Source organism: Bufo gargarizans, chromosome 2 (assembly GCF_014858855.1).
Source record: "Bufo gargarizans isolate SCDJY-AF-19 chromosome 2, ASM1485885v1, whole genome shotgun sequence".
NCBI lineage: Eukaryota > Metazoa > Chordata > Amphibia > Anura > Bufonidae > Bufo > Bufo gargarizans.
Window position 1 is genome coordinate 297,858,060 of NC_058081.1, and position 576,716 is coordinate 298,434,775.

Consider the following 576,716-nt stretch of genomic DNA (forward strand, 5'->3'; position numbering starts at 1 on the left):
AAAAGGGAGCGCAACCAAACTGAACGGAATGCTTTTTGGTGCATTCCGTTTCATTCAGTTCAGTTTTGTCCCAATTGACAATAAATGGGGACAAAACATCCTATGACGGATCTCAATAGTGGAATTGAAAACGCTAGGGTCGAAGTAGCCTAAGGTGTACCACGGTATTCCGGTAGTAACCATTGCATTTATATGATTTGCATTCTTATTTGTTTATTAATAGCTATATGTTGTATCCAATGTATTCTATCTTTATCAAGGGTGGATTAAAGTGTGAAGATGTAGTTTCTGCTCATTTGAATTCCATTTTGTATCTGTTCATTTAAATTTCATTTTAAAACCTGTGAATGCACGTGTAAGGGAGTAAGGCTTTGTCTACATATTTTCTCAAGGTTGTTTTGGGATTCTGACTTGCTGCGGACCTGGGAACTGGCCGCTTCAAGGTCCAGGGTGATAGCAGATGAACAGCATGTGCACAGTGACAATTATTGAGCGCATACGTTGGCTATGTTCCACTAGTAACTTTTTGTTTAATCTGTATAAAGCTGTAACTCTTCAGGAAATAATTCAGAAGCTCATCCTACAGGGGGACGCCTCGTGTAGGGACCTAATCGGTGTTTTCCCGACCGAGAACCTGACTGCTTTCGCTGAAAGGGCTTCCCAGCCAATGTCACTGTCAGATTATGTTAACTCCATCAGTTATGTACCTACATTCTGGATGTAGTCAGGACTTTAGCTGAAGTGTTGATATAATTATGTATTATGTTCTTTATCCTATGTACAGTCAGGTCCATAAATATTGGGACATCAACACAATTCTAACATTTTGGGCTCTATACACCACCACAATGGATTTAAAAACGAAACAAACACCATGTGCTTTAACTGCAGACTGTCAGCTTTAATTTGAGGGTATTTACATCCAAATCAGGTGAACGGTGTAGGAATTACAACAGTTTGCATATTTGCCTCCCACTTGTTAAAGATCCAAAAGTAATGGGACAGAATAATAATCATAAATCAAACTTTCACTTTTTGAAACTTGGTTGTAAATCCTTTGCAGTCAATTACAGCCTGAAGTCTGGAACGCATAGACATCACCAGATGCTGGGTTTCATCCCTGGTGATGCTCTGCCAGGCCTCTATGGCAACTGTCTTCAGTTCCTGCTTATTCTTGGGGCATTTTCCCTTCAGTTTTGTCTTCAGCAAGTGAAATGCAGTGCAGTTTCTATGTAAAATTTCTCTCAGGGCGAGTGTCAAAAAAAACTCCCCCCCCCCCCTCCCCTCAAAACTGCTCGATGAAATAAGTGTCTCCCCATTGTAAAAAATGTGGAACCACATTGCACGGACGGTCACAGTGACCCACTGTCCCATAGACTCAGGCTCTCACTCACAGCAGGCTTCTTTCTCAGCACTGCTCCGGGCGGGCGGTAACAGGCAGGCAGTGCGGGCGGTGGTGCTCACCTCACTCATTGTACGTCACGCAGTGCGTGAGCGCCGCCGCCCGCACTGCCTGCCTGTGGGGGGACATTATTTTTAATAAGGATCACTATGGACATTATTTAGAATGGAGGCTGCTGTGGATGTCATTATAACTGTATAATGTCTGATAGGCCTAGTCCTGAGTTATATTACCCTGCCCTGTATAATAATGTACCCCGATACCCCTTAGTTATATTACTCCAGCGGGGTAATATAACTAAGGGGTATCAGGGATGGGTACATTATTATACAGGGCATGGGCAGGGTAATATAACTCAGCTCAGGACTAGGCTTATCAGACATTATACAGTTATAATGAGTAATGACACCAACAGCAGCCTCCATTCTAAATAATGTCCATAGTGATCCTTATTAAACTTAATGTCCCCCACAGTGACAGTGGCCCCCCCCCCCCCCCCCCCCTTATCAGATCCGGAATTGCGGACCCGGATCCGCAATTCCGATCCTGAAAAAAAATAGTACATGTCCTATTCTTGTCCCCAATAACGGACAAGAATAGGCATATTCTCTTAGTGCCGGCAATGTGCGGTCCGCAAAATGTAGTATTAATAACTAAACAATTAAATAATACACATATTGCATTGTCTACTTACCACCAGGACAATTAGATGATCTGGTCTCTGGCTCTTGGTCTGGCTCTGCGGACTCTCTTGTCACTCTCTTCTCCCCCCCCTCCCTTGTCACTCTCTTCTCCCCCCCCTCCCTTGTCACTCTCTTCTCCCCCCCCCCTCCCTTGTCACTCTCTTCTCCCCCCCCTCCCTTGTCACTCTCTTCTCCCCCCCCTCCCTTGTCACTCTCTTCCCCCCCTCACCCCCCTCGTCACTCTCATTCTACACCCCCCACCCCCTTCGTCACTGTCATTCTACCCCCCCCCTGTCACTGTCATTCTACCCCACCCCCCCTGTCACTGTCATTCTACCCCACCCCCCCTGTCACTGTCATTGTCATTCTACCCCCCCCCTGTCACTGTCATTCTACCCCCCCCCCTGTCACTGTCATTCTACCCCCCCCTGTCACTGTCATTCTACCCCCCCCCTGTCACTGTCATTCTACCCCCCCCTGTCACTGTCATTCTACCCCACCCCCCCCTGTCACTGTCATTCTACCCCCCCCCTGTCACTGTCATTCTACCCCCCCCTGTCACTGTCATTCTACCCCCCCCCCCTGTCACTGTCATTCTACCCCCCCTGTCACTGTCATTCTACCCCCCCCCTGTCACTGTCATTCTACCCCCCCCCCCCCTGTCACTGTCATTCTACCCCCCTGTCACTGTCATTGTCATTCTACCCCCCCCCTGTCACTGTCATTCTACCCCCCCCCCTGTCACTGTCATTCTACCCCCCCCCTGTCACTGTCATTCTACCCCCCCCCCCTGTCACTGTCATTCTACCCCCCCCCTGTCACTGTCATTCTACCCCCCCCCCTGTCACTGTCATTCTACCCCCCCCCCTGTCACTGTCATTCTACCCCCCCCCCTGTCACTGTCATTCTACCCCCCCCCCTGTCACTGTCATTCTACCCCCCCCCCCCTCATTTCCTCCCCCTTGTCAATGTCACCTCTAGTGTAGCGTGGCCGAGCTCTGTTCGCTCCGCGGTACAGGAGCTTTTGTTTCCTGTACTCGGCTGACAGGAAGCGCTCACTTAGTGTGCACTTCCTTTCAGTCCGGCCGGGTACAGGAAACAAATGCTCCTGTACCCCGGGCGGACCAAACAGAGCTCGGCCACGCTACAATAACATGAGGGGCGCTCAGGAGGCTCAGCATGAGGGGCGCCGCCGGCCGGCCGCCCGATCCTTTGCCTACAGAACGAAATTATTATTTTTTTTTTTACATCAACAGGCGCCCCCTGTATCTGATAGCGCCCCGGGCGGCCGCCCGTCCCGCCCGCCCCTAGAAACGGCCCTGGTGAAATGCATGCTCAATCGGATTCAGGTCAGGTGATTGACTTGGCCATTGCAAAACATTCTACTTCTTTTCCTTAAAAAACTCTGGTTGCTTTTGCAGTATGCTTTGGGTCATTGTCCAATTGCACTGTGAAGGGCCATCCAATGAGTTTTGAAGCATTTGGCTGAATATGAGAAGATAATATTGCCCGGGACACTTCAGAATTTATCCTGCTGCTTTTGTCAGCAGTCACATAATCAATAAATATGAGAGAACCAGTTCCATTGGCAGCCATACATGCCCACGCCATGACACTACCACCACCATGCTTCACTGATGAGGTGGTATGCTTAGGATCATGAGCAGTTCCTTTCCTTCTCCATACTCTTCTCTTCCCATCACTCTGGTACAAGTTGACCTTGGTCTCATCTGTCCATAGGATGTTGTTCCAGAACTGTAAAGGCTTTTTTAGATGTTGTTTGGCAAACTCTAATCTGGCCTTCCTGTTTTTGAGGCTCACCAATGGTTTACATCTTGTGGTGAACCCTCTATATTCACTCTGGTGAAGTCTTTTCTTGATTGTTGACACACATACACCTACCTCCTGGAGAGTGTTCTTGGTCTGGCCAACTGTTGTGAAGAGTGTTTTCTTCACCAGGGAAAGAATTCTTCGGTCATCCACCACAGTTGTTTTCCGTGGTCTTCCGGGTCTTTTGGTGTTGCTGAGCTCACCGGTGCGTTCCTTCTTTTTAAGAATGTTCCAAACAGTTGTTTTGGCCACGCCTAATGTTTTTGCTATCTCTCTGATGGGTTTGTTTTGGGGTTTTTTCAGCCTAATGATGGCTTGCTTCACTGATAGTGACAGCTCTTTGGATCTCATCTTGATAGTTGACAGCAACAGATTCCAACTGCAAATAGCACACTTGAAATGAACTCTGGACCTTTTATCTGCTCATTGTAATTGGGATAATGAGGGAATAACACACACCTGGCCATGGAACAGCTGAGAAGCCAATTGTCCCATTACTTTTGGTTCCTTAACAAGTGGGAGGCACATATTCAAACTGTTGTAATTCCTACACCAAGCACCTTATTTGGATGTAAATACCCTCAAATTAAAGCTGACAGTCTGCAGTTAAAGCACATCTTGGTAGTTTCATTTCAAATCCATTGTGCTGGTGTATAGAGCCCAAAATGTTAGAATTGTGTTGATGTCCCAATATGTATGGACCTGAATGTATATAGACATTATAACTCTATATGTATATACTACTTATTATATTTAATACAATCATATTAGAACCCTTCCTTTGAAGTGTAGCTGTAGTTCAGTCTCTCTTTAACCACTTTAGCCCCCCTAGCTTAAACACCCTTAATGACCAGACCACTTTTTACAATTCTGCACTACACTACTTTCACCGTTTATTGCTCGGTCATGCAACTTACCACCCAAATGAATTTTAGCTCCTTTTCTTCTCACTAAGAGAGCTTTCATTTGGTGGTATTTCATTCACTGACATTTTTACTTTTTTTTGTTATTAATCAAAATTTACCGAAATTTTTGCAAAATCACTTTCAGTTGTAATTTTTTTTTTAAAAAAACGACATCTATATATAAATTTTTCTCTAAATTTATTGTTCTACATGTCTTTGATAAAAAAACATGTTTGGGTAAAAAAAAAATGGTTTTGGTAAAAGTGATAGCGTTTACAAACTATGGTACAAAAATGTGAATTTCCACTTTTTGAAGCAGCTCTGACTTTCTGGGCACCTGTCATGTTTCCTGAGGTTCTACAATGCCCAGACAGTAGAAAAAACCCACAAATAACCCCATTTCGGAAGGTAGACACCCTAAGGTATTCGCTGATGGGCATAGTGAGTTCATAGAACTTTTTATTTTTTGTCACAAGTTAGCGGAAAATTATGATTTTTTTGATTTTTTTTGATTTTTTTTCCTTACAAAGTCTTATATTCCACTAACTTGTGACAAAAAATAAAAACTTCCATGAACTCACTATGCCCATCATGAAATAACTTTGGGTGTCTTCTTTCCAAAATAGGGTCACTTGTGGGGTAGTTATACTGCCCTGGCATTATAGGGGCCCTAATGCGTGAGAAGTAGTTTGAAATCAAAATCTGTAAAAAATCTCCTGTGAAATCCGAAAGGTGCTCTTTGGAATGTGGGCCTATTTGCCCACCTAGGCTGCAAAAAAGTGTCACACATCTGGTATCGCCGTACTCAGGAGAAGTTGTGGAATGTGTTTTGGGGTGTCTTTTTACATATACCCATGCTGGGTGAGAGAAATATCTCGGCAAAAGACAACTTTTCCCATTTTTTTATACAAAGTTGGCATTTAACCAAGATATTTATCTCACCCAGCATGGGTATATGTAAAATGACACCCCAAAACACATTTCCCAACTTCTCCTGAGTACGGTGATACCACATGTGTGACACTTTTTTGCAGCCTAGATGCGCAAAGGTGCCCAAATTCCTTTTTTTTCCGAAATGGGGTCACATGTGGGGTATTCATACTGCCCTGGCATTTTAGGGGCCCTAAATCGTGAGAAGAAGTCTGGAATATAAATGTCTAAAAAAATTTACGCATTTGGATTCCATGAGGGGTATGGTGAGTTCATGTGAGATTTTATTTTTTGACACAAGTTAGTAGAATATGAGACTTTGTAAGAAAAAACAAAAAAAAATAATAAAAAAAATCCATTTCCGCTAACTTGTGCCCAAAAAATGTCTGAATGGAGCCTTACAGGGGGGTGATCAATGACAGGGGGGTGTCATTAATCACCAAACTGTCATTGATCACCACCCTGTAAGGCTCCATTCAGACGTCCGTATGTGTTTTGCGGATCCGCTGTGTCCGTGTTTTGCGGATCCGTGGATCCGCAAAACACATACGGACGTCTGAATGGAGCCTTACAGGGGGGTGATCTATCACGGGGGGGGGGGTTATCACCCCATATAGACTCCCTGATCACCCCCCTGTAAGGCTCCATTCAGACATCCGTATGTGTTTTATGGATCCATGGATCAGATCCGCAAAACACATACGGACGTCTGAATGGAGCCTTACAGGGGGGTGATCAATGACAGGGGGGTGATCAGGGAGTGCATATGGGGTGATCACCCCCCTGTCATTGATCACCCCCGTGTAAGGCTCCATTCAGACGTCCGTATGTGTTTTGCGGATCCGATCCATGGATCCGTGGATCCGTAAAACACATACGGACGTCTGAATGGACCCTTACAGGGGGGTGATCAATGACAGGGGGGTGATCAATGACAGGGAAGTGATCAGGGAGTCTATATGGGGTGATCACCCCCCTGTCATTGATCACCTTCCTGTAAGGCTCCATTCAGACGTCCGTATGTGTTTTATGGATCCGATCCATGGATCCGTGGATCCGTAAAACACATACGGACGTCTGAATGGACCCTTACAGGGGGGTGATCATCCCATATAGACTCCCTGATCACCCCCCTGTAAGGCTCCATTCAGACGTCCGTATGTGTTTTGCGGATCCGATCCATGGATGCGTGGATCCGTAAAACACATATGGACGTCTGAATGGAGCCTTACATGGGGGTGATCATTCCATATAGACTCCCTGATCACCCCCCTGTAAGGCTCCATTCAGATGTCCGTATGTGTTTTGCGGATCCGATCCATGGATGCGTGGATCCGTAAAACACATACGGACGTCTGAATGGAGCCTTACAGGGGGGTGATCAATGACAGGGGGTTATCAGGGAGTGTATATGGGGTAATCACCCTCCTGTCATTGATCACCCCCCTGTAAGGCTCCATTCAGACGTCCGTATGTGTTTTGCGGATCTGATCCATGGATGCGTGGATCCGTAAAACACATACGGACGTCTGAATGGAGCCTTACAGGGGGGTGATCATCCCATACAGCCTCCCTGATCACCCCCCTGTAAGGCTCCATTCAGATGTCCGTATGTGTTTTGCGGATCCGATCCATGGATGCGTGGATCCGTAAAACACATATGGACGTCTGAATGGAGCCTTACAGGGGGGTGATCAATGACAGGGGGGTGATCAATGACAGGGGGTGATCAGGGAGTGTATATGAGGTGATCATCCCCCTGTCATTGATAACCCCCCTGTAAGTCTCCATTCAGACGTCCGTATGTGTTTTGTGGATGCGATCCATGGATTCGTGGATCCGTAAAACACATATGGACGTCTGAATGGCGCCTTACAGGGGGGTGATCAATGACAGGAGGGTGATCAGGGAGTCTATATGGGGTGATCAGGGGTTAATAAGGGGTTAATAAGTGACCAGGGGGGGGGGGTGTAGTGTAGTGTGGTGCTTGGTGCTACTTATTACAGAGCTGCCTGTGTCCTCTGGTGGTTGATCCAAGCAAAAGGGACCACCAGAGGACCAGGTAGCAGGTATATTAGACGCTGTTATCAAAACGGCGTCTAATATACCTGTTAGGGGTTTAAAAAATCGCATCTACAGCCTGCCAGCGAACGATCGCCGCTGGCAGGCTGTAGATCCACTCGCTTACCTTCCTCTCCTGTGAACGCGTGCGCCTGTGTGCGCGCGTTCACAGGAAATCTCGCCTCTCGCGAGAGGACGCGCTGGCGCGTCCACTCGGAATAACAGGGCTGCCGCCAGGACGCAATCCTGCGTACGGCGGTCCTGGGGTGGTTAAAGAGTATCCAAACCTGGAGTCTTGCTCTTGTCAGCAAAACAGATAGTACCCCCGCAAAAAAGATGAAGGAGGTGAATTCGTAATGGCACACAAGTAGAGAGTGAATTAATGAACTGTGAACAGAAATAAAGATATACAGAGCTGACCCGGCACCAACTATTGGTCTGATTGGACAGAAATTGGTCAGATAATCTGTTGGTGTAAATGCACCCTTACACAACACAAAAGAATACACTAAGAATCTGGAAACAAGTTCACAGAGCACACACTATCCCCAACAGCCAGAAAAAAGCAAATGGCCTGGAAATATAAAGGCTAAGCAATCAACAGCATAACCATAAATGAAAGTGATTTTCCAACTATTTCTAACTGATGACCTATCCGCCACAGCCTACTTGCAGCTTACCAAGCACAGCTCTGTACATTGTATTGTGGGTGTGCTTAGTATCGCAGCTCAGTCCCCTTTACTTGAATGGGACTGAGCTGTGCCTAAGCCATGTGAACAATGAACGTGAAGTCACTTATCTAGGGTAAACTGTAAGAATGCCACAACAATCACAGGATCACCGTTGACTTCTCAAACAACTGATTGACGGGAGTCCAGGTGTTGGACCCCCACCACTCAGATACCGATGACCTATCCAGAGCACATGTCATACCCCTTAAAAAGTATGGTAGAACCCCTTTAACCAAACAAAGCTAAGAGATAGCTAACACTATCTCACATTGAGATGCAACTGCCCAACAATACTAGTAAACAGGCAAGTATTAGAAACAGAGAAATCTCAGTTCATCTCCCCCCTTGCAGACAGGGCTGCATAGCGCTTAATTCTGGGTTTACCTTGATTGACTGCATGAAAAGCTCTTATCAATGTATTAGCATTGATGATCCTAGTCTTTCCTCTGAACCATAGCCATGCCAGTCAAGATATTGGAGCTGTCTGCCCTGCCACATATCCACATATGGCCTTACACATCAGATAAAAGTAGGTTAAAGGAACCCTCGTTGTTCAGCTGTAAGAAGAGGCCAGCACTCCATGAGCACAGAGGCTTCTTCCTAGGCCATGTGATGTCACTGTACATCTGTCACAGGGTAATTTGGATAACAGGTACACCAGGTAAACAGACGGCATAGGCCTAGAAGCTAGTGAGGAAGAGATGGTTACCTCCTAGCAATCCCTGAGTCCATCCCTGACTCCTGACAGTATGTGCAAGCCCTAATGGTGGACGAAAACATATCCTCGTACCTAGACCCTGCTAATACTGTAGCAAACCCTAGATTAGGGAACAGGGAATGAGACTGCCGGTACCTTCCACAGTAAAGGGGCCAGCGTCTACCTGAGACCTAGACTGACAAAAGCAACACAGAGCAAAAGCGGAACCTAGCTTGGGAAGAGTAAGGAACAAGGGATCCACAAACAACCAGCAGGAACTCCAGAAGGAAATAACCGCATGGTGAGAAGTCAGAGGCAGACTGAAATAGAGCCTCTAACCAGCAAACAAGCTGAACCTGTGGAGAGGTGGGATCCCGCCCACAACAAACTGAAAGGAAACACCTAGAACCTGGCAGACTCACGTGCAGCAAGTCTATCTGATCTCAGATCTCTAACAGAGCCAGCAGTGACAGTACCCCCCTTCTACGGGTGACCTCCAGGCACCCAGACCCAACCTTACCTGGGTGGGCCCTGTGAAAGGCCTTAAGAAGGCGACTGGCACTGACATCAGTCGCTGGAACCCACGTTCTTTACTCTGGACCGTAACCCTTCAAATGTACGAGGTGCTGAAGGGACCCCCGAAGGACACGTGAGTTAATTATTCTGGAGATTTCAAACTCCAGATTACTATCCACCAAGACAGGAGGAGGTGGCAAGCAAGATGGTTCAGCAGGTTAGACCTAGTTTTTCAACAACGACCTGTGGAACACATTATGGATCTTCCAAGTCTGCGGAAGTTTGAGACAAAATTTAACAAGATTAACAATGGCAGAGATTTTGTAAGGACCAATAAATCTTGGGCCCAACTTCCAGGAGGGTATCTTCAACCTAATGTTCTTAGTGGACAACCACACCAAATCACCCACACACAGGTCCGGACCAGACATACGTTTCTTGTCAGCAATACATTTATATCTTTCGCCCATTTTTTTCTAATTGGCTTTAATCTTCCGCCAGATAGATGACAAAGAGGAAGAGAATTTTTCCTCTTCAAGTATACCATAGGACTCAGTCCCCGAAAAAGTACCAAACTGAGGGTGAAACCCATATGCACCGAAAAAAGGTTATTTAAAGCAAACTCAGCCAAAGACAAAAATGAAGACCACACCTCCTGATTCTCTGAGACAAAACACTTCAATTAAGTCTCCAGGTTCTGGTTAGTGCGTTCAGTTTGTCCGTTCAACTGGGTATGGAAAGCCAAAGAGAAAGACAACTGAACTGCCAGATGAGAACAGAATGCCCTCCAGAACCTGGAAACAATTTGCGCACCCCTATCCGACACTACATCAGAGGGAATGCCATGTAATTTCACAATGTTATCAATAAACACTTGTGCGAGAGTTTTGGCATTAGGCAAAGCTGATAAAGGTATAAAATGTGCCATCTTACTGAAACGATCCACCAGCATCAAAATCACCATCTTCCCAAAAGAACTAGGAAGATCAGTGATGAAGTCCATGGACAAATGCGTCTAAGGACGGGATAGGATGGACAAAGGAAGAAGAGATCCTGATAGCCAAGTATGAGTCACCTTGGCACGTGCGCAGGTCTCGCAAGTTGCCACATAGCCCTCCACACTTTTACGTAACCCTGGCCACCAGAATCTCCGGGAAATAAGATCCACCGTGGATCTACTCCCAGGGTGTCCCGCAAGTACGGTGTCATGATGTTCCTTGAAAACTTTGTGCTGAAGCCCAGAAGGAACAAATAACCTCCCTGGGGGACAGGAATCAGGTGCCTCATCTTGAGCATCTGTCACAACCAGACAGCTGAGAAGCTCTGACAGAAGCCTTTCAGAACCTCCTCCTTGAGTTTTCTTTGTTTTGAATTTCAGTTCCTCATCTCGTTAGCCTCTCTCAGCTGTCATGTAGTTGGACTGATTGCATCCCTTTAAATTCCTCCCCATAATGCATTAGTGTCCGGCTTATACAACTTCCTGGAGTGTGTGCGCATGCTGATCCTATTTTCCAGCCTTCTACAAGATAAGTGCTGTACATTTATTTGTGATTTTCTGTTTGCTGGATCCCAGGTGACCCTGACTCCCTCCGTGTCTAGTGTAGGGAGCCGGTGGTCGTGTCCCCTCACTATTGTAGGGTGTTCAGGTGGTATATAGTCGAGGTACGTGGATATGCGATCATCCACCATTGGGATTTTCGCATAGGCTGAGCAGTCAGGGAGAGTGCCAGGTCTTATGCAGGGGTCTCCCTTTTGTTCCTTAGTTTTGGATCCAGTGAGTCATATATTCATTTTGCATTGTCTTGTTTCCTGTACACCTTCCGTGACAGCATCCAACATGACACCACCACCCCATCAGCCAAAATCGGAGCAGGATCCTCCGAATCACCACCCCCCCCCCCCCCCCCCCCCCGGGAAGCTACGCGACAAAGCATCCACCTTGATGTTTTTGACACAAGGGCGATAAGTGACCACAAAATTAAATCTGGTAAAAAACAATGACCATCTGGCCTGCCTTGGATTAAGACGCTTTGCCGATTGCAGGTAAGCCAGATTCTTATGATCAATAATTACAGTAATGGGATAGATCGCTCCTTCCAACTAATGGCGCCACTCTTCAAAGCCAATTTAATGGCCAGCAACTCTCTATTACCAACGTCATAATTTCTTTTAGCAGAAGAGTTTTTTAGAAAAGAAAGCACAAGGGTGCCATTTGCCAGGAGAGGGACCCTGCAACAAAACTGCTCTGACTCCCACTTCTGACGCGTCCACCTCTACAATGAAAGGTTGAGACACATCGGGTTGCACCAGAATGGGAGCCACAGCGAAACAAAGTCTTCTCAGGACCTTGAGTTTCCTATTATCAGGGCAAGAAGAGATCTGTCCCAATTGCATAGGTTCATCACCTGACAGAAATTCTTATGTCTCTGAACCCCTAGGGACAGAAGAGGCAGTATGATAATGCATCCGGAGTGAGGGGAACCTTGCACCTATCTCTCAGGCATTTATCAATCTGAACTGCCAGAGACATAGCCGCCTCCAATGAATCAGGGTTTTCATGGATAACAGTGTCATCCACAGATCCCACATAACAGTGTCATCCACAGATCCCCCATAACAGTGTCATCCACAGATCCCCCATTACAGTGTGTCATCCACAGATCCCCCATAACAGTGTGTCATCCACAGATCCCCCATAACAGTGTGTCATCCACAGATCCCCCATAACAGTGTGTCATCCACAGATCCCCCATAACAGTTTGTCATCCACAAATCCCCCATAACAGTGTGTCATCCACAGATCCCCCATAACAGTGTGTCATCCATAGATCCCCCATAACAGTGTCATCCACAGATCGCTCATAACATCTCCATTCACTGCTGTTGAATTGCCAGTGATCAGCTATTTTCAGAACACTCATAGTATAATGGAGGATGACCATACATGCACATTGTGCTCTCTCTTCACTTCAGGGGCCCGGATGGGACAACCTCATTTTTTTCTGCTTGTGGTTTTATAAACTGCACCATAAAAAAAAGTGCCCTGGCCATTCTTGATGTGGGTTCATTGTCCAGAATTCCCTTTGAAAATGGGCATTAATGAAAATTCACGCCAAAACAGCATCAAAAAGTGTGTTATAAAATGCATTAAAAAAAAACACATCCAAAAAAAACTGATGCAGATGCTGCATTAGGTTTTTTTAAGCACAGAAAATACCCTGTATGAACATACTCAAGCAGCTTACAGTGGAAAGGCTATGCGACATTCTACAATCAGCTGCTGTGCCTACAAAGTCCTGTCAGACTTCTGGTCCAATATTTCAGGATTTGGGACCCCACTTTCAATTTTGCCCATGGCCACACTTTGTCTAAAACCGGCCGTGATTATACTAGAGGGGGAGAGCATTATATATGGGGGCATTATACTACAAGGGGGCAACAAGTATACATTACTGTATACTGTATGGGTGCAACAAGGACAAAAAATTGTAATGGAATCGCACTCACCAGATCTTGAGGTCACACTCACCAGATCTTGAGGTCATCCGGTATGCAACAGCCTACCTGGAGTCCAAGATTCATCAGGGCTCCTACGTGACAAGTCCCAAAAAAGAAGATGGAGGCAGCATGTCCGGTATAAAAAATCCCTTTAATGGGAACCGCCAAGTGAACAGACGTGCAACAGGTTGTGACGTTTCGGCTGATCCACAGCCTTTATCAAACACAATGTGAAATCTAAAAGTACCTGTTTAAATACATTAAAACACACCCACTCACACAGGAGTGGCCAATAACACAGTGTATAAGGTGCTGATGTCATCAAGGATGCGTCCTCTAGTGCTCCTACTTAGTGTCTCAGTATACACCTACTATAAGTTTCAGATCCATTACCCCACATACCTTCAGGGCACACATGTTCCTCGGCGTTCCCAGGCCGCCAGCGCACATGACAGGGAAGAAGGGGTTATGTCACTGTCTGACCAACCCGAAATCAGCTGATCGCGAGCGACTCCGCCCCGGCGATCATCGCGTCATCATAAACATCCCATGTCTTGTGCGCCGTTGCCAAGGACGCCTAAGAGACGGTCCGCCCACCTCCATGCAACGAAAGCGATCGCCTCACACCACCACATCATCAGCGTCAGCAGTAAGGTCCTGGATCAAGCGGTGCGGTAGTCAGAACTCACCGGCTACCACATCGCATCAGCTGGCACAACCGGGGGACATCCGCAGAGGTGCAGGCAGAGGCTCCCAACCTCCATGTCTCCAGACGAAACCCGGCCTAGGTGACGTCATAACCTCGCCTCTCTACCGTCCGACCAACCCCGTGTTGCCAGGGACGCAACCAGGATCCAACATCGCCTCCAGCCGCGACGTGTATCGTCTATCATGGGTAACCCTTTTTGCAAAATATGCCACTCTTTGCGTATAATACACGCTATGTCACCACTGTTGGTTCCATACGTTGAAACAAACGGGATCCGTTTAAGGTCCCTCTCCTTCTTCTTTCCCTGGAACGTGGACTCCCGGTCAACCTCCCCCACTTTTTGTGAGATCCTCTCCACCAATCGTCGTGGATATCCCCTCTCGAGGAACTTCCTCCCCATTTCCTCCACCCTTGTCCCAAATCGCTCATCCCCTGATACCACCCGTCTCACCCTCAGCATCTGACTCCAGGGCAGTGACTCCACCATCCATCGTGGGTGATTACTCCTAAACTCTAATAGGTTGTTTCTGTCTGTCGGTTTGTGGAAAATATCAGTTTCAATGTTCCCCTCCCTGAGATGTACCATCACATCCAAAAATTGAAGAGAGACTGCCGACATTGTCATGGTGAACCCCAACCCGGGTACCATGCCATTAAGGAATTCCAAGAACTGTTGTAGTTCACCATGAGAGCCTCCCCACACCACAAAAATGTCGTCGATGTAGCGCCACCAGAACCGGGCTCTCCCGAAGAGGGCCGCTTGGTAGATGAGTCTGGTCTGTCCTCCACCTCTGCCATAAACATATTGGCATACGTGGGCGCAACGTTCGAGCTTATGGCCACTCCACGTAATTGTTGGTAGTAGGTGTCCCCAAAGCAGAAATAATTCCGCCTCAGGACCACCTCTAAGAGATGGAGGACAAACCCACGACCGCCCAGGGAGAGCCCGGTGCCGACCAGGGCCACATCGACGACATTCAATCCATATGTGTGCTCTATGGAGGTATAAAGAGGGACTACGTCGAAGCTGACAAGGAGAGGGTCGGCAGGCAAGCTCAAATCTCTGAGCTTTAATAAAAAATGGCTGGTGTCCCTGATGTAGGAAGGGGCGCTGGTGGCATGGACACGCAACACCCTATCCAGGAATATCGCTATATTGCTAAAAAGCGGCCCTCTTCGGGAGAGCCCGGTGCTGGTGGCGCTACATCGACGACATTTTTGTGGTGTGGGGAGGCTCTCATGGTGAACTACAACAGTTCTTGGAATTCCTTAATGGCATGGTACCCGGGTTGGGGTTCACCATGACAATGTCGGCAGTCTCTCTTCAATTTTTGGATGTGATGGTACATCTCAGGGAGGGGAACATTGAAACTGATATTTTCCACAAACCGACAGACAGAAACAACCTATTAGAGTTTAGGAGTAATCACCCACGACGGATGGTGGAGTCACTGCCCTGGAGTCAGATGCTGAGGGTGAGACGGGTGGTATCAGGGGATGAGCGATTTGGGACAAGGGTGGAGGAAATGGGGAGGAAGTTCTTCGAGAGGGGATATCCACGACGATTGGTGGAGAGGATCTCACAAAAAGTGGGGGAGGTTGACCGGGAGTCCACGTTCCAGGAAAAGAAGAAGGAGAGGGAGCTTAAATGGATCCCGTTTGTTTCAACGTACGGAACCAACAGTGGTGACATAGCGCGTATTATACGCAAAGAGTGGCATATTTTGCAAAAAGGGTTACCCAAGATAGACAAATTTGTGGGTTTCCCCATGATGGCATATAAGAGAGGGGCCAACCTACGTGATAAATTGGTGAGAACCGAGGTTGGTGAGCCACATGGGGACGGGCAAAGGTATCTGGCACCAAGGAAGTTGGGATGTTTCCCCTGCCTTGGTCGTTGCAACTGCGGCAACATGTTGAAGAACCCATCCCTATAGTGGCAAGCCCTATAAGATAAAAAAAAAATTTACATGCAGATCACAGGACGTGATATATATCATCACGTGCCCGTGTGGCCTTATTTACATAGGGGAAACCACAATGGAAGCCAGGGAACGCATCAACTCCCATAAGAGCAATATTCGTAGGGCCCAGATTGATAAGCCGTTGGTGAAACACTTTCTGGAACGTGGACACTCGGTCAACCAACTCAGGTTTAGAATCATTGATTCTGTCGGCCCTCTGAGACGTGGGGGGGACAAGGATCGGATTCTACGTAAGAAGGAGCTTAAGTGGATCTTTGAGATGAGAGCTCTTCAACCATTTGGAATGAACGTAGATTTCTCTGTGACAAATGTGTAATGATTCCGAGTGACCTTTGAACTGGTTCTCTGTATAGTGTTTTTTAATTGTACTTTGATTTTTGATTGATGCACATTTACACTTATTCCTAACCCACATGGGATCATGGCACATCAATAAATTATGGGGCTCGTTCCTGCCTGCACCCCTGCTGTGAGTGTGGGAGTCTCCCACCACACGTCGCGGCTGGAGGCGATGTTGGATCCTGGTTGCGTCACTGGCAACACGGGGTTGGTCGGACGGTAGAGAGGCGGGGCTATGACGTCACCTAGGCCAGGTTTCGGCTGGAGACATGGAGGTTGGGAGCCTCTGCCTGTACCTCTGCGGACGTCCCCCAGTTGTGCCAGCTGATGCAATGTGGTAGCCGGTGAGTTCTGACTACCGCACCGCTTGATCCAGGACCTGACTGCTGACGCTGATGACGTGGTGGTGTGAGGAGATCGCTTTCGTTGCATGGAGGTGGGCAGACCGGCTCTTAGGCGTCCCTGGCACAGGCGCACAAGACATGGGATGTTTATGATGACGCGATGATCGCCGGGGTGGAGTCGCTCGCGATCAGCTGATTTCGGGTTGGTCAGACAGTGACATAACCCCTTCTTCCCTGTCATGCGCGCTGGCGGCCTGGGAACGCCGAGGAACATGTGTGCCCTGAAGGTATGTGGGGTAATGGATCTGAAACTTATAGTAGGTGTATACTGAGACACTAAGTAGGAGCACTAGAGGACGCATCCTTGATGACATCAGCACCTTATACACTGTGTTATTGGCCACTCCTGTGTGAGTGGGTGTGTTTTAATGTATTTAAACAGGTACTTTTAGATTTCACATTGTGTTTGATAAAGGCTGTGGATCAGTCGAAACGTTGACCGCTTGCTTGTCGGAACTGATAGCCCGCCAACTAATGCCATATAAACTGGTGGACTCAGAGGCCTTTAGAAAATTTGTGGCCATTGGAACACCGCAATGGAAGGTCCCAGGAAGGAAATATTTCTCCCAGAAGGGCATCCCAGAGCTATATGGCCATGTTCAGCGGCAAGTGAATGTATCTCTGGCATACAGTGTCGGTGCCAAGATACATCTGACCACAGACACGTGGTCTAGCAAACACTGGCAGGGAAGGTACATAACTTTTACTGCCCACTGGGTGAACCTTCTGACGGCCGTCAAGCATGTAACACGTGGCACCCGTGTAGATTTGGTTTTACCGCCACGGATTGCATGCAGGCCTGCCTCTTCTTCTCCTCCTCCTACTCCTTCCTCCCTCTCCTCCTTGGCTGACTCCTCCTTTTCAGCTACTACCGTCTCTTCCGCTGCACCTCCTAAGATCCCCAGAACCTATTCGACAAGCCAGGTGAGACGTTGCCATGCTGTGCTGCGTCTGTTGTGCCTGGAGTGTCCTGTACTCCTTTCAGCTTTGCGTTCACAGGCCGATCAGTGGCTAACACCGCTCAATTTGACAGTTGGTAAAGTGGTGTGCGACAATGGTGCCAATCTGCTGGGCGTGCTGAAACAGGACAAAATTGCACACGTGCCGTGCATGGCACACGTCCTGAACTTGGTCGTGCAGTGATTTGTTGTCAAATACCCTGGGGTCCAGGACGTCTTGCGGCAGGCCAGGAAAATCTCGGGCCATTTTAGAAGATCTTACACGGCCATGGCTCGCCTTGCTGACATTCAGCGGCGACACCACCTGCCCGTCAGACGTCTGATATGTAACTGCCCCACGCGATGGAACTCAACCTTGTATATGCTTCATAGGCTGCTCCAGCAGAAACGTGCATTTAACGACTACCTGTATGAACTCTGCGGCAGGACAGGTTCTGGGGAGCTTATTTTTATTTCACTGCGCCAGAGGCTGCTCATTGTGCGATGAGATCACCAAACTGGTCAGTCGCAGCCAGGGCGCCATCAGTGACATCGTACCTTACGCATTCTTTCTGGAGCGTGCATTGCTTCGTGTCATTGATCAAGCCGTCGAGCAGCAGAAGCAGGAAGATGAGGAAGTCGCAATGCTGGATGAATTCCAAGGGGGGGCTACTCCATCTGAGACAAGTCAACAACAGGAGTCTGAAGAGGAGTCAGAGGAGGATGGTGCTGGGGCGGATGAGGAGGAGCAAGAATAGCATGCTTTAAACCTTTCTGGGATCCCTGGTGTTGTCCATGGATGATGGGGGAAGGAGAACGAGGACGACATTATCCTGGATGATGAGCAAGGCCAGGCCACTACACCGCTTCCAGTTTAGTGCAAATGAGGGCCTTCATGCTCCAGTGTTTTGAGAGGGACCCCCGTATAAAAAGCATAAAGGGCAAGGACCAGTACTGGGTGGCAATGTACTTAGACCCACAGTACAAACAAAAAATGGCGGAAATGTTACCACCATCACAGAGGGCTGTTAGAATGCAGCACTTCCAGGCCTTGCTTCGAGAAATGCTGCATTCTGCTTTTGCGTGCGCTGGCAGAGGAATTTCCACTCACAGAGAAACAGTTGCGGGTACCAATCCAACAGTGCCTGCAAGAAGAGGGGGCGGTTTGAAGATGTATTGGTCACTTCAGATATGAGATCATTCTTGCAGCCAACCCATCGACAGCTGTCCTCCGGATCCAGCATCAGGGAACGCCTAGACCGACAGGTGTCCGACTACATCGGGTTAACGGCCGATGTGGACGCTCTGAGAAGTGATGAAACCCTTGACTACTGTGTGTGAGGGCTTGACCTGTGGCCAGAGCTGGCACAATTTGCCATGGAACTCTTGGCTTGCCCTTCGTCGAGTGTCCTGTCCGAAAGGTTGTTCAGTGCAGCAGGGGGAGATCGTGACCGATAAGCGCACTCACCTAGCTAACAACAGTGTGGACTACCTCACGTTTTTAAAAATGAATGAGGCACGGATCTTGGAGGAATTCAACACCTGTGATGACAATGTATAATTGAATTTCCTCATGCCAGCCCACACATATCCACCACTACCCAGAGCAAAGAATGGTCCTTGCCTAATGTATATACAGCGGCATAAAAGGCCTTTTATGTCAGGTGAATGCCTAATTTTTGGGGCCTGTACTGGCCGACAGTTACACATTTATCCTGTGACCACCTAATGTACCTCCAGCCACAGAATCCAAAGTTCTTTGCTGTCAGGTGAATGCCTATTGCCTATCTTTTGTGGCCTGTACTACCTGACAGTTACACATTTATCCTGTGACCACCTAATGTACCTCCAGCCACAGAATCAAAAGTTCATTGCTGTCAGGTGAATGCCTATTGGCTAATTTTTGGGGCCTGTATTGGCGGACAGTTACATTTTTATCCTGTGACCGCCTAATGTACCTCCAGCCACAGAATCCAAAGTTCTTTGCTGTCAGGTGAATGCCTATTGCCTATTTTTTGTGGCCTGTACTAGCCGACAGTTACATATTTATCCTATTACTGCCTAATGTACCTCCAGCCATAGAATCCAAAGTTCTTTGCTGGCAGGTGAATGCCTATTGCCTAATTTTTGGGGCCTGTACTGGCCGACAGTTACATATTTATCCTGTGACCGCCTAATGTACCTCCAGCCACAGAATCCAAAGTTCTTTGCTGCTAGGTGAATGCCTTTTGCCTAATTTTTGGGGCCTGTACTGGCTGACAGTTAATTATTTTTTATCTCTAACCACATAATCACACCCTTGTCTCACTCCTCTGCCTCTCATTATGGTCGGGTATGAACCGTATTCACCATAAGGACCTTCTAAGGTCACAGGGTCATGTGACTGTGCCCCCCACCCCGTACTGTGCCCCTTACCCCGTACTGTGCCCCCTTATACCCTGCATTGTGCCCTCTTACCACACGCTGTGCAGTGCCCCTAGTCATTCCCTGTACTGTGCCCTCTTATACTCTTTTATCCGGTCACGGTATGGCAGTGTTATCCAGTCACTGTACAGAGGTGTTATCCGGTCAATGTATGGTGGTGGTATCTAATAACTGGATGGCCATAACTGTATCCCTTTCCCTGCTCACACTATCCTTTTTTAGACCTGGCATGAGCGGGAAAAATATGCAGATTGTGGTGCTAAGGACCTTTGCGCCACAATCTGTGTCAGAAATACGCCTAACATAGACGTACGGTATTTCTATATAAAAAATGACCACCTAATTGTATTATTATTCGGGGGTAGGGCTAATATCTTTATAATCTACAGATTCTAGTGTATTATACTGTGCCCTGTATTTCCCGTAGAAAATGATCCTTGGGAAACACAGTCCTGACCACCAGGACCAGGTAGCGCTCTGTCAGTACATGGCGGCCTCCCCTCTCCACCACGCTGCTCCGCTGTGTACTGGTGCTTATTCTGACACTAGGGCTGGGTTCACATCCTATTTTTTCCATCCATTTAATGCATACCAAAAGTGTATGCGTTAACAGATGCGTCAGACTGATGTCGTACAGTGGCGTCCGTTCACCATACAGTTCCATGGTAGAAAAAAAATTACATTAATGTATGCATTTTTTTTATGGACTATGCAGGATACAAAAACATGGAGTGCTGCACATTTGTATGCATCAAACCAATAGGAAATAAAAATTTTCTAGGCTCCAGCAGGGCGCATTTTTGAGAGTTTCCATTTAAGACTCATAAAAATGGCCCATGAATAAAATACATATTTTTTGTGGGAATTTTTGACAATGATCCCCCTCTGGTATGTCACTGTCCATGTTGTGGGACTATTTGTGTACTTCTAGTAAGTGTTTGCTGGCTGCAAATATGACCTGGAGGTTTTTCAGGTTCGCCTGCCATTACAGTGAATGGGGCCCGCCGCGAACGCGCGGTTCGCGAACATTTGATCGCGAACGCACGTTTGCGAATCGTCCTGGCCGATGTTCGTCAATCACTAGTGACACATCAGATTGCACCAGTATAGGAGCAGAAGAAAAACATTCCTTCACAGCTAAAAAGGCTTATAATGCCTCAACAGACCAGACTAAGAAATCCGCACCTTTCTTAGTCATATCTGTTAATGGTTTAACAACAGTTGAGTAATTCAAGATACATTTACGGTAATGGTTGGTGAACCCCAAAAATCGCATTAGCGATTTATGATTTTCAGCCCGATCCCAGTCCAACACAGCACTGACTTTTTCCGGATCCATACGAAAACCCGAAGATGAGAGTAGATAACCCAGGAATTGCACTTCCAGAACCGCAAATACACACTTCTCCATCTTAGCATACAATTTATTCTCCCTTAGGATCTGTAAGACTTGTCTTATGTGATCCTGATGCTTCTCCATGTTGGGGGAATAAATTAAAATATCATCCAGATACACCACCACAAACCTGCCTACCAGATGATGAAAGATGTCATTGATGAAATGTTGAAAAACAGCAGGAGCATTGTTCAATTCAAAAGGCATGACCAAATTCTCAAAATGACCTTCAGGCGTATTAAAGGCCGTCTTCAATTCGTCCCCCTCTTTGATCCTTACCAGATTATATACCCTCTTCAAATCCAATTTAGAGAACACATTGGCACCAACAATCTGATTGAACAAATCTGGGATCAAAGAAAGGGGATAGGGATCACGGACCGTAATGCGATTACGCTCAAGGAAGTCCAAACATGGCCTAAAGGTTCTGTCCTTTTTTACAAAGAAGAACCCTGCAGCCATTGGTGATTTGGATGGTCTAATATGACCTTTAGCCAAGCTCTTGGTGATATATTATCACATGGCTACTTTTTCAGCTTAGAAAGATTATACAACCAAGACTTGGGCAATCTAGCTCCGGGAATAAGGTTAACGGGGCAATCATACTCCTGATGTGGAGGTAACTCCTGGTCTCCACTTTCAGAGAATACATCAGAAAAATCTGAAATAAAAGAAGGTACAATTTTAGTGGTTATAACAGAAAGCGACGTGCTAAGACTAAGTTGTCTATGCAAAAATCACTTCAATCAAAAATCTGTCTTGCTTGCCAATCGATGGTAGGGTTATGCTTGGATAACAACGGTAAACCTAGCACCAGAGGAGCAGGCAGACCCTCCAGCACAAAACATGACATGGATTCTTGATGAGAATCTCCCACCGTTAGGCGAATGTCCTGCACAATTTGTGACAAATACTTTTGTGAGAGTGGAGCTGAATCAATCTCAAACACCGAAATATTTTTGTCTAATGCACTTATCAAACCATGCATACGGACGAATTGGCCATCCACTAAGTTAACCCCTGCCCCACTGTCAATAAATACTTCAATTCCCACAGTTTTGGAGTCTAGCGCCACCTTGGCAGGCAGGAGAAATCAGGTACTACCGGTAATTGACAAAAGTACATTCTCAGATTTCCCACCCTACCAAGAGTGAGAAGAGGACTAAACACATTAGTTTTCTTTCTCTCTTTTTCACCTTGACGTTTAACATAAAGACATACGTTAACAAAATGTCCCCCTTTACCACAGAAAAAGCTGATTCTTTTCTTAAGGCCTCATGCACACGGCCGTTGTTTTGGTCCGCATCCGAGCCGACCATTCGGATGCGGACCCATTCACTTCAATGGGGCCGCCAAAGATTTGGACAGCACTTCGTGTGTTGTCCGCATCAGTTGCTCCGTTCCGTGGCCCCGCTAAAAAAATATAACATGTCCTATTCTTGTCCGCGCTTTGTGGACAAGAATAGGCTTTTTATATTGAAGGCTGTCCGTGCCGTTCTGCAAATTGTGGAACGTGCATGGACGCCATCTGTGTTTTGCGGATCCGCGATTTGCGGACCGCTTAACACACCACGGTCGTGTGCATGAGGCCTAACGTTTTTATCACCAGATCCAGGAGTGACTTCTCCCAACTGCATTGGCTCATCATCAGACATCAGCTCAAGTGCCTCCCTACCCAAAGTGTCGGAAGAGGCCGCTGCCTCATATGATAGTGCGTCCCGAGCGAGAGGAACCTTATATCTCTCCCTCAGGCGTCTATCAATACGTACAGCCAGAGACATGGCCGCCTTCAATTACTCTGGATATTCGTGAAATCCCAATGCGTCCTTCAGGTTCTCGGATAACCCTTGACAGAATTGACTATGGAGGGCTGGGTCATTCCACTCAGTATCAGTTGCCCATCTCCTAAATTCAGAGCAATAGGATTCCACAGAACGCTCTTCCTGCTGTAAGCCATGCTACTTAGCCTTGGCCATGGAGACCCGATCTGTGTCATCGTAGATTAGCCCCAGAGCTTTGAAAAATAAATCTATCGACCTGAGGGATTGTGATCCGGTCGGTGAGCGTCCCCCTCAGAATGGCACAGCTTGGAGCAGTAACATGCCTATATTAGCCAATTGGTGGCCTCCCTCCCTAATAACAAAGCTCCTTACTCACTGCCTACCCTAGACCTGTGAATGTGGAGCTTTGTTATTGGATATTTAGGGAACCAGCAGTATTGCTGTGCTGCACTTGCCATTCATAAAGCGCAGTGCAGAGAAAGTCTTTTGCATATTCAAACGCATAAGCCTTTTTTCAAACTGTAAAATCGCCTGTACAGGTGTCTATGATACTTTTACAAGTGTTACTGTGACTTCTGGCTATCACAGTTGCTCAAACTGACCATGCATGTTCAATAAGCCCAGGTGAAGGACTAACGATCTTTCTGGAACCATTCTTTCAAAGAAAGATATTTTGTCAAAGATTATTATTTTTTTTTTTGTTATGAAAGGTCTTTTGTTCAAAAATTGGATGAAAATTTCAGACCCTGAAGACTTCTTTCCTGGTGATCACTCCCTGGCCTTGGTTGGCCAAAATGAACGTTAATTGTTATATTTCATCTGATGGACAATTGTCTTGGTAGAAATTGTCAATTTTGATCAACCTTAGACTAATGTATGTGGGTACCTTTAGAGTCAAGTATCTTTTGAACTACATACTCAGGCTGACTATGGTCAAGAACAGATTTACAGACTTTCAATGTAAAAGGAGGCACATGTATTAGCCTGGTATAAAGGTATAAAAGTTATTAGCTATTTTCATGGAAGTCCAACATTAGGAAGACTGGATTGATTTGCCTTAGTATATTAAAAGGACCAATAAACTTAGTCCCCAACTTGCCACATGGTTTCCTTAGCCCGATGTTCTTGGTTGAATTTACACTGAACAAAAATATAAACGCACACCTTCGATTTTGCTCCCATTTTGCATGAGCTGAACTCAAAGATCTGAAACATTTTATACATATACAAAATACCCATTACTCTCAAATATTGTTCACAAATCTGTCTAAATCTGTGCTAGTGAGCACTTCTCCTTTGCCGAGATAATCCATCCCACCTCACAGGTGTGGCATATCAAGGTGCTGATTAGACAGCATGAATATTGCACAGGTGTGCCTTAGACTTCCCACAATAAAAGAGCACTCTGAAATGTGCAGTTTGATCACACAGCACAATGCCACAGATGTAGCAACGTTTGAGGGAGCGTGCAATTGGCATGCTGACTGCAGGAATGTCTACCAGAGCTGTTGCCCGTGCAATGAATGTTCATTTCTCTACCATAAGACGTTTCCAAAAGTGTTTCAGAGAATTTGGCAGTACATCCAACCGGCCTCACAACTGCAGACCACGTGTAACCACACCAGCCCAGGAGCTCCACATTCAGCATGCTCACCTCCCTGATCGTATGAGACCAGCCACCCGGACAGCTGCAGCAACAATCAGTTTGCATCTAAAGAATTTCTGCACAAACTGTCAGAAACCATCTCAGGGAAGCTCATCTGCATGCTCGTCGTCCTCATCGTGGTCTGGACTTGACTGCAGTTAGTCGTGTGTAGAGTCGTGTGGGTGAGAGGTTTGCTGATGTCAATGTTGTGAATCGAGGGGCCCATAATGGCGGTGGGGTTATGGTATGGGCAGGCGTATGTTATGGACAACGAACATGTAAGCCGTGTACTGGGGCGGGCTACCCAGAATACAGCGAAATCACAGACAACTGCACTTCGCACCCTTTCAGTCCAGTCCTGCAATGTCATAGTGTTACCAGTCATACTTTGGCAGATGACGCAGCAGTGCCTCTACAGGGATGTATCCTACTGGTGTAGCCATATTGTTGGGGGCAAGATGGACTTGCACCTGTGCACCATGGGCTGGGTCCTGATCCGGCACCACTGGCGCCGGGGGACGATCTCCCTCCGCGTTCCCGTCCATAACGGTTGCTATATCCTGCCGACTACGCCAAGTTGTAAGCCGTGTACCAGGGCGGGCTCCCCAGAATACAGCGAAGTCACAGACAAGGAAAGCGACACTGACACCAGCTTAATATGCAAGAACAGAAAAACTTTACTTAGACAACAAGTAATAACATAAGCATCACCAAAGCAATACAAACATGCATAGAAACGCTATATCCCGGACCGATGGCGGACACAGCAGAGCCTGAAAGTCGTGCTGTGCCGCTACAGAGGACACCCCTAGCCGGTGGCAAACGCAGCAGAGCCTGCAAGTCAATAACTGCACTGCAGTCTAGTACAGTAAAGCCTAGCAAAACGATGTAATGCTAACTAGCTAACTAAGGCTACTTTCACACTAGCGTTCGTCGGTCCGCTCGTGAGCTCCGTTTGAAGGGGCTCACGAGCGGACCCGAACGCAGCCGTCCAGCCCTGATGCAGTCTGAATGGAGCGGATCCGCTCAGACTGCATCAGTCTGGCGGCGTTCAGCCTCCGCTCCGCTCGCCTCCGCACGGACAGGCGGACAGCTGAACGCTGCTTGCAGCGTTCGGGTGTCCGCCTGGCCGTGCGGAGGCGTGCGGATCCGTCCAGACTTACAATGTAAGTCAATGGGGACGGATCCGTTTGAAGATGCCACAATTTGGCTCAATCTTCAGGCGGATCCGTCCCCCATTGACTTTACATTGAAAGTCTGGACGGATCCGTACGAGGCTATTTTCACACTAAGCTGTTATATGCTAAAATAATGCAGACGGATCCGTTCTGAACGGAGCCTCCGTCTGCATTATTATGATCGGATCCGTTCAGAACGGATCCGATCGAACGCTAGTGTGAAAGTAGCCTAATGCTAAGCCTAGGCTAGTCTCTGTAACTTCAGGCGCCACACAATATATTACAATCAGTAATCAGATGTACTGACCTGTGTCCGTTCTGGGCCCAAGGATGCAGCCTACCAGAGATGGCCACCAACTTCTCAGCAACCGTGCGGCCTTGCTTGATGATGAGGCCTTCTGTCCACACACTGAACTGGTCTTCCTGGGGCAACCTCTCTTTCAAAAGAGCTCAATACAGAAAGGATATAACAGCTACTCTCCTTCTTCTGAGTGTCGATTAACTGCCGGACATCTGCAAGCCAGGATGGAATCGGATTCAGTCCCTCACAGCACAATCCTTCCACCATGCCAGATCAACACTTCCTGGTTCACTCACAGGCAGCAGCATGAGTCATCATCTCTTTTGCATATTCAAATCTCAGAGTGTGCTGGCTGTAGCTGCAAAACAGTGGCCTCTAACTACCCTCCCCCCCCCCCCTCCCTCAGTAAGGAAAAACTGCGCACATTTCAGAGTGGAATTTTATTGTGGGAAGTCTAAGGCACACCTGTGCAATATCCATGCTGTCTAATCAGCACCTTGATATGCCACACCTGTGAGGTTGGATGGATTATCTCGGCAAAGGAGAAGTGCTCACTAGCACAGATTAAAACAGATTTGTGAACAATATTTGAGAGTAATGGGTCTTTTGTGTATGTAGAAAATGTTTCAGATCTTTGAGTTCAGCTCATGCAAAATGGGAGCAAAACGGAAAGTGGTGCGTTTATATTTTTGTTCAGTGTATGTGGCCTGCTGGTGGAGACTGGATTTGTTTAGCACAAAGAGCAGCTGAACTAAAGCCCTATGAACCTTACTCAACACTGACTAAAGCCCCATAAACCTTAATCTATAGTGATATTAGCATCTTGTTTTTTTTGTCTGAGCAAAGGAATTTCAAAATCTACACTACCAGTAATTGAAGGTGCTTTAAGGTCAAAACCATAATTACAGAAAAATAAGACAAAACATTGGAGATATTGCACTGATGTCTGGTTCACAGAGTCTGACTGTGGATGTTAAGCTGTTGAGAAGCTCAGGGCAATAATACCTAAAATAGAACAAAAAAAATCTGGTTACAAAAACTGTGAACCCCTGTAAGACACAATATTTTCTGATATACCATGAAGTCTCACCATTTGTTGGAAAATGAAAGTAGCCAGCATATCAGCAGAGGGTAAGGCAGACAAGCATATGAAATGTGCCATCTTACTGTACTTGTCAACAACAACCCAAATTTAATCCAGTCCCTCCAATATGGCAACTCGACAATAAAAAAATAACATCTTAACTGACTGAATGGTAAGGACCTAGATGTTTCATTGTGTGCAAAGATGCCACATTCCCCATTAAGCCTCCCTGTGTCTTTCTTCATAGATTACTAACAAACAGCACTGGACAAGAATCCCACAGATAATATCTGGTGGTGGTGTAATTGTACCCTTACCTGATGAACAAGCGAAGCTTCCCACAGCAGATCTTGCTGTGTAAACACCATCTGCTGCCAGCAAACAACTAGTCTGTATGGGAAAGAGCAATGGCATTAGCGATCACTTCTCCCCATACTCTGGAGAAGAACACTGCTTGTAAATGCAGCGTTCTGCTCCACCAGCGAGCAGCAGATTTTCGCGAGGGAACGTTATCTTCCTGACTATCTGCTGCTTTATCATCCCGTGTAAGGAGACCTTTAGTGGATGATCACCCAACGTTTTACCATGACACACTAAAAGAACGGCAGACCTAAGATCTCTAGGAACAAACAACTCTTGCAGTACTGATATAGATGAACAATCGCCCTTATTTACACGCAGGAAACTGGCGCCCATGGTCATGGGACAGCCGTGGCCATGAACCGTCACTGTAATATTCTGTCACCAGAACTCAGTGCCGGAACTACACAGCACTGTCAAAATTGTAGTTGACAGTACTTGGGTTTTGGAGAACCAACCAAAGATATCCCAAAATAATTGTATAAGAGGGAGAGTTGAACTAACAAAACAGAAATTGTCCTACAGTGGATACTCGCCACTGACAAAGCGTACCTGAGTTTTCTCAAAAAGTTTGCTAATGGCTGTGCTTCTTTGTAAAATCATAACTGTATAAGGAATAGCAGTTTTTTTTTGGCTTTCCTAATATATTTAGCAGCCTAATTATTCCCCTCTTCAGCTGCACAGCTAGATGCACTTTTTTTAGACGTGTGTATGTGGACTTCCTTATGTGGAATTTGCCAGCACTGTACTGCTGTGACATTCTTTCCCTTACTTTCCACTATGTTCGATTTCAGCTTCAGAGCTCACAGAACAGATTACGAAGGGGAAAGTCACACTTACAGAAAGACAGGATGCTCCTGTGATCTTCAGAAGCAGTGTAGAAGCATTTCTTCTATCAGGCTCAGGATCTCAGCAAGCTCTGACACATACCCACTTCCTTTCTGCTGTCTTCCATGTCTCTGTTACTAGGGATGGATCTTGCTAGACAACAGGCAGTGGACTGCAAATTAGGTGGAAGACCTCTAGTGGCCATGAGTTTATGGCTTATTTTTTTTCAGATGGATGTAGGTATATTTTTTAAAATGAAGTGATTTACAAATTTGTTACACTATTCTCTATGAAATGAAATTGTGTGAAAGTACAGTGACTCTTTAAAAACACGGACCATAATCTTGACAATATTCCAGATAAAAGGGTTCATCTACATAAAATATGCCAGTGGGTTTCCCCAGTGGCACAGAGACAATACCCAATGTACTGGCCAAATCAAAATCTGCTGCAGCACCACAGTCAACAGAAGCTTGCATTGGCATAGATATTGCATAACCTCCCATTCAGTCCTAGAGGGCAACAACACAATTATTTGGGGAGAAGAATTACGGTAAGTATACCCGGGATAACCTCCCTTTAATGTTGTAGGCTTGGAAGTTTTCCTACTTCATGGTACACTTCTGGATGAAGTGACTCTTGTTACCACAATATAAAATAAGACCTAAAAGTCTTCTCCTAACCTTCTCTACTTTAGAGAGTCTCAGGGGACCAAGGTGCATTGGTTCATCAGCTTCAACAAGATAGAGTCCCTCAAAAGAATATGAACTAGCCTCCCTATGTAACTTTCTCCATCTGATATATCCTTAAATATTAATGGTCAAAGAAATTAGACCGTTCAGAGTCACATCGGGAAAATTATACCATGGCATCTTTAACCTGACCAGACAGATCCAAACGATACTGACTATGAAGGGAGCTCTTATTCCAATCACTAGCAGTAAAGTCTGCAGAATATACCTTAACTGTCCTATGTCCCTTTTTCCTGGCACAAAGATGGGCAGTGGCAGATGAGGCAGCATCTACAGCGATGCTTAAAAGTTAAATGTGAAGTAAAAGTCCCCACTACCTGTCTTTGTTATAGCTAGGGTTTGATATTTTCTTTGATTGTACACCACAATGTCTTTGTACTATCTACATGTATTATTGTACGCGGCTATCGCATTCTTGATTTGCGGACTATACTGTAACCCCCTCCCTCTTTTTTGAAAACGATAAAAAGATATTAAAAAGAAAAGAAAAAGAAAAGTTAAATGTGAAGTCTTAAACATTTTCTATATTTCTGCATACATTTGACCTAAAACTACATCAAACTTCCACACAAGTTTTAAAAGTAGATAAAGATGATACAATCAAACATAAACAAAAATATTATATTGAGATAAAAAGATCCAATATCACATATCTATGAGTAGGAAAAGTATGTGAACCTTTGCGTTCAGTATCTGGTATGACTTTCTTATGCTGCACTAACTAAAATTAAATGTTTTTGATAATTGTTAATTAATTCTGCAGATCAGCTTGGAAGAATCTTATCCTATTCCACCATACTAAAAAGCTTCAGCGTTGTTGGTCGGTTTTCTCCCATGAACTGCTCGCTTCAGGTCCTTCCATGTAATTTCTATTAGATTAAGGTCAGGACTTCAACTTTGCCATACCAGAACTTTAACTTTATACTTCTTTAACCATTCCTTAGTAGAATGACTTTTGTGCTTAGTGCTTTTGTGCTTTGATGCATAACCCACATTCTCTTGAGATTCAGCTCATGGACAGATGTCCTGAAATTTTTATTTAGAATTTGCTGGCATAATACAGAATTAATTGTTCCATCAATGATGGCAAGCTGACCCAAACCATGATACTACCACCACCTTGTTCAATAGATGGGATGAGGTGTTTATGCTGGAATGCAGTGTTTTCCTTTCTCCAAACATAAAACATCTCATTTAAACTAAAAAGTTCTATTTTGGTCTTATTCATCCACAAAACATGGGGCCACATTTATTAGGACCAATGTTTTAGAAGCCGGTCTTAATAATACCCCATAGCTGGTGGTGGTTCCACCAAAGTTATGAAGAGGTGCAGGCCTCTCCATAACTTTGGCTCATCTAGCTTGAGTTCTAAATGTAAGACAGCATCTGAGCTGTCTTACCTTTAGAAAGTTTTGATGCCTAAAACAGGAGTAGAAAATGCCGGCCCGTCCCCTTCCCTGCCCACGCCACGCCCAATTTTTAGGCCTGGGGTGAGTGGGGAAAAGTTGCGTCTTAGAAAGATTTAAATAGCCAAATCATTGGGTCCAGATAGCAAGCATCCCCGTATACTAAGATAATTAAGTAATGTAATAGACAGAACCTTATTTCTGATATTTCATTTCACACAATTTGTGTTTAATATAGACTGGTGAAAGAGAGATGTAAAGTCATGGCCACTAGGGGTCAGAGGAAGTGTGTGTGGGGGAAGGGGGGTGTTAGAGCTAGCTGGGATCCTGAGTCTGATACAGAACTGCTTCTACACTGCTTCTGAACATCACAGCCTCCTGCCATTCTGTAAGTGTCTCCCTCTTTATCTGGTTTGTGAACTCCAGGTGGGATGTAAGGGAAAGGATGTCAGAGCAATATAGAGCTGGCATAAGGGAGATGCCCCTGTTTCTGAGTGAATGCATCTAGCTTTTCAGCTGAAACCGGGAATGATATGGCTAAAAAAGATACCATAACTGTTACTTTACTGTTATGATTGTACAAAGAAGCACAGCCATTAAACAAACTTTTTTTTTTTTTTTTAACTTAGGTTCGCTTTAAGGACTCTACACTGACAGGGAGTGTTCCACAGGATTGGCGCTTAGCAAATGTGGTGAAAATATTCAAAAAAGGTTCAGAAACAAAGCCCGGAAACTATAGGCCAGTAAGATTAACAACTGTCGTGGGTAAACTGTTTGAAGGTTTTCTAAGAGATGCTATCTTGGAGGACCTCAACGGAAATAAGCAAATAACGCCATATCATATGGCTTCATGAGGGATCGGTCATGTCAAACTAATTTAATCAGTTTCTATGAGGAGGTAAGTTCTAGACTTGACCGTGGCGAGTCAATGGATGTATTATATCTTGACTTCTCCAAAGCATTTGACACTGTTCCACATAAAAGGTTAATATATAAAATGAGAATAGTTGACCTGGGAGAAAATGTCTGTATGTGGTGGGTGAGTAACTGTACACAAGACAGACATAGCAGAACTTAACGGGGACCTGTGACCATGAAAATGCAATGTAATCTGCAGGCAGCATGTTATAGAGCTGAGCAGATTAGATTGATAAATGGTTTTGTCGGGAAATATTTAGTAAAACGTGTAACTTATTCATTTAAATTCCTGCTTATTCTGGGCTTTGAAGTCAAGGAGGTGGTCCTATCTGTGATTGACAGCTATCTCTGTATACACAGTCATAGAGGGACGGCTGTCAATCACTGATAGGACCATCTCCTTGACTTCAAAGCCCAGAATGAGCAGGAAATTAAATGAATAAGTTACACATTTTACTGAATATTTTCCCACAAAACCATATATCAATCTGCTTAGAACATCATGTCCAATGTGACAGGTTCACTTTAGAAAAAAGATGACTAAGGGGCGATCTATGTATAAATATAAATATATGCAGGGGTCAGTACAGAGATCACTTCCATCATCTATTTATCCCCAGGAGTGTGACTGTGATGAGGGGACATCCTCTGCATCTGGAGGAAAGAAGGTTTGTACACAAACATACAGTCAGGTCCATAAATATTGGGACATTGACACAATTCTAACATTTTTGTCTCTATACACCACCACAATGGATTTGAAATGAAAGGAACAAGATGTGCTTTAACTGCAGACTGTCAGCTTTAATTTAAGGGTATTTACATCCAAATCAGGTGAACGGTGTAGGAATTACAACAGTTTGCATATGTGCCTCCCACTTGTTAAGGGACCAAAAGTAATGGGACAATTGGCTTCTCAGCTGTTCCATGGTCAGGTGTGTGTTATTCCCTTATTATCCCAATTACAATGAGCAGATATAAGGTCCAGAGTTTATTTCAAGTGTGCTATTTGCATTTGGAATCTGTTGCTGTCAACTCTCAAGATGAGATCCAAAGAGCTGTCACTATCAGTAAAACAAACCATCATTAGGCTAAAAAAAATAAAAAAATAAAAATCCCATCAGAGAGATAGCAAAAACATTAGGTGTGGCCAAAACAACTGTTTAGAACATTCTTAAAAAGAAGGAATGCATCAGTGAGCTCAGCAACACCAAAAGACCCGGAAGACCACAGAAAACAACTGTGGTGGATGACCGAAGAATGCTTTCCCTGGTGAAGAAAACACCCTTCACAACAGTTGGCCAGATAAAGAACACTTTCCAGGAGGTAGGTGTATGTGTGTCAAAGTCAACAATCAAGAGAAGACTTCACCAGAGTGAATACAGAGGGTTCACCACAAGATGTAAACCATTGGTGAGCCTCAAAAACAGGAAGGCCAGATTAGAGTTTGCCAAACCACATTTAAAAAAGCCTTCACAGTTCTGGAACAACATCCTATGGACAGATGAGACCAAGATCAACTTGTACCAGAGTGATGGGAAGAGAAGAGTATGGAGAAGGAAAGGAACTGCTCATGATCCTAAGCATACCACCTCATCAGTAAAGCATGGTGGTGGTAGTGTCATGGTGTGGGCATGTTTGGCTGCCAATGGAACTGGTTCTCTTGTATTTATTGATGATGTGACTGCTGACAAAAGCAGCAGAATGAATTCTGAAGTGTTTCGGGCAATATTAGCTGCTCATATTCAGCTAAATGCTTCAGAACTCATTGGACAGCGCTTCACAGTGAAGATGGAAAATGACCCAAAGCATACTGCAAAAGCAACCAAAGAGTTTTTTAAGGGAAAGAAGTGAAATGTTATGCAATGGCCAAGTCAATTACCTGACATGAATCTGATTGAGCATGCATTTCACTTACTGAAGACAAAACATGCAATTATCTACCATAAAGAACCTTGCATGTGCATAGCAGGCAGGGAGAGCTCTTAGGGTTTTATAGGGCTCACCTATAAGCTCCTTAGTTTGGGATCAAGCCAGTCGCTCGTTTATTTATATGTTCCAGCTATCTGCTAACTTCATCTGTGACATGAGCAGAATTGAATTTTTTGCATGTCCACCCCATTAGAATTTTTTTTTCGCATCTTCCCACTACATTGTATACAATATAAAATGGTGCTAGAAGGTACAATTTTTCCCACAGAAAACAAGCCATCATATGACTATGTGAACGGAATAATAAAAAAAGTTATGGCTCTTGGGCGGAAGGAAGGAAAAACAGAAAATCGTCTGGTTCTCTAAGGCCTCTTTCACACGGGCGAGATTTCCGCGCGGGTGCAATGCGTGAGGTGAATGCATTGCACCCGCACTGAATCCGGATCCATTCATTTCTATGGGGCTGTGCAGATGAGCGGTGATTTTCTTGCTCCTCTTTGTGCGTTTTTTACGCAACACAGGCCCCATAGAAGTGAATGGGGCTGCGTGAAAATCGCAAGCATCCGCAAGCAAGTGCGGATGTGGTGCGATTTTCATGCACGGTTGCTAGGAGATGATCGGGATGGGGACTCGATCATTATTATTTTTCCTTATAACATGGTTATAAGAGAAAATAATAGCATTCTTAATACAGAATGCTTAGTATAATAGGGCTGGAGGGGTTAAAAAAAATAAAAAAATAATTTAACTCACCTTAATCCACTTGTTCGCGCACAACACAACATCTGTGAAGAAGTTTGGGTTTGGGTACCAAACATGCCGATTTTTTTTACGCGCGTGCAAAATGCATTACAATGTTTTGCACTTGCGCGGAAAAATCACGCATTTTCCTGCAACGCACCCGCATCTTATCCGGGCCAAAAACATGACGCTCGTGTGAAAGAGGCCTAAGGGTTAAAATAATCTGCCTTGTGCTTAACACTGGGTTCACACCTGAGCGTTTTACAGCGCGTTCCTACACGCTGTAAAACGCTCAACATGGAGAAACCAATGATTCCCTATGGGAATGGTTCTCACCTGGGCGTTTTACAGCGCGTACGATCGCGCTGTAAAACGCCCGACGCCCCAATGAAGTACATGAGCTTCTTTGGGGCGTTTTGTCACGCGTTCCCGTACATAGACTTTCGGGAACGCGCAACAATGGGCGTTCGCGTGTCTCTGTATGTGCGATTGTAAACGCTGGTACAATCGCGCATACAGAGCGCTCCTTTCAGAACGCTCAGGTGTGAACCCAGGGTTAAAAGCAAGTGAGGTTACTACAGTATTGTTCGGCCAGTTGTGTGTGAGTGCAGAGCTGGTTGTGCCATCACCAGAGAGATAACCGTACTTTCATGCGTTGCCTGTCTTTTTGATAATAAGTGATATTTTTTGTTAATCATAGACTTTAGAAATATTATAAATTTCATGCATTTTTCCAAGCCTTTTTTGTGGCATTTTTTTTATTAAGCAGACATTTTTGATATGGTGTTTCTTTCCTAAAAAGAAGTCTATGGAGAAACAAATGAAAAAATATGCCGTACCAAGAAAATGCTGCGTTTTGAAAATAATTACCATGGAATAAAAAAAAAACCCCAAAAGTAAGGAAAAATGTCTGAAGTGCATTTAAAGGAGTATTTCGGTTTGTACAAGTTATCCTCTGGATAGGGGATAACTTTAAGATCAGTGAGGGTCCTACCGCCTACCGATCACGAGAACGGGAGTCCCGTACCCCTGCAGGCCCCCTTTAGCTCCCCTAAAATGACAGAAGCGGCCGCTCTATTCATTTCTATGAGAGTTCTGGAGATAGCCAAGCACTGTACTCGGCTATTTCCGGAATTCCAATAGAAATTAATGGAGTGGCGGCGCACATGTGTGATCAGCCACTCCTGTCATTTCAGGGAATCTTCAGGGGACCTGTAGGGTGTACGGGACACCCAATCTCGTGATCTATGGGGGTCCCATCGGTAGGGCCCCCACTGATCCTGTCAATAGGGGATAACTTGCACCAACTGGAATACCCATTTAATACTAGCCTATGTATTTCCTGGTCATAGCATTTCTTTTAAGTGTGAAAAAAAAATATACCAGGCACACAGACAAGAACAATCAGCTTTTTTCCCTAAAATACTATGTGTGAAAACCACCATAAAAGATAGTTTATTTATATGATATATAGTTTATTTACAGCAGGGTTTCTCAACTCCGGTCCTCGGGACCCACCTACCAGTCATGTTTTCAGGATTTCCTTAGTATTGAGCAGGTGATATAATTAGTGTCAATGCATCAGGACTCACCACAGGTATTCATTCTGTGGGATATTCTCAAATCCAGACTGGTAGGTGGGTCCCGAGGACCGGAGTTGAGAAACCCTGATTTACAGGAACTTAAATATGCAATATACAGATTTACCATTAGAGGGCACATTTGTGCTTTTTTTTTTCATTACTATTTACATTTAGGCTCGGCTATCTCCAGAATGCCCATAGAAACGAATGGAGCGGCCGCACAAATGTTCAACCGTATAATCTGGTCATTTTAGGGGAGCATCAAGAGGCCAGCATGGAGTATGGGGACCCCGTTCTCGTGATCGGTCAGGGTCCCAGCAGTAGGACGCCCACCGATCTGCTAGTTATCCCCTATCCTGTGGATAGGGGATAACTTGTACCTACCAGAATACCCCTTTAAGTATTTAATGGCAAGAGGAAAATTTTGTAAACTTAGACAACCACTTTAACCACTTCTACCCTGGGCCAGTTGTCACCTTCCTGCCCAGGCCATTTTTTGCAAATCTGACATATGTCACTTTATGTGGTACTAACTTTGGAACACTTATTTATCCAAGCCATTCTGAGATTGATTTCTCGTGACACATTGTACTTCATGACAGTCATCAATTTGAGTCAATATATTTCACCTTATTTAGTTATGAAAAAATCCCAAATTTACAAAAAATAAAAAAAATTGCAATTTTCAAAATTTCTATTTCTCTGCTTTTAAAACAGAAAGTGATACCTCATAAAATATGTATTACTTAAAAGTCCCCATATGTCTACTTTATTTTTGCATCATTTTATAAATGTCATTTTATTTTTTGGGGACGTTAGAAGGCTTAGGCCTTATTCGCACAGTCAGTGTTTGGTCAGTGATTTCCATCAGTGATTTTGAGCCAAAACCAAGTGCGGGTCCAAAACACAGAACGGGTGCAGATCTTTTCCTTCTACCTTATGTCTGTGTAGGATCCACTCCTGGTTGTGGCTCACAATCACTGATGGAAATCACTGACCAAACACTGACTGTGTGAATAAAGCCTTAGAATTTTAGAAGCAATTCTAAAAAAATTTAAGTACATTTCAAAAACCCACTTTTTAAGGACCAGTCCAGGTCTGAAGTCACTTTGTGGGGCTTACATAATAGAAACCCCCCATAAATGACCCCATTGTAGAAACTACACCCCTCAAGGTACTCAAAACAGATTTTACAAATTTTGTTAACCCTTTAGGTGTTCCGAAAGGATTAAAGGAAAATGGAGATGACATTTCTAAATGTAACTTTTTTTGCAGATTTTCCATTTTAATAATTTTTTTCTTTAACACATCGAGGGTTAACGGGAAAAAAACCCTCAACATTTATCACCCTGATTCTGAGGTTTACAGTAACACCCTACATATGGTCGTAAACTGATGTAAAGGTGCACAATAGGGCGCAGAACGGACTGCCGCATGGTTTTTGAAGGCAGATTTTGCTGGACTGGTTTATAGACACCATGTCCCATTTGAAGCCCCCTGATGCACCCCTACAGTAGAACCTCCCAAAAGTGACCCTATTTTGGAAACTAGGGGATAAGGTGACAGTTTTATTGGTACTATTTTGGGGTACATATAATTTTTAATCGCTCTATATTACATTTTTTGTAAGGCAAGGTAACCAAAAAATTGCTGTTTTGGCACTGTTTTTATTTTTTACAACGTTCATCTGACAGGTTAGATCATGCTCTATTTTTATAGAGCAGGTTGTTACGGATGCGTTGATATCAAATATGTCTACTTTCTTTGTTTCAGTTTTACATAATAAAGCATTTTTGAAAAAAAATATGTTTTTGTGTCTCCATTTTCTGAACGCCATTTTTTTTTTTTTTCTGTCAAACGTCTTGTGCAGGGGCTCGTTTTTTGCAGAAAGAGTTTACCTTTTTATTGGTACAATTTTTGGGTACATATGATTTTTTGATCATTCATTATTACACTTTATGAGGCAAGGTGACCCAAAAATTTGGTTGTTTTGGCACAGAGGGGGGGCCGATGGGGGGCGCACACTGTGCCACCAACGATTTATTACAATAGAGGGAGGGAGGGGGGGGCGATGGTGGGTGCACACTGTGCCACCAACGATTTATTACAATAGAGGGAGGGGGGGCGATGGCGGGTGCACACTGTGCCACCAACGATTTATTACAATAGAGGGAGGGAGGGGGGGGCGATGGTGGGCGCACACTGTGCCACCAACGATTTATAACAATAGAGGGAGGAAGGGGGGGGGGCCCGATGGTGGGCGCACACTGTGCCACCAACGATATTCAAACTGGGGAGGGGGGGGGGGTCTGCCCCCTGCTGCCTGGCAGCCCTGATCTCTTACATGGGGATATGATAGTACAATTAACCCCTTCAGGTGCGGCACCTGAGGAGTTAATTGTGCTGATCACGGCCCCCTGTAAGAGATCGGGTGCTGCCAGGCAGCAGGGGGCAGTCATGTACACAGTTTGTAGTATATTCTAACTAGAAGCGTCCCCATCACCATGGGAACGCCTCTGTGTTAGAATATACTGTCGGAAATGGGTTTCACGATGTAGCTCATATCCGACAGTATATTCTAACATAGAGGTGTTCCCATGGTGATGGGGACACTTCAAGTTATGTTCGGGTGTCCGCCTGGCCGTGCGGATCCGTCCAGACTTATAATGTAAGTCAATGGGGACGGATCCGTTTGAAGATGACACACTGTGGCTCAATTTTCAAACGGATCCGTCCCCCATTGACTTTCAATGTAAAGTCTGGACGGATCCGTCTGAGGCTACTTTCACACTTAGAAATGTTTTAACAATATAATGCAGACGGATCCGCTCTGAACGGAGCCACCGTCTGCATTATATGAACGCAAGTGTGAAAGTAAAGGGACTCCTGACTTTACATTGAAAGTCAATGGGGACGGATCCGTTTGCAATTGCACCATATTGTGTCAACGTCAAACGGATCCGTCCCCATTGACTTGCATTGTAATTTAGGATGGATCCGTTTGGCTCCGCACGGCCAGGCGGACACCAAAACGACTTTTTTTTCATGTCCGTAGATCCTCCAAAAATCAAGGAAGACCCACGGACGAAAAAACGGTCACGGATCACGGACCCACGGACCCCGTTTTTGCGGACCGTGAAAAAAAACTGCCGTGTGCATGAGGCCTTAAAACGCTTTGCACTTGCGGGGAAAAATCTTGCATTTTCCCGCAACGCACCTGCGTTATTTGCCGCACGTCACCCGCAACGCCCGTGTGAAAGAGGCCTAAGGGTATGGCCACATGGTCAGGTTTTTGCATGCAGTTTTGAAACCAAACTCAAGAGTGAACTTAAAAGCGAGGAGAAGTTGTATATGTCAGTATTTGATGGGTTTTTTCATTCCTTCACCCCCCAAAACATTTTTAATAAAAAGTCATACATACCCATGATATCAATGGAAAGTACGGATCGCCCAATAAAAAATGAGCCCTCACAACTCTGTAGACGTCATAATAAAAAAGTTATGGGTGTCAGAATATGGCAATGAAAATAAAAATGTTTTGTATAAGATAATTGTATAATAATTACAGCAAAACAAGAACAACAACATCATAACAGGTTAGTTTTACCATATAGGGAATGCTGTAAAAACTAACATAAAACTGTGGTGGAAATGCATTTTTTTCCAATTCCCATTTCCAGCTGCCCACTACATTGTAAGCAACAGTAAATGGTACCATTAGAAAGTACAACTTTTCCCGCAAAAAGCAAGCCCTTATATGGAAAAATGTAAACAGAAAAATTAATAAGACTCTGGGGAGGTCGGGAGTAAAAAATTCAAATGGAAAATCAAAGGGTTAAAACAACAACAAAAAATCATCTTTGGCCAGTCCCACTGTCAAGTGCCATTCATGCATACATCACCACAAAGCCTATTGATTGGCTGGCAGTGTTCACCGCTATGTAAATGTAAATATTAAATGCCTCAAATGGTTGGCTTACTTTGCATCTCAAAATTTAGCATTTTAGGCTGTACCCTTTTTTCCTGCTATATCACTCGCCATTCCTGCTGTTGAACGGAAATACAGAAACAGAATGCAAACGTAGTACATTCTGTTTTTTTTGCGAAACCATTGAAATGAATGGTTCTGTATACAGAACTAAAAAAACGTCCCATATACGGAACACAAATAAAGAGCCTTAAGACAGATAGCGATATCTCTTAAAATAAGTCTACTTTATGTTGGCATCATTTTGGTTATGTAATTATTATTTTTTTAGGACGTTAGAAGGTTAACAATTTTAGAATCAATTTTTGAAATTTTTAAGACAATTTCTAAAATCAACTTTTTTAAGGACCAGTTCAATTCTCAAGTCACTTTGAGGACATCACATAATATAAACCTCCCATAAATGACCCCATTTTAGAAACTATACCCCTCAAACTATTCAAAAATGGTTGTAGAAATGCTATTAACCCTTTAAGGCTACTTTCACACTTGCGCTTGATCGGATCCGTTCTGAACGGATCCGATCATATTAATGCAGACGGAGGCTCCGTTCAGTACGGATCCGTCTGCATTAATAACTTAGAAAAAATTCTAAGTGTGAAAGCAGCCTGAGCGGATCCGTTCAGACTTTCAATGTAAAGTCAATGGGGGACGGATCCGCTTGAAGATTGAGCCATAGGGTGACATCTTCAAGCGGATCCGTTCCCATTGACTTACATTGTAAGTCTGAACGGATCCGCTCGCCTCTGCACGGCCAGGAACCTGTGCCCTCAGTGAGGTGATGACAGGTTCCCTTTAAGTTTTAGAAAGGTTCAGGATAGCACCATTGATATATGGCTATTCAGTCCATAACCATTTAAACCTGCTATCTAAATACCCCAGGTAGCGCCTCCTGTGACAGTACGGAGCGACGCACCTTTATCTGGCTATTTCAGCCGGAATACGAGGTAACTGGTGGGGAGTGGAATTAGCTCACCTCCATATCGCCACCAGTATACCTGGGTATCCGCCCCCCCTATGTTGCGGGACCTATCATATACTGCAGAGATTCGGCCGCATTAGCATGGACAGCCTAGTGCCGCTCCCGATCATATGACTCCAGTTAGTGACGTGACCCTACACGTCCCGTGTCACATGACGGATCATGTGTTTTGGGGGGAAGAGCCTATGTGACGCACGAGGCTTAAAAAGGACGCCAGCGCTAGTAATCCGCTCCCACTGCCATACGCAGGCGAGGTGCTGACCTTGGACGCGGGCAAACAAGTTGGCAAGCTACGTACATCCTCACATACTGATAGGATTGTCTTTTCAATTGCTATAGCCTCTATTTAAGGCTGTGATAAGCAGAAACTGTTTGTTACTGTCTGCCTGCGATCCTGGTTGTATTTGGTCCCCTGATGATCTGGCAAAGGCCAGTGAAACGCGTAGGGACATTGTTTATTATTTTTCTCAAGTCTGACTGCTCTAGTAAGTGACTGGTCTTTTTGCTTCCGACGAAGCTGGGCAGTCAAAGGATAGGTCTGAGGGCCATCTAGGGACAGTCAGAGAGGGTCACCATCCACAGTTAGGACACAGGGACATCTGTAGGGGTAGTGACCCAGCATCTGTCTCCCTCTTATTTGCTATCCCTGTTTTTTCCTAACTCACCCTCCGAGTGAGCCAGTGAACACACCTCCTGGCTGTGTTTTGCTCTCCCTACCAGTTTACTTTGGTTGGCAGTGGCATGTTACCTCCTAGCAAGGATTTTGTTACATTTTCATTATTGTTAGGCCTATAATTTTAAATGGTACTATTAAAGATACATTTTAAAGAGGGCCTTTCACCAGAATTAAACTTCTAAAGTAACTATACAGGCATGTAGAGCGGAGCCCAGGGACCCCCCTGCACTTACTGTTATACCTGGGCGCCGCTCCGTTCTCCGGTAATTGCCTCCGGTATCTTTACAGTTAGGTTCCACCCAGGGGAACCTGCCGGCGCCTCCTTCTCCCATGCTGTAGCGCTGGCCAATCACAGCGCTCAGCTCATAGCCTGAGAGGCTTTTTTTTCTCTCTCAGGCTATGAGCTGAGCGCTGTGATTGGCCAGCGCTACAGCATGGGAGAATGAGCCGACGGCAGGTTCCCCTGGGTGGAGCCTAACTATGAAGATACCGGAGGCAATACAGGGAGAACGGAGCAGCGCCCAGGGATAACAGTAAGTGCAAGGAGATCCCTGGGCGCCGCTCTACATGCCTGTATAGTTACTTTAGAAGTTTTATTCTAGTGAAAGGTCCTCTTTAAGGCATTCCAATATTCAATTTATTTAGACTCTATATTTTGGGCGCCATTGATATTCAAGTGTGACCAGCTTTTTACCTAGGTTGTGTTGATATACATGTCTAAAGTTCCTTAATATCAGGGGCTAAATCATGACCAACCGTTATGTGCAACCAATGCCCAAAGGAGTACTCCTACACAGAAATCTATGAGGACAGAAGACATGCTCAAGCCTAATACTATATTACACAAATATTAAAAAGGGTTTTCCAGACTCTTGATATCAATTATCAATATTCGATCGGTTGGGGTCTGACATCCTGCACCCTACTGATCAGCTGCTCCATTCAGCCTCCAGCGCCTGTACTAGCCCTTTGCATGGAGCCAGAAGCTGTGCTCCTAATGACTTCACCAGGAGCTGACTACACAGAGAATGGAGCTGAGGTCATCGGTGGGGTGCAGGATGTCGGACTCCAGCTAGTCAGATAGTGATAACTATCCTGAGAATAGACATTGCAGCATCCATGTGCGGCCAAACATGTAGTGACCAATGGCCACACAATCTTAAAGGTAATACCTCAGTTTTACTTGCAAAATTGTGCCACCGTTTTTTCTGCCCATACCATAAAACATTGGCTAGGTACACACTGTTATAAGGTATCTGTGGCAATCTCACACTATTATGGGGTATCTGCGGCAGGCACACACACTATTATGGGGTATCTGTGGCAGGCACACACACTATTATGGGTTATCTGTGGCAGGCACATACACTATTATGGGTTATCTGTGGCAGGCACATACACTATTATGGGGTATCTGTGGCAGGCACATACACTATTATGGGTTATCTGTGGCAGGCACACACACTATTATGGGTTATCTGTGGCAGGCACACACACTATTATGGGTTATCTGTGGCAGGCACATACACTATTATGGGGTATCTGTGGCAGGCATATTACTGGGGGGCATAGCTGGGTATATTACTTTGGGCACAGCTGGGCATATTACTTGGGGCACAGCTGGGCATATTACTGGAGGGCACAATGTGGGCATATTACTGTGGGCACAGCTAGGCATATTACTGGGGGCACATAACTGGGCATATTACTGTGCATAATACTGGTAGCACAGCTGGACATAATGCTGTGAAGGCACAATGTAAGCATAAATACTGTGCGGTGGCATGAAGAGGGAATAATTACTATGTGGGGGCATTAAAGGGTTTCTGTCACCAGATTTAACCCTATTAAGCTAGCTGACATTGGCGATGTGCTAATGTCAGCTAAACCTTACTAGCCTATTCCTACTTTTATCTGCCCCCGTTATGCCAGAAATATATATTTTATAATATGCTAATTAGCCTCTAGGAGCAGGATGGGGGTCGTTGTTCCTGCTCCTAGAGGCTCCGTTCTGCCACCTTTGTCGGGAAAGACGCTCGCAGGCTGCCAGCTTTCTCACGCGCCTGCGCCGAATGCTGAACAGAGTGAGATTTCACCAGAGCACAGGTCTGGCAGACAGATGAGAGCGCTGCCTGGCCCTGTCAATCAGGACTTGGAGGGAGGAGACAAAGGTGGGGGAACAAAGCCTCTAGGAGCAGGAACAACGCCCCCCCCCCGGCTCCTGGAGGCTAAGGCTACTTTCACACTAGCGTTCGAAACTTCGATCGGATCCGTTCTGAACGGATCCGATCATATTAATGCAGACGGAGGCTCCGTTCAGTACGGATCCGTCTGCATTAATAACTTAGAAAAAATTCTAAGTGTGAAAGTAGCCTGAGCGGATCCGTTCAGACTTTCAATGTAAAGTCAATGGGGGACGGATCCGCTTGAAGATTGAGCCATATGGTGACATCTTCAAGCGGATCCGTTCCCATTGACTTACATTGTAAGTCTGAACGGATCCGCACGGCCAGGCGGACAGCTGTCCGCCTGGCCGTGCGGAGGCGAGCGGAGCGGAGGCTGAACGCCGCCAGACTGATGCAGTCTGAGCGGATCCGCATCCATTCAGACTGCATCAGGGCTGGACGGAGGCGTTCGGGTCCGCTCGTGAGCCCCTTCAAACGGAGCTCACGAGCGGACCGACGAACGCTAGTGTGAAAGTAGCCTAATTAGCATATTATAAAAGTTAGATTTCTTTGAGTAACGGGGGGCAGATAAAAGTAGGAATAGGCTAGTTAGGTTTAGCTGACATTAGCACATCGCCAATGTCAGCTAGCTTAATAGGGTTACATCTGGTGATAGAAACCCTTTAAGGGACTGGATGGGATTAGGTGTATAGTTATGTTTTGGAAGGAGTTGGAGGCGTGGCCTAGTGCAGGAAACATTTGCTCTCGCGCCCACACAATGTGTCCCTCTTTGTTGGTTTACCAAGTTGGGAGGTATACGCACCTTGTACGCCGAACTTGGAAACACAAGTTTGCTCATCCCTACTTTCTACACTTCAAATTGCATCAAATAATGAAGTAAGATACAAGGAGGGCTCTAATGTGCACAGAGGGACCAGCCAGACACTGTCTGGATCAATATTGTAAATGCAATAATGAAAATCTACACCTCAGATCAAAAAGAGGGGCATTTAAGGGGCAATGAGGGACAGAGGGACTTGAGTCAAACAGAGGAACTATCCCTCCAAAATAGGGACACTTGGGAGGTCTGCATTTGCCTTTTTCTGGGTTGTTTTTGTGAGGGTGTCCATTTACATGTAGTTATGGCTCCACCATTTGTAAACCCCCGCCCTAATCGCGTTTTGCACCGCTGCACGCCTCCGATAACATGTGCCAGGCTTGCCAACCACAGTATGGCTGCGTGCTTAGCACACCGAGGGCTTACCACGTTCGGCCGCTAGGTGGCAGCAAGCGGGTGCGGTGGGCGTGGCAGTGATGACACTATCACATCGCGCTGCAGAGTGGAGTGCAGTGCTGCCTGTGCTGGAGCTGGAAGCAGCTGGGAGCCCTGCGTCCTGAATAGCCGCCAGTGTGCAGTGCTGAGAGGGCAGAGCTTCTCCGGGCCGCACGGTAAGAGACAGGGCGCAGCAGTGTGTGGGGCAGCACATGCTCTCTGGCTAGCCATCCCCTATCTATCTGTTATCTATACATCTCATATCTATCTATCTATCTAATAACTATTCCATCTATTATCTATCCTCCCTCACCCTGTCCCAGACCTCACAGTGCCCCCTGTGCCATGCACTGCTGTGTGACTACATATGGGAGTACAGATTTCCATAGAGTAAACCACTGGATCATTCCTAGAAAACTTCTATGTCAGAAAGCAGTAATAGAGGACACTTACCTCTTTTGGGTCAGTAGCCACCTGTGCCCTCTGTAATATAGTGGGGTGTGTGTGCCTGTGGCATTATTAGGAATACAATGTAGAGAAAACCAGTCTCTATATGTACATGGTATGCAGTGACCGCTATATGGTGTTTATGTGACGTCACTTACGTAAGACGAGACTGACTTGAGTTCTGCGTTCCTCCCATTATTTTACGTATGTTCTACCTGGGCTTCCTCGTCTTCAGGCTCTCCAGGTGCCATCATTTCAGGCTGCAGTGAAGAATGAGGGTTGTGGTCTGGATGGAGAGCCTTCCAGCTCCGAGGGCTAAGGAATGGCGGGTTATGTGGCAGCCCAGGAAGCTGTTCGATCCCACCCCGGTACCTGTGTATAGCTCTACCTAATCCACCTCTTGTTTTCTATACTGCTGATATATTATTTTCGGGGCGTGAGCTGGATACACCTTGGCTCACTGCACGTGCCAGGTGTGTACTAGTGAAGGGTGCAGACTCGAGCATAGCACTGACATCAAGTGCCCGTCAATCAAGGAGCAATGGGCATAACAAGAGCTGACACTTCCCAATGGGGTTTACATTACCGTGGGGGAGATTTATCAAAAGTGGTGCAAACGAAAACTGGCTTAGTCGCCCATAGCAACCAATCAGATCCCACCTTTCATTTTCCAGTGGAGCTCCGAAAAAATTAAAGGTGCAGTCTGATTGGCTATGGGCAACTAAGCCAGTTTTCTTCTATACCACTTCTGATAAATCTACCCCGCTGTCCACATATATTACGCTTCTTTTGGTGGCAGAATGTGAAACGGACGTTTTTAACAAGTTCACGTTTGGAGAAGTGCTACAGCACCATGCCATCTGTTTAGTCAGGTTCCCTTATTATATTTAGTATAAGGCCTCTTGCACACGACCGTGGTGTGTTTTGCGGTCCGCAAAACACGGATGGGGTCCGTGTGCGTTCCGCAATTTGCGGAATGACACGGACAGCCTTCAATATAAATGCCTATTAGAACATGTTATATTTTTTTTTTAGCGGGGCCACGGAACGGAGCAATGGATGCGGACAGCACACAGAGTGGTGTCCGCATCTTTTGTGGCCCCATTGAAGTAAATGGGTCTGCATCCAAGCCGCCAAAACTGCGTATGCGGACCCAAACAATGGCTGTGTGCATGAGGCCTAATCCACACTGCCGAAAAATAAAATAAAAAACACCTGGAAAACTGAATGAGATGCACAATATAAAGTGCTAGCAGTGCCTGGTCAGTGATCACACACCCAATGTGGTGCGTCCCTTTATTTTGGGTTCTACAGCAGGGTGTATGTTGACCTCACATTAGTACTGGGTGGCATCTCCCCTTGCTATGTTAGTCTACCACTCTGGTATGGTGACGGTCATACAGATGCTGGATAACCTCCCGTGGTAGGTAATTCCAAGCTCTTTCAACTTGGACCCGTAGTTCAGACAGATTGTTGTGCATGGGAGACTCATCACTTCGTCCCATCCACACATTCTTAATTGCGGAGAGTGACTGAGCTGCTGGGTACCCTGAGGAGCACGTGTGTGCGGGCGCTACCTTCTGAGGACAGGGTCCCTGATGTCCTGCACACTGCCTTTTTTGTAACTGATGCCGTATGAACCCATGGGAAAGAACTTGTGCCACACGGCACTGCATGCCGTGAGAAGTATTATTCAGCGCAGAATGGGGTTTACAGTAGTCTTTCTTTCATTTTTGTTTTTTAATTTTTTGCTGTAATTTTTGGAACTAGAACTATGCCGTTTATTTTTTATTTTTCCCCAACTGCACACCAAAAACTGCGCTGAAAATGACTCGTACTCAGTAGATATTATCTGAATATACAGCCGCACATAGAACTCTGGGCACTTATATCAGCTGTTTGAGGCTGGGAGCGGGACACAGCTCTTATAGATGGCACCGGACAGGACAACCTAGCATGCAGCATTCTTCTGTCTGGCACGATTTGACATCAGGGGTCATCAGTGATGCTCCAGATGAATATGAAGAATCCCCTAGAAAACTGTGGGATCAGTTTTGGCCCCAGTGCCGCCTCCGTGTTTTCTGCGCCACACTTGAGGGGAATTGCGCTGGATTACTAGATATGTGTGAGGCTGGACTTAGACATGCCAGAAGATTGTAATCGGTGGATGTCCACTGCTGTGACCTACACCAGTCCTGAATGTGAGGAGTCCACGTCCTATTCTGGGCACTGAGGTGACTATGTGCTGCCACTGTGAATGGAAGAGGAAATGATCATACGTCCCATATTTCTTGGATGAGTATGTAACGGTCATGGGAAGATCGCTCCTGGTTCCTGCATTTATGAATTAAAGGCTTTTTCTGGGGAAATACATTAAAAAAATGGATCTCAAAAGGTTGTGACCGATTTCTTTTTTCTTTTCTTTTTTTAAAAAAAGTTTCCCTGGAAAAGCCCTTTAGGCCCCTTTCACACTAGCGTGATGGAGTAGGTCCGGATGTGTTCAGGGTGCGTTCAGTGAAACTCGCGCCATTTTGCAACCACATTTTTTATTTTTTTCCCCTTTTCCTCTGGATCAACTTGCAGGATGACAAGCCGAACTGGATGGACAGATTTATTTTTTTCAGCCTTATATACTATGTTACTAAGTTCAGTCAGTTTTGTCTGCGATTGCGTTCAGTTGTTCACTTTTTTTTCCGAGCAGGTGCAATGCGTTTTGATGCGTTTTTCACGCATGTGATAAAAAAACTGAAGGTTTTACAAACAACATCTCTTAGCAACCATCAGCGAAAAACGCTTTGCATCCGCACTTGCTTCCGGATGCAATGCGTTTTTCACTGAAGCCCCATTCTCTTCTATGGAGCCAGGGCTGCGTGAAAAGCGCAGAGTATAGAACATGCGGCGTTTTTCACACGACGCAGAACTGATGCGTGAAAAAAAACGCTCATGTGCACAGACCCATTGAAATGAATGGATCCGGATTCAGTGCGGGTGCTGTGTTCACGTCACGCATTGCACCCACGCGGAAAACTCTCTCATGTGAAAGGGGCCTAAGGCTGGGAGCATTTTTAGCCCTGATGTATAATGCACTGTGCCTCTGTCCTGTTTATTTGTAGACCTGTGTCCTGACTCGCATGAATAACCAGATTTTTTTAGCGAAGCACAAATACAGAACCTTGTGCTTAGTGCAAGCGATGGAAACCTGAGTTGCAGATGTGAGGCTGCTTTCACACTAGCGTTCGCTGGTCCGCTCGTGAGCTCCGTTTGAAGGAGCTCACGAGCGGACCCGAACGCAGCCGTCCAGCCCTGATGCAGTCTGAATGGAGCGGATCCGCTCAGACTGCATCAGTCTGGCGGCGTTCAGCCTCCGCTCCGCTCGCCTCCGCACGGACAGGCGGACAGCTGAACGCTGCTCGCAGCGTTCGGGTGTCCGCCTGGCCGTGCGGATCCGTGCGGATCCGTCCAGACTTTCAATGTAAGTCAATGGGGACGGATCCGTTTGAAGATGCCACAATGTGGCTCAATCTTCAAGCGGATCCGTCCCCCATTGACTTTACATTGAAAGTCTGGACGGATCCGTACGAGGCTATTTTCACACTTAGCTGTTCTATGCTAAAAATAATGCAGACGGATCCGTTCTGAACGGAGCCTCCGTCTGCATTATTATGAGCGGATCCGTTCAGAACAGATCCGCCCGAACGCTAGTGTGAAAGTAGCCTGAGATGAGTAGCTCGGTCGGGATGCCTCCTCCCCTGGGTTCTTCCATTCATTAGGGTACTTTCACACTTGCGTTAAACTTTTCCGGTATTGAGATCCGTCCTAGGGGCTCAATACCAGAAATACCAGTTTTATTAATGGAGAGCATTCCGTTCAGTATGCATCAGGATGTCTTCAGTTCAGTCATTCTAACGGCATGCTGCAATATTTTCTCAGTCCAAAATTCCAGAACACTTGCCGGAATGCCGATCTGGCCTTATTTTCCATTGAGATGCATTAATGCCGGCACCAAGTATTCCGGCAAAACGGATCCGGTTTTCCAGTCTGCGCATGCGCGGACCTTTGTAAAAATGCAAAGTAAATAAATACCAGATCCGTTTTTCTGTATGACACCGGAGAAACGGATCCGGTGTTACAATGCATTTGTTAGACGGATCTGTCTACAAATGCTATCCATTTGCACACTGATTTCCGGATCCGGCAGGCAGTTACGGCGACCTAACTGCCTGCCGGATCTTCACAACGCAAGTACTTGGCTCATGTCGCATGCAGGGTGGTGTCAGCTGTACAGATGCTTGCTCCTGTCAGTTGGTTAGAACCTGAAATCACTTAGGCTACTTTCACACTAGCGTTCGGGCGGATCCGTTCTGAACGGATCCGCTCATAATAATGCAGACGGAGGCTCCGTTCAGAACGGATCCGTCTGCATTATTTTAGCATATAAAAGCTAAGTGTGAAAATAGCCTGGGACGGATCCGTCCAGACTTTCAATGTAAAGTCAATGGGGGACGATCCGCCTGAAGATTGAGCCACAGGGTGACATCTTCAAACGGATCCGTCCCCATTGACTTACATTGTAAGTCTGGACGGATCCGCACGGCCAGGCGGACACCCGAACGCTGCAAGCAGCGTTCAGCTGTCCGCCTGTCCGTGCGGAGGCGAGCGGAGCGGAGGCTGAACGCCGCCAGACTGATGCAGTCTGAGCGGATCCGCTCCATTCAGACTGCATCAGGGCTGGACGGCTGCGTTCGGGTCCGCTCGTGAGCTCCTTCAAACGGAGCTCACGAGCGGACCAGCGAACGCTAGTGTGAAAGGAGCCTTACCTATGTTTAATAGAAGAGGAACATTGGAAACATAGCAGAAGGGAAACGAGCAATGTTCTACTTCCTTTCAGGACCGGTTTTCTGCTTGTGGAAGTAGAAAATAATGTTTGCATTTGCCAAGAGCAGATATAGCCAATACCTGTTATTTGAGGTGGTCAAGCAATCTCACTTTAATATCTACAGGACTGTGGAAAAATGCTGCAAAGGAAGAATGCTTTGAAAAATAGAAGTGTTAAAGGGTTTCTACCACTTCGGTGTCACTTATTTAGCTGTCAGACACTAGCGATCCGCTAGTGTCTGCTCTGGCCAACCATCCTAATATAATTGCTTTTGGGGCGGTGGTTTGGCTAAAAAAACTACTTTTATTAATATGCTAATGAGCCTCTAGGTGCTATGGGGGCGTCATTAGCACCTAGAGGCTCCGTCTACCTTCAGAAACTGCCGCCGCCGAGCGCGTCCCTCCAGCCCGCCCATCTCCTCCTGAATGCGATCCTCGTATGTATTCTGCGCATGCGCAGTGAATGTCTGACCGCTTCCTTGCTCAGACATCTCCACTGTGCCTGCGCGATGACGCCATAGTGCTCCGAGGAACAGGCGCAGTGGAGATGTCTGAGCAGGGAAGCTGTCAGACATTTACTGCGCATGCGCAGAATACATACGAGGATCGCATTCAGGAGGAGATGGGCGGGCTGGAGGGACGCGCTGGGGGCGGCAGTTTCTGAAGGTAGACGGAGCCTCTAGGTGCTAATGACGCCCCCATAGCACCTAGAGGCTCATTAGCATATTAATAAAAGTAGTTTTTTTAGCCAAACCACCGCCCCAAAAGCAATTATATTAGGATGGTTGGCCAGAGCAGACACTAGCGGATCGCTAGTGTCTGACAGCTAAATATGTGACACCTAAGTGGTAGAAACCCTTTAAGTTTATTTTTATCAATTAACAGAATTCAGTTATCAATTAACAGAATTCAGACTGAACAAAAAAGAAATGTAAATCAAATCAATATTTGCCTTGAAATTAGCATTAATTCTTCTAGGTACACAGTTTTTGATGGAACTCAGCTGGGAGGTTGTTCCAAACATCTTGAAGAACTAACCATAGGTCTTCTGTGGATGTGGACTCAAATCCTTCTTCTCAAATCATAAATTACCATGATAAAGTCAGTTTGGGTCAGGGGAGCCGCCAGTGTCAGACTTGGGGTTCTTTGGGCCCACCAGAGGAAATTTATTCTCAGGGCCCAAACACCATATCATTAATAACGTCCAATAAGTTTTAAAATAAATACATCCTAGAGGAAAGTTTTTTGCTGTAAAGGCAGCTCCAAATGTTTTTTTTTTTTTTGTTTTTTTTTTTCTCCTGGACCTTTGGGGCCCACTAAGGTATCAGAGGTTGGACCCATCAGAGGATCTTCTGGTACTCTGGTGGGCCAGTCTGAAACTGGGAGCCACCGTCGGCCAACACACAGACATTATTTCCCGGGCTGACTATGGTCATATATTTTAGGGCTCATGTACCCGACCATGATCAGCCCTGGAAATGTGGTCACTGCGTTTGCCAGATCTCCTGGGCCGACCGCAGCTCCCCTGAACTGCACTGGCTGTATCATAGTGTTTAATGATGCAGTCAGTACAAGAGGTCCATGATCAGATATGAACTGACAGCATCACAAAACACTATGATACAGTCAGTTCAGGAGAGCCACGGTCTGCCCAGGAGATCTGGCAGACTTATGACCATGTTTCGTGGGCCGATCCCGGTTTTGCTGTCAGCTGACGGCTCGTTGTGCCAATAGATATTTCCCCTCCCCCCAACACACACAGACAGCCAAGCATTTATGTGTTCTTAATGGAGAAGGGGTGTAGAGATAAAGGGACGACTTACCTCGCTTGAAAAGAAAGGATCTGGCATGTTGAAAATTCCTTCACAAAATTTCTTTCCCCTGACCTTGATCCTTGAGGAGAGTTAGGACACCCCCATATACACACAATGGTTGCAAATGGTCTACGATTGGTATTTGGTACGTGAAAATAGTCATCCTCCAATTTCTGCTATTGAACTAGTATGATCAAATATACATTTCAGATCAGTCCTATTATATGCAGTTTTGGGAGGAGTTTTGTTCATCTTCAATGTAAGAAAATGGCTTGTAAACGGTGTAAAATAATGTATAATTAAGGCCTCATGCACACCACCGTAGTTTTAGAAAAGAAGTGAGCGACAAAAATGTCACCTAATTAACAAAAACACTTGTATGTCCTGCCTTTTATGTTTCCAGGAGACCTTCAGCTAACATCTGGAGGTGGTTTTGTTACCACAAAACATGCCAAAAACATTCCCCTGGAAGAGCAAAGTTGCAGTAAAACGCCAGCAAAACCTCCATGTGAACCCACCCTAAAGGATGCTGTGTCCTCCAATTGCTCAGTACTGCTTTATGGTGGTAGTTTATCATAATCGGCCAGCTGTAGATGCTTGTGAGGTCACTGGGAGTGCTCCTCTCTTTACTTGACGATATCATATTCCTGAATAATGATGATTACACATAGGAGATCCTGTAGGACAATTGTCCTGTGACTGGCTCATTTTTCCCAGAAGCTAGTCATTTGCCTGGTCTGTTTCTGATGACTGTCTTCCTGTGAATAACATGAAAAGTTAACACTTGGCATTTTTGGTAGGAAAATAAGAATAGAAAGCTTCTTAGGAAATCATCTGGCTGAACTTTGAAGTCATGTGTTGACTATGCACATCACCCAGTGCTGTGAAGGTTTTCTAGATGTTTCTTCCTGGTGGTGGTAGTAGTTGAAACCTTATTTCCTCCTGCTGAATAGCAGATATATAGGATGCTCCTCTACTCCCTTCATGATGTGCTCCTGGGCCAGATGTGTACAGAGCCTTTCTTTGTTACTTGAAAGATCAAGTTTTTGACTGTTTTCCAGATGACCCCAGACATTTATTTCTTCAGACTTGGCCAGACGTTCTCCACATGGTCTTCCTAGTATTTATTTAGTCCATGCCTTTTCAGCCTTTGCACGTGCTCGGTATAAAACCATAGTGTTGCTTATTACCATTTATATGCACTCTGCTTTTTAGGTAGAGGTTTCATGATGTGGTGGGAAATGTCTGCATTTTGATTTAGGTTATACATGTGAAAACCATGGGTCTTCATAAAACTAGTGCAAACCAAAACTGGAGCGGTTAAGGTTACTTTCACATTAGTGTTTTTTGCGGATCCGTCGTGGATCTGCAAAAATGCTTCCGTTACAATAATACAACCGCATGCATCTGTCATGAACGGATCCGGTTGTATTATGACTTGTATAGCCAAGACGGATCCGTCATGAACTCCATTGCAAGTCATGTGCATTCCGTTTTTTTGTGGAACAGAACAACTGGCCCCTGATAGAACAGTACTATCCTTGTCCGTTATGCGGACAATAATAGGATATGTTCTATTCAGTTTTTTTTTTTTTAGTTTTTTTTTGCGGATCCGTTGAAATGAATGGTTCCGTATACGGAACGCAAAAAACGGAACTTCTGTTTTTTTGATTTTTGCGGACCGCAAAATACATAAGGCCTTGAGCACGAGTCCTAATGCTAATTGACCCTGTCAGAAGAGCAGAGTTCAGAATGTGAACTCACACTTCCACACGCAGCGAAGTTCTTGCAATGAGCTTGCTTATCTGTCTAGCCTTCAGGGGCAATTTTTAAATTTTTTTTTATGATTGTGTTCTAATTGTTTTGGGCAAAATTTTTAATTTTTTTCCCATTTGGTTTTTATTAAAAAACATTGAGCTGTTCTGTCTCAAAAGGCTAACTGTCTAGCTGTGTGAATTGTACTTTTTACTTTCACTTTGTGCCGTCAGCTAATGACGCTTATCTCTAAATTACCATAAGGTCATAAACACTTATTTAAGCCACATTCTTATCAGTGACTGAGAACTGTGCTGTAATGAGTGTTTATAAGTAGCGATGAGCGAATTTCATATTTTGAAATTCGTTCACACTTCGTTTGGTGGTAAAATATGTAGTAATAGGACATAGTAGAAAGTATAAACTATGTAAAAGTTTGAAACATGTATAAATACCACGCGATAGGTGATTTTTTTTTTATTTTTTACCTGTAGTGGTCATTTAAAGGCTATGTACAAATTTGGGGGCAAATACATTTTTTTTTATAGCATTTTACTAATTTTCAGCTAAGAATCATTTCTTCAATTGGTCTTTATTAAAGATTTTTAACCCCTGTCTCTAGCAGCAGGATCTGAATTTCTACTCTGTTCTGTCAGGCAGCTCAGCTGACAGGCTCCTTATCTCTGACCTTATAAATGGAGATGAGCGAATTTCATGTTATACCTTGGTAACGGAATCCATAACGCATCTTGTGGCTGAGTCTGCCGTATAGCAATTACCTCTCAGTACATAGATGTCAGTGGGCGGGGCACACAGCTCAGCGCCTCCCACAGAGGTGGAAAGGTACAAGTGGCGGTTTGAAATGATTTTATCCTGGAGGCTTACAGACATAAACCAGAAGTAATTTTTATCTTTAACCAAGCCCCATTTTCACTGATGTCCTGTTAGTATCCTGCAGGGCAGCCCAGGCTTCAGCCATGGCCTAGTAGAAAACACCAGGGGATCTCAATAATGCCACCATTCAGGTGAAGAAAACTTTGGGAGCATGTACAGCTCCTTGACTTGGGCCAAAGGATGACATTAACATTTTAGGCTGGAGTGGTCCTTTAAGGGCTTCTGGAACTTCTGAGACGGACTGGCCATCTGATCTAGGACTTAACGTTGCAGCTGGATACTGCAGAAAGTATATTGAGTGATTGCAGGACCACTATTATGGCCACCTCGAAGGGCTCATACACACGACTGTGTACACTTTGCAGTCCGCAATAAACATGGATATTGTGCATGCCGCCATTTTTATTTTTTACTCCTGTAGAAATGTCCTATCCTTGTCTCTAAGGCTACTTTCACACTAGCGTTTTCAATTCCGCTATTGAGATCTGTCATAGGATCTCAATAACGGAAGAAAACGCTTCAGTTTTGCCCCAATTTATTGTCGATGGGGACAAAACAGAACGAAACGGAATGCACCAAAATGCATTCCTTTTCGTTTGTTTGCTTCCCCATCATGGACAGAAAAACGCTGTCTGCGATGTGGTGCGGAGCAAGACTGATCCGTCCTGACACACAATGTAAGGCTACATGTACACTGTTTTGCGCTCCGCAAATTGCGGATCCGCAAAAAGAAAACCCGGATGATATCCGTATACCATTGTTTGTGTTTTTTTTTTTTTTTTTTTTGCAGATCCAGTGTAACCATGCCTAAAACTAACAAGAATAGGACATGTTCTATTTTTTTGCGGGGCTATGGAACGGACATACTGACGTGGACAGCACACAGTGTGCTGTTTGCATTTTTTGCGGACCCGTTGTAATAAATGGAACCGCATCCTAGCCACAAAAAAACGGAACAGACACTGAAACAAACGACGTTCGTGTGCATGTAGCCTAAGTCAATGGGGACAGATCTGTTTTCTCTGACACAATAGAAAACGGATCCCTCCACCATTGACTTTCAATGGTGGTCATGACGGATCCGTCATGGCTATAGAAGACATAATACAACTGTATCCGTTCATGACGGATGCATGCGGTTATGTTATTGTAACGGAAGCTTTTTTGCAGATCCATGACTGATCCGCAAATAACGCTAGTGTGAAAGTAGCCTAAAACGGACAGTACACGGTGTGCTGTCTCTTTTGTGGCCCCACTCAAGTGAATGGGTCTGCATCCAGTCTGCAAAAAATGCCAATTAGATGCGGACGAAACATAAAGTCATGGACATGTGCCCTTATATACAGCTTATGGGAAAAGCTTACTCTATGCAATGGCTAAGAACTGTGCCGACTGCTTGCATTGATACTATAACTCCCATCCTCTATTCAGTAAAGACTGGTGTAAAGTAGAACTGGCTTAGTTGCCCATAGCAACCAATCAGATTCCACTTTTAATTTTTTAATTATCCAAAGGAGCTGTGAAAAATGAAAGGTGGAATCTAATTGGTTGCTATGGGCAACTAAGCCAGTTCACACCAGTTTGATAAATGACCCCATTTATTTTCAACCAAATGGGCTTGGTCATTGCCTCCACCCTCCACCTGCCCTCTTGCCTTGCATTCTGCTACCTGTCCACTTAACATCAAAGGCACCCCAGCCACCACAAAGCGGGATCCCCCGAAAAGTCCATCGTCTGCCCCAGGGGAAAAAAGGGTTGCGCCCTCCACTCACTGCATGCGTGGAAACAACCACGCTCATTGCTCCAGCAGCCACTCCTATCTTTTCCACCTCACACCTACCTCTTCGGGCACAGCACATAAAGCATTCTCCTCCACTGTATGGGGACAAGCAAACGGCTGTTTACATAGCACAATCTACTGCCCAGAAATTATGATTTTGCGCATTTATCAGGTGATCTGCAGCACCTCCACACAGGTCAGTTATTGGGAACAAGCATTAGTACTAATGTTCATTCCCGATAATTGCCCTCTGTAAATCTGCTTGTAGTTATCCTTTGTGTTTCATGTGCCAGTGATTCCCAAGTATAGAAACTTTGTGCCAGTCTTCCCAGCACCTAATTTGTTCTTTTTTCTAAATGTACGTTAATGGTTTTGTTCTTTCTATTTTGAGACTTGTTTTTTACGAACAATTACCCTTTCAAAGTAATTTTGGCTTTTTCTGAACACATTGGTGTAATGCACAGGAAGTGCTTAAAGTCAAACTTTGCTGCCATTGGCTTTCACTTCTCTTCTACGTATTTTATCTGTTTGCTATTTATTATTTCCACATTTAACCCCTTAATGACAAGCCAGATTTTGGAAATCTGACATGTCACTTTAGCAGAGAATAACTTTGTAAAGGTTTTGCACATCAAAGTAATTCTGACATTGTTTTCTCGTCACATATTGTACTTCACTTCGAATTTTACCGATACAATCTATGAAAATTTGTAAAAATTGGCATTCCTATTTTCAACTGCAATGTTTCACATACATAAATACTATTTAATAGGGGTGCACCGAAATGAAAATTCTGGTCCGAAACCGAAAATTCAGGATACCCCTTGACCGAAACCGAAACTGCCTTTTTGCCCAAATACTTTTAAAAGACCCCCCACCCCATAACAGTGCCATCCACAGACCCCCCCACCTCATAACAGTGCCATCCACAGACCCCCCACCTCATAACAGTGCCATCCACAGACCCCCCCACCTCATAACAGTGCCATCCACAGACCCCCCCACCTCATAACGGTGCCATCCACAGACCCCCCCCACCCCATAACGGTGCCATCCACAGACCCCCACCCACCCCATAACGGTGCCATCCACAGACCCCCACCCACCCCATAACAGTGCCATCCACAGACCCCCACCCCATAACAGTGCCATCCACAGCCCCCCCCCCCCCCATTGTACAATTAATAGAAAATAGCGGGGAGGGACTGGGAGGAGGAGCTGGGGGCCGGTGCGTTCACTGTTCTCCGGCCCCCAGCTCCAGTAGTTATAAAATGTTGTACAATTAATAAGGATTCTATTCATGAGCCCCCTCTGCAGTATTACATTCAATACAGCCACATCCTACTCACAGGGCTGTCATCTTAATGCTGGCCAGCCGGGCAGACGAGCGGCAGCGTCACAACTGACGTCATGTGCCCGGCCTACTTTCTGAATGAAGGAGGCGGCGCAGGCATGTGACGCTGGCGCTCGTCTGCCCGGCCGGCCAGCACAGCCCTGTGAGTAGGATGTGGCTGTATTGAATGTAATACTGCAGAGGGGGCCTCATGAATAGAATGCATATTAATTGCACACATTTTATAACTACTGGAGCTGGGGGCCGGAGAACAGTGAACGCACCGGCCCCCAGCTCCTCCTCCCAGTCCCTCCCCGCTATTTCCGGCCGATATGTAAAAATATCGGCAGAAACAGATTAGGTGCATTTTCGGCCGCCGAAATTTCGGTGCACCACTACTATTTTATATTTTTATCAGAAATATATTTCCACATCTTTATTTTGGCTGCACTTACAAAAAAACTTTTTTTTTTTTTCTTTTAAACCAAAATGTCAATTTAAAGACATCTTTTTGTACTTAGCAATTGAAAATGAAGACTTATACCCCAAAATGTATCAACCAATTTCTCTTGTCTTCGGAAATATCCCCATTGTGTCCATAATCTTATGTCTTGACACACGGCAGGGCCCAAACATAAAGGAGCGCCCAGTGGCTTTCAGATAATATATTGAAAATGTTTAGGCCTCATTGCACACTTTTAATGGCGTTGAGCTGCAACATGATAGAAAACCCTTATAAATGACCCCATTTTAAAAGCTAAATCCCTTGAAGAATGCATCTAGTGGTATAGTGAGCATGCTGAGTGCAAAATTATTATAGGCTGAAATAATGAGAATATATGGTTTTATTCAAATTGTTAAAGGGGTTGTCCGGGTTCAAAGCTGAACCCGGACATACCTTTATTTTCACCCAGTCAGGCCACCTGATGTTGGCATCGGAGCATCTCATGGTCCGATGCGCTCCCTTGCCCTGCGCTAAATCGCGCAGGGCAAGGTCTCTTTTCTTTTCAATAACACACTGCCGGGCAGGAAACTTCTGCCCAGCAGTGTGTTCAGTGACGTCATCGGCTGATGAGCGGGCTTTAGCGCTGCCCTAGCCATTTTACTGGTTAGGACAGAGCTAAATCCCACCCATCAGTGCCGGTGACTTCACCGGGCTTCCTGGCAGCCCTATGGAGAGCCCCGGTACGTCACCGGATCTCCAAAAAATGCCTTTGCCCTGCGCGATTTATCGCAGGGCAAAGGAGAGCATCAGAGCATAAACTGCTCCGATGCTCAAGTCAGGGGGGCTGCTGGGGTGAAAATGGAGGTATGTCCGAGACAACCCCTTTAATACAATTTTCACAGGACATTGTAGAAAAAAATATTTTTAGATGGGTTACTGTTTTAGAAATCTGCCACATTCTAATCTTTGTGGCGCGTACAGATGAGAAGTGAAGCTGTTCGCTTATAAGGCTACTTTCACACTAGCATTCTCCGCTTGTGAGTTCCATTTAAAGGCTCTCACAAGCGGCCCCGAACGCTTCCGTCCAGCCCTAATGCATTCTGAGTGGACGCGGATCCGCTCAGAATGCATCAGTCTGGCAGCGCTTGGGCTCCGCTCCGCTCAGCAGGTGGACACCTGAACGCTGCTTGCAGCGTTTGGGTGTCCGCCTGGCCGTGCGGAGGCAAACGGATCCGTCCAGACTTACAATGGAAGTCAATGGGGGCGGATCTGTTTGAATTTGACACAATATGGCTCAATTTTCAAACGGATCCGTCCCCCATTGACTTTCAATGTAAAGGTCTGGACGGATCAGTCTGCGGCTACTTTCACTTAGAATCTTTTTTACAATATAATGCAGACGGATCCGCTCTGAATGCAAATGTGCAAGTAGCCTAAGGGAGGCAGATTTCTAAAAAGGCATTTCCTGTAAATATGACTGTCTCGCCAACAAAGCAGTTGTCCCGCATTTCTGTCATTCTGATGCTGTTGTGAGCTCTGGTCTGCATATACCGTAAGGACAAAGTCTCATTAGCCCCATCAATCCCTATATGAGAGATGAACGTGCTGGTGACGTGGTGCACCATAACAGGCCGCTGCCCGGCAAGGTAGAAATTGCTATGCACACAATCAACCGGTCACCTACAGAATATATAAAAGGACAGTATCCAGAACCATCTGTAGGAACAGAAATGCCTCACTATTTCCTAAAATGTACGTATTTCTAGACTTGTTGTGGGGGTCTACCCAAAAAATTCTTAATAAAGCCCTTAGTTTACTGGTGAGGAACAACTCAATCATTAGAGATCCTCCAAATAAAAAAGTACCATGCCAATATCATGATCCAGTAATGTGAATAAACAGCTTTGTGGCAGGACATAGTCATAAAAAATTAAATTAGGAAAATTATGAAAACAAATCAGAAAAGGTAAAATTTGTTCCAATGTCTGAAAAAAAAATTAGCTCCACCACCCATCCCTCCCTGGAAAGCCCACAAATTTAAACAGAAAATGAGAATAAATCGACTTACTGAAAAGACCCCCCCCCCCCCCCCACACACACTTTTTGGTATTAAATATAATTAATAATTAGCAGCCGTATAGTATGTCTCAAAACAGGTGGTAATTGCAGAGGCCTGGTTGTGATGGGCAACTGGGGCAGTAAATTCGGGTGTCCCTCCCTTAGCTGGGGGACCCGATCCTCGCACCGGAGACTTTCTCCTTTCTTTCTTAGGGTACTTTCACACTTGCGTTAACGTTTTCCGGTATTAAGTTCTGTCCTAGGGGCTTAATACCGGAAAAAACTGATCAGTTTTATCTTAATGCATTCTGAATGGAGAGCAATCCGTTCAGTATGCATCAGGATGTTTTCAGATCAGTCACTCTTACGGTATTTGGTCGGAGAAAATACCGCAGCATTCCAGAACATTGGCATTATTTTCCATTGAAATGCGTTAAGTGTTCCAGCAAAACGGACCTTTAAAAATGAAAAAAATAAAATAAAATAACGGATCAGTTTTTCCGGATGACACTGGAGAGACAGATCCGGTGTTTCAATGTATTTGTTAGACGGATCCGCTCCAGATCCATCTACAAATGCTATCCGTTTGCACACAGATTTCAGTCGCCGGAACTGCCTGCCGGATCCTCACAATGCAAGTGTGAAAGTACCCTTACATGAGCTTCCGGCATTCTCTCTTTTTTGTAGCGCTAGCTTCGGCTGAATTGACCGCCGTAAAAACACTTAGGCCCCTTTGACACGGGTGAGTATTCCGTGCGGATGCAATGCGTGAGTTGAATGCATTGCACCCGCACTGAATCCTGACCCATTCATTTCTATGGGGCTGTGCACACGAGCAGTGATTTTTCACGCATCACTTGTGCGTTGCGTGAAAATAGCAGCATGCTCCTCTGTGTGTTTTTTCACGTAACGCAGGCCCCATAGAAATGGATGGGGTTGTGTGAAAATCGCAAGCATCCGCAAGCAAGTGCGGATGCGGTGCGATTTTCATGCACGGTTGCTAGGTGACGATCGAGATGGGGACCCGATCATTATTATTTTCCCTTATAACATGGTTATAAGGGAAAATAATAGCATTCTGAATACAGAATGCATAGTACAATGGCGCTGGAGGGGTTAAAAAAATGTTTTAAAAATTTTACTCCCCTTAATCCACTTGATCGCGCAGCCCAGCATCTCTTCTGTCTTCTTCTTTGCTGTGTGCAGGAAAAGGACCTGTGGTGACGTCACTCCGGTCATCACATGATCCATCACCATGTTAAAGATCATGTGACAGACCATGTGATGACCGGAGTGACGTCACCACAGGTCCTTTTCCTGCACACAGCAAAAAAGAAGACAGAAGAAAAGCCGGGCTGCGCGATCAAGTGGATTAAGGTGAGTAAAAAATTATTTTTTAACCCCTTCAGCGCTATTGTACTATGCATTCTGTATTCAGAATGCTATTATTTTCCCTTATAACCATGTTGTAAGGGAAAAAAATTACAATCTACAGAACACCGATCCCAAGCCTGAACTTCTGTGAAGAAGTTCGGGTTTGGGTACCAAACATGCCAATTTTTCTCACTCGCTTGAAAAACGCATTACAATGTTTTGCACTCGTGCGGAAAAATCGTGCATGTTCCCGCAACGCACCCTCACCTTTTCCCGCAATGCCCGTGTGAAAGAGGCCTTATGGGTGGTCACTAAGGGGTTAAAGAGTAACTAAACTTTGTCTAATTTTTTGTGAACATTTACCTAATGCCCTAATAATAATAGTTTTTGTTATATAGTTTATTAATGTATTTTTATCACACTTTTACTCTTTAGGGAGGCGAAAGTGTAATAAAAATACAAAATATATTAATAAACTATATTACAAAAACGATTATTAGGGACACGTTCACAAAAAATGATACAAAAGTTTAGTCACTCTTTAAATAAAGTGCTGCCACACATTCAAGCTTTTTGATGCAGTTTTTGAAGCCACAGACACAGGGGTGGATAATAAAAGGAGAGAAAGTATTAAAAGGGGTTTTCCGCACTCCTAATATTGATGACATGTGCCTGCCTATTGTGGGCCTATGCGTTTTGATCAAAACCTATACAAAGTGCCTCATGTTTGTTTATAAATTTGGTTTAGTAGCTTTCGATCAATGCATGGCATGTGGATGTGCAATCCATGTCTTTTTTTTATTTATTTTTTCTCTACAGTTTATCCTGTTTTGGGACCAATGTTTTTGATATGAAAATTCATAATTTCATATCGACTTGCACCTAGAATCTGACCAAGCTGGCATAGGCTTAGTCGGGCTGTCTAGGTCTGCACCAAATTTATCACAGGGGCTAGGGCTGGGTGAGAAATGTGGTGCAGGGATATACACTTTTATTTAATTCTATGCCAACTATTGGTTGGCTTACTTAGGGGCAGAATTATTATGCCAGAATTGTGACCGTGTGGCTTAAAATGGTGCATCTTAGGCCCACTTTCCACTAAGCTCAGACTTTATCAGAAAAAAAGTGTAGAAACGCTAGATGTGCCAATTTTACGCCATTTTGAACAACTTTTTTAGACTGAAGGAAGATCTGGTGCTGGGGGACCTGATCGGGGTATAATAACACTCTCCTCTCCTGAAGAGTGAGAACTACTGTAAGGGCGGCGGCCGTCATATGTCTGCACATGTCAAAAAACGGAAAATGACTACATCAGGAAGGGGTTATTTTTGTGATGACCTTTCTTCTGGCCATAAACAAGAGGTTACTGGCCGAGCATGTATATGTAGTGAATGGGGAAAGGGAAGAAGGCCAAGAACAAAAGGATTGGGCAGTCTAATTCCAACATGGCCAATCCTGATCTCCCCAACATGAGCTTTGAGGGTAATCGACAAAGTTTAGTTCTTGAAGAAATACTCCAGGCACATGTGACTATTTACCCCCTACACAAATCCTATTTCTTATCTCCTTTTCATTAAATGCTTCCTCAGAGTGTTTTATGGAGCCGCGTGTTGTTTCAGTGGTTAAGCAAATAATAAAGCCATAATACTGTTATTCTGGATGCATATAGCTGTCTAATGCAGTAAATTGCCCTACTTTATCTATCTGTTTCCCTATTGAAAAATCTGCTTGTGTAATTAAAAATCACAATAGATGCATTGCGTATAGCGGCGGCATACAATGGCAGCATATAATGAAGAACAAACATTCTGTTCCTCAGATAGAATTTACTAAAGAACAACCTGTTAAACGAAGGCAATAAATCTTTGATAAATAAATGTGCTGTGAAACGCGTTAGCTGAGGTTTGGGTAGGTGGCATTTTATTGACTATATTACGATTGTATGCTGGGTGGTCTATATCTAAGGCCATGTGTCGGTGTGGCAGTGCACTGCTGCCTCTGTCTTGTGCGTACTGGCCGCAGATACTTTATGGTGTGAACATGACTATTGGCATGTTTCTCCTCCCTGTTCTGTTCAGCAAGGTAGTGGTTAATTGCCCTTGCTTGACGTGTGTTCTGTGTTCCATGTGGAAGGTAATCCCTCTTTATGTTTGGGTGCACCTGCAAGTGCTTTGGGCTAATGAGCTCAGCTATATGTTCTGTCAGTGTACCCCGCCCTTTGGCTGAGCAACAGCATTAGGGCTCATGCACACAAAAACATATATTTTTTATTCTGTTTCGGTTTTCCATCCACTTCAATGGGTCCTCCAAAAAAATAAATAAATAGGAAATGACACCATGTGCATTCCTTGCTCGTATCTCCACATGTCCTATTAATGTCCACATTACGGACAAGTATAAGACTGTTCCATTAGGGGCCATCCGTTCCTTTCCGCAAAATTTGGAAGGCATGCGGCCGGTATCTGCAATTTGCAGACCTGAAAACATCCAACGATCGTGCGCATGAGCCCTTCGTTCCTAGCAATAGTTCCTGACTCTGCTCCTGTTGCTCTGTTCTCTGTCCAGTCCTTGCCAGTCTGTATTTCTGACCTGTTCCTGCTGTGGTCTGTCTGTGTTACCCTGCTCATCTTCCAGTCTGCCTGTTGTGGTGTTCCAATGTCCCATGTTTTACTTCTAGTTGCTGTTCAGACTGTGCCTGTGGTGTTTAGAGTTTCCTGATCCTGCCTGTGTTCCTGAGTCCGAGGGTCAGCTGGCAAGTACACCGGGACCATCCCACGAGTTAGCGGTCTGCCGCAGCGCAGTCCACATCCCTGTGTCGGGGTTTAAGGGTGAATGGCGGGGAGGCGCCACAATAACGCTCTTAGGGTTTGGCTTAACGTCAAACAGTTAGTGGTTCCACATTACCACTGATCTGTGATCAGTGGATCCATAACAGAATAGAAATGACATGGCTTCCTGGAGGTGTCTTATTAGTTTGGTAATATAGAAATTATCCCATAGAAAGATGTCATGCTGTTGTATATCCTTCTGCTTTTTGCCTTTGTTTAGCCACTTGGAAAGATTTGAGGACACATTATACAAAGTGTTTGGTTACATGCAAATATATCTCATACATAGTGGTGACACGTGTGTGTTTATACTTTTTCCATTTTGTATGATAATGGTTTCCATAGTCGATTTGCATAAAACTTTGTTCTAATACTGTACGGAGCTGGAGCTCCGTACAGTATTAGAATGTATTGGCTCTGATGAGCCGAAGTTATTGCTTCGTGAAGTCTTAAGAGCGAAGTTTTATGCGAATCGACTTCGGATGTTTCATCTGAAGTCGATTCGCTCATCCCTAGTAGAGACGAGACATGCTGAAAGATTCAGCGATCAGTAGATCTGAAGACATACTCCTTAGTAATGCTCAGTTACAGCTTTGCTAGGAAGACTAGCATACACCCTGTTTTCTAGTACAAAGAAACATCTTTCCCCAATAAAGTATATCACAAAAATGTTTAATATCCCTGTCCCTACATTATATTAAACATAAACTGTTATGATTTCCTGAATATGCATAAAACATAAGAAAATAAAATTGTCTTAGTTGCTTATAGCAGCCAATTGGATTTTCTCGAAAAGCAGCTCTCCATGAACTGAAGTATTATCCAAAACCGAGATTCTGTGTTATTAGAACCAGCCCCAGTGCCTGAATTAGGTGCCACTGAAAAGGTTGTGGTGCTTAACGAAATTAGGTTGATCAGTCCCTAAAAATTATCATCTTTGCACTCCACAACCTCCCTGCCGACCCACCACCCCAGCATTCATCCCAAACAAAAAGTTGGCAGTTTTGATTTAGGCTAGGGCTATATGGCGATGTTGGCCAGGACACCCATTGCGCCACCAAGCATCTCTCCGTAGCAGTGCAGCCTGTCGGGGATATAAAGCAAATGCTTTATATAAAAGAAAGGCTCAAAGGAAAAATTTCAAAGGGAATTGATCCTAGAGGTGGACATATAAAACTCCTTAAAAAGAGATGTTCGTTAATTTAATTCTATTGTGCAATCAGTGAAATGAGGTAGGACTGTCTATGCAAAGATATAAATGATTTATAATACAATAACTTAAAATACAATCAACGCTTAATCAATAGAAAAATAATATGCAATAATACACAGTTATATTTAGTGCCCTTAATTCGCCACTAGATGGCTCTAACACAAATACCAGCGTTCCTTATTACTTCTTAAGCAAAAGAATGTAATACAACGTCCCGACCACAATTATGAGATATAAAACTCAATAGTGATAAGGATAGATACGAACCCTAGCTCTGCTCAAACTATGACCAATCTTGGATATCGGGTAGTATTGCTACACAACTTATAAATTATCAGGCCAGATATTGGCCATAGAATTGAATATTCCAATCAGAGTTTCTCTGATTATCAATATTAGATCTCGTTTCAGTAATATTGATGGAGCACTTTTAACATTATACATCCTCAATAACGTGGGGAGTTACTAAATATCAAGCCAAATAATTCAATCAATACTACACATAATTAAGTTATATGTTACTTGAGAGTGCAAATTATATGCAGAGTCTATGAGATGTCAGCTTTCAAGTCTGTTCTGATCATTGGGCTTTTCCTCCTGGGGTGTCTCTCCTCTCTTTGTCCTCCCCCCACCCCCCCTTCCTTTGTGTGTGTGTGTGTGTGTGTGTGTGGTTTAGATCACAAACTTATCAGTTAGACACAACTTACTAACTTGGAGTTTTTTCCAATCATTGTCGGTTAGGCATGTACATATGATAATGACTGATGTCACTGTATCACCCAGAATGCATTTCCGCTGTTGGTGCAATGTTACCTATTCATACCTAGGTGGCACTATTGCATAAGCTACTAGCATCATCACTAGTAAGGGTTAAATGTCCAGGTCTGACTTGTCTTACATTCCATACCCAGAACATCTGGAATCCTAAATCAGAGCTAAGGGATTATCTTTGACACATATATACCAATTAAAGCATAGACATTTGGGTACCACGTTACCCAAGCTGCCAAATTTATGGTACCAATTAGACTACAATAGACCTTGTACTCTCACAGACATGTGCGTCTCCTCCGTTATTCCAACGGTTGATTGTTTGTTAGTTAAAATAACACTATCTTAATAAAGTTTACACTTAAAATTCTTCTCATCATGCTTCATGAGTGTATGCATTCCTAGTAAGAAATATATAAGATAATATGAAGGACGTCAATGCATCTAATATCCAATAATATAAAACAATACATACAGTATGTAATACAATACATATGTCCTATTGATTATCTTATACTGAAAACTAAAGTTCACTATACGTGTATACATATATCACAGATTTTCTGCTTCATCAATAGACCTTAAACCGTAGGGACAATTTCTAGAGCATATTCTTATCTCAGTCATAAATCTATAAGGTGATAAGAATGACTCTTCTCAGACTGGCACACGAACCTCTTTCGGCCTACTTTAAAATATATACAAAATGGTAAATATGTCACAATATGGCCTCTTATAGGTTATCAAATGCACTATAATTAGGATATTTAGATATAAATGTTATACACCTATGAAAAAGGCACAACAAGCCATAGAAATGAAGGGGGTTGCAGTGTGACTTGCCAGCTGCCGCAACTCCAGAGTTGCAGTTGCTGTAGGAACTCTCGTTAGTGATGATCTGCAGGTGTAAAGATGCCCCTCATTTCCTGGTGAAAGGGTATTAATTGGATCGTTAGTGTGGATATCTGAATCCTTTTTGTTTTTGTCTAAGCAGCACCTGCAAAAATGATTCTGTATGGGGGACAAGCGATGGTGTTAGTGAGCGCTCCTCCCCATACTGTGGAGGAGATGGCTGCATGTAAATGAGCGGTCTCCTCCACTGACGAGCTGGCGATTGACAGGAAAGAAACGTTCCTTCCTGACAGTCATCTGCACATTTGAGCAGTGTAAAGGGGCCTTTACACCTCTGTCTTCTACACCGCCTCTTTAATGTAGTAAGAATGAGACAATTTTCGCAATGTTTTAAAAAATCTCAGTGATTAAATCTGTGTTAATTAACATAGCTAATCGCACACACTTCCCCACCTATTTTTCCAAACTGGAGTGACTGGTGTAAAAATTCAAAAAGTCACAACATTTCCTCATAAATAAGCCCAAAAAGTCACAAATCCTTATTTTGCGACTTTTTGAAGACAGAATTCTGGAATGCTGGGCTTATAAATTTCCCCTGGTCTCCTCTTTATTAAATCCCTTCTTACATATGGATCTGGATCTGAATCCAGTATTGACACCGTATCTCACCATGTATTCAGGTGAATGGGAGCTGAGCTGCAGTAACCCCGCACGGCCACTATACTTTGAACTGAGCTGTGCTTCCTGCTGCGCCTCAAATGCTAGTACCGGCGCAGGAGGCTGCAGGGAACAGATTGTGGTGGGGGGGTGTCAGACCCACACGTCAAGAAACTTCTTCAAGGTTTTCTTGTCATATACAAGTTATTCAGGGTTTCTTTTATCCTTTGTGTTTTTCAGCCTGAATTTGGATCATTGCGCCATGTGGATACATTACTGAATAGTTTAGCTGGTGTTCAACCAAATTTGAGGTTATTTTTTTCCACACTTCCCTTCTTGAGCGGCTGATGAGATTATGTGTGTAAACACTGACACTGAGGATTATTATGCATGGTATCGGCTTTTTACAAGCCATACAATAGACTTCCTGATAGCTGCATGTACTCCAGTTTCTCCTGACGTTTCCTGAAGGTTACCAGCCTGCCTTTGCTGAACATTGACATGTGCTGCTATTGTAGCATTTTACATTTATATACATGTCATGATCTTTCACACCAACCTATACTGGCTCCAATGGGTAACCACCGTGCACATTACTAGAGAATCTACACACCAAAATTAGCAGTGCACAGCATACAATTAACCAAAATATATACCATATTCTTTATTAATTTCATATCAAACAAAATATAAAATCAGCAGCAGTGGCATATACAAAGAAAAGAGTCACATGTCTATAAGCAAATCCCAGTTGATAATGGGGGGGAGGGAACATAGTAGATAATCAAGATAAATGGTATCAAAGTGCCTAGTGCAATAAATAGCATGAAAAAATCATCAGGGAATGCATGAAAAGATTATACAGACCAATGTGGCTCAACTGATATATAGATGGGTTTACACTATGCAGTAATAATTGTGACTGTTTAATACCCTTTAAGGGTGGGAACTATTCTATATACAATTCATCGATGGGATTTGCTTATGGAGATGTGACATATACAGTTTTGTTCAAAATAATAGCAGTCAGACATCACTAACCTGATCAATCACTGTTTTTGGTAGAAATGATATTTCTTCATGGCAAATAATTTACTAGCAACCCAACAGTCATGACATGCATGCTGCTGATTCTCTGTAATTCAATCACTTATTGAAGGGGGCATGTTCAATATAAAAGCAGTGTGGAGTTCAATGAGTGAGGTCATTCATTCTTTGAAAAACGGACGGCAATTATTTCCCTTATTTAAGGAAGGAAGTCAGGAAATGTTGTACATGCTGGTTACAGTGCATTTCTCTCTGAAATTCTGAGGAAAATTGATCGTTCCAGACATTGTTCAGAAGAACAGCGTACTTGATTAAAAAGTTGATTGGAGAGGGGAAAACATATAAAGAAGTGCAGAAAATGATAGGCTGCTCAGCTAAAATGATCGCAAATGCTTTTAAAATGTCAACCAAAACCTGAAAGACATGGAAGAAAGGGAAAAACTACCATTCGAATGGATAGAAGAATAGCCAAAATGGCAAGGACTCGGCCAACAATCAGTTGCAGGAAGATCAAAGAATGTCTAGTGTTACCCGTGAGTACTGTTACAATTAGAAGACGCCTATGTGAAGCCAAGCTATCTGCAAGAAGCCTCCGCAAAGTCTCACTGTTGGAAAAAGACGTGCTGAAGAGGTTACAATTTGCCAAAGAGCACATTGACTGGCCTAAAGAGACATTTTGTGAACTGATGAAAGTAAGATTGTTCTTTTTGGGTCTAGTGGCCGGAGACAGTTTGTCAGACGACCCCCAAACACTGAATTCAAGCCACAGTACACTGTGAAGACAGTGAAGCATGGTGGCGCAAGCATCATGATATGGGGATGTTTCTCATACTATGGTGTTGGGCCTATTTATCACATACCAGGGATCATGGATCAGTTTGAATACACCAGAATACTTGAAGAGGTCATGCTGCCTTATGCTGAAGAGGAAATGGGTGTTCCAACAAGACAAAGACCCCAAACACACCAGTAAACGTGTGACATCTTGGTTCCAACCCAACAAGATTGACGTTCTGGAGTGGGCAGGCCAATCCCCGGATCTTATTCTAATAGAAAACTTGTGTGGTGACATAAAAAATGCAGTTTATGAGGCAAAACCAAGAAATAGAGAAGAACTGTGGAATGCAGTCCAATCATCCAGGGCTGGAATAGGGGCCAGAAGTTGGTTGACTCCATGCAACACGGATGTACAGCAGTTCTCAAACTGTGGTTATACAACTAAATATTAGTAAAGTGATTCAAAGGAAAGCTAAATCTTCAAACATTTTTCAGTTTATATAGTGAATGTTTGAGTTTGTAAAGAAGAATACAAATACTGCTATTTTTTTGAACAGTCTAATACTCACTTTTTTTTTTTTTTTTTTTTTTTTTTTTTATTTAGAGGAACAAAACAAATTTGATATTTTTCTTCATCTCTTGATTTGGAATATAATTTGTAGTGTTCCCAATGTATTTGTGTGTATGGAAATAAAAGCTATTAGAAGGATTTTGAGCTTTATTCACCTTTTTTAAACACACTGCTATTATTTTAAACACAACTGTATAGGGTGGCTCTTTTCTTTTATATGCCACTGATTTTATATCGTGTTTGATATGAAATTAATAAAGAATATATAGTTTGATTAATTGTATGGTGTGCACTGGTAATTTTGGTGTGTAGATGTCATGATCTTTGTCATTGCCTTGAAATTGCTATATCTAGTCGTCATGTACAGACATGTCTTTTACTGACCTCAGTATTAGGCATTAGGCCGTATGGAATTGTTCAATGCTTTGCCTACCCCCAGAGGTCATAATAATGCCTATACTAACATCATAGATACCTGTACAGGCAATTATTCTCTCTAAAAGAAAGCAGCATGCATATTTTTACGTATGAGACTTACTTTGCGCAGTCTGTGAGGTATTTTCATTCGTTAATTCTGGCGCAGGTGGCACGGAATGAAGAGACCTTACAGATCCACAGTGCTCCGCGTCACTGTGGGAGCCTGGCACTGACTAAAGCCATGCTCCCAGTGTAACAGCCAGCATCGGAGAGAACTGTGATTCTAGCTGCTTAACTTCCTAAATGCTGCAGTCAATAGCTACTGTGGCATCTAGGCAGTCAGAGATGGAGGGTTCCTTCTGCCACCATGGCAGCCAAGGGCCTAATGAAAGTCCCCAGGCCTGACATGACTGTATGTCTATTAGACTGGGCAGCAAACAGTCTAAGGGTCCATTCAGACGACTAAGTGTTTTGCGGTCTGAAAATTGCGGATTCGCAAAACACGGATACCGGCTTTGTGTGTGCCGCATTTTGCAGAACACACACAGCCAGCCCTATATAGGAATGCTTTTTCTTGTCCTCGATTGTGGACAAGAATAGGACATGCTCTATATTTTTTGCGGGGTCACAGAACGGAGGAACGGATGCGGACAGCACCTGGTGTGCGGCCCGAAAATCTTGCAGCCCTATTGAAATGAATGGGTCCTCACCCTTTCTGCAAAATTGCGGAACGGATGTGGACCCAGATATACAGTCGTCTGAATAGACCCTAGTAGATAGCCTGTCACTTTTGCAGTGATAGGCTCTAATGCATTGGTGTCACGCTCCTGTGTGGGAGGAAAACACCACACCGAGCATAGGAAGGAAAAGGGGATACAGGAATAGGGCCTGGAAACTAGGGAAGGAAAATGGACACCTCCTAGAGAAAACTCAAACTCCAGTCTTGACTGACTACTAGTGTGAACAGGCCCCAAAGATAGGCATGTTCATACACCGGATACAAAGAATCTTATCTGGCCCTAAAGGACCCTGGAACTAATGTCTGGACTGTTTCTACCTGTTCCTTCAAAGGAAAGGACGAACGGGAGTCTCCCTCAGGCCTAAGGACAAACAGGGAAAAGCAACACACACATACCGTATTTTTCACCCTATAAGACGCACCGGCCCATAAGACGCACCTAGGTTTTTGAGGAGGAAAATAAGAAAAAAAATATTTTGAACCAATAGGTGTGCTTTTGGTGGGTTTTGAACTAATTGTGGTCTGTGGGTGGCGCACTGTTATGGGGGATCTGTGGGTGGCGCACTGTTATGGGGGATCTGTGGGTGGCGCACTGTTATGGGGGATCTGTGGGTGGCGCACTGTTATGGGGGATCTGTGGGTGGCGCACTGTTATGGGGGATCTGTGGGTGGCACATATATAGCATCTTATGCTATGTGTCATCCACAGATCCCCTCCATAACAGTGTCCCTGTAGTGAATGACCCTCAATACAAGGGCTGGGGGCCGGCATCTGCATTTATGACAGCGGGGCCCGTGCAGTGACTGTATTTTACTACACAGGCCCCGCTCACTGTATAATTGTATCTGTATTCTGTAATAGTTAATTGTGTGTATATACCGGTAATCGCATAATCAGCGCTACTTACAACTACAAGCGCTCAGTAGGTAGCAGAGAGGAGGGAGGAGGCAGGACAGGCGGGCGGGCGACGCGTCACTCACTACGTCACGTGCCTGCGCTGCCCACTTGATGAATGAAGCCGGCGGCGTGGGCGCATGACGTAGTGACTAAAGCTGCCAGTGCCCTTCCTCCCGGCCTGCCTCCTCTCTCCTCTCTGCTACCTACCGAGCGCTTGTAGTTGTAAGTAGCGCTGATTATGCGATTACCGGTATATACACACAATTAACTATTAAAGAATACAGATGCGATTATACAGTGAGCGGGGCCCGTGTAGTAGAATACAGTCACTGCACGGGCCCCACTGTCATTATAAATGCAGATGCCGGCCCCAGCCCCTCCTCCCTCACAGCTGATGCACCCACCGCGATGCTGCACGGCGGGTGCATCATTGAAAATACGGCAAAATCAGCAGCATTTGCCACATAAGATGCACTGCTATTTTTCCCCTACTTTTGGGGGGGAAAAGTGCGTCTTATAAAAATATGGTGTATTAAAACAAAATAGAAAAGGGAAAGGAAACTCTTATCTTCAATGAAGCTTTGGTAGCACCAAGAACTCAGCCGCGAACCAAACACAAGATAACCACAAGTCCAACAGAAGCTATAAACCGCATAGCATAGTGGGAGAAACAACAATAAATAGAGAAAGTAAAATGACCCTAATGGCCACACCTGGGGAAAGAAACAATACAGACATCATTTGATCTAAAAGGAAAACTTGTCAGATCAAACCACGTGTTGCCACTCTCAAAGATCTCCTGCCATCTGTCGCGGGAACGTCCGTACTGTATGTCTCGGTACGTCCGTGACAATTGGCTTACAGCAGGGATGTCAAACTCGTGGCCCTCCAGCTGTTGCAAATCTACAACTCCCATCATGCCTGGGCATACTACAGCTATCAGGGAATGATGGGAGTTGTAGTTTTGCAACATCTGGAGGGCCATGAGTTTGACGTCCATGGCTTACAGGGTATATTAGTGTTTGTTAAAGCCATAATGTATAAAAAGGGGTTAGGGCCTGCGCTGCAATAAAGGAAAGCTTAGGGGGTAACGCAAAAATCACTGGTTCTTTTTATGCTGCTTCTTCCAATTTCCTCCTTATCTTTGCTCCTTTGTAGCTTCTTAGTCTCTGAACCAACGAGCGGTAGTCGGTATGCTTCTCACATCTTCAAAGAGTATCAACATAGCACAGACCCGCATGTAAAATAGTTCACGCTTCTTTACTATACTATATTACAAAATCGTAATCTTGAACGTCACATGGAACATATGGTAAAACCCGACCCGGGTTACGCTCCTGCTTCGTCTGGGGCGTTTCAGTTTCACTTTCGGTTAGTTTGCCGTCCGCAGCATTGGCCCGGCTGGCACATGTTTGTGTGCATGAGCCCTTGCTTTATAAACAGTGGTGTATTGGCCATGGATCCTACAGAGAAATTTCCTGGTGGGCCAATGAGCAGGGGCTGCCCAAGCCCGCCTCATAGCCGCCTGTCAGTTATATAGTGATATCATTCTCTCAGCATTAATAAATGCTTGCTAGCATCTGGTACTTATACACCTGACTGGCATAAGAAAGCTCCTCCCTGCATTAAATTATATTGCCTTCCTCAGGACGGTGCTGCACTGTGAATTTGGTCCCGCTGGGGCAGCATTTTGTGCTGGGCTACAGTATTGCTGGCCGTGCCTACTTATATTGGACCCACCGATAACATGGGGCCACTTTCCCAGTCCGTCCATGTTTATAGACCTATTATTTTAGTTGTGTACTTGTAGTTCCTTTGTAATGACTGGTATTACTAGTTCTCTATGGCAGAAAATGTAGATGTAGAAAGGCCCTATTACAAGGTGGGAAGCATTGTTTTGAACACACGTTTGTAGAAAAATTCCTTTGGCCTGCCATCAGTCTGTATAAATATCCCACGATCAGCTGACAAACTGCAGCAGTTTGTCATCTGATCTTTTATCTTTTGTGTAAACGGGATATGCTGCTGACTATATAAAACTTTTTGTGGGGGTCAGGGGGGGTTAGATGATTGATCCTACTAACAATCGTGTTACATCTGCCCATGTAAAAGGAGTGGACCCTAAGAGATGACCACATAGTGAAGAGGTGGCAATCATTCGTTAGACCAAATGAAACCGAGAGATGGATTGAAGGGGTTCTCCGGGCAGGTAGGTCATCAATATAAAATTGGAGGGGGTGTTTCAGGCTGCCACGGCACTGGAAACTTTACAGTGTACAAAGCTGGAAGCAAATGGCTCCATGCACTATGTAGTGGTCGTGTTGAGGTACTGCAGCTCTCCTCCCATTGAGCTGAATGGAAGCTGAGTTTCAAGTAAACGACAGCTACCTTTCTGTACACCAGGGATCAGCAACCTCTGGCCAGCTGTTCTGAAACTACAACTTCCACAATCCTCCTTTCACTTCTATGGGAGATACAAGAATAGCAGCGTAAGTGTGCATGCTGGGAGTTGTAGTTTCACAGCAGCTGGAGTGCTGAAGGTTCCTGATCCCTGCTGTACACTGACACTGGAGACTACACAATGTATGGGTCTTCCTGTTTATGCTCTGTACACTGTTAGTTTTCGGTGCCGTGGCAGCCTGAAACTGCTGATCAGTGAGGTTGTCGGGTGTCAGACCAATTAGATATTGATGACCTATTCTGAGGATAGACCATTAATAACTGTAGCCCGGAGGGAGCCCCTTTTAACATTAAGATGCTGTTTCAAGATCAGGTGTGCTTTTTAAAATTTTGACTAGGATTCCTTAAAGGGAACCTGTCATCACCTTTATGCTGCCCATTCTAACGGCGCAATAAAGTAGTTACAGGTGAGATTATTTCAGAGGTCTGTCATTTATAAGTTAAAAGTAAGTGGTTGCCGAGAACCAACATCACAATCATTGCAGACTGGACCTGGAAAAGAGTCCCCGCCACCAGAGAAGAGTCATGGTTATTCATGAACTCTTTCTCTCCTGCCCACCTGCTGATGACTGACCGTCTTCTACGTAGTTTTCTCGCTTTCTCTCAGAGAGAACTGCCAACCATCAGCAGATGGGTGAGAGAGCAGGAGATTAGGAATAACCAGGACTCTTCTCAGGTAGATTTGACTCTTTTCCAGGCCTGGGCTGTAGTGATTATGATGCTGGTTCTCAGCAACCACTTACCATCAGCTCATGATTGGCACCCCGCTGACAACATTTCTGTCACTATTGTATGCTGCCTTCAGTGACGCCAGCATAAAGTTGATGACAGGTTCCCTTTAAATAACAAAAAAAAAATACATATTTATACTTTTTATATATAAAGTATTTATGTATTTTTATGTATGTTTTCTTCAACCATTAGATATCCCTTATTCAGATCAGCTCTATAACACCTGTCCTTTCTGCTGGTGAAAGTGATCTGGTTTAAGTGGGAAGCTGGTTTTTCCTCACTCAGATAGTAACAAAAATGCCTAACTGGAAGTTTGCCAATATCTGCACAAAGCCGTTGAGCTGAAGCAGTGGCGCCTCAGAGGAAATTGCTTATGCACCATCTGAAATGGAAAATAATACAATATATAGCATGATTCATTTCACTGCACATAGGAAATAAAGATTTGCGGTTATGTGGCCAATATTGGTAATATTTTATCATTTTTTTATATTTTCAGGATACAGAGATGTGTGACTCGTGATGTGCTGAGGGAGTGCCATCTTCTCCATTTGCTTGTTTTATCAGGTATGGAAAATATTACTTCTGATGACAAGTAGTGTTATTGGGTCAGAAATCTGACCCATGATGGTATCATTTTTCCTTTCAGGTAAGAGTTTCTTTACAGTTTAGAAACATACAGTCCCATTAATGTCATTCTGAATGCAATTCCAAATCCTGAAAGCCCCTGCAGGGTTTTCCCTGCAGCCGTTAAGGGGTCACCACCAAAAAATTGATTGTTTTAAGGATATAATTTTGTGAAGTATATTGTATTTCAAGTTCTGACTCTTAGCGCTCTCCTTCCTGCTCCATCGCTTGACTCACTCACTCAGACCAGAGATGGGAGGGGTATAAGTGACTTAAAGAGGCACTCTCACAACATATTTTATTCTCTGATCTGTTAGAAAGGTGCATGATTTTTATTGTAGTGAAGGTAATCTTCTTACCAGTGTATTTGTGAGTTATCACCTCCCTTCTGATTCTCAGCTATCATGTGACCAGCACTCTGACTCGCCAAATAACACAGCATCTTATGTGTGGACAGGAGGTCAGTTTCTCTATGTATTCCTAGGCCAGCCTTAATAGCAGTCTCATAGAATGAATAGAGAAGTAACTGACATCCTGTCCTGTGTCAGAGATCAGAGAGCTGGTCACATGACACCGGTGAGAATCAGAAGGGAGGTATAACTGACAAATACAGTGACTGATGAGAAGATTACATTCACTACAGATTACACCATGCACCTTTCTAAACAGGTAAGAGAATAAACTTTTTTTGGGGAGTGATACTTTAATTAGAGCATCACACATTACTCTACTCTAAGTGCAGTGGTCTTCTGTGGACAGCTTTATCTAGGCCTATCGTGACAACAATGGAGCTGTCATACTGTTTTCCCAATTCTACCCCTACAATTAATAATGATTACCCTTCAGATAACACATTCCTCTCACAGCAGCAGTAAACGTACAATGGGCTACCTATCTACATAGGAATCCCATCTCTCTCTCTGCTGACAGCTACAGAAGGACAATATTTTGTATTTAATTTTCAGTGGCATAATATTGCCAAAGGGATAAAGAAAACTGTGTAGCAGAAGGATCCATCCAGCTTCCTTGATTGTCGGCAGCGCATCCCTATTTGCACCGGGTGATGCTTTGCTAACGAACAAAGAGTGTATGTGCCGCATAAAACGTGCAATCATGCAATGAATGAGCGTTTGCTAGTTCAAGGTATTAGGTGACATTTACATTAGTAAGATTAGTATAAACTCATCTTGATTCTTAACGAGTTAAACAATGGCAAGAACATTTTAACACATTGCCTACCTAGGACGAGAATGCTTGTCCTAACTAGCTGGTACTCAATGCACTAGGCCGAGCATTCTCATCCTAAGGTTAACCGGCTGCCCCACAAGCGCTTCCGTGATGAGCAGCAGGGGCTCGGCTGAAAACACTGATACCAGCGGATTAACCTCCTGTATGCCGCGGTCATGCTGACCGCGGCATACAGGGTATTTGCGGCAGCTTGTACATCCCCATCGGGTCCCCGTGCTGCAGTGACGGGGACCCGATGGTTGCTATGGCAGCAAGGCATCGGGACTGCCAGCTACGGAAGCCCGGGAGATCCAGCCCCAGTCTCCTAGGCAACTTTTAGGGTCTTACAGTGTAACTTAGGCTAGGTTCACACCTGAGCGTTTTACAGTGCGTTCCTACGCGCTGTAAAACGCTCAACAGGCAAAAACTAATGTTTCCCTATGGGCATGGTTCTCACCTGAGCGTTTTACAGCGCGTTTTCTTTTTTTGTTTAAAAAATAATGATATAGTGTAGAACTTAAAATAAAAAAGTATACATATTAGGTAACGACCTGCTCTATAAAAAGATCACATGACCTAACCTCTCAGGTGAACATAGTAAAAAAAATTATAGCCATTTTTTGTCACCTTACATCACAAAACGTGTAATAGCAAGCGATTAAAAAGTCACATGCACCCTAAAATAGTACCAATCAAACAGTCATCTCATACCGCAAAAATTGAGCCCCTACATAAGACAGTCGCCCAAAAAATAAAAATAAACTATGGCTTTCAGAATATGGAGACACTAAAAATGATATATTATTTTTTTTTTCAAACATGCTTTATTATGTAAAACTGAAACAAACAACCAAAAAAAGTATACAAGTTTTGGTATTGCCACGCCCGTAACAATTTGCTTTATAAAAATACCAGAAGATCTAACCTGTCAGATGAACATTGTAAATAACAAAAAATAAAAACCTGTGCCAAAACAGCAATTTTTTGTTACCTTGCCTCACACAAAGTGTAATATAGAGCAACCAAAAATTATATGTACCCTAAACTAGTACCAACAAAACTTCCACCTTTATCCTTTAGTTTCCAAAATGGGGTAATTTTTGGGGAGTTCCTACTCTAGGGGTTCATCAGGGGGTCTTCAAATGTGACATGGCAGCTTAAAATAATCCCAGTGAAATCTGCCTTCCAAAAACTGTGGTGTTCCTTTCCTTCTGCGCCCTGCCATGTGCCCGTACAGCAGTTTACGAACACACATGGGGTGTTTCTGTAAACTACAGAATCGGGTCAATATTAAGTTTTGTTTGGCTGTTAACCCTTGTTTTGTTACTGGAAAAAATGGATTAAAATGGAAAATCTGCCAAAAAAGTGAAATTCTGAAATTTCATCTCCATTTTCCATTAATTCTTGTGGAACACCAAAAGGGTAACAAAGTTTGTAAAGTCAGTTTTGAATACCTTGAGGGGTGTAGTTTATAAAATGGGGTCATTTTTGGGTGGTTTCTATTATGTAAGCCTCACAAAGTGACTTCCGTTCTGAACTGGTCCTTTTAAAAAGTGGGTTTTGGACATTTTCAGAAAAATTTCAAGATTTGCTTCTAAACTTCTAAGCCTTCGAACATCCCCAAAAAATAAAATGGCATTCACAAAATGATCCAAACATGAAGTAGACATAGGGGGAATGTAAAGTAATAACTATTTTTGGGTAAATGTATTTTTTATAAATAAAAATTAAATTTTTTGACTCAATTTTACCACTGTCATGAAGTACTATATGTGATGAGAAAACAATCTCAGAATGGCCTGGATAAGTAAGAGTTTTAAAGTTATCACCACATAGCGACACATGTCAGATTTGCTAAAAATGGCCTGGTCCTTAACCTCTTGCGGACACATGATGTACCGTTACGGCATGATGTCCTAGTACTTAAGGACACATGACGTACCGGTACGTCATGTGTATTTCCGATCACCGCCGCCCGGCAAAAAATGAGCCCCTATCTGAGACAATTGCCCAAAAAATAAAAAATAACTATGGCTCAGAATATGGAGACACCAAAACATCATTTATTTTTGTTTAAAAAAAGCTGTAAAACTTAAAAATAAACAACAAAAATAAAAAAAGTATACATATTAGGTATCGCCGCGTACGTTCGACCGGCTCTATAAAAATATCACATGACCTAACCCCTCAGATGAACACTGTAAAAAATAAAAACTGTGCTAAATAAACCATTTTTTTTGTAACCTTACATTACAAAAAGTGTAATAGCAAGCAATCAAAATGTCATATGCAGCCCAAAATAATGCCAATCAAACGTCATCTCAACCCGCAAAAAATTAGATCCTACCTAAGAAAATCGGCCAAAAACTAAATAAAACTATGGCTCTCAGAATATGGAAACACTAAAACATGATTATTATTTTTTTGTTTCAAAAATGAAATCATTGTGTAAAACATACATAAATAAAAAAAAGTATACATATTGGGTATTGCCGCATCCGTAATAACTTGCTCTATAAAACTATCACATGACCTAACCCCTCAGGTAAATACCGCAAAAAAATAAAATAAAAACGGTCACCTTACATCACAAAAAGTTTAATAGCAAGCGATCAAAAAGTCATACGCCCCCCAAAATGGTGCCAATCAAACAGTCATCTCATCCCTCAAAAATCATACCTTACCCAAGATAATCGCCCAAAAACTGAAAAAACTATTACTCAAAAATGACATCATTGTGTAAAACTTACATAAATAAAAAAAAATTATACATATTAGGTATCGTTATGTCCGTGACAACCTGGTCTATAAAAATACCACATGATCTAACCTCAGATGAATGTTGTAAATAACAAAAAATAAAAACTGTGCCAAAACAGCAAATTCTTGTTACCCTGCCTCACAAAGTGTAATATAGAGCAACCAAAAATCATATGTACCCTAAACTAGTACCAATAAAACTGCCACCCTATCCCGTAGGTTCTCAAATGGGGTCACTTTTTTTATTTTTTATTTCTACTCTAGGGGTGCATCAGGGGGGCTTCAAATGGGACATGGTGTCTAAAAACCAGTCCAGCAAAATCTGCCTTCCAAAAAACGTATGGCATTCCTTTCCTTCTGCGCCCCGCTGTGTGCCTGTACAGAGGTTTACAACATCATATGGGGTGTTTCTGTAAACTACAGAATCATAGCTATAAATATTGAGTTTTGTTTGGCTGTTAACCCTTGCTATGTAACTGAATTTTTTTTATTAAAATGGAAAATCTGCCAGAAAAGTTAAATTTTGAAATTGTTTCCGTTAATTCTTGTGGAACACCTAAATGGTTAACAAAGTTTGTAAAATCAGTTTTGAATACCTTGAGGGGTGTAGTTTCTAGAATAGGGTAATTTTGGGGTGGTTTCTATTATGTAAGCCTCACAAAGTGACTTCAGACCTGAACTGGTCCTTTTAAAAAGTCGATTTTTGAACATTTCTGAAACATTTCATGATTTGCCTCTAAACTTCTAAGCCTTGTAACAGCCCCAAAAAATAAAATGTCATTCCTAAAATGATCCAAACATGAAGTAGACATATGGGGAATATAAAATAATAACTATTTTTGTAGGTATTACTATCTATTCTAAAAATGGAGAAATTGAAATGTGGAAATATGCAAAGGTGTTAAATGAAGAGAAAAAAAAATTTTTTTTATTTTTTTTTTATGTACATCAGGCTGTTACATGATATCACACTAAAATTTAGAACTACTCCATCTTAATTTTTGTTCCTGCGTATATGTTGACAACTTTAAATCTAAATGATGAAATTCATTTCCTGTTTAGTTGTTATTGTGGGTTTGTCTTTACATCATTTAGTAACCCATAGTGTTTTGAGTTCTCCTTCACCTGTTTGTGTCGCACTTTCTGGCAATCCAACATTGGTTAGTAGTGTGCTGTATGAATCAGAGTTCCCACAAACCGTAAGCCTCTGATGTAAGTTTTTTAATTTAACCAGAGACTAATGCAGTCAACATGTTTTGATGGTGCCGACTCCATGTTATTTTACTTTCCCTTTCTGTTGAGTTTATTTATCAGCAGTTACACACTTTTTTTTTTTTTTTTGAACTTTATACTAGTCTACAACAAGCCATATTTTATGTCTTATCTAAAGTTTCATAGCATAATTTGCTTGTTAACAGTTGCCATTTTAGAATTCCTAAAAGGTAGGTGAGATTCCAGGTTATAGCTTTACAATGGTCACTGTGCGCATAGAATAATCCTGGATAAAGGATGAGTGCCAGCTTTCTGCCTGTATTTAAAACGTCAAATTATAAATGTTTCAGGATCTTAAAGGGGTTGAGCTTTAATGGGGTTGTGCACTCGTTTCCAGACCTCTGTTCCCCTTCCATCATGTTAAATGGTCAGGTGATTCAAGGGGAGCAGATCACCGCTGCGGCCATGGACTTGCTGCAGCGCCATCAAACCTTAAGTTTACATGCAGGGACCTGAGACTAGCAGCGCAGGCCAGGGAGTGACCAAGAATGGACCCAGCGCCGGGGACACAGGTCCTGCCTGTGTGAGAGGTCTGGAAATTAGTGCACAACCCCATTAAAGCTCATAATGTTATCTACGGCAACTACATCTGTTCATTGGGAACTGTAGCATGGCTCCTGTAAGTCCTTACCTTGGATTACTCTAATTGTGCAGTACATAAACGGGAGTACTCCATAATATGGTGCCCATGTTTCTGTTGATGGCAGCTTGCACCAGAATTGCTGGAGATAGATTATATATATATTTTTTTCTCTTTGAACGTCACACCCACAGGCTATGTGATTTTACCATGTGCTTATCTACGTATATTCAGGCTGCTACTTGGCAAACAACTAAGAAATGTTTTCATATTCTGAGCTCACATGGTAGATTTCTCCGATGGCGAAATTTGAATTTGCATTTTCAATGTGGCAAAACCGCCCACGGCTTTATCTTCATTCAGCAGGTCCAATCCGCATGTCCACACCCGCTGTGTCCGCGTAGACCGCTCCAGGAAAGGATATGTGTTTCCTCGGCATGTTCTGTTAAGCTTCATGGGCATAATCCGTGGGCACATGAATGGCAACAGAGATTCCCATTTCTTAAAATCTCATCCCCTTTGCTGGTACTATAAAACGTTGTTAATTTGCCACATACAAAGCCACGGCAGCAAATCGTTAGTGTATCCACTACACATGAACATACCCTTAAAGGGGTTGTAAGAGTTCTAACAAAGCTCCTTCAGTGCCCCTAAGGCTTCATGCACACAAACGTATTTTCTTTCCACGTTCGTTATGTTGTTTTAGTTTTTTTTGCGGACACTATATGGAACCATTCCTTTCAACAGGTCTGCAAAAAGAAACGGAAGTTACTCCGCGTGCGTTCTATTTCCGTATGTCCGTTCCGCAAAAGAATAGAACATGTCCTATTATTATTTGCATAACTGACAAGGATAGGACTGTTCTATTAGGGGCCAGCTGTTGCGTTACACAAAATATGGACTGCACATGGATGTCATCTGTATTTTTTGTGGACCACAAAATACATGCAGTCATGTGCATGAGGCCTAAATGTTATAAAAGAACACCCACTTAACATTTAATCCCCTCGCCTTATCCAGCACTGCTGCTTAGTCCTGCACCTCCGTTTTTTTTGTTTACAGGCTGCGTACAACACATGAATGCTGCAACCATTCACTGACCTAAGCGATTGGCTGCAGTGGTCATGTGCTGTCTACACCTATGTTCCATTTGGAACATAGAAACACAAAGCTGAAATAAGGATCGGAGCTGCAGTACTGGAAATGGCGGGGAATTAAATGGTAAGTGTTATATTTTATTTATTTATTTTTTACATTTGGAGGTCCTAGGGTAGTTTTTATTATAACTCCTTATTACAACCCCTAAAATGCCACCCTTTACTTCATAGGGTGCAGAAAACATGGGCTGTGGTAAAAAAAAAAAAAAGCTAAAGTTTTATTTAGTTTGTTCTCTAAAGCAAGCAGTTTTAATAGATAAATCATATTTTGGAACTGCCTAACCTTTTAAATGTAGGTTCATCTACGGGTTTTCCAGGATTACTTTGATATTTAAACAGGTATGCTCATGTTGTTGCATGGGGAAGGTGCACAAGAGGTAAGCTTTTTTTTCCTATTTGGAATCTCCTGTTCTCACCATGTACACCAATCGCTCAGGTTGTTTCCATCCTGTATGTAACACTTCCTGTTGTATATTCAAAAGATCGAGTGTATATACAGTTGCAAGAAAAAGTATGTGAACCCTTTGGAATGATATGAATTTCTGCACAAATTGGTCATAGATGAAGATCAGATCACATTTTAAGTCCCAACAATAGACAATCACAGTCTTCTTAAACTAATAACACACACAGAATTAAATGTTACCATGTTTTTATTGAACACACCATGTAAACATTCACAGTGCAGGTGTAAAAAGTATGTGAACCCCTAGACCAGGCATCCTCAAACTGTGGCCCTCCAGCTGTTGCAAGACTACAACTCCCAGCATGCCCGGACAGCCTACAGGTATCAGCCTACAGTAGGGCATTGTGGGAGTTCAAGTTTTACAACAGCTGGAGGGCTGCAGTTTGAGGATGCCTGCCCTAGACTAATGCCATCTCCAAGAGCTAATTGGAGTGAGGTGTCAGCCAACTGGAGTCCAATCAATGAGATGAGATTGGAGGTGTTGGTTACAGCTGCCCTGCCCTATAAAAAACACACACCAGTTCTGGGTTTGCTTTTCACAAGAAGCATTGCCTGATATGAATGAGGCCACACCCCTAAGAGCTCTCAGAAGACATACGTTTAAGAATTGTTGACTTGCATAAAGCTGGAAAGGGTTATAAAAGTATCTCCAAAAGCCTTGCTGTTCATCGGTCCATGGTAAGACAAATTGTCTAGAAATGGAGAAAGTTCAGCACTGCTGCTACTCTCCCTAGGAGTGGCCTGTCCTGTAAAGATAACTGCAAGAGCACAGTGCAGACTGCTCAATGAGGTGAAGAAGAATCCTAGAGTGTTAGCTAAAGACTTACTAAAGTCTCTGGCATATGCTAACATCCCTGTTAGCGAATCTACGATACGTAAAACACTAAACAAGAATGGATTTCATGGGAGGATACCACAGAGGAAGCCACTGCTGTCCAAAAACACATTGCTGCACATTTACCTGTTTGCACAAGAGCACCTAGATGATCCACAGCAGTACTGGCAAAATATTCTGTGGACAGATGAAACCAAAGTTGAGTTTGGAAGAAACACACAACACTATGTGTGGAGAAAGAGGCACAGCACACCAGCATCAAAACTCATCCCAACTGTGAAGTATGGTGGTGGGGGCATCATGGTTTGGGGCTGCTTTGATGCGTCAGGACCTGGACGGATTGCTATCATTGAAGGAAAAATGAATTCCCAAGTTTATCAAGACATTTTGCAGGAGAACTTAAGGCCATCTGTCCACCAGCTGAAGCTCAACAGAAGATGGATGTTGCAACAGGACAATGACCCAAAGCATAGAAGTAAATCAACAACAGAATGGCTTAAACAGAAGAAAATACGCCTTCTGGAGTGGCCCAGTCAGAGTCGTGACCTCAACCCGATTGAGATGCTGTGGCATGACCTCAAGAAAGCGATTCCCACCAGACATCCCAAGAATATTGGTGAACTGAAACAGTTCTGTAAAGAGGAATGGTCAAGAATTACTCCTGACCGTTGTGCACGTCTGATCTGCAACTACAGGAAACGTTTGGTTGAAGTTATTGCTGCCAAAGGAAATTCAACCAGTTATTAAAGCCAAGGGTTCACATACTTTTTCCACCTGCACTGTGAATGTTTACATGATGTGTTCAATAAAAACATGGTAATGTTTAATTCTTTGTGTTATTAGTTTAAGCAGACTGTGATTTCTTGCAACTGTAGAAGCACATATTTCCAGGACCGTTAACTGCGCATTTCATTCCTTACCATTGGTGCTTCATGAGCCAAATGTATCCTGGCCAAAGGAAACCCTCTTGGCCTACTTAAAGGGGTTGTCCAGGTTCAGAGCTGAACCCAGACATGCTCAGAATTTCACCCAGGCAGGCCCTGTGATATCAGCATTGGAGATTTCATGCTCTCTTGCCTTGTGCAGGACAAGGTTTTTTTTGTTTGTTTGCTGGGCAGAGGCTTCTGCCCAGTAGTGTTTCCAGTGATGTCACCAGCTCTGATTGGTGGGCTTTAGCGCTGCCCTAGCCGTTTTACAGGCTAGGGCAACGCTAAAGCCCGGCCATTAGTGCCGGTGACGTCACCGCCTAGCTTACCCTATGGAGAGCCCGGTACGTCACCAGAACTCCGTAAAATGCCCTCAAATTCAGCGCAGGGCAAAGGGGAGCATTGGAGCATAAAAAAATGCTCCAATGCTCATATTGGGAAGGCTTCCTGGGTGAAACTGTGGGTATGTCCGGGTTCAGCTCTAAACCCGGAGAACCCCTTCAAGTCTATGTACCTATCAGCATATATGTTGGAAGGTTACCCTGGTGTGTGTGTGTGTGTGTGTGTGTGTGTGTGTATATGGAAAAAAGTGGCAGCACAGTCTAATAAAGAGATAAGTGGATGCAGCTGGCCCTATTAGGAATGAGCAAACCCAGTATATAAAATTGGAAAACGGGCAGCACTCCAAAAAGTATTATATATTACACCTACCATACAGTGCAGTATTAATCTAGCTTTAGCTGTACACTTGTCTTATATTCTTTTAACTAGTTCTGTGTTGTATGTCATAGTGTGAAAGTGCTTTTAGATTGGTTTTACATTTGTATTTCCTGAATGCCGTTTGCTTTCTCCCATCTCTGTTCATTCATGCAGCTGTGTTGGGTAAACTGAACCTGTAACTGTAGATTTGAAGAGTACCTGATAAGCACAGTGCCAGGCACTATGTGCTCGCAGATCTGAAATCTGCTCTACTGCTAACACTCAGCTCTGGCCGTGCAGCAGGGTTGCAGAAAGGCCATCTAGAATATAGGAGGCTCTTGTAGGTTGTGCAACCTCTTGTACAGACAGATAATATACAGTAAGCAAAGTGTTTTCACTGGGTATTCTCATAAAGGGTTTCTTTTGAGCAGCAGACATATACTTTCAATGGTAATAAAAGGTCATCTCTCAGCAAATCTGAAACCGACTGACCTGTTGCATCTGTGTTGGTCCCATGTTCATATGTGCCCACATTGCTGAGGAAAATGATGTTTTGCTATATGCAAATAAGCCTCTAGGGGCAACGGATGCATTGCCATGCATTTTTTTTCTCGGCAATGCGGGCACATATGAACATGGGACCAACACAGATGCCTTCAGCTGCCAAGTGCTCATGTAACAGGTCAGCCAGTTTCATAGCTACAAATCTGCTGATGGAGGCCCTTTATGTGCACTAAACAAGTTTTTTAGTTCCTATTGCTTTTTTGGGGGAGAGGGGGATTCTGGTTGTTGTTACATACAGTGAGGAACAGAAGTATTTGAACACCCTGCGTTTTTGCAAGTTCTCCCACTTACAAATCATGGAGGGGTCTCAAATTCACATTGTAGCTGCATTCCCACTCTGAGAGACAGAATAATATTTTTTTTTTTAGAAAATCGCATTGTATGATTTTTAAATGTATTAAGTGTTCTTGCATGGTAAGAACTGTTATCTCGCATATATATTCTTATTATTATAGCCAAATTTACCACCCTAACACCTCCCACAGTTTTTGCACTACATAGTAATATACCGAAATGTATGGATTGTTCCCGATTGGTGTGCTATTACTTTGTGGAACATTTCGCCGAATAGTTCACGAAATATCGGTGTTTTTGTGGTTAAATTTTGTCCCATAGGATTGAATGGTGGAATGTTAAAAAACTAGAGTGTGAGCTGAAAAATCAGGACATGATTTCTAAACTGCCATTACTCCCTCATTTTCAAGCCATAGTCCTGATAGTTTTCACAATATTACCATTTGTTTGCAACTCACGCCGCCCATTGACATTCATTGAAACTCCACTCTAGCCACCTCAAATTTGAAGAGCAATTTCTAAACTGTGACTGTCTTCATTTTTAATATTTCAGAGACATGCATCCAAATGTAGGTCTGGGTCTTGTGATTCTCACAATATAAAGCTCTTCGCTGTAGGATTTATCATTTTTAAACTACAACCGTTTGAAGATGGCAACTGCCAGTGAAGTGAGCAAGTTGGAGCAGTTTGTTTTTAACCGCTCTTCTCTGCCCTTGCTGTAGAGTGAGTTGCCATAGGAACACAGGCGTGTGAGCAGCCAGCAGAGTGACAAAAGCTAGAGTGTGAGCTGAAAAATCAGGACATGATTTCTAAACTGCCACCACTCCCTCATTTTCAAGCCCAGCTACACAAATTGGCTGCTAATGTTTTTATAAATGTATGTTTTAATGTAACTGTAAAGCACTTTGGGCAACAACATTGCAATTAAATGTGCTATAAAAATAAATGTTTAAATGCATTTCTCACTCAATCAATTGGTTAGTGTAATGTTTACTATCTTTACTCACTCCAAACACTCCATAAAGTTACTCTGCCCAGTCCAACCTTTCCACAGTTACTCAAGCCACTCCACCCACTCCAGTTGTAGACTACTGGTGGAAGCAAGAACACTTCACACAATTTCCCCAGAAATTGTAGCTTTTCTAGTTTGTCTTGCACTGCTGAACATAAGTATTTGAACACCTGAGAAAATCAGTGTTAATATTTGGTACAGGCGTCGGCAAATGGGTCCGCATCCGTTCCACAATATTGGGAACGGGCGCGGACCCATTCATTCTCAAACGGAATGGATGCGGAGAGCTGCCCCGAACCTCCGGGCCATGGCTCCGCAAAAAAAAAAAAAAATAGAACATGTCCTATTCTTGTCCGGACAAGAATAGGCAGTTCTATGGGGGGGGGGTGCCGTCCAGGTGTATTGCGGATCCAATACACTACGGACGTGTGAATGGACCCTAAGGTAGGATGAGTCACCTTTTTAAAAGGGTTTGTCAGAATTTTACTGATTGCCTATACTTAACGACCAACGATTAAGAAGATTATTAGGAACTAACCGGATGTCTCCAATAACTGCCTGATGATCAGCGGGGGTGAGGGCTGCATTCACATGCCATCAGCTTCACTGTATGGTGTAAAGCGATCGCTGTGATCACTTGTCGCCATAGAAAATCATTGTTCCAGTGCAGCAGATTATCGTTTAGGCAACACTATCTTCTGTACAGAAAGAATGATTTTAGGTAACGGCTGAAAGACAACAAGCAAACGCTGGTATGTCAAAGGTTTTTGGAAGTGACCTTAACAATATTGAGTGTTTGTTGTTGTGTGTGTGTGTTTTTTTTTTTTTTTTTTTTTTTTTGCATAAATTCTATGTCTGGTAAAAGATGATTAGTCTTTATTTATTTTTTTATGGGTTAATGTAATTTGTTTGCACTTACATTGCTGATGTGGATAATATTAATGTTCTGGGCATCATCCCATTTGTTACATTAGGAGATTAAATAGTAACCAGGTTTTTGCTAAATTAATGATCCTAAAACTACCACATGACATTTATAGAACACTCTGCTGAAAGGATAATAAATGGAAAATGTTTAACATTCAGAAATATGGAGGGACCAGATTAGTTATTTTTTGTTAAGAGGTTAATATTGATGACCTATCCGTAGGAAAGGTCATAAGAATCAGAATGGCTAGTTACTGCATTGCTACTTCCTTGGCCCTTCATGTAAACTACACTTGAGAAGAACCGTGGTTTTGGGCTCGTTTTTACATACAGTCCAGCAAAATGGCTGAAATTGGCCAGTACAGCTGATTTTGGTCTTGTCTGTATAGCAAGCCTTGGGCCCCTTTCACACGAACAATATGGATTGGATCAGAATGCGTTCAGGGGAACGCGCTAGGGATTGACCGATATTGATTTTATTTTTTTCAGAGCCGATACCGATAATCTGTGAACTTTCAGGCCAATAACCGATAATTTATACTGATATTTTATATCTCATAATATATTATATTAGTTGGTAGTAACTGAGGTGGTGGAAATTGGCACTAGTATATTATAAATTAATAAAGCCCTTAATTGGTAGTCAATTTATAATTTACATATACTAGTGCCAAATGCCAATTTCCACACCATCTTCTCCTCCTCCTCACTGACTTTATCAACCACTATCGGACCTCAGATGAATAAAATTAAAAAAACTCCTCACCTCTCCTGTGCCGCGGCTTCTCTTCATCTCCGGGTCCGCCGTCTCGCTCCCCTGTGTTCTTCAGCGCGCACTACGCCCTGACGCTGTACGGGGTCAGGACAGTGCAGCGTGGGCCCCATTAAGGAAGACCAGGGAGGGTGAGTATCGGAAGCGCTTGCTGTGCTTCTTCCCCACTACCGACACCAGATGCATACTAGTGCATGCTTCCATAATGGAAGCGCTCACTAGTATTTGCTTTATACGCATTATCGGTATATCGGCAAGGTTAATGTCGATACCGATAATGTACAAAATCCTGAATATCGGTACTTCTGATAATTGGTCGATCCCTAGAACGTGCACCATTTTGCAAGCAAGATCAGTCAGTTTTGTCTGCGATTGCGTTCAGTTCAGTTTTTTCTATGTGGGTGCGATGCGTTTTGATGTGTTTTTCACAAACAACACCTCTTTTCTGTCTGTAAAATCATTGTAAGTCAATGGGGAATGGATCTGTTCTCTTTTGTGCCAGAGAAAACGGATCCATCTCCATTGACTTAGGCTACATGCACTCGACTGTGTTTTGTGGTCTGCAATTTGCGGATCTGTAAAAAAAAAAACGGATGACATCCGTATGCCATCTGTGTTTTTTTGTAACAATGCCTAAAACGGACAAGAATAGGACATGTTCTATTTTTTTTTGCTGGGCTACGGAACAGACATACTGATGTTGACAGTACATGGTGTGCAGTCCGCATTTTTTGCGGACCTGTTGAAATGAATGGGTTCGCATCCTTTCCACAAAAAAAACCCAGAACGGACATGGAAACAAACAACGTTCGTGTGCATGTAGCCTTAGATTGTGAATCATGACAGATCTGTCTTGCTCTTTTGTGTGCGTCATGGGAACCCAATGAAACTGAACGGAATGCATATACTGGTGCGCTCCGTTCCCTTCAATTCAGTTTTGTCCCCATTTGTCAGTTTTGTCCCCATTTGTCAGTTTTGTCCCCATTTGTCAGTTTTGTCCCCATTTGTCAGTTTTGTCCCCATTGGCAATGAATGAGAAGCCCAGTGGTCCCAGAGTGGTTTCCTGTTAAATAATTAAAGGCTACTTTCACACTAGCTATTTTCGCGGATCCGTTATGGATCTGCGAAAACTCTTCCGTTACAATAATACCACCACATGCATCCTTCATGAACGGTTTAGGCTTAGGCTGTATTATGTCTTTTATATAGCCATGACGGATCCATCATGAATACCATTGAAAGTCAACAGGGGACAGATCCATTTTCTATTGTGTCAAAGAAAACTGATCCGTCCCAGCGATGGGAGCGCAACCAAACGGAATGCATTTTGGCGCATTCCATTTCGTTCAGTTTTGTCCCCAATGACGATGAATGGGGACAAAACTGAAGCGTTTCCCCCCACTATTGAGATCTTATGACTGATCTTAATATTGGAAAGGGAAAACGCTGGTGTGAAGATCCCCACACCTTAGATGAGGAAAATTGGCTTCTACCTTATGGGGTTGTTTTGCCTTACACTGGTTCAACTTTGCAGAATATTACTGCAGGCTAAACGGTATGGACTGGGGCCTTTTTTTCAGCCATACATATGATCTTACTCTGTATTTTGCAATGCTTTACTGACCCTTAGATGTTTTTTGTAACTTTTCATAGCATCTCATGTTTTATAGATGTTTGCCCTAGTGAAAAGCTGATTACAGGGAGTCACACTGTTGGAACCTCCAGTGATCTATAATCCTTGGAAGAACAAAGTATCATGTATTCACTTCTCCAGCAGCGCTACGGCCACAGAAATAAGGCTTAGGATATGAAGAACTGTATACAAGATAAACAGGAGTTGTGGCTCCTCCAGAGTGAGGGTTAATAGATGGAGTTCCTGAATGGGGGCTCTATTGACTTGTAATTGACTATTTGGGCATATTAAAAAGTGCTTTGTGAACAATACAACCTCTTTAACACCACAGTCACTAAGAGGCGTTAAGCCGGGCCGCTGTCGTTTCACGGCAGCTCAGTGTAAGCGGTGCAGCGGACAGTGGGGGCTCGGATCTTGTGCCCTTCTGCTCTAACAGCTTGGACCAGCAGGAGTGCCGATTCGGGCTATTTAACTTTTTACATGCTGTGGGAAATGGTGCATGCTGCATGTAGCAGACTCCTTCTGTATCCCATCGGCACCCTGCAAATAAGATAGCTGGCTGCCGATGCCAGTGAGGACAGGTCAGGGCCTAGTGTAGGCCCCAAGCCTGCCTCCAGTGTCTCCCTACGTCTCTTTGGCAAAGCCTGCTGATCTAGGTCAGTATAGCACTGACATTAAAATGCATTGCACTATAGAAATAGGGAAATGTATTTTAGAAGCGATTAAAAGATCGCCTATTATAGTCCCCTTGTGAGACAGTTTAAAAAAAAAAGTAAATAAATGACATTTTAAATTTCTATAAAAAAAAAAACTAAACATCTTTTCCATTGAAAAAATTTTCAGAGGAAAAAAATTGTATTGCCACATCCGTAATGACTTGTACCATGTAAATTATCCTGTACAGTAGAAAACAAAGAAGAGCCAGAATTGCTAGCAAAAAAAACCTGCGTAAAAAGTGGGGACCTACTAAAAGGAAGGACAGAATGGAATGCCCAAACATTTTAACAGGAAAGTGGAATGCCCATAGAGAATAATGGAAATGTAATATTTGAATTAGAGACAAAACCATTTGACATATCTAATAATTATTTAGCAGGCTTACTCTCCAAATTCAGTGGGATTATTTAATGTTCAGATTAAGTGGAATTATCACTGTTTTCTGCAAAATGACGAGGGTGAATGACACAAAGGAATGCCCATAGACTATAATGGAAAGTAAACTATGAGCTCATTTGCAGGTAAATCTGTGTTATGTAGGACATTAACCTTTACCGCAAGTGTTCCCTGGGTAGAGTAGCATATTGTAAAATGAAAATTGCCTTGGATTATAATCGTTTTCTATAGAATGCAAAGGTGATGGAATGCCTATAGACTATATAATGGGATGTAAAACGTGACTTGGTGCCTGAACCATTCAACATATCAAATAAATCTGTAGCAGGCTTACTCTTCAAGTTCAGTGGGATTATTTAAAATTGAGATTAAGTGGGATTATCATTGGTTTCTATGACATGAGAAGGGGAATGACAAAATGGAATGTCCATAGACTATAATGGGAAGTAAACTATGAGCTCATTTGCAGGTAAATCTGTGTTATTAGGAAATCAACCTTCACCGCAAGTGTTCCCTGGGTAGAGTAGCACATTTTAAATTTAAAACTATCTGGGATTAAAGCTGTTTTCTATGGAATAACATGTGAATGACAGAATGGAATGCCAATACAGTATAATGGGAAGTAAAATGTGATTTGGAGTGTGAACCATTCAACATATCAAATAAATCTTTAGCAGACATAATCTCCAAGTTCAGTGGCAAATAATAAAGTGGAGATGAAAGGGGATTCAAAGGGTATAATGGGAAGTGGAATAACCCTAGAGAATAACGGAAATTTTATTTTTGAACTAAAGACACAACAGCTTTCCTCCCCCTCACCAACTATAGGCCCAGGACTAGGAATTGGCTCTGATTTTGGGGTGGAGGATACATGGGGGCAACTATGGGTCCATGCACACTATGGAATTTCCAAGCGGAGTAATTCAGTTTGGAAATTCCAAATGCGTCCCGCCCTAACTCATTTAGTCGTTGCATGAGCAGCGCAGCTTTTTTTTTTTTTTTTTTTTTACAAATTAAGGTTAGGGTCTCACACAGCGCATACGCAGCATATTTGACGCTGCGAGAAATGTGCCGGGCAGCAGGAAAATACGCTGTGTATGCGCTAGGAGCAGACACGCAGGACTTCTCTCCGCTGTGTCTGTAGTGAGGTTTGGAAGTGGCCCCGCACATCACAGTTACGTTGGTGCGCTCGGCCCACCTCCGAACCTTACTGCACACACAAGGCCGCGGAGGGAAAGCCCTGTGTGTCTGCTTCTAGCGCATACGCAGTGTATTTCCCGCTGTCCGGCACATTTCTCGCAGCCTTAAATACGCTGCGTATGCGCTCAGTGTGACCCTACCCTAAGGGTGTATTCGAATGTACTGTATCCTGCACATATTTGATGCTGTATATTTGACGTTGTGTTCAGTCATTGAAAACATTTTCAATCCCAGATAGTTTTAAATTTACAATATGCTACTCTACCAAGGGAACACTGGCGGTAAAGGTTAATTTCCTACATAACACAGATTTACCTGCAAATGAGCTCAGTTTACTTCCCATTATAGTCTATGGGCATTCCATTGTGTCATTCCCCTTCTCATATCATAGAAACAAATGATAATCCCACTTAATCTCAATTTAAAAAATTCCCACTGAATTTTAAGAGTAAGCCTGCTACAGATTTATTTGATATGTTGAATGGTTCAGGCACCAAGTCACGTTTTACTTCCCATTATAGTCTACAGGGCATTCCATCACTTTTGCATTCTATAGTAAAAGGTTATAATCCAAGGCAATTTTCATTTTACAATATGCTACTCTACCCAGGGAACACTTGCGGTAAAGGTTAATTTCCTACATAACACAGATTTACCTGCAAATGAGCTCATAGTTTACTTTCCATTATAGTCTATGGGCATTCCTTTGTCATTTACCCTTGTCATTCTGCAGAAAACAGTGATAATTCCACTTAATCTGAACATTAAATAATCCCACTGAATTTGGAGAGTAAGCCTGCTAAATAATTATTAGCTATGTCAAATGGTTTTGTCTCTAATTCAAATATTACATTTCCATTATTCTCTATGGGCATTCCACTTTCCCGGTAGTATTTGGTATTGCTGAAATCGTACTGACCCAGAAAATAAAGTTTTGTGTTATGTATGCTGGAAAACGAAAACTTAGTAGTTTTAGGTAGTTGAAGTATTGAATGTTTTGCCTATCCCCCTCCCAGAAAGGGTTAATAAAAATGAATTAGTAATTTATGTGTACCTCAAAATGGTGCCATTAAAAATTACAGTTTGTCCCATTAAAAAATAAATTCAAGTGCGATACAACTACCTAGATGGAAAAATGAAACCATTATAGTTCTTGGAAGGTGACTATGAAAACAATGAGAAAACAAATGTTTGATCAGTAAGGCCCAAGACAGGCTGGTCACTAAGGGGTTAATATGATCTCTGCTGTTTGTACATTAAAATTGTACTGTACTGTAATATACACTATGTAGTAGGCAATCTGCTTGTTCTTTTCTACTATCTTGTTTTGTGCTTTGTAGATAATTATATTTTTTTTTTACTTGAATCCATAACCTCCAACCACATTTGCAATGATGTAGTCTATTGCCAGGATCTGTTGTTGTTCTAGTGAAATATGTTCTCTCTCTTCCACCCACACAGTGATCCTTTGCCATTGGCTGTGGTACTAAGGAGAAGCATAATTGATCCAGTTGATGTTAAACTGTTGGCAAAATGTGTATTTGCTCCATATGGATATCCTGTATTTTGTGTAAACAGTTCTGTTTTTATAGGGCTTGTTTTTCTTTTTTAAGCTCTGTTGGAGGTTGTGTTCAGATGGCAGTCCTTAAAGGAAATGGACACCCCAGCGCTCCCCCCCTTTTTATTGTTCATTAGCGTCCTAAATGGAAATTAGAGCGGCTTTCTAAATAGTCTGCATTAGAAGCGTTGTACCATTTGCTTCTGCAGAGTTTGTGTAAGTGCTTCACATAGCTGCTGGTGCTACGTAAATCCGTCCGAGCATTGCTCCTGCATGCATCTTAGGCCTTGTTCACATCACTGTTTCTCCTTTCCGTTCTCCGGATCCGTTGAGGAGCAGGAGAACGGAAAGGACGGATTATGAAGATAACTGAGTGTAACGGAGCCTAAAGACCCCATAGACTACAATGGGGTCCGTTCCGTGTCCGCTCAGAATATGATTTTTGAGCGGAGACGAAAGTCCTGCGTTGCGTTGTCACGCATTGCACCCACGCATAAAACTCGCTTGTGTAAAGGGGCCTTAGACCCTAATGGAGGTATGGCCATGCTTGTGTGCAGCAACCTCCATTATACTATAAGAAGAATTAGGTGGTAGGTTACATTTATTGAGAAGCCCATTTTCCAGCTTAGGCTACTTTCACACCAATGTTTTTACGGAATCCGTCATGGATCAGCAAAAATACATCCGTTATGATAATACAACCATCTGGACACCTCAGCATTTAATATAATAGTGCATGCAGGACTTTCGTCTCCGCTCAAAAATCATATTCTGAGCGGAAACGGAACAGACCCCATTATAGTCTATGGGGTCTTTAGGCTCCGTTACTCTGTTAGGTCTCGGTTATCTGCAGAATCCGTCTTTTCCGTTCTCCTGCCCCTCAACAGAGCCGGAGAACAAAGGAGATACAGTGATGTGAACGAGGCCTTACTGATCTCTCTGCTCTCCCCCTCCCTTCACTCAGTGTTACGAAATACCAGCAGGAGCCTGGGAAAGATCCAAGGAGGGTAGCCTGGACAGGCTGTAGTTGGGGAGAAAAGCACACACAAGGTAATTTGCAGGAGGAAAGCAGCAAAAAGCTGGACACAAGGGGACATTTATCAACATTGGCGTGTTATGCACCAGAAAAACCCTTACCTCAAAAATCAAAAGTGGTGATTTGTTTCACCTCCTTTATCAAGAGGCGCATGTCATTTTTAAAATGGCTTTTGTAATTGTAGGCTAATAATTTTGTCATTTGGTGTAAAAAAAAATAATAATTTTGAGTTTGTTTAACAAAGTGTTAAAATTAGACATTTTAATTGTGTTTGCGACAATGCATCCGTGCCCAACAGAGTTTGAATGTGCAGCTCCTTTCAGGCCATTATGCGACATTTAATTGCAGTTGCAACTTTTTGAATGTTGGTCCCATCTATCAGATCTGCTGTGCACCTTTTAACAATTTACACTACCACAGAAGCGAGCTTAATCTACCGCTACATTTTGTACCTTTTTAAGCGGAACATAAATTGATAAATGAGGCACAATATTCTCTAGTTTGGTTGCCCCACGCACTTTGACTTTCAAAACAGTTTTCTGGCGAAAAATTAGGAGAAAACAGTTGATATATTTGGGGCAAATCAAAATGCTATTATTGGCACATTTTACCCCATAATTCTGGCAATGTGAGGAAAGTCTCTGAATTTAAGAGCAGTTTGTAAACTGAAACTCAGGGGTCTGAAAATGAAGCAAGGAACAGGAATTGCAGAGTGACAGCAAAATCATTATGCAACCAAGAAGCATATAGGGGTCAGCAACCTCCGGCACTTCAGCAGTTGTCAAACTACAACTCCCATCATGCTTTATTCACTTCTGTGAACTCTGAGAAGCAGCAAAGCAAATATGCATGGTGAGAGTCGTAGCTAAAATGCAGGAGGTCGCTCACTTCTTTCAAAACTATTTGAAAGTAAAACCATCTCCTGTTCACAAAGTGAGTCTCTGTAAAAGAACTATGCCCCATAACTGTATTTTGTGCAAGAACTCTGGCGTGTCATGTGCATGGACTGTATGAATTCCAATTCCATGACCTTTGGTAACTGTGTAGGAAAAGATCAACCCAACAGAGGTGATTTTAGTTTAAAAATTGGACCTTGAAATGTTTCTCCTAAGAATTAAGCGATTGAAGAATACCTCTGGGTTCTGCTAACAATGTACAAGATGAGCACTTCACTATAACCCAGGTCTCTGGCATTGACTTTCTGCTTTATAAGAGATTGGCACCATTCTTTAGTTTGTTGCCATTGTCCCTTGAGATTCCCATCTAGGGTGATAAGAAATGTTTACAATGTAAGAGAACCTGTCGCCACGAAATGCAGTGCAATCTGTGGGCTGCATGTTATAGAAGCAGATGGGCAGGTTGATGTATAGTTTTGTGGGAAAAGATTCAGTAAAACTTGTAATTTCTCCTTTTAAAACTTGTTTTTGTAACTTAAGACCTCCCCCCTGTGTACAACTATTAGTCACTCTGCGCATATATATATATATATATATATACACACACAGAGAATGCTATCAATTACTGATGACACCTCCCTATATCCAACTATCAGTGACTGACAGCTATCTCTGTATACACACTTACACAGAGAATGCTATCAATTACTGATGACACCACCCTATATCCAACTATCAGTGACTGACTGCTATCTCTGTATACACACTTACACAGAAAATGCTATCAATCACTGATTACACCTTCCTCATGTACAACTGAATTCAGAAAAAGCTGAGTTTCAAATGTATAAAATACAAGTTTTACTGAATTCCCCCCCCCCCCCCAAAAAAAAAAAACTATATCAGTATGCTCAGCTTCTCCTGTCCTATAACATTATGACTGCAAATTATAGTACCTTTTTGAGGTCCTTTTCTGAAACTTGATGCAGATGAGAAGTTTTCTATAGTACACGGTACAAAAAAGTTATTTTGCATTTTTTTTTTGTTTTGTTTTTTTTTGTTCCCCCATTGGCCCTTCAAGGGGTTCGGGGGGTTATTGAATAGATGTTTTTTCATTTTAAACAGTAGTCAATAAGCAGAGCTGTAGCTAGCAAGGTGGACGGTGGTAACTAGCAGCACAGAAGTGCAGAGCTATCTGCAGCAAGAGTTACTAATGATTGGATATATATATATATTATTTTGGTAGTAGGCTCCTTGTGAACTTGAAAGGAGTGATGTCTCCATCCAGCACTACCAGTGTGTCAGGCAAGGAGACTGATGATTTATCTTCTGAACTTGAAAACCATAAACATTTTTATTTATTTTTTTAACATGTATAAAGATGCAATGGATGGGCAGTAAACTGAATCTTTTCCCCAGTTGAGGTGAGTGAGAGCCTAGCTTGATCCCTCCCTGCAACAGCTAGAGGTTCAAATTGCCCTCAGAGGAAATAATGGAGTTTCATATGACAGCTTCATAAAGGGATAACATGAAGACATTGTATTCCCAATAATTAGTTTGTCTTTCCTAATTTCCCTTTGTACTTAATAAACAAATGTCTTTGCAACTGCATGTTCTAATAGAACAGCTTTGTAATATTTCATACTGAACGTAGCCTTGGAGCCTAAGAGACGGGATCCGTATTATGTAATCTATAATGAATATAACCGTATTGCTATCCTGCTTGTAAGTGAAAAGCCAGAGGTCACAGCTTACATTTGAAATATTCCACTTCATGGACTACATGTTTAGAGCCTGCTTACAATAGTGGGTGAATGATGATTTAATTACATGGTTCTGAAAATATCAGCGGCCCCATCTAAGGGTGCACCCTACTAGACAATACCATGGGTTTCCAACTGGCAGCATACTTCCATAGCATAATGAGAAATAAGAGAGACACATCAAGTGAGATGCAAGGTTCCTTGCGTTCCGTCAATCTGTATTTATGTTGGAGGCTTTCCTTGGCAGGAATAGAGCGTCGGAGATGACTTGCTTGGTAATTAAGTGAAAAGGCTGTTCCTGGATGCATTGTTTAGTCAGCTGGATTGACCAGCTTCATTTATGGCATCATGAATGTTTTTAGCGGAAGAAAATATTTACTTGCTCTTGACTTTATATGATTTCTGTTTTGTATGCCCACGACAATACACCTGCTAAGGGAGAGTGTGAACTAGTGTGCTATATATGTACCCGTTTGCATGTATGTGGCATATTGTTGGACACATATCAACAATTAAAGCTTTACAGGATTTCATATAGACACAGCTTTACCATAAACATCAATTAACAGCTGCCATTATAATGTGGGAGTAGAGGGTGCACTTGTTCCTACCAAAAAGTCTCTACATGTGCTTACCCATCAGTGGAGTAGTGTCCAATTGTGGCAACTATTAAAATTTAGCAGATCATCAGATCATATGGCTTTGGGCAAGATCCTCGTTAAAGGCAACTTGTCACCATAAATGCAGTCCACTTTGCAGGCAACGTGTTATAGAAAAAGAGGAACTGAGCAGATTGATATATAGTTTATACCACTGATAATAATTCTGCTCTTAGGAGTCCAGTGGGCGGTGTTGTCAATGACTCGTGAGCTGGGTGAACAGAGGTTTAGATGAATAAAATTACTGCAGAATATGTTACCACATAGCCCTATATCAATCTGCTCAGTTTCTCCTGATCTAGAACATGCTGACTAAGCTGTGTTTTCGATGTGACAGGTTCCCTTTAAGATTTTAGATTGGACTGTGCTTGAATGAACAGGTAGCCATTTTATGTATTTTCCTACTTTTCTGGATATGGGTTTTTATGCACAGAAACTGTGTGTATACTTCTAGGGTAGTTCATACCTGTAGCAGGTGACTCGTGCCATCTGTTCCTACACAGGACCAGACTACCGGAGTAATCGTACACTGCCGGATCACTAGTCACTACAATAGGATTCTACAATAGGATGCTGGCATTTATGCCGGAAACTCGCCAGATCTCCATCTGATCCCATTATAGTGAATGGGGATCTGGTGTTGTCCAGCTATGCCAGATATGGTAACTCTGGTAGTCTGCTCCTCTGCCGGCATAGACTACCAGATTTACCTGCCGCAGATGTGAACTTATCCTTATCCACAAAGCCATAACTTTCCCATACACACTTGATGTAGGCAGCAGCTCCCTGCCAGCCAATCAGATTGGATTACTGAAAGACACGCCTTCTCACTCTGTAGCCTAATGCAGGCATGTGGTGTGAAGGACTGCCCCTCTGTCTTTTGTTTACATTAAGTTGGGAGGCAGATGAGCCCTAGCAATGGTCTTTTAAGGGAGCAGTGGAAAGGGACAGGACAGTAAAGGGGTTATCCCATCTTAGACAACGGGGGCATATCACTAGGATATGCCCCCATTGTCTGATGGGTGCAGGTCCCACCTCTGGGACCCGCACCTACAAGGAGAACTGAGCCGGAGAGAATTGTGGTTGGAGGACCCCGCCTCTCCCATTTAATTGAATGGGAGCGCACCACGCATGTGCGTCCACCGCTCACATTCATTTCTATGGGGCCGACGGAAATAGCCAAGCCAGTGCTCTGCTATTTTCGGCGGCTCCATAGAAATGAATGAATGGAGGGTGGAGGCGCATCCACAGTTCGCCCCCTCAACTTTCTCCGCTCCGTACTCCTTGTAGGTGCGGGTCCCAGAGGTGGGACCCGCACCTATCAGACAATGACATTGTCTAAGATGGGAAAACCCCTTTAATGAAAGCGGTTATTATAAGGTAATTACAGATCTTCTGACAATCATTAACAGACTAACTCAGGTATACATGCCTAGCTCTAATAAACTAGCAAATAAAACAAAAAATATGATGGTTATACTTAACTGCACTGAACTTTGTGCATTTGTTTTATCAGATGTACTGTGGCTGCAAGTATTCTTATATGTGCAAAAATGTAATCCCATAATTAGGTCATGTTTTGTATTTGTTTTCAGCCTCACTAGACTTGGATGCTGCATCCAAGGCATCTCTCAACCACCCAGCTTCCTCCAACCTACTCATGGGGGCAAGCACCTCAAAACAGCTGTCTGTGGATGGATATTTGGCTTGGCTTTTCTTGCTGTCATGTCCCATGGCATATAAGGCTACTTTCACACCTGCGTTCGGTGCAGATCCGTCTTGTATCTGCACAGACGGATCCGCACCGATAATGCAAACGCTTGAATCTGTTCAGAACGGATCAGTTTGCATTATTCATTCATTATACATTGAAAGTCAGGACGGATCAGTTTGGCTCCACATAGTCAGATGGTCACCAAAACGCTGTAAGCTGCGTTTTAGGGACTATCTAAAAAACGCAATGGAGACCAAACGCAGCCAAAGTGATGCATTCTGAGCGGATCCTTATCCGTTCAGAATGCATCGGGGCTGAACTGATTCGTTTTGGACCGCTTGTGAGAGCCCTGAAACGGATCTCACAAGCGGACCCAGAAACGCCAGTGTGAAAGTAGCCTAACAAAGTCAGACTGACTCCCAGGGAGCCACTTTCAAATGGTGGCACTAGCGAGATGGGTTTCCTTCCCTTTAAGCATACCTTTTCAAACTCCCCTTCTCTGGGAGATTCTTCTTCACATATGTCACTAGACAAGTCTTTGATAGGAGTGCGGACCAGTTGAGTAATGTTGGCACATAAAACGTGTCATTCATGTTGACCCTGCTATGAATGCCTAATGTAGCTTTTTATAGCAAGCACGGTTAGTGCTATGTATATACCGCTCTGTGGAAAGGTCTACTGTGATTGTAACGTGGAAGCAGTCCATCCTGTCTGCAGAGCGCAGGTTTCTTTTCCTGTGCTGTGAAAGCAATATTTATTGCAACTGCTCAGAGAGGATTGCCTTCCAAATCGCTCTGTATTTGAGGAAAGGATTTCAGAGCAGCAGATGTTCTATTAAAGAGCTGACGGGAGTTCAATCGCTGTTTCATCCCATAGCGGATGATGGTTTTTTTTCTTTCTTTCTTCCCCTTGTTGCTTTATTCCCATTTGCTTAACAAAGTGAACGATTTTGCCTAAATGTCATCTTGTTTGGCACAGATACAGACACTTCTTGCTTCACTGGCCTGCCTCTGGCGCTGACATGCAATCTTATTGTTACAGGATACTCAAGGCCTTGGAATGCTAGAACTCTAACTGGCTGCAGATTAGGAGACGGCCATCAATATGGAGACTGTCATCTCGGAAGTGGAACCTGAGCAAACTTCGGTGAGTTAATTTGCAGTTTGAATTACAACTGATTATTGATGTGCAATTGAATTATATTTTCAAATCGTTATTTTTATGCAGGTCAGAGAAAACGAAAAGCTTTTAGCTTCCCTCTGCCTAAATAGGGGCTTGTCCTGTAATGGGGAACTCTATACCCGTATGTAAAATGACCATGTTCTCCCTTAGTGCATCTACTATTGAATTTAACTGTATGATGGTTTATTAATTATAAGAGTAAGGGCTCATGCACACGAGTGTGTGTGCCCGATGCCCGTGCTGCAGATAGCGGTCCGCAATGCACAGGCACCGTCCATTTGAACGTCATTTGAGGGTGCGCACCCATTGACCTGAATGCGTCCGCGATCCTCAAGAGACTGTCTGCACTGCAAAATAATTGAACGTTCTATTTATTTGTGGTGCTGAGGCACGGACCGAAATCCCACAGAAGTGCTTCGTAGTGCTTCCATGGGCTTCCGATCCATGCCTCTTCGCTGCACTGCTCCGTATCTTGTGGATTGAGGGCTGCAATACGGACACCACGGCCATAAAGTCATGTGCATGAGTCCTCACATCCTGTTTGAGGACGGCTGAGCAATCAAATTATAACTATTTCACCAATAACGTTGTACACTAATAATGGTGATTTACAATGTGTTCTATTTAACTTCATTTCATATCCAAGGTTGTTAGATACCAAACTTTCAAATTGCAATGTATTATATACTATACTAATTCATTCCATTTGAAAAATTAATAAAAATTTACTATGTCTCACAAATTGTAACTATGTAAATTATAGCTTGCTTTTGATTTTATTTTCCAATTTTGTTTAGAGGACTTCAAATAGGGAAAAGGAAAAAAAAAAAAAATCTAAAAGTAAAGATCTAACAAATGACTCCAAAATATTAGACTTGGTTAATCATTTAAGGTAAATGATCCAGTATCACATGTCTGTGAGTAGCAAAAGTATGTGAACCATTAGAGTTGGGGCACTTTCACACTTGCATTTGGTGCATGGATCTGCATGGATGGATCAGTTCAGATAATACAACCGCCTGCATCTGTTCAGAACTGATCCGTTTGTATTATCTTTAACATAGCCAAGACGGATCCGTCTTGAACACCATTGAAAGTCAATGGAGGATGGATCTGTTTTCTATTGTGCCATAGAAAACTGATTTGTCCCCGTTGACTTACATTGTGTGACGGGATGGATCCGTTTGGCTCAGTTTCGTCAGACGGACACAAAACGCTGCAAGCGGAATAGAGGCGGAACGGAGGCAAACTAATGCCTTCTGAGTGGATCCTTCTCCATTCGGAATGCATTAGGGCAAAACTGATTTTGGACCGCTTGTGAGAGCCCAGAACGGATCTCACAAACTGATAGCCAAAACGCCAGTGTGAACGTAGCCTTAGATGATTAATTTGAAGTTAAAATTAGTCAGGTGTTTTCAACCAATAGGATGACAATCTCGCGTAAGGGGGCAGCCAGTTTTATTTAGAAATTAGCGATCTATCAAACTATGCTCTTCACAACATATGTTTGTGGAAGTATATCATGGCATGAACAAAGAAGATTTCTGAGGACCTCAGAAGAAGAGTTGCTGATGTTCATCAGACTGAAAAAGGATGCAGAACCATCTCTAAAGACTCCACCAATCCACAGTCAGACAGATTCTGTACAAATTGAGGAATTTCAAGACCATTATTACCCTCCCCAGGAGCAGTCGTCCAACAAACATACATACCTTGCTCTTGGCATGATTAGTTTCTCACAAAGGAACCCAAGGTAACCTCTAAGTGACTACAGGCCTTTCTCACATTAGATAGTGTTACTGTTCATGAGTCTATCATCAGGAACACACTGAATGACAATAGTGTGCATGGCAGGATTGAAAGGAGGAAGCAGCTGCTCTCCAAAAAGAACATTAATGGCGTCTGCAGTTTTCTAAAGATCACCTGGACAAGCCCGAAGGCTACTAGAACAATGTTTTGTGGATGGATGAGATAAAAATTAGGGGTGCACCGAAATTTCGGCGGCCGAAAATATCGGCCGAGAATGCACCTAATCTGTTTCTGCTGATATTTTTACATATCGGCCGGAAATAGCGGGGAGGAGCTGGGGGCCGGTGCGTTCACTGTGCTCCGGCCCCCAGCTCCAGTAGTTATAAAATGTTGTACAATTAATAAGCATTCTATTAATTTGGCCCCCCTCTGCAGTATTACATTCAATACAGCCACATCCTTCTCACAGGGCTGTGCTGGCCGGCCGGGCAGACGAGCGGCAGCATCACGACTGACGTCACATGCCTGCGCCGCCTCCTTCATTCAGAAAGTAGGCCGGGCACATGACGTCAGTTGTGACGCTGCCGCTCCTCTGCCCGGCCGGCCAGCATTAAGATGACAGCCCTGTGAGTATGATGTGGCTGTATTGAATGTAATACTGCAGAGGGGGGCCAAATGAATAGATTTCTTATTAATTGTACAACATTTTATAACTACTGGAGCTGGGGGCCGGAGAACAGTGAACGCACCGGCCCCCAGCTCCTCCTCCCAGTTCCTCCCCGCTATTTTCTATTAATCTATTAATTGTACAATGGGGGATGTGGATGGCACTGTTATGGGGTGGGGGTCTGTGGCTGGCACTGTTATGGGGTGGGTGGGGGTCTGTGGATGGCACTGTTATGAGGTGGGGGGGTCTGTGGATGGCACTGTTATGGGGTGGGTGGGGGTCTGTGGATGGCACTGTTATGGGGTGGGTGGGGGTCTGTGGATGGCACTGTTATGAGGTGGGGGGGTCTGTGGATGGCACTGTTATGAGGTGGGGTGGGTCTGTGGATGGCACTGTTATGGGGTGGGTGGGGGTCTGTGGATGGCACTGTTATGAGGTGGGGGGGGTCTGTGGATGGCACTGTTATGAGGTGGGGGGGTCTGTGGATGGCACTGTTATGGGGTGGGGGGTCTTTTAAAAGTATTTGGGCAAAAAGGCAGTTTCGGTTTCGGTTTCGGTCAAGGGGTATCCTGAATTTTTGGTTTCGGTTTCGGACCAGAATTTTTATTTCGGTGCACCCCTAATAAAAATAGAACTTTTGGTTTAAATGAGAAGTCTTATGTTCTGAGAAAGGAAAACACTGCATTTTGGCTTAAAAAAAATAACTTATCCCATCTGTGAAACATGGTCGTGATAGTATCATGGTTTGGTCCTGTTTTGCTGCATCTTGGCCAGGGTGGCTTGACATCATTGATGGAACATTGAATTCTAAACTATACCAGCAAATTATAAAAGGAAATATCAGGATACCTAACGTGAGCTGAATCTCGAGAATGTGCTTCCTGCAGCAAGACAACGACCCTAAGAACACTAGTCATTCAACCAAAGAATGGTTAAAGAAGAATAAAATGTAAAGTTTTGGAATGGTCAAGTCAAAGTTCTGGCCTCAATCCAATAGAAATGTTGTGGAAAGACCTGAAACGAGCAGTTCATGGGAGAAATCCCACTAACATAAGCGTTAGTGCTTTTATATGGAGGAATGGGCTAAAATTCTTCCACACCAATGTGCAGGACTAATCAACAATTATAGCTGCATAAGAGGGTCACATGAGATACTGGAAACAAAGGTTTGCATACTTTTGCCCCTCGCAGACGTGATATTAGATCGTTTTCCTCAAATAAATGACCAAGTCTAATATCTTTTAATTACTTGTTTTATTTGGTTAACTCTATCTACTTTTAGGACTTGTGTGAAAATCTGATATAGTTTTAGGACAAATTTATGCAGAATTATGGAAAATTCTGAAGAATTCACAAACTTTCATGCACACCTATTATATAAACATATAATTTTACTCTCTCCGGGTACATTCGCAATTGGTGGATGCAACAATTTGTAAGATTGTCTCAGCCAACTGAATTGGACTTGTAGGAATGGGGAATGGTTTTTCACAGCGGATACTCGGAGGCAATGTCTGTGATTACAGACATTTAAGGGCTATGTACACCTACCGAGGCAATTTTTATGTTTTTTTATTGCATTTTACTCATTTTTGTCTAAAAATCATTTTCAATTGGTCTTTATTAAAAATATTAAGCCATTCTGTCACAAATGGTTGTTTTTCTAGCTGTGTGACTGGTACCTTAACTTTGTACCAGTCATCTAATAAACCTGATCTCTATACTACTAAGAGGTCATAAACACTTATTTAAGCCACATTATTATCTTACTGATAAGAACTGAGCTATAATGAGTGTGTATAATGTCAGAGAGCAGAGATCAGGAGCCCATCAGCTCCCTAAATGATAAAAAAAAAGTCAGAAATATAACAGGCTGCTACTACAGCAGGATTTTTTTAGATAAAGACTGATTGATTGAAAAAATTGATTTTTAGCTCAAAATAAGTGAAATGCAATAGTAAAAGAAATTGCCTCAAAGGTGTACATAGCCTTTCTGAGAGGCCTTTTCCTGGGACGCTGCGATTTTGGGGCCAGAGCGGCTCGATTAAGGGAGTTGTTTGGTTGTTATGGCAGCCTTAGGCCCTCTGAGCGATCCAAGGCCTATCACGGCTATGTACCTATGAAGTCCTGCTTATAGCATGGCTCCATAGTAATACAGCTATAACGTTGAATCATTGCAGTCTACGGGAGAAGTGATCTCATAGTCACATGTTACAGTCCCCTAGGGGGTCTTAACATAAGTGTCAAAAAAGTAAAAAAAAAAAAATAAAGTGTAAAAAAATATTAATGTATAAATCACCCCCTTTCCCCCTATTAAAAATAAGCAATAAAAAAATTAGATCATGCATATCGCTGTGTCTCAGAATGCCCATTCTATTAAAATATAAGAACAGTTATCCTGTACAGTGAATGGCATAATGCCAAGGGGAGGAAAAAAATATATATATTTTTTTTCCATTGCTTAACATAATAGTTGGGTTGCTAGACTTAATAGTCGCTTAATAATTGCTTGACCTGATAGTAGTCATATACACCCCAAAACTGTAGTAATAAAAAAAAAAAATCACTCTGCAAAATAAAATAAGCCCTTGTACAGCTCCTTAGATGTAAATATAAAAGAATTACAGGGTTCAGACTATAGCAGTGATGGCTAACCAGCTGTGTTTAAACTACAACTCCCAGCATGCACCATTCATTTAATTATGGTGAAATGTTGTTTGGTTTTTTGCAATTGCATTCCCATTGCTTCCCACTAAGGGCTCATGCACACGACCGTGTGCTGGCCGGGTCGGTGCTGCGGACCGCAAATTGCAATCTGCAATTGCACCGCGGGGCAGCCGCATGCAGATCGTGGACCGATTCACCTGAATGGGGTCCGCGATCTTCATCAGACAGTGCATGCACTACTTTTTTGCTGTGCGGAGGCACGGCCAGTAACACCACGGAAGCACTCCGTAGTGCTTCCGTGAGGTTCAGATCCGTGCTTCCGCACCGCATCTCTGGGTTTGCGGACCCATTGTGAATGTGGGGTGCAATACATGGTCGGTGCCCCGTGTATTGCGGATTGCGGCGGGGCAGCGGCCGTGTGCATGAGCACTAAGTCGTATGCAATGGTTTCATTAGCAAGTGCTACTTATCCCACATAAACAAGCCCTCATATGTCTATGTGAATGGAAAAATAAAAAAGTTATGGCTCCGGGAAGGTAGGGAGTAAAAAAATGAAAATGCAAAAAACGAAAAATCACTGTCAGGAAGCAGCAATGCTTCTCAGAGCGCTGTGCCATATGAACGTTCTTCAGCTTTTCTCTGCCTTTTGAGCGTATGGACTACAGATCCATGGGAGGTATATACTTGAAAAGCTGAGCTTAGGCGATGAAAGCTAAAGAAGCAGAGCATTCAGTACAGTGCTGCTGTCCTTTGTTTTTTTTATCCAAGGTTGTTACCCTTGAAAACTGCATGTTAACTTGCTTGTGAATTTTTTAAAACCTCAACTTCCCAGCTACTCTTAATTCTGCAGATTTTCTGCATGCAATTCCATTGAGGCACTCCACAGCATTTACGCTACTTTAGGCTGAACCCATAGGCCTCTTTCACACGGGCGTTGCAGGAAAATGTGCGGGTGCGTTGCAGGAACACGCTCAATTTTTCCGCGCGAGTGCAAAACCATTGTAATGCGTTTTGCACTCGCGTGAGAAAAATTGCGCATGTTCGCGCTTGGGATCAGTGTTCTGTAGATTGTATTATTTTCCCTTATAACATGGTTATAAGTGAAAATAATAGCATTCTGAATACAGAATTCATAGTAAAACAGCGCTGGAGAGGTTAAAAAATAATTTAACTCACCTTAATCCACTTGATCGCGAAGCCCGGCATCTCCTTCTGGCTTCATCTTAGCTCTGTGCAGCAACAGGACCTGTGGTGACGTCACTCCGGTCATCACATGATCCATCACATGATCTTTTACCATGGTGATGGATCATGTGATGACCGGAGTGTCGTCACCACAGGTCCTGTTGCTGCACAGAGCGAAGATGAAGACAGAAGGAGATGCCGGGCTTCACGATCAAGTGGATTAAGGTGAGTTAAATTATTATTTTTTAACCCCTCCAGCGCTATTGTACTATGTATTCTGTATTCAGAATGCTATTATTTTTACTTAACCATGTTATAAGGGAAAATAATAATGATCGGGTCCCCATCCCGATCGTCTCCTAGCAACCGTGCGTGAAAATCGCACCGCATCCGCACTTGCTTGTGGATGCTTGCGATTTTCACGCAACCCTATTCATTTCTATGGGGCCTGCGTTACGTGAATATAGAGCATGCTGCGATTTTCACGCAACGCACAAGTGATGTGTGAAAATCACCGCTCATGTGAACAGCCCCATAGAAATGAATGGGTCGGTATTCAGTTCAACTCGCCCGTGTGGAAGGGGCCTTAGAGGTTCTCTAATACAACCTCACTCTGTGTAATTTGTTACTTGGGTCAGAACCAGGTAATTTCTCCTACCCTTTTATGGGTGCCAGAAATCTTTATTGAATAGGTTTCCTTCAATAAGTCATGTCTTACAAAGTTCATGACTGTGAAACTGGGTCAGCACTTTGGCACGAGTCAGTGACTGGCAAGCTAGTGCATATCTTTTGCTAGTGATCTGGACTATCAGTTTATAAATATATAATGTTGGGATGTATTACACTTGGAATCCTTGTTATCAAATGATGCAACTGGGGTATAAATAGCCAGGGACAGAACAGCCATATTGTGGGTGCTCTGCATTCTGTACCAGCACTCGTCCTGCTGTATTGACGCCAGTTAAGAGACTAAGGTAGGTGAGCCTCTACTTGAATCATTTACTTCTACTGGCGCTTTAGTTCCTTTACCTTTATTTCTTTTGGACTTTCCCCATAATGCTTATTTTGCATATCACTGTAGTAAAAACTAAGTAAGAATGTAGTTAGCATTTTTAGTCTTTGTCCCAGATTTTAGTAATGTGAGAGGAGCAAAGAGTAGGCTTCACTTTGTTTCTAAAACCCATTGAAGTTAAAAGGGTACTCCAGCTTTTTTTTAAATGAAGACCTATCCTCTGGAAAATCAGTGTCTGATTGGTGGTGGTCCGACTCACAGGATTCCCACCAATCGGCTGTTTCGGGCAATTGCTGGCACTCAAAACTAAACAGTGGACTGAGCAGGAAGTTGAAGTCAACTGTGTAGTGTCTGTGCCAGTATACTGCAGCCCCGCTGCCATTTAAGTGGGGTGTTGGGCTCTCCCCAATCTGAAATACCCTTTTAAGGTGCCCATATACCTTTTATTAGCTGTCTGAGTAAACACTTGTTTGGCTGAAAGCTATCTCTTCTGGCTTCCCCATATACATACACACTTATTTAGACAAAGCGTGTATGTTTTCAATAGGAAGAGAGGTGAAAGCCAGGGCCACACACCTCCTAGAGATGGTTTATCTTCCTGGAGAACAACAGAACAGGCCCAAAAAATGAATTTCACCCTATCCATTTGTCTAACCTCATCTGTGTGGGAGAGTCGGTAGCTCCCCATAGACAGATTGTAGGCCAGTCTTGTCAAACACTACAGGTTCTGCTGAAAATACACTAATGCAGGGATCAGCAACCTCCGGCACTCCAACTGTTGTGAAATTACAACTCCCAGCATGAAATTCAGATAACCGCCCAGCCATGCTGGGAGTTGTAGTTTCACAACAGCTGGAGTGCTGGGGGTTGCTGATCCCTGCACTCATGTGTATGGGGAGCTCCTGATCTTCTCACCACAGCAGTAGTAAACTAACAATGGGTTACTTGTCTATATAGGAGTTTAACTTCTGTGTGCTGACTGCTAAAGAAGACCAGTCTCTATTCCATGTGATGGAGATTTCCTATGTGATTGTAGTAAAGCAAATCTCTGAGCTGCTGTGAAGAAAATGAAAATAAAAATAAAAATCTAGAGTCTGAAAATAACTGATTAGAAATAAAGAAAATATTTGGTATCTGGTTTAGATTGGCGGCAAAATGTTGTATGTCTTCTTTAAAAGAATAAGAGAAGAAAGATGTCGCAAGAGCCTTGAGTTCTGTGCAGTTCTGGCCTGTCGGACTGAACAAGATGGCAGACCTTTCTGTTTAAGAGGCTCTTTGTAGTGGACGAGATGTTTTCATCTAGCTGTATTTATTATTGTAGTGTTTGCCGCTCTCGACATGTGACCGCATTGTTGTCTTGTAGACAGTGAGAAAGCATTATGCTTTATTTGGCTTACAAGTAGGAAGTCTTTGAAGTAACCGCTCTCCAACTCTCATCACCTCGAGAATCTTTTTTTTCTTACATTTGTATTTTTAGAAAGCTATTTGCTTTCTGGATATTCTAAAGATAACTGGTGATGTTAAAGAGGTATTCCAGATTTTTTTTAAAATTCTTTTTATTTGTTTATATAATAGGAATTTTACATACATTGTATGATTTCCTTTCTCATATCAGTCAGTTGACCTCTACTGTATAGGCAGTCCGTGGTCCAGCCCGTGAACCAGTCCTGTGTAAGGTATCTATGGTCTAACTGAAACATGACATCAGTAATGTGACTCTCTTCACATCATATCTGACTTTCAGTAAGCAGCAGTGTTACATGACATATATATGCTGGGTCAGCACATAGGAGACATCCATCCAGGGAGCATCTACGCTGGACGAGGGACCAGTGGGGCTCAGTGCTGTTCACTGATGAGCAGAAATGATGTTCCGCCAACGATGTTGGAGACTTCAAGAGCACTATGCATCAGCCACTGTTTGCCTTTGGTGGTGTTATAGTGTGGGCAGGTGTCTAGTCAAAACAGAACTGCACTACACATTGTGAATGGTACAGTGACAAGCCCAGACTACTTGAATAACATAATTAATCTAGTCTTTGTGCCTCTGCATGAACAACAGTGGCCTAATTTCATCTTCATGGACAACAATGCGCCAGCTCATCACTGGAGCACCTCAAATTAGAGTGGTCTCCACTTTCTCCAGACCTGAATCCCATTGAAAACCTATGGGAACAGCTGATTCGCCGTGTAGAGGCTCATAACTCTGTACCCCAGAACCTTAATGACCTGAGGGCCGCCCTTCCAGAAGAGTGGGATGCCATGCCTCAGCAGACAGTAAGTAGACTTGTGAACAGCATGAGACGTCGCTGTCAAGCTGTAATTGATGCTCAAGGCCATGTGACAAGTATTTGAGGCATTGCTTTTTTTGGGAGGGGTATACCCACTACTTTTGTTGGCCTTTGTTTCAATAAATTGTTTGACATGAGGAAATCACCCTTGCATGCTTCTACTTAATACCCTACTTTCATGTTATAATAATCCATCACATAATTCAATGCCATCACGTAATTCTAAAGGCATTCCGTTTGGCATGCTGACATTGAATTATGTTATGGATTCCATGAGAACAGAATCCATTATGTAATTCACTTAAACCCCGAACTCGAACCTGCCAAAAGGCAGGTTCGCTCAACTCTAGATCCGACACCCTGGACTCCCGCTGATCAGCTCTTTTGCCTAGGTGCAGCTCAGCCCCATTAGTTAATGGGGCTGAGCTGGGATACCAAGCATAGCCGCTATACAATGTACAGTACTGTGCTTGGTGAGCACAGAGCAGGTTGCCTCACTACTGCAAGCACTGGTGCCTTCTGAGCTAATTGGCAGGAGTTCCTGGGTGTTGAACTCCCACCTATCAGATACTTATGACCTCTCCTGAGGATACGGTAGGTCATCAGTTAAAATATTTTGTAAAACTCCTGTTATACCCACATTTTGGAAGAATACCATGATATATGATATATCCCAGATATGATGGTGTATGGCCTTAACCACTTCAGCCCCCCTAGCTAAAACCCCCTTCATGACCAGGCCACTTCTGCACTACACTACTTTCACCGTTTATCGCTCGGTCATGCAACTTACCACCCAAATTAATTTTACCTCCTTTTCTTCTCACTAATAGAGCTTTCATTTGGTGGTATTTTATTGCTGCTGACATTTTAACTTTTTTTGTTATTAATCGAAATTTAACGATTTTTTTTTCCAAAAAATTACATTTTTCATTTTCAGCTGTAAAATTTTGCAAATAAAACTACATCCATATACAAATTTTTCGCTAAATTTATTGTTCTACATGTCTTTGATAAAAAAAAAGTTTGGGCAAAAAAAAATAAATGGTTTGGGTAAAAGTTATAGCGTTTACAAACTATGGTACAAAAATGTGAATTTCCGCTTTTTGAAGCAGCTCTGACTTTCTGAGCACCTGTCATGTTTCCTGAGGTTCTACAATGCCCAGACAGTAGAAAACCCCCACAAATGACCCCATTTCGGAAAGTAGACACCCTAAGGTATTCGCTGATGGGCATAGTGAGTTCATAGAACTTTTTATTTTTTGTCACAAGTTAGCGGAAAATGATGATTTTTTTTTTTTCTTACAAAGTCTCATATTCCACTAACTTGCGACAAAAAATAAAAAATTCTAGGAACTCTCCATGCCCCTCACGGAATACCTTGGGGTGTCTTCTTTCCAAAATGGGGTCACTTGTGGGGTAGTTATACTGCCCTGGCAATTTAGGGGCCCAAATTTGTGAGAAGTACTTTGCAATCAAAATGTGTAAAAAATGGCCTGCGAAATCCGAAAGGTGCACTTTGGAATATGTGCCCCTTTGCCCACCTTGGCTGCAAAAAAGTGTCACACATCTGGTATCGCCGTACTCAGGAGAAGTTGGGGAATGTGTTTTGGGGTGTCATTTTACATATACCCATGCTGGGTGAGAGAAATATCTTGGCAAAAGACAACTTTTCCCATTTTTTTTATACAAAGTTGGCATTTGACCAAGATATTTTTCTCACCCAGCATGGGTATATGTAAAATGACACCCCAAAACACATTGCCCAACTTCTCCTGAGTACGGCGATACCAGATGTGTGACACTTTTTAGCAGCCTAGATGCGCAAAGGTGCCCAAATTCCTTTTAGGAGGGCATTTTTAGACATTTGGATCCCAGACTTCTTCTCACACTTTCGGGCCCCTAAAAAGCCAGGGCAGTATAAATACCCCACATGTGACCCCACTTTGGAATGAAGACACCCCAAGGTATTCAATGACAGGGGGTGATCAGGGAATCTATATGGGTGATCACCCGCCTGTCATTGATCACCCCCCCCGTAAGGCTCCATTCAGACGTCCGCATGTGTTTTGCTGATCCGATCCATGTATCCATGGATCAGTAAAAATCATACGGACGTCTGAATGGAGCCTTACAGGGGGTGGATCAATGACAGGGGGGTGATCATGGGTTCATAAGGGGTTAATAAGTGACGGGGGGGGGGTGTAGTGTGGTGTTTGGTGCGACTTTCCTGAGCTACCTGTGTCCTCTGGTGGTCGATCCAAACAAAAGGGACCACCAGAGGACCAGGTAGCAGGTATATTAGACGCTGTTATCAAAACAGCGTCTAATATACCTGTTAGGGGTTAAAAACAAAACACATTTCCAGCCTGCCAGCGAGCGATCGCGGCGGGCAGGCTGGAGATCCACTCGCTTACCTTCTGTTCCTGTGAGTGCGCGCTCACAGGAAATCTCGGCCCTCGCGTATATGCGTCACTCTGCGCAGGGCTGCCGCCTCCGGACCGCACATCTGCGTTAGGCGGTCCGGAGGCGGTTAAAGAGGACAAGTCACCGCTTTTGACATGCCTGTTTTAATAGCTTCATGCATTCCCTCTGTAATAACAATTCTGGGGCATCTCTTGTTATGGCTCTATGTTGTGCCATTCCTTTATTATTCCTGCTAGAAGTTATGAATGAATTACCAGCAGTCTGCAGTAATGGTACGAAGGGGTGGTAACCAGTTGGGGGGGGGGGGTGTACCTACACAGTCTGAAAATGGCAGCACTGATTGGATAGAGTGAGTCTGTGCAGGGACACCCCATACCCTTACTGCAGACTGCTAGCAATTCATTCATAACTTCTAGTAGAATAATAAAGGAATGGTACAACATAGCCATAAAACTAGATGCTCCAAAGTGTAATTACTTGGGGAATGCGTGAAAGTATGTAGACACCCTTCCAAATTACTACAGAGTTCTAAACTGCCTCTGGAAGTGGCAACACGAGATTTGCACACCAGGAGTTTTATGAAATGGGTTTTTATAGTTCACAATTTGCAATGTCAAGCATCAAGTTGACAGAACTCTTTTGGGTTGAAATTGAATAGTAAACCTTCTTGTCCAGCATTACATGGTTTTCTGCCTATAATGTATTGAAGTTGCGTCATGCATTCTATTTCCTGTCCTCGCTCTTTAACCGCCTCCGGACCGCCTAACGCAGGATTGCGTTCCGGAGGCGGTCGATTCATTCCTCCTTGACGCGCCGACGCGAGATTTCCTGTGAACGCGTGCACAAAGGCGCGCACGTTCACAGGAACTGCAGGTAAGCGAGTGGATCTACAGCCTGCCAGCGGCGATCGTTCGCTGGCAGGCTGTAGATGCGATATTTTTTTTTTTTTTACCCCTAAAAGATATATTAGATGCTGTTTTGATAACCGCGTCTAATCTACCTGCTACCTGGTCCTCTGGTGGTCCCTTTTGCTTGGATCGACCACCAGAGGACACAGGCAGCTCTGTAAAGTAGCACCAAACACCACTACACTACACCCCCTCCCCCGTCACTTATTAACCCCCTGATCACCCCATATAGACTCCCTGATCACCCCCCTGTCATTGATTACCCCCCTGTAAGGCTCCATTCAGACGTCTGTATGTGTTTTGCGGATCCATGGATGTCTGAATGGAGCCTGACAGGGTGGTGATCACCCCATATAGACTCCCTGATCACCCCCCTGTAAGGCTCCATTCAGAAGTTTTTTTGGCACAAGTTAGCGGAAATAGTTTTTTTTTTTTTTTTTGGTTACAAAGTCTCATACTCCACTAACTTGTGACAAAAAATAAAATCTCACATGAACTCACTATACCCCTCACGGAATCCAAATGCGGATTTTTTTTTTTGACATTTATATTCCAAACTTCTCACGCTTTAGGGCCCCTAAAATGACAGGGCAGTATAAATACCCCACATGTGACCCCATTTCGGAAAGAAGACACCCCAAGGTATTCGCTGAGGGGCATATTGAGTCCATGAAAGATTGAACTTTTTGTCACAAGTTAGCAGGAAAGGGAGACTTAGGGGCCCTAAAGCGTGAGAAGAAGTCTGGAATCCAAATGTCTAAAAATGCCCTCCTAAAAGGAATTTGGGCCCCTTTGCGCACCTAGGCTGCAAAAAAGTGCGTAAACGCTATAACTTCTACCCAAATCATTTTTTTTTTTTTTTTTTATCAAAGACATGTAGAACAATAAATTTAGAGAAAAATTTATATAGAAATGTAGTTAAAAAAAAATATTACAACAGAAAGTGAAAAATTTCATTTTTTTGCAAAAAATTCGGTAAATTTCGATTAATAACAAAAAAAGTTAAAATGTCAACCGCAATGAAATGCCACCAAATGAAAGCTCTGTTAGTGAGAAGAAAAGGAGGTAAAATTCATTTGGGTGGTAAGTTGTATGACCGAGCAATAAACCGTGAAAATAGTGTAGTGCAGAATTGTAAAAAGTGGTCTGGTCACTAAGGGTGTTTAAGCTAGGGGAGCTGAGGTGGTTAAAGGGGTTGTGCTAAGTTTAGAAGTTATACCCTTTCCACGGGGTTAACTAACTGATCACTGGGGGGTCTGAATGCTGGGACCCCCACCGATTCCGAGAACGGGAGTTGTGTTCTTCTCATCTGATGGAGCAGCAGGTCAGCACAGCCCCTTTAACTTCCTCCTTTGTTGGGAGTTTTAGTACAGCAAACAGTTTCGCTTTAAGGGGTATTCCCATCTCAGACAATGGGGGTATATTACTAGTATATGCCCACATTGTCTGATATGTGCAGGTCTCGCTTCTGGGACCCGCACCTATCTCATAAACTGAACTGGCTGCCCTCCATTCATTTCTATGAGGCCAGCGAAAATAGCCGGCCCCATTAAAGTTAATGGAAGATGTGGCCGCTCAAGCACAGTGTGCTCCCATTCATTTCTATGTGGCCGACAGAAATGGCTTAGCCAGCGCTCGGCTTTTTTTTTTAGCGGTCTCATAGAAAAGAATAGAGGGTGGCCACGCGTGTGAAATGTGCCCTCCTTCACTTTGCTGGCTCAGTTTATGAGATAAGTGAAACCTGAACTCATCAGAAAATGGGGGCATATCCTTGTCTGAGATGCAGATACCCCCTTTAACTTCTTTAGTCAGACACATTGTGTCCAGAGAGAGAGCCCCCTATAGTGACTCAATTAGAGCATCAATTACATTGATGAGTGCAATGCTTCTGTAGGCATCATACTGACATCTACATATGCAAATTATCATGAGGATTACCCTCAGATAACATCTTTCCCTCACGGCAGCAGTAAACGGACAGTCGGTCACCTATCTATATTGAAGGTCTTATCTTGTGCTGAGAGAGTACTGCAAAAATACGGAAGAATAACAACCAAATATCATGAAATCAATTTTTCTCTAAATACGGAGTTTAAAAGATACTCCTTTTCTGATGTGTATGGGGAGATCCAGACTGTCCCCCCAACAGATGATTTTGAGGTAGAGAAGGAGTTGGGTGAAGTAACTTTTTTTTTCACCCCATCCTTTTGTTCTCCCTGGAGATGAGCCACTGCCTGAGGTGTCTGACATCATCTGCCCCCACTGAAAACACATACATGCCTGTACAGAGTATAGAGGAGTCGGGAATGGTAGTTGTTAGACCTTTTAGGTAGGCCAGTTTTCAGATTTGCATTATTCAGTTTATGGTGTTTAAACAATGTAATTTCCTTTATTTGTAATGGTAAGAATGTTAGCGCCTGGGCAGCACATTATCTCAGCTTAGCTAGATAAATGCCTGTAGTCCTGCTACTAATCTAGTTTGCTGATATTAGCTTCCTTATCAAAAGAGAAATGTACCATAAAGTCTCTTCACTGCAGTAATAATCTTTATAGCCTTTAGAAAGATTAGCTATCTCAAAGTGCTGTTGCAAGTTCTATACATAGGTGTGATGTATGGCTAGTCTTGCAATTTAATTATTACGAGGATTGGCAATAGCTGGGCAAAATGTGTTTACCTGCATTATGTCTCCTCATCATGCAGAATAATGGGCAGAGGTGACAACCACCTATCAAATGTCCTATTGAGATGTCACATTACAATGAAGGCCTCATGCACACGGCCGCCGTTTGGGTCCGCATCCGAGCTGCCGTTTTTGCGGCTCGGATGTGAACCCATTCGCTTCAATGGGGCCGCAGAAGATGCGGACAGCCCTCCGCGTGCTGTCACTTTAAAAAGGACTGTTAGTCCAGTTTGACCGCTGCAGCCAATCACTGTCCTCGGTGGTCTACAGCTGAGGACATTAATTGGCTGGAGTGATCACATGGTACCCCTTTATGCTACCACGACTACTGTTTGTAAACAAACAGCCGCAAGAGTACCTGATCCGCAAAGGGGACGGCACTGGAGAAGCTCATCATGTTTTGTTTTATTATTTTAGGCTAATTATTCCAGACAACCCCTTTTAAACAACATTATATATTAGTTCAAAGTTTTTTGGTTTTGTTTTTTTGCTTGCAATAGTTGATTCTGAAAGGCTCTTTAGTTTGTTGCGTGTTGCATTGTTCCACATGTTTATGAAAGTATTACACGAAAAACATCTTGGCATAACTTGAAGTGGAATAGGAACTGTGTAACGTGTAGCCTGTTCCACTTTTTGTAGGAAATAACTGTCATAATGATTTGAATGGTTACATGAAAAACACTTGAGGGGGGAGGTTTATAAGAAATGGGTGATAAGCATGGCACACTTTTCAATAGGATGATCTGTGATGAATTACAATAGGCAGAGTCCTTGTTGGTTCTTTTGTCAGTGTGCTTTGCCTTTGAATTGGTTATTTTTTTATTTATTATTTCTTTAGTCTCCATAAGGACTATTCACTACATTACTTCTGTATTGCGTTGGATAGCAATTTTGCTGGCATTCTATTATACCCTGCCAGAGGCCATACATTCCTTGGCACCCAATGATGTCCTGTACAGTCATGGCCAAAAATTTGACACTGGCTCAAAGTTTGATTTTCACAAAATTTGCTGCTTACGTTTTTAAGGTGGCAATTTGCAGTAACTCTAGATTGTAATGAAAAATTATTGTAATGTAATTCCTTGGCATAGAAATTAAGAACTTAATAACGAAAATCTAATTTCTACTGCATTTCAGCCCTGCCACAAAATGATCTGCTAACATAATTTCTGTGATCTTGTTATTACGAGGACAAGGCAGCTGATATCACTCGGTCATGCTGATTAAGTTAGGGGGAGTTGGTGCTTAAAGTCCTTGTTTTCTTCTGTTAACCATGGTTACCTCTAAGAAAATGTGAATCATTGCTTTGCATCAAAAGGTCTTCAGAGAGAATGCTGCTTGCAAGATTATACATGAATCAACCATTCAGTTCATCAAGGAAAGAGATTTGGTTGTTGTGAAGGATTCAGGGTCCCCAAGAAAGTCCAGCAAGGGCCAGGATCATCTCGTAAAGACGATTCAGCTACGGGATTAGGTTGCCACCATTGCAGAGCTTGCTCAGGGATGGCAGTTTACAGGTGTAAGTGCATCTTCAGCACAGTGAGGCATAGGCTTTTGGAGAACGACTTGGTGTTAAGAAGCCGCTTTTCTCCCCAAAAAAACCCCATCAAGGACAGACTGCAGGAAATTCGGGGAATGAATTGCAGAGGACTGGGGTATAGATATTTTCCTCTGATGAATCTCCCTTCAGACTGTATGGTGCATCTGGAAAAATAATTGTCCAGAGAAAGACAATAGAAAGGTGAGCATTACCATGAGTCCTGCCATACCAACAGTAGAGCATTCTGATCCCATTCATGTGTGGGATTGCATCTTATCCAAGAGAACGGGGTAATTTACAGTTTTTCCTAAGAATACTGCCATGCATAACGAATGGTATTGAAAAATCTTCCATGAGCAGCTTCTCCAAACAATCCAGGAGCAATTTGGTTATAAACAATGCTTTTCTAGCATGATTGGACATCATGTCACGAGGCAAAAGTGATAACTAAGTAAAGAAAACATAAAAATTTTGGGTCTATGGCTAGGAAACTCCCCATATCTCTAACTGAGAACCTGTGGTCAATCCTCAAAAAGTGGATTTGCAAACAAAAACACAGAAATTGTTGTAAACTCCAAGCACTGATTAGGTAACAAGGGATTTTCAGCAGTCAGGATTTGGCCCAGAAGCTGATATCTAGAATGCCAGGACGAATTGCAGAAGTCTTGGAAAAAAAAAAGGGTCAACAACACTGTAAATATTGAGTTTTTGCATAAACTTAATGTATTTGCCAAAAAGTAAAAAAATAAATAAAATGTATGAAATACTTTTAATTGTAATCAAGTATACTATAGAAATATCTAAAAACATTGAAGCGGCAAATCCCGCACCTGCACCTCATTCAGCGCTCTGAGAGAAGGACGCTCGCTTCCTCAGCACTCCCTCAGTGCGCCTGTGCCAATGACGTCACCTCTAAACCCGAAAGAGAAGACGTCATCTGCGCAGGCGCACTGAGAAAGTGCTGAGGAAGCGAGCGTCCTTCTCTCAGAGCGCCTGCGCCGAATGAGGTGCAGGCGCGGGATTTGAATTGCAGACAGGGCCAGCCAGAGGAGGAGAGCACTCGCTGGCCCTGTCAATCAGCAGGAGGAGGGGGCGTTTTTTTGAAAGGAGGATGCGGCTGCTACCAGCAAGTAACCGGCCTACTTGCTGGTAGACAGGTAATTTACATATTATAAAAGTGTGGTTTTTAACCACCTCCCGACCGCCTAACGCGCCGATGCGTCCGGGAGGTGGTTGATTTGTTCCTCCTGGACGCATCGGCGCGTCATCTCGCGATACCCGAGATTTCCTATGAACGCACGCAGGCGCACTCACAGGAACAGAAGGTAAGCGAGTGGGTCTCCAGCCTGCCAGCGGCGATCGCTCGCTGGCAGGCTGGAGATGTGATTTTTTTTTAACCCCTAAAGGTATATTAGACGCTGTTTTGATAACCGCGTCTAATATACCTACTACCTGGTCCTCTGGTGGTCCCTTTTGTTAGGATCGACCACCAGAGGACACAGGTAGGTCAGTAAAGTCGCACAAAACACTACACTACACCCCCCCCCCCCGTCACTTATTAACCCCTGATCACCCCATATAAACTCCCTGATCACCCCCCCTGTCATTGATCACCCCCCTGTCATGCTCTGTTCAGACGTCCGTATGATTTTTACGGATCCACAGATACATGGATCGGATCCGCAAAACACATACGGACGTCTGAATGGAGCCTTACAGGGGGGTGATCACCCATATAGATTCCCTGATCACCCCCTGTCATTGATCACCCCCCTGCAAGGCTCCATTCAGACGTCCGTATGATTTTTACGGATCCATGGATACATGGATCGGATCCGCAAAACACATGCGGACGTCTTAATGGAGCCTTACAGGGGGGTGATCAATGACAGGCGGGTGATCACCCATATAGATTCCCTGATCACCCCCCTGTCATTGATCACCCCCCTGCAAGGCTCCATTCAGACGTCCGTATGATTTTTACGGATCCATGGATCGGATCCGCAAAACACATGCGGACGTCTGAATGGAGCCTTACAGGGGGGTGATCATCCCATATACACTCCCTGCTCACCCCCTGTCATTGATCACCCCCCTGTAAGGCTCCATTCAGACGTCCGCATGTGGTTTGCGGATCCGATCCATGTATCCATAAAAATCATACGGACGTCTAAATGGAGCCTTACCAGGGGGGTGATCACCCATATACACTCCCTGATCACCCCCTGTCATTGATCACCCCCCTGTAAGGCTCCATTCAGACGTCCGCATGTGTTTTGCGGATCCGATCCATGTATCCATGGATCCGTAAAAATCATACGGATGTCTGAATGGAGCCTTACAGGGGGGTGATCAATGATGGAGGTGATCAATGATGGAGGTGATCAGGGAGTCTATATGGGTGATCACCCCCCTGTCATTGATCACCCCCCTGTCATTGATCACCCCCCGCCTGTAAGGCTCCATTCAGACATTTTTTTGGCTCAAGTTAGCGGAAATATATATATATTTTTTTGTTTGTTTTTTCTTACAAAGTCTCATATTCCACTAACTTGTGTCAAAAAATAAAATCTCACATGAACTCACCATACCCCTCACGGAATCCAAATGCGTAAACATTTTTAGACATTTATATTCCAGACTTCTTCTCACGCTTTAGGGCCCCTAAAAAGCCAGGGCAGTATAAATACCCCACATGTGACCCCATTTCGGAAAGAAGACACCCCAAGGTATTCCGTGAGGGGCATATTGAGTCCATGAAAGATTGAAATTTTTGTCCTAAGTTAGCGGAAAGTGAGACTTTGTGAGAAAAAAACAAAAAAAATCAATTTCTGTTAACTTATGCAAAAAAATAAAAATTTCTATGAACTCGCCAGGCCCCTCATTGAATACCTTGGGGTGTCTTCTTTCCAAAATGGAGTCACATGTGGGGTATTTATACTGCCCTGGCTTTTTAGGGGCCCTAAAGCGTGAGAAGAAGTCTAGGATCCAAATGTCTAAAAATGCCCTCCTAAAAAAAATTTGGGCACCTTTGCGCATCTAGGCTGCAAAAAAGTGTCACACATCTGGTATCGCCGTACTCAGGAGAAGTTGGGGAATGTGTTTTGGGGTGTCATTTTACATATACCCATGCTGGGTGAGAAAAATATCTTGGTCAAATGCCAACTTTGTATAAAAAAATGGGAAAAGTTGTCTTTTGCCAAGATATTTCTCTCACCCAGCATGGGTATATGTAAAATGACACCCCAAAACACATTCCCACTTCTCCTGAGTACAGCGATACCAGATGTGTGACACTTTTTTGCAGCCAAGGTGGGCAAAGGGGCACATATTCCAAAGTGCACCTTTCGGATTTCGCAGGCCATTTTTTACACATTTTGATTGCAAAGTTCTTCTCACACATTTGGGCCCCTAAATTGCCAGGGCAGTATAACTACCCCACAAGTGACCCCATTTTGGAAAGAAGACACCCCAAGGTATTCTGTGAGGGGCATGGCGAGTTCCTAGTATTTTTTTATTTTTTGTCGCAAGTTAGTGGAATATGAGACTTTGTAAGAAAAATATAAAATAAAATAGAAATCATCATTTTCCGCTAACTTGTGACAAACAATAAAAAGTTCTATGAACTCACTATGCCCATCAGCGAATACCTTAGGGTGCCTACTTTCCGAAATGGGGTCATTTGTGGGGGCTTCTACTGTCTGGGCATTGTAGAACCTCAGGAAACATGACAGGTGCTCAGAAAGTCAGAGCTGCTTCAAAAAGCGGAAATTCACATTTTTGTACCATAGTTTGTAAACGCTATAACTTTTACCCAAACCATTTTTTTTTTGCCCAAACATTTTTTTTTATCAAAGACATGTAGAACAATAAATTTAGCGAAAAATTTATATATGGATGTCTTTTTTTTGCAAAATTTTACAGCTGAAAGTGAAAAATGTCATTTTTTTTTGCAAAAAAATCGTTACATTTTGATTAATAACAAAAAAAGAAAAAATGTCAGCAGCAATGAAATACCACCAAATGAAAGCTCTATTAGTGAGAAGAAAAGGAGGTAAAATTCAATTGGGTGGTAAGTTGCATGACCGAGCGATAAACGGTGAAAGTAGTGTAGTGCAGAAGTGTAAAAAGTGGCCTGGTCATGAAGGGGGTTTTAGCTAGCGGGGCTGAAGTGGTTAAAGAAACTAGCCAACAGAAAATTGTAAGAGCAATATACCGTATATACTCGAGTATAAGCCGACCCGAGTATAAGCCGAGGCCCCTAATTTTACCCCAAAAAATGGGGAAAAATTAGTGACTCGAGTATAAGACTAGGGTGGGAAATGCAGCGTGTATGTGTATATAATGCACACACTCTACATTATATACACACATCTGCAAGAGGGTGACTCAGATTGATGGGAGTCTGACTCTGACTCCCTGTATTTAATGCAGAGTGTGTGCATTATATACACACACACACTCTGCATTAAATACAGGGAGCCATCCACAGATCTCCCCCCTAAACAGTGCCATCCACAGATCCCCCCTAAACAGTGCCATCCACAGATCCCCCCTCCCCTAAACAGTGCCAGGATGGCACTGTTTAGGGGAGGGGGGATCTGTGGATGGCACTGTAGGGGGATCTGTGGATGGCACTGCCATCCACAGATCCCCCTACAGTGCCATCCACAGATCCCCCTCCCCGACGCTCACAGCAGTATAGTTATAAAGTATAGGCAGTATATTTATCAGTATTCTTTATTTATCAGTATTCTTTGGATATCTTACTTTATTGTTGCTCCGGTAATAGCAGGTAGTGCGGGGAGCGGCGCTCACTCACTGACGTCACGCGCCTGCTCCCACTAGGCGGCGCAGGCGCGTGACGTCAGTGAGTGAGCGCCGCCCCCCGCACTGCCTGCTATTACCGGAGCAAAGACAAAGTAAGATAGACTCGAGTATAAGACGAGGGGCCTTTTTGAGCACAAAAATATGTGCCCAAAAACTCGTCTTATACTAGAGTATATACGGTATATTGAAAATCACAGTATAAGGATTTTAATTAGCCTAAAAAAAAAAATGACTTTTGGGGGGTGACAGAAGCCCTTTAAGAGGTTAAAACACTCGTGTTTTAAGGATTTGGCCACATGAGGCATAAACGCTGGCCCATACACTGCTACACTTTAGTGGATATTTAAAGTATACTCCAGGAAAGCTCCTGATGCATACATTACCCATACACACCATTGTACCAACAGGCACCAAAAGAGTGTTCTTTTGGCCTGTTAGGCAGGTATCCTCCATAGAATAGTGCAGCAATGTGTGCTAATCCATACCATCAAGGAAAAAGTTTTATACCGTGTATTTTTTTTATAAGCATAGGTACCTACTTAATAATTCATAGTTAAAAACAAATATTCTATAGGATCAAACGTAGACATGGCTCAGAAATAAGTAAATACTGTATTGTGTACAGAAACTGTATGGGAAGGAGCAAGTAACCCTTGTGATAACACAGTAGTGGTGTGCATTGGAGCTTTAACAACCTGATGCAGTGTCCAAAGGCAAATGGTACAGTGCATTAGGAGGATAAAGGGCCACAAGGGAAGGTAACAGCTTGCCTAATTTAATTTTTACATTCTCCTGTTCCATTGCAGAGTTGCTCAAGTCTATTCATAACCTCCTTCCCAGTCTGTGAAGTGCCCAAGACACAGACGGCGTCCTCGCTGCACCGGCCGTGTCAGACTGTTGTGGTTGTGTACAGACTCAGTCTTTACATGCAGCAGTGCAGTGGGTGCTGCAGCGAGAGCATACTTTAATGCAATTGAAAAGCCCTCCCATTCTTTGTGCATAAGAGAACTAAATTTAAAAAGTAGTCCGGAAAACCCCTTTTAAGTGGAGATTGTAAGAATGACAACATGGAGTAAATAAATGGCCTTGTTAGCTGTCCCTGAGATTGTGTTTGCGGTCTTTTTGATCTCTTGCGGTTTGGGTAGATTGCCTCTAGTCTTTAGGCCGTTAACAGCTTTATATATAATATGAGCTCATGTCCACATGGGCAACATTATCTCAACCTCATGCTGGGAGTGACACTGCTAATGCTGTCACATGAGCAGACAAGCGTTTGTGTACGCACTGGAAATAGTACACAAGATCAAGCTAAGAAAATAGGAAGTTGGCTCCTTTTACTTGTAAGAAGACAATAACTAAAGGCTAACGGTGACATTTTGGGGAACAATAAAAGCAAAGAGGACCTGTCGTCATGAAATGCAGTGCAGTCTGCAGGCAGCTTGTTATAGAGCAGGAGGAGCTTGGCAGATCGATATATGGTTTTATAGGAAAAGATTCACTGTAAGGCCTCATGCACACGACCGTTGTGTGCGTCCGTTTTCCGTGATTTTCTGCGGACCCATTGACTTTCAATGGGTCCGTTGAAAACTCTGAAAATGCACCGTTGTTCATCCGCGTCCGTGATCAGTGTTTCCTGTCCGTCAAAAAAATACCTGTCCTATTTTTTTTGACGGACAACTGTTCGCGGACCCATTCAAGTCAATGGGTCCGTGAAAAAACACGGATGCACACAAGGTTGTCATCCGCGTCATTGATCCGTGTCCATAGGCTACTTTCACACAGACGGATCGCTTTTTCAGAGCTGAGTTTTCACTTCATGAAAACTTAGATCCGACAGTATATTCTAACACAGAGGCGTTCCCATAGTAATGAGGACGCTTCAAGTTAGAATATACTGAGAACTGTGTACATGACTGCCCCCTGCTGCCTGGCAGCACCCGATCTCTTACAGGGGGCTGTGATCCGCACAATTAACCCTTCAGGTGCCGCACCTGAGGGGTTAATTGTGCGTATCATAGCCACCTGTAAGAGATCAGGTGCTGCCAGGCAGGAGGGGGCAGACCTCCCTCCCCAGTTTTAAATTCATTGGTGGCCAGTGCTGCCACCCCTCCTCCCCCCTCCTAATTAAAATCCCCCCTCCATATACTATGGCCCCAGTTGTGCCCCCGTCTTTATACTATGACCCCAGATGTGTCCCTATACATATATTATGGCCCCAACTGCACCCTAGTTCCACTGACTTCCTTTGCCAGCCTCTTCTCCTCCTTGATTGACAGGGTCGGGCTGCTTTATTGTCCTCTTTACTTGCCCAGAAATCTTGCAGTGTCTGTTAGAACATCCGCGCATGCGCAGTACAACACTTTGTCTAGGCGGCAAACCTCTCTTTCTGCTCGTGGGCCAGTGTTCTAAGAGAAGATAGTGATGGGAGTACCTGTCAATGAAGGAGAGGGAGGAGCTGCCAAAGGAAAGTGGTGGATCTAGGGTACACCGGAATGCAGCATTAGTTAACGTCCTGAAAGGTATGGTTGTAGTATGCCGAGCGATGGCTGCGTATTCTCCTAACCATACCAGCTGCGTACTGGATTTCTGTGTCTGTGTTTGCTTTGTAGAACAGCTGTCAGCCAAGAATCATTAAATTTTCCATTTCCGCAAGGTTTCCTGTGGAGAACTTCCTTTTGCTATAGGATTTCTTTTTTTATGTTTATCCTGGACGGAAAATTGTCATTTTCTTAAATCAAATCAAACCGTGAATCTGTTCGCTCTCTGGGTTTTTGGACTTTGTTTGAAATGTACTGTAACCCCTGCTATGCGAGGAAACGACTATGCACCCATTGTAGGTCTTTCACTACATGTTGGAAGTATTTAGTTTTTAATTTAATTAATTTTTTAAATGGGAAACCTCATAGTTTTCACTTTGTTTATGAAAACCAACATCTCCTACAAGGAGTAGCTTTAGTAATCTCTTGAATGGTTAACCTCCTGCTATCTATCAAGCATTAATGCCACCCTTACCACCGTAGTGCTATATTACTTGCGCTCTATACAGGATATGCTGTTACATGGCATTTTTATGTTTTTTGAAAAACGCTTCCCCTGTATTTCAAATATGTCATGTGCACATACCCTTCAATTGTGATATCATGCGATGGCTTTTTGTCTTCTGCCTCGAGGTCAGGGTTGGCTAGGCCTCGTGACAATAGCATTACTGATCTGTACATATTTAACCTGGTTTTGAGGGTGTATATGCCTACAGTGACTTGGCCGTGCTTGTTATGTAACAAAACAATTGTTTTTGGTTAATTTTATACTTTCCATTTTTACTAAATGTACTATCATATTGTTAAATACAAGATGTCTATTCTATATGTCGTTGCTGTACTCCATCTGAGGGTTCTTGCAGTGAAATGAACAGTTCAAAAGGGGGGTTATCCTCTTTGTAAGATTAACCCTGTGGATGCCAAATGTGTACATGCCTGTTCATTTTTATTTCAGTGATGCACAGGCTGAAATTGCCATCAAATCTGTAGCAAAATCCACATGCAGATTTTTCTGCCACAAGTTGCGTCCTATGTGACTGAGAAGAGAATTGCTGACTGCCCTCCTTTAGAAGATACTTGCATGAATCAGCAATTCTGGATCCTCCTTCCGTAGAACTGTTCATTGTGCCGTTCCCCTGTTATTCCCCCTGAATATTTGAGTAAATTAACAAGTGGTTAATACCAGTCACCTTGTCGGATCGGTGTGCTCGGAGGCAGTCTCACCCTGGAGCCACTGATCGGCGGGTGTGGACACAAACGCCCCCCATCTGCTAACACCTAGCCAGCTACATAAGTATTGAGGAGGAATAACAGAGGGACAGTGCAGAGTTCTAAGAATTGATGTTCCACAATTTTTATTTCATGGTGAATACAAGTATTTACTAGAACAGACATGTCAGAAGAGGTGACCGGTCCTCTTTAAGGTGATACATTTGTAAAGTTCTGAAAATCTGACAGAGCATTAGCCTCCTCTCCGAGGATCCCATATTAATACGTATTAGTCCAGCGCTTCTATTTGTTATAATAGGTATTGTGCTGGATCCTTATAGGTCTGGTCTCTGACAACATTATGCTCCGTCTATATCGCGGCTCATGGCAGGCAATGTGAAATTGGAGGCACGCTTTAAGCTGACGTTTGGGTACTTTGTGTTCTACTGTCCAGGATGAGCACAGTAAGGAGGCAATGTTACATCCGTGGTTTAGCCTCTCACCTAGTAATAGTTTAATTTGTGTTCACAGCCATTGAAGCATGATGTGTTATACCTCCTGAGCTAATGTCTAACCGTAATATCGGTAGATGATTGAACCGTTGTCTATTCCAGCCTCAGTAGGGGGAGAACATTTGTTCTTCCGGTAAAGTCACGCATTATAATGATGGACTCTGCAGGTAATCTGTGTGGTCTTTGCTGCATTGAATAGTATTGTACTGTTTTTCTCGTCCGGGTATGTATGTGTACTGTACCAATGCTGACCTGCTTTTGAAATGATATATACATACATAGTATATTTGCATATATGGAATGATATATACTGTAGAGGAGTTATGTGATTTCACGCAGGACTTGTCGTAAACCGTTAGACCTGATCTTTGATTCTTCATGATGCACATCCAGTTGAGCCCCATCCCGTTAAATGGAGATTTCAATGTTGCTATGATTGTCTTCTGTGTAATTGTGTATGGATACAATGGTCTATCATATAGGTGAATCTGAATCATTTTATAATAGAATATTAAAGGGGTATTCCAGGATTTTAATATCCTGCAGAAAGGTCATCAATATCAGATGGGAAGGGGACTGACCCCCACATTCTCTACGGCAACTGTTTCAGAGTAGCTGTCATGCTGGAGCTACACGGCTCTGTCCATTACGTAGTAGACAGAACTGGTAACCAGTGGTGCGCTCATTAAAGTGAATTAATGGGAAGAGCACTGCCGTTGCATGCTCCGCCCACAACACAGTATGTAGTTCCAGCACTGACTTCCCGCATCGGGGAGACTCTTCACGGTTGGTTTGTGAGGTGTCAGACCCCCAGCTCACCCTGCTGATGTGGATGGACTATACTAAGGATAGGTTATAATATATAAATCTCAAAATATCTCTCTCGAGCTAGGAGCATCTGTTGCAGATTCTGGCAAAAATGCAGGGCAAAATGATTGATGCCTCAATGGAAGCACAGCAGAACATATTATAGTCATTGTGGTCTGTCAGATGCCATTGATGTCCCTCATGTTATGGATCCTAAGCTTTGGGTTTTTTTTTTTCTTCCACTTTTTATGTTTCTTTCTAGGCCACTTTCTATAACAGATCTGCCTGGTTTCCGTTATGCAGGAGTTTTCTCCTGCATAATGGAAACGGGACGGATCCGTTATGCCTGCCATAGACTTCTATTATGACGGATCGCATGTTGGAACTCTAAAGGAACTCTGTCATGGAATTGCGTTATGGTCCATGGTAACGGAATCCATAACGCAATATACAGCATATACCGACACCTGGACTCCAACGTCAAAACTTGAAGTTCGCTCGTCCCTAACCGGCAGTACTGTGCCATTCGGTTTTAAAAGGTGCTATTCTGGACACGTGCATGCTTGACTGAGCCCAGCTTGCATGTGTATGGCGGAGTCGACAGCTATCCAATGTGTATGGCTGGCTTTAGTCACATATGTTTTTAACAATTTTTGAGAACAGGACACAGTAGCTCCAGAAGGGGAATGTTTCCACTTCCAGAGAAGCAAGATTCAAGACTGAAAGATGATGTTTATTTGATGGTTACTTTTTTCCTTTTATATAGTTTGTCCATTTAGATACATTAGCAGTTTTTATTGTGTACTATGCACTGGCTTTTTAATTGATGCTAATAATTATTTTATGATTTCTACTTGTGGTGGATTTTTATGTTTATTTGTATAGATATTTAGCACAACCTCTTTCTCTGCAGAGGTCTATTGTATTAGAAGTGTGCACAAGGCAGCCGGCAAGTGGAGGCTGTGCCATTCTTTTCATTCTTGGCCAAACTGAATGTTGCTAGACCTTGATCTTCTCATGTTTCCAAGACTGCTCATCATAACTCGTGCTTCATTTGTTGCAATGTGAGTTACATTTTTCATGACATGCATTATAAAATCTCTAATTTTTGTGTTTCCGCTAATTACATGCAGTGATGCCACTCTCTTCAGTAATCCAGGGCTAATACTACAGAACCAGTGTGCAGATCATCCATATTGCTATTTGTTACAGGAGGTTATCTGGGATTCTAATGATCTGTCGGAGGGGTTCCAACTCCTAGCACCTCCACTCATCAACTTTTTGAAGGGGCCACAACCATCAACTTGGCGCTGCAGACTCTTCATTGTGTACTTAACAGAGTAGCGCCAATTGTATAGCTGTTCTTGGTATTGCAGCTCACTCCTATTCACTTGAATGGAACTGAGCTGCAGAAAGGCCATGTAACTGATTGACGTGGCCCCTTCTACTAGCTAATTGGGGGTGGGGGGGTGTCTGAAAGTCGGACCCCACTAATCCCAATTTGACGACCTACCCTGATAATGTTTTCAGCCCCTTTAGGGTGGGTTCAAACAGGTTTTGCATGTGTTTTTTTATGAATTTTTTTTTTTTTTTTTTTTTTTTCTTCCCGCCTACATTTTATTTTTGCAGTAAAAACACCATCTCCTGATGTAAGCTGAAGGTCTGTGGACAATAACATGCAGGACACAAAACCGTTGTTTTTTTTTTTTTTTTTTGCTACTGATTTTTTACCAAACTAGGTGGAATTTTTTGCCTTTCTTACCAAAAATGTAGCGTGCCTTAGCTCATGGAATTTTATCTGGCTTTTTGATGTCTTCTCTATAGGGGAAAAATAGTTTGACTAGGCCTATAGTCTCTTTTTTTACCGTATGTCTTTTGACTACATAGAATAAAAATACTAACATTTCCATGATGTTTGAGGAGATGAGTGAAGAACTCCTTGTACAGAAGATAAACAGGAAGGATGAATTTCACCTCTGCGGTTTCCACCTTGTCTCCAGGTATCAATGTTTGAGGTTTTTCCCGGTCTAGAACATTGATTTAGCATATGGTTGCCTTCTCTAGTGACTAAGCTATTGATTAGGCAAATCTGTGTGCTCTGGGTGGCCCGAGTTCGCTAGTATGCCTTCTCTTTTTTCCACCAGTAGAATAATAGGAGTTTGTAAAGCTTGGTTGTGTTAGAAAAAAACCCTGAGGAATAACAAGATAAAACTATTAATTGGGGTAGCTTTATCCTGTTTTCCAGGTTTTCCAGGCATGCGAGGACCTGTCACCTCTCCTAACATGTCTCTTTAGTACATTCTTGCATTCCCCATGTAATGGCTGTTCTGGAGCATCTATTCTTATGACTCTGTTTGTTTATTCCTTCTGGAAGTTATAAATTATTTACTATCCATTTGCAATGATGGTCCAGATGGATGTCACAGTTTGGAATAACGTAGTTTATAAGGCTGAAAAAAGACATGCATCCAGTTCAGCCTGTTATCCTGCAAGTTGATTAAGGCATGTAGTGGAAGCCAATTTTTCTCATTTCAGAGGGAAAAAATCCTTCCCGACTCCAATCAGGCAATTGGAATAACTCCCTGGATCAACAACCCTTCTCCAGAAATCTTATTAACTGATAAATGTGTCCCTTCTCAGTCTGGCACTGGCAGCACTGATTAGATGGTGTCAGACTGTGCAGGGACACCCCCAACTGGTTGCAGGTCCTATCCACAAATCTGCTTAAAAGGTTGTCAGATTCTGCCGTCAAAATAGGATTGAGCAGAGACATATTTTTATTGCACTCCTAAGGCCTTACTCACATTGTGGTTATGGTCAGAATTTTACTTCTGTATTTTGAAGTCAAAACCAGGAGTGGGTCCTAAAAACAAGAATTATGAGGGAAAGATTTCTTCTTCTCTCCTTTACATCCATGTCTAAATTGCACATGCTGATGCAAAAATTGGACTGAGGCCAGTTTTAGATGAGTGTGTTCACGGCATGAAACGCTTTGTGTGAAAGTGTGAATTCCCATGGTGAACTCTGCTCCTCTGACCAGACCACAATGCATTATAATGATTTATAATGCTGTGTGTTCCTGCCCGAGCAACTGTAATGAACTGTACTCACATAATGCCGTCAGTATAAGTCATTACAGTTGAGGTTGGGCAGAGACACACAACATTAGAAATCATTATAATGCAGTGCTGTCTGGTCAAAGGAGCAGAGTTCAGTACAGGAATTCACACTCCCATGGACTGTGTTCCATGCAGTGTCTGAAAACGATCTAAATCGGCAATGTGTAATAAATGCCTTACATGAGTGTACATGGCATAAACTAGCACAGGCCAGTTTCACGATAGCGATTGTATTTCTGGCAGGCTGTTCCAGCAGGTAACGGTCTACCTGGTCTCTGCATTCCGGCATTGCCGAAAGCTACAGCAATGCCGTTAGCTGTAATGGAGACTGGTGGAGATCTGTCCGCAACCCGGCAAATATGCAGAGAATGGTCCTGACTAAACCGCCTCGCCAATTTCCTGTGTGCGTGCTTCACATAGGAGAATAAGGACTCGAGGCTAAAGGATAAGTATGTGTCCTGTATAATTCACCTTGCCTTTAATTTTTCGGGAGCACAGTAAGGCTACTTTCACACTAGCGTTCGGGCGGATCTGTTCTGAACGGATCCGCTCATATTAATGCAGACGGTGGCTCCGTTCAGAACGGATCCGTCTGCATTAAAATCGCAAAAAACAGCGTGTGAAAATGGCCTCGGACGGATCCGTCCAGACTTTCAATGTAAAGTCAATGGGGGACGGATCCGCTTGAAGATTGAGCCATATTGTGGATTCTTCAAACGGATCCGTCCCCATTGACTTACATTGTAAGTCTGGACGGATCCGCACGCCTCCGCACGGCCAGGCGGACACCCGAACGCTGCAAGCAGCGTTCAGCTGTCCGCCTGTCCGTGCGGAGGCGAGCGGAGGCTGAACGCCGCCAGACTGATGCAGTCTGAGCGGATCCGCTCCATTCAGACTGCATCAGGGCTGGACGGCTGCGTTCGGGTCCGCTCGTGAGCCCCTTCAAACGGAGCTCACGAGCGGACACCTGAACGCTAGTGTGAAAGCAGCCTAACATTTATTTTCACCCTCGCTTCTGCACAGAAAGCTTTGTTACAGATGAGCCATATAACTTTCATACCTGGCTTAATCTTCAAAGGCAGAACATAACCTTTATACTGCGCGGTGCTCTAACAGAATAACCAGTATTACTGGCTTTGCGTTATAACATGGAACGACAGCATAAAGCCCTAAGGACATTGAGGAAACTGAAATCTTACTCGTCATGTTATATAGAGTTATTTTAGTTACGATCTGTAGAAGAGCGTTGCTTGTTTGCCGCCCATTATGGAGAAAATAGATTTCCGTTCCCTGAAGTATGGTAATTTATTTTAAACAAAGCTTAAGAGCAAATTTAGTTATTTCCTGGGATTGGTAAAGCAAATAAGCAGAAAGGTGGGGTGTTTTTTTATTTATTTTTTCAGATTGTTCTAATTTTCATGGAAGAGGTTTATTGTTAAATCACAGGACCACATATTAAAGTGGTATTCCTATGTGGAAATATGATGGGCCATAAATATCTGAAAGGTGCAACTCCCACCTCCTGGGACCTGCGCCTATCTCAAGCACTGGGCTCCGTCTTGAACTGCTGTGATCGGAGAGATGGCCACACCTGCTTGGCTGTCTCCATTCATTTATATGGGAGTTCTGAGAAAAGCAAACCATGTTTACATTTTTGGAACGTCCATGGAAGTGAAAGGAGTGAGCCACACATGCGTGACCGCACCTTTTAAAGGTGTTGTGCAGCCCATTTTATATTGATGACCTAAATCGTTGGGATAGGTCATAAATATCAGATCAGCAGGGGTCCGACAGCTGGCACCCTCGCCAATCATCTGTTTGAGGAGGCGTCGCTCCATGAGAGCACGGATTCCAGTTCGTTACACTGCCCATCATTTCGGATGTCTTGGCGGTGCAGTTTAGTAAGTACTTGCTCCATTCACTTGAATGGAGCGAGTACTTATTGTTACACTACACCACCTCTTTAGAGGAGACAACGAGTAGTGTAATGAACAGGGAGCAGTGCTCGCATGGAGCACCAGCTCCTCTTCAAACAATGATAGGCTGGGGTTCGACAACCGGCACCCCGACCAATCTGATATTGATGACCTATCTTGACAACAGGTCATCAGTATAAATGGCCTGCACGACCGCTTGAAGTGCAGTGGGAGTATGAGACGCTTTACTGAACAAAACTCTATTTTTAGGTTTTGCCAGTTTTATGCCTTTAATGTGAAGTTACATATTTGTAGGTTGTTAAAGGATGTTTTTCTGGTCCTTTGCAACTGAAGCTTAAAGGGGTATTTTGGTTAATTCAAGTCATCACCTGTCCACAGGCCCCTGGTGCTGGCGGCATACCGGTAGAAAGAGCTAGAAGCAGAATGCTCCCTTCACTGTTAAGTGGCCATACCAGCCTACTGCAGCTGGGCTTCCATATAGAAAGGGAGCGGAGTTGCAGTACCCAGCATTGCCACTGTACAGTGGACGGAGCCTTCTGCTTCAGGTTCCATAAGATAGTTCATAAATATGTAAAAGTTGGATAATCCAAGCCTCTAACTCTGGAAGAATGTCCCCTTAGTTTCCCCCCCCCCCTTACTGTAGTGATGCCCTTTAGTGCTGGACCATGGTAATGGTGCTTACCAGACTGTAATGATGCTCCCTTAATGGCCCTTACCGTTATGATGCCGTCTTACTGTGTCCTCACACAGTATTATGCCTCTTATTAACCCCCATGCGGCATGATGCTCCCTTAGTGCCACCCCACAAAGTATTATGCCCTGTTGGTGCCCCCCACCCACTATAATTCCCCCTTAGTGGCTGTTAAGTCACGTAGCCCTGTTGCCGAACTGCGCTCGTCCCTCAGTATAGAACTCTTCCGACTTGTGCTTTATACAGCCCTCAGATCGGTGTGGTGGCATCATTGCATCATGCTAAGCCGCTGGCCGCAGGGGGTCACAGGGTGAATAAGGACTCGGATACAGTTGAAATTGGGGCATGTTGCAACTTTTCCGAGATGGTTGGGAGGTATGACTAAATTAACAGAATCAGTTTGCGCTTAATGTGTTATTGCACATAACCTTGGGCATTCCTTGATTTACTTTTGGAAAGTTTGGAAATTTCTAAGGAAGAATATCTATCCTATCTATCTATCTAACTAAGGCCTCTTTCACACTTGGGTTGTCCAGATCCGTCGTGTACTCCATTTGCCGGAATTACACGCCGGATCCGGAAAAACGCAAGTGAACTGAAAGCATTTGAAGACGGATCAGTCTTCAAAATGCTTTCAGTGTTACTATGGCAGCCAGGAAGCTATTAAAGTCCTGGTTGCCATAGAAGTAGTGGGGAGCGGGGGAGCAGTATACTTACCGTCCGTGCGGCTCCCGGGGCGCTCCAGAATGACGTCAGAGCGCCCCATGCGCATGGATGACGTGATCCATGTGATGACGTCATCCATGCGCCCCCTCACTTCACTCTGAAGCGCCCCGGGAGCCGCACGGACGGTAAGTATACTGCTCCCCCGCTCCCCACTTCACTTTACCATGGCAAACAGGACTTAAGCGTCCTGGCAGCCATGGTAACCATTCAGAAAAAGCTAAACGTCGGATCCGGTAATGTGCCGAAACGACGTTTAGTTTAAGGCCGGATCCGGATTCATTCCTTTCAATGGGCATTAATTCCGGATCCGGCCTTGCGGCAAGTGTTCAGGATTTTTGGCTGGAGCAAAAAGCGCAGCATGCTGCGGTATTTTCTCCGGCCCAAAAACTTTCCGGTCCGGAACTGAAGACATCCTGATGCATCCTGAACGGATTTCTCTCCATTCAGAATGCATTGGGATAATCCTGATCAGGATTCTTCCGGCATAGAGCCCCGACGACGGAACTCTATGCCGGAACAGAACAACGCAAGTGTGAAAGAGCCCTAACAGCAAAGAAATGGCAGCGCCGTCAATTTTGGTAGGCTTGGGTGCAATCCCTCTGGGAAGGTAGGTGATTAAACCACTAATACATCCAAAATCAAAAAGTGAGGCAGCACTCAAGTTGAGGTGAAAGGGTGTTGTTGACCCGTTTATTCCCAAAGCAACATTTCAGCCCTCACAATGAGGCCTTTGTCTGACTATCGCTCTCTATCGCTCGCTCTCATATGTACAGGAGAAACTCGAAAAATTTGAATATCGTGCAAAATTAATTTTTCAGTAATGCAACTTAAAAGGTGAAACTAGCATATGAGAGAGACTCATTACATGCAAAGTGAGATATTTCAAGCCTTTATTTGGTATAATTTGGATGATCATGGCTTACAGCTTATGAAACCCCTAAGTCACAATTTTGAGGTCCCCTTTTCTCAGGGGGTATGGATTACTTAGCTGACTAGAGTGTGACACTTTGAGCCTAGAATATTGAACCTTTTCACAAAATTCAAATTTTAAGCTGCATTAATGCAATTCCTTTTAATTTGCATTACTGAAATAAATGGACTTTTGCACAATATTCAAATTTTTAGAGTTTCACCTGTATATCTCTATCTCTGTATATCTATCGTTATCCATCTCTATCTCTCTCTAATCTTCATCTCTATCTCTCTCTAATCTCCGTCTCTCTCTCTAATCTCTCTCTAGCTCTCTAATCTCCATCTCTATCTCTCTCTATTCTCTCTCTCTCTCTCTCTCTCATCTCCATCATCTCTATACCTTTATATCTCTCTGATAAGTAGGTGCAAGTTCACAGAAGCCCCTTTGATATTTTCAGATAATTTAAAGTCATTCTTGGCTACCGCAAGCTTAATGTCATTTTTAGTCTCAGTAGTTCCAACAGTGGCACAATTTATAGCAATAGATTGAAGGACCAGACCAAATGCTGTGCCCAGATCACTTAAATGTCTTCCTCTTTGAGTCTGCTCACATGTCATATGGAGCTGGAATTGATTCCAGATGTGCAGCCTGATTTCTTCCCTTGGGAGGCCAGGTCTATTTCTGTTCTAAAATTTAGCAGTTTGTTAACCTTTCCTTTTTGGGAAAAAAATATTTGCTAGCGCCTTGGGCCTCTGAATAAATAAGGTTTTATCCGTCTCTGCAAGTTCTGGGCCTATTAGCTAATAAAGCCAGTAATGGAACATGACAGCTGATTTGTGTTGCCTAGAAATGAGACATATGTTAGGAGGCTCTCCGTAGTCTTATATTAGAGGTAGTATATCTTGCAGAGTTGCACTTAGAATTTAGCAGGACATTTTGCACATGTACACCGCAGCCGGTCAGTCTCTGCAGGGGGAGGCTCATGAATACAGCTGGAGTTCTAATATGCTTACATAGGCCAGCCTGTTAACACATCCACTTTTAAAGGGGTTGTCCACTTTATTGTAACTTTTCCAAAACTGTTCAGTGGCCTACGTTGAATAGCACTAGTTTTTAGTGCCTTGCACAGCTGATGACTATGTTCTAGACGAGAGCCCTGTGCAGTCAGTGAATAGACTATCATGATCAAGACATTGGGGCAGATTCTAGACTATATCATCATCAGTAAGTCGCTTGTGCCATTTACAGCAGTTGGGGAAACCTCTGCATGAAGTGGCCAAATGTACTTCATGCAAAGTATACTTGTATCACCAAGCTTGCAGTCTATATGGCCTCCTGTAATGCAGCCATTAGACACAGTCCTTATACGCATGTTACTCGGATCAACGGTTCTTGTCAATAAAACATTTATATGTAATAACAGTGAAGTTTTGCTTTTTATCTTTGGCTGTTACTACATAACGCTTTAGTCAGAAATCTGCAGTGCACGTTTTAATGTCAAGGATATGTTGGGATCTAACATGTCATCTGCATTAAAAAGCGCAATCTTTCCTTTTGCAAATGTGCCAGGGTTCTGGTGCAGTTTGCTAAAAAAAAAACACTATGGTATTAAAGTTTTAGACACTTATTTTTCTGCTTGGTCTGTCAAGGGGTATGGCTTATCAATAAGTGGTGTGGTTTTGGGTTGAAAGGGCCATGGCTTAAAATCCTCCCTTGCGTGCTAAAAATGTGCATTGTTGCCATAAGCCTAGAAGTTAGCACCAGATTTATCACACTGGCTGGCATATCGTTAGACTATCTAGTCTAAGACCGTGTATATATCATATACCTCTACCCCAATGTTTTTATTAATAATGGTATACAGCCCATATAAGAATGGTTGCACAGTTGTCCTACCAGTTTTACTCCGGACCGGACACAACTGATGTATGTGCACTTCAGCCCACCTTTCTGGTGTCTATAGCCTGAACCTGCCACGCTACGTTTTTCTGTCTGGTGCCAGGAGACGCCTGGAATGATCCCATAAAACTACGGAATCCTCTTCAAACCCTACCTGTTCTGTTAAAACATTCGGACATTACAGCTCTTTAATCAGCCTTCAATGTATTTATATGGTCAGATAAATGTCCAGGAATTGCACTGGATTAGGCTACTTTCACACTAGCGTTCATGGGTCCGTTCGTGAGCTCCGTTTGAAGGAGCTCACGAGCGGACCCAAACGCCTCCGTCCAGCCCTGATGCAGTCTGAATGGATGCGGATCCGCTCAGACTGCATGAGTCTGGCGGCGTTCAGCCTCCGCTCCGCTCGCCTCCGCACGGACAGGCGGACAGCTGAACGCTGCTTGCAGCGTTCAGTTGTCCGCCTGGCCGTGCGGAGGCGAGCGGATCCGTTCAGACTTACAATGTAAGTCAATGGGAACGGATCCGCTTGAAGATGAGCCCATATGGCTCAATCTTCAAGCGGATCCGTCCCCCATTGAAAGTCTGAACGGATCCGCTCAGGCTACTTGCGCACTTGCGAAATTTTTCTAAGTTATTAATGCAGACGGATCCGTACTGAACGGAGCCTCCGTCTGCATTAATATGATCGGATCCGTTCAGAACGGATCCGATCAAGCGCAAGTGTGAAAGTAGCCTAAACTTGTGCTTCCCAGAGATAAGGGGGAACTCCATATTCTAAACATCACATTGTATAACTTGGCGTGTTTATTTAGACATAGCCTGGACTGGACACCTCAAACTCCATTTTATTGCACTCCCTCATTACAGCAACAATTAGTTTCTCCATGGTCATTGGTGGCTTTACTGCATTCCCGGAAATCGCCACTTCCCTCACACTATACCTTTTCTAGCCTCCCGCTATATGAGATTGTGAGGGCACCTGGAATTTGCACATGGTATACATAACAAGCTATTTGAGATGTGGAGGAATAAACCTTTTTTTTTTTTTTTTTTTTATATTACTACACATTACCGAATGTAGATACCGTATCTTACTTTTTAGGAGTTGTATGAAAAATAGGAGTTCCCACCACATAAATATCTCCCGTACCAACGTACCAACAAATCCTACATTAATTCATGTTTCATCATAACTGATCCAACTTTGTTGTCCTTGAGTTCCCCACCAACAAGAAGTACCACCTCTCAAATTTACCACTCTTTTAGGGATAAAGTGGAGAAGAAGCATGGTAACACCCTCTTTAAAAAATAGGAAAAAAAATTGGGAACACATAACCTTGTTGAGGGGATGGAGTATAGTGTGTAGAGCGGTGCCTTGTGAAAGGTGGAGGGAATCACACTTTTCGCTTAATTCGTTCTATATATGCCTTCAATATCACCTCACGTGTAGGGACCCAAAATAGACTGATGACTTGACTAAAATGTGGTTTGCATGGGGCTGATCTACTACATTGTTTTTGGCTTTTTCCTATGGTGAAATCCTATTGGAAAGATATCATAGCCTGGATGTCAAATACATGGGGACAGCAGTTAACCTTCTCACCGGAGGTAGTAGTATTCCATATTTTCCCTGAAGATAATAAGCCATCTTTGATAGTAGATGGAGACCTACTGGTAGCACTGAGAGGACTTACTCTTGGCTGAAACCAAATGTACCTGCATTGTCAAAGATTATATCCTAGGAGGTCTCACTTTTATGTTCATAGACAAACTAGACACAGAAGCACAAAAAGATACAGACAAAAGGTTTCTTTCATAAATGGAAGCTCTTTATTTGTAATAGTCTCACCCCTGAAAAAATATCAGACCTTTCAATATATAGAATGATATGGTAGGTAAACCCTTAAAGTTACTCTAGGAAAATTGTGAATAGAGGCAACTAAATGAGATTGATACCTCACACAATTGTCTTGGTACGCTGTTCTTGTGATGATATTGATGATGCTCTGCCAGACATCCTGGGGTAGATTGGTGGAGGGGGGATCTTGTTTCTCATTTTGTTTCTCTCCTTTCTATGTATAATAGGTTATTTTCCTGCTGTGTTAGTAGGGAATTTGTTTTCTGTAAAAAAAAAAATAACATGTTTCACCTTATTCCAATATGACCAGTATGATGGTCATAATTGTATTTGGTGATTCCAGAGGGATGGCCAAATATATGGGAAAGTGGCCTAAGAGGGCATGGGACCTGCAATGCAGTTTGTGATGCAATTTCTTGGGGCCTATGCCAGGAGTAGATAAAAAAAAAAAAAAAAGGAAGAGTATAAAGGAAAACAAAAAAAAATATTTTCGATCTACATAAATTGTAACAAAACTGCTTCCATCCTGACTAGTAACACAATTTACTGCTCAGGGCGTAAAGCACAACTGGTTTCATTCAGTAATGTGGGCATTACAATGTTGTGTACCTGTGTGGTTATATACACATACTATGGAGGAGGGTGACATTCCAAGCTGAGGTCTTCCTTACCATTTTTCCTAATATGTGGCTTGATGCCACCACAGTGCTCTTCCTTCCCTCATCACCTGAAATGAGTAAGAAATTAGCCTGATGAACACACACCACTTCACTTTTTACTCACCATTGAAGTGAAGTCCCACTTTTGAAGGATGATGGTAGCATCAACCATACAGGAAGATGGCTCCTCTCTCCCTGTGCTTTGAGGCACTCTTTCCTCTATGAACTCCGGGCCAAAAGTTTCAAAATGATTGCGATCATATAGTTAATGAGTTAAAACACAAATACACCTTTTAAAATGTTCTGCCTGTTACTGAGAAATGTAGACCATTTTATGGGTGGGTCTTTGAACCAGTGGCTATGGGATCGTAATGCCTGGTCAGCTTCACTATGAGCAATGGAATCAATGGGGATTTGCACTCTGAGTGCAAGAACATATTATTTTAACTGTCTGTGTAGGGTTCACCCGGTAAACCCCCAATATATACATTTTTCTATTGTATGTACCATGTCAGATTATATTTAACGGTTTGTATGCCCTTTTAAAGAGGACCGGTAACATCTCCTCATACATCTGTTTTGGTAACTACTTGCATTCCCCATGTAGTAACAAATCCGGTTTATCTATCTTTTGAATTAATGAAGTTATGAATGAATTGCTAGCACTGTGCAATGAAGGTCCAGCTGGGTGATATCAGTTGGGGTGTGTCCTTGCACAGTCTGACACTGGCAGCACTGATTGGCTAATGTAATTTTGTACAGGGATACACCCCCAGCTGGTAACACCCAGCTGGACCTTCATTGCACATTGCTAGCAATTTATTCATAACTTTATTCATTCACAGGAATAGATACATTGGGATTGTAAGTAGTTACTAAACCAGACATGTCAGGAGAGATTACAAGTCCGCTTTAAATACGGTTTGACATGTGTGGATTCTCTTAAAGGTCTGATCCATGTTTGTGTAGTCAGGCAGATTGGATTTAATAAAATATCTCTGGACTGTATAATATTTCTATCATTGTGTCTCGTAAATGCAATAAATATTTGCTGCCTGTAATTGCTCTCTGTATATTAACTTCATTAAAACAGACCTTCCACGTTGCACTGTGTAATAAACCCGAGCCTGCATTTGCCTTGACCTGTCAGAATCAAAATATATGCCTTCTAGTCTAGGTTTCTTCCATTAGCCGAAATACTATTTCAACCTTTCTGGCAATGAAGAACTTTCGTAGCGCATTAATCTTTGCATTGCCGTAGGCATTAACCTATAGATACATGCAATATGCACAACGTAATGTATGTTTAACCCAGTGCCGTAGTGTTCACGAGCTAACACTATGTCTCTCCTCTTTCCCTTGCTGTTTCCTCCTGATGTTCCTGTATGTGTCACCACCACCGCCTTGCTTTCCCTTGATGCTGGAATACTTCTCTGGTTCCCTCTGTCGCCCATTCCTGAACAGCAGCATTGTGAGGTCAAGGACGCCCATGGGCCAGCACGTAAGTAACTGCACTTTATTTATCCATTCATTTGTGCTCTGTTGTTAGTAGTACTTTGATTGTGTGATTGATTTTAACGCTGTAGCTCGTTGCTTTGGTTCCATAGTGTATTCTGCCTATTCCGAAGTCCCATCTAGTTTAGACACTGTTGGATGCTCTGCAATTGATCCTAATCATTTGAGCAACGAGTGACAAATCTACAGATTTGTATCAGTTCCATCATAAAACCATGGATTGAAAAAAAAACTGAAAAAGTAGTCTTGGGGAAAGAAAATGAAGTCAAGTGATCACTGGGTACCCTGAATGGGCTAGACCAGTGGTGCCCAGCCATTTTTCACCTGAGGGCTGCACTAGACATGGTATAAATTTTGCGGGCCAGAACCAGGTAGCTTTTCCAGAAAGAAATGCAAACGCTGTGAGAAGGCACATGTGAGCATTACTAAAATACATAATACGTAGGCCTTCAAACCTGTGTTGGGTTTACAGGGTCTCTAGTGGGGTGACAGGAGGAGAGGGGAGCAAGGTCATTAGTGAGGTGACGGGAGGAGGGGTTAACAGGGTCACTAGTGGGGTGACAGGAGGAGGGGTTAACAGGGTCACTAGTAGGGTGACGGGAGGAGGGGGGAGCAAGGTCATTAGTGAGGTGACAGGAGGAGGGGGGAGCAAGGTCATTTAGTGAGGTGACAGGAGGAGGGGAGCAGAGTCACTAGTGGGGTGACAGGAGGAGGGGGAGCAGGGTCACTAGTGAGGTGACAGGAAGAGGGGGTGCAGCATCACTAGTGGTGTGACAGGAGGAAGGGGGAGCAGGGTCACTAGTGGGGTGACAGGAGGAGGGGTTAACAGGGTCACTAGTAGGGTGACGGGAGGAGGGGGGAGCAAGGTCATTAGTGAGGTGACAGGAGGAGGGGGGAGCAAGGTCATTTAGTGAGGTGACAGGAGGAGGGGAGCAGAGTCACTAGTGGGGTGACAGGAGGAGGGGGAGCAGGGTCACTAGTGAGGTGACAGGAAGAGGGGGTGCAGCATCACTAGTGGTGTGACAGGAGGAAGGGGGAGCAGGGTCACTAGTGGGGTGACAGGAGGAGAGGGGAGCAGCATCACTAGTGGGGTGACAGGAGGAGGGATTAGCAGGGTCACTAATGGGGTGACAGGAGGAGGGGGGAGCAGGGTCACTAGTGAGGTGACAGGAAGAGGGGGGAGCAGCATCACTAGTAGGGTGACAGGAGGAGGTGTTAGCAGGGTCACTAGTGGGGTGACAGGAGGGGTTAGCAGGGTCACTAGTGGGATGACAGGAGGAGGGGAGCAGGTTCACTAGTGGGGTGACAGGAGGAGAGGGGAGCAAGGTCATTAGTGAGGTGACAGGAGGAGGGGAGCAGGTTCACTAGTGGGGTGACAGGAGGAGGGGTTAACGGGGTCTCTAGTGGGGTGACAGGAGGAGAGGGGAGCAAGGTCATTAGTGAGGTGACAGGAGGAGGGGAGCAGGTTCACTAGTGGGGTGACAGGAGGAGGGGTTAACGGGGTCTCTAGTGGGGTGACAGGAGGAGAGGGGAGCAAGGTCATTAGTTAGGTGACAGGAGGAGGGGAGCAGAGTCACTAGTGGGGTGACAGGAGGAGGGGGTAGAAGGGTCACCAGTGGGGTGACAGGAGGAAGGGGGAGCAGCATCACTAGTGGGGTGACAGGAGGAGGGGGCAGCAGGGTCGCCAGTGGGGTGATAGGAGGAGGGGGCAGCAGGGTCGCTAGTGGGGTGATAGGAGGAGGGGGGAGCAGGTTCACTAGTGAGGTGATAGGAGGGGGAAGCAGGTTCACTAGTGAGGTGACAGGAGGAGGGGGAGCAGGGTCACTAGTGGGGTGATAGGAGGGGGGAGCAGGTTTACTAGTGGGGTGATAGGAGGAGGGTAGTAACGCTTTACAAGAGGTGACATTACAAGTAATGCTTCAATCTCAGCAATAGCAATTTGAGATTTTTCACTGGGGATCATGAATATCAAGGTGAGATTACATCACATGCTTTATTACAGAAGCATAAGATATGTATTAGGGTGGCACAACTAACCCAGAAGATAATGGTAGGTGCTCAAATCGGAATGACTCCTCCAATCATGTGTAATAAATGCAGTAAGAGTGAACGATCAGCACTCACTATCTTTCATTCACGCTGGAAGCACTTTAATAAAATAATAAAATGATAAAACAATGGTGTTGAGAATCAATGTAAACAATTCACACACGTTCCAGTAAAATCCGGATACTATACTAAAACGATATTACGCTAAAACAAAGCGGTGGTATACGTAGTATTGTCCACATATGCCAACAACATCCGTATATGGTCCCACATAGAACGAAATAGCCGGCAATATTATAAATGATGGTATATGCCCCCTGTTATAATGTTCATCCAATCGGATCAATTGACATTAGTTAAAAATAATTGCAAAGTATCCAAAACTGATTTGATATTGTCTATTCTGATTTTGGGAATATAATCACAAAAAACTCTGTTCTTTAACCTCCACAAACTTTAAGCGGTACTCACTTTTGATGGGGTTTCTCTAGGTATCAGCACATGCTGTGTAGCGTCCCATGTGTGTAGCAGCTACTACGCTCTTACCTCCGAGATCCCGTTGTTTCGTGAGATTTCCCGCTGCCGCGCGGCTCTGCTGCCTGCTCCGAGATCCCGTTGTTGCCTCATGAGATTTCCTGTTGCCGTGCTTCTCCGCTACTGGCTGAAGAGTAAAGGAGGCGGAGAAGTGAAGGAAACTGACATTTTTCGCATAGCTTTCTTTTGTACTGTAGTATAATGACTTTTGTGATTTTCAAGTTCATTGTTTATGCTGGCATAATATGGCCAATCTTCTGCTATGTTTGGGATACTTGATGGTAATCAGACGCGTTTCGGAGCTATATTGTGTCTGCTCCGTCTTCAGTGGTATAATGTTACTGCCAAGAGTACCCCTTATATATCCCATAACTCCGCCTTTAAGGTCTGAAATAATTGGACAACCGGATTGGATTTCCATGGATATACTTTAAAATTACTTTTAACACATTTGGGTATGATAAAAATTTATATACATCATTCGCTAATTGTCCTTGATCCATATATCGATAAGCGTTTTTTTAAAATAAAAGAATGCGTTTTTGGTCCAAAACTAGATAAAAGCATCCCCTATCTATATATAATAAACATGCCGTAATTTCACAACTACATATCATATACAGTACAGACCAAAAGTTTGAACACACCTCATTCAAAGAGTTTTCTTCATTTTCATGACTATGAAAATTGTAGATTCACACTGAAGGCATCAAAACTATGAATTAACACGTGGAATTATATATATAACAAAAAAGTGTGAAACAACTGAAAATATCATATTGTAGGTCCTTCAAAGTAGCCACCTTTTGCTTTTGATTACTGCTTTGCACACTCTTGGCATTCTCTTGAGGAGAGTCCCCTGAAATGGTGTGCACTGTCAGGTTTAATAAGTGGGATTTCTTGCCTTATAAATGTGGTTGGGACCATCAGTTGCGTTGTGGAGAAGTCGGGTGGATACACAGCTGATAATCCTACTGAATAGACTGTTAAAATTTGTATTATGGCAAGAAAAAAAGCAGCTAAGTAAAGAAAAACGAGTGGCCATTATTACTTTAAGAAATGAAGGTCAGTCAGTCCGAAAAATTGGGAAAACTTTAAAAGTGTCCCCAAGTGCAGTCACAAAAACCATCAAGCACTACAAAGAAACTGGCTCACATGCGGCCCGATCCAGGAAAGGAAGACCAAGAGTCACCTCTGCGGAGGAGGATAAGTTCATCCGAGTCACCAGCCTCAGAAATCGCAGGTTAACAGCAGCTCAGATTAGAGACCAGGTCAATGCCACACAGTTCTAGCAGCAGACACATCTCTAGAACAACTGTTAAGAGGAGACTGTGTGAATCAGGCCTTCATGGTAGAATATCTGCTAGGAAACCACTGCTAAGGACAGGCAACAAGCAGAAGAGACTTGTTTGGCCTAAAGAACACAAGGAATGGACATTAGACCAGTGAAAATCTGTGCTTTGGTCTGGTGAGTCCAAATTTGAGATCTTTGGTTCCAACCACCGTGTCTTTGTGCGACGCAGAAAAGGTGAACGGATGGACTCTACATGCCTGGTTCCCACCGTGAAGCATGGAGGAGGAGGTTTGATGGTGTGGGGGTGCTTTGCTGGTGACACTGTTGGGGATTTATTCAAAATTGAAGGCATACTGAACCGGCATGGCTACCACAGCATCTTGCAGCGGCATGCTATTCCATCCGGTTTGCGTTTTTAGTTGGACCATCATTTATTTTTCAACAGGACAATGACCCCAAACACACCTCCAGGCTGTGTAAGGGCTATTTGACCATGAAGGAGAGTGATGGGGTGCTGCGCCAGATGACCTGGCCTCCACAGTCACCGGACCTGAACCCAATCGAGATGGTTTGGGGTGAGCTGGACCGCAGAGTGAAGGCAAAAGGGCCAACAAGTGCTAAGCATCTCTGGGAACTCCTTCAAGACTGTTGGAAGACCATTTCAGGTGACTACCTCTTGAAGCTCATCAAGAGTGTGCAAAGCAGTAATCAAAGCAAAAGGTGGCTACTTTGAAGAACCTAGAATATGACATATTTTCAGTTGTTTCACACTTTTTTGTTATGTATATAATTCCACATGTGTTAATTCATAGTTTTGATGCCTTCAGTGTGAATCTACAATTTTCATAGTCATGAAAATAAAGAACTCTTTGAATGAGAAGGTATGTCCAAACTTTTGGTCTGTACTGTATATAGAGACCATTTCATTGTTGATCCATACTGGAACTGGACTGAACATGTGAAAGATGGAACAGGGTAGGTTCCCTTCATTAAGAACAGAAGCTGACTCCTTGGTGTTCAAGAATATTAACCCAGTCCCCTTCTTAACCCCTTAGTGACCAGCCTATTTTGGGCCTTACTGACCAAGCGTTTTTCTTCCTTTTTTCATCGCAAAGTTCCAAGAGCTATAACTTTTTTATTTTTCCGTCTATATAGCTGTATGAGGGCTTGTTTTTTGCGGGAAAAGTTGTACTTTTTAATGGCGCCACTTTGTGGTACACAACTTTCTGATTAACTTTCTTCTTGGAGGGAGATGGGAAAAATCTGCAATTCTGCCACTGTTTTTACAGCGTTCATTTTTCACTATAAATAATATAATATCTTTTCTGGGTCAGTACGATTATAGTGATACCAAATATATATAGTTTTTTGTTTTACTACAGCGTTCTCCTTAGGGTATAATTTACTTGGTATTTATGTAGTTCGGGTCGTTACAGACGCAGCAATACTAAACATATGGGGGAGGTTTTTTTTTTCAATTTTTTTTCAATTTTTTTTCATTGAAAAGTGTTTTTTTGTGTGGTTTTTTTAAGGAAAAAATTCATTTTTCTGGTTGTTTTTTTTAAATGGATTTATTAAATTTTTTATTAATTTTTTTATTTTACCACTTAATAGTCCCACAAGGGGACTATAACAGATTTATAGTGCATTGCATTTTAATGGCAATGCTATTCTAACATTGACCAGCAGGCTGTGCCAGAGAGGCGCAGCCTGCTGAAAATTACTTAAGGCTGGTCTGGGGCCTACATGAGACCCCAGCCAGCCTTCACACACATCGGCACCCTGCTTCCTCTGTCACCACTTTACATGCGGTGGGCGCCATTGCCCGCGTCATGTAAAGTGTTAAACAGCTCATGTGAGAGCCAGCCAGCTCCCTGCTCGCCGCTGCACGGGGGATCTGCGCAGTGCTTAGACTGGGCCGCCATATAAAAGCAGCTGCCCAGCATTAGGCCCCTTCGTGACCGCCGTAAAAACACGTATCAGTGGTCACTAAGGGTTTAAAGGGGATGTCCCATTACAACAACATATCCTCTATCCATAGAATAATGGATACGTTTCAGATGAGTGGGGGGGTCTGAAGTATAGGGCCTCCGCTGATTACAAGAAAGTTATTTCCAATCCACAAGATAGGGGATAAGGGTCTGATCAACAGGGGTCAACCCACTGTGTCCCCTGAAGATCACAAGAATCAAGCTGGCATAGTTATGTGTGTCCACCACTCCATGCTGGAGATAGAGTACAAGCATTCAGCAATCCACAGCAGTCCCATAGAGTTGAATAGAGCAGAAGTGAGAATGAGTGTCCACCATTCCATTCAAATAGGCGAACTGAAGCCCCCTTTTAATGGGGACAACCCAGTCACCTGTGTCAAAAGCAGTCCAGAAATGTATATATTTCCTGCAGTTTGCAATTCTGACGATATGTGACTTATGTATTGGAAAGTATACAGTCTTTTGGATGTTTGTTGGACCTTTATTTGACTTAATTTCTTGTTTGTTGCTGCTTGGTACATGCAGCATTTGTAGTTTATGTAGTGGTTTTTCATGATGTGGCTTGAGGTGCGTTGTAATTCTAGAATTTCTTCAAGTGTCAGGTTAGTAAGTGACATGAAGGTTTCAGGTTTTGTCACATTCCCAAGTGTTTTCTCATAAACCTTGTAAGTCACCCGGTTGTCACGAAACAAGCATGCTACTGAAGAACGTCCTTCCTCTAGGAAGTGGTACGTTTGTATCACTCGACAGCTTGACATGTTTTTTCCCCATTCCACCAGACTAGTAGCTATTTTTATGTCAGTGGACCTTTAACCATTACAAGATGGTGTTTATTTTTATTTTTATTTTTTTACATTATAACACCAAGAAGGGCAAGATGCAAGTTTATGCAAATTCAGCAAGTAACAGATCTGCTGATCACATTTAGCTCCAACATGTGGCAGGGCATAAATCAGATTGTAAGCAAAGTTGTTGTTTTTTTGCCACATGAAGCCTCAAAAATCGCATCAAGATTTGGTGAAAATCATGTTATTTCCACTTGTCACAAACTGAGAAGGACAGAATCCTTGAACTGAGAGACCTTGCTTGATCATGCCAACAAATTGCTGTGTGCCTATGCAGAGATGTCGGCACGGTTGTGTGTCCCAATGTTTGGGAGAACAATGACTACCTGGAATGATACAAGAAATTTACAGAGATGAACCTCTGCATGGACGATTCATCTGGACGGCGCATAGTGATCCATTCTGAACAGTAAAATTGGGCATCTCGCATCCTAAGCCTAGGGCGGCAAACAGTGTCTACACAAACCATCAGAAGGCATTGGGGTATGGGCCAGACATCCAGCTACAGGTGTTCTATTGACCTCACGCCCCTGCTCTGAGGCTACCATGGTGCAGAGCAAGAAGCCAATGTAGGCTGGAATGGAGGTCTTTCCTCTTCAGCGATAAGTACTCCTCTTGATATTCAGAGATTGGTTTTAAGACCATGTGGGCAACACCATAAAGAGGCCTTCACAAGGGGACTTCACACAGGTCCTACTCCTGGGATTATATTGTAGGGTGTCATAGTGTACGATAAATGGACAACTCTAGTCTTCATATCAGGTACACTAACACCTTGGTATTACATTGATTTGGTTGTGGAACCACTAGTATGGCCATTTCTTCATTGTAATCCCTAAGCAGTTTTTTTTTTCTTTTTTTTTTTTCAATAAGACCGCTCCAGGCTGCATGTTGCTCATGCTACTGTGAGCAGCCTGCATGGCCTACACGTGCTATCAAGGCCTGCAGCGTCTCCCATCAAGCCCATCTGTGACGTCATTGGTTGGAAATTGCAAAGGAAGCTGCCAGCAGCGGATCTTGATTTGCCTTGAAAGCATTCAGCGTAGAAGAACATTTCTTAGGCAACCATTTATAGCCTCATTGATAGCATGCCAAGGCATGTAAGTGTGTGTGTTTCTGTATGTGGCGCTCAACACTGGATAAATCATGTTCTGAATGTGTTGTTTTTTTTTTTTTGTTGTTTTTTTACCATTTCTATATCAACATGTATATCAATCAGATCTATCCTGTGATTTTCTTTTAATGGGCTATCTCATGACTAATGTTAGAAATGAAAATCAGACATCATATAGTACATGACAATCTTTTTCTAGGAAAGAAAAAAAAACAGTAGGTGGCGCTATACAGATACATTTTTATTGAATAACTCACTGGCTATTCCATATTTTATAATTGCGTGCAATTCCAAAAGTATTCAGATCCGGTTGCTGGTTTGAAAACTGTAGAATATTATTTGAGGGACAACCCCTTTAATGTTGCAACTTTTGCTTCTTGGTATTACAATTTCAGTGTTGAGGTTTGTATTTTAATAATGCAGCTTTCCCACCCCTCAAAAAGTCAAGCGGCTCCTGAAGTTGTCTAATTGTCCTGACTCCTGTCCTTTAATACAAGGTAGCCCAGGAAAAAGTAGCCCACCTCCAGCAATAGTATGACCAGATGAACGAGCAATTGGATCACCTCCAGGTGATGTCTCCCCCATTCAAATACACTGCATCTGTACTTGCACAGTGTGTTTGAATAGAGGAGACATCAGCTGGAGGTGATTTGCCTGGTCACATGACCCTCCATCAGCGGCCATTTTATGGACAAGACCTGTGTGCAGACAGCTCAAAAGACCTGGAAAACAAGGAGCTATACCTTTATGAAATATAAAAAATGGTGCCGAATTTCAACAAAGGCTATGTTAGTAAGTGCCGTACAGGCATCTTATATACACATTGGTCACAAGTAGCCAGAGAGTGGCCAACCCCTTTAATTAAGAAAGCAGGGAGAGTAGTAGGCCATTGTTTGGAAAAATGTGAAACTTTTGTTAATTGAAGTATGTTAAGTTTTGTGTAATTGTGGGAAATATACACCATTGGCTTTTAATGGGCCAGCATAAATCCTTTAGTGAAAGATATGTACAATTCTGTTGTAATACTGACAGGAAGATATTTTTACCTAGGGCAATTTCCCAGTATAATAAATCATTAAATGGGTTGCGTAGCCTGGTTATAATGACGACCTCCTCAGGATAGGTGATCAATATCTGATCTGCGGGGGTCCTGACGCCTAGCATCCCCGCTAATCAGCAGTTTTAAGAGAAAACCCGCGCTCCATGAGAGAGCTGCTTCTCCCTTGTGGCGGTGGTGTAATGAATGGAGGGAGTAGTAATTTATACTTGTTTCTGAGATGACGAGCAGTGTAAAGAAGAGGAGGCAGCGCTTGCATGTAGCGCAGCCTCCTCTTCATACAGCTGCCCCCGCCAATCAAATATCGTTACTAACAGGCTGCACAACCCCTTTAACTCAAAAATTGTAGTTTTGATATTATGGGGAGGGCGTTCTCTACAGTAGGACACATAGTGCTCTAGATAAATATAATGGAGCACCCCCAGCACCTCATCCTGGCATAGGTAAAGAGCAGTACAAAACATGTAGTACTGCACTTGAGAAATACTAGTATTTTACCATTTGAAATGCCTGTGATTGGTTGGCTCATCCAGCCAATCACAGACTTTGTTGCCCATAGCAACCAGTTATAGCACAGCTTTCATTTCATATTCCGCTCTTGAAGAACAAAAGCTTTGCTGCGATTGGTTGCTATGGGCAGCAAAGATCGTTTTTGTTTAAAGGGGTTTTCCAGAACGAACTTATTTGTGACCAATCTGTATTATAGTTCCTCACTAAGAGATTGGTGGGTTTTCGACACCCTGAGCTTCTGGCGATCAGCTACTGATTCCAGAAGTAGACAGTATGCAGAGCGGGAACACCATAGCTCTGTACACCATGTAGTGGCTGTTCATGGGTACTGCAGCTAAGCTCCCATTCACTTGAATAGGAGCATAAGCTACACGGTATATGGAGCTGTTGTGTTCCACCAGTCCTATATTAATGACCTGTCCTGTGGATATGTCTTCAATATATTGGTCTTAGAAGAACCTTTTATTAAACATTGTTCATAAATCCGTCCCATTGTGTATTGAACATATTGTAACGTGAGGCCATTGCAATTGGAGGGACCACTGTAGTCTTTGGCTTTCTTTCAGGCTGAAATTTTTTTGGGCGTTTTCAGGTTCTTTAGTTGATTTAATAATATCACATACTTTTTATGCCACCAGTGCCCAATTTGTGCTATGATTTATTTTTCCCTATAAAAAAAAAAAAAATTGGAGCATTAAATCTGAGAACCTTCATGATGGGATTGTTTCATTATATATTTGGGATGTACATTGCTGCACAATCCACATCAGAGCACCATTGGGACAGCACACTGATGCTTAATTTGAAGAGCTCAGACATAGTGACAAGTTCTCTTTAAAAGCCCCGAGGTGGAAGCAGTTGTATTACTCTTTGGCGAGCTGTTAGTAGACCCTCTGTAGACCAAGCTGTCATTTTGTTCTTTGAGGGTGGACTGGATCAGACCTAGCTCTGACCAGAACCGGCTCAGTCTTGCATACTCCTTTCCAGTTTGGTGATCTTCTCTGCATGCATTCCACACGTCTCGCTCTTCCTTTTCTTCCCGCATTGTAATCAGCAGCTTTTACTGTCCTAACAAAGGCTCATCAAATAGTGCACAGCTTCACATGGAAGGCGGAACAGCTGTTTTATTCACAGCGAGGACCATACGTCTGACGTTTCCTTTCTCATGCTCATGAATTCCTAAACTCTTACTAGATAGGAGGACTTTACCCCAGGACAGCAGCGCCTTCTGACAGCTGTCATGTTTTCATGGCTTAAGTTTACCGACACGTACATGGGCATGGTATGACACGTCTAATGGTGTTATCATCAAAAACACCTATGCTGGCAGGCTGACATCATACTGGATAATATTGGTGGCAAGTACTTTCAGGTTAATGTTCCTGTGTGCAACCTTCATTTCAGCTCTGCACTGGTTGTAGCTACAAACGGGTAAGTACTGAGGATAGTTTGTACTTTTCTATACTGCTCTGTGTGTTGACCTCTTTCTTGATGGTTTCCTTAGTGTTTCCATCAATCTCATCTATATACAGTACAATAAAGATGTTTGAGTTCTGTATCTGTTAACTCCTCCAGTATCTCATTTATGATGCTGGATCACCTGGTGCATGCAAATATCCAAACCCTTATTTATTAAGGGGGAGATATACCTGTACTTGCGGGGTACCCCCCTGCTGATGCTTCCACCCTGCTTGATTTTGAAAAATAATATGCCTACTATGCCCCACTGTGCCCTGCATGATTTCTCCCGCTCAGTATGCGAATACTGAGCATCGGAGCAACGAGGAGGATACTGAGTCTTTCTTCATGGGTGATTCCCTCTCCCTGGCTGTAGCGCTGTCCAATCGCAGCGCAGAACAGGGAGAAAAAAAAGCTCCCCTTCTCCCTGACTGTGATTGGACCATGGCATGGCCAGGGAGGAGGAGACGCCCTTTAAGAAATCCTGGCATCTCCTCCTCCCTGTACCGATGTTCAGTATTAACGTATTGGTCGGGAAAACAGCAGGGGGACAAAGCGGGGCGTACAATCGATATTTTAAAAAAACGGGCAGGGTGGCAGCATTAGTGGGGGGTACCTGGCACAGAAAAATATTTAATGAAACAAACAAAAAAAATCTATGAAAGGTCCTCTTTAATCTGATTCCACCGACTTCTTTTTGATGCGTTAATTTTTCTGTCGATGAGTGCATTAGCAAGAGCAGAGAGGCTACAATAAGCCTGGCACATGTGCTCACTACATGTACAGAGCATTCATATTAAGTGGAAAGTGTGCACTGCTTTAACGACTTGTCGACTCATTGCAATTACATACTTTATGGTATCTCAGACCCGCAATTACAATACTTTTCACTTGGTAAAAAAAAAAGAAAACGTTCTCTTTCAGATTGGAAAGCAGGTTTAATCTATATTTACACAGTAGATTCAAAGTATAACATTAGATCATGAAATGTTAGAGTAATGAGTAGGGTGTAGGAGTAGAATAATTAATAAAGGGTTATTCCCATCTCAGACACTGGGGGCATATCACTAGGATACCCTCCCAATGTCTGGGACCTTCACCTATACCTAGAATGGAGCCTGCAAAGTCCCAGAGGGTACACTGCACACGTGCGGGCACACTCCATGTATTCCTATGAGAGTGCCATAAATTGCCAAACACTGGCTCTGTTGTTTCCATCAACCCCATAGAAGTGAATAGAGCGGTGGCCATGCTTGCACAGGGAGCCTCCCATTAATTTCTATGGGACTTCTGAACATAGCCGTACATGCCGCTCGGCTAATTTATTCACCCACATAGGAATGAATGGAGGGCGGCCGCGCAGGCGCTGTGCCCCCTCCGGGACTTTTCGGGCTCCTAGCGATATATGCCTTCAATGTCTGAGATGGGAATAACCCTTAAAGTGGCGGTCGTCTTCTTTTTATTTTTTTTATTTTTTTACATTGGAGGTCCAATGCCTCGATTTCCCCCTAAACTAAAATCTCAGCTGCAGCTATCTATACCCAGTTGGACATGGCTGCCTTTTCATCATATGCTGCTTCTACTGTATACAGTATCGGATCTTAAGAAACTGCTGCTACAGTTCTGTGTGGAGGGGACGGAGGATCCGTTTATAACAATCTCGTAGATTCTAAGCCCTCACGGGCAGGGCCCTTCTCTTCTTCTGTACCAGTCTGTAACTCGTCTTGTTCATGCTTAGTGCAATTGTCTGTATTATGTATGTGCAACCCTTATCATATGTACAGGGCTATGCAATGAATGGCGCTTTAATAATCCATAATAATACATGGACATATCGGTGATGTCTTGCACAGGTCTCATGTTTCTGGAGGCGCTCTTTAGTTGCCACTGTCAATATACCTATGTTTTTGGGCCTTGTTCATGTTTGTGTACTGCAGAGAGTCACCTCACAGGGTTGTGTCATAAGAAGCCCTTTGTTTTGGACACGGTTATGACTAGCACTTGTTATTTTTAACCTGGGATTAAAAGGTATGATGAAACTGCAAAGTTGTAGTCAACAGAAGCAGTAATTAAAATATTGTCATTTGGGTGCAGACATCCACATTTGACTTCAGCCTTCGGTGAAGGAAACATAAGCCACATCTATACTTTAAAGTGTCACTGGGAGCACACAACTCTTGATGTTATAGCGACATTAGGGCCGTAGGTACCATGGAAGCAGGGGAATCGGCTGCTACGAGGCCTGAATTTAAGAAGGGGCTTGGGAGAAAGACAAATGGGTTTATTTTTAGGGACGAGGGAGCGTGCGAGTATGATGCCCCTAGTCCTCACACTGATATCAGTCACCACTCGTCTTCTCCTTTCAGCGCACAGCTTCAGGACGGGATGTAGGGTCTTTTGTACCGGTTATACTGGCGATGGGAATTTATGGAGCAGGTTGAGCAGCTAAGTCTGCTCCATGTATGGCGGACCAGCTGTATTATACAGCTGTCACACTCCTGCAGTGGCCAGGATCAGAGATGAGACACATACCAGGGATATTGCAGTCAATAGTGAGCACAGAATCTAAGTCGTTAGACTCAGGGAGGGGAAAGACTAAAAAATAAATAAAGCTTTAAAAAACAAACCAAAAAAAAAAAGATTAAAATCTCAAAAAAACAACATCATAGAAAAAGACACATAATTAGTATGTGTGCTGCAAGGTTGGCAAGGTAAAAATTATCAAAAGGCTGTACGTGCTCCAAAGTAGTACCAATTAAAACAAATGGTCACAAAATAGTTATTTTTAGTTTTTTTTTCCCCCCAAAGAATAACGCCATGCCCTCAAATTTTTTTTTTCTAGTTTTTGCTTGCTCCTGCAGGCATTGTGAACATACCATCACTCCCTGCTGGTACGGTGTACGCAGCTGTCTAGCTGTTGCACTAAGCTTTCAATAATCAGGCGCTGGATTTGCTAATGGCCGCTCAAAGGTGCACTTCTATGGAGCTTGAGTGAATTGTTCTGCATGTAATTAAATAAAGGCTTAGGAGCGTGGAATACCCAGATCTAATGTAAAGCGCACTCCTCTGGGTCCTCCTTCAGGCCATTTCTACATATTACATCCACAGGAATTTCAGAATGATGCTCGGAGGACGTATGTGAAAAGTGTGTTTTTCGTTGTCTAATGTAGGGCATGTTTGCACATTGCGCAGACTGTAATATTTCATTCATGTGCTATGTATATCCCTCTACTTACTATGCATGTGCCTGAGCCACATCAGGTGTCTGGGAAGGTTTTATACCAGGTCTCAGCTCTCTAGGACATACCGTTCCTGAGATATTCACAAAAAATGCATTAGCCAATAGGAGCTTGGTCACATGACCCTTATCAGCCAATAGAAGCTTGCAGGCTGTTGGCCTCTACATACAGTTTTACTCCAGGTTCCCATAACAACCCAGCCATTTTTCTTCACTGCTGTAGGAGAGCTTTAAAGGAAATCTGTCACCAGGATAATCGCTATTGAAGTAAAGCCATGGCCTAATGGCACTTAGTAACTTATTTCAAGATGTGCCTTTGTCCCAACAATAGATATTTTTATAAGCCAGTAAGGTGCCCAGAGGGGCGTCACTCTTGCAGGAAAGAGCCCAGATAGGCCCCCTGCCACAATGTGTCCACCCACAAAAGACTAACTTAAAACCTTTCCCCGCTAAGCCACACCCCCTCCCTCTCCTCAGCAGATGGGGATTGAAACAATGAAGGTAGAAATCAACTTCTAGGTCCCACCAAGGGTACTTTCACACTTGCTGCAGGACGGATCCGACAGGCTTTTCACCATGTCGGATCTGTCCTGCGGCTATTTTGCCGTGCCGCCGGACCGCCGCTCTGTCCCCATTGACTATAATGGGGGCGGAGCTCCGGCGTAGCACCGCGAAAGCCGCCAGACTAAAAAGTCGGACATGCAGTACTTTTTAGTCCGTCGCCGTGCGCCGGAGCTCTACCCCCGTCCCCATTATAGTCAATGGGGAAGGAGCGGCGGCACGGCGAAATAGCCGCAGGACGGATTCGTCCTGCCGCAAGTGTGAAAGTACCCTTAGCCACGCTCCTATCTGGTTAGTCCATGCCCCCTCCCACTCAGCCAACAGGGATTGAAAAAGATTAAGTTGAAAATCAACTTCTGTAATCTGCAGGGGTGGGAGGGACGTTGACTTTCTTCCTGCAGCTCACACTCAGACAGCACAGTGCTGCTGTCTGAGAGTGAGCTGTTCAAAAGGACATCCCTGTGTCCGTCCAGGCCCTGCGCCAGACGGAGCGCAGGGAGTCTGAAAGCCGGACTGTCTGGCCTAAAACTGGACCTCTGGCCCCCCTAGGGGCAGGCTGCTGTGGAGGTCACAGTTAAGAGGATGGTCCGCTATGAAGGTCAGTGTTAAGGGGCAAATTGTTTTAAAGGCCACTGTTAAGGGGGCGGGCCCCTGTGGAGGTCACTGTCAAGGAAGTGGTGTGCTGTGAAACTCACTGTTAAAGGAGAAGACTGCTGTAAAGCTCAAAGTTAAGGGGGTAGGCTGCTGTGAAGGTCCAATTTTAAGGGACGGGGCACTGTGGGGGGGGGGGGTGGAGGTCACTGTTAAGGGTGCGGGGTGCTGTAGATGTCACTGTTAGGGTGGATAGTGTTGATGTCTTTTAACGACACACACAAACATTAAATAAAATGGATTAAATATACCCGAGCGAAGCTGGGTCCTTCTGTGTGTGTGTATGTATATAGATATATATATATAGATATATACAGACGTGGACAAAATTGTTGGTACCCTTTGGTCAATGAAAGAAAAAGTCACAATGGTCACAGAAATAACTTTAATCTGACAAAAGTAATAATAAATTAAAATTCTATAAATGTTAACCAATGAAAGTCAGACATTGTTTTTCAACCATGCTTCAACAGAATTATGTAAAAAAATAAACTCATGAAACAGGCATGGACAAAAATGATGGTACCCCTAACTTAATATTTTGTTGCGCAACCTTTTGAGGCAATCACTGCAATCAAACGCTTCCTGTAACTGTCAATGAGACATCTGCACCTCTCAGCAGGTATTTTGGCCCACTCCTCATGAGCAAACTGCTCCAGTTGTGTCCGGTTTGAAGGGTGCCTTTTCCAGACTGCATGTTTCAGCTCCTTCCAAAGATGCTCAATAGGATTGAGGTCAGGGCTCATAGAAGGCCACTTTAGAATAGTCCAATTTTTTCCTCTTAGCCATTCTTGGGTGTTTTTAGCGGTGTGTTTTGGGTCATTGTCCTGTTGCAAGACCCATGACCTGCGACTGAGACCAAGCTTTCTGACACTGGCTAGTACATTTCTCTCTAGAATTCCTTGATAGTCTTGAGATTTCATTGTACCCTGCACAGATTCAAGACACCCTGTGCCAGACGCAGCAAAGCAGCCCCAGAACATAACAGAGCCTCCTCCATGTTTCACAGTAGGGACAGTGTTCTTTTCTTGATATGCTTCATTTTTTCGTCTGTGAACATACAGCTGATGTGCCTTGGCAAAAACTTCGATTTTTGTCTCATCTGTCCACAGGACATTCTCCCAGAAGCTTTGTGGCTTGTCAACATGTAGTTTGGCATATTCCAGTCTTGCTTTTTTATGATTCGTTTTCAACAATGGTGTCCTCCTTGGTCGTCTCCCATGTAGTCCACTTTGGCTCAAACAACGACGGATGGTGCGATCTGACACTGATGTTCCTTGAGCATGAAGTTCACCTTGAATCTCTTTAGAAGTCTTTCTAGGCTCTTTTGTTACCATTCGGATTATCCGTCTCTTAGATTTGTCATCAATTTTCCTCCTGCGGCCACGTCCAGGGAGGTTGGCTACAGTCCCATGGATCTTAAACTTATGAATAATATGTGCAACTGTACTCACAGGAACATCTAGTTGCTTGGAGATGGTCTTATAGCCTTTACCTTTAACATGCTTGTCTATAATTTTCTTTCTGATCTCTTGAGACAGCTCTTTCCTTTGCTTCCTCTGGTCCATGTCGAGTGTGGTACACACCATATCACCAAACAACACAGTGATTACCTGGAGCCATATATATAGGCCCAATGGCTGATTACAAGGTTGTAGACACCTGTGATGCTAATTAGTGGACACACCTTGAATTAACATGTCCCTTTGGTCACATTATGTTCTGTGTTTTCTAGGGGTACCATCATTTTTGTCCATGCCTGTTTCATGAGTTTATTTTTTTACATAATTCTGTTGAAGCATGGTTGAAAAACAATGTCTGACTTTCATTGGTTAACATTTATAGAATTTTAATTTATTATTACTTTTGTCAGATTAAAGTTATTTCTGTGACCATTGTGACTTTTTCTTTCATTGACCAAAGGGTACCAACAATTTTGTCCACGTCTGTATATATATATATATATATATATATATATATATATATATATAGATATATATATATTAATATAAAATCCTGGTAATTGTGAGTTAAATGGAACCTTTTCATTATTTGCATAAACTCATTTACACTGTGTGTGCTCCCCCTTCTGGTTTTGACTTCTATAGCACCCTGGCTTTCTTTGTCCTTAGCTTTACTTTATAGGAACTTTCTGATGTTTGTTTAAAACTAAGGGTACTTTAACACTAGTGTTTTTTGTTTTCCGGTATTGAGTTCAGTCACAGGAGCTCAATACCGGAAAGAAATCATCAGTTTTATCCTAATGCATTCTGAATGGAGAGCATTCCGTTCAGGATGCATCAGTTCAGTCCCTTTTTATGTTTTTTGGACGGAGAAAATACTGCAGCATGCTGCAGTTTTCTCTCTGGCCAAAAATACTGAACACCTTGCCGGAAGAATACTGGATACGCAAATAATTTACATTGAAGTGTATTAGTGCCGGATTCGGCATCAAGTGTTTTGACAAAACGCAGACCTTTAAAAATGCTAAAAAAAAAATAATACCGGATCAGTTTTTCCGGATGATACCAGAGACAGATCCGGTATTTCAATTCATTTGTCAGGCGGATCTGCATCTGGATCCGTCTGACAAATGCCATCAGTTTGCTTCTGGATTGCTGGATCCGGCAGGCAGTTCCGGTGATGGAACTACCTGCCGGAATCCTCTGCCGCAAGTGTAAAAGTATGCTAAATCCCCGATTTAACACTTTTATGATTTGATGAGGACAGGAAGTAGCAGAACAAAGCTCAGTATACAGAAGTAGCCTCAGAACAAAATAATATGAAACCAAACTCAGTGTAGTACATACATTAACAAAACTAAGTTTATTACGTTACGTAAAAGAATATAAAAAAATTATTATTACACACATACATATATATATATATATATATATATATATATATATATATATATATATATATATATAAAAATTGGTTGCGGTGGTGGTGACATGCTGAGGCCAGTAATTGGTTACAGTGGTCATATACGGTATATGGGCATGTCACTGCAGCACCTAAAACAATTGGCAGGCAGTTCTGGCAGAGGACGGCCTGCTGGAGTTTACCGGATCTGGCATAGCTGGATACTGCCATATTACGGAATCTGTCTCCGGAGGATAGGTCATCAATAGAGCAAAAGCGGAGAACCCCTTTAATAAAATGAGAACAACCCCTTTTAAGATGTATACCGGGCAGCCAAAACTTTCAAAGCCACTTGCCTAATTTTGTGTACGTCTCCCCCCTTGCTGCTGAACCAGCTCTGACCAGTGGAGACATGAACTACCAAAAAAAAGTGAAAAGGTGTCATGTATTGTGCCAAGATCCTTTAGGCCCTTTGTTTCAGAATTCTGGATTTAAAGGCTATGTACACCTTTCGGGGAATTTTTTATTGTTGAATTGTACTCATTTTGAGTTAAATATCATTTTTTCAATTGGTCATTATTAAAAAATTTAACCACTGTATTTGTGCAGCCTTGAGTTTATCTAGTAGCAGGCTCTGAATTTTCACTCAGTCCCATCAGGCAGCTCACCTGATGAGCTTCTTATCTCTGACCTTAGAAACTCTTTGTAGCTCAATTTTTGCCTTACTGATAAGAATGTGGCTTAAATAAGTTTTGACCTTTTAGTAATTTAGTGATAAGGTTCATTAGATGACGTCACAAAGTGAAAGTGCAAGTATGATTCACACTGTTAGAAATGGTTAAAAACAGTACTGCACCACCACAGCTTCTTCAACCAATTAGCAGGGGTGTCAGAATCTGGTTTTCCAAGATTTTAGAACTGATCAGTATCTAGTGGGGGTCCAACACCCTGGACCCCTGCTGATCAGCTGTTTGAGAAGGCACTGGCGCTCCTGTGAGTGCCACAGCCTTCTAGCAGCTTACCAAACAGAGCACTGTACATTGTATAGCGGCTGTGTGTGGTATTGCGCTCAGCCACATTCACTTCTATGGGGTTGAGCTGCACCTAGGCCACGTGATGAACGTGTCATCACTGGCCTAGGAAAGGCTGGAGAAGGCTGCGGCCCTACTGTGAGCATTGCTGTCTTCTCAAACAGCTGATCGGTGGTGGTGCTGGGTGTCGGACCCCCACTAATCATATACTGATTATCTCGGAAAACCCCTTTTAACCCTTTGTGAGAAAATGATTTAGTATTATTATTTTTTTAAATAAAGCCCAATAGAAATAATTTAAGCCCAAAATGAGTAAACTGCAATCCTAAAAAACATTGCCCCTGAAGGTGTACATAGCTTTTAAAGGGGTTGTCCGGATTCAGAGCTGAACCCGGACATACCCTTATTTTCACCCCGGCAGCCCTCCTGAGCCTGACATCGGAGCATCTCATGCTCCGATGCACTCCCTTGCCCTGTGCTAGATCGCGCAGGGCACGGGCTCTTGTGTTTTCAATAACACACTGCCGGGCGGTAACTTCCGCCCAGCGGTGTGTTCGGTGACGTCACCGGCTCTGAGGGGCGGGCTTTAGCTCTGCCCTAGCCGTTTTACTGGCTAGGGCAGAGCCAAATCCCGCCCATCAGTGCCGGTGACGTCACCGGGGGTTCCTGTCAGCCCCATAGACAGCCCCGGTACGTCACCGGAACTCAGAAAAATGCCTTTGCCCTGTGCAATTTAGCGCAGGGCAAAGGAGAGCATCGGAGCATGAACTGCTCCGATGCTCATGTCAGAGGGGCTGCCTGGGTGAAAATGGAGGGCTGTCCAGGTTCAGCTCTGAACCTGGACAACCCCTTTAAGTCGCAAAAAAGAGTCCTTCCAACATTTAGGCTTTTTTGTGCAAATATTTGTGACTTTTTCCCACCTTTTAATTCACATATTTTGGTCCGCATCCGATCCGCATTTTTTTTTTTTTTTATATAAATTTTCTTTGTATCACTATTTTTGGGCAGCCATAACTTTTTATATTTTCGGCAGAGCTGTATGAGGGCTTTTTTTTTTTTTTTTTTGCAAGGCAAACTGTAGTTTTTATCTGTACCATTTTTGGGTTACATATGGCCGTTTAACCAATTTTTTGGGTGACATGGTGACATAGTGACCCAAAAAGGCGAATAGTGGATTTTTGTTAATTTTATATATATATATATATATTTTTTTTTTTTCCGTTATTGTATGCGTTTTGCATGCCTTTTGACACGGTAACTTTTAGTATCCTTGCTGAACTTGAATATGCAAACTTCTGATCACTTGTCCCATAGACTGCAATAGAATACTAATGCAATCTAAGGGATTCTAAGACACTGGCTGCTGAGCCTTGCCTCATGCGCGGCTTTACAAACAGTTAATGATGGCAGGCCTAGGCCACCTTCAGAAGGCCCCAGGCTTTGGTGGTAACTGATCAGGGCCCCACGGTTTTGCCATGGGGTCTCTAACGTAATGCAGAGTGAGCCCTCTCCCTCTGCCTATCCCCACAGATGCCACAGTTGCTATTGACAAGAGCATCTGAAGGGTCAAATGACTGAGTTCAGCATTATCGCTGATCCCGGTCATTGCGGCCAGGTGCCTGATGTATTATTCAGCTGGCACCTGTCATGTATGGCACAAGCTCAGTATGTGAGCTCGCTCAATAAAACCCCTTAAACATAATCATGTACATGATTATGTGCGAAAGGGGTTAGTTAAGTACGCCAATGCAGACTCCAAATATAATTCCTGATCATATCCCCATGATAAATTCCCTCAATATCTTTTGCATTAGTTCTTGGCAGTCCAGATCTGTTTTCTCAGGCCTCATTCAAGCATCGGTGAATCATGGATGTTTCCTGTCCTTAGAGATCAGACAGCCCACATGTCCATTGATTTTACTGTGTTTATTCCAATATCCATGTTTTCCAAGGCCAGTAAAAAAAACTGAGACTGTGATGTGGACCAAACATATACCCATTGGACCCTTCACAATCATCTTTGCACGTTTGTCATGGATGCCAACACGGACAAGAATGTGTGAATGACTCCTTAGTCTGTCCTTTACTGGAGATTGCTGTGCGCTCAAGGTTGCTGGAGTTAATACTGTGGTTAAAAATGACTGTAGTTTATGGGGTCATTATACAGTACAGTGCCATGCCCAAATAGGACTTTGCACGGAAGAAAAAAATTCTGTTAACTTCATCTATAAATTTCAGTTAGTATATCACATCTACTTCGGAATGCTACACACTGAAAGGCATGAGAGGCCTCGGTTGGTATGTTTGCACTTTCCAGCTATAACATGTTTAATCCCTGTGATATTTTATCGTATGTATTCTATAATTTTTACGAATTGTTACTTTCTGCATTTTTCCATAGCAAATACTAGCACTTTATACCCATAGCATTCAGGTTGAGCCCATGCTTCCGATTTCCAATATTCTGTTTGTCTAGAACTTTTTGTGACAACTTAGGCTACTTTCACACTAGCGTTCGGCTGTCCGCTCGTGAGTTCCGTTTGAAGGGGCTCACAAGCGGCCCCGAACGCATCCGTCCAGCCCTAATGCATTCTGCTCAGAATGCATCAGTCTGGCAGCGTTCAGCCTCCGCTCCGCTCAGCAGGCGGACACCTGAACGCTGCTTGCAGCGTTCGGGTGTCCGTCTGGCTGTGCGGAGGCGCGCGGATCCGTCCCGACTTACAATGTAAGTCAATGGGGACGGATCCGTTTGAATATGACACACTATGGCTCAATCTTCAAATGGATCCTTCCCCTATTGACTTTCAATGTAAAAGTCTGGACGGATCCGTTCAGGCTACTTTCACGCTTAGAATTTTTTTTACAATATAATGCAGACGGATCCGTTGTGAACGGAGCCACCGTCTGCATTATATGAGCGGATCCGCTCTGAACGCTAGTGTGAAAGTAGCCTAACTCTGATTTTCACTCTTCAATCCTTATGTATACATTATTTTGTGTTCTTATTTATTTGAAAGCACCATTCATTTCTTGGTGCTGTGCATCAAGAGGTATTGCACATACATAATATGAAACCATTTAACAAACAATAAGCTATTTACAGAGGGGTAGAGGACCCTGCCCATTACGATCTACTAGGGAGGGGGGAAGAACACAGTAGGTGAGGGTTAAAACTGCTCATCTGGCTGTTAGGTGGCAGCATGCTCATTGCAGGTGGTAGGCTTTCCTGAAGAGGTGGGCTTTCAGTTTCCTTTTGAAGGTTTGGATGTTGGGGGGAGAGTCTGATGTGCTTGAGTATTGAGTTCCAGTGTAAAGAAGAGGCATGTGAGAAAACTTGTAGTCGATTGTGTGAAGAATAGACAAGGGCAGAACAAAGATGAAGGTCCTGTGAGAATCGGAGATTACAAGTGGGAATGTATCTGAAAAGCAGGTCCAATGTAAGGAGCGGACAGATTGTGGACGGTCTTATATGTAGTTGTTGGTGTTTTAAACTGAATTTGCTGGAAGAGATTGACAGAAAGTAGAGAAGTAATGCGGCGTGAGTTTGGTTAACTGGGCAGCAGAGTTGAAAATAGATGAAAGGCCACAGAGGAGATTGTTGCAGTAGTCAGGGTGGGAGATGAGGGCATGCATTAGCACAGGGATCAGCAACCTTTGGCACTCCAGCTGCTGTGAAACCACAGCTCCCATCATGCACACTTACTCTGCTATTCTGGTAAATCCCATAGAAGTGTAAGAAGCATTCTGGGAGTTGTAGTTGCAGCACATCTGGAATTTGCTTCCAAGGTACCACTTGGAACTGAACCTGAGTTCGGGAAAAAAATTTTTACAATAGAAATTAATTTATGGAGTTATTATGCCAAGTCTCGCGAGACTTCGCAAAGTAATACCTTCGGCTCATAGGAGCCAATACATTATAATACTGTACGGAGCTCCTGTTCCGTACAGTAGTCAAATGAAGTTTTATGTGAATCGACTTTGGATGTTTCATCCAAAGTCGATTCACTCATCCCTACTCAGGATAGGTCATCAATATCAAATTGGCAGGGGTCTGACTCCTGGCATCTCCGCTGATCAGCTGTTTGAAGAGAAAGTGTATACTGAAGAGCCGTACCGTTGAGGTGAATGGGATGGCTGAGATGTAATTACACCTGCTCACCGCTGTGGTTGCAACGGTGTGCACATAAACAGCCTGCGCTTGTACAAATATGGCCTTCTCTTCAAACAGCTGATCGGCTGGGAGTCGGACCCCCGCCAATCTGATATTGATAATCTATCCTGAGGCTAGGTCATCAATATAAATAAAGTGGACAACCCCTTTAACAAATTTAAGGCTTAGTGGCCAGTGTGAAAATGGCAGAGACACACAGATGGTGACATGGAAAAAAAAAAAAAAAAAATCACCAAAAACTCTGAAAAAATAGGTTTATCATAAGTGTGATTTTTTTTTTTTTTTAAACAATAGGACATTTTCTGATGGCACATTTCTTTTAACGGTAAAGGCAATTATCGCTATGATTCAGTCATTTCTTGAAAGTGTAACAATATTTTGCTAATGTAAAGGCACCAACTATAAATGTGTTTAACCATTTCTTACCCATTGTAACTACTATTTTACCTCCATTGTGAAGCTTCATTAATAGGGTGTCGAACACATTTAAACACATGATCTACACATGTAAGATACAGTGCCGGCTGCTATGACGCTCCACATCTGTGGAAATGTAACTGCTAGGAGATTTTCTTTTCAGTAGAGGGCACCAGAGTCTTTCTGGAGGCTGCATGCTTGGAGATAACAGATTGCACTGCACTGCCTCCCTTTACTGGCCAACTGAATATCCTAAGGATAACTTTCTATCATTTTGCCTATTTAAATAAACCTAATGGCTATTTACATGGCCTAGTATTAAGTATTATTACAGGTTACTAGTTTCTCATTAGCAGACAATATAAATGAGTGATGAGCAATAAACAATAATTTAGGTGATCACCGAAGGTATTGCTGCCTAATGTACAAGAGAGCTGTCACTTGAAAACAATGACACTCTTTTGGTCTGTGTGTATTGTGTACTTTCCAACTGTTGAAAAGCCCAAGGAAGGACAACAATAGCGGCATGCATAGTGCGTCATGGCAATTTTTTGTTTTACAATAAACCACGTGTCTATCTCCTGCCTATCCATGCCCATTCCCCGACAGTTCTCTTTCTGCCCTATTCAGTAGGTATGAGTCTTCACAGCAGAATGCTCTCTTAGTGCCCCTTAAACAATAGTTAAATGATCACAAACTTATTTTTAAGAATTCATATAAGCCTTTTTTAAACTGTCCACTGTTCGTGCTGTGACAACGTCCTGAGGTAGACTACAGAGTAGAATGGCCTCTTCGTGCCGCCTACACAGTAGAATGCCCCCTTACAATGTTGCCACCACTGTAGTGTTAATAAAATACAGTAAAACTCACCTAGCACATCATACTCTCCCCAGCAGCTGGCTTGATGCATTGATGTCATTGTACCTGCTGACCAGGAGAGTACAAAGGCTGGGGGCATGATCCCTGGCACAGGCCAGGGAATGGTGGAGCAAGGACTCAACGGCTTTCTGCTTCACTATTATATTTAACTGTATCCGCAATCTCGGACTGTCCCGCGAGATCCAGGATGTTTGGGAGGTATGGGTTTGTCTAGATGTAAAAGTTCATCAGATCCTTGAGAGAGACTTTTTAAAACCATTGATGTTTCATTGGTGGTTTAAAAACTGGTTTTATGCATCTGCTACTTCAGCAACATATAAGAAAAACTTGCCTCAAATCTGGCCATTAAGTCAGATTCTACTGTTAATACACTTGCTGATGCAAATAATTTCGGATCTGAAATTATAATGTACGATTGTAGCATGTAGGTAAATACTACTGACTAAAATCTGAAACAAGTCTTCTTCCACTTGTTCTAACAAGATTTATTTTAGTCTTAAAGAGCTCCTCTTACATCCAAAATCAGTAAGCATACTGCAATGTAGGGTAGGTGTCCCCAAGCATAAACACGTTCTTGTGGAAATCGAGTCCTCTAATCCTGAGAAATGTTTCTCTTTATTTTTATGCAGATAATAATTTTGATGCACCATGGGTAAGGTCACTCCATTAAGTGAACATTGCTTTTCCCTGCATAATCACTGCAAGCTCTGAAATCTCAAAGGCTGAAAATCAAACAAGGGGGATGTGCTTGAGTAATGTTACTGACAGAGCAATGGTGCACCAAATGGAGCTGCCCCACCCATGGTGCACCAAAAGATGTCCGGTATTTGCACAAAAGTAAAAAGAAGCATTACTCAGGATTAGAGGATCAGATTTTCACAAGAAGGTATGGGTTGTTGTTCCTACATGGTGGTATGCCCACTTTGAAACAGATTTTGTAGTTGACAGACTAATTTTTAACTATAAGAGTAATCTCATTTTTTTTAATATTCTTTGATTATTTAGCGTTAAATGTGACTAGTAACATAGTACATAAGGCCGAAAAAATACATTTGTCCATCCAGTTCGGCCTGTCATCCTGCAAGTTGATCCAGAGGAAGGCAAAAAACCCTGTGAGGTAGAAGCCAATTTTCCCTACTTTAGGGTAATAAAAAATTCCTTCCCGACTCCAATCAGGCAATCTGAATAATTCCCTGGCTTAACGACCCCTCTCTAGTAGCTATAGCCTGTAATATTATTACGCTCCAGAAATACATCCAGACCCCTCTTGAATTCCTTTATTGTACTCACCATCACCACCTCCTCAGGCAGAGAGTTCCATAGTCTCACTGCTCTTGCCGTAAAGAATCCTCTTCTATGTTTTTGTACAAACCTTCTTTCCTCCAGACGCAGAGGATGTCCCCTCGTCACAGTCACCGTCCTGGGAATGAATAGATGATGGGATAGATCTCTGTACTGACCCCTGATATATTTATACATATTAATTAGATCTCCTCTCAGTCTTTTTTTTTTTAAAGTGAATAACCCTAATTTTGATAATCTTTCAGGGTACTGTAGTTGCCCCATTCCAGTTTTTACTTTAGTTGCCCTCCTCTGGACCCTCTCCAGCTCTGCTATGTCTGCTTTGTTCACTGGAGCCCAGAACTGTACACAATACTCCATGTGTGGTCTGACTAGCGATTTGTAAAGTGGTAGGACTATGTTCTCATCACAGGCATCTATGTCCCTTTTTGATGCAACCCATTATCTTATTGGCCTTGGCAGCAGCTGCCTGACACTGGTTTTTGCAGCTTAGTTTGCTGTTTATTAAAATTCCTAGATCCTTTTCCATGTCAGTGTTACCGAGTGTTTTACCATTTAGTAGTGTACTGGATGACTTGCATTATTCCTTCCCATGTGCATAACTTTACATTTGTCAGTGTTAAACCTCATCTGCCACTTATCTGCCCAAGCCTCCAATCGATCCAGATCCCTCTGTAATAGTTTAGTGTCATCTGCGAAAATTGATATTTTACTATGCAAGCCTTCTACAAGATCATTAATAAATATATTGAAGAGAATAGGGCCCAATACTGACCCCTGAGGTACCCCACTAGTGACAGTGACCCAATCTGAGTATGTACCATTAATAACCACCCTCTGTTTTCTATCATTGAGCCAGTTACTTACCCACTTACAGACATTTTCTCCCAGTCCGAGCATTCTCATTTTATATACTAACCTTTTATGTGGTACAGTGTCAAATGCTTTGGAGAAGTCCAGATACATGACATTGATTGATTCGCCACTGTCAAGTCTAGAACTTACCTCCTCATAGAAACTGATTAAATTTGTTTGACATGACCGATCCCTCACGAAGCCATGCTGATATGGCGTTATTGGCTTATTTCCGTTAAGATGCTCTAACATAGCATCTCTCAGAAAACCTTCAAACAGTTTACTCACAACAGATGTTAAACTTACCGGCCTATAGTTTCCAGGCTCTGTTTTTGGACCCTTCTTGAATATTGGCACCACATTTGCCATGCGCCAATCCTGTGGGACATTCCCTGTCAATATAGAATCTGCAAATATCAGAAATAAGGGTCTGGCTATGACATTACTTAATTCCCTTAGGATACGGGCGTGTATGCCATCCGGTCCTGGCGATTTGTCTATTTTAATCTTTTTAAGTCGCTGATGTACTTCTTCCTGGGTCAGACAGGACACTTTTAATGGGGAATTTATTTCAACATTCAGCAAGTCATCTGACAGTTTATTTTCCTCAGTGAATACATTGGAGAAAAAAATATTTAGCAGCTTTGCTTTCTCCTCGTCGCTCTCTGCGACTCCCCCCTCATTACTCTTTAAAGGGCCAACACCTTCAGATTTATACTTTTTAACATTTTATATAATTGAAGAACATTTTAGGGTTAGTTTTGCTCTCTTTGGCAATTAATGTCTCGGTCTCTAATTTGGACGCTTTTATTTGTTTTTTATATGTTCTATTTTTGTCCTTATAGTTTTTCAGTGCTTCCGTGCTACCTTCCTGTTTTAGTGTTTTATATGCTTTCTTTTTGTCATTTATTGCTTTCTTTACAGTTCTGTTTATCCACATTGGTTTCTTTTTGTTCCTTAACCTTTTATTCCCATACGGTATGTACCTCTCACAATGAGATTTTAGGATGCTTTTAAAGATATCCCATTTTGTGGCTGTATTTTTATTTGTGAGGACTTTATCCCATTTAGTTAGGCCTATGGCCTCTCTTAGTTGGCTAAATTTAGCTTTTTTGAAGTTTTGGTATTTTTGTTCCTCCCTGTAGAAACGCTCTTTTGAATGATAATTGGAAGGTTATTACTTTGTGGTCACTATTTCCCAGGTGTCCCCCAACCTGCACATCTGTTGTCCTGTCAGGCCTATTGGTTAATACTAAGTCCAGTATGGCCGTCCCTCTAGTCGGGTCCTGAACCAGTTGGGAGAGGTAATTGTCTTTGATTATTGCCAAGAACCTGTTTCCTTTATGAGATATACAAGTTTCAGTTTCCCAGTCTATATCTGGGTAGTTGAAGTCCCCCATAATAATAACCATTATGATTTGCCGCCTCGTCTATCTAGTTTAGTAGTAGATTTTCTGTGGACTCTGGTATATTAGGTGGTTTATAGTAAACTCCTATTAGTAATTTATTATTGTTTTTCGCGCCTTGTATCTCTACCCACAGTGACTCCACATGTTCATGTCCCTCACTTATATCGTCACGGAGTGTGGGCTTTAGACCGGACTTTACATAAAGGCAGACCCCTCCCCCTCTCCGGTTTTGACGATCCTTTCTAAACAGACTGTAACCCTGTACATTAACTGCCCAGTCATAGCTATCATCCAGCCATGTCTCAGTTATTCCTACTATGTCATAGTCCTCCTCACACATCACTAATTCCGGTTCACCAGTTTTTTTAGTCAGGCTTCTGGCATTAGTATACATACATTTTGAGAGGTTTCTGTATATTTTTTACCCTACACCTTTCCTTCTGAACTGTTCTAGTCCCTCCTTCCATTCCTCCCCCAGTCCCATTACCTTGCCCCCGGTCTCTATCTGCACTATCTTCCCATCCTATAACATAATTACCCTCCCCCCCCCAGTCCCTAGTTTAAACACTCCTCCAACCTTCTAGCCATCTAAGTAGGTACTTGTTTTAAAACGTGAATTCAAAATATTTGAGAATGAATAAGCTAACGCAGGCTAAGTGATTAAATATATTTACTACGTGTGATTTAAATATAAGGTAAAATAGACAAATCACATACAGAGTAGTAAAAAGTAAATAATCATCACTGGCCTACACATACAATATGGAGACATGGACGACACCCCAGAGGGTGTACAAGAGATCGGGATAGTTCCATTTATCCTAACTTAGAATGAAGTTCCAAGTGGAGTGCAAACCAGAGTTATGCCCATCAGCCCCCTCCTCCAGTGTGCATCATGCATGTCTCTGAGATAACCATTTAGGAATTTGGCCCTCTCAGCACACTGGGGGTTGGGGATTTGTGTATGCAACTAATTCACTGCATTACAAGGAATATAGAAGAGACAGAATTAAAGGGGCCAGAACCAATCTGTTCTCAAAAATACTTTGCAGTACTATACCACTACTATATCCACCGGTAACAAGAGGTCCTTGTGTCCCCATCTAGTGGTTATGACATAAGTCCCTTTGCACCTTCTCACCACTTATTCAAATGGGGGTGTCACCAGTCTGGAATGGACCTCTTCGGACTATTTTTAGTTCCTTTAGATCACCAGTTGCAGTGCTTCTAAGTCGATGCTGAGTTTGTTTGTTTTTTACCAATGAAGAGAATAGTAAAAAATAAATAAAACTACATATCCCACAATGAATCATTCAAATTACTGTCAAATGTAGAACATCCCTCCCTGTTTTTGTGCAGTGAAATGTGAAAGATTATAAAATGCTGTAGACTTGACTTTATTTTTTCTTTGCTTTAAGATGTTTTAGAAGTGCAATTTCAATTTCCAGGTTGTCATAAGGAAGTGACAGAAGTATCGAGAACAGAAGAAAGTTCTGTTATGCTGCAGGGATGCTTAGGTGAAAATGAATGTGGCATCACGGTTTCATTGTTTGAGGTCTGATAGTTTGCCAAAGTAGTGGTTCTAATGTTTTATTACTTACTAGATACAGTTCATGGTTTGAAGGGAACCTGTAAGGAGATTCATGCTGCCCGAACCACAGGCAGCAGGAAATCCCGACATGCTCCCCGGTTACAAACGGTTATAGCTAATAACTGTCTCGTGGACTGCCTGGAGGTGCTCCAAATTTATTAAGAGACATGCAGTTAAGGGGCGTGGACTGACTGGGGATGTGAGAGGATGTGCAGAGCTGAGCTCCCGGCTGAACATCCGGTGATCCATTCTTCTCCCCGTCCATCTGGGGCTGTAACGGCTCACCGATACAACTAAGTGCTTCCCCAGGGGTCCTGCTACCGTACCGCTCCTCCATGCGCCATCAAAAGGCCAAAGAGAAGGAGGGAAAGGACGGTGAAAGAGCCACCCCAGCAAGGCAAGATGGCGCCGGACAGTCAGAGAAGCTGCTGGATGTGCCAGCGCGATTGGAAAAGTTTGCTCACACCACTAAATCTGTTCATCCTGCGCCGGCCCTGAACGCATACGCTGCCGCTGTTAAGAGGAATCCTCCAGTGCCTCCATCGCAAGATGACATTTCAGAGGACTCTGAGGTCAGTGATCTTAATGGCAGAATGGCCGCCTCAGCGCTTGAGCCTACTATCAAGGATGTCTTTTCAGCGGTGTTACAATGCAATAATGCAATCACTGCGCTTACTACCAATGTGGGTGGCCTGAAAGAGGATATAGGGCTACTAAGGCAAGACATGAGGCAAGTCAAAGAGCGTATGAGTGAAATGGAGGGCTGCTTAAGTGATTTGGAAGACCAAATGCTGCTAGTTAAAAGGGACATGCAGCGGGTGATTCACAATGTCGCCATGCTTATCTCCAAAACTGACGACCTGGAAAACAGGCTGCGGCGAAATAATGTACGCATGATTGGTGTGCCAGAACGTACCGAAGGAACAGATGCTGTCACATTTGTGGAAAAGTGGCTAACAGAAAAAATAGGAAAGTAAAAGCTGTCTCCTCTGTTTGCTGTGGAACGGGCACACAGGCATCACCGCGCCCTTTATTGCTTAGAGTCCTCCATTTTCGTGACCGGGATGCCATTTTGAGAGGAGCAAGAGACTGCACTGATTTGGTCTATTGATGGGAACCGGATCTTTGTTTCCTGACTTCTCACCTGATTTCCAAAAGAAGCGTGCACATTTTATTGATGTTAAACGCAGACTGCGACTATTACAGCTTCCACATTTTATGCTATATCCTGTGAAACTGCGAGTCATGGCGAAAGATAAAACGCACTTATTTGAGGATCCGGGTGCGGCATGTCAGTGGTTGGACTCCACTGTGAGACCTTATTGACTAGACACCAGTGGTTATATGTGTATTACCGGGGTGAGGCTGCTTACGGTCCTGTACTGCTATTGTTTAAAAACATAAATGGGTACCCTTAGAATAATTGCCTGGAATGTGAGGGGGCTGAACCAACCTGCTAAACGCAATGCCGTCTTTTATGTCTTGCAAACGTATCAACCGGCAATTCTGTACCTCTCAAACTCCTCTCACTTCTGAGAGAACACATCTTATTCATAAGGCTTGGGTGGCACAGAAGTTTCATTCCTCCTATTCCACGCAATCGAGAGGGGTGAGCGCGTTGGTGCATAGAAATGTTCCCTTTATATCGAGGGAGGTACATGTGGATGAGGAGGGTCGCTTTATATGTATTAACTGTTCTGTGTTTCATTACCAAATGATACTAGTGGCCGTTTATATGCCTCCCCCATATTCCTGTGAAGTTCTCAAAAAAAAAGTATTATCCTTCACTTCCAAATTTCCAGATCTGCCAGTTCTCATTATTGGTGATTTTAATATGTTCTTGGACAAATCCCTAGATAAATTCCAATCTGATAGTGGGGCCTCTGGCCCTTCTCTGTTCTCATTAGCCAAGACGCTCGCTGAAATAGACTTGTATGATTTGTGGAGGTCCAGAAATCCCGGTGTGAAGCAATACTTCTGCTATTCCTCATCACGTAGTTTTCTTTCTAGGATAGAGCTCGCTGTGGGATCTAAGGGAGTGTCAGATAAGGTCCAGGATGTTAGGTACTTACCCCGTAGTATTTCTGACCACTCCTCGTTATTGGTAGTACTGGATTTAGGGAGAGAGTTATTGGGTCCGAGACAACCATGGCGACTAAACCATTTTTGAATCCAGTTAGTTAATTAATACTGGTACTGTGATATCTGCTGCTCTGACTGACTTTTTTTTTTTTTTTTTACCAATAATGAAGGTTCAGCTAGTCACTCCATTATCTGGAATACAATCAAAGCTTATATTAGAGGGATATACATTAAAAGGATTACGGATACGACAGAACTGCTGGATAGAGTTCAGACTACGTAAGCTAAGTACATCTCTGACCCCTCCCTAGAAAATTCCTCGTACTGGACGGAGGCACAAGATCTACTGAAGGAACATTTGATTAGTAGAGCTGGGGACAAACAATTTTTTTAAGACTCAACATTATTTTATGGAAGGGTAATGTACGGGCCAGCTACTATTATTAATCGAGCCCATCTTGTGTATTGAGAATCACTAATAAAATGGGCGTACAGGTATCGGGAGATGATAATATAATAAACATATAGACATCTGCATAGTGCTCATGGAATAAGTCCAGACTAGGGATTGACTGTAGTGACAGAGAGCAATACCTGCATAATATTCAGATGCCCAGTCTGTCTGATGATCAGAGGTTATTACTTGATGGGGAGAGTCAATCGGAAGAGATGGTATTGGCGGTGCAGTCGCTTCCTAACGGAAAAGCACCTGGGAGAGATGGTCTGCCTGGGGAATTCTACAAAAAAAAAATCAAGAAGTTTTGCTCCCGCATCTCCTACAGGTGTTTAATGAATCTTATAGGACAGGTATTTTACCTAGCTCTATGAGAAAAGCATTGCTGGTGGTGATCCCTAAACCAGATAAGGATCCCAATATGGTAGATTCATATAGACCCATCTCACTCTTAACAGTAGATATAAGTGTTGGCCAAGGTTTTTGCTAATAGGCTCCTGAATGTTATCTCCCACATTATACATGAAGATCAGTGCAGGTTTATGCCAGGAAAATCCACGTCATTAAACCTTAGGCGTCTGTTCCTGAATATTCAGATGAGGGGAACAGAATGGGATGTGGGATGCCCTGCAGTGGTCTCCTTAGACCAGGCATGTCCAAACTGCGGCCCTCCAGCTGTTGCAAAACTACAACTCCCAGCATGCCTGGATAGCTTACAGCTATTAGGGCATGCTGGGAGTTGTAGTTTTGCAACAGCTGGAGGGCCGCAGTTTGGACATGCCTGCCTTAGACGCTGCAAAGGCCTTTGATAGTGTTGAATGGGAATACTTATGGGCAGTTCTGGCAAAACTAGGATTCGGCCCTGGATACATTAATTGGGTAAAATTGCTCTATAGTCAACCAAGAGCTAGGCTGCGAATAAATGGTAAGCTATCCCCAATGATGACACTGGAGAGAGGCACCAGGAAGGGATGCCCTTTGTCACCCCTTCTGTTTGCCATTGCTATTGAGCCCCTGGCTTGTATTTTTCATTTTACGCCACTGATTCTGGAGAGGTCTGGAGAGGGAGACTGGAGGAAAGAGTCTCGCTATATGCGGACGATGTGTTATTATATGTGGGTGATCTAACAACCTCAATAGATCCCATTAATTTGTTAATCTCAGACTTTGGAGTACAGTCTGGTTTATTAATCAATTGGAATAAGTCAGTTATTCTTCCGCTGTCCCCTATTCCGGAATCTCTTTGCTTAGATCATGTTAACCTGAAAGTGATCTCCTCCTTTAAATATCTTGGAGTCACTATTTCAGTACAGCCCCAATCTTATGTAGCGAATAACCTAGTACCACTAATGGATAGATTTAAACAGAAAGCGGTCACCTGGCATAAGCTTCCATTGTCAATGATAGGTAATCTTCTTAAGATGATTTGGATGCCGCAATTGCTCTACATACTGCATAACTCACCAGTATGGATTCCCATGCATTTTTATTATAAATTACAGAGAATATTTAGATCCTTGTTATGGAAAAATAAAAATAGTAGAATCCGATATGAAACATTACAGCGGGGGGACTGGCGTTACCTAACCCCTTTATATATTTCTTAGCAGCTCAGTTGCAACACTTTAAGGGCTGGGGTCCCTGAGAGAGATGGGAAGATGTGGAGAATTGGTGAAGTGGGCATCTGGGGTCTGCCAGCCTATTTCGATTATGGAGCAAGATTTACCTGACTCTTTTAAACCCCTCCTAGTAGTAGGATTAATGAGGAGGGTCTGGGGAAAGCTTAGGGAAATTCTGGGTGTTCAGCAACTATTGGACCTGTCTCCCCCGTTTGGAATAACCCTCATTTAATAGAATTGTCCAAACTGCAGGGATTTTCTGATTGGGAACGTAAAGGACTATTGAATTTAGGTCAACTATATTCACAAGGAATCCTAAAACAATTTGCACAACTTTGCACTGAATATGGCCTAGCGTCTACCATTTCTATAAATACCTTCAATTAAGGCATGCTATCAGTTCGCAGGATAAAGTGCGCCCCCTACAATTTGTATCACATCTCATGCTTAACCACCTCCGGACCGCCTAACGCAGATGTGCGTGCCAGAGGTGGCAGCCCTGCGCACAGTCACGCATATATGCGTCATCTCGCGAGACGCGAGATTTCCTGTGAACGCGCGCACAGGAACGGAAGGTAAGCGAGTGGATCTCCAGCCTGCCAGCGGCGATCGCTCGCTGGCAGGCTGGAGATCCGAATTTTTTAACCCCTAACAGGTATATTAGACGCTGTTTTCATAACAGCGTCTAATATACCTCCTACCTGGTCCTCTGGTGGTCCCTTTTGTTAGGATCGACCACCAGAGGACTCAGGTAGGTCAGTACAGTCGCACCAAACACTACACTACACCCCTCCCCCCCGTCACTTATTAACCCCTTATAAACCCCTGATCACCCATGATCACCCCATATAAACTCCCTGATCACCCCCCTGTCATTGATCACCGCCCTGTCATTGATCACCCCCCCTGTCAGGCTCCGTTCAGACGTCCGTATGATTTTTACGGATCCACGGATACATGGATCGGATCCGCAAAACGCATACGGACGTCTAAATGGAGCCTTACAGGGGGGTGATCAATGACAGGCGGGTGATCACCCATATACACTCCCTGATCACCCCCTGTCATTGATCACCCCCATGTCATTGATCACCCCCCTGTAAGGCTCCATTCAGACGTCCGCATGATTTTTACGGATCCATGGATCGGATCCGCAAAACACATGCGGACGTCTGAATGGAGCCTTACAGGGGGTGATCAATGACAGGCGGGTGATCACCCATATACACTCCCTGATCACCCCCCTGTCATTGATAACTCCCCTGTAAGGCTCCATTCAGACGTCCGCATGTGTTTTGTGGATCCGATCCATGGATCCGTAAAAATCATGCGGACGTCTGAATGGAGCCTTACAGGGGGGTGATCAATGACAGGCGGGTGATCACCCATATACACTCCCTGATCACCCCCTGTCATTGATCACCCCCCTGTCATTGATCACCCCCCTGTAAGGCTCCATTCAGACGTCCGCATGTGTTTTGTGGATCCGATCCATGGATCCGTAAAAATCATGCGGATGTCTGAATGGAGCGTGACAGGGGGGTGATCACCCTGATCACCCCCTGTCATTGATAACCCCCCCTGTAAGGCTCCATTCAGACGTCCGCATGTGTTTTGTGGATCCGATCCATGTATCCATGGATCCGTAAAAAATCATGCGGATGTCTGAATGGAACCTTACAGGGGGGGTGATCATTGACAGGGGGGTGATTACCCTGATCACCCCCTGTCATTGATAACCCCCCTGTAAGGCTCCATTCAGACGTCCGCATGTGTTTTGTGGATCCGATCCATGTATCCATGGATCCGTAAAAATCATGCGGATGTCTGAATGGAGCCTTACAGGGGGGGTGATCAGTGACAGGGGGGTGATCACCCTGATCACCCCCTGTCATTGATAACCCCCCTGTAAGGCTCCATTCAGACGTCCGCATGTGTTTTGTGGATCCGATCCATGTATCCATGGATCCGTAAAAATCATGCGGATGTCTGAATGGAGCCTTACAGGGGGGGTGATCAGTGACAGGGGGGTGATCACCCTGATCACCCCCTGTCATTGATAACCCCCCTGTAAGGCTCCATTCAGACGTCCGCATGTGTTCTGCGGATCCGATCCATGGATCCGTAAAAATTATACGGACGTCTGAATGGAGCCTTACAGGGGGGTGATCAGGGAGTCTATATGGGTGATCACCCCCCTGTCATTGATCACCCCCCTGTCATTGATCACCCCCCCCCCCTGTCAGGCTCCGTTCAGACGTCCGTATGATTTTTACGGATCCACGGATACATGGATCGGATCCGCAAAACGCATACGGACGTCTAAATGGAGCCTTACAGGGGGGTGATCAATGACAGGCGGGTGATCACCCATATACACTCCCTGATCACCCCCCTGTCATTGATCACCCCCATGTCATTGATCACCCCCCTGTAAGGCTCCATTCAGACGTCCGCATGATTTTTACGGATCCATGGATACATGGATCGGATCCGCAAAACACATGCGGACGTCTGAATGGAGCCTTACAGGGGGTGATCAATGACAGGCGGGTGATCACCCATATACACTCCCTGATCACCCCCCTGTCATTGATCACCCCCCTGTAAGGCTCCATTCAGATGTCCGCATGTGTTTTGTGGATCCGATCCATGGATTCGTAAAAATCATGCGGATGTCTGAATGGAGCCTTACAGGGGGGGTGATCAGTGACAGGGGGGTGATCACCCTGATCACCCCCTGTCATTGATAACCCCCCTGTAAGGCTCCATTCAGACGTCCGCATGTGTTTTGTGGATCCGATCCATGGATCCGTAAAAAATCATGCGGATGTCTGAATGGAACCTTACAGGGGGGGTGATCATTGACAGGGGGGTGATCACCCTGATCACCCCCTGTCATTGATAACCCCCCTGTAAGGCTCCATTCAGACGTCCGCATGTGTTTTGTGGATCCGATCCATGTATCCATGGATCCGTAAAAAATCATGCGGATGTCTGAATGGAACCTTACAGGGGGGGTGATCATTGACAGGGGGGTGATCACCCTGATCACCCCCTGTCATTGATCACCCCCCTGTAAGGCTCCATTCAGACGTCCGCATGATTTTTATGGATCCATGGATACATGGATCGGATCCGCAAAACACATGCGGACGTCTGAATGGAGCCTTACAGGGGGTGATCAATGACAGGCGGGTGATCACCCATATACACTCACTGATCACCCCCTGTCATTGATCACCCCCCTGTCATTGATCACCCCCCTGTAAGGCTCCATTCAGACGTCCGCATGTGTTTTGTGGATCCGATCCATGGATCCGTAAAAATCATGCGGACGTCTGAATGGAGCCTTACAGGGGGGTGATCAATGACATGCGGGTGATCACCCATATACACTCCCTGATCACCCCCTGTCATTGATCACCCCCTGTCATTGATCACCCCCCTGTAAGGCTCCATTCAGACGTCCGCATGTGTTTTGTGGATCCGATCCATGGATCCGTAAAAATCATGCGGATGTCTGAATGGAGCCTTACAGGGGGGGTGATCAGTGACAGGGGGGTGATCACCCTGATCACCCCCTGTCATTGATAACCCCCCTGTAAGGCTCCATTCAGACGTCCGCATGTGTTTTGTGGATCCGATCCATGTATCCATGGATCCGTAAAAAATCATGCGGATGTCTGAATGGAGCCTTACAGGGGGGGGTGATCAGTGACAGGGGGGTGATCACCCTGATCACCCCCTGTCATTGATAACCCCCCTGTAAGGCTCCATTCAGACGTCCGCATGTGTTTTGCGGATCCGATCCATGGATCCGTAAAAATTATACGGACGTCTGAATGGAGCCTTACAGGGGGGTGATCAGGGAGTCTATATGGGTGATCACCCCCCTGTCATTAATCACCCCCCTGTCATTGATCACCCCCCCCCCCCCCCCCCCCCCTCCCCCGGTAAGGCTCCATTCAGACATTTTTTTTGGCACAAGTTAGCGGAAATTTTTTGTTTGTAAGAAAAAACAAAAACAAAAACAAAGTCTCATATTCTACTAACTTGTGTCAAAAAATAAAATCTCACATGGACGCACCATACCCCTCACGGAATCCAAATCCGTAAACATTTTTAGACATTTATATTCCAGACTTCTTCTCACGCTTTAGGGCCCCTAAAAAGCCAGGGCAGTATAAATACCCCACATGTGACCCCATTTCGGAAAGAAGACACCCCAAGGTATTCCGTGAGGGGCATATTGAGTCCATGAAAGATTGAAATTTTTGTCCTAAGTTAGCGGAAAGTGAGACTTTGTGAGAAAAAAACTAAAAAAAATCAATATCCGCTAACTTATGCAAATAAAAAAAAAAAATTCTAGGAACTCGCCATGCCCCTCATTGAATACCTTGGGGTGTCTTCTTTCCAAAGTGGGGTCACATGTGGAGTATTTATACTGCCCTGGCTTTTTAGGGGCCCGAAAGTGTGAGAAGAAGTCTGGGATCCAAATGTCTAAAAATGCCCTCCTAAAAGGAATTTGGGCCCCTTTGCGCATCTAGGCTGCAAAAAAGTGTCACACATCTGGTATCGCCGTACTCAGGAGAAGTTGGGGAATGTGTTTTGGGGTGTCATTTTACATATACCCATGCTGGGTGTGAAAAATATCTTGGTCAAATGCCAACTTTGTATAAAAAAATGGGAAAAGTTGTCTTTTGCCAAGATATTTCTCTCACCCAGCATGGGTATATGTAAAATGACCCCCCAAAACACATTGCCCAACTTCTCCTGAGTACGGCGATACCACATGTGTGACATATTTTTGCAGCCAAGGTGGGCAAAGGGGCACACATTCCAAAGTGCACCTTTCGGATTTCGCAGGCCATTTTTTACACATTTTGATTGCAAGGTACTTCTTACACATTTGGGCCCCTAAATTGCCAGGGCAGTATAACTACGCCACAAGTGACCCCATTTTGGAAAGAAGACACCCCAAGGTATTCCGTGAGGGGTACGGCGAGTTCCTCGAATTTTTTATTTTTTGTCACAAGTTAGCGGAAAATGATGATTTTTCTTTTTTTTTTCTTTTTTCCTTACAAAGTCTCATATTCCACTAACTTGCGACAAAAAATAAAAAATTCTAGGAACTCGCCATGCCCCTCACGGAATACCTTGGGGTGTCTTCTTTCTAAAATGGGGTCACTTGTGGCGTAGTTATACTGCCCTGGCGATTTAGGGGCCCAAATGTGTGAGAAGAACTTTGCAATCAAAATGTGTAAAAAATGCCCTGCAAAATCCGAAAGGTGCACTTTGGAATATGTGCCCCTTTGCCCACCTTGGCAGCAAAAAAGTGTGACACATCTGGTATCGCCGTACTCAGGAGAAGTTGGGCAATGTGTTTTGGGGTGTCATTTTACATATACCCATGCTTGGTGAGAAAAATATCTTGGCAAAAGACAACTTTTCCCATTTTTTTATGCAAAGTTGGCATTTGACCAAGATATTTTTCTCACCCAGCATGGGTATATGTAAAATGACACCCCAAAACACATTCCCCAACTTCTCCTGAGTACGGCGATACCAGATGTGTCACACTTTTTTGCTGCCAAGGTGGGCAAAGGGGCACATATTCCAAAGTGCACCTTTTGGATTTCACCGGTCATTTTTTACACATTTTGATTGCAAAGTTCTTCTCACACATTTGGGCCCCTAAATTGCCAGGGCAGTATAACTACCCCACAAGTGACCCCATTTTGGAAAGAAGACACCCCAAGGTATTCTGTGAGGGGCATGGTGAGTTCCTAGAATTTTTTATTTTTTGTTGCAAGTTAGTGGAATATGAGACTTTGTAAGAAAAAATAAAAAAAATAAAATCATCATCATTTTCCGCTAACTTGTGACAAAAAATAAAAAGTTCTATGAACTCACTATGCCCATCAGCGAATACCTTAGGGTGTCTACTTTCCGAAATGGGGTCATTTGTGGGGGTTTTCTACTGTCTGGGCATTGTAGAACCTCAGGAATCATGACAGGTGCTCAGAAAGTCAGAGCTGTTTCAAAAAGCGGAAATTCACATTTTTGTACCATAGTTTGTAAATGCTATAACTTTTACCCAAACAATTTTTTTTTCCCAAACATTTTTTTTTTATCAAGGACATGTAGAACAATAAATTTGGCGAAAAATTTATATATGGATGTCGTTTTTTTTGCAAAATTTTACAGCTGAAAGTGAAAAATGACATTTTTTTGCAAAAAAATCGTTACATTTTGATTAATAACAAAAAAAAGTAAAAATGTCAGCAGCAATGAAATACAACCAAATGAAAGCTCTATTAGTGAGAAGAAAAGGAGGTAAAATTCATTTGTATGGTAAGTTGCATGACCGAGCGATAAACGGTGAAAGTAGTGTAGTGCCGAAGTGTAAAAAGTGCTCTGGTCATGAAGGGGGTTTCACCTAGCGGGGCTGAAGTGGTTAAAAAACTGATAGAACCAGGTCCTGTAAAAGGAGCTATTTCGGATACTTATAATACTTTGCTATATGAGCAGCTGAAAAAATATCCACTTAAAGTTAAGTTGAAGTGGGAGAGGAATGTGGGCCCCATCTCAGACAGCCAATGGGAAGAAGTCCTTGCACAGATTCCTACTCTAACCCCTAGCGAAGCGGCTAGACTGTCTCAACTCTATATGATACACAGGGTATATAGAACTCCAATCTTCTTATGGAAGGTGGGATATAGATCTGACTCAAAGTGTCCGAAATGTGGGGAAGAAGGGGCCGGATTGCTCCATAAGCTGTGGAATTGCAGTGCGCTACAGGGTGTTTGGTTGTTGGATCTTTATGTTAAGGATCCTGTTTATTGACTATCCTGTTTTGTACAAGGAGTATTTTTGCACTGTGTTGAACATAATATGACACAAGAATTTTGTAAAATGATATTGTTTATTTTTACAAAATAATAAAAACGTATCTGATAAAAAGACATGCAGTTTGGTGCATTTTGTGCAAAAAGACTATACTGTAATGCCAGTCTTAGTACCATATATCTACCCCATAGTTTAAAAACAATCTGGGAACTTGAGCGAAGTCAAGCAGGCATCTCCCAACCTTGCTTGGCTAGGTTAACAGGTATTTTTGCAGTTGCAGTATTAAATCAAGGTAAGATAATTCCACTGGTAAAATTGTGATTTTGCCAGTCCCAGCCTAATTATTATTTTATCTAATTTTATTACTAAAAATGTTGGTTTTCCAGTCTTCCTTTACTTGCTTTACTAGGTTGCTTCTGTGATTTTGTTTAATGTCTCCAACTCCTGTGGAAACTCATATGTCTATATGATAAAACAAACAGTAGTCTGATCCTGCTGTCTTACTTTATTCCTTTTTTGCTTCTCGCCAACATACCCACTAAACGTTTTTCTGAGAAAAGGTACAGTGTTCTTACTCATACTGGACTTGTTCCTTGAGAAATAATTGTTGAAAGTCACAGCAACGTGCCAAATAACAGAAGGACTTGTCAGACTGGACTGCTGCCGAGCTTTTATTTTTGCTTGTGGGCGTTCTAAAAGCTGCGTTGTATCTGGTAATCCAGTATATGTTGCTTGCTATCCAATTTTCTTGAATGGGTAACATAATAAAATGAATAACTGTAATCCTAAAGACTTTACATCTAATATAAAAAGGCTTAGGCCCTGATTTATTAAGACCAGTGTGTACTACATCTGTCTTATTGCTATAGAGGGCATTTAATTTATGATAAGGCAGAGGCCTCATCATAAATTCAATGCCTCCTCCAGGAGTCTGTGCGCCAGACTGAAGTCTACTCCAGCTTGAAGCGGTTTCTGGCGTAGATGATGATGAATGTGCTGGGGACGATGACCCCTCCACACCCCCTTTTCAGAAACTGGCAAGGGCAGCTTAAAAACACTACTTGCGACTAGGGGAATGATAGCTTCCACCCCTTGTGTACGATGTGCAGAGGTTGAGAATTTATTTTAGAACATCATTTTCTTTTATGTGTTGCTAATCTGCTAAGCCTTCACTTGCATTATCCGTTAGGATTGTAGGATATCCTTGAGGCATTTCCGAAGATTTTAATATCCATGAGGAAACATATGATAATATATTAAAGAAGAATAGGGATTGCCTTTTCTGAAACTATTATGCTACAGTCCTGCGTTTAGCAAACACTATATGCGCAGTTGCGATGCTGATTTAAAAAAAAATTATTTATATTATTTTGTGTGTTTTTTGTATACGTTAATTTTTTTTGTTTTGTTTTTTGTTTTGGTGCTGATTGCATTCAGAAAAAGTGCCAAAATCTGCACCAAAAAAATGTAGGCCCTGCATATTTATTTTTCTCTTGCTACCACATCCTCATTTCATCATACCAAAATAAGATCATGCTTTGTTTTATATCTCCAAAGAATTTTAAAAGGTCTAAGGCATATCCAGAAACTATTCCATACGTATGTAAGCTTGTATTTCTCTACATGTCACTCCAGAAATATTTTCAGTTTTTGAGTATTTTCTTTATGGTTTTCTGTTTCTTACATTTTTATTCCATTTCTCTCTATATTATTAACTCCAGGCCCAACATGTTTTGTACAGTTATTAATAACTTCAGTTACTCAAATTGACTATTGAAAGGCTGAGTCATTCGGAAGTAATACTGAATCAAAGTTGCTTTATGTACAGTTGCTATTTATACCAACTTCAGAAATAAAGGTATAGGATAAACACGGGCCCATCTTTGGTTATTTTAGGATACTTTCACATGCACCCTTTTTTTTATATTGTGGCCATTTAGCTCATCAGTCAGATATGCTATTGTAGTAAATTAGACTTTTAAAGGGAGCTTGTCACTAGGAAATGTTTAAACCTGATTATTTAGGCACTATATAAATTTATTCTTATTATTATTGTTGTTAATAATATTATTATTATTAACCAGGAACATGTCCTTGTAGGGCTAGCTCAGCTGAATGTAATCCTACTTATCATTTTACTTGGTGATCTGTTGCTTCAATCTGAAGAAAACATATTTTTTATCAATATGTGAATTAAGCACACAGAGGGCAGGCCCAAACCTCTGTATGCACCCTTGCTCCTCCTGTATCCTCTGCCAGCCCTTCCCTTTCCTTCTTGATTGATAGTCCCAGGTTCCTGTATAGTTATCTCCAAAGGATCTGTCAATCAAGGAACTGCAGGGGCAGGTTCAAGAAGCAGGAGGAGCAAGGGTGCATAGAATGGCTTGGAACCGCCCTCAGTGCACTTAACTGCTCATTTGCTTGTCAATTGAAAGTACTTTTTCCTCCAGAATGAGGCAGCAAATCACTAAGGATGTTGCCACAAATTCGAGCTTTTTGTCAGGGGTAGATCATACAGTAACAGTCAGGGCCTGACTGGGACAAAAAATAGGCCCGGGCATTTTTGACTGAGCAGCCCAATCACATGACCCCCAACAGGCCCCACCCCCTTGCAGTCTAGGGACGGAGCCAAACCCGGAAGCACAATTGAGGGGCAGGGCCAGCCACCAGTAAGATAGGAAGGCTTCAGCCAACACACAAGCTTTGCAACAACCAACATACAGATCTTGCAACAATATAGGAAGCTACAGAAAAGTCTTATAATATCCTCAGTGGATCTCAACCTCCCCATCCTCCACACCCTGTACAGGTCAGTTCCCCCCGAAATTGCACTCACAGTTCTCCAGCAACTCTAGCAAATACCACCTATTCCGTACAGGGTGGGTTTACATCTGCGTTATGCCATTCCGTTATAGGTTCCGTTTCAAACTGAATATAACGGAATGGCCAGATAGAATGCAAAACGGAAACCTTTACGGGTCCATTCACACGTCTGTTGTTTCTTTCCTGACATTGAGCTGTCCGATTTTTTTCAGGATCCATTGAAAATGAATGGGTCCAGATCTGTTCCGCAAAAAACGGAACAGATCAGGAAAGAAACAACGGACGTGTGAATGGACCCTAAGAGACATTCCGTTTTGCTCTGTCCTAATAGAAGTTTATGAGAAAGCATAACGGATCAGTCTGGGTCCCCTTATGCAAGACGGAAAACAAAGTCCTGTTGACAGGACTTTGTTTTCCGTCTTGCATAACAGGAACCAGATGGATCCGTTTTGATTCCCATAGACTTTTAAGAGGACGGAGAGCAAACGGAAAGCCTCTTGCAGAGTCTGCACTGTACGAGAGAGAGATAGCAGTGGCTGTGAAGGGGAAAGTACCAGAGCACACAATGACAGCCCCAGAGCCTTTCTGCTGCCTGACCAACCGTATGCTGCCACAGCGCCAGCCTGCAGGACATCAGAGAGGCCTGGGGTCCACATTATAGCACCACTACATTTACTTATTATCAAAAAGCATCATACATAACCAAGCAAAAGCCAGAATGTAATAAAAGACAAAAACATTAAACTACATTTATAATAAAACTATTTACTTACAAAAGAAGCTTTTCAGTAGTCTGCTGTGCCGTCCTCTGCTTGCTTCCACTGATTTGCCCTCCTTTCTGTCTCTCCTCAGTGCGCAGGCGCACTGTTATGGGGGATCTGTGGATGACAGTATGACACACTGTCATGGGGGACCTGTGGATGACACACTGTCATGGGGGACCTGTGGATGACACACTGTGATGGGGGACCTGTGGATGACACACTGTGATGGGGGACCTGTGGATGACACACTGTGATGGGGGACCTGTGGATGACACACTGTCATGGGGGACCTGTGGATGACACACTGTCATGGGGGACCTGTGGATGACACACTGTCATGGGGGACCTGTGGATGACACACTGTCATGGGGGACCTGTGGATGACACACTGTCATGGGGGACCTGTGGATGACACACTGTCATGGGGGACCTGTGGATGACACACTGTCATGGGGGACCTGTGGATGACACACTGTCATGGGGGACCTGTGGATGACACACTGTCATGGGGGACCTGTGGATGACACACTGTCATGGGGGACCTGTGGATGACACACTGTCATGGGGGACCTGTGGATGACACACTGTCATGGGGGACCTGTGGATGACACACTGTCATGGGGGACCTGTGGATGACACACTGTCATGGGGGACCTGTGGATGACACACTGTCATGGGGGACCTGTGGATGACACACTGTCATGGGGGACCTGTGGATGACACACTGTCATGGGGGACCTGTGGATGACACACTGTCATGGGGGACCTGTGGATGACACACTGTCATGGGGGACCTGTGGATGACACTATTAATGGGGGATCTGTGAATGACACTATTAATGGGGGATCTGTGAATGACACTATTAATGGGGGCATCTGTGGAGGATGCACTGTTATTAACAGTGCGTCATCCACAGACCCCACCCCATAACAGTGTCATCCACAGATATCCCCTTAATAGACTGTTAAGGGGATATCTGTTGATTGCATGGCACTGTTATGGGTGGCCTGGGGGATCTCTGGATGACACACATATACAGGTCCTTCTAAAAAAAATTAGCATATTGTGATTAAAGTTCATTATTTTCTGTAATGTACTGATAAACATTAGACTTTCATATATTTTAGATTCATTACACACAACTGAAGTAGTTCAAGCCTTTTATTGTTTTAATATTGATGATTTTGGCATACAGCTCATGAAAACCCCAAATTCCTATCTAAAAAAATTAGCATATCATGAAAAGGTTCTCTAAACGAGCTATTAACCTAATCATCTGAATCAACTAATTAACTCTAAACACCTGCAAAAGATTCCTGAGGCTTTTAAAAACTCCCAGCCTGGTTCATTACTCAAAACCGCAATCATGGGTAAGACTGACGACCTGACTGCTGTCCAGAAGGCCATCATTGACACCCTCAAGCAAGAGGGTAAGACACAGAAAGAAATTTCTGAACGAATAGGCTGTTCCCAGATTGTTGTATCAAGGCACCTCAGTGGGAAGTCTGTGGGAAGGAAAAAGTGTGGCAGAAAACGCTGCACAACGAGAAGAGGTGACCGGACCCTGAGGAAGATTGTGGAGAAGGACCGATTCCAGACCTTGGGGGACCTGCGGAAGCAGTGGACTGAGTCTGGAGTAGAAACATCCAGAGCCACCGTGTACAGGCGTGTGCAGGAAATGGGCTACAGGTGCCGCATTCCCCAGGTCAAGCCACTTTTGAACCAGAAACAGCGGCAGAAGCGCCTGACCTGGGCTACAGAGAAGCAGCACTGGACTGTTGCATGTCATTCGGAAATCAAAGTGCCAGAGTCTGGAGGAAGACTGGGGAGAGGGAAATGCCAAAATGCCTGAAGTCCAGTGTCAAGTACCCACAGTCAGTGATGGTCTGGTGTGCCATGTCAGCTGCTGGTGTTGGTCCACTGTGTTTTATCAAGGGCAGGGTCAATGCAGCTAGCTATCAGGAGATTTTGGAGCACTTCATGCTTCCATCTGCTGAAAAGCTTTATGGAGATGAAGATGTCATTTTTCAGCACTACCTGGCACCTGCTCACAGTGCCAAAACCACTGGTAAATGGTTTACTGACCATGGTATTACTGTGCTCAATTGGCCTGCCAACTCTCCTGACCTGAACCCCATAGAGAATCTGTAGGATATTGGGAAGAGGAAGTTGAGAGATGCAAGACCCAACACTCTGGATGAGCTTAAGGCCGCTATCGAAGCATCCTGGGCCTCCATAACACCTCAGCAGTGCCACAGGCTGATTGCCTCCATGCCACGCCGCATTGAAGCAGTCATTTCTGCAAAAGGATTCCCGACCAAGTATTGAGTGCATAACTGAACATAATTATTTGAAGGTTGACTTTTTTTGTATTAAAAACACTTTTCTTTTATTGGTCGGATGAAATATGCAAATTTTTTTAGATAGGAATTTGGGGTTTTCATGAGCTGTATGCCAAAATCATCAATATTAAAACAATAAAAGGCTTGAACTACTTCAGTTGGTGTGTAATGAATCTAAAATATATGAAAGTCTAATGTTTATCAGTACATTACAGAAAATAATGAACTTTATCACAATATGCTATTTTTTTTAGAAGGACCTGTATGGCAGCGCAAGCATCTTGTGCTATATATATGTCATCATCCACATGATCCACAGATATCTTCTCCCCCCCCCCCCCCCAATAACGGTGTCCCTCCCTATTGTAAGACAGCCCCCGCCGTTCCTTATGTAAGTGAGCTTTTGAGCTTGTAAATAAACTTGTGTTAGTAACTACTCATATACTTTGCACAAGTTTATTTACAGCTCACTTACATAAGTTACTATCTAATAATCTATCACTATCACTAACTTACTGCCTTGGACAGTCAGTAGGCATGGGCAGGCGGCAGCCACAGCCAGTTGGGCACTACTGGGGCGGGCAGGCAGAAGCTGGTGGCTCCAGTCCCGCTCTTCAAGTTCAACATTCAAACTAGGCGGCCGGCGGCAGCGTAACGTGACGTGACGTCACTCACTACGTAACGCCGCACGCGCATGCTCTTCCCACTTTATTAATGAAGGCGGAGCAGACGCGTGACGTCTGAGTGAGCGACGTTACGCTGCCGGCCGCCGAAAGATGGGAGGCGGAGCAGTGGGGGTGGACTCACACAGTCAGTATCTATGTGTCTTCTTTGTGTCACTCAGACAGTCATCATGATGATTAAGCTGTGCGGCCGGGGCTGGCAGGAGGCGGAGCACAGTGACAGGGGTGTGATTAGGCCATACCCAGCACACCCACTCGAGCCCTGAGGCGGCCCGTCCCACCGGGCAAATGCCCGGTCTGCCCTATGGCCAGTCCGGCCCTGGTAACAGTAGAGTAAGGACCAATACAACTTCTCCACTTCTTTTTTTAAACCACTCCAGGTTGTGGCTTAAACTGCATAAAAAAACCTGAGCATGTGGCAGCACCCTTAGAACACCCTTTGGACACCTAAAGTTTTATTTTATAGATGACTGGTAGTCCTAACCTGTTTAGTGGTGTTGCTATACTTATGAACACCTCTGCAAACAGTTTTTATGTAAAGTTTGATGTTTTCTCTCTCCAGAAGTGTCAACAAACAGTGATGAGTCTCCAGTGATGGTCCCAGCCAAAATGAGCCAGCGGCAGGGTAAAGACGCATATCTGTCTCCAACCAAAGACCTGGTCCAGGCTACACTAAGCCCCAGCATCATCCACAGTCATGGTAGGAAACCTCATTCTGAATTTGGTTGCATGTTCACAAGTTCATTATTGATCCAAGATCTACATGTTTTTCAGCCATCCCTGTGGTGCTGAGGATCTTGAATCTGGATTATTGCTCTCCTCTGTTATAACCTTGAATATATGTGTTCTCTATACTGCATGTTTTATTTTTAGATATCTTAAACCTGCAAGTCCAGGAAACAGCAGATGTGATTTGTAATGATGCCAAAAAATGTGGTGCAGCTCAGTCTATGTCTTTTAAAATGTACTTGGTGTTTTCAAATTGCAGATTATTGAGGTAATTAGTCACATAATCTGGTGAAAACGGACCCATTTTAATGATGTCTGTACTGTATGTACAGCTACAACACAACATGCATAGGAAAGGTTTCCAGAATAAAATTATATCAGTCAGCCCAATAATCAAAAAATAAAAAATGCATGCACTTATTTTTGCCCCTTCGATTTGATACTGTACAGATGTAGCAGGGTTAACACACAAACTCTTAACTCAAATTTCTTAACTCATTGCATTATCTTGAAACAAAGGCCATTGAAAAGCAGGTGTTTGCTTGACGCATTTAATTGAGATAACACGTCTCATAAAGCATGTGTGTGAACGCTACTACATCTGTACATTTCAATTTTGTCAGAGTATTTCATACTAATGACATATCCTCGGGATAGGTTATCACTATTTGACACCCAGCACTCCCATCAATCAGCTGTTTGAAGAGCTTGCCAAACATGGTGCTGTCCATTGGATACTCGCTGTGCATTACCTGAATGGGGCTGAGCTGTGCGTAGGCCATGTGACTGACAAATGTGACGTCCTAGGCCATGAGTGCTGTGGTCAGGCCATATACGGGCATGGCCATACACATTTTAGTCCATATTGGCCATTACAGTTGATCAATCTGGCCATATAAATTCACTGAAGTCAGGAGATGGGCGAAAGATCCATCTGGAAACGTTTTTTCACTTTGGTCCACGAATTAACAAAAGATCTTTTGTCCGACTATTGGACAAAAATATTAAACACGGCAACTTCTTTTATGACAATAATGGTCTATCATCGATCGTTTGTAGTTAAATTTCACCTGACGAGCGATCATTTTGGTTGCAGTCGTTCACTTTGATCAACTTTAGGCTAAAATGTATGGGTACCTTTACTAATCATTGGATGTGGTCTGACCAACTTAAAAGCTTCTCTAAGATTTGTACAGCAGAACTGGGATTTATGTGAAAGCTTTGTCTATTTTACCTCCCGATTTGCTGTCACGTTGAGCAGCAACAAAATACTAGGTGAGACGATGACCTAAAACTGGCTATACATATTAGATGTTGGCATGATCAACAAACTATCTAAAGCGTATGGTGGTGTTCCGCCCCTCGCCCAGTGGCCAATTTCTGAGGGAAAAAAGGGTCAGGCTTTGAATTTCAATATACCTTATTGTTGGTACCCTCCAGAGAGAACATGCAGCCAGATGGCTGAGCCAAGTGTGTATGGGAGGAGATCAGGAAGACTTGCTGTTTGGCTGACTGCTATTGAAAGTATATGAAAAGCTTAGATGAGTTGTCAGTTCAATAAAAACCTGTGCAGCCCCTGTAAATGTGCTTAAATAAGAAGCAAGGCCCCTTTTCTCCCCTGCTTCTTCTAGCGCTGCACTCTGGTCCTCCCTGGTGCATACATCATGCTGAGTACAGCACCGATATCCCTTTTAAATGCATTTGATGCAGCGGTTTCTGATAGTAAGGCTCATCCCACCAAACAAATACAGGAAAAATAATGAAAAAAGGCCAGCATCTTTCCCCGCCTTTATTATTTCTAGCCATCGTGCAACAACAGATGTTTCAAGCTATGGTCACACAGGTCACTCCACTGGCCTCAACAGTACATGGTTCGTCACTGCTGAGGCCAGTAATTGGCGGCAGCAGCAGTGACCTCTTTAGATGGACTAAAGATCTTTCTGGAAGTGTTCTTCTAAAGAAACTTATTTAGTCCATGAATGAACATAAGATCTTTTGTCCATCAATCGACTAAAATATCAAACTCTGCCAACTGGATGATTGTGTTCTGTCATCGGTTGGCTAAAACATTTGTTCGGTGTTGCAAAGTCACTATTGTTCTGTAAATAAGTTAATCATGAAAATCATCTACAAGAGTAATGGAAGAACACAAATCCATCACAAGACTCAAGTAACACGCAAAAATGAATGAATTATGTAGAGTGAAAATACCTTAGTTTTGTTGTAAATCATTCTAAAGTACTTTGCTCTTTGTATAGTCACTTAAGAGCGTGATTTTATATCACCATGTAGGTGTATTTGCTTTTTTTTTTTATCAGTTTGAGTGTACATTACTGCTATGTTCCTTCCTCCTTTGTTATATTCTAATCCAACATTTTGAAGTCCATTTTTAAGCTTGTTGCGTCTCTTCACTTTTTGTACAAAAAAGTTTTGTACATTATGTTCTATATCTATTTTTTTTTGTACAGTTTTAGATTTGAAACCTATTTTTAGACATTGGTACAGTGCTCGTATCTGGCTGCTGTGTGGGTGTTTAATGTAACAATATGTACTCATGTCATGCTTCTATTTGGATGGCTGTTAATAATTTAGTAGATTATATTTATCTCAGTGTAAAGTTATAAACCAGTATTGTGTTGTCTGAGGGAAAGTAGCTGGATATAGTTTTAAAGGGTATCCAGTTTTTACTGTTCTGTTCAAGGATGAACTAAACACTATACACTATAAAAATGGCCGCTGCTTCCATGTATGAAAATTAGACCTGTGATCCCAAAGTACAGCATACAATTAAGGGGTTTTCCAACCAACACATGGATTTGAATACTTGTAATTGCATGTAATAAAACATTTAGTATAGGCACTGAGCTATTTAATAAAATGGATCTCTACAGCGCCACCTGCTCTTCGTTGTTTTTCTTATTTCTATGTCCACCTCACTGGGGTGGACACACATTCTCTGTTAAATCCTTCAGCTACCTCAACTTGCAGGATGACAGGCCGAACTGGATGGACAAATGTCTTTTTTCGGCCTTATGTATTATGTTACTATGTTATCTCCTGAGCTGTGATAAGCTGCGGTTTGATCTCCAGCCCAAAAAATTGAACACTTGCCTGAATGCATAGGAATGTATTAGTGCCGAATCTGGCATTGAAAATACCGCAGTGCCAGACCCGTCCTTCTGGTCTGCGCATGCTCCGACCTTTAAAAATGTGAAAAAATAGAAACTGATCCATTTGTATGACAAACAGACAGACTGATCCGTTTTTGCAATGCATTTGTGAGATGGATCCGCATCCGGATCCGTCTACAAATGCTGTCCGTTTGCATGCAGATTGCCGGATCACTCTGCCGCAAGTGTGAAAGTACCCTTACCGAATAGAGAATACTGTAAAAAACATTTATAAAACTGTCGAGGAATTCCATACCATATAGAATTTTTTCCAGCTTTCCACTGCATCCTATTCAATATTAAATGGTGCCATTAGAAAGTACAACTTTTCCCACAAAAAGAAGCCCTCATGCAGCTCATGTGAATGGAAAAATAAAACTACTATGGCTTTGAGAAGGCAGGGAGAAAAAAACGAAAAATCGCCGGGTACTCTATGGGTTAAAGAGCCTGGACAAGAAATGGTGTACATGGGCCATCAATTGTAAAGTCACTATTACAGGAGAACATAAACTTTGCATTATATCTTTTTCAAAGGAATCTGCCCTTTTCTCCATCTAGCAGCTCAGTTCTCTTTTCTGTGTAGGCTTCTAAAGTACAGACCAAAAGTTTGGACACACCTTCTCATTCAAAGAGTTTTCTTTATTTTCATGACTATGAAAATTGTAGATTCACACTGAAGGCATCAAAACTATGAATTAACACATGTGGAATTTTATATACATAACAAAAAAGTGTGAAACAACTGAAAATGTCATATTCTAGGTTCTTCAAAGTAGCCACCTTTTTGCTTTGATCACTGCTTTGCACACTCTTGGCATTCTCTTGATGAGCTTCAAGAGGTAGTCACCTGAAATGGTCTTCCAACAGTCTTGAAGGAGTTCCCAGAGATGCTTAGCACTTGTTGGCCCTTTTGCCTTCACTCTGCGGTCCAGCTCACCCCAAACCATCTCGATTGGGTTCAGGTCTGGTGACTGTGGAGGCCAGGTCATCTGGCGCAGCGCCCCATCACTCTCCTTCATGGTCAAATAGCCCTTACACAGCCTGGAGGTGTGTTTGGGGTCACTGTCCTGTTGAAAAATAAATGATGGTCCAACTAAACGCAAACCGGATGGAATAGCATGCCGCTGAAAGATGCTGTGGAGGCCATGCTGGTTCAGTATTTCCTTCAATTTTGAATAAATCCCCAACAGTGTCACCAGCAAATCACCCCCACGCCATCACACCTCCTCCTCCATGCTTCACGGTGGGAACCAGGCATGTAGAGTCCATCCGTTCACCTTTTCTGCATCACACAAAGAAACGGTGGTTGAAACCAAAGATCAAAAATTTGGACGCATCAGACCAAAGCACAGATTTCCACTGGTCTAATGTCCATTCCTTAGCAGTGGTTTCCTAGCAGATATTCTACCATGAAGGCCTGATTCACACAGTCTCCTCTTAGCAGTTGTTCTAGAGATGTGTCTGCTGCTAGAACTCTGTGTGGCATTGACCTGGTCTTTAATCTGAGCTGCTGTTAACCTGCGATTTCTGAGGCTGGTGACTCAGATGAACTTATCCTCCGCAGCAGAGGTGGCTCTTGGTCTTCCTTTCCTGGGGCAGTCCGCATGTGAGCCAGTTTCTTTGTAGCGCTTGATGGTTTTTGTGACTGCACTTGGGGGCACTTTCAAAGTTTTCCCAATTTTTCGGACTGACTGACCTTCATTTCTTAAAGTAATGATGGCCACTCGTTGGTCCCAACCCCATTTATAAGGCAAGAAATCCCACTTATTAAACCTGACAGGGCACACCTGTGAAGTGAAAACCATTTCAGATGACTACCTCTTGAAGCTCATCAAGAGAATGCCAAAAATGTGCAAAGCAGTAATGAAAGCAAAAGGTGGCTACTTTGAAGAACCTAGAATATGACATGTTTTCAGTTGTTTCACACTTTTTTGTTATGTATATAATTCCACATGTGTTAATTCATAGTTTTGATGCCTTCAGTGTGAATCTACAATTTTCATAGTCATGAAAATAAAGAAAACTCTTTGAATGAGAAGGTGTGTCCAAACTTCTGGTCTGCACTGTATGTGCAGCATTTAATCTGATCCCTTAGTGAACTCATAGCTGTCTTGTCTCTAAAGACAGACTTAGAAGAGAATGTTAGTTTAGGGAAGGGGGTAAGACTTGTTCCAGTATATCCGCCAGTACTATGAGTTTGTTGAAAATGTAATGGGGTGTTCCCATCTGGGACATTAATGGCATATCAAGCGCTCAGCTGTGTTTGGAAATCTTATAGTGGGGAAAGGAGGGGTGGCTTTGCATGCAAGCCCTGCTCTCCGTTCACTTTGAGGTCCTGTTTTTGAGATTAGTGCTGGTCCCAGAGGTGGAATAGTTATTCCCCTTTATACACTGGTGTCATCAGAATGTTAAAGGTTGACAGGGGAGGACTGGCCATAGACCCTACAAGAAAATTTCCATGTGGGCCAATGCCCGAGGGGCCGCCCAAGCCCTCCTCACAGCCGCCGGACGGGTATACAATGATCTGACGCGCTCAGTATTAATTAAAGGGGTTGTCCCTATTTAGACAAAGGGGGCATATCATTGTCTGATAGGTGCGGGTCCCACCGCTGAGACCCGCACCTATATTGAGAAAGGGGCCCCGCATGTGCAGCTGCCCTCCATTCATTTGTATGGGGCCGCCCAAAATAGCCGTGCGTTGGCTCGGCTATTTCCGTCGGCCCCATAGAAATGAATTGGAGTCTGGGCTGTGCATGCGCGGTACACTCCCATTCACTTCTACGGGAGCAGCGCTTGGTGGTGGACGGACCCCGGGAAATCAAGCCACAGCTCTCCCCGCTCAGTTCTCGTTATAGTTGTGGGTCCCAACAGTGGGACCCGCACCTATCAGACAATGGGAGCATATCCTAGCGATATGCCCCCATTGTCTGAGATGGGAATACCCCTTTAATGTTGGGAGCACCAATTACTTATGCACTTGGCCAACGGCTGAAGGTGCCCTCCTGGATTCAAGTGTTTCAATGTCCTCAGGACGTGATACAATTGAATACTGTGGCAAGGGTGGCGGTATTTTGTGCTGCTCTGTGCTATTTGGTTCTGCTGGGGCAGTATCTTGTAGTGCACTAAAGTATTGCAGTCCCCATCTTCTTGTGTTGTCCCTGCCTACTTGTGTTGCCCCCTCTTCTGTCAATTTTGACCTGCCCATGACATGGGGCCAGTTTTTTAGGCTTTTTTTTTTTTTACAGGGCCAATTAAATTTCCAAGTCTGCCTCTGAAGGTTAAAGTAGTCTGAGGGTCATATCTTTGTTCTTTCATGCAGATGCAGGATGAAGTCATCTGTTGGTGTTTACCAGCTGTAGGGACACCAATTTTGCAGTAGATACCCATAGGCATTACAGTGGTGCACATTCCATCGATGTCACTTCTTAGAGCTGTGTGTTCATTCTAGTAGCGCTCTTCACCCTCCTCGCTGTGAAGCTGCAGTATCGTAGCAGGACCGCAAGATGCTTGCCACATAAAATAAACAATAAGTAAAAGAATCTTGATACCGCGCGCTGTTCATTTTAGCTGCAATGTAAATTAGCCCCCCTCACACCCTCCGTACGGACTAGGCTGTGGGATGTCACAAATCTGAGTTACCTTTACTCTAGATGTTTTCTCCCAAGTCCTAGGTCCTTTTGGGATGTCTGGATTTTTTTTTAAAATTTTTATTTTTTTATTTGCAGGCACAGGTCAGGTCCAAGTGTCTTCAACCTGGAGGCGCGCCTCGGCCAGCAGAATGGCTCCTTAATGGAACCATTCCTGATGAAGGATAGCGACTCCATCTAAAACGCGTTGAGGTTTAGTGGTATCTGTAGTCAGTGTAGTGGCGTCACTCCTGCTCTGTACGAGCATGAACCACGAGATTGAACTAAAGGAGCCGCGCTGCCGGCCGGAGCGCGCCTCCAGGTCCAAGACACTCTGACCTGACCTGTGCCTGCAAAAAAAAAACTTCTGACACGTCCTAAAAGGACCTAGGACTTGGTAGAAAACATCTTGAGTAAAGGTAACTCAGATTTGTGACATCCCACAGCTTAGTCCGTACGGAGGATGTGAGGTGGGCTTATTCACATTTCAGCTAAAACTGACAGAGCGCAGAATCAAGATTCTTCTACTCAGTCACTTCTTGTTCTGCCTATCCTTTATCCCTGTCCCATGTGCTATATTTATTTCATACAGGTAGTAGGATTTTTTTTCCCCTTTGTCACTGCATTGTAGTGTAGTTTTACTCCATTTCATGTTTGTACAGCACTTTGTTTACAGAAAATGTAAAGTGTCCTTTATGCATTCATAGAACTTTCCACTTGCCATACAGGTTTGTTAGCTTTTCCTTCAGTTTATGACATTAAGACAAGGGGTGTGGTTAAGCATTGCAGAACAAAAAATGGCATTCTAATCATGTGATTTCAATTAAAGTCCCATCGAGACAACTTATCTCCTATTGACATAAGGGGTAAGTGTCCGATCGGCCAGAGTGACTGCTGGGGCCACTGAAGATAGCAAGAGCAGAGTTCCATGCTTCCCGTTCAAATTGAGCATCAGACACACATGCATGTCCGCCGCTCCATTAACTATATGAGAACGAGTACAAGCACTTCTGGCAGCCCCATACAGCTAAATGGAGTGGCAGCACGCATGCGTGACTACTGCTTCATTCCAACACAGCGTGGTCAGACACCCACCAATCAGACACTGTCAATAATGCAACAACCCTTGAAGTTAAAGGGGTTGTCTCACTTCAGCAAGTGGCATTTATCATGTAGAGAAAGTTAATACAAGCCGCTTACTAATGTATTGTGATTGTCCATATTGCTTCCTTTTCTGGCAATATTCATTTTTTTTCTTCATATTGTACACTGCTCATTTTCACGGTTACAGACCACCCTGCAATCCATCAGTGATAGTCGTGCTTGCACAGTATAGGAAATATCGCTAGCTTTTGTGTGCTCCCAAGATTTGCTTAGGTATGCTGCTAAGCTACAAGCTTGAGTACACTGCAACCTGCATTCTGCTGACAACTTTGCTGGAAAACCAGCGGAAAGTGAGATTTCCTGCGATTCTGTAAGCAATTATCAGAATGTTCATGCTTTCCCAAAAGCTGCATTTTTTATTTTTTTTTTACATGCCAATTTTTATAAAATAATTATAAAAAGCATTAGCAATCTTTCTGCTTAAGAGCTAGGGAATAAATGCACTATAATGGGCTATTGACAGCTGAATTTGGCACCAAAACCTGTCAGGCAGCCACTTGCTTACTGTTTTCCGTGAAAGGCTGTGGTTACAGCCTCGATCATTCCAATAAGGGTGCATTCACATGACCGCAATTATGGCTCCACATCCGTTCCACAATTTTGCGCAATGGGTGCGGATCCATTCATTTCACTTGGGTTGCAAAAGATGCGAACAGAGCGCCGTGTTCTGTTCTATAATGAGCCGGCTGTTCGTTCCGCAAATTGCAGAACGCACACGGGCGGCATCCGTGTTTTGCAGTTGTGTGAATGTAGCCTAAAACTGCACCTGCACAAATGGGAACCAGTTTCCACATGGTTTTTACAACAGTTTTTAAACTGAATTTCAGGGTAAACGTCCTCTACGACTAACCATAGTTGTTCCACAGCATACAACCACATGTAAAATATTCCTAAATGTTAGTATCCCTGTGTATTTCCTGGTGGTTTGCACTTTTCACAGTACAAGGACATGGCGAGTGAAACTGATTACCATAGGTAGATATAATGATGAGTCACTTCCTGTGCGTTCTTAGACACGGTTACAGTTCCTCTCTGGTTTGTGGATGCCAGTCTTATAGGATAACTGTCATGTTTTTATCAAAAAATCAATTTTGGCATATTACTGCTGCAGCAGCATTATGCATAAAGCAATCTTTAGTTTCTTCACATACCACTGTTTTCCTAGAGTTTTTCCCTTAGTTATGGCTGTTTAAACATTTACAATATGAGGACCTTCTCAAGATGGCTCTTCTGCCAGTTCTCTGAAGCCAAAACTGCTTTCCCTCACTTCCCATACACACTTTCTGTAGTCAGCAGCTCCCTGCCAGCCAATCAGATTGGAATACTGAGAGTCATGCCTCCTCACTCTGAAGCCTAATGCAGGCATGCAGTGTGAAGGACCGCCCCTCTGTCTTCTTAGCCAGAGACAGACAAGCCATAGCAACTGTCTTTTAAGGGAGCAGTGGGAAGGGACAGGAGACATTAAAGGGTTTCTACCACTTCAGTTTGACCAAATTAGCTTTCAGACACTAGCGATCTGAATTCGTCCGATGGCTGTGATGGAGGCCGGCATTCAAGACAAGATGGGTGGGCATACAGTGTGAGTAGACCGAGCCTCTAGGTGCTGAAAAGACGCCCCCATAGCACCTAGAGGCTCATTTGCATAGGAATAAAAGTTAGTTTTTTAATGAAACGGCTCCACACAAAGGTCTAAGAATTGCATGGTTATGGAGATCAGACACTAGCAGATCGCTAGTGTCTGAAGGCTAATTTGGTCAAACTGAAGTGGTAGAAACCCTTTAATGAAAGCTGTTATTATAAGGTAATTACAGATTGATTTTTTTGACAATCATTGACAGACTAACTCAGGTATACATGCCTAGCTCTAATAAACTTGCAAATAAAATAAATATGACAGTTATCCTTTAATTATGAAAACCTGCAGCACATGATAAACAGGTTTGTGTGTGTTGCATAATCACCACCCAACAAGAAATGTATTGTATCCAATTAATAAGTCCTTTCACTTGTGCCTCACTGGAAAATTGTATACAAAGGACATGGCTATATGTTAATTATTATATTAGGAAATTACGCTGTACGCAGTTCCCTGTTATGTTTTACAATATGAGTGATGATGATGTGACGGTGTATTCTGTGAACTGTAGTGACAGGCATCATGGCTACCCCTCTGTGGCAAACCATGCCGATACATTCCTGCTAGAGCCGGGGAGAGAGGAGAAATCAGGTTACAGTTGGTGCCAGTAGGAGGGAAGTGGGGGAGAAGGAGACCTCTGCTGCAGGAAGTTTGAAGTAGAGAGGTTTCTGTCTCAGTATTGCTGTTTAACCCTTTCCCGACCGCCCCGCGTAAATTTATGTCGGCGGACGGGCATTTAAAAATGGTGCCCACTCACGAGCGGGCGCCATAGCCGCCGGGTGCTTGCTGTTTTAAATAGCAGGCATCCAGCACTAATGTCCGCGACCGATTTTACTATTAAAATAGAAAAATATTTTTGCAAGCGGCTAATTCCCCAAAAAAGGTAAAAATGGTAAATTTTCAGTTTTTTTGTTGCTTCACCTCCCGCAAAAAAAAGTTATAAAAAGCGATCAAAAAGTCATACACGCATACAATGGTATCATTGAAAAGTACAGATCGCCCACACATGTTCGTATAAGTGCAAAAAAGCAGGGGTCAGAATGTGGCGATGAGTTATATTTTTTTTTCCAGTATTAAAACGCAAAAAAAACTATATACATATGTTATTACTGTAATCATACTGACCTGGAGAATAAAAGTAACGGGTCAGTTTTAACACATAGGAAATTATGTTAAACCCCCCCCCCCCCCCCATAAAGGTGGCGGAATTTGTAAAAAAAAAAAATCCCACTTCCCACCACATTTTATGCAACTATACGGGGTGCCATTAGTGCATCTTGTCCTGCAAAAATCGGGATGTTATGTCCATGGGCGTGTCAGTGATTGGGGGATGTCTATGTAACTAGCTGGGTGGGAGGAACTATTAACTAGCTGAGTGTTGGGGACAGTGATAAGGGAGTGTCTCACTAGCTGGGTGGGAGGAGCTATAAACTACCTGGGTGGGGTTAGGGACAGTGATGGGGAGTGTCTATATAACTAAGTGGGTGGGAGGAGCTATAAACTAGCTGGGTGTTAGGGGAAATGATAGGGGAATGTCTATGTATGTAACTAGCTGGGTGGGAGGAGCTATAAACTAGCTGGATGTTAGGGACAGTGATAGGGGAGTGTCTATGTAACTAAGTGGGTGGGAGGAGCTATAAACTAGCTGGGTGTTAGGGGAAATGATGGGGGAATGTCTATGTAACTAGCTGGGTGGGAGGAGCTGGGTGGGAGGAGCTATAAACTAGCTGGATGTTAGGGACAGTGATGGGGGAGTGTCTGTCACTAAGTGGGTGGGAGGAGCTATAAACTAGCTGGGGGTTAGGGGAAATAATAGGGGAATATCTATGTAACTAGCTGGGTGTTAGGGGAAATGATAGGGGAGTGTCTATGTAACTAGCTGGGTGGGAGGAGCTATAAACTAGCTGGATGTTAGGGACAGTGATAGGGGAGTATCTATGTAACTAAGTGGGTGGGAGGAGCTATAAACTAGCTGGGGGTTAGGGGAAATGATGGGGGAATATCTATGTCACTAGCTGGGTGGGAGGAGCTATAAACTAGCTGGATGTTAGGGGTGGTGCTGCAACTGTGGCAGAGAAAGGAGAAGTGCTTTATGTGTTTGGTTGGATACTCAACAGGAAGTGCTACATACAAGATGGAAACCAGAGTGATTTTTTTAGATGGTGAGAACTGGTGGCGGAGGATTCAAATTGAAAAAGAAAAAGCATGAGAACAATGTAAATGAAGAAATAAAAAAATTACTTGAGCATATCTGTTAAAACCATAGTAATCCTGGAAAAAACCTTTTAAGGTGCATTTACTGCATGTGCCAATGGAGCAGGCATTAACTGAGAAGGGACCATTCCTTCTGTATAGTTGCCTGCTTGTCACTGGAGGAAAGCGCTACTGCAATTGTTCTTATTCATACAGATTTATTGTTCGCACAGAATGATCTGCTGCCTAGAAACGATAATCTAATGCGCTGTATGAAAGATCATTTCACCTACTGAACAAGCAGCATCTTTACATGGGCCGATTCATAGTTCCATTCATTCCTTATAATCTGCCCGACAATTGGGCGGTGTAAATCCGCCATTAGTACTAGATCCTGTAGAGGTAAACTGCCAAAAACAACAGGATACAAGTCATATGATGGACAGAAATAGTGTTATTACTCATGCCCACACACAACAGCTTATTCTGAAGTGACCTGAAACAAGTAGTTGCTATTTAATGCCTATGGTAAATTAGGAAAATAAGTACTTTTGTCCGTGTATGATTTATTCCTTATAAGTTGTTGTATAGTGTAAATTCAGTATTTCTTAAACTCTGCGGGTCTACTTTATTTTCATATCTCTTTTTGCAAGAATTGTTCTCAATGACAAGTGTATATGAGGCTGTTGTTCCTCAGTGACCCTACATTTACTAAGGGCCATAGTAGACCACACAGTTTGTTCCCAATAATCTACCCACATGATCAGCCAGTAAGTGACGAAATGCTCCTTTTTGGCTGATGAGCATCTTTCGTCAGATAATCAAAAGAACCGAATGGATGAACTAATGTGGAAGCAATCGTTCCTTCCTTGGGTAATCAGCAGAGTATTTTGATTTTACATTGAACCCGTCAGGTTGTTCCTCTGACAGCTCCTTGTATGGCCCTTATCTCTGAATTCCTGAAAGCTCATTAACAATCATTTAAGCCCTAATCTTATCAGTTTGAGTTTGACCATAATGAGTAGAGTTGAGTGAATCGGGTTTGGATTGCTTGAACACCATTCATGTTCAGGGTTTTTCTAATGATGGACACATAAACACACTTTTTCCTGTTACTCCTGGTTCTATATACCACTTTTAAGACTGTCTATTGGTGCTCTTGGAGTGATCTTAACAGGAAGCTCGCGTCTATGAAGAGTAGCAACAGTCATGAATATTCTCCATTTGTCATACAGTATGTCCGTTATGTCTTTTGAGATCTTCTGAAAATTGTTTGCATTGACACATAGTAACCAGTTTTCTTGATGAAATACAATTTGTCAGCAACCATGCTTTGTATGGTTTTATGTAAGGGGTAAAGCATCTGTGAAACCCATACTTCCAATCTCATCACCTTAATTAAGACACCTTTTGGCAATTAGTTCTTGGAGAAGTCATTAACACAGAGGTCTACTCACTTCACTTTTGTGCTCAATCCTAATAGACATTAGTAGTACCACTGTTTACCGGTAAGTGTTAGCAGGTAGATTGTGTTTGTCTGTTGTTGTGATTTGGATAAATCAGACCACATTTTACTAGTAATTAGTGCAGAAATCCACGTCATTTCAAAGGGTTCACTACGTAGTTCCGAAGGGCTCACTTACCTTTATTTGCAACTGTGTATCAATTTGCAGTAGTCCATATAATGTAATATTTAGTCTAGCATGTCTGTGTATTAACTTGTCCTGTTACTATTTAGCGATGCTCAGAAAACAGCAAGGATGTATACCAGTGTTACAGATGTAGCAAACTTTAACTTCTCATTTAATGAGTTACTTCAGTAAAAAGCATTTATCATGTAGAGAAAGTTAATACATATATTATATAATACACATATATACTAATGTATTATTATCCATTTTGCTTCCTTTGCTGGCTGGATTAATTTTTCCATCACATTTATACACTGCTCGTTTCCATGGTTACGACCACCCTGCAATCCATCAGTGGTGGCCGTTCTTGTGCACTATAGGAAAAAGCACCAGCCTATGTGAGCTCCCACAGTCCCGGCCACCAGAGAGGCTTGTATCGTTTCCTATAGTGTGCAAACATAACCACTGATGGACTACAGGGTGGTCGCAACCATGGAAACGAGCAGTGTATAATGCGATGGAAAAATTAATCCAGACAGCAAAGGAAGCAATATGGACAATCACAATACATTAGTAAGTGCCTTGTATTTACTTTCTCTATATAATGAATGTCATTTCCTGAAGTGACACAACTTGACATTTTCAATGACATGAAATTTTAAATGTCAATTTGAAGTTTGCTGCAATTGTTCTGAAACTTTGCACTGACTGAGTTGAGGAATGTGCTAAAATCAATACCTGGGGTTTCCGCCGGTGTTTCTTAATGGTCAATTATTTGTGTTTATTGGAGTTATTTTTTTCTGAAAACACATGGTTTACTAAAACCATTATATAAAAGCTCTTTTGCTGCACTTGGGCTACATCCTTGATTACTTGGTGTCCCCATGACAACACATCCATTGCTGTGTCTGACAGTTCATCCTTCATAGTAATCTAAATCCTCTTGCTCAGGGTGCAGCCACATTGGGACAGTGTATCTGCTGGAAAATAAAAACGTGACCAGTGTCAACTGAGCTCTGGAGATGATAGATCTGACCCTGCACATGATTCTGGGGGCGGCAGAGCAAAAAATGAGCCTGGCTTTTAATATTGATGGCTTATCCTCAGGATAGGTCATCCAATATCAGATCAGAGGGTAGGGACACCCAACACCTCTGCAGATTGTGCAGTCTTTCTTCTCTCTTCTTGTCCACTGCTGCGGCCCCATAGACCTACAACGGAGAGAAGCGAGACTGCACATGTGCACTGCACTCGCAGCTGTTTCCCCTACAGCTGATCGCCAGGGGTGCCGGGTGTCAGACCCCCGACGATCTGATAAAGATGACTTATCCTGAGGATAGGTCATCAATATTAAAAGCCCAGAGAGCCCCTTTAAGCAGGCCATATTCTGCTTAGTTCTGAGCAAGATGAAATAGTTCTATTCGAAGATAATCGGAGAATCGGGTTTCCGAATGGATCTGAGGAACTGCGCTTTGGAAGAGATTTTTCAATATTGTTTGTGAGAAGAAACCGACCCGTCCCCTCCATCAAAAAGGGGTCGGTGTTCAGTCTTTCCGGGACCTGTGTGATCTCAGGGCCTTGGAGGTACAGTTCAGAGGTTCTGAAAATAGACAACTGTGAACTGCCGGCCAGTCTAACGCTCTTCACTCCGCTTTTCATAAATCTATATCAATTTTGTCTTTATAAAATGTGCTATCTTTTTGAGCTTACAGCATTCATAAATTCAGCTTTCTCTCGTCATGGACTCCATGGAAACAGCATTAGGCAAGGGAAGTATTTTTAATGTTTGACGTGATATAGGCTAGCTGTTAGATTCTCTTTATTTATGTGAGAACTAGCCTAAAACTCAATCTTTGTCACACAGGAATCATCTTGGCATGTATCTGACCATATGTTTCTTCAGTGTGCCATCCTTTTTTTTTTCCACAGCTAGCCTACTGACCCATTCGTTCCTATGTGGATCTGTGGCCCTGATTTATTAATGCGTAAACTGGTCAAGAATATGACCAATTAGGTATGAAAATTAGGTACATGGGCCCAGATTTACTCATTGTATAGATTGTCTATTCTTGGTTGGATTCAAACCCAGGACCACGCATTGAAACACTGCTTTTGCCTAAGTACAGGAAAGTAGACCTGCTGTTTTTTTCTTTGATCATTGCAACTTAATTATTGAGCAAGGTAAATGACTTGGAAAGTAGAAAAGATATTTGGCAGCACATAATGTTAAACTTACACCATGAAAATGCTGTGATTATAAATGGTTTATAATGGCAGTCACGTCTCTAGTGCATGCTGAATGATATACAGTTTTTCTATCAGAGAACCAACAAAGGCCCTGTTCTAAACAGTCTAGAATTGAATACTCGCCTTAGGGTACTTTCACACTTGCGTTATTCTTTTTCGGCATTGAGTTCCGTCCTAGAGGCTCAATACCGGAAAAGAACTGATCAGTTTTATCCTAATGCATTCTGAATGGAGAGCAGGATGTCTTCAGCCTTTTTGACTTTTTAGGACTGAGATAATACTGCAGCATGCTGCGGTTTAATCTCTGTCCAAAATTCCGGAACACTTGCAAAATACCGGATACGGATTTTTTTTCCCATTGAAATACATTAATGCCGAATCCGGCCCAGAGTGTTCCGGAAAAAAAACGGATTTGTTTTTGCGGTCTGCAAATGCTCAGAAAAGCTTATCTGAGGAAGCAGCAGCAGCCTCCAGCAGTGAACACAATCCAGGAAGTAGTATAAACCGCAAAGTGAGGCAGTATGGGATGGAATATAAAGGGAGGCAATTAGTGTAAATAGGTGACAGCTGGGAGAAGGAAAGGAGATGACAAAGTGAAACCAAAACAAAGAACGGCATGCAAGAGGTATAGAAGAATGTCTGCCAGACCTTCTCAGAGAACTGGCGGTGACATTAAAGGGAACATGTCACTTGAAACATGGCGTCTGAGTTGAAGGCAACATGTTATAGAATATATAGGGGCACATTTATAAAGATCGGCGTTTTAGATGCCACTCTTAATAAAGGCCTAAACTAGCGCCCGCCTCTCCATAACTTTGGCACATCCAGTTCTAAATGTAAGACTGCTTCCAAGCTGTCTTACATTTAGACCTTTTTTCAACGCCTGAAACAAGCGTCAAAAATGGTAACTAAGGTGGGCCTCCCAATCTGTCCCCTACCCCACCCACTTATTTAGACCTGGCGTGAGTGGGGCAAAGTCGCAGATTGCAGCGCAACAAGCTGTTGCGCCACAATCTGTGCCTGAAATACTCCTAATTGAGGCTACTTTCACATTAGCGTTTTTTTGCGGATCTGTCGTGGATCTGCAGAAACTGTTCCGTTACCATAATACAACCGCATGCATCCGCCATGAACGGATCTGGTTGTATTAGGTCTTCTATAGCCATGACGGATCTGTCATGAACACCATTGAAAGTAATCTGTTTTCTATTGTCAGAGAAAACGGATCCATCCCCATTGACTTACATTGTGTGCCAAGATGGATCCATCTTGCGCTGCACCACATCGCGGCCAGAAAACCGCTACTTGCAGTCCCCCCCCCCCCCCCCCCCCCCCATTGACATTGAATGGAGACAAAATTGAAGCGTTTTCTTCCGCTATTAAGATCCTATGTAAAAAGTAACCTTAGGCGTATTTCAAAATGATAAATGATCCCCATAGTTTTGTTGAAAATGATTCAATAAAACTATTTCATTCATTTAAATTCCTGCTTATTCTGGGCTTTGCAGTCAAGGAGGCGGTCCGATCAGTGACTGACAGCTATCTCTGTATACATAGTCATTGAGGAACGACTGTCAATCATTAATAGGACCGCCTTCTGGACTTCACAGCCCAGAATGAGCAAGAATTTAAGAGAATGGAATATACATTTTACTGAATCTTTTGCTATTAAACCATATACCAGTCTGCTCAGCTCCTCCTGCTCTACAACATGCTGCCTGCAGATTATGTAGCATTTTCTTAGTGACAGGTTCCCTTTAAATATAGAAAATATGGGGGGATTAAACAATGTTTTGCACGATGTCCATTTTGTGCAAAAATGTGTGACCTTTCCTTTTTTTACACAGCTTTTGGTACTTTTCTAAAGACAGGCCTGTAGAGCCTACAGATTTAAGGGCTTACTGAGTTTTCATAAACTTTTGGTATGTCATAGTCATGCCTAGAATGACTCTCTCCTGAGGACGGAATCCAGACAGGTCCATAGATTTTCTATTGATTCCCCTTCTGCAGCGAGGAGAGAGAATGCGATGTTATTTCCTTTCTCTCCTAGTTCTAGTGATCTGTGGGGGTCTTAGCACTCAAACCCCCCCCCCAGTTCAAAACCTTTGGTGCGTCTCTATCAAAACTCAGTGACTATTTAAGATGACTTACGCCCGAAAACTGACATAAACCTGAAATCTGCACTGGGTCAGTTTCAGGCGTGCGTCAGCAGACTTTATTCTAGGACTGGTGTATGAAATGCTTACATTTTCAGCAGCTTTGATAGCTGACTCCAATATTGATATTGCCCTCAGTGTGTGAGAAAACCCATTGTAATGCATTATTCACACTAGTATATTACCATGCAAAGTACGAACAAAAATATATACAGGTCCTTCTCAAAAAATTAGCATATTGTGATAAAGTTCATTATTTTCTGTAATGTACTGATAAACATTAGACTTTCATATATTTTAGATTCATTACACACCAACTGAAGTAGTTCAAGCCTTTTATTGTTTTAATATTGATGATTTTGGCATACAGCTCATGAAAACCCCAAATTCCTATCTCAAAAAATTAGCATATCATGAAAAGGTTCTCTAAACGAGCTATTAACGTAATCATCTGAATCAACTAATTAACTCTAAACACCTGCAAAAGATTCCTGAGGCTTTTAAAAACTCCCAGCCTGGTTCATTACTCAAAACTGCAATCATGGGTAAGACTGCCGACCTGACTGCTGTCCAGAAGGCCATCATTGACACCCTCAAGCAAGAGGGTAAGACACAGAAAGAAATTTCTGAACGAATAGGCTGTTCCCAGAGTGCTGTATCAAGGCACCTCAGTGGGAAGTCTGTGGGAAGGAAAAAGTGTGGCAGAAAACGCTGCACAACGAGAAAAGGTGACCAGACCCTGAGGAAGATTGTGGAGAAGGACCGATTCCAGACCTTGGGGGACCTGCGGAAGCAGTGGACAGAGCCACCGTGTACAGGCGTGTGCAGGAAATGGGCTACAGGTGCCGCATTCCCCAGGTCAAGCCACTTTTGAACCAGAAACAGCGGCAGAAGCGCCTGACCTGGGCTACAGAGAAGCAGCACTGGACTGTTGCTCAGTGGTCCAAAGTACTTTTTTCGGATGAAAGCAAATTTTGCATGTCATTCGGAAATCAAGGTGCCAGAGTCTGGAGGAAGACTGGGGAGAGGGAAATGCCAAAATGCCTGAAGTCCAGTGTCAAGTACCCACAGTCAGTGATGGTCTGGGGTGCCATGTCAGCTGCTGGTGTTGGTCCACTGTGTTTTATCAAGGGCAGGGTCAATGCAGCTAGCTAGCAGGAGATTTTGGAGCACTTCATGCTTCCATCTGCTGAAAAGCTTTATGGAGATGAAGATTTCATTTTTCAGCACGACCTGGCACCTGCTCACAGTGCCAAAACCACTGGTAAATGGTTTACTGACCATGGTATTACTGTGCTCAATTGGCCTGCCAACTCTCCTGACCTGAACCCCATAGAGAATCTGTGGGATATTGGGAAGAGAAAGTTGAGAGACGCAAGACCCAACACTCTGGATGAGCTTAAGGCCGCTATCGAAGCATCCTGGGCCTCCATAACACCTCAGCAGTGCCACAGGCTGATTGCCTCCATGCCACGCCGCATTGAAGCAGTCATTTCTGCAAAAGGATTCCCGACCAAGTATTGAGTGCATAACTGAACATAATTATTTGAAGGTTGACTTTTTGACTTTTTTTGTATTAAAAACACTTTTCTTTTATTGGTCGGATGAAATATGCTAATTTTTTTAGATAGAAAATTTGGGTTTTCATGAGCTGTATGCCAAAATCATCAATATTAAAACAATAAAAGGCTTGAACTACTTCAGTTGGTGTGTAATGAATCTAAAATATATGAAAGTCTAATGTTTATCAGTACATTACAGAAAATAATGAACTTTATCACAATATGCTAATTTTTTGAGAAGGACCTGTATATTTAATCATGAAATATGATTAGCTTTAAGGCAAAGTATGGAAAACATTCCCAAAGTGGCCTGTGACAGACACAAGAATCATGAATCCAGTGTCATCTTTACAAGGAGCGGGTTGTGTGATCTCTCCTTGCCAGCCTGCCTGATTAGAATACAACACATGCTCCATTACAACCCCCAAGTGGGCGGCATTTTTTATGTTGCAATAGCACACATTACCTTAAGTAAACCTGTTTTTATTAGGCCTTATTCAGGATCCATTCAGTAACCTGTCTTATTCAGGAACCATTCAGGAACCTGCCTTATTGGGCCTTATTCAGGAACCTGTCTCGTTAGGCATTATTCAGGAACCTGTCTCGTTAGGCATTATTCAGGAACCTGTCTCGTTAGGCATTATTCGGGAACCTGTCTCGTTAGGCATTATTCAGGAACCTGTCTCGTTAGGCATTATTCGGGAACCTGTCTCGTTAGGCATTATTCAGGAACCTGTCTCGTTAGGCATTATTCGGGAACCTGTCTCGTTAGGCATTATTCGGGAACCTGTCTCGTTAATTTTGAATTTGGAATCCCAGCCATTATGTTCGTGGAGTGTAGAAAGAAACTGGAGTACCCAGAGAAAACCCACACAGAGAACATATAAACCTCATGTTGACGTTGCCCTTGGTTGGATTCAAACCCCATGGACATGAACATCTTGATGTATGGATGTGCCCTTTTTGGATTTATGTGCGTTTCTGCAACATATCCGCACCAAAATCCGCATAGTGTAGGAGTGGATTTGATGCGGTTTTGCTGCAGATCTCACTCTTACATTAAAAAGGGTGAAATCTGCAGCTAAAAACACAAACCTAAATGACCTACTACTAAATTTAAAAACCGTAAGGCAGGTCAATTTCTGCACAGAAAAAAAAATCTGCAAAGTGTAGATGAGGTTAGTGCAATCTCATGCCCTTATCTGGTACTGTAATACGCTAAGGCTTTTCCACCTGGGAATCCGCATAAAAAAAACGCATGTATTCTGCAACGCGTGCAGGTCGCCTAATGGGCCCATGGTGCAGACCGGATAGCACACAGAAGTAAAGTACTGTTATATGGTAGCCTTATTATAACTATTTTTTAACATGGTCTGCGGTGATTATCTCGGTCAGCGTCTGTTTTGTGAAGGTGTTTGAGCTCTAAGGCCTCATTCACATGAGAGTTATGGAATGGGTCCATTCATTGAAAAACTGATGGTTTTGCACACAAGTTGAATCTGTTTTGTCTGCGATTGCACTCAGTATTTTAGGTTATTCTATCAGGCGTGCATCCGTTTTACATCTTTTCATGCACTTGAAGAAAGCTGAATAACACACAACATCTCCTAGCAGTAGCAACCATCAGTGAAAAACCGACCGCATCCAGATGCCTGGCATGCGCTGTCATTTCTTTTGTTTCACTGACCCTTTGACTTAAATGGACCAGTCCTGCGTGAAAAATGGATGAAGATAGAACATGCTGTGATTTTTCCTGAACGGACAGGTGATCCGTGAAAAGCAATGCTCATGTCCATGTACCCATTGAAATGAATGGGTCAGAGTGCAGTCCAGATGCTCTCGGAACAGAAGCCATCCAGACGGAAAACTCGCTCATGTGAATTTAGCATTAGAGAGAGGGTAGTTTGAGTTTAACCATGTTGGTATTACAGTCGCTGGAGGATATAAAAATTATACATCTGCAAATGGTGCAGGCGCATGAATTGGTAAAACAGCAAGGTAAGGAAGGAGATGGGAGAAATTTGTGTACTCAGCACCCCTCACATCCTCAATAGAAAAGTGAGGGTGGTGGAAAGATCCAAGATTTTGGATTTCAGTGGCTATATCTACATGGTTAGGTAAACTGCGGCCAATGCAAATTATGCTTGCAGGACTCTGAGACGGGGACAGAAGAGTCTACTCCATTAGTCACCTTTTAGGCCTCATGCACACGGCCGTTGTTTTGGTCCGCATTCAAGCTGCAGTTTTGGCGTCTCTGATGCGGACCCATTCACTTCAATGGGGCCGCAAAAGATGCGGATAGCACTCCATGTGCTGTCCGCATCAGTTACTCTGTTCCGTGGCCTTCAAAAAAATATAACATGTCCTATTCTTGTCCGCGCTTTGCGGGCAAGAATAGGCAGTTATATTAATGGCTGTCCGTGCGGTTCCGCAAATTGCAGAACACGCACGGACGCCATCCGTGTTTTGCGGACCGCAAAACACACAACGGTCCTGTGCATGTAGCCTTAGAAGACTGAAACACTGGCAGGGCAGTTAGAAAACAGAGGGGAGTAGGCTGGAATGCAAAGCCGGCCTTACATTTTAATAGCTGTCGGACAATGGGAGTTCTCTCCTGACCCCCCATATACACATGCATACTTGTATATGTTGTCAGTTGTGAATGGATTAAAGAGTTTGTCCCTTTACAAATACAAACCGCAGCGGTCCGACCGCATGTGTGCTGCTGTAACATTCACCTCTATGGGACTGCAGGAGGCCGCCTAGTACCGGTGTAACCGCTGCTCTGTTTGAAAGGAGGAACACAGGGCACCCTTTCCCGTGGTCAGCAGGGGCACCAGCAGTCGGACAATTATACCTTATCCTATTCATAGGGGATACAGTAAGTCTTTGTAATGAGACAGCTCCTTAAAGTCCCTACTATACTGCTCGGGCATGTCCAACTGGCCAATTCTTCATGTGACGCCCACCATACACATTAGATGGTCATTTGGTTCTACTTAAATCAGGGAGTTCCGCCAACCATAATTGTGGGGGGATGGCACACGTCGCGGCTGCATTTCTGATGCAAAACTGCACAAAAAAAAACGCTGTTTTTTGCAACAACATACCTGCATTTATGGTGCGTTTTCTTCCAGCAAAGGGAAAACACCCAGCAAATGTGGATTACATGAATTATTACATTAATGTAATGTAATGCTGGGTGTTTCCCTTTGTTGGAAGAAAATGGACCATAAACAGATGTGTTTTTTTGCCTTTTTATTTCCCGCACCAGAAACAGTGTAGCGGCACTCTAACATGTATGTCCTGTAAGGTGATGCACCTACACTGCATACAGCCTCTCCTTGGGATATGTTATCTATATCAGATCAGTGGGTGTCTGACACCACCGCCGGTTACCTGTTTTTAGCAGCTGACGGCATTGGATGGAGCCGGAAGCAGAAGACTCCGTCCACAGTTTACTGGCCCTGCCGGTGTACTGGCCTGCGTTGCCTTTGAGGGGGAGCTTACTGAAGGTGTCTGGATCATTCAGTTGTGGGAGTAGTTTCCATCCATAGTGGCAGACAGAATTTTATCATTTGACTTGATGTTTATATGAAGGGAAGCAGGCGATTCCTGTTTCAGTGTCTAAAAGTAAAAGTCTTTGTTCCCCAAATAAACTGATCGCAGCCCAAGTTTCATTTCTTATAGTGCTCTTTAATGGTGAACGCTGTAATAGGTTGCTATAGGCAACTCAGTTTTTATTTTAAAGGCAGTTTTCCTACATTTCCTGTAGAAAAGCTGGGTGACGGCCACATTATCTTGTTATTAGGGTCCACACGAGTTTTTGTCTCACTTCAGCAAATGGTATTTATCTTGTAGAGAAAGTTAATACAAGGCACTTACAGTCCTGATCAAAAGTTTAAGACCACTTGAAAAATGGCAAAAAATCATATTTAGCATGGCTGGATCTTAACAAGGTTCCAAGTAGAGCTTCAACAGGCAACAAGAAGAAATGGGAGTGAGACAAAACATTTTTTTGAGCATTCAATTTAATGAAAACAACAAATAAACTGAAACAGGCTGTTTTTCAGCTGATCAAAAGTTTAGGACCACACCTCCCAAAAAAAAAAAAAAACATGAACTCAGTAATGAGTAGCTCCGCCGTTATTGTTTATCACTTCCAAAATTTGTTTCGGCATGCTTGATGCAAGCGTTTCCATGAGGTGAGTGGGAACATTTCTCCAAGTGGTGAAGACGGCCGCACGAAGGCCATCTACTGTCTGGAACTGTTGTCCATTTTTGTAAACTTCCCTTGCCATCCAACCCTCAATTGGATTTAGATCAGGGGAACACGCAGGATGGGCCAAAAGAGTGATGTTATTCTCCTGGAAGAAGTCCCTTGTCCTGCGGGCATTGTGTACTGTAGCGTTGTCATGTTGAAAAACCCAGTCGTTACCACACAGACGAGGGCCCCCAGTCATGAGGAATGCTCTCTGCAACATCTGGACATAGCCAGCGGCCGTTTGACGCCCCTGCACTTCCTGAAGCTCCATTGTTCCACTGAAGGAAAAAGCACCCCAGACCATTATGGCGCCCCCTCCACTGTGGCGCGTAGAAAACATCTCAGGTGGGATCTGCTTGTCATGCCAGTAATGTTCGAAACCATCAGGACCATCAAGGTTACATTTTTTTTCTAATCGGAGAATACAACTTTATTCCACTTTTTGAATGTCCCATGTTTGGTGCTCTCTTGCAAAGTCCAAACGAGCAGTTCTGTGGCATTCAAGGAGACGAGGTCTTTGAAGACGTTTTTTGTTTTTGAAGCCCTTCAGTCTCAGATGCCGTCTGATGGTTATGGGGCTGCAGTCAGCACCAGTAGGGCCTTAATTTGGGTCGAGGATCGTCCAGTGTCTTGACGGACAGCCAATTGGATACTTTGGCTCAGTGCTGATGAACTTTTTGTGGGTCTTCCACTTGACTTTTTTGTTCCATAACCCTCAGGATCATTTAAGAATTTATGAAATTCCAAATGACTGTCTTACTGCGTCCCACCTCAGCAGCGATGGCACGCTGGGAGAGACTCTGCTTATGCAGTTCAACAACCCGACCACGTTCAAAAAGGAGAGTTTTTTTGCCTTTGCCATCACAACGTGTGACTACCTGACAGAAAATGACAATGAATCCACATCTTTGCACTGATTTGGGGTTTTAAAGACATGTGGTCCTAAAATTTGGATCAGCTGGAAAACAGCCTGTTTCAGTTTAATCGTTATTTTCAATTAATTGAACGCTCAAAAAAAGTTTTGTCTCACTCTCATTTCTTCTTGTTGCATGTTGAAGCTCTACTTGGAACCTTGTAAAATATGATTTTTTTTTGTGCCATTTTTCAAGTGGTCTTAAACTTTTGATCAGGACTGTATTAATGTATTGTGATTGTCCATATTGCCCCCTTTGCTGGCTGGATTCTATTTTCCATCACATTATACACTGCTCATATCCATGGTTACAGACCACCCTGCAATCCATCAGTGGTGGCCATTCTCCACACTATAGGAAAAAGCATCGGCCTATATGAGGTGCCATGGTCCCGGCCACCAGAGAGAACACGTAAAGGGGTAAGAGGCGGCACTGCTGTAAACCCAATCAAGGTGTGGGGCGTTATACTGAGAAACCCAGTTACAATGTAGCAAATATTGGTGGTGCTCTGCTATAAAACAGATAAGAGTCCAAGCAAATCAAGGTACGATCAGAAGTAATAGCGGCGAGTGCCGCTATTACTTCTTATCTAAGGATCGTACCGGCCACCAGAGAGACCAGTGCTTTTTCCTATATTGTGCAAGCACGACCACCACTGATGAATTGCAGGGCGGTTGTAACCATGGAAACAAGAAGTATATAATATAATGGAAAAATTAGGCTAGCCAGCAAAGGAAGCAATATGGATAATACATAAATTAGTAAGCGTCTTGTATTAACTTTCTCTACATGGTAAATGCCACCTGCTGAAGCAAGACAACCCCGCTAAATCGCTTAAAAAAAAAAAAAAAAGCCCGACTAAAGGCAGGTGTTTTTCTTTTTTTGCCACCTGCTGTTTTTGTGGTGTTTTTTTTCACATACAGTGGATCGGGGCCATTTACAGCTGTTAGAGGAGTTTGCATCGCTCATGCGTCCTCTTCCGTGTTCCCCCTTATAGCAGTGGTGCAGTGTAATTACAGCTTCCTTTCATATTCACTGGAAAGGGGCGGGACAGCTGTAATCAGCCTGCACCACTGCTGATAAAGTGCAGGTAAGCAATGAAGAGGATTCAGCAATTGCATCAGCACCATAAAAGCACCATAGTCCCTTTAAATCAGTGGGGGTGCCTGGAGACAGGCCCCTATTGATCTGAAATTGATTACTTAATGTGAAGATAGGCCATCAATTTCATGAAAGCAGAATACCCCTTTAAATACAAATGAGTTGGCTGTTTAATTAGTGTCTGCCTAATGGGCTGTAGTATACTATAGTGAAGTGCTTAGTTTGTGAATACAGTAAAATCCAGTTATTGTATTATATGTATTTTATGTATGTAGAGAAACCTTCATCAATTAAAGGGCATCGCTCAGCAAATTTGTACCCATGACACTGGCTGACCTGTTACACATGTACTTGGCATCGGTGTAGGTCCCACGTTCATAGGTGTCCTCATTTCTGAGAAAAAAATAGGTTTTAATAAATGCAAATGAGTCTCTAGGAGCAACGCGGGTGTTGGCATTACACCTAGAGGCTCTGCTCTCTCTGCAACTGCAGCTCCCCCTGCATTTTGACAGGGCTAGGCAGTTGCAGGGCCCTGTCAATCAAAATGCAGAGGGCACAGCAGTTGCAGAGAGATCAGAGCCTCTAGGTGTAATGCCAACACCCCTGTTGCTACTAGAGACTCATTTGCTTATATTAAAACCTATTTTTTCTCAGAAATGAGGACACATATGAACGTGGGACCTACACCGATGCCAAGCACATGTAACAGGTCAGCCAGTGTCATGGGTACAAATTTGCTGAGAGATGCCCTTTAATTCATGAATGTTTCTCTACATACATAAAATGCATATAATACAATAACTGGGACACATATAAACATGGGACCTACACAGATGCCAAGCGCACATGTAACAGGTCAGCCAGTGTAATAGGTACAAATCTGGTGACTGATGCCCTTTAAATGGAAATTGAAGCTAGATGATAGACTGAGCCCATTTATAGGCTTGCTCACAGCTGGCTTAGCCCATGTTGTCTGGTGCATTGTCTGTAATAAGTGCTATTACTGTTCACCGCTTTGAGTATTTCATACATATGCTGTAACTTTGCAGTTTTCTCACTTGTTGATGCCTTGTCAGTGAGAGGTGCCTGAGATCTGCTGCTCCTGACCTGCTTGCCCTGCTTAGCTAACATCCTGGCGAGGCAGTGTGTGCTGCCTGGATCATTAGAGAGGAAATATGATCAGAGAAGAAGTCCACGTATCTAGGATGGGAGGAGCTGGGTGCCTGGAGAGTAGCCTCTCGAGCATAACCGCACAGAGCAGGAGCCTTCAGTTCTCTGCAGGCATTGCTTCTCAGTAGAAGCATGCCCACTCTCCAGGATTAGTAGGTGAGGAGGGGAAATTCTTCATAGGAATGTGTGCCAGCTCTAATCCGGCAACATGAGCACTCCCTTTTCCTTGTGTGTTTCTGCTGCCCTTCATTCCAAGCGCTGACAACTGGAGGCAAGTATACAGCACAACTGCTTGTTGATTCATGCAACAGTGTGTCAGTCACGGCTGCAGTGGATGGTGTGCGTGTGGATGGCGGTGTAATGAGCGGTTAGTTAACTAACTTCAGATTTACCTAATTGGGTGTCCCACTCATATCCTGTTATGACAACACCAAGAATTCAGCATTGTCATTCACATAGACCTGGAGGCAAAAGTTTCTTTACTGTTAAAAGTATCCCTCCATTTCTTTTTATTATTGCGTAGTCCTTGGCACATCTTGAAGCAGTCTCTGCCATATGACAACGTGGTAGTATTTTCAAGCAGGGAGCTGCCAGCTTTAGTTTGTGCATTCTGTATCCTATGTGCATGCTTGTTCTATAATTAAGAGGGGCATATATGTTTTCCACTGTAATAACCAACCCCATCCTCTTCACTCTCTGCCATTTTTACCACGTACCTTGTTGTGGTTTTCTTTGGAACATGGTCCTCTGCATGGATGTGGAAAGGTTTCTTCTAATTATACATTACAGGCATAAGCTATAATTTTCAGATATATATATATAAAGGTTATATAGTTTTCCAGTCCGTTAGCATTAATGTTCTACTGTGCTGTGAAATTAGTAGAATGTAGCCAACGTAATGTGCCCAGCTGTCTGCTTGTTGTTTGCCTGCTTCTCCCCCACAGTGTGGACCTCTCAGTATTCATCAGATGATGTCTAGGCTTTTGACACCTCTTTCAGACCATTTAGCTGTCACTTTCTTATTGGTGCCTCTTGAATCCAGTTAAGGACTTTTATGAGGATTTTCATTTCAGACTTCTGTTGTGTCAGACTTTCAGATGACACTTGGGGTCACTTTGAGGGATATACAATCAGGCTGAAAGGATAGATGACATATGTTATTAAAAGGCATGTTTTTGCTTATGTCATGCGGACTGTTTGTCTGGTGATAATGTGATAAAATTGCCCAGTGTATAAACCCTTTAAATATACCCATGACAGTAAAACAATGCAGTCCAGCATAGTGTATAAAGATGGAGATGAGCAGATTGATATACATATTGGTGGAAAAAGATTCAGCAGAACTAGTGACTTGCTCTTTGTATGATGAGTCCAGTGGGCGGGCCTGTCCGATGATTGGCAACCTTCTGTGTAAGTGTGCATACAGAGATGGATGTCAGTCACTGTAAAGACCGCCTACTAGACTCCTAAAGCCAAGCTCAGCAGAGATTTAAATGAATAGATGACAAGCTTTTTTCTGTATGATTTCCCCTCAAATATCTATATCTATCTTGTTATTATGGAAAACCTGGCCATGTGACCTTTAGGGTCCATTCACACGTCCGTTGTCTGTTTCCTGATCTGTTCCGTTTTTTGCTGAACAGATCTGGACCCATTCATTTTCAAGGGTCCTGAAAAAAAATCTAACATTGTGCTGTCCGTTTTTTTTTCAGGACCCATTGAAAATGAATGGGTCCAGATCTGTTCAGCAAAAAACGGAACAGATCAGGAAAGAAACAACGGACGTGTGAATAGACCCTTAGTCTGACCAACAGTCCAGAGCTTGGTCTAATGTGTAAACAGGAACTTGGTCTCTCCCTGTGACTGATTTTCTTGTGAATTAAAGGATGACATCATCAATCAATCAAATCCCTCCTGGCAGCTTTCAGGTCCCACCCCTCTGTATTCCGCTGTGTTACTCTGTATATCCCTGTTTTCTGTTTAAAGATGTAGTGTCTACCCTATGTAAAGGACCAGGCGTGCAGATATATAGTAGGGTGAGTCTGTACAGTGATTAGCTGCAGATTTATTAACCTCCTGATTCACCCTGCCTGTCTGTACTATCTGTGTGTGCTGACTCTCCAGTGTAGTTCTAGGAGATGTAGCTTCACACTGGTCTCCCTGTTTACCTGCATGTAAGCGCTGATGGGAGAAGGATGACAGAGCAGAGAGGATGGATAGGCTCAAGCTGTATCATATAGAAACACAGTTTGAGGGGACAGCAGCCTTTTGTCAAGGGTCTGTTACTTGCTACCATTACACAGGCTCAGAGCAGTACAGTTTGGATGAGACTCCCCTCTTCTGTCTCTCCATTTCCAGGCATCATGGGAAATGTAGGATTCATTAAGAAAACCATATCTGAGGAGAAGGAACCAAAATGGCAGACAACCCACAAACTGCACGTGAAATAAAACAGGTACACACAAAGCATACACAAGAGCCTCTACCTTATTCTTTAATAATGGCTTATTCTGCACTATATAGGCAAATAAAACCAAAATCATGAAGTGCTTCTTCAACCGATTATAAGCTTCTGAACATCTAAATGCTTGGGAAATAATCTTATCAGACCTATGTGCCATGTGGATGCAGAGCCTACAAAATATTGTACTGCCTTAAAGGGTTTTCCTGCTTCTGTATTTTAATGACCTATCCTTGAGGGCCCTTTACACAGGCTGAGAATCGCTTAGATCATTGCTTATAAGCGTTCATAGTAAAAAACAAGCGAAACTATTGTTTACCAGAAGCAGATCATGCTGTGTAAGCACGATCTCCTGCTGGCAAACAACGCGTCAGTATGGGTGAGAGCGATGGCATAACTATCACTCCTCCCCGTACTCTGGAGATCGGAGCAGATTGTTGGGGGAACATTTCCTGACTATCTGCTGTAATATCGGGCCGTGTAAAGGGACCTTTAGGATGGGTCGTCATTATCACATCGGGTGAGGGCCAACAGTCAGCAACCCCCTTATTAGCTGTGTACGGCAGGCGCTGGAGCAGGTGGCTGTGCGAGCCTCTGCACCATTTAACACCATTGCTCAAATCGCACTAATTACCTTGAGTAAACCTTTCTGCCTCTCGTGGTATAGTTATCGTAAACTGGAAGAAGGAAAAGGAGTCAATACTTATTGATTTCTTGTACACTTTCCCGGGATATGAGATTGGTCTGTTGCCCTGATTTACAGACCTTTATATTCACGGGCAGTTCAAATAATACCAGCAAGGCAGTCAAATCATGCAAATCGTTTCTGCAGGTAATGGTTCCTAGTCAAATCAGCCAGATGCAGGTGGAGAGTCAGGAGCAGGCTTTATGGTCCTGATGGACGATGGTGAGAGCAGATATCCCTCTAATTTCTTTTATATAAGTAGTATACGCTGCTTTTCGCATGGTCTTATGGGAAGTAGCGGTAAGTCGGTTTTGTAAGGATAGCTGCTAGAGAATGAAGGGAATTGTTGGCAGTTTTTTGTGTTGGTGGAAATCTTTATTTTCAGGATTTTATCCCAAATAGTTGACCTATGTGTTGGGTATATTCTTTTAAGCAGTTTTTTAGCTTTGCAGTAGAGATTGGTTGGAGTCCAGCTGATGCCATTAAGAGTCTAGTTTCCTTCAAAACCTATTAAAAATAAAAAAGAATCAATGCATCTTCTCTCCAGCTTCATCTCTGGAATGATGTAGTATTGATTTAGAGTGTACTTGTGAAGAAGCGGGTGTCTTTCTGGAGGTACTGTGAGTATAGGTACGAGATGCGCTAGCCTGGTGAAAGTCAGAAGCTTCCTCAAATGGTTGTCTCACCTAATCCTCTGTTTTAGTATTCACAGTTCATGACTCAATATACGTTCTGTGGTTCCATACACCACATCAGGCCTAGGGCCGACCAGTAGAAATCATTCTGGGGGCCCACGATACAGCTACATGCAAATATTACCTGATACCCCTTTGTGAGCGCACACGTGTTTTTTCAGTAGTAGTCGTGCCTCAGACTGTTCATTTCCTGTAGCCCCTGTCAGTATCCTGCCGACTGGCTCTTATCTTGGAACACGGCCCTCTTAGGTAAGCCTGGAACACATACTCAGCGGCAGGCAACGGCAAGACGCTGCAAGATGATTTATGAAGGGGGGGCCCTGCTGTTACAACAAGGATGGCAGGTCCCTGGGGAAAGAGGACACTGGCTAGCCTGCCTATGTGCCTGGAGTTTGTCCTAGCCACCCAATGCTTATATAATAATGGGAGTATATTTAATATAGACATAGGCTGGTTGAGATGCTGCATGTCTATATGCAGTGCAGTCATTGATTTATTTTTCTCACTTATATAGCGCTTACATATTCCGCAGAGCTTTACAGACATGATCATCACTCTGTCCCCAATGGAGCACACAATCTAAGTTCCCTATCAGTGTGGGAGGAAATGGGCCAGTCCAAGCCTGAACCACAGCCTCCGCTCTGAGGATCGCCTTTGGCCTTTGCCCTTTCATTCTAGGGATTGGTCAGTGTCCTAGCATTTGAACCCCCACCGATCACAACTTCTGACACATCACTGACTGTGTCAAAGGATTTATATTAGAGGCCACAAAAATATATCAATGACTGATCTTTGTCATTTCAAGAAATCACCATTGGCTATTTAATTGTCGGAGGAATACTTTAGGGGAGTTTGATTATGTCTTTTCCCATGGTTCCCCTGTGTAAACACCACAGCTTTGAAGATTTACCTACCAGACTCTGTCCTTTTCTGCATCGACACTGGGTGCATTCAGTGCATACGCAGATTTAGGCAGCCTAATGTTTTTGTATCTGCGCACAGACGACCAATGGGCATTGAAGGGGGCTTCGTGTATGCTGCCATAACGGATGACTTATTCTATAGGGTGACATACCATTGCATATCAGTTAACACATTTCTGAAATTCTGTCATAAAGCTGCCAACCCCTCTAAGTCAACTTAAGTGTCCTTGAGCTCATGTGCCATTACTCAAAGATTTTAATATTTTTTTTGATTCGTTTGTATTGTCAGGTTTCCTCACATAGTCAAAGGTTTCCACATTATTAGGAAACGTAAAAAACAAATGACAATCTCCTCTTCTAAGATAATATGGTAACAACATGCCCAATTATATTATATATATATATATATATATATATATATATAATCTCAAAATGAATGTGTCTATCTGTGTCTGTACTTTATGCACAGTCAAACGACTTTACCGATCTGCACCAAATTTGGCACATTGGTTGGTCGGTTGTCTGGGAAAGTTTTTTTTTTCAGCACTCTAGAATGTATGGTTCTTTAAATATTCCCAAAAAAAGGTATTAACCGATAGGAGCTTGCAGGTTCTTCGCTCATCCTAACTGCCATACATGCAGTCACATGAACCTTATTAGCCAATAGGCCCTTCAGTCTTGACATACACACAATTTTACACCAGATTTCCATAACTCAGCCATTTCTCTTCACTGATATAGATTACTGTTAAGGGGGCTGGCCGCGGTGGAGGTCACATTTTAAGGGTGTGGAGCTTTGTGGAGGTTACTGTTTAAGGGGGCATGGTGCTGTGGAAGACACTGTTAAGGGAGCGGGCGCTGTGAAGGTCACTGTTAAAGGGGTTGTCCAGGCTTTTTATATTGATGACCTATCCTCAGAATAGGTCATCAATATCAGATTGTTGGGGTCGGACACCCGGCACCCCCGCCGATCAGCTGTATGAGGAGATGGTACACGCAGTGCGTACATGCTGTCTCCTGGCACTCTTCATGTTCATCGCTGCTTTCTATGGCAAAGCAGCATCGAACAGGAAGGCAGACGGCATGTGCACACTGCGTGCACAGTCTCCTCATATAGCTCATCGGTGGGGGTTCCGGGTGTTGGACCCCTGCCTGAAGATAGATCATCAATTTTAAAAGTCCTGACAACCCTTTTAAGGGGATGGGGCGCTGTGGAGGTCACTGTTAGGGGGTGGGGCGCTGTGGAGGTCACTGTTAGGGGGTGGGGAGCTGTGGAGGTCACTGTTAGGGGGTGGGGCGCTGTGGAGGTCACTGTTAGGGGGTGGGGCGCTGTGGATATCTGTTAACCACGCACAAATATTAAATTAGTTGAAATCTACCAGTGTGAAGCCGGGTCATTCTGCTAGTTAATGATAAATGCCTACCTTATACCACAGGGACCACTTTGCTAACATTTGGAGATGTGATGTAATTATTCGGCTATATTCACAAAGTGGACACGAAAACTGAAGAAATCTAAGGCTGGTCCTTGGGTTCATGCCTCTGCCTCTGTTCAGCATTTTACATGTTATGTTTCTACCTCTGGCTTTTGGCCCCGTTCAGTGGGTGTGATCCATGTGTGGACACCCACCACTGTTAACGGCAATTTCCATGAGGAAAAGAGCTTTCCTACCTGTCATTATTTCCTTCGTGAAAGAGATATCTCCAGTGATTTTCTTTTTCATGCTGTTCACACGATTGCTTCCATTTATACAGGCGTCATGACAGATCCATTTTGATATTGTAATGGATTTCATAATGAGTCCATCGTGCCATTAACTTGACTGGAAAAGAACGAAGTGTGAACCCTAATAGTGCCTCTGCAGGGTTAGCTGGTCAAAATTGACTCCTTTTAGTCATTCCAAGCTGCTGGAGATAAAACCACCAATTGGACAGAATTCTGGGTCCCGGCATGGGGTGACTGTTTCAAGTTATCGGCTGCTTGGGTTGTAGGTTGACATCTGGGCTCTCAGGCTGTGGTTCTAGAAGTGATTTTTCTGTAGGAAAGAAATATTGTTTGCAGAATTAACAGCATATTCAAATGTCATCCGTGACGGGACTGCGTGTTTGTTCCCTGACGTGGCGTAGCAATGTTCCTGCCAAGCTATTCGTACTGATTTATTTCAGCACATTACAATACATAAGTACATGATAAATTATTCATTTGGGTTATTACGCAGGTACATGGCAGAGGACAATACGAAGCCTGGGCAGAATCTCTGCCAGTTACTAACCCCAAACAATATGTGATAGTTATTGCTCAGTAGTGTGTTCATTCTGCATGTGAATAGCTGGGCTAAAATACGAACGTGATTTTATTTTGATATTACATTTTGTCAATTTTTAATGCCTGGTAGCCATGTGGCCACATAGTAATTATATTCTAAATTGGATTTGGATTCTTTTCATTGGTGCTTGTAGGCATTGCTGCGTTGAGTATCTGCAAGGAGATTGAACATGCACAGACTACAAGCTAGGCTTGTTTTTTCAGGCTGAATAGTACGCAGAAGAAATATGTCCACCTGAGCAATATGCTGTTTTTGTTTTGTAGAAATTTAGGTCATGCGTTAGTTCTTCCTCAAAACTTCTACACACAGTTTTACCATTTTTAAATAATCTAGAATACCTGACATGTCAGTCTGAGGAGTGATCCTCAGCTAGTTGAGCATGTTTCTGGTATGAAGGTGTAGATCTGGTATGTTGGTATGGTGTTGGTGCGATTGGTTCAAGGCAATAGTTCCATCATTCTTGTTCTAAGCAGCCTTCAGATTGAAACCAGTTTTCCTGACCACACTCTTCAGCCATGAAAGAAGAGGCCCTCCTGAGGCGCAGGTCATGCGCTGGGGTTTCATCTGGCACCTTCCTCTCAAGGCCTGATGGACGAAAACTAGTCCGAAATGCATCATTTGGAGGATACAATGAACTGTCTCCTGCACTTCCAGGTTTGTATATTATCTGTCATTTGACCATGTATTTGATCGTTTCACCTGACTAAAGTTAGAAAAAAGTGGGGGAGATTTATCAAAACTGGTGTAAAGGAAAACTGGCTTAGTTGCTCATAGCAACCAATCAGATCCCACCTTTCATTTTGTAATGGAGCTCTGAAAAATTAAAGGTGGAATCTGATTTCCTCTGGGCAGCAAAGCCAGTTTTCCTTCACGCCAGTTTTGATAAATCTCCCACTTCTGTCTTTAGCAAACATGCTTGTCCTCAGTTATAATAGGTCTGATTCACTGTCGCATTATAGGGATATGTTCTCTCCTTTTATTTATAATTTTGGATATTATTTTTTAATTTGTAATTATCCCCTTTCTTTTGGAGGAGAAAACACGATTGAGGTGGAAATGGGTCTGGTCAGAGAAAGAGGAGGAAGCTCCCTGAGCTTTGGGCTTTGTGTGTGGTCCCATAGTGGCTGCTTTTGTGCTCTGCATTTATGTTCTCCTTTTGGCATTTATGATTTTTTTTCGTGAAATTAAAGGCCATGTATCAAATTCCAGAGAAAAAATCATCCATGTTGCTCAAAGCAACCAGCAAACACAAAAAGCTGAAGTCCAGTTGCTACTGGCACCAGCTCGCCTTGAAGGTAGTTTGGTGTATATGCCTGTTCTATGTAAGCAGGGTATAGGATGTATTGTATTTTATATTTCAGCATTTAAAACCTAATTGTTTTCCATCTTGTGAACATTTGGGTTGTCATGAGTATTAAATATAACATTCAGCAGAAAGGAAAGAGAAGGTTACTGTCGTCTGTCATTAGACTTGTGGTGGATTAAGCTGTACATCGAAGGTGTTTTTTTTACTGTAAAAGTCTGCATTAAAGAGAATCTGTCAGCAGTTATGCCATATCAGTTTTATAAAATACTTGCCTTTCCCATAAAATAGCAATTCTGGAGCATCTTTTACTTTGTATTGTGCCGTTATTCCTCCTAGAAATGGATGATGAATGACAACTGGGTGTTAGCAGATGGCTGCATGTCCCTGCATGCTCTGATATTGTCCAGTCAGTGCTGAAACGGTCAGTCTTTGTAGTGACACCCTCCCCATGACAAGGTGACCGGTAACACCCGCTGTTAATGTTTTCATAAAATGTCATGGATAATGGGAGAGCAGCACAATGTACAGTTATGAAAAAGGAGGTTCCAGAATTGTGTTTTCATGAGAAATACAAATATTTGGTAAATCGGACATGTCAGGAGCATTTTTTTTAGGATGTAAGGGCTCATGCACCGACCGTGTGCAGACACTGTCCCATCCGTAGTGCTTCCGATCTGTGCCTCCATTCTGCACCATATCATTGGGATTGCAGACCCATTCAAGTGAATAAGGGCTGGTCAACGGCCATGTGAATCAGCCCTTATCTTGTATTTTCACTGTTGCAATTGTAATTGGCTCCTTGCTCTCTAGGAAAGTATGACACCTAGTGTGAATTGTGTCAGACAGATGTGTGATGTATACATGTCCTGTTTCACAATGCCAGTGAATTAAAGGGATTCTGTTCACTTGAATGGAGCTTAGCCCCGCCGCCCAGGCCAGTTGATACTAGTCATGACGTCACTGGGCCAGCGGTAAACGGTGAGAAGGCCACGGCGCTGCTGGAGCGCCGCTGCCTTCTCAAACAGCTGATCGGCGGGGGTCCTGGGTGTCGGACCCCCGCCGGTCAGATGCTGATGATCTATCCAGAGGATAGATCATCAGTTAAAACCAACTATAAGAACCCCTTTAAGCATCTCTTATTCAGTGTCCTCAATAGTCCTGGTCTACCACTAGGAAATTGGAAACTAAATTGGCCTCCTCTTACTAGATCTGTGTGGTCATGGCTGGAGTGTTATGTTTAGGTGATCAGCTTTTTGTTACACAAGCAGTTCCTTTTTTTGAGTGCTGAATTATTATTCCTCATAAGGGTATGTCCACATAGGACAGATATGCTGCAGATCTGCATGCTGTAAATCTAAGCGTTTTACAATGCAAGTAATGTGAATACTTTTTCAAGAAATCGAATCCATATACTGCCATAAGAAAAATCTGCAACACAAATTGACTTGTAGGGAGGAGTTTAACTCTCCAGCACGTGAAGTTATGTTGCAGATGTCCACCTGAACTTCACCCTTTTTGTGCCACATATTGTGAAAAAGTAGAAATGTCTTGCCTAAAGTAGTAGTTGTGAAAGGCAATAGATGTAGAAAATTGTTCAGTTGGATTTCTAGAGTCTTTACTTCTCATTACTTGTATAGTATAATACCCTCCAGATGTGTTTGCCTGGTTAGGACATGTGTGGATGCTTTGTGTTCTCATTCTATTAAAGAAATCTGATGTAAGCCTCGTGTCAGCACATTGATGTTAATACATCCTGCTAAGTACTTTCTTATTGTAATCAGGATCAAGGCCATCTGAGTAGCTGAAATGCACCATCTCCAAATAACTTAAGACCCTTGTGTGCGTTGTTTATAATCTTGACTATGAATAGACTATATTTGAGACCATTTGTACCATTTTTATCTCCTGCGTTTTTTGACCATTTTGTATAAAAGCGATTTCTGAAAAATTGGCCTTATTGTCCTAAGCTACCAATCAACCACTGGTAAAATGAAACATGAACTCCAAGGATAGATTAAGACTGGATTTTTCAGACAAGATTTTGAGGCAAATTTTCTTGCAGGTTTTTCGGCCAAGGCTAGAAGTGGATCCAGCAGGAGGGTGAAGTTTAAGTCCTTTCTTTGTATTCCCAGTTCCTTTCGAACCCACGTCTGGCTACAAAAACATTCAGAAAAATCTGCCTCAAAACTTCTCCAAAAAACAAAGCGTGAACCTACCCTGATTCGGCACAGACCTCTTTTTTTCTCTAACAGTTTTGACCTGTGAAGCCCAATTTCTTTTCTTTGAGGTAATACTACAGTGCACTGCCAATGGTGGCAATAGAGAAATCTAATTATGCCTGATATTTGGGGCGCGGGTGGGGTGGGATTTATCAAGCCCTGCAGCCCAGAATATTGGGTTCAAAAGGTCACAGATTAGGGTCTTCCAACTTTCAAGACTTTTTGGGCTTACCATATTTGTGCAAAATTTAGCATCGGTTGAATATTTACTCTGCTCACTCTAGTTTTGAAAAGTAAGTAGGAAAGTGGACATGGTTGTACTCTTGAGCTGCTCTAAGCCAGATCTATCACCTGAGACTTTAAAGTAGCTTTAATTGTTACAGTCCTACTCCAGTAAAGGAGTGGCGTAGAGCGGAAGTAAGATCTGATATGACGGAGGTGTTAAGACTAGGGATGAGAAAACTTGTGGTAACTTATGGTCTGTGGTAGAGGAATCCATAACCGACTTCTTGGATAACCTGAACCCAAACCTTGTACGCCGAACTTGAAACACGAGTTCACTCATCCCTAGTTAAGACCCTTTTATATGGGCCAAAGATCATGGCAATTATCCTACAACGCCCTGTGCCACGATGCTGCCAATCACCTGATAAACATAAAAGCATAGCTGGTGCGGTCATCTAAATCATCGTTTCTGGGCAGCAGATCATATTATCTAAATAATGATCTTCTAAACACTGTTTAGGGACTGCTATCTAGTGGGGGCAGGGCTCTGTAAAATGTGTTTGCAGGATGACTGCACTCGGGCTTCTCTCTTCATGGGTACGCTTGGTTGATAAGTCTCTTGCTATATACAGCTAGAGGGAAGCCAAGTAAAGTGGGGAGAAGTGGTAGAGGAGCTACCCAGCAGATACTGCTTTCAGAGCCCAGAATCTATACTTGCTGGATGAGCTTCTGGCTTTTGGGTCAAAAGTCTGCATAAAAGACTGCCAGAAAAACTGCATGTGACAACCACCTTAGCCCACTTTCACACGGTCAGTGTTTTTCATCAGTACCTGGCCTCATGCACTCGGCCATTGGGCGCCCGTGCCCATATTGCGGCCCACAAACGGTAGGTCGGCAATCCACGGCCGCTGGCCGTGTGCACCCCACATCACGGATGCGGACCCATTCACTTGAATGGGTCTGCGATTCCGGAGATGCGGAGTCACGGAACGGAACACGGGAAGCACTATGGAGTGCTTCCGTGGTGTTTCTTTCCATGGTTCCGCACCGCAAAAAATATGGCCAAAAATATGGCAAAAAATATGACCTGTCATTTTTTTACACGGTGCGGACATACCACTGACCCATTCAAGTTAAATGGGTCTGGCCCGCTGCACGTGCAGTGGGGACCGCAATTTGCGGTCCCCAATGCATGCGACGGCCGTGTGCAATGGGGCCTTTGTAGGGCAAAACCAGGAGCAGGTCCAAAACAGAGGAAGCACAAGTATTTCCATTATATTTTTTTCTATGTAGGTTCCACTCCTGGTTTTGGCCTACAAATACTGACTGTGTGAAAGTGGCCTTAAATCCCTGGTAAATCTACTGCTGTGAGGATTCTGCCAGACAACTCCCCATATCTTCCTTGACTGCTGTGCTGGTGACACATGGAAGGTATAGAACACTAGGGTTAGCCGAATCCATGCCAGAATTATTCCTTGTGTGTAAATTTACAGCTTAATATTAGATTTTGCATATTTCACAATTTGTTTGGTTACTGTCTAGCGCATCAACGTGGATATACTGTGCTCAGCACGCCTTAAAAAAAATGGTATGAGAAATACAAAAAATGATGTTGCTAAATACGGGACTGTCTCAATAAACAGCGTTGTTTGAATGCCCTTTTTAAATGTCAGGGAGTGAAAAAGATTTTCGTTTTTTTTCCAGTAAATTTCTCTGAGTTTCCCATTGTTTCCCTTTCACAATAATGTGGGCTCCCTGACTCCCAGCATTCTTAAAATATTCAGGGTATTTTACTAGCATTTTGCGTTACTAGATTGTTTTGTTTCTTTTTCACACCTCTCACAATAAGGTATTTATACAGGTTTATACGGTCAATATTTTTATGTGGCTGTTAACCAGGATGTGAAGTGTTTCCCCTAGTATAGAAAAAAATATAGAACCTGGAATTGAGATATAATTGTACATCAGTAAGTGATGCCGGGTATGATCATGTTGACTGTGAGACTGCCCAAAAGCTATGAACACACCTTCAGGGCCATTTTTTTATTACTGCATTTTAGGCCCCTTTCACACGGGCGAGTATTCCGCGCGGATGCGATGCATGAGTTGAACGCATTGCACCCACACTGAATCCCGACCCATTCATATGTATGGGGCTGTTCACATGAGCGGTGATTTTCACGCATCACTTGTGCGTTGCGTGAAAAACGCAGAATATAGAGCATGCTGCGATTTTCACGTAACGCAGGCCCCATAGAAATTAATGGGGTTGCGTGAAAATCGCAAGCATCCGCAAGCAAGTGCGGATGCGGTGCGATTTTCACACACGGTTGCTATGAGACGATCGGGATGGAGACCCGATTATTATTTTCCCTTATAACATGGTTATAAGGGAAAATAGCATTCTGAATACAGAATGCATAGTACGATAGCGCTGGAGGGGTTAAAAAAAAATTACAAATAATTTAACTCGCCTTAGTCCACTTGCTCGCGTAGCCAGAATCTCTCCTGTCTTGCCGCTGTTAGTTGGGGTTCAGCGGCACACTGCGCATGCGCACAACAGGCTGTCAATCTAACAAAAGAGGGGACGGGGGGGCGTGCTTGCTTTGACTTGAAGCAAGGAAGTCACTGCCCTCTTGACTTCAAGCTGACTGGCAAGATAGCGCTGATGGCGTTTAAAACATTGTTTTTTGAATCTGTGGAGCATCAGACTAACGGATCAAACATATGATTATTAACAGACTGGGGGCTACTATGAGGTAATGCTGGCGGTTTTATATGCGTTTTTAAGCTGACATAGGATATGTAATGCTATGAGTGCTAAGAAAATCTGCATTTTACAATAGATATTTTCCTAAAATGGTACCATATATACTTTTAATACACCGGGGGGAAAAATATCTTATTAAAATGACATAGACTTTCATTTCTGAACGTTTCTTAAGGAGAGTCATGACATTCAGATACAGTAAAATGTGAACATATAAAATACCTGGTACATACAAGTTTTATGCAATGATGAAAACTTTGTCCTACTTATACCCTTCCGCCCTTTCTTACTGTGGTTTGTGTAATAAAACAACTGTTTGTCTGCTCTTTGTTATATAACTGTCACTTTAATTGTTTTTTCCCCTAAATATCCTAAGAGATAAACTTGTGCCTTGTCTTGTAAATGCTATTCTGTGACCCATTATTATAAACTGTAAGCATGATAAAAGTCCTCAGGTAGTTATGTTACCATATAAAGGCTTATGGAAGGTCCTAATATCTGTGTACAGAGATTTGGAATGCATTGGCACTATATAAATAATGGGAAGTTATGAAGAAGCAGAAGTCTCTACTGGAGTTATAATGTCTAGAAAATTATATTTTGTCCCTCTTTAAGTTATCACAGCCTTAGGTTCTTTAAAAAAAAAAACATTGATTATTCTTTTAAAACTCTCAGCTTTGGCTTTTTGATGTAACTCATTTTTAAATGTACCTTTCTATATGCAAATTAGGAGCATGGAGTCCTCAGGCCATTTTCTTTCACTGGCCTAGTCACGGAGGCACCACCGCAACCCATCTCATGATGGACATCCCTCCTCCTGGTCCATGAACAGACCAATGGTGCCCATTTTTAGGCTTAGTGGCCAGTGCAAAAACTGCAGGATTTTCATATTTTTTTTCAATATAGGAAGTGACATGGAAAATTAAAAATAAAAAGAATCTGCTTAAAACATCTTTTAGGTGTTTTGTCGACTCCATGCCTAGACTGGTCCAAGCAGGTGTGGTGGCAAGAGGAGAGCCTACACAATATTAGCCAATATTGGTTTTAATGTCATGGTTGATCTATTCTTCTCACTTATCCCCTTTTTCATGGGACTGTCCATGAAAAAGACCAACAGATTTACTGTATAATATATTTTGATTTCATTTTCATTAGTAGAAATCATTGTTTTATGTATCGGGACATAATAAAAAAAAAATCTGTCCTTTAGAAGTTTAGTGTTTTGGTCAGTGATTTCCATCAGTGATTGGAGCCTCCACAGACATAAGGTATAAGGGAAAGATCTGCACCTGTTCTGTGTTTGGAGCCCAGCCTGGTTTTGGCCCAAAATCACTGACCAAATAACTGACGTGTGAATGAAGCATTATAAGGCCAATTCCAAATAATTTGAAGTCCATCATTCTACAGTAAGAAATATTATTATTGGACAACAGGGATACTTTGTCTGAGTACTGAATTTACTCTGCCTCTCTCTATGTGTCCCTATAGGTTTTCCACATGCCTCACTTGGTCCTCAGTCTCTTCTTTGGAGGGTACTCCTTAACCTTTTACCCCCCACATCCTTGCTACACTGGGATTTCCATTTTAGTGGCAATTATCTGACTGACAGGAGCCATAACACTAAGCCCCGTGTCCCCTGATGATTTTTGGGGTCTTAGTTCATGATAACAGTGGATTTATTTAGTTATTTGGATATGTTATACTAAGGAAACGCGTCGGGACACGCTGACATATCATTGGACACGTACAGTCATATGTACGTTTTAGTCTCCACTATCCCTAATGAGATATATACAACTCTAGTATATTTTAATCTCTACTTGCCCTGAATCAAAGAACAATACCCCTAGTCACCCTCTGTTAGGGTCACCTAGGGCGTTTGCATCAGGGCAAGGTTCCGGACGGGGCCACCCCTTGCGGGGCACGGACCCCGTGTTAGGTCACTAGGGCCAGGTCAGGCCAAGCAGGGAGGTACTAGGGTGAGTTTCTTCACTGACACCACTCTAATACCGGACCAGTTGGACATCCCTGACGCCTTTCTCCGTCCTCTTGAATATCGGATGAAATACCTACCTGCCACATGTGACCTCCTCCTGCCTTGACCCACGAACACGTGGTTGCTAAGCGAGGCCCATATATAAACTGGTAAGACCTTTCCATTTTATTACGTCTGTCCCCCTGACCACTCCAAGGGGGTTAGACAATAGGAATCACTCGGTCCCTCCACTACAGGCCTGTGTGACACTTCCCATAGGCCTTATTTTTAGGAGGGGACGAGACCTAGTTTGGTGTGCAGCACCACCTATGTTGCACGTAATCGTCCAATAAACCCCCTCTGTAGGGGTCTTGTCTGTCTTTTTTGTGATTTTTGTTTGTAAGGGGTCTCTTACTCCCCACCTTGGGGAAACTGATCTAGTAAAAGTTAAGTTTTAAATTGTTACTGCTCCCCTTCTTTTTCATACTCTAATATTTTTCTGAGCGGTACCCAGGAGATCTGCCCCCGCAGCTAAATATCCTGGTAGGACATTCTATTCTTCCAAGAAATATTATTCCCAAGTCTAAAAAAAAAATTCAAGACCGTCTTCCCAGGACTGGACATCCCAGCAAATTCACCCCATGGCCGCTCTGTGCAATGCACAGAATTTGCAAAAGACCTAAGCCCTGCATCTATGACTCTCTACAGGCCTCATTTTGCTTAAACTTAGGGTCCATTTACAGGTCAGTATGAATGGTCCAGATCCATTCCTCAATTATGCAGAACTGGAGCAGACCCATTCATTTTCAATGGGGCTGGAAAAGATGCAGACAGCACACAGTGTGCTGTCCACATCCGCATTTCCGGTCCGCGGCCCTGAACTTCTGGTCTGCAGCTCCACACAAAAATAGAGCATGTCCTATTCTTGCCCGCAGCTGCGGACAAGAATAGGAATCCTCTATATCAAGCATGGCCAATCTGCAGCTCTCCAGCTGTTGTAAAACTACAACTCCCACCATGCCCAGCTGTAGACTGTCCGGGCATGATGGGAGTTGTAGTTTTGCAACAGCTGAAGAGCCTCAGGTTGGCTATCCCTGCTCTATTATAGTGCCAGCCATGTGCGGTGTCAGTGTTTTGCGGTCCGCAAAACACTACAAACGCCTGAATGGACCCTAAAGGGGAGATTTATCAAACTGGTGTAATGTAGAACTGGCTTAGGGGCTCATAGCAACCAATAAGCTTCCATCTTTCATTTTTCATAACGACCTTTGAAGAATGAAAGGTAGAATCTCATTGGTTGCTATGAGCAACTAAGCCAGTTCTACTTTACACCAGTTTGATAAATCTTCAAAATGTTTAAGTTCATGACAGTACCATTAGAAAATGAATGAATAAGTATGGCTTATTTAGAAGTAGAGGAGAAAGTTTCTATTTTTCTAGAAAAACATGGCAGCATGGTGTGCAAAGTTGAGAACAATGTTCTTTGGACATACAAGTCCAAAATGGAGATGTCTGGCAGTAATGTAAGCGCCACATTTTTACAAAAAAACAAACACCGGCACAAACCCTTCATACTTTCAAGCCACAGGAACTAAGCATATTGTAGTCATTGAGTTGACCATGAACTCCTCTTTATATTGAAGCATTCTAGAGTCAATTGTGAGGCGCTCTATCCAACAGCTGAAGCTTGGCCAAAACCACGTCATGCAACAGGACAATGATCCCAAAAAAAAGAAATAACAGAATCAAGGTGTTGAAATGACCCAAAGAAGGTCCAGACCTCAACCCAGATGTTTTGGCGGGACATTTAGAGAGCTTTGCATAAACAAATGTCCATAAACCTAAATAAACTGAAGCCATGTTGTAAAAAAAGAACAGGCCAGAATTCCTCCAGAACCAATGTGAAAGACCGATAGTCATACAGAAAATGAGTACTTCAAGTTATTGCTGCTAAATTTGGCCTACAAGCTGTTCATTGATGGGTTGTACTTAGCTTTTGACGCGTGACACTAACTTTTGCTAATTAAATGACAGTGTAATTTGTCATCTGTTTTTTTTCATCTGAGGTTGTATGAGGTTGTATTTTAATTTTCAGCCCTTCTAAGGCCCAGATTTTATGATGTCCTGATACATAAAACCATAAAATTCAAAAAGCTTTCTTTTTCTCACAACTGTATTTGGTAAATGAAGGCTGTTAATGGATGCCTCACAATGTCATCCATTTCCCATAGGGCTCATGCACAGGAACGTATTTTCTTTCCACTTCTGTTCTTTTTGCGGCCCGTATGCGGAATCATTCACTTCAATGGGTTGGCAAAAACAACGGAAGGTACTCTGTGCATTCCGTTTCCGTATTTCCATTCCGCAAAAAAGTGGTGCATGTTCTATTATTGTCCGCAAATCACGATCCGAGGCCCCATTCAATTCAATGGGTCCACAAAAAATACGGAAAGCACACAGAGCACATCCGTATGTCATCCATATTTTATCCGTGTTTTGCGGATCCATACTGTAAAAATGCTATGCCCAGCCCATATTGCTCATGTGTTTGGTGGTAAGTTACTGTTTTTGATCCGCAAAAAAAAAATCACATACGGTAACCATACGAATATGTTTTGTGGAATAACAGAACGGAAGAGGCCTTAAATCAGAGAAGAAGAAAAAAACTCAGATAAGGAACAACGGATCTGTGAAAAACGGACCGCAAAACAACAGTCGTGTGCATGAGCCCTTAGACCAGGCATCCTCAAACTGCGGCCCTCCAGCTGTTGTAAAACTACAACTCCCACATTGCCCTGCTGTAGGCTGTTCGGGCATGCTGGGAGTTGTAGTTTTACAACAGCTGGAGGGCCGCAGTTTGAGGATGCCTGCCTTAGACTATTATAGTATCCATTTAACGGATACATTTATCCTGGTCTGAATGGAATATCCCAGTATACCATGCTGTTCCATTCAGCAAAAAATGCTTAGCACAACATACACCAGCTTAATGGAGGCCGAAGGGACGTACCCCGGTAAATAGGGGTCTATGGATCTGTTTGATATATGCTTCAGAGGCTTTTCCAGGTCATATGTCAAACAGATCACTAAAACACAGAGTGAAAGGTGCCTTACTTATTTGTCATATTTTAGTTTGTCAGTATTAGATGTGTTATTAGCTCTTTATAATCTGTAGCAGGAATGTGAATCGTACTGTGGATGTGATCATGTAATATTTCACAGTTCTGTCATTTTTAATGTGCAGTTCACATTATGCAATTATATAATCACGTGACTTGAATCTGCTTTTCTCTGGAGAAGTCATTTTCCTTATAATAGATGTTTGCGTCCTTTTGGTGCTCCCTGGTTGTGCTGACATTTGAATTTCACCATTGCTGACAATCCCCAGGGTACCGCCTTGCAAGAGAGATGGAAAACAAGTGGCATTTTCACGAGTCATTGCATACAGTGCCTTGCAAACGTATTCACCCCTCTTGACTTTTTTCGTAATTTTGTTACATTACACAGCCTTAAACTCAATGTTTTTGTTAATCTGAATTTTATGTGATGGATCAGAACACAATAGTCTAAGTTGGTGAAGTGAAATGAGAAAAATATATAAATAAAACTATTGTTTAAAAATAGAAAACAGATAATTGGCATGTGCGTATGTATTCACCCCCTTTGTTAGGAAGCCCATAAAAGCTCTGGTGCAACCAATTACCTTCAGAAGTCACATAATCAGTGAAATGATGTCCACCTGTGTGCAATCTAAGTGTCACATCATCTGTCATTACATATACACAACTTTTTTGAAAGGCCCCAGAGGCTGCAACACCTAAGCAAGAGGCATCACTAACCAAACACTGCCATGAAGACCAAGGAACTCTCCAAACAAGTAAGGGACAATGTTGTTGAGAAGTAAAAGTCGGGGTTAGGTTATTAAAAAAAAAAAAAAATCCAAATCTTTGATGATCTACAGGAGCACATCAAATCTATCATAACCAAATGGAGAGAACACTGCACAACAGCAAACCTGCCAAGAGACAGCCGCCCACCAAAACTCACAGACCGGGCATTAATCAGAGAGGCAGCACAGAGACCTAAGGTAACCTTGGAGGAGCTGCAGAGTTCCAGAGCAGAGACTGGAGTATCTGTACATAGGACGCCAATAAGCCGTACGCTCGATAGTTAGGTTTTATGGCAGAGTGGCCAGAAGAAAGCCATTACTTTCAGCTAAAAACAAAAAGGCACATTGTGAGTTTGCGAAAAGGCATGTGGGAGACTCCCAAAATGTATGGAGGAAGGTGCTCTGGTCTGATGAGACTAAAATAAACTTTTCGGCCATCAAAGAAAATGCTGTCTGGCGCAAACCCAACACATCACATCACCCAAAGAACACCATCCCCACAGTGAAACATGGTGGTGGCAGCATCATGCTGTGGGGATGGGACTGGGAAACTGGTCAGAGTTGAGGGAAAGATGGATGGTGCTAAACACAGGGATATTCTTGAGCAAAACCTGTAAACCTCTGTGCGTGAGTTTGAGACTAGGACGGAAGTTCACCTTCCAGCAGGACAATCACCCCAAACACACTGCCAAAGCAACACTTGAGTGGTTTAAGGGGAAACATGTAAATGGCCTAGTCAAAGCCCAGATCTCAATCCTATAGAAAATCTGTGGTCAGACTTAAAGATTGCTGTTCACAAGCCCAAACCATCCAACTTAAAGGAGCTGGAGCAGTTTTGCAAGGAGGAATGAGCAAAAATCCCAGTGGTAAGATGTGGCAAGCTCAGAGAGATCAAAAGCGACTTGGAGCTGTGATTGCCGCAAAAGGTGGCTCTACAAAGTATTGACTTTAGGGGGGTGAATAGTTATGCACATTGACTTTTTCTGTTATTTTGTCCTATTTGTTGTTTGCTTCACAATAAATAAAAAAACAAATCTTCAAAGTTGTGGGCATGTTCTGTAAATTAAATGATGCAAATCCTCAAACAATCCATGTTAATTCCAGGTTGTGAGGCACCAAAATACGAAAAAAGTCAAGGGGTGTGAATACTTTTGCAAGGCACTGTAAGTAACCCTTCAGGCTTTCTTGATTTAATTTTTAGTATGTGCCTTACTTAGTTTTTCTAAAGCCGCAGCCTCGAAGGTTCAAATTTTTTTTTTATGGTGTGTTTGTGTTTTCCAAGCATTATGTAACAATATCTGGCATTGGTCTTTTATTTTGGGTCATTTTTTTATGTGTAATAGTTTACTCCACTAGTTGAATGTGCAATGTGCGAAGAGGAAATTGCAACTCAAAAAATAAAAAGTTTCTCCCTCCCCCAGTGTACTAATGTTGCCCCTGTGTGATCAGTTGTGAACCAGACCTCATACCTGTAATACTGTACAATGCATGCAGCCTTGGTTGGGAGCCTTCAGTCATTTGGATATACTGATTGTTGTAACATTGTGTTCTATAATTCTGGCATCGTGAATGATGTAATTAATCTTTTCACATTTTGTTGGAGACTGTCCAGTTGTCTATACAGTAGTTTGTACACTGAGCAAAAATATAAACGCAACACTTTTGGTTTTGCTCCCATTTTGCTTGAGCTGAACTCAAAGATCTGAAACATTTTCTACATACACAAAAGACCCATTACTCTCAAATATTGTTCACAAATCTGTCTAAATCTGTGTTAGTGAGCACTTCTCCTTTGCCGAGATAATCCATCCCACCTCACAGGTGTGGCATATCAAGGTGCTGATTAGACAGGATGAATATTGCACAGGTGTGCCTTAGACTGCCCACAATAAAGGCTGCTCTGAAATGTGCATCCCTATCTGTACTACTTACTAAATGTCCTGTAGCAGGCAGAGCAGGGCGGGCTGCTGGACGTAACTCACTGGTGTCACGTGCCTACGCCGCCTACTTTATGAATGAAGTAGGCGGAGCAGGCACGTGATCTCAGTGAGTTACGGCCGCCCGCCCTGCTCTGTCTGCTACAGGACATTTAGTAAGTAGTACAGATGGGGCTGGGGATTGGAACTTCACTTAAAGTTATTATTATAAAAGGTTTAAGCAAAAAAGCAGTGAGTGAGCGGCAGGGCCGGAGTACTGTGACCGCACCGGCCCCAACTCATTTGCATGACACTGGCCCCTCCCCCTCCCACAGGTTTAGATATGGTATATTAGGGCATCTGTGGATGCCACTATTATGGGGTGGGGGATATGTGGATGGCACTGTTATGGGGTGGGGGATCTGTGGGTGGCACATATATGGCAGTGCCATCCACAGATCCACCCCCATAACAGTGCGATCCACAGATCCCCCTTCATAACAGTGCCATCCACAGATCACCCCCCCCCCCCCATAACAGTACAATTCACAGATCCACCCCCCATAACAGTGCCATCCACAGATCCGCCTTCATAACAGTGCCATCCACAGATCACCCCCCCATAACAGTGCAATTCACAGATCCCCCCCCATGCCACTGCCATCCACAGATCCCCCCCATGCCAGTGCCATCCACAGATCCCCCCCCCCATGCCAGTGCCATCCACAGATCCCCCCCCCATACCAGTGCCATCCACAGATCCCCCCCCCCCATACCAGTGCCATCCACAGATCCCCCCCCCATACCAGTGCCATACACAGATCCCCCCCCATACCAGTGCCATACACAGATCCCCCCCCCCCATACCAGTGCCATACACAGATCCCCCCCCCCCCCCATACCAGTGCCATACACAGATCTCCCTTAATAGTGTCATGCACAGACCACCATTATTTCAAAACCCTCCAAAAGCACACCTTTTTGGTAAAAAAAACAAAACATTTCTTATTTTCCTCCTCAAAAACCTAGTTGCGTCTTATAGGGCGAAAACTACGGTACCCTTAGGCAGATTTGTGAACAATATTTGAGAGTAATGGGTCTTTTGTGTATGTAGAAAATGTTTCAGATCTTTGAGTGCAAAATGGGAACAAAACCGAAAGTGTTGCGTTTATACTTTTGTTCAGTGTATGTCCATACTGGAATGTTGTTCTGTACTCAAAACTGAACAAGTTCAGCATATTTTTTTCTTTTTCCCTTCTAGGTTTTGACAGAGGAAAGGATGAAGTCTTGCAAAGCAAAGATGACTCCTCACAGTCTATGTCCAAAAGCAAGGTAATCTTTTGGACATACGGTACTTTTTTTTAAAATATTATATTGTACGACTTTACGTTCAGACTACAAGTAATTTGATAATTCAGTAATACTAAGAGTGTATAGTTAATGTTTGCCAGCAGTTTTCACAGTGTCTTGTTACTACAGATATTGGGACAAGGGGGTACATTGGTTGTGAACACTTCAAGAATGGGGGGAGTCTCCTTGGGGGCTGCCAACGCACTTTTTGAAAAGAGAGGCTCATTAGGGAGTGCAAAAAGGTGCCATGGCCTATACTGCACAATACAAAAAATTATTCTCATGTAAGAAGTTCTTGTCTAACATTACGGCATCACACATGGAACATTGGGTGTCGTTGGTAGATGTTTCCAGACTTCATATTTGAAATTATAAGTTCCCTAATGTTTTTCATGAAGGCAAATTCTAGATTTTTTTAAAAGCAAGGTGAGATGGGAAATCTGGGTAATTGTCACTCAAATCTTGAAATTGTAAATGTATATGCAGTTAACCCCAGTATCCCACAGGAGTCCAGGAAATTGCTTTGAGGTGTTAGTTTTAGACTAACGAGTTCAGTAGATGACTATTTATGTCAGTAAAACAAAAAAACGCTAGTGTCTGCTGTTTCCTTAAAGTGAAACGGTCACCATGAAAATGCAGGCAGGATATTATAGAAGAGGAGGAGCTGAGCAGATTGATATATGGTTTTATGGAAAAAGATTCAGTAATCGACAGCTATCTCTATATACATTCTCGTATAGCATACTGCCCTCAGAATAGGTCATCAAAATTTGATTGTTGGGGGTCCAACTCCTGGTACCCTCGGGTGAACATACACCACGGCCTCTTCCTGGGCCTGTGACATCAGATTACAGGTATGTTCACACAAGTTGAATCTGCCATCAAAATGATGACTTCTGTGGAAAAAAATGTCATGTGCACATGGTGTGTTTCTTTTTTTTTTTTTTTTTTTTTCGCCGCTAAATTGAGATCCGCTTTTCAAGTGACATGTTAAGTCTCAGAAGCGGACAGTTAATGGATTTTGTATTGAAGTCAATAGGGCAGCAGAGAAAAACGCTAGCAGTTTTAGAAGCGTTTTTAGTGGCGTTTACACCACCAAAAATGCTTTTAAATTCTATCCCAACCAAGGGCTGGATAAGAAAAATTCTGGTAATCCTCAACCAAATACTCTTCTAAAACGCTTGTAATAATCCTAAAACCTCCACCAAAAATGACCTTTTTTTCAGCTAGTAATCTACTACAGATTTTTCTGCCACAGATTTCGCCATGTGTTCTTGGCCTCATTGGCTGCATGGCCTCTGCAGCTCAGGCCCATTCCAGTGAATGGGATGAACTGCAATACCAAGTACAAGCGTTATACAATCTACGGCGCTGTCCTTGATGAAGTATGAAGAGGCCACTGCACTGGTCCATGCTTCACCATCTGATCAGGGAGTCAAACCCTCACCAGGCTATTATTAATGACCCTACTGTGAGGATAAATTATCAATTTCAAGTCCTGGATGTATGTATAAATTTACAAGTTCTCCTGAATCTTTTCCCATAACACTGTATATCCATCTTGGCTGCCTGCCTGTACTGCATTCTACAGTGAAAGCTTTGCTTCAACATCTCCGGCATGCTCCTTCCATCTCGGCCTCCTGAACCCTTCTGAGTTGGACAGAAGGAAAAGAGAGAGGAATTTACGCCTGCACAAATCATGATAAGCCTTTTCTTTTATTTGTAGTCAGAGTCTAAATTATACAATGGATCTGAAAAGGACATCGCTGCGGCCTCCAGCAAACTTACAAAAAAAGAGTCTCTTAAGGTAAAGTATATATTACACTATGGCAGCTTGTAGGTCACCGTTCTCCCTGAAGGACACACATTGGAAATCTTGATAGTGTCTAGCAACTGTACTGGTTGTGTTAGGCATCTTTTTTCCATTTACATTCCGTTTTTTTGCGTATTGTATACGGAACCATTCATTTCAATGGATCGCAAAAAGAAAATGAAAGGTACTCCGTATGCCTTCCATTTCCGTTCAGTTCAAAGATAGAACATGTCCTGTTTATTGTCAACATAATGAACAAGGATAGTACTGTTCTATTAGGGGCCAGCTGTTCCGTTCTGCAAAAAACAGAATGCACACGGACATCGTCCGTATTTTTTGCGGATCAGTTTTTTGCAGCCCGCAATATACTGAAAAAGGCCTAAGTATTCCCCTCCTGTGCCACATGTGGAGGATTCACCAACAGGCACAACGGTGGGGTTTCATTTTTGGGCACTGTTGTACATAATGTATGGTTATTTTTTATTTTTATTTTTTTACTAAACACACAGGCTTCTTTTAATGTGGAATTGACTTTCTTCTTTTCCTTCCTTTCCCTTTATTTTCTTTCCCTTCTTTTCCTTTGTTTCTCTTCCTTCCTTCTTTCCTTCCTTCCTTGGGTTAGGGTTGCTTGCCTGTCTTTTCTTTCCCCCATTTTCCTTCTTTCCTTTTCTTTCCCTCCTTTTATTTTCATTTCTTTTCTTTTTTCCTTCCTTTCTTGCCTATCCTTTCCTTTCCTCCTTTTCTTCCCTTTCCTCCCTGCATTTTGGCGCATCCATTGCAGATAGACACCACAGCACCCATTAGACCCTATTGACTTATAAGGGGTCTGCTAGATTCCAAGGTTTGTCACTCTGGAAAAATCCCACTGTATGCAGCCCCTGATGCACATGTGAACAGAGTCTAATGGACACTTCATGTATAGAATGTTTTTCTCCTTTGTGATAGCTTCTGTTTACCAGATTAAACTTATTTTGTCTATTTTTCCAGGTTCAAAAGAAAAATTATAGGGAGGAGAAAAAGAGGGCTACGAAAGAGTTGCTCAGCACCATCACAGACCCTTCTGTTATTGTCATGTCAGACTGGTTGAAGGTGAGACAAGCCATTTTCTTATGCTTCTTATAGTATTAGTATTTAAAAGGGTTTTCCAAGATTTTAATACGGATGTCATCAGTTTCTGATCAGTGGGGGTCCAAAACCTAGGACTCCCGCCTATCAGCTGTTTGAGAAGGCACTGACGCTCCTGTGAGCACTGCTGCCTTTTCCGTGCTCATCAAGCACAGCGCCGTTCATTGTATAGCGGCTGTGCTTGGTATCGCAGCTCAGACCCATTCACTTTTATGGGGCTGAGCCGCTCCTAGGCCAGGCGACTGATAAACATGTCGTCACTGGGCTACTGCGAGTGCTGCTGCCTTCTCGAACATCTGATTGGCGCAGGGTCCCAAGCCTCGCCCACCCCCCACACTGATCACCTACTGATGACCTATCTAGAGGATCGGTCATCAGTTATAAAGTCTCAGAAAGCCCCTTTAATGTATGTGTGTCAGAATACGTAAATGCTACATAGTGTGACTTGATACATGCCGTTTAACTTCCTTTAGTTTGATCGTCATGATATGTTTTCATATAGATTAGAGGAACGTTAAAAAGCTGGACAAAACTCTGGTGTGTATTAAAACCAGGAGTCCTTTTAATCTACAAAACCCCCAAAAATGGACAGTGGGTAGGCACCGTGCTGTTGAATGCGTGTGAGATCATTGAGAGGCCCTCAAAGAAGGATGGCTTCTGCTTTAAACTCTTCCACCCTCTGGAGCAATCTATCTGGGCTGTTAAGGTGAGCAGTACAATCACGTTCATATTTGAATAAAATGCTAGTAGTAGTTTCAATACCGCTTTCTAACATTGGAGATCCCCTTGGGGAAGATTTATAATGGAAAACCGGCTTAGCTGCCCATAGAAACCAATCGGATGTCACCTTTCATTTTTGAAAGAAGCTCTGAAAAATGAAAGGTGGAATGTGATTGGTCTACTAAGCCAGTTTTAATTTAAACCAATTTTGATCAATCTCCCCCACTGTGTCCTTTTTTTCTTTTCTTTCAAGGGTCCTAAAGGTGAAGGAGTAGGATCCATTACTCAGCCCCTTCCAAGCAGTTACTTGATTATTCGAGCTGCCTCAGAGTCAGATGGTAAGTATTATGTTTTCTGCAGGAAAATGGTTGAACACAGGTGAGCTGCAATAGCAGACACAACCCATGGACTTAAAGAGAGCAGCCATGTAACAGCCCTTAAAGTCTCCCCTAATGCCCGGGCCCCTAATATAGGTTATATGCCTGTATGCCCGCCGATGCATCTCCCTGTCGCACTGATCAAAACATCCAGCAATGGGTGGGGGTCGGGTTGGAACGGCAGCCAATAGCAGGCTGCTACGAGGTCGAGCCTCCCTAGCGTCACCCGTGAAAAGAGTGCCAGAGTGGGACTGTATAAAGACCCCCCTCCCCCCTCGATAGTAACATCCAGTTGCTGATTCATTAAGAAACCTCTAGTAGAAATAATTGAGGGGAGCAGAATAAAGGTATATGAAAAGAGACTGCAGAATGTTTATTGCATGTGGAATAAAGTTACTGAGTAACAGACATGTTAGGAGAGGTGACATGTCTTCTTTATATTTATTCTAAGTAAATCTGCTATCTTTTTGGTTGGACACAGTACAATTGCTGTCTTCTATTCAGTGGGGTTCACCAAGAAGTTAGAAGTTCCTTCAGTGGGAATTGTAAGGCAGACTATTAAAGGGGTTTTCCGGGATTCATATATTGATGGCCTATCGGATCTTGGCGTCAATGGCCTAGGAAGAGGCCGCATCGCTCATCAGAGTTCCGCAGCCTCTTCAAACATATGATGAGGGTGCTGGGAGTCAGACCCCCACTGATCAGATATACTTGACCTATCCTGAGGGCTCACCATCAGTAATATGAATCCCAGAAAATCCCTCTTATTTTTCATTTGTCACAGCACGTTGACATAAATAGCACATCTATACTGAATACCTGTCTCTCAGTTACGTTTGCTTTTTAAAGCGATCTTCATTAATAGGACTATCTGTCCTTAGACCTTGGTGGCATATCACTGGGATATGCCCAGTTGGTGGAGGTCCAACTACTGTGACTCCTGCCAGTCTCCACATCAGAGTGTCAGAAGCATCATTAGGACAGTTCATTGACACTGGAGCAGGCACCTGGGAGAATTTCTAAGTATTTTTGGAACACAGTTGTCATTTAAGTTGATTATCTTTGGCCATGAGATATTGGCTGTGATAACAATAATCCTTTAGGGCTTTTTTCCTCCGATCCGCATCCGAGTTCTGTCTGCATCCGTATGTCTGTTTCACAAATTATGTCCTATTTTTGTCCATATTACAGATGAGAACAGAATATTTTTTTTAGATAATGGGACTGGAAAAAAAAATGCGGAGTGTACATGGAAGTTATCCGTATTTTGGGGATCTGCAATGTGAACACGGTTGTGTGCATGAGACCTTGACATGAGCTTGGATGATGAGCACCTATACAAATGAGCGTGCATATTATTCATTATATCCCGTATGATGTGTCACTTTCATTAATGGTATACCTTCAGGTAATTGAGGCAGTGCCAGTGGATACATTTAAAGGGGTTGTCCGGGTTCAGAGCTGAACCTGGACATATCTCCATTTTCACCCTGGCAGCCCCCCTGACGAGCATCGGAGCAGTTCATGCTCCGATGCTCTCCTTTGCCCTGTGCTAAATCGTGCAGGGCAAAGGCATTTTTTGGAGATCCGGTGACGTACTGGGATCTCCATGGGGCTGCCAGGAAGCCTGGTGATATCACCGGTCATGATTGGCAGGCTTTAGCGCTGCCCTAGCTAGTAAAATGTCTAGGGCAGCGCTAAAGCACACCCATCACAGCCGGTGATGTCACCGAACACACTGCAGTGTGTGATTGTAAACAAAAGAGCCCGTGCCCTTCGCGATCTAGCGCAGGGCAAAGGAGAACAGCGGAGCAAGAACTGCTCCGATGCTCAAGTCAGGGGGGCTGCCGGGGTGAAATTATGGGTATGTCCGGGTTAAGCTCTGAACCCGGACAACCCCTTTAAGCAGTATAGAGAATGCAGAATTTTCATGGCCCTAGCATTTCGAGCATTAATGTGGAATAGCATGCCAAGCATAGTCTGTGCTGTGGGTGTAAAGCAAATTCCACTACAGCTGCTTATCTTCATGTCCACTAATAAGTCTGACCCCGGGTTCATGTGTGAGCTTTCCGTGTTAACTAGTTTAGTGACGTTTAATTGAGTTTGCATTGTGTCAATGAATTAATATAGTGTAATATTTCCCACCATATGGAGACAGCTGACTGTACATTACTGTGCAAATGTAGCAGAAAGCACACGGTTACAGTTATCGTGCTGGCCAGCGTGCAGCCTTCTGCTTGCGTAATACAACCGGTAATTGCTTACAGAGACATCTATCTGCGGCTTTCCGGCACAACAAATGCATACCGTTACCATAAGCAGCCAGATTGTTTCCTTTATAACGTGTTCCATCTATTAGTCAGAAGAAATATTGTAAGAATGGGATCTGCGATAACCACTTTGCTTTGTGTGTTGTTGGCGTCATTGTTGCGAGAGTGTAGAATTCACCAGTGCATATACACTGTACATTATAATGCCAGTCTATTGGGCTGCAGAAAAACCTGCATTGGTTTTTGGGCAGTGCTTCAGGATGAGTAGATGTCTTCCAGGTTCAGGCACAGATTTCACACATTTTGCTTTAGATTTAAGACCGTATCCTTGTCTCTAAATTACATCTGTATTGAAATACTGCAGGTTAAAATGTACATAAAATAAGGAGGCAGAAAAGTCATACACGATAATATTACGTAGTGCACAATAGCAGGCATAAAGCAAGGAAAGCCTTTCCTTAAAGGGGCCGCCTCACCTCAGACATTGGTGGTATATCGTTGCGATATACCACCCATCTCTAGAACGCGACACAAGTGCGCTCCCTCAGCTATTTTTGGAACTCCCATAAAGGTGAATAGAGAGCGCGCTGTGTGCTCATTCACTTTAGGAGCCCCGTTCTAGAAAGAGTTGCAAGTCCTACCTTTGGGATCCGCTCCTATCTGACATTGGTGACATATCCTAACGACACAACCCACGTAATCTACCATAACAATGCTAACTGGACTAATTCCCAAATAATGGCAGCTAGCAGTTGCCAAATAAAAGATGGCACCTGGCTGATCAATGTGCACCTCACTGTTGGTGCCTATGCCCCTGGTAAATACGATTTCTTATTATGTATTGATACTTTTGCCTCGCCACTTGTCAAAGTCCATGCCTAAGTGATCTGTATGTCCTTCAACTTGTCTCCTAAAAACAGTACAACAATAAAATTAGCAAAAAATAAACCTGCTGTTAAACCAGACATTGGCCTGTGCAACATATGATCAGTGCTCTGAAATCTGCCTCCATAGATGTCTCACCAGCAACTAGGGAGCGCCTGTACTTAGAAAGCCACCTCTTTGCTTGAGAGGATAATGCACTAAATTTTAGATTCTACTTTACCCATTGACTGTTAAGTTGCTTTCTGTTCTTTGTGTTTCCGCTGACACATGGGAAAACATTAGTGAAATTTTAGTTCATATTCCCCTCTCCCATACCATTCATTGGATTTTTTGATTGCTTATTTAGCATTCTGCCATAGTCTGTGCAATGTGTACTGGAAAAGGTTTTCTTAGTAGATTTATTTTTTTTCCCTAGAGTTGATTGAAGATAATTGAAGATAAGCATATTTTGTGATACTTTTGTGCCTTGTCATGTTTATTATAAAGCAGCGGTTGTTGGAGGCCATTCTGCTCTGCACAAATCCCACCCTTAGATGTCCTCTGGCCTTGATCGTACTGTAGGTGACTACGATACTTTGTAGGTTTTCTTTCTGAAATGTGGTGTTACAAGATTATTATTTTGGCTGGATATGACAATGCTGAGACTATTTATCAGGATTCTGTTGTGTAGCAGGCATCCAGCAAAAAATAAATTACTTGCCAGAACCTATTAGAAGTCAAGGTAGGAAAAAAAAAATCTGTCAAATAAATCATAACAGGTTGTTCATATCCATTATAAAAGAGTAATTCATGACACAGGTCCTAAAAACACTTCAGTAGCTTCTACATTCTCCCTGTAGAGGTTGTATGAAAGTACACAAGATGCACAATACTTAAGAAAAATCCCAGCCATCTCATTTGATTTCTGTGTGTCATTGAATATCAGCCATTTCCCCTCGCCTCATAAGCCTGGGTCTGGCAGTAAGGCAACTGGCTGCAGAAGCAGCTTTCCAGCCACTGCTCTGCTTGCAATAGGAGACTAGGAATGTGAAAATGACGTCTTATGACCTAGGCAAAGCTCTGAGGCCGTGACGCTACAGCGAGCACTGGTGCCTTCTCAAACAGCTGATCGGGTGGGGTCCCTGGTATCAGAGGATAGGTCATCAGAAAAAATATCTTGGAAAACCCCTTTACCTTTTTTCCCTATACATTGTAAAGCCTTCTGCTGCCAGTGTGTTCTGTAAGGTTTGTATGACTTGCTATTGCTCACTTCTGACAGAAATTTATTTTTGTTGTAATCTACCATAAATTCAGATCTCATTTCGATTTGGTAGCAGTCTTGGGTCTAGGGCAGGTTTAACTGATGTGTAAGCTTTTCGGGATAATACGCAAGTAACACGAGATGTAGCTTTTATAAATCTCTTGTACACTAGGAAGGTGCTGGATGGACGCTCTAGAACTGGCTCTGAAGTGCTCCAGTCTGTTGAAGCGCACCATGATCCGGGAAGGTAAAGAGCATGACCTGAATTCCTCTGGTGAGAATAGCCATGTCAACTTCTATGGCCTTCTGAGGGCAAACAACGTCCATAGCAATGAGAACTTCCAGTAAGTAGTCTGGCTGCATCTTTCCATTGTGAAGAACATGAGACAGCAATAAGCCTTGCACATAATTTTTTATTTAATATATTTTTTTTTAACTAAAGCTACTCTTGCTCTTTTCATTACCTGAAGTCCTTGCCCCGTAAATTTTGCCTCTTGCATATTTGTTTTGTGCAGTTCATGCTTCATAAGAACATGTATTGGTACATAGTTGGTGTCCACCTGCTTTGTATAATTTCTATTGAATGAGCAGCTCGTGTTCATATTTAAGAGAGCTGTTCTGTTATTACACTCTGTTTAACTAGGTTGAATGACAGTGAAATTGAAAGGCAGCACTTTAAAGACCAAGACACCTATTCAGATAAATCTGATAAGGAGAATGATCACGACCATGAGGAGTCTGACAACGATGGACTTGGTAAAAGTGAGGAGAGTGACAGTGACACTTCAGAAAGACAGGATGACTCTTTCATTGATCCTGAACCTTCTGAACTCATTAAGGAAACCACATACATAGAAGAAGCACATGAAGAGTTGGGCGAGGTGAGCAGAATACACAGCATTTTGCACCTACTAGATGGATCTGAACAACTTTCTTGTCAGTTACCGTACTTCCCATTAGGAAGCTTGAAATACAAGCTCCTGCAGTCACAGTACCTTTCAAATCAGGATTGTACCTTGTCCAGTTTTTCTATCCAGGTGATAGTCAAAGTGTGCCCCCATATTACTGATTTAGTAGAGATCGAAAGCCTTCCTCCTTAACCCTAGATAAAGAACAGGTATATTTCCGTACCGGTTATGTTCTCCTCCTGGAACAAGGCTACTCTGTGTCCAGAGCACGTGGAATCGAATCACATCATTCCATTCATTGTTTTCATAACTAATAGGGATGTTGTGAGACAAATAGAGGTGCCCAGCAATGGTTAGAACATAAAGATTACTTATACATGCTAGAATAGTTTTTTTGTTAGAGCTTTATTTTCACAACATTTTTTTCCCCAAGGCTGGCGAGGCATCGCAAACAGAAACTGTGTCAGAAGAACACAAGAGTCTGATCTGGACATTACTAAAACAGGTTCGGCCAGGAATGGACTTGTCCAAAGTGGTTCTTCCCACCTTCATACTGGAGCCCCGCTCTTTCCTAGACAAGCTGTCTGACTATTATTATCATGCCGACTTCCTGTCTGAGTAAGTGTGAGCACCCTTAATTCATCATTACTATAAAATATCTCATGTGTGAACGTCTTCAAGCTACTAATAGTGTAGAAGCAAAGACACTAGACTCCAGAGTACTCGGAATACAGTTTACTATTGGAGATGCACAAATGATGCTTTCAAGGCTGCATATGAAAGTACAAATTTTAAGATTTTGGTGCTGATCACAAACCAAAACGGTGCAGCCTTGACATGACTGAGGTCATACTAGCAGTGGATAGATAGAAGTGATTGGAAAGAAATTTGCAGTTGCTTGTTTGCAGTGAAAACAGTGGCTACTTTAGACCTAATATAACAGAGGTCAGCAACCTTCGGCACTCCAGCTATTGTGAAACTACAATTCCCAGCATGCTCTATTCATTTCTATATTTCTACCCCTGTAATATAAGATCCCAAGTTTACCAACCATTCGCAGCTAAGCGAAGTCTCCAGTGAAATTCAAGAAAGCAGTAGCAGAACAAAGCTGAGGTATTTTCTAACCATGGTGGTTACACGAGAACACTAGCAGTGGAAATGTTTACCACTTACAGACCATATTGAATTGTAACCCTTAACCCTCGGTTGAGCTTTCCAGGTCTTACCAAGTCCTCATGTGATACCTCTTTATAAATTATTGTTCTCATAATTATCATTCTGTGAATATTCCCTAATGTATGTCTGCAGACAAATAAGATAATAATGGAGGTGAATGTGAACGAATGAAGTGCTACAACCAACTATCTAAAATTGTCCAAAATTAGAATGAGCTTCTTGGTGTTGAACATTCTGCACTTGTTTGGTCATTGTGTTAACGTTTATATCACAGAGAACTCAACAGACTGATATCTAATAAAATCCTTATGTGAGTGCGCTGTGTCCGTGTGTCACCAGTTTTGCACTGGGCATGTGCGGCGTCCAATCGGGACACAGCGCTCCGCACGGACACAGCGCTACACATAAGTTTCCCTGCAGCCTGACTTGTCGGCCGTTTAACCCCTTCCATGCCGTGGTCCTTAGGGACCCCTGTATGGAGGGGCTAAGCATCAGACCACTGCTCTGCTGTGGCAGTGGCCCAATGCTTGAAAGGTAAACTGATGGAGGGAGCGTCCCGATGGTTACCATGTCAACCAGACGCCTTCACAGGCATCCGGCTTGCTGTGTTTGCAGACCGCACATCGCCGGCATTATAATAAAAAATGTAATTAAATAAAAGGAAAAGAGCAGGCACAACCACCTTCTGGGGTATAAATCGGCAGTTTAATTCAAAAATAAAATCAATAATAAAATCCCATATCAGCAGTCACATTCAATCAATAAACACAGCATTCAACATGGCAGCAATATATAATAGGTATTGGGGTAGTAGCAACAATATAGCAGCTAGAATGTAATAGCAGCAATATGTTCAATGGTAGAAGCAATATAGTCCAATATTAAACTATATCAGAATAACTCCATATGGATAAGGATATATAAAAGAAATATTTAGAAAGAGGTCTCCTTAGATGATAAAAAAGTTAGAGGAAGTCCCACTCCTAAATATGTAGAGTCGTAATATGGGGATCGCCGTCAAGAGTCTGATAGACAGCCCAACATATGTAAATAGTGGTATTCGTTCAGTATGTCACTGAAAACTCTTACCGCTTGATGTCTTCTGGCGTGTTTTGTGAATTATCTTGGCAGAGAACTGCCTACTCACGTGTATACTCGGGCACAAGACAGGAAGCGGAGTGTAAAAGCTGTTCACAGGGATGCTGATTTCACGAGGTCAGGAGCACTCCGTTGTGTAGCTTAGTGGGTGTGTCTCGTGACTCTGTAGGTCAGGTGATCTTGACAACCAGATCAGATGGTCCGGTCAGGTGATCCACAGGTCCTATGCGTTATGGAGAACTGTGTAAGATTTCTTCTTTTGTGCGCAAGATGTCTTTATACTTTAGGTCCGGACCGGTAGCAAAAAATGTAGAAGCCGCAGTTTGCTGGTTGCTATAATAGAAAATGCCTTTTCTTGTCTGCAATTGCGGACAAAAATAGGACATGTTCTATTTTTTTCCGGAACGGAATTGCGGATCCGGGAGTGCGGATGCGGACAGCACATAGCATCCGTTCCGGCCCCATTGAAAATGAATGGGTACGCAAAATCCAGAACTGATCCAGAAAAAAAATTGCGGACGTGCTAATGGACCCTTAGTGTGAGTTCAATACACTGCCGTACATTATATAGTATACTGCAGTGTATTGTAAGCCATAACACCCACTGGATCTTGAAGAACCAAGTGGTTCTGGGTCCCCCCCCCCCCCCAAAAAAAAAAACCTTCCTAAAATTGGTTAAAAATGTAAAAAAAAAAAAAAAAAAAAAAAAACATTTTTTGTATCGCCGTGTCCGTAAGGACCTGATCTATAAAAGGATTGTTACTTTTACCGCATGGTGAACACCATAAAAAAAAAAAAAAAAACTATGATGGAATTGCAATTTTGCCCACCACACTTCCCCAAAAATTGTATAAAATGTGATAAAAAAAAAAGTCATATGTATCCAAAATTAGCACCAATTAAACTGTGACCTCATCCCACAAAAAATGAGCCCCTACATAAGCCAATCATCAAAAAAAATATTGCTTTCAGAAAATGGAGACACACAAACCATAAAAAATCGCATATTAGGTATCGTCATGTCTGTAACAACCTGCTCTATAAAAATAGCATGTGATCCAACCCATCTGGTGAACACCATAAAAAAAAAAGTGCCCAAAAATGTATTTATCACCTTACATCACAAAAAGTGTAATACCAAGCAATCAAAAATTCATATGTGCCCCATAATGGTACCAATCGAACCATCATCTCATACTGCAAAAAATGAGAACCTACCTAACACAATTGCCGCAAAAAAATTAATAAATATGGCTTTCAGAAAATGGAAGCACAAAAACAGGATTTTATTTTCAAAAATGATTTTATTGTGTAAACTAAAATAATAAAAAAAAAATGAAAACAGAAGCAAAACTGGAAACCCAATTTTTTTGTTGTATTGCATTTAATTGCAGTTTTTCTTTACAATATTATTCATAGCATTTACAATGTTTCATTTCATTTTTCAAAAATAGAAAAATACAGCAAAAATTTGTTTTTTCACTTTTTATCCATAATAAAACCAAAAATAATTGAAGTTCAGAGAAATTTACTCATTCACACTTCCATGCCCAAGCACGGCCCATAGACAACTATAGTGCTGTTTCTTGATAAAAAATGGAGACCCATAACTGGTCTCCGTGTAATGAAATATACATAGTTGCTTTGTACCTCTAAATTCCTCTTAAAATTTAGATTCATGCCATCACTTCAGGATTTCTGATTTAGTGTTTGTGCGTTTGCTAGGGCGGCTTTAGAAGAGAATGCATATAGTCGAATGAAGAAAGTCGTCAAGTGGTATCTTTCAGGATTCTACAAGAAACCAAAGGTTGGATTTTCTTTTTTGTACTTTGAATTTTTCAAACAGTTTAAAATTGATGTTTCCTTTATTTTCTCTTTCAAGGGAGCATGTCATCAGCTTTTTGAGTACTCAAATCATTGATTCGGACAGTAGGATCCCTAACCAGCCCTGCCGCTGATTGATCTCCCCTTTGCCTCATATTTCAGAGCTGCTAGCGCTGACGTCAGAAGCAACAGGGATTCCAGTCAGCGAGCAGTAGGCATGAGATGACTGCATGACTCTATACTATAGATATCACATTTGTATAGATCACATGCTGCTATTAAATGTATCTTTCCAATCAAAGGGAAATCTACAGAAAGTACCAGGGGCATAGTTGCAATGCCATTTAACTGTAATACCATCCAAAAAATGTGTAAAGATTGCAATGCTGTGGCCATCCCATCCATGGGTAGCAAAACGGTTGTGGTCTTGTAGTTTACTCACGTGACCGCTTTCTTTACTGTCCATAGCTGCCTCCTCTTCTGTGCAGGCGCTGGGCCTGTTCAACTACTTTCTAGTGCCTGTGAAGAAGAGGGTGCAGCCATGGACAGAAAAGAAGGGATTTACGCTTTAAGGTAAATAATAGCTTTGTGTCTAGGGAGCCCCTCTACTCTACATTGGAGGGTGCCCTCATATTTTGAGGTGACATTGTATGAACTATTTATTTTGTCATTTATATATGTGTAAGATTATTATATCCCCCTTTTATATGACTAAGGAATGAAGCAATTTATTTGTTTTCCCTTTCCTTCCTTCTCTCTCTCTCTCTCTCTCTCTCTCGTTCTCTCTCTCTCTCTCTCGTTCTCTCTCTCTCTCTCTCTCTCGTTCTCTCTCTCGTTCTCTCTCTCTCTCGTTCTCTCTCTCGTTCTCTCTCTCTCTCTCGTTCTCTCTCTCGTTCTCTCGTTCTCTCTCTCTCTCTCGTTCTCTCTCTCGTTCTCTCTCTCTCTCTCTCTCTCGTTCTCTCTCTCGTTCTCTCTCTCGTCTCTCTCTCGTTCTCTCTCTCGTTCTCTCTCTCGTTCTCTCTCTCGTTCTCTCTCTCGTTCTCTCTCTCGTTCTCTCTCGTTCTCTCTCGTTCTCTCTCTCGTTCTCTCTCTCGTTCTCTCTTAATTTATTTGCCCTTTATTGCACTCTTTTACCATCTCCAGGGAATCCCTTTTGTGAACTGGTGAACCAAATATTCTACACAAGTCACACTATTGCTTTGTAGAGTAGAAATAATCTATCTCATGACGCTTAGTCAATGTATTTTTTTTTATTGTGAGAAACCATCTTGTTTGTCTTCGAAGCAGAAGACTGACACTTCCATTTTCCATGGTTATATAGAAGAATTTAATTTCAGTTTAAGAGGATGTGAGAAGGCTGTCCACTTACTATTGGCAGCCATAATAGGTCAGCCAGTCTATGGCGCCACGTAGACATGTAATAATCATAACATGTCCCTCATCTTTTACCTCTTATCTGTGTAGGGCCTGAAGAAACCATACAACCCTATTATTGGAGAAACCTTTCGCTGCTTGTGGATACATCCGAAAACTAGCAGCAAGACCTTTTACATTGCTGAGCAGGTATGTGCTGCATGTCTAACCCCACTTTGTGTGAAGCGGTGTTGTTTTTGGTGCTAATCAAGATCCCCAAACTGTAACTAACTTTGTGTAACTACTGTATAATACTTAAGACTAACCTAATATAAAGCATTTGTGCTAAAACTACACCTTTTAGATTGCCAGACAATCCCTTTCAAGGAAATCGGTCACCAATATTTGGCCTATATAAGTCATGCTACATGGTTTACATACCTTTTTAGTATTCTTTTGTGAGTTCGCAATCGCCAAAAGATGTTTGTTCTATAGGCAAGTTAGGCACAAATGGGGTCATTTATCAAACTGGTGTAAAGTAGAACTTGCTTAATTGCCCATAGCAACCCATCAGATTCCACTTTGATTTTTCAAAGGAGCTGTCCAAAGGTGGAATCTGATTGATTGGTTGCTATGGGCAACTAAGCCACTTCTACTTTACACTAGTTTGATAAATGACCCCAAAAGTGCCCACTAGAGCGTTTCCATACTTCCAAAGAGCCTAATCCTGCCTATTCAGTGAGCCCATGGCTGCCTATTCAGAGAGCCCAGTGCGCTCCCAACTACCTGTAATGTCACCAATGCCCTCCCCCTCTGCGCACCACCGTACATAGTAAGGACATTGGCCTCACTGTATGTACTACATGTGCACAGCACCTCTGGCCTCATCACTCTCTATCTGCCCAGTGCTCACTAACTAAACTGGCAAAATGGATTTCCCCATAATCATGTACATATAAGGAGGCAGGGAAACCAGAATCAGTTAGGAGGTTGCAGAGGAGACACTTTACAGGAAGTTTCCTAATAAAAATACACACATTTAGCATATAATAAACTGTCTTACAAAATCACTTCACATGACTGTTCCTACACCATAAAAAAGTGAAACGAGAGTTATACTTTAACCCCTTAACGCACAATGCCATAGATCTATGACATTATGAGCCAGGGCTTGTATGGAGTGGGCGGCTGCGCTGAGCATACGCGGTGGGTGCCAGCTGTATAATAAAGCAGGCTTTCGGCTGCAATGCCTGGGATTGAAGAGGATGCCGAAACTAGGACGGTCATTTAACCCCTCCGATGCCACGGTCAATAACGATTGCGGCATCTGTGAGGTTAGGCAGAGGGAGGGGCAGCCTCTGCCTTCCAAGCAGAGCCCCCGTAGTGAAATTGTAGGGCTCCGATCAGTTACTATGACAGCATGGGGCCTTTGGAAAGTTCTCAGAGCTGTTATGGTTAACTGCCTGTAAAGCCGAGCACAAGGCACGGCTTCATAGGCAGGCAATGGAAATCCCATAGACCATAATAGTTCCCTATTATTTTTTATAGGACAAGTGATCAGAAGAGATTGCAGGTTATAGCCCTCTAAGGGGGCTAAAAGTTGAGTAATAAATAAAAATATTAGAAATTCATATCGCCCCTTTTCCCCAAAAATCCACACCTGAATCGTTGGTATGCGAACAAGGAAGATAGAACATAGACACCAGTGTTTCTTTGACTAGCAAAATACAGTCTCTGGTCAGAGAACTGTTAAACCTAGGCCACCACCCTTTTGCTAGCCCTGAAACCGTAATTCATGATTTACAAGGGACCACAGTGTTCCCTGCATGTAAGGAATAGGGAGCACTAAATGAACCTTTGTACGGGTGTGAAAACGGCATCATAGATAGATTTGAGCTTTCTGTACACCTGTGAGTATAGCTTAGGTGGAAGTAAAGGATTGTGCATCAGTGCAGTCAGGCTATGGAGGTATGCTTTAACCCCTTAGGGACACAGCCTTTTTACACCTTAGGACCAGGCCATTTTTTGCAAATCTGACCAGTGTCACTTTAAGTGCTCATAACTTTAAAACGCTTTGACTTATCCAGGCCGTTCTGAGATTGTTTTTTCGTCACATATTGTACTTCATGACACTGGTGAAATGAAGTCAAAAAAATATTTTTTTTTGCACCAAAAAATACCTAATTTAACAAATTTTTGGAAAAATTTGCAAATTTCAAAGTTTCAGTTTCTCTACTTCTGTAATACATAGTAATACCCCCAAAAATTGTGATGACTTTACATTCCCCATATGTCTACTTTATGTTTGAATTGTTTTGGGAATGCCATTTTATTTTTTGGGGATGTTATAAGGCTTAGAAGTTTAGAAGCAAATCTTGAAATTTTTCAGCAATTTACAAAAACGACATTTTTAGGGACCAGTTCAGGTCTGAAGTCACTTTGCGAGGCTTACATAATAGAAACCACCCAAAAATGACCCCATCTAAGAAACTACACCCCTCAAGGTATTCAAAACTGATTTTACATACGTTGTTAACCCTTTAGGTGTTGCACAAGAGTTATTGGCAAATGGGGATGAAATTTGAGAATTTCATTTTTTTGTCTAATTTTTCATTTTAACCCATTTTTTCCACTAACAAAGCAAGGGTTAACAGCCAAACAAGACTGTATCTTTATTACCCTGACTCTGCCGTTTACAGAAACACCCAATATGTGGCCGTAAACTACTGTACGGCCACACAGCGGGGCATAGAGTGAAAGGTGCGCCGTTTGGTTTTTGGAGGGCTGATTTTTATGGACTGGTTTATTTACACCATGTCCCATTTGAAGACCCCTGATGCACCCCTAGAGTAGAAACTCCCTAAAAGTGACCCCATCTAAGAAACTACACCCCTCAAGGTATTCAAAACTGATTTTACATTCGTCGTTAACCCTTTAGGTGTTGCGCAAGAGTTATTGGCAAATGGGGATGAAATTGGAAAATTTCATTTTTTTGCCTTATTTTCCATTTTAACCCATGTTTTCTACTAACAAAGCAAGGGTTAACAGCCAAACAAGACTGTATCTTTATTACCCTGACTCTGCCGTTTACAGAAATACCCAATATGTGGCCGTACACTACTGTACGGCCACACAGCGGGGCGTAGAGTGAAAGGTGCGCCGTTTGGTTTTTGGAGGGCTGATTTTTATGGACTGGTTTATTTACACCATGTCCCATTTGAAGACCCCTGATGCACCCCTAGAGTAGAAACTCCCTAAAAGTGACCCCATCTAAGAAACTACACCCCTCAAGGTATTCAAAACTGATTTTACATTCGTCGTTAACCCTTTAGGTGTTGCGCAAGAGTTATTGGCAAATGGGGATGAAATTTGCAAATTTCATTTTTTTGTCTAATTTTCCATTTTAACCCATTTTTTCCACTAACAAATCAAGGGTTAACAGCCAAACAAGACTGTATCTTTATTACCCTGACTCTGCCGTTTACAGAAACACCCAATATGTGGCCGTAAACTACTGTACGGCCACACAGCGGGGCATAGAGTGAAAGGTGCGCCGTTTGGTTTTTGGAGGGCTGATTTTTATGGACTGGTTTATTTACACCATGTCCCATTTGAAGACCCCTGATGCACCCCTAGAGTAGAAACTCCCTAAAAGTGACCCCATCTAAGAAACTACACCCCTCAAGGTATTCAAAACTGATTTTACATTCGTCGTTAACCCTTTAGGTGTTGCGCAAGAGTTATTGGCAAATGGGGATGAAATTGGAAAATTTCATTTTTTTGCCTTATTTTCCATTTTAACCCATGTTTTCTACTAACAAAGCAAGGGTTAACAGCCAAACAAGACTGTATCTTTATTACCCTGACTCTGCCGTTTACAGAAATACCCAATATGTGGCCGTACACTACTGTACGGCCACACAGCGGGGCGTAGAGTGAAAGGTGCGCCGTTTGGTTTTTGGAGGGCTGATTTTTATGGACCGGTTTATTTACACCGTGTCCTGTTTCAACCCCCCTGATGCACCCCTGGAGTCGAAACTCCCTAAAAGTGACCCCATTTTGGAAACTACGGGATAAGGTGGCATTTTTTGGGGGAGTATTTTTAGGGTAAATATAATTTTTGGTTGCTCTATATTACATTTTTGTGAGGTAAGGTTACCAAAAATTGAAATTCTGATATTTCATCTCCATTTGCCATTAACTGTTGAGGAACACCTAAAGGGTTAATAAAGTTTGTATAATCATTTTTGAATACCTTGAGGGGTGTAGTTTCTTAGATGGGGTCAATTTTAGGGAGTTTTTACTCTAGGGGGGCATCAGGGGGGCTTCAAAAGGGATATGGTGTCAATAAAAAAGGCCATCAAAATCGGCCTTCCAGAAACCATGTCGGTCCTTTCCTTTTGCAGCCTCCCTTTTACGGATACAGCAGTTTACGACCACAAATGTGGCGTTTCTGTAAACTGCAGTATCAGGGTAATAAATTTTAACTTTTGTTTGGTTGTTAACCCTTGTTTTCTTACCGGAAAAAACGGACTGAAATGGAAAAGTGCCAAAAATAGCGGTTTTTTTTTTAACCGTGTTAATCTGGGTAGTTAGGTCATGGGATATTGTTATAGAGGAGATTCTTACGGACGCGGCAATATCTAATAAGTCTACTTTTTTTTACAATTATTTAGGTTTTTGACTATTATCTTTTTTGATACAACTTTTTTTTTGGGTATCTCTAAAGTCTAAGTGTAATTTTTTTAATTTTCTTTTAGCCAATTATCTTATGTGGGGGCTCATTTTTTGCGGGATGAGCGGACGGTTTTATTGGCACTATTTTGGGGGCTATATGACTTTTTGATCGCTTGCTATGAAACTTTTTGTTATGTAAGGTGACAAAAAAAAAATTTTTTGCACCTATTTTTTTTTTTTTTTTTTTACTGTGTTAATCTGGGGGTTGGGTCATGGGGTATTTTTATAGAGGAGATTCTTACGGACGTGGCGATACCTAATAAGTCAACTTTTTTTTTACAATAATTTAGGTTTTAGACTATATTATCCTTTTTGATACCCTAAAAAAAAATTTGTATCTCTAAAGTCTAAGGGTCATTTTCAATTTTTTTTTTTATCTGATTATCTTATGTGGGGGCTCATTTTTTGCGGGATGAGATGACGGTTGTATTGGCACTAATTTGGGGGCTATATGACTTTTTGATCGCTTGCTATTAAACTTTTTATTATGTAAGGTGACAAAAAAAAACTTTTTTTGCACCTTTTTTTTTTTTCTGGACCGTGTTAATCTGGGGGGTTAGGTCATGGGGCATTTTTATAGAGGAGATTATTACAGACGCGGCAATACCTATGTCTACTTTTAATAAATTATTTTAGTTTTTTTGGGTGTCTCAAGTCTGAGAACCATTTTTTTTTTTTATCCCATGTCAGTCCTAAATTGGGATATAAATTTAGTACTCCATGGAAGTGTGATACTCCCTGAAGCAACCGTCAATGCAGAGGCCCGGATGATCGGGGCATGTGTCGCACTGAGTAGTCGTGTCCTTCCGTATCCCCCTCCTGCGACACACTCTGCACTTTTTTTGGGTTCGTCCCTTCTTTCCAGTATGGGGGACCACACCTGGAAAGTGTTGGCCAGGGACGATCCGGGCGCCTACAGTTCCCGAGGTACTCCGGCCTGCTCTTTCCCGGTCCGAAAAGATCAGGGCCTTGAGGACTGCCTCATAGAACTGGAGGAATGTCCCTGTGCTGCCAGCGCTTCGGGATAGTACAAAAGAGTTGTACATGGCAACCTGCACCAAGTAGACCGCAACTTTTTTGTACCATGCCCGGGTTTTGCGCATGGCGTTATATGGCTTGAGGACTTGATCCGAGAGATCAACTCCTCCCATATACCGATTGTAGGCGACGATACAATCGGGCTTGAGGACCGTTGCCGCGGTACCTCGCACAGGGACAGGGGTGATGCCGTTACCATGAATTGTGGACAGCATAAGGACATCCCTCTTGTCCTTATACCTGACCAGCAACAGGTTTCCAGTGGTAAGGGCACGGGTCTCACCCCTGGGGATGGGTACCTGGAGGGGGTGGGCAGGGAGGCCGCGTTGATTTTTCCGCACGGTCCCACAAGCGGACGTGGATCTGGCGGCAAGGGACTGGAACAAGGGGATACTGGTATAAAAGTTATCCACGTACAAGTGGTAACCCTTATCCAGCAGTGGGTACATAAGGTCCCACACGAGTTTCCCGGTAACACCCAGAGTGGGGGGACATTCTGGTGGTTGAATCCGGGAATCTCGCCCCTCGTACACACGAAATTTGTAAGTGTACCCTGAGGTACTCTCACAAATTTTGTATAGCTTCACGCCATACCTCGCCCGCTTGGAAGGCACATACTGGCGGAAAATGAGTCTCCCCTTGAACGCAATGAGAGACTCATCAACCACGACCTCCCTTCCAGGTACATAGGCCTCCATGAATTTGGCCCCAAAGTGATCGATGACCGGCCGTATCTTGTACAGACGGTCATGGGCAGGATCACCTCGGGGTGGACATGCTGCATTATCGGAATAATGCAGACATTTCCTGATGGCCTCAAACCGGGAGCGTGTCATAACCGTACTGTAAAGTGGGGTCTGATATAGGACGTCCCCACTCCAGTACAGCCTGGCACTGGGTTTCTTGACCAGGCCCATATGCAGCACGAGGCCCCAAAATGTCCTCATTTCGGCTGCACTGACCGGCGTCCAGCCACCGGGCCTGGCCAAAAAGGAGCCCGGGTGTTGAGCGACGAACTGTTGGGCGTACAGATTCGTCTGCTCCACCATCAGATTTACCAGTGAGTCACTGAAAAAATGACAAAAAAAGTCATATTCAGTGTAGCCCACTGTGGAAATCTGGATTCCTGATTGGCCTACAAAATCAGGAATCACGGGCTCGTATCGCTCTGGGCTACACCAGACAAGTTCACCGGCAGGGTGCTCCGGTGGATTTAACTGGTGGGCCGGGAAACCAGTACGAGCCCCAGAGCTGCTCGTACTAGTGTGGGCCACAGGGTCCCTAACATGGCGGTCCCCTTGCTCCGCCTGGCGGCGTCTCCGCCGCCTTGGGGGCTCATCATCATCGCTAGATGATGAGGAGGATGCGGATGACAACAGGAATGTGGGGTCATCCTCATCCTCACTGGGACTCTCGGACTCGGAGGCAAGCTGGGCGTATGCCTCCTCGGCCGAGAACGTCCGGCGGGCCATAGGGGAGTGTGTGTCTGCGTGTATATGTGCGTGTGTGTAACTCTTTATTTGGTGTGCGTGTGTGAGGGGGCACGGGTGTTCACGAACTCACCCTAAAACTAACAGAAAAAAATAAATAAAACTAACTAAAAAAAGGGCAAAAAAGTGAGGAAAAAAAATTCAAAACTGCTGATCAACCGTCCGAAGTTGATCAGCGGTGGGGTGTGCGATGCGCTTACAGTGGCCGGACGCTAAGTGCCGGTCACAGTCAGCGAACTCAAAAAAAAAAAAAAAAAAAAAAAAAAAAGCACCCCAAAAAAGGTGGTGGGGGGGGGGGGCAAGTGGCAGGGGGAGGGGGGCAAGTGGCAGCACCCCTGGGGGGTCTAGGGTCACACAGCTGTGCTGTGGACCCCAGACACCCTAACTAGGGTGATGCAATAAAAAGTAAAAAAAAACTAACTTTCCCTTTTTTTTCCCTGCCTATCCCAAACTTTCCCTAGCTGTCCCTATGTACCTGATGGGGTGCTGGGGCACAGATCGGGTCCTGGGGGCACAGATCAGGGGTGCTGGCAGCGATGGTGGACACAAGCAGGCAGCTCCTCTCTCCTCCGGCGCTGGAACACAAAAGGAGGAGGAGAGGGGCGCCTGCCTCTTTTGAATCTGCCGCCGCACCGCCCCCTGACCAATCAGAAAGCGATCCTGAGTGGTGATGTCACCATCACCACTCAGGATCGCTGGATGGTGATTGGTGGAGTGAAATCACACCACCATCACCATCCTGTTCCGGGTTATCGGGTCTTCAGAGACCCGAATAACCCGGAAACGCAGAAAACCGCAGGTCTGAATTGACCTGCGGTTTTTTGCGATCGCATACATGGGGGGGTCACCGGACCCCCCGACGCATTTGCCCCAAGTGCCTGCTCAATGATTTGAGCAGGCACGGGGTTCCGATCGCCGCCGGCCGCGCGGCGGTGATTGAAAATGCACAGGGCGTACATGTACGCCCTGTGTCCTTAAGTACCAGGGCACAAGGGCGTACCTGTACGCCCTGTGTCCTTAAGGGGTTAAAGGGAACCTGTCATCACCTTTATGCAGCCCGTTCTAACGGCAGAATAAAGTAGGGACAGGTGAGATGATTTCAGAGGTCTGTCATTTAAAAGTTAAATGTAAGTGGTTGCCGAGAACCAACATTACAATCATTGCAGACTGGGCCTGGAAAAGCGTCACGGCCACCAGAGAAGAGTCCTGGTTATCCATGAAATGAAGTCCTGCTCTCCCTGCTGATGACTGACAGTCCTCTACCTGGTTTTCCCCATTTCTCTCTAGGAGAGAACTGCCAACCATCAGCAGGTGGGTGAGAAAGCAGGAGATTATGTATAACCAGGACTCTTCTCAGGTTGATTTCACTCTTTTCCAGGCCTGAGCTGCAATGATTATGATGCTGGTTCTCAGAAACCACTTACCATCAGCTCATGAGTGACACACCGCTGACATCAGCATTTCTGTCACTAATGTACGCTGCCCTCCGTGAGGCGATGACAGGTTCCCTTTATTATCTTTCATCTAATTCCATTATCATAGAGTGAAGATGTATTATAATAGGAATTTACAAATACGATGCATAAAATGTTTTCATGATTATTATAAATCTATGTTCTAGCGTAATGTAGTTATTGTCTTATTTGTATAATAGGTTTCCCATCATCCACCTGTCTCTGCCTTTTATGTCAGCAACCGAAAAGATGGATTTTGTCTTAGTGGGAGTATTCTGGCCAAATCCAAATTTTATGGTAAGTTTTGGGCATTCTTTTTGGTCTTCAAGGAATATTCACCATTGATTTAATTTCTCTGATGCTGCACTCATGAACTTTCTATAGCCGTGTAAGCCTCAGTTCTGTGCCTTCTTTCCTGAAGGTAATTCATTGTCTGCTATCCTGGAAGGAGAAGGAAGACTGACATTCCTCAACAGAGGAGAGGACTATACCATGACCATGCCATATGCCCATTGTAAAGGTAGACTGTCACACGTCCATAGTGCCTCATGTCTTTGTGTTTTGTTTGGTAGATATGCCATTTTATATTTCTTTTATCTACATAGGCATCTTATATGGCACAATGACGCTTGAGCTTGGTGGTAGTGTCACCATTACATGTGAGAAAACGGGTTACAGTGCCGTCCTCGAGTTTAAACTTAAGGTATGTATGCCCTTCTTTTGTTATGCACTGAGTGGCCTCTTTATTGGGTTTCCTATCAGACTGTAGGAGCATTATATGCAGAGGTATATATTTCATATATCTGACCATAATATGGCTATTGTGACATGGAGAGGAGCAGAATCCTTGGTGACTGATGAAGAAAACAATTCATCCAGTGTTGAGCTGGTGGGTCATGTAAAGGACTTTTTCCAATTTCCAGTAGATTGTCCGCTTTTCACTGATCGACTACTGCAGCTGCTGACCTCACGGAGCTGAAAACCCCCAAGTACTGACCCTGGTATGGTGAACTGCTCCGCTGAATGCTTATTGAACTAGGATTGGAGCAGAAGTAGCGCTGTGCGTAGTGTGCTCAACACTTCAAACGCCTGGATCGGCATGCAGGATTCAATGTCTCCAGATAATAGAGCACTTGTAAAATAAACTGCCTAGCTTAATGGGTTACAACTGCAGCCTTTCACTGGGTGCTCACTGAGAGAAGGGATGCAAGACTGTGGAACAGACTGAGAAAACTTCCCGGTATCGGCAACTTCAGTGACCTGTTCGTTCACAAGTACGGTGGGGCATGCTGTGCGCCACATTTTCTTGTGTCTATGAACAACCGAGCTGCTTCTTGTATATTAGATATACCTAATAAATGGGCCACTGAGTGCAAATGTGCTGTGGAAGTGCACTCTTGTGTTTCTTTTAATTCCTTTATTTATGTTGAGTCCATCTGCTTTATTCCCGCGGCCGATAATAAAATAATAAAACCGTAAAAGGACTACAAGGTACGTTTTGTTTGCTGTGCAGGTATACAGTTCATACTGGCAGATTTTTCAAGGAAACCTGCAGAGCTTATAAAAAAAGTTAAACTGGATATACATGGCAGTAATGCTTAGATGAACTGCTCGTTCTGCATATGTCATCCTATAGCTCATTTGGCTTTCCTGGAATTGATGAGGACACCATCAATTATTTTTGCTCTACATGCATGCTATATACCTGCTTGCTGTAGTCTTCCTATTTTTGCTGACTGTATGTTTATATACTCTATCCTCCCAGACGATACTATATAGATTTTTTAAGTTATTTTTTGTACTTGGGAAAAACAGTAACAAAGATTCATTACCCCCACTGCAGAGGGTGTTTTATAAAAAAAAATTGTAATATAGGAAACCATATACCACTCTTTTCTAATGTACATGAGTTTAAATACTGCTGACATATCTATCTTATGCCACTGAAGTAGACTGTGTCTCTTCATAGTGAAATTTAAGTAGCTCAATGATGTTTCCCATGTAGTGATTCCATGTTCTGAGAAGGACCAAGCATGGTGTTAGTCATATGACCCCTTGTATTCAGTTAGCAATAGGGCTATATGACAGTGCTTGTTCTCATGACTCGTACAAAAGAAAAGGCCACATTTGGTTCTTTTTAGTTACACCATGGACCATACTTCTGTGTATTTACCCGGCACTAGAGATGAGCGAACTTGTGTTTTCAAGTTCGGTGTACAAGGTTCGGGTTATCTAAGAATTCCATTAGATAATATGGTCCATGGGAGCGGAATCCATAACGGAATTTTTAGATAACCCGAACCTTGTATGCCAAACTTGAAAACACAAGTTCACTCAGCACATATCCTATGCCATATACCCTTCCTGCTATCTAAATGCTGGGGGGTTGTGTGACCAGCACCATGTGTAGCCCATAGGTGCACGGTGTAGGAGACAGCCATAGCCTATACAGTGATAAGAACTTGAGTGAGCAGTATTTTAAATAGAGGTATAGATAAGATGTCTATGACAAGTTAAAGTGAATGGAGCAGAGGACTGACATATGCACTACCACTCCATTCAGAGTAGAGTGGACTTGGAGACCCCTCGTTCTCAGGATCACAGGGGGTCCCAGCGGTGGTAGTCCCCACATTCCAATATTTGTCATCCATCCTTTGGATGGCTGAAAAATAATTTTCATAAGATAACCCCTTTAAAACAGAGGGTGCAGAGTTGTGATGTGCTGTCCACCACTTTGACCTTACTTAAGTGTGGAGCTTGAGGAAGAGAACCCCTACTCATGTTTTTCCCGCAATCTGCGTTGGCAACTTTTTTTCAGTAGACCACTATCTCTTCAGTTGAATATCAGAGATCACAGATGTGTTCTATGTGCATCTATGGGCTAACTAGTCTAAACATGGTATCAGTCATTTGACCATGATTCCTATGAAAAGAACATGTGGATGGAGATTGGAGGAACATCCATTTCCCTGGGACTGTGCAACAGACTGGCATTACCCTACACTGGTTCTGCAGCTACGGTCCTAACTGCCCATAGGCATCTTTATAGATTTTTATGACCGTAACACTCCTGTATGTTAAAAATGGCATGGATCCCAATTTTTAGATTTATTAAATAAAACGGTGTTATATCCATTTGTAGATCCATATCCATAACCTGAAGATTCATGTACCCTGACGCTCAACAGGAAGCAGAGACATATGTCCTCATATATTACCGCTAACCAAGTATGATAAACAGCAGATGTAGGATGAGGAAAAACATGCTCATATATAGTAGGCTCCTCATCCTCGCTAATTCCCGTGTGAGCTTTGCTTGAAGACATCTGTAGCACTCAGTGACAGGAGGAATATGATGCCGATTTTAGCACCATATACAAAGTAACTGTGTGAAGTGTGCTAGACAACGGCAGAGGTCTGTCCATGCATGGCACAATGGACTCACGAGCAAGTACTAAACAAATCCAGTCCAATTGGCTCAGATGCCTAAAGTAATGTCTGTATTGTATGTTCAGCGGGTGCTTGCTATGATATTGACTGCTTTTATGTTACTTTGCAGCCGTTTCTTGGAAATGATGATAGTGTTAATCAAATATCAGGGAAAATTAAACTGGGAAAGGAGGTCCTGGCAACTCTGGAAGGTCACTGGGTAAGTGACAGAATAAATAATGAAATCTGTGTACGGCAATTTGTCACAGGCAGATGCTATTTATCATGCATATATCATAACACATGCAGTTTCTTTGGATTTCACACATAAGCCCTTTGATATGAGAGCCATGGCGGTTTCTGGCTGCCGTATTTCCCGCTTCTGAAGCCTCCAGCAAACAGCTGATTTTGCCTGGTGAAGATGGCTCCCGTTTTAAATTTCCTGAGCTGCAGGATGGTCTGCGATACTGCTTGTTAGCTGTCCTCATGCACATAACTGTATCTGTTTTGTGGTAAACCGCAGATCCAGAAAACACGGATCCTGGCCATGTGAATGCCGCAATTTTTTTTTTTTTACCACTGTAGTAAATGTCCTATCCTTGTCTGCAAAATGGACACGAACAGGACGTGGTCTCTGCTTTTTTTGTGGGGTCACAGAACAGACATACAGATGCGGACAGCACATACTGTGTGCTGTTCGCATCTTTTGCGGCCCAATTGAAGTGAATGGATCTGCATCCAGTCCGGATCAGACTGAAAATACAGCCATGTGCATAGGTCTTAAAGCACCGACACGTCTCCTTCATTCTCAGGATCTGTAGGAGTGTCGGAAGTTAGACTCTCACATTCATCAAGTGATTGCACGCACATTCTAGAAATGTGATGAGTTTCTTCCAGAAGCAGCATTACTCTCATTAATGGGCTTTTCCTGGTATTGTAGCGAGACCCATTCTCTTGATCTTGTATACTTACATGCGCCACTTTGTGTACGTTACCTTCTAGGACAGTGAAGTCTTTATTCATGATAAGAAGACAGATGTGTATGAGACCTTCTGGAACCCTACACATGAGATAAGGCAGCGCAGATTGACCCGTTGTACAGTTCTGCGTGATGAGCAGGGAGAATTTGAATCTGAAAGGTAATTTCTCTTGATGCCATTGTCCTTTATGTGAATGTAAGTTCTGATCAGCTAATGACTGAAATCTGTAAGACGTGAGCTCAGTAAAGTTGTAATTTCAGACAACAATAGCACTAATTATTTAAAAAAAAATAAAACAAAACAAAATCTGTCATATTTCACACTGGCCCCTAAGCATGTTCTGTGCAGATCATTTTTTTGTATTCATCTCATCATCCTCACTCAGGATTACAGTGAAATCAAGAGGAATCGTGGCTTTTTAAAGAGGACCTGTCACCACTCCTGACATGCCTGTTTTAATAGCTTCATACATTCCCCGTGTAATAACAATTCTGGAACATCTATTCTTATGGCTCTATGTTGTACCATTCCTTTATTCCTGCTAGAAGTTATGAATGAATTGCTAGCAGTCTGCACTAAGGGTACACAGGGAGGGGTAACCAGTTGGGGGGGGGATTGAACTTGTACAAACTCACTCTATCCAATAAGTGCTGCCATTTTCAGACTGTGGAGGTGCACACCCCCTAACTGGTTACCACCCCTCTGTACCCTTACTGCAGACTGCTGGTAATTTATTCATAACTTCTAGTAGAACTAACAGAGGAATGGTACAACATAGAGCCATAAGAATATATGTTCCAGAATTATTACATGGGGAATACATGAAGCTAATAAAACAGGCATGTCAGGAGTGGTGAAAGGTCCTCTTTAAAGTTCCATATTACTTTATTCTTTCTTTATATTAGAGTACAGCAGTAGTTCATCTGACCTACGCTTTTCGAGCTTTATACAAGATCTTGTTCATGGTATAACACTGGAATATATAACCGCTATTTAAAACAAAAATGAGACTACATGCTAGCTTCGGATCCTCCCCCAGTGCACGATACCTGTAAGGTATGGAGAAGAAGTGCATCAAAAATCCTAAATAAATTAGAGCAGTGTTTCCCAACCAGTGTGCCTCCAGCTGTTGCAAAACTACATCTCCCAGCATGCCTGGACAGCCTTTGGCTGTGCGGGCATGCTGGGAGTTGTAGTTTTGCAACAGCTGGAGGCACACTGGTTGGGAAACACTGCATTAGAGGAATGGCTATAGCAAATCTGTTTTATAATGAAGTCGTATAGGGAATCTGGTGTTCAGACACAAAATCCAGAACGCCTCCCTGTTAAATGTTTTTTTATTTTATTAGCATTGCTTCCTCTAAGGTTTATGCTACCATAGAAGTGAAACAACTTTAGAGAACCTTCATGCATTTCAGTGAAATGTCGTGTGGTACCTGAAGCTCCACTCCTTTTTTTTTTTTTTTTTCTTATATCAGAAATGGTTCAGCTATTCAAACTTTTTCATATTTCTGATAATACACCCTACATAATATTTTTTTCTTTTACATGTGACGCAATCTATTTTGTAAACAACATGATCAGAATTAACAAAATGTCCAGCCAGGGTGGATTTGATTTAAATCACAATTTAAATCACGAGAAGGCTTGATTTAAATCATAGTTTTCTACATAAAGACAAATTCTTGCTGGTATAACTTACATATTATAAGTTATACCAGCAAGAATTAGTCTTTATGTAGAAAACTATGATGAAGATGAAGATTAGCTTTTCATATTGGCTTGATTAGGTTGATTCTGTATTCATAGGGTTATTTACCCCAAAAACTTATTCTACATAATTAATAAACTAATCTTTATTTCATGATGGAATAACCTTTGGATGGTATTATGGTAATATATTTTCCTCCAAAAAGCATTTCATATTTAAAAAAAAAATCAGCTTTTTTTTATTATTATTTTTAAATGATTGATTTTTATCCACCCTGTGTCCAGCTCACCATGTATCCTTTATCCTCCGTGCACGGACTGAACCAGGTTAGTTCTCAAGATATTAACAGCAGAAAAAAGTGCTGGAACTTTTTTCTGCTGTTTATATTTTCAGAATTATCCCAATTATCCTCATTTGCATTAGGGAAAAAACTAGTTTTTGTAGCATAAGCACATACACCACATTTAGGCCTTCCACATTTAAAAGACTTTTTGGCTAAACCACACTCTGCCTCTACCTGAATATCCTGACTGTACCACATACTACAAAATATGACCGCAAAAGGGATTGGAAGGGGAAAAGATGAAGATCTCCTCACCAAGCCATGTATAAATTGGGTGAGAACTTTTCTTTACAGGATTTCAATGACCATTCACTGATGGGTGATGCTCACAGCTTATATACTCCCCCTACCTGCACAGTGACCTTTGCACAGGTCATAAAGCATGTCTAGAAAACACTCTCATAGAAGTCTGTTGTGTCTATGGCCAGTGTGGTTGCTGTAAACGATATCTTGAAATGCTGTTAACAATGGCCACCGTAATGCTGTATAGAAAATAGTATGAAACATCTATATTCAGAAAATAAAAAACTGTATATAAATAAGAATATGTGCCACTATCTCGTTTTAATTGGCAGGAAAAAAGAATAGGCGACGCATTTTTTCTTTAAATGTGCTCCTGTTCTGTCACATACACAAAGTGGACGGTGCCTTCATATCAGTGTCCTTCTCTCTTTCAGGCTCTGGCAGCATGTTACAAGGGCAATCAATAACAAAGATCAGACAGAAGCCACTCAGGAGAAGTTTGTTTTAGAGGAAGCTCAGAGGAAAGCCGCCAAAGAGAGGAAGACAAAGGGAGAGGAGTGGACCTGCCATCTCTTTGAACAGGAGCCAATCTCTGGAGACTGGCAATACAAATATGCGGAGTAAGTTCACTTTATTTTTGTGCGTTTTATATTTGAAATAAACCTGTTATTTATAGCTTTCATTGTTGGGGCTCTGACTGTATCGCCTGCATGTCACTAGTCTACAGCGATTTTGTGAATCGTGGCAACAAGTCATCAATTTGACCACAATGTTTCAATCCGCTTTAGTTCAATACGCTTCAGTTCCTTTTCATGACCTGAAACATAACGTCAGAAGGTGACTGAGGGATGTCATGTCCCATTTGGTGGATATTTCCGTTTGTTACTCTGGTGTAGTTGAAAAATCTGCCATAAAAAAAATTATACGAGTAATGTCGGTATGCATCAATATTTTTGCGGAATAGACATATGGATGTGGAAAGCACAAACAAAACATGTCTTGTACTTGGCTGCAAAATGCAGACCACGAACCCATTGAAGCCGGTGGGTCCACAAAAAAACCGCAGATGCAACATGGACAGTATCCAGACTTTGCAGGTCTGCAATTTGTAGACCACAAAGTACATACAGTGTGAAAAAAAACTCCCAGGCTGTGAGCTCTGCGCTGCGATTGGCCAGGCTACAGCCTAGGAGGAGGAGACGCCCAGCAGAACAAGGGCAGACTCCGCCTACTATAACTTACAGAGCGAAGACGGGATAACGGAGCGGCGCCCGGGGATAATAGTAAGTGCAGTGAGATCCCCGGGCGCCGCTGGATATGTCAGGATACTTAGTTCACAATGTTTTTCCAGGTGAAAGGTCCTCTTTAAGGTAATGGTATTGAATATATAATGCCTGCTCTAATATTCAGCAACTGTAGGGCTGTGTCTACTCTGAAACTCTCTGCCAGCCTGGCCGTATGTGTCACTATTAGAGAGGAGCGAATTTCAGATTTTGAAATTCGTTCACACTTCGTTTGGTGGTAAAAGCAGAATTGTGTTATGGATTTTGTTACCACGGACCATAACGCAATTCTATGACTGAATGCCTTTAGCGGCATTCTGTTATTCATTCCGTCGTAACAGAACTCATGGGCTGCAAAAGGGAATCCTCCCGTTTCCGTTATGCAGTGGAGTCCTCTCCTGCATAACGGAAACAGGACGGATCCATTATGCAGGCCATAGACTTCTATTATGACGGAATGAATAACGGAATGCCAATAAAGGCACTCCGTTATGCATTCAGTTGTAGATTGCGTTATGGTCCGTGGTAACGGAATCCATAACGCATTTCTACTTTTACCACCAAAGCGTGAACGAATTTCATAACATGAAATTCGCTCATCTCTAGTCTCTATAAGGCTACTTTCACACTAGCGTTTTTGCTGGATCTGGCAGGGTTCAGCAAAAACGCTTCCTTTACTGATAATACAACCGCCTGCATCTATTGTGAACGGATCCGGTTGTATTATCTTTTAACATTGCCAAGACAGATTTATCATGAACTCCATTAAAAGTCAATGGAGGACGGATCAGTTTTCTATTATGGCAGAAAACGGATCTGTCCCCATTGACTTGCATTGGAGGTCATGCCGGATCCGTATTGCTCCGCATCCCAGGACGGAAAGCAAACTACAACATGTTGCGGTTTGCTCTCCGGTATAGGAACGCAACTAAACGGAATGGAATGCATTTTGGAGCATTCCGTTCTGTTCAGTTTTGTCCCTATTGACAATGAATGGGGAGAAAACTGAAGCGTTTTTGTCCGGTATTGAGACCCTATGACTGATTTCAATACCGGAAAACTAAAACGCTAGTGTGAAAGTAGTGGAAATCCAGTGATTTTTTTTAATTTATTTTTTACATGTGAATGTACCCAACATTTCAGGCGATCAGAACAGGCGATCCACTTTCTCAATAGGCAGAGCAGCCCACCCTTGTAGGCACAACATGGTTTCCCCTTAACCACCCTACCTCCTAGTAGTCCCATCATCACCTGGCTCACCCCCCACGGTGCAGCACTATTACTTGCAGCTGTATGGTGCTTCCTGTATTAGTCTATGCTGAGACTGATGGAAGAGTAGCTGGAGCAGGACCTCCACTGTTCATTTTGGCAAGTAGAGATGGCACTGGATGCTTTTGCCAGGGCTAATTTTTCAGTTGACATGATGACAAGGTTTATCTAGCCCTGTATAGAATTTATACTGTATGCCGCTTCCTGGTTTTGGAATGTTAGTCATTATTACTAGCTGTACTGATCTATTTTAAAATAATCCCTATTTTCTGAATTTCTTATAGTACCCGACCATGGGACCCCCTTAACGACCTGGTTCAGTTTGAAAAAGATGGTGCCGTCCAGACAAAAGTCAGGCATAGGACTCCAATGGTACGTTCGGGGAGTGTAATTAGTCTCAATAACCAAGGGGCAAAGCGGGACAAATGCAATTATCAGGTAGGTTTGGAGACAAAATAATGGCTTTCCTCTCGCCTCTGTCCTGTCAAGATCCAGGACGCATGTGCATAATGGAAGCTTAAAAGTACTAACCTCTAGCTATGAGGCTGAGAAATGTCCGTATGTGCTTCTTTGGCCACAGGGAGGGCTTCATATATTAAGACAGCAAGAAAATATGTCACCAGAGCCACATTCAAGGCTGGGAGTCAGTGTCACATTGTCCTCCAAATGCAATTATTCTTTAACAGTGAATATCTTCATATTTAAAATCACACTCACCATGTGCTGTTTTCTATCCTTAAAAACGACTAACAATCTAAGCTGCATGATTGGTCTTCAAGATCCCTTTTTTACAAAAAATATGTTTGATACACATGAAATATATACATATTGGGATGCATGTCTCTTAATGCTTTCCGATACATGTTGCATGGTGCCATGATCTTCATGTTCTGGTTACCATCTGAAGTGTTGTACAGACAGTCTAGGCATTAGGCCGAATGCACACGTCCGTGTTCCGCGGCCGAGAGCGGTCCGTGGTATGCCGGGCTGGATTCCTGTTCAGAGCAGGAGCGCACGGCGTCATTGGTTGCTATGCCGCCACTGCACTACAGTAATACACTATACGAGTGTATTACTGTACAGCAGCGGCGACATGAAGCGTACAGCGTAATAGCAACCAATGACGCAGTGCGCTCCTGCTCTGAACAGGAATCCAGCCCGGCATACCACGGACCGCTCTCGGCCGCGGAACACGGCCGTGTGCATTCGGCCTTAGTCTGATCATAACCTTCCTTTTCATCTTCTCGAAGATGCAGGGATGTTGGAGATGCCTCTTTAGTTTCACATTCATATGTAAGAGTAAAAGAGGTGGATGTTTCTGTAGGTTTCTAGCATCCAGGATGAGTAGGACTTTATTACTTGGTCATGTAGTCTGAATGTTCCTTAGAAGATTGCACTTGTCCATGTACAATTCTGTGTGTTGCAGGTATGTGTTCCAAAGCTGAAACACAAATCAAATGGGCAGCAGAAGAAAGGAGAAAGCGGGTGCTCCTCTCCAGAGCTGGATAATCAGGACTCCTCTGGCAGTGAAGGTGAGATTTCATGAGTGAAACCCACAACTGTTACTGCAGAAAGTAATGTACTATGGATAACAGGAGTGTGAATATTGACATAAGAACAATCTTTAGAGACTCTTATATGGCTGGAACATGATTTAATGTGAAGCTGGTTGTCTCACTTCATCACGTGGCATTTATTATGTAGAGAAAAATAATACAAGGCACTTACTAATGTATTGTGATGGTCCATATTGCTTCCTTTGCTGCCTGGATTCTATTTTCCATCACATTATACACTGCTTGTTTTCATGGTTACGACCACCCTACAATCCATCAGAGGCCATGCTTCCACACTGTAAGAAAAAGCACTAGCCTATGTGCGCTCCCACGGTCCCGGCCACCAGAAAGACGGGTGCTTTTCCCTATTGTGTGAAAGCACAACAGTCGCTGATGGATTACAGGGTGGTCGTAACCCCTCGATACAAGCAGTGTATAATGTGATGGAAAAAATGAATCCAGCCAGCAAAGGAAGCAATATGGATAATAACAATACAGGTAAGTGCCTTGTATTAACGCCCTCTACTTAATAAATCATGTTTGCTGAAGTGAGACAACCCATTTAATGCCTCAGATGTGTTAAGTTGTAATATCACACTGAGACTAAAACATAAAACATACAGTACAGACCAAAAGTTTGGACACACCTTCTCATTCAAAGAGTTTTCTTTATTTTCATGACCATGAAAATTGTAGATTCAAACTGAAGGCATCAAAACTATGAATTAACACATGTGGAATTATATACATAACAAAATAGTGTGAAACAACTGAAAATATGTCATATTCTAGGTTCTTCAAAGTAGCCACCTTTTGCTTTGATTACTGCTTTGCACACTCTTGGCATTCACTTGATGAGCTTCAAGAAGTAGTCACCTGAAATGGTCTTCCAACAGTCTTGAAGGAGTTCCCAGAGATGCTTAGCACTTGTTGGCCCTTTTGCCTTCACTCTGCGGTCCAGCTCACCCCAAACCATCTCGATTGGGTTCAGGTCCGGTGACTGTGGAGGCCAGGTCATCTGGCGCAGCACCCCATCACTCTCCTTCATGGTCAAATAGCCCTTACACAGCCTGGAGGTGTGTTTGGGGTCATTGTCCTGTTGAAAAATAAATGATGGTCCAACTAAACGCAAACCGGATGGAATAGCATGCCGCTGCAAGATGCTGTGGTAGCCATGCTGGTTCAGTATGCCTTCAATTTTGAATAAATCCCCAACAGTGTCACCAGCAAAGCAACCCCACACCATCACACCTCCTCCTCCATGCTTCACGGTTGGAACCAGGCATGTAGAGTCCATCCGTTCACCTTTTCTGCGTCGCGCAAAGACACGGTGGTTGGAACCAAAGATCTCAAATTTGGACTCATCAGCCCAAAGCACAGATTTCCACTGGTCTAATGTCCATTCCTTGTGTTCTTTAGCCCAAACAAGTCTCTACTGCTTGTTGCCTGTCCTTAGCAGTGGTTTCCTAGCAGATATTCTACCATGAAGGCCTGATTCACACAGTCTCCTCTTAACAGTTGTTCTAGAGATGTGTCTGCTGCTAGAACTCTGTGTGGCATTGACCTGGTCTCTAATCTGAGCTGCTGTTAACCTGCGATTTCTGAGGCTGGTGACTCGGATGAACTTATCCTCTGACAGCACTTGGGGACACTTTCAAAGTTTTCCCAATTTTTCGGACTGACTGACCTTCATTTCTTAAAGTAACGATGGCCACTCGTTTTTCTTTACTTAGCTGCGTTTTTCTTGCCATAATACAAATTCTAACAGTCTATTCAGTAGGACTATCAGCTGTGTATCCACCTGACTTCTCCACAACGCAACTGATGGTCCCAACCCCATTTATAAGGCAAGAAATCCCACTTATTAAACCTGACAGGGCACACCTGTGAAGTGAAAACCATTTCAGGTGACTACCTCTTGAAGCTCATCAAGAGAATGCCAAGTGTGTGCAAAGCAGTAATCAAAGCAAAAGGTGGCTACATTATAGAACCTAGAATATGACATATATTTTCAGTTGTTTCACACTTTTTTGTTATGTATATAATTCCACATGTGTTAATTATTAGTTTTGATGCCTTCAGTGTGAATCTACAATTTTCATAGTCATGAAAATAAAGAAAACTCTTTGAGGTGTATCCAAACTTTTGGTCTGTACTGTATATTTTGAATTTATTATTACTTTAGCATGGTTGACATTTTGTAGATCTAAACAATGTATATAATGGTACCATACCATAAATGTCTGATGGGTAGGAGCCTGACCTTCAGGAACCCCACCTATTGGGCTAACAGGGGTACCTTGGAACCTATTCCACAAGGTGAGGTGGCTGCATCCAGTCATGGACTGAATACAAGCTTGCCCGGCTATTTCTGTAACTCCTCTAGACCTAAAAGGAGAGAATTGGTGTGAGCCCCAGAAGAGGTGACGGACCTGAATGGAGAGATTTGTTCTCTCAATATGTGGGGTCCCAGAGGCACAACACCCACCTAAGACATTTATAGCATATCCAGCCAAAGTGAGTTGTACTTGTACACACACAGTGCATAGTAAGTGCGTTGTATTTGTTCTTCCAGCACATGTTTTGACTCACAGCAGTAGAAGCAGAAAGAAGGGGACAGATCATGGAGAACTACAAAGTGCCATAGAATCCATCAAGAAAACGCAAGAAGAAATCAACAGGTGATTGTATCTCCTTGCACATTGCATACTGTTTTTTCAGCTTCATAGCATTTCAGTGCAGAGGAATTGAACGGCGGCCTCTATGTACAGCATGGACACTGCAAAGTACATATCCTCCAAGCGAATCCTGCCCAATTCCACACTGTACTTTTATCCCAAAAAACTGATATGTAGGCTTAATAGTTCCTCACAGTTGATATTGATCAGCTAAAGAGGTTGTCAGATGGAAGAGTCCTTGAGTGGATTTAAAATGTGATTTAATGAACCTTTACAAACATTTGGGGTGGCCAACTTTAGTCCTTGTCGAGTGGTCCTGGAAGATGAGGCTTTGGTGGCACAGAGCTTCCTCCCCTTCCATGTGTTGGTGATGTGATGAAGGGGCTGGCTGTTTGGCTCAATGCATTAGTTAGGGCAGCCCCTGTTCTGTCATGGCTAATACAGAGAAGTGGTCTAGCCTAACTAAAGAACTTAGCCAAAAAGCCAGCCCCTTTATCACGTCACCGACGCACAGGGAGAGGAGAAAGTTTGTTGCCACTAGAGCCAGCGTCTGAATATGATGGCTTGCAGCAGAAGCATGGGAGTGAAATCGACCATCCATAACATTTTAAGTATATTAGTAAGTTTCATTAATTAACCCTTTCTGTCTTCAGACAAAACTCCTTAATATTCCTTGTAAAGAGATTCACACTTTGAAATTGCTTTTTCGTACCCATGTTATCCATGGATTGGACACAGAAACTAAGTGGAACGTGATCACTTACTAGTGTAACACTTCATCCCATGGACCAGAAAATGCATGTCATTGAATGGTAGTCTGAGTTTAGCATAATTAAATCGAAAACCTTCTATTAAAAAGATATCTGGACAAAAAGTACTTTTATACAGTATTTTATAATTTTTGCTTGTTTGGTGTATTTATCATATATAAATGTACATTTTCTTGCAGTTGTATTGTGTTTTGCTCATTATAACTCCCACCCTCTTGTTGTGTCTTGTAGGAACATCATCGCTCTCCGTAATCGTGTAACTACAAATGCCTCAAACTCAGAAAGTAGTTTTCTTCAGCAAAGAGACTATTGTATTATTATCTTCCTGATTTTTCTTCAGATTGCCATTAACTATTTGTTCAAGTAGAAGAAAGTGACTCGCATAGATGTCGAGTCTGGAACTTTCGCTGTTGGATTGGGACCACTTTTTGCCTGCCTGGCATTTCAGTGCTTTTTATGCCCGCGACGATGAAGGTCAGATGATTTGGGCTTTTAGGTGCAATATTATTCATCATCTTAAACTAGTGGCCCTCGACTCTGGAGTCTTGTACAGCTTGTCACATCTGTCCACATCAGCAGTAGAACAAGTATGAAAGTGCCCGCACTATATACCTAGCTGTCTTATTGTATTCGCAGTGGGGATCATTTGTGTTTTACATCACACCATTCGGTAAAGTCCAAGTTACACGTGTGTATGAGCACATTTGTAAGTATGTTGCTTGCTGTCATATGCAGGTTTTTACATCGATATTGAACTACAGATTGCTTGAACATTCTGACTTGAAATTACAGCCTGGGACACAAAGGTCTTGGTAAATAAGGTCTATGGCAAATATCACTGCTGCACCAAATATGTTTAAATCGCACACAATTTTTGGTGTGCTTTTTAAACCAAAGCCAAAAGTGGATTCCAAAGGAATGGGGAAATACCAAGAATGGACTTCTGCTTTTAGCTTAGTCCACTTTTGTCATTGGCTCAAAAGACCTGGATCAAAAACTGTTCCTAAAACCACATCAAAAGCTGTATGTGTGTACTCAGTCTTAAGAAGACTATCTACATAATGCAGCTAAGTATGCTGTCTCAATCACACAACCAGGTTAAGGATACGTGGGTAATATTGATGAAGTATTCCACCAGGCAAGCCCCACCAGCTCAATTTACTGCATTTCAAGGCCAGCTTGCTACATTTGGCTGCAAGGGACTCTACTATTGATTTTACATTGGTTATATAGCCAGAAATGTAATTTATTAAGTATTTAGTAATGCATCTTCATATTTTTCAACTCATATTTTTTAGTCTTTGCAGTGTACGAAAAATCAGTAAACAAAAATAAGTAGGCGTCTGCTGCTGATGGATCTTATTATTCTTACTATGGCTTATGTGATACCCTATGTGACATCCTGGCTCATTACTACATATATACTAGATGTTTATTAAGCCCTTGTGGACCAGGGCTGGTCCACATACATCTCTGCAGAGATGGAGATGAGCGGCCTGTCAGAGGAGACATCCAGACGCCCCTTCCAAACCTGCCTTCCTGAACACTGGCTACATGGCTTTCAGTGACTGCCATGTATCCATTGATCAGAAAGTAGCAGTGGCAGGTACTGCTCCAGTCTTAGTGATCACTGGATAGCTTCTCTAAAATAGATCAGATCAAGAACTAGAATCTAATTATGGCCCATCTCAGGAGCCTGCATTTCCGATGGAATTGGGGCTAATAAGTTAGTGCCGGTTACAGGGAAATCAGGATTAAAAAAATAAAATAAAAATGAATGTACTGTTAAAAATGTCCCCCAGTAGTCTCAATGACATTATAGGGGATACAGACTTGCATAAACACCAAATAAAGAAATAAAATAAAAAACCTTTAGCCCTAGTGTGCTCCAGTAACAACCCCGGACAACCCCAAATTATGCATCTCCTATATTAAAAAGACTATAAGAAAAAGGGGAATGCAATTAAGTGTATTTTAGTGAGATCTTTGTGTTAGAAGAATGTAAAGAAAGGGCAAATTTGCTTTATTTTTTACATTTTCCTCTGATTAATGCAGAAGAAAACCACCATAGCACAGACATGCTAAATGGGAAGGAAAGAAACAAAAATGATTTTAATAACCAAATGAGAAAAACTTTCAAACAGCAAATCTATGGCTGTTCATTAACAGGAAGGAAAGGCCTGGTCTTAACCGGTTTATTTCACACACGTCCGATATTGGAGTTCCATATACTTGCAGTTTGCATTGTGCCAATGAGTCAGAATGGTAACCACCATCAGTTTACGCCCCGTTCACCACAGTTCAACCTTAAAGTAAATAACAATGAGGTTGAGTTCATACCACCGCTATAAATTTCTATTGTTCTGCTCTGTTAGAGGAGCAAAACAAAGAAAATAACAGAATTGCCGTATTCCGGACATAACTGAGAGGAACGGAACTGAAAAGACTCCGTTAACTAGTGGAGACCCTTCTGTTTCCATTCTGTTTTTGTTTTTTTTACCAGACAAAAAAGTCCTGCATACAGGATTTTTTTTGACAGTGTCTGTGACAGAGGCCCTGAATGGAGCTTCCAACGCAGATGTGAACAAGCCTTAACAATGACAACATACGGTATGTGGAGCATCACTTTGTGTTGTCATATCCTGTTTAACAGGCTCTAGGTTACATATCTGTGTGCCCCTCTGAAATATTGAGATCCATTATCATTTTGTTACTAATGTTACTATTGGTACTCTAGTCTTCCATTAGTCTAGTATGGAGCCCGTGTTGGCGATCATATGTATATAAATAGTGGCACCAACTATCACAAATACTAGATCTGTCTGATTGGTTACCGTGCTACAAAGGGGGTCATCTGTTCACTAATCCAGATTAAGTACCTGCTTATTCATGGTCTGTTTGATTGGTACTATAAAGAGTTGCCCACTTTTAAACTATTTTCCATGTTGCTCAGAGTAAAATGTTAAGAATGATATACTTTAATTTCTTAAGAACATGCATTAGTATTTATAAAATAAAAATAAAAAACTGTTCAATGTACTCCCTATCAGACTGCAGTTGACAGCAGCTGACAGAAAAACCATAAGTTGACACTTCCATCAACAATTGTACAATTTAATTTAGGTGACTATTTTATCCTGTCCTGGCTCTTTAACTTACTTTTTGTTTGAACTTTTAGCACAGCAGAGTCCCCTTAACTCTCTCTGTGAGGCCATCACTATGGCCAGAAGGGGGAGGATGACTCAGTTACAGCATCACATATAATTCAGAAATTCATGCACATGTACAATGCAATTTATTCATATTTTATTATGTGGTTATACATCCAAGTAGTGATCCGGGTACATGTAATCTATTATGGTAATAGTAGAATAGCCACAGAGTGCATCTGACCGGCAGTTTCAGTCCTTTATAGACCTCCTTTAGTGGTTAAGCTATAATGAAATATATACACATGACAGTAGTTATACTATATTGGTATAATTTTGAAATTTACTCTGTGTTGCATTGTATTTTGCTCTTTTTTTTCTTTTCTCTAACCTTTGTTGTGTTTTAGTCTGCTTTATGTATATTACACCTTTTGTATACTGTATATTTGCCAACTGGGTACTAGTGTCATATGTGTATATATTTCATTAAAGGTTATCGGACCAGATGTTTTGGTCCTATATGGACCCAGATGGTAAATATACCCAGATGGCAAATATATATGAAGTGTAATATGCATAAAGAGGACTACAACACAATCAAGGTTAGCGGGAAAAAAAGAGGAAAATACAAAACAGTACATTTCAAAATTATACCTATATAGTATAATTACTGTCACCTGTGTATATTTAATTATAGATTAACCACTGAGGAAGGGCCAGATATATATAAATAAATTGCATCATATACAGAATGTGCAGTGCTGTAAATTTCTGAATTATATGTGATGACTGATAAGTCCTTCTTCACAAGTACCAACTTTTAACAAGAGTGCAGACTTCACTTCTATCAATTACAGCATCACACATTACACTAATCAGTGCATTCTGCGGGCATCTTTGTCCTGACCTATCATGAGAGCAATAGAGCTGTCATACTGTTATTCCAATTCTACACCTACTATTATCTTCATTACCCCACAGATAACACTGTCCCCTCACAGCAGCAATAAACTGACAATATATTACACATCTTATCATTTGTGTTGACTGGACCATATTTTATATTTAATTTCCAGGGCCATAGTACTGATGTATTAAAAAGAAAAACGGGCAAAAATTCTTTAAAAAGTTCTATGAATATTGAGTTAAAAAAATATTGACTTCTTTTTAAAGCAAGTGTCCCTTTAATGTTATAGCGATGTGTTCTATTTTCTTGAGCCCAACAATTAGAACTTCTGCACTAGAAAAATACACATGAAGCACTTTTCTGCTTGGTTTTATATGCTGAACTTTCAGCATTATTCCTTTAATCATCATGTAATCTCTGGAAATGCTGGCATTTTCTCCCCTTTTCTACTGTTCTGGAAAGAGGTTGTATTTATGTTTAAAATGTGTGCATTACAAGTTGAAGAATTTACTTTTTTTTTAACTCTTTTATAAATATGATTGTTCCTTGTATGTTTGATTCAGGCCAGTAAAGCACTAATCTGCCGGCACCATGTAAACTAGTCTAGGGGATGGCCATAGTTTTTACTAAACCGTTTAAATAAGATAGGACAGCTTTTGTAGGTCATGGTTATTACGGTGTTACGCCACAATCGAACATGTTCTTTGGAACGCCCCTAGAACTGCTCATTTGGAAAACTGTATTGTGGTACTATGATTGTAGTTACTACCTTAACTGATTGGGGGGGGGGGGGGGGGAACGCCACTATATGAGAAAAAAAAACACCTGGAAAAAATTAAATCCCACTCTCAAATTGCTTTTTTTTTTTTTTAATAAAAAAATATATATATCGACACTTGATGATAAAAATAAAACTTTTCTGTGACAGCTTTAGATATTTGCCAAAATGAACTGGAAAGGGAATGGGGTAAAAAAAAAAAAGACAGCTCTTCCTGCCAAAGCAATTGGAACATTCCATACAACAGTAGATGAAGCTCCTATCACGTGGAGAATTGTGGGTTTTACAAATTTTTAACCAAAATGTCTTCACTAGAGTATGATTGTGTCCATGTCCATTTTAGCTATAGTGAGATAAGTATTTGTATGCACAGTAATTATCCGTACATAAAGAATAAAACACAACCTTATATCTTCCACATTTCCATGGTAATCCTCAAATCACACATTTTTGTAATACTAGACCCCATTACTTTCCTTGTTGGTACAGAGGCTTATCATAATACCCTGTAGCACTGAAAGGTCCATTACCTAGTCGCATATGTCTAAGAACACAATGAAAAAGAACTGTATGGGGAAAACCATGACAAGGAACTGTACAGTGCACTCCACAATGACTTTTATGTGAATTGTATAGTGGTTTATTAATGTAGAAAACAGTTTTAGCAATATAAATAATAGTACATATCATCATGTAATTTCTAGCTTGCTCTGGAGTTTCTGTCCGGGAAGCATTTTCTGTTATGTTACAGAACAACCGGAATGGTCATATGTTTGTAAGAATGGCAGTGTTGTGTATATATGTTAGAAGGAACCCCCATTCATCACGTGTGTGTGTAGATCTCCTTTCAGAAGCCCTGGGAAGGGTATGCCATGTCATTTACTTGCCAGGCAATAGTGTCCAGAGTAACCAGGTTTCTTCTGGCAATCATAAGGTACAAAGTTTTGATAGAATTCATGGGATTGAACATAGTGGTAGCCTGGAACTCAGCAGTTCATGTTGTAAATGACACAGCTTCTGGCATAATTTCATGAAGTCCTAATATAACATTGCTGTGTGCATTCTCCTCCACTAAACGGAGCCGAAATGCCTTGCTATTTTGCCAGTGAGAAAGCAAGACAGTTTGTCCGAATATCCTGGTTTAGAGAGTAGGATACAGTGGTGGTGTTTATAATTTTTCTTTAGACCATGTACGTATTTCATGTCCTACATGTGCACTTTTTGGATGAGACTGAAGGCCAGAGAGTTGTCTGGACATTAACTGTGCCTTTTTGCTAAATGCGTTTGTAGAGGTGTTTGGGGGTTTGTGCCATATAAATACGATCACAGGTTTCAAGCCCGTGCTCTTACTTTTTTAGGAGGATTTGCAATACTTGGTCAAATAGTTCTCTTCACTTTTGGAGGGTAAGCTGTGCGTACTTTGAAGTTAGGCTGAGTTCACACTTCAGTTATTTGGTCAGTTATCTCCATCCGTTATTGTGAGCCAAAATCAGGTTTGGGTCAAAAACACAAAACGGGTGTAAATCTTTCCGTTACATCTGACCTCCGAGTAGGCTTCACTACTGGTTTTGGCTCACAATAACTGATGGAAATATCTGACCAAATAACTGAAGTGTGAACTAGGCCTTTATCAGCTTTCTTCTGACTGGACTCCCTTCCACAGGGTATTGAGAAGAATGGCAGGGTCAGAAGCTGAGCCTGTGATGTATCTTAAATTGTTGCATTTTATGTCCACATATTGGGTGTATATACAATGATGAAGTCATTACAATTTGTGGCATATTCTGAATAGCCATAGCAACAAGCAGTGACCTCTTACACAAAAGTGTGACTTCATGATGATGTTTCAAATGTCATTTTTATTTTATTTTTTGCATCTTTTGCAGCTTTTAAGTACAAGAAATCCAGAAATATAATTTTGTGAGTTCTGTGTCTCGGCATATTCCGAGTGCTTACAGCATATGCACTAGGTCCTTAACAGAGAAGAAGTTGGACCAGGTGTGACTTGAAGATTTAGAGATTTCCACCTTCTGTTAGGATTAAGAAATAAATACTTGTAATCTGGACTCATGTACTTTTCTGCACGCCTGTTATGTTACCAATACCATCATTGCTTGTTTTGTACTGTTACATTTTTAAACAACCAATAGACTGTTATATAAACCTTTAGTAAAGACCAGTGTTATGTACTGAAGAGTCAGACCCCATGACAAAGTGAATGTGATACGACTAATTGAAAAAAACAACAAAAAAGACAAAATTATTTATATATAACAAAGATTATTGGACAATTTTCCGTATTGAACCTATAAGCAGGAACACATATATATATATATATCTTAGCTTGAACTGCACTCACACTGAACCTTATGCATAACTACCAGTCCAGCCAAAAATGGAGTTGTTGCCTATGGACACCATTTTGATGGCATCTTTCAGGGTAGACAGTGAAAAGTGTGATGTATTGTCTGCAGATGTTATCCATGAGGTCCACTGTTTTCAGGAAGTCGCTGAGCTAGGATGGAATGAAGTTTGAGAATGACAAATGTCCTGACTTGTAGCATGTTACCTGTTCATGTACGTTTAACACCTTGTCCCATGGCTTTTTGGAAATTGAAGCACTACCACTGGTCAGTAGTTTTGTATTTCCGATTAGAATAAAAATGTGATCATAAATGCAGAATCATGTCTGTTTTGTATGTACTCATGTTAGCAGGATGTTACTCGTGTACAAAAAGTTATTATACAAGTCAACAATAAGGGAAATGAGTCGCTAATATTCCTTATGTATCAAGAAGCGAAATATGCACCAATAAGGTCCACACAAATTTCCGTGCTGATTTATGTACGTTTCTGCAGCATATCCAGACCACAATCTCTAACGGCGGTTTTTGGATTCGATTCGGTTTTGCTGCAGATCTCACCCTTCCATTGAAAAGGGTGAAACCTGCATCTAAAACTGCAAACATAATTGACATGCTATTGAATCTGAAAACCACAACGCAGGTCATGGAAAAAATCGGCTAAGTGTACATGAGATTAGTGTAGTCTCCCTAGACTTTGCTAGTACTGTAAAATGCAGTGGTTTTTCCTAAAGGAAAAAAACGCACATTTTCCACAATGTGTGCAGGTTGCCTAAAGGAGGAATGCTTCTCCATCCAGAGATTCAGAAAACACAAATACAGTGATGCAGAAAGAGGGTACATTCACACGGGACATTAATTACAATAAAAAATCTGTTGCACATCACCTGATTTTTCCACAGCAGGTAGATGAGACTTGTTAAATCTGGATCTTCTGCAATATCCGCTTATAAAATTCATAGCACATCTGCTCTTAGTGAAAATTTCCTAACATTTCAGGTTAATAATGCCATGTCTTACCTTAATTTATATGGAGTTATATTTTAAAGACAGGCTACTACTTTGTTCCCTGGAAATTGAAGTGTGTAAAAGTGGTTGGATGGGCTCTTAGAGAACTGGAGCCCCTTTTCATATGTGCAGGCTGAGTGCAAAGGTTAAAAAAAAGGACTCCCTGGTCACAGTGCTGAGCTCCATTTATCTCCGCTTCCGGTCTCCACTGGACTGGAAATGTGATGTTCCGTCAATACACGTCACCAGCCTGCATGGATGTCAAACTGGATTTTGACACATTGAGACCCCGGACCTGCAGAGCAGTTGAGGAAGCGATGAATTTTGAATCCAGTGCCGGGGATCAGGCAAGTATGATTACCACTGCTGGTCCGGCCACTCTGAGGCCTCTGTAGAAAACATCCACAAAGGTCAACAACCCCTTTAGGCTCACAAGCCTACAAAATCTACAGTATACAGCATTGTTAAGTTTTCATTTTTGTCTGGAGATGAAGACACAATTTTGATTTAGTGACTGATATTGTTAAATATTAAATCTTAACTTTTAATGCAACAGTAAAAAAAACAATGACCCAGATTTACAAATCCTATAGATCAGGCATGCTCAACCTGTGGCCCTCCAGCTGTTGCAAAACTACAACTCCCAGTATGCCCGAACAGCCTACAGGTATCAGCCTACAGCAGGGAATTGTGGGAGTTGTAGTTTTACAACAGCTGGGGGGCCGCAGGTTGAGCATGCCTGCTATAGATGGTGTAAGCTTAGACAAGCTGTCTAGATGTGCACCAGATTTATCACAGGGACTTGGGCTGGGTCAAAAATGTAGTGCAGGGATAGAGACTCTTCTTGGACTATATACTAATTATTGGTTGGCTTCCTATTTTTATGCTAGAATTGTGCTGACATTTTGGTGCAAAATGGGCCACCCGCACCTTAGTACTACCCCTTTTCCAACAGAGCTACATCTAGTTTCTGCTTAGCTACACCCTTTGTTGAGCATCTTTGGAAAAATACTAGAAACCCTAAATGCGCCATATTGCACCACTTGGTGCAGACACATTAGTAAATCTGGGCCAGTTTCTATGCAATAAGTTCTACAAAGCTGAACACCAAAAAACTAAATTCCTCATTACACAGGTTTCAAACAATGGTTCTTTAAAAGGGATAACACATAATCATATAAAAAAAAAGCTGAATTGGATAGAAATAAATACAGCAGACCAGTGTCCCTTACCACCATTCAGTCTCCTGCAACCTGAATGGAGGCGTGGATCTGAGATCAGTCTGGTCCTTATTTTGAAAATCAGCCGAAATCTCAAGATAAGCATCCTCGTGGCTGATACCTTATCGTGACCCTAGACAGCCCAAACCGCACAGAGCACCTGCCCCAACAAGAGGACACCTAACACACATTCCACACCCCAGAAAAACCACACCCCACACCTCTCTGTACATACCACAAACTCCATATAGTCTTCTCATACACACTATACACCCCAACTTTTAGTACACTCCTGTAATCCCTTATATATCGGTGCATCTCAATAAATGAGAATATCAAGTTATTATATTTAAGTACTGCAAATCAAAAAGTGATACTCAGATTCATTACACACACAGTAATCTATTTAAAGTGTTTATTTATTTTAATGTTGATGATTATGGCTTATAGCTAATGGAAGCCAGTATCTCAGAACAGGGGAGTAACTACCATAGTGGCACACTATGCGACTGCTATGGTGGCCCAGTCTTAGTTAGCAAATGAGGCAGTGGAAAAAAAGGCTCAAGGGTCAGTGAAAGGGGTTTAAGAAGAAACCCTTCTGTCCTGTGTGGAGGGCCTGGTTTGATCCTTGCTATGGGGCCCTTACTTCTTTGTGTATGCCACTGTCTCAGAAAATTAGAATATTGTGAAAAATGTCAATATTGTAGACTCATGGTGTCACACTCTAATCAGCTAATCAACACAAAACATTTGCCAACATTTCCAAAGCCTTTAAATGGTCCCTCAGTCTGGTTCAGTAAGCTACACAATTATGGGGAAGACTGTCATTGACACCCTTCATAACATAAGGAGGGTAAGCCTCAAAAGGTCATTGCTAAAGAAGCTGGCTGTTCAGCGTGCTGTATCCAAGTTTATTAATGGGAAGTTGAGTGGAAGGAAAAAGTTTGAAAGGTGCACAGGCAACAGGGATAAATGCAGCCTTAGGGTCCATTCACACGTCCATGGGTCTGCATCTGTTCCACAATTTTGCGTAACTGGTGCAGCCTTTTTTATTTTCAATGGTGCCAGAATGTGCTGTGCGGATCCGCACTTCCGTTTCCGCAATAAAATAGCAATTGCAGACAAGATTAGGAGTTTTCTATTATAGTGCCGGCGATGTGCGGTCCGCAAATTGCGGAATGCACATTGCCAGTGTCTGTGTTTTGCGGATCCGCACTTCCGTGTCCGTGCTTCCGTTTCCGCAATAAAATAGCAATTGCTGACAAGATTAGTCGTCTTCTATTATAGTGCCGGCGATGTGCGGTCCGCAAATTGCGGAATGCACATTGCCAGTGTGCGTGTTTTGCGGATCCGCAGAACACTGAGGGACGTGTGAATGGACCCTTAAAAGGATTCTCAAGAAAAGGCCATTCAAGAATTTGGGGGAGATTCACAAGGGGTGGACTGCAGCAGGAGCCAGGGCTTCAAGAGCCACCACACACAGATGTATCCAAGACATTGGGCTACAACTGTCTCATTCCTTGTGTCAAGCCACTAATGACCCAGAGACAATGTTAGAAGGATCTTACCTGGACTAAGGATAAAAAGGACTGGACTGTTGATCAGTTTTCCAAAGTCCTGTTTTCAGATGAAAGTAAATTTTGCATTCCATTTGGAAATCAAGATTCCAGAGTCTGGAGGAAGAGTCCAGAGGCACAGAATCCAAGTTGCTTGAGGTCCAGTGTAAAGTTCCATCAGTCAGTGGTGTTGGTCCATTGTGTTATATCAAGTCCAAAGGCAGCGCAGCCATCTACCAGGATATTTTAGAGCATTTCATGCTTCCCTCTACTGACAAGCATTATGGAGATGATGATTTCATTTTCCAGCAGGACTTGGTACCTGCCCACACTAACAAAAGTACCAATATTAGTGTTGATCGAGCACCAAAGTGCTCAGGTGCCCGAGTAGAACACCTCGGGATGCTCGGGTGCTCTACCGAGCAGCCGAGCACAATGGAAGTCGATGGGAGAACCCGAGCATTAAACCAGGCACCCCTGTTCTGAAGAGGGGAGGGTGTCTGGTTCATAGGAAAAGGTCAGAAATTGATGAAAACGCCACCGAAATGGTTCGGAAACTGCATGGGGAGGATGTCTGGATGCATCTTGGACTCCCAGGTCGCTGCTGGGAACAATGTTGTCCGAGTAGTACGCCACTTTTACAGACTGACAATAATACGCACAAAACCGAAGATAAAATCTATTTTAGAGGAAAAATTGTTAGGAAACATTCTTTCCTGTATATTTGCTTGTATATAAAGTGCAAGTGCTGCCAAAAATTACAAGGAATAGGCACTCCAATACAACCTGTATATCACATAAAGAAGGGCCTCATTCACATTGTGGTACAATTGTTCAGGTAGTGGGACTCCTACACTCATAAAGCTTATGCACTAAGTAAAAGGGCTTCCAAAAATTATAAGGAACCGGCACTCCAATACACCTTTTATTACACATAAAGGAGGGCATCATACAACCTTGAAAAATTATGATTGATGGCCTGCTGGTGACCCTCAAAAACATTAGGAGCAAGTGCCTGCTGGTGACCCTCTAAAATATTACAGGCAAGGGCCTGCTGCTGAGCTGACCATCTAAAACATTAGGGGTGAGGGTCTGCTGCAGAGCTGACTCTAAAACATTAGGGACGAGTGCCTGCTGCTGAGATGACCATTGAATAAATTATGTGGGAGAGCCTGCAGGTGAGCTGACCCTCTAAAAGATTGTGAGGGCCTGCTGACCTTCTAAAACATTACATGCTAGGCCCTGCAGGTGAGCTGACCCTCAAAAACATTATATGCGAGGGCCTGCTGGTGAGCTGACCCTGTAAAACAATATGGTTGAGGGCCTGCTGGTGAGCTGACCCTCTAAAACATTATATGTGAGGTGACCCTCTACAGCATGTTGATATGATGGAAGAGGAGGACAAGAAAAGGAAGATTGAACCATATACCATTTTTTGGTGGTAGAAGGGGTGCATGGGAATACAGTGTATTAAGTACATTATACAAAAAAACATTTAAAGTGCCTTTATGTTCCGCAGCTTTCCTCTGGTGGAGTAGAGAAGTCAGGGGCAATCCAGGCCTTGATCATTTTTATAGGTCGACCTGTCACCATTTTCAGTTGACAGGCGGATGCGCTTATCAGTTATTATGCCCCCAGCAGCACTAAATACCCGCTCTGACAAAATGTTGGCGGCAGGGCAGGCCAGCACCTCCAAGGCGTAGAGTGCTACTTCGTGCCACGTGTCCAGCTTGGACACCCAGTAGTTGTAAGGCACAGAGGAATCATTGAGGAGGCTGATGGTCTGCTACGTACTCCTTCACCATCTTCCCTCCTTGTGACACTAGGCTGCTGGCAGGGTGTCATGAAACTGTCCCAGACTTTGGAGAGTGTTGCCCTGCCTCTGTTGGAACTGATGTGTGTTCCCCTCGTCTCCCCTCCTCGGTTGCCCAAGGAACTACGTACTCTGCCCCTGTCAGCTGGAAATTTTTGGAGCAATTTTTACACCAGGACCTTCTGGTATTGCACCATTTTGCTCGTCCTCTCCACCATAGGAATGAGAAATGAGACATTCTCTTTGTAGCGGGAGTCGAGAAGGGTGAACAACCAGTAATCGTTGTGTAAAACACATGGGTCACAGAAAAGGCAGCCTAACATAAAGTCAGCCATGTGTGCCATTGTCCCAACAGGCAAGACTTTACTGTCATCATCAGGAGGATCACTCTCAATCTCCTCATCCTCTTTTGCCCATCCACGCTGAACAGATGGAATTAAACTTCCATGGGTACTACCCTCTGTAGCGGAGGCAACCGTCTCCTTCTCCTCCTCATCCAATTTGAGCTGAGAAGACGAACTGAGGGTGGTCTGGCTATCACCCTGTGTAATATCTTCCCCCATTTCCACCTCTTCCACATGCAAAGCGTCAGACTTAATTGTGAGCAGCGAGCGTTTGATTTGACACAGAAGTGGGATGGATACGTTGATAATAGCGTTATCACCGCTCACCATCTGTGTTGATGCCTCAAAGTTTCTTAAAACCTCACAGAGGTCAGACATCCATGCCCACTCCTCGCTTGTGAAGAGCGGAAGCTGACTGGAAAAGCGACGACCATGTTGCAGCTGGTATTCCACTACTGCCTGCCCTCTGCTGCCCACAAAGCCTGGCCAACATGTGGAACATCGAGTTCCAGCACATGCTCACGTCGCACAACAGTCGGTGAGCTGGTAATTTTAAGCGCTGCTGCAGCGTTTACAGACTGGCCAAAGCTGTAGATGACTTGCGAAAATGGGCACACACGCAGCGCACCTTCACCAGTAGCTCAGGCAAATTGGGGTAAGTTTTGAGAAACCATTGAACCACTAAGTTAAAGACGTGGGCTAGGCTTGGGATGTGTGTGGCTTGCCGAGCTCCAAAGCTGCCACCAAGTTACTGCCATATCGGACACAACCATGGCTGGTTCTAGGTTGAGTGATGAGAGCCACAGCTCAGTCTGGTCTCTTATCCCCTGCCACAGCTCTGCTTAAGCACAGCCTGTTGACGCTTCCCTACTGCAGTCCTACACTGCTTCCAGCTACCGACTCATGGTTGACTGGTGCTGCAAGAGGATAATTCTGAGGTGGAAGTAGAGGAGGAGGCGGAGAAGTGGGAGTTGGAGCAACTAACGTAGGTGGTGGCGGAAAACCTGATGGAAGCAGGTCCCGCAATCCTTGGCGTCAGTAGCACCTGTGCCATCTCAGGGTACGACTCGCTCTCGGTCTCCACAACGTTCACCCAGTGTGCCGTCAGGGATATGTAGCGTCCTTGGCCGAAAGCATTTGTCCATGTGTCCGTGGTTAAGTGGACATTCCCAGTAACTGCGTTGGTCAGGACACGGGTGATGCTTGTGTTCAAATGCCTGGGGTAAGGACATTTGCACGCTACGCTGGGACACAGAAGTGGATGTGGTTGCTGATGGTGCTTGCGAATTTGCAGGGCGGGGAGGCATTCTGGCCTGCACCTTCGACAGGTGATTGGCCAGCACGTAACATAGGGGAAGAGGAGGCGGTTGTGTGACCCGCAGACACAGATTGTGGACCCAGGCATTCGGCTCGCCTATTACAGTGCTTTGATGCCATGTGGCGGATCATGCTGGTGGTGGGGTTGCTAGTGTTCACGCCCCTGCTCATTTTTGTATGGCATAGGTAATTGCAAATTATAATTCTTTTGTCATACGCACTTTACTCAAAAAAAGCACCAGACTGTGGAACACCTAACCCTTGGCAAGAGAGATTTCCGTAAGGGTCTGCTCCGGGGAACAGTTCCAGGTCTTTTTGGTGTGGCCCGCCTTCTCCCTTTTGCCACCCCACTGCCTCTTCCAGCCTGTTGTGGTGCTGCGGATCCCTCCCCCTCCGTACTGCTGTCCTCGCTCGGCTTACCACCTTCCGAAGTTGGGTCAGTGACTTCATTGTCCACCACCTCCTCTTTCTCACTCTGCTCATCCTCCTGACTTGTTGACCTAACAACAATCTCAGTTATTAAACACTGTGTCTTATCCTCATCATCAACCTCTTGAGGCACTAATCGCTGTTGACTTATTGGCTACTGTGTCTCATCATCATCATCCACTTCGTGAAACACTAATTGCCGTTCCCCACCGTCATCTTTTTGTGACTGTGAAAGCTCAAGAGTGTGGGAGGCAGGGCACAAGATCTCATGTCCCTATTCAAGTGGACTTGTCGACAGGCCCAAATGAAGGAATGGCGCTGAAAATAGCTCCTCAAAATATCGGAGTGTGGGATCACTTGTTTGGCAAGACTCTCCATGGAGGGAGGGAGGAGGATCAGGGTGAGGATTGTGTTGACCAGACCCTTGCCTACTGAGACTGGATTTGGTGGAAGACAGGGTGGTGCTTAACCGACTGGAAGCATTATCTGCTGCAATCCAGACAACCACCTTGTCGCACTGGTCTGACTTTGAGAACGGTGTCCTGCGCCGCCCTGCAAACTGGGACATGAAGCTAGGTATCGTGGATGATTGTTTTTCTTGTGCTCTGGCAGCAGCCACAGTTTCAACGCACCCAGGGCCACCGCCTATGCGTGCACCATCAGCATCACGGCCACTTCCCTGTCGCTTACTGCTCACCTTCTTTATATTAAATGTTATATGTACAGTAGTGTAGGATTTGTAAGTGTAACCAACATGGCTACGGCATTACAGTGAAAGGCAGTACTTACCCGTATGTTTATTGGCTGCCTAGCAGCCAACAAACGCCAAACTGGTGTTCGGCCGAGCATGCTCGATCAACACTAACCAATACCATGGTATCACTGTGCTTGATTAGCTAGCAAACTCGCCTGACCTAAACCCTATAGAGAATCTAAGGAGTATTGTCAAGAGGAAGATGAAAGAAAAAGGCTTCGGATTTGGCTTTCTGAAACTGAAGATGAGACACCAGCCCCAAAAATGCAGACGAGCTGAAGGCCGCTGTCAAAGCAACCTGGGCTTCCATAATACCTCAGCAGTGCTACAGACTGATCACCTGCAAAAGGAGCGTTATTTTTTTCTACTTCTAGCAGAATAGGCGATTGAAGTTCAGGCATCCATTGCGCTTTAGAATCTGTACTCCTTTACAGCGCTGTGGCCGCACTGAGCTTTGTACAGGCTGGGGCATCACTGCTGCTTCCTGTACCAGCGCTGCTCTCCTAAAGCTTCACATAGATGTACTATATCAGGCTTATGCAGAGTGATGTGCTATGGAGCTCCTGCTCCCAATTCCTAATGGATCTCCCTGTCTTCTTGTAACATCCTCTAAATGTTGTGCCTGTTTCTCAGGCTCTCATTTGTAATTTTGCCTGAAGACTCCTCTGTGCTCTAAAAGCCTACAATATGATTTTTTCTGGATAGCCAATAAAGGTATCACCCCCATGTATTTATCAATATAAAAGTATTCAACATCACATACTTCATTTTTTTTAACAAAGAGGTGTATAAAGTAACGGTGTGATGGATAGTAATGGATGCCCACTGATTGACAGGTACGGTAATGGATGACCACTGACGGACAGTAACGGACGCTCACTAAACAATAATTACAGACTGTGTATCACGGCGATCACATGATCAGAAACCACTTATTTCTGTCTGTGATCATAGCCCAAGCTCACTGCGCATATTGTCCCTCTTTGAGATTTTGTAAAGTTGGGAGTGCAGTAAACAGCAAGCACATAAATTGCATCTGTATACAATCCTATCATGTATGATACAGCCTGCCCCCTGAAGACCCCTGCAGCATATAGACTGGGTCACCATAAAAAGGTCATGGCCTAGCCTAAAGTCCCTTAGACACTGTTATAAAAAAAAAAAGTGTATTGGTGGTCACTAAGGGGTTAAAGAATGCAAACTACCCGGTAGAAATTATCATGGAGAATAAGCGTCTATTGCTGCAAACGGATGTACGGTCGCTACAAAATCTTTGCTTTTATTTGTATGAAAAATCTGACTGGAGCACTGGGGAGCTGGCCTAGTCTCCCAGAGCCCCACTTCACCCTCCTCATCACCTTTACCCTCATGGTGTGATTGGCAGCGTCAGCATAATCACTATTCAGGTGCCTGGCCCTGGAATCTCATGCTTGCACCAGTTCTCCTGTGCATGTGCGGTTAATCCCATGAGGCTCTCCTTGCGGAGATCTGCACTGCATAAGCGCTTATAACGTCAGTCTTCTTCTTCCCTATGAACACCGCTTTATACCAATCTACAGGAACTCCACTTTATGGGCGTCCTCCAACACGCAGTCCCATGTAAATAACATAATTCCCCTGCCTTCAGCCCCTCAAAAATACAGTCCCATGTAAAATATATATATATATATATCTCACTCTCTAAAGCCACTGACAATATACAGTCGCCCTGCCAACACAGCCCCATGTAAATAACAGCACTTCTAACATTCAGTCCCTGCAACAACCCGCTCTCAACCAAATTGCTCTGAACTTTCTCCCCAGTCCAGATGCCCCTCCTCTTCCTGTGACGTCATCCATACCAGCAGCAACTCCATTCTAGCTTTGCATTGGGCAGACTGCTTCACCTTGAAGCCCCCGACTTTTAGGCTGTCTAAAAACTGCCTGCCTCCTTTAGAAAAACGAACAACTTCATAAACACACACAGAACTACGGAATCACAAAGAAAACGGCTGCCATTTGATCGTACAAGGCAAGATTGTGTCTGCCTATGTGGGGAAACTGTGCTCAGAAAAGACCCCCTTCAGACAGGCAGTGTCCGGGCAGCTTAGGCAGGGTCTTCGGGGCGGTGTTGGTAGTATTCCCAGCTGCCTCCACAGCCACAGGTCACATTGAGTTGAGCCATGATCCTGAACGCGCTAGGACCTCGCTACACGCAACTGGCCAAAAGCTGGTGAGGAGCTGGTGCTGTACGTATACGGGACGGGGGGCGGCGTAGTGGTCCTCACCGTGTGTTTCTCTGCAGGGCTCCGACGCTGGTCACATGGGGCTCGGTGGGAGCTGTCGGGCTGATCTGGGCTACGGACTGGCGGCTTTTCCTGGATTATGTTCCATATATCAGCGGCAAGTTTAAGCAGGAAAAATGATCCGTGCAGAAGTGTAAGTAGCTTACTAATATATATATGTATAGTGAGGGGTGAGGTCTATGTTCCATATCTGAGTCTGACCACAGAGGCATAGCCTCTAAAGGGTCACGTGACATGGTAAATAGCTACATCCCATGAGCTAAGGCTACTTTCACACTAGCGTTTCTGTTTTTCGGTATTCAGATCCATCATAGGATCTAAATACCGGGGGAAAAAAGCTTCAGTTCCGTCCTGGGATGCGGAGCAAGACTGATCTGGCATGACCCCCAATGCAAGTCAATGGGGACCGATCCGTTTTCTCTGCCACAATAGAAAACGGATCCGTCCCCCATTGACTTTCAGTGGAGTTCATGACGGATCAGTCTTGGCTATGTTAAAGATAATACAACCGGATCCGTTCATAACGGATGCAGGCGGTTGTATTATCAGTAACGGAAGGGTTTTTGCTCATCCCTGCCGGATCCAGTTAAAACGCTAGTGTGAAAGTAGCCTAATAACTCTAGTCCTGGCGTTTCCAGTGAGGAGCATGGCGAGTTTGGATCGAGGCTTTGAATGTGATGTCACAAGGTACTTACAGCGTGTGATGTTTAGCCACTAAAGGGAACCTAAATGTGAGTTGGCCCTGATATCTACAGCCTTATTCTGTGAATGCTTGAGCACAGTGGTCAGCTACCTTTGGCGCTCCAGATGGCGATCAAAATGGTCGCTAATGCGACTTAGAATTTCTAAATGGCGGCAAGACTTTGTAGTCTTTTCGCCATTTGCGCCTAGACCCTCCGCTGCTCTGCCTCTCGCACACAAGCAACTAGGGTTGTTCCGGGTATCGACATTTCGATACCCAATCGATACTTTTGTCCCGGTATCGATACGATACTGGGATTTCCATTTTTTTTCTTCCATGTTCCCTCAGCAGCGCAGGGGAAAAGGAAGCAGTCTCTCCCTCCCCCCGAGGGGTTAACTGCCACTGATCTGCTGCCAGTACCCTCCTCCTGTATTAAGGGTTAATTATCATTGGTGGCGCAGTGTGCCCCACCCCCCATTAAAATCATTGATGGCAGTGTGCCCACCCCTCTCAACCCCCCAGTATTAAAATCATTGGTGGCAGTGGCCACAGGGTCCCCTCCTCCTCATTGATGGCAGTGGCCACAGGGTCCCCTCCTCCTCATTGATGGCAGTGGCCACAGGGTCCCCTCCTCCTCCTCATTGATGGCAGTGGCCACAGGGTCCCCTCCTCCTCCTCATTGATGGCAGTGGCCACAGGGTCCCCTCCTCCTCCTCATTGATGGCAGTGGCCACAGGGTCCCCTCCTCCTCCTCATTGATGGCAGTGGCCACAGGGTCCCCTCCTCCTCCTCATTGATGGCAGTGGCCACAGGGTCCCCTCCTCCTCCTCATTGATGGCAGTGGCCACAGGGTCCCCTCCTCCTCCTCATTGATGGCAGTGGCCACAGGGTCCCCTCCTCCTCCTCATTGATGGCAGTGGCCACAGGGTCCCCTCCCCCCCTCCTCATTGATGGCAGTGGCCACAGGGTCCCCTCCCCCCCCTCCTCATTGATGGCAGTGGCCACAGGGTCCCCTCCCCCCCCTCCTCATTGATGGCAGTGGCCACAGGGTCCCCTCCCCCCCCTCCTCATTGATGGCAGTGGCCACAGGGTCCCCTCCCCCCCCCTCCTCATTGATGGCAGTGGCCACAGGGTCCCCTCCCCCCCCTCCTCATTGATGGCAGTGGCCACAGGGTCCCCTCCCCCCCCTCCTCATTGATGGCAGTGGCCACAGGGTCCCCTCCCCCCCCTCCTCATTGATGGCAGTGGCCACAGGGTCCCCTCCCCCCCCTCCTCATTGATGGCAGTGGCCACAGGGTCCCCTCCCCCCCCTCCTCATTGATGGCAGTGGCCACAGGGTCCCCTCCCCCCCCCTCCTCATTGATGGCAGTGGCCACAGGGTCCCCTCCCCCCCCCTCCTCATTGATGGCAGTGGCCACAGGGTCCCCTCCCCCCCCCTCCTCATTGATGGCAGTGGCCACAGGGTCCCCTCCCCCCCCCTCCTCATTGATGGCAGTGGCCACAGGGTCCCCTCCCCCCCCTCCTCATTGATGGCAGTGGCCACAGGGTCCCCTCCCCCCCCTCCTCATTGATGGCAGTGGCCACAGGGTCCCCTCCCCCCCCTCCTCATTGATGGCAGTGGCCACAGGGTCCCCTCCCCCCCCCTCCTCATTGATGGCAGTGGCCACAGGGTCCCCTCCCCCCCCTCCTCATTGATGGCAGTGGCCACAGGGTCCCCTCCCCCCCCTCCTCATTGATGGCAGTGGCCACAGGGTCCCCTCCCCCCCCTCCTCATTGATGGCAGTGGCCACAGGGTCCCCTCCCCCCCCTCCTCATTGATGGCAGTGGCCACAGGGTCCCCTCCCCCCCCTCCTCATTGATGGCAGTGGCCACAGGGTCCCCTCCCCCCCCTCCTCATTGATGGCAGTGGCCACAGGGTCCCCTCCCCCCCCTCCTCATTGATGGCAGTGGCCACAGGGTCCCCTCCCCCCCCTCCTCATTGATGGCAGTGGCCACAGGGTCCCCTCCCCCCCCTCCTCATTGATGGCAGTGGCCACAGGGTCCCCTCCCCCCCCCTCCTCATTGATGGCAGTGGCCACAGGGTCCCCTCCCCCCCCCTCCTCATTGATGGCAGTGGCCACAGGGTCCCCTCCCCCCCCCCTCCTCATTGATGGCAGTGGCCACAGGGTCCCCTCCCCCCCCCCCTCCTCATTGATGGCAGTGGCCACAGGGTCCCCTCCCCCCCCCCCTCCTCATTGATGGCAGTGGCCACAGGGTCCCCTCCCCCCCCCCTCCTCATTGATGGCAGTGGCCACAGGGTCCCTCCCCCCCCCTCCTCATTGATGGCAGTGGCCACAGGGTCCCTCCCCCCCCTCCTCATTGATGGCAGTGGCCACAGGGTCCCCTCCCCCCCCTCCTCATTGATGGCAGTGGCCACAGGGTCCCCTCCCCCCCCTCCTCATTGATGGCAGTGGCCACAGGGTCCCCTCCCCCCCCTCCTCATTGATGGCAGTGGCCACAGGGTCCCCTCCCCCCCCTCCTCATTGATGGCAGTGGCCACAGGGTCCCCTCCCCCCCCTCCTCATTGATGGCAGTGGCCACAGGGTCCCCTCCCCCCCCTCCTCATTGATGGCAGTGGCCACAGGGTCCCCTCCCCCCCCTCCTCATTGATGGCAGTGGCCACAGGGTCCCCTCCCCCCCCTCCTCATTGATGGCAGTGGCCACAGGGTCCCCTCCCCCCCCTCCTCATTGATGGCAGTGGCCACAGGGTCCCCTCCCCCCCCTCCTCATTGATGGCAGTGGCCACAGGGTCCCCTCCCCCCCCTCCTCATTGATGGCAGTGGCCAGAACAGGGTCCCCCTCCCCCCCCTCCTCATTGATGGCAGTGGCCACAGGGTCCCCTCCCCCCCCTCCTCATTGATGGCAGTGGCCACAGGGTCCCCTCCCCCCCCTCCTCATTGATGGCAGTGGCCACAGGGTCCCCTCCCCCCCCTCCTCATTGATGGCAGTGGCCAGCAGGGTCCCCTCCCCCCCCTCCTCATTGATGGCAGTGGCCGCAGGGTCCCCTCCCCCCCCTCCTCATTGATGGCAGTGGCAGGCTCTGATCGGAGCCCCAGCAGTGTAATCCTGGGGCTCCGGTCAGTTACCATGGCAGCAGGGAGAGTGTGAAGTCCTATTCACCCTGATAGAGCTCTAGGGATGAAAGATCACAGGTTCTAGCCCCTAAGGAGGGGAAATGGTTATTAAATAAAAATAACTAAAAAGTGTAAAAAAAATAAATTTGCAGATCACCCCCTTTCCCAATTTCACATAAAATATATAAACAATAAATAAACATATCACATATCGCCACGTCAGAAAAGTCCAAACTATTAAAATATTTTTTTAAAAAATCTATGCGGTGAACGCCGGAACAGAAAAAATAAATAAGGCTACTTTTACACTTGCGGCAGTGTGATCCGGCAAGCAGTTCTGTCATCGGATCAACTGCCTGCCGGATCCGCCGATCTGGATGTGACTGAAAGCATTTGTGAGTCCGTCTCACAAATGCATTGCTTGTCATGTGGACAGACGGGATCCGTCTTGTATCTTTTTTCACATTTTTAGGCCGGATCCGGCATTCAGGCAAGTCTTCAGTTTTTTTTGCCAGAGATAAATCCGTAGCATGCTGCGGTTTTATCTTTTGCCTGATCAGTCAAAATCACTAAACTGAAGACGTCCTGATGCATCCTGAACGGATTACTCTCCATTCAGAATGCATGGGGATATGCCTGATCAGTTCTTTTCCGGTATAGAGCCCCTGTGACGGAACTCTATGCCGGAAAAGAAAAACGCAAGTGTGAAAGTACCCTAAAAACTGCGCGATTCGCCATTTTTTTAAAATCCGGAATGCACATGGCTTTTTTGGTTGGTTTTTTTTCCGCGTGGTATCGAGTATCACAATACTTTTATGGTATCAAAATCGAACCAAAAATTTGGTATCGCAACAACTCTACGAGCAACTGACATGGGACACGCTGCTGTCAGCGCGTGCCATGTTCTTCTTCTCAACAGCACGGGGATAAGGAGGCAGTCCCTCCCCCTGTGCCGCTGCCACCAATGGGCTGATAGCATGATAGCAGGGATGAGGAGGGGAGGGGCTGTGGCCACTGTACCACCAATGAATATAGTTTATGCTTAATACAAATGCAGGCTGCGCTGTGGGTGCCGGCCATATTCCATACCCGGCACCCAGCCTCTATGCGCGCTGCGATCCGCCACTATTAACCCTTCAGGTGCCACCCATCATAAAATATCTGCATTTGTAAGCACCATTCAGATCGGCCTTACCATCATCAGGGCTCACCACCGAGAACCTGCATGTTGTGTGATGAATCTGCCACCCGTGAGCTCCTGTGTGGAAAGTAGACTTATGGCTTGTGCTTTTCTTGTAGATCACTGACTTTTAGGATTCCTACGATTGGAGACACACATGTGAACGCTGGATGCCAAGACTCTTGTGCGGCCCTGTACTAGTTTCGTCCATGTAAACCGATACAAGTTATTTATAAAGAAACTTCTCTTGCACTATTCCTAATAAAACAGTTTGGTTGAGACTAGGTTTGTATGTTTTTTTATTTTTTTATATACAGGTTCTTTCTTTTTCTCTTTCACCTATGACAGCACCCCTTGAGAGACCGCCTCCTCCTCCAGACAGGAACCAGAACCGCCTTTTAAAAGAGGGATCTTCCCCTCTACCTCAGTTCTGTTTCCTGGCCTAAGAGGCAGGAGAAAATCCAAACCACTGTATGCAGTTGTTCTAGAGCTGCGGGCAATTAATGTGGTGAGGAGGGTTACCCCGGGCGGCGTAAATCTCCATGGGGAGCCGCTGCTAAAATCTGGGCTCCAGTCTCTGTCCCTCACCTTCCACTCCCCTTCCTGGAGCCTGGGGAGTTTTGACCTTTCTGGGATTTCTGCGGCCGTGTTGGCATGTTCAGCCACTGCATCTACTTCTGGGTTCAAGCGGTGGGAGGAAGCTGTCGCTGCGGACCGGAAGGGGAGGGAGCTGGCAGCACGCACAGAGGATAAAAAGCCCAGCCAGCTCACTGCCATGCTGACTGAAAAGAGCTGGCAATTTCGCATTCTGGCTGATTGTGCCGTGTGAAAGAATGGAGCAGGTTCAGCGTGCTGAGACCACCAATGATACATGGGTACCGAGGTGGGGTAAGAGGGGCCATTCCCCGGCAGATTTTTATTTTTAGTATTGCTCATGGGGTCATGTTTGTTTGTTTGCCTAGGTGTGTAAGGAGTCTTCCATTCAGGCGGTAATTGCCAGAGAATGGAAAAGACCCGATAGGAAGATTTTTGTTCCTTCCTCTGTTAAACGGAAATATCTGTTTGATGAAGAAGTCTCCGGCCCCTGGGATAGGGCCTCAAAAATAGATGCTCCTGTGGCTAAGATGTCCAGGAAAAATGCTCTCCTCTTTAAAGATATGGGTTCCCTTAAAGAGGACCTTTCACCAGAATAAAACTTCTAAAGTAACTATACAGGCATGTAGAGTGGCGCCCAGGGACCCCCCTGCACTTACTGTTATACCTGGGTGCCGCTCCGTTCTCCCGGTATAGCCTCCGGTATCTTCATAGTTAGGCTCCACCCAGGGGAACCTGCCGGCGCCTCCTTCTCCCATGCTGCAGTGCTGGCCAATCACAGCGCTCAGCTCATAGCCTGAGAGGCTTTTTTCTCTCTCAGGCTATGAGCTGAGCACTGTGATTGGCCAGCGCTACCGCATGGGAGAATGAGCCGACGGCAGGTTCCCCTGGGTGGAGCCTAACTATGAAGATACCGGAGGCAATACCGGGAGAACGGAGCGGCGCCCAGGTATAACAGTAAGTGCAGGGGGATCCCTGGGCACCGCTCCCCATGTCTGTATAGTTAGTTTAGAAGTTTTATTCTGGTGAAAGGTCCTTTTTAAGGACCCAATAGACATAAGGGCAGAGGTTTATTTAAAGAAAAATTGGGAGGCCTCAGCAGCAGCTTTTAAACTTGCTATTGCTGCTACGTCTGTTGCTAGATCCTTAAAGGTGTGGATGGAGGAGTTAGAGGCCCACATTAAAGGAGGTACCCCTAGGGAACAGTTGCTTACCTCCTTCCCCATTATAAACAATGCCCTAGATTTATTGGCTGATGCCTCTGCGGACTTCAAGGTTTTCCGCTAGGGCTTCGGCCTTATCTAACACTGCCCATAGGGCTATTTGGTTAAAGGGCTGGAATGGAGACTCTTCCTTTTTAAGGCTAAGCTTTGCGCTATCCTGTGTCGGGGTGAGTTTTTGTTTGGCCCCGTCCTTGACGACCTCCTAGAAAAAGCCTCCGACAAGGAAAAGAGCTTTTCCTCCACTAGTCAAGCCCCCAGGAGGTCTTTCCATCCTAGATTTAATAAAGAAAGATTTAAAGAAAAGGGGAGAGCAAAAAAGTTTGCTGGTGTCACAAAAAAAAAGAGGGGGGGGGGTTCTTTTTTGCGGGCCAGATGCCTGAAACCCAATGACGCCACGCCCCTTTTCGGAGGTCGTCTGTCTCTTTTTGCCCATCGGTGGCAGGAGATCTCTGACAGCACATGGATAAACTCTGTAATAAGGGAAGGCCTCGGGGTAAACTTTCAAAGCTTTCCAGAGGGGAGATTTGTGGTCAAAAATTACCGGTCAGATCCCACAAAGCAGTCAGCTGTCGTTGCAGAAGTCTTTTCTCTAATAGAGAAGAGAATGTTGATAAAGGTCCCAGAGCAGGAGGTGACAAAAGGGTTTTACTCTCCCCTGTTTCTCGTCAAGAAACCAAATGTCTCGTTTTCGGACCATATTAAACTTAAAATGCTTAAAGGGAACCTGTCACCGGGATTTTATGTATAGAGCTGAGAACATGGGCTGCTAGATGGCCGCTAGCACATCTGCAATACCCAGTCCCCATAGCTCTGTGTGCTTTTATTGTGTAAAAAACCTGATTTGATACATATGCAAATTAACCTGAGATGAGTCCTGTCCCTGACTCATCTCACGTACAGGACTCATCTCAGGTTAATTTGCATATGGATCAAATCGTTTTTTCTCCACAATAAAAGCACACAGAGCTATGAGGACTGGATATTGCAGATGTGCTAGCGGCCATCTAGCAGCCCATGTTCTCAGCTCTATACACAAAATCCCGGTGACAGGTTCCCTTTAACTTCCTCAGGACCGCCGTACGCAGGATTGCGTCCTGCCGGCGGTCCTGCTCTTCTGGGTGGACGCATATACGCGTCCTCCCGCGAGAGCCGAGATGTCCTGTGAACGCGCGCGCGCTCACAGGAACGGAAGGTAAGCGAGTGGATCTCCAGCCTGCCAGCGGCGATCGCTCGCTGGCAGGCTGGAGATCCGAATTTTTTAACCCCTAACAGGTATATTAGACGCTGTTTTCATAACAGCGTCTAATATACCTCCTACCTGGTCCTCTGGTGGTCCCTTTTATTAGGATCGACCACCAGAGGACTCAGGTAGGTCAGTACAGTAGCACCAAACACCACACCACACTACACTACACCCCCCCCGTCACTTATAAACCCCTGATCACCCATATAAACTCCCTGATCACCCCCCTGTCATTGATCACCGCCCTGTCATTGATCACCCCCCCTGTCAGGCTCCGTTCAGACGTCCGCATGATTTTTACGGATCCATGGATACATGGATCGGATCCACAAAACACATGCGGACGTCTGAATGGAGCCTTACAGGGGGGGTGATCATTGACAGGGGGGTGATCACCCCCCTGTCATTGATCACCCCCCCTGGTAAGGCTCCATTCAGACATTTTTTTTTGGCACAAGTTAGCGGAAATTTTTTGTTTGTTTTTTCTTACAAAGTCTCATATTCTACTAACTTGTGTCAAAAAATAAAATCTCACATGGACGCACCATACCCCTCACGGAATCCAAATGCGTAAACATTTTTAGACATTTATATTCCAGACTTCTTCTCACGCTTTAGGGCCCCTAAAAAGCCAGGGCAGTATAAATACCCCACATGTGACCCCATTTCGGAAAGAAGACACCCCAAGGTATTCCGTGAGGGGCATATTGAGTCCATGAAAGATTGAAATTTTTGTCCTAAGTTAGCGGAAAGTGAGACTTTGTGAGAAAAAAACAAAAAAAAATCAATATCCGCTAACTTATGCAAAAAAAAAAAAAATTCTAGGAACTCGCCATGCCCCTCATTGAATACCTTGGGGTGTCTTCTTTCCAAAGTGGGGTCACATGTGGGGTATTTATACTGCCCTGGCTTTTTAGGGGCCCGAAAGTGTGAGAAGAAGTCTGGGATCCAAATGTCTAAAAATGCCCTCCTAAAAGGAATTTGGGCACCTTTGCGCATCTAGGCTGCAAAAAAGTGTCACACATGTGGTATCGCCGTACTCAGGAGAAGTTGGGGAATGTGTTTTGGGGTGTCATTTTACATATACCCATGCTGGGTGAGAAAAATATCTTGGTCAAATGCCAACTTTGTATAAAAAAATGGGAAAAGTTGTCTTTTGCCAAGATATTTCTCTCACCTAGCATGGGTATATGTAAAATGACCCCCCAAAACACATTGCCCAACTTCTCCTGAGTACGGCGATACCACATGTGTGACACTTTTTTGCAGCCAAGGTGGGCAAAGGGGCACCTTTCGGATTTCGCAGGCCATTTTTTACACATTTTGATTGCAAGGTACTTCTTACACATTTGGGCCCCTAAATTGCCAGGGCAGTATAACTACGCCACAAGTGACCCCATTTTGGAAAGAAGACACCCCAAGGTATTCCGTGAGGGGCACGGCGAGTTCCTAGAATTTTTTATTTTTTGTCACAAGTTAGTGGAAAATGATGATTTTTTTTTTTCTCTTTTTTCCTTACAAAGTCTCATATTCCACTAACTTGCGACAAAAAATAAAAAATTCTAGGAACTCGCCATGCCCCTCATGGAATACCTTGGGGTGTCTTCTTTCCAAAATGGGGTCACTTGTGGCGTAGTTATACTGCCCTGGCAATTTAGGGGCCCAAATGTGTGAGAAGAACTTTGCAATCAAAATGTGTAAAAAATGCCCTGCAAAATCCGAAAGGTGCACTTTGGAATATGTGCCCCTTTGCCCACCTTGGCAGCAAAAAAGTGCGACACATCTGGTATCGCCATACTCAGGAGAAGTTGGGGAATGTGTTTTGGGGTGTCATTTTACATATACCCATGCTGGGTGAGAAAAATATCTTGGTCAAATGCCAACTTTGTATAAAAAAATGGGAAAAGTTGTCTTTTGCCAAGATATTTCTCTCACCCAGCATGGGTATATGTAAAATGACACCCCAAAACACATTCCCCCAACTTCTCCTGAGTACGGCGATACCAGATGTGTGACACTTTTTTGATGCCAAGGTGGGCAAAGGGGCACATATTCCAAAGTGCACCTTTCGGATTTTGCAGGGCATTTTTTACACATTTTGATTGCAAAGTTCTTCTCACACATTTGGGCCCCTAAATTGCCAGGGCAGTATAACTACGCCACAAGTGACCCCATTTTGGAAAGAAGACACCCCAAGGTATTCCGTGAGGGGCACGGCGAGTTCCTCGAATTTTTTATTTTTTGTCACAAGTTAGCGGAAAATGATGATTTTTTTTTTTCTTCTCTTTTTTCCTTACAAAGTCTCATATTCCACTAACTTGCGACAAAAAATAAAAAATTCTAGGAACTCGCCATGCCCCTCATGGAATACCTTGGGGTGTCTTCTTTCCAAAATGGGGTCACTTGTGGCGTAGTTATACTGCCCTGGCAATTTAGGGGCCCAAATGTGTGAGAAGTACTTTGCAATCAAAATCTGTAAAAAATGACCGGTGAAATCCGAAAGGTGCACTTTGGAATATGTGCCCCTTTGCCCACCTTGGCAGCAAAAAAGTGTGACACATCTGGTATCGCCGTACTCAGGAGAAGTTGGGGAATGTGTTTTGGGGTGTCATTTTACATATACCCATGCTGGGTGAGAGAAATATCTTGGCAAAAGACAACTTTTCCCATTTTTTTTATACAAAGTTGGCATTTGACCAAGATATTTTTCTCACCCAGCATGGGTATATGTAAAATGACACCCCAAAACACATTCCCCAACTTCTCCTGAGTACGGCGATACCAGATGTGTCACACTTTTTTGCTGCCAAGGTGGGCAAAGGGGCACATATTCCAAAGTGCACCTTTCAGATCTTGCAGGCCATTTTTTACACATTTTGATTGCAAGGTACTTCTCACACATTTGGGCCCCTAAATTGCCAGGGCAGTATAACTACCCCACAAGTGACCCCATTTTGGAAAGAAGACACCCCAAGGTATTCTGTGAGGGGCATGGTGAGTTCCTAGAATTTTTTATTTTTTGTCGCAAGTTAGTGGAATATGAGACTTTGTAAGAAAAAATAAAATCATCATCATTTTCCGCTAACTTGTGACAAAAAATAAAAAGTTCTATGAACTCACTATGCCCATCAGCGAATACCTTAGGGTGTCTACTTTCCGAAATGGGGTCATTTGTGGGGGTTTTCTACTGTTTGGGCATTGTAGAACCTCAGGAATCATGACAGGTGCTCAGAAAGTCAGAGCTGTTTCAAAAAGCGGAAATTCACATTTTTGTACCATAGTTTGTAAATGCTATAACTTTTACCCAAACCATTTTTTTTTTTGCCCAAACATTTTTTTTTTTGCCCAAACATTTTTTTTTTATCAAAGACATGTAGAACAATAAGTTTGGCGAAAAATTTATATATGGATGTCGTTTTTTTTGCAAAATTTTACAGCTGAAAGTGAAAAATGTCATTTTTTTGCAAAAAAATAGTTACATTTTGATTAATAACAAAAAAAGTAAAAATGTCAGCAGCAATAAAATACCACCAAATGAAAGCTCCATTAGTGAGAAGAAAAGGAGGTAAAATTCATTTGGGTGGTAAGTTGCATGACCGAGCGATAAACGGTGAAAGGAGTGTAGTGCCGAAGTGTAAAAAGTGGCCTGGTCATGAAGGGGGTTTCACCTAGCGGGGCTGAAGTGGTTAAAACAGTATCTGGGGGGCGTGGCCTGACTGAGCTCGATGGCGGCTGCTTGTTAGCAGAGCTCTCGCCACCAGAACCCATCTTAGCCTCTATAACAGCACTTTCCTGACATCGGTATGAAGATCCAGTCGAAGGAATTCATGCAGAACGTAACAGGGAATAGAGAAGACCCGAACCCGACCTCTGACATGGAGAAATACTTAAGTAAATCGTCCTCACAGCAGCTGGCGCGGCCCTCCAAGATGGCGCCAAAACACCACGGCGCGGCCTCAGGAGATCCCGCTCCTTCTCAGGCGTCTAAGGTACTGCGGGGGGCTGAGTCATTGGGTGATAACACCTCACCACATAGCGAAGAGAGGTCTAACCTTACTAGAGAGTACCTGGAGGGAGCCCTACAAAGGGCGCTTGCCCCACTTGCTGCAGACCTAGTGTCCATTAAAACGGACATTCACCAGATCGGTGACCGGGTGGTGACGTTGGAGCAATCCCAAGATGCCATGATCACATTTAATTCGGCGGTGAAAAACTCCCTGCTCTCACACACTAGGGCAATGAATACACTCCTGCTCAAGATGGAAGATCAGGAGACTAGGAACAGGAGGAGAAATATCAGACTCAGGGGTCTACCAGAGGCTGAAGATAAAGAAGACCTGTTCCAAGTTATGGACTCCCTCTTCCACATGCTGCTCGGCCCAGAGCAAGCAGCACATGTCACTGTTGAAAGGGTACACAGAGCCCTAAAGCCGAAACCAACATCTCGGGATAACCCAAGGGATGTAATATGCGGTATACTGAGTTACAGAGACACTGAGTTAATATTACAAGCGGCAAGGAAAGCGGGAGAAATAAAGCTTCAGGGAGTCAATATCCAGATATATCAGGACTTGGCAGCATCTACCTTACAAAAAAGGAGATTAATGAAGCCACTTACAGATCTCCTACGCTCAGCCAAATTTCCATATAGATGGCTCTTTCCTTTTGGGATTTTAATCACAGCGGGGAATCGCCGAATCACCGTGCGGACGCCTGAAGATCTACTGCCGGTTTGGGAGGCGCTGCAACAACCACCACTCAAAATGTCTTCCTGGATGCCCATTCCACACATGGAGGACTTACCACCGCTCCCTTCTGTATCGGGATGGATGAAGCCGAAAACGCAGAGATCCGAGAAGAATAAGAGGGCAAGGCCACAAGGAGATCCAGATTGAGGGTTTGCTGCTAACATCTAATGCCTGTTTTCTTCTATATATGAGACTTCTGCTGTATAGGAATACTTACTATAGGAGATGCCTGTTTACTTCTTCTTTATGTCAGTGGTAGCTACAAGGATATATATGGACAGTCTTATATCATTTGGTTTCCAGAATTGGTGTCAGCTGGCTGTCTTACTGCCCCCTTTCTTTTAATATATTGTGCAAACTGCATGTTTCTACTAAGTTGAGCGACAAATCACGCTTATGTCTTTACACCTTTTTTTTTCCTTTTTCCTTTTTGTTTCTTTTCACTCTTCTTTACACTTCTTTTTGCCCAGAAAAAATTGTTTTGTCAGGATAGTTTTATTATCACTGAGGCTAGGAATTGGGGTTCTGGGCTGGTTGGGATACACATGGTATTATCATGTGAAATCCTTCTTTCTCCCCCCCAGCTCAAGATTCCATACAAACCTGGAATCATTTTCAAGTTATGATTATTGTTATACACTGTTATGTGACTTGTTAGGTACAACTTGGAGGTCTGGTCGGATAGGCAAATTTACCTTGCTGAATGTCATTTATTTGGGATGGCTCCATTAACTTTATGTTTAACCACCCTTAATGTACACGGTTGCAATGATCCGAAGAAACGCAGTAGAATATTTCAGATTCTCAAAAAAGTCGGGGCAGACATAGTGCTCCTTCAGGAGACCCATTTCTCCCACTCACACATTCCCAATCTCAGCAACTCCCCTTTTAACATTTGGTATCACGCTACCTCTGGTAGTTCTGCGGCTAGAGGAGTCAGTGTCGGTTTCAAACGAGGCACCCCCTTTACACTACACTCTGAATTGAGAGATCCAGAAGGGAGATATCTATTATTAAAAGGGGAATTGGGTCACCTCACAGTTACAATCTGTAACCTATATGCGCCCAACGTGAAACCGGTTAGTTGGCTAAAAGACGTGCTGGGCAAGATTGGTGCATTTGCTGCAGGCATACTATTGGTAGGAGGGGATTTCAACCTCACCCTGAACCCCTTGCTTAACTCCTCTACCCAAAGATCAGCCGTCTCATTCCGCGCTCTCAGGTCAGCCCAGACACACCTTAGATCTTTGCACCTTAGCGATGTTTGGAGGTCGGCGCATGGTGACAGGCGTGATTACACGTTTTATTCCAACCCCCACAAAACATACCAGAGGTTGGACTACCTCTTTGTGCAGGACAAGTATTTGCCAGCAGTAAAATACTCCACAATCCATAATATCACGGTCTCTGACCATGCGCCGGTCTCCACTGTCATTTGTTTCCCGGAGTTATGTGGTAGGGAATGGACTTGGAGGCTTAACCATACCCTTATAGATTCACAAGCCCAGGTCGATACCATATCGCAAAAATTACAGACGTACTTTACTATAAATGCAACGCCCAATATGTCCCACACAATATTGTGGGAAGCGCATAAGGCGGTAATTAGGGGTGAATTTATTGCGCTGGGATCCCATATTAAAAAAATGAGAATGAGGAAAATGTCTGACCTGTTATCTAGTATAGCTAGGCTGGAAGCGTCACATAAACGCTCGTGTGCTCTTAAAGATTTTGAAGAATTAATAGTTAGGAGACGAGAACTACAGGAACTGTTAAATACTAAAGCGTCTAAGGCCTACTTGAAAGTAAAGCATAAACATTATGTCCACGGAAATAGGGGAGGTAAGATAATGTCCGCGCTTATTAAGAAACGGGATGACCAAGTTTTTATTAAACGCATGAAGTCACAGGAAGGGCCTATTACGACAGATACTCAAAGAATATCAAAAATCTTTAGGGATTATTATCATGAACTATATAATCTTAGACGGGAGGAACAGGAAGGAACAAAGATAGCACGTAGAGAGGAAATAGAAAATTTCTTAACGACATTGAATTTACCGGTCATTAATGACTCCTCTAAAGTATCACTGACAACACCTGTTACTCTGGCTGAGGTGAAAAAGGTACTAAATACGACTCCATCGGGCAAGAGCCCGGGTCCTGATGGGCTTACCGTGGCTTATTATAAAACGTTTTTTTCTGTCCTTGGACCACAATTGGTAAATTTATTCAATGCTCTGCTAAATGGGACCCCCCTAACCAAACAGGCGTTGGAGGCGCACATAGTTGTACTACCAAAACCAGGTAAAGACATTAAAGTCCCGGCTAGTTTTAGACTGATCTCTCTGCTAAACGCAGACGTGAAATTATGGGCAAAAATTCTGGCAGCTAGGCTCTCCCCTTTACTTCCAGGGATTATATCCCATGAACAATCGGGCTTTGTGGGGGGCAGGGAGTGCAGAGACAGCACCTTTAGAGTTCTACAGGCCCAACAACTTGCTTTGAAACAGGGGAAAAAAGTCATTTTTCTCAGCACTGATGCCGAAAAGGCATTCGATAGAGTGGATTGGGATTATATGAAAGCCTCATTGCTGAAGTTTGGCCTACCCCCTCAATTTGTAGAGGCGGTGCTGTCTTTGTACTCTAACCCCTCCGCAAAAGTGCAAGTGAATGGTATTTTGTCTCCTCCCTTTATGATAACAAACGGGACACGTCAAGGTTGTCCGCTCTCGCCCACGCTATTTATTATGTGCTTAGAGACATTCATACAGTCTCCGAGACAGGATCCTATGATTAAAGGCCTTAGAGTAAATAGGGATGAGCATACTGTTGCTGCGTTCGCAGATGATATGCTTATATTTCTAACAGAACCTGAAGAGGCATTACCGGCTCTCTTAAGACAATTGGATAATTATGGCTCCCTGTCCAATTTTAAAATTAATCTTTCCAAATGCACGGCGTTGGGTATAAACATCTCCCAATCATCCGTGGAAAAGTTTGAGAAGGAATTCCCGTTTACATGGAACAATTCACACATTAAATATCTGGGTATTAATGTAACAAAGGATCCTAGACAACTGTTTCACCAAAATTACTTGCCACTATTTGCCAGTATTAAACAACAATTAGCTGAAGTAAAGATCCTGTCGTGGTTAGGGAGGAAAAACTTATTAAAGACATGCATCCTGCCTAAGTTGTTGTACACTTTACAGGCCTTGCCTATACCCCTACCCCAGTCATTTTTGGCAAAGATACGTAGCCTTTTTTCCTCTTTTGTGTTGGGTGGCTGCAGACCCAGGTTGGCGTATAAGGTTCTCACTAAACCTATATTTAAGGGAGGTTTTGGACTTCCGGATGTGGCTACAGAGCTGTTCAACTCAGATTACACTCTGAAATTAGCAACCCTATGAACACCAAACTGGGCTGTAGATTAGCCAGGAGCTTATTAGGACACGGGAGAGTAGCAGCCTTATGGGATCCTAAACTGGCAATGAATAACAACATGGGTAAAAAAGGTCTAGATCTCCTGAGAGGAGTCAGGAACACCTGGTCTAAAGTATCGACACTCTTGCGCTCTCCCCCTTGCCTTTCTCCGTTTACTCCCATTGGCTATATCCCCTACCTGGTAGTTCAGGGTTTCCAAGATGATTTGGGCCTATGGAGGGCATTAGGCGCTGTGGCAATAGGAGATGTATTGAAAAATAGGATCGTCCCTTCCATTCACAGCATGAAATCTGATTTCCCTCATATTCCATGGTCAACTATGCACTATTCACAGTTTTCGAGAATTTGCAATCAATACCTAGCTTGCACCCCTAATAAGCTTGATCCTACTTGGTACGATTCAATGTTATTACAACAAATGGGCAAAAAAGGATGCGTTTCCAGGATATATAACAAATTACTAGATGATGTAGGCCCTAACAGACCCTGGTTTATAACCCACTGGAAAAAGGATCTGAATATCACCTTCGATGATGGTATGGTAGATAAGATTTTAGGTCACTCTCATGGATACTCAAGATGTATTAGAGTCCAAGAGAACGCTTATAAATTGGTTACCAGGTGGTACAATACACCTGCAAAACTTCACGCCATGGACCCCTCACATTCGGATCGGTGTTGGAGATGTAGGGAAAATATAGGAACTCTAATTCATATCTGGTGGACCTGCCCCTTGATATCCCCATTCTGGGATATGATTTCTAAATGTGTCCTAGACATGGTCCCCTCCTCGTCACCTTTGACCCCATCAGTGGTACTATTAAACTTGTCCAGTGAAAAATATATACTTACCAAGCATTCCCTGCTGTCTTCTCTAATAGCTGTGGCAAAACTGCTGATTCCAATGTATTGGCTTACCAATAAAACACCGGGGATAACAGATTGGATAAATAAGGTTCAGGAGATTCGCCTATTGGAGGAGATGTCCAGTTGGGAATCATTGTCACATGACAAACATTTGCGTGTGTGGGATCCATGGCTGAAGTGGCGTGCTAACTGTTCAAATGCCCCAGCGTCTCAGTTAACATCTACTACTACCAGTGAAATTAACAGTAATTAGAAGGGACCAACGCCACAGGTAGACATATACTGTGTTTTTGGGGTGTGGGGATACATGGAGGTGGTGTTGATATCTGAACTGATGCTATTCAGCCATCAAGTAGGGGGAAAAAAGGGATATGTTTATCCTGGTACGTACTCGCCCGCTTCTATTTGTTAGGAGGTGGAATGGATCATATAGATGTATTCTTTTTCTTGGGAATGTGACTTACATGCCATTGAAACTATTGAGCGTTATCAAGAACGTATTATTTTGATGTCAAATGTGAATCTTGAGAAATCTGTATCAGACCATAGATGTACCATTTTGTTATGTTTTCATTTATGTTATCATTTATCATTTATTATAGTCAGACATGCACTTTATTAATGTCTTAATACAAGATGAAAATAATAAATAAAGATTTGTTAAAAAAAAAAACAGTATCTGGTGTACGAGAGGTTTCGTATGGAGTCCATCAGGTCAGCGGTAAGCAATCTTTCCCTGGACTGCTTTATGGCCACAGTGGACTTGAGGGATGCATATTACCATGTCCCTATCTATCCCAGCCATCAGATGTTTCTGAGGGTAGCAGCCCAATTAGGGGAGGAAGTTCTTCAGTTTCAGGCCTTACCCTTTGGGCTTTCGCAGGCTCCGAGGGTGTTCATGAAGATTGTTTCAGAAACGATGGCCCACGTGAGGGAGAAAGTCATTATACCTTACCTGAACAACTTTCTTCTTGTGTCTGTCAGATCAGGCTCTTCCTAGACAGATTGCCTGGTTGAGGGAATTTCTAGAAAAGCTAGATAGGGAGATAAATCTAGAAAAGTCCAGTTTTTGTCCAAGCCAGAGGTGCAGCTTCCTAGGGATGATTTTAGACTCCAGATCCCAGAAGTGTCTGTTACCCCTTCAGAAGACCTTACTAATCAAGTCCAGGGTCCAACAGATTCACTCACGCCCGCCTGTCACCCTTAGAGAAGCCATGTCTGTATTGGGTCTCATGACGGCTGCGATTCCCAGGGTAGAATGGGCCCAATATCATTTAAGAATTCTCCAGCTTCAGATTCTACAGGAATGGGAGAGATGTATTCTCTCTCTCTGGACCCAGAAATCTTTCACCTCGGACTCTGAGCTCCTTGAGGTGGTGGATGGATTTAGAGAATCTACAAAGAGTCCCGTGGATCAGCGAAACTGTTCTTCCTTTAACGACGGATGCAAGTCCATCTGGTTGGGGAGCCCATGTGGAGTCCCTTCTGTTGCAGGGAAGCTGGGACAGCAGAGCTTTATCCCAGTCTCACAATTTCAGGGAGTTAAATGCAATCAGGTTAGCCCTTATCAGGGGCAGAAATGTAAAGCTCTACTCTGACAACACGGCAGCTGTGGCCTATATCAATCGGCAGGGAGGTACAAGGGCTCAGGGCCTCATGTCTCTCATCCATCAGATATTCGGTCTGGCATTAGCTTCTCTATAATCTCTTTCTATGGTGCATCTAAAGGGCTCGGACAATGTGAAAGTTGACTTCCTTAGTCGTCATCATCTAAGCCAGGCAGAGTGGTCCTTAGATCAAAAGGTTTTCAACCAGGCCACAGCATTATGGGGGATTCCGGAGATGGATCTCTTTGCCACCAGATCGAACAGAAAGGTAGAGGTTTTCTATTCCCTATCTCCGGGGGGAATATCCAAAAGCAGTGGACGCATTGGCTCCATCTTGGAGGCAGTGCCTTCTCTATGCCTTTTTCCCCCTAAAAATGTTACCGCGGGTTCTCAAAAAGATCAGAGAGGAGGAAGCCACTGTAATAGATATAGCCCCCTTCTGGCCAAGAAGAGTTTGGTTCTCCTGTCTCCGCAAGATATCAATAACAACCCCATGGGTGCTTCCGGAGTCTTAGGAGCTTCTGTCTCAGGGTCCAATCTTTCACCCAGAAGTAAGAAATCTACATCTGACTGCTTGGCACTTGAGAGGGAGATTTTAAAAAGAAGTCTTTCTGAAGAGGTGGTTAACACTCTGTTGGCCAGTCGAAAGAGGGTTACTTCTGAGATTTTGAAAGGCCTTTTTCAGATTCGCCAATAGACCTGTGGATGTGTTAGAGGTTCCTGACATTCCGCTCATGCTAGAATTCTCACAGGAAGGTTGGAAGAAAAAACTCAGGCCTAGTACTTTTAAAGGTCCAGATATCTGCTTTAAGTTCCCTTATTTGAGTTGAGTAGCAGAATATCCCTGGGTCAAGAGGTTTGTTACAGCTGTGTCCAAGTTATCCCCGGTCTCAAAAGTTAAAACCCCTCCTTGGGATCTAAACTTGGTCCTCTCTGCTCTCTTCTGACCCCTTTGAGCCAATTGATAATATCTCCCTAAAGCTTGCTTTCCTGCTTGCCTCTGCCTTGGCTAAAAGGGTTAATGAGATCACTGCGCTCTCTGATTCTCCCCCCCCCCCTATTCGTTTTTCTTGGAGGATCGGGTAGTGATTTCTCCTGATCCTTCTTTTTTTTTTTTAACCAAAAGTCTCTTCTCGTTTTCACTGTTCTCAGGAGATAGTGTTACCTTCTTTCTGTGCCTTCCCTAAGAATGAGAAAGAATCAGAGTTCCATTGCCTAGATGTTAGGAGGTGTATTTTACAATATCTGAAGGTTACTCAGCCTTGGAGGACCTCCTCGTCTGCTGCTTTTATTTCAGGGAGCTAGGAAGGGTTCTGCTGCCTCTTCTTAGACTATTGCTGGATCAGGCAGACCATTTCCTTAGCTTACTCTTCTAAGGGAGTAGTTCCGCCCTCCGGGTTTGGGGCTCACTCTACAAGATCAGTCTCCATCATGGGCAGAGCTTCAATTCAGCAGATTTAGACTACAGCTACCTTCTAATGAAGGTCTTTCCTTTGACTGTAAGGTGCTGCAGGCTGTGGTCCCGTCCTAGATAGGATTCTTGCCTATTATATAGTTTGAGAATGATATTGTTTGAGGTGTTATGTTTTCTTCGTTCTTCAGAAAGGACTTGGAGGTAGAGGGGAGGATCCCTCTTTTAAAAGACTGTTCTGGTTCCTGTCAGGAGGAGGAGGCGGTCTCTCCAGGGGTGCTGTCATAGGCTCAAAGAAAAACTATTAGCGGTAAGTGTAATCCAATATTTTTCTTACCCACGGGGTACAAATAAGGCTACTTTTCCTATCGCCCATGACAGCACCACCAGAGAGAGGAGGATCCGCCCCCCCGAGACAGGAAACCTGCAGAATAAAAAGGGCGGACACTCTCCTCCCCTTCAGTGTGGTTTCCTGTCTCGGTGGGAAGCCTGCAGCATGGATGCTTCGGATCCCTCTCCCTGGTGGCGCTCCGTTACTGACCTGCAGTCCCTGTAAGATTGGCGGCATCGTTATGCGCGGGGGTCCGTTCAGAGGCACAGCTGAGCTTCGGAGGGAGTAGTCAGTGTGCTGGAGCTAGAAGCCGGCGCCTCTGTGGAGGTGCCGTGAAGACTGACGCGGGCTGCCTGGGGGAGGAAGAGGAGGGGCTTCGGCAGTGAGTGCCGGATAGCGCTCCTCCCGTCATGTGACCGGCGCAGGCGTCGGGCGGTGACGTCATCAGTATGCGCCCTATGAGAGGAGCGCGATTTTCCAGGGGCCGGCGTCCTTTTGCGACTTGGCTGAAGCCTGCATCATGGAGGAGGTCAAGCCATCTGAAGAGCTTGCGGTCCCTCCTGCTCCGGTACCTCTGAAGGGGTGAGTGGGGTCTCTTATGACCTAGATTCCCTTTATACTAATTGGCGTTACTGTTTGTTTTCAGGTTAAGCCTAAAAAAGTGGTGACCAAAAAGAAAAACAGAGAATGTGCTCTGTGCAAAGTGGGTTTGCCCTCTGAGTGGGATAAAAAGTTATGCCAGGCCTGTATAGACAGAACGGTTGCGGAGGAATCCCCTTCCTTTTATAAATGTCTGCAGGCGTTAGTTCGGTCAGAGGTTAACTCCTCGTTAACTGCCAAGAAGGATCAGAGGCCGGTCCGTAAAGAGACCCGGCGTAATCCCAGTGTTTCAGAGGGAGAGGAAGAGTTGCCTTCTTCAATGATTGAATTTTCGGACATCTCAGAACAGTCCTCTCCGGATGAGGAAGGAGGTCAGGGGCGGAGACCATGTTTTCCTGTAGAAGATACGGAAAAGCTGTTAAAAGCGGTTCGTTCTACGATGAGCATAGAAGAGACCCGAGAGCCCCGTTCCTTTCAGGACATTATGTTTGAGGGTTTAGAGGCCAGACAACATGGTACTTTTCCGGTACACAAAAATGTAGCCGCATTGATTAGAGGCGAGTGGAAGAAACCAAATAAAAGGGTATTTATCTCCAAAAACCTCAAACGCAAATACCCCTTCAAAGAAGAGGACTCTGCCTCCTGGGATAGGGCTCCTCGCATTGACGTAGCCATCTCCAAGGTCTCTAGGAAGACGGCCTTGCCTTTTGAGGATATGGGTATATTAAAAGACCCTCTGGATAAAAAAGCAGACGCCTTTCTTAAGGGGGCTTGAGAGGCATCTACCTCATCATTTAGGCCCAGTATAGCCTCCACCTGTACGGCCCGTTCTTTAATAGTTTGGCTTTCCGAATTAGAAGTTCAGCTAAAAAACAGAAGTCCCCGTGAGGAGATACTGGCCTCCCTCCCTACTATTAAAAAAGCAGACGATTTTTTAGCGGACGCTTCTGCTGACTCTGTCAGACTAGCCGCTAAGTCAGCAGCCTTATCCAACTCTGCTCGGAGAGCTCTATGGATAAAGAATTGGAGTGGCGATACGGCCTCCAAGACAAAGCTTTGCGGAGTTCCATGTGAGGGGGAGTATCTTTTTGGTCCTAATTTGGACGACCTCCTGGATAAGGCGGCTGATAGGTAGAGAAAGTTTCCCGGTTTTCAGAGCTCCTTCCCCAGTAAAAACAGGTTTAGCCGTTCCTTTCGTCCCTTTAAAGGTAACCAGGAACAGGATAGAAGACCTAGGGAAGACCGGTTTAGGGGTCAGAAAAGGAGCAGAAACTTTTTCTTTAGTCAGTCCTCCTCAGACAAAAAGAAGCCTGATCAGCAATGACGCCAGCATTCCGGTATGGGGCAGACTGAAGGCTTTCGCTTTGGAGTGGAGGAGAATTTCCTCGAGCCCTTGGGTTCTCGATACCATTTCCAGAGGCCTAAACCTAGAATTCCTTCAGTCTCCTCCTGCCAGATTCCTACCCACCATAGTTCCGGGTTCCGTGCAGGGCAGATCCATCATGGAAAAGGAGGTGGTGAAACTAGTACGGAAGTCCTTTTTAATCCCGGTATCAGAAGAGGAAAGGGGGAAAGGATTCTATTCCCCGCTTTTTCTGGTCAAGAAACCAGACGGTTCCTGGAGAACCATCATAAATCTAAAGAGACTAAATCTTTTTCTTCAGCCGAAGAAATTCAGGATGGAGACGATAAAATCAGCAATCAATCTCTTATACCCTCAGTGTTTTATGGCGGTTCTCGACTTAAAGGACGCGTATTACCACGTTCCCATTGCTGTAGAACATCAAAAGTTCCTAAGAGTAGCAGTGTTTCTGGATGGTCATCTGGAACATTTTCAGTACCAGGCGCTCCCCTTCGGGCTTTCCATGGCTCCGAGAGTCTTTACCAAATTGGTAGCAGAGATGGCGGCCCACATAAGGGAAAGAGACATCCTTTTCATCCCTTACTTAGACGACTTTTTAATCGTTGCCCAGTGAGAAGAAGCTTGCAATCTTGCAGTTCTAGAGGTCCGTTCCATCCTAGGCAAACTGGGCTGGGTGATAAACGAGGAAAAGTCAAGACCCCATCCGCTAAGAAAGCAGGTGTTCCTGGGCCTAATTTTGGACTCCTCTCTCCAGAGATGTTTTTTACCCGTGGAAAAGATACAGACAGTTCAGAGCAAGGTTGCGAGTCTATCCCACAGGCCAGTGACTTCCATAAGGAAAGCCATGTCAGTCCTGGGCTCCCTCACGTCTTGTATCCCTGCAGTGAGGTGGGCACAGCTTCATTCCAGGACCTTACAATGGGAGATTCTGGCCAGTTGGGGGAAGAACAGGTCACTGGATGCCAGTCTAGAAGTCTCCTCCCAGAGTATCCAGGAACTAGCCTGGTGGCTAGTAGAAAGAAATCTAACACAGGGGTCCCCCTGAAAGATCGAGAATTTGGTCTGTCTAACTACGGATGCAAGCCCTTGGGGGTGGGGAGCCCACATTCAAGGTTCTTACTATCAGGGCCGTTGGAATTCCCTTCAGAAAATGCAATCCTCAAATCTAAAGGAACTGATAGCAGTGGGCTTAGCTATGAAGAGTTCACTTCAAGAGGTAAAAGGAAGGAATTTGAGAGTTTTGTCAGACAACAGGACAGTAGTGTCCTATTTAAACAGGCAGGGAGGAACAAGATGCAAAACCCTCATGAAAGAAGCCTTCTCTATTCTGGAGTTAGCAGAGAGAACATGTCCCTCGATCTCAGCCGTTCACATAAAGGGAGTGGAGAACAAACAAGCCGATTTCCTGAGCCGTCATACCCTGTCTCAGGGGGAGTGGTCTTTGGACCCGGTAGTCTTCCAGAAGATTGTACATCTTTGGGGTCTTCCGGAGATCGACTTGTTTGCTACCCATTCGAACAAAAAAGTTCCCAAGTTCTTTTCTCTAGACCGGTCGGGGTCCCCTTGTGGGATGGATGCTCTGTCCCAGAAGTGGAATTTTCAGCTAGCTTACGCCTTCCCCCCCTTTCCCCTCATTCCCCGGGTTCTGAGGAAGATTCGGGAAGAAAAGGCCAGGGTTATCCTGATAGCCCCCTTTTGGCCCAGGAGAGCCTGGTTCACGGGACTCAGAACCATGTCAGTTTCCGATCCTTGGGTTCTCCCTTCAGTCAAGGGGCTTCTAAGCCAGGGGCCGGTGTTACATCCGACCGTAGAGAACCTACACTTAACGGCCTGGAATTTGAGAGGTGGTTGCTGAACAAGGAAGGGTTTTCTGACGCCCTAGTCTCTACCCTGTTAAAAAGTAGTCACGGTTGGAATTTATAGCAGGATTTGGCATAAGTTTCTTGGCTTCGCTCAGATCCAGTTAGGGAACCTCCCGGCGGTAGCCCCGGTACAGACTATCCTGGAGTTTCTCCAGAAGGGGTTAGAGCTGGGCCTAGCAGCCAGCACTCTAAGAGTTCAGGTCTCTGCCCTGTCTGCCTTGTTCAATCTAAACCTAGCTGGGAATCCGTGGGTTTCCAGGTTTTTTAGGGCCGTGGATAGAGCCTCCCTTGTGTCAGTACCTAAGCCTCCTCCGTGGAGTTTAGAGGTAGTACTAAAAGCCTTGGCAGTACCCCCCTTTGAGCCTATTGAGTCCTCCTCTATCAAATTTCTGACCTTAAAATTGGCCCTGTTAATAGCCTTAACTTCCGCCCGCAGGATTAGTGAAATTCAGGCCATCTCCATAAATCCTCCGTATACTCTGATTCTAGATGATAAAGTTATCATTCGCCCTGACCCGGCTTTTCTCCCGAAAGTCGTCTCTAAATTTCACCGCTCTCAGGAGATCGTTCTTCCTACCCTTTTCCAGAATCCTTCTACTAGGGAGGAAGAGTCTCTCCATTGTCTTGATGTCAGAAGAGCTCTCTTAGCATATCTATTGGCCACATCTACCTGGCGGAAGTCTTCTTCACTGTTTCTGCAATATCAGGGAGTGAATAAGGGTTCGGCAGCCTCTAAAAATTCCATCGCCCGATGGATTGTTGCTGCTATTTCCTGATCCTATCTTTCCTCTGGTCTGTCCCCTCCTGTTGGCTTGAGGGCTCACTCAACCAGAGCAGTGGCGGCATCTTGGGCAGAGAGGTCTGCGGTTCCTCCAATTGAGAGAATTTGCAAGGCTGCCACTTGGTCTTCACCCTCTACCTTCTTTAAACACTATAGGTTGGACTTGAACCTTTCGGGGGATACTTCCTTTGGTGAGGGGGTCCTTATTTCTACATCCCACCCTTAGAGCTCCTCTGGTAAGTCTCTGGTGGTGCCGTCATGGGCGATAGGAAAAAATGGTATTACTTACCGGTAATTTTATTTTACGGAGCCCATGACAGCACCACGGCTTTCCCTCCCTATGTGTCCTTTTTTTTTTGCACGGGTGATATATATATAAAAAATTAAAAAAAATAAAAAAGAAAAGGAGGTGATATAAAATAAAAAAAAATGTTCATTTACATGTCTAATATATATTGGCGGCCTTCCTCCGGTACTTGAAAAACTCACTGAAGGGGAGGAGAGTGTCCGCCCTTTTTATTCTGCAGGTTTCCTGTCTCGGGGGGCGGATCCTCCTCTCTCTGGTGGTGCTGTCATGGGCTCCGTAAAATAAAATTACCGGTAAGTAATACCATTTTTCACACTAGCGTTAAAGTTTTCTGGTATTGAGTTCCGTCATAGGGGCTCAATACCGGAAAAAAAGCTTCAGTTTTGTCCTCATTCATCGTCAATGGGGACAAAACTGAACAGAACAAAATGCATTCAATTCCCTTTAGTTGCGTTCCCAGACCGGAGAGCAAACCGTAACATGTTGTATTTTGCTTTCCGCCTCTGGGGGTGTGGAGTAAAAGGGACATGACCCCAATGCCAGACAATGGGCACGGATCCGTTTTCTCTGGCACAATCTGCCACAATATAAAACTGATCCGTCCCCCATTGACTTTCAATGGAGTTAATGACCCGTTTTGGCTATGTTACAGATAATACAACCGGATCCATTCATAACAGATGCAGGTGGTTGTATTATCAGTAATGGAAGCGTTTTTGCTGGATCCAGCAAAAACGCTAGTGTGAAAGTAGCCTAAGTGGTAATTGAAGTTTGGCCGTACAAATGAGGTACATTGGATTTGCCGCATTAGTTGTAATGTCTTCCAGAGAAACTAAGCAACATTTAAAGGGAAAATCTGTTTCATACTGCTAGGTTCTAAGAGCTCCAGCGCATGCTGATGAGCTCTGAATATTCATAACCTCTTGGCTTTCTCCACCCCCTGCTGCTAGTTGAGTTGTGAAAAAAAACTGTCAATCAGAGGCAGGGGGGTGGAGAAATCCCGAAGCTCATTAATATTCAGAACATATCTGCATGTGCTGGGACTGTTAGAACCTAGTAGCATAAAAAAAAATACCAACAGCCTATGCTGATGAGTCATGAATATTCATGAGCTTCTGGCTTTCCCCACCACTGATTAACAGTTTTTCCCAATTGAATTAGCAGAAGGAAGCGGAGAAAGGGAGCTCATGAAGATTCAGGACTCATCAGCTTGCACTGGAGCTGTTTAATACAAGATGTTGGCAAAATGGCTGGGTCAATTAAATAAAGTGACCCAGCATTTTACTAAGAGGACCTGGCCTGAGTTCATGTGGCCCATGAAACTGTTGACTGTTTCCCTTTAATGCAGGCATGCTCAACCTGCGGCCCTCCAGCTGTTGTAAAACTACAAATCCCAGCATGCTCGAACAGTCTACAGCTATCAGCCTACAGCAGGGCATTGTGGGAGTTGTAGTTTTACAACAGCTGGAGGGCCGCAGGTTGAGCATGCCTGCTTTAATGCGATTGAGCTGAGACTGACACAATATAAAGTGCTAGCGGTGCTTGGTCAGTGATTACACAACCAGGCTGGAGAACCCTTTATTTTGGGTTCTACAGCAGGGTGTATGTTGACCTCACATTAGTACTGGGTGGCATCTCCCCTTGCTATGTTAGTCTACCACTCTGGTATGGTGACGGTCATACAGATGCTGGATAACCACCTGTGGTAGGTCATTCCAAGCTCTTTCAACTTGGACCTGTAGTTCAGACAAGGTGGTTGTTGTGCATGGGAGATTCATCACTCCGTCCCATCCACACATTCTTAATTGGGGAGAGATCTGGTGTTCAAACTGGTTATAGAAGCTGCTGGATACCCTGAAGACCACATTGTATAGGACAGGCACTGTGTGGGTGGGCTTATCTTGCTGGAACACCATTTCTTCTGAGTAAAAAAAGGCAGTAGGACTGGTTTCACAATGTTCTGTACATACTGAAGGCTGGTCAATGTAACTTCCATGAATACCCGATGGGAATGACCATGGTAGCTAATAGCGCCCCATTCCATGACTCCTGTGGGTCTCCACACTATGCACGATGACAGTATTTGCTCTCCTGTGAACTCTGATGTAGCCGTCATTAATACTAAAGCAGAAGCGTCTTTCAGTGAACACTACTCATTTATGACTGCAACTACCACAGCCCTGACCTTAGTCCAATAGAAATGTTGTGGAAAGACTTGAAGCGAGCAGTTCATGGTAGGAAACCCATCAACATAAGCAGTTTTATATGTAGGAATAGACTAAAATTCCTCCAAGCCAATGTGCAGGACTAAACAACAATTACTGGAAATATTTTAGTTGCAGTTATTGCTGGACAAGGGGGTTAAACCAGACACTGCAAGCAAAGGTTCTCTTTTACTACTCACAGATGTGATATTGGATCATTTTCCTCAATAAATAAATGACCAAACCTAATATTTTTGACTCCTTTGATTTGTTTATATTTATCTGCTTTTAGGACTTGTGTGAAAATCTGATAGTGTTAGGTCAAAAACAAGCAGAAATGTTAAGATGCTCTAGGGCAGAGGTCTAAAAAACACGGCCCACGACCATGAAGATAAGCATCAGATGGTGGCAGTTTGGGCCACGCCATTCAGCCTCATAGGCCACTAGGCCTGAAGCCTATAAGGCAGTAGAACTGCACAGAAGGTCACAATGACATCACTGCTACCTCATGTGCTGTGTCTCAGGTGGTGCAATGACGTGGTCAGGACCCCAGCGTTTATGACCACATCACTGTGCCGCCTGGGACCCAGCGTAGCAGGCCACTGCTCCTGCACTGAGGTACTACAACTCTGCATCGCACACAGCACTGAGGAATGGGAGTCAAAGGAGTGGGGGGAGTTTATTAACTCTTTCGCTACCAGCGAGTGAGATCATGGGATCTAAAGGTTGAAAAACCTGGAAGCACGAGCTTCTTACTGGCATCCTCTGCGGCCAGTGTGAGTAATATGTGGAGTTATGATTTAATTCCTGACATTAGCTCCAGGAGTGGGCAGAGGAAATCGAGCTCCACAGGTGGCCCTGCTTCAAAGCGCGGCCACGTGTGTACATTTCACACCCCACCCAGCCTCACTGGCAGCTCAGCTTCTCTGGCAGGATGAATGCCTGTGGGGGGCTAAGTTGGTCGTCAACAACAACAAGGAAACTTCTGTAGACATCCTGGAACTGGCAGATCATAAGAAATTCTGAACTAACCGTACATCACATAAATAAACCGTTTGTCACGGGGACCGAGGCGGACGTTCTCCTGGCCTTCATTTGCGTGTAAAATCCTAGTAGGAACCAAATAACGGTGGCATGTTTGGTCTCGAATTGCACCGAGAACTCAAGCAGATCCTTTGGTCCCAGAACCATCTCCCGGCCTAGAACCTTCCAGTGTGGCGCTATGAGCCATAATAGATTTTGTTTTTTTTTGGCTACCAGGACCAGAAGGCAGGGGCGTGGGCAACTAAGGGTTAAAGTGCCTGTGCAGAGGAGAGGTCATTGTCTTACTCTGAAGGGGGGGTCATTTTGTGTAACATGTTTGGAGGGACCTAGGAAATCCTGCTGATGTCACTGCCTCCTGTGTAGAAAAACAAACAAACCAGCGCCTCCATAATAAGTAAATTTGAGAGCGCAGGTGCACGCTACCTTGGCTGAAATACAATGTAATTAGTAGAACTACAGGTAACAGCACGCTGCTAGTCAATTGCACAAAGATATAAGCAAATGCTAAATGAAAAATAAACTGCTTGGGGGCCATACTTACTGCAAGGGCAGTTAGAAGCTCTTTGCGCATATAATTAATAAAAAAAATAGGTCGGGCCCATCTACCAGACGACAAGGTAGCTTCTAATCAGATGGGGCCTACTCTAACATGCCTCTCCTGGGTTTACAGACTACAATCTGGGCAAAGTAGCACCCAGCTATAGCCTACACATGCCTCTCCCCGGCTGTCAGCCTGCTATATGGGCAAGGTAGAATACAGCTATACAATCTTTCTAATTAAAAGCATATGGTAAATGGGTGGTGGTGGTGCACGGTTCAAACTCACCAGCTGGGGGCGCCACCCCCTAGTGGCAGTGACAATAGGAAATAAAAACAAACGAACCAGCCCCTCCATAATACCATAAGTAAATTTGAGAGCGCAGGTGCACGCTACCTTGGCTTAAATACAATGTGATTAGTAGAACTACAGGTAACAGCACGCTGCTAGTTAATTGCACAAAGCTTTGTGCAATTGACTAGTAGTGTGCTGTTACCTATCCGTGTCTTGGCATAACGTTATACGCTACCTTGTTGGTTTCTGACCCGATATAATCCTGTTAACAGACCAGGCTTAGGCTACTTTCACACTTGCGTTCGGAGCGGATCCGTCTGGTATCTGTACAGACGGATCCGCTCCTATAATGCAGACGATGGTATCCGTTCAGAATGGAACCGTTTGCATTATATTTCAGAAAAAAGTCTAAGTGTAATTTGTATTCAGACGGATCCGTCCAGTGACGGATCCGTCTGAAAGTCAATGGGGGGCGGATCCGTTTGAAAACTGCACCATATTGTGTTACCTTTAAACGGATCCGCCCCCATTGACTTATATTGTAACTCTGGACGGATCAGTTTGCCTCCGCACGGCCAGGCGGACACCCGAACGCTTCAAGCTGCGTTCGGGTGTCCGCCTGCTGAGCGGAAGCCAAGCGGAGCCATACTGATGCATTCTGAGCCGATCCGCATCCACTCAGAATGCATTAGGCGCCGGCCTCTACGTAACTTCGGCATATCCACCGCCAGTCTAAATGTAAGCTAAATGTTAGACCATTTTCTAACAGGCAAACAAAATGATGAATGAGACAGGCGTGCCAGTCCGTCCCCTTCCACGCCCACTTTTTCAGACCTGGCGTCAGCGGAGAAAAGTCACTGATTGTGGCGCAAATAACCTTTGCATTGCAATCTGCATCAGAAATACACCTAATATAAGTGTATTTCTGATCGTAAATGTCCCCCGTAGTTCTTTGCATTTAGGCCAAAAGGTTCCACTTTGGTCTCATCCGACCAGTGCACCTGCTTCCACATCACTTGTGGCAAACTGCGAACGGGCGTGCTTTCAAAAAAGGCTTTCTTCTTGCTACTCTTCCATAAAGACCAGATTTGTGGCGTACACGACTAAAGCCACATGCAGACGTCCATGGAACACGGTCCGTGAGATACCGGACTGGCATTGCAGGAGCGCATTGGTTGCTATGACGCCGTGCGCTTTGTGCCGTCGCAGTACAGTAATACACTTGTATATGTATTACTGTACAGCAGAAGCGGCACAAAGTGCACGGCGTCATAGCAACCAATGCGCTCCTGCAATGCCAGTCCGGTATCTCACGGACAGTGTTCCAAGGACGTCTGCATGAGGCTTAATAGTTGTCCTGTGGACAGATACTCCCACCTGTGGATCTCTGCTTCTCTAATCAGTGCTCTACTGGACAGCCCTGCCGATGATGAATTGAAGAGTGCTCTGTGAGATGTTAAGAGCTTGGGATATTTTGTATGGTCACTAACAAATCTCTGAGGCCCTCATAGAACAGCTGTAGTTATACTGAGGATACATGAGGCCCCTTGCAGACGAGCGAGTGACTCGCACCAAGCCTGAACTTCCAGCACTGCTGGGGTCACATAGCATTATATTGATTTATGATGCTATGTAACCCTTACATTTCTGGAATGTATTAGATGACACTGACATAATGCTGCCAGTGTTATCCAATACATTCCAGACCTCTAAGGGTTACATAGCATCATAAATCAATACAATGCTATGTGACCCCAGCAGTGCTGGAAGGTCAGGCTGAGTGTCTCACTCGTCTGCAAGGGGCCTAATGTATCCTCAGTATAACTACAGCTGTTCTATGCGGGCCTCAGAGATTTGTTAGTGACCATACTGCGAGTCCAGAGCATGTAAAAGGGGCCATCCATTGACTCACCCCAGTCCAGTCCAGAATTTACCTCTTCATACAAATTGATTAGATTAGTATGACATAACCGATCCCTCATAAGTCCATCTAATGCCGGTCCTTACAGCAGGCACCTGGCTTCAGTCAGTGCCGGGCTCCCATGGCGATCCGGAGTGCGGTGCAGCCTATGAGATCTCGTCAGTCCCTGCCGCCTGCTCCAGGATTAATGATGCGGACAGCAGGGAATTCCGGACCCAAAAAAGTCTCATACACAGAAATACGCATGAGATGTTTTTTCAGAGATTAAAATAATCTGTGGAGGCATTATTGCGACCTCTGCTCTTTTTCAGGGAAAGTTCCACCCAGCGGTTTACCATTTATTACAGAATTGTTTCGTTTCCTCAGCCCATGTGCCGGACCTTACATCTATCCATAGTGAACTCCATTCGCCATTTCTCTGCCTAAGCCTCCAGCGACCCCACATCCCTGCCATATTAGATTATCCTTCTTTGTGTTGATTACTATTAGTATCATCTGATAACATTGTAATTCTTCTCTTAAAGGGGTTGTCTCACTTCAGCAAGTGGCATTTATCACATAGAGAAAGTTAATACAAGGCACTTACTAATGTATTGTGATTGTCCATATTGCTTCCTTTGCTGGCTGGATTCATTTTCCATCACATTATACACTGCTCGTTTCTATGGTTACAGACCACCCTGCAATGCATCAGCGTTGAAACGAGAGTATAAGGAGGCAATATGGACAATCACAATACATTAGTAGTAAGGGCCTTGCATTAACTTTCTCTACATGGTAAGTGCCACTTGCTGAAGTGAGACAACCCCTTTAAGCACTCTGTGAGGGAGTGCTCATTTCCCAAACCAGTTGTTTCCTGCAGCCTCCCCTCCTACCTCTCTATACATTCCAATGCTAGTGCCCTGCACACCTCCCTGGCACACCACTGCACCAGGACCCCATCTCCTATTCTGTCTCCTCTCTATACTCATGCGCCGTAAGGACCTTCTGACGTCACGTGACATTGGAAGCCTCAATCCCTGCCACCATTAGCTGTAGTCTTTATTAGCACAGCGCACGAGACGTCCGCTTTAGCATTTGGCAATGTTCGTGGAAACATCTTGCGGTAGGCGAAACTCCGCGGTCACGTGGTGTCACGTGACTTTAGGCAGAGTGGTTGCGGCTTCCTCATTGGTTCATCCGCGCTCCTTCCGGTTAGTGATTGGCATGGAGACGGCGAGAGGCTGACGGCTGGAGAGGTTAGTATGCGGGCGCTGAGGGGAACGTTCTGAGCTGTTCTCTGCCTATTATATACAGTCACGTGACCTCACCCTCAGGGGCCCCTCCTACTTATTAACCCAAACAGGGGAAACATTTACAACGCAAATGTGTGACTTTTTGAGCCCAGAAAACTGGCACAAGCACCATGGTGACGCCCCCGAATGCTGTATGTACAAGTGTTCCCTTAAAGAGGAACTGAACCTTTGAATGAAATGTTAAGAATTTGTCCCTAATGCCCTAAAAAAACCTTTTTGCAATATACTTTATTTATTTATTTAGTATTTTTCTTAGTGTTTTCCCTACCTAAAGCGCACCATTCACCGTGCGCCTAAAACTCTGTTCTCTGTACACCGCTGACAGCTCAGTGAGGTTTATGAATGGGGCCGCAGCAGGGTGAGTACGGGCAGGAGGTTCACCCTGTGCCCATGTACTCTGCCAGGATGAGCTCCGCAGGCTCCTGCTTCTGTTTGCTAAGCTAAGAGCATGTCCGGCAGAAGCAGGGGCCCGCTGAGCTCATCCTGGCAGAGTACATGGGCACAGGGTGAACCTCCTGCCCGTACTCACTGTGCTGCGGCCCCATTCATAAACCTCACTGAGCTGTCAGCGGTGTACAGAGAACAGAGTTTTAGGGCACGGTGAATGGTGCGCTTTAGGTAGGGAAAACACTAAGAAAAAGACTAAATTAATAAATAAAGTATATTGCAAAACGTTTTATTAGGGACATCATACTAAAGGTTTAGTTATTCTTTAAGTTATCAAAAATCTATGTCGACCCCGACACCTGCCAATGAATTGCAGCTGCACAGGGGCAGATCCGTGGCAAATCTGTGTGTATAACGTGGATCCTGCTCTGGGTTTCCGCCTCTACATTAAGGCTCCATTCACACGTCCTAAATTTCGTTCCGCATTTTGGGGAACGGAATTGCGGACTCATTCATTTCTATGGGGCATCACATCGTGCTGCCCGGACACTGAATTGCGGACCCGCACTTCTGGGTCTGCACTTCCGTTCCGCAAAAAAATAGAACATGTCCTATTTTTGTCTGCATTTGTGGACAAGAACAGGCATATTCTGTTAGTGCCGGCAATGTGCGGTCCGCAAAATGTGGAACACACATTGCTGCTTTCCGTGTTTTGCGGCTCCGTGGATCCGCAAAACACGTTGCGGACGTGTGAATGGAGCCTAAATGGGGTGGAATTCGTGGTGGAAATCCACAGCAGAAATTGATGTTGCCGCCAAGTAAACCGTCACCAGTGGGGTGTAACAGGGAGTAATAGGTTATTTTATTATTGAACACCCTCTTTTGGGACACACTTGTATTATTTCAGCTGGCTGTACAGAATGTGGCAGTTGAGGAGTCCATCGGATCCTTCCGACCATCAGACTCCAGGCCAGTGTGACCGCTCACTCGTGTTTTCTATTAGGATATTATGTTGTTTAAAGTGACTACCTTATATTTTTATGATAGGTAGCAGACATGCAAAGACATACAGAACATCTAGACATTGGTAAAATCCTGCAGGTGGCTGAGTCGTTGGAGAATATTCTTCTTGGCTGCTTTGGTCCTGAAGGAGGACAGGTGTTGTTTATTAAATCCACTGGCAATCTTCTCATTACCAAAGATGGAAGACAAATTCTGGAGTGCCTTTTATTGGATCACCCTGTTGCAAGGTACTCAAGCATAATTATTCTACTTAAAGGGCATCTGTCTGTAGTTTTGTACCTATGACACTGGCTGACCTGTTACATGTGCGCCTGGCAGCTGAAGGCTTCCGTGCTGGTGCCATGTTCATATGTGCCCGCATTGCTGGGGAAAATTATGTTTTAATATATGCGAATGAGCCTCTAGGAGCAACGGGGGCGTTGCCGTTACACCTAGAGGCTTCAGCTTTCTCTGCCACTGCTGCGCCCTCTGCACTTTCATTGACAGAGCCAGGCAGTGAAAACATCATCATGTCTGGCCTTGTCAATGAAATTGGAGAGGACTCGGCAGTTGCAGAGAGAGCTGAGCCTCTAGGTGTAACGACAACACCCCAATTGCTCCTAGAGGCTCATTGGCATATATTTTTCTCAGCAATGTTTGCACATATGAACACGGGACCAGCACAGAAGCCTTCAGCTGTGAAGGGCATGTACAACAGGTCCGCCAGTTTCATAGGTACAAATCTGCTGACAGATGCCCTTTTAAAGTGTACCTCCAGTGTAAAATAACTTCACAGTGCTGTTATATTCTGTACTGTACCTTTGTGTACCTTACTGTCCAAATTTCAGCTCATTGTCTGCCATGTTATAGATACAGTGGAGCTGCAGCCCGGTCACAGTCACTGTTTATATAACACTTACCACTCTTCTAATGGGCCCCTTACACAGGTCGACAATTGAACAGATTATCGCTAACCAGCATTACTAGTAACGCTCATTAGCGATGATCTGGCGGTATAAATGCACTGCCGATTACCTGAAGAACAAGCTAAATTCTCGTTCATCGGGTAATTGGATCTTTTGTGTGAACACTAAAATCCTTGTTTCCCGGTGGCAGATGGCGCTGTGTTAACACGATCTGCTGCCAGGAAGCAACAAATCAGTATGGGGAAGAGCGATGGCATTAGCGATCACTCCTCCCCATACTATGGAGGAGATCAGTACATTTACATGCAGCAGTCTCCTCCACATCCTCCACGGTCTCCTTTGCTAGATCGCCTTCCCATGTAAAGGAACGCTACACTACATAGCCTGTGGGTTTGAAATAGTATATTCCTCAAGAAAGAAACACTTCTGGAGAATCTCGTCTTATAACTCTGCTATTCCTTCATTTCTACTGCTATTTTATGGATGCATTGACCTACAATTCTCCTTGCTCATACACAGGCAGCTCTGATGGGACAGTGTCACAGTAACATCCAGCTGCCAATTTATTCAGAAATGTCTAGAAGGAATAACAGAGGAGTGGCGCAATGCAGAGTTGTAAGAAGAGGTTCTCCAGAACTATGTCATACAAGCATTTGGTAAAGGAGGCATGTCAGGAGAGGTGACAGACCCTCTGTAAGTGCCCCAGCCAGTTTGCTGACCTACATCTGATTGCTGGTTTTCTGTTTGTTGGGCTGTAGCCTCTGTCATCACTTACCAGTAGGTGAAATCGTTGGCCGTTGTAGATCGGTGCTTGTCTGCAGAGTCTGATGATATATCTAGTACTTCCATACAGAGGTCGCAATAACGCCTGTACAAGCGTCATTGACACCTGTTCAGGCCATTTTACTCCCTGGAAAAAGTCTAAGGGGTACCAATACGCCTTAGACCAGGGCTGGCCAACCTGCGGCTGCCCTGCTGTAGGCTGATAGTTGTAGGCTGTCTGGGCATGCTGGGAGTTGTAGTTTTGCAACAGCAGGGGAGCCGCAGGTTGGCCAGCCCTGCCTTAGACTTTTCCCCTACATTCAGCACTGTGAACGGCACAGGCAGCTCAGCGATGCTGCCTGTGCATGCAATAACCAATAGCAAAGCTCCTCACAGCACGGAGCTTTGCTATTGGTTAGTTTGGGCGGGCACCGGAGCAATACAGACCTCTGCAGCTGGGGAAGCTGGCGGGAGATGAAAGGAGTAGGGCCAGCTCATGAGGATGGCTGTACCAACGAGAGCAGGGTGCACTGCTCAAGGACCATAGCAGATATGTCCCAGACATCAAGAAGACTATGACTATGTCCAGACATCAAGATGGAGGCACAGAACAAGGTGACAGCATCAGCCTGTGATGTATGTAGTGCAGTGTGTGTAATGTATGTGGTGCAGTTTGTGATGTATGTATGCAGTGTGTGATCATCACACCCTGCCCCCCGTGCATCACACCCTGCCTCAATACTGGGAAAAAACTGATCAGTTTTATCCTAATGCATCCTGAATGTAGAGCAATCCATTCAGGATGCATCAGTTCAGTTCCTCTTAAGTTTTTTGGCCGGAGAAAATACCGCAGTATGCTGCAGTTTTCTCTCCGGCCAAGAATCCTAAACACTTGCCGTAATGCCGGATCCGGCATAAATTTCCATTGACGGATCCGTTGTTCCGGCCCACGCAAATCTGTGAAAAAAATAAATACTGGATCCGTTTTTCCGGATGACACTGGAGATACGGATCAAAGTTACATCCCCTTGGCCTTCGCTGGGTGAAATGAGGACTCTCTGTCATAATTCACTAAGGGTACCCGTCCATCACCACCCATTTGCTGACAGTGGTGGGAGATCCTTCTGTAGGTGCATGGATGGTGAGGAAGGTATGGGTGATATGAAATGCTTCTATTACCTCAATTCACCTTTCCTTCCTTCGGTTTTATTTCAACTGTAGTGAAGTGCGAAAATTACAGCCCTTTTTGTCGTGCATTAGTGGCAAAAGTAAAATATATTTATATATTTGCTGTTCAGCGATGCAGTTATCTGTTCTAAAGCCCTTTTTTCCCGTGTATTAGTGGCAATATAAAAATATAAATCAAGTCACAGTGGCGCAACCAGCCTAAAATTATGATCCAGGTGCACATCCCACGACACGCACACTTACATACACAGTATTGAGATACTAAAAGAATATATATATATATATATACGTATAACAGAAAAAAGGAATTGGCGGCACCAGTCTGTTGGCTCAGGTGCTGTGTCCAAAGGAATGAGCTTTCACCTTCTTATATATGTAGAGAATCGGACAGCACTCCAAGACTTGAAAAAAGTAGAAATCTTTATTCACCCATGTGAAAAATAATTGCTATTATTTTTCACATGGGTGAATAAAGATTTCTACTTTTTTCAAGTCTTGGAGTGCTGTCCGATTCTCTACATATATATATATATATATATATATATATATATATATATATATAATCAGAGGGAACTCTGCTATCTGGTGTTCCACAGAATATTCATATGCGTATTTATATATAAAATAAATATATTTATTATCACAAATACATACTAAATGACATTAAAAATAAAAAGTAAATAAAAATGAATCAAATATATTGATAGTTGCAAAAGTTCATGTACATAATTATAACTTGTTTACTATTCGTGTTGGTTTGCAGTTTCACAACAACTAGATAAGTATATTGCAAGGGTGCAAATCTGCACTCAATCCAAATACTAAATTGGCATATGCATAAATCAAAACATTGCTGCAATTGGTCAATAAAAGAATAAAAATAAAATGTTATTGTGAATTGTCCACAATTTTCAGAAAATCCTCCTTTTGATGATCTTGCAACTACCATGTAGTGGATTAATGTCCGATCTGGTATTCATATTTGCTCACCGGCTTGGCTGATGCGGAGTCCCACGTGGCATTCCACGTGATCGGGTACCTGTTGTTTGAATCGGCCACCAGATGCTATTAAATATGCGGCTGCTCTTGGATCTCCTGGCTGGTAAATGTCAGCGTGGTTTCATCCGATCTGGGCTGTTGTGCTATAGCGATTTTGTTGAATTCAAGTCAATGATATTAGTAACCGCATTCTTTGTATCACATTCACTGATACACTGCTACGTAACTCCAGACGCGTTTCGGAGTACCAAACTCAGATGATGTGGTCCTGCACAGCCACACCAGCAACTTGGCCAGGTGACGCTGCTTGGTCCTGGCCACGTTCTCACGCTGTTGGTCCTGCGACAATGTCCGCCTCTGCCTCCTCATCCTCCACCGTGTCCTCAGCCTCCACTACAGGGACAATTCACAGTGCCACTCCAGCATACTACATGTGCAAGACACGGCGGTGTCACGCTGTTCTGCACCTTGTTTGCCTGGGCTAACGGAGTCACACAGGGGAGGAACTGCTCCGTGTCCTTCATCAAGAAATCCTATCTTTCTCCTCGACAACTGAAAATCGGAACCATGGTGACCTTCAACAAGGAGGGCTGAGCCATGCGCCTTGCATGGCACACGTGTTCAATCTGGTTGTCAAGCGGTTCCTGAAGTCTTCCACCCATCTACAAGACACCCTAAAAATGGCCAGGAAACTTTGCATGCACTTCAGCCACTCGTACACCGCAAAGCACACCCTCTTTGAGCTGCAGCGGCAGAACTGCATCCCCCAACATAGGCTGATATGTGACTTTCCACCCTCCATATGTTGGACCGACTGTACGAACAGAGAAAGGCCATAAACGATTTCCAAGCGGACAGGAGTACTCCCCTGTGTAACTTTGATGTCAGCCAGTGGCAGCTCATGCGTGACACCTGCTGTTTGCTCAGGCCCATTGAGGAGGCCACGTTATTTGTCAGTCGCCAGGACTACGGGATTAACAATGTCATTCCACTGTTCCATGTCCTGGAACCGATGCAGGTAAATCTGGCTGGTCAGGGGACTGGAGACGTGGTGCCTACATCTCACGGCCACATGAGCCCTGTGGGGGCTTAACTGGAGGAGGAGGACATTGGAGCACAAGCAATGTGTAGCGAAACGGGTGGTTGCACAAATAGTCCAATGCATGCTCACTTGCTTGCGTAGTGACAGCCGAATTGTCACGATTCGGCAGAGGGATGACTTCTGGATCTCCACCTTGTTGGACCCTCGCTACCGGTCCAAAATGGGGGACTTTTTTACACCCTCTGAGAGGGAGGACAAACTGAACTACTATAGAGGCATCCTATGTAGTCAGTTGGCCGCTGCCTATCTGCGCCATCGTCCATCCTCTCGCAGGTCTGCGCTCACGTTCCACTGTCATGGCTTCTGGGGAGGGGTGGGGTGGCAGGAGCAGTACCAACTCCATCAGCAGCAGCCTGAGTCTAGAGTCACTGATGAGCAGCTTTCATCACCCGCCTAGTGAAGAAACTACTCACCAGCAGCAGCATCTAGACCTGGAGCAGAGCCTCAACCAGCAGGTGGTGGCATACTTGGACAGGAACCTGCCACCCCACATTGAAGATCCGCTGGACTACTGGACAGCCAAACTGGATTTGTGGCCGCAGTTACTCTAAGAAGAACTCGGCTGTCCACCCAAAATGTGGAGAGACTGACCTTTGTCAAGATGAATCAGGCGTGGATCAGCCAGGATTTCCACCCACCAATGCCTGATGCATCAGACTAGATCATCCATGGTGCCACACCAACACTTTGACAAAAGGTTTCTTCTGGCTACCTGCCTCAGGTATTTTTCTGATGCTGCCACCCTCCTGATGCCACAAATCTGATGCCAAGTGCTCCTTCTTTCACCCACCATGTTCAGCTAATACTGGTTTTTCCACCTACCTCCCCACTCTGTCACCGGGTCACTCTGTGGTCTCCTGATGCTGCTACCACCTCAACACTGTCACCTTGCCATTCTGTGGACTCCTGATGCTGCCACGACCACCTCCACACTCTGTCATTGTGCTGCTCTGTGGCCTCCTCATGCTGCTTCCACCTCACAATTATGTCATCGGGCCACTCTGTGGACTTCTCATGCTGTTCCCACCCTCTCCACTTCATGACTGGGGCACTATTTTGCCTTTCAGCCTGGCTGACATAATAATTTATTTGACCTTTCTTCTGATCTGTCAGAAGGAAGGAAAAATGAGACGCACAACGGATCCTCTCTGTGTAGCAGCTCTAAGGCCTGTATGGTTCCATCAGAATTGGCTTATGATTTGGTAGCCAAAAGCAGGAGTAAGTACAAAACACAGAAGACATGCAAATATTCCATTCACGTGTCAGCTCTGTTTTGGATCCGCTCCTGTTTTTTTTTTTTTTTTTTTGGGCATTAGCAATACTGATGGATTGCTGACCGAAGGAAGGCGGATGCTCAACAGACAGGATTCGTTTTTTGGGGTTTATTGTTCTGACGGATCAGAGGAAGGGCAAATTAATCAGTGACGTCAACACAAACTTACTGCTGACTCCCTCTCCACTCTGTCAGGGGGCTCTACTTGTATAAGCGTTTAATAAAACAGGTTCTGTAGACATCTATGTGGAATCATCTGATGATGGTGTAAAAGGAGTGCGCTTCTTCTTGGCGCTAACATCGACCTGTAAGGCTGAGTTCACCCTTGAGTTATTTGGTCAGTTTTTGCAGTGATTCTAAGAGTGACGCCTGTCATCTGCATGTCATACTGACTCACAGTATCATTTCACTACCACAGCAGACTTCCTGTGTGTCTTACTGCAAGGCACAGTGTTCTACACCACTATAAAGGCTCGCTGCAGCCAGGAAATAGCCTGTTTATAACGCGATTCGCAGCGAATAAATATGGATCGAACCGAGAATCAAGCAAAACCCCTTTAAAGTCTGCGGTGTATATTAGCCTGGTGCACCTTCCTTTTCACCCCCCTTACAATTTCCAGGGATTGAAGGGCACCGATGTATACAGGCATACATCAATGTTGTCAGTCATTGTCCACCGTTTTAAAGCTAGTTTCACACTAGAGGCACGGGACTCCGGCAGGCTGCTCCGGCGGGTGAACAGCCTGTCGGATCCGTCCTACCGCTAGTGAACGTGTGCCTCCGGACTACTGCTCCGGCCCCATTGACTATAATGGGGCGGGGCGGAGTTCCGGTGGCGGCACGGCAGCGCATGCCGAGAGGCCGCCGGAATAAAAGTACGACATGTCGTACTTTTATTCCAGCGGCCTCTCAGGCATGTGCTGCCGCCGGAACTCCGCCCCGCCCCCATTATACTCAATGGGGCCGGAGCGGTAGTCTGGGGGCTTGTGTTCACTAGCGATAGGACGGAGCCGACAGGCTGTTCACCCGCCGGAGCAGCCTGCTGGAGTCCCGGGCCTCTAGTGTGAAAGTACCCTAACTCTTGTTTTTATCAAAACAGCAGAATAGGGCAAATTTACTAAGCCTGTAGGTGGCCTAAACTTACAGTGAACATGCTGTCTGCATTAGATTTATCACAGGGGCTCAGGCTGGATGATAATTGTGGTAAACAGCTAGACACTTCTCTCTTACTCTAAAAATTATCAATTGGCTAAGGGCTTGTTCACATCTGCATTGGAGACTCCATTCGGGGCCGTCAAAAAGACCGGACAAAATATTCTGTGTGCATGATAAAAAAAAGAATTGGAGCAAAGCAATTGACATACAAAGCGGAGATATGGGCTTACAATTTTTATGCCCTTTTCCCACTAAACGTTTTCCACTTCTCAAGCAAGTTGGAAGAAGTTGTAGAAACCGTAGTTGTGCCAATATGCTCTACTTTTGAGACAGATTCTAGGTGCAGACACTTAAATCTGGGCAAATATGTTTTCTAGTATACTGAACTTGTGGTTCTAATTGTTCACGTATTTATATGGTTGTTGATGTTCTGAGAAATAAGTGAATATTGTGTTCAGTGTGAGATTGTGAACCACATGCAAACAAGAGAGAATTTGATTGGCTGTCCATGTTTGGTTCTTTGGACATTGTGACATCAGACACATTATATAAGGAGCTGCAGAGTTAACATTCTCTTGAGGGTTGTAGTTGACAGTGGAGTATCTTCAGTGTCAGTGAGCAGTTTGTACGCATTGAATATGGACAGTGAGGACTACCCAGATGAGAAATGGAGGAAGAAAGTTGAGGAGGCAGAGCCAGTATTCTGGCCTTCTCAATTTGGAGAGGTCTTTTGGCCCAGTCTAGAGACCATTCCTGAAGAGAGAAAGAATGAGGAAGGAGAGTGGATACAGGATGGCGAGGAAGAGAATGGAGATATGGACAAGCAAAACAACATCATTGGACTAAGAAGATTCCAAAATTGCTTTGACCTTGATAAACTCAGTGAGGAAGAGGAGGAAATTGAAAAGATCCATAAGAGAAGAAAGTGGTGGATTCCAAAATGTCTCAGAAAGAACAAGAACAGCAGAGGAGCAAAGGCCCAGAAATTAGGATTTCTTAGTGCAGTCTTCTGCTGTTGCAACATCAGGACAATGGACTAAGGACTTAACATCAAAAACAGTTCCACCATGATAACATCAGACGTTTATAACAACATCAGTATTGAATAATGATAATCTTGGACTTACCATCAGTGACCAGGCACCTGACAGAAGACCTGCAGGGCTGGAGATACCGTGAACATATCATCTGAGAGTTTTCAAGCATTCACGGATTAAATGTTCGTTATTTATTGTTATTATTTTGATTTGATTAACTCTTAAAAAATAAAATAGTTTTCTCTCAGCTCACGTGCTTTCGGTCTGGTAAATTATGGTCAAATCTTGTTAGTTGTAGCATGTGGGGAGGGTAGAAGATCTGGGTTACATCCTTTGTGGGAGCTGTATTCATGGCTATATTGGCTTATTATAGAAAGTATTGACGGTTAGAGAATCTGTCACTAGTTTCATGGTGTCCTAAGGGAAACATAAACTAGTGACAGATCCCTACTTTCTTTAGTTGACCCAGCCACTTTGCTAAAACCTTGTATTGCATGCCGATAAGTCCCATATTCATAAGCTCCTGGCTTTTTCTGCCCACCTGCTGCTGATTCAGTTGGAAAAAACTGTCAGTCAGTGGCAGGGGGCCCAGAAAGCCAGGAGCTCATAAATATATGGACTCGTTAGCATGTACTGGAGCTGTAAGGGCCCGTTCACACTGTGGTTTTTATCTCATAATTTTGATGTGGACAGCCGCGCCGAAATGTTTCCGAAAACCCATCGGCAGCCGCATCCTTTCTTCCTCGTATTCACTTTAGAGCCGCAGCCGCGCCGACACCGGACATGTCCCTTTCCATATTTATTGTAGACATACAGATGTCATGGGGTGGGGGAATCAGAACATAGAGCCGCTACCTAGATGTGGCACTAGTGGATTTGCTGCAGGGAAAGGGAATATGCTGAATTTTGCCTGCACATGCAGTAATGTGAAAAGAAAAGTGGATGATATGATAATGTGGATCCTGAGAATAGGTCATCAATATTAAAATCCTGGAAAACCCTTTTTAATTTTCTTTGTGGAAAGATATATATAATGTGCATTACATATAGTTAAATTTTATTGCAATAATTGATAGCTCTACTAGGATTAAAGAGGACCTTTCATCTGTTTTGACTTAGTCTAATTATTATTTTTATTTTTTTTACAAAGACCCCACCGTTCGTGCGCTGTTGGCCCCATTGATTTCGGCGCCTTATATTATAATGACCCGACTGTTATACTAGGCGGAGACTCGCAGTTTCGCTGGGGGCGGTTCTCTTCTCCCTGGCTGTGAGCGCATCCAATCAGAGCGCACCGTTCTTAGCCAGGGCTTGCTCGGAGTGCTCTTATTGGATGCGCTCATAGCCAGGGAGAAGAGAACCGCCCCCAGCAAAACTGCGAGTCTCCGCCTAGTATAACAGAGTCGGCTCATTATAATATAAGGCGCCGAAATCAACGGGGCCAACAGTATTTAGACTAGGGCTAAACTGATAAAAAGGTCCTCTTTAAAGTGTCTCCGCTGGGAATCCCTTAGGCTAGATTCACACTAGCGCTTGCATTTTCAGCAGGATTCTAGACATATTTGCTGGGCTGTGGCCAGATTTCCGCTGGTCCCCATTATAGTTAATGGGGCAGTTTTGCAACGTTGTAGCTTCTGGGAATGCAGAGAGATCTGGCAGGTTATATACCCTGCCGGAAGTACTAGCGCTAGTGTGAAGCTAGCCGTACTGTGTTAGATCAGGTAAGTATGGTTTAACATAGTAATGCAAAATTTGTACTTACCTTTCAAATCACTGGCTAAAGTGGTGCCATCATTGAGCTTGAAATGTGACCACTGTGGCCAATGATTGACAGTCATTAAGACAAGTCATTGCTGCAGTGGAGTAAAGAAAGACCAGTCGTGTCAGACTGGAGTATTTTGGCCAACCAGAAGGACCTACTTCAGTATATTCCTTCCCTTTTTCAGCCTTGGCAGCTATGGTCCGTCCATATCTTATTTTTTTTTTATAATTGTATATTTATTAAAGAATATATAAATGACAATGCACATCTACAATAGATTCATGCACAATAGTACAAGGTAAAAGATGAAACATGTAAAGCATCCCATTCATGTTGATTGAGCATGTATAACACTCGAAAATATGCGATGATGGGAAAATGAATAACTGAGCAGTAATATAACAATAAAGTGAACTAAGAGAAACTGTGTCTATCTTTAACCACCTCAGCCCCCCTAGCTGAAACACCCTTAATGACCAGACCACTTTTTACACTTCTGCACTACACTACTTTCACCGTTTATTGCTCGGTCATGCAACTTACCACCCAAATGAATTTTACCTCCTTTTCTTCTCACTAATAGAGATTTCATTTGGTGGTATTTCATTGCTGCTGACATTTTTACTTTTTTTGTTATTAATCAAAATTTAACTAAATTTTTGCAAAAAAATGCAATTTTTCACTTTTCAGTTGTACATTTAAAAAAAAAAAAAAACTACATCAATATATAAATTTTTCGCTAAATTTATTGTTCTACATGTCTTTAATAAAAAAAAAGTTTGGGTGAAAAAAAAAAATGGTTTGGGTAAAAGTTATAGCATTTACAAACTATGGTACAAAAATGTGAATTTCCGCTTTTTGAAGCAGCTCTGACTTTCTGAGCACCTGTCATGTTTCCTGAGGTTCTACAATGCCCAGACAGTAGAAAAACCCCACAAATGACCCCATTTCAGAAAGTAGACACCCTAAGGTATTCGCTGATGGGCATAGTGAGTTCATAGAACCTTTTTATTTTTTGTCACAAGTTAGCAGAAAATGATGGTTTTTAATTTTTTTTTTCCCTTACAAAGTCTCATATTCCACTAACTTGTGGCAAAAAATAAAAACTTCCATGAACTCACTATGCCCATCATGAAATGAAATGTCTTCTTTCCAAAATGGGGTCACTTGTGGGGTAGTTATACTGCCCTGGAATTTTAGGGGCCCAAATGCGTGTGAAGTAGTTTGCAATCAAAATCTGTAAAAAATGGCCTGTGAAATCCGAAAGGTGCTCTTTGGAATGTGGGCCCCTTTGCCCACCTAGGCTGCAAAAAAGTGTCACACATGTGGTATTGCCGTACTCAGGAGAAGTTGGGGAATGTGTTTTGGGGTGTCATTTTACATATACCCATGATGGGTGAGAGAAATATCTTGGCAAAAGACAACTTTTCCCTTTTTTTTTTTTTTTTTATACAAAGTTGGCATTTGACCGAGATATTTATCTCAGCCTCTGGGCTGAAAAAAAAAATGAACGGCACAGATTTCTTCATTCACATCGATCAATGTGGATGAAAAAATCTCTGCCCAAAAAAAAAAAAAAAAGGAGGGGAAAGGCATCTGCCAGGACATAGGAGCTCCGCCCAACATCCATACCCACTTAGCTCGTATGCCCTGGCAAACCCGATTTCTCCATTCACATCAATCGATGTGGATGAATAAATCATTGCCGGGATTTTTTTATTTATTTTTTTATATACAAAGTGTTTGCCAAAGCATATAAACACCGCCGCCTCCTCAGCTCATATGCCTCGGCAAACGTATCTTTTACTGCAGAGGAGAAATCTCGTCTTGCAGCGCCGCATACACCGACTTGTGTGTAATCTGACAGCAGCGCAATGCTTCTGTCAGAATGCACATCAGTGCTGCAGCTAGTCGATCGGTTGGTCCACCTGGAAGGTAAAAAAAAAAAAAAAAAAAAAAAAAAAACAGGCCGCAACGCAATAAATTTTATTATAAAATAATTTATAATAACTTTTAAACAGAACATATAAACTTTATTTAACTGAACGTTAACTTTTTTGCTTACTGGTGGTTTTTTTTTTTTTTTTTTTTACCTTTTATAGGACAAACCTCTCCTTCCCCATGGGACAATGTGCAAAGCACAAATCGCCCAAAGATGTGGCGAAGTGCATTATGCACTTTGTCCCAGGTGAAAGGAGAGGTTTGCAGCAGCTGTGTGATAATGGGCCTTAATAGCCCTGTGTACCTGTCCTGTGAGATGTGATCCCTATGCTAAGTGTACCTGTATGTGGTACTTCCGGGAACACTCCCCTAAGCATAGAGCAGGGTGGTCAGGGCAGTCAGGACAGAAATAGCGGGTGTCACGCCTTATTCCACTCCTGCTACAGACACGACATATTTTTCGGGATGACGGTTAGGTTGAGGTACCAGCAACGATATTGGGGAAATGTCGCTCGTGTAGACGGCTAACTACACTGGTGGATGGGGCCACGGAACCTCCTGGATACAGGAGGTTCTCGATGATCTCTTCCTGAAATTTGAGGAAGGATTCTGTTCTCCCAGCCTTACTGTAGAGAACAAAACTATTATACAGAGCCAATTGAATCAAATATACAGACACCTTCTTATACCAGCGTCTGGTTCTGCGGGAAACTAAATACGGAGACAACATCTGGTCATTGAAGTCCACCCCTGCCATGTGAAGGTTATAGTCGTGGACTGAGAGGGGCTTTTCAATGACACTGGTTGCTCGCTCAATTTGGATTGTCGTATCTGCGTGAATGGAAGAGAGCATGTAAACGTCACGCTTGTCTCTCCATTTCACCGCGAGCAGTTCTTGGTTACACAAGGCAGCCCACTCCCCCCTTGCAAGACGGGTGGTAACGAGCCGTTGGGGGAGGCCCGCGTGACTAGTTCGCGCGGTGCCACAGCAGCCAATCTGTTCTAGGAACAAATGCCTGAAGAGGGCCACACTTGTGTAGAAATTGTCCACATAAAGATGGTACCCCTTGCCAAATAAGGGTGACACCAAGTCCCAGACTGTCTTCCCACTGCTCCCCAGGTAGTCAGGGCAACTTATTTCTGGTTGAAGTGGTTGAAGTGGTCTATAAGGGGCCGAATTTTGTGGAGCCGGTCAAAAGCTGGGTGGCCTCTGGGACGGGAGGTGGTGTTGTCGCTAAAGTGCAGGAAACGCAGGATGGTCTCAAATCGTGTCCTGGACATAGCAGCAGAGAACATGGGCATGTGATGAATTGGCTTCGTGGACCAATATGACCACAATTCATGCTTTTTGGTTAGACCCATTTTGAGGAGAAGGCCCGAAAAAATTCGGAAACTTGGACTGGTTTCCACCGGAAAGGCTGGGCATAAAAGCTTACCGGGTTGGCGGATATAAATTGAGTGGCATACCGATTTGTTTCTGCTACAACTAAGTCCAAGAGCTCCGCAGTCAAGAACAGCTCAAAAAATCCCAGGGCCGAACCGATCTGAGCTGTCTCAACCCGAACTCCAGACTGGGCAGGAACTACAGGTGCGGCTGAAGTTGGGGACTGCCAATCAGGGTTTTCCAGCACCTCAGGGATTCTAGGGGCTCTACGGGCTTGTCTGTGCGGTGGCTGTGACGGGGTAACTACTGCACGTGCCACCGTACCAGCTTCAACTGCCCTTCTGGTGCTTGCCACTTCACCATGTTGTACGGCAGTGCTGGTACTAGGTCCAGGATGGGCTGCGTTGCTGGTGTATGCCTCACCACGTAATCCGACAGCGCCAGCCCCACTCTGCTGCCCTTGAAGCGGATCCTGCGCAACCTGTGGTCTAGCGACACGGGGCTGGGTACGCCTGGTGCTATCAGGGACCTCAACCTCCTCATCCGAACTTTGGGTCAGACTGCCACTGCTTTCTACAGGTTCATATTCTGACCCGCTGGATTCATCAGATGAGGGTTCCCATTCCTCATCCGACTGGGTCAGAAGCCTGTAGGCCTCTTCAGAAGAATACCCCCTGTTTGACATTTGGGCTACTAAATTTAGGGGTATTCCCTGAGACTACCCAAGAAAAAAAAGCAAGCCTGTCTTACAAATGGGAGGCTAGCGAAGTACCGGAGGCTGCCGCGGTTGATAGAAAATATCTGAACTGATTTTTTTATTGCCGCAGCGCTTGTAAAGTGATTGTGCAGTGATAAAAAAATATATATTTTTTGTCACTGCGGCGGGGTGGGTGTGGGTGAACGCACGTGTGGGCGACCGATCAGGCCTGATCGGGCAAACACTGCGTTTTGGGTGGAGGGCGAGCTAAGGTGACAGTAATACTATTATAGATCTGACTGTGATCAGTTTTGATCACTTACAGATACTATAAAAGTACAAATGCTGATTAGCGATACGCTAATCAGCGAATCAGTGACTGCGGTGGGCTGGGCGCTAAACGATCGCTAAACTACCTAACTAAGGGGCCTAAACTATCCTAAAACCTAACAGTCAATACCAGTGGGGGAAAAAAAGTGACAGTTTACACTGATCACTTTTTTCCCTTTCACTAGGTGATTGACAGGGGCAAGAAGGGGTGATCAAGGGGTTAATTGGGGTGCTGGGGGGTGATCTGGGGCTAAGGTGTAGTGTTTGGTGCTACTCACTGTGATGCCTGCTCCTCTGCTGAGACCAACCGACGAAAAGGACCAGCAGAGGAGCAGGGAAGCCATTTAACACCTGTGGGGATTCGCTTTGGTAGGCAGGGTAAGCGGACGCAGTACAGAGGCAAAAAACAAGGTTCAAATCAAAGTTCAGTGTTTATTCACACATAGCCAGAAAACAAGCCAAAAGAAAGTGTTCAGGTTTGGTGCCTGTTCACACCACACAAAGTTCACAGTGCAAAAAGACGTCACCTGGTCAGCAGATGATTTTCACCCAGAGTCCGCAGCAGTCTTTAGTGGCCTGTTTCCCCAGCCTATGGCTCACACAAACAGATCCCTCAGTGTCTCAAACCACAGACTCCTCAGCTCCTCTGTCATGGAGGTCAATCCACACCTGAACATGCTGGCTGGGTTTTTTATATTCAAGCCAAAACCCGGCCTGGAACCGTGGGGAACAGCCACCCACCCTGCTCTTTGGCTGCTCCCAATAAGAACCGGCCCGGATTGGCTTTACAGCCATTCTAACAGTTGAAGTGTCAGATTGCACTACAGACCTGACACTTCAGGAAAAAACCCGGTTCTTACCTCACCGAGGCCAGGAACCTCGGTGACACGTATCTTCCGTCAAAGACGGCTCCTTGTTCCTTCTTACATACCTCCTCCCTTTGTTCAACCCTGAGGGGGTGAACACTTGCCAGACAGTGTACGCGGGATAGGGCATCCGCGTTTCCCTGTAACCTGCCTGCCCTGTGTTCCACGGAAAACTTAAAATTTTGCAAAGATAAGAACCACCTGGTGACCCGAGCATTCCTCTCTTTGGCCTGGCTCATCCATTTCAAAGGGGAGTGGTCGGTCACCAGACGGAACCTTCTCCCCAAAAGGTAGTAGCGGAGAGACTCGAGTGCCCACTTGATGGCCAGGCACTCTCTCTCCACTATACTGTACCTAGTCTCGGCTGGGGTGAGCTTCCGGCTGAGGAAAACAACGGGATGCTCCTCCCCGTCAATATCTTGAGACAGTACAGCACCGAGACCTACCTCTGAGGCATCGGTCTGCACTATAAACTCCCTTTTGAAGTCGGGCGTCACCAAAACCGGGGACCCACACAGAGCCGACTTCAAAGCGGAGAAAGCCTTTTCCGCCTGCTCATTCCAGTGGACCGTCACTGACTTGCGTCCCTTCAAAAGGCCTGTCAATGGTGCGGCGACTGTAGCAAAATTGGGGACAAACCTCATATAGTACCCCACCATACCCAGGAACGACTTTACTTGCCGAGTAGAGACAGGTCGGGGCCAATTCCTAATTGCCTCAATTTTGTTCACCTGAGGTTTGATCACTCCGCGCCCAATGACATACCCCAGGTACTTGGTCTCTTCTAACCCTATCGAGCACTTTTTTGGGTTAGCGGTTAAGCCAGCCTTCCTAAGGGAGTCCACTACAGCCTGGACTTTAGGTAAGTGACTTTCCCAGTCGTTGCTATGGACAACGATATCGTCCAGGTACGCTGAAGCGTATCGACGATGTGGACGGAGTACAATATCCATTAACCTTTGAAACGTGGCGGGAGCGCCATGTAGACCAAAGGGTAATACCTTGTACTGATACAGCCCCTCTGGCGTGACGAAAGCCGTTTTTTCTTTGGCAGCCTCCGTCAAGGGTACCTGCCAGTACCCTTTGGTGAGGTCCAACACAGAAAAATACCGGGCTTGGCCCAACTTTTCAATAAGCTCATCCACTCGGGGCATGGGATACGCGTCAAACTTGGACACCTCATTAAGTTTGCGGAAGTCATTACAAAACCGCAATGTCCCGTCTGGCTTGGGTATTAATACTATCGGACTGGCCCACTCACTTTTTGACTCCTCGATGACACCCAGCTGGAGCATTAGTTGCACTTCCTCCGTGATGGCTTGTCGCCTAGCCTCGGGTACCCGGTAAGGTTTTAACCGGACTTTCGCCTGAGGCTCAGTGACAATGTCATGCCGGATTACGGACGTGCGTCCAGGGAGGTCTGAGAACACATCCGTATTCCGACTAATGAACTCCCTGGCTTCCTGAGCCTGTTTAGAGGAGAGGCTGTCAGCAATTTTCACTGTGACAGCCGCTTCCCCTGCTTCAGACTGAGGGGCCAAAACCGCTTCCCCTAGGAACCCTGGTCGTGGGCTGTCTTCCGTACAGGTTTCCCTTTCCTTCCACGGCTTGAGCAGATTCACATGGTACACCTGCTCCGGCTTTCGCCTCCCTGGCTGGTGTACTTTGTAATCTACTGGTCCAATTTTTTCTAGCACCTCGTAGGGCCCCTGCCACCTAGCTAGGAACTTACTATCTACCGTTGGTACCAGAACCAACACCCGATCACCCGGGTTAAAGTTTCGGACCCGAGCCTGCCGATTATAGACCCTACTCTGGGCTCGCTGCGCTGCCTCCATATGCTCCCTAACCAGAGGTAACACTGTTTCCATCCGTCCCTGCATCTGGTTGACATACTCAACTACACTTTTGTGCGGTGTGGTTTGTTGTTCCCACGCCTCTTTGGCGACGTCTAATAAACCACGGGGGTGTCTGCCGTATAGTAGTTCGAAGGGGGAGAACCCAGTAGAGGCCTGGGGCACTTCTCGCACTGCGAACATGAGATAGGGCAGAAGAAGGTCCCAGTCCCTCCCATCCTTAGACACCACTCTTTTCAGCATATTTTTTAACGTCTGGTTAAACCTCTCTACCAGGCCATCCGTTTGCGGATGATACACGGATGTCCGTAACTGTTTTATTTGGAGCAACTTACAGAGTTCCCTCATGACCTTGGACATAAATGGGGTCCCTTGGTCAGTTAGAACCTCCTTAGGCAGACCCACTCTAGAAAACATTTCCATTAACTCCTTAGCTATAAGTTTGGCTGACGTATGACGCAATGGCACCGCCTCCGGGTACCGCGTGGCGTAGTCGAGGATGACCAGGATGTGCTGGTGCCCTCTAGCTGACTTCGGTACTGGGCCTATAAGATCCATAGCGATCCGCTCGAAGGGAACCTCAATAATCGGGAGAGGGACCAGAGGACTACGGAAATGTGGCTGGGGGCTGGTTATCTGGCAGGTTGGGCAAGACTTGCAAAACTCTTCTACCTCTCTGAACACACTGGGCCAGTAAAACCGCTGTAAAATCCGGTCCTGCGTTTTCTGCTGGCCCAGGTGTCCCCCAAGAACATGTTGGTGGGCTAATTTCAACACGAGCTTGCGATATGCCTGGGGCACCACCAGCTGTTCAATATGTTCACCCCGTAGTTTATTTACCCGGTACAGCATCTCCTGTTGAACCACAAAACGGGGGAACATAGATTCGGCCCCCGGTTGTTGCGGCTCACCCTCAACTACTACCACATTTTCCCAGGCTCGAGATAGAGTCGGATCCTGGTGTTGTGCTGTACCGAAATTATCCCTAGAGACATTGAGGTCTGCCAGCTCAGGACCCGGCGGCAAATCCTCTACGTCTCCCACCATCACACTTAACGGGGTTGTCTCCCCCTCTTCCACCGAAGTGGCGGTCACCCCTACAGCTGGTCCTTCTGACTCCGGTTCCCAAGGTTCTGGCCTCCCCCCTGAGTCAGGCCACTCTGCTAGGGGTACATCTGTCTCCCAGGTAGATTTCGTATCCGGCCAGAGTGCCGGGAACCCGGGGAAGTCTCTCCCAATGATCAATTCATATGGTAGCTTTGTGGCGACGGCCACCTCATGCATCCACCTGCCGGCCACCATTGACAGAGAGACCCGGGCGGTGGGATACTCCTTTAAGTCCCCATGTATGCAAACAACACCGACTTTTCGGCCAGTATACTCAGCCGGCCGCACCAGGGCAGCTCTTACCAGGGACACCAGGCTCCCTGAATCCAGCAGAACCACCGCCAGAGTGCCCCCCACTTCCACCTGGCACAGGTGGCTATTGTCCATAGTCTCTGAAGTTCCTGTGGCACACAACATCCTGGCATATAATGAGTGGCGGAAGCCATAGTTGGTGTCCATGGGTTCCCCCCGATGGGGACAGTCCGCCCTTATGTGTCCAGGCTCCTGACAACGCCAGCAGACCACCGGGTTTAGGTCGGCAGGGGGTACATCCCGGGCGGGTCTAGCGGGCACCGGCCGCCGGGTCTGGGGCGGAGTTTTCCGGGGTTTGACTGGCCCCCTCCCAAAAGAACCCCCCTGTAGATTTCTGGTGGCCTCATAGCGCTCCACCAGGTCGACCATCTCCAGGGCATTATTCGGAGACACCTGGCCGATCCAGTGCTGGAGAGGGTACGGCAAAGCCCTCCAAAACACATCCGCCAACAGCCGATCCAACATAGCAGTGGGAGTCAACATGTCCGGCTGCAGCCATTTTTGCAAACGGTGCAGCAGATCATAATATTGTGGTCTAGCGGGTTCAGCCGGGTTAAATTCCCACCGATGCACCCTCTGGGCCCGGACCAATACATTCACCCCGAGTCTCGCCAGGATCTCACCTTTTACTGTCGGGTAGTCGGCCGCCTGATCATCGGGGAGATCAAACAATACTTGCTGGGGACCGGACGCTAGGAACGGAGCAACGACCTCAGCCCACTGGTCTCGGGGTAACTTTTCCCTCACGGTCACTTTTTCGAAGACCGCCAGATAGGTCTCGACGTCATCAGAGGGGGTCATCTTCGGAATCGCCGCGCGGACAGCTTTCCGGGCATCGTGGACATTCTGGGACGCTCCTGACGCCTGCAACGCCATCACATGTTGCAATAGCAGCTGGTTTGTTTCTTGTTGCTGCTTGTTAGCCTCCCGCTGCTGCAAGTTAGCCTCCACGCGGGCCTTCACGACCGCCTCCATTTTGTCAGGGGATACGGGTCGTAACCTTGCCGGCTTAATGTAGGACATGCACTTGTGCCCGGATTAACAAAAACTTTTCGGCCTTCAGGCCTGCCTCACTGCGTTTGCCCGCATTCTCCACCAAATGTGGGGATTCGCTTTGGTAGGCAGGGTAAGCGGACGCAGTACAGAGGCAAAAAACAAGGTTCAAATCAAAGTTCAGTGTTTATTCACACATAGCCAGAAAACAAGCCAAAAGAAAGTGTTCAGGTTTGGTGCCTGTTCACACCACACAAAGTTCACAGTGCAAAAAGACGTCACCTGGTCAGCAGATGATTTTCACCCAGAGTCCGCAGCAGTCTTTAGTGGCCTGTTTCCCCAGCCTATGGCTCACACAAACAGATCCCTCAGTGTCTCAAACCACAGACTCCTCAGCTCCTCTGTCATGGAGGATAATCCACACCTGAACATGCTGGCTGGGTTTTTTATATTCAAGCCAAAACCCGGCCTGGAACCGTGGGGAACAGCCACCCACCCTGCTCTTTGGCTGCTCCCAATAAGAACCGGCCCGGATTGGCTTTACAGCCATTCTAACAGTTGAAGTGTCAGATTGCACTACAGACCTGACACTTCAGGAAAAAACCCGGTTCTTACCTCACCGAGGCCAGGAACCTCGGTGACACGTATCTTCCGTCAAAGACGGCTCCTTGTTCCTTCTTACACACCTTATATTTACAAATATAAGGTGTTAGATGGCTTCTGATTAGAGATTTTAAAAATCGCCAGCCTGCCAGCCACGATCATTGGCTGGCAGGCTGGTGACGAAATGGTGCTTGATCTTTTGTCGGCCCGCGATGCGCGTCTCGCGAGATGACGCACAGATGCGTCCAGGAGGAATGAATCGACCGCCTCCAGGACGCATCCGTGCGTTAGGCGGTCCAGAGGAGGTTAATCAGTCCAAGATAGGACTACAGAGCAGCAAATCCTAGAACCAATAAGACATCAAGTAGTAGTGAAGGTTTCTTAGAGGCCCGAGAGCCCAGAGCTTCTCAATAAGTAATGCTTCATCAAACTAATATCCAAAAGACAAGACAAATAAGAAGACAATGGGGGGGGGGACACATCTTTCTCACAAGGTCATTAAGGTTGCCTCGTGGCCAAGTAGTTATCCCACAGGCAGGGCCGGTTCTAGGTGAAATGGGGCCCTGGGGCGAAAAACAATAGGGGGCCCCTCCCCTCTTCCCCATGACATGATGACTTTTACAGAAGAAACTGTATATTGTGGGGCACAGTGTAGGCTATATGTGTATAACAAACATATTTCATATGAAAACTTACAGTTACTTGGCTTGGCCCTTGGGGATCTCGGACACCACTTCAACACTTTGGCCGGGGACTCGGCGGAGCTGATGTCGTGTTTTATCCTAATGAGAAAGATTTCATAATAAGGATTTGGAGAAAGGGCAGAGGGATAGCAGAGCAGGGAGAGACTGGTGCTGCTACTAGGAGGCTCATACCATGGGGGAGTAATAAAGCCCACCATAATGCCCCCCCCAGTAGAAATAATTCTCCTTATAATGTGACAGTGTAAAAAATACCCCCTTGTAATGCCCCCAGTTGAGCTAATGTTCCCATAGTGCCCCCATTATGTGCCAGTATAAAATACCCCTATATAGTGCCCCCAGTAAATGCTGCATAGTGCTCCTCTCCCCCCTTCCTCCTAGTGCCCCCATAATGTACCAGTATAAAATGTCCCTATATAGTGCCCCAGTAGATTCCCTCAGTGTCCCCCATAAATAATTTGCAAGCATAAAATACCCCTTCTTAGTGCCCCGTAGATGACACCATAGTATTCCTCTCCCCCCTTCCCCATAGTACCCACCATAATGTGTCCCAATATAAAATGCCACTGTACAGAGCCCTCCATTCATACCACTTCTTTGTAGCCCCAGTAGATGCCCGAAAAGTGCCCACCAATAATGTGCCAGTGAGAAGTGCCCCATAGTGCCACCTAATAATGTGCCACTAAAAAGTGCCCCCAATAATGTGCCAGTAGTAAGTGCCCTCATAGATGCCCCCCAATAATGTGCCAGTAAAAAGTGCCCCCATAGTGCAACCTAATAATGTGCCAGTAAAAAGTGCACCCAATGATGCCCCCGGGCCTCAATATCACATTTCTCCCCCTCCATGTCACGTCATCACCCCCTTCGTGTCACATTATGCCCCCCTCCATCATGGCAGCACATTTCTCCCATTCCATGGGCCAGTGGCACTTGGCAGCAGCACATCTCTTCTTCAATCAAGACCAAGTTCTCTGCTCTGGGCGGGGTGGAGCCTGTGGCAACATCAGCCAGACACTAGACGTGCCTGCCTGTGCCGTGCATGCCACTGCTCCAGTCTCGAATCTCTTAAAGAGACAAGCAGCGCAGGTAGAGCGGCCGCCCGTGCCCGGCGGGGGGGCCCTTCCACTCCAGTCCAGTTTTAATTACATCATTACGCCATCTCCAGACCGGACCGCCGGGGCCACAGGCACACAGAATAGAATAATAGATAGTAGTTGCTGCCGGGATGGCGCTGGGGGCCCCTAAGGAGTCGGGGGCCCGAGGGAAATTGCCCCCCCTTGCCTCTATGGAAGCGCCGGCCCTGCCCACAGGTCCCATATGGCGTTAAAGAGTACAATTTTGTCCTGAAACATAGCCGTGGAGTATTCCATCGTTCGGACCTCTGTCACCCTAGCATACAACTCAGAAACCCGTGGTGGATCAGGGCTTCTCCAAGATCGGGAGATTAAACAACGGGCTGCTGTTAGTATTAATAGTAATAACTTAAATGAGTGTTTTTTCTTATCTTCTTCTAATCCTAAGAAGAAGCGGAGGCTGAGGAGATACTTTGGTGCAAAGCATCCAAGCCAGCCATATTCACTGTGCTCAGGCTCTTTGTATCTCTGTACTGAAGTCTATCCTGGTGTGCTCTACTTCTCTTATGCACTGCTGACTGGCTGCCCCTCGTGCTGTAGGAGTGTGCAAAAGACACAGTCAGTGGTATCACACACACAGAGGTCACAATAACCCCTGTACAAGCCTCATTGATGCCTTTTCAGGCTATTTTACTCCCTGGAAAAAGTCTAAGGGCTCTTTCACACTTGCGTTGTCCAGATCCGTCGTGTACTCCATTTGCCGGAATTACACGCCGGATCCGGAAAAACGCAAGTGAACTGAAAGCATTTGAAGACGGATCAGTCTTCAAAATGCGTTCAGTGTTACTATGGCAGCCAGGACGCTATTAAAGTCCTGCTTGCCATAGTAGTAGTGGGGAGCGGGGGAGCAGTATACTTACCGCCCGTGCGGCTCCCGGGGTGCTCCCAGAATGACGTCAGAGCGCCCCAATGCGCATGGATGACGTGATCCATGCGATCACGGCATCCATGCGCGTGGGGCGCCCTGACGTCACTCTGAAGCGCCCCGGGAGCCGCACGGACGGTAAGTATACTGCTCCCCCGCTCCCCACTACACTTTACCATGGCAAACAGGACTTTAGCGTCCCGGCAGCCATGGTAACCATTCAGAAAAAGCTAAACGTCGGATCCGGTACGACGTTTAGCTTAAGGCCGGATCCGGATTAATGCCTTTCAATGGGCATTAATTCCGGATCCGGCCTTTCAGCAAGTGTTCAGGATTTTTGGCCGGAGCAAAAAGCGCAGCATGCTGCGGAATTTTCTCCGGACAAAAAACGTTCCGGTCCTGAACTGAAGACATCCTGATGCATCCTGAACGGATTTCTCTCCATTCAGAATGCATTAGGATAAAACTGATCAGGATTCTTCCGGCATAGAGCCCCGACGACGGAACTCAATGCCGGAAGACAATAACACAGGTGTGAAAGAGCCTTAAGGGGTACCAATCCGCCCTAGATGCTGCCTGTGCCTGCAATAACCAACAGCAAAGCTTCTCACAGCACGGAGCTTTGCTATTGGTTTGTTTTGGTGGGTGCCAGAGCAATACAGACCTCTGCAGCTGGGGAAGCTGGCGGGAGATGAAAGGAGGAGGGGCCGGCTCCCAAGGATGGCTGTACCAATGAGTAGCAGGAAAAAATATATACAACCATAACCACTGTGTGTGTGTGATGTATGTAGTGTGTGATCATCACACCCTGCCCCACATGCATCACACCCTGCAGTCCATGCATCACACCCTGCAGTCCATGCATCACACCCTGCAGTCCATGCATCACACCCTGCAGTCCATGCATCACACCCTGCAGTCCATGCATCACACCCTGCCCCACATGCATCACACCCTGCCCCACATGCATCACGCCCTTCCCCACATGCATCACGCGCTTCCCCACATGCATCACGCCCTGCCCCACATGCATCACGCCCTGCCCCACATGCATCACACCCTGCAGTCCATGCATCACACCCTGCAGTCCATGCATCACACCCTGCAGTCCATGCATCACACCCTGCAGTCCATGCATCACACCCTGCAGTCCATGCATCACACCCTGCAGTCCATGCATCACACCCTGCAGTCCATGCATCACGCCCTTCCCCACATGCATCACGCCCTTCCCCACATGCATCACGCCCTTCCCCACATGCATCACGCCCTGCCCCACATGCATCACGCCCTGCCCCACATGCATCACGCCCTGCCCCACATGCATCACGCCCTGCCCCACATGCATCACGCCCTGCCCCACATGCATCACGCCCTGCCCCACATGCATCACGCCCTGCCCCACATGCATCACGCCCTGCCCCACATGCATCACGCCCTGCCCCACATGCATCACACCCTGCCCCACATGCATCACGCCCTGCCCCACATGCATCACACCCTGCCCCACATCCATCACACCCTGCCCCACATCCATCACACCCTGCCCTCCATCCATCACACCCTGCACCCAATACATCACACACTGGTGTATGTGGTGCAGTGTGTGTGATGTATGTAGTGAATGCAGGCAGGCTTTTATAGCCAAGTGATAACGTACAGGGAAGATCCAGTATATTGGACTGTACTTTATCCCTTAGCTATGATTGCCTGCTGTTATTTAGATTAGTAATGGTTCCCCCACATAAATACCCACCTCTTAGGCCACGTTCACACTGCCACTATATATTTCTGTTGTTCTGCTCCATTAGATGAGCAGAACAACAAATATAATGGAAGTGCTGGATCCGTCACCATAGAGTTTAAAGGGCTTGTGTCACTCCACTAAAGTCTTTTTTTTTTTTTTTTTTTTTTTTGTCTCCTTAAAATCCTTATGCTGCGATTTCTCAATATATATGGCTATTACTCCGTTTGGTTGAGTAGTTATATAAAAAAAACTGACTTTTATAATATGTAAATTACCTCTCTAGCAGCAGGTAGGGCGGCTACCTGCTGCTAGCAGCCGCATCCTCCATTCCTCATGACGCCCCCTCCTCATGTTGATTGACAGGGCCAGCGGACGCGCTCGTCCTCTGACTGGCCCTGTCTGCGTTTTAAATCTTGCACCGGTCTTCAGTTGGCGCAGGCGCACTGAGTGGAGGACGCTCGCTCGGCCGCTCCATCCTCAGTGTGCCTGCGCCGGTTGTACATGTGACGTCATCGGCGCAGGCGCACTGAGGATGGAGCGGCCGAGTGTGCGTCCTCCACTGAGTGCGCCTGCGCCAACTGAAGACCGGCGCGAGATTTAAAACGCAGACAGGGCCCTTTAATTGTAAAAATGAAAGTATGTTTTTTTTTTTTTTTGTTTGTTTGTTTTTCAGACTCTGCAGGATGGAAAAGCGTAGTGTACCATGTTTTTCCATCTTGTAAAGTCCAGCAAAAAAAATTATATGCTAACATATACTGTACTTTTTCTTCTTTTTATTTTTTTTAACAATGGAATTCTATGGTGACAGATGCCACAGTATGGCGGCGTCTGTTAACATATATACGTTTTTTGTGTGTACATTAAATGTATGACAAAAACTTGATGTGAACCCAGCTTAGCTGACAGAGAAGAAGCTGAACAGACCCCCTAGTGATAGGCAAACTGCGGCTCTCCAGCTGTTGCAGAACTACAACTCCCAGCATGCAAAGACAGCCTACAGCAGGGCATGGTGGGAGTTGTAGTTTTGCAACAGCTGGAGAGCCGCAGTTTGCCTATCACTGCCCCAGACTATGATGGATCTGTTCAGTTTCCGTTTGGGATTTGTCTTTTTACCAGACAAAAAAGTGCTGCATAGAAGGCTTTTTTCTCTGGTCTTTTTGACTTACCGTAATCTGGAACAGAGGTTCCAAACGCAGCCTCCAACACAGATGGAGCAAGTGTTGGCCTATATATTATGTATTTGAATTACTGCACATTTCATACTCCTCCTTGGGTAAAAATTCTCCTCAAAAATAGTAAGAGGAGTATTTTTACTCTTCCAGATAAAATGTAGTCCATATATGCCTGCAATCTGTAGAACAAAATTCTCTTTATAATATACAAATTAACCCATAGGTGCAAAGAGTGCGGTGACGTTGCTTCCTGTCTGCTATGCTGCGCCCCCACCGCTGTGACAGACATACATATTCACAACTTGCCCTGAAGTCTCACTGGAGCTCATTTTGCACATGCGCAGTAAAGGGATGGAGACCACTGGGCAGATTGGCATCTCCATCCCATACTGCGCATGTGCCGAGCACACTCCCACAACACTTCATGGCCAGGTGTAAATATGTTTTCACTGCCTGGCCTGTCTGTCACAGCAGTGGGAGTGCGACATAGCAGACAGGCAGAGAAGCTTCTGGGTGCAGTGGCACCGCCCTTGTTGCACCTACGGGGTAGAAACCTTTTTTTTCTACAGATTGCCAGAAAATATGGAGGTACTAGAGATATCGTCAAACTCTGCGGACAAGCACTGATCAACCGTTTCACCTACTGGCTAATGATGACAGATGCACTTTAAAGTCTATTGGAGATGAAGAAAAATAATATATTTTTTGGACCTGTTAATGGTCAGACTTTTACTTTATATTTTGTGAATACCAAATAAAACTCTGTGGTAGGAAAATTATTTCACTTTGACTAGCGCGTAGATATAGCAGAACAGTATGCATCTATAGGCTAGAACTAGTCATGGGGGAAATAGTTATTGTCCATAGCAATTAATCACAGCACAGCTTTCATTTTTCAAGAGCACGATAAGAAATGGAAGCTGTGTTGTGCTTGGTTGCTATGGGCAACATAGACAGTTTTTATTTTTAAATCTGGCCCATTGTGCTGGGTCCTTGGACCCTGCTGCATCATGTAGCCCCTCTCCCACATGACTTGACATTTCATCTTTCAATTATTCCCATTGTATATACAATACTGGGTGATATATTGTGTGGAGGCAGGGCTATGTGCAAGATATAGTCCATGGTTAGCCCATCAGTACTGCAGGACAGGTCTCCTCTAAGGTTTGCAGCATTGTACAGTGTACAGATGGAGGTGTGCTACCCCAGATTGTGGCTATTCTTAAAGGGGTTTTCCCACGAAAAATGTTCTACAGTTTTCAAACCAGCACCAGGATCTGAATACTTTAGTAGTTTCATGTAATTAAAAAAATAGCATAGCCACTGAATTATTCAATAAAATTTGTCTGTTTAGCGCCACCTCCTGTTTTTGTTTTTTCTTATTTCTTTGACCTGCTCACTGAAAAGGCTGCACATGCTCAGTTTCATCCTTCATCTGCCTCCTGAGCTGTGATAGGAAGAGCATGGCCACGCCTCCTTAGCTGTGATAGGAAGAGCATGGACACGCCCCCTTAGCTGTGATAGGAAGAGCATGGACACACCTCCTGAGCTGCAGCAGAAAAGACACTCCCCGTGATCTGCCAGCTTGATATAAATCTAGTAGAGCAATGAATGGGGAGATCTCTGGAACCATGTGAAGTACACGGCTGGTTCTAGCTTTGTTAGAAATAGATTGTCATGTACTATATGAAATCTGGTATTTATTTTTACATAAGTCATGAGATAGCCCTTTAACAAAACTATACTGGGATTTTTTTACGTGTATATTTACATTTGTGATAAAGAAAGTGGGAATGGTGCTGGGACGATGCAGTGCCAACAGGAGACACAGTGGCTCAGCTTTCTCCTTGGTGTAATGCAAATTGTAGAAAATCCATTATGTTTTCCCATAGACTTCTATTAATGATGGATCAAAATAGAATGCCTCTAAGGACCCTTTCACACCCTGCCCACCGTGCACCACACCCTGCCCCCCGTGCATCACACCCTGCCACCACCACACATTTTAAGGGGACCATCCATGACCCATCAGCCATGAACTGACTGAGGGCCCCTCACCCATAAAGTTAAGGCTTTGTTTACACAGCACCATAGCTCTCTGTCAAAGGTTTGCATAGTGAGACCTACCTGTAAGGCTGGGTCGTAGGCCACTGGGTAGGCATAGAATGGCATGCATTGCAAGTAGCCTCCCATTATTCTTTAAAAAAGAAGTATATCATATACTTATCTATACATATCTAAGTATGCCATATCATTTTTTCTCACCCTTTCTGCATTAGGGTACTTTCACATTAGCGTTTTTCTTTTCTGGTATTTAGTTCCGTCCCAGGGGCTCAATACTGGAAAAAAACTGATCAGTTTTATCCTAATGCATCCTGACTGTAGAGCAATCCATTCAGGATGCATCAGTTCAGTCCCTCTTACGTTTTTTGGCCGAAGAAAATACTGCAGTTTGCTGCAGTTTTCTCTCCGGCCAAGACTCCTGAACACTTGCCGGAATACTGGATCCGGCCTAAATTTCCATTGACGGATCCGTTATTCCGGCCCACGCATGCACAGACCATTAAATCTGTGGGGGAAAAAAATACCGGATCCGTTTTTCCGGATGACACTGGAGAGACGGATCCGGTATTTCAATCCGCATCCAGACCCGTCTGACAAATGCCATCCGTTTGCGTCCGGATTGCAACGGAACTGCCTGCCGGAATCCTCTGCCGCAATTGTGAAAGTACCCTTTACCCTAAGTTCACACCTGAGCGTTTTACAGCGCGTTCAAACGCGCTGTAAAACGCTCAACACATGAAAAGCAATGCTTCCCTATGGGAATGGTTCTCACCTGGGCGTTTTACAGCGCGTACGATCGCGCTGTAAAACGCCCGACGCTCATACAAGTACTTGAGCTTCTTTGGGGCGTTTTGACGCGCGTTTGTGGCCATAGGACACTGCAGTCAATGACACAAACGCGCGTCAAACGCGCGTTTACTATTACAAAAACGCGCATCAGAAACGCGCGTTTGACGCGCGTTTGGGAAACGCTCAGGTGTGAAAGCAGGGTAAATAGCATTGTCTAATGAGCTAATGGCTAGCTGACACATACAGGCCAGATGTATGCACAAAGGTACATCCCCTTGGCCTTCGCTGGGTGAAATGAGGACTATTGATACATTGAGTAAATGTGCTAGAGGCTTTCCCAGTGCATATACTTATTAACGGAGCTCTCTGTCATAATTGACTAAGGGTACCCGTCCATCACCACCCATTTGCTGACAGTGGTGGGAGATCCTTTTGTAGGTGCTTGGATGGTGAGGAAGGTATGGGTGATATGAAATGCTTCTATTACCTTAATTCACCTTTCCTTCCTTCCTTTGGTTGTATTTCAACTGTAGTGAAGTGCGAAAATTACAGCCCTTTTTGTCGTGCATTAGTGGCAAAAGTAAAATATATTTGCTGTTCAGCGATGCAGTTATCTATTCTAAAGCCCTTTTTCCCGTGTATTAGTGGCAATATAAAAATATAGATCAAGTCACAGTGGCGCAAACCAGCCTAAAATTATGGTCCAGGTGCACATCCCACGACACACCCACCGTTGGTATTGAGATACTAATAGAATATATTGCAACCACCCGTTTCGCTACACATTGCTTGTGCTCAAATTTCCTCCTCCTCCAGTTCAGCCCCCACAGGGCTCATGTGACAGTGGCGCAACCAGCCTAAAATTATGGTCCAGGTGCACATTCCACGACACACCCACCGTCGGTATTGAGATACTAATAGAATATATATATTTTACTTTTGCCACTAATGCACGACAAAATGGGCTGTAATTTTTGCACTTCACTACAGTTGATATATATTTCAGAGGGAACTCTGCTATCTGGTGTTGCACAGAATATTCATATGCGTATTTATATATAAAATATATTTATTATTACAAATACATACTAAATGACATTAAAAATAAAAAGTAAATACAAACCGGATTCCTAAAAAGTTGGGACACTAAACAAATTGTGAATAAAAACTGAATGCAATGATGTGGAGATGGCAAATGTCAATATTTTATTTGTAATAGAACGTAGATGACAGATCAAACGTTTAATCAGAGTAAATGTATCATTTTAAAGGAAAAATACGTTGATTCAAAATTTCACGGTGTCAACAAATCCCCAAAAAGTTGGGACAAGTAGCAATAAGAGGCTGGAAAAACAATTAACACTAATTAGGTCAATTGGCAACATGATTGGGTATAAAAAGAGCTTCTCAGAGTGGCAGTGTCTCTCAGAAGCCAAGATGGGTAGAGGATCACCAATTCCCACACTGTTGCGCAGAAAGATAGTGGAGCAACATCAGAAAGGTGTTACCCAGCGAAAAATTGCAAAGACTTTGCATCTATCATCATCAACTGTACATAACATAAACCGAAGATTCAGAGAATCTGGAACAATCTCTGTGCGTAAGGGTCAAGGCCGTAAAACCATACTGGAGGCCCGTGATCTCCGGGCCCTTAAACGACACTGCACCACAAACAGGAATGTTACTGTAAATACTTCCAGAAACCATTGTCAGTGAACACAATCCACCGTGCCATCCGCCGTTGCCAGCTGAAACTCTACAGTGCAAAGAAGAAGCCATTTCTAAGCAAGATCCACAAGCTCAGGCGTTTTCACTGGGCCAGGGATCATTTAAAATGGAGTGTGGCAAAATGGAAGACTGTTCTGTGGTCAGACGAGTCACGATTCAAAGTTCTTTTTGGAAATCTGGGACGCCATGTCATCGGGACCAAAGAGGTCAAGGACAACCCAAGTTGTTATCAACGCTCAGTTCAGAAGCCTGCATCTCTGATGGTATGGGGTTGCATGAGTGCGTGTGGCATGGGCCGCTTGCATGTCTGGAAAGGCACCATCAATGCTGAAAAATATATTCAGGTTCTAGAACAACATATGCTCCCATCCAGACGTCATCTCTTTCAGGGAAGACCCTGCATTTTTCAACAAGATAATGCCAGACCACATTCTGCATCAATCACAACATCATGGCTGCGTAGGAGAAGGATCCGGGTACTGAAATGGCCAGTCTGCAGTCCAGATCTTTCACCTATAGAGAACATTTGGCGCATCATAAAGAAGAAGGTGCAACAAAGAAGGCCCAAGACGATTGAACAGTTAGAGGCCTGTATTAGACAAGAATGGGAGAGCATTCCTATTTCTAAACTTGAGAAACTGGTCTCCTCGGTCCCTAGACGTCTGAGTGTTGTAAGAAGAAGGGGAGATGCCACACAGTGGTAAAAATGGCCTTGTCCCTACTTTTTGGGGATTTGTTGACACCATGAAATTCTGATTCAACATATTTTTCCCTTAAAATGGTACATTTTCTCAGTTTAAACTTTTGTTCCGTGATTTATGTTCTATTCTGAATAAAATATTAGAAGTTGGCATCTCCACATCATTGCATTCAGTTTTTATTCACGATTTGTATAGTGACCCAACTTTTTGGGAATCCGGTTTGTAAAAATGAATCAAATATATTGATAGTTGCAAAAGTTCATGTACATAATTATAACTTGTTTACTATTCGTGTTGGTTTGCAGTTTCACAACAACTAGATAAGTATATTGCAAGGGTGCAAATCTGCACTCAATCCAAATACTAAATTGGCATATGCATAAATCAAAACATTGCTGCAATTGGTCAATAAAAGAATAAAAATAAAATGTTATTGTCAATTGTCCACAATTTTCAGAAAATTCTCCTTTTGATGATCTTGCAACTACCATGTAGTGGATTAATGTCCGATCTGGTATTTATATTTGCTCACCGGCTCGGCTGATGCGGAGTCCCACGTGGCATTCCACCTGTTGTTTGAATCGGCCACCAGATGCTATTAAATATGCGGCTGCTCTTGGATCTCCTGGCTGGTAAATGTCAGCGTGGTTTCATCTGATCTGGGCTGTTGTGCTATAGCGATTTTGTTGAATTCAAGTCAATGATATTAGTAAGGCCTCTTTCACACTTGCGTTGTCCGGATCCGGTGTGTACTCCACTTGCCGGAATTACACGCCGGATCCGGAAAAACGCAAGTGTACTGAAAGCATTTGAAGACGGATCCGTCTTCAAAATGCTTTCAGTGTTACTATGGCACCCAGGACGCTATTAAAGTCCTGGTTGCCATAGTAGGAGCGGGAGCGGGGGAGCGGTATACTTACCATCCGTGCTGCTCCCGGGGCGCTCCAGAGTGACGTCAGAGCGCCCCAGGCGCATGGATGACGTGCCATGCGATCACGTCATCCATGCGCCTGGGGCGCCCTGACGTGACTCTGGAGCGCCCCGGGAGCCGCACGGATGGTAAGTATGCTGCTCCCCCGCTCCCCGCTACACTTTACCATGGCTGCCAGGACTTTAGCGTCCCGGCAGCCACGGTATCCACTCTAAAAAAGCTAAACATTGGATCCGGCAATGCGCCGAAACGACGTTTAGCTTAAGGCCGGATCCGGATCAATGCCTTTCAATGGGCATTCATTCCGGATCCGGCCTTGCGGCAAGTCTTCAGTTTTTTTGGCCGGAGCAAAAAGCGCATCATGCTGCGGTATTTTCTCCGGCCAAAAAACGTTCCGTTCCGGAACTGAAGACATCCTGATGCATCCTGAACGGATTTCACTCCATTCAGAATGCATTAGGATAATCCTGATCAGGATTCTTCCGGCATAGAGCCCCGACGACGGAACTCTATGCCGGAAGACAATAACGCAGGTGTGAAAGAGCCCTAACCGCATTCTTTGTATCACATTCACTGATACACTGCTACCAAACACCAGACGCGTTTCGGAGTACCAAACTCCTTCTTCAGTGGTAAGCCTTCTTCAGTGGTGAGCCACTCCGATGTGGTGGTCCTGCACAGCCACACCTGCAACTTTGCCAGGTGACGCCGCTTCCTCCTCCACATTCTCACGCTGTTGGTCCTGCGACAATGTCCGCCTCTGCCTCCTCATCTTCCACCGCGGTGTCGCACGGTTCTGCACCTCGTTTGCCTGGGCTAACTGAGTCACACAGGGGAGGAACTGCTCCGGGTCCTTCATCAAGAAATCAAATCTTGGCTTTCTCCTCGACAACTGAAAATCGGAACCATGGTGACCTGCAACAAGGAGGGCTGAGCCATGCGCCCTGCATGGCACACGTGTTTAATCTGGTTGTCAAGCGGTTCCTGAAGTCTTCCACCCATCTACAAGACATCCTAAAAATGGCCAGGAAACTTTGCATGCACTTCAGCCACTTGTACACCGCAAAGCACACCCTCTTTGAGCTGCAGCGGCAGAACTGCATCCCCCAACATAGGCTGATATGTGACGTTTCCACCCTCCATATGTTGGACCGACTGTACGAACAGAGAAAGGCCATAAACGATTTCCAAGCGGACAGGAGTACTCCCCTGTGTAATTTTGATGTCAGCCAGTGGCAGCTCATGCGTGACACCTGCCGTTTGCTCAGGCCCATTAAGGAGGCCACGTTATTTGTCAGTCGCCAGGACTATGGGATAAACAATGTCATTCCACTGTTCCATGTCCTGGAACCGATGCAGGTAAATCTGGCTCGTCAGGGGACTGGAGACGTAGTGCCTACATCTCACAGCCACATGAGCCCTGTGGGGGCTGAACTGAAGGAGGAGGAGGAATTTGGAGCACAAGCAATGTGTAGCGAAATGGGTGGTTGCACAAATGCATGCTCACTTGCTTGCGTAGTGACAGACGAATTGTCACCATTCGGCAGAGGGATGACTTCTGGATCTCCACCTTGTTGGACCCTCGCTACCGGTCCAAAATGGGGGACTTTTTTACACCCTCTGAGAGGGAGGACAAACTGAACTACTATAGAGGCATCCTATGTAGTCCGTTGGCCGCTGCCTATCTGCGCCATCGTCCATCCTCTCGCAGGTCTGCGCTCACGTTCCACTGCCATGGTTTCTGGGGAGGGGTGGGGTGGCAGGAGCAGTACCAACTCCATCAGCAGCAGCCTGAATCTAGAGTCACTGATGAGCAGCTTTCTTCACCCGCCTAGTGAAGAAACCACTCACCAGTAGCAGCATCTAGACCTGGAGCAGAGCCTGAACCAGAAGGTGGTGGCATACTTGGACAGCAACCTGCCACCCCACATTGAAGATCCGTTGGACTACTGGACAGCCAAACTGGATTTGTGGCCGCAACTGCACGAGTTTGCCCTGGAAAAGTTGTCCTGCCCGGCCAGTAGTGTGGCATCAGAGCGTGTGTTTAGTGCAGCGGGGGCCATAGTTACCCTAAGAAGAACTCGCCTGTCCACCCAAAATGTGGAGAGACTTACATTTTGTCAAGATGAATCAGGCGTGGATCAGCCAGGATTTCCACCCACCAATGCCTGATGCATCAGACTAGATTATCCTTGGTGCCACACCAACACTTTGACAAAAGGTTTCTTCTGGCTACCTGCCTCAGGTACTATTCTGATGCCACACATCTGATGCCAAGTGCTCCTTCTTTCACCCACCATGTTCAGCTGGTACTGGTTTTTCCACCTACCTCCCCACTCTGTCACCGGGTCACTCTGTGGTCTCTTGGTGTTGCTTCCACCTCCACACTCTGTCATTGTGCCGCTCTGTGGCCTCCTCATGCTGCTTCCACCTCACAACTATGTCATAGGGCCACTCGGTGGACTTCTCATGCTGTTCCCACCCTCCCCACTACATGACTGGGGTACTATTTTGCCTTTCAGCCTGGCTGACATAATCATTTATTTGACCTTTCTTCTGATCTCTCAGAAGGAAGGAAAAATGAGACTCACAACGGATCCTCTCTGTGTAGCAGCTCTAAGGCCTGTATGGTTCCATCAGAATTGGCTTATGATTTGGTAGCCAAAAGCAGGAGTGGGTACAAAACACAGAAGACATGCAAATATTCCATTCACGTGTCAGCTCTGTTTTGGATCCGCTCCTGTTTTTTTTTTGGGCATTAGCAATACTGATGGATTGCTGACCGAGTGAAGGCGGATGCTCAACAGACAGGATTCATTTTTTGGGGTTTATTGTTCGGACCAGAGGTAAGGGCAAATTAATCAGTGACGTCAGCACAAACTTACTGCTGACACCCTCTCCACTCTGTCAGGGGGGCTTACTTGTATAAGCGTTTAATAGAACAGGTTCTGTAGACATCTATGTGGAATCACCTGATGATGGTGTAAAAGGAGTGCGCTTATTCGTGGCGCTAACATCGACCTGTAAGACTGAGTTCACCCTTGAGTTATTTGGTCAGTTTTGGGCCTGTGACTGCCAAATAAGTGAAATGTGCAGTGATTCTAAGAGCGACGCCTGTCAGCTGCATGTCATACTGACTCACAGTATTATTTCACTACCCCAGCAGACTGCCTATGTGTGTTACTTCAAGGCACAGTGTTCTACACCACTATAAAGGCTCTCAGCAGCCAGGAAATAGCCTTTTTATAATGCGATTCGCAGCGAATAAATATGGATCGAACCGAGAATCCAGCGAAACCCCTTTAAAGTCTGCAGTGTATATTAGCCTGGTGCACCTTCCTTTTCACCCCCCTTACAATTTACAGGGATTGAAGGGCACCGATGTATAGAGGCATACATCAATATTTTTAGTCATTGTCCACCGTTTTAAAGCTAGTTTCACACTACAGTCACGGGTGAACAGCCTGTCGGATCCGTCCTGCCGCTAGTGAACGCGTGCCTCCGGACTACCGCTCCGGCCCCATTGACTATAATGGGGGCGGGGGGGGAATTCCTGCGGCGGAACGGCAGCACATGTCGTACTTTTATTCCCGCGGCCTCTCAGGCATGTGTCGCTGCCAGAACTCCGCCCTGCCCCCATTATAGTCAATGGGGCCGGAGCGGTAGTCTGAACAGCCTGCCGGAGGTCCGTGCCGCTAGTGTGAAAGTACCCTAACTCTTGTTTTTATCAAAACAGCAGAATGGGGCAAATTTACTAAGCCTGTAGGTGGCCTAAACTTACAGTGAACATGCTGTCTGCATTAGATTTATCACAGGGGCTCAGGCTGGATGATAATTGTGGTAAACAGCTAGACACTTCTCTCTTACTCTATAAAAATTATCAATTGGCTAAGGGCTTTTTCACATCTGCATTGGAGACTCCATTCGGGGCCGTCAAAAAGACCGGACAAAATATTCTGTGTGCATGATAAAAAAAAGAATTGAAGCAAAGCAATTGAAATATAAAGCGGAGATATGGGCTTACAATTTTTATGCCCTTTTCCCACTAAACGTTTTCCACTTCTCAAGCAAGTTGGAAGAAGTTGTAGAAACCGTAGTTGTGCCAATATGCTCTACTTTTTAGACAGATTCTAGGTGCAGACACTTAGATCTGGGCAAATATGTTTTCTAGTATACTGAACTTGTGGTTATAATTGTTCACGTATTTATATGGTTGTTGATGTTCTGAGAAATAAGTGAATATTGTCTTCAGTGTGAGATTGTGAACCACATGCAAACAAGAGAGAATTTGATTGGCTGTCCATCTTTGGTTCTTTGTCCATTGTGACATCAGACACATTATATAAGGAGCTGCAGAGCTAACATTCTCTTGAGGGTTGTAGTTGACAGTGGAGTATTTTCAGTGTCAGTGAGCAGTTTGTACGCATTGAATATGGACAGTGAGGACTACCCAGATAAGAAATGGAGGAAGAAAGTTGAGGAGGCAGAGCCAGCATTCTGGCCTTCTCAATTTGGAGAGATCTTTTGGCCCAGTCTAGAGACCATTCCTGAAGAGAAAAAGAATGAGGAAGGAGAGTGGATACAGGATGGCGAGGAAGAGAATGGAGATATGGACAAGCAAAACAACATCATTGGACTAAGAAGATTCCAAAATTGCTTTGACCTTGATAAAATCAGTGAGGAAGAGGAGGAAAGTGAAAAGATCCATAAGAGAAGAAAGTGGTGGATTCCAAAATGTCTCAGAAAGAACAAGAACAGCAGAGGAGCAAAGGCCCAGAAATTGGGATTTTTTAGTGCAGTCTTCTGCTGTTGCAACATCAGGACATTGGACTAAAGGACTTAACATCAAAAACAGTTCCACCATGATAACATCAGACGTTTATAACAACATCAGTATTGAATGATAACCTTGGACTTACCATCAGTGACCAGGCACCTGACAGAAGACCTGCAGGGCTGGAGATACCGTGAACATATCATCGGAGAGTTTTCAAGCATTCACGGATTAAATGTTCGTTATTTATTGTTATTATTTTGATTTGATTAACTCTTAAAAAATAAAATTGTTTTCTCTGAGCTCACGTGCTTTCGGTCTGGTAAATTATGGTCAAATCTTGTTAGTTGTAGCATGTGGGGAGGGTAGAAGATCTGGGTTACATCCTTTGTGGGAGCTGTAGTCATGGCTATATTGGCTTGTTAGTGAAAGTATTGACGGTTAGAGAATCTGTCACCAGTTTCATGGTGTCCTAAGGGAAACATAAACTAGTGACAGATCCCTACTTTCTTTAGTTGACCCAGCCACTTTGCTAAAACCTTGTATTGCATGCCGGTAAGTCCCATATTCATAAGCTCCTGGCTTTTTCTGCCCACCTGCTGCTGATTCAGTTGGAAAAAACTGTCAGTCAGTGGCAGGGGGCCCAGAAAGCCAGGAGCTCATAAATATATGGACTCGTTAGCATGTACTGGAGCTGTAAGGGCCCGTTCACACTGTGGTTTTTATCTCATAATTTTGATGTGGACAGCCGCGCCGAAATGTTTCCGAAAACCCATCGGCAGCCGCATCCTTTTTTCCTCCTATTCACTTTAGAGCCGCAGCCGCGCCGACACCGGACATGTCCCTTTCCATATTTAATGTAGACATACAGATGTCATGGGGTGGGGGGATCAGAACATAGAGCCGCTAACTAGATGTGGCACTAGTGGATTTGCTGCAGGGAAAGGGAATATGCTGAATTTTGCCTGCACATGCAGTAATGTGAAAAGAAAAGTGGATGATATGATAATGTGGATCCTGAGAATAGGTCATCAATATTAAAATCCTGGAAAACCCTTTTTAATTTTCTTTGTGGAAAGGTATATATAATGTGCATTACATATAGTTAAATTTTATTGCAATAATTGATAGCTCTACTAGGACTAAAGAGGACCTTTCATCGGTTTTGCCTTAGTCTAATTATAGTCTTGCCTTTATAGGGGGCGGCCCCCACTGATGCCATGGCACTTTTTTTTTTTTTTAACAAAGATCCCACCGTTTGTGCGCTGTTGGCCCCATTGATTTTGGCGCTTTATATTATAATGAACCGACTCTGTTATACTAGGTGGAGACTCGCAGTTTCGCTGGGGGCGGTTCTCTTCTCCCTGGCTGTGAGCACATCCAATTAGAGCGCACCGTTCTTAGCAGGGGCTTGCTCGGTGTGCTCTGATTTTTTTTTTTTATAATTGTATATTTATTAAAGAATATATAAATGACAATGCACATCTACAATAGATTCATGCACAATAGTACAAGGTAAAAGATGAAACATGTAAAGCATCCCATTCATGTTGATTGAGCATGTATAACACTCGATAATATGCGATGATGGAAAATGACTAACAGAGCAGTAATATAACAATAAAGTGAACTAAGAGAAACTGTGTCTATCTTTAATCAGTCCAAGATAGGACTACAGAGCAGCAAATCCTAGAACCAATAAGACATCAAGTAGTAGTGAAGGTGTCTTAGAGGCCCGAGAGCCCAGAGCTTCTCAATAAGTAATGCTTCATCAAACTAATATCCAAAAGACAAGACAAATCAGAAGACAATGGGGGGCATCTTTCTCACAAGGTCGTTAAGGTTGCCTCGTGGCCCAGTAGTTATCCCACAGGTCCCATATGGCGTTAAAGAGTACAATTTTGTCCTGAAACATAGCCGTGGAGTATTCCATCGTTCGGACCTCTGTCACCCTAGCATACAACTCAGAAACCCGTGGTGGATCAGGGCTTCTCCAAGATCGGGAGATTAAACAACGGGCTGCTGTTAGTATTAATAGTAATAACTTAAGTGAGTGTTTGTTTTTTCTTATCTTCTTCTAATCCTAAGAAGAAGCGGAGGCTGAGGAGATACTTTGGTGCAGAGCATCCAAGCCAGCCATATTCACTGTGCTCAGGCTCTTTGTATCTCTGTACTGAAGTCTATCCTGGTGTGCTCTACTTCTCTTATGCACTGCTGACTGGCTGCCCCTCGTGCTGTAGGGTAAAAACCCCTAAAAACCCAAGGGCAGAATATAGAATATTTGACACAGTCCTGACCTCAGTATCTGAGGAAAGGGATTTAGGAGTAATTATTTCAGAAGACTTAAAGGTGGGAAGACAATGTAATAAAGCAGCAGGAAATGCCAGCAGAATGCTTGGATGTATAGGGAGAGGTATAAGCAGTAGAAAGAGTGAAGTGCTTATGCCGCTGTACAGATCACTGGTGAGACCTCACTTGGAGTATTGTGCGCAGTACTGGAGGCCATATCTCCAGAAGGATATAGATACTCTAGAGAGAGTTCAGAGAAGAGCTACTAAACTGGTCTATGGATTGCAGGATAAAACTTACCAGGGAAGGTTAAAAGACCTTAATATGTATAGCTTGGAAGAAAGAAGAGACCGAGGGGATATGATAGAAACTTTTAAATACATAAAGGGAATCAACTCGGTAAAGGAGGAGAGCATATTTAAAAGAAGAAAAACTAGCACAAGAGGACACAGTTTTAAATTAGAGGGGCAAAGGTTTAAAAGTAATATAAGGAAGTATTACTTTACAGAGAGAGTAGTGGATGCATGGAATAGCCTTCCTGCAGAAGTGGTAGCTGCAAATACAGTGAAGGAGTTTAAGCATGCATGGGATAGGCATAAGGCTATCCTTCATATAAGATAGGGCCAGGGACTATTCATAGGATTCAGATATATTGGGCAGACTAGATGGGCCAAATGGTTCTTATCTGCCGACACATTCTATGTTTCTATGTTTCTATGTGTGCAAAAGACACAGTCAGTGGTATCACACACACAGAGGTCACAATAACCCCTGTACAAGCCTCATTGATGCCTTTTCAGGCTATTTTACTCCCTGGAAAAAGTCTAAGGGGTACCAATCCGCCCTAGATGCTGCCTGTGCCTGCAATAACCAATAGCAAAGCTCCTCACAGCACGGAGCTTTGCTATTGGTTTGTTTTGGTGGGTGCCAGAGCAATACAGACCTCTGCAGCTGGGGAAGCTGGCGGGAGATGAAAGGAGGAGGGGCCGGCTCCCAAGAATGGCTGTACCAACACACCCTGCCCCACATGCATCACACCCTGCCCTCCATGCATCACACCCTGCCCCCCATCCATCACACCCTGCCCCCCATCCATCACACCCTGCCCCCCATCCATCACACCCTGCCCCCCATCCATCACACCCTGCCCCCCATCCATCACACCCTGCCCCCCATGCATCACACCCTGCCCCCCATGCATCACATACTGGTGTATGTGGTGCAGTGTGTGTGATGTATGTAGTGAATGCAGGCAGGCTATTATAGCCAAGTGATAACGTACAGGGAAGATCCAGTATATTGGACTGTACTTTATCCCTTAGCTATGATTGCCTGCTGTTATTTAGATTAGTAATGGTTCCCCCACATAAATACCCACCTCTTAGGCCACGTTCACACCACCACTATATATTTCTGTTATTCTGCTCCATTAGATGAGAAGAACAACAAATATAATGGAAGTGCTGGATCGGGCATGTAAGGCTGGGCTTTGTCCTAAGTTCAACATACACAAAAACCGTGTGTTTCCATCTTGTAAAGTCCAGCAAAAAAATGTATATGCTAACATATACTGTACTTTTTCTTTTTTTTTAACAATGGAATTCTATGGTGACAGATGCCACAGTATGGCGGCGTCTGTTAATATATATACGTTTTTTGTGTGTACATTAAATGTATGACAAAAACTTGATGTGAACCCAGCTTAGCTGACAGAGAAGAAGCTGAACAGACCCCCTAGTGATAGGCAAACTGCGGCTCTCCAGCTGTTGCAGAACTACAACTCCCAGCATGCAAAGACAGCCTACAGCAGGGCATGGTGGGAGTTGTAGTTTTGCAACAGCTGGAGAGCCGCAGTTTGCCTATCACTGCCCCAGACTATGATGGATCTGTTCAGTTTCCGTTTGGGATTTGTCTTTTTACCAGACAAAAAAGTGCTGCATAGAAGGCTTTTTTCTCTGGTCTTTTTGACTTACCGTATTCTGGAACAGAGGTTCCAAACGCAGCCTCCAACACAGATGGAGCAAGTGTTGGCCTATATATTATGTATTTAAATTACTGCACATTTCATACTCCTCCTTGGGTAAAAATACTCCTCAAAAATAGTAAGAGGAGTATTTTTACTCTTCCAGGTAAAATGTAGTCCATATATGCCTGCAATCTGTAGAACAAAATTCTCTTTATAATATACAAATTAACCCATAGGTGCAAAGAGTGCGGTGACGTTGCTTCCTGTCTGCTATGCTGCACCCCCACCGCTGTGACAGACATACATATTCACAACTTGCCCTGAAGTCTCACTGGAGCTCATTTTGCACATGCGCAGTAAAGGGATAGAGACCACTGGGCAGATTGGCATCTCCATCCCATACTGCGCATGTGCCGAGCACACTCCCACAACACTTCATGGCCAGGTGTAAATATGTTTTCACTGCCTGGCCTGTCTGTCACAGCAGTGGGAGTGCGACATAGCAGACAGGCAGAGAAGCTTCTGGGTGCAGTGGCACCGCCCTTGTTGCACCTACGGGGTAGAAGCCTTTTTTTTCTACAGATTGCCAGAAAATATGGAGGTACTAGAGATATCGTCAAACTCTGCGGACAAGCACTGATCAACCGTTTCCCCTACTGGCTAATGATGACAGGTGCACAAATAATATATGTTTTGGACCTGTTAATGGTCAGACTTTTACTTTATATTTTGTGAATACCAAATAAAACTCTGGTAGGAAAATTATTTCACTATGACTAGCGCGTAGATATAGCAGAACAGCATGCATCTATAGGCTAGAACTAGTCATGGGGGCAATAATTATTGTCCATAGCAATTCATCACAGCACAGCTTTCATTTTTTCAAGAGCACGATAAGAAATGGAAGCTTTGTTGTGCTTGGTTGCTATGGGCAACATAGACAGTTTTTTTTTTTTTTTTTTTTGAACAGATTCCTAAATCTGGCCCATTGTGCTGGGTCCTTGGACCAGGGGAGGGCTGGCAGCCTTAGTCCTGGGGGGCAAATCTAGTCAAGTGGCCCATTTTTAGCCCCGCCCATTATTAAAAGCCCCTCCCACATATAATAGGCCACTCCCAACACACACTGTACCGCTGACATTCTATAGTTGCGGCCTGTCTCTACACATCATACGGAGAGGGGAGGAAGTGTCCTGGCTGCACTGCCTGCTTCACATTATACAATAGACAGCCGGCTACAGCCAGGAAGCTGTCCTCCCTCCCCTGATCCTGCTCAAGGCCTGTGGTTCCCCCCACCATCTGCCACCCGCCCGTGGCCTGCTGCCCCCTTTCGTCGTCCTCACCCAGCTCTGAATCCTCCTTCTGCAAATGGCAGAGGGAGTAGCCGGAGCATCTCCTCTCCTACATAGCACCACATACCTCTTACATCCAGTGATGTCACCTTTGTTGTAGACGTTCTCTTTCCTCATCTTCTCCATTCAGACCAGACCGCCATGATGATTTTTCTGCCATCTCCCGTCTCTGCAGAGATTGAGAAACAGACATTCGTTTCCTGCCACCCCCAATACTATACTGCAGAAACAGTCCCCCTGGAAATACTACTACCACACAGATAGTGCCCCCAATACTGTACCCGCTATGCCCCCAATACTATACTGCAGAAACAGTACCCCTGGGAATACTACTACCACACAAATAGTGCCCCCTTAAACAATTATTGGCACACAGTGCTCTAAAAAAATAACTGCGCCCAGACACTAAAAGTATAAAGATAATGTCCCCCAAAAATAATTGTGCTAAGCTGATACTATGCCAGGGTGCCCCCAAAGTAACAGTGCTCCCCAAAATCCCACGGATAGAAATAATTCTCTGCCAGAGCACACTTAGTAGTAATAATGCCCCTATGGTTCACTAGTAATCATGTTCTTCATAGCCCCTAGTAGTAGTAAAGCTCCCCATAATACCCCCTAGTAGTACTAATTTTCCCTATAATATGACAGTACATGAAATACCCCCTGCTTAGTGCCTGCAGTTGAGCTAATGTCCCCATAATGTATGCCAGTATAAAATACCCCTATATAGTGCCCCAGTAAATGCCCTCATACTGCTCCTCTCCCCCTTCCCCATAGTGTCCCCCATAATATGCTAGTAAAAAAAATGCCCCTTAGTGCCCCCAGCAGATGCCCCTATAGTGCTCCTCTCCCCCACAATGTACCAGTAAAAAAATGCCCCTTCTTAATGCCACCATATGCCCCAATAGTGCTCCACTCCCCCATAGTGCCGCTCTCCCCTATAGTGCCTCTCATAATGTGCCAGTAAAAAATGCCCCCTTAGTCCCACTAAATGCCATAGTGCCCCCCATAATGTTCGAATACAAAAGGCCCCTTTAGAGCCCCCACTTCCCCATAGTGCCCCCAAATAATGCCCCTATAGTAACACCAGATGCCCCATAGTGCTGCTCTCCCCTATAGTGCCCCCCAGAATGTGCCAATAATTAAAAAAAAGCCCCTTTAGAGCCCCCAGATACCCCCATGGTGCCCCCCCATAATGTGCCAGTAAGAAATGCCCCCATAGTGCCAGCTCCCCTCATAGTGCCAGCTCCCCCGCATAGTGCCAGCCCCCCCATAGTGCCAGCCCCCCCATAGTGTCAGCTCCCCAATAGTGCCAGCCCCCCATAGTGCCAGCTCCCCCATAGTGCCAGCTCCCCCTATAGTGCCAGCTCCCCCTATAGTGCCCCCCCATAGTGCCAGCTCCCCCTATAGTGCCCCCCCCATAGTGCCAGCCCCCCCTATAGTGCCAGCTCCCCCTATAGTCCCCCCCATAGTGCCAGCTACCCTCCATAGTGCCAGCTCCCCCTATAGTGCCAGCTCCCCCTATAGTGCCAGCTCCCCCTATAGTGCCCCCCCATAGTGCCAGATCTCCCCCATAGTGCCAGATCTCCCCCATAGTGCCAGATCTCCCCCATAGTGCCAGATCCCCCCATAATGCCAGATCCTCCCTATAGTGCAAGCCCCCCCTATGGTGCCAGATCTCCCCCCATAGTGCCAGATACCCCCCCAGAGTGCCAGCCCCCTGCAAAGAAGAAAAAAAAAATAATAATAATAATAATAATACTTACCTCCATCAGCAGCGACGCAAGCCTCTTCCGGCCTGTGTCCCTGCTGTGTGTATGCTGCCCGGCTCGGGCGTCGCGATGATAATGACGTCATCGCGCTGCCTGAGCCGGCCTCTGATAGGCTGCAGGCATTAGTGCCTGCGGCCTATCAGAATAACAGGGGAGGGACACGCCTCTCCCTCCCCTGCCCCACAGCACAGACCCTGCTGCATCATTTAGCCCCTCTCCCACATGACGTGACACTTCATCTTTCAATTATTCCCATTGTATATACAATACTGGGTGATATATTGTGTGGAGGCAGGGCTATGTGCAAGATATAGTCCATGGTTAGCCCATCAGTACTGCAGGACAGGTCTCCTCTAAGGTTTGCAGCATTGTACAGTGTACAGATGGAGGTGTGCTACCCCAGATTGTGGCTATTCTTAAAGGCGTTGTCCCACGAAAAATGTTCTACAGTTTTCAAACCAGCACCAGGATCTGAATACTTTAGTAGTTGCATGTAATTAAAAAATTAGCATAGCCACTGAATTATTCAATAAAATGTGTCTGTATAGCGCCACCTCCTGTTTCCCCCCCCCCCCCCTTATTTCTTTGACCTGCTCACTGAGAAGGCCGCACATGCTCAGTTTCATCCTTCATCTGCCTCCTGAGCTGTGATAGGGAGAGCATGGCCACGCCTCCAGAGCTGCACCAGGAAAGACACTCCCCTTGAGCTGCCAGCTTGATATAAATCTAGTAGAGCAATGACTGGGGAGATCCTTGGATCCATGTGAGGTACAGGGCTGGTTCTAGCTTTGTTAGAAATAGATTGTCATGTACTATATGATGTCTGGTATTTATTTTTATATAAGTCATGAGATAGCCCTTTAACAAAACTATACTGGGATCTTTTTACGTGTATATTTACATTTGTGATAAAGAAAGCGGGAATGGTGCTGGGACGATGCAGTGCCAACAGGAGACACAGTGGCTCAGCTTTCTCCTTGGTGTAATGCAAATTGTAGAAAATCCATTATGTTTGCCCATAGACCTCTATTAATGATGGATCAAAATAGAATGCCTCTAAGGACCCTTTCACACCCTGCCCCCCGTGCACCACACCCTGCCCCCCGTGCACCACACCCTGCCCCCCGTGCACCACACCCTGCCCCCCGTGCATCACACCCTGCCCCCCGTGCATCACACCCTGCCACCACCACACGTTTTAAGGGGGCCATCCATGACCCATCAGCCATGAACTGACTGAGGGCCCCTCACCCATAAAGTTAAGGCTTTGTTTACACAGCACCATAGCTCTCTGTCAAAAGTTTGCATAGTGAGACCTACCTGTAAGGCTGGGTCGTAGGCCACTGGGTAGACATAGAATGGCATGCATTGCAAGTAGCCTCCCATTATTACGTGTGAAACATTCAATTTCCTGTATGTTATATTGAAATTTCTTTGAAAATTCTAATAAAAAAATATTTTGTTCTAAAAAAGAAGTATATCATATACATATATATACATATCTAAGTATGCCATATCATTTTTTTCTCACCCTTTCGGCATTAGGGTACTTTCACATTAGCGTTTTTCTTTTCCGGTATTGAGTTCCGTCCTAGGGGCTCAATACTGGGAAAAAACTGATCAGTTTTATCCTAATGCATCCTGACTGTAGAGCAATCCATTCAGGATGCATCAGTTCAGTTCCTCTTAAGTTTTTTGGCCGGAGAAAATACCGCAGTTTGCTGCAGTTTTCTCTCTGGCCAAGATTCCTGAACACTTGCCGGAATGCCGGATCCGGCCTAAATTTCCATTGACGGATCCGTTATTCCGGCCCATGCATGCACAGACCATTAAATCTGGATCCGTTTTTCCGGATGACACTGGAGAGACAAAACCGGTATTTCAATCCACATCCAGATCCGTTTGCGTCCGGATTGCGACGAAACTGCCTGCCGGAATCCTCTGCCGCAATTGTGTAAGTACCCTTAAATAGCATTGTCTAATGAGCTAATGGCTAGCTGACACATACAGGCCAGATGTATGCACAAAGGTACATCTCCTTGGCCTTCGCTGGGTGAAATGAGGACTATTGATACATTGAGTAAATGTGCTAGAGGCTTTCCCAGTGCATATACTTATTAACGGAGCTCTCTGTCATAATTGACTAAGGGTACCCGTCCATCACCACCCATTTGCTGACAGTGGTGGGAGATCCTTTTGTAGGTGCTTGGATGGTGAGGAAGGTATGGGTGATATGAAATGCTTCTATTACCTCAATTCACCTTTCCTTCCTTCGGTTGTATTTCAACTGTAGTGAAGTGCGAAAATTACAGCCCTTTTTGTCGTGCATTAGTGGCAAAAGTAAAATATATTTGCTGTTCAGCGATGCAGTTATCTATTCTAAAGCCCTTTTTCCCGTGTATTAGTGGCAATATAAAAATATAGATCAAGTCACAGTGGCGCAACCAGCCTAAAATTATGGTCCAGGTGCACATCCCACCCACCGTCGGTATTGAGATACTAATAGAATATATATATATTTTTCTTTTGCCACTAATGCTCGACAAAAAGGGCTGTAATTTTCGCACTTCACTACAGTTGGAAAAAAAAAATATATATATATATATATATATATATATATATCTGCTATCTGGTGTTGCACAGAATATTCATATGCGTATTTATATATAAAATAAATATATTAATTATCACAAATACATACTAAATGACATTAAAAATAAAAAGTAAATAAAAATGAATCAAATATATTGATAGTTGCAAAAGTTCATGTACATAATTATAACTTGTTTACTATTCGCGTTGGTTTGCAGTTTCACAACAACTAGATTAGTATACTGCAAGGGTGAAAATCTGCACTCAATCCAAATACTAAATTGGCATATGCATAAATCAAAACATTGCTGCAATTGGTCAATAAAAGAATAAAAATAAAATGTTATTGTCAGTTGTCCACAATTTTCAGAAAATCCTCCTTTTTGATGATCTTGCAACTACCATGTAGTGGATTAATGTCCGATCTGGTATTCATATTTGCTCACCGGCTCGGCTGATGCGGAGTCCCACGTGGCATTCCACCTGTTGTTTGAATCAGCCACCAGATGCTATTAAATATGCGGCTGCTCTTGGATCTCCTGGCTGGTAAATGTCAGCGTGGTTTCATTCGATCTGGGCTGTTGTGCTACAGCGATTTTGTTGAATTCAAGTCAATGATATTAGTAACCGCATTCTTTGTATCACATTCACTGATACACTGCTACGAAACACCAGACGCGTTTCGGAGTACCAAACTCCTTCTTCAGTGGTAAGCCTTCTTCTTTAGTGGTGAGCCACTCCGATGTGGTGGTCCTGCACAGCCACACCAGCAACTTGGCCAGGTGACGCCGCTTCCTCCTCCACGTTCTCACGCTATTGGTCCTGCGACAATGTCCGCCTCTGCCTCCTCATCCTCCACCGTGTCCTCAGCCTCCACTACAGGGACAATTCACAGTGCCACTCCAGCATACTACATGTGCAAGGCACAGCGGTGTCACACTGTTCTGCACCCCGTTTGCCTGGGCTAACGAAGTCACACAGGGGAGGAACTGCTCCGGGTCCTTCATCAAGAAATCGAATCTTGGCTTTCTCCTCGACAACTGAAAATCGGAACCATGGTGACCTGCAACAAGGAGGGCTGAGCCATGCGCCCTGCATGGCACACGTCTTTAATCTGGTTGTCACGCGGTTCCTGAAGTCTTCCACCCATCTACAAGACATCCTAAAAATGGCCAGGAAACTTTGCATGCACTTCAGCCACTTGTACACCGCAAAGCACACCCTCTTTGAGCTGCAGCGGCAGAACTGCATCCCCCAACATAGGCTGATATGTGACGTTTCCACCCTCCATATGTTGGACCGACTGTACGAACAGAGAAAGGCCATAAACGATTTCCAAGCGGACAGGAGTACTCCCCTGTGTAATTTTGATGTCAGCCAGTGGCAGCTCATGCGTGACACCTGCCGTTTGCTCAGGCCCATTGAGGAGGCCACATTATTTGTCAGTCGCCAGGACTATGGGATGAACAATGTCATTCCACTGTTCCATGTCCTGGAACCGATGCAGGTAAATCTGGCTGGTCAGGGGACTGGAGACGTGGTGCCTACATTTCACGGCCACATGAGCCCTGTGGGGGCTGAACTGGAGGAGGAGGAGGACATTGGAGCACAAACAATGTGTAGCGAAACGGGTGGTTGCACAAATAGCCCAATGCATGCTCACTTGCTTGCGTAGTGACAGCCGAATTGTCACCATTCGGCAGAGGGATGACTTCTGGATCTCCACCTTGTTGGACCCTCCGAACTACTATAGAGGCGTCCTATGTAGTCAGTTGGCCGCTGCCTATTTGCGCCATCGTTTATCCTCTCGCAGGTCTGCGCTCACGTTCCACTGCCATGGCTTCTGGGGAGGGGTGGGGTGGCAGGAGCAGTACCAACTCCATCAGCAGCAGCCTGAGTCTAGAGTCACTGATGAGCAGCTTTCTTCACCCGCCTAGTGAGGAAACTACTCACCAGCAGCAGCATCTAGACCTGGAGCAGAGCCTGAACCAGCAGGTGGTGGCCTACTTGGACAGCAACCTGCCACCCCACATTGAAGATCCGCTGGACTACTGGACAGCCAAACTGGATTTGTGGCCGCAACTGCACAAGTTTTCCCTGGAAAAGTTGTCCTGCCTGGCCAGTAGTGTGGCATCAGAGCGTGTGTTTAGTGCGGCGGGGGCTATAGTTACCCTAAGAAGAACTCGGCTGTCCTGACCTTTGTCAAGATGAATCAGGCGTGGATCAGCCAGGATTTCCACCCACCAATGCCTGATGCATCAGACTAGATCATCTTTGGTGCCACACCAACACTTTGACAAAAGGTTTCTTCTGGCTACCTGCCTCAGGTACTATTCTGATGCTGCCACCCTCCTGATGCCACACATCTGATGCCAAGTGCTCCTTCTTTCACCCACCATGTTCAGCTGGTACTGGTTTTTCCACCTACCTCCCCACTCTGTCACCGGGTCACTCTGTGGTCTCCTGATGCTGCTTCCACCTCCACACTGTCACCTTGCCATTCTGTGGCCTCCTGATGCTGCCACCACCACCTCCACACTCTGTCATTGTGCCGCTCTGTGGCCTCCTCATGCTGCTTCCACCTCACAACTATGTCATAGGGCCACTCTGTGGACTTCTCATGCTGTTCCCACCCTCCCCACTTCATGACTGGGGTACTATTTTGCCTTTCAGCCTGGCTGACATAATCATTTATTTGACCTTTCTTCTGATCTCTCAGAAGGAAGGGAAAATGAGATGCACAACGGATCCTCTCTGTGTAGCAGCTCTAAGGCCTGTATGGTTCCATCAGAATTGGCTTATGATTTGGTAGCCAAAATCAGGAGTGGGTACAAAACACAGAAGACATGCAAATATTCCATTCACGTGTCAGCTCTGTTTTGGATCCACTCCTGTTTTTTTTTTTGGCATTAGCAATACTGATGGATTGCTGACCGAGTGAAGGCGTATACTCAACAGACAGGATTTGTTTTTTGGGGTTTATTGTTCTGACGGACCAGAGTAAGGGCAAATTAATCAGTGACGTCAGCACAAACTTACTGCTGACACCCTCTCCACTCTGTCAGGGGGGCTTAGGCTACTTTCACACTAGCGTTCGGGTTTCCGTTCGTGAGCTCCGTTTGAAGGAGCTCACGAGCGGACCCGAACGCAGCCGTCCAGCCCTGATGCAGTCTGAATGGAGGCGGATCCGCTCAGACTGCATCAGTCTGGCGGCGTTCAGCCTCCGCTCCGCTCGCCTCCGCACGGACAGGCGGACAGCTGAACGCTGCTTGCAGCGTTCGGGTGTCCGCCTGGCCGTTCGGAGGCGTGCGGATCCGTGCGGATCCGTCCAGACTTTCAATGTAAGTCAATGGGGACGGATCCGTTTGAAGATGCCACAATGTGGCTCAATCTTCAAGCGGATCCGTCCCCCATTGACTTTACATTGAAAGTCTGGACGGATCCGTCCCAGGCTATTTTCACACTTAGCTTTTTTTTGCTAATATAATGCAGACGGATCCGTTCTGAACGGAGCCTCCGTCTGCATTATTATGAGCGGATCCGTTCAGAACGGATCCGCCCGAACGCTAGTGTGAAAGTAGCCTTACTTGTATAAGCGTTTAATAGAACAGGTTCTGTAGACATCTATGTGGAATCACCTGATGATGGTGTAAAAGGAGTGCGCTTCTTCTTGGCGCTAACATCGACCTGTAAGGCTGAGTTCACCCTTGAGTTATTTGGTCAGTTTTGGGCCTGTGACTGCCAAATAAGTGAAATGTGCAGTGATTCTAAGAGCGACGCCTGTCATCTGCATGTCATACTGACTCACAGTATTGTTTCACTACCACAGCAGACTTCCTATGTGTGTTACTGCAAGGCACAGTGTTCTACACCACTATAAAGGCTCTCTGCAGCCAGGAAATAGCCTGTTTATAAATAACGCGATTCGCAGCGAATAAATATGGATCGAACCGAGAATCCAGCGAAACCCCTTTAAAGTCTGCAGTGTATATTAGTCTGGTGCACCTTCCTTTTCACCCCCCTTACAATTTACAGGGATTGAAGGGCACCGATGTATACAGGCATATATCAATGTTGTCAGTCATTGTACACCATTTTAAAGCTAGTTTCACACTAGAGGCACGGGACTCCGGCGGGTGAACAGCCTGTTGGATCCGTCCTGCCGCTAGTGAACGCGTGCCTCATTGACTATAATGGGTGGGGCGGGGCGGAGTTCCGGCGGCGGCATGGCAGCACATGTCGTAATTTTATTCCGGCGGCCTCTCAGGCATGGGTCGCCGCCGGAATTCCGCCCTGTCCCCATTATAGTCAATGGGGCCGGAGCAGTAGTCCGGGGCTTGTGTTCACTAGCGGCAGGATGGATCAGACAGGCTGTTCACCTGCCTGAACAGCCTGCCGGAGGTCCGTGCCGCTAGTGTGACACTTCTCTCTTACTCAATTAAAAATTATCAATTGGCTAAGGGCTTGTTCACATCTGCATTGGAGACTCCATTCGGGGCCGTCAAAAAGACCGGACAAAATATTCTGTGTGCATAATAAAAAAAAGAATTGAAGCAAAGCAATGTAAATATAAAGCAGATATATGGGCTTACAATTTTTATGCCCTTTTCCCACTAAACGTTTTCCACTTCTCAAGCAAGTTGGAAAAAGTTGTAGAAACCGTAGTTGTGCCAATATGCTCTACTTTTTAGACAGATTCTAGGTGCAGACACTTAAATCTGGGCAAATATGTTTTCTAGTATACTGAACTTGTGGTTATAATTGTTCACGTATTTATATGGTTGTTGATGTTCTGAGAAATAAGTGAATATTGTCTTCAGTGTGAGATTGTGAACCACATGCAAACAAGAGAGAATTTGATTGGCTGTCCATCTTTGGTTCTTTGTCCATTGTGACATCAGACACATTATATAAGGAGCTGCAGAGCTAACATTCTCTTGAGGGTTGTAGTTGACAGTGGAGTATTTTCATTGTCAGTGAGCAGTTTGTACGCATTGAATATGGACAGTGAGGACTACCCAGATGATAAATGGAGGAAGAAAGTTGAGGAGGCAGAGCCAGTATTCTGGCCTTCTCAATTTGGAGAGGTCTTTTGGCCCAGTCTAGAGACCATTCCTGAAGAGAAAAAGAATGAGGAAGGAGAGTGGATACAGGATGGCGAGGAAGAGAATGGAGATATGGACAAGCAAAACAACATCATTGGACTAAGAAGATTCCAAAATTGCTTTGACCTTGATAAAATCAGTGAGGAAGAGGAGGAAATTGAAAAGATCCATAAGAGAAGAAAGTGGTGGATTCCAAAATGTCTCAGAAAGAACAAGAACAGCAGAGGAGCAAAGGCCCAGAAATTGGGATTTTTTAGTGCAGTCTTCTGCTGTTGCAACATCAGGACATTGGACTAAAGGACTTAACATCAAAAACCGTTCCACCATGATAACATCAGACGTTTATAACAACATCAGTATTGAATAATAATCTTGGACTTACCATCAGTGACCAGGCACCTGACAGAAGACCTGCAGGGCTGGAGATACCGTGAATATATCATCGGAGAGTTTTCAAGCATTCACGGATTAAATGTTCGTTATTTATTGTTATTATTTTGATTTGATTAACTCTTAAAAAATAAAATAGTTTTCTCTCAGCTCACGTGCTTTCGGTCTGGTAAATTATGGTCAAATCTTGTTAGTTGTAGAATGTGGGGAGGGTAGAAGATCTGGGTTACATCCTTTGTGGGAGCTGTATTCATGGCTATATTGGCTTATTATAGAAAGTATTGACGGTTAGAGAATCTGTCACTAGTTTCATGGTGTCCTAAGGGAAACATAAACTAGTGACAGATCCCTACTTTCTTTAGTTGACCCAGCCACTTTGCTAAAACCTTGTATTGCATGCCGATAAGTCCCATATTCATAAGCTCCTGGCTTTTTCTGCCCACCTGCTGCTGATTCAGTTGGAAAAAACTGTCAGTCAGTGGCAGGGGGCCCAGAAAGCCAGTAGCTCAAGAATATATGGACTCGTTAGCATGTACTGTAGCTGTAAGGGCCCGTTCACACGGCGGTTTTTATCTCATAATTTTGATGTGGACAGCCGCGCCGAAATGTTTCCGAAAACCCATCGGCAGCCGCATCCTTTCTTCCTCGTATTCACTTTAGAGCCGCAGCCGCGCCGACACCGGACATGTCCCTTTCCATATTTATTGTAGACATACAGATGTCATGGGGTGGGGGGATCAGAACATAGAGCCGCTAACTAGATGTGGTACTAGTGGATTTGCTGCAGGGAAAGGGAATATGCTAAATTTTGCCTGCACATGCAGTAATGTGAAAAGAAAAGTGGATGATATGATAATGTGGATCCTGAGAATAGGTCATCAATATTAAAATCCTGGAAAACCCTTTTTAATTTTCTTTGTGGAAAGGTATATATAATGTGCATTACATATAGTTAAATTTTATTGCAATAATTGATAGCTCTACTAGGACTAAAGAGGACCGTTCATCGGTTTTGCCTTAGTCTAATTATAGTCTTACCTTTATAGGGCGGCCCCCACTGATGCCATGGCACTTTTTTTTTTTTTTTTTTACAAAGATGTTTGTGCGCTGTTGGCACCATTGATTTCGGCGCCTTATATTATAATGAACCGACTCTTTTATACTAGGTGGAGACTCGCAGTTTCGCTGGGGGCGGTTCTTTTAGAGCGCACCATTCTTAGCCAGGGCTTGCTCGGTGTGCTCTGATTGGATGCGCTCATAGCCAGGGAGAAGAGAACCGCCCCCAGCGAAACTGCGAGTCTCCGCCTAGTATAACAGAGTCGGCTCATTATAATATAAGGCGCCGAAATCAACGGGGCCAACAGTATTTAGACTAGGGCTAAACTGATAAAAAGGTCCTCTTTAAAGTGTCTCCGCTGGGAATCCCTTAGGCTAGATTCACACTAGCGCTTGTATTTTCAGCAGGATTCTAGACATATTTGCTGGGCTGTGGCCAGATTTCCTCTGGTCCCCATTATAGTTAATGGGGCAGTTTTGCTTCGTTGTAGCTTCTGGGAATGCAGAGAGATCTGGCAGGTTATATACCCTGCCGGAAGTACAAGCGCTAGTATGAAGCTAGCCGTACTGTGTTAGATCAGATAAGTATGGTTTAACATAGTAATGCAAAATTGAGGTTGAAATGTGACCACTGCCATCATTGAGGTTGAAATGTGACCACTGTGGCCAATGATTGACAGTCATTAAGACAAGTCATTGCTGCAGTGGAGTAAAGAAAGACCAGTCGTGTCAGACTGGAGTATTTTGGCCAACCAGAAGAACCTACTCCAGTATGTTCCTTCCCTTTTTCAGCCTTGGCAGCTATGGTCCGTCCATATCTTCTTCTTTTTAATAAATATACAATTATAAAAAAAAGAATATATAAATGACAATGCACATCTACAATAGATTCATGCACAATAGTACAAGGTAAAAGATGAAACATGTAAAGCATCCCATTCATGTTGATTGAGCATGTATAACACTCGAAAATATGCGATGATGGAAAATGACTAACAGAGCAGTAATATAACAATAAAGTGAACTAAGAGAAACTGTGTCTATCTTTAATCAGTCCAAGATAGGACTACAGAGCAGCAAATCCTAGAACCAATAAGACATCAAGTAGTAGTGAAGGTGTCTTAGAGGCCCGAGAGCCCAGAGCTTCTCAATAAGTAATGCTTCATCAAACTAATATCCAAAAGACAAGACAAATCAGAAGACAATGGGGGGCATCTTTCTCACAAGGTCGTTAAGGTTGCCTCGTGGCCCAGTAGTTATCCCACAGGTCCCATATGGCGTTAAAGAGTACAGTTTTGTCCTGAAACATAGCCATGGAGTATTCCATCGTTCGGACCTCTGTCACCCTAGCATACAAATCAGAAACCCGTGGTGGATCAGGGCTTCTCCAAGATCGGGAGATTAAACAACGGGCTGCTGTTAGTATTAATAGTAATAACTTAAGTGAGTGTTTTTTCTTATCTTCTTCTAATCCTAAGAAGAAGCGGAGGCTGAGGAGATACTTTGGTGCAGAGCATCCAAGCCAGCCATATTCACTGTGCTCAGGCTCTTTGTATCTCTGTACTGAAGTCTATCCTGGTGTGCTCTACTTCTCTTATGCACTGCTGACTGGCTGCCCCTCGTGCTGTAGGAGTGTGCAAAAGACACAGTCAGTGGTATCACACACACAGAGGTCGCAATAACCCCTGTACAAGCCTCATTGATGCCTTTTCAGGCTATTTTACTCCCTGGAAAAAGTCTAAGGGCTCTTTCACACTTGCGTTGTCCAGATCCGTCGTGTACTCCAATTGCCGGCATTACACGCCGGATCCAGAAAAACGCAAGTGAACTGAAAGTATTTGAAGACGGATCAGTCTTCAAAATGCGTTCAGTGTTACTATGGCAGCCAGGACGCTATTAAAGTCCTGCTTGCCATAGTAGTAGTGGGGAGCGGGGGAGCAGTATACTTTCCGCCCGTGCGGCTCCCGGGGCGCTCCAGAATGACGTCAGAGCGCCCCAATGCGCATGGATGACGTCATCCATGCGATCATGTCATCCATGCGCGTGGGGCACACTGACGTCACTCTGAAGCGCCCCGGGAGCCGCACGGACGGTAAGTATACTGCTCCCCCGCTCCCCACTACACTTTACTATGGCAAACAGGACTTTAGCGTCCCGGCAGCCATGGTAACCATTCGGAAAAAGCTAAACGTCGGATCCGGTACGACGTTTAGCTTAAGGCCGGATCCGGATTAATGCCTTTCAATGGGCATTAATTCCGGATCCGGCCTTGCGGCAAGTGTTCAGGATTTTTGGCCGGAGCAAAAAGCGCAGCATGCTGCGTAATTTTCTCCGGCCAAAAAACGTTCTGGTCCTGAACTGAAGACATCCTGATGCATCCTGTACGGATTTCTCTCCATTCAGAATGCATTGGGATAATCCTGATCAGGATTCTCCAGGCATAGAGCCCCGACGACGGAACTCTATGCCGGAACAGAACAACGCAAGTGTGAAAGAGCCTTAAGGGGTACCAATCCGCCCTAGATGCTGCCTGTGCCTGCAATAACCAATAGCAAAGCTCCTCACAGCACGGAGCTTTGCTATTGGTTTGTTTTGGTGGGTGCCAGAGCAATACAGACCTCTGCAGCTGGGGAAGCTGGTGGGAGATGAAAGGAGGAGGGGCCGGCTCCCAAGGATGGCTGTACCAACGAGAGCAGAGTACGCTGTTCAAGGACCACAGCAGATATGTCCCAGACATCAAGAAGACTATGACTATGTCCAGACATCAAGATGGAGGCGCAGAACAAGGTGACAGCAGCAGCCTGTGATGTATGTAGTGCAGTGTGTGTGATGTATGTAGTGTGTGATCATCACACCCTGCAGTCCATGCATCACACCCTGCAGTTCATGCATCACACCCTGCAGTCCATGCATCACACCCTGCAGTCCATGCATCACACCCTGCAGTCCATGCATCACACCCTGCAGTCCATGCATCACACCCTGCAGTCCATGCATCACACCCTGCAGTCCATGCATCACACCCTGCAGTCCATGCCATCACACCCTGCCACGCATCCATCACACCCTGCCCACGCATCCATCACACCCTGCCACGCATCCATCACACCCTGCCCCACGTGCTTCACACCCTGCCCCACGTGCTTCACACCCTGCCCCACGTGCTTCACACCCTGCCCCACGTGCTTCACACCCTGCCCCACGTGCTTCACACCCTGCCCCACGTGCTTCACACCCTGCCCCACATCCATCACACCCTGCCCCACATCCATCACACCCTGCCCTCCATCCATCACACCCTGCCCCACATCCATCACACCCTGCCCCCCATCCATCACACCCTGCCCCCCATCCATCACACCCTGCCCCCCATCCATCACACCCTGCCCCCCATGCATCACACACTGGTGTATGTGGTGCAGTGTGTGTGATGTATGTAGTGAATGCAGGCAGGCTATTATAGCCAAGTGATAACGTACAGGGAAGATCCAGTATATTGGACTGTACTTTATCCCTTAGCTATGATTGCCTGCTGTTATTTAGATTAGTAATGGTTCCCCCACATAAATACCCACCTCTTAGGCCACGTTCACACCACCACTATATATTTCTGTTATTCTGCTCCATTAGATGAGCAGAACAACAAATATAATGGAAGTGCTGGATCGGGCATGTAAGGCTGGGTTTTTGTCAGAAGTTAAACATACACAAAAACCATATATGTTAAGACGCCTCAGACAGATGCCATACTGTGGCATCCGTCACCATAGAGTTTAATTGTAAAAATGAAAGTATGTTTTTTTTTGTTTGTTTTTTTTCAGACTCTGCAGGATGGAAAAGCGTAGTGTACCATGTTTTTCCATCTTGTAAAGTCCAGCAAAAAAATGTATATGCTAACATATACTGTACTTTTTCTTCTTTTTACTTTTTTTAACAATGGAATTCTATGGTGACAGATGCCACAGTATGGCGGCGTCTGTTAACATATATACGTTTTTTGTGTGTACATTAAATGTATGACAAAAACTTGATGTGAACCCAGCTTAGCTGACAGGGAAGAAGCTGAACAGACCCCCTAGTGATAGGCAAACTGCGGCTCTCCAGCTGTTGCAGAACTACAACTCCCAGCATGCAAAGACAGCCTACAGCAGGGCATGGTGGGAGTTGTAGTTTTGCAACAGCTGGAGAGCCGCAGTTTGCCTATCACTGCCCCAGACTATGATGGATCTGTTCAGTTTCCGTTTGGGATTTGTCTTTTTACCAGACAAAAAAGTGCTGCATAGAAGGCTTTTTTCTCTGGTCTTTTTGACTTACCGTATTCTGGAACAGAGGTTCCAAACGCAGCCTCTAACACAGATGGAGCAAGTGTTGGCCTATATATTATGTATTTGAATTACTGCACATTTCATACTCCTCCTTGGGTAAAAATTCTCCTCAAAAATAGTAAGAGGAGTATTTTTACTCTTCCAGATAAAATGTACTCCATATATGCCTGCAATCTGTAGAACAAAATTCTCTTTATAATATACAAATTAACCCATAGGTGCAAAGAGTGCGGTGACGTTGCTTCCTGTCTGCTATGCTGCACCCCCACCGCTGTGACAGACATACATATTCACAACTTGCCCTGAAGTCTCACTGGAGCTCATTTTGCACATGTGCAGTAAAGGGATGGAGACCACTGGGCAGATTGGCATCTCCATCCCATACTGCGCATGTGCCGAGCACACTCCCACAACACTTCATGGCCAGGTGTAAATATGTTTTCACTGCCTGGCCTGTCTGTCACAGCAGTGGGAGTGCGACATAGCAGACAGGCAGAGAAGCTTCTGGGTGCAGTGGCACCGCCCTTGTTGCACCTACGGGGTAGAAGCCTTTTTTTTTCTACAGATTGCCAGCAAATATTGAGGTACTAGAGATATCATCAGACTCTGCGGACAAGCACTGATCAACTGTTTCCCCTACTGGCTAATGATGACAGATGCACTTTAAAGTCTATTGGAGATGAAGAAAAATAATATATTTTTTGGACCTGTTAATGGTCAGACTTTTACTTTATATTTTGTGAATACCAAATAAAACTCTGTGGTAGGAAAATTATTTCACTATGACTAGCGCGTAGATTTAGCAGAACAGTATGCATCTATAGGCTAGAACTAGTCATGGGGGAAATAGTTATTGTCCATAGCAATTAATCACAGCACAGCTTTCATTTTTCAAGAGCACGATAAGAAATGGAAGCTGTGTTGTTCTTGGTTGCTATGGGCAACATAGACAGTTTTTATTTTTGAACAGATTCCTAAATCTGGCCCATTGTGCTGGGTCCTTGGACCCTGCTGCATCATGTAGCCCCTCTCCCACATGACTTGACACTTCATCTTTCAATTATTCCCATTGTATATACAATACTGGGTGATATATTGTGTGGAGGCAGGGCTATGTGCAAGATATAGTCCATGGTTAGCCCATCAGTACTGCAGGACAGGTCTCCTCTAAGGTTTACAGCATTGTACAGTGTACAGATGGAGGTGTGCTACCCCAGATTGTGGCTATTCTTAAAGGGGTTGTCCCACGAAAAATATTCTACAGTTTTCAACCCAGCACCAGGATCTGAATACTTTAGTAGTTGCATGTAATTAAAAAAAATTAGCATAGCCACTGAATTATTCAAAAAAATGTGTCTGTATAGCGCCACCTCCTGTTTTTTTTTTTTTTCATTGACTGCTCACTGAAAAGGCCACACATGCTCAGTTTCATCCTTCATCTGCCTCCTGAGCTGTGATAGGAAGAGCATGGACACGCCCCCTTAGCTGTGATAGGAAGAGCATGGACACGCCTCCTGAGCTGCAGCAGAAAAGACACTCCCCGTGATCTGCCAGCTTGATATAAATCTAGTAGAGCAATGAATGTGGAGATCTCTGGAACCATGTGAGGTACAGGGCTGGTTCCAGCTTTGTTGGAAATGGATTGTCATGTACTATATGATATCTGGTATTTATTTTTACATAAGTCATGAGATAGCCCTTTAACAAAACTATACTGGGATCTTTTTACGTGTATATTTACATTTGTGATAAAGAAAGTGGGAATGGTGCTGGGACGATGCAGTGCCAACAGGAGACACAGTGGCTCAGCTTTCTCCTTGGTGTAATCCAAATTGTAGAAAATCCATTATGTTTTCCCATAGACTTCTATTAATGACGGATCAAAATAGAATGCCTCTGGGGACCCTTTCACAAGGGCAAGTTTTCCGTGTGGGTGCAATGCGTGAGGTGAATGCACTGCACCTGCACTGAATCCGGACCCATTCACTTCAGTGGGGCTGTTCAGATGAGCAGTGATTTTCACACATCACTTGTGCGTTGCGTGAAAATCACAGCATGTTCTATATTCTGCATTTTTCACACAACGCAAGCCCCATAGAAATGAATGGGTCTGCGTGAAAATCACAAGCAAGTGCGGATGCAGTGCGATTTTCACGCATGGTTGCTAGGAGATTATAGGGATGAGCAACCCCATTAAAGTCTAATCACTGTATTATTTTCCCTTATTACATGGTTATAAGGTAAAATAGCATTCTTAATACAGAATGCTTACTAAAATGTGCCTTGAGGGGTTAAAAAAAAAACTTAACCCACCTCATCCACTTTTTCGCGCAACCGGCATGTCTTCTTTCTTACAGGACCTGCAAAAGGACCTTTTGAAGACGTAATTGCGCGGTGACATCAGCGCAGGTCCTGCTGAATGAAGATACAGTCCTGATCAAAAGTTTAAGACCACTTGAAAAATGGCAAAAACTCATATTTATCATGGCTGGATCTTAACAAGGTTCCAAGTAGAGCTTCAACACGCAACAAGAAGAAATGGGAGTGACACAAAACATTTTTTAAGCATTCAATTTAATGAAAACAACGAATAAACTGAAACAGGCTGTTTTTCAGCTTATCAAAAGTTTAGGACCACACCTCCCAAAAAAAACATAAACCCCGCCAAAACAGAAATCCAACTTCCAAACATGAACTCAGTAATGTAACTCAGTAATGAGTAGCTCCGCCGTTATTGTTTATCACTTGTTTCGGCATGCCTAATGCAAGCGTTTCCATGAGGTGAGTGGGAACATTTCTCCAAGTGGTGAAGACGGCCGCACGAAGGCCATCTACTGTCTGGAACTGTTGTCCATTTTTGTAAACTTGCCTTGCCATCCATCCCCAAAGGTTCTCAATTGGATTTAGATCAGGCGAACACGCAGGATGGGCCAAGAGAGTGATGTTATTCTCCTGGAAGAAGTCCCTTGTCCTGTGGGCATTGTGTACTGTAGCGTTGTCCTGTTGAAAAACCCAGTCGTTACCACACAGACGAGGGCCCTCAGTCATGAGGAATGCTCTCTGCAACATCTGGACATAGCCAGCGGCCGTTTGACGCCCCTGCACTTCCTGAAGCTCCATTGTTCCACTGAAGGAAAAAGCACCCCAGACCATTATGGCACCCTCTCCACTGTGGAGCATAGAAAACATCTCAGGTGGGATCTGCTTGTCATGCCAGTAACGTTGGAAACGATTAGGACCATCAAGGTAACATTTTTTCTCATCAGAGAATAAAACTTTCTTTTACCTTTGAATGTCTCATGTTTGGTGCTCTCTTGCAAAGTCCAAACGAGCAGTTCTGTGGCGTTCAAGGAGACGAGGTCTTTGAAGACGTTTTTTGTTTTTGAAGCCCTTCAGTCTCAGATGCCGTCTGATGGTTATGGGGCTGCAGTCAGCACCAGTAAGGGCCTTAATTTGGGTCGAGGATCGTCCAATGTCTTGACGGACAGCCAATTGGATCCTCCGGCTCAGTGCTGATTACATTTTTTGGGGTCTTCTACTTGACTTTTTTGTTCCATAACCCTCAGGATCATTTTAGAATTTAAGAAATTACTGCATCCCACCTCAGCAGTGATGACGCGCTGTGAGAGACCCTGCTTATGCAGTTCAACAACCTGACCACATAAAAAAAAAAAAGAGAGTTTTTTTGCCTTTGCCATCACAACGTGTGACTACCTGACTCTTTATGTATCATGGGAAAGCTTGTTAAGGCTACTTTCACACTAGCGTTCGGGTTTCCGTTCGTGAGCTCCGTTTGAAGGAGCTCACGAGCGGACCCGAACGCAGCCGTCCAGCCCTGATGCAGTCTGAATGGAGGCGGATCCGCTCAGACTGCATCAGTCTGGCGGCGTTCAGCCTCCGCTCCGCTCGCCTCCGCACGGACAGGCGGACAGCTGAACGCTGCTTGCAGCGTTCGGGTGTCCGCCTGGCCGTTCGGAGGCGTGCGGATCCGTGCGGATCCGTCCAGACTTTCAATGTAAGTCAATGGGGACGGATCCGTTTGAAGATGCCACAATGTGGCTCAATCTTCAAGCGGATCCGTCCCCCATTGACTTTACATTGAAAGTCTGGACGGATCCGTCCCAGGCTATTTTCACACTTAGCTTTTTTTTGCTAATATAATGCAGACGGATCCGTTCTGAACGGAGCCTCCGTCTGCATTATTATGAGCGGATCCGTTCAGAACGGATCCGCCCGAACGCTAGTGTGAAAGTAGCCTTAGTTGTATTTGATCTTATTTTAATGAAAAATTTAATAAACAAAATATTGCAAGAAAATGACAATGAATCCACATCTTTGCACAGATTTGGCCTTTTAAAGGCATGTGGTCCTAAACTTTTGATCAGCTGAAAAACAGCCTGTTTCAGTTTATTTGTTGTTTTCATTAAATTGAAAGCTCAAAAAATGTTTTGTCTCACTCACATTTCTTCTTGTTGCCTGTTGAAGCTCTACTTGGAATCTGGTTAAGATCCAGCCATGCTAAATATGATTTTTTTTGCCATTTTTCAAGTGGTCTTAAACTTGTGATCAGGACTGTACAAGGATCTTACATCAAAGGTCCTTTTGCAGGTCCTGAAAGAAGTGGATGAGGGGAGTTCATTTTTTATAATTTTTTTAACCCCTCAAGGCACATTTTAAGAATGCTATTATTTTCCCTTGTAACATGGTTATAATAAAATGAATAGAACACCTAACCCGAACTTCAGTGAAGAAGTCCAGGTTCGGGTCTGGGTACCACATTCAGTTTTTTTCTCACGCACGTGCAAAACGCGTTGCACTCGCGCGGAAAAAAACTGAACATCGGAACGCAATCGCAGTCAAAACTGACTGCAATTACGTGCCTACTTGCGCTGGTTTCCCGCAATGCACATGCGACGCATCCGGAGCAAATCCGGGACGCCCGTGTGAAAGAAGCCTAAAGGTTTCCTTTTTGAATTCCGTTTTATAATTCTATTATTTTTGATTATAACCATGTTATAACGGAAAGCAATAACGGAATTTTTAACGCTGATGTGAACCCGCCCTTAGAGTCATAAGAGTAGATGCTCCAGAATTGTTATTACATGGGGAATGCAAGTAGTTACTAAAACGACAAGCAATGTTCTTGCTGCTTTAGAGATGAGGTTACTAGTGATTCCACGTACGTACTCCTGATCTTCTGCTAACGTTAATCATAGCTCTGATTTTCTTTTTCCTAGAATGATCGTGAACTCTGCCTCCAGGCATTACAGTATTACTGGTGATGGTGTGAAATCCTTTGTTCTACTCCTATGTGCCGTCCTCAGAGAGCTTCAGGCAGCAGCTGATAAAAATGAAGGTCTGCTTTTATCTGGGAAGGCAACAGTGAAGAACCAATATCAAAAGCAAGGTCATGCTTTAAGAAGATTAAGTAATATGCTGTTGACCTTCCAAAGTAGAGTTCTGGATCACATTACAGCAGAGCACCTGAGTTCACACTTTCTTTCAGTTTTCTCAAACACAGAAGGAAATATAAGTTTGTGTAGAGCATCTCTACAGCAGACATTAGATACATATTTCTCTGGAAGAATTGGATGTAATATCCAGGAGTTCATTAGTAGACTTGCCTGTGAATACCTCTATAGTTGTTTTCTGCACGTTGCTGACCTTTCCGGTGTGGTCAGTTTAGTGAGCCAATATTTCTATGAGCTACTTACAGAAGTTCCAGGACTTCCAGTAGATAATTCCAGGATATTACCCGGCGTAATACTTCACCGTACGTTTTCTGTGTACTGCCCAGCAGAGGGGGAAGTCAGAGCGCTTATTGTGACGGAGCAGATCCATCAGTGTCTCACTGAAAGAGACATAGGTTTTCTAGTCTCATCAGATGTTCAGCTACAGCAGTCCCAGCTATTCCTAAGACAGAGAACGAAACATTTTCTTAAACAATTGCAAAAGAAAGAAATTAAGATAATATTTTCAAGTGTTAAACAACATGAGATTGTACTTTACTATGCAAAACTAAGTGGAATATCTATAGTAGATTGCTTACCATCAGAGGAGATTGATCTTCTTTGCATGATCACCAGAGGAATCCCGATGTCTGGACCTTTCAGTAATGTACTTTTGTCTGAAACTTTTCTGGCATCAAGTTGCAAACCCATTGTCATTGGTAGCAAAAAGTATGTGCATCTTGTTTTACAGAGTTCCCTTGCCTTCCAGCCGCACAGTCTTGTGTTATGTGGCCCTGTGAAAGGTTTGACGGAGCAACTTGTTAACTCCTTCCATGGTGCTTTTAAAATGCTAACGCAGTTATTCCACCCGTTTAATGGAGGTCCGGAACAGCCAACAAATTATGTAGACAGTTCTTTACCAAGCACAGCTGAAGAACAAAGCATAACTCGTAACGGCTGCCAGGGTGACTGTGAGTGCCATCTAGAATATAAAGCCCATGCCGTCCATATGCACCTCACACACTCGGAGGAAAAGGACTCAGCATGTGCTTCTGGGGAGTGCTTGGCAAGCTATAGTCCATCTTCTGGATGTGGGTACACTGGCAGTATGTCTTTCAATGAGGATGGAAGAAAACAGCATCAAGAACCATTCATAATGCATGAAAACTCTAGTCATATAGCCAAGTTTGCAAATGTCGGTCTAGTATTTCCAGGAGCTGGAACTTTCGAACTTTTGCTGAAAGATTATCTTCACAAATTTGCGAAGACATGTCAAAATGCAGAACTGTCGTCTTTATGTACCTTGATTGGAAATTCTCTTTTATGTATTCCCAGACAAATCTACAAAGCAAAGACAGGACGGATCCCCTTCGCACTGTACAGTGAACACAAAAACACAAAACCCCTACATGCACTTAGCATAGTAGAGACGGGTCTTGAACCTGTTTCCTGTAAATACCAATTGCTAGCTTCTGTGCTCCAGTGCATTAGTCAGCTTGTGACTATAAACTTGATTGTTGGTGTTAAAAAAAAACAAAGCACTGAGAGCGAAGAAACTGATCAAGACATGGTGATGAACGATCTGTGATCCTCATGAACAACCCCAGTTTTTTGGACAACTATAGTTATGAGATACCTGCTACCTGAATCTCTTTTAAACTGACGTAACTCATAAAGGGAATAATTTATGGGAAATTTGTAAAAAATATTCTATGTATGTATACAGTATGTATTAAATGTTTAGAAGTCCATGCATGTTTGCTTACTGTGCTGGTAAGTCTATGGAGGCCGGCAAGGGACCAGTGGTGATCCAGAAGACATCACCTGAGCTCTGCATGAACATGAGGATTCAGCAGACCACCCACTCGTTAAGGCCTGAACATGTGCTACACAGGAACCAGTATGACACGAAAAGTTTTTTATTTTTTTTATTTCTTTACAGGAACTTCTCATTCGATTATTTCTTGTGCTAAATACACATAGAAATTTAGCATTTGTTTTTGTGATCCCAAATGAATTGAAGGGCGGGTCTTTTTTTCTTTGTTATAAGCTGATAACAGGGTGTCCAGCCTCCTACCCATGGTCTTTGCACAGGAGCATAGACCCATTGTGGTTTTAAAAGATTTGGCTTAGGGCTAAATGGGAGGTAGAGCCTAATGGGTTTTGCAATTTTCATCTTAAAAAGGGCCCTCAAATGGGTATGGACTTTGTGCAAGGAATTCCCAGGTTGTGCCTTCAGTGTAGTTTCTAACAGCAACCACTATTGAATCATTAAAACCACAAAGAAAACAATACATCTATGGAGACCACTTATGCGCTTCAAACCCCCGAATAATTAATCACAGCATCGTGTTTGCAATAGAAAATTCTAGTTGTATGGGAAAAATTTCTATCCCGCATTAGTGTGCACAGGAACATGGATTTAACCTTTTAAAAGGGTTGTCCAGCTTTTACTAAGTGATAACCTATCCCTCCACCCATGCCGATCAGCTGTTTGGGTGTAGCTCTGTTGATGGAAGTCAGCACCAGGGACCTCACAGGTCCATCCACTGTGTAGTGGACAGAGCTTGTCACTGTCACACTGCTCCCATTGACTTAGTTGAAACAGTGTTGTAGCAATGAGCTCTCCACTACACAGTTGACGGGATTGTGTAGTTTCAGCGCTGACTTCCAGCGACGATTTTGAGCTGAATCAGCTGACCGTATTAAACTGTGCATGTATAGAGTGGTACATTAGACTAAGGAGCTACACTATGAAAGGCTGCCATTGGCTGTAGGATTACATAGCCGAGTTAAAGACTTGTAACCTAAATGCTTTGTTACCTCTATAGACTAAATCTTACCTGAAGGTGGATGTTTTTGACTAATGCCTTACATTTATTCTTAGTGCTTAACCTGTGAATTTGGTTGAACTAGTGACTATGAGCCCTTAAATGTGGCTTAACGCTAAAAACCAGAAGGAACCTATATATATAACTACATGGAAGTCTATTGTCATATGAATATTATAATTACCGTATTTTTCGCTTCATAAGACGCACTTTTTCTCGACAAAAGTGGGGAGAAATGGCAGTGTGTCTTATGGAGCAAATACTAGTACACAGTAGGACCTGCTCCTAGCTGTACTCCCCACTCCCTGGTCTTCTCCAGGCACCACGCAGCACTGTCCTGACTGCATACATCATCAGGACACAGTGCCCACACTATGACCTGAAGCTGTGCAACGTCAGGTCACAGTGCAGCCAGGTACCTGGAAAAGACTAGGGAGTGGTGGGTGCAGAAATAGCGACTGGATGTGCAGAGTGGCACGCCCTCCGGAGAAGGGGAGGTAAATTAATTAATTTATTTTATGTCTAATGGGGTCTGATCTGAGGTCTGATGAGGAATGGGGGTCTGATGAAGATTGGGGTCTGATTTGTGGTCTGATGAGGATTAGGGATCTGATCTCAGATCGGCTGGAAAATATTTATTTTCTTATCTTCTTCCTCTAAATCTTAGGTGTGTCTTATGGAACGAAAAATACGGTATGGGGATAATGCATAAAAATTGGTGTCTATACATACTCTAGGTGTAGAAAACACCATATTATGTTACTCATATTGTTTCAAGTGCCTAGCAGTAACATGGCCTTATGAATATAATTCACACTTATAGTGATATACGGGGCATTCTAGCAGTTCTAACTCGCTAGAATAGTCCCAGGTCGGCTGACATGTGGGCTACGCTGTGTACGCTCATCTGAATATCCCTAGCAGGGTGCACAATTGCCTGCCTGCCAGTAGGAGACTTGCTGGGTGTGTTCAGGCGATACTTGTATTGTTCATGTGCTTTGGGGCTCACCCTGTCCGGACGCCATATTGGATAACGGCATATGCCTATTTGTGACGGCGGCTGTCTTAAAATCTGGTGCATGCATGGTTGTGTCTGTATAGGGATGCTGCCATGTTGAAAGGGTGCAATATATGTATGCAGTCTGTGTTGCATTCATATTTTATGCAAACCCATTGACTTCAGTGGGTCTGCAGTCCACATTTTGTGGACATGTATAGGACGTGTTCTATGTTTTTGTGGAATGGACATACGGATGTGGAAAGCATATGGATGACCTGTGTGCTCTCTGAATCCGTATGTCTGGTCCGCAAAAAGACTATGGGGGAGATTTATCAAACTAGTGTAAGGTAGAACTGGCTTAGTTGCCCATAGCAACCAATCAGATTCCACCTTTTATTTTTTACAGCTCCTTTGGAAAATGAAACGTTCTAATTACACCAGTTTGATGAATCTCCCCCTATGTCTTTGAAATGCAGACCATGGACTCATTGAAAACAATGGGTCCACAAATAGAATGCGGACAGCACATGGACCACGTCCGTGTTATGCAGAGTCTTGATTTGCGGACTGCAACACAGATATGTTTGTGTGCATGGGGTCTTAATTTGAGTTCCAATGCATCGTCTGTCATAGTGCCCCCATACAATACTAGTGTCGGGCACCAGAGCCAGAGAATACACCTGTTCCCTCTGTACCCCCTACAACTACACACATTTTACATCCCTATAGCTTAGAAGATGTTGTTTCACATTAATGCTTGTAAAAACCTCTGTGCTCTTTTGCTAGTTTCTGGGTCTGTATACAATGTGTTTTCTGCAATTTGCATGATCTTGATAATCTGGATGCATTGTAATTAGATGCTGTCGTGAGCTGAATATTCCCTGTGGCACATGATATATAGATCACTGCACAGTAGGACAGGGTTGAGCATGAATGAGCTGATGTGCCTGCAGCCTAATGGAAAGGACAGGCAGAAAAATGTGCACATATATACACAGGGAGAGGGCGATTTCCAAGAATCGGTAATCAATTCTTGTTGTTAAATCCCTCAATTCAACTGCATCATAAAAACATGATGATTCTTTAAATTAATGTGGGTTAAATATATTGGTAATTAATATGCAGTAAAATATTTTAAAGGGGTTCTGCAGCGGTGCCTGCAGTAGCGCCACAGCCTTATCGTTGTTTCCCGCAGGCCCAGTGACGTAATGACTATTATCACTGGCCCGGGCGCGGCTATGCCCACTTCAGTTCAATGGGGCTTAGCCGCACTCAGGCCAGTGATAATAGTCTTGACGTCGCTGGGCCTGCGGGACACAAGGACAAGGCCGCTGCCTTCTGAAACAGCTGAACGGCGGGGTCCCGGGTATTGGGAGTTGTAGTACATCCAACTATAGCAGTTCCAGTTCCAATTGCACACTGCAATTTTGTCTCAGATAGCGATATGGATTTAGGTGTGGTGGGAGTTATGGCCCTCTGTGCACACTATCTTGCTACATTTCTCTCAGAATCTATGGCTGGCAACAGTACCTTGGCAATAATGGCTATAGTGTCCACTGCAGGACACAGGGTTTTGAAGGCATGTCTGGTCAGAATATGTCCAGGTGTGAAGGATGTCTTAAAGGGGTTGTCCGGGTTCAGAGCTCCTCCATTTTCACCCAGGCAGCCCCCCTGACTTGAGCATCATTGCAGTTCATGCTCTGATGCTCTCCTTTGCCCTGCGTTAAATCAGCAATGTATTGTAAAAAAAAAAGAGTCGGGCCCTGCGCGATCTAGTGCAGGGCAAGGGAGCGCATCGGAGCATGATGCTAACATCAGGGGGGCTGTCTGGGTGAAAATATGGGTATATCCGGGTTCAGAGCTGAACCCGAACAACCCCTTTAACAGTGTCTCTTACAGCAGCAAAGTCAGATTGGCTGTAGTAGCAGGTTACCTTGCTGAGTCCTATGCTGGCCATGCAGATTCTAAGTACTTCTTTATGTCGTTCTCTCTATCTTTCTGTAGATCTTTCAGAAGCCTCTGAAGCTTTATGGGTCTGTGGAGAGGGAGCATAAGGAACAGTATCCTTCCTATCTGAACTCTCACTATACATTCCCCAGAGCTAGGAGTGGAGCCAGCCACCACCTACAAACCTGCAAGGTCTCAGCCAGGATTATTAACCCTTGGCTGTGCCATCCATCCACGGCTATACTGCGCATAATACATAACATAATAATACATTAAATGACAAACCATTTGCAAACACCTCCTGCTCTGGGAAATTTCCGCAATGGACTCCACACATAACTTGACCTGCGGTGTGGATTTAAAATTTGCTAATTTGTCAATTAAAGTCATAGATTTCCGCTGCAGAGGGAGAACTCTGTGGCCAATCCATGTCAAAACCACATAACTCATGCCGATTTTTCACACCAAACCAGGTAACTACTAAAAGGTCAGTCATCTCTTAGCTCATGCACATTCATTTTTTTTTTTTAAGATAAAAAAAAACTCTGTCCTTGATCTGCTAGTTTAGGCTACTTTCACACTAGTGTTAATATTTTCTGGTATTGGGATCCGTCATAGGGTCTCAATACCAGAAAAAAATGCTTCCGTTTTGTCCCCATTGACAATGAACGTAACTGAAAAGAACGGAATGCTCAAAAATGCATTCCGTTCCGTTCTCATACCGGAGAGCAAACCTCAGCATGCTGCGGTTTGCTTTCCGTCCTGGGATGCAGAGCAAGACGGATCCGTCATGACCCACAATGCAGGTCAATGGGGACGGATCCATTTTCTCTGACACAATAGAAAAAAGATCGTCCCCCATTGACTTTCAATGGAGTTTATGACGGATTCGTCTTGGCTATTTTACAGATAATACAACCGGATCCGTTCATAACGGATGCAGATCGTTGTATTATCAGTAACAGAAGTTTTTTTGCTGAACCCTGCCGGATCCAGCAAAAACACTAGTGTGAAAGTAGCCTAAGTCAGGCACCTTTATGGTCAGGTAGCTCATATAAACGATCTGATGTATGACTTCTCTGTCGCATTGTGGCCAATTCTAATCTTAGGTTTATGGACAACCTTATTATCCTGTTATCCTATATTATCCTGCTCTTAAGAATCCATCAGGACATGGCACAAAAGCGTTTTCCAAAGGCCCACATTCAATAATGTGTCCGCGCCTAAAAATGTTCTAAAAAGTGGCGTAATATGGGTTTCTACAACTGTTTCTGACTTGCTCAAAAAGGAAGCGAGTCTCAGTGCATACCTCTCAATCGTCCGGAATCCGTCAGGACAGTCCCGGATTGCAGTGACTGTCCTGCGGTCCCAGTACGGGAGAAGTATGTCCCGCTTTCTGGTAGCTGTCCCTGCTTCTATAGAAAGCAGAGACGGTTGCCTGTAATGATGAAGCAAGAGCCGTCCGTCGGGCATAATCCTGTGAGGTGGCACATATCTGGACATAACCTTTGAAGGGGGCACAACGTGGGCATAAGTACTGTGTGGTGGCATAAAGGAAGAATAATTACTATATGGGGGCATTTAGGGGACTGGATGGGATTTGGTGTTTAGTTATGTTTTAGGCGGAGTTAGAGGCGTGGCCTAGTGCAGGAAACATTTGCCGCTGCTCATTCTTGATGCTACAGATATGGCTCATGCATTCAGAGGAGACCCGTAGCTTCCTTGGCTTGTGCGCACAATATTCTATTGGTTAATACCCCGTACTACACTGCTTGTTGGTTTTTCCTTGCATTTGTGTAAACTGCAGATGGAATAACCTAATTCTATCACTCTAACCTAACAGAGAACCATTCCTGTTTGCACAGGGAGTGCCAGACTCCGGCAAGGAGTAACAAAAGGATTAAAATACTGCTAACACGTGCAGTAAATTTTAAAGTTTGATGTTAACCAGTCAGAATAAAGCATAGTTGGTAGACAATACAGACAATCCTGCTGCAGGCAATGCTTACTCAGCAATGCAATTATCTCACATGAAATCACAAGCAAATAAAAAAAACTGCAGCGGTGAGCCTCTTATTCAGTGTAGGATTAAGCAGACACCAGTAATAATGCTGCCTATGGGACTTCACAATCAGCCTTGTCCAGTAGCCCTCACCAGTTAAAAGGTTTCCATTTCTAAGACGCCACATGGACGTGAGACTCAGGTTGTGAGTGAGCTACATTCTCCTCTGGGAGGTTACAATCATACGGTACGGATTCTCCGCAGCAGAGGTTTCACTGTGGATTTTCCTGCCATTCCGCAACGGAAATTCTGTTGCAGCTTTGCTGTAGGTTTTTCAAGGATTTCACCCTATGCATTGCAAAGGGTGAAATGCGCTGGAGATATCCACACTGTAGTAGATTTAAAATCTGTTCTACCGGTCAATTTACACTGTGGATTTTTTTTTTGCACCGCCTTGGTTAAGATAACAATGCGGGTTTCTTCATGTCCTCTTTTTTTCTAGTAACATACAGTTGCATCACTTCTCATTTTAGATGCACTAAAAAGCAAAAGAAGAAAGTGGTTGCAACGGCAGTATGTCTTGCATGCCCAAACATCAGATTCTACTGCCCTGCCTTAGGGTACTTTCACACTAGTTAGAATCCGGAAGGCAGTTACGGCAACGGAACTGCCTGCCGGATCCGGCAAGCCGTATACAAAGCAAGCTGCAGTATTTTGTCTGGTCAAATACCGTACAAGGGACGGGACGAAAGAAATCCTGATGCATACTGAACGGATTGCTTTCTATTCAGAATGCATTGGGACAAAACAGATGCGTTTTTTTTTTTTTAGACCCTTTACTGGATTTCAATACAGGAAAAGAATAACGCTAGTGTGAAAGTGCCCTTAATGGCACACCCTACATTAGATGTCCTTTCTGTTCCACTGAGGCTTTGAACCTACAACTGATAGGTTTCCCATGGCAGTGTCCATTCTCTTGGCTATCTGATTCTGGGCCATTCCCCTTGGCTATTTAATGGGAACGTGTTATTAGAAAATGACCTACTGTTTAAATACATTTTTTATGTGAAACATACTATTTAGGAATTTTTGCTGATGTTATTTTTAATTGTCACTATCTATATTTTGAAAAAAATCAAAAACCCTGCAATTTTCGCACTGTCCACTAAGCCTAATAATAAGCTGACATTTTCTGTTCTTTATAGATCTCTTTTAGGCAGTTATAGTATTATAATCACAGGCAGGATTACAATGCCGCAAAAAACTCTTTACAGATAACAAAGGATCAACCATATACAACGTTTACTTTATCCGCTCCCCCTCCCTGCACAAGGACCTCTGTCTATAAAACTCTCCCATAGAAGTCAGTGAACATCTCTATTTTTAGTATATTTGATCTGTGGCCCATGTGGTTCCTGACATACATGTTTTAGTAAGTGCTTGCATTCCCCAGGTCATAACAATTCTGGATCTTCTACTCTTATGACACTGTGTTGTACCATTCTTCTAAGATTTGTACTAGAAGTTTATGAATTGATTGATAGTAAAACAGATATCTCAGGAGCGGTTACAGGACCTTTTGAAAGCCAGTCTTGTGGAGGTTGCTGGACTGGACTTTTTTCTAAAATAGTTCCTGTGTTCCCCATGTTCCTGTATACTTAGATTTAAGTATATGGTCATCTTACTAGGCAAAGGCCCCTCCATAACTTCGGTGGATATTCCACTGCTTCTAATTGTAAGATAGCATCCTAGCTGTCTTATATTTAGACCATTTTCTACTCCTAAAACAGGCATAGAAAATGATGACTGAGATGGGCCTGCTGGACCATCACCTGCCCCACCCACGCCACGCCTGGCATGAGCGGGGAGAAGTCACAGATTGCGTTGCAAAGGACCTTTGTGCCGCAATCTGAGCCAGAAATACTCCTAATTTTAAATGACCCCCAAACTGTTCCTGATAAAAAAAATGTTTTATATTTTTTTTTACTCTTGCATATATGTTGCACTAGTTATGTTTACATTTGTATTAGGTGTTGCTCTCTGATGACCAGAATAGTTTAGTGTGCTGCACAAAGGAATCATGACAGATCTATTACAAGTAAATGGAATCAATGGATCTTTCATTCCACAGGTACTATGTACGGTATAAACTGTAGATTAAAGACACCCTATCCCAGTGATGGGGAACCTTTTAGAGACCGAGTGCCCAAACTGCAACCCAAAACCCACTTATTTATCGCAAAGTGCCGACATGGCAATTTACCCTGAATACCACAATCCAATATAGTATATCTTCAATGTACTTTATCATTTATCTACAATAGCCTGCCTACATTCAGTGTGCTGCCTGTGCTGTTCATAGTGCGCCCTGCACTGATGAATGGCAGGAAAAGTCTAAGGCATACTGGTACACCGTAGACTTTTTTCAGGGTTCGGGTGCCCACAGAGAGGGCTCTGAGTGCCACCTCTGGCACCCGTGCCATAGGTTCGCCATCACTGCCCTATCCTATATCAGACCGTAAGACAACTGGTTGGAGTAGGAGCCTCCACTCTCTGGCTTGTCTGCAGTAAGACTTATATTGTTGAGCCCTGCTTTGCAAACCCCCACCCTAAGGCCTCTTGCACATGAGTGTTGTGTGCCCGTGGCTGTATTGCAGACCCGCCGTATGCGGGCCGCAATACACCGGCACCGGCCCGTGCGCACTTCGCATCAGGGATGCGGACCCATTCATTTGAATGGGTACGCATTCACGGAGATGTGGAACGGAAGCACGGATTGGAACCCCACGGAAGCACTACAGAGTGTTTCTGTCCGTGCCTCCGCACCGCAAAAAAATCTAACTTGTTCTATTGTTCTATGTTTTTGCGGTGCAGCTGGATCTCAGACCCATTCAAGTTGAATGGGTCTCGATCCATCCCGGCCACCGCACGGACGTTGCCCGTGCATTGGGGGACCGCAAATTGCATTCCCCAATACACGGAACAGATGCACATTGTTCGTGTACAAGAGGCCTAAGTAGGAAACTAGCTTAGGGTGGAAGAAATCAGCAGGAGAATTAAAGGTTTCATTCACACAACCGTATGTATTCTGCGATCCACAAAATGCGGATCTGCAAAAAAAAAAAAAAGATGTCCGTGTGAAGTCAGTATTATTATTATTATCATATTTTTTTTTTTTCAGACCCATTATAACAATATAAGAATAAGACATGTTCTATTTTTTTTTGTGGAGATGCGGAACAGACGCAGACAGATCTTAGGATTTTCACAAGGCTGTATGTTTTATTATAACTATTGCACTTAGTGATGAATATACTGTATACTTGGTTTTACACCTGTTTTTATATGAATCCTGTATTGACTATAGATGCATTAACACAGCTTAAAGGGGTTGTCCTGCCATTTATATTGATGACCTATCGTCCGGATAGGTCATCAATATCATAAGCAAAGGCACCCCAGCCGATCAGCTGTTTGAAGTGAAGGCGGCACTCCATTCGAGCACCGCTTCCTGTACACACTACGCCACCGCTACAGAGGAGATGACACAGTGTAGTTAAGAGGGAGCAGTGCTCGCGTGGTCACCACCTCCTCTTCAAGCAGCTGATCGGTGGGGGTGCCGGGTGTCCGATCCCAACCAATCTAATATTGATGACCTATCCTGGCGATAGGTCATCAATATAAATAGCAGGACAACGCCTTTAACACTGTTGAAAATGGTTCCAGTGGGGGACAGAAACGTCACTTGTACATGGAGTGAACAAATGGGCTTGGACCCCTGGATTGCTGCTTATTCTTCCTCTTGGATATGGAGTTGATGTTTTGGAGTCTGGACCTCTGAAGCCTTACACCCACACTAGCAATATGACTGCTTTAACTCCGCTGCTCCATGGTTGGTATATAGTACACAAGCTGCGTGGTGCTGTTTTTTGAAGATAACAGCCATGTTTTTCTAGTCCTGGACAATATCTTCTGGCTACGTTACTATTTACCCAGATAAAATAATGTGAAATAGCAACATAAAGCAGAAGGATAAAATAACTTTAAAAAAAAGTCTGCTTTACAAGGGGTGCAGGGGATGTAACTGCACCCAGGCTCTCGAGCTTAAAGGGGTTATCCATCTCCTAAAAAAAGCCCCCCAATACGCCGGGTCCCCCCCACAATGAATATATCAGTACTGTAAAGACACAGATACTTGGGGGTTCTGTTACAGACCGTGCATGGTGGCTCAGCAGCTTCAAGTTACACTTCTACTGGTTTAAATGAGCCACTAAACCAGCCTGCAAAAATGTTCAGTACTGAAATTGCATAAATCCATGGTGTGGAAATTTTGCACCTGTTAATTACAATTTAAATAATATATCTCTATAAGTAATAATAGTAGTAATAATAATATATCAATATAGGAAATCCATTTCTATAATAAGAGACAGAAAAGGGGTATTTGGGTGTTGTGAAATTGATGACCTATCCTCAGGATAGTTATTATTAAAGTCATAAATCACAACAATATGTTTCTTTTCAATGCTTTTTATTTCCAATGGATATGCGGCAAAGAATTTTTGTGTGCAAACGTTTTCGGCCGTGTCTGGCCTTCGTCAGGCACTATAAAAGGTGCAATAGGGTATTTTCAGTGACATTTTATTTCAAGTCAATTAGTTCATTGATTATAGGTACATATACATGATCTATATATATGAAAATACAATAAATTGCAGTTTTTCTATTATCCAATTGATTTCATATCGATTACAATGGTGTAAATATCTGGTTCTTAGTTAAGGACTGAAGAATTTTCCACTGTTTAAGAATTTCATTTCATCTATACCTGATCAGTTATCAGGATAATGTAATTTGCTGATCTTACATTTCAGTATTTTTGTATATATTTTCAGATTATATTTTTATATTCGTGCATTCAAATATGTCATGTGGCATTCGATCTAATCCTAATATTCTCACAAGCCGCTAGAGTTCTCAATCTTATAACAGTTTACAGATATGCATGGTTAGTTGTAGTTTAATAGTTCCCCACATACCAGTAATTTTGCATCATAATACATTGTAATACATTTAACATGAGACAGGATAGTCATATGGCTAGAGGCTACTTACCTGTGCCGCCGGAGGTAAACAGGGGGAGGTGCTGGGTGCCGGTCTCTGCTCTTTTAAAGGAGCCATGAGACCGGCATGTCCTGGCGTGGTGGGTGGACCTCTGGCAGGTATTTGTGCTCAAAGTAGGGTGGAACACACCGCTGGTGTCTCGGTGCGTTCCACCGGCCGGAAGTAACGCAATAGGGCAGGAGCGCCCTGCTGGAATCGCAGTGCGTTCCACCCGGCGGAAATGATGGAAGGAGGTGGAGCAAGCTTGCGTTCCACCCGGTTTGTATGGCAATGTGTCACTTCTGGATTATAGTGATAGGTAAACCAGCAAATTTGGCTCCAGTTGTGTAGGAGTATAGGCATGGCTGATGGACTATATGTGGCATATAGGTATATCTCGATATAGACATGGCTATCAGAGGAATAATAGAGGAATATGACAAAAGGATACCCCCTGCGGCACTAGGTGTAGTACCATATTCATGGAACCTGGGGAAAAAAAGAGAAAATAATATTAGAATATTATAACATACTATAGAATTTTATCAAGTATCGTAGTCCATATGGTGATGTATCGTCCTGGATAGGTGGTGGTATAGACCCTCGTGTGTAATACTGTCAGTCGATTGAAACGTGTTTGTAATCCGATGTTTCGAAACAGAGAGCGTGTGACAGGGGAGGAAACAAAATCCATGTGGTTACCGTCCGGATATAGATTTTAATTAGATAAAGGCTTGCACCTCATATTCCCTGTTGAGTCCTTTTGGCGTCATGGTTTGTAGGGTATGGATCCAGAACGCTTCCCTATGTTTCAGCATTTTGGATCGATCACCACCTCTTCTTGATGCTGGAATATGTTCGATTATTTGGAATCTTAATTGGGAAATCCTATGCTGTGCCTCATTGAAGTGGTATGGGAGTGGTAACAGTAGGTTTTGACGGCGTATCGTTGATTTATGTTGGCAGATTCTATCTCTTAGGGTCCATTCACACGTCCGTTTTTTCTTTCCTGATCTGTTCCGTTTTTTCAGGAACAGATCTGGACCAGATCTGGACCCATTCATTTTCAATGGGTCCTGAAAAAAATCTGACATTGTGCTGTCCGTTTTTTTTCAGGACCCATTGAAAATAAATGGGTCCAGATCTGGTCCAGATCTGTTCCTGAAAAAACGGAACAGATCAGGAAAGAAAACACGGACGTGTGAATGGACCCTTAGGCTGGTTTCACACGGGCGTTGCGGATTGGGGCCGGATGCGTTCAGGGTGCGTTCAGTGAAACTCGCACTATTTTGCAAGCAAGTTCAGTCAGTTTTGTCTGCGATTGCGTTTAGTTGTTCAGTTTTTTCCGCGCGGGTGCAATGCGTTTTGATGCGTTTTTCACGCGCGTGATAAAAAACTGAAGGTTTACAAACAACATCTCTTAGCAACCATCAGTGAAAAACGCATCGCACCCGCACTTGCTTGCGGATGCAATGCGTTTTTCACGCAGCCCCATTCACTTCTATGGGGCCAGGGCAGCGTGAAAAACGCAGAATATAGAACATGCTGCGATTTTCACGCAACGCAGAACTGAGGCGTGAAAAACAACGTTCATGTGCACAGACCCATTAAAATGAATGGGTCAGGATTCAGTGCGGGTGCTATGCGTTCACGTCACGCATTGCACCCGCGCGGAAATCACGCTCGTGTGAAAGGGACCTTATGGTTTGTGTCGTTTCCCTCACATAGATGAGGCCGCAGGGGCATTTGATGGTATATATTACGAATTCGGTGTCGCATGTGAAGTAGCCCTGAATTTTAAAGGATTTGCCTGTATGGGATATAGACGACGTCATTTCCGCCGGGTGGAACGCACTGCGATTCCAGCAGGGCGCTCCTCCCCTATTGTGTCACTTCCAGTGGTGCATCCCACCAGCCCGCCCTTCTCTAAATTGATAGCCTCAATCGCGGCCGAATTCTTGCGCCTGCGCCGTGTGCGTCTGTATTCAGTGCAGGCGCAGTGACTGTCGGACCGCTCACTGCACCGGCGACGTCAGAGTGCTCCCAGGAACAGACGACGCCTGGCCTCAAGCAGTGGAGATGCGCAGGCGCAGTGAGCGGTCTGACAGTCACTGCGTCTGCACCGAATACAGACGCACACGGCGCAGGCGCGAGAATTCGGCCGCGATGGAGGCTGTCAATCTAGAGATGGGCGGGCTGGAGGGACGAGCTGGGCGGCAGACATGGTGAAAAGATGCCCCCATAGCACCTAGAGGCTCATTTGCATAGAAATAAAAGTTTGTTTTTTAGGGTAACCGCTGCAGAGAAAGGGATTACAATAGCATGGTTAGGTACAGCAGACACTAGCAGATCGCTAGTGTCTGACAGCTAATTAGGTCAAAATGTGGTGGTAGAAACCCTTTAAGGCCTCTTTCACACGAGCGTGACGGATTGATTCCAGATGCATTCAGGGTGCGTTCAGTGAAACGGGTGCACCATTTTGCAAGCAAGTTCAGTCAGTTTTGTCTGTGATTGCGTTCAGTTGTTCAGTTTTTTCCACGCGGGTACAATGCATTTTGATGCATTTTTCACGCGCGTGATAAATTCGGAGAGGACTCCTCTGCATAACAGAAACAGGACAGATCCGTTTTGCAGCCTATAGACTTCTATTATGACGGAATGAGTAATGGATTTCCTGTAAAGGCATTCCGTCATAGAATTGCCTTATGGTCTGTGGTAACGGAATCCATAACGCAATTCACCTTTTACCACCAAATCTCTATGAATGCTTGTTAGCGATGATCGGAATGATTTTCTGCAGGTGTAATATAAGCTTAAAACATCCGCTGCAAAAATTCTGCAAAATATGCACTAATTGTTATAGAGTTTGTGAATAGCGTGAACCTCCGTGTTTGCCATAGATTTCACTCTCTCTATTGCAAAAGGTGAACTCCGCAGTGGAAATCCGCATTATAAATTGACAAGCTGCAGATTTAAAATCTACACCGTGGGTCAAGTTATGTGCAGATTCCATTGCAGGCTTTTTTTTCCCCACAGCATGTGGATGGGATTTTGTAATTGCATCCACTTTGCTGGTACTGTAATACTGTATGTTGCAGCTTTTTCAAGTGCAAATCTGCAACAGAAAACCCACAACACATATGTCACTTGTGAACAGACCCTAAATGCGCCAGTGAGTTTTCATGACACATTTGCGATGACAGCATATTGCTCTTTAACAGCAACAATCTACAGAAGTGACTCAGCTAGTTTATGCTTTTTTATGTGCATAGCTTGTCAAATTCTTACCCTGAACATGGTTTTCTATTTATAGGACTATTATACACAGCATAACATTAAAATACATCTCAGCTCTGCAATGGAGCACTTAATATAATTACAGTGCATGAAGTTAAGTGGAAGAAACTTAGAATCAATTAACATTGTTTACAACACATATTCCAACAATACCAGAAATTCTTCTACCTTTCTACGTTCCGCAAATAGGAAATTGGATGAAAGATGATAAAAAAAATTCTCCTGACAGAAAAATCTCAGTGCAAAATTGGAGGCAAACAGAGGAACAGCATGTGCCGTAATATGGCTGCGTGCATAAAGCCTCATTCACGAATGAGTGTTCCATGTACGTGTGCTGTACTCCAGACAGTACACGTGCGGCGGGTGAAAAGCCTCCACTAGAGGTCCCTTAATGGTGTTATAGAGTTTTTGTTGTGACACCAGTTGCATTTCAACAACAAGGGATGGAGTCCCCCTATGTAGAAGGTGATGCTGGAACCCAGGTGTAGGAATGCCAGAGTGGTATGAGGGTGGCCTAAAATGTCCCTCTAGGTGCGGCTGTGCACTTGTCACAGTGCTCCTACCTGGATATCCTGGAACCCCAGACATTGGTCGTCCACTCCAGAGCAAGTAGGGTGAACAGTTGAGGGATTTGTAGAATAAATGGAGTCTGGACTTTTATTATAGTTGAAACAGCTTTACTTGAATAAACTTTTATCAAGGAACAGTCTCCCAGCTATCTCTTGGTCATCAGCAGGTTTTGGCATAAATTCTGGCAGGCAGACACACTCTGCTCTGCTACATCTGTAACTCTCTTTAGCTCTGCTGTGCTATCAGGATTAAATAGAAACTTTTCCTTTCTGCTGAACTTAGCTATCTGTAGTCTGACTGTCTCTTTATTTGTATCTTGATCTTTATCCAGGGAACTTTTCCTCCTGGCTTCGAAGGCTTGCAGCATGGGCCTCCATGCCCAGCAGAGCAGACGGTGCTCTGCTGGCTAGGGCACACACTTCCCCTTACAGGGGGTACTCTGAACTGACTCTACCCGTGACAGAGGTGTTGGTTAGAATCACGGGAATAAAGATAGAGCGGAGGTGCACCCCCTGAGCTGCCACCCGATCCCCTGTCCCTGCCTACTTGCACCACCCACCCTAGGTGACAGAGCGCAACTGGGCGACAGTCCCTAACCTACTAAGTGCAGGCAGAGAGAAAGACAGCAGGGAAGCGGACAGCCACTGAGAAGTAACACTAAGCGGACAAGAGGTAGAACAAGACGGAAGGCGAGGCGGGTCAACTAGCCGAGGTCAGTCCAGGAGGTCATGTCAGAACAAGGGAAGAGGCAAAGACAAAGCCATAAACAAGCCGAGGTCAAAATCTGAGGGGTAGCGTCAAGGTACAGGGAGCAGGCAGAAGAGGTGTCAAGAGGCGGATCGAGGGTCAATTCCAGAGGTCGCTTAATAACAATAAAGTACACAGCCTATAGGACGAAAATCACAGGGTATAGGACGACCTGTAGCCAGCAGGTTGCCTGTATTTATAGTGGGGAGTGAGGGTCATGTGACGTGGCCAGTGTCACATGACCGACAAGTCGAGCACCGAGTGATCAGCTCGGCGCTCAAGGCAGACCTAGGAGCAGGGAGCCTCCCAGCTAGCAAAAGCCGCCCTGGGAACGAGGCTGAACACAGATCCTCTCTCCCGAAGTTAAGCAGCAGGTCTGCGGCTGATGGGAGACCGAGTGCGCCTTCGGCGCCCCGTTACAGTACCCCCCCTTTTACTAGGGGCCACCGAACCCAAGCCCTCGGGTACAAATCTCCCAGGATGCTCATCATGAAACTTCTTGATGAGCCTCGGGGCGTGGATCTCAGTAGCAGGGACCCAAGACCTCTCTTCGGGTCCATAGCCCTTCCAGTGGACCATGTATTGAACGGAGTTCCTAACCTTTCTAACATTAATAATAATTCTAGAGATGATGAATTCCTCCTGACCTTCAACCTCCACAGGTGGAGGAGGTTTTTTAACCGGAACCACTGGTGACACATATCTCTTAAGCAACGACTTATGAAACACATTATGTATACGAAAGGAGTTGGGTAGCTTAAGTCTAAAGGACACTGGGTTAACAACCTCAATAATATTGTATGGTCTAATGAAACGCGTAGATAATTTCTTAGAACACTGTTTCAAAGCAAGATTTTTAGTCTACAACCACACTTTATCGCCGAGTACAAAATTTACCCCCTTAGAACGTCTCCTTTTGGCATGTTTACACTGGGTGTCCTGGGCCTTTTCCAGGTTCGATTGAACCTGTGCCCAGACTCTGCCTGAGGGTTAGAGTGAGGATACAAGCGAGGATGTAAACCACTGTTACAAAAAAAAGGAGACACCCCCGTGGAAGAATTAACCAGATTGTTGATGGCAAATTCTGCCAACCGGAGGTATCTCACCCATAGGAGTTGATTATGCGATACATAGCACCTTAGAAAAAGCCCCCCTGCCTGATTTAGACAAAGTGGGCCACCAGAAAGACCTCAGCAGCAATTCCCTAGTGGCAGCAATACCTGGATGACCACGGAGTTATGACATTCACCCAATAATTGAACACGAAAGCATTCAGGAACAAACAACTTATCTGCTGGTGTTCGTGGAGGAACAAGTCGCTGAGCCTGTTGAATCTCAGAGAAAAGATCCACAGAAACTGCTGCCACAAAGATGCTTGTTGGCAAGATGGGTTCCGGGGGGGTATCAGGAGGTTGGATGGCATTAAAACTCCGGGACAAAGCATCTGCCTTAACATTTTTACTTCCTGGTTTACTTCCTGTCAAAGGACAGCCCCCACACCATCCTCTGAGGCATCAACCTCCACTACAAAAGGTTCCTCGGTATCGGGCTAAACCAAGACTGGAGCAGTTAGAGTTTTTTTTAGGGTATCAAAGGCTCGATAGGCCTCCATCGACCAGTTAACCATATCCAAACCTTTTTTAGTTAGATCTGTGAGGGGCTTGGCAATAACAGAAAAATTATTTTATGAATTTACGGTAAAAATTGGCGAATCCTAAAAAACTTTGGAGTGCCTTTAAGGAGGATGGTCTTGGATAGCCTGAACCTTACTAATATCCTTTTTAAATGAATGAGGAGTAAGAATATAACCAATATGGTGGATCTCTTGAACTCCAAATACACATTTCTCTAATTTAACAGACAAATGGTTCTCCATGAGGATTTTAAGAACCAATCTGATGTGAGACACATGAGAATCCCAGTCAGGTGAAAAGACAAGAATTTCATCAAGATAAACAATCATAACTTTGCCAATAAGTTCTCTAAAAATATCATTCATGAAATTCTGAAACAGAGCTGGGGCATTGCAAAGAACAAATGGCATAACCAGATACTCAAAGTGTCCCTTTGGAGTATAAAAATAAGTTTTCCACTAATCTCCCTCCTTAATACGAACTAGGTTATAAGCTCCTCTCAAATCTAATTTAGAAAACCAAGAAGCACCCAAAATCTAGTTAAACAAATCAGGAATCAACGGGATGGAATACTGATTCCTAATAGTAATTTTATTTAAATTTCTGTAGTCAATGCAGGGCCTGAGACCACCGTCTTTCTTTTTAACAGAAAATAATCCTGCTCCCAGGGGAGAGGTGGAGGGCCTAATATGTCCCTTCTTGAGACTCTCCTGGATGTAGTCTTTCATGGACTTGTGCTCAGGACCTGAAAGATTATAAATCCGTCCTTTAGGAAATTTGGACTCGGGTATCAAGTCAATAACACAGTCATAAGACCTATAGAGAGGGAGAGTATCTGTCTCTGGTGGAAAAAACATCTGAATAATCAGCAATAAAATTAGGAATATCTGATGAGACCCCAGCTTGAACTACGATTAAGCAAGAATTACAGTTAGACCCCTATCTCTCTAACTCGCCCGAACTCCAGTTAATGACCGGATTGTGTTGCTGAAGCCAGGGCATACCAAGACTACATGAACTGGAAGATTCTCTAAAACAAAGAAGGAACATTTCTCAGAGTGGCAGATCCCTACAGATAGGGTAACCTCTGGAGTACAGAGTTTTACTGTGCCCACTAGCAGGGGGGTAGAATCGATGGCAACAACCTGTCACGGACGGTGTACAGGAAACAAGGCAAAGCAACATGTATAAATGACTCGCTGGATCCGAAAGCTAAGGAACCAAGGGAGACCCCTGCAGAAGACCTGGCACTTTCCCTGGCTGCTCAGCCTATGCAAAGATCCTAATGGTGGAGGTTTGCATATCCACAAACCTTGACTATAAAGCCCTGAGCACCCTACAATAGTGAGGGGGCACGACCACCGGCTCCCTACACAAGATACGGAGGGAGTCAGGGTCACCTGGGATCCAGCAAACAGAAAATAACAGATAAAGGTACAACACTTAGCTTTGTAGCAGGCAGGAGAACAAGGTCAGCATGCACACACTCCAGGAAGAAGTATAGGCCGCCCAGATAAGCATTCTGGGGAGGAATTTAAAGGGAAGCAATTAGTCCAACACATGACAGCTGAGAGAGGCTAACGAGAGGAGGAGCTGAATACCACAACACAGAAACTCAAGGAGGAGGTTCTGAAAGGCCTCTGTCAGAGCTTCTCAGCTGTCTGGTTGTGACAGTACCCCTCCCTCTACGAGTGGACTCCGGACACTCAGAACCCACCTTCTCAGGATGGGACCTATGGAAAGCCCTGATGAGACGAGAGGCCTTAATGTCCGTCACTGGGACCCACATCCTCTCCTCAGGACCATACCCCTCCCAATGAACAAGGTACTGAAGAGAACCGCGGACAAGACGAGAATCCACAATCCTAGAGACCTGAAATTCAAGATTCCCATCAACCATAATCGGAGGAGGAGGCAAAGGCGAGGGTACAATGGGTTGAACATAAGGTTTCAATAAGGACTTATGAAAAACATTATGGATCTTCCAAGTCTGAGGAAGATCAAGACGGTATGCAACAGGATTGATGACAGACAGGATTTTGTAAGGCCCAATAAACCTAGGACCCAACTTCCAGGAGGGAACCTTCAATTTGATATTCTTGGTAGACAACCACACCAGATCACCAACATTCAGGTCCGGACCAAGCACACATCTCTTATCTGCCACACGCTTATATCTCTCACTCATGCTCTTTAGATTATCCTGAATCTTTTGCCAAATAGATGACAAAGACGAGGAGAATCTGTCCTCATCAGGTAAACCAGAAGACCCCTCTCCCGAGAAAGTCCCAAACTGCGGATGAAACCCATATGCACCAAAAAATGGTGACTTATCAGAGGACTCCTGATGACGGTTATTTAAAGCAAACTCAGCAAGGGACAAAAAAGAACACCAATCCTCTTGATTCTCCGCCACAAAACAGCGCAGATATGTCTCCAGATTCTGATTGACGCGCTCTGTCTGGCCATTCGACTGCGGGTGGAAAGCGGAAGAGAATGACAACCGAACCCCCAAGCGAGAACAGAAAGCCTTCCAGAATCTGGAAACAAACTGCGTGCCCCTATCAGAGACTATGTCTGAAGGAATACCGTGCAATTTGACAATGTGATCAATAAATGCCTGCGCCAGCGTCTTAGCATTGGGCAAACCAGGAAAAGGGATGAAATGCACCATTTTGCTAAAACGGTCCACCACCACCAGAATCACAGTCTTCCCCGATGAACGAGGCAGGTCCGTTATGAAGTCCATGGACAGATGTGTCCAAGGACGGGAAGGAATGGGTAAGGGAAGGAGAGGACCTGATGGCCGTGAATGAGGGACTTTGGCACGAGCGCAAGTCTCGCAGGCTGCCACAAAACCCTCAACCGACTTACGAAGCGCAGACCACCAGAATCTCCGAGCGATGAGATCCAGTGTGGCTCTTACCCCCGGGTGCCCAGCAAGGACCGTATCGTGGTGTTCTTTAAAAATCTTGTGTCTTAAAGCGAGAGGCACAAACAACCTCCCAGGAGGACAAAGATCAGGAGCCTCTGACTGGGCTGCCTGCACCTCTGCCTCCAATTCAGGAAAAAGAGCAGACACCACCACACCTTCAGCCAAAATGGGACCCGGGTCTTCAAAATTCCCGCCTCCCGGAAAACAACGTGACAGGGCATCTGCCTTCACATTCTTAACTCCAGGGCGGAACGTGACAACAAAATTAAACCTAGAAAAGAACAAAGACCATCTGGCCTGTCTCGGGTTCAGACGCTTGGCTGACTCCAAGTAGGCCAGATTTTTATGGTCAGTAAATACGGTAATAGGGTGTCTGGCTCCCTCTAGCCAATGGCGCCATTCCTCAAAAGCCAACTTGATGGCCAACAATTCCCTATCTCCCACAACGTAATTTCTCTCTGCGGAGGAGAGTTTTCTTGAGAAAAAGGCACACGGTCGCCAATTGGCAGGAGAGGAACCCTGAGACAAGACCGCCCCCACACCCACCTCAGTAGCATCAACCTCAACTATGAAGGGTAAAGAAACATCAGGTTGCACCAAGATGGGAGCGGAAGCAAAACTCTCCTTGATATCAGAAAAAGCCTTACGCGCCTCTACTGACCAAGAAGAAAAATCTACCCCCTTTCTGGTCATATCAGTGAGTGGTTTAACAATAGAAGAATAATTCAAAATGAACTTCCTGTAATAATTGGCAAAGCCCAAAAAACGCATCAGCACCTTCTGATTCTCAGGAAGCTCCCACTCAAGCACAGCGCGGACCTTCTCGGGGTCCATGCGAAAACCAGAAGCGGAGAGAAGAAACCCCAGAAATTGAATTTCTGGAACCGCAAACACACATTTTTCCAGTTTCGCATATAATTTATTCTCCCGCAGGATGAGCAAGACCTGACGTAAATGTTCCTTATGAGTTTTGAAATCGGGAGAAAAAATCAAAATGTCATCCAAATACACCAATACAAATTTTCCCATCAAATGATAAAAAAATGCTGTTCACGAAATGCTGAAAAACGGCTGGGGCATTCATCAAACCAAAAGGCATAACCAAATTCTCAAAATGGCCCTCAGGGGTATTGAAGGCCGTCTTCCATTCGTCCCCTTCTCTGACCCTGACCAGGTTGTATGCCCCTCTTAGATCTAATTTGGAAAATACTTTAGCCCCAACAACCTGGTTAAACAGGTCCGGGATCAGAGGAAGCGGATAAGGGTCACGAATTGTGATATTGTTCAGCTCCCTGAAATCCAGACAAGGTCTTAAAGAACCATCTTTTTTCTTAACAAAGAAAAAACCAGCGGCAACAGGTGACTTCGAGGGTCGTATGTGTCCCTTTCTCAGACTCTCAGAGATATAAGCATGCATAGCGATCCTCTCAGGTTGGGAAAGATTGTATAAACGAGATTTAGGCAGCTTGGCGTCTGAGATGAGATTAATAGGGCAATCGTACTCCCTGTGCGGGGGCAAATCCTGAACTCCACTCTCAGAGAAGACATCCGAAAATTCAGAGAGAAAAGATGGTACAGTCTTAGTAGCAACCTCAGAAACAGATGTCATGAGGCAATTCTCTCTGCAAAAGTCACTCCAACCATTTATTTGCCTCGCTTGCCAATCAATGGTGGGGTTATGCTTAGTGAGCCAGGGCAGCCCCAACACCAGAGGGGTAGGTAAACCGCTAAGGACGAAACATGACACATCCTCAACATGAGCATCACTCACAATTAAACGGATATTGTGAACTATGCCCTTTAATGATGTTTGAGAAAGTGGAGCGGAATCGATAGCAAAAACAGGAATATCCTTTCCCAAAGTGCGCACCTGGAAACCATGAGTTATCGCAAATTGATTATCAATGAGATTGACCGCTGCTCCACTATCCACAAAAATCTCACAAAAAATGTTCTTGCTCTCTAGCGCCACCCTAGCCGGCAGGACAAAACGGGAACTACAAGCAAATGGAAAACCTTCAATTTCCGCCTCAACCCTGCCAATAGTAACAGACGGAACATTTTTAAAAGATTTTTTCCTGTTTGTTTCTTTATTACTCCCAGAAAACTGCCTGAAACTCCTAGAGGGACAAATATTTGCCAAATGATTTATACCTCCACAACAAAAACAAACCCTCCCATGCGAGCTGAATCTTCTATTGTCAGAAGCAATCAACCCCAGCTGCATGGGCTCCTGCTCAGAAGGGGCTGACGGCGACTGAGACCCCTGCGCACAGAATGGGACCGCTGCACTGTCCTGGGACTGAGTATGACAGGAAGAGGACATCTCTCCTCTCTCTCTAAGACGCCTGTCAATACGAACGGCCTGAGACATAGCAGAGTCCAAAGAAATAGGCCTCTCATGAAAGGCAAATGCATCTTTCAATCCCTCTGAAAGACCATGGCAAAATTGACTTCGGAGTGCAGCATCATTCCAACCAGTATCAACTGCCCATCTCCGAAATTCTGAGCAGTATATTTCTGCGGATTGTTTACCCTGGCATAATAGACGTAGTTTAGACTCAGCCAGAGCAATACGATCCGGATCATCATATATCTGACCCAGGGTTAAAAAAAATTCATCCACTGAACGGAGAGGCCATGCCCCCTCCGGCAGCGAAAAGGCCCAGGACTGAGCTTTACCTCTGAGCAGCGATATAATGATCCCCACCATCCGTTCCTCATCACCAGAGGAGTGGGGAAGAAGGCGAAAATGGAGTTTGCAAGCCTCTCTAAAACGCACAAAATTCTCACTACCCCCGGAGAACGTATCCGGGAGCGAGATCTTAGGCTCAGAACAAACTCCATGAACGCAAGCTGAACCGGTCACTTGAAGCTGAGAAAAAGTCTTACGGAGATCAGCTACCTCCAATGAAAGACCCTGGAAGCGTTCAGCCAAAAGTGAAACCGGATCCATGCTTGAGACGGTTATGGCGGCCTATAATGTCACGGACGGTGTACAGGAAACAAGGCAAAGCAACATGTATAAATGACTCGCTGGATCCGAAAGCTAAGGAACCAAGGGAGACCCCTGCAGAAGACCTGGCACTTTCCCTGGCTGCTCAGCCTATGCAAAGATCCTAATGGTGGAGGTTTGCATATCCACGAACCTTGACTATAAAGCCCTGAGCACCCTACAATAGTGAGGGGGCACGACCACCGGCTCTCTACACAAGATACGGAGGGAGTCAGGGTCACCTGGGATCCAGCAAACAGAAAATAACAGATAAAGGTACAACACTTAGCTTTGTAGCAGGCAGGAGAACAAGGTCAGCATGCACACACACTCCAGGAAGAAGTATAGGCCGCCCAGAAAAGCATTCTGGGGAGGAATTTAAAGGGAAGCAATTAGTCCAACACATGACAGCTGAGAGAGGTTAACGAGAGGAGGAGCTGAATACCACAACACAGAAACTCAAGGAGGAGGTTCTGAAAGGCCTCTGTCAGAGCTTCTCAGCTGTCTGGTTGTGACACAACCTGGATCGGGGTGGGTAATTCTAGTATAGGAATTCCCATTTGATCAACGAATTTGTAATCAATAAAACTAAAAGCTGACCCTGAATCCACAAAGGCATTTCCTGACCCCTTTAAGACCCCAAAGGAAATAGAAACCGGCAGCAATAATTTACTTTTTACCACCTCCGGGAGTACCTTGTCCTTGAATCCCTCAGACTTGGATGACTTTCCAGAAGGCGGAGCTTTAGGACACTGACGAATCCAGTAGTTCTCTTTGCGTCATCCCGAGTTCCATGGGCTCGTCCGAGTGGAACTCCATCCTGGGTTCAAGGGAGAGGGGGGGGGGGGGGTCTCAAGTTGAAGAAGTGTATGAGAAGAAAATAAATGCTCCCTCTGTCTCTCTCTGATCCGTCTATCTAGTCTGATGGCTAGTGTCATGGTCTCCTCTAAAGAGTCAGGACAGGGATAACAAACCAACATATCCTTTAACTTTTCATTCATTGACATTTGAGCGCTGGTTCGTTCCAGCCCGAAGGAACGCACTACTTGCGAAACTGCGTACAATAATCCTCCACAGGACGATTTCCCTGAGTGCTTATACGTCTACTGCACAAAGCGCTTAACACTCCCCAACTTGGCCATAGTCACATATGGAGTATGGGGGGGTGTCATGTACTGTAATCCCTCCACATTCTTTGATACGTCCTGAAACAGAAGGGTGGCTTCATCCTGTAATCCCTTCCAAACCCTAGGTCTATAAATGGTTTTTTGCACAGTCACCTTGATGATCACACAGGTAACTAACACATTTTCTTAAGGCAGTGCACAGGGCCTTAGGACTCAAATAACCTTGGCTCAACACAAGGCTCCCAAACATATTCATAGGTGGACTGCGGACTCAGCGCACTTAGACACATAAGCGGCAGTAATCACGATAAACAATATAACAAAATAAAAGCGAAGGATTGAAATCTAAAGTGATTTGATAGATGGTCCTCAACAATGCGATCTATTTAGATATATTATGACTGCTGTAACAGCAAACAAAAGAAAGATAGACGCATGAGAATGAGGCAGGATATATAGGTGAAGTAACCCATATCCTCTGCCGCTTGAGCTCTACAGCACCTATAATTTGAAAGTTCCTTTCTTTCCCGATTCACATTAGCTTTAATAAATGAAATAAATGTTATGTTTTAATAGACCTGAAATGGGAATCTAGTAGCCTAGGCTATTTGAACCTTCTCCCTTGCAACACTCAAGCGACGTGGTGATTATGTAAAGCAAATATAAAAATATTAAAGGGATTCTGTCACCAGGTTTCACCCCTGTCAGCTAAATATATGCTGATGTTCAGGGCCTCATCACGATTCCTAATGTGGGCTTCTAAATGTGATCTGTAGCCTTATTTTGCTAAAAAACAGCTTTTACTAACCTGTCACTCAAAGAAATAAGGTGCCCAAGGGGATGTCAATGGATCCAAGCTGCCGGCCGCACCCGCCGCCGTTCGTGCCCAGCGCCGCCTTTCCAGACTTCTGCGCCGCCTCCTAACCCTCTGTGCCGCCTCTCGCTCTCCCTCCCTCCCTCCTCCTCCTGCTGTAAGATCTCGCGCATCCAGGGGTTGAGCGAAGTGCCTGTGCATGCGCACTTCGCTGTAAGAAGCTAAATGGAGAAGTCCGCACGGGCGCATCAGGCAGAGCCCTGTGCACATGCGCGGACTTCTCCATTTGGCTTCTTACAGCGAAGTGCGCATGCGCCGGCACTTCGCTCAACCCCTGGATGCGCGAGATCTTACAGCAGGAGGAGGGGGGAGGGAGGGAGAGCGAGAGGCGGCACAGAGGGTTAGGAGGCGGCGCAAAAGTCTGGAAAGGCGGCGCTGGGCACGAACGGCGGGTGCGGCCGGCAGCTTGGATCCATTGACATCCCCTTGGGCACCTTATTTCTTTGAATGACAGGTTAGTAAAAGCTGTTTTTTTTAGCAAAATAAGGCTACAGATCACATTTAGAAGCCCACATTAGGAATCGTGATGAGGCCCTGAACATCAGCATATGTTTAGCTGACAGGGGTGAAACCTGGTGACAGAATCCCTTTAATATACAGATAGATTATAGATTCTCTGCTAAAGATTTTGATCTGCGTTTGGTACTATAAGGAAGAGTCGCGTTACCTGTCCGAATTATCAGGTCCTAGACGCTTAGACCACTGACCGCGTCTTTCTTGCCTGATAATTCACAGTATAAGCGACCTCTAGTCTCTGGCGCTGCCGGGGGTGGTGACAAAGGGCAGAGGATCTTTATTGATCATCTGTCCTTTGAAGAGGCCGAAACTGGACATAATTGTCCAGTTGTCGGTCTCTCCCCCCCCAGCAGGCACATTCCAGAGGGGCGGGGCATTCATAGGAGCACAGTTTTAACTGTACATATATACTTATAGATGCTTGGGGCACATCCATAAGTGTGTATATATATATATATGTATATATATATATATATATATATATATATATATACAGTGGAGGAAATAATTATTTGACCCCTCACTGATTTTGTAAGTTTGTCCAATGACAAAGAAATGAAAAGTCTCAGAACAGTATCATTTCAATGGTAGGTTTATTGTAACAGTGGCAGATAGCACATCAAAAGGAAAATCGAAAAAATAACTTTAAATAAAAGATAGCAACTGATTTGCATTTCATTGAGTGAAATAAGTATTTGAACCCCTACCAACCATTAAGAGTTCTGGCTCCCACAGAGTGGTTAGACACTTCTACTCAATTAGTCACCCTCATTAAGGACACCTGTCTTAACTAGTCACCTGTATAAAAGACACCTGTCCACAGAATCAATCAATCAAGCAGACTCCAAACTCTCCAACATGGGAAAGACCAAAGAGCTGTCCAAGGATGTCAGAGACAAAATTGTAGACCTGCACAAGGCTGGAATGGGCTACAAAACCATTAGCAAGAAGCTGGGAGAGAAGGTGACAACTGTTGGTGCGATTGTTCGAAAATGGAAGGAGCACAAAATGACCATCAATCGGCCTCGCTCTGGGGCTCCACGCAAGATCTCACCTCGTGGGGTGTCAATGGTTCTGAGAAAGGTGAAAAAGCATCCTAGAACTACACGGGAGGAGTTAGTTAATGACCTCAAATTAGCAGGGACCACAGTCACCAAGAAAACCATTGGAAACACATTACACCGCAATGGATTAAAATCCTGCAGGGCTCGCAAGGTCCCCCTGCTCAGGAAGGCACATGTGCAGGCCCGTCTGAAGTTTGCCAATGAACACCTGAATGATTCAGAGAGTGACTGGGAGAAGGTGCTGTGGTCTGATGAGACCAAAATAGAGCTCTTTGGCATTAACTCAACTCGCTGTGTTTGGAGGAAGAAAAATGCTGCCTATGACCCCCAAAACACCGTCCCCACCGTCAAGCATGGGGGTGGAAACATTTTGCTTTGGGGGTGTTTTTCTGCTAAGGGCACAGGACAACTTATTCGCATAAACGGGAAAATGGACGGAGCCATGTATCGTGAAATCCTGAGCGACAACCTCCTTCCCTCTGCCAGGAAACTGAAAATGGGTCGTGGATGGGTGTTCCAGCACGACAATGACCCAAAACATACAGCAAAGGCAACAAAGGAGTGGCTCAAGAAGAAGCACATTAAGGTCATGGAGTGGCCTAGTCAGTCTCCGGACCTTAATCCAATCGAAAACCTATGGAGGGAGCTCAAGCTCAGAGTTGCACAGAGACAGCCTCGAAACCTTAGGGATTTAGAGATGATCTGCAAAGAGGAGTGGACCAACATTCCTCCTAAAATGTGCGCAAACTTGGTCATCAATTACAAGAAACGTTTGACCTCTGTGCTTGCAAACAAGGGTTTTTCCACCAAGTATTAAGTCTTTTTTTGTTAGAGGGTTCAAATACTTATTTCACTCAATGAAATGCAAATCAGTTGCTATCTTTTATTTAAAGTTATTTTTTCGATTTTCCTTTTGATGTGCTATCTGCCACTGTTACAATAAACCTACCATTGAAATGATACTGTTCTGAGACTTTTCATTTCTTTGTCATTGGACAAACTTACAAAATCAGTGAGGGGTCAAATAATTATTTCCTCCACTGTATATATATATATATATATAAACAGGGGGTCTGAATGGGCAGCAATTAGCCCACCTACACATATATTATATACAAACAGATGTATGCTGACAAGGGGGCATGCATACATCTCTACGTATACACCTACCACCTGGATTGGCCCATGCAAAAGGGCCAATATATATGCATATATGTAGGGGGATATATACATATATATTTAAATCCAACACTTTCCAAAACAGCACTGGAGTGGAAAAATCGCTTGTGTGAAAGGGACCTAAAACTTGTATTTTATTCATTTGAATTTCTGCTCAATCTGTGAAGTCCAGGAGGCGGTCCTATCAGTGATTGACAGCCTTCCCCCTATGACTTTGTATACAGAGATAGCTGTCAATCACTGATAGGACCGCCTCCTGGACTTCAAAGCCCCAAATTAGCAGGAATTTAAATGAATGAAATACAAGTTATACTGAATCTTTTCCTATAAAACTATATATCATTCTGCTCAGCTCCTCCTGTTCTATAACATGATTCCTGCAGGACATGGTTCACTGCAGGACAGGTCCACTATGGGTTTTTGCACATGGTGATGCCCATGATGTGTATATTTTTTTTTCATTGGTTATGTACTTTGATTTTGATTTTTAGGGAAAGGGGGTGATTTGATTTTATATTTTTTTAAACTTTTTTTTTTTTTTTTTTTAAGTCACCCTGGGTGACTATAAATGTCACGAACCAGCAGGTTAACCTCCTCTAAGGGCGTTTCTAAGTGAACTCCCCCTCCCCCCCCAGTACCTCTGATGATGGAGATAGTGACCTGGTGTTACCATCAGGAAAGCCTATCTCTTGAGGTGGAGTTGCACACAAAGTAGTTGGTCCAGACAGAATAGGGGGCACCACAACAAGGTACCAGAGGTACAGTCATAGTCAACAGGCTGAGTCATAAAAAGGAGCAGGACCGAAGGATGAGGCAGAGACGAAGTCGAATAAGTAATAGGTCAGGGAAAGTGGCTCAGGTACAGGTCGGGGAATCCGGGTCAGTAAAAGGAGCAGAAGCTGGAGGCACGTGGTAGAGTTCATGGCAAGGTACAAGTGGATTTGAGAGTACTCTAGTAATAATGGTCTGGTGGAAGCGTGCTGTTCTTTGACCTCCTTCTCTGGAGACAGGAGTCCTGTATAGGTTCTTGCCATCCAACAGCAAAGGAGATCCCCCCCAAAGCCCTATAGTAGCCACATGGCTGCCTCTATGGCATGTATGGCCTTAGTCAAATAGTGAAGAATCTATTAATGCCCTAAAGAGACTTGGTTTATCTATATGCTTTCCAGCAGGTTGTAAAATTGTAATCAAGGTACTAGGAATGAGATCATAATCAGAAGACTTCCACAAGAGAATGAAGAATCGTACAGAACAAGCCAAATCCAAGTAAAAATACAAGTGTGCCGTCAGATTGCAAGTAGGGGTGGGCTTAGCATTTCTGAGGCCAAAGCAAAGTTATGTCTGGGGGACCTAATCAGGCCAGCCAGCCAGCCAGCCAGGAATTGCTATTTCCGGCAGCCGTTCCCTGTCTGTCCATAACTGTATATGCATCTTCGAAGATAAATTTGAAAGCTGTTGCCAGAGATGATTCTACCTCTTCTGCTTCCTGAGGTAAAAATTAAAATGGCCTCCCCACTCCAAATTCTCAATCTTCCCCCCCCAGCCCTATTGCAAAAGGCATATTTGAATTGGACTTTACATACGGCACCGCACCATTCAGACCAGACCGCCATGACAAAGTATTTCAGCGATGTCTTGTCTCTGCAGAGTTTGCAACAGAGATGTGTTAGATTCCTCACTTTTCTGACCCCCCTTCCTTTCTGGTCCCCCAACAATGTTATCCTGCTGCCACCTAAAATACTGTGCCCAGCATTCCCCCCTGTATTATTATAATACCCCAGCAATTCACCCTGTATTATGTCCCCCAGCAGTGTACCCGCATTATTTTAATGCCCCCAGCAGTGCTCCCTGCATTAGTATGTCTCCTAGCAGAGTCTCCCTGCATCATTATAATGCCCTCAATAGCGTCCCTGCTTTAGTTTAATGTCCTTCAGTAGTACACCACGCATTAGTATAATGTCTCCGAGCAGTGCCCCAAGGCCCCCAGTAGTGACCTGCATTAGTATGCCCCCCCCCAGCAGTGTCTCAATCTCCCAATAGTGCCCATCTTCATTAGTATAATGTCCCTCAATGTCCTCAGCAGTGCACCCTGCATTAGTATGTCCCCCAGCAGTGCCCCAATGCCCCTGCATTAGAATGTTCCCCAGCAGTGCCTCAATGTCCCAATAGTGCCCATCTGCATTAGTATAATGTCCCCCAATGCCCCCAGTAGTGCACCCTGCATTAGTATGTCTCCCAGCAGTGCCCCAATGCCTCCAGTAGTGCCCCTGCATTAGTATGCCCCCCCCCCAGCGGTGCCTCAATGTCCCAATAGTGCCCATCTGCATTAGTATAATGTCCCTTAATGCCCCCAACTGTGCACCCTGCATTAATATGTCCCCCAGCAGTGCCCCAATGCCCCAGTAGTTCCCCCTGCATTAGTATAATGTGTGCCATCTCCAGCAGGGCATCAATGTACCAGCAGTAATCCCTGCATTAGCATAATGTTCCCCAGCAGTGTGTCAGTGCCCCCATTAGGGCCCCCTGAATTAGTACAAAGTCCTCCAGTAGTGCCGGCCAGGAAATGTAAAAAAAAAATACTCAGCTAACTAGTGCTCCATGCCGCCTATCCTGTGGGTCTGAATTGCCTGTGTGCCTATGCATGCTGTGTGAAGATGTCATGATGTTCACCTGCGGATGAGATAACATCATCGCGTCACCTAAGACCTGGCACAGGAGAGAGTGATATGTAGCCTTTGAGATTAAATGGCAGGGACGAAAGCCATAGGGTCCCGTGCCCCAATGTCAACTTGCACTGTCTAACTCGCCTGTCATGGGGCCCTACGCAATTGTGTGGTGGTCAAGACCCCCACTAATTACATGACAAGGCTGGGTTCATACAGTAAGTAATGCAGGACACATGGGATCACTAGTTAATTTCACAAGAGCAGGATTGTACTTAAACCAGGTGTGGAAGTTAGCTTTACAAATGGTAGAGAGTCGGCAGGATTGAATGCAACATAAAGGAAAATTCTGCTCAGGGTTAGACTCCTCACCCTCATCCCCAGCCAATGCGAGGGGAAAACTGTCTGATACCTCAGTGGTCACCCCTAAAGCATCTGTTTGGGCTTCTTCACCTAAGGGAATTGGGCTGAAAGAAGGTGAACATGCAACAGGCGTATCATTACAGTGGGGATGAGACCAGAGTTCCCAGAACTTAAAATCATGTCCCACAATCAATGGATGTATTAAGTCTGGTGCCACACCCACTTCATGGGTCACTGTCCTGCAGCCAGTCCCTACAGTCACTTTGGCCAGCGGATAATGTTTAGTGTCCCCATGGATACAAACCACCCCTTTCAGGGACGACCAGGTCGTGGGGTACGGCGGCACATAAGAGGGTGACCTGGCTATCTGAGTCCAACAGGGCCACCACACTAACCCTGTTTATTTGGAGTTGACGCTCTTGGGGACCTGGTTCATGCAGGGGTGCAGCACTGCAGACAGGATGAGCAAACATGGAGAGGCGGCGAGTGGCACCACACTCCATTGGCTCCTTCCCCTGGGGACAGTGTGCTGCAATATGCCCCGCTTGCTGACACTTCCAACAACGGACCTCAGATCGGCCTTCGAGTGGGGCTTCATACCTTTCTTGGAACGAAAAACCTTTCCCCTGGGTGATCCACCCAGGCTTTGTCTGTTGGCTCAGTACTCCTGGTCAGACGCAGAAATGGCTGTGGAGGTTGCTCTTTGTCGGTGACCACCGGAGGATTCCACAAACTGCTCTGGTTTACCTTCTGGCCTCAGACAGGTCTCAATAGTCGTAAACCGCTCAACAAGTGAAACTAACTGATCCAACATTTTGGGGTCTCCTTGAGCAACCCATCGGTGGATGTTCGAAGGAAGTCCATTCACATAGCGGTCGAGCACAATTTGGTCGACAATGTCTGCTGGACTCAGTGTCTTGGATTGTAGCCACTTGCGCACAAGGTGTAGCAAATCAAACATTTGGGAGCGGGGCGGCTTATTTTTCTCAAACCGCCAGTCATGGACTCTGCGAGCACGCACAGATAAGGTGACTCCCAGCCGTGCCATGATTTCTACCTTAAGGATATCATAGTCTTTGGCCTGCTCTGCCGTTAAATCAAAATATGCTTTTTGAGGCTCCCCATTCAAATAAGGCGCCAGAACCTCAGTCCATTCAGCCGCAGGGAGTTTGTCCCTTTCCACAATCCTTTCAAACACCGCCAGATAAGCCTCTATGTTGTCATCTGGGGTCATTTTTTGAAAGGCGCGGTTCACTGCCTATTTTACATTCACAGTCCCAGATAACTCCTCCATATTCCTTGGCTGAGCAGACCCCCTTTCTCTCAGGACTGTGACCTGTTCCAGCAACAGACGGTTGGTTTCCTGCTGGACAGCACTGACCTGCACCAACTGCTTAAACAGCTCCTTCTTGGCAGGAGTCTCGCTGGGCAGCAATGTAGCAGCCTTTATCCAGGAAATAAGCAGGTTACCAAGTCAAAACAAATGGAGTATGGGAGTGACCTTCCCACCCAAACTCTTCCGGACCCAAATTCCAGCTACCACGAACTCAGCGATCTAACATCACTGGTTGCCATTTACCTCTGGAATTTACATCACTGAGAGAAGCAACCTCAGTGACACATACTTGCCAGCAATAACCTCACCCCTTGGATGCTTACACAGGTTAAAAGTCATTTCAGAATTAAAAGATTTTGTAAACTACAACAGAACAGTCCATCGAGTACACTTCAGGAGTCTTTTAAACACATGGTGTTACATGAAATTTGCTAATGTGTTAATTTGTTTCCTAGCTGCAGAAAACCTCACAAATGGAACACACTGTAATCATTTTGAAAGTCCTGTCTTATTGTGCCCCACCAGACTCTGCAGTTATGTAAAACAGTCACCAGTATATACAGGAGGTTCATTGTACTGCAGTCTTTATAGCTGAATGATAATTCTGACATTGGATGATTATGGAACTAACTATGCAAGTGTAGCTGTCATCTTAGGTAACTTTCTGGAATAAGCTGTAATGTGTGTACATGAGAAGTATCACTATTTCTGACTTTGGCATTTTTAGCAGTTTCTCTATCTGCTCTGCAGGCTCTATCTTCTATCTCTCTCTGCAGGCTCTATCTTCTATCTCTCTCTGCAGGCTCTATCTCTAATTCTCAGTTATTTAAGTGTTGTTGGGTGGAGGGCTAGCTACTATGCTGTCTCCTATACATATCACACAGAGAAGAGGAGATCCTACTCTTCTAACTTTCCATATCATACTCTTAAAAGGAGTATACAGAAATACTGACCAGTTTAGCTGAGAATCAAGCACTGTGGCGAGAAAGATTACTTACTAGAATCTTCAACAGAGTCTCGGCCTCTCTCTAGTTTACTATGCAGTTGCCTCTTTTCTCCCTTCCCATAGATACCTATGGGCAGCTGCAAACTGATGCTTCTGGTCCCTCAAGACCAATTTAGCAGTGAATTCAGTTTACTCTAAGTTACAATATAAAATGCTATTTGCTGAAGTGAGACAACCCCTTTAAGAAATATATAAAGAAGCAGGATTACTGATATGATACTGATTAAAAGGATAACTGCATGGTCAAAAACTGTTGTGTCGTTCTAGAGAGATAAGAGTTGTTAGCCCAGCGGTCCGTGCCGGTGCTGCTGCCCCTACCCGTGGGCAGGGGCGCCAGGCTCCCTCTTTCCCTCCTGCTGCCATGTGCCGTGCTGACAAGCGTAGGCAGCAGGTAGCTTAACTGTTGTATCTGTGCTCCATGCCAGAGCTTACTTCCTGCTTGAATTCTATAGTATCTATTAGGGCATGCATGGGCGCGTCTCTCCTCCCTTGTGAGGCAGCGCGTACGCACCCTTTATCTCCCCAGCCTATGGCTGGATTGCAGGAAGTATTTAAAGGTGCTTGCTGCCCCAGGAAGGCACCTGAGCAACTCTTAGGTTTCTAGCTTGTTTAGTTTATTGTTTTAGCAAAGGTGTTCTGTTGATTCTTGTCATTATGTGTACCGGACTTTGGATTGCCGCTTGCCCTGACCCTGATCTACGTTTACAAACTTTGCCTCACTGCCGGCTGCCCTGACTTCTGCCTTTGTACCCTGACTATGCTTTCGTCTGATCAGCCTCTGGCCTCCCAGCATCCACTGGGTGTATTGTGTCATCTGGAGGTCAGTCCAGTGGATCCACACTCTGGTCCCGATTCCCTTGTGTTCCAATTACCCTCTGAGGTAGCACCTGGTACTCCCCTCGAGAAAGTCTCTCCTCACCATCAGAGGTATCGTGTGAAGAACGAGGCGTGTGCTTAGACATCGCCCTCAAAGGGAGTTGGTCATGTGGGGCAGCGGGTTCTCACCTGCTGCTCATAACAAGAGTTTTATCATACATGCAAAATAGTGCTTCATTGCACTGAGGAGTGTACCCCAGCCCTCTATGCACTTCAGGTCTTACTCTTGCACCATAGATTATATAACTGGCACATGCGCATATCATTCCCTTCTTACTTTGGCCATACGATACAAGATCGCAGTGTTGCAGTGCATACATTGCAACTAATGAAAGTGAATGTTGGGAGGATTGGATTTCTGCCACCATTGTGTCCTAGTTGCGGTAACCTGCAAGTTGCAATGTCTGGCAATATGACATGTCGCATGCCCAGAAGTCACCATGTAGCCCTAGATCATATACTGACCCTGCTAAAAAGGTCCACCATTTATCTAATATATATGGCCAGCCTCATAGTGGTATATACACAGTACTGGAGAACCTGTGAAGATGATAATAGGAATAGCAAATAATTCTTTACCAAGGTACAGTAGGTAGAATCCTTCAGTTCCTTATATAACTGAGATAACAGCCTACACCTCAGAGTTTGTAACATGTTGCTAATTTACTTGGCCTTTTGTTCTTCCTTTGATAACAATATATAGTGAAATATACATTCACCTTGGCATATATTGTCATGCATAACTTCTTCTGACCTGCTGGCAAGCAGACTTGTGTCATGCTCTAGTGGCTATACGCTGTGAAACAAGGCTATTGTTGTTCACCAGGTATTATTACATCTTAGAGTAAGAAGAATAGGGAGCCGTGTGATGTAAAGAATGGCCAAATCCATTATTTAGTCCATTCTGAAATAATGTTTAAAATATTTAAAGCCATGCTGATGTTAGATAAATGTACATAGTCAGAGCCTTGACAGTTTCATCAACACATATCATGAATAGTCTCACCTTTGTGTGGCTTGGTTTCATATTAATTACTATATGAACTTTGGATAGGGCACATGTACCAATTTCCTGCATCCCTTTAAAATTATATTAACTTTTTCATTGTTTGATGTAATACAGCATAAATATCACGGCGATCCATCAGGAACCTCCATTGCAGATTCCGTCAAATTAGATGGAAATATAATGGACACTTTGGTTTAACCTGAAAGACCACATTATAAGTCATTTGGTTTGTTGGGCACCACTGGTATCCAGTATGAAACAGATCCAGCAGAGGTTTATGGCTTCTGTTAAAAATGAAAACCATAGTTCAGATGTGAACGTGGCCTAAATCTTTTTGCTGAGGCATCACACATAAAATACTGTATCATTGTGAGTTCTTCTCTGTGTCATGCAACATGTTGATTTGGGGGTACTAGCTCTCATTGGGGAGAGAGCCCCTTAATCGACATGAGGAGGCTTATAGGCCATACATGCTCCTCTGGAATTCTGGGAAAAAAGGGATGCAAATGAGCTCTTAACAAGCCCTGCCTCTATCCTATAAGTCAATGTTAAGCCAGTACTCTCTGCTCTGCACTGATGGGGGGCAAACACCCCGAAACAGCTGTCTGAAGATGAGGTGCTGGCTTATTTAATACCCAAGTCATGTCTCCAGGCCTATTTAACCCCTTAGGGACACAGCCTTATTTCACCTTAAGGACCAGGCCATTTTTTGCAAATCTGACCAGTGTCACTTTAAGTGCTGATAACTTTAAAACGCCTAGACTTATCCAGGCCATTCTGAGATCGTTTTTCCATCACATATTGTACTTCATGACACTGGTAAAATGAAGTCAAAAAAATAAATTTTTTTGCATAAAACAATACCTAATTTACCAAACATTTTGAAAAATTTGCAAACTTCAAAGTTTCAGTTTCTCTACTTCTGTAATACATAGTAATACCCCAAAAATTGTGATGACTTTACATTCCCCATATGTCTACTTCATGTTTGAATTATTTGGGGAATTATATTTTATTTTTTGGGGATGTTACAAGGCTTAGAAGTTTAGAAGCAAATCTTGAAATTTTTCAGAAATTTGCAAAAACACAATTTTTAGTGACCACTACAGGTCTGAAATCACTTTGCGAGGCTTACATAATAGAAACCACCCAAAAATGCCCCTCATTCTAGAAACTACACCCCTCAAGGTATTCAAAACTGATTTTACAAACTCCGTTAACCCCTTAGGTGTTGCACAAGAGTTATTGGCAAATGGGGATGAAATTTGAGAATTTCATTTTTTTTGCCAAATTTTCAATTTTAACCCATTTTTTCCCACTAACAAAGCAAGGGTTAACAGCCAAACAAGACTGTATCTTTATTGCCCTGACTCTGCCGTTTACAGAAACACCCCATACGTGGCCGTAAACTACTGTACGGCCACACAGCGGGGCGTAGAGGGAAATGTGCGCCGTTTGGTTTTTGGAAAGCAGATTTTGCTGGACTGGTTTTTTACACCATGTCCCATTTGACGCACCCCTGATGCACCCCTAGAGTAGAAACTCCATAAAAGTGACCCCATCTAAGAAACTACACCCCTCAAGGTATTCAAAACTGATTTAGCAACTTTGTTAACCCTTTAGGTGTTTCACAAGATTTAATGGAAAATAGAGATATAATTTCAAAATTTCAAAGTTTCCATTTTAATATTTTTTTTCCAGTTACAAAGCAAGGGTTAACAGCCAAACAAAACTCATTATTTATGGCCCTGATTCTGTAGTTTACAGAAATACCCCATATGTGGTCGTAGACTGCTGTATGGGCACACGGCATGGCGCAGAAGGAAAGGAATGCCATACGGTTTTTGGAAGGCAGGTTTTGCTGGACTGTTTTTTTGACACCATGTCCCATTTGAAGCCCCCCTGATGCACCCCTAGAGTAGAAACTCCAAAAAAGTGACCCCATTTTAGAGACTACGGGATAGGGTGGCAGTTTTGTTGGTACTAGTTTAGGGTACATATGATTTTTGGTTGCTCTATATTACACTTTTTGTGCGGCAAGGTAACAAGAAATAGCTTTTTTGGCACCGTTTTTTTTGTTATTTACAACATTCATCTGACAGGTTAGATCATGTGGTAATTTTATAGAGCAGGTTGTCACGGACCCGGTGATACCTAATATGTATATAATTTTACACAATGATTTCATTTTATAAGCAAAAAAAGTTTTAGTGTCTCCATAGTCTAAGAGCCATAGTTTTTTCAGTTTTTAAGTAGGGTCTCATTTTTTGCGGGAAGAGATGACGGTTTGATTGGCACTATTTTGGGGTGCATTGTGACGTAAGATGACCAAAAAATGCATTTTTTTACACATTTTTTTTTTTTTACGGTGGTCACCTGAGGGGTTAGGTCATGTGATATTTTTATAGAGCCGGTCGATACAGACGCGGCAATACCTAATATGTATACTTTTCTTTTTATTTATGCAAGTTTTACACAATGTTTTTATTTTTTAAACAAAAAAAAATCATGTTTTAGTGTTTCCATAGTCTAAGAGCCATAGTTTTTTCAGTTTTTGGGCGATTATCTTGGGTAGGGTATGATTTTTGCGGGATGAGATGACGGTTTGATTGTTACAATTTTGGCGTACATGGGACTTTTTTGATCACTTTTATTACCTTTTTTGGGAAGTAAGGTGGGCAAAATTTAAATTTCATAATAGATTTTTTTTTTTTATGGCGTTCACCGTTCGGGTAAAGTAACATGACCGTTTTATAGATCAGGTCGTTACGGACGCGGCGATACCAAATATGTGTAGGGAATTTGATTTTTTTCATTTTTAATGTGATAAATGTGTTTTTTTATTTTTACCTTTTTTTTTTTTTTTTACCCAGACCCACTTGGTTCTTAAAGATCCAGTGGGTCTGATGTCTGTATAATACAGTACAGTACAGTACACTATATAGTGTTTTGTACTGTATTTTACTTACACTTTGTCTGAACAGATCTATGCCTTTAGCACAGATCTGTTCAGAACCATGGACAGCAGGATGCCTGAGAAGGCGTCCTGTTGCCATGGGAACCTTCCCCGTCTGCTCAGAACCAGTGAAGTGGCTACAGAACCAGTGAAGCTCAAACTCACCACAATGATGGGGAGAGACACATTAGTGAACAGTCAAAGGTTCAAAGGACTGAGAGTTAGAGGACTTCATTCAAACTTCATATCTCATGAAATGTCCCCGCTGAAGGAGTTTGGTGTTGGACTGTTGATAGGTTACGATTGCCCCGAAGCCTTGGTACCACGAAAGGTAATCACAGGAGGAAAGTGTGAACCCTACGCTGTTCAAGCTGATCTAGGATGGGGTGTTGTTGGAGGAAAACAGCAGATCGCAAACTCAAGACAGGTGACAGGATTGTGTCATCGAATATCTGTCCAAGAGTTACCAACTTTGCAGACAAGTTGTAAAGAAAAGAGTGTATCCCAAGAAGACATAAAGTTCGTACATACTCTAGAAGAAAGCATTGAGCAGAATCCAGAAGGTCATCTTGAAATGCCCTTACCTTTTAGAGAACGACCTTCTCTGCCAAATAACAGAAATTTGCCCTGGCAAGATTGAAATGTTTGAAGAAAAGGATATGAAGAGATCCCAAACTGTGCTCAGCAAAGTACGATAGTGTTGCATTGAAAGGTCATCTACTAAAAGGACCAGATCTTACAAACACTCTGCCTGGAGTACTCTGTAGATTAAGAAAGTATCCCTTAGCAGTCATGTGTGACGTTGAAAAGATGTTCCACCAGTTTCAGGTGAAGAATGAAGATAGAGACTAACTGAGGTTCCTATGGTGGAAGGACAGACATACAGATTCAGAGCCAGCAGAATACAGAATGAAAGTACACTTGTTTGGATGAGCATCATCTCCAGGTTGCACCAATTATGGTATGAAGTACCTGGCCAATCAGAATGAAAAGGATTGCCCATCAGTGAGGCCCTGCCCTCTCACCCCTTCCCCCGGGAATCTTTGCAATTGCAGGCAAACAGTCCTTCCCACATTCTATGACACATGCTTGCACCAATTTTAAATAATTCCCTTCAAACCCGTTTAAAGGGGGTGTCCGGGTTCAAAGCTGAACCTGGACATACCCCCATTTTCACCCAGGCAGCCCCCCTGACTTGAGCATCGGAGCAGTTTATAAAAGAGCCTTTGCCCTGCGCGATCCAGCGCAGGGCAAGGGAGCGCATCAGAGCATGACATGCTCCAATGCTAACATCAGGGGGGCTGCCTGGGTGAAAATATGGGTATGTCCGGGTTCAGCTCTGAGCCCGGTCAACCCCTTTAGTGAATTACTGAAAAAGTCTAAAATTTCAGTACTCCCGTACACTACAATTAAAATAGCCATACTCATGCATAGCCATCACATCTACTCCTTTCTGATGACCAACACAGGGGTCAGGAGACTCTCTGATATAAAGGACACCCAAAGATGGCTATACAATGCTGCATTAATTCTTGCCTGTCCATGCCACTACATGCTACTTCTCGCTAACATAGGAAATACATTTGAGCAAGCATATCTGTAACCAAATGGCTGGGGGCTGTACAGAATGGCATCGCAGGCTGTATGTGGTCCCTGGGCTGCAAATCTACATAGTTGTGCTGGGAAGTCCAGTGTCTGCATCAGTTTGGCAATCAATGACAAAAAAAAAAAAATTACATCTAGACAGAAATGTTGAAACTCGGTATGCAGTTATGTCTCAGGCAGATATGTAAATGATTACAGGTGTGGTCTGACTAGACACTGGGTTTGCCACAAAAGGGTGTAAAGTGCTTCCTCTGCTGCCTTATAAAAAGACTCTCAAAGGCTATTTTTGGGTAGCGTACCTCTTGAGAGATCATTGACTGCTAGACATGCCTCTACAATGTACAAACCGGATTCCAAAAAAGTTGGGACACTATACAAATCGGGAATAAAAACTGAATGCAATGATGTGGAGGTGCCAACTTCTAATATTTTATTCAGAATAGAACATAAATCACGGAACAAAAGTTTAAACTGAGAAAATGTACCATTTTAAGGGAAAAATATGTTGAATCAGAATTTCATGGTGTCAACAAATCCCCAAAAAGTTGGGACAAGGCCATTTTCACCACTGTGTGGCATCTCCCCTTCTTCTTACAACACTCAACAGACGTCTGGGGACCGAGGAGAACAGTTTCTCAAGTTTAGAAATAGGAATGCTCTCCCATTCTTGTCTAATACAGGCCTCTAACTGTTCAATCGTCTTGGGCCTTCTTTGTTGCACCTTCCTCTTTATGATGCGCCAAATGTTCTCTATAGGTGAAAGATCTGGACTGCCGACTGGCCATTTCAGTACCCGGATCCTTCTCCTACGCAGCCATGATGTTGTGTTTGATGCAGAATGTGGTCTGGCATTATCTTGTTGAAAAATGCAGGGTCTTCCCTGAAAGAGATGACGTCTGGATGGGAGCATATGTTGTTCTAGAACCTGAATATATTTTTCTGCATTGATGGTGCCTTTCCAGACATGCAAGCTGCCCATGCCACACGCACTCATGCAACCCCATACCATCAGAGATGCAGGCTTCTGAACTGAGCGTTGATAACAACTCGGGTTGTCCTTGTCCTCTTTGGTCTGGATGACATGGCGTCCCAGATTTCCAAAAAGAACTTCGAATCGTTACTCGTCTGACCCTTGAACAGTCTTCCATTTTGCCACACTCCATTTTAAATGATCCCTGGCCCAGTGAAAATGCCTGAGCTTGTGGATCTTGCTTAGAAATGGCTTCTTCTTTGCACTGTAGAGTTTCAGCTGGCAACGGCGGATGGCACGGTGGATTGTGTTCACTGACAATGGTTTCTGGAAGTATTCCTGAGCCCATTCTGTGATTTGCTTTACAGTAGCATTCCTGTTTGTGGTGCAGGGCCTGGAGATCACGGACATCCAGTATGGTTTAACGGCCTTGACCCTTGCGCACAGAGATTGTTCCAGATTCTCTGAATCTTTCAATGATGTTATGCACAGTTGATGATGATAGATGCAAAGTCTTTGCAATTTTTCGCTGGGTAACACCTTTCTGATATTGCTCCACTATCTTTCTGCACAACATTGTGATCTTTCTGCACGAATTGGTGATCCTCTACCCATCTTGGCTTCTGAGGGACACTGCCACTCTGAGAAGCTCTTTTTATACCCAATAATGTTGCCAATTGACCTAATTAGTGTTAATTGGTCTTCCAGCTCTTCGTTATGCTCAAATTTACTTTTTCCAGCCTCTTATTGCTACTTTTCCCAACTTTTTGGGGATTTGTTGACACCGTGAAAATTTGTATCAACGTATTTTTCCTTTAAAATGATACATTTACTCGGATTAAACGTTTGATCTGTCATCTACGTTCTATTACAAATAAAATATTGACATTTGCCATCTCCACATCATTGCATTCAGTTTTTATTCACAATTTGTTTAGTGTCCCAACTTTTTGGGAATCCGGTTTGTACCTAAAATTGACCAGTTGATAAACTGAAAGAGGGTTCATCTTTTGTAGAGAAAAGGGAAGGTTGTTTCAACAAATTGCATGCCATCTAGGTGTTGAGAGCAGTGGTTATGTGAGGACAGCCCAGACAGACCACCAGTAGAAAGGATTGCTTATTCCATCAACAAGCATGAGTGGCACCCATAGTTTCATTGTCCCTCATCCAGACACAGTTAGTACCTTTATTACACAACCCTGTCTCTTCCTGGACCATTTCCAGGTACTTAGCAGAAGAAAGTTTGGTGTCATGGTGCCCATTATTTGTCCTGCCATTGACAGCCAGCCCTGTGTTTGCAGGGGTGTCGTGAACAAAAAAACCTGGACTGTGATGGACTGGAACTGGATTGTCTTTAGATACAAATCAATTTTGTGTTTGCGATCTGACTGTCGGATTCAAGTATGGAAGTCTCGTGGTGAGAACTCCAATCCTGCCTTCGCTGTGGAGCGACACACTGTCCCAACTGCTGATGTGATGAAATGGGGAGACCTCGCATACGACAGTAGGTGATACGAGAGACACTAACAGCTCAGTGATATATGCAGGACATCCTGCAGCCACATGTTACCTCTCAGGGCTTCCAACTGGCATTTTTTAGCAGGATAATATTCGCCCACACACATCAAGAGATTCCCAGGAATATCTCTGCCAGATTGCAACACTTCCCTGGCCTGACTGGTCACTAGATTTATTGCCAATCAAGCATTTATGGGACTAGCTGGGACAACAGCTTCTACAACCTACGAGTCTGCTGGATCTGCAGGTCCAACTACAATATCTAAAGGCTAATGCTTCACAAGATACCATACAGAACTTGCATGCCTCCATATCTCATCTTGTATCCAGGCTAAAGGCAGCCCAACAGGATACTACAGCCTTCAATTGTACAGTTTTCTTTAATAAACATATTCTTTTGCTCTAATAGCTTAATCATTTACATACAGTATATCATTATTATATTCACACATATAACGATTTGACTCAAATAAAGGAGTTTTCAGGGGGATACAATCTTATTCTATACATCTTTTTAAAAAAAAATTGTTTTACTTACATGTCACCACCCAACAGTCTGTATATAGCCCAGACTGGTATGAGGGAGAATTATATTGGAGGAAATATGTTGAAAAAGAAGAATAAATTGGAAACGCATTAAAAGCGCAACTGCGTTTTTTATATATTTTTTATTTATATATTTTTTGCCCTTTTAAATTCTTCTGTTCTTATTTATAAGCTTTGAAAAATAAAAAAGACAAAGACAAGAGATTCCAAAATAATTATTAAAGCTTTGGTAGTGATGCGTTTTTCATAACTATTTTATTAGTTTTTTATATTTTCTGAATGATTGTTTTTAAATATTTATGCGTAGGTAAAAAGCTCTTGATACTATAGATAAGAGTTATTTATACAATATATGATACTATAGAAGTCAATCTATTCCCCTATGAGATGAAAAAGTATATATATACACCAATATGGATATCCAGTCCACTTCTTTTATCCATTTGAATTTAAAAAAAACATTACTCCACCCCTATTAGGGATATAAAAGGCACAAATGTTTGGGGTATGAGAACTAGCCACTGATGAAGGAGCAGGGTGCTCCGAAATGCATATGGCAGAATTATAATACCCTAATGGATATCCTTACAACACAGAGCAATAACAACCTATGATGTGATACTTTTCCAACAAGGCTGGAAGTTATACCGAGACAGCGCGCTGAATCGGAGACTTGGCTTGTAAACCTGACACGTGGGATGCCACGTGACACACCGAGCAACATGTGACACACCGATCACAGGCAACCTGAAGTCCGAGATACAAGAAGCCGGACGGTTCTATCGGGGAGCAAAACATGAGCGTTCTAGCCAGGGATCTCCTCCACAAAAGCCATCACTACAGTAAAACTTAGTAGAACATCACCTTGATATGATATCATTTATCTTGTGAAACAAAAGAGACACAGATATGAAGAATCATGAACAGTAACATAGTACATAACATAGTAACATAGTATATAAGGCCGAAAAAAGACATTTGTCCATCCAGTTCGGCCTGTCATCCTGCAAGTTGATTGGTAATTACAGTGATTGGTAATTACCAAGTGCATATGATCGCGAGTAATGATTTATGAAATGGGACTAACCATCAAATCTATTTTGATTGTCAAACACAATTACTAACCCATACATTCAATTATATATGAACTCCATACAATTATGAACAAGTGCCTATATGTGACATTTTATAACATTTTATGAATTGCTATTTTATTAATTATTACTTAGACACGACAAAGCCCTGAATTGACAATTGGATATAATATCATCTAACCGGGTGGAAAAGTGTAGCTGTTGGATGAACTGGATACACAATAGATATTGGGTCGTGAGACTTTCTCCTAAGGCCTCATGCACACGACCGTTGTGTGCATCCGTGGCCGTTGTGCCGTTTTCCGTTTTTTTTCGCGGACCCATTGACTTTCAATGGGTCCGTGGAAAAATCGGAAAATGCACCGTTTTGCAGCCGAGGCCGTGATCCGTGTATCCTGTCCGTCAAAAAAATATGACCTGTCCTATTTTTTTGACGGACAACGGTTCACGGACACATTCAAGTCAATGGGTCCGTGAAAGAACACGGATGCACACAAGATTGGCATCCGTGTCCGTGATCCATGGCCGTAGGTTGCTTTCATACAGACGGATCCGAAGATCCGTCTGCATAAAAGCTTTTTCTGATCTAAGTTTTCACTTCGTGAAAACTCATTTCCGACAGTATATTCTAACACAGAAGCGTTCCCATGGTGATGGGGACGCTTCTAGTTAGAATACACTGCAAACTTTGTACAAGACTGCCCCCTGCTGCCTGGCACCACCCGATCTCTTACAGGGGGATATGATAGCACAATTAACCCCTTCAGGTGCGGCACCTAAAGGGGTTAATTGTACTATCATATTCCCCTGTAAGAGATCAGGGCTGCCAGGCAGCAGGGGGCAGACCCCCCCCCCCTCCCCAGTTTGAATATCGTTGGTGGCACAGTGTGCGCCCACCATCGCCCCCCCTTCCCTCCCTCTATTGTAATAAATCGTTGGTGGCACAGTGTGCGCCCACCATCGCCCCCCCTGTCCTCCCTCTATAGTTAAAAATCGTTGGTGGCACAGTGTGCGCCCACCATCGCCCCCCCCTCCCTCTATTGTAATAAATCGTTGGTGGCACAGTGTGCGCCCACCATCGGCCCCCCCTCTCTCTATAGTAGTAACAACCATTGGTGGCAGTGTGCGGCCTCCCATTTCCCGATCGGAACTCCGCTGCCACCAATGATGGGGGGGGATGGGAGGCCGCACACTGCCACCAATGTTGTTACTGCTATAGAGGGGGGGGCGATGGGGGGCGCACACTGTGCCACCAACGATTTATTACAATAGAGGGAGGGGGGGCGATGGTGGGCGCACACTGTGCCACCAACGATTTATTACAATAGAGGGAGGGAGGGGGGGCGATGGTGGGCGCACACTGTGCCACCAACGATTTATTACAATAGAGGGAGGGAGGGGGGGGGGCGATGGTGGGCGCACACTGTGCCACCAACGATTTATTACAATAGAGGGAGGGAGGGGGGGCGATGTGGGGCGCGCACACTGTGCCACCAACGATTTATAACAATAGAGGGAGGAAGGGGGGGGCCCGATGGTGGGCGCACACTGTGCCACCAACGATATTCAAACTGGGGAGGGGGGGGGGGTCTGCCCCCTGCTGCCTGGCAGCCCTGATCTCTTACAGGGGGATATGATAGTACAATTAACCCCTTCAGGTGCGGCACCTGAAGAGTTAATTGTGCTGATCACGGCCCCCTGTAAGAGATCGGGTGCTGCCAGGCAGCAGGGGGCAGTCATGTACACAGTTTTTCAGTATATTCTAACCTGAAGCGTCCCCATCACCATGGGAACGCCTCTGTGTTAGAATATACTGTCGGAAATGAGTTTCACCATGTAGCTCATATCCGACAGTATATTCTAACGTAGAGGCGTTCCCATGGTGATGGGGACGCTTCAAGTTATGTTCGGGTGTCCGCCTGGCCGTGCGGAGGCAAGCGGATCCGTCCAGACTTATAATGTAAGTCAATGGGGACGGATCCGTTTGAAGATGACACACTGTGGCTCAATTTTCAAACGGATCCGTCCCCCATTGACTTTCAATATAAAGTCTGGACGGATCCGTCTGAGGCTATTTTCACACTTAGAAATGTTTTAACAATATAATGCAGACGGATCCGCTCTGAACGGAGCCACCGTCTGCATTATGAACACAAGTGTGAAAGTAAAGGGACTCCTGACTTTACATTGAAAGTCAATGGGGACGGATCCGTTTGCAATTGCACCATATTGTGTCAACGTCAAACGGATCCGTCCCCATTGACTTGCATTGTAATTCAGGACGGATCCGTTTGGCTCCGCACGGCCAGACGGACGCCAAAACGACTTTTTTTTCATGTCCGTGGATCCTCCAAAAATCAAGGAAGACGCACGGACAAAAAAACGGTCACGGATCACGGACCCACGGACCCCGTTTTTGCGGACTGTGAAAAAAAACTGTCGTGTGCATGAGGCCTAACTCTTAGAGATTTGCTGTGAAGGATTTATCAAATATTCCAGCTACATAATTTGCGATCTCTCCGTTATATCTTGGCTTTTTAAAGATATTTTTTTCAAGGAATATAGCAAAATATGCAAACTTCAACTGAATTGTATATTGTGTATAATATTGCAATCCTATGACATATTTTTTTATCTTTGGTGTATTTTGGTTTATTTTATATTAGTTTTATTGTTAATAAAATACCCCTTTTTAATACAGTTCTGGGTGGTAGAGTGCCTGTTACTATTACCGATTTTCATTTCTGGACTGTGGAGTAGTCCATACACAAGAGCACCTAAGTCCAATTGGTAAGAGGGGTAAGCCACTATATATATATATATATACAGTACAGACCAAAAGTTTGGACACACCTTCTCACTCAAAGAGTTTTCTAGATTTTCATGACTATGAAAATTGTAGATTCACACTGAAGGCATCAAAACTATGAATTAACACATGTGGAAAATATGTCATATTCTAGGTTCTTCAAAGTAGCCACCCTTTGCTTTGATTACTGCTTTGCACACTCTTGGCATTCTCTTGATGAGCTTCAAGAGGTAGTCACCTGAAATGGTCTTCCAACAGTATTGAAGGAGTTCCCAGAGATGCTTAGCACTTGTTGGCCCTTTTGCCTTCACTCTGCGGTCCAGCTCACCCCAAACCATCTCAATTGGGTTCAGGTCAGGTGACTGTGGAGGCCAGGTCATCTGGCGCAGCACCCCATCACTCTCCTTCATGGTCAAATAGCCCTTACACAGCCTGGAGGTGTGTTTGGGGTCATTGTCCTGTTGAAAAATAAATGATGGTCCAACTAAACGCAAACTGGATGGAATAGCATGCCGCTGCAATATGCTGTGGTAGCCATGCTGGTTCAGTATGCCTTTAATTTTGAATAAATCCCCAACAGTGTCACCAGCAAAGCACCCCCACACCATCACACCTCCTCCTCCATGCTTCACGGTGGGAACCAGGCATGTAGAGTCCATCCGTTCACCTTTTCTGCGACGCACAAAGACACGGTGGTTGAAACCAAAGATCTCAAATTTGGACTCATCAGACCAAAGCACAGATTTCCACTGGTCTAATGTCCATTCCTTGTGTTCTTTAGCCCAAACAAGTCTCTTCTGCTTGTTGCCTGTCCTTAGCAGTGGTTTCCTAGCAGATATTCTACCATGAAGACCTGATTCACACAAATTCTCCTCTTAACAGTTGTTCTAGAGATGTGTCTGCTGCTAGAACTCTGTGTGGCATTGACCTGGTCTCTAATCTGAGCTGCTGTTAACCTGCGATTTCTGAGGCTGGTGATTTGGATGAACTTATCCTCCGCAGCAGAGGTGACTCTTGGTCTTCCTTTCCTGGGGCGGTCCGCATGTGAGCCAGTTTCTTTGTAGCGCTTGATGGTTTTTGTGACTGCACTTGGGGACACTTTCAAAGTTTTCCCAATTTTTCGGACTGACTGACCTTCATTTCTTAAAGTAATGATGGCCACTCGTTTTTTTTTTTACTTAGCTGCTTTTTTCTTGCCATAATACAAATTCTAACAGTTTATTCAGTAGGACTATCAGCTGTGTATCCACCTGACTTCTCCACAACGCAACTGATGGTCCCAACCCTATTTATAAGGCAGGAAATCCCACTTATTAAACCTGACAGGGCACACCTGTGAAGTGAAAACCATTTCAGGTGACTACCTCTTGAAGCTCATCAAGAGAATGCCAAGAGTATGCAAAGCAGTAATCAAAACAAAAGGTGGCTACTTTGAAGAACCTAGAATATGACATATTTTCAGTTGTTTCACACTTTTTTGTTATGTATATAAAATTCCACATGTGTTAATTCATAGTTTTGATGCCTTCAGTGTGAATCTACAATTTTCATAGTCATGAAAATAAAGAACTCTTTGAATGAGAAGGTGTGTCCAAACTTTTGGTCTGTACTGTATATACACACACATACCTCTATATATACCAGAAAATTGTATAGTGTTTTTTTTAAGAGGATAAAAGCAGAAATAAAGAGGAATATTTATCAGAACTGGTGTAAAGAAAAACTGGCTTAGTTGCCCATAGCAACCAATCAGATTCCACTTTTTATTTTCCAAAGGGACTCTGAAAATTGAAAGATGGAATCCGATTGGATGCTATGGGTAACTAAGCCAGTTTTTCTGTACACCAGTTCTAATAAATCTCCCCCATAATTTTTTTTTATAATCGCAGAAAATGTAATGGCACAAAATAAATTACAATAGTGAGATAACCGTCCATTATAGGAGGAGAACAGTTATGGAAGTGCTGTCTCTATCAAATGACAGAAAGGAACATCTCCTGACAAAAAGCACTGACTATAATGGGATCCGGTTTCCGGTAGAAAACCCAGCATTTTACCAGACAACAAAACACAGCATGTTGTAAAGGAAAACTGGCTTAGTTGCCCATAGCAACGAATTAGAATGATCCTTTCATTTTCCAAAGGAGCTCTGAAAAATGAAAGGTGGAATCAGCCTGGTTGGTCAGGGTAGCTAAGCCATTTTTTCTTTATACCAGTTTTAATAAATCTCTCTCAATATTTCAGCATGCTGCGTTTTCTGGTCTGGTGAGTGAAACCTAATATGGACTTCTGTGCCTGTAACCATCCCCCCATCAGACAGAACATACAGTACTTGTTCTTTGATTACTAAGTATCCTCCTGTCCATACTGGATCTTAGAGTAAAGCCTGTGGAGCACTTTTCTAGTGATACCCATTACAAGCTAAAGTAATGGTCAGCAGAGAGGAAGAAGGAGAAGGTTTCTCTCACTGACTGCCCCATAAACCATTGTCTTCTATTAGTTTTACAGAACCAGCCAGTATGACAACCAGGGCGAACTGGGCTCCTGCATAGGGCCACATGGTTCAGGACTAGCAATGGAATACATGGAGGGCATAGATTTTTCCCCAACACTGTGGTTATTTGCTTCTCCATATTAGGGTACTTTCACACTAGCGTTTTTGTCTTCCGGTATTGAGCTCCCGTGATGGAACTCAATACCAGGAAAAAACTGATCAGTTTTATCCTAATGCATTCTGAATGGATAGCATTCCGTTCAGGATGCATCAGTTCAGTCCCTCTTACGTTTTTTTGGACGGAGAAAATACTGCAGCATGCTGCAGTTTTCTCTCCGGCTAAAAATACTGATCACTTGCCGGAATGCCGAATCCGGCATTAATTTACATTGACGTGTATTAGTTCCGGATCCAGCATTAAGTGTTCTGGCAAAACGCATCTGGCTTTCTGGTCTGCGCATGCGCAGACCTTTAAAAATGCAAAAAATAATAATACCTGTAATGACCTGCGTCACGCCCAGGGAGGGAAAAGGCAAAGCCCTGCCCAAGGGAGAGGGAAAGGTGGTGACCCCTGACTCACCTTTCGGCTGGCACCTGACTGCCCTGACGTCCCTAGACGGGTTCCTCACCCGTGCTGCGATCACGTGCCTAAACCCTGGCTTTCCCTAAAATGAGCCCTAGATAGTGAACGGGCCGGTGGGATCGCTAGTCCGCACCACTGACACTAAGAGGGAAACACCAGGGAGAGGACAGACAATACAGACAAACACATAAACCCAGGTGGGCGACCACAGCAGACCACAAAGGTCCAACAGGGATCCAGAGGGAAACGTTCTGGACCAACAACCAGAGAACACAGCAACACAGCTCCAGTGGGTCAGAATAGATGTCCAGGCAGGAAGCTCTATATCTGGCAACCAGAGAAGTGTGAGAGGGGAATATAAGGAGGTTGGGAGTGCTGGACAAGGAACAGCTGAGGAGAAGGAGCTACGGATCCCTGAGTGAGCCAAAAAGGGTTGCAAAGCAAACCCAGAAAACTACCATAAGGAAACAGCCCTATCTTACATATAACGGAGTCAGGCGTGGTTCTTGACACCCTCGTGACAATACCGGACCTTTTTTCCGGATGACACCGGAGAGACGGATCCGGTATGTCAATGCATTTGTCAGGCGGATCCGCATCCGGATCCGTCTGACAAATGCCACCAGTTGGCGTCCGGAATCCTCTGCCGCAAATGTGAAAGTACCCTTACGATGATAACATGAGGCAAAACTTAAAATATGATCAAACCATTGTTGTCAAATACCCCCTGTGTTAAGTCACGCCCCCCAAACCACATCATTTTTACCCGTGTAAAATTGGTCGATATTTGTTGGGAAACATGGCAACCCTAGACACAGCACATAGCTTGTATGACTAGTAGTGATGAGCGAAGCAAGCTTAAGGATGCTACATTCAAAGTTGCTTCATTCAAAACTTCGGATTAAGGCCTCATGCACACGAGTATCCATTCATTTTTTTTTTGTGGACCGTATACGGAACCATTAATTTCAATGGGTCCGCAAAAAAAAACCTGAAATTACTCCGTGTGCATTTTGTTTCTGTATGTCCGTATTTCCGTTCTGCAAAAAATAGAATATGTCCTATTATTGTCCGCATTACGGACAAGGATAGTACTGTTCTATTAGGGGCCGGCTGTTCCATTCTGCAAAATATGGAAAGCACACGGACGTCATCCGTATTTTTTTGCGGCTCTGTTTTTTGCGGACCACAAAATACATACGGTTGTGTGTTTGAGGCCTAATACTGTACAGAGATCCATCTCCGTACAGCATTAAAATGTACAGGCTCCAATGAGCCGAAGTCAGTTATTCGCGAAGTCAGTTCCAAGGTACCAGTCGGACCGAAAGCCAAGTTCGCTTTCAAGTTTTAAAGTTGTTTTCCACTTAAAAAAATCAACTACCAAACTTATTCTATGAAGTATTGCATGACTTTGCGAATACCGTACTTAGGCTCATCGGAGACTAAAAATTTGAATACTCTACGGAAACGGATCTCCATACAGTAAGTTTCGAACGAAGCGACTACAAATCACTAGTAAGGCATGATATAACATTATGTGAGTTTGGCACCTGGGCAACTGTTGCCAAGCAGTGTCGTCCAAATGTGGAACTATGGAAAATGGTAGAAAGAAAGAAAGAGTAATAGGCCAATTAAAATGGGCAGGCTTATATTTCATCTAGAAACTACATGGTTTATGTAAATGACAGCAAAACATATTACTGCTTTATGGAATATTTAAAAATGTGTTTAGGCATATTAGGCAGGTGATAATACAAATATATAATATCAGCTTTCCAGCCAAAATTCTAGCCAGTTATTGGCAACCCCTTTAAGGAGCATCACCACCCAAATGTTCAAATAATTATACACAGTATAAGTGTAGTAGCGACACCACTGCTTTCTTACAATAGTCTGGAACCGCGGCCATCTTGTCAGGTTTTAAATAACGCAGGAGTTGATATGAACAAGCATGCATCAGCATAGTGAACAACGTGACTTTTGGTAATGGCTCTTCCTCTGTCACGAGGGTGTCAAGAGCCACGTCTGACTCCGTTATACCCGGGGTCAGGAAGTCGCAGCGGGTGGCTGCGCGCTCTATGTCTAAAGATCACGGTGTTTCATAGTGTTTGTTTTCTGTGTTTGCCTTGCTATCCTTTTTGTCTCACTCAGGGATCCGTAGCTTCTCCTCCTCAGCTGTTTCTTGTCTGCCACTCCCAAACTCCTTATATTCTCCTCTCACACTTCTCTTGTTGCCAGTTATAGAGCTTCCTGCCTGGACATCTATGCTGACCCACTGGAGCTGAGAATCCTGGTTGTTGTTCCAGAGTGCTACCCTCCGGATCCCTGTTGGGCTTTTGTTGTCTCCTGTTGTTGCCCACCTGGGATTATATGTTTAGTTTGTATTGTCTGTCCTCCCCTTGGTGTTTTCCTCTAGAGCTAGTGGTGCGGACTAGTGTTCCCACCGCCCTGTTCACTATCTAGGGCTCATCCTAGGGAAAGCCAGGGTTTTAGGCACGTGATCGGCGTACGGGTGAGGAACCCGTCTAGGGACGACAGGGCAGCCAGGTGCCAGACGCAAGGTGAGTCAGGGGTCACCACCTTCCCTCTCACTAGGGCAGGGCCTCCCTCTTTTCCTCCCTCCGTGTTACGTATGTGACAGTTACGCCGATCGTGATATCCTCCCAAACACAGAGGCGGTGAATATATAAATATTAATAAGTCATGGAATGTGATGCTGTTTGGCACAATACTTCCTCCACTTATCCTGGGTATGTCACTCATCTTGCATTGGGCATTGTCATTTTCTGCGGAGATGCTCTTTTCAATGCATACGTTTCTGCAGTACAAGGCTGCCTCTAGGGTGAGCAAAATAAATGCAGCCACTGGTATGTACACTGAGAGGCTGCAAACCTCTGCAGAGAGTGGGTTTAATTGTATACAGTCTAGTCTATGTGAGCTACTGACTATCTGTGCAGATAGCGCTGCCTCTTAAAGGGGTTATCCGACTCTTTGTAGCATCTTACTAGTGGTGTAGTGAATGGGGCTGAGCTGCGCCTAGGCCAGTGGTCAGCAACCTGCGGCTCTAGAGCCACATGCGGCTCTTTAGCCCCCTGATATTGGCTCTTCCAGGTGCGGGCTCACATGTACAGTGCGATAGCATTTTCGTTGCCCGTAGCAAAAATAGGTAGGAGGGTGAAGACCAGGAAGTGGTGAAGGCTCTGTACTCACCGCTTCCTGGTCCTCGGTTGTAGGCTGTGCAGGGCTGCGCACAGTGTGAGGCACTCTGTGACGTCACTCTGTGCACGCCAGTTCACAGCACAGCCGACAGCAGGAGGAACACAGAGCGCGGGTGGTGAGGAGCAGCGGCATCCAGGAGCCGGAGAGGTAAGTGCTTTTTTATTTTATGAAACTTGGGGCTGATCTGAGGCAATGAGGTGATAAGAATCATAATGGGGGATATGAGAGGCATCATGGATGATAATGGTGATGATGAGAGGCATCATGGTTGGTAATGGGGATGATGAGAGGCATGGGGCTCTTATCTGAGGTCTGATTGAGGGGGTCATTTACTTTGGGGTCTGAGCTGACATCTGATCTCAGGGAGGTCTTATTAACATTGAGGTTCTGCTTAAGTGCTTGAGGCATAAGGTCACTGACTTTTTGAATGTTCGTATTGCGCTTCAAACAATACCTTCATGGGAATAGGGGTTCTAAGTTAGTCTCCAACCTTATTAAGAACCAAAGAAATAAATCCTTTATTCAAGCCATCAAATCAGCCTCAGGCCCCCGACTTATTAATACTCCAACGATGGCTCAGGAGTTTTGCTCCTTTTATTCAAATCTGTATAACCTCCCAATACCCCTCACCAGCCAGCAAATCGAGACACGCACGTCGGAGTTCCTTAGCTCTATTAACATCCCAAGAATTTCTGAGGTCGGTATACATCAGCTGCTTCAACCGTTTACAACGGAAGAGGTAGAAAAGGTTCTAATGTCTATCCCTTCAGGCAGGAGTCCCGGACCAGACGGTTTTCCAAGCTCATATTACAAAAAGTATAAAGATATTTTAGTCCCACATTTTGTCACGGCATGCAATCTCCTCCTTACAGGTGGCTCTCTGACCCCACAAGCCTAGGAAGCGCACATAACGATTATCCATAAAGAAGGGAAGGATAAGGAAGCATGTGGAAGTTACAGGCCGATTTCACTGCTGAACACAGATTTGAAGTGGTGGGCTAAACTGCTTAACAGCAGGATGTCAGGGTTGCTCCCTGGGCTTGTGGGTGAAGAACAGGTAGGTTTCGTTGCAGGTAGAGAGGGTAGGCATAATATCAGTAGAGTCATACATGCGATCACCCACGCCATCAAATCTAAGTCCCCTCTTGTACTCCTGGGCACAGATGCGGAGAAGGCGTTCGATAGGGTTAGCTGGGCCTATATGGAGAAAGTACTACAAGCCTTTGGCTTCCCTGAAGGCCTCATCAGAGCTATCTATACTCTATACTCTGCACCATCTGCGAGAGTACTAGTCAACGGCACCCTATCGAATGCCTTCCAAATTAGAAACGGTACTCGTCAAGGATGCCCATTATCCCCCACCTTGTTTGTACTCACCCTAGAGACACTTCTTCTTAAGTTCCGCCAATCCCCCACGATCAAAGGAGTGAAACTAGGCAGATTTACTGCTCCTGATGATTTACTGCTCCTGTTGTCAAATCCTGAAGAGGCTTTGCTGGAGGTTATGCAGATTTTCGAAACTTTTGGGGTTATCTCAAATTTTAAGATAAATTTCGATAAGTCGGAGGCCCTTGGCGTTTCCCTCCCAGCTGTCCTGCGTACTAAGGTCAAAGCCCTCACACCATTCAAGTGGCCTACACAAGCAATAAAATATTTGGGGGTGACGATCCCGATGGACCCCAAGTTGTTGTTTAGTCTTAATTTCCCCCCGCTACTCTCCAAAGTCACCTCTATTCTCTCTAAGAGCAGCTCTCCTTTCCTAACCTGGCTAGGCAGGAAAAATGTCCTCACCACCTACATCCTGCCGCTGATAATGTACACCTTGAGAGCCCTACCCATATCGGTACCTGTTAGTTTCATTAATAAACTACAATCCATCATGAGCAGTTATTTGTGGGATAAGAAGCACACTAGAATGTCCTTTCGCCTTCTTTCCCGAAGAAAGAAACATGGGGGTATCTCCCTCCCTGACCTATCAACCTATATACAGGCTATTAGTTTGGAAAGGTGGCTTAAACTGGCCAGACAAGAGACATTCTGTATGCATGTAGATTTAGAATTGGCCCTGTTGGGTAAGGAATTGTTCCATAGGTTATGGACACCTGAGAGGACAGGAGAAGGGACCAAAGTAGATAGCGTACTCACCAGAGGAATTCTGCATATTTGCCATAATTCTTTGGTCTTAACATCTGCTCAGGACAAGATTTCTCCCTTAGCTCCTATCTCAGTTATCCCCACACTACTGTTCCCACAAATTAAATCTCCATCAGACATTTGGCTATCAATGTCACATCACAGATTAGGAGATTTGAAAGGGTTACAGATCACTTCCGACTTCTATACTGCCCTCTCGGGTGTACCTGCCCTTGGTAAAGATTTCATTCAAAGAAATGACTTTGAGAATGCTTGTAGGCAGTTTATGATTTTCAAATTTACCCCTCTCCCTGATCCATCATGGTTGGAGAATTATGTTCTGCTGCCAAATTTACCTCATAAATGCACCACCCTCATTTATAGGCAGATTCTAAGTGAGAGCTATTCTAGCGTACCGCCCTGGGTTGCTGAGTGGGGAAAAGAACTCCACCTTGAATTTAGTGACACTGACAGTAAATGGATTCAGAAATCTTCGCACGGCTTTTCCAAGTGCATAAAAATTCAAGAAAACTCTGTTAAGACAGAGTTGCGTTGGTACAGAACCCCCGAGTTCCTTTTTTTCAAATTTCAAAAGAGATTTCAAACATTGAGGTTCTGATTAGTGGTCTGACCTGAGGTGTAATGAAAAATATTTTTTTCCATATTGTCCTCCTCTAAAACCTATGTGCATCTTATAGGGTAAAACGTTGTAGAGTGAAAGAAGATGTAGTGTCGAGGATTGAGAAAGGTATGTTCAGATGGTTAGGAATACCCTTATGAAGTAAATAACAATGTACCTTCCTATATATTTGAAGTTTAAAAAATTTGGCTCTCAAAAAAATAAAAATAGCTGTTTTGTCGATATTTGGCTCATTTTACTAATAAGGTTGCCCACCACTGGCCTAGGCTATGTGCCCAATTGTTGTGACGTCAGTGGCCTAGGGTAAGCATCGAGAAGGCTGCGGCGCTCACGGGAGCACCGGGGCCTTGTCAAACAGCTGATCCCGGGTGTCAGACTTTCCACAATCAGATGCTAATAACCTATCCAGAGGATAGGTCATTAGCTATAAAGAGTCAGATAACCACTTTAATGTAACCCCCTTAATATAAACCAGTGTATCTGAGCAATGGTAAGAACTGAAAACAAAGTGTATTAGAAGGTTGTAGCACCTCTCATTTATACAGTAATTAAGCTTATTTATGTAACACCGAAATCAGATTTACAAGGCTGAAATATGGGAACTTATTTCATAGGGTTCTTGATCTAAACCAAGATGCAACCTAGGTGACCATATTTTGCTTTGAGATCATCATGCATTCAGCAGTCGGGTACCTCCACCTGTTGCTGAGTGCCAAACTTCACCTCGCCCTGCTGAAGCAATCAGATTGCTCTTGCAGTGAAAAGTGGGCACACATATAATAACCTCAACCATCAGTCTCTCAGCTATTATGATGACAACTGTTCATAAGACTAAAGAATTGGACTTCGCCCATAGCAGTAACCTTTCCCAAGTAGTAGCTGTGTCTCTTGGTACTCAGATACCTACAGTAGTGCTGAAGTGTATAAAAACTGGACAGTCGCAAGAAAAATATATGAAGCATCTCTGATGGATTGCAGGGTGGTCTGTAACCATGGAAAAACGAGCAGTGTATAATGTGATGGAAAAATGAATCCAGACAGCAAAGGAAGCAAAATGGACAATCACAGTACATTAGTAAGTGCCTTATATTAACTTTCTCTACATGATAAATGCTATTTGCTGAAGTGACACGACCCCTTTAATCCTGGGTTTACCTGGATTCGCTGCATGAAAAGCTCTTATCAATCTATGAGCTTGAATGGTCAGCTGGTTCCCAGAACCTTTCTTCTGGGCCATAACCCTGTTATTCAACAAAATAATGGAGCTGTTTGTCATGCCACTTAGAGTCAAGGATCTTCTGAATCACATACTCAGGCTAAACATGGACAAAAACAAGTGAGGTTCTACAGACAGGTCTTTTAAAAGGAAACATAGGCTTAATTATACAATAAAAGGTCTTGGATATTCTCAAGCTTTGAGAAAAGTCCAATATAAAGGAAACTGTTTTCCTTAGTATCTTAAAAGGACAAATAAACCCAGGCCCCAACTTGCCACATAGTTGCTTTATTTTTATCTGCATCTTGAACGTATGTGGTCTGCAGTGGAGATCAGACTTGCATTTAGCACAAAGCACAGCTGAGACTTAGGGCTCTTTCACACTTGCGTTATGGTCTTCCGGCATAGAGTTCCGTCGTCGGGGCTCTATGCCGGAAGAATCCTGATCAGTTTTATCCTAATGCATTCTGAATGGAGTGAAATCCGTTCAGGATGCATCAGGATGTCTTCAGTTCCGGAACGGAACGTTTTTTGGCCAGAGAAAATACCGCAGCATGCTGCGCTTTTTGCTCCGGCAAAAAATCCTGAAGACTTGCCGCAAGGCCGGATCCGGAATTAATGCCTATTGAAAGGCATTGATCCGGATCCGGCTATAAGCTAAACGTTGTTTCGGCGCATTGCCGGATCCGACGTTTAGCTTTTTCTGAATGGTTACCATGGCTGCCGGAACGCTAAAGTCCTGGCAGCCATGGTAAAGTGTAGTGGGGAGCGGGGGAGCAGCATACTTACCGTCCGTGCGGCTCCCGGGGCGCGCCAGAGTGACGTCAGGGCGCCCCACGCGCATGGATGACGTGATTGCATGGCACGTCATCCATGCGCATGGGGCGCTCTGACGTCACTCTGGAGCGCCCCGGGAGCCGCACGGACTGTAAGTATACCGCTCCCCCGCTCCCCGCTCCTACTATGGCAACCAGGACTTTAATAGCGTCCTGGCTGCCATAGTAACACTGAAAGCATTTTGAAGACGGATCCGTCTTCAAATGCTTTCAGTACACTTGCGTTTTTCCGGATCCGGCGTGTAATTCCGGCAAGTGGAGTACACGCCGGATCCGGACAACGCAAGTGTGAAAGAGGCCTTAGGACCCTATTACACCTTATTAGGCCTCATGCACACGACATTATTTTTTCACGGTCTGCAAAATGGGGTTCCGTTGTTCCGTGATCTGTGTCCGTTTTTTCTTCCGTGTGTCTTCCGTGATTTTTGGAGGATCACCAGACATGAAGGAAAGTAAAAAAAAAAGTTGTTTTGGTGTCTGCCTGGCCGTGCGGAGCCAAACGGATCCGTCCTGACTTACAATGCAAGTCAATGGGGACAGATCCGTTTGACGTTGACACAATATGGTGCAATTGCAAACGGATCCGTCCTTATTGGAGTTTTCTCCAATCCGATGGTATATTTTAACCTGAAGCGTCCCCATCACCATGGGAACGCCTCTATGTTAGAATATACCATCGGATTTGAGTTACATCGTGAAAACTCAGATCAGACAGTATATTCTAACACAGAGGCGTTCCCATGGTGATGGGGACGCTTCAAGTTAGAATATACTAAGAACTGTGGACATAACTGCCCCCTGCTGCCTGGCAGCATCCGATCTCTTACAGGGGGCTGTGATCCGCACAATTAACCCCTCGGGTGCCGCACCTGAGGGGTTAATTGTGCATATCATAGCCCCCTGTAAGAGATCAGGTGCTGCCAGGCAGCAGGGGGCAGACCCCCCTCCCTCCCCAGTTTTAAAATCATTGGTGGCCAGTGCGACCCCCCCTCCCTCCCCAGTTTTAAATTCATTGGTGGCAAGTGCGACCCCCCCTCCCTCCCCAGTTTTAAATTCATTGGTGGCCAGTGCGGCCCCCCCCCCCCTCCCTCCCCTGTATTAAATTCATTGGTGGCCAGTGCGGCCTCCCCCCCCCCCCCCCGATCATTGATGGCAGCGGAGAGTTCCGATCGGAGTCACAGTTTAATCGCTGAGGCTCCGATCGGTTACCAAGGCAACCAGGACGCTACTGCAGTCCTGGCTGCCATGGTTACTTAGCAATTTTAGAAGCATTATACTTACCTGCGCTGTCTGTGACCGGCCGGGCGCTCCTCCTACTGGTAAGTGAAAGGTCTGTGCGACGCATTGCTTATAGCACAGACCTGTCACTTACCAGTAGGAGGAGCGCCCGGCCGGTCACAGACAGCGCAGGTATAATGCTTCTAAAATTGCTAAGTAACCATGGCAGCCAGGACTGCAGTAGCGTCCTGGTTGCCATGGTTACCGATAGGAGCCCCAGCGATTAAACTGGGACTCCGATCGGAACTCTCCGCTGCCACCAATGATGGGGGGGATTTTAATTAGGGGGGGGGAGAGGGGCGGCCGCACTGGCCACCAATGAATTTAATACAGGGGAGGGAGGGAGGGAGGGGGGGGCCGCACTGGCCACCAATGAATTTAATACAGGGGAGGGAGGGAGGGGGGTCCGCACTGGCCACCAATGAATTTAATACAGGAGAGGGAGGGAGGGGGGGCCGCACTGGCCACCAATGAATTTAAAACTGGGGAGGGAGGGGGGTCTGCCCCCTGCTGCCTGGCAGCACCTGATCTCTTACAGGGGGCTATGATATGCACAATTAACCCCTCAGGTGCGGCACCCGAGGGGTTAATTGTGCGGATCACAGCCCCCTGTAAGAGATCGGATGCTGCCAGGCAGCAGGGGGCAGTTATGTCCACAGTTCTTAGTATATTCTAACTTGAAGCATCCCCATCACTATAGGAACACCTCTGTGTTAGAATATACTGTCGGATCTGAGTTTTCACGATGTGAAAACTCAGCTCTGAAAAAGCTGTATGCAGACGGATCTGCGGATAAAGTAGCCTACGGACACGGATGGCAATCTTGTGTGCCTCCGTGTTTTTTCACGGGCCCATTGACTTGAATGGGTCCGTAAACCATTGTCCGTCAAAAAAATAGGACAGGTCCTATTTTTTTGACGAACAGGAAACACGGATCACAGACGCGGATGACAAACGGTGCATTTTCCGAGTTTTCAACGGACCCATTGAAAGTCAATGGGTCTGCAGAAAATCACGGAAAACGGAACAACGGACACGGATGCACACAACGGTCGTGTGCATGAGGCCTTACTCAGGCAGATGATTGTTAGGAGGGAAGCGTTCAATCGCCTGCTCGCTAGAGGAAGAGACTGCTGCTATTACATGCAGCAATCATCTCCTCAGTATGGAGACGAGTGATCGCTAATGCGTATAGGGATGAGTGATCACTAATACATCGCTCATCCCTATACTGTCTCATTGTTTGCCGGCAGCAGAGCACCTATTACGGCGCAATCTTCCGCTGGCCAACCAGGATTTTCTAACGTGTTAAAAGATCCGGATTACCCAATGAATGAGTGTTTCCTCATTTATCGGGTAATCGGCGGCAGCATTACACTGCCAGATGATAGCTAACGAGCATTCGTACAAACGAGCGTGAGTGATCATCTTAATGATAATCTGCCCGTGTAATAGGACCTTAAGACTCTATGGACCTCATTCCACATTGACCTTAGCATCTTGATCCTCACTCGGAGCAACAGAATTTCAAAACTCACACTACCAGTAAATAAAGATACATTTGGATGAAAACCATAATTACAGAAAAATGGAGAGATATTTTAGTGGATGTATTACACAAAGTATTCTAAGCAAACTCTTCCCACTGGAGAAAGTGAAACCAATCATCATATACTGAAATTCTAAGACATAACACCAGAGATATTGCTCTGATGTCTGGTTTATCTTCTCAGTCTGACCGTTAATCTGAGGATGATAAATGGTGGAGTAGCTCAGAGGAATACTTAAAGGATAACTGTCATATTTTCATAAAAAAAAAAAATCTATTTTAGCATATGTTACTGCTGCTGCAGCATTATGCATAAAGCAATCTTTACTTTCTTCACTTACCACTGTTTTCCTTGAGTTTTCCCCTTAGTTACAGCTGTTTTGAATCCTACATTATGAGGATCTTCTCAAGATGGCTCCTCTGCCAGTTCTCTGAGGCCAAAACTGCATTCCTTCAGGTCACATACAAACTTGCTGTAGCCAGCAGCTTTCTGCCAGCCAATCAGATTGGATTACTGAGAGACACACCTCCTAACTCTGAAGCCTAATGCAGGCATACAGTGTGAAGGACCGCCCCTCTGTCTTCCTAGCCAGAGACAGATGAGCCATAGCAACGGTCTTTTAACCTGGTTTGGGCACACCTGTACGCCCTGATGTCCCGGTACTTGGTGTATTTCCAATTCCCCTGACGCGTGGCGGGCGGGGATCAAAACTGGGTGCCTGCTGAAATTCAGCAGGCACCCTGGGACAATGCCGAGGGGTGTCCTGTGACCCCCCCCCCCCCCCCCCCGGTATCGGCAACCGCTGCGGATTAACCCCTTCTATGCCGCTGACCGTGGCATAGAAGGGGTTTGTGTTTGAGTTTGAGTGAGCCCATCGAGTCCTCGCACTGCTTTGGCGGGGACTCGATGTCTCAGAAGGCAGCCCGATGCCGTGCAAAGGCTGCCCAATGCCTTGCACGGTATCGGGACCTGCCTTCTATGGGAGCCGAGGAGATCCAGCCTCAGGCAGGAGACATTAATGAAAGCTTTTGGCAATCATTGACAGATTAACTCAGGTATACATGCCTAGCTCTAATAAACTAGCAAATTTAAAAAAAATTGACAGTTATCCTTTAAATTAGCACAGAAAGCTTTCGAAAGCCTACAAACTGTGAACTCCTATCAGGCACAGTGGGGCAATTTATCAAGTTTCTGTTATGAAACTTTTTGGGATTATTTGTATTTTATACCACTCACTCGAGTTTAGAAAAATGTGTGGAAACGCAGAAATTATTAGCTACGTTGATTAGTTTTACCCCAGATTTAACACTGCAAAATTTTTTTTTTTGTTGTAAAGGTCAATGTAATAAATCTGGAGAGAATCTAATAAATAAAAAAAAGTTTAAAACTCACTCCAGTAAGGGGGTGGGTTAAAAACCTGAAGAAGCATTTCTACACTACAGTGTTACATTTAAAGATGTGCAAAATGTATCTTACAGTGGGGGAGATTGATCACAACTGAAGTAATGGAAAACTGGCTTAGTTGCCTATAGCAACTGTTAAAGGGGATATTAATTATTGATATTTATGCAAATCTCAATAATTAATATTCATAAATAGGCGTGAGTTGTCTAGTGATGACTCCGCCTATTTATGCCTAAATATATATATATATATATATATATATTTAGCTATGTTAACTAGCTAACTACATCTGTTGCCTATACACTCCACTGAACTAAACTACGTGAGACTTACTATCACTATACTAGGGCAGCGACCACTAATGACCATACACTGTACTATGAATAATAAAGTATTTATTATACAATACAATAATACAAGTCTAATTATACGCTATATCTATATATATTTGTAGATATGGTTATAAATATATATATATATATATATATAGACACACACCACAGTACAGCAATAACACTACAGTAACATAATACAAACCTAACTACACTACACAATACAAAATTCCCAATTCCACCCCACACACACTATCTATACATTACACTCACACAAATATAAATACCAACCCACCCGTCTGGCTACTCACTGCCCTACGGGGTAGAAAGGGTAAATGGTGGCACTGCACGGGTTAATACTTGCAGGCCAGGGATGTAGCCATGAGTACAGGTTCAGGGAATACAGGGTCAATACAGCCCAGCAATGCAAGGGTTAAAGCGGGGCTGTAAACCACACAATCACTGCAATGTAGGGGTAATCACAGTGCACGGGATGATGGACATAAAGGGGTAAACCCAGGGTTGGACACCAGGGGTTACCTGGGTCAGGGGTATTGGGGCTATTGCAAGGGCTGAGGTTAATGCTGCAGGAGGTCAGCAGCAGGGGTAAATACTGACTGCAGGAGTTCGCAGCAGGGGTTAGGGGATGGTTGGTGGAGCAGGGGTTATGCAGCAGGGGTTATCGGTGGTATAGGGAAAAAGGGGTTAAATGCAGGTGTTAGGGTTAACCCAATGCAGGCCAGGGGTGAATAGGGGTAAATCAGGGCAGGGGTATTAGGGGTACTGCAATGCTGGAGGGAAAAGGTTACTCAGCCATCTCCAGGGGCATGTGGGACTCTGCCTCTCTTCCTTCAGGGAGCTGTTCCCATGTGTCTCTGTTTGTAGTCCAGTTCCAAGAGAGAGCGCCTTTGTCCTGGCTTGGGCTAATATAGGTCTAAAATCAGCCCACCTCCCCCCTCTTCAACAGGAGGGCGATGACATCATCATGGGCGTGTGACGGAATGCTTGAACTGCCAGTTGGCCACCTGAGGCTAGCTCAGGATATGAATCAAAGGACTTCCTGCCCAAGGTGTAAATGAGAGCATCCCCCCAGATGCCACACCATAAGATCAGACACTCCCACGTCATAACAGAACTAGGCTGATTAATATATATATATATATATATATATATATATATATATATATTAGACATATCTACATATATATATATATATATATATATATATTGTAAAGGACGCCAAGGTTGGGTCCTCAGTGACAGATATGTATCACCAATATTTGGGTTGTTGTGCCTTTAAGAAAGCACTACCTAGGATCCGGTACCCACAGGGTTAACTCACTCTCCTGATAAGAGGAAAAGGAAGTGAGTGAGGGAGTGTGGAGTGTGTGGTGTGGTGGACACACTGCTGTGGCTGGCTGTGAACAGAGCTGGAAACTGAGGACATGTGGAAAGTTTGGCAAGAAAGCCGACTGGAATCTACCACGGACTAAAAAGAACCCAGGGTAAAAATACCTTTATTTTGAACGGACTGTTCTATTGATTATGTTGTACTGAACTAAGCGGACTTTAAGTTGGGTTTGTTTGGACCTTGGCTGCTGGAAGCTGTACCTATTTTCGTTTTGGAAAATAAACATGTTTTCTTTAACCCTGGGCTGGCTCATGCACCTGGTTTATTGGAGCGATCTTCCCCCATATTACAATTGGTGGAGGATGCGGGCAGGGCATGAAAGCCACAAAAGCCGTTTAAATCATAAAAAGTGACATTTAAAGAGACAGTACCCTGTTTTGCATGTCTTGGGTGAAATTTCTGCAAGTTGCAGGAAAAGACATGGAGGAGGTTATGAAAGCCCTGCTGCAAGCCACTGCAACTCAGCAGAAAGCTTCGATGGCTCAGCAGCATGCCACAGTAGAGGCAAACCGCCGCCATGAGGAAGCAATGGCGGCGCAGCAAGAGACAAACCGTGTGCTAATTGCTCAGCTTACGGCATATCAGGAAGCTACACAAGCTCAGGTAGCTGCGTTAAAGGAGGCTGTACAACAGTTGGCTCAAGGACAAGTGCAAGTGAACAATGCCCCTGGGCCCCAAGTTGCTGTAAGAGCCAGCCACCTATTACAAAAACTGACATCTGGTGATGACGTTGAGGCCTTCCTGTTGACTTTCGATAGAGTAGCAGAGAGAGAAGGGTGGCCTCAGGACCAATGGGCCAGCATCATCGCGCCCTTACTTGCGGGTGACCCTCAACAGGCCTATTTCGACCTGCCAGTCGAACTCGTTAAAAACTATGAGCAGCTAAAGGCAGAGATCCTGGCTCGACTGGGGGTAACTACGGCTGTTCTGGCCCAAAGAGTGCACCGCTGCTGTTACCAGGCTGGCCGTCCACCAAGAGCCCAAATGCATGACCTGGTGCAACTAGTAAAAAAGTGGCTGCAGCCTGAGAAATTGACGGGCCCGCAAATTGTAGAACGGGTGGCAATGGACCGGTACCTGCGATCGCTGCCGCATGACCTGCAGCGCTGGGTAAGCCATGGGGACCCTGCGACTGCTAATCAGTTGGTGGAATTAGTAGAGCGGTACACCGTAGTGGAGGCTTGCTCGGACCCGCCAAGCACCGGAAACCCACGTCGAGAGCAGTACAACCAGTTACCGCACCCAGGAGGGGAGCCATCCTGGATTCTGGACCAGAGGTCCCTACAACAGTGCCCTCAGAACCGCGGAGGCTAACTACTGTAAGAAAGATGGGGGACATACAGTGTTGGCGTTGTCGAGCCTATGGCCATACCCGGACCCAATGCCCTCTTCAGGACGAGCCCATGGAATGCAGGACAGGACGGAGATTCTTGATGTAACTGCCGATCAGTTTGAGTGTGAAATTTGGGTGAACCATCTCCTGAACCGACTCTTGGACTCCGGCAGCATGGTGACGCTAGTCCACGCCAGAATAATAGGGAGACTCGGCCCCGTAAGTAAGACTCTTCGTGTTGTTTGTATTCATGGGGACACTAAGGAATACCCCTTAATACCCCTTAATACCAGTGACTATTGCCCATGGCTGTACTTCCGAAGTTGGGATAGTGAACAGCCTGATCCATGATGTTATTGTGGGGCGAGTCTGTCCGATATTTCTAGACCTGTGGAAACAGGCACAAAGTGGGTTCCCTGAACAGTCAAAAAGACTAGAGACTTTGATCTCTGATGGGTCAAATCAGGAGAGTAGTGGTCCTGAACTGCCCAGGACCCTTCTCCCCAATATGGACATGCCTAGTGGCAGTAAGAATGGTAATGGTAACATGTATGATGGGGGTAATGTTCAGGATGTGCATGACTTAGCGTCCAGAGCTGAGCTGACCTGACCACTGAGGGGGGGGGGGGGGGAGGCTCCCTGTTGCAAGTGATGTTGGGGGAGGATAAGGAGGAACTCTCCCCACCACAGGCCCCAGTCGAGGAAGACGAGGGGGAGACCTCACCCGAACCAACGTATCCAGACCTGAATGTACCCAAGGGTGCGTTTAGCTCCGCCCAGTTACGGGATCCCTCCTTAACACATGATAGAGAGCAGGTGGTGGTTATAAACGGAGTCTCACAGGTTCCCGAGGCAGAACTCAGGTTCCCTCATTTTGCGCTAAACGGGGACTTGCTGTACCGAGTGGCAGAAATCCAAGGGGAAATTATTGAACAGCTACTGGTGCCCCACTCGTATCGGAGACAGCTCCTCGATTTGGCGCATAATGATGCATTAGGCGGACACCTGGGAGCAGAGAAGACAGAGGCCCGGATAACAGACAGGTTCTACTGGACTGGGGTAAAGGCAGAGGTGAAGAGGTATTGTGCGTCGTGCCCCACGTGCCAGCTAACAGCCCCAGTGTCACACTATCGGAACCCCCTGGTACCTTTGCCGATAATCGAGGTACCGTTTGAGCGGATTGCCATGGACTTGGTGGGGCCGTTGGTAAAATCAGCACGGGGACATCAGCACATACTAGTCGTCGTAGATTACGCAACTAGGTACCCAGAGGCGGTCCCATTAAGGAACACCTCCTCTAAGGCCATAGCTCAGGAATTGTTTCAGATGTTCTCCCGCACGGGGCTGCCCAAGGAGATCTTGACAGACCAGGGCACCCAGTTTATGTCGAAGGTCATGGCGGACCTCTGCAAGCTGTTTCAGATCCGACAGTTGCAGACGTCCGTCTATCACCCACAGACGGATGGCCTTGTAGAGCGATTCAACAAAACATTAAAGCTCATGTTAAAAAGAGTAGTCCAGAAGGACGGAAAAGATTGGGACATGTTGCTACCAGCCTTGTTGTTCGCCATACGGGAGGTTCCGCAGGCCTCCACGGGATTCTCGCCATTTGAACTCCTGTATGGGCGGAGACCCCGTGGACTTCTGGATTTGATGAAGGAAACCTGGGAAGGTCAGTCCTCACCGCACCAGACCCTGGTAGAACACATCTCCCAAATGAGAGAGAGAGGGTGGCTAAAGTGATGCCGCTGGTTAAGGAACATCTCCAGAAGGCCCAGGATGCCCAGAGGCGGGTATATAACCGGTCAGCTAAATTAAGGCAGTTTTCAATAGGAGACCGAGTAGCAGTTCTAATTCCCACTGTGAAAAGCAAGTTCTTAGCCAGGTGGCAGGGTCCATTTGAGGTGGTAGAAAGGGTAGGTGAGGTGAATTATAAGGTACACCAGCCTGGGAAGAGGAAACCCTACCAGATCTACCACGTAAACCTGTTGAAATCCTGGAAAGATCGGGATCAAGTGACCGCTATGGCAAGGGTCATGGTAGAGGACCCTGTAGGAGCCGACCAGGTATTTGTGGCTGACATGCTGTCCAAGTCCCAAAGGCAACAAACAATAGAGTTTCTTCAGAGAAACAGAGATAAATTCTCAGGTTTGCCAGGGCTCACTAATGTCGTTAAACATGACATTGTCACAGAGCCCAATGTGATAATCCGGCTGAAGCCATACCGAGTTCCAGAGGCCCAGAGGAAAGTGGTATCTGAAGAAGTAAAAATAATGCTTGAGCTGGATGTCATTGAAAAATCGCTGAGTGAATGGTCAAGTCCGATTGTGTTGGTACCGAAGCCCAACGGCACACTGCGATTCTGCAATGACTTCAGAAAACTAAATGAGGTTAAGTTTGATGCCTACCCGATGCCCCGGGTAGACAAATTAATTGAGAGATTAGGGCCTGCCCGATATATCACTACGCTGGATCTCACGAAAGGGTACTGGCAAATTCCTCTCACCCGAGAAGCCAGGGAAAAGACAGCATTCTCCACTCCAGAGGGCCACTGGCAATACAAAAGGATGCCCTTCGGCTTACACTCTGCCCCTGCCACGTTTCAAAGAGCTATGGACAAGATATTGCGTCCCCATGGACGGTACGCATCAGCATACCTGGATGACATTGTCATTTTCAGTACCGATTGGGAATCCCATCTCCCTCGGGTCCAGGCAGTCCTAGACTCTTTGAAATGGGCAGGGTTTACAGTGAACCCGGAAAAGTCCGCCATTGGGATGGAGGAAGCAAAGTATCTGGGATACACTGTAGGCAGAGGGCTAGTAAAGCCACAGATGAGCAAGGTAGAAGTCATACAGAACTGGCCTCGCCCTCTTACCAAGAAGCAGGTTCGGGCGTTCTTGGGGATAGTGGGCTACTACAGGAGATTTGTCCCTAACTTTGCCACTATTGCGGCCCCTTTGACGGACTTAACAAAAGGAAAGATATCCGTCTGGATCAAATGAAGTAGGGAAGCTGAGGAGGCTTTTCAGAAACTTAAAAGGGCCTTATGTGAGTCTCCGGTGGTTGTCACACCAGACTTCTCGAAAGAATTTGTGGTCCAGACGGACGCTTCAAGTGCAGGTCTAGGTGCCGTCCTGTCTCAGGTGGTCAATGGGGAGGAACACCCTGTGGTCTTTCTCAGCAGGAAGCTGAAAGCGGCAGAGAGGAACTATGCTGTGGTAGAGCGAAAGTGTCTGGCCATCAAGTGGGCTCTAGACTCTCTGCGATATTTCCTGCTGGGTAGGAAATTCCGCCTGGTGTCCGCCCATGCCCCATTGACCTGGATGAGACAGCACAAACAGACCAATGCCAGGGTCACGAGATGGTTCCTCTCTCTCCAGGATTTCAACTTTGTGGTCGAACATAGGTCAGGGAGTCAACATCAGAATGCTCATGCTCTCTACCGGGTGCATTGCATGTTATCCACAAGTGCCTCCGCCGCCCCTGCGTCGGGGCAGAGGGGCGGGATATGTAAAGGATGCCAAGGTTGGGTCCTCAGTGACAGATATGTATCACCAATATTTGGGTTGTGGTGCCTTTAAGAAAGCACTACCTAGGATCCGGTACCCACAGGATTAACTCACTCTTCTGATAAGAGGAAAAGGAAGTGAGTGAGGGAGTGTGGAGTGTGTGGTGGGGTGGACACACTGCTGTGGCTGGCTGTGAACAGAGCTGGAAACTGAGGACATGTGGAAAGTTTGGCAAGAAAGCTGAATCTACCACGGACTAAAAAGAACCCAGGGTAAAAATACCTTTATTTTGAACGGACTGTTCTATTGATTATGTTGTACTGAACTAAGCGGACTTTAAGTTGGGTTTGTTTGGACCATCGCTGCTGGAAGCTGTACCTATTCTCGTTTTGGAAAATAAACATCTGTTTTCTCATGCACCTGGTTTATTGGAGCGATCTTCCCCCATATTACAATATATATATCTATATATATATATATATATATATATATATATATATAGATGAAAACGGACAGCACATCCAGTAGAAAAATACAAAAAAAATTATTCAGCCACTGTGCCACTGTGGCTGAATAAAATTTTTTGTATTTTTCTACTGGATGTGCTGTCCGTTTTCATCTACATACTTTGGGTAAGCAGTGATAACCCTGTACATAGCACCCGTTCTATCTCTTTTGTACTGGTGCTGCCACACTTTTCCTTTTATATATATATATATATATATATATATACATATATATATATTCAAATATCACCCTTCCCTCTACAGCAACCGATTCGACCTTTCATTTTCAAAACGAGCTCTAAAAGATGAAAGGTGGAATCTGATTGGTTGCTATGGGCAACTATACAAGTTCTACTTTACACTAGTCTTGATAAATCTAGCCCAGTCTGTGACATTTCATAAATGTGGCCAAAGTCCACCAATGCAGACTTAAGCAAAACTGACTTCAAATATTACCCTCATGATAGATTCCCACAATGTTTTCTGGTATATCATGAAGTCATATTCCCCAATTAACCTTTCAACATCTTTTCTGGCTACCATACAGATTGAGACAAGGTCTTACATATCTTAATGGTATCCGGATGACCAGCCAACTTGTTACTGTGACACTCTGAAAGAACAGCAGACCTAAGATTTCTAGAGGCAATTAATAGTTGAGTGGGTTTCTACGGAGGTGCTAAGATTGAGTAAATGAGAAATGTCCTGCATTAACCCTTCCACAATATTATCAGGAGGAATGACAGAAGAAGGTACTAGAGTCTTCATATGCTGTTGTAAAAACTACAAGAAAAGGGGTCAGCTTTTAGATTTTCGAAACCTGGACAGAAGAAAATAATAAAAACCTAAAGAAAAACCAGGCCTATATAGCCTGCATGGGGTTAAGCCTCTTAGCAGACTCTATATGCAAGAGGTTGTTATTATATATATAAACCACAGCTCTAAACTCGGTTCCTTCCAATCAATGTCTCCAGTCTTCAAAAGCCCATTTTATTGCCAACTTCTGTATAACCACATCATAGTTTAGTTCTTAAGTAGAAAACGTATCAGATAAGGAAAATGCATGTAATCTACGGTCCTGAGGATGCTCTTGTGAAAATATAGCCTCAGATGCATCCACCTCAACAATAAACTGCAGCTCAACATCTGGAATCTCTGAATGTCTCAATATTGGACCAGAAGATAATATCTTTCTTAACATGAACACAATGTTCCTCCAAGGGAGAGTAAAATAAAACTATTTAAGTAAATTACCACAAATTGACACAAATAATCTCAGAAAACATAACTTATAAATTCCTATAAGACCTACATGAAATTACAGAGCCCAAAAGGCATTACTAGGTATTCATAATGCAGTCTATTAAATGCGGTTTTCCATTTATCCACCTCACGAATTCTGACCAAATTATAAACTTCCCTAAGGTCAGTTTTAGAAAACATGACTGCCTTATTGAGCTGATCAAATAATAGATAATAAGAGGAAGAGGAAGAGGATAACAGTTACATATGGTGAATCTTATTCAGTTCTCTGTAGGGTAGTCAATATAAAGATGAAGATACCATCTTTCTTGGTTACAAAAAAAGAATCCAGCATCAGCTGGGTACGTGGAAGGACAAATCCCTTTTCCAGGTTTTTCTTGATATACTGCTCCACCGCCCAGTTCTCTGGAACAGGCAACAAATAAATCCTTGTCTTTGTAAGCTTAGTCATTAGCAATATGTTTACAAGAATATCAGTAAATTCATGATACTCTGCAGACTGTTCCTTTAAAATTGTAGCAATGAATAGCGGAATTTAAGAATCCTCCTGGACTTTCCCCATTGTATTAATTTTCATGAAAGCCAATCAATTACTAGGTTATGAATAGCCGAACAGAGATACCCCAAAATAACTGGAAAAGAGACAGAAAATAAATCATCTCACAGTACTACGTAAGGGGGTTGTCTCACTTCAGAAGATGGCATTTATCATGTAGAGAAAGTTAATACAGAGCACTTACTAATGTATTGTGATTGTCCATATTGCTTCTTTTGGTGGCTGGATTCATTTTTCCATCACATTCTACATTGCTCGTTTCCATGGTTACAGACAACCCTGCAATCCATCAGTGGTGGTCATACTTGCACACTATAGGAAATACGGGTATTTACATTGGTGGCCGGGCCTTTAAAGCTGGCGCCCGCTCCTGGGCGGTGCGGATATTTCATTCAGCAGGCACTCGTAGCTAATATCCGAGACTGGCCTGACCACTGGCATCTGAATGCTGAAAACCCAGAAGCACGCTCTTCCAGGTGTGCTATGGCTACCCCGATGGGAATCGGGGGAGCTGGAGCTTGTTAGCAGCAGCCCCTATTATCCTATGAGACCCCAGGAGGCTGCTGCTTAGTAGTAGGGCTCCATAAAAAAAAAAAAAGTAAAATCCTCATTAACTTCAATGCTAATGCAGTGGAGTCTATTAGAAAATACAATGATTGCTTGTTATAGTTCCCTAAGGGAACTATGAAAAAAAAGTGTTTTTATAAATAAAAATAAATAAATATAAAAATTCAAATCACCCCTTTTCCCCAAAACGAATAAAAAAAACTAAAAACACACATATCATAGGTATCTGTCCATGCAAAAATGCCCATCCTATAAAAAAAATATGTTTTATCCCATATGGAAAATGGCAAAACAGAAAAAAAGTTTAAATTGGCTATTCGTAGTTTTTTGGTCGCTTCTCCTCCCCCAAAAAAACATATTAAAAAGTGATCAAAAAGTTGTACACACCCCAAAATGGTATCACTGAAATGTACAGATGGCCCCCCAAAAATGCTCCACACATGGAGGCTAAAAGAGAAAAGCTTTTTTTTTTGTATAAAAATGCAATAAATATATACATATGTGGTATTGCCAGATTCGTACAGACCTGGAGAATGAAAGGAACTGGTCAGTTTTATGATACAGGGAACGTCGTAAAAAAAAAAAAAGGCTAGGCAAGTTGATAGTCTCTCCCAGATTCACCTGTAAGGCAGTTGCATATCCACTGCCACTAACAATATTAGTAAACAGGAAGAGGAAACCCCTGTTGCTCATAACATCAGCACAGACTACTGCAGAAAGCTGCTGGCACTAGTCCTACCAGCAGATGTGTCAGAAGTGAGTTCATTAGGGGAGAGGCTGGGGAATGGCCTGTCCTACCTGCATGAAGAGTGGACCCAGGCAATGCTTGCTATCACTATGGCTAGAGGGCCCTCTTCAGGTCATGCCCACTTCAAGTTAGGTCAGGACTCTGACCATTTCAAAACACAAATCTTTTTCAACCATTCTTCTGTTGATTTACTTGTGTACTCTGGTCTTCTTGCCTCTTCAACATCAAGTTGTCACAAACTGCTTCCCTCAAATTCTCCTTAAATTGCATCAAGGCCCTGAGACAGCAACTCAGCCGCAAACTATGATGCTCCCTCCACCATGCTTCAAAGTTGGTATGAGGTTTTGGTGTGCAGTATTCTTTTTCTCCCAGATATAACATTGTACATTTGTGCTAAATGTTCCACTCCTGTCTCATCTCTCCATAGAATATTTTCCTAGAACTCCTAGTGTTCTTGGGCAAACTTGAGACAAGCTACAATGTTTTTTGGACAGCTACCGCTTCCTTCATGGTGTCCTTCCTTGAACACTGTTCTTGTTCAATGTTTTTGAAACAGTGAACACGAAACAAGCAGTCTGTAGAGTCAGTCAGTCTTTTGCTGTTACAATTTGTTTCTTTCTCACCTCTTTCAGGATTGCCAATTGGGCTCTTGTAGTGACCTTAACAGGTCACCCACTCCTAGGGAGAATATAAACAGTTCCGAATTTTCTCCGTTTGTAGATAACTCGTCTAATGGTGGATTTACATGGGCCAAGGAGCAGCCGATTATCGGGAAGTGTTCCTTCCCGACAACTGGCTGCTCGTTAAGTGGAGGGATCGCTATTACTATTGCTCATCCTCATATAGCTTCTAGGCAACAGACTGCTGTTTAGACAGCACAATCTGTTACCCAGGAACAGTGATGGTCAGTTCGCAGTGTTCGCTAGCGAACACATGCGGGCTGCCATCTTGACTCCCCCATCCGGCGATGCACAAGTAAGCTCTTACCTGTGCTGGGAGCCGGTCTAAAATCAAATGCAGTCACCGGGAGCAGGCAGTTCCGAGAACAGCCCGATGAAGGCCCCCGGTGGCTGTTCTCGGAACTGCCTGCTCCCGGTGACCGCATTTGATTTCAGACCAGCTCCCGCACAGGTAAGGGCTTACCTGTGCATTGCCAGACAGGTGAGTCAAGATGGCATCCCGCATGTGTTCGCTGGCGAACACTGCAAACTGACCATCACTGCCCAGGAATGATAATTTAGGTGCCTGCACGAATAATAGGATCAGCCAATGAATGAGTATTTCAATCGTTCATCGGGTTATCAGCTGCACCTTTAGACAGGCAGATTACTGTTGGAACGTTTGTCCCCAATAATCTGCCCGACAAACAGGTCATGTAAACCTGCCATAACTGTGGATTGATGTCCAGGTCTTTAGCAATGTTTTTGTAGTCTCTATAATGTATTCTGAAAGTCGTTTGCTTCTGGGCATGGTTCACACTAATCAGTCCTTAGGAAGGACAGATTTGTCATTGACCAGTCTTTGTGTGCCTTTATTTAATGGGTAAAGCACCTTTCAATCACATCTTGCCTTCTTTGTATAGTGCAGTGATGGTGAACCTTTTAGAGACCAATTGCCCAAACTGCAACCCAAAACCCACTTACTTATTGCAAAGTGCCAACACGGCAATTTAACCTGAATATACAGTCCACTATAGTATATCTTCCATCTAGTTTATCATGTAGCTATAATAGCCTGCCGACATTCAGTGCGCTGCCTGTGCTGTTCATAGTGCGCCCTGCGCTGATGGCAGGATAAGTCTAAGGCATATTGGTACACCATAGACTTTTTCCAGGGTGTGGGTGCCCACAGAGAGGGCTCTGAGTGCCACCTCTGGCACCCGTGCCATAGGTTCGCCACCACTGGTATAGTGTATCTTGGTTGTTATGATTAGGACACCGGGAGATGCGTGCAGCAGTAAGCACCATGGACGGCATATTGTTTCCCTGTTTACCAGAGCGGTGTGTTCCAAGGCCCCAGAAAATCGGAAATTACGCCAACAACAGTGTCCCATGTTCTGAAGTCAGGTCGGGGATGCCCCGTGTGACCTGCATGCACAGCCTATTTGAACAGGCAACTGTACCTCACTAGCCTGCTACAGTGACTTTGCCTTTCTGTTTCTTTTTTATCTTGGCACTGCATAACAATATAAAGGTTTAACAGTTGGCATTGTATACCAATATAAGGGTATAACAGTTGACACAGTATAACAATATAAGAGTATAACAGTTGGCATGTATAACAATATTATTATTATCAAAGCGCCATTCATTCAATAGTGCTGTACATATGATAAGGGGTGCACATACATGATACAGACAATTGCACTAATCATGATCAAGACCAGTTACAGACTGGTATAGAAGGAGAGAGGACCCTGCCCGCGAGGGCTTACAATCTACATGGTATGGGAGAAGGACACAGTAGATGAGAATAAAGCTGGTCATGGCAGTATAGAGGCAGCAGTATAGAGGCAGGATCACTGGTTGTGGGATCGTCTATAGAGATGACATTTCAGGTTTCTTTTGAAGGATTCCACTGTAGGTGAGAGTCTGATATGTTGGGGTAGAGAGTTCCAGAGTATGGCGGATGCACGGGAGAAATCTTGGAGGCAATTGTGGGAAGAGATGATAAGAGGAGAGAAGGAGGTTGTGTGGGGATGTATCGGGAAAGTAGCTCAGAGATGTAGGGAGGGGACAGGTTGTGGACAGCCTTGTATGTATTTGTTAGTATTTTGAGCTGAATTTTCTGGGCAATGGGGAGCCAGTGAAGGGATTGGCCGAGGGGAGAATCAGAGGAGTAACAGGGTAAGAGGTGGATTAGTTGGGCAGCAGAATTGAGGATAGATTGGAGGGGTGCAAGGGTGCTAGATGGAAGGCCACATAAGAGGATGTTGCAGTAGTCTAGGCAGGAGATGATGAGGGCAGGTATAAACATTTTTGCAGACTCCTGGCTGAGGAATGCACGGATGCAAGAGATATTTTTGAGTATAACATAATATGACATAATATATGAGTAACATAAAACAGTTGGCATGTATAACAATATAAGAATATAACAATTGGCATGGTATAACAATATATGCGTGTCAGAATTGGGAATATATACCAATATAAGGGTATGACAGTTGGCATTGTATTGCAATATAACAGTATAATAGTTGGTGTATGACAATATTAGAGTTTAACAGTTGAGATTGCATTTTAGCAGTATCACCCAGAACATATATACAGTAAGTGAATATTATATGACAGGGCTCTGGTAATTACTATACACCACAAAGAAAATATGAATTCCCACATAGAACATATTGATCTAACATGCTTTCCTAATCGTGATTAACATAGTAATCCCTGTAATCAATTCTGCGCCTGCTGCCTTTCCACATCCATTCACCTTCAGTAAGTGCTCTGTGTGTTTGCCTTCCATATTATTAACAAACTCCATTTGAAAAAGATGTTTTATGAAATCATTTTCACAGAGCCAGAAACTGCCACTTTGGACTAAAGGTCTGTTCACACTAGCGATTTTCTCTATGTGCCATCATTTTTCTAGAAAAAAAATACTAAAGAAAGATTTTAAGATAATGTCCCCATTGACTCGAATTTTTGTGCCCTGTGTGCTATGCCATTCCAACCTGTAAAAAATTAAAACCTGATGGATTTGTACAGCAGGGAATACAGTAAAACAGCTACAGGCCGCCAAATATGTTGCGTTAATAATAACCATCCAGGTTGAGACACGTTAGTAATAACCATGCAGGTTGAAACATCCTGCATGTTGGAGGTATAATGGCTATTTTATTACACCCATTGGATTCTGCACTCCTGCTATTTCATGTATGACGTCCATTAAGGTCCCTTAGATTTGTGCCAAGGCATTCATTTTTTTTTTTTTTTAAAGAAAGTTTATTTAAAATAATGATATGTAGAAGGAAATTCAGTATACAAAGCAAGTACAAAACATAGCCATGGCAAACATACATTTCCAGACAATAGGACAATTGGCTATCAATAGTAAAGACACAATTTCCTTAAACTTTTCTTCATCTCAAATACATTGAAATGAACTAAACATTATGCAATTGGGCTTCAAAGTAATTGCATTAGGGCTCTTTCACACTTGCGTTCTTCTGTTCCGGCATAGAGTTCCGTCGTCGTTCTGTCTTCAGTTCCGGACCGGAACGTTTTTTGGCCAGAGAAAATACCGCAGCATGCTGCGCTTTTTGCTCCGGCCAAAAATCCTGAACACTTGCCGCAAGGCCGGATCCGGAATTAATGCCCATTGAAAGGCATTACCGGATCCGAAATGTAGCTTTTTCTGAATGGTTACCATGGCTGCCAGGACGCTAAAGTCCTGTTTGCCATGGTAAAGTGTAGTGGGGAGCGGGGGAGCAGTATACTTACCGTCCGTGCGGCTCCCGGGGCGCTTCAGAGTGACGTCAGGGCGCCCCACGTGCATGGATGACGTGATGGATGGGGGCGCTCTGACGTCATTCTGGAGTGCCCCGGGAGCCGCACGGACGGTAAGTATACTGCTCCCCCGCTCCCCACTACTACTATGGCAACCAGGACTTTAATAGCGTCCTGGCTGCCATAGTAACAATGAACGCATTTTGAAGACGGCGTGTAATTCCGGCAAATGGAGTACACGACAGATCTGGACAACGCAAGTGTTAATAGAGCCCTTAGTAGAAGGTTAGTAAATAGAAGCCTTCAATCGCCTCTTGCGTAGCAGACAGTGTTTAACAGTAGTAAGGGATCCTTTGGGGGTTTTGAACCAGGCGCGTTTCGGGGTATTGGTTCCACTGAGGAAGGAGTTATTCAATACCCCAAAACGCGTCCAGTTCAAACCCCTCAAAGGATCCCTTACTAAGCGCAATGGAATATTGACGTAAGAAATTGCCTGTTAAACACTGTCTGCTATGCAAGAGGCGATTAAAGGCTTGATGAAACAAAGATCGTGCACAAATATCGAAGTTCATGTGCATACGAGCCGCCGGCGTGGGGAATTCAGACGGAAGTAATTCGCACAACTCGCAGGACTACGGTCGAATACATTGAAAGACCAACGTCTAGCGTATTGCATGGGCATCTGTTACATCGAATGGTAAGACTGTTCGAACTTTTTATCATCGTATGTGTGTTGGAAATACACATTAAAGCATTTCAGTGGGACGCCACTGAGAACCCAACAAAGCAGGACGCCGCTTGGACAAACTTTGGGCGATTAATCCAACACAAGTTATACTCAGCTTTAAGAGACACTGTTGTTCATTCGAAGTTTTTCATTTGGGACTGAGATTGCTGTCTTCCTATATTTAGTTTGGGTCGGAGATTCAAATGCAATAGAATCACACCCTTGAATGCTGCTAGTAAATGCGAACATTTATACAGGCAATATTACTAGCCATTTTAGCTTACAATTTTATATTGAATATTTATCGATTTTATTGTCACGATTTTATTAAGATTGTGTATGTTTTGGATTTTTTTTTTTTTATTGTGCCTAGCATCCATTATCATACGGTAGCACATAGTTTAATTTAATAAACTCAATATTGGTCGCAATATCCGAGAGTGCCCAGTGTATTTGTTGTTTATTAGTAGAAGGTTGCTTGATTGTGATCTAGATCAACAAACAGCCCAATCGCCACCAACAATAGCCTCGGAACGTTTTTCCCTAACAGTAAAAACAAATCAACAAAAGAGCAGAGAAGGGGAAGGAATGAAAAAAAGGTGAGGGGGAGTGTGGGGCAAGCGTGACCATATAAATAAAGAAAAAGCTAGAGAACCAAAGGTCCCACACCAGTTGGAGGAATCCTTAACCAAGGTCCCCAGACCTTGTCAAATTTATCAGGACAACCTCAAGATAAATAGGTAAGCTTATAAAGTAGGGGTACTATATTCACTTCTCTAAGCCAGGCATTTTTGGTGGGCCTCTTTGGGTGCGACCAATTATGTAGGATAATCTTTTTTGCATAATAGAGCAGCAGTTTAAATAAGGTGCGTAAAGCCACAGTAAGAAGAAGGTCATCAACTATCCCAAAGAGGCAAACCTTGGGATGTAGTATTTTTGGCATGGTCAAATTAGTCTCCATAAACCCCAGAACGTCTCTCCAATATGCCCATAAGACTCTACATTCCCACATTAAACTTGTCTCTAGCGCTAATCAGCGGGGGGCTTGAAGCAGTCAGGAGAGCCTTACAATCATCCTCAGCCAGGTCTGGGATGTCCCTTTGCCATTTCTGTAATATTTAATCTCACATGGGTGTAAAACTCCAGGTGGTATATCCATAAAACGCTGACAGTGGTTTCCTGAGATCTTTATTGCTCGCCATACCCTCAAGGAGTGGAGTGGTGAAAAACAGATCAAGGCCCCCAAATTGTGCCCAGAAGGTATGTTTCATTATTGCAAATTCTCATCTATCTCAGCACATTAATACTTATCCTACATTCGGATATCTACATGCCATTGACTCTCATACACTTATAGAAATTCTACAGTCATAGTGTCCCCAATCTCTCCCATCTGCTGTCCTGATGTGGCTGCAAAAAACTATAATGACACCCTCAGAAGCACCCTGGATAAAGTAGCATTGCCTACACTCAGAACTTCCAAACTGAGAAAAAAGCAACCCTGGCACAACGCAAAATCACTTTTTCCAGGGATGCTCCAGGGAGACAAACCACAAGATTTCCTCCATTACAAATTTGTGCCAATTTTGCGACTTTGATCTACTCACTATCCAAAAAACACTTTTTACTCCCTCTCTAGTTTAAAAGTGCAGGTACCTGTTGCAGACCTCTGTGCTAAAGATCTAGTCACCTACTTCATAGACAAAATTGAAAATATCCAGTATGAAAGTAGCTCAGTAATCTCCTTTTATACCACACCTACTCTGGTTCACATTCCACATTTGACCCAGTCACAGTAGAACTGAATAATTAATCCTACTAAAACTTAACTTTTATATCGATATATTTTAAAATAAGTCCCACAATGAGAATTTAGATAACTACATACATATAAACGATAGATTTGTGTATTATGAGCAGACCTAGAGTATATATATTTTCAATTACTCTTTTGGACTATATAGTCACCTATTCACGGTTTGATGAGAATTAGGAGATGTAATAGTCACCTATTCACGGTTTGATGAGAATTAGGAGATGTATTCAACCAAAAGAGACAACCGAATTTTCGTAGGAGGGTCCAACAGGGTTCCAGAGAGGAGCTCTTCACGGCAGATTTACTGAAGAAAATTTGTATAAAAAATCACTAGCTCCTCTTTGGTAGAAAAGGCATGGTTTCTGGGAAATATACGTCCCTAGGCAGCTAGAAAAAAGAGAAATACAAGCTATGATGAAAATTCAATCAGATCATGACATCATTCTAAAACCGTCTGACAAAGGTGGGAACCTAGTGGTCATGAACCACCAAGAATACAAACGAATATGTCAGAATATCTTGAATGATAAAAAATGCTATCAAATTCTAGGGGGAGACCCGACACATACATTTTCCATTGATTTAGAAACAATCCTTGTAGAAGCTCTAGAGAATAAATTGATATCTAATGACGAGGTCAAATTTATGCTGATACTGTACCCACAAACTGCCACCTTTTATACCATTCCAAAAATTCACAAAGGTCTTACCCCATTAAAAGGGCGTCCAATAGTAGCAGGTATAAACTCGTTAACACAAAATGCAGGCATCTATGTCGATAAAATCCTAAGAAACTATGTTACAGCTTTACCCTCTTACATCAGGGATACGTCTGATTTATTGTGTAAAATAGATGGTATACAACTAGAGGATGATATCCTTATAGCTTCTATAGACGTAGAGGCTTTGTACAGTAATATTCCTCATGATAAAGGTTTACATGCCATCAATCACTTTTTGAAAAGCCGTGGCACTCAATTTAATGCGCATAGTAATTTCGTTCTAACACTTATGGATTTTATCCTTAGACATAATTTTTTCCTTTTTGATTCTAGGTACTACCACCAGCTCAGGGGCACTGCAATGGGGAGCGCTTGTGCCCCCACATATGCGAATTTTTTCCTGGGCTGGTGGGAGGATACCTTAGTTTTTTCGGATGAGAGTCCTTGGACATCGAGGATAGTCTTCTGGGGCCGCTATATCGATGATATTCTGATATTTTGGAGTGGCCCCAGACGGCTATTCTCTGATTTCATGGCCGATTTAAACAAAAACGATATAGGCATGCATTTCACGTCGGAAATGTATGACCATGGTCTGGCATTTTTGGATCTATATATAACCCTAAAAGATGGCGTAATTAACACCAAAACCTATTGGAAACCCATAGCGACAAATAATGTGTTAAGGTGGGAAAGTTACCATCCAGAAAATTTAAAATGTGGTATTCCTAAAGGCCAATACTTGCGAGTTCGCAGAAATTGTACCACACAGAAACATATATTCCTTTTGGTTATATATATTCATATATATTCATTACCATAGGATGTTTTCAACTACATTTTCTTCTTTTTTGTAAACCTGATATAACCAGTGACTGATCAAGACTATAATCTATTGACCAGATATCTAAATAATATTGTTATCGGACCGGAATAGGTCCTTCTCTAAATCATCGTATTGTACTAGTGGGAATTGGTATTTTAGGTCGGATATCCTGTGTATATATTATAATAACACGAAGAGATTCTCCCTCCTATGTATTCCCATCTAGTGGTCCCACCTCATAAAACCAACTTCCTTTCCCCATATATATTTTCTATTTATACCTCTTCTATTAAAATTATCCTGTATTTTCTTATCTACAGATGATTTCCTTGTCATCATCTGTTTGCAGGCTAAGCATAGGTATTGCATGTACAATTTTCAATAGTGTATTCCTCTAGGCCATTTATAAATTTAATACAATAAAAATTAAAATAAACAATACTGTTTATCACAATTTAGTTTCTAATATGTGGCGTTTTCTTAATGTTTGGGGCGCATTTGCGTTTTTTCATCCCAATTTCTTCTGGGCATATTGCCTGGCTTGTGGGTTCTGTGGAACGCATATGCGCTCCATCTCGGGCCTTGTCCCTTCCGGCGCGTCATGCCCGGACTATGTCACATCCGTCTTGTATCATGTGGCGTGTCCCGCATGATGTGATGCGGTGGAGCGCATTTGCGTTCCATCGCGGGCTACGTCACATCCGGCGCACATGACCAACTTCCGGGTCATGGTGCGTCCCATAAGATATGACGTAATCCGGCGTGCGTGCGTTCCAGGAACATCCAATGAGGATACTTCATTCACTCATATAGACGTACTTCCGGTCTTGATATCGATGGTGGAGGAACGCACGCCGGTCTAATAATCATGAGGTACACACCTGCCTATATTTTTGTATTTAAATAGGTATATATAGGGGAGCAGGTCCAGACATTACTCTGGACTGCATTATTCAGTTGGATCATCCAGAGAGAAGAGCTATTGTGCTACTGGCGATTGTACCATTCGACTTTTTGTATCATCTTTTATCTTCCTGTGGTTATCCCCTGATGAATCCGGTGACTACCTTACCGGAGGAAACGTGTCGGGATCGACATCTATTTTTGAAACCAACATCCAATTAATAATTTTTGTGTAATTAGCAGACTTTTGGGAGTTCTTTTCTATAGGGCCAGAACAACAGGGTCAGCCACCGATAAGTGGGGTCGCTCTTCTAGGGGGTGATTCTCCCGCATTTAGGCGGGAGACCTCTCCGCTTTTAGGCAGGGTCATAATAGCTGCCTAGGGACGTATATTTCCCAGAAACCATGCCTTTTCTACCAAAGAGGAGCTAGTGATTTTTTATAAAATTTTTCTTCAGTAAATCTGCCGTGAAGAGCTCCTCTCTGGAACCCTGTTGGACCCTCCTACGAAAATTCGGTTGTCTCTTTTGGTTGGATACATCTCCTAATTCTCATCAAACCGTGAGTAGGTGACTATATAGTCCAAAAGAGTAATTGAAAATATATATACTCTAGGTCTGCTCATAATACACAAATCTATCGTTTATATGTATGTAGTTATCTAAATTCTCATTGTGGGACTTATTTTAAAATATATCGATTTAAAAGTTAAGTTTTAGTAGGATTAATTATTCAGTGATATACAGGTATATTTCCTACAAATTATATATTTTTCATGCTGTGAATAACCAGTCACAGTAGAAGCAGTCTCCAGGACCCTCTCTTCTTCTCGCTCGAAGGGTCCATTCCCACGTTCGCAAAATGTGTCGGCATCCGTTCCGCAATTTTCCAGTGACTGTCTGTCTGCTGTCTCTAACATCATGTACTCTGTCTATCTAAAATTGAATCTTTCAAAAACTGAACTTCTTGTGTTTTCACCATCTACTAACCTACCCAAATATGACATCTCCATCTCAGTGTGTGGCACTATCATCACGCCCGCCGCTGTCTCAGTCTTATGTTTGACACTCATCTTTCCTTCACTCCCTATATTCAATCTCTCGCCCGCTCATGCCACCTACACCTCAAAAACATCTCTAGGATAAGCTACTTTCTTACTGTGGAACAACACAAACTCTCACTGTTGCCCTGATCCATTCTCATCTCGATTACTGTAACTCATTATTAATTGGTCTCCCCCTCACCTCACTAAACTTTCCTCTCTCTGATCTATCCTTAAGGGTCCATTCGCACATCTGTAGAATGGGTCCGGATACGTTCCACAACGTTGCGGAACGAAACCGGACCCATTAATTCTCTATGGGGCCAGAAGAGATGCGGACAGCACAGTGTGCTGTCCGCATCCGCATTTCCGGAGCGCGGCCCCGATCTTCCGGTCCGCGGCTCCCCAAAAAAATAAAACATGTTCTTTTCTTGTACGCAATTGCAATAACCTACGGACGTGTGAATGGACCCTAACCCCTTAGTGACCAGCCTGTTTTTTTTTACTTTTATTTTAACAATTTACTAGACCCACAAGGAGAGTATTAGGCAAGCTTTAGATCGCTTCTATGATGCATTGCTAATACAATGCACTGTATTATTCTGTCAGTGAGAGAATAATATGCCAGAGTGGCGCAGCATGCTAGAAATACGCTGAAAGCCTGAAGGCCTGGGCTTTCATTAGGCCTAGGCTACAATGCCAAGACATCGGCACCCCACAATTTCATTTGTGAGCTTCCAATGAGCAAGTGCCCTCTGTAACAGCTTGATAACTAGGTCGCTATTGTCACGGTGGGGAGCGGGGAAAACCCCACACCGTGCAATGGCAGTGGCTGCAACGCCAGATAGCAGGGCACAGGGAGCTCGTCACCACCTAAAGTAGCCCTGAGCTCTCCCTGGACTCTTAGCACATGAGCCGCCTCAGATGGTAAGGGGGCTTATGCTCACGAACCTAGGACCCTACTATCCCTGTAATGCCCTAGGCCTAATGACAGGACAGAGACCACACATTCATCCTACACCACGGTTGAAAATGTGTCTCCAGAGGCCCAGTGGCAGACAGGAAGCAAGACCATGGGATAATCCTCACTTACCTGCCGTAGCCAAGATGGAATGCGGCTCCAGGCTGGGAAACCCACAGTCTTGTCTTCGCTTAAACCCCTCCAATACAACATACACCAGATGGGGGAGGAAAACAGGCACACCAGAGGGGACACACAGCCAGGGCCAGGAAACAATATAATAAATATGGGTGACTCACACAGACACAAAGACATACCGCCAGGGAGCAGAGCTCCTACTCAGGCAGACAACAAAATAAGACTGACCACAGGCTCCAACATATAAAGAGGCCTGAGGTCACACCCACCACACCTAAATTAACCCGTGACAACCAAAACGGGAAAAGCACCAAATAAAGGAAAGTGTACGTGCAAACAGCAAACTACATATTGCCCCGGCAACCAGTCTGCACGCAACAGCATCGCGGTTAAACATAAATTGGCCGTGACAGCTATTGACCATGGAATCTAATGGGTTACACGGGCCGAGCTGACACTCCTGCCGGTCTGGGTTCCGCTCTCATGTGAGATCCGTACAGATCACTAAAAGGTAATGCAGCAGTCAGGCTAATCTATCTGTCTAACCGCTAGTCTGATTCCTCTATTCTGTGCCATTCATTACACTGGTTGCCCATACAGTATAGGATTCAATTTAAACTGCTCATTCTCATCCACAGAGCTCTCCACAGTGCTGTACCCCCTACATCCCTTCTTTCATTTCTGTCTACCACCTTAACCATACCTGTTCTGCCAATGATTAGGACTAACATCCATCATAATCCAAACCTCTCACTCCCATCTTTCAGACTTCTTTCGAGCTGCATCGGTTCTCTGAAATGCCCCACCACAAGCAATAAGATAAATTCACAACATCCACAGTTTTAGGCGCTCCCTAAAAACACATATTTTTAGTGTGGCCTATCACAACTCCTAATCCAAGTCTTCTCAATTCACCCTCCATCCACCCCCACTAAAGATATCGGCTGGTGACTGGCTCATACAGCTTTGCATCTACTTCCCTATTTTGTTAAGATGGCTGAACAATTGTACACTACAAGAACTTTTTACCTTTTGTGTCACCTCCATCTATTCATAGATTGATGAATTGACTTTGTTGCTATGTAATATGTAGGATTTTGTTTGTACATGAACCCCCTGATTGTAAATCGCTGCGGAATACGTTGGCGCTATATAAAGATTATTTTACTTACAATGCATTCAGAAAGCATTTGGCCTTTTAACTTTTTTCACATTTTATGTTGCAACCTTTTGCTAAAATAAAAAAAGTTTTCCTTTGTCATTCTTCACTCAATACCCCATAATGACAAAGTGAAAATAGAATTTTAGAAATTTTGGCTCTGGGAGATCATCTTTCAGATGTCTCCACACCTTGATTGGAGTCCACCTGTGGTAAATTCGGTTGCTTGAACATGAGCTGGAAAGACATAACCTTGTCTATATAAGGTCTCACAGCTGACAATGCATATCCGAGCAAAAAGCAAGCCATGAGGAGAAAAGAACTGCCTGTACCGCTTAAAGACAAGATTGTGTGAAGGCACATGTTTGGAGAAGGGTACGAAAAAAAATCTGCTGTACTGAAAGTTTCCAAAAGCACTGTGGCCTCCATAATCTTAGATGGAAGAAGTTTGGAAGAACCAGGACTCTTCCAAGAGCTGGCCACTCCACCAAATTAAGTAATCAGGGGAGAAGGTCCTTGGTAAGAGAGGTGGCCAAGAACCTAATGATCACTCTGGCTGAGCGCTAAAGATCCTGTGTTCAGATGAATCCTGCAGAAGGTCAACAATCATTGCAGCATTTCACCAATCTGTGCTTTACGGCAGAGTGGCCAAAATTATCCTCTCCTGAGTAAAAGACACATAAAAGCTCCCCTGGATTTAGCAAACAAAAAGGCATATTAGTCCGCAAAGACCCTAAAATCTGTGAACTGCAAGAATTGGGTCACCGTATGGTCTTCAATCTCATTGCATGCTCCTGTAAGCTATTATGTTGTAGGGGATAAGCTTTGTATAGATTCTGGATCTAAACATAAGAAATCTGGGAATGAGCTCATTCACCAGCAAATTCACTTACTGTACAGACGTTACAATAGTTTGACCTTACAGTTTAAATATCTCAAATATACGAATGTGTATATGTGTACCATGTTTGATCTGTAGCAATATACACTACTCACAAAAAGTTAGGAATATTTGGCTAGGGGGTGAAATTTCAGGATGAACCTAAAATGCACTCTAACCTTTACAGGTGAAGGTAATGTGACCTTCTCTAAACTTTTGAATGTCCATCTGTTCAATGTTCAGTACTTTTTGCACATCTGGCTGTTCTCTAGAAAGGAGCTTAATGACAAATTTCACAACAGGTGTTTGATCCATGAATAACCCAATAAGTTTCCTGGTTCAATTAGATTTTGCATTTAAACAGTCCTCCTCATCATGCTGTTCACATTTTGATATCATGAGACCAAGATGACACCTAACAATTGATCAATAGTACCTCGCCATTGCTAGGCTTCAAGCAGGATATTCACAGACAGAAGTGGATACTTAGGCTACTTTCACACTAGCGTTGATATTTTCTGGTATTGGGATCTGTTAAAAAAAGCTTCAGTTTTTTCCCCATTCATTGTCAATGGAGACAAAACGTAATTGAACAGAACGGAATGCTCCAAAATGCATTCCGTTCTCAAACCGGAGAGCAAACCGCAGCATGCTGCGGTTTGGATTCCTTCCTGGGAATGCGGAGCAAGACGGATCCGTCATGACCCACAACGCAAGTCAATGGGGACGGATCCGTTTTCTCAGACACAATAGAAAAGGGATCCGTCCCTCATTGAATTTCAATGGAGTTTATGATGGATCCGTCTTGGCTATGTTAAAGATAATACAACTGGATCCGTTCATAACGGATGCAGATGGTTGTATTATCAGTAACGGAAGCGTTTTTGCAGAACCCTGACAGATACAGCAAAAACGCTAGTGTAAAAGTATCCTTATAGTGTCATAGAGTGTCATCAGCAGGTTGCAACAGAGATACAAGAAGAGTCACAGAAAGGCATAGAAGTGGACGTCTTTTGGCCACATCCCACACTAATGACTGCTTCATTGTGAACAGTTCCCTGCAGAACCAGATGATGAATGCCACACAACTCCAGGTATATTTAAGTGAGGTGAGAGACACCCAAGTGTCACGTCAGACCATTCAAAACCATTTAGATCAGTGTGGTTTGCATGCTGGACGACCTGCAAGGGTACCTGACCACGGGCGTCATCGTCTTGCATGGGCCAGGGAACATCTACACTGGACGAAGGGCCACAGTCCTGTTTACTGATGAAAGTCGATTCACGCTGAGCAGAAATGATGGCCGCCAACGAGACGTCAAGGAGAGTGCTATGCATCAGCCACAGACGAGCCTTTGGTGGTGGTGGTGTTACTGTGTGGGCAGGTGTGTCTAGTCAATACAGAACTGCCCTACATTTTGTAAATGGTACAATGACAAGTCCATACTACTTGAATAACATCATTAATCCAGTAATTGTGCCTCTGGCCTTATTTCATCTTCATGGACGACAATGCACCAGCTCATCGAGGGAACGGCTGCTGGAGACTGGGGCACCTCAAATGGAGTAGCCTGCACTTTCTCCAGACCTGAATCCCATTGATAACCTATGGGATCAGCTGAGTTGCTGAGTAGATGCTTGTTACTCTGTACCCCAGAACCTCAATGACCTGATGGCCGCCCTTCAAGAACAGTGGGTTGCCATGTCTCAGCAGACAATAAGTCGACTTGTGAACAGCATGAGACCTCGCTGTCAAGCTGTAATTGATGCTCAAGGCCACATGACAAGTTTTTGAGACATTGACATATGTTGTGGAGGTATACCCAGCACTGGTGTTGGCTTTTGTTTAAAAAAAATTTGAGATGAGGAAATCACCATTGCATGATTCTACTTAAATGCCCTACTTTCATGATATAATATCTCTGTAGCGTGAACGTTTCACTTTTTCCATAAATTTCACCCAAAAGCTAAACATCCCTTTTTGTGAGTAGTATATGTGATAAACTTGGTTCTGGTGCTGTATGTATGTTCCTTGCTTGGTTCTAGTGCTGTATTTATGTAATGAGCTTGGTTCTGGTACGAATAGAAAAAAGGATTGCGCTGCAGGAGAAGAATCTTCTCTGTATATTTCAGTTCTCTTTGTTTAAACTTCGAAAAAAATCTTCAACTAATAGGACCACATGCACACATCAAATCTCAACAATGGTATGGAAACCTGTAATGTGATGAAAAAACGCACTATGGTGTAGTGAGCTCCAAACACCTATCGCGCCTTGTGAATAAAATATACTCACAGAGCTCCACTTGTACAGCACGTGGGTAAGGTCTTACTGATGTCTTCTAACGAAACTCTGTAGCAAAGAAGAGCACTATGGTGTAGTATGTAACAACACCTAACACGCTTTGTGAATAAATTATACTCACAAGACTCCACTCGTAAAGCGCGAGGATAGAGATCTCATCGGTGTCTTCTAAGAAAGAGCTCAGTTGATGAAGCAAGCATAAGTCTGGAGCCGTCAGTTCAGGCGATCTTAATCCAAAAACCGATCCAACAGGTTGGAAGCCGCTTGAAAAGGATAGCGCCGGACTCCTGCTTCCAAGGATCTCAAAGGAAGGAGGTCGCAAGAATGGTGAAGTACGTACCAATAGGTCAGATAATTTTTTTTAATATACTCACAAAAGTACAGGTATAAAAACGTATTAAAAACAATCTGTATTGCCCGACCCGGATTTCGCCATAATGTTTTGTCTGGGGCGTTGATTACTAAGTGGATACCACTGGGTTTTAAATTAACAGGGAAACCCCACACACCTGTTGCAGGGAGAAACAGAGCACTGCAACCTGTTGCTAAGGATGCTGTCTCGTCACCAGTGGGCGTGGCTCAGCAGCGCGTCTCTCCTGGCACGGCCGCGCCGAAGCTGAGGATCACGCCGCTGGGGCTTGAAAAGGTAAGTTTATGACAAATGAGCTTGGTTCTGGTGCTGTAGTTATACACCATGCTTGGCTTTAGTGTTTTATGTACATCTTGATTCTGTTGTATCGATGTACATGTTTGGTTCTGGTGCTGTATTTATGTTATGTGCTTGGTTCTAGTGCTGTATTTTCTTATAGCTGTGGAACCACAGTGTCAATCCAGTATGGTTGTCACCATAACAAAATCTTCATTCAATTTCGTGAACCATAAAAAAAGTATTGCGATACTCGATTCCCGATATGGTTTTTATTGTGGTAGCCATACCCAAGCCAAGCTAGCTAGCAATAAAAAGGATCCTAAAAACTACAGAACTCCGGAGCATAACATCTATTTGAAAGTTCCAGCTTTTTTCCCGCCAACCGGCCCCCACGTGGAACGCCGACGAGAATCGAGCGGGAAAGCTAGTGAGTATAAGTGACGTCACCAGAAGTGACGAACACCTACAGTAACGAATAGGCAGAGCATCCAGCCCCGCGAGCGGGAACAACACACGTGGACGCCGCACGCCTGCCGGGAGCCGCTCACTAGCCGAACGAAGGAGGGTAATGTACCTGCTAATATAGCAGTATTTTACAACACAATCTATGACCACTGGACCACTCTCTACAAAATCAAACAGATATCAATGGGAGACATTATGCTATTTATCTGAGACAAGAATGACCAGTACCAATATTGGATTAACCCTTAATTAGAGGTGTACATCTCATCTATCTGGGACAAAAGGACAGAACTAGAAGAGAACAGTACTGTACCTCCTAAAGGAGGTCCCTACCTGCCCACCTAATTGACCTATATATTCTTTTTGGGACACTATTGGATCAGTTACCTACACTTATCTCCAGTAGGTCCACAGAACTCTGACCATACTACTACCTCAGACTTTTGTATCCAAAGAATTTTTTTATCTTATGTTTTATCATTTTTTCCACTTTTTTCATCTTTTCCATTTTTTTTCATTTTTATCCATTATTTAATATTATTATATTTTATTATTGTATTTTATCCTATATCCACTATTTCTGCCTGATTTTACTAGGAGTATCTAATTGAAGGCTCATCACCTACATTGTATTTTATACTCATTGTATTTTATACTCTTTTTATCATTGTTTCCTGGCACAACCAGCCAGCTCATAATAAATATTTATTTTCCATACACTACCCTCTATCCTAATCCTTGATACCCGATACTATTCGAAACCACGCAAAAAAATAAAACACAAAAAAAAGCGTACATTCCGCATTTTATGGAACGTCCGTCCCATAATAGAACAGTCCTATCCTATTTTGGGGGGGGAACAAGGTGACAAAAAAATGGCAAATCGCGTGTTTTTTATTTTTTAACTGTTGCGGCGTTCACCGTATAGTAGATATTTTTTTATATTTTAATAGTTCGGACTTTTTGGGACGTAGCAATACCTAATATATATATATTTTATTGTGTTTATATTTTTATATGTAAAATTTAGAAAGGGGGTGATTTAAACTTTTAATATTTTGGTGGGGGTTTTTTTTTTTTTACTTTTTTGTACTTTAGTCACCTTAGGGGGCTAGGCCATAGTAACCAATCGGAACCCCGCGATTTCACTGCTGGAACTCCCATTGGAAGCTAACACCAATGAAGATACTGAGGTGGACGGGAACCTGTGGCCACTGCCACCAATGATTATAATACTGGGGTGGGGGGGTTCGCACTGCGCCGCCAATGATTATAATGAACATAATACTGAGGAGGGGAGGGGCTGTGGCCACTGCGCCACCAACGAATATAATTTACCCCTAAATACAAATGTAGACTACATACCCAGCACCCAGCCTCAGACAGGGCACGGCCAACACCTGAGGGATTGACAGGGTTTGCCTGCCCTGTCATTGATGCTGGGTGCCGGCTGTATGATATGGCTGGCACCCGTAGCTTACATTTGTATTTAGGGTACAATTTGTCCGATCCTATTTTTTGGGGGGACAAGATGACTAAAAAATGGCGAATCGCACAGTTTCTATATTTTTTTTTTCTGTTCTGGCGTTCACCGCATAGGAGATTTTTTTAATATTTTAATAGTTTGGCAATATGTGATATGTTTATTTCTTGTTTATATATTTTATATGTAAAATTGGGAAGGGGGTGATTTACACTTTATTTTTTGGTGTTTTTTTTACTTAATAACTATTTCCCCCCCTAGTGGCTGGAACCTGGATCTTTTAATCCCTTGTCCTATTCACCCTGATAGATCTCTATTAGGGTGAATAGGACCTCACACTCTCCCTGCTGCTCTGTGCACACAGCAGCAGGGAGCTGACTATGGCAGCCAGGGCTTCAGTAGCGTCCTGGCTGCCATGGTAACCGATCGGAGCCCCAGACTTACACAGCTGGGGCTCCGATCAGAAGCTGCCACTGCCACCAATGAGGAAGAGGGGAGGGGACCCTGTGGCCACTGCCACCAATGATTTTAATATTGGGGAGGGCACACTGCGCCACCAATGTTTTTAATACTGGGAAGGTGGGGAGAAGGGTGAACTGCGCCACAAGTGTTTTTAATACTGGGGAGGGCGCACTGCGCCACCAATGTTTTTAATAATGGGGAGGGCGGGGGGAGAAGGGCGCACTGCTCCACTAATGTTTTTAATACTGGGGAGGGTGCACTGCATCACCAATGTTTTTAATACTGGGGAGGGCGCACTGCGCCACCAATGATAGTTAACCCTTAACACAGGAGGCAGTGCCAGCAGAATCACATAGCCGGCACCCTGCCTCTGACAGGGAGCTGTGATCAGCGGCAGTTAACCTTTCGGGTGCCGGCTATGTGATTCTACCGCCTCCTGTATTTGTATTAGAAGTTAACTTCATAGGTGGCACTGTGCTCCCGCTCCTCTCTCTGGTGGCAGCAGCAGCACAGGGGGGAGGGAGAGACTGCTTCCTTCTCCCCTGTGCTGCTGAGGGATCTTGGAGTGCACTGACAGCAGCACGCTCCAAGTTCTGTGATACTAGACTGTGTAGCAGCGCAGCCTAGTATTGAAAAATGAAAATCCCAGGATCGTATCGAAACCAGTACAAAAGTATCGATTGGGTATCGAAATTTCGATACCCGAAACAACCCTAATTTAGGGGTACATTATATTCATTGGTAGCACAGTGGCCACAGCCCCTCCCCTCCTCGTCAGTGCTATCTCATTGGTGGCAGTGGTGGTCGTGTCACAGTGGGGACACCTCCTCCACCGCCTCCTTCTCCACTGTGCTGCTGAGGAGGACATGGTGCGCGCTGAGGGTAGCGCTTGCCATGTTCTCTAAGAGATACTAGGCTGCGGAGTAGCACAGCCTAGTATCAATAGCAAAGCCTGGTATCGGATCGATCTGGGGGTAAAAGTGTTGATTGGGTATGGAAAAAGACAGGCAGCACAGGGTCAGAAAGTGAATCGGGCACAGATCAGGTAAGGCAGTGGAGAATCAGAGTCAGGAAACAGGCTGAGGTCACTACAAGTGTAGAGAACAAAACGGCACAACTTTGCAAGGAAACTAGCAAAGCTAAGCCACTTATTGCTCAGGTACCTTTCCACTGGGGCAGGTGCCTAAAATATCCACAGGTTGCAAGCTACTGGCTGGTGAAGATAAGGGTCCGCCGGTCCTTTGGGAGCACACACGTGCACCCTATAAGCACTGGAGGACGGACCTGGCAGACAAGCATGCCGCAACCTGTGAAGGGAGATACAGCGGATGGCGGGAGGAGGAGGGTCTGGTCCGCCATGTAGAAGAGAGCGGGACAACAACAGCTAGCAGCTGCCACTGTAGGAATATTTATGCACTGCTCAGAGTGTCCCTCTTTTGGAAGGACAGTGCCTCTTTTGACCCAAGTCCCTCTGTGATCCCTAAATGTCCCTCTTTTTGACCTGGAGAATTAATGCACAAATGTACTTAACTGCTCCTTACTCAACTATCTGTATGGTTTTTACTTGTATATTAGAATTATGCTTTGGGCGGAGCTAGAGGCGTGGCCTAGTATGAAAAAAAATTGCCGCGATGCGTGGCGGTATATATTGTCCCTCTTTGCAATTGTCAAAAGTTGGGAGCTATGTTTATGTCATGAGCTTGCTTCAGAGGGTTATACTTCTGTCATCCATACCACTGCTGTAGATTAGCCTGATTATGTAACCCGCACCCCTAAAAGGGGCACTCTGCAGGAGTATCACCCCATGAAGGGCTCTCCCAGGTCTGAAGAAAGGTCCTGCCTGGGCGGAGCTTCACCTGAGGGGAGCCCCGCCCCGTCTTCACCTGAAGAGACAGTCACCTCTTTCAGGGGACACTTAGGAGGCAGTTGCTAGGTGGCTGCCTCCAGAGAAAATGTAGTGTGTGGGTGATAAGTTCCTCACACAATGGATACCCCAGAGTAATGACGACATGGGCGCAGCCTGAAGTGTGGAGAAATGTATAGAGCCAGGCCTGCACGTACACTAGCGGTGACCCAGAAGAATGCTCAGTACGCAGCTCCCTCACCACAGGGCTGGGACGGCTAGGAGCGGCCATATTGCCAGAGCGCGGATACTTTACACAGAAGCGCGCTGTATAAAGGACGGCCATGTAGTGTCCAGAACTATTACACATCTGTCTGTGTGGAGACACGGTAAAGACCGGCACACAAGGGGTTACCGCGTCAGCCATCACTGACAGCAGCACACACCTGGCCACGCCCTCTAGAAAGGAGCGCGAACCGAGGCGGCCGGCGCACGTTACCATGGAGACAAGGGAGGGGGGAGTACGTGCTGACGCCTCCCGTTGTATATGAGCGCAGGCGGCGGGATCTCTGCTCCTCTTATTATTTTGCCGCCATCCTAGAGGGGCGCTCCTTCCTCCTGTCTCTGACACTGCGCGGCGGCAGCGGACTTTTCGCTCTGTCACCCCGGTAAGAGCGCTTGTGGCGCGTTCTCTGAGGCAGGCACATTCTGTGGGGCTCGGCTGCCGCGTGTGCTGGCCCTGGGAGCGGCGGCTGTGGGGTTCAGGCCGGTGTCAGCCCCTATTGCTGCTGCGTAGCTCCCGGATACGCGGGCGAGGTCGTGGTGAGAGCAGACAGGCCGCATGGCTGAGGGCGCGCCCGGTGCAGGGCGTCTCCGGTGCCGCTGGCCTGTGAGGGGACGTCGGGAAAGCCGCAGAGGGCTGCACGTGTCGCTGTGTGCACGGCGCCGAGTGTGGCGGATGCGGCGCTGTCCCTGGGGCTTTGCTGCAGCGTGCGGCTCTTCTGTGGCCGCTCCACCACGTGGTGTCGGGGCAGCCTTGTTCTATGGGCCCGAACTTGTGCGGCTGGCTTCATTGTCCCCCACATCAGCCCGCATGTGGGTGGTCCCGGAGCCCATGCTTCCCATGGAGTTTATCTATCTGGTTGGTAGGCCATGTTGGCACAGCCCCTGGCACTAGCAATGCTGAACATATGCTGTAGTATTGAGTGATTAGGTCTTTTAACTCAAACTTGTGCCCTTGCCAATCGCTGCGTTAGGCCCATGGCGTTGTGAAGGTGTATGACAGACATGGCACTGCCCAACCAGTGATGGCATCTGACTGGTCACCTGTGTGAAGGTAAAGATTTCCCAGTAAGGAGTACACAATACAGAAGTGAAGCTTCCTATTCCACTAGAGTACTGAAGTGTCAGTGATGTAGAATTGTCCCGCCCTAGGAGCTTGCACTCTATCCACTAGGGGATAATTGACTGTGGAGGTCTGACCTCAGGAGGTGGAGTGACTCAAGCAGTGGTCACGGCACATGGTACTCCTGAGATGGCGCTGTGCTGCTTCTCTTCTGGCCTGGCGTATGTGTGACCACCACTTCATTTGTCCCAGCACCTCATTCTTGTGGTCTCCAAACTTCTGGACCCTTGTAATGGACACGTTCTTATAGTGGCACCACTCTAAGTCATTAATCATCAGTCTCTATCCCAGAGGTTGGACCTGCACCTATCCCTAGTGACATACCATAAATGTGGACAACCCCTTTAAATAAACCATGGAACTGAAAAAATAACTGACTTGGGACTAGGAAGGCTGACTCCGTAAAGGGGTTGTCACTTCAGCAGATGGCATTTATGTAGAGAAATACAAGGCACTTACTGATGTACTGTGATTGTCCATATTGCCTCCTTTGCTGGATTCATTTTTCCATCACATTATACACTGCTTGGGATGAGCGAATTGACTTTGGATCATCCAAAGTCGATTCGCACAAAACTTTGTGCAAATACTGTATGGAGCAGGAGCTCCGTACAGTACTAGAATGTATTGGCTCCGATGAGCTAAAGTTATTGCTTCGCAAAGTCTCGAGACTCTGCATAATTTCATAAATGAACTTGTCCTGTAAAAAGCCATTTCCTGAACTCCAGTTCGGTTCTAAGTGGAGATGAGTGAATGTCCGCTTATGAAATTCGTTTGCACTTTTGGTAAGAGGTTAATTGCGTAATGGAGTCCTCACCTGCATAACGGAAACAGGACGGATTCATTATGCAGCCCATAGACTTCTATTATGGCATTCCGTCATAGAATTGCGTTATGGTCCATGGTAACGGAATCCATAACACAATTTACCTTTTAATAACAAAAGTGTGAACGAATTTCATAAGCAGACATTCGCTCGTCTCCACTTGGAACTGAACCCAAGTTCGGGAAATGTTTTTTTACAGTACAAAATAATTTATGAAGTTATTACCCAAAGTGTTGCGACAGTCCACGAAGTAATAACTTCGGCTCATCGGAGCCAATACATTCTAGAACTGTATGGAGGTCCTGCTCCGTACAGTATTAGAACAACGTTTTATGCAAATTGACTTCGGATGTTTCATCCAAAGTCGATTCGCTCATCCCTAGTTAAGGCCACCATGCAATCCATCACTGGTGGTCGTGCTTGCACTACGTATAAAAGTGCCTTTTCCTGTAGTGCGCAAGCACAGCCACCACTGATGGATTACAGGGTGGTCGTAACCATGGCAACAAGCAGTGTATAATGTGATGGAGAAATGATTCAAGGAAGCAATATGGCCAATCACAATACATTAGTAAGTGGTTTGTATGATCTACATGATAAATGCCACTTGCTGAAGTGACAACCCCTTTAAGTTATGGTCAGATTTTTCCACTGGAAAAACTGCTGGGGAAACGGGCTTAAATCCAAGGCTGACTCTGGAGCCTCATTCACTGGGGTCATACCATGGTGTCCACGCAAACTGTCAAGAGAAGTGGCTTTGCAATCTGTCTGGAAGCAGCCATGTGGATGGCCCACCATAGTTGTTGTGAGGGAGTAGATGGCCTAAGGGTCTTGTAGTGGTGCCACAGAGTATAAGATTTTCTGAGCACATGACCAGTTATCTAGAACACTCGGCTGGCTTTAAGGGCTTGGCTATGATGAGCCTATTGGTGGCACATCCATAGGAGAGGACATAGCCATCTCATCAGTGGGGTTGGGCACTTGGCACTCTTGCCCATCAGATATGTTTGGGCCGGGGGCCCTTCTGAGCGCTGTAGTCTTATAATGGCACTAGTGCAGGGTATTGCAGCTGCTTCAGACTGGATTGCAGGAGTAGAGCATTGCACCTACCCACCCCGAGTGATATTCCCTACCATGGTTTGAGGTCACGTTTAGGGCCTGCTCTGGTTTTGTAAAGGGGAAACTACAACAAATACTGGGTTTTCTGCTTTAGCACAATGTGACTGTTTACTTGCATTATCTGCAGATTCTGCACTTAAGGGGTTGTCCTATCTCCGATTTCACAGGGAGATGGGACTAAGTGGTCGGCCAGCACTTTGCCGGTTAATGGGAGCTATGCTTGCCTCACAGAAGCTATGCGGCTTCCAGAACTCCGGAGTAGCTTCTGCTTCCCATTCACTCTGATGGGGATTGCAGGAAGAGTGGTGCGTCGGCCCACTCGGAGCTTAGTACTATTTTGCTGTTTAAATGGCGAGATGGGACAACCCCTTTAAATCCTGATTACGGCTGTGGCATTACAGATGGCAGCTGTGGTACTTGTGCCCATTGCTCCTACATGCTATCTTGCCTGTCAGTCTCTGAAGTCTGATGTACCCCACCCAAATTCCTGTCACTAGTAGTATCTCTGTCCCTATGTAAGTCTCCCAAGTCTGAATTATACCATCTGTGACAATACCACGTGGGTTTGAAGGAGGGCAACAAAAATGTATCTGGCCCCTTGGTGAAGTGCTCCTCAGTTATCAGCCTGATCCGGTTTGCTGCATTACTTGACTGCCACATGGACACGTGACATTTTTTTGGGGTGTTGTCAGGTGAGTCGTATGGTGCAGCAAGGGACCCGAACATGGCAGAAAACTCAAATCAAAGCACTGGTAAGTGACCTCACTGCTTTTGGGAGTACCCCTTTAATCTGTCTGGCATCACCCCCAAAGGGGGTAAAAAAAAAACTTTTGAATGTCTGTTCCAGCGCTAAGGCTCCCATCCCTAATTCGGCTCCCCAGAGGACCAGGAGTGTCTGTCCCATTTGTGGTCACTGACGGCTGTAGATGTTCACGGTCACTGAACAGCTAAAACGGATGCTTTCTAAAGAGGTTTAGTTTTTGGTTAGGCTACTTTCACACTTGTGATTTGGGCAGATCCGTCATGGATCTGCAAAAAAAACACTTCCGTTACCATAATAAAACCACATGCATTCATAATGAACGGATCTGGTTGTATTATAGCCAATGCCATCTAGAGTTGTTGCGATACCAAATTTTTGATTCGGTTTCGATACCATGAAAAAGTATTGCGATACTCGATACCATTCGATACCACGCGAAAAAAATAAACCAAAAAAGCCACGTGCATTCCACATGTTTAAAAATGGCGAATCGCGCAGTTTTTATTAATTTTTTTCTGTTCCGGCGTTCACCACCTAGATTTTTTTTTTATATTTTAATAGTTTGGACTTTTCTGACGTGGCGATATGTAATATGTTTATTATTTATATATTTTATATATGTGAAATTGGGAAAAGGGGGTCATTTATACTTCATATTTTGGTGGGGGTTTTTTTTACACTTTTTATTTAATAACTATTTCCCCCCTTAGGCTACTTTCACACTAGCGTTCGGGTGGTTCAAACGGGGCTCACAAGCGGCCCCGAACGCTTCCGTCCAGCCCCAATGCATTCTGAGTGGATGCGGATCCGCTCAGAATGCATCAGTCTGGCAGCGTTCAGCCTCCGCTCCGCTCAGCAGGCGGACACCCGAACGCTCCTTGCAGCGTTCGGGTGTCCGCCTGGCCGTGTGGAGGCGTGCGGATCCGTCCAGACTTACAATGGAAGTCAATGGGGACGGATCCGTTTGAAGATGACACAATATGGCTCAATCTTCAAACGGATCCGTCCCCCATTGACTTTCAATGTAAAAGTCTGGACGGATCCGTCTGAAGCTACTTTCACACTTAGAATTTTTGTTAACAATATAATGCAGACGGATCCATTCTGAACGGAGCCACCGTCTGCATTATATGAGCGGATCCGCCTCAGACACAAGTGTGAAAGTAGTCTTAGTTTGAAGGAGCTAACGAGCCGAGCAGAACGCTTCCGTCCAGCCCTGATGCAGTCTGAATGGATGCGGATCCGCTCAGACTGCATCAGTCTGGCGGCGTTCAGCCTCCGCTCCGCTCGCCTCCGCACGGACAGGCGGACAGCTGAACGCTGCTTGCAGCGTTCAGCTGTCCACCTGGCCGTGCGGATCCGTCCAGACTTTTAATGGAAGTCAATGGGAACGGATCCGCTTGAAGATGACACCATATGGCTCAATCTTCAAGCGGATCCGTCCCCCATTGACTTTACATTGAAAGTCTGAACGGATCCGCTCAGGCTACTTTCGCACTTATAAATTTTTCTAAGTTATTAATGCAGACGGATCCGTACTGAACGGAGCCTCCGTCTGCATTAATATGATCGGATCCGTTCAAACGCAAGTGTGAAAGTAGCCTTAGATGGTACTTTGGGGGTCACTTACTATTAATGTGAGGCACATGGGGTCCATGCCAAAGACTCCAAAAGCATGCGCCCAGCCTGACATTAAAAATAAGTGACCCCCATCATGTTTAAAACATGGGTAGTGGCAAGATTGGGGTTAATGAGTCACATTAACCCCAAATCTTGCTGGCTGTCTTCCTTATAGATATGGTTTTTGCCTGCCTTTATTTTGAGGCAGGCTAATCATCACTCTTGCACTGGGTCTGGCTGTGGGCTAGGCTAGGTACCTGCTATGCTGGGCTGGCTGCTTTTCAGTCTCACTGACTCTGGGGCTCGGGCTGACGCTCACTCGTCTCAGTCAGACGGCGCAGCACACAAGACAAACGTGAGTGACTCAGTTAGGAGTCAGGACGGAGGAGGAGGCTGCTCCGCTGCCGCTGGTGCCGTTCGCTGAGCTCAGCGCTCACTCGTCTCAGTCAGACGGCGCAGCACACAAGACAAGTGTGAGTGACTCAGGACGAAGGAGGAGGCTGCTCCGCTGCCGCTGGTGCCGTTCGCTGAGCTCAGCGCTCACTCGTCTCAGAGTCAGACGGCGCAGCAGTTTATTACCTCCCCCGTCCCTCCTCCTCCTTTAATTAAACGCACAGTCATTGGTGGCAGTGATGCAGGCATCTTCAGAGCCCGCTTACTCCATTGGGCTCAGCGGCGGCAGCGTCATAGGAGGGAGGGAATCCCTCCCTCCTTCTCCCTCTCCCGCCTTCTCCACTGTCTTTCTGGCGGAGCGCCATGTTGTGTCATAGGAGATAATGGGCTGCGCAGCCCAGTATCGAAAAAGTGCAAATCACAGTACCGAATCGATACTTGTAAAAAAGTATCGATTGGGTATCGATTTTTCGATACCCGCAACAACCCTAATGCCATCATGGATCAGTTTTCTATTGTGGCAGAGAAAACAAATCTGTCTCCATTGACTTGCATTATGTTCCAGGACTGATCCGTTTGGCTCAGTTTCATCAGATGGACACCAAACCTGTCCGCCTCCAGAGCGGAATAGAGACTGATTGGAGACAAACTGATGCATTCGGAGCGGATTTTTTTTCCATTCGGAATGCATTAGGGCAACACTGATCCGTTTTTGGGCAGCCTGTGAGATCCCTGAATGGATCTGGCAAACAAACGCCAGTGTGAAAGTAGCCTTAGACATCCTTTGTTTGTCTGAGACTTTGTTATCGCTGGCTTATTCTCAGCATAGGTCATCAATATTTGATTGCTGGAGTTCCAACTCCTGGCACCTGATTGAAAACCAGTGATGTCATGTACACTGGTCAGACGGCCTAAGCTGATATACAGTGTATGGTATAGTGCTTGGTTAGCTATCAGAAGGCTGGAGCACTGCGGCCACCTCAAACAGCTGACAGGCCCCCATTGACTACATATTGGCTGGTCTGTGGATTGGACACCAATATCTAAGTGTCAGACAACCCCTTTAGGCAGGGCTTGACAAAATTCCTTGGACTCTAGGAGCCAGCTAAAAAAGTTAGAAGCCAGGCGGAGCCGCGTCATAAAGTCCCCATAGTGCTCCCCGCCCCCCCAATAATGCTGTATACCGTGGTACACATGCAGTGTACATGTGCTGTATACCGTGGTACACATGCAGTGTACATGTGCTGTATACCGTGGTACACATGCAGTGTACATGACCATGATGTACAGTATATAGGACTATGGCATACAGTGTACATGTGCTGACACCTCAAGCTCCTGCCTCACTTGGATGAGAGTAGTAGTAATGTGCACGGGGGGTAGTTACCTGCAGGTGAACCTGAGAGCCACCAGGAGGGGCGCAGGTCAGCGCTATGGCCCTGCACAGCAGGCCAGGCCTCCGGCCCATCAGACACAGGAGCCGCTTAATGTGCTGCCAGGCCGGACTCTGCATTCCGCTTATAAAGCAGATGGGAGGCCCGAGCCCGCTGGGGGCAGGACGGAGCTTCTCCTCATCACACCCCGGGGCCGCCACCAGCGCGAACCAAGCACCGCCACAGTGGACTTCCGCGGCGTACGCTCAGCCATGGGCGGGGAGCGTGTCCAAAGAGCAGCTGGGTATAGGGAACCTAAGGCACCGTCACACAGCTCTCCGCTCATCTCCACTCCTGTGCTGCCTCCGGACAGAACGGCGCTCTGCACCCATCGCCCATACCCAAGCGCCAGGACTAAATTCCTGGTCGCCATGGCGACCTGGCGCCTGGGATTTGTCGAGCCCTGCCTTTAGGGTCCATTCACTCACACGTCCGTGGTGTATCGCGGATCTGCAATTCACCCAGCCGGCGCCCCCTTCCCCCCCATAGAACTGCCTATTGTCTGCAATTGCGTGTAAGAATAGGACATGTTCTATATTTGTGTGGAGCTGTGGCCCGGAAGTTCGGTGCTATGCTCCAGGGTGGTGGATGCGGAGAGCACAGTGTGCTCTCCGCATCCTCTTCTGCCGCATTGAAAATGAATGGGTCCGCACCCGTTCCCGATATTGCAGAATGGATGCGGACCCATTTGCGGATGTGTGAATGGACCCTTAATGTAGCATGTACTTCCATTGTGTGGACTGAAGTAGCCTTAGCTGGATGTTGTGGTGAACATGCTCATGGTTTAGCCCCTGATAGCGACTGGACAATCGCTGCAGTGTCAGTGCTCCAGACTAAAAAATATCAAGGAGCCATTGGGTCCTAACTAGAAAAATTTAGGAGCCAAATTTTAAAATGCATATAATTAAGTCTTACCTAGGGTTGTCATGATACCAAAATTTTGATTCGATTTCGATACCATGTGGAAAAAATAAAACTCCCAAAAAGCTGCGTGCATTCCGCATTTTATGGAACGTCCGGCCCGGATAGAACAGTCCTATCCTGTTTTTAGGGGTGACTAAAAAATGTCAAATTTCTGTTACAGCGTTCACTGCATAGGAGATTTTTTTTTTATATTTTAATTCACACTTTTTTGGGTGTGGCAATATTTTTACATATTTTATATGTAAGATTATGAAAGGAGGTGATTTAAAGGGAACCTGTCATGTGGATATTTGATTGTATATCATTAGTTTGATTATAATCATTAACTACTAAAAAGTACCTTAGATGTATTCACTTACCTGCCCACCTGCTGCTGATTCATATGGAAAATAACTGTCAATCAGCAGCAGGTGGGCGGAGAGAGTCAGGAGCTCATGAATATTCATGACTCATCATTATCAGCTGGAGGTTTTCAATACAAGATGTTGGCAGATTGACTGGGTCAATTAAAGAAAGTGACCCAGTATTTTACTTATTTATGTTGCGCTTAGTTAGGACACCATAAAACTGGTGACAGGTTCCCTTTAAACTTTTTTTTTTTTTTGGGGGGTCTTACTATTAGCCCCCTTAGGGACTAGAACCAGGGATCTTTTCATCCCTTGTCCTATTCCACCTAATAGAGCTCTATCAGGGTGAATAGGACTTCACACTCCCTGCTTCCCTGTGCAAAGTACACATGGCAGCAGGGAGCTCACCATGGCAGCCAGGGCTTCAGTAGCATCCTTGCTGCCATGGTAACCGATCAGAGCCCTGCAATTTCACTTCTGGGGCTTTGGAAGCTGCCACTGCACCACCTTTAAGGAGGGGACCCAGTGGCCACTGCCACCAATGAATATAACAATGGGAGGGGGGGGTGCCTGTGGCCACTGCCTCCAACAAATATAGTTTATGCCTGAATACAAATGCAGGCTGTGGGTTTCGGCCATATCCCATACCTAGCCTCTGACTGTATGCTGCAATTAACCCCTCATGTGCTGCACCAGAGGGGTTAATTGCGGCATATCGAAGAGTGCAGTCATAGAGGCCGGGTATCGGATAGCTATCAGAAGGCTGGATATGGCTAGCACCCGCAGCCTGCATTTGTATTCAGGCATAAATCTGTGAAAAAGAGAAATACTGTAGACGGATCCGATATTGCAATGCATTTGTCAGACTGAACTGGAAACAAATGATATCCGTTTGCATATGGATTTCTGGATCTGGCAGTTCCATTGGGGGAACTGCCTATCATTCTTCTAACGCTAGTGTGAAAGTAGCCTAACATGGATGAGACAGTGGCATCTTTGAACATCTGGCTATCAAAATCCCTCAAACCCCTTTTATGCAAATATAATTGGCCAGGGTGTAACACTTTGGTTGTGGTTGACTGGAACTGCATGACTTGCCATTTTGTGCCAGTTGCAGGGGCCACTTTAGTACCTTGTGTTGCTGTTGGGTTTGCTCAGACAATCCCATGGATGACATTGGCTACAGTTTAGGCAATCCATTAAAGGGGTTGTTCTGCCTGTTTATAGAAAGATACTGCCACCCTGGATCCCTTCACTGGTCTTCTGGTTCCCATCCTGTAAACTTTAGTATTGATGGCTTCAGCAGTGGCATGTGACATACTGGTTGGGGACATGTCACAGGCCATTCAGCGTCTGCAGCATGGAATGTCCATCTGGTAGGCTGAAGGCAGGCAAGTTGAGTACATCACAGTTAAAGGGGTTATCCAACCCTTTTAATGACACCCAGGTTCCTCATAGGTTATACCGGCACCCACATCACTCCTGATCCCTTCATGGTCGCAGCTGCATCTTCCAGTCATATGGATCAAAGCATCTGGGGGAAGGGGGTTGCCTATAGGTGGCTAATAGCAGGCTGTGAAGGGGATGGGCCTCCCTAAAGTCACCCGTTGGGCTCGTCCCTGTCGCAGCCTGCTACTGGCTGCCCCGCCCGTAGAAGTGGAGGCTGTCGCGTCCAGTGCTACACACAGAGCTGAGGACTGCAAAGGGCGATGGCAGAACTCATGGAATAGGGAGAAATGAAATATTTTCCTGTACCTCTTGTATTTCACTTTGGGGAGCATGTCGCCCATGGATTTCTCGACTTCTGCACCGATGACAGAATTGTCTGTGGGATGTAGGGTCTAGGCTGTACATTGCCAGACTTCACTTATTTAGTGAGTGTGAGATCTAAAGGGAACTTGTCCTGAAAATGCAGCTGAGCAGATGTATAGCTTATGGGAGAAGATTTAGTTAAACCTGCTTAGGAGTCCTGTGGGTGGTCCTGCTTGCTGATTGATGGCTCTGTTTAGTCATGCAGATAAGTGTCAGGAGGTAGAACCGTCCACATGACTCCCAAGTATTGAAAGTCCTGACCTAAGAGCACACAACCCCAGTGATCAGAAGGTGTGCCCAATAAAAACCCTTCTAAACTGTCCAGTCTCACTGCTCCAGTGCAGCTGCCTTGTTCCCTACCATGAGTGGCTCTGTGCTCTGATCGCTGCAGCCATTCACTGGCCTCAGTGCTTACATGTGTAAATTCCACGCCACTGCTTGGTTGGACAACCCCTGAAAAATGTCACATGAAACTATGGGCCCGATTATCACTTCTGGCGTGCAGCCCAGCCATGTTTTCTGGCGTGGGAGACTGAACTCTGCCAGGACGAGTCTGTCATATGCCTCATCATAACCCTGATCACATGGCTGATGCATTGGGCCCTATGTGTCACTCTTCTAAGCTGCGCAGGTTGCACTTGTGTAGAAGGCTGTATTTTGTTTTATATGCTGCTTTATCCCAAGATTAAATCCTTCCAATTTGTTTTTTAGGTGTTAAACTCTTGGAAGAATGGCCAACATAGACAAGTGAGTATATGCCATATTGTGGCTACTTTAAGTAGGTCTTCACTTGTGATGTTGGTTTGGATCCACACATTGTTATTAAAGGCTTGTTCTGACTGCAGTAAGTGGTTCTCTGACAGATATGACCTAAAGGCACATAACGAGGCCGTCTACTCAGAGATGGTGGCTGTCTGCTATTGATCCGTAAGGATCTAGGGTACTGATGGTTCTACCAGTTAATTAGGCTTCAGCAGCCTATATCCCTACACTTTGGTTACCATTCTGCGGACCTGCCTTAGGAGGGTTATCAAGGTGGTCAATCCCTTTTAAAGAAAAGTATATGAAATGTTGGCAATCGGGTATAGTCATGGGGATACAGAGCACAGATTACATGGATATGTGTTGATGGCTGTGGGGTACCTTTGGGGCAGTTATTTAATTCTACTTACCTTTTTAGATGAAAAATCATTTCTCAATTGGTCTTTATTAAAAGGGGTTTTCTAAAAATTTTATACTGATGGCCTACATTCTGGACAAGTAATCTTTACTTGATCTGTGGGAGTCTGACATCCGGGACCACCACTGCAGATTGGCTGTCTGAGAAAGCCACAGCACTCACAGGAGCATCGTTGCCTTCTCAAACAGCTGTTCATTGCTCTGTTCCGTGTGTCTGACCCCTCCCACCGGTCAGATACTGATGACCTTGAGGGTAGGTTATCGTTAACATCTCAGGAAACACTCTTAAATATTTTCAACAGTGTCTTCTACAGCCTTTAGTTCAACTGCATCTGCTGTATTGCTAACTGCTAACCAGTCATGTCAGGAGATGTTACCTTTAATTGGGAATATCATTTTAGAAAAGGGTTATCCAGCCTCTTAAAACTGACCTAAGCTTGGCATAGGCCATAAATATTAAAGGGTTTGTCCAAGACAAGCTCCTCTACAGCAGCTTAAAGGGAGCCTGTCATCAACATTTCACCTTTGTAACTCTTCCCATAGCTTTCTAGCAGCCTTACAGTTAGTAAAAACGTTACCTTTATGAGCAATCCTGGAATTATAAAACCGGCAAAACAAAAAGTTAGTAGATGGGCGGGATGGGGGGGGGGGGAGGGAGAGCGCGACGATGAGGCTGGGCACCTATGAGGGTAACGCCACCCCTGGGCACTTGCAAGCCCTCATTTGCATATGCTACAAAGATGTTTTTTGCCAGTTTTAGAAGTCCAGGATTGCTCATAAAGGTAACGTTTTTATAAACTGTAAGGGCTCTTTCACACTTGCGTTCTTTTCTTCCGGCATAGAGTTCCGTCGTCGAGGCTCTATGCCGGAAGAATCCTGATCAGTTTTATCCTAATGCATTCTGAATGCAGTGAAATCCGTTCAGGATGTCTTTAGTTACGGAACGTTTTTTGGCTGGAGAAAATACCGCAGCATGCTGCGCTTTTTGCTGCGCTTTTTGCTGCGGCCAAAAATCCTGAAGACTTGCCGCAAGGCCGGATCCTGAATGAATGCCCATTGAAAGGCATTGATCCGGCCTTAAGCTAAACCTCGTTTCGGCGCATTGCCGGATCCGACGTTTAGCTTTTTCTCAATGGTTACCATGGCTGCCGGGACGCTAAAGTCCTGGCAGCCATGGTAAAGTGTAGTGAGGAGCGGGGGAGCAGCATACTTACCATCCGTGCGTTACCAGAGTGCCGTCAGGGCGCCCCATGCGCATGGATCACGTGATCGCATGGCACGTCATCCATGCGCATGGGGCGCTCTGACTGTCATTCTGGAGCGCCCCGGAAGCCGCACGGACTAAGTATGCTGCTCCCCGCTCCTACTATGGCACCTTTAATAGCGTCCTGGGTGCCATAGTAACACTGAAAGCATTTTGAAGACTGATCCGTCTTCAAATGCTTTCTGTTCACTTGCGTTTTTCCGGATCCGGCGTGTAATTCCGGCAAGTGGAGTACACGCCGGATCCGGACAACGCAAGTGTGAAGGAAGCCTAAGGCTGCTAGAAAGCTATGGGAAAGGGTTACAAAGGTGAAATGTTGATGACAGGCTCCCTTTAAGCTGCTGTAGGAGCTTAAAAATAAAAACATTTTATGCCTTCTATTTCTCCAGTGCTGTTCATTGTGCCGCTGCTGCAGTCATTCATGGTCCTTGGTGAACTAATGCTGACTAGTGAGTGCCAGCAGTTATATTTTGTATGTGTTGCATGAGGACCATGGTTGACTGCAGCAGATGTGCTGTATACAGGCACATATGTTTGTCAGCAACAGCAGGGCTCACCTTGGGAGGCAAGGATTTTTTTGAGTGCTGTCTATACAGACCAGGATGCAACAATGCTGTTTCCTAATTCGGACCCATTGGTCAGTGGCTTCTGGGGGCCGAATGACTGCAAGCTGCTGGCTCTTATCAGACCCAGATAAGCTATGCAGTGAGGCTGTACACCCGTGAACTACCTCTGGTGGCTCTATTCTATAATGGTCTTCCTGTTTGCAACACTTTTTTTCCATTGATTTTGTTGCTTTATATTTTTAGCAAAGACCAGACAGAATTTGATCAGCAAGAGATGGAAGATGTGGAAGAAGTTGAAGACGAAGAAACTGGAGAGGATGCGAATAGTAAAGGTATTCAAGTTTACAGAACAGATTGAAGTCAGTGGGGCATTAAAAACAAATATATATCTTATTTTTTAAATGGAGCCATTAAATAGGATGCCCTATTTTTGGCTGTTTTCACAGCTAGGTGGACCCCATTGAAATCAAATGGGAGCCCTTTTACGGTTAAAAACTGGTACACTAATGAAAAATTGACTTGGGGACCAAATAAAATAACTAAACATATCCATTTTAATGCTGTTTCCGTACAACATTAAAATGTGCTGGCTCAGTGTTGCCAAACTTCATCCTGCCCGAAGTCGTGAAACTTCAGTGAATTACTACGGTATTCTTATCTGCTTATTTAAACATTTTAAAATGGGAATCCAAAGTGGGCTTCAATACTGAGGATCTATGATCTGAAGCCTAGCCATCAGTTGCATAACACCTCTATGAATGGGAGCTGATCCCAGCACAGGCCTCTTTAGTGGGTAGGTGGAGCTTTCTGCTTCCAGCTCTGTCCCCTGTATTCCTGTTGGCTGATCTCTGGGGGTGTTATTTCTTGAACTTCAACTGATCTGCTCAATATCTAGAAACGGGGGGGAAAAAACATTTTAAAGGGGTGTTCCTGCAGTGAAGTTATCCCCTATCCACAGGATGGGAGTAACTACCAGTGGAAGTCCTACCAACTGATCATGGAGAGGCCAGTCAGGCTTGTGTGATGCTGCTCCATTCATTTGTCAGTTCTGGATATAGCAGAGCATGGTCTCCAGAAATTCCTAGAAATAAAGGAGCAGCAGCCTACATACCTGACATTGTTCATTTCAAGGGGGACCCATTGACAGGTAGGACCCCTCTATTTTGTGTATAGGGGGAATAACCTCATACATAGAAAAGCCTTTTAAGGATTTTATTGGGTAAAACTGCCTATGACTTTTGAATCAAATGTTCTTGATGTCTGCATTCCCTGCGCAAAGCAATAAGTGATCAGTCAGATAGTCCCAGTAGCTTTGTTACTGTTCTGGAAATGTGCTGCAGATGAGGCATTAGGATCAAAGGGGGTTTTTGCAAACTGACTTCCTTTTGTCTGAAGTATTATAAGTGTGTTTTCGAGATTTTGCATTGTTACTTGAAGACTTCTGTTCAGGTTGTAATAAAAACTTTATTTCAGCCAGGCAATTGACCGCGCAAATGATGCAGAATCCTCAGATTCTAGCTGCTCTTCAAGAAAGGTTAGATGACCTTGTAGGTACCCCTACAGGATATATTGAAAGGTAAGTGGTCTCCTTAAAGCCTACCACCAGCACAGTTAATCTTCCAGCTACATTGAAAGAAGTCATCCAACTCTGTGGTGATCATACCTGGTCCCTGCTGCTGGGTGCTGACTCCTATCTGAGGTCTGGAGAAAGTTGGAATAAGCCCTTTAAACCTACATGAGAAGCTGGCCTGCCTTGTTGGTCATTATGCCATCAAGCCTGTATGCTGTTCAGGGCTTAAATTGAACATTTAGCAATGACTGAGGCAACCCTCCACAAACCATTCCTTCAGTGTGCTTTGTTTGCAGTTACTATGGTGGCATGCTTCATTGTTACCGATTTAATGTTAAGCCCTCAACTCTATACAGATACAGACTTTACAGACATAAAGTCTTCACTAACTTGCTGAAATAACTTCACTGAAAAATGCCGTACTCCATGATAGAAGGGTAAAATGCTAGTATGGTGCAGAATGCCGCCAGGCCCCTATGGTATACGATGCATCTGCATAGGTGAGAAATACTGATGGTATTTTAAATGCACACCTATAATGCTACAAGTAGGTGTTGGTCAGACAGCGTTGTCTCTACATGTAACTGGTAGAATTCTTCTATGCCTTCAGAATGGCAACCACCTCTTGGATTACAGTAGGCTGTCATTATTATTTTGCACAAGGGCTCCCTCCCTCTACTATTGGGCCTTTCAGTGAACTCGTGTTCTAACCTTAATCAGGGAGTGACCTTTTTCAGTGATTGTATTGTAACTTGTGAAGTCTGTCAAAGTAAGGCTACATTCATATGTTGGTGAGAAAAATGGCTAACAGGCACCGTCGGTTTTCATGGCCATTTTTCAACAATTTGTGCATCCATTTTCTGCCTGTCTTTAATGGCTGTTTAGTATCCAATTTCATGGCATTATAATTCATTTGGGGTTTTAAGTTAAAACCCCAACTCCTGCCGTTTCCTCAGTATAGCATGGCCCTCTTACAACCTCCCTGTAGTTATAATGGCCCCCGACTTGTGGTCCAGTATAGATATTGGCATCCAGTCATTCCCCAAATTGTTCAAACCCCACCACCATAGTTTATGCAGGTTATTTATGGAATTCTTTTTCAGTTTGCCTAAAATAGTTAAAAGAAGAGTGAATGCGCTTAAAAACCTTCAAGTTAAATGTGCTCAAATTGAAGCTAAATTCTATGAAGAGGTCCATGCGCTGGAAAGGAAATACGCAGATTTATATCAACCACTCTTTGACAAGGTAACTTGTGGGTTTGTTGTATGTAATGTGTGTTAAGATATTTCCAGCTTTTTGATATTGACCTGTTCAGATTGGTCATCAGTATCAGATCAGTTGGGGGTCCTGCACCCCCAGCTGATTGGCCTTTTAGTGTTGGTGCTGGAGACAAGATGGTGGACTGGACTGCAGCTCCGCTCCCACTTGATCAGTATCAAAAAGCTGGAATAACACTTTCTAATCATGATTTTTATTTTTATTTTTTTCCCCTCCAACAATAGAGAAGTGAAATCATAAATGCCATATATGAGCCTACAGAAGAGGAGTGTGAATGGAAAGTAGATGAAGAGGAAGAAATTTCAGTGAGTAACATGATTTGTATGTTTTTAACTCTTGGCCAAAAGCTGAGTAACTAAACCTTTACATAAACTCTTAATGTCCTAATGCCCTAATAAAACTCTCAAATATACTTTATTTTTTTCTATTTTTTACTACACTTTCTCTGCCTAAAGCTCACCATTCCCTGCTGTGCTTAAAACGGTTCTCTGTACACCACTGACAGCTCAGCTGTGTACAGAGTACATTTTACCAGTGTGGCCGCAGGAGCGCATATTGCTGCTCCTGCCAGTGCTCCCTGAATGCTTACTAACTCTTGGCATTGCACATGGGTACCCTGTTCTAATGTACTATGCCAGGATTAGCTCAGTGGGTTCCTGCTTCTCTTTGCTGTGCAAAGCTAAGAGCTGCATGTCAGCCCCATTGGTAAAATGTACTCTGTACATGGCTGAGCAGTCAGTGGTGTACAGAGAACGGTTTAAGCACAGCAGGGTATGGGGAGCTTTAGGCAGAGAAAAGTGTAGTAAATAGAAAGTAAGTAATAGTTTTATTAGGGATAACATTTACCTTTATGTAAAGGTTTAGTTGCTCTTTCTAATAGTGCTGGCATCAAAGGGCCTAAATAAAAAATAAAATGCCAGTCATGAGTTTTTACTATACAAGAGTCCCCCTAGTGGTAGAACGTGCTTGTATACAAGCTCTACCAATTGGCACTGAAGACATTTGCAGTCAGTTTATTGTATAAAATGTGTGGGGGAAAATAAAGGTCAATTGATGTTAAAAGGTTTTTGTGTTTACTTTTTTTTTTATACTGATGACCTATCCTGGTTAGGTCATCAGTATCTGGTGAGGGTCTGACGCAAGGGATCCCTGCTGATCAGCTCTTTGAGAAAGCAGTGGTGCTACTGAGGCTCATGATAAGTTCATATGTCACGTGGCTTATGAGCAGCTCAGTATAGAGGTGAATGAGGCTGAGCTGCAGTACCAAACACACTCGCTATACAATGTATGGCACTGTGCTTGGCAAGCTGAGGCCATAGCGCTCACAGGAGCGCTGCTGCTTTTTCAAACAGCTGACAGGCCCTGACCGTTTAGATACTGATAGGTAATCCGTATAAAAAATCTTGGGAACCCCTTTAAATTCTGCAACCTCTCAATTGCTTGGAGGACCTTTCATCAGTTTTGACAAAGGCTAGTTATGGTATTACTTTGTAGGGCGGCCCCCACTGATGCGTTGTTGTTGTTTTTTTTTTTTTTTTTTTTTTTTGCGGTGTCTCTAACATTGTTACATAATCCGCTTGCACGAATAAAAATATAAAATAAAGACCAATTGGGGCATACTAGGCCACTTATGCCAATTAGAAAGCAAAAAGCAAGAAGTTCCCTGAAATGCCCTGTCATGGCTAAAACGCTTTGAAAAATTACTAAGATTGTGTGTTAAGGTTGTGCTCCTAAGGGCTCATGCACACAAACGACTGTATGTGGAACCATTCATTTCAATGGGTCCGCAAAAAATGGAAGTTACTCCGTGTGCATTCCGTTTCCATATATCTGTTCCACAGAAGAATAGAACATGTCCTATTGTCTACATTACGGACAAGGATAGGACTGTTCTATTAGGGGCCAGCTGTTCTGTTCCCCAAAATACAGAATGCACAGACGCCATCCGTATTTTTTTGTGCACCACAAAATACATAAGATCGTGTGCATGAGCCCTTATTACAACATTCCCTTTGTTGTGCCCAGATCCCTCTTGTGTAACTTGTTGCCTCCAGAATATATAGATGACCTTTAAAACAAAAGCATGTGTTGTCACAAGGTGCCCTGTGCCTGTGATTAAACCTGGGTGCTGCAATTGCTATTGACCACAGCATCTGAGTAAAATGATTACTGAGCAGGCATAGGCTGTATCACACAGCAGGCCCAACTTCATAAACTCCTCCCATAACTTGGACACTGTTGTCTGGGTGTGTAAAGGAAGTTAATACAAAATACTCAACAGGACAGCAAATTCATATTAAGATCATAATGCTGGGGCTACTTTCACATGCTTGTTTTGTCCCCATTCATTGTCAATGGGGACAAAACGGAACGCACCTAAATGTGTTCCTTTTGGTTCCGTCACCATCGCGGACAAACTCTGCAACCAGCGGTTTTCTGTCCGCAATGTAGTGTGGAGCAAGACGTCAATGGGGATGGATCCGTTTTCTGACACAATAGAAAACGGGTGACTTTCAGTGGTATTCAAGATAGATCCGTCATGGCTATAGAAGACCTAATACAACCGGATCTGTTCATGACGGATGCATGTGGTTGTATTATAGTAACGGAAGCATTTTTTGCAGATCCATGACGGATCCGCAAAAAAACGCTAGTGTGAAAGTAGCCTTAGAAGTGTAGTCTAGTCACTGTCTAGCTGTTTGGTTGCTTTATGATATGTTTGCCCTAGGAGGATCTGAAAGAGAAGGCGAAGGTAGAAGATGAAAAAAAAGATGAAGAGAAGGAGGACCCTAAAGGAATTCCAGAATTTTGGTTAACCGTATTTAAAAACGTCGATCTCCTTAGTGACCTGGTTCAGGTATGCTTGTCAAATGTAACTTACTGTAAAGGCTCCACATTTAGTTTATGGTTTTAATTTTTCTGATCTTTTCCCACTGCAGGAGCATGATGAACCAATCCTGAAGCACTTAAAAGATATTAAAGTAAAATTTTCAGATGTTGGTCAACCAATGGTAAATTTTAATTTTTTTTTTATAGGAAGTCTTACTTAACCACCTCCCGTCCGCATGTTGAATATAAACGTCCTTGTGGTGGTTCTCCATCTCTGGACATTTCTGAGCGTCCATTCAGAGATCACAGCTGTACACTAATTGTGCAGTTGCAGATCGGGTTGCCAGCTGTCAGTGACAGTGGGGCAACCCTTAGAGAAGGCAGGTGTCCCTGCCTTCTAGATCGCTGTATACTACTGGCTATTATGTCAGCCCCAGTTACTGGAGAATCAATAGTGGTGGGAAAAAAAGTTAAATGTCCCCCAGAAGTCTTGTATGACCTTATGGGGGCCCGAAGAGTGTAAAATAAAAAAAGTTAAGGTTTCACATGTAAAACAACAATAAAATAAAAAAAATCCCAAGGTAAGGAATAAAAAAAAATAAGACCTATTTGGTAATGCAGCGTCTGACGTCATCTCTATATAAATATATCACATTATCCACCCAGTCCAATAAAAAAACTCAAACCATTTTTGTCACCATACATCACAAAGTGCAACACCAGGTGATGAAAGTCATATGCACCCCAAAATAGTGCCAATCAAACCGTCATCTCATCCCGCAAAAAATGAGACCCTACTGAAGATCGCCCAAAACCTGGAAAAACGATGGCTCTCGGACTATGGAGACACCAACTTCTATTTTATCTTTTGTTTCAAAAATGAAATTGTGTAAAACTTGCATAAATAAAAAAATATATTGGGTATCGCTGAATCTGTGACAACCTGGTCTATAAAAATACCACCTGATCTAACCTGTCAGATGAATGTTGTAAATAACAAAAATAAAAGCGGTGCCTTGCCTCACAAAGTGTAATATAGAGCAACCAAAAATCATATGTACCCTTTCTTCCTTTTCCTTCTCCCCCCTCCCCCCCTGGATAGGTGATCAGCATCTGATTGCCAGGGGTCTGACATGTGGAACCCCCGCAGATCAGCTGTTTGAGAAAGCAGCGGCACCCAGGCCATGTGACAAGGCTGTAACACTACTTCTAAAACACCTTGTACTCTTGCCAATCAGATGTTGTTGACCTACCCAAAGGATAATCTGTAAGGACAATGTAAAGAACCCCTTTAAGAATGTTCTTGCCTAGAAGTAGGGTCAGTTATCCCAGCCTCTTATTGCATAAAGGAAAGGGGGGGGTCCCCAAATGGGGTTTTTACTCTATCTACACTCAGCTCGAATGAACAGTTCATGGGTATGCTGCAGGCTTAAAATCTGTAACATGCTTAGTTTATGGGATTTTTCTGTAATTTTACTCTTTACAATGTGAAGGATGAGGATAGGGGAAACTGGAGTGTTTGAAAGATCAGGTACTGAAAATGGACGGAACTTTTTCTAACCATGTAGTTTGTTAAAGCATATTTGATCCTGAAATTGTGGTACCGTATTGGTATACCTAACACAGAGGTGTGCAATCTCCAGCTGTTGTGAAACTCCCACCATGCGCACTTCCTCTGCTCTTCGCTGGAGTGGTGAAGGTTGCTGACCCCTGCCCTATTAGGAGATTCTGTAAGCAGATTCAAAGGGGGCATTTCATAGATAACTTAGCATTTCACTAGGATATGCCATTTTAATTGTTGGTCTGACCTCTTTTTTTTTTTTTTTTTTTTTTTTTTCTCTCACCTGTCCCCCAGAGTTTCACTTTAGAATTCCACTTTGAGCCAAATGAGTTCTTCACAAATGAAGTTTTGACAAAATCGTACAAAATGAGATCAGAGCCTGATGAGGCTGATCCATTTTCCTTTGATGGACCAGAAATAATGGGCTGTACAGGGTAAGTGATTTTTGGTTTGTTTTCTACTGTAGTGTTTGACTCATGACCAGAAGGTTTCACTATTGAATCTCAGTGCTAGAATGATAGTGGTATCCTCCCCAGTGATGACAGGTTGTAACTTTTGTCCACTGCATCAGAGACTGTAACGGGTCTGAACAACTCCATGGCAGTCAAGGGAGCAGTTTATCTGTGGTGGTCCTGGTCCCTCTTTTGGGTCTGAGTCTACCACAGAGATGGTTCCATTGCCTGTAGCAGTTCTCAATAGGAACATATGGACTGTCCCATAGGCTGCAATAGTACACATTTATTGGTCTATGGGACAAATCTAAAGGCACTTGAGTGAAGTTTTTGAAATATAAAAATATAAGTTTAAATCGCTCCCATATTTAGGATGAGCAATAAAAATATTTAGGCAGTCACATCCCAACATGCCTGTACTATTAAAATCTAAACGCCTTTATCCCATGCAGTGAACGCTGTAATGGGAAAATGGCTGACTCGCTTTCATCTGACTTTTTTTAGTCACTTCACCTACACCCAAAGACTGAATAGTGATTAAATTCATGCACACGTCAATAATCACTAATCATTCTGCAAAAAGTTAGGAAAAGGTTAGTGGCTGGAGCATGTCTGCTGTCGGAGGATGGGAATGCTACATGTTTATATTTGTTCCAAAATGGAGACTGGATTCTGAGTCTGCCACCTTTTTTGACGGTAGCTTGACTAAATGCTATGTGTAATGTTAACATGAATGACTATGGGAAGGCTCACTGACCCTCTGCAGTGTATGCAGAATTTCTACAGATCTCTCAATTCTGTAAATCTCAGATTTTGGTTTTTGTTGCTAACAGAAATTTTCAGGATGCAGTGATCAACTAGATGTAGATGGATTGTAGAGTGAACCCTGCACACTCTAGTTGTGAGTCTTAAACATCCTGGTGAGCTTAAAATGTAACAGAGAATGTTATGTCACTCACACCTGATCGTAGGACATTTATCGCCAATATGTAGCATAAACTCTAAGTAAGGCTTCTTTCACACTTGCATTCGGGGTTCCGTTTGAAGGCTCTCACAAGCAGCACCGAACGGATCCATACAGCCCCTATGCATTCTGAGTGGATGCGGATCAGCTCAGTTTGGCACCGTTTGGCTTCCGTTCAGCAGGCGGAGACCCGAACGCAGCTTGCAGCGTTCGGGTGTCCGCCTGGCTGTGCGGAGCCAAACGGATCCGTCCTGACTTACAATGCAAGTCAATGGGGACGGATCCGATTGACGTTGACACAACATGGTTCAATTGCAAACTGATCCGTCCCCCATTGACTTTCAATGTAAAGTCAGGAGTCCCTATTAATATTCGGGGGGTGCACTGGCCACCAATGAATTTAATTTAAAACTGGGGAGGGAGGGGTTAATTGTGTGGATCACAGCCCCCTATAAGACGGGCATCCTCAAACTGTGGCCCTCCAGCTGTTGTAAAACTACAACTCCCACATTGCCCTTCTGTAGGCTGTTCGGGAATGCTGGGAGTTGAAGTTTTGCAACAGCTGGAGGGCCGCAGTTTGAGGATGCCTGCTATAAGAGATCGGGTGCTGCCAGGCAGAAGGGGGCAGTCATGTACACAGTTCTTTTAGTGTATTCTAACTTGAAGCGTCCCCATCACCATGGGAATGCCTCTGTTAGAATATACTGTTGGATCTGATTTTTCAGTTCGTGAAAACTCAGATCTTAAAATTATGCAGACGGATCCTTTCTGAACGGATACCATCGTTTGCATCATAGGAGCGGATCTGTCTGTGCAGACAACAGACGGATCTGCTCCAAACGCAAGTATGAAAGTAGCCTAAAAAGTGTTTTGAAACTTTTCTTTTTTTTTTAACACAGGTGCCAGATTGACTGGAAAAAGGGTAAAAATGTTACTTTAAAAACAATTAAGAAGAAACAAAAACATAAGGGCCGTGGTACAGTAAGGACTGTCACAAAAACTGTTCCAAATGACTCATTCTTCAATTTCTTCTGTCCTCCTGAAGGTAAGAGGACTTGGAGGTTTGGTAATTGTACATTCTGATTCACTAAGTTACTGTTCAAGAAAAATGTGCTATAAAATAATGAAACAGTAATTTCAGTTTAGTAAATTACTACAGGTAAATGTAAACTATCTGATCAGTTTTTCTTGTATTCAGCTCCTCTCCTGCTCCCCCTCCTTTTCACAACTCTTCTCACTGCTCATATTGGTCTTCAGTCAGTGCTAGCTGCCTATAGTATGAGAAGGGCCGATGCATGACTTCCACATGGTGTTCCTCTTGTAACCATAGCACATTAGGCTAGGGCTAACACAGCAACATGTCGCGTGATAACTACACTCACATGTAGCCTTATTCTGAAAAGTTGCTTGAAACAGTTAAAGGATCTTCTCGCTTAAGTAAATGGTGTTTATCATGTAGACCAAGTTAATAAGACAATGTATTGATTGTCCATATTGCCTCTGGCTTTATACACAGCTTGTTTCCAGGGATTATGGCCACTGTTGCAGTGCAGATATATGGTAGATGGGAGCTGCTGCACATGCCTTTTGCACACTCCTGCAATCCCAGTCACCAGAGGCTAGCACTTTCATTTAGTGTAAAGCATGACCACTGCTGCTGGATTACAGTGGTTGTAATCAATGGAAATGAGCAGTGTATAATGTGATAAAAAAATAAAGCCAGCCAGCAAAGGAGGTAATATGGACAATCACAATACATTAGTAAGTGCTCTGTATTAACTTTATATAAGTTTCATTTTCTGAAGCGAGACCACCCCTTTACTAGAAGGACTTCAGGCTGGGACTCTGCTCATTTTACAGGCTTTTTAGTTTCTCGAACTGCATCAAAATGGCAGTTGAAAAAGCAGCCGCCACCTTTCAGCCAAGTGTTTCCTGATGAATAATGCAAATGAGGGTAGGGGGCTGCAGTTCTCACGACTGGATCAGTGTCTGCCCATTGGTTGAGCATGTTTCAGTACAAGGGCTAAACTGTTTAAAACGGCAGTGCAATTTGACTAACTGGTTTTATTCCAATGAAATTTTCAATACGCTTGTTGGTCATTAAAAGGACCCTTAAATGTAAGCTTTAAATCAATGCCATGAAGCCAGTGTTGGGAGTGGATGTATAAAATAAGATTTTATTTATCAACTTTTAGTTTTGGGTTAAATGGCATCGGTGGCACATGTGAAAGCAACCGGTTACTCTACAGAGCTGTACCCGCCCCTTTCCATGGGATGGGAGCCTGCATTCAGTACTGGACAGTCCATGAGGTGCCACTCTTCTGTGTAAAGATGGCGTAAGCTTAGTCTGAAACCAGGTTTATCACAGTGGCTGAAGCTGGCACACTTTGTTTAGTCTAACAGTTATACCACTTTGTCTTGGGTTACTTGGTGTCTCATGTATGCCAGGTTTTTTTTTTTTTCTTTTCCTTTGCTGCATGCATTCTGATGCATTTTGATTTGTAAATTTCCCCCAATGTTTTCCAAAAGATGAAATAACTATTTCTAATGGATTATTTTTATTTTTTCTTAGTACCGGAAAATGGAGAATTGGTAAGTAATGATGCTGTGAACAGAAATTCTAATTGGCCCCTGTGCCCATGATATGGATAAACTAGATGTTCAATTGGCATCTACACAGAAAAGTATGCAAAATGCAGTACAACTGCAAAGCAATGTGCCCACGTACACTATGTTGGATTTAACAAAATAGGCATGCAGAGGTGTAATTCAATTTAGATCTGCAGTGTCTGGCACATTTTTCTTGTGCAGTAGGTGTAATCTGCCTGAGTGCACAAGGCCTGCAAGCAGAATACAAGTGGTCACCCTTGCTCGGAGAGGTTTAGAAGTATTTTAATAGTCAGAAGATGGCTGTCAGCAGCATCTCTATCAACCAGTCTAGAATATTTGTACATGTAACATCCAGTGTGATTTTCATAAATGAAGTGGTTTTGAGCAGATTTGTTCTCACGATCGCACCTCTAAAAATCCTTCAGAGAATCTGTCCATATTAGAACTGCGCTTTCAGGCATGTCTGGAAGACTTCTAAAGGATTTCCAAACAAACCCTTTTACTGTACAGCCTGACCGTCCTGTAGAGGCATTAAGAATGTGCTAGGAGCTTCCCTGCCAGATAGGATAGCTGTGTGCTCAGTGGTTATCTTAGGGTGATGTGACATAAGGTTGGACAGTATCAAATATTCCTATGAGAATATTAGAGTACCTTTCACTATTTTAAAAACTAAACTATCAGTGGGCAGAGCAGCACCCAGGGGTCCCCCTGCACTTACTAGTATGTCTGGGCGCTGCTCCGTTCGCCCGGTATAGGCTCCAGGGTCCACAGCTCCCTCTGTTGTACTGGGCGGAGTTCTTGTATTAGGCGTGTCCCTTGCTGCAGCGCTGGCCAATGGCAGCACGCAGCTCATGGCCTGGGACTCCCAGGATATGAGCTGTGCGCTACGATTGGCCTACGATTTTTAGTTTATCTGATTCTTGGGCAGCCCAGGCTTGCTGTCTTTTTTATATAGGGCCCCAAGGAGACCTTATACTGTATAATGTCCATACAGTATGTCTGTGTTGCACTCATACATTATATATAGTAATGCCTCATTGTGGTCCCACACCATGTAATGAGGGCCATGGAGTGAGCAGGGGCTTCACTCACCAGTGTGTACAGGGTGCTGGGTCAGTATATACAGGTGTATGGGTTACAGCTGTGTAGTCAGCATTTAGTTGTCGTAAAGCCTGTACCCCATAGACCTTTTATACCCTGACCCTGCACTCAATATACAGTGCTGTAGCCTATATAATTGTATACACTGACCCTGTACAGAAGTGTATAGTTATTTGGGGTGGATGGAGCACAGCAGTTTAGTCGTTATACGGTCTGCTCCTGGGCTGCAGCCCCAGCCTTGCCTGCACTTCTACATTATTGCATTCTCCCTCCTCCCACCTTGATTGCTGCTGATCTATTGGTGCAGGGGCAGATATAACCTTTTGACACTGCACATAGTCCATATATGTGTGGAATGTACTGACTTTTTAGAAACGGTCAGTGTGTGACTGGCCTGCAGAAGTCACTCAATATACCACCATAGTTAAGAAATGTAGATTGCCATGTTGCAGTTTCTTAATATCGTGTATACCTCTATCTCTTAACACTAGTCTGATGGTTTTCTGGTGTTCTATAGTTCATCACCGTGAACAGTAGTTAGAGGGCTTAAGGATAATTTGTCATAAATAACCTGCCATGTTGTCTCTAGGATGATGATGCAGAAGCAATACTTACTGCCGACTTTGAAATAGGACACTTTCTGCGTGAGCGTATAATTCCCCGATCTGTTCTTTACTTCACTGGTGAAGCTATTGAAGATGATGACGACGATGTAAGTTCTTTACTCTTCATTCTCATGACCTTTTCGTAATGGAACACTTTTACTGACCGAAGCTTTGTTTTTTTGTTTTTCTTTCTCCATATAGTATGATGAAGAAGGTGAAGAAGCAGATGATGAGGTAAATAAGAATTTGAATGCTTTGCCATGGCTAGATGTTCTCCTGTTACTTCTGTGTAAGGCCTCTTGTGTGCCCCGTGGCCGTGCTGCGGGCCGCAATGCACAAACGCCCACCCTGGGGCATCTGCAGCGGATCACAGACCCATTCATTTTAATGGGTCTGATCTGGCTGATCCGCAAAAAGATGGGACATGTTCTATCTTTTTGCGGTACGGGACGAAGAGGGACCCACTGCCACCAATGACTAATACTGTGGATGGGGGGACTGCAATTTTTATAATGTGGAGGGGAGGGACTGTGACCACTGCACCACCAATGAATATAGTTTAGTTTATGCCTGAATACAAACGTAGCCTGCAGGCACCCAGCCTCTGCCTGCATGCTGCAGTTAAGCCCTTAGGTGCGGCCCTTCTCGGAGCAGTCACTGCTTTAAGCCTCTGTTCTGCAATCTTCAGGGCTAACTTAATTTATTAAAATGAATGGGAGAAAGAAAAATGTGACAATGGGTGTCTGCACAAAAATTCAGTGGCAAAAAATGCCTTTTGAATGGCCCCTAACAGTGGCTGCTACCCCATATCCTTAATTTTTATTTTATTTTTTTTATTGAAAAATAACCTCAGATTTTAATTACAACTAATGTTCTTACAGGAGGGAGAAGAGGAAGCAGATGAAGAAAATGATCCAGATTATGAACCGAAGGTGAGTCCTGTCTCTTGATAGTTGGAATTTGCTCGGTGTACAGTCATTCTTATAAACATTTTTATAGCATGTGTTTGTTTCCACTGACATATGCCTGAGTTTAGTGAGAATGCCTTCCACTTCTGTCTCTACCCTTGACATTTTTCCTCACTAGGTTTAAATGGTGCCAGTAGAATTCATACCCTGGGTATGTAATGCATTGAGTATTTTAATACACTAATGGTGTGGTTTTGGTTCACCTGGACACTAATACCTGGTGCACTGCTCCTCTCCTTACTAGAAAAATGCACAAAACTCTAAAACCTGTGCTGGTTAACTGTTCTAAATAGTGGGTAAGTTATGTGGTTTGGTTCAATGTTCATGTAGTCAATGTATTAAAAAAAAACACGCATACAAAGACCTTAGTGTTTTCTGTCAACTGCCTGCTCCACCTTTTCGACAACTTAACTAGTGAGGCCACCAGTCTGTTAGGCTGGGTTCACAACTGCTGTGGAGGAACAGACTGCCGCGGCTCACCATATCTGGCATAGCATCCTAATGGATCTGATGGAAATCCAATGGCTTTCCAGCATATATAGTGCAAAAGTTGCATGTAGCATTTTTGTCCAGCTGAAAGCTGCCGTGTGAAACTGATACCGTGACTGGATTAGTCTTTACATATGACTAGACGACAATTCAGTAAAATCGCTTTTAACTAAAGTAGTTGATCAGCCTGGTTTTAAATCTGACTATCTGAGATCTACGTGGAAGGAAACTTTCATGTGTGAAGACAATGTCACAAGGCAGGCTTTCACAGTATAATGGCTTGACTCTTGGATCTTTTCATAGATTATCTGAGTTGGGCATATACCACTAAATGTTAGACAAGTAGCATACATAGTTATGTAGCTCACACTCATTTTTCATATGGGCTTTAACTTCAAAGTTGCTGTAACAGACTTTTTGTGCCCCCTAGTGTTGCATTTTCTACAACTAGTGGTAATCAGTTTGTAGCAGAAGCTTTATTTTTTTTTATATATAGGGTCTATAGAAAAATGAGATTGAATTGTGGATTAACCCATTTGATGTGCTGATTAAAGGGGTTCTGCATCGATCGGCAGGGGTCTGACACCCCCACCAATCGGCTGTTTGAGAAGGCAGCGGCGCTTCAGCAGTGCCACGGCCTTCTCACTGTTTACCGCTGGCCCAGTGAGGTCACAACTAGTATCAACTGGCCTGGACGCAGCTAAGCTCTGTTCACTTGAGGATAAATAATCAGTTTAAACAAACTGCAGAACCCCTTTAAATGCCCCTTTGACTTGACTCGTAGGGCAATATATTTGAGTAGGGTACTTCTGGATCTTTAAAGTGGACTGGCTTGCATCAAATATATATTATTTTAGATTGCATACATCATTTATCAAAGGAGCAAATGTCAGAGTTTCATCCAGTGCTAATCTGTGATTCCTCTGGGCACAGATGTAAGATGTGCCATGATAAATTATTTTTTTGTTCAGAGGTTCTCATTTTGGTATGATTGACTCCATATGGTGACATTAAAAATATGCATGTGCTTTCTCTTTACAGAAAGATCAAAACCCAGCTGAGTGCAAGCAGCAATGAAGCGGTGTGTACGTGGCCTTGAGGATTACCTGCACTGTAATAAGTTAAACTCTTAGTTACTTACAGCCTTATGTTTTGTATCTTGGTAGAATAAAGTAAACAATTTTTGTTAAAAAAATATATAAAATTTAAACCTCTAAAAATCTGTTTAAATGGTAAGATCTTTGGACTTAGTATTAAGTGTACTTTCCTGCCAGGTATGTAATAGGATGCAGAAATCCCTTTTAAAGCATGTTCTTCACTGCTTCATAGTCTTGGTTCTTGTGAAGTCTTTGCCATGTACATCGCAGCAGTTCTGATTCATCACAGCTGCCGTCAATCTCTTTAGCTCAAACTCCTAAGGAACCAAAGTCTCTTCTCAGCCCAGTAGTTCAAACAGGTGTAAGTAGCTTGCAATAGCTGTGCCTTCATGACTTTGTTCTAGAATTACAGTTATTACCTTGGAAATGGTACATTCAATAACTTATCCTTGCAATTGACATGTCCATTGATCATATCTGCTTGTTATGCTATGGATTTTTGTATTTTATGTGACTGTGATCTACAAAGCAATCTGATGGTCAACATAACAAGGTTACTGTTTACCACTGGGGTGTGAATAAAACCTAGTATTTTCAGAAATCTGTGTTAATTTTTTGTGTATTATACTGTTCCTGTAATGGCTTGCCAGTGTCTATACAGACCTTATACCCAGCACCAGACACTGTCCTATTATCCTGTAGTCATACGTTATGTAGGTTGGCACACAGAGGGAAATGTCGGGTAATAAAACTGCAGAGGACTTGCGTTCTGGAATGAATACAACTGCAGGACATGTGACTAATTGCAGAGAACAAGACTCTTCACAATAAAAAAATCCACTGAGTGCCAATGGTGTGACCAGTTTTGCATGTTAAAGCAGCTAAAACCATACTTTATGTGGCATGGTACAGTGCAGGAAGTTTTCCTATATGTACCTTGTAAACTGGATATCTGGTTTCAGGTCATAATGAGTCTGCCACAGGACAGGGGAAACTTGATCTACTACAGGCCTCTGGTATGGCTGGAAGTGTACAAACACAAACTTTCTTTATATTAGATGTTGCTGAAACTTCGAAAACAAGCATGTCCCTGTTATAATGCTGCTAATACTGTCCACATTACCATTTTGGAGCCTGTGGCTGAGTCCTTTGGACCCCACTACAAGCCAATGGAGTTTGTCAGAGGATACATCTGGCACTTTCCTTTTTTTTTCTGTTCCTCTGGAACAGAAACTGAAATTAATGTGACCGTAAATGGATGCTTGGTGTCATCCTATAGAGTTCTTTTAAGGGTCCATTCAGATGTCTGTAGTTCTGGGTCCGCATCTGTTCCGTGTGCTGTCTGCACCCGTAATTTCGTTCTGCCGCAATGAAGAAAAGTCCTATAGCCTGCAATCGCGGACAATAGGCATTTCTATCACAGGGCTGGTCACGACCAGCAAAATGTGGAATGCACACAGCAAGTATCGGATTTGTGTACAGCAAAAACTCTTATGTCTGAATGGACCCTAACTTTCTCGCCCATATTCATTGGGGTACACAAGAACCATGGGTATAGCTATGTCCTCTAGGAGGTGTTGACACTAGATAAAGCTGTAAGCTCCTCCCTTGGCAGCTATACCCCCCCCCCCCCTCCTCCAGCCTGGAGGGAGAACTTCAGTTTTTCTAGTGTCAATAGGAGGCAAGACTGGTCTGCAGGGTAGCTCCTGAAGATTATTTTTTTCTTCAGGTGGGGAACTGGTTGCCTTAGCCTCCCTGTTCTCCCAGGGGAGTACGACAGTGTTGGCCTGCCACCTCCCCCACAAGAAAACAAGGTGGACCAGGGCAGCCTCGCTCCCCTGCATCCTGCCAGCCAAAAGGTCACCTAGCTCTGCCAAAAAATGACCCTCCTGCCTTACCAGACTCCTGCCACTCTGGTGCCAGCTGCTGAGGAGGTGACCTTGCGGGTCCACTTGGGAGGGTGAACAGAAGAGTGAAGATGAGTTGAGTACATGTTTATTGTAGCCCAGGACCCCCTCTCACTCCCCCTCTAGGCTGGTGGCTACATGGGCACTTAGGGGGTTAATAACCATCTCTGGCAGGCGTTGCTTTAAACACAGCTGGAGGCCAAGCACACCTCTGTGGACCTGGACCATGCACTGGTCGAACAGGCAGGGAAGGGAGCTGAGGAGGCTCCCCACTCCCCTATATGTAATGTGCTGGTGAGGGGAGCACACTGCCCTCTCGGCTGGCCACGGTCATGCACCGTTGCGTCCCTGGCTGGTCCTGCTGCTACTTCTAAGATCCACCCTATTTGGGAGCGGGTGCCGCAAGAGATCCCAACCCATGCTCTTCCCAGCCTGTGGGGTGAACACCCCCAGCCGGTGGGTGCAAGCGGGCACTTCCACTCACTGCTCCTGGTCCCTCTGCGCCCTGGCCGACCGACAGGCTCCCGGTCGGCCTTGTGCATAAACTTAAGCCCTGGCTTTGCGGCTTACTAGGCCGCAGCTTCATCCCCTGGAATTTTTCCCACCTCACTTCCTCCCCCAGAAGCTGCTGGGCCCTGCCCCAGGGCCTCTGAAAGGCAGCTTAACCCTTTCTGGCCAGCCACATCTTGAGGTCAGCACCAGATTATCTGGGGGTGCTCTCTCCAGTGCAATGTCCCTTAACGTTGAAGCAGTTGGCCCATTCCTGCCTCTCTGCCCACTTGATGTTGGGCATCCTAGGTTCATACGGGCCACCCTGTCTGTGTGGTACGAGGCTGGGCCCGTGTCCTGTACTGACAAGGGAGGACCTTTTCATAGTAACCAATCCGCCCTCCAGGGTCGTTGGTTGATAATCCTCCACCTGCGCAGATCCAGGGAGGACAGCTGAAGGTTCCCAATCCACCCTCATGGTCGTGTGGTTGATAATTCTCCAGTGCAGGACCTCTGTAGTTCCCAATCCGTCCTCTGGGGCCGTTTTGATAATTCTCCACCTGTGCGATCCAGTGCCGAACCTCTGGGAGTTCCCAATCCATCCTCCAGGGTCGTTTGGTTGATAAAGCTCTGCCTATGCAATCCGGTGGAAGGACCTCTAGTGTCCCACTCCACCCCCTGGGTAGTTTGGTTGATATATCCCTACTGACGTAGCATGCAACTGCCACGGGCAAGTTTCTGGGAGGTAGAACTGCATGCAAGCGGGCCAGAGCAGAACATATTTCTCCTTTGGTCACCCCCAACCTTCCTCCAAAAGGTCTCTCTGACGCACCCTCCCATCCCTGAAGGGGTTCGGTCCGAGGGAGGGAATTGGTGATTCGGGCGCTGACTCAAAATCTGTTGCAATCTTCCAAGATTGCGTCCATGGTAGCCAGCAGTTCTTGTCGTTTGCATTTACCCCCTTTCCTTAGGCGGAGTATTTGCACCACTACTGCATACGTTACTTACCTTAGGCATTACCTCCTTCCATAGGTGAACTAACTGCTAGAGTGCTGTTTTCAGTTTTGCCCATAGGCGTTCCCCCATCTGTAGGGGATGGAATTGCATTTCCACTGGGTACAGTATGTACTGTATGCATTAACCTCTTCCATAGGTGGTGTTATGGCATTATCATCGTTTGTTTACCATAGGCATTACTCCTTCCTTAGGTGGAGTAATTGCACTCTCACAGGGTACTGGATATGCCATGTGCATTACCCCCTTCCATAAACAGTGTAATCTCTACCATTGCATTCAGTTCCTGCTGTATGCATTGTCACTTCTGCTAGCAATACTTGTATGCATTACTGCTTCCATAGGCGGAGTAATTGCCCTACTACGGGATACAGTACTTGCCTTATATATTGTCCCCTGCTGTAGGTGGACTAAGTACAATTACACTGAAACATATGCATCCCCCCCCCCCCCCCCTTTCGCTAGGTGGTAGCATTGCATCTCCACTGAGTGCTGTATTAATTAGCCTTTTTCCCATCACTGTGCTTCCTGTTGCATTACCCCCTTCTGCAAGTGATCCGCTTACAGGGAAATACCTAAGCATCTTGGGTTGCTGCAGTTCAACTACGCCACGGCTCTAGATGCCTTGGCGTCTTTCACAGTGGGGGTGTGGCAACAGTCGGTACCCGTGGGTGCCGGTGCTCTGCATCTAGTGGTGTATGGGTGCTGCCAGTGGATATGGTAGCTGTTTCCACATTGTATCCTTTTTTCGGTGATGGTGTGGAGCATGGTTGTGACATCCTCTGTCCTCCCAGAGGGGTTGCCCAGAAACACTTGTGTCCTAGGGACCACCCATCTCCATGGGCCTCCTTGGTTCCAGTCGGTCATGATATTGTCCTCATCAATATGTAGTGCATACGCCATTGCGCATAATATGGGGAGTACGTTCCAGCGAGTAGAGTGTTCACTGACTAATCCCCCTCAGCTGGGGGTTCTACCCTGACGCTATCTTTGCTCCTGTTCAGAGCCCTTCCAAGGTAGTGTTTAAGGCTAGCTCTACTTAACTGGGGGAGTATGGTGCCATGGCTTCTATGGGATAGCCTCAGGCCTCCCCTTCAATTTTGTGCTGACGGAGCAGGCGCTGGCTACTACTGGGGGAGTGGTATTTGCGTTACCACTACATACAGTCCTGATCAAAAGTTTAAGACCACTTGAAAAATTGCAAAAAATCATATTTAACATGGCTGGATCATATTTAACATGGCTGGATCGTAACAAGGTTCCAAGTAGAGCTTCAACATGCAACAATAAGAAATGAGAGTGAGGCAAAACATTTTGAGCATTCAATTTAATGAAAACAACGAATAAACTGAAACAGGCTGTTTTTCAGCTGATCAAAGGTTTAGGACCACATGCCTTTAAAAGGCCAAATCTGTGCAAAGATGTGGATTCATTGTCATTTTCTGTCAGGTAGTCACACGTTGTGATGGCAAAGGCAAAAAAACTTCCTTTTTGAACGTGGTCGGGTTGTTGAACTGCATAAGCAGTGTCTCTCACAGAGCGCCATCGCTGCTGAGGTGGGGTGCAGTAAGAGTCATTTGGAAATTCTTAAATGATCCTGAGGGTTATGGAACAAAAAAGTCAAGTGGAAGACCCCAAAAAATGTCGTCAGCACTGAGCTGGAGGATCCAATTGGCTGTCCGTCAAGACACTGAACGATCCTTGACCCAAATTAAGGCCCTTACTGGTGCTGACTGCAGCCCCATAACCATCAGACGGCACCTGAGACTAAAGGGCTTCAAAAACAAAAAACTTCTTCAAAGACCTCGTCTCCTTGAACGCCACAGAACTGCTCGTTTGGACTTTGCAAGAGAGCACCAAACACAGGACATTCAAAGGTGGAAGAAAGTTTTATTCTCTGATGAGAAAAAATGTAACCTTGATGGTTTCCAACGTTACTGGTATGACAAGCAGATCCCACCTGAGATGTTTTCTACGCGCCACAGTGGAGGGGGCGCCATAATGGTCTGGGGTGCTTTTTCCTTCAGTGGAACAATGGAGCTTCAGGAAGTGCAGGTGTCAAACGGCCGCTGGCTATGTCCAGATGTTGCAGAGAGCGTTCCTCATGACTGAGGGCCCTCGTCTGTGTGGTAACGACTGGGTTTTTCCTTCAGTGGAGTCATGGGTTGCTATGACGCCGTGCGCTCCCTGCTGCCGCCGCAGTACAGTAATACACTGGTATAGATCATACCAGTGTATTACTGTACTGTGGCGGCAGCAGGGAGCGCACGGCGTCATAGAAACCCATGACGCCGTGCGCTCCTGCACTCAGCAGGAATCCAGTCCGCGGTTCCACGGACCGCTCACGGCCGTGTGCATTCGGCCTAAGGGAAAGGAGTTTTACCATTTGGATGTTGTCAGAGCTCTGAAGATCTATTTAGCAGCTTCCGGTCCCTTTCTCTGTACGTACTCCCTTTTAGTCATTCTGGAGGGTCCTCGAAAGGGATTGGCGACTTCCAAGGGGGCAATCACACGCTAGATCTGGTCTGCAATTGCTAAAGCAGTCCGCGCCGGAAGCAGGGTTCCGCCCTTAGGTGTCTCGGCTCACTCCATCAGAGCGGTGGGCGCATCTTGGGCTTGGAGGAATCGAGCTTCGGCTGCACAGTTGTGTAAGGTGGCTACTTGGTCCTCCTTACACACATTCACAAAGTTTTACCAGGTGCATACTTTGCATGGTCTTGCAGACGGCAGTTTCTTAGATGTCTGCAGGGACGAATGCTTCCATGGGTCTGTGGTTTTTCCCCTCCATGTGGACTGCTTTTGGATGTCCCACGGTTCCTGTGTCCCCCAATGAATATGGGCGAGAAAAGGAGATTTTTGTATAACTTGCCATTAAAATCTCTCTCGTTTTTCATTGGGGGAAACCGCACCCACCCAGTATTGTTGTTCGGCCACAGTTGTGGCAGTTGCTGGTTTGAACCCCTTTGGGTCTTTTGGCATGGTTGGTGTTCCATGTTTTTTTTTTTGGTTGGCTTGCTTCTCCAACTGCTTGTGCACAAACTGAAGCTCTCTCTCCAGGCTATAGCTGCCAGGGTGGAGCTAACTGATTTATCTAGTGTCAACGCCTCCTAGAGGACATAGCTATACCCACAGTTATCGTGTCCCCCAATGAAGAGCGAGAAAGAGATTTTACTGGTAAGTTATACAAAAATCTCCTTTTGTCTACCACTGCACTTCATATGTCAAGGCAGTAAGCTCTTAACTGTAACCTGACATACAAAAACATTGAGTTACCTTGTAATCTGCCGGCACCCTGTGGTGCTGCAGGTCGCTTTGATTATACAGTCATTAGACAGCTGCAGTCATAGTAAGTATTCTGGAGACCAGCAGAAGTGGTCTTCCTGCATGGCACTGTTCCATCAGTGTAAAGTAAGAAAGCTGGCCGAACTAGTTCTTGATGTGTGGGTGCCCACTGCTTGCTGTAAAATTAACTAAGCCTGCTGGCTGTATTAACCTGTTTCTGTTCTAACTGGCAGGAAGGGGATAATTGACTTATTTTAATATTAAATAGTAAAAATAGAATATAAAATGTAACAAAATTTGGCCAGGGCTGTGGAGTCAGTACACCAAAGGGTTAACTCTAACTCCTTAATAAATGGCCAATAATTAGTAATAACAAATTGCTTTTAGTAAAATGGTAACATTGGTCCTTTTCCCACCATTATATCAATCGGGTTGCTTAGAAAAATAAAGCATATTTCTTGGAATACAATTTCTGAACAAATAAAGGGAACATGTCACCTGGAAAATGCATAGCAAACTGGTGACATGGCTACCTAGGGAAAGCAGTTAGACTATGGCCTCATGCACACGACAGTATTTTTTCACGGTCTGCAAAACGGGGTTCCGTTGGTCCGTGATCTGTGACCGTTTTTTCGTCCGTGGGTCTTCCTTGATTTTTGGAGGATCCGCGGACATGAAAAAAAAGTCATTTTGGTGTCCGCCTGGCCGTGCGGAGCCAAACTGATCCATCCTGAATTACAATGCAAGTCAATGGGGAGGGATCCGTTTGACATTGACACAATATGGTGCAATTGCAAACGGATCCGTCCCCATTGACTTTCAATGTAAAGTCAGGAGTCCCTTTTATACCATCGGATCGGAGTTTTCTCCAATCCGATGGTATATTTTAACTTGAAGCGTCCCCATCACCATGGGAACGCCTCTATGTTAGAATATACCATCGGATTTGAGTTACATTGTGAAAACTCATATCCGACAGTATATTCTAACACAGAGGCGTTCCCATGGTGATGGGGACGCTTCTAGTTAGAATATACTGCAAACTCTGTACATGACTGCTGCCTGGCAGCACCCGATCTCTTACAGGGGGCTATGATACGCACAATTAACCCCTCAGGTGCCGCACCTGAAGGGGTTAATTGTGCGTATCATATCCCCCTGTAAGAGATCAGGGGCTGCTAGGCAGCAGGGGGCAGACCCCCCCTCCCTCCTCAGTTTGAATATCATTGGTGGCCAGTGTGCGGACCCCCCCGGCCCCCCCTCCCTCCCTCTATTGTATTTAACTCATTGGTGGCACAGTGTGCGGCCCCCCTCCCTCCCTCTATTGTATTTAACTCATTGGTGGCACAGTGTGCGGCCCCCCTCCCTCCCTCTATTGTATTTAACTCATTGGTGGCACAGTGTGCGGCCCCCCCTCTCTCCCTCTATTGTATTTAACTCATTGGTGGCACAGTGTGCGCCCCCCTCCCTCCCTCTATTGTATTTAACTCATTGGTGGCACAGTGTGCGCCCCCCCCCCCCCCCGATCATTGGTGGAGAGTTCCAATCGGAGTCCCAGTTTAATCGCTGGTGCTCAGATCGGTAACCATGGCAACCAGGACGCTACTGCAGTCCTGGTTGCCATGGTTACTTAGCAATATTAGAAGCATCATACTTACCTGCTGGCTGCTGCGATGTCTGTGACCGTCCGGGAGCTCCTCCTACTGGTAAGTGACAGGTCTGTGCGGCGCATTGCTTAATGATCTGTCACTTACCAGTAGGAGGAGCTCCTGGCCGGTCACAGACAGCGCAGCAGCCAGCAGGTAAGTATGATGCTTCTCCGCTGCCACCAATGATCGGGGGGGAGGCCGCACACTGTGCCACCAATGAGTTAAATATAATAGAGGGAGGGAGGGGGGGCCTGCACACTGTGCCACCAATGAGTTAAATACAATAGAGGGCGGGGGGCGCACACTGTGCCACCAATGAGTTAAATACAATAGAGGGAGGGGGGGGGGCGGGGGGAAGCCGCACACTGTGCCACCAATGAGTTAAATACAATAGAGGGAGGGAGGGGGGGGCCTGCACACTGTGCCACCAATGAGTTAAATACAATAGAGGGCGGGGGGTGGGGGCGCACACTGTGCCACCAATGAGTTAAATACACTAGAGGGAGGGGGGGGCGCACTGGCCACCAGTGATATAAATACAATAGAGGGAGCTGAGGGGTTAATTGTACGGATCACAGCCCCCTGTAAGAGATCCGGGGCTGCCAGGCAGCAGGGGGCAGTCATGTACACAGTTCGTAGTATATTTTAACTAGAAGCGTCCCCATCACTATGGGAACGCCTCTGTGTTAGAATATTCTGTCGGATCTGAGTTTTCGGATCCGTCTGTATGAAAGTAACCTACGGCCACGGATCACGGACATGGATGCCAATCTTGTGTGCATCCGTGTTTTTTCACTGACCCATTGACTTGAATGGGTCCGTGAACCGTTGTCCGTCAAAAAAATAGGACAGGTCATATTTTTTTGACGGACAGGATACACGGATCACGGATGCGGCTGCAAAACTGTGCATTTTCCGATTTTTCCACGGACCCATTGAAAGTCAATGGGTCCGCGAAAAGAAAACGGCACAACGGCCACGGATGCACACAACGGTCGTGTGCATGAGGCCTAAATAGACTTCTGTACTTGTCAAGGGCCAGAATTATGTGAAATGTGTTATTACTGCTTTGACGTTTGATTAAGGCACTTAAAGGGGTATTCCCATCCATAATGAAAAACATGGCCGCAGGGCTCTCTCATGGCTCGCAAAGTTATGCTATTTGTTAACTCCCATTGACTTGACTTGAATTGGAGTTGAGCAAATGGCTTAGCCCTGGAAGCTATGCTGTTTACATATGCTGGGCTCTCTCGCATTTCTTTTCCCAAAATGGGACTATCCCTTTAAGTGCCTCTGCCCAATGCCTCTCGACTGTGCTACTCCATCCTCTTCCTTGATAGACAGATCGCGCTGAGCCCTCCTGAAAACATGTTTGTTCACCATCTGCTTAAAGGGTTTTTATCACTTCGTTGCACATATTTAGCTGTCAGACACTAGCGATCCGCTAGTGTCTGCTCTGCCCAACCATCCTAATATAATTGCTTTTGGGGCAGCCGTTTTGCTAAAAAAAGAACTTTTATTAATATGCTAATAAGCCTCTAGGTGCTATGGGGGCGTCATTAGCACCTAGAGGCTCCGTCTACCTTCAGAAACTGCCGCCGCCCAGCGCGTCCCTCCAGCCCGCCCATCTCCTCCTGAATGCGATCCTCCTTGTGAGCGCCTGTATTCGGCGCATGCGCAGTGAATGTCTGACAGCTTCCCTGCTCAGACATCTCCACTGCGCCTGTTCCTCGGAGCACTATGGCGTCATCGCGCAGGCGCAGTGGAGATGTCTGAGCAAGGAAGCGGTCAGACATTCACTGCGCATGCGCAGAATACATACGCTCACAAGGAGGATCGCATTCAGGAGGAGATGGGCGGGCTGGAGGGACGCACTGGGCGGCGGCAGTTTCTGAAGGTAGACGGAGCCTCTAGGTGCTAATGACGCCCCCATAGCACCTAGAGGCTTATTAGCATATTAATAAAAGTTCTTTTTTTAGCAAAACGGCTGCCCCAAAAGCAATTATATTAGGATGGTTGGGCAGAGCAGACACTAGCGGATCGCTAGTGTCTGACAGCTAAATATGTGCAGCGAAGTGATAGAAACCCTTTAATTGTCACAGCTTAGGCTACTTTCACACTTGCGTTTCACGGATCCGTTTGAAGGGCATTTCAAACGGATCCGTCAATAAACTGACTAAACGGAGCCAAACGGAAGCAATTCAGACGGATCCGTCTGTATTACGGATCCGTTTGTCACGTTGGTTTCCGTTTTGTCATCCGTTTAGCGGATCCGTTTTGGAAGGAAAAGCATTTCTACGTTCCATCTTCATGTATTGAGATCTACACTACGTGCAGAATTATTAGGCAAATGAGTATTTTGACCACATCATCCTCTTTATGCATGTTGTCTTACTCCAAGCTGTATAGGCTCGAAAGCCTACTACCAATTAAGCATATTAAGTGATGTGCATCTCTGCAATGAGAAGGGGTGTGGTCTAATGACATCAACACACTATATCAGGTGTGCATAATTATTAGGCAACTTCCTTTCCTTTGGCAAAATGGGTCAAAAGAAGGACTTGACAGGCTCAGAAAAGTCAAAAATAGTGAGATATCTTGCAGAGGGATGCAGCACTCTTAAAATTGCAAAGCTTCTGAAGCCTGATCATCGAACAATCAAGCGGTTCATTCAAAATAGTCAACAGGGTCGCAAGAACCGTGTGGAAAAACCAAGGCGCAAAATAACTGCCCATGAACTGAGAAAAGTCAAGCGTGCAGCTGCCAAGATGCCACTTGCCACCAGTTTGGCCATATTTCAGAGCTGCAACATCACTGGAGTGCCCAAAAGCACAAGGTGTGCAATACTCAGAGACATGGCCAAGGTAAGAAAGGCTGAAAGACGACCACCACTGAACAAGACACACAAGCTGAAACGTCAAGACTGGGCCAAAAAATATCTCAAGACTGATTTTTCTAAGGTTTTATGGACTGATGAAATGAGAGTGAGTCTTGATGGGCCAGATGGCTGGATTGGTAAAGGGCAGAGAGCTCCAGTCCGACTCAGACACCAGCAAGGTGGAGGTGGAGTACTGGTTTGGGCTGGTATCATCAAAGATGAAAATAAAAATGTCCAGCTTAGTCAATATAAATCAATGAAAAGGATCTGAAAGTCAAAGTATAATGTCCAGCAGTATTGATCCCTTTAAAACATAACTTTTACTCTTCGAATTATAAAAAAATACCACCATAGTGGTTCACCAGTGAATAAGTGAAAAGACAGACAACAATAATAATAGATACAGAAGATGTGCCTGGGAGCTAATCGTAAATACACTTATAGAGGGATGAGTGAACACAGGGCAGCTGAGGGGAGCAGTGGGCAAACCTGTACTCTCCCTATGCTCGCCCTAACTACAACCTCAGCCCAGGGACGTCCCCTTGTGGTGGAGACTCCCTGTCCTCGTTCCTGGGCTGACCGCCCTGCGTTTACCCTCCTCTCAAAAAATAACAAAATATGCTCCCCAGGACCTGATGGGTGTAATAATGTGTCCCTGGTAGTCAAATACTTGCAGGGCCACTGGAGTGGATAAAGACCAATACAATGAAAGGGTGAATTGGATAAATATCACCTTTAAACATATGGAACCGGACCCTGGGGCATCAAACCGGTGCGTTCCCAGTCTGGTTCCACAAAAGCCCCTACGCGTTTCCCCTATCACTAGGTTCATCAGGGGGCATACATGGTCAAAGATACAACCATCAAAAAAGATAAATCAAAGATACTTAAGATATGCTTGAGGCAACAGGACCAGAGACGCAGATGATGTTAAGCATAGGACCAAGGGACCCATTTGATATGTCCCACCTGTAAGAAATAGAAATGCTCTCAGTTCAGGTGCTGGATATAATACAATACATGTGTATCCCCTATATCTCCTTTAGATCGGCACTTAATATCCTGTGCAGTCAGGAGGATAAAGGGCCCACATGATACGGGCCAATACTTCACCCAGGAAGCTGTGAGCCAAAAGTCAGATATAGTGTGAGACACACTACATACTATGATGATGTCAATTCTCAATAGATGGTCCAAACTTACATTTAAGCTGCGTCCTGGTAGCGTCCTGTTCCTCCTCTCATTCACATTCACTCCCGTTCCCCTAAATATCCACCTACTGGCTATATCTAATTCGCGCTAATTAGCATGTGTTCGGCTGATACCAAAGGATGAGGTGTCGCAGCCGGCGTCACTTCCGGCCTGAGAGCCGTATGTACAGGTAACGATTCGTCCCTCCTATGGTTAGGGGCATATCCCCCATCGCTAGGAGCCGGCCGGATCAAATGGAACGCACTCGGACATAGCATCCGGTTGCGTGGAACGCACAATCACGTCACTTCCGGTCCGTGCGGCGCCTCTCCCAGGTGGAACGCATAAGGCAGCCACATCCTGTTCTGTGGAACGCAAAGTCGCTCCCCATCCGGTCCATAAGGCGAATCGCTTACAGTAGATACAGATCTAATAACAGCAAAGGCAAGGCGACGCTCAATTCATAAATAAATCCAGCCAGTTTCATCTGGCATAGTAGTGTTTATTGTGGCGTTCTACTAAGGGAAGGGGAGTGGGGTGTGAGAGATGTTAGTGGTTCACTCACGTACTTTTCACTTAAGGTGTATTACTATGATGGATAAAACACCTAAAGCACATTGGATGACTAATGTGCAACCTGGATACTTTTAAGTTGTATCCTACTTCTTTTGTCGTGGCTATTGGTGAAATTACCGAAGTGGCGTTATTTTTTGACAGAGAGATAGGAGAGACGTACAACAAGATAGAGAGGCCCCCCCGGGAATGGATCATAGGAAACAAGAAAACGTGAGTCTCTCATTAATCCCTAGCGGTGTCTGGGATCTAAAGCGGTGAATCCATACGCACTCTTTTTGGAGGATTTTACGGTCCCAGTCTCCGCCCCTTGGTGACAATGGGATGGTTTCCAGGACCGAAAATCGCAGACATTTAGGATCGCCGCCATGCATATAAATTACATGTGACGCGACGGGTGTGATCTTTTTCTTCACCACGTCGTTGACATGCTCACAGATCTGACGCCTGACCTCTCGAATGGTTTTGCCTATATAATCCATGGGGCAAGGGCACTGGCATAGATATACCGCACCCTTGCTTCTACAATTGTAGAAATCTCTGATTTCATAGGCTTGACCGGTGGCTGAGCAGATATTAGATTTTGAGGTGGAGATAAACGCACAAGCTTTGCAGGAGCCACATTTAAACATCCCCCAAGGTTTCCGGTCCAGCCAAGTACCGACTCCAGTCGGTGTGGTGTAATGGCTATGGACTAGACGATCTCTTATACTCCTCCCCCGCCTATAGGTGACACTCGGTTGCTTCGTCAGCACATCCTTCAGGTCAGGGTCCATGTGGAGAATTGGCCAGTACCTTTTCAGGACTGACATTACTTCCACGTTTGCACAGTCGAATACAGATACCAGGCGTATGGGTTGTTGTCCACTCTGTACCTTGGGTTTAGGGACAAGGAGTTCGATACGTTCCCTGCTTGCGGCGTTCCGGAACGCCCCTCCAAGGACCGTTTGGGGATATTCCCTCTCCCTGAATCTCATCTGTAACTTCTTAGCCTCAGTGTGGAAAGCCTTGCCCTCAGAGCAGTTTCTCCGGGTCCTCAGATACTGGCCCCTTGGTATACCGCGTTTAAGCGGTGGTGGGTGATGGCTCTCCCAATGCAACAACGAGTTGGTCGCGGTTTCCTTCCTGAATATGTTGGCAGTGAGTTTTTCTCCCTCCCTGGTTATCCGTACATCAAGGAAAGAGATAGAGTGATAATCAAACTCGAAGGTGAACCGCAACCCAACATCGTTGCTGTTGAGGGACCCCACAAACTCCTGGAGTTCCTCCGACCCACCCTTCCAGATCACGAAAATGTCGTCTATATATCGTGTCCAGAAGGTGATCTTCTCAGACCACCAAGTCTCAGCGTCTGGAAACACGCAAGTGTCCTCCCACCAGCCCAGGAAGAGATTGGCATAGGTGGGGGCACAAGGGCTCCCCATTGCCGTCCCCCTGAGCTGGTGGTAGAACCGTGAATTAAAAAGGAAAAAATTGTGGGTCAGAGTGAACTCCAGGAGTCTGAGAACAAAGATGTTATGTGCTCTGCAGTGGATATCCCTCGTCTTCAGGTAATGTTCTGTAGCAAAGATCCCTTTGGTGTGTGGGATAGAGCTATATAAGGACTCGACATCTATACTCGCCAGTATGCAGTCCTTGTCCACATTGATCGCGTCAATCTTGCTGAGGAAGTCCATCGTGTCCCTCGTATATGAGGGTAAAGACACGACGAACTCCCTCAGCACGCGATCGACGTAGATCCCACAATTCTGGGTCAGGGAGTTAACCCCAGAGACAATGGGGCGTCCTTTGAGGGGTGTAACCCCCTTATGGATTTTAGGTAATCCATAGAAGGTAGCGATGGTGGAGTGAGCTGGAAGGAGAAAATGGTACTCAGCCGCCGAAATCAATCTGTCTACTAGAGCGTCAGTCAAGATGATCTTCAGGTCCTCATAGAAAGGGATCAGGGGGTTCGCATCCAACACCCTGTATCCTTCCCTGTCCTTCAGGAGGTCCAGACACATAGTCTGATAAGCTACATGGTCAAGGATGACCAAATTGCCACCCTTATCAGATGGTTTAATGATTATAGATTTATCTTTCTCTAGGGGATACACATGTATTGTATTATATCCAGCACCTGAACTGAGAGCATTTCTATTTCTTACAGGTGGGACATATCAAATGGGTCCCTTGGTCCTATGCTTAACATCATCTGCGTCTCTGGTCCTGTTGCCTCAAGCATATCTTAAGTATCTTTGATTTATCTTTTTTGATGGTTGTATCTTTGACCATGTATGCCCCCTGATGAACCTAGTGATAGGGGAAACGCGTAGGGGCTTTTGTGGAACCAGACTGGGAACGCACCGGTTTGATGCCCCAGGGTCCGGTTCCATATGTTTAAAGGTGATATTTATCCAATTCACCCTTTCATTGTATTGGTCTTTATCCACTCCAGTGGCCCTGCAAGTATTTGACTACCAGGGACACATTATTACACCCATCAGGTCCTGGGGAGCATATTTTGTTATTTTTTGAGAGGAGGGTAAACGCAGGGCGGTCAGCCCAGGAACGAGGACAGGGAGTCTCCACCACAAGGGGACGTCCCTGGGCTGAGGTTGTAGTTAGGGCGAGCATAGGGAGAGTACAGGTTTGCCCACTGCTCCCCTCAGCTGCCCTGTGTTCACTCATCCCTCTATAAGTGTATTTACGATTAGCTCCCAGGCACATCTTCTGTATCTATTATTATTGTTGTCTGTCTTTTCACTTATTCACTGGTGAACCACTATGGTGGTATTTTTTTATAATTCGAAGAGTAAAAGTTATGTTTTAAAGGGATCAATACTGCTGGACATTATACTTTGACTTTCAGATCCTTTTCATTGATTTATATTGACTAAGCTGGACATTTTTATTTTCATCTTTGATGATACCAGCCCAAACCAGTACTCCACCTCCACCTTGCTGGTGTCTGAGTCGGACTGGAGCTCTCTGCCCTTTACCAATCCAGCCATCTGGCCCATCAAGACTCACTCTCATTTCATCAGTCCATAAAACCTTAGAAAAATCAGTCTTGAGATATTTCTTGGCCCAGTCTTGACGTTTCAGCTTGTGTGTCTTGTTCAGTGGTGGTCGTCTTTCAGCCTTTCTTACCTTGGCCATGTCTCTGAGTATTGCACACCTTGTGTATTGACGATTAGCTCCCAGGCACATCTTTGTATCTATTATTATTGTTGTCTGTCTTTTCACTTATTCACTGGTGAACCACTACGGTGGTATTTTTTTATAATTCGAAGAGTAAAAGTTATGTTTTAAAGGGATCAATACTGCTGGACATTATATCATCAAAGATGAGCTTGTGGGGCCTTTTCGGGTTGAGGATGGAGTCAAGCTCAACTCCCAGTCCTACTGCCAGTTTCTGGAAGACACCTTCTTCAAGCAGTGGTACAGGAAGAAGTCTGCATCCTTCAAGAAAAACATGATTTTCATGCAGGACAATGCTCCATCACACACATCCAAGTACTCCACAACGTGGCTGGCAAGAAAGGGTATAAAAGAAGAAAATCTAATGACATGGCCTCCTTGTTCACCTGATCTGAACCCCATGATTTCCCATGACCGTTCTCTACCATGATTTTAAACTCATGCAACTGCTCGGGCGTCATTGAGTACATCAAACCGATCATGTTTAGCCCATAATGGTAGTTTGGGCTGCGTTGATACGCCGACTCCGCCCCCTCCCAGCAGCGAATCAAGTCAGCACCAAACTCCATCTGATGTTGGGCAAAACCTTCTAGAGCGTCGGAAACGACCTCTACAAGGTTCGCATAATTGGCTCGACTTGGCCTACCAGATCTCTGCCCGCTCACCAGGGCTCTCAAATTTTGACGGAAACCTAAGAGCCTCTGTTGAGCGGAGGGACCCGGTAGGGGACCCAGATTATCCTGAGCCGATGCATGAGGGAAAGGAGGGCTGGCGCTGGCGATCTGTTCCGGTTCCGCCTCAGGAGGTTGGTCAGGCTCCCGAGTGCTGCTGGCACTTCTGTAGAAAAAAAAGAAGAAAGTTAGGAATTGTTCTTTAAATAAAACATCCATGTTTTATGCTATGTCTACCGTATACCATAGGGGGCTGGCCAAAACAGGGGAGCCAAACGCTCCGCTGTCTCAGACAGCCCCTTACACTCAGACGGAGAGAACAGTTGTCCATCTGACTGTGGGGGGCTGTCCAAAAGAGGGGAGCCAAACGCTCCGCTGTCTCAGACAGCCCCTTACACTCAGACGGAGAGAACAGTTGTCCATCTGACTGTGGGGGGCTGTCCAAAACAGGGGAGCCAAACGCTCCGCTGTCTCAGACAGCCGCTTACACTCAGACGGAGAGAACAGTTGTCCATCTGACTGTGGGGGGCTGTCCAAAACAGGGGAGCCAAACGCTCCGCTGTCTCAGACAGCCGCTTACACTCAGACGGAGAGAACAGTTGTCCATCTGACTGGGGGCTGTCCAAAACAAGGGAGCCAAACGCTCCGCTGTCTCAGACAGCCCCTTACACTCAGACGGAGAGAACAGTTGTCCATCTGACTGGGGGGGCTGTCCAAAACAAGGGAGCCAAACGCTCCACTGTCTCAGACAGCCCCTTACACTCAGACGGAGAGAACAGTTGTCCATCTGACTGTAGGGGGCTGTCCAAAACAGGGGAGCCAAACGCTCCACTGTCTCAGACAGCCCCTTACACTCCGACGGAGAGAACAGTTGTCCATCTGACTGTGGGGGGCTGTCCAAAACAGGGGAGCCAAACGCTCCAGTGTCTCAGACAGCCCCTTACACTCAGACAGAGAGAACAGTTGTCCATCTGACTGTGGGGGGCTGTCCAAAACAGGGGAGCCAAACGCTCCACTGTCTCAGACAGCCCCTTACACTCAGACGGAGAGAACAGTTGTCCATCTGACTGTGGGGGGCTGTCCAAAACAGGGGAGCCAAACGCTCCACTGTCTCAGACAGCCCCTTACACTCAGACGGAGAGAACAGTTGTCCATCTGACTGTGGGGGGCTGTCCAAAACAGGGGAGCCAAACGCTCCACTGTCTCAGACAGCCCCTTTACAATTTATTTTTTAAACAGTTGTTATAAATATTTACCTTTTTGGTGCCATTGCCTTTCGTAGGAACCCCAGGGCCGCCGTATGGATGTATGTGGCCCCTGAGGTTCCTCCGGAGCCACTCGGGGCCTGAACCTCCTTGTTGTAATCCCTCCTGAAGCGGTCCCGGATAGATCGCCAATGCGTTATAACCAGTTTGACTATCGAAAAAAACAATAAAAACTAAAATCAGCATGATGAAAGGAAAACAACAATATTTTAATGTATTAAAATACATATTGTTTTACTTACCATATTTCTCCTGAGCCGCCGCATCTAGATCCCCCCAGGTCTCAAAAACTGCAGCAGAGATGTCCCTCCAGAGCCGCTGGGTATGGCGATGATCGGCGTGGTGGCGGTCGGAGTGGTCCCATAATGCTGGACGCGCCTCCACCAGTCAGATGAGGAGCAGGTTATCGATGCTCGGAACCCCGAACTCCTCATCTTCCCTGGTGGAGCCTAGGGAACCCTGAAAAAAAAGGAAATACAAAATTTAATGTAAATCCTAATACAAAATGCTAATTAAAACTACTAAATTCAATACTTACACGTCTACGACCGCCACGCTCATTCCCGCGGACTCTGGAGGCGACTGGGGGATCCTCGCTGGCGGCTCTAGGTGCAGATTGCTAATACAAATAAATTTTTTTTAGAAGACTGTACTTAAATAAAAACAATTTTTACGAAATCTATATATATATATATATATATACAGGTCCTTTTAAAAAAATTAGCATATTGTGATAAAGTTCATTATTTTCTGTAATGTACTGATAAACATTAGACTTTCATATATTTTAGATTCATTACACACCAACTGAAGTAGTTCAAGCCTTTTATTGTTTTAATATTGATGATTTTGGCATACAGCTCATGAAAACCCAAATTTCCTATCTCAAAAAATTAGCATATTTCATCCGGCCAATAAAAGAAAAGTGTTTTTAATACAAAAAAAGTCAACCTTCAAATAATTATGTTCAGTTATGCACTCAATACTTGGTCAGGAATCCTTTTGCAGAAATGACTGCTTCAATGCGGCGTGGCATGGAGGCAATCAGCCTGTGGCACTGCTAAGGTGTTATGGAGGCCCAGGATGCTTCGATAGCGGCCTTAAGCTCATCCAGAGTGTCGGGTCTTGAGTCTCTGAACTTTCTCTTCCCAATATCCCACAGATTCTCTATGGGGTTCAGGTCAGGAGAGTTGGCAGGCCAATTGAGCACAGTAATACCATGGTCAGTAAACCATTTACCAGTGGTTTTGGCACTGTGAGCAGGTGCCAGGTCGTGCTGAAAAATGAAATCTTCATCTCCATAAAGCTTTTCAGCAGATGGAAGCAGGAAGTGCTCCAAAATCTCCTGATAGCTAGCTGCATTGACCCTGCCCTTAATAAAACACAGTGGACCAACACCAGCAGCTGACATGGCACCCCAGACCATCACTGACTGTGGGTACTTGACACTGGACTTCAGGCATTTTGGCATTTCCCTCTCCCTAGTCTTCCTCCAGACTCTGGCACCTTGATTTCCGAATGACATGCAACAGTCCAGTGCTGCTTCTCTGTAGCCCAGGTCAGGCGCTTCTGCCGCTGTTTCTGGTTCAAAAGTGGCTTGACCTGGGGAATGCGGCACCTGTAGCCTATTTCCTGCACACGCCTGTACACGGTGGCTCTGGATGTTTCTACTCCAGACTCAGTCCACTGCTTCCGCAGGTCCCTCAAGGTCTGGAATCGGTCCTTCTCCACAATCTTCCTCAGGGTCCGGTCACCTCTTCTCGTTGTGCAGCGTTTTCTGCCACACTTTTTCCTTCCCACAGACTTCCCACTGAGGTGCCTTGATACAGCACTCTGGGAACAGCCTATTCGTTCAGAAATTTCTTTCTCTATCTTACCCTCTTGCTTGAGGGGTCAATGATGGCCTTCTGGACAGCAGTCAGGTCGGCAGTCTTACCCATGATTGCGGTTTTGAGTAATGAGCCAGGCTGGGAGCCTCAGGAATCTTTTGCAGGTGTTTAGAGTTAATTAGTTGATTCAGATGATTAGGTTAAAAACTCATTTAAAGAACCTTTTAATGATATGCTAATTTTTGGAGATAGGAATTTTGGGTTTTCATGAGCTGTATGCCCAAATCATCAATATTACAGCAAGAAAAGGCTTGATCTACTTCAGTTGGTGTGTAATGATTCTAAAATATATGAAAGTCTAATGTTTATCAGTACATTACAGAAAATAATGAACTTTATCACAATATGCTAATTTTTTGAGAAGGACCTGTATATATATATATATATATATATATATATATATATATATACACACTTACTTCTTGACAGCCCCGGTCCGGGCTTGGTCCACCTCCCCTGGACGCTGTTGATCCTGGTGAGCTGGCCCCGGCAACGCCGCCCACTTCTGGAGAGCCCTCCGCAGAAGATGATGAAGAAATCTATAATAAGAGCACATACTGATTAATGCAACGAATCAAACAGTAAAAACTCCAAGTGTTGATTTTATACTTACCGGCCACAGGATACGGCGGCGCCGTAAATGCAGATAACGTTAAAGGAACTTGTAGAACACTATCTCCTCATATATCAACATTTTTTTATTTTATTTTTAATACTTACTTTTTAAAATATAGATATGGGCTTCCCCACCGCAGATGTCTCTTTCTTTTTTTTTTTTTTTTATGGGAACGACCCTAATAATAAAATGATTTAAAAAATTAATCCGACAGGAGCCATAATCCCCCCAAGTGACATAAACACCCCGAGAGACAGCAGCCCTGCATAGTGCCAGCAGCCCCCCACAATGACATCAGGCCCCCAGTTCCAAACAACTTTCCCACAGTGCCCTCAGCCCCCCCAATGCCAGCAGCCCCCACAGTTCCAGCCACAAACACCCCCGCAGTGCCAGCAGCAAACAAAGTTCTAGCCACAAACACCCCCGCACTGCCAGAAGCACCACACAGTTCCAGCCACAAAAAAAACCTGCAGTTCCAGAAGCACCGCACAGTTCCAGCCAAAAACACCCCCGCAGTGCCAGAAGCACCCACAGTTCCAGCCACAAACACCCCCGCACTGCCATAAGCACTACACAGTTCCAGCCACAAAAAACCTGCAGTTCCAGAAGCACCGCACAGTTCCAGCCATAAACACCCCCGCAGTGCCAGAAGCACAGTTCCAGCCACAAACACCCCTGCAATGCCAGCAAACCGCACAGTTCCAGCCACAAACACCCCCGCAGTGCCAGCAGCAACCACAGTTCCAGCTACAAACACCCCTGCAATGCCAGCAAACCGCACAGTTCCAGCCACAAACACCCCCGCAGTGCCAGCAGCAACCACAGTTCCAGCCACAAACACCCCTGCAATGCCAGCAAACCGCACAGTTCTAGCCACAAACACCCCCGCAGTGACAGCAGCAACCACAGTTCCAGCCACACACGCCCCCCCCCCCAGTGCCAGAAGCCCCCCATAAAGGCAGCCCACACCACCAGTGCCAGCGGCTCCCACTGTTCCAGACACACACACCCCTTCCCAAGTGCCAGCAGCCCCCCCACCCTAGAAATAGAGAGAGAGATAGATAGATGGATAGATAGTAAAAAAAAGAAAGATAGACAAACAGACAAAACTTCATACACTTACCAGTCTCGCCAAGTCGATGATCCAAAATGGCCGACGATGAGGGGGAGGGACAGGAAGTTACTGGACATGCGCAGAAACATGAACGTTTTCGAACGGATCCGTGTCAAAGCGGAGCCAGGACAGACGGATCCGTCCCCATTGACTTCCATTGTAACTATGAATGGATCCGCACGGCCAGGCGGACACCAAAACGCTGCAAGCTGAGTTTGGGTGTCCGCCTGCTGAGCGGAATGGAGGCCATACGCTGCCAGACTGATGCATTCTGAGCGGATCCTTATCCATTCAGAATGCATTGGGGCAGTACGGATCCGTTCGGGGCCGCTTGTGAGAGCCTTTGAACGGAACTCACAAGCGGAGCCCCGAACGCAAGTGGGAAAGTAGCCTAATCGGCACATGCGCATGTTTTCAGGCCAGGGCACTTCAGTGTCTCGTTTAGTGACAATAAAAAGCTTTTTTTTAGAAGGCTGCAGCCATGTAAAAGTACAATAAAGGCATGGATAGACTCACTGCTTCTGTAGCTACAGTATGGCACAAGTGAGTACATACCTCACATTTTTGTAAATATTTTATTATATCTTTTCATGGGACAACACTGAACATCTGACACTTTGATACAATCTAAAGCAGTCAGTGTACAGCTTTTATAATAGTGTAAATTTGATTTGTCCTTAAAAGAACTGACCACACAGCTATTCATGTCTAAACTGCTGGCAACAAAAGTGAGTACATCCCTAAGGCCTCTGCCACACGGGTGAGAATTCCGCGTGGGTGCAATGCGTGAGGTGAACACCCTGCACTGAATCTGGACCCATTCACTTCAGTGGGGCTTTTCAGCAGTGATTTTCACGCATCACTTGTGCGTTGTGTGAAAATCGCAGCATGTTCTAAAGGCCTCATGCACACGACCGTTCCGTGTTTTGCGGTCTGCGGATCTGCAAAAAACGGAAGCCACCAGTGTGCATTCTGCAATTTGTGGAACGGGCGGCCCATTGTAAAAATGCCTATTCTTGTCCGCAAAACGGACAAGAATAGGACATGCTATTTTTATTTATTTTTGTGGGGTCACGGAACAGCAACGGATGCGGACAGCACACGGGGGCTTTGTGCATTAAGCCATATGCGGTTCGGATGCGGACCACAACAACTGCTGTGTGCATTAAGCCATATTCTGTGTTTTTCACGCAATTCAGGCCCCATAAAAATGACTGGGTCTGTGTGAAAATCGCAAGCAAGTGCGGATGCGGTTGCTAGGGGATGAGCAACCCCATTAAAGTCTAATCACTGTATTTTCCCCTATAACATGGTTATAAGGGAGAATAGCATTCTTAATACAGAATGCTTACTAAAATATTGCTTGAGGGGTTAAAAAAAAAAAAATATATATATATATAAATAAATAAATACTCGCCTCATCCACTTGTTTGTGCAGCCGACATCGTCTTCTTTCAGGACCTGCAAAAGGACCTTTGACATAATCGCACTCACCATGTGGTAAGAGTGATTACGTCATCAAAGGTCCTTTTGCAGGTCCTGAAAGAAGAAAAGACATGCCGGCTGCGTGAACAAGAGGGTGAGGGGAGTAAAAAATTATATAATTTCAACCCCTCAAGCCATATTTTAGTAAGCATTCTGTATTAAGAATGCTATTTTTCCTTATATTATATAATGTTATAAGGGAAAATAATACAATGAATATGACACCTAACCCAAACTTCAGTGAAGAAGTTCGGGTCTGGGTACCACATTCTGTATTTTCCACACGCGTGCAAAACGCATTGCGCTCGCGCGGAAAAAACTGAACATCGGAATGCAATGGCAGTCAAAACTGACTGCAATTGCGTGCCTACTCGCGCGGGTTTCCCCGCAATGCACACGTGATGCACCTGGAGCAAATCTGGGACGCCCGTGTGAAAGTTCAACATGGCTCCTCAAGGCAAAGAACTCTGAGGATCTGAAAATTGTTGATCTCTACAAAGATGGCTAGGGCCAGGCCATAGGAAGATTGCCAGCACTCTGAAACTGAGCTGCAGCACACTGGCGAAGACCATAGGGTGGTTTAAAAAGACAGGTTCCACTCAGAACAGGCCTCGCCATGGTCAACCAAAGAAGTTGAGTGCATGTGCTCAGCGTCATAGCCAGAGGTTGTATGAGTAGAGGTAAATGGGGGGGTCAGCCTGTCAGCACTCAGACCATACGCAGCACACTGCATCAAATTGGTCCGCATGGCTGTCGTCCCAGAAGTAAGCCTGTTCTAAATATTATGCACACGGAGGCCCGCAAACAGTTTGCTGAAGACAAGCAGACTAAGGACATTGATTACTGGAACCATGTCCTGTGGTCTGATGTGACCAAGATAAACTTATTTCGTCCAGATGGTGTCAAGCGTGTGTGGCAGCAACCAGGTGAGGAGTACAAAGACAAGTGGGTCTTGTCTACAGTCAAGCATGGTGGTGGGAGTGTCATGGTTTGGGGCTGCATGAGTGCTGCTGGCTGTGGGGAGCTACAGTTCATGGAGGAAACCATGAATGCCACAATGTACTGTGACATTGGAAACTGGGCTGCAGGGCAGTATTCCAATATGATAATGACCCCAAACAACTCCAAGACTACCACTGCTTTTCTAAAGAAACTGAGGGTAAAGGTGCTGGACTGGCCAAACATTTCTCCAGACCTAAATCCTATTGAGCATCTGTGGGGCATCCTCTAATGGAAGGTGGAGGAGCGCAAGATCTCGAACATCCACCAGCTCTGTGATTTCATCATGGAGTAGTGGAAGAGTATTCCAGTGGCAACCTATGAAACTCTAGCGAACTCCATGCCCAAGAGAGTTAACGCAGTGCTGAAAAATAATGGTGGCCACATAACATATTGACACTTTGGGTACAATTTGCCCATTTTCACTTAGGGGTGTACTCACTTTTGTTTAGACATTAACAACTGTGTGGAGTTATTTTGAGGGCATACCAAATTTACACTATACAAGCTGTACACTGACTACATTGTATCAAAGTGTCATATCTTCACTGCTGTCCCATGAAAAGATATAATAAACTATTTACAAAATTGTGAGGGGTGTATTCACTTTAGTGAGCTACTGTATGTAGCCATGTCACCAGGTACCTTGGAAATGAACCAGAGTTCAGGAAATGTTTTTTCTACGGTAGAAATCAATTTACAGAGTTATTATGGGAAGTGTCGTGAGACTTTGTAAAGTAATAACTTCGGCTCATTGGAGCAAATACATTCTAATACTGTATGGAGCACTCGCTCCGCACAGTATTGAAACAAAGTTTTATGCAAATAAATCATCCTGAAGTCGATTCGCTCATCCCTGATTATGGCAGCACCATTGCAATTGATCCTCTGTAAAAATGCCATGGCAGGTGTTTTTTTTTCTCTTTTCTCTAATCTTAAACTTTATTTGAAATAGGTAATTTTCAGATGGCACTTTTTAAAAATAAATTGGGTGTTTTATTTTTGGGCTGAAGACACAATAGACTGACACTAACCTCTGACTTCTATGGGGGCGTTTTCGAGGTGTGCTCTGTGACTTGTGCAGTAAGAGCTAGAAGATAAACTATGACCATTGCCTATTGTGAATGGTGGATCCTTTTATGTCATTGTAATCCTGCCTGTGGCGATAGTGAGATTACTGCTGAAAAGGGAAATCTGCAGAACAATGCCTCATAATATTATGATTATTGGCCTGGGTGAGGTTTACAGTATTTTTATATATTTTTTAATACAGAAAGTGACATGGGAGAATTTCTGCAATTTTTTTTTAAGTATCTGTAACATGAAAATGTGACTTAAAAATAGGATATGACCTGATGCCTTTTCCTTTGCCAATATGAAGGCTTTGCTGGAGTGTGAGATTTGCATTTTGTAGTTTAAATAGACAGCCATGTAGTAACAGCCTCCATCCTTGAAGGGGTTCTCCGGGAATTAAGAAAATGAAAATACTTATGTACACCTTTTGGGGCAATTTTTTAAAATTAAGGTATACTTATTTTGAGCTAAAAATATTTTTTTCAATTGGTCTTTATTAACAATATGGAATACTTTTTTCTGTACAGAGCTGACATGCTCTACTAGCTGCCTGTGTTTTTCGCGGAGACGAAAGTAGTACATGCAGGACTTTTGTCTCCGCTCCAAAACCAACTTCTGAGCGTAAACCTAACGGACCCCATTATAGTCTATGGGATCCGTAGGCTCCGTTCGGCTCAGTTATGTGCCCAATCCGTCCTTTCCGTTCTCCTGCTCTTATAACGGTGATGTGAACTCAGCCTAAAGAATGTGGCTTAAATAAGTGTTTGACTCTCAGTAGTTTAGAAATAAGGGTTATTTGACACAAAGTGAAAGTGAAAGTACCAGTCACACAGTTAGAAACAGTTAACCCTTTGTGACTGAACAGCTCAATATTTTTAATAAAGGCCAATTGAAAATATGATTTAAAAATGACTCCAAAGGTGTACATAGCCTTTAAATATTACTTTATTATAAATATATTCTTAAATACCCATCATTATTTAGAATGGCTCCTTTTGTCTGGGGAGCAATCATCAGGGGAAACAAAATGGGCCGCTGTCCCGTCAGTTCACACAAAACCTGTCCTGAGGACAAGTTACTTTACAACACTGATGTAAAGCGCTGCCTCATCCTCCCCTCTACTTGTCAGGGATTATGATCCTGTATACAGATGATAAGAACTTTAGCTGAATCTCTGGGGAATTTAGTTCATGAGGAGACATGAAGTACAGAGAGGACGGACAGGACAGGCTCTAGTAATGGAGACTGTAAACAAGTGCTGCTGCTCATTAGCCATACCTCACCCTCCTCTCATGTCTCCTCATTATCTTCATTCCCACAGAGATTCACCTGTATTCAGGATCATGATTCCTGACAAGCAGAGAGGAGAATGAGGCAGCACTATGCCTCATTGCGGTGAGTAACTCCTGTGTGATTAGGGCATGTTTTGTGTGTACTGATAGGCTGGCGGCCATTTTATTTCTCCTAATGATTGCTCCCCAGACGAAAGAAGCCATTCTAAGTAATGAAAGGTATTTGTGAATATATTTATTATAAAATAATATTTAAGTATTTTCATTTTTTTATTTATTCCTGGAGAACCCCTTTAAAAGGGTTATCCCATGAATAATGTAAAAAATGACATCATATAGTTCATGACAATACCTTTCTAATAAAGCTAGAACCATCTCTGTACCTCACATGGGACCAGGACCAGGCATCTCCCCATTAATTTCTCTGCTAGATTTATATCAAATATATAAATATGTGGCGCACAGGAGGAACCAGAGATCATATGAGGTGCTTTCAGTAGAGTAGGTTCACCCTATCTACTCAATTGAATAGCAATAAGAACAGAATGAACTGGGCACTCTGATATCTTGACCAATACTGAATTTATTAGATAAACCTAGTACTACCCAATGAAGGGGTAGACTAAAAACAATAAAATATCAGCTAGAACATAAAAATCGAGGACATCAGTGGTTGAGGTGGGGTTATTCAATACCCCGAAATACATCTGGTTTTAATCCCCCAAAGGACCACTTGTTAAGTGTGATGAAGAAAATTTATACGAAAGTGCCCATCTAATACTGTCTGCCGCACAGTAAGTGACTCAAAGCTGCTGAACTAGAGACCGTGTATAATTATCGAGGTCCACGTGTAAACAAGTGGGAGTTTAGATGGAAGACGTTCGTAAGACTACGGTCGATTACACTTAAAGACCAACGTCCAGAGCAATTTTTGGGCACTTGCTCCATTGAATGGTAAGATCGTTTGATTTTTTTATGCCGGCTTGTGTGTGCTGGGAACACACAGTCAATTGCTTCAGCGGGACACTGCTGAAATCTCAACATAGCGGGACGCCGCTAGTACTGCTTGTTGAGGAAGAGCTAATTACAAGTTTTCCTATGCGATTGCGTTCTTATTAACTAACCTCATTCGATCAAACAGTGATTCTTATGGGATTTAGACTTTTATCTTCATGCTCAGATTTGTAATCAAACAAACATCGATCCTCAAGATCTTGTGGTTTTTCATTCCACACCATTGATTGCTGCTATTGTGTATGCTGTTCTATTATTTGTTCAAGTCAGAGTCATCAGTATATGTACTTTGTTTTATACAGTAAAATTTATCGATTTTATTGAGATATTGAGGTATTTTATTGTAGATGTCCTCGATTTTTATGTTCTGATATTTTATTGTTTTTAGTCTACCCCTTCATTGGGTAGTACTAGGTTTATCTAATAAATTCAGTATTGGTCAAGATATCAGAGAGTGCCCAGTTCATTCTGTTCTAGATTTATATCAAGCTGACATCTGAAGGGGAGCGTCTTTTTCCACTGCAGCTAAGAGGGTGTGTCCATGCTCTCCCTATCACTTACTGCGCGGCAGACGGTATTAGATGGGCACTTTTGTATAAATTTTCTTCATCTCACTTAACAAGTGGTCCTTTGGGGGATTAAAACCCATGTGTCCATGCTCTCCCTATCACAGCTCTGGAGGCAGTTGAAAGGCTAAACTGAGCATGTGCGGCCTTCTCAGTGAGCAGGTCAAAGAAATAAGAAATTAAGTGGCACTGTAAAGATACATTTTACTGAATAACTCAGTAGGTATACAACATTTTTAATTACATGCAATCACAAAAGTATTCAAATCCAGATGATAGTTTGAAAACTGTAGAATATTTTTCGTGGGACAACCCGTTTAAAGCAGCACTTCTACAAAAGTATTTATTCTCTGACCCGTTAGAAAGGCACATGATGTAAACTGTAGTCATGGTAATCATCTTACCAGTGACTATATTTGAGAGTTATCCCCCCCTTCTATAACCCTCAGTTGTGTCACGTGACCAGCACTCAGACTCTCCATATAACACAGCATCTTATGTGTGGACAGGAAGCCAGTTTCTCTAAGTATTCCTGTTAGCCCTCATGCACATAACAGTGTGTGGCCTTGCCTGTGCTGCGGACTGCAAATTGCGGGCCCCAATGCACGGGTACTGACCGTGTGCCGCGAACCCATTCACTTGAATGGGGTCTGCGATCTGCATCATACAGTCCAGACAGAAAACCCACAAAAGCACTCCATAGTGCTTCCAATCTGTGCCTCTGTTCTGCACAGTATCTCCTGGATTGTGGACCCATTCATGTGAATAGGTCCGCCTCAGTGATATGGTGCACACACGGCCGGTGCCCGTCTATTGCGGACCAGCAATACACGGGCACAGCCGTGTGCATGAGGCCTCATTCGGAGAGTTGGAGTGCTAGTCGCATAACACAGCTGAGGATCAGAATGGAGGGGATAGCTCACAAATACATTTACTAGTAAAGATTACCTTCACTACAGATTACGTCTTGTACCTTTCTAACAGGTCAGGGAATAAAAATGTTTGTGGGAGTGCTACTTTTAACGTCTACTTTCAGTCCTGCCAGTATTCTCAGTATTGTAGCCATTAAAAGGAAACACTAGTTTCCTAGTGTAAAACGTAATGAATAAGCTCTGCACACCCAGAGCATGTTAGGCTGGCTGAAGTGACTACTGTTTAATGCCTCTTCAGCACTTGCACTATGGTACTGAACTCTAGAAAAAAAAATTAAGGCCACCCCGTCAGTCTTTCTGATTATAAAGAACATTACGGCTTGTATGAATGCGCATTTGCGGAGTGCTTCTGTGTACAGTGCAGTTTAGCAGCCGGCTCATGGAGTATGATGTTATGAAGTGATTCTTTTTCACAATGTTGCGAGACCCATATGGCAACTGAGAGGGGGTTAAGGGTTCACTAACTAATAATAGTCCATGTCTCCCTGTTCAGTCATTCAGCTGGAGCCAGCTCAAAGAAATAACTTCCTGGATTTAAATGGCAAAAGCTTTGAAGTGAGATGCTGGCATGTCCTAGCAAAGCACGAAAGGCCATGAAGTAACGTTCTACTGAAAAATAAAATGCAAGCTGGCAGGAGGTATCTGGCATTGGAAAATTATATTTACACTTGAAGTGGAATGCTTATTGTTATGATCTACACAATATAAATGTTCATATTCTGTATTGCAGGTGTAAATTGTAACTCTATAGTTAGACTATAGCATTTATTTATTTATTTATTTTACGTATTTATATAGCGCAGATATATTCCGCAGGCTTTACAGACATCATTATCATTGTGTCCCCAATGGGGCTCAAAATATAAGTTCCCAGAGGTAACCTATGCATGGGCAGTTATTGGTCTATGTTCAGTCTTTATTCTACTTTTTTATGCATTCTTATTTGGGCTTGTAAACTGTAACAAAATGGAAAGTGGAATCCTTTATTTTAAGCATCTGTTAAGCTCATTTTTCATTCAGCTTTTTAGCCATTCCTGTTTGAGATCCGTTATTTTCCTCCTTCGTGGAGGACTTTTTCTCCTGTCTAAAATAAAGGAAATGGCTAAAACAGATGCAAAATGATCATAAAATGTTTAAAATAAAGGATTAAGTGAAACGAAACAGTGATGTGAACTAAGCCTAAGCTTAATTATAGGTGCCTCTTCCTGATCTATCTAGATCACTTTACTGCAGTTATCTGCTTATTAGGGCTCTTTCACATGAGTGTGCGCAGTCCAAAAATCGCACTCCGTGTGTGAGCATGATCCTCCATTCTGGACACTGCTCCTCTTGCAGAAGGGCACTGCATTATACTGATTTATAATGCTGTGTGCCTCTGCGTGACCTTACTGCTACAGGATCATACTGACATAAAGCTATCACTATGATTCTGTAGCAGTTAGGTCTTATTCACACGTCAGTGCTTGGTCAGTGATTTACATCAGTGACTGTGAGCCAAAACCAGGAGAGGAGGCTACACAGAGATAAAATATAATAGAAAAATTTTCCCGTGTTCACTGTTTAGATGTGTGTCTGGTTTTGGCATGTGAAAAAGTATCATGCAGAGGTACATAAAATTATAAATCAGTATAATGCCTTGCGCTTCTGCAAGATGATTAGTGTTCTGAACAGAGGCTCACACTCACACACGGATCGTGATTTCCAGACTGCAAACAGCCCTTTGATAGAGATGTGTGAATATCTTTCTTTCATTTTTTTATGTAACTAGATTAATTTTCTTATGTAGCTACTTTAAGCCGCTTCTTCCTTATCTAAGCAGTGCCTTCCCCTCCCCCTTTGCTCAAAGCTGCCTGTATCTCAGCAGTGAGGAGAGGGGGGGGGGGGGGGGTACACAGCTGTGTGCTGTAGAAGAATGCTTGAGCCAATTACTCAGCTAGATGAGTCTCATATATATATATCCAGTGCCTATAAAAAAAAATCAGCTCTTTAAAGTGTCATATATGACGTAAGCAGTATTAATGTTAGTAAGACGTTATTATAATATGGCGCTGGTGCACAGATGTTTACATTAACTCACATACCAAAGTTTGTAAGATAGTGCACACTGCGCAGACTCCAAGTGTTCCTTCTTAGCCAATGAAATAATGGCATGAGCCTCAGAGGGGGACGCCCCCTCTGAAGATGTAAAAACAACTTTACTCATTGTAATTAACATAGAGACTGTCTTTGACCTGCCTTTGTGTCAGCGTATGTCTCTGCTGCGCGTGGATATTAACCCTTTGGGTACCTTGATTTGGAGCACCAGAAAGTATCTTAAATGCTTTAATTAAAAGCAACTTCAACAGTTGGCACTCGCACGTGGGGCCCCCGGCGAAGGGAACATCGACAGCCGACCCTCAGGGGCCCCAGGACCTGATGAACAGCAGAGAGGAGATGACCACGGCTTTAGTTAAAAAGGTAAGAAAGCCATTTATCTTACCTGCCTCTCTGCTATACAGTTTGTCACGCCCTGGTGGCTTAGTCTGCTGTATGGTGAAATCCATGTGAGTATAGTAATTGGCTGGAATGCTGAAAGCCTGGGGTCCATAGAACCAGTTTGAATTGACAAATCACTCTGGTGTGTATATGCGTTTAGGTGTACATATGTGATGAATACCACACCTCGTGCCCACTTGACGTCAACCATGTCGAGCTCGCGAGACCGGGTATGATCACAGGGTTTACCAAAAACGTGAAGTTACGCCCTCCCGAGGAGCACGTAAGGTCAGGCAGGTATAGTTTACACACACACCCCCTGTCCACGTGGGCACAGAAAGGCAACAAGCTGAGAGTGCCTTTTCACTGCCGCAGTGAAAACAGCACGCACTCAGCCCGGGTAACTGCCACCAGCTTCTCGTTGGATATAAGCCCGGTCCGCTAACGGGATTATATAGGGTCAGAAACCAACCCGCGGTAGCTTATAACTAGGCCAAAACACGGACGTGGGGATTCGTGATCAAGATACAAGATAGCACAAGATTAAATTATAGATTTAATCGCCGTATGGGCACACTAGATTTAACACAATATACACAGACAATATATACAGTGGTCTGAGGTTACAGATACAGGTTATATGGTTACAACGGGGTTAAGCAGTGTAAAAGTCAGTTGCTGAGTATGATGAAAGTTCCTTTGAGATGTTCTTTGCTAGAGTCCACATGAAGGGCCGTGAGCTCAGCTATTTCCTGGGTCCCTCTAAACACATGTGTAGGATGTGACCCCTCTTCAGAGAAAGACCCGTCTACTTGCTGGCACCAGACTTTTAACCTGTAGCCAGCCCCTCCCCTCTTGGCCTCAGGGAGGGGTCCACTCCCCCTCTTCTGGGCTGGCAGAAAATGACCCACAAAACCCTTTAGGGTTCATAGCTCCAGACCAGAGGGTCACAGGGAGATGGTTCTGGGACCAATGGACCTGCCTGGGTTCCGGCTACAAGTAGAGCCCAAACCTGGTACCGTTATGTGGTTTCTATGAGGAGAAATGGATATCTCCCTACCCCGACCTCGTCCCAGTAAACAAAGACCATGGGAACGTACCTCGTGGCCACCGGGACACAAATATGTATCCGGTTTGCGCCTGCGATGGCCAGGCGATTCCTAATTCCTTATGAAAGGTAGGTGCCAACATGTCTGGGAGGTCTCATTGATCCTGGGCAAGGGCGGATACCCCATGCTGGGGGTTTTCCTGCAAGATTTTAGTTGGCTCCAAACTGGTGCACTGAGGTGTGACCTTCTATTTGAAGCCTGGACCCCCTGGGGGCCTTCCTTCTTGCCAACTGACACTCAGATGGCTGGGGGGGGGGGTGGAAACCCATTTTGCATGTACACTGAACATGCCAAGATGTGCATCAAATTACAATCAGGGCTGGGGCTTTGAAGCAGGGCCCTCCTGTGGAGTTCCCTACCTCCGCTATCTGTCAGCAGATGGGGTGTGAGGACATGTCTGACAGTAAATATTAATCCATATTCCTCACAACATGTGATTGTCTGAGGAGTGAATTGAGCACGGACGGTTAGGACCACAGGCAAAGGAAGGGGAAAAGTAACCTCCTGGTTTCGGCAAGAGGGTGCTGTTGCGCCTAGGTGTAGGACGAAGTAAACTCCGTCTGACCTGTACAGGAAGGCGTGCAGAGCCGCCTGACCCCCAAGGGAAAAGATGTGCAGAGGTAATCTCCTCCTGACCTGTACAGGAAGACGTGCAGAGCCGCCTGACCCCCAAGGGGGAAGACGTGCGGACAGAAGTTCTGGTTGACCAGTCAGACGTGATAGTCAGATTGAGCCAACCAGAGGGGAGGGTGAATCCTTTGTCTGCGGAGGAAATAGTTAAAGGTGACTGTTCACTCCTCTGTCTTGTGTGTGTCAGTCTGAAATATTGCCGTTGAAATGGGCCAGTCTCTTGAAGGAGGATGATATATAGCCCCCCAGCTAGTAGCCAGGAAAGAGGGGAATAAACATGTGAAAAACTGTAAGAAGTTGATGAAGATTGCAAGATGTGATATTAATGGAGAACTGAATGTTGGGATATGGAAAAGAGTGGTACAGCGATGTCGGGAAAAGTTGAGTGATGAAGGAATAAAGATGTACATGTATACTGCGGGACAAAATGAGCCAGCACCTTAAATTGGCGCTAAAGAAACAAAAGGTTTTGCAGCCCCCCATTGAAAAGTGCCCTCCCCCAACAGAGACCTGAGGGGTGGATCTGTAGTGTCTGCGGACAAAGTCTCCGGAAAGTTGGATGGCTCCTTGAGAGATAAGAGTCGCGGAGGGGGTAGGCTGGCAGCTGTGGTGGGCTAAATTCCATCCCCCAGTTTTAACAGAGAAGCATATAGTCTGCTAGGCAAACATTCCTTAGATAAGAGATGCAGGCAATGCAAAAGTGACTATGACTGGGCTTTAGTTGGGTAGGGAGGGTTGTTTTCCTGTTTATAAATTATTTGATGGGAAATGTGGTTCTGTACCAGGTATACTTTGTAACTAGAATACGTGATTTTATGTGCTTCTTGTACCATGGTTTATGTTACTTGAGATACTCATGTAAGTAACTATTTGTCCGATCGTGTAATGCTATGGTATTTTTGTCATCAACTGTTGTATGTATACTGTACAGACTGTCTAACTTTGTTTTTTTGTGATTTTCGGAAAAATCTAATAAAAATTATCTGATTAAAAAAAAAAGACCACGTGGCATATAAGATGATTTGAAATTATTGTATGATTACAACTTGTATGCTGTCTTGTTATAAGATTTTGATTAATCACAGAGTGAAGACCAGAAGGCGTTGGAAATAACAGCAGAACAGCAACGGAGATCATCAGCAAATTTGGGGGTGGTGTGTCTATCTGTTTCCAGGAAAGCTGTGTTTGTTTGTGCTGCAAGTTTTATGATGAAACAAAGAAAACTGTGTGGCTGGGATGGAAGCCATAAATGATTTAGTTGAATGTGAGTGGTTGTGGCCTTTAGTTGTAGTTGAGTTGAGTATGTGTAAAGACTGATAGATGCTTAGCAGAGCTGTGTGTGCAATCCATACTTCACATAAGGGCAGTAGTTATGAGCTGTTTGTGAAAATGAATAGATGATGCTGCAGAAAGAAATGCACAAATGAAAATGTGTATGGAGTACGGTATTTGTTTTTATATAATATACGCATTGGGGATTTTTAATTTTTTTTTCTTGGAAGATATTGTGTTTTTATTGGTGCCAAAAGTGTTGATTGAGCTCTACATTTTTTAAATTGAAGTCAATGAAATGTTTCTGTTTGTTTCAATGTTTGTAGTTCTGTGTTATATGTTAAATGTTGTGCTAACAGTCGAGACAATACTTACGGATAGAGGGAGGATCACACCGTCTGACTGGAAGGGGTGGACTTAGATGACTTAGAGGAGAGAGGGAGGAGGACAGGGTGGACGTCACAGACAACGACAGCCCTTGTGCCCATCCCCTAGTTACAAGACACCCCCATGAAAGATGAGAAGTCCTGTGTTTCAGTCTATTAAATTCCACATTAGAGAAAGCTGGTTCATGGTGCCAACCACAGGTAGTGTTACTCGGGCATTGCCTCAGCCCTGATTGAAGTGAGGAAAAAGTAAGTTTTCCACCCTATAATGGACCTGCAGAGTCTGCGGGACCCAGAAGAGAGAGAGTTGTGCTGTGTGTGGTACTCCTCGTTCCACAGCACACAAGAGGATTGTATTCTGTGTTGACTAGACAGACACCCATGTTTTTGTCATGAGGATGACACAAAGACAGGTGAGGGAAAAAAAGTTAGACTAAGATTAGGAAACAGGCAATTCAGTATCGGCTGTGCTTTTAAACATTTTAGCAGATTTAAGTCTGGCCCCAATGATATCCCTCACTCCGGGTGATAAAGAAGTAGTCCCGTTTTTGATTAATACTGGAGCAGCCAAGACAGTTGTGCACAGCAAATATGTCCTCCCCTGACTTAATCTCCAAGGACACCAGTCTTTGGGTAGACAGTGGATGGGAACGTAGTACACTCCCCTTTTTAACAGAACCCATCTGTATTTGATATGCCCTTAACCAAGAAGTGCTTGCCCGTTTGCTGTCAGCGATAACACCCCTTGTTGCCTCCTGGGTACAGACTTGCTTGCAAAAGTACATGCTAGCATTTCAAATCAGGAGGACGGCACTGTAAAGCTTACAGGTGCCCTCAATGAACAGTAACTTTGTTTGTTGGCCATTAGTGATGAAACTCCCTGGTCCATGTTTGTAGAGACTTTTTTGAAAAAAGGGAGATTGTATCCCCTTTTAAACACCTTGTAAAAAAGAAAAAAAAAGAGAAGAGTAAACCCACTCCACTGTGACTGATTTGGCAAATGTTTTCTTTTCAGTACCACTACATCCAGACAGTTGGTATTTGTTTGCCTTCACACATGAGGGTAAACAGTATACCTGGGTGGTTCTGCCGCAGGGAGCCTGGAACTCACCCAGTATGTATACTGCAGTCACGTCACTGCAAGTGAGAGAACAAAAAAGGAAAACTTCGGTTTTGTTGCATTACTGCTACCTTCCTAGGTAGAAACACCTAATCCCTGAATGTAAAAAGGCTGTGAAGGACATCCCTTTTCCCAGAAACATGAATGCACTGAGGACATTTTTGGGCCCTGTTTCTTATTGCAGACCTTGAATACACAAGTTTGATGTAGCCTCTTTATGATTGTTTGTCCTTTGTTTCACCTTATAGATGAGGTGGTAGATACCTTTTATGCCTAAGCCTGGACATTTTGTGCTCCCCTGCACTGGGCCTATCAGATTATCACATTTATATTGTATTATACAGAAGTGAATGGCCATGCTTCAGCTGTTCTCACCTAATTGGATGGAGAGCAACAACGCCCTGTGGCCTATTATTCAGCCAGACTTGGCTCCGTGGCCAGAGGTGCCCCTTTCTGCATCAGAGCTGCAGTAGTTGTACAAGCCATGCTTGATGAAAGCTCCGAGATAGTCCTGAACCACAAAGTAACAGTGATATTACATCTATCCTCATGAAAGTACAGCCCAAAAATCTTTTTGTTGCCCGCTATTTGAGAATACAGTGTTCTATTTTGTTGCCTGACAATGTTGCTGTCCAAAAGGTGTAATACTTTGAATCCAGCCACCATGTTGCCTCTGGAATGAGGGAGGGAGGAAGAGTTAGGGCACTTACACTTTTCTACCAGAGGAAGAGGCTCACGACTGTTTGCAGATGATGTCACAAGAGACAGCGGGATGTGGTAAATCAGCCATTATGTAATTCAAATAACATGCTCTTTGTGGATGGATTGAGGTATGGCTAGAAGGGCAGGTACTACACAGGTTGGGCAGTGGTGATTAAACGTGATACTCTAAATAAACATAGTCCACACCACCACACATGTCTGCTGAAGAAGTGGCGCTAAAGACTTTGAAGATGGCGTGCAGATATGCAGAGGGAAAAAACAGCCAACATTTACACTGATTCCAGGTATGCCTTTTCGGATGGCCCATAACTACGGGCCCATTTAGAAAGCCAGAGGCTTCCTCACCGCTTCAGGTAAACCCATCGAAAATGGGGAAGCAGTGAGGTCTCTGATGTAAGCCCTCATGTCACTAACTTGCGTGGCGGTGAAAAAGACAAAAGGTCACTGTAAAACAGACTCATAGGAGGCAAAGGGAAAAGCCACGGCAGATCAGACGGCAAAAATGGCTGCCTAGGCAGACCCCTGCTTTAAGTGGCCACAGCTTAGGTCCCTGAAATAACTCCTCCTGTCTCCCTGAAGTTCTTAAGACCTTACAGAACCAGGTGGGGAAGGAGGAAAGGCACTGGTGGATGGAAGGGGGGGGGGGGTGTGTGCTACAAATGAGAAAGGCCTAATACAGTTACAAAGGAAACTCTGCTTTCCCAGGTCCCTCTACCTCACGATGGCACAGGCAACCCATAGAGTGACGCACCAGACGAAAACTGCTGTGTGATTTAGTACATAGCGCATGGTATGCCTCTGGGTTCAGCACTGTAGCAGTCAGATATACTCAAGGATGTATGATTTGTGCCCTAGAACAACGTGGGCGAGGTGGTTAAGGTTAAGGTACCCCAAAAACACATGTCTTGCCCTTTGTTTAACGCTTGCAGACTACCTTTAACTACTCAAAATGGGCATGTATGAGTATGTATTGATGTGTGATGACTTGTTTTCAGGATGGCCAAAAGCATACCCAAAGAAGATTATGGCCGAAGTTGGATGTAGGCATGGGAGACCATTGAAAGTAACAGAGGTGTTCACTTCACAGGTGAAGTGATGCAGGAGATGATGAAGGTTTTGGGTGTAGAACAGGCCTTACATTCTTCGTACCATCCACAAAGCAGCGGTAACTGCTGGTAGCCCTCTTTTCAGTAAGCTATACCCCTAACTGTAAGACAGTCCTTAGTCACTATAAGATCCTTTTTGGGTCAGGCCCTAGGACAGGATTGTATTTCACACAGCAGCTCCAGATGCAACATGGTTGTCTGACAGATTATGTGATCAGTTTGCACAAGCATTTGATTAAAATATATTCTCGAGTTTTTGCTTCACTTCCAGATCTTGATAAAGTACCAGACTTGTGTCTGTAGATTGGGTGGTAGTAGAAAGACACGTAAGAAAAGTCCTCAAACCCTGGTTTGATGGTCCATTCCGAGTGTTGTTGATGACAAACACAGTGACGCTCAAAGGAAAGCATAATTGGAGTCATTTCAAGAAAGTGTTGAGACTGGAGACGTGATGTTTCTTGTTCCCCCTTGTGTGACTGCTGATGCTGACTCAAAAGAATATGGATTTTAAATGAGACAGTAAAAATAGGTTTCTGGGTGTTGAAAAAGTTGTGCAAAAGGAAGAACAAAGTTGTTACAGTCCGATACTTCTAGCCCAGTGATCCATTGATAGTATTTCCCAAAGATTCTCAGGATTAATAGTTCTTATGTTCACAATAGTCAATGGGCAGAAGGGCTAGAGAATTGATATCATCATCGTTTTAGTTTTGCTTGTACTAGTTATCTGCTGTATTCTTCCCTGTGTAAAGAAATTGTTCAGCGAGACAGTTTACGAGGCCGTACCAGAGATGATGATGATGATGGGAGAATTGTATGAAGACTTTGATCCAGGAAAAATCAGGAGCACTGATGACTTCCCCATGCTCAAGTCCAGTGTCATGGGAGCCTATTCATTAAGAATAAGTTGTCATGGAGCATTGGGACAGATGTTTAGGTTTAGGGAAAGAATGAGATTCAAGGGGGACTGATAGAGATGTGTGAATATCTTTCTTTCATTTTTTTTTTTTTATGTAACTAGATTGATTTTCTTATGTAGTTACTTTAAGCTGCTTCTTCCTTATCTAAGCAGTGCCTCTTCCCCTCCCCCTTTGCTCTGAGCTGCCTGTATCTCAGCAGTGAGGAGGGGGTGGGGGCATGCAGCTATGTGCTGTAGAAGAATGCTTGAGCCAATTACTTAGAGAGATGATTCTCGTATACAATCAGGTCCATAAATATTGGGACAGCGACACAATTCTAACATTTTTGGCTCTATACACCACCACAATGGATTTGAAATGAAACGAACAAGATGTGCATTAACTGCAGACTGTGTCAGCTTTAATTTGAGGCTATTTACATCCAAATCAGGTGAACGGTGTAGGAATTACAACAGTTTGCATATTTGCCTCCCACTTGTTAAGGGACTAAAATTAATGGGATAGAATAATAATCGGAAATCAAATTCCACTTTTTAATACTTGTTTGCAAATCATTTGCAGTCAATTACAGCTTGAAGTCTGGAATGCATAGACATCACCAAATGCTGGGTTTCATCCCTGGTGATGCTCTGCCAGGCCTCTACTGCAACTGTCTTCAGTTCCTGCTTGTTCTTGGGGCATTTTTCCTTCAGTTATGTCTTCAGCAAGTGAAATGCATGCTCAATCGGATTCAGGTGAGGTGATTGACTTGGCCATTGCATAACATTCCACTTCTTTCCCTTAAAAAACTCTTTGGTTGCTTTTGCAGTATGCTTTGGGTCATTGTCCATCTGCACTGTGAAGCGCCGTCCAATGAGTTCTGAAGCATTTAGCTGAATATGAGCAGATAATATTGCCCGAAAAACTTCAGAATTCATCCTGCTGCTTTTGTTAGCAGTCACATCATCAATAAATACAAGAGAAACAGTTCCATTGGCAGCCATACATGCCCACACCATGACACTACCACCACCATGCTTCACTAACAAGGTGGTATGCTTAGGATCATGAGCAGTTCCTTTCCTTTTCCATACTCTTTTCTTCCCATCACTCTGGTACAAGTTGATCTTGGTCTCATCTGTCCATAGGATGTTGTTCCAGAACTGTGAAGGCTTTTTAGATGTCATTTGGCAAACTCTAATCTGGCCTTCCTGTTTTTGAGGCTCACCAATGGTTTACATCTGGTGGTGAACCTTCTGTATTCAGGGCTGGATTAACGTAGGGGCGGATGGAGCTGCAGCTCCAGGCCCCTGCGTGAAAATAGGCCCAGCAGCCCACTAGGCGGCGGCAGGGCACAGGGAGATGAGCGCTTTCATTGTGGAAGCACTCTTCTCCATAGTCATCTGTATCGCCATCCTCAGGACAGCGATACAGATGACTGTGCTCCGGCGGGGCAGGGGAGGGAAAGGCGTGTCCCTTCCCTGTGTTTCTGATAGGCTGCCGGCCTAGTGCCGTCAGCCTATCAACCTATCAGAGGCCGGTGCAGGTGGCGCGATGATGTCATTGTGCCGCCTGACTACTGTACAGCGCGGGACACAGGCCAGAAGAGGCCTGCATCGCATCGCTGACATGGAGGTAAGTATATATATTTTTTTATATGTACAATTACAATACTTTTACTGGCACATGATGGAGGGGCTCTTGTTACTGGCACATGATGGAGGGGGCTCTTGTTACTGGCACATGATGGAGGGGGCTCTTGTTACTGGCACATGATTGGGGGGTGCTCTTGTTACTGGCACATGATTGGGGGCCTATATGGGGGCACATTTTACTGGCACATTATTAGGGGGGCTCTTGTTACTGGCACATGATTGGGGGGCATCTATGGGGGCACATTTTACTGGCACATTATTGGGGGGCTTCTATGGGAGCACTTATTACTGGCACATTATTGGGGGCACTTTTTACTGGGGCATTTTGGGGCACTTTTTACTGGCACATTATTGGTGGGCACTATAGGGGCATCTACTGAGGCCACAAAGAAGGGGTATTTTATATGAGGGGCTCTGTACAGTAGCGTTTTATACTGGGACACATTATGGTGGGTACTGTGGGGGAGAGAAGAACTATGGGGTCAACTACGGGGGGCACTAAGAAGGGGTATTTTATACTTGCAAATTATGGGGAACACTGACTATATATGGGGCATTTTATACTGGTACATTATGGGGGGCACTAGGAGGAAGGGGGTAGAGGAGCACTATGGGGGCCTTTACTCAGGGCACTATATAGGGGTATTTTATACTGGCACATTATGGGGGCACTATGGGGACATTAGCTCTACTGGGGGCATTACAAGGGGGTATTTTTAATTTCACATTATAAGGAGAATTATTTCCATGGGGGGGCATTATGGTGGGCTTTATTACTCCCCCATGGTATGACCCCCTAGTAGCAGCACCAGCCTCTCCCTGCTCTGCTATCCCTCTGCCCCTTCTCCAAATCCTTATTATGAAATCTTTCTCATTAGGAGAAAACACATCAGCTCCACCGAAGCCAAAGTGTTGAAGTGGTGTCCGAGTTCCCCAAGGGCCAAGCCAAGTGCAAGGGCCAAGCCAAGTAATTGTAAGTTTTCATGTGAAATATGTTTATGTTATACACATATAGCATACACTGTGCCACACAATATACAGTATACCGCTACATTGTGCCACACAATATACAGTATACCGCTACACTGTGCCCCACAATATACAGTATACCTCTACACTGTGCCACACAATATACAGTATACCTCTACACTGTGCCACACAATATGCAGTATACCTCTACACTGTGCCCCACAAAATACAGTATACCTCTACACTGTGCCCCACAATATACAGTATACCTCTACGCTGTGCCCCACAATATACAGTATACCTCTACACTGTGCCACACAATATACAGTATACCGCTACACTGTGCCACACAATATACAGTATACCTCTACACTGTGCCCCACAATATACAGTATACCTCTACACTGTGCCCCACAATATACAGTATACCTCTACGCTGTGCCCCACAATATACAGTATACCTCTACACTGTGCCACACAATATACAGTATACCTCTACACTGTGCCACACAATGTACAGTATACCTCTACACTGTGCCACACAATATACAGTATACCTCTACACTGTGCACACAATATACAGGTATACCTCTACACTGTGCCCACAATATACAGTATACCTCTACACTGTGCCACACAATATACAGTATACCTCTACACTGTGCCACACAATATACAGGTATACCTCTACACTGTGCACACAATATACAGTATACCGCTACACTGTGCCCCACAATATACAGTATACCTCTACACTGTGCCACACAATATACAGTATACCTCTACACTGTGCCACACAATATGCAGTATACCTCTACACTGTGCCCCACAATATACAGTATACCTCTACACTGTGCCCCACAATATACAGTATACCTCTACGCTGTGCCCCACAATATACAGTATACCTCTACACTGTGCCACACAATATACAGTATACCGCTACACTGTGCCACACAATATACAGTATACCTCTACACTGTGCCCCACAATATACAGTATACCTCTACACTGTGCCCCACAATATACAGTATACCTCTACGCTGTGCCCCACAATATACAGTATACCTCTACACTGTGCCACACAATATACAGTATACCGCTACACTGTGCCACACAATATACAGTATACCGCTACACTGTGCCACACAATGTACAGTATACCTCTACACTGTGCCACACAATGTACAGTATACCTCTACACTTTGCACACAATATACGGTATACCTCTACACTGTGCCCCACAATATACAGTATACCGCTACACTGTGCCACACAATATACAGTATACCTCTACACTGTGCCCCACAATATACAGTATACCTCTACACTGTGCCCCACAATATACAGTATACCTCTACGCTGTGCCCCACAATATACAGTATACCTCTACACTGTGCCACACAATATACAGTATACCGCTACACTGTGCCACACAATATACAGTATACCGCTACACTGTGCCACACAATGTACAGTATACCTCTACACTGTGCCACACAATGTACAGTATACCTCTACACTTTGCACACAATATACGGTATACCTCTACACTGTGCCCCACAATATACAGTATACCTATACACTGTGCCCCACAATATACAGTATACCTCTACACTGTGCCACACAATATACAGTATACCTCTACACTGTGCCACACAATGTACAGTATACCTCTACACTTTGCACACAATATACGGTATACCTCTACACTGTGCACACAATATACGGTATACCTCTACACTGTGCCCCACAATATACAGTATACCTCTACACTGTGCCACACAATATACAGTATACCTCTACACTGTGCCACACAATGTACAGAATACCTCTACACTGTGCCACACAATGTACAGTATACCTCTACACTGTGCACACAATATACGGTATACCTCTACACTGTGCCCCACAATATACAGTATACCTCTACACTGTGCCACACAATATATGGTATACCTCTACACTGTGCCCCACAATATACAGTATACCTCTACACTGTCTAGTCTGTTCTATAAGCACCATTGTTTTTGCCCTGTGAGTTTATGCCTGCACCTTCTTTGACACCCACACACATACCGTATGCGCTGTGAATTGGGATTGCGGTACATGCGCATTCTTAGGTTCCTACAGACTCCACATTTGTGTACCGCAATCCCCAATCACGAATTAATGGCACATGCGCAGGATCTCAACACGTCACTGTCAAGTGAGCCGTTGGTGTCAACCAAAGAAGCGGGCGTGACTTCACATGGGAGAGGTGTTATGGTCTGGAGGGCACAGAAGACACCCTACCACACCTCTTTTGACACTCTGGTGCCCCATAAGTGTTTTACTTAATTTTTATTTATTTTTTAAGCTAAGCAAAGGCTAAAGAACAGATTATATAAAGGTATGCAAGGTATCGATACATCAACATCTATTCAGCTATGCTGGTGATTTCGTATGCATAAAACATATGCACTTTATTTGTGTTATAAAAAATTGCTTACATTAACTAACATACCAAAGTTTGTAAGATAGTGCACACTGCGCAGACTCCAAGTGTTATCTCCTTTCTTCTTATCTCTTTTTTCCTTCTTAGCCAATGAAATAATGGCATGAGCCTCAGAGGGGGACGCCCCCTCTGAAGATGTAAAAATGGCTTTACTCATTGTAATAACCATAGAGAGTGTCTGCCGCACATGGATATTAACCGCTTTGGGGTACCTTGATTTAGAGCACCAGAGTGTATCTTAAATGCTTTAATTAAAAGCAACTTCTACACCTTACAGGCAGGATTAGGATAACAGAAAGCACCTCTATATACAGATAACACAGGACCCACCATTAATAATAGGCAATTGTCAAAGCTTATCTACCCCCAACACATTCCCCCAACCTCTGTACAGGTCACACAGTATACCTAGAAAACTCTCCTATAAAAATCAATGAGGTCCCCTGATGTCTATTGTGTCTATAGCCCATTGTGGCAGCTGTAAATCCATTTTCCATTTGCTGTTAAGAACAGCTCAGAAAGATGGCAGCCCCCATAATCATGTTCAGAAAGTAGAATAAAAAAATCTATCTAGTTTTAACTGGCAAAAAAAAAAAAAAAATTCTGTGGAATATTCCGTTTAAGACCACTCCTGTTAGCAGTAAGTACTCACTTATATCAGTCACTGACTCCAAAGACTGCATAAAAACCTGCACCAAAAAGCTGTGTGTGACACCACCCTAATCAGGCTTTTAAATTTGTTAAGGCCTCTTTCACACAGGCGTCATATTTTTGGCCCGGATAAGAGGCGGGTTCGTTGCGGGAACATGCACGATTTTTCCGCGCGAGTGCAAAACATTGTAATGCGTTTTGCACGCACATGAGAAAAATCGCGCAGGTTTGGTACCCAGACCCGAACTTCTTCACAGAAGTTCGGGCTTGGGATTGATGTTCTGAAGATTGTATTATTTTCCCTTATAACATGGTTATAAGGGAAAATAATAGCATTCTGAATACAGAATGCTTAGTAGGAGATCAATTGAGGGTTAAAAAAAAAACAAAAAAAAAAACTCACCTTCTCCTCTTGATCGCGTAGTTCCCGGTCTCTTCTTTACTTCTTTAATGATGAACTACCATCTAGGACCTGTGGTGACGTCAGATCACATGCTCCAATCACATGGTCCATCACCGTGGTGATGGACCATGTGATTGGAGCATGTGATCTGACGTCACCACAGGTCCTTTAGCCCACAGCTCATCATTAAAGAAGTAAAGAAGAGACCGGGAACTACGCGATCAAGAGGAGAAGGTGAGTTAATTTTTTAATTTTTTTTTAACCCTCAATTGATCACCTACTAAGCATTCTGTATTCAGAATGCTATTATTTTCCCTTATAACCATGTTATAAGGGAAAATAATACAGTGAATAGACTGTCACCTAGCAACCATGCGTGAAAATCACACCGCATCCGCACTTGCTTGCGGATGCTTGCGATTTTCACGCAACCCTATTCATTTCTATGGGGCCTGCGTTACGTGAAAAACGCAGAATATAGAACATGCTGCGATTTTCACGCAACGCATAAGTGATGCATGAAAATCACTGCTCATGTGAACACCCCCATAGAAATGAATGGGTCTGGATTCAGTGTGGGTGCAATGCGTTCAACTCACGCATCGCACCCGCGCGGAATACTCGCCCGTGTGAAAGGGGCCTTAGGGTCTTTTTTTAAATGTAATGCATCTGTATGGAATAGCAATGGATACCACAGAATGTAGGTAAGTATACAGCAATCTGCACATGAGTGCAGGTGAACGCACATAAGATCTCCATGAATTTCAGTGAAGATACATGAACGTTTCTGCAGCATATCCACATAAAAAAATCTGTAGTTTCTAACAGCGTTTTTTGGTGAAGATTTGATGCAGTTTTGCCGCAGATCTCACCCTTCCATTGAGGCTACATGCACACGACTGTTGTGTGTTTTGCGGTCCGCAAAACACGGATGGTGTCCGTGTGCATTCCGAACGGACAAGAATAGGACAGGTTATATTTTTTTTTGCGGACCACGGAACGGAGCAACGGATGCGGACCGCACACGGAGTGCTGTCCGCATCCGTTGCGGCCCCATTGAAGTGAATGGGTCCACATCCAAGCCACAAAAACTGCGTCTCGGAAGCGGACCAAAACAACGGTTGTGTGCATGTAGCCTGATAAAGGTGAAATCGGAAGCTAAAACTGCAAACATAATTGACATGCTATTTAATTTGAAAACCGCAAACGCAGGTCAATTTCCACACTGAAAAAAAAACTGCAAATGTACATAAGATTAGTGTTATCTCATACACTTTGCTGGTGATGCGGTTTTTCTGAACGGGAATCCGTGCACATAAACTGTATGTATTCCACAACATGTGCAGGTGGCCTAATAGGATCCATTTAATGTATGAACTGGACACTTTCCCAGTGAAAATGGTAAATGTAGAATGCAGATGCCGTGTGAAAAGACCCTATACTAAATGTAGTGTACAGCTTTTGTAATATATTATATTTCTCGACGTGTTTGCTGTGAATAAACCTTTTTTGCTTAGACACCTGCTGCCAAATATTTGCGTTAGATTACCGTAACTTAGTCTTTAGGGATCTTAGCTTCTCTAATATTATAATTACTGGCAAACAGCATACAATGAAACAGGCTGAGCAGGTGTTAGCTATATGGGACATGTCTCGGGCACTATGTGAAACTTTATTCAAAGACCGCAGTTATCAATGGCATCAACGGTAAATGCAAAATGAAACAAATTCTGCCCATGAGTATTTGATCATGTAAATTATCTGCAGCAGTGAACAGAACTATACAGCCCTTAACCAGTAATATGGAAATTCTATCATATACTAGAACGATTCATGTACCTGAAAAAAGTCATTTTGACGTCATTTATGCTGCTCTTACACACACTTCCTGTACCGCCAGGGGATGCTCTTAATTTGTGATGAGAAAACTGGTGTAAAAGACTATAAATGTGCCAAGGCCTATGGCCCTGTCCACACTCCATCCCTGTCATGCCCCCTTTTTGGAAATGTAGAAATGTCACTTGCACCTAGATTTAGGAGAAATAGCATTTAAAAATGTGCTACATTTTTACGCCAGGCAACTAGTGCAATGGGGGATGATAAATTCCCCCTAGCGAATGGTTTGCAGTTATCAAACTGAGTGCCAAGTATAAATGCCCCATCAGCCAATATGCCTTATATGTTAGATCTGAACCATCTTCATAGGTCTTTTATAACTGAAAATCAAGAAACGACACAAACAGTTAAAGGCTATGGATACCATGGGGCATTTTTTTAAATTATACTGCACTCTACTTAATCTTGGGCTAAAATCATTTTTCCAGTTGCACTGGGTTATAAAGCCTTAATGGTTTGTCTTCTGCAGCCTTTAGTTTTATTGTATATCTGACACCTGTATAACAGCAGATTTGTCGGTCTGATCTGTAGCCCTTATCTTCAGTTTAGCTGAAAGCTCATAAACACGCATTGAAAAGACCCTTTACATGATCTGACTGACAAGGCAATTATCGGGAACAAACCTAATAATTGCCTGCTCGTCTGCAGTGGAAATTTACATGCATCTTCTCCATATGAGGACGAGTGATCTCTACTGCAGTTGTTCCGCCATATACAGATCACTGTTATGCATTCCGTTATGGCTTTCCGTTATAACATGGTTATAACGGAATTCATAAGACGGAAATCAAAACAGAAGCTTTTAAGCGGCGTTCCGTTTTGATTCGTCATCATCGGTTCCATCTGGTTTCCATTATGCAGGATGGAAAAAAAAGTCCTGTCGACAGAACTTTGTTTTCCGTCCAGCATAACAGAAACTATAGGCTTCTATTATGACGGATCAAAATGGAATGCCGCTTAAAGGCTTCGGTCTTGCATTCCGTCTACGAATTCCATTATATTCCGTTATAAAGGGAACCTATAACGGAATGCCATAAAGCAAGTGTGAACCCGCCCTCAGTTGTTTCTGGACTGCAGAAACATTTGGTGACTGGTGGCAGCTAATCAGGAATGAGCATTTGTACAAAGTAGTACTCTGTAATCTTCCTAAGGCCTCTTGCACACGGCCGTAGTGCTCCCGTGGCCATATTGGGTCCGCAAATCCGGAGATGCTGTGCGAAAAGGAACCACTACGGAGTGTTTCCGTGGGGTTCCGTTCCGCAAAAAAATAGAACTTGTTCTATCTTTCTGCGTAACGGATGGATTGCGGAACCCATTCAAGTAAATCCACATGCGGCTGCATCACGGGCACAGCCATTACACGGTCATGTGCAAGAGGCCTAATATTGTGTAAAAGGACCTCAGTCTACAATCACACAGCGTGATGTTAACAGCTGTCACGTGGCCGTTGTCAGAACAATGACCCTCTATGGGTGTAATAACGCATCCGTCTTTTTTAACGGACTGTGAATACTGGACATGTCCTATTTTGTCAGTTTTTATGGCCTGACAGCCCCTGTCAAATTGAAGGAGACTGTTTTTAATTATTGTTTTTCAAAAAGGCATCAGTGAAAAAACAGCCATGAAAAAACTGACAGTTCAACTGAAGCTAAACTGTTATCAGTTTGATAATTTACCTTAAAGGGGTATTCTGGCTTTAATTATTATATTTATGTAGTGAATAGGATGTTAAAACAATTTAGTAATATACAGGGTGGGCCATTTATATGGATACACCTTAATAAAATGGGAATGGTTGGTGATATTAACTTCCTGTTTGTGGCACATTAGTATATGTGAGGGGAGAAACTTTTCAAGATGGGTGGTGACCATGGCGGCCATCTTGAAGTCGGCCATTTTGAATCCAACTTTTGTTTTTTCAATAGGAAGAATGTCATATGACACATCAAACTTATTGGAAATTTCACAAGAAAAACAATGTGTGCTTGGTTTTAACGTAACTTTATTCTTTCATGAATAATTTACAAGTTTCTGACCACTTATAAAATGTGTTCAATGTGCTGCCCATTGTGTTGGATTGTCAATGCAACCCTCTTCTCCCACTCTTCACACACTGATAGCAACACTGCAGGAGAAATGCTAGCACAGGCTTCCAGTATCCGTAGTTTCAGGTGCTGCACATCTCGTATCTTCACAGCATATGCAATTTCTTGTGAAATTCCCAATAAATTTGATGTGTCACATGACCCTCTTCCTATTGAAAAAACAAAAGTTGGATTCAAAATGGCTGACTTCAAAATGGCCACCATGGTCACCACCCATCTTGAAAAGTTTCCCCCCTCACATATACTAATGTGCCACAAACAGGAAGTTAATATCACCAACTATTCCCATTTTATTAAGGTGTATCCATATAAATGGCCCACCCTGTGCATCTCTTTAAAATGTTGCTTCTAGACCTGTATTATTTCCATGTAGTAGCCTTGCCCTAAAGGAAAAAAATGGTACAGCCCATTTTAGACCTGTAAAATGCATCCATAAGTGAGCTGGATAGGACTAAACATGGTGTCAGTCATGTGACCCTCACAAGTATCATGTGACATGGTTTTCAGTAAACTGCCCAGGTGTCGTACAGGTGAATAGTAGTATATTGTTGTGTACAGTATATACAGTATTACTATCTGCAGCAGCACCTCCTATCTTTCAACGTCTCTGGTTTTTTTTTTTGTTAACACTAAACTTTATTAACAACATAACCATGAGACAGGCCACCATGTAATTACACAGTGATGTAGTTCCTGTAATAACCACAATAAAATCATTATTCCAACACTAGTCCTATTTAATTATTGCATGGATGACCCAGCACATGTATGTCATCTAACACTGCTGCTTACTGGATGTCAGAAATTACATGATGTGTAGGCTGCCACATGACTGAAGCCATGTTTCAGTTAGGCCATGGATACATTACACAGGACTTATACATGGGCTATGCCATTCTACTACATATAGGGGTGAACAGCCTGCTATAAGAAAGACATGTATGCAACATTTTAAATACATATATTAGAAAATTGTATGATTTCCTATTATATAAGCAAATAAATGTAATAACATATAAACTGGAATACCCCTTTAAATGGATATTTGGACTAGTCAGGACAGCTGTTTGACTTGTTTCACTTAGAAGGTGAAGCAACAGTCTGCAGATGCACTGAAAGCTGCAGAAGACAAATGTCCACATTTACTAAAGTATCTGTGCCAAAAATCTGTCTAAAAAATGGTTCCATCTGTCACAGCTAGGGTTTCTACCCTTTTTTTCCAATGTGCTTGACAAAGGTGTGGTGCCTCAGATGCGTCATTTTGTGCTAAAATTTTATCGCAATTGTGGCTTAAAAATCTGTCTCGAAAGTAAGCCAACCAATAGTTGGTATGGAGTCAGAGAAAAGTGGGAGAGATATATCAAAACTAGTGTAAAGGAAGCTGTTTGCCCGTAGTAACTAATCAGATTCCACCTTCCATTTTCCAAAGGAGCTCTCATAAATGAAAGGTGGAATCTGATTGGTTGCTATGGGCAACTAAGCCAGTTTTTCTTTACATCAGTTTTGATAAATATACCCGAGTATCTACTCCTGCGCCCGATTTCTCATCCGGCCTGAGCCCTTGTGATAAATCTGGCAGAGGTCTAGACAACCTGTCTAAGCATACACCATTACAAGTCTACTCCATTTGTGATGCGTTCCTGTCTTGGTCTTCAAAAACGGCGTCAAAGTACCTGAATGTGTAAAGTAGTGTTGAGCAAAGTGAACTTAGGATCATAGATCCGAAGTCACTTTGGTCAGGACTTTGAATGCTGTACGGAGATCCGTCTTCGTACAGCATTCAAAAGTATGGGCTCCTACGAGGTGAACTTGGTTATCACCGAAGTCTTGCGAGACTTAATAACTTCGGCCATCGATTTTTAAGCTTGAGAACCATTTTAAAACTTGAATCCAAAGTAGGCCACAGTACCGGAGGTATCAACCGGTCCTGAAGCTGACTTCAGAATCAAGTTTCAATATGGTTTTCAAGTTTTTTTTAAAATCGATGGCCGAATTTATTCACGGAATCTTGCGAGACTTCAGTGATAACGAATTTCACCTTGCCGGAGCCCATACGTTTGAATGCTGTACGGAGACGGATCTCCATACAGCATTCAACCAAAGTTTTGACCGAAGTGAGTTCGGATCTATGATCCTAAGCTCGCTTTGCTCAACACTAGTGTAAACACATTGTAAATCATTGTCCTCTGTTTAGACTGGAACTCAGAATGCACAGATTCAGTCCTTAGATGGAGCTCCTGACATGCTCTTTTCAGGAGAGACAGCAATAAAATACTGCCTACTTATTTTGCTGCTGTGAATTTTCCCAGGGATAGACCGCACCTACTGGCAAATTGTTACCTTGATAAAGTATATGTCAGAGCCTGGGAATATTCTGATGAGATGATGACTAAACATTTTGTATATAATAATATCCAGCCATTATCATCAGGCAGACAAAGATATCACTCACTCCACTGTGTCAGCAATAGGATAATTTTGTTGATGCAATAGTCATCTTAGCGACACCTTTTCATGACTAGTGCACAGACTGAGTAAAACATTGTAGAAGGCAATGGCAGAATACAACCGGTAGGTCCATGTATCCATTCTGTTGTAGTCTGTCTATCTATCTAATTAGAGTGACAAAAATACAGCAGCACTAGTCAAGATGTAGGTAGGTATAAATCCTCCAGGCTGTAGGAGATTGAGCCTATAGATATCCAAAGATCATAGAACGAGGCAGCACTCCAAGTAGTGAAAAATGGTGGACCACTTTATTCACCCAACTTACAACGTTTCAGCCCAACAGAATGAGGCGGTCCGCAATGCAAGGGCACCAACCATGGGGCAGCCGCATGCGGATCGCGGACCCATTCACTTGAATGGGGTCCGCGATCAGCCTACGACAGTCCACACTGCAAAAAAGTTGTATGCACTACTTTTTTGCGGTGCAGAGGCAATGACAATGCCCTATAACATGCTGCCTACAGATTACAATGCATTTTGTGGTGACAGGTTCTCTTAAAAACTCTCAATTCAGTGGTTTTACTTTGTGCATAATCAGAACATTTTCAGCAAACCATGTTTTCAGTTTAACAGAGTAAAACAATCTATGCAGATCCAATTCAAGATTAAGGCTTGATGAACATGACTGCATCCGTTTTGCAGTCGTAAAATCGCGAATCTGCAAAATACAGAAGTGGTCAGTCAACATATTTTTCGTTCAATGGGTCTGTGGTCCACATTTTTTATGGTAAGAACATACAGATGCAGAAAACATCTGGAAGCAAAATGCGGACCATGGAAACATTAAAGTCAGTGGGCAAAAAATGCAGATGCAACATGACGGTATTCATATTTTGGGGATCCACAATTTGCGGATTGCAAAGTACATACGGTCGTGTGCATGTGGCCTTAGTACTAGGGCAAAATGAGACACCTTTGCTTAAAAGTGAAAAATAAGTTGTAGATAAAGGGGTTATGTCAAGCTTTTAAGTTATTCCCTATCCACAGGATAGGGGATAACTAGCTGATTGCTGGGACCTTCACCAAGCCCGAGAACAGGGTCCCGTTCCCGTTATGATGTAGCAGCAGGTTGTGCATGCACACTGTTGCTCCATTCATTCTCTGTGTGAGCGATGGAGATATCCGAGTACAGCGCTCCCCATTCTCGTGATCTTAACCAGTGCACTTTTCATTTTCAAACTACAACCACATCTGTTTTCTTCTGACTGCGCCAAGGTGGTCTTTGCGATTTTGCTCCTGTCTGGTCAGGCCCTAGCCTGCGCTAACCCGATTGGGAGAGAGGTGATCCTGTCACCAGTAACCCGAATAAGTTCCTAGCCACCTTCCGCATAGTCTTTCAAAATATACCTCTTATACCACCTCCTCCCTTTTCCAACTTTGCCAGGGCAATCTGTCTGTCGGGTAATATGTCATACCATTTTGTACCCTTTCCTCTGAGCTGGCCTACAACAATGAAGCTCTGGTGGCAGCATTCCGAGACTGCCTGTCAGCTCGTATTAAGAATGAACTGGTGGGGCGTGTTGTCCAGGCTACTCTGGAGAGTTTAATCTCTCTTGCTCACCACACTGATCTCTGGTTCCAGGAAGGTGCCAAGGAAGCAGCTTGTGAGAGAAGACCAACACAGTTAGTGCCCTCTTTCCAGAGATCTTTGATTGCTCCTTCTTCTTTGGCTGTACCAGAACCCGTGCAAATAGAAAGTCTGAAGAGGAGACTGCCTAAATTGTGGAACCAAGGGACACTATGTCTGCATTTATCCTTTGAAGGTGGAACGCTCAAGCCAAGAGACCCTTGATGGTGACCTCCATCAATAGAAAGGTTCTCTCTGAGATCATACAGGACATCACTGTGCTCTTCAAGCTTCAAGTGGACGCGCTCCATTCAGAGAAGTTTTTCCTGTACATGTTGTGTCTTCCAGTTCACTTCTGCTGTGACTGCTTTGGTTATGTCTACACAGTCCAGTTCTCAACTGGGACTCTGGGCAGATTCTTTGTTGGGGGGGGGGTCTGCCTGTCAATTCCAATGCCTGACTACTGTGCAGTATGTCCAGAATGCACCTGTACCCCAGCATCTGCAAGATCAGCCTTCTGCATATGCCTATTTTCCTACTGAACTGATCTCGGGTACCATTCCACCCCAAGTTTTAGTCTACCCTCTGTCTGTACCTGAAACCCAAGCCAAAATCTGTACATGTCAAAGAAAATCTTGAAAGTGTTGTTATTCGAAAATCCATTCATCCAGAAATCCAACGTCTGACTCTTACAGCAGTAATTTTTTTTCAGATTGGGCTTAAAATTTTTTCTTCCCCGCTACATGTCTCTGCTTGTATGAAGAGAGTTGCTGAGCCAGTCATTTATATCCAGTATTCCAGAGGTCCTTTTCCTGCCATTTCTTTTTTCAGTTCTGATGGCTTTGGACCAGATCCTGGAGAACAGATCCTGGATGCATCTGGAGAGTTTTGATGCCCCGACCCTTCTGAAAGTATCCAAACCAAAGAAAATAGGAGGTACTGTTAAAATGGGGGTTCATGGCCACCGCTTTCTATAGTGCACAGGTGCCAGATTTCTGTGTGTGAATTAGTGCTTCTATTCACTGTACCTCTGTCTTCAGCACTGCTAGGGTTAATCTCCTGCTGTATGAGCTATTACATGGCTGTGTCCAATTGCTAATCAGCTGCCCCTGTATATATCTGGCTGTCTCCTTCAGTCCTGGCCTATGCAATGATCTTGCTAGGTCTCTCTCTCTAGTTAGCTAGAGTCTGTATGAGCATTAAATTGTTTGCCTAACTGTGAACCTGACCTGTGCCTGTTCATTGTACTGATCCTGTGCTGCCTGCCCTGGCCTTTGGTGGACTGTTCCATGGATTTGCATGACGTCTCATACCCCTGACTTCTGCCTGTTTCTTGGCTACGTCTAATGCCTGTTCCCATGGTGCCAAGCACAGGTGTCTCTGATCCCCCTGGGTTGGAAGCCAACAACACAGGGACTATTCCAAAAGGTAGTGACCTGGTGGCTCCCCTGCAGTGAAGTCTAGATCCATATATAGGGATTGATGGGTGAATACCTGGGGATTGCCAGAATAATGCCTTCTGGTCTAGCCCAAAGTCAGACTGGTTGGTTGGTACAGTGGTTCCACAACCATTGCCTTGAACAGTGCATAATTCAAGTGAATGAACCCATTTCTGTATACAGTGATACCTATTAGTGTATTTGATAAATCTGATCTTTTATCAAAACACATCTATAGTCAGCCTTAGGGGTGTGCGACTGCACAGGGCGCATTGCCCTTCATGCCTGGAGGGGTGCCAGACGGTCCCTTCTTCTGCTTTCCAGGTGCCCCTGCACTCAATTGTATTTGCGTCCACAGGAAGCACATATAATTAGGCATCCACCCCAGCGCTGGCAAGACAAGGGAACCATTGGTTACATGCCCTGGCATTGAGCGCTTTGTTGTGATGCAGGCAGTGCAATGACATTGCACAACATTGTGCAGATTGCTGGATAACTTTGTGGGCCTTGGGAAAGGTGAGTATTTCACATTGTATAGCATAAGCACACTATAGAGGCACAGAGCTTGAGGCAATATATACAGGGGGCACAGAGTGTTTGGTACTATATACAGGGGGCACAACATGAGGCACTGTATAAGGAAGCACAGAACATGAGGTAATATATACAGGGAGGCACAGAGCATGAACCAATATATACGGGGCACAGAGTGTGGCGCTAACTATTGGGCTCTGAACTGCCTGGGATACCCCCCCCCCCCCCCAGCTATTTAACCACTTCAGCCCCGCTAGGTGAAACCCCCTTCATGACCAGAGCACTTTTTACACTTCGGCACTACACTACTTTCACCGTTTATCGCTCGGTCATGCAACTTACCACCCAAATGAATTTTACCTCCTTTTCTTCTCACTGATGGAGCTTTCATTTGGTGGTATTTCATTGCTGCTGGCATTTTTACTTTTTTTGTTATTAATCAAAATGTAACGATTTTTTTGCAAAAAAATGACATTTTTCACTTTCAGCTGTAAAATTTTGCAAAAAAAACGACATCCATATATAATTTTTTCACCAAATTTATTGTTCTACATGTCTTTGATAAAAAAAAAATGTTTGGGCAAAAAAAAAAATGGTTTGGGTAAAAGTTATAGCATTTACAAACTATGGTACAAAAATTTGAATTTCCGCTTTTTGAAACAGCTCTGACTTTCTGAGCACCTGTCATGTTTCCTGAGGTTCTACAATGCCCAAACAGTATAACTACCCCACAAATGACCCCATTTCGGAAAGTAGACACCCTAAGGTATTCGCTGATGGGCATAGTGAGTTCATAGAACTTTTTATTTTTTGTCACAAGTTAGCGGAAAATGATGATTATTTTTTTATTTTATTTTTTTCTTACAAAGTCTCATATTCCACTAACTTGCGACAAAAAGTAAAAAATTTTAGGAACTCACCATGCCCCTCACAGAATACCTTGGGGTGTCTTCTTTCCAAAATGGGGTCACTTGTGGGGTAGTTATACTGCCCTGGCAATTTAGGGGCCCAAATGTGTGAGAAGTACCTTGCAATCAAAATGTGTAAAAAATGACCGGTGAAATCCAAAAGGTGCACTTTGGAATATGCGCCCCTTTGCCCACCTTGGCAGCAAAAAAGTGTGACACATCTGGTATCGCCGTACTCAGGAGAAGTTGGGGAATGTGTTTTGGGGTGTCATTTTACATATACCCATGCTGGGTGAGAAAAATATCTTGGTCAAATGCCAACTTTGTATAAAAAAATGGGAAAAGTTGTCTTTTGCCAAGATATTTCTCTCATCCAGCATGGGTATATGTAAAATGACCCCCCAAAACACATTCCCCAACTTCTCCTGAGTACGGCGATACCAGATGTGTCACACTTTTTTGCAGCCAAGGTGGGCAAAGGGGCACATATTCCAAAGTGCACCTTTCAGATTTTGCAGGCCATTTTTTACACATTTTGATTGCAAGGTACTTCTTACACATTTGGGCCCCTAAATTGCCAGGGCAGTATAACTACGCCACAAGTGACCCCATTTTGGAAAGAAGACACCCCAAGGTATTCCGTGAGGGGCATGGCGAGTTCCTAGAATTTTTTATTTTTTGTCACAAGTTAGCGGAAAATGATGATTTTTTTTTTTCTCTTTTTTCCTTACAAAGTCTCATATTCCACTAACTTGCGACAAAAAATAAAAAATTCTAGGAACTCGCCATGCCCCTCACGGAATACCTTGGGGTGTCTTCTTTCCAAAATGGGGTCACTTGTGGCGTAGTTATACTGCCCTGGCAATTTAGGGGCCCATATGTGTGAGAAGTACTTTGCAATCAAAATCTGTAAAAAATGACCGGTGAAATCCGAAAGGTGCACTTTGGAATATGTGCCCCTTTGCCCACCTTGGCAGCAAAAAAGTGTCACACATCTGGTATCGCCGTACTCAGGAGAAGTTGGGGAATGTGTTTTGGGCTGTCATTTTACATATACCCATGCTGGGTGAGAGAAATATCTTGGCAAAAGACAACTTTTCCCATTTTTTTATACAAAGTTGGCATTTGACCAAGATATTTTTCTCACCCAGCATGGGTATATGTAAAATGACACCCCAAAACACATTCCCCAACTTCTCCCGAGTACGGCGATACCAGATGTGTCACACTTTTTTGCTGCCAAGGTGGGCAAAGGGGCACATATTCCAAAGTGCACCTTTCGGATTTTGCAGGGCATTTTTTACACATTTTGATTGCAAAGTTCTTCTCACACATTTGGGCCCCTAAATTGCCAGGGCAGTATAACTACCCCACAAGTGACCCCATTTTGGAAAGAAGACACCCCAAGGTATTCCGTGAGGGGCATGGCGAGTTCCTAGAATTTTTTATTTTTTGTCGCAAGTTAGTGGAATATGAGACTTTGTAAGGAAAAAAGAAAAAAAAAGAAAAATCATCATTTTCCGCTAAATTGTGACAAAAAATAAAAAATTCTAGGAACTCGCCGTGCCCCCCACGGAATACCTTGGGGTGTCTTCTTTCCAAAATGGGGTCACTTGTGGCGTAGTTATACTGCCCTGGCAATTTAGGGGCCCAAATGTGTAAGAAGTACCTTGCAATCAAAATGTGTAAAAAATGGCCTGCGAAATCCGAAAGGTGCCCCTTTGCCCACCTTGGCTGCAAAAAAGTGTCACACATGTGGTATCGCCGTACTCAGGAGAAGTTGGGCAATGTGTTTTGGGGGGTCATTTTACATATACCCATGCTGGGTGAGAGAAATATCTTGGCAAAAGACAACTTTTCCCATTTTTTTATACAAAGTTGGCATTTGACCAAGATATTTATCTCACCCAGCATGGGTATATGTAAAATGACACCCCAAAACACATTCCCCAACTTCTCCTGAGTACGGCGATACCACATGTGTCACACTTTTTTGCAGCCTAGATGCGCAAAGGGGCCCAAATTCCTTTTAGGAGGGCATTTTTAGACATTTGGATCCCAGACTTCTTCTCATGCTTTAGGGCCCCTAAAAATCCAGGGCAGTATAAATACCCCACATGTGACCCCACTTTGGAAAGAAGACACCCCAAGGTATTCAATGAGGGGCCTGGCGAGTTCCTAGAATTTTTTATTTTTTTGCATAAGTTAGCGGATATTGATTTTTTTTTGTTTTTTTTCTCACAAAGTCTCACTTTCCGCTAACTTGGGACAAAAATTTCAATCTTTCATGGACTCAATATGCCCCTTACGGAATACCTTGGGGTGTCTTCTTTCCGAAATGGGGTCACATGTGGGGTATTTATACTGCCCTGGCTTTTTAGGGGCCCTAAAGCGTGAGAAGAAGTCTGGAATATAAATGTCTAAAAATGTTTACGCATTTGGATTCCGTGAGGGGTATGGTGAGTTCATGTGAGATTTTATTTTTTGACACAAGTTAGTGGAATATGAGACTTTGTAAGAAAAAACAAAAACAAAAACAAACAAAAAATTTCCGCTAACTTGTGCCAAAAAAAATGGCTGAATGGAGCCTTACCAGGGGGGGAGTGATCAATGACAGGGGGGTGATCACCCATATAGACTCCCTGATCACCCCCCTGTCATTGATCACCCCCCCTGTAAGGCTCCATTCAGACATCCGCATGATTTTTTCCGGATCCATGGATACATGGATCGGATCCACAGAACGCATGCGGACGTCTGAATGGAGCCTTACAGGGGGGTTATCAATGACAGGGGGTGATCAGGGTAATCAGGGTGATCACCCCCCTGTCACTGATCACCCCCCCTGTAAGGCTCCATTCAGACATCCGCATGATTTTTTACGGATCCATGGATACATGGATCGGATCCACAGAACGCATGCGGACGTCTGAATGGAGCCTTACAGGGGGGTTATCAA

The 576,716-nt window shown here is 44.2% G+C and overlaps 4 protein-coding genes across 14 annotated transcripts; all 4 read left to right on the top strand.

Annotated features, from left to right (window-relative positions):
* Positions 1–45,103: 45,103 nt before the first annotated feature.
* Positions 45,104–286,018, top strand: OSBPL8 (oxysterol binding protein like 8). 9 transcript variants are annotated; one of them, XM_044280415.1, is made up of 25 exons: positions 45,104–45,217; positions 76,278–76,345; positions 102,510–102,614; positions 142,942–142,978; positions 190,997–191,134; positions 240,650–240,720; positions 242,465–242,545; positions 243,539–243,640; positions 244,179–244,382; positions 244,650–244,734; positions 249,341–249,512; positions 249,812–250,049; positions 250,510–250,694; positions 254,076–254,157; positions 255,639–255,737; positions 264,447–264,543; positions 264,668–264,766; positions 264,852–264,949; positions 267,806–267,895; positions 268,678–268,814; positions 271,387–271,572; positions 273,789–273,942; positions 274,931–275,036; positions 277,636–277,741; positions 278,740–286,018. In XM_044280415.1, exons 3-25 carry the CDS (start codon positions 102,573–102,575, stop codon positions 278,873–278,875), a joined length of 2,745 nt encoding a protein of 914 aa, XP_044136350.1. In that variant the 5' UTR covers positions 45,104–45,217; positions 76,278–76,345; positions 102,510–102,572; the 3' UTR covers positions 278,876–286,018. The 9 variants fall into 9 exon arrangements, with proteins under 9 accessions (XP_044136350.1, XP_044136352.1, XP_044136351.1 ...); XM_044280417.1 differs by having other exon boundaries at positions 273,789–273,876; XM_044280416.1 differs by having other exon boundaries at positions 142,945–142,978.
* A 10,275-nt stretch (positions 286,019–296,293) lies between these two features.
* Positions 296,294–301,687, top strand: LOC122925769 (cytochrome b-c1 complex subunit 10). The gene is made up of 3 exons (XM_044277117.1): positions 296,294–296,358; positions 296,431–296,564; positions 301,526–301,687. The coding sequence occupies exons 1-2, from the start codon at positions 296,309–296,311 to the stop codon at positions 296,549–296,551; spliced, it is 171 nt and encodes a 56-aa protein (XP_044133052.1). The 5' UTR covers positions 296,294–296,308; the 3' UTR covers positions 296,552–296,564; positions 301,526–301,687.
* Positions 301,688–328,919: 27,232 nt separating this feature from the next.
* On the top strand, positions 328,920–395,410 carry BBS10 (Bardet-Biedl syndrome 10). Its single transcript, XM_044277122.1, has 3 exons — positions 328,920–329,029; positions 330,521–330,723; positions 393,455–395,410. Exons 2-3 carry the CDS (start codon positions 330,530–330,532, stop codon positions 395,253–395,255), a joined length of 1,995 nt encoding a protein of 664 aa, XP_044133057.1. The 5' UTR covers positions 328,920–329,029; positions 330,521–330,529; the 3' UTR covers positions 395,256–395,410.
* A 93,742-nt stretch (positions 395,411–489,152) lies between these two features.
* Positions 489,153–518,426, top strand: NAP1L1 (nucleosome assembly protein 1 like 1). 3 transcript variants are annotated; one of them, XM_044280426.1, is made up of 16 exons: positions 489,153–489,318; positions 500,004–500,039; positions 502,545–502,633; positions 503,775–503,877; positions 504,975–505,116; positions 505,374–505,454; positions 507,878–508,006; positions 508,089–508,160; positions 509,834–509,973; positions 511,855–512,000; positions 513,528–513,547; positions 515,256–515,378; positions 515,473–515,505; positions 516,153–516,203; positions 516,358–516,390; positions 517,770–518,426. In XM_044280426.1, the coding sequence occupies exons 2-15, from the start codon at positions 500,023–500,025 to the stop codon at positions 516,361–516,363; spliced, it is 1,152 nt and encodes a 383-aa protein (XP_044136361.1). In that variant the 5' UTR covers positions 489,153–489,318; positions 500,004–500,022; the 3' UTR covers positions 516,364–516,390; positions 517,770–518,426. The 3 variants fall into 3 exon arrangements, with proteins under 3 accessions (XP_044136361.1, XP_044136359.1, XP_044136360.1); XM_044280424.1 differs by lacking the exon at positions 516,358–516,390 and having other exon boundaries at positions 489,155–489,318; XM_044280425.1 differs by lacking the exon at positions 516,358–516,390 and having other exon boundaries at positions 489,155–489,318; positions 507,881–508,006.
* The last annotated feature ends 58,290 nt before the right edge of the window (positions 518,427–576,716 follow it).

What these genes read in the sequence shown, in the direction of transcription:
- OSBPL8 (XM_044280415.1), top strand. Translation starts at nt 102,573, where the DNA reads ATGGAGACTGTCATCTCGGAAGTGGAACCTGAGCAAACTTCG. An exon ending in GCCATATGCCCATTGTAAAG is followed by an intron (nt 264,767 to 264,851) that starts GTAGACTGTCAC and finishes TTATCTACATAG; the next exon opens with GCATCTTATATGGCACAATG. An exon ending in ACGCAAGAAGAAATCAACAG is followed by an intron (nt 277,742 to 278,739) that starts GTGATTGTATCT and finishes TGTGTCTTGTAG; the next exon opens with GAACATCATCGCTCTCCGTA.
- LOC122925769 (XM_044277117.1), top strand. Translation starts at nt 296,309, where the DNA reads ATGATCCTGAACGCGCTAGGACCTCGCTACACGCAACTGGCCAAAAGC. An exon ending in ACGCAACTGGCCAAAAGCTG is followed by an intron (nt 296,359 to 296,430) that starts GTGAGGAGCTGG and finishes GTTTCTCTGCAG; the next exon opens with GGCTCCGACGCTGGTCACAT.
- BBS10 (XM_044277122.1), top strand. Translation starts at nt 330,530, where the DNA reads ATGCAAAGACATACAGAACATCTAGACATTGGTAAAATCCTGCAGGTG. An exon ending in TTGGATCACCCTGTTGCAAG is followed by an intron (nt 330,724 to 393,454) that starts GTACTCAAGCAT and finishes TCTTTTTCCTAG; the next exon opens with AATGATCGTGAACTCTGCCT.
- NAP1L1 (XM_044280424.1), top strand. An exon ending in CAGATGTTGGTCAACCAATG is followed by an intron (nt 508,161 to 509,833) that starts GTAAATTTTAAT and finishes CCTGTCCCCCAG; the next exon opens with AGTTTCACTTTAGAATTCCA. An exon ending in TACCGGAAAATGGAGAATTG is followed by an intron (nt 513,548 to 515,255) that starts GTAAGTAATGAT and finishes TGTTGTCTCTAG; the next exon opens with GATGATGATGCAGAAGCAAT.